The following is a 576,716-nucleotide window of genomic DNA, read 5'->3' on the forward strand; positions in this document are numbered from 1 at the left end:
GAAAACCGAAGGCGCTTCAAGTTCGAAAACCTGAGAATGCGCTTTATTGCTCCAGTTTAGGACTGCGCGTACGCTCCGCGCTTGACTTACAAATCTTGTACTTATGAATAAAGAGTATTATTCAAAGCGCCTATTTTTGCTTTATAGCGCCTATTTCAATATTTTTTAGAGCCTAGATGCCTACCTATTTCAGGGTTCTTTAGTGCCTAAATTTCCGGGCCCTAGTCATCACCCTCCACCGCAACATGACCAGTCTTCCCTGGAGGAACCAGGCGAAGTACCGTGGTCTTGTAATTGACCACAGGCTGACTTGAATCCCAGTGGAGAAGGCCCTTCCGCGATTCCATTGAGTAGGCTCGGAAGTTCTCCAGATACTTGGATACGGGAAAGGCCGCAGCCCAGCATGAGCCCAAGCTCGACCAACCTGCTGCTGTGCCTTGCCTCTGGTCTCCGTCCTGAAGGAGCTGGAAGCCCATTGCTGTTTCATCTTCCGAAGATGCCTGGGAGTTCTGAAGGCATCCCGGATCCCTGCTAACTTGGTCAAGGCGGGAGCATTTCCCCTCTTCTCCTACTACAAACGGGCCTACTTGACATTAACAGGCAGCGCCACGTCCTTGACGGTGCTAAGCTCCTGGCTCAGCTGCGACATCTTCCCCCCAGAGTCGGGCGTATCTGTGCCATATACTATAACTTCGGCGCCACTCTAGCCTACACGGTCGTCCCTCCCTCTCCAACTCTACCTTCATCCCGGTCCACTTGGGTCTGCAGGGCCAATACGAGCACCACTCTCGCATTCCTGCAATGCAGCAAGCAGCCGCAGCCCTCTTGGAGGAAGCCCTATCCGGCAGCCTTCAGGTTTTCACTGATGGCTCGGTTGTCCCAAGTACTGGGCAGGCGACCGCAGCCTGTACCATCCCCAAGCTGAACCTCTCCTAGACCTGCCAGCTGGACTTCCCTGGGAGCTGGACGGCTGCAAAACTCGCCTACGCATCATCCATTTTTGGACAGCAGTCAGTCGTCAGCATGCCTTGCCTGCGGCCAGAACGAGACCGTGGACCACCTCTGCCACTGTTCAGCGCATGACTCCCATCGGAGCCACCTCGTCCAAGGCTACCGGAACCTGACTTACTGAAAGGACAACACCTCCTGTTCCCCAGCCGCAACCGTGTCCCAGCCCTTCAACTTCTCGTGTACTACTTGGACACGGCTGCACTGTCTGATTTTGTAAGACTACACACGGTCAGCAAATCACCATGCCCCGAACTTGAAGACATTCCTCTCCCCCGTTCCCTGATACTGACCAGTGCTCCCCTAGATCTAGAGTAAGGAAAAAGGGATATAGCATCCGTAATAAGCAAATGTCGCGACAAACACTACTTTCCCTGTTTTCCAGAACAAAGTAATCATTCCTGTCGGAATACGGGGCCACAGGGAAGTGGGTTTTTCGTGGCAGTAGTGGTAGTTGCAGCTTCTTTATGGAATCAATAGGGGTGAAATACTTTGCACTTTGAAAGCAGGCACAATTGGAACGCAAGCGAATCCATTCAGTTCGCCAAAAGTACACGTTCAACTTCTGCTTTTCGTCTCCTCGCCACGTTGCCCATGTTATCAATGCTTCTCCTACAGTCTGTCATCTTCTACATCTAGTGCGTGGAGGACGGGAATATTAGAAAACTGGCCCATGTTATCAATGCTTCTCCTACAGTCTGTCATCTTCTACATCTAGTGCGTGGAGGACGGGAATATTAGAAAACTGGCCCATGTTATCAATGCTTCTCCTACAGTCTGTCATCTTCTACATCTAGTGCGTGGAGGACAGGAATATTAGAAAACTGGACAGCGGACGTCGGGTGAGGGCGACGTCCTCGGAGACCAGTCGAAAGCAGAGGAGAAGGCGACTGGAGCTGGCATACGGACATAACAGAAGTTAGCAGAGGCGTGCGGCGCGACTGCGCACAAGATGCAAGACGAGTCTTAATGGATGAATAGCAGCAAATTCGTGGGGACTGTAGAGGTGCACTTTTCGCAGCCCTTCCATATTTGCTTTTGACAGAAATAGCTGTAACGAAACGGATGGAAACACGATTTCGTGAGCAATGTAAGCATTGCTTGCAGGTTCGACTATGCCTAAGCAAAGTTGCGTTCCATTAAGTGCGGATGTCGCATACTTAGCTCCCATGTTTATGTTCCACGGAACTGTAGCCATGTTTTAGGCACCTTAGAATTGCTTTACTGACCACAGCGAAAGCAACAACAGCACTATTGCGCCTAACTTGACTGTAGTGGTAGTGGACCACGTATAGACGGGGTTCAATTAACGTGAGATAGACTTCCTCACACCGTATGTTCCTCCCACATTTTTGAGATCGGGGTGCTTAGAAGTGCAATAATACCATCTTTAAGAATTCAAACGCTTGCTATTTTGTTTGCTTCAAGTTCCAAACAAATGTTGCATATATCTTACTGATCTATATAGGTAGGTATAAAAACGAAATTGCAAGGTTGCTGTCGACAATTTTTCACAAAGGATGAGCCAAAGTTTTAAATTCGTCGACATTGCGGTGTGAGAATATATTTGTGCTGATACTACCCCCGACGACGCGACCAGATCTTGTTCGCTGCTCCTTGCGCTTCCCTCGAATGCGGACAGATCGCGCCATCGATGGGGGTTTGTCTAAACGCCGAGCTGCGGCGGCCGTAATGCAGGTGCTGCGCGATCGTTCGGTGCCGCGGCGTGTGTACCTGCGCTTTGTTAAGGGTGGTAAGGCACAGAAGGATTGAAACTGCTGTCGACACCGAATAATTTTGGGCGACCTTGTGTTTTAAGACTGCATGAACGGGTGGAACAGCAGCGAGGACGCTGCCCTGCGATCCTTCCGAGCTCGATATCTAAACGCGTTCACTGCATAGTTTTTTTTTTTTTCATTTATCCGCACGAATGCTGAGAGCATAGTTAACTATACCGACTCTTAAACATAAGAGGTCGGCTGTAACGCGCATGCTCCCACATTTGGGCCAAAGAGCCTACGCGTACACTCAGACCACGGCCGCTAGATACAAAGCGCATTGCTAGAGCAGTGTAATGCGCCGGAGGTGTGAGATGATGCCCGCCGTGTAGAAAACATGGTTAACTCAGGCCAATTGGGATTCTTTAATGGGCAGAGAAACCTCAAGGGCGTTTCCGCATTTCGCCTGCATCAGAAATGTCGCCTCCGCAGCCAGGAATAGAATCCGCGCTCTTGTGCTGCTTTGCGGAACGGTACCGTATACGAACGAGCACAGGGACCGAAAGGAAACCAAGTGTGCATTTTCGACGTTTTAATGGCTGGTGCTTGGTTTGGCTTGGTTTATGGGGTTCAACGTCCCAAAGCGACTTAGGCTATGAGAGACGCCGTAGTGAAGGGCTCCGGAAATTTCGACCACCTGGGGTTCTTTAACGTGCACTGACATCGCACAGTACACGGGCCTCTAGAATTTCTCCTCCAAAGAAATTCTAGCCAGCTGCACTCTTAGCTACGCGACGCGAAAATGGTTAGTGGAATTTCCCCTGGCATTCCTCCTGTCAAGCTCATCTTTGACGCCGACGATGCTGAGCTGTTGTCTCCCTCAAAGTCAGACTGCCGTGCACGCGCAGGGGTAAAATACTTACGTGACTCTAAACTGGGATTGGCGGATGTCTGTAGAGAATAATTGCAGCGGCATGGTAAAGCGACTTGTTGATCTCAGTAATGTTGGGCCACGAAATTCTCCATTGAGCGTTCTAGAGTGTGTGGGATATACATATATCCCTCGCCGCCCCGCGCCGAGTCACGAGACGAGAGCGCACGCCGCAGGGAATGGGGAGAGGAGGGCACCCGGCAACTCTCCTCACCCTCAGCTCGGACGTGACGTCACGCCTACGCTCTGGCGTCTTAGGAACGGGGTGAACGACCCCTCTTGGTTGCAACCGTTTGCTCAACGGGGTGCAATGTCGTAGGGGTTTAAGGAGAGCTCACGCGGGAACAAAGGCTGTCTAGTCTCTCCTCTCGCCGTGGTGACTGCCGGCTTGCCCCGCCGACCCCGTCTCCTGCCCGCGCCTCCCTGGATTATTCAACGCCGGTCGACGACGACCTGGTAAGCTGCTGAACCATCTATTATCGGATAGAACATTCTTCCGCAGTGTGCTTTGCCTTGCGCTAGGTAAATAAACGGTTTCCTAGCGTACTCTGTTCGTTGCCTACTTCGTCCGAACCCGCCGTGGCTGTGACTCTGCGCCACGGGTGGGGACACGAGAACGCCCGCGCATAGCTGGCACGGAAGCTCGCCCTCCCGGCCGGCTGCTCGCGGGTGACCCCATAAGTGCGGCAAAGTATGCAGCGGCATATTCGTTATAAATGTTACCGGCATGTCTTGTTTTGTGGCACCAAAATGTACAGCGGGTGGAAGCTGCATTTAAAAGTGTCTTGCCATTGAACTCGGCGTAGTACGATTTTATATCGTATGCGCGGGGAAGTGTTCCGCGCAGATGTGGTCGTTCGATTGCAATATCCTATCTGCTCTGGGGAGTGCTTGGCGCCAAAGTTCTAGGCAAGCAGGCTCCGACGGAGCTTTAAAAAGTGACATTTGGTCCGGAAAACTCTGGTAGCCCGATCTGCAGTTGGGTATACGCGAACCACTTCTTAACCATAATCGCGTTTAGTCCGCTTCTGGACCCGGCTGGACCCGTCGGGTGTGCCACAGCTACAACCAACACATCACATCCACTATATTACATAAGCCGCGACGACCGTCCACGGCATCGGCCCATGCCACCACGTGCGTTTTCTCAGCGATCACTACGGCTGGTCCCAAACCGCAACACAAAAAGCTAGTTCTAGCAAACTTTGCTTGTGCACGATGCCTACCACAACATGGAAGCCGAGAACCTAACGTCCACACCTTGTGATGCACTCTGGCAGCGCAAAAAACTGACAAACACAGCCTAAAACGGCACCGAAAGCCGTGCACACCGTTCAACCGCGTCCGCCGCTACGCAAGCGAGTGGCCCCTACTCCGCAGCGCCTCCGCGCCGCTGCGGTCGGCGCATGTACCAGAGGGCGAACATGACCTGTGCGCACTCTCCGCCGCTGCGGGCGGTCAGTGTCAACACCTGAAATATTCTTACACTGTGGTCGGCATGTTTGGCGCGTAGGTGGCAGGGATATAATAGAGTACCGTTTTTTGACGGCCACGTTCGGGGGCCACGCCAGCTAGCCAGCCATCCAGACCTACCGACCAGCCCGACTAATGTATATCCTGTTCTCGGGTAAATTGGCGCGGACATGGTTTCATAGAAATTCATATCGATAGCACGACAGACTTGGTGGCGCACAAATCCGAGCCAAGAGCAAATTGACGGGAAATTTGCTCGGAATTATCTTTCTCATGGATTATTTCTTTTAGTGCGAAAGCACTCCAGAAAAGGGCTGTAGCGCCGAAACAGACAACACACAGAAAGCTTGACGGGATAGGCGCAGCTTTCTATGTGTTGTTTGTTTCGGCGTTACAACCCTTTTCTAGAAACATGCACCAACTAGCCCCCACCCCCTTCATATCGAGTATTATTTATATGCTCATCAACACGCACCAAGAATCTTGTCGATGTCTGATCTTCCTTGTGCCGTTGCCTAGCAACAGTGACGACGATTGCCCAGGTAGTAACTCGGGTAAGTTGCCGCCACAATATGCCGCCGTTTTTGAGGAATGATATCGCACTGCTAACGCAAACAGAAGCGTCGTGCTCAGCGTTAGCCAAGTGGCAACGCGTCTGCCTCTCGGCCATTGATTGCAAAACGTTTATTTCGTCAAAATGCAGATGGCCGCGCGAGATGGCCTCTAGCCCATGGCTAGCGGCGACCTTAGTGGCCCACTCGGTGGCCAAGGCTTGAATGTCCGGGTCCGAGCTGACCAGAACAGCCTCCCATTGCTCAAGAGGAGGAATTTGTACTAGGTCCTCCGGTGGAGGTACTTCTTTGCATTGCCATAATATGTGACCATACGTGGCTGCTTCACCACAGAACCTGCACTCGAGGTTAATGTCATCCGGGTACATTTCTGCCAATAGATAGGGGCTAAAAAAGGACCTCGATTGGAGACTCTTCCAGGCGGTCTCTTGTGCCTTATATAGTGGAAATTTGTGCCTTTCCAATTTGTAGTGGCTTGTGATATCGTGGAAAGTTGCGAGCCTCTCCTTGGAGTAATCCATGGATACGGACAACCCATCGACTCGGTAGACGAAACCTCGAGGCACGTTGTGGGCCACCTAGTTTCCCGGATTCCCCGAGTGAGCCGGCACACTCATATCACCTTAGTTTCTTTGTAAGGTAGCCTGGTCAGTCTCGGTATATGTTGTGCCGCAGTCGAGATTCTGCCCTCCGCAAAGCTACGGACGGACAATTTGGACCAAATTCTGTGGTTCTTTTGTTCGCTTGTACGCGTTTGCCCTTTTAATGCGGTAGCATATAAAGAACATAAAGGCGAAAACTGTCCGGCGAAAGCGGCGTCTGTTTAAAGCTTTCATCTGCCAGCCATGTGGTAGGTGGAGAAAGGGAATCCCTCTCTCCACTTGCAAGGGAGAGGTGGGGTAGGCCGGATAAGAAGCAGTAAGCAAAAATGAATATAAGAAGCGATTATAAATAGCAATGTAACAGAATCGGAATTAGACTCAGAATTGGACGAGATTGGCGTAAAGACAATGGAATAAGAATCGGTACAGATTGGAGAGTTGGCGTAAAGACAATGGAATAAGAATTGGTACAGATTGGAGAGTAAAAAAAAAATGCTGTCGCTTTTCTTCCGCATCAGTATGATTGATCGCCCCTCGATTTTATTTTACAACGCCAGATTTGTTAGTGGGATATTCGGTCTGCCCTCGTCTTCCTGTAACCGTGGTCTTTAAACACCACGTGGCGCGTGGATCGTGAGCGCAACACTCATTCGCTCGCTACCATGACAGCATGACAGAGAAGATGGCTGGTCCGAAGAAGTACTAGGAAGAACTTTGAAGACGCCGCCGCGAGCGCTTGCAGCTGCTATACGTGATGATCCGGACTTCCATGCTCGTGAAGTGGAGCGAAAGCTTCCAAAAAATTCAAGATGCTATTGACATGCGATCTCACCATGCCAAGAAGATGCCAGCGCCCGACGCGAGATACAGACGACCTGTGTAGGTGCCATTCTGATGTTTTACCGTCAGTTCAATGCCATCCCTTTTGGCTTTGCGTGTTTGGTCAGCGTCAGGTTGTCCTCTACGAAACCTCTTCAATGCCGGGCGGATCCTCTCCCGCGGCGCCTGGACCACCTCACCACCTGGGAGGACTGAGAAACCCTGCTACGTTCTGAGGACCCGGTCCGAGAGAAGGCCGTCATGGACCACAGCAACATGAACGTTTGAGTGCAGTGGGGCCGTGTGGGAGCCCAGGAGCCTGCTTGCCCCAAACTCCTCTGTTTGAATAAAAAGTTTTCAATACTACTATTACTTTCTCTCATTTTTCTTTCACTTCTACGTTCCTCCGTTCCCACACGTCGTGGTTGAGGTGTCCACCGAGAAGTGAGACAGTTACTGCGCCACTTCCTTTCCTCACAACCAGTTTTCAGGCTCGCAACCAGCTGGCGCCGAAATTGACGCTGAAATGTGGGAGAAGCGTGCAGTCCCTCAAAAGGAAACGCTGGACTTTCTGAATTCACTGGAATTTAAGCTTTTGAGCTTCCATGTTATCAGTACTCCAGACATCACCGTCAGGTTTTTCCTTAATGTTCTCAGCATGAGGATGCCACGTACTGCTCAACCATCGGTGATTAAGCAAGCGTTAGTTGCTGCATGGCAGAACTTAGCACGGACACGTGAGGGTCTACGATCGAGCATCGCTCAAGGTTCGAGCATTGCGCCATACCGGCGACCTGTACCAGGCGCAGTACGGATGACGACTAACCTAAAGTGCGCATGCATTTTTAGTGCTAGCTAACGACACATACTAAACGGCTGTGGGGCCGTCCTGACGTGTGTCCTCTCGCATTACAAAACGTGCCATAGACGTCGCCACTCGGCAGGACCGATATCAACAAGGGACCGGCGTTACGGAGGCCGTTTTCAACTGCTTGCATTGACGGGAGACAACGTAGAGCGCGCTAGCTTCTAGCCGCTGCACGTGTCGATGATTTGTACAAGTACATCTGCTGGATACGATCCAAACCAGGACAGGAAAGAGAGAGGGAGAAGACACCGAAAGAGCACCGCTTCGCGGGCCACACGTACAGCGCGTATGAAGACAGGAACACTGCGGCATACCAGGCGAAAACCCGGCCACCGTGGGACGACGCGGAATCTCATTGTACTCTTCGTCGCCAGTGACGGACAGCAACAACAACACCCTGCATGTCGATTCGCCGACCGGACGCAGTAGTGGGAACAGCAACGGTCGTCCCCCTCTCCGCTCCCCTTGCCTAAGCGGCCACTGTTTCTCCGCCGTGGCAGTTTCAGCTGTTGGCTTTTCAGCGGCGTCTCATAAATCTGAGCGCCGTGTGACCGCGCCGCGCGCTGTGTCGTCCCGCGCGGTAGTGTAGAGGTGTGTTTGTTGTTTCTTGCTCTGTCTACACACACAGAGGGCTTCTCAATAACAGCGGAACGCTCGTCCTCCTCCGCCTCGTCCCACCCGCGCAGCCTGTTTCCTGGTGCAGTGACTCACACAACAGCGTCGTCCACGTCCGTCTATACTTTCCTTACTAATAGAGTGCAGCACCGTAGAAGCTACGAGGCGTGTTCAGGCAGTCCTCAAGTGCGGAAATTAGCGCAGAGTTTCGCCGATAGTCCTGAATACTGGCGTCACACACCGGTCTAACACCGCGCCAGTTCCGCGCCATCTGGCGACATGTGCTGCAGCGCGGACTAAGTAACGCTTTGTATTGACATACAGAAGCTTTGCTGGCCGGCTGACGACAGCTCTGGCGCTTGCAGCGCTGCACGGTTTTAAAGAAGCGTAGCTGCGTTCGCAACGGCACAAGCGACAGGTCCGCCGATCCGTCGGTCGGGGTGTGCCGCGCGGACGTGACCTCAAGTCGTGCGTGACTTATCGGCGCCGCTCGATCAGTGAGTGTACGCACAACAGCACGCGCCGCCAGCGGCAGGAAGACGAAGGTGATAAAAATGAAGTAGCCCTAATGGCGGCCGCAACGGGAAAAGCCCCGGTGCCGTTATTTACGGCCGTCTCGCAACGCTACTAGTGTCTAGCGCGCAGATTGCCGTGGCTGGCAGAGGACGTCGCCGCGGTCGGGCTGTCACTGCAGTCGACGTGCGAACTCGCCTCACAGAATTGGCGCTGTCCTTCTGAACGATTCACTCGACCACGGTTTGCGTGGGTGGCGTCATGTTGGAGCGAAGCTTGCTTTGTCTCCGGTGCTATACGGATGTACGGTGACGTCTCTTGTTGCCGGGTGGTCAGAATTAGGTTCTTGGTGGTGCAGTAGGAGCGGACGTCAAACTACACAAATGAAGAGCTCGGAAGTGAGCGGAATAACACGCATGCGAAGTCTGAGTGCACTGTTGACCTGTGACCTTGCAGCATTTGGCGTACTGTTTCCACCAATATGCATACCGAGCGTTCTAGTGTCACGTTACGTAGTACGACATCGTATTGCACCTTTTAATGTAAAGTACACGCGGGCACCAGACCGTAGGTCTTTAATTATTCTTTTGGTACAAAAGCACTACTTCACGAGGTCAGACAGGCTTACCGAGTTCGTGTGAAGCTTGACCTTGGGCAAACCATAAATAAGTAAATACATAAATGAAATAAATACTGCCGCGACTAGGCTTCGAACCCGCGTGGGCGCGAACAGATCAGCTTCGCTGGCCACTGCACGAGAGCACTGCAGCCGATCACGCCTCGTGTTAAACTGCAATACACTTTCGCGCTGTGCATTGCACATCGTCGTCTTCATTTACTGATACTACTGGAATGGAGATGATAATCATTAGCCGACGCTAACGACGACGACGAAGCTCTTGAGGTGGCCCGCTGACACTCGCGCTGGAGAACTGCTCCTTGTAACCTTTGCACTCGCCCCCTCGATTACTTGTGCAAGAATCTTCGTCGCCGGCGCTTCCCACGCTCCAATAAACCACCCTTCTCTACTATCGAACTACTATCGTCGCCATACGTACCAACGACCCAGCAAAGCAAAGCAATGAGTCAGCCAGGCTTGACACGCGCTTTCGCACGTCTACTCAGTTTAACTGCGTTAAAATCCTACCACATTTTTGCGTTTGACGCAAGTTGTACTTGAAGAGAGATTAAAGCGGCGTTTGCCAAGCATATGGGTGCTTGACTTTGGCTCAATGAGAATGAAAGATGTAATTTAGCCAAGAACAACAATACTATTTTAAGTAGCAGGAGGTTCGGACCAGGAATGTTCCGGAACGGTTTTAAGACAGGGCTGTTCATAAGGTAAAAATAACTTGAGAGCAAGAGGGAAGGTTGGACGCTGCAGTTTATGGGTAAACTTATGGGTGGAAAGGTCAACAAAGAATGCGCAGCTTGCACGCTGGTGTCTCTCTTTTTTTTTAGGTTTTTTTTCAGGCTTTTGCTTTCTGATGCAGTACAATGCGCAAAGGGGAAGTGCCCTAACTGTACCGAAATTGGCTAAATCCCTTCTTTTATAAGCTATCTGAAACTTGACCCAATCAGCATATATTAATGCAAAGTAAAAAAAAAATGCAGACTTCGCTCGCTTCTTAGATGGTGGAGTGGCTATATGCTAGTTCGCTTCTGAGCGTTAAGCGAACGTCACCTCCAGTCAGATACTGACATTCAAGAAAAGCATCATTGTGGAATAATACGGTACTGCGGTACTGCGCAGCGTGCGACTTTTTGTACCGAATAGCTGTTCATTCGTCTAGGTAAGCTGAGGTCACGATCACTTGGGCAGTTACACGTTGCTTTTGAAGCCTAACCGCCAGTTGTGTATGGCTTTACCGCACATCCTCACGGCTGCACTTGCAAGTTGTAACTATTACGCAACGCTTCATTGACGTTAGAAGCTTCGTGCACCGTCCTTGTGCTGACAAAATCGCCTTTTCATTCTAGCGTGCAATACCCCTGATTTCAGGGGCTCCATTTTTTTCCCTTTTGCAGCGAGAGCTGCATAAGGGGTGCATGGTGTTACAGCGTAGTATGTCATAACCGAGAACTCCAGCGTTTATGTACAGCGCAAATACTGCGCTGCTAAGTTATTAAGCGGGCTTGAGCATTAGGAAACCTGTGGTCCGGAGTCGTGGTGTTAGTTTGGACGTGTGGACATGCGATGTTGTGGTCCTCCTGGCTCCTCGGCACAGTGCTCTTGGGATTGGATGTACCAGATAGATATCCCCCCACTTCCAGGTTCTCTTGGCAGTGCTATTGTTGGGCATCTATTGGCTACGTGTCTGGAGTGTACTCGTGGCAGATCCTTTTGATTATGTCAGTTGCCAACTCACTTTAGGGCCCATACATATATTGAAATCACGTGGTCTGCTCAGTGGGCCAAAACTCGGAGGTTAGCTGAGCGTTGCAGCCTCTATGGGCAGCAAAATGAACTGTGTACAAGCTACTAACTCCGAGGGGGTGAACAGATTTTTGCAAGCGTTTTGATTTGCAGAGGTTCGCCACCGAGATTACAAAGAGCGAGAGCAGTGCGTTGCATGTTTTCGTTAGCGTCAAGACGCATAAACCGAATGCGCCATATCGTAACATTATGAACGAACGCGTCACGTGGCAGATTTGTATCAGTAGGTTCCGGCTAAAAGTTTTAAATGACCTGGAGATAAGTGACCCCTTTCACACAGAAGTTTACCCTGACGTCGTCCGTTTCCCTGAAGCTAATGATGGTGTAGATTTCGCCTTCTCTGTTGATGTGGAAGATCTCTTTTGCGCAGTGCCTCATCTTGAAATATTTTCATCCGTGAGAGAATGCACTGATGAGCACGGTGCTGTTACTTTCCAAAACGCAACTGGAATGACGCTAGAGAACTTTTTAGCCATTTCAGAATTTTACCATCGCTGCACATTTATCAAATATTACGACCAGTTCTGTCTGCAAAAGCAAGGCATCTGTACTGGGTCATGTATTGGCCCAGTGCTCTGTAATATCTTTTTATCTTACATAGATCGCCCTTTACACAATCGCTTTTATCATTTTAACAGTGACAAAGTCTTTAAAGTGTTTCACTGTATGGACGAGTTCCTAATTGTTTTAGATAAGCACTGCTCCTTTTCGAAAGAGGATACACTAAAGAGTGTACTAGAAACTTTTAAACAACTGGGAAAAAAAGCTAATTTTTACTAATGAGCTTGCTGGGGAAGGAAAGCTCCAGTTTTCAGATTTACGTGTACAATTCAACGAAAGGCACGGGTACTGGGCGTATTTTTCCCTTGTGCAAAAGAAAAAAAAGAGCTCTTGCCTTACGGCTCGGCTCATTTATAAGTAGTGATGATGATGATGAAAACGTTTATCAAAGCCACAATGCCTTAGTTGAAGGGAAGGCTGATCGTGTCCCTAGTCCGGGAAGCCGTTGGTGAAAGCCGCTGCCCGTGAAGAGAGGCACAGCAACACTCTGCTTGGAATCCGCGCTTCGGAGATTTTGTGTCCATGAAATTCAAGCCAGTTTTGATCATCAATTGGAGAGGCTGTTTTCATCTGGCTTCCCTGGGTCGGTCATGATGCCTGTGGCTGAAACGCTTTTGAGGAAAATGAAGGGCGGCGTTCGCGTGAATGGTGCGAATACCACGAAAAAAATAAAAGAAGTCGGAAGTGATTCCATACATACGCAAGGCCTCCGACAACTTGAAGAAGGTGGCTATAATCTCTTTAATGTTCCGGTTGTCTTTTCAGCCGCCAAGAAGCTTGCTCAGTTGAGCAGTCGCATCACTAGAATGAAAAGCAATGCCGTAAGAAGAAGCATGCAAAGCGTTTTGTTGACTGTGCCATCAGCGTTGTGTACGAGATTCCCCTGACCTGCGGTAAATCGTACATCGGCCAGACGGCACGTTGTGTGAATGACCGACTCAGGGAGCACGCAAAAAATCTTGCCAATAATGAACGCACGCACCTTATGGGCCACTGCCTTGCTTGCACCGGCAGCACACCGCGTTTCCGTTGCGTAGGAATCCTAGGCAGAAGTGGGCAAAAAACCACTTGCGAAACATTGGAGGCTTATATCATCAGAAAAGCGGGACAGGATTGCGTCAGCGATACATCTTGGGAGGGAACAGCACGAACAAAACGACAGACGAAGCAAGAGGACACAAAGACGAGCGCTGTTGAAGTTGAAACACTGAAAAGGGCCCTGTGCAATAGAAATACATTGAAGAAGGATGGATAGCTGGGCGAGTTTGTAATAATACATCTTCGTCTGTCGTTTTGTTCGCGCTGTTCCCTCCCACGATGTATTATTACAAACTCGCCCAGCTATCTATCCTTCGTCAGCGATACCTCTCCTTGCTCTCTGCGATATAGATATAAATTTTCTTGTACACCTTATCTGTTAACTTCCTGTATGCTCATTTCCGAGATCCCGTGTAAGGTGGCGTCTGCGCAGGTCAGCGAGCCCGTAACAGGTATATACTTTGATTTTTCTTGGATAAATGAGTTGTGAGTAGCGCCCATGTTTCGTCCAATGTGTTCCTTTCTTTTGTCTGGTGTGCGTTTAGCGCTGAATGAGATTAATATAACCGCCAACAGACACAGTGCCGTCTGTCCCGTTTAGCCTTTTCCCGTCTTCGCCTGAGAGCTGAATGTTTCGTCAACTGGCCCACACATGCCCCTGATTGCAACCATGTAGCATGCAACCTGCCGGAGACCTCTTACGGCGAATTCCAAACGGCGATCCGGAGCACCTCTCCGAATCCACAAAGGAGCACGATGTGAGTCTAGGGACCATACTGTCGCGGTCAAATCATAACTCAGAATCTGAACCCAAATCGCCCACTGAAACACACTCTTCAGTTTCGCGCAGCAAGAAAATCGCTCTAGATTGCCTATTTGAATACGTCACTGTGGCTGGCGGTATTTCAAAGCATTGTGCTCCCTGGGCCGTGGTTCGTGCAGCGAATACGTGACACGTCTGCCCCGCAATGTCACGTCTGGCGTCAGTGCGCATGCATGCCGAACATGCACGGTGACACGTGTAATGTCTCCGTACGGACATTATGTCGCTGTAAGCACGCTTCTTTACTTTCTGTTCAGCGTGCCTTTCCTATTCCTTAAATTGCGTGCGTTGTGGCGGGCAGGCAGATAGCCACGTAGGCAAACGCGTATAGGGAGCTCCTATGGGTGTGGTAAGTTTTTGTGGATAGCGCTCGACTCCACCCGGTTATAAAGAAAAGGTGTACAGCCCAGTTTTTTTTTATCTTATCACTGTACTGTTGCAGTTAGGCAGATTGCTATCACTTCTTCACAGTATAGTCTACAAGGCGCGTGAAGAAGTTAAGGTCATTCATTCAGTATGTCCGGTTTACCAGAACCCTTCTTTTTTTCGCCTAAGCAAGGAAAAGCACACCGTGACTGATAAGCTGACTAGCGTTGGTGCTTGTAGGAACGCATGGACATCCGAAGGTCAAGCATCGGAGAGACGTTCAACATGATCTCACTTCGTACTTAACCGTTGTATGTTCTTGCATTTGCTTCTAAATGTCGACGCGTGTCAGTAGGATGTTATGCTAACTAGCACACGACCAAGCTTTGTAAATCTTGGGCACGTCCGCTGTAGGAAAGTATCAACCCATCATACAAATTTCAGAATTCATATCACTTGGGGAGAAAAAAACCTACCCCATTTGGCACGCTCTGGACTGGTTTTGAAGGTTTTTGCAACGTGAACTTGGGTACAAATAGTTCTTCGACTGACGGAGACAAAATGAATTTCTGTTTTGTTTGTTTTTGCAATTAAAGTCCGCACGTGACAAAAGTATGCTGTTTTCGCCTGCATGCCTTTAATTAAACCACTAGAGGCCCATCTACTCTGCGATATCTGTGCACGTGAAAGATGGGATAGGATAGGATAAACTTTATTTGCTCTATTTTACGGTCAACAGAGGTCGGCGCCCTTCTTGCAGGGCACCGCTGAGCTTGGCTATTCGCTGGGCATAGATGACCAGTTCTCTCTGGAGAACCGGGTTGCTGCTGAAGAGCAAACTCTCCCACTGTTCCGCACTTGGTCTTTGTATTCTATGGAAAGCCTCGTTTTTTTGTTTTTTTTTTGCAATCCCACGTGATATGATATAGGGTGGGTTTGGCCCCGCACCATATTGCTTAGGATATGTAAGTTCGGAAAGGTTCCCGTTTGCAGTTGCCGCCAGTATACTGCTTCTTGTTGATTTAAAAGGTTTTGGGGTGAGGTTACTTTGCCCTCATTCCTCTGTAATAGTTCAATTACTCCGAATACTCCGTGACTACCCGCGAGAACTCCTCAGGGGCCGTGTGTTGAAGTGCTCGGTTCGTGTGCTCGCGAGCTACTTCGTCGGCCCTCTGGTTGCCCTCGATTCCAGTTTGTCCCGGTATCCAGAAAATAGTGTGTCTGACTGGTTCCTTGGGGAATTCTGCGCTAAGGAGAATGCGAAATGCTTTCCGACTGATTCCGACGTTCATATAGTTACGGCATGCCTCTTTGGAGTCTGTGCGGATTACTAGGGGTCTGTTTGCGCGATATCCCTTCACGGCCGCTAGAGCAACAGCCATTTCTTCTCCTTCGGTTATTGTGCGATCCCATGCAGATGCGCAAGTGATTTCCTTAGAGTTCGAATTTATCACAGCAGCTAATGCTTTCTGCTCTTTCTTCCCCCTTTTGTAGGGATATCGCGCGGCGTCGGTGTATAACGTATTCGCCTTGTCTGCCAGATACTTTTCTACATATTTTGCTCGGGCGTTTCGCCGAACCTACACGTTCGGATACATATTTTTTGGCAGAGAGCTTACCTGAAGCGTGTAGCGGATATCGTCTGGTGTGCTCGCCGTTTTTCGTTCTAATCTTTTCATTTCGTGATACCCTAATTTTAATAGGAGCGCTCTGCCAGAGGGAGTCTGCTGGAGTCTCTCTCTCTTTGTTGCCAGCTGTGCTTCCCTGAACTCTTCGAAGGTGTTGTGAACTCCGAGGCTGAGCAGCTTCTCCGTTGCTGTATTGGATGGGAGATGGAGAGCTGTCTTGCACGCTTTTCTTATGGTGGTGTAGGCTTGATTACTCTCACCCTTGTTGGTGTTGCGGTACGGAAGGGAGTACGTGACTCGGCTGATCACGTGGCTCCTGACCAGCTTGATCGTGTCTCCCTCCTTCATGCCGCTTATTTTTTGCAAGACTAAGGGTTATCATTCTTGCGACTTGTGCTGTTGCTTGTTTGAGGAGGCTGAGTGTGTGAGAACACCTCTGGTTGCTCTGCACCCACATTCCCAAGATCCTGATCTTTTCTTTCTCCGGTATCCTCTGTCCCTCAATGATATACACTGAGGCTTTCTTCCGTCTTCTTTCTTCTCCTTACTCTCAGAAGTTCGGACTTCACCGTTGAGCAGGTGAGGCCTCTTTCTCTGACGTATTCCTCCACGCATGTGGCTGCCATCTGCAAGCATTCTTCCTTTTGGCTGAGCGAGCCCTAGTTGGTCCAGACTGTGATGTCATCAGCGTAGATGGCGTGTTGGATGCCTTCGATTTTTTCAAGCTTGCAGGCCAACCCGATCATAGCAATATTAAAAACTATGGGTGAGATAACCGATCCCAGCGGCGTTCCTTTGTTGGGGCAGCGCCTCCTCTATACTTTCTGTGCCTGGGAGAACGCTCTCCTCAGGCCGTCGAGAGTCGGCTCCGCCGCCGCTCGCGGCTGCCGCTAGGAGGCGCTGTGTGAGTAGAATACGTCGCGCGCGGCGGGTGCCTCGATGCTCGATGCCTCTATGCTCGATGCCCGCTCTTCTCGAGGATACGAGAAGCTCGGCTACTGCTGATCGGCCGCGCGCAGTACGATTCTTGTTTCTTTTTCAAGGATCAGGCTGGGCGCACTTCTGCCGTGTCACTTTCAGCTGCAGGGCCAACCATTACGGTCACGAAGAACGTTTATTGGTGGTTCGTGCTTCACGATATCAGCAGCACGACGCAGCACATACACCAACATTTTCCGGATGCTCGCCAATTCGACGACAGTGCTGATCCGCGGCTTGAATGGCTTGAAGTCACTTTCCCTATGTACTTAGAAGGGTTAAAGAAAAGATCTGGGCATACCCGTGAATTTCTCCGAGACGAAACCAATCAGGCAATTCTGATCACTACCTATTCCACAGTGGCGTGTGTCAAATATCTGCTGACTGAAGAGAAGTTCTTTTTCGTCGTCACCCGAAAATTCAACAGTGATCCAATTGAATCCCTGTTTGGTAGTTTGCGAATGTCATCCGGGTGTAACGACATTTTGGATGTTCGGGCTGCATTGCCAGGTCTCGAAAAGCTACTGAAGACCGGGATCGCTACGTCTAATTCAGCATCCAATATTGCCCACAAAGAATGTGCTTCGATGTCAAGACTCGTACCCGCTGACGTCCTTTCTTCTGCGCAACCAGCTCCTACTCTAGCTCCAAAGCCTCCCCAGACGTTGACTGTGCAAGCAGCGCCGAAGCTGTTGAGAGCAAGATTGGTGCTTCAGAGGCTTACTACCACAATTTTGCCACAGCACTTGCCGTCGCTTCAGATCTCGGCTACCGCTTATGTGGGCGGTTACATTGCATGAGTTGTTGGCGAGCATATGGATTGCGAGAACTGCCTTACTTTGTGTACGAAGCCGGTTAGCAACCAGCCACTCCTTCAGTTCACCCGCAGCCAAGACCGAGGTGGGCTGCTCTACCCTTCAGATCAACTTCTCTTCGTTCTCGATTCATTAAGAGCTTTTGCCGACCGTGCCCTGCAGGACGATCAGACCTTGAAAAAGCCTCTCACCACATTAGTAGAGCGCGCTGTCCCAGCTCTTCGCGCTTCAAAGTTGCTGAAGTGCAAGAGCGATGGCATCAAAGAGCACATGCTTAAGCTCATGAACCTTATATCGGTTCGTTTCCTGAGGCCGCTTCTCTGCAACTACGCATTCAATGTCAGTGACAAGCATGACGCAGTTAAACATTTTGCAAAAAAGCCCCTTTCGCGAAAGTACGCGATGCTCTGAGGATGGCGTACGTTTTACTGCCGTGTGGGAGTTAGCCTCCACAATAAATACTTCTTTTTTCGATTTTGAGTAAGTGTTGACCACTGATATTGAATATATGAACCTCTATATCTGCGCAGCGCTATGTTCGGGCAGATGATGCAGCGTCTCACGTTACATAGCTGGTGGCACTGACAGCAGGGCGCATTTTTCGCGCGTGCCATACACGATCAAGTTGAGCATCAACGATGCGACTCGAGACACCATGCAGTCTTGCAGGAAGTGCGCGGCAGATCAAAGCTCCACATTTTTTGGCGCCAACTCTGGCTTCGGTGGCGACAATGGTAACTCTCAAAAACTTTACGAAGGAAACGCGCGATCAGGTACCGCTTTGGAAGCAGTCTAACGGCTTTACGTGCTACTTACATGAGTAAACAACAGCACGCAACGGACCCTCAGACAAGCGAACTTAAAGGTGACAGAACAATTTTCCACGCAGTGGATTTAAGCAGGCGCGCGCTGTCATATAAGCGCAGCAGACGACGCGCGAGCGCATTGCACAGCAGTAGCCGCGAAAGACACGACTAAAATGGTCCGGTTACCCTTAGCGACAAGTGCTTCCGAGCTCCTTTTTAAAAGAAGTTTTGATTGTACTTGAAACAACATGAATGCAGCCGAAAATTCAACGACAGAACAGCTGCGAACGGTCTGCGTTTCTACCAGCGACGCGCGGCAGTGATCCTACTCCGGTGGCGGCGCGTGGCGGCGAAAGGCTGTACTAGCCCCGACGGCGGGCTCCCATTGTTCGCCTCTCGTTCTCCCTGGCACAGAAAGTATAGATATAGTGCCTAGAATATACTGGAGGCGCTGGTTGGGGGTATGTAACTTGTCGCTGCGCAGGTCGCCCAGTCCCACCGTGGCCGTGCGGTTGGATAGAAAGGCCTTAACGTAGCTGTGTATTCTGTCACCGCTGTTGAGGTGGTTTAGCTCCTTTATTATAGCTTCGTGGCTTACGTCGTCAAGACCCCTTTGACGTCCAGCGCCAGGAGTATGTTTTCTTCGTTGTACGGGATGTTACTGAGGACCTCTTCCTTGATCTGTAGAAGAACGTCTTGGGTGGGTAGCTTCGGTCGAAAGCCGAAAATGCTATGTGGTTACAGGTCTTCGTCTTCCATGTATTGCTGTAATCTCTTCGTAACCATTCCACCCCAGGTGGTCGAAATTTCTGGAGCCCTTCACTCTTTGGGACATAAAACCTAACCTAACCTAACCCAACCCAACCCAACCCAACCTAACCTAACCTAACCTAACCTAGCCTAACCTAACCTAACCTAACCTAACCCAACCCAACCCAACCCAACCCAACCCAACCCAACCTAACCTAACCTAGGATTTTTGGGTGTGTCATGCCTACAAGCGACGCTACAGACGGCTACGGACTGTCGTACTTGTGTGCCCTGAACCACGCAGATTTATTAAACCACGCGTGGCTGTTTTTCGCCGTCGAAATTACTTATTCGTTAATTTATCCAAAATGATGACGTGTCCTGCCGTTATCCAGATTTTAGAACTATTGTAGCCGAAGAACGTTTTTATGCCCGTCAAATTGGTGGTTGCAGGCGTGCCGAAACAGATCTCTGATTACAAGGAACTTGACGAAGAAAAGAGAAAGGAACAACAACAACTTTATTTTTGTATACGAAACACCACTTTTACTCCGGTAGTATGTTACAGTGTAGTCACACAACAGCAGTATAATAGTTATAATACACAAGTTCAAAAGACACACAGGCACCGGGCATTTGAAAAGGCGGAGTAGAAAATACTGAGTTATTTTTATCGGGCAAGGGAAAATAAAGGGCGCGTTACTTTTTCCTCAATTTCAAAGCCTATGCATGACATAGGCTTAAATCTTCTTGATACATGGTTGCCATGAAGGCCAAACCGAAAGCACTTCGCAAAATAGACGCAATAGGCGTGCAAAGTTTACAGGAGAATCTGTGTTAAAAGAACAGAAACATGAATATTTACTTTTGTTTTTTTGTCTCAAACATGGTGTCGAAACAGCAGCGCATTTCTTGTTCACTTCGCAAGGAAATTCTAGAACAAGTGTCGCCGTCACTGCATGCACATGGACATTGGCGTTCAAAACGCCCGTCGAGCCGCTTATAAAGACCGGATTAGAAGTGGATGGATTAGAGCTGATTAGGACTGGTCATTTGTATGACGTGCTGATGACTCAGCTATTTTCTGCTTGCCGATCAGAATTCATTTCAGAAATTGCAGGAACATCGCAGCAGCGCCTTCAACACGGTGTCCCTTTTTATTTTTTTGCTCCGTTCGGCACAAGGGACATCTGAATTTTTTTTTTGTCTGCACAGGCTGTAATTAATGTGTCGCGGGGGAACTCACACAAATGTGTGGGCACGAGTGACGTGCGGCGGCAGTTAAAGCGAAGGAAGGCGTACATTATTCAGGAAAATACGGCACGGAAGGGACGACAGAGTAGACGCTGTACAGGTGAAGCGCGGAAGTAACAAAACACAAGGAAAACATCGCTTCGAGCGCAGCTCGAACTAGAAAACACCCTGGTTTGTCCGAAGTAAAACTAGACCACCTACTTTTGTTGTTTTTTTTTTCTTCAAAAGTAGTGAACTAGCTGCATGTGATTCGACCATCGAACACGAACAACGTCACAACACCGACGCAGCTTTGATGTGTATACGGGGCAGTGGTTTGTGGTTTAGACTACAAAGCGGCTTATAGTCTTCCTTCGTGTCACGTATGTTTTTGAAGCAGCACGGGAAAACAACTTACAGGGACATATTATGTTTAAATACGCATCATCACTTAGATGAGAGCAACGACCATGGGACGAACAAGAGATGTACGCTATAATGGGCACTCTCGTCCGCTAGTTCTCGTTACTGCAGCCCTCGAAGACCTGAGGTCACCCACTACTCATGATGCAGTACTTTGTTTATGCTTTTCAAAGCTATGGAACGGACAGCGCGGAACAGAGCGAAAATCGAGTTGATTATTAATATATCCTGCCCTAATTTTCAGTAGTCGTTACGCAGCGTGTTTGTTACCTGCACTAAAATAAACAAAAAATGCACTTTCTTTTCTTTTTTTTTAATATGTAGCACCTAATGTCGCAGTCTCTGGCTTTCGAAGTTTTATAAACTTCGCTTTGTCGCTGGTGCAAGAAATTATTGTGAATTTAGTTGCTTTCATGGTAACGGTATTGTATCTGGCAAAGGTACCGTGGTAACGGGAATGTTCCTACAACCACGTTATTTAGCTATAAATAAATGCGCTAATTCTTCTTCAAATGTTTATCTGAAACAAAGGAATATTGAAGGCCGCATCTGGGAATTAAGCACTTCAAGGAACCAGATGTGTCTGTGCAAAACAAGCGCCGAAACCAACTGTCTGCGATGATTTATATAATTTTCTGTTTTCACACAAAACTCTCGTGCAGTAAAAGCATCTGTATCTTGTAGTTTGTAACTGCCATTAAAGCAGAATCGTACGTTGATAAGCGTAAGTTTAGTAAGAACAGTGTCGGGTTGCAGTACCTGCAGTAACGACGTATTTGATGGACTCTCCTGACATAAGTAGTGGTCAAGAGTTGCTCCCAAGGATGAATTGTCTCATGTATAGTGTTACTGTGCGTTTTCGCGCAAAGAAGCGTTCGGCGGGCAGTTTTGAGATGTTGCCAACATGACACCACAAGGTAGAGAGCAAAACAAGCATGAGGGAACAGCCTTGCACACACACATCGCTTCGCAGTTTAGGAACGTTCCATTTTCATTGGTTCTGCTGCACACATTGTATAACGGACAAGCGGGTGACACGGAAACTTCACGTACACACAAGCACAGCACGCTTCTTCATACACTGATGATGCACGGCACATGAAACACATTTCAGGGATCGACTTGAAGACGCACTTTACAACGCTGTAGTGATATGCACGGTGCCTTAATTGTTGGCAATAATCGCGATTCGGATCTTGTTCAAGAGATAGCTGCTGAGCTTTATTTTGCTATTAAGTTTGACATAGAGGGAATAGTTTCTGGACTAGCCATTCACACTCTGTATCCGATAGACAAGCTGTATTTTTAACACGTAGATGTAACTCTCATAATGACACACGACATGACAATTGCACAATAATAAGCGCAGGTTTTTAAAGCTCTATCGAAAGAAAAGTGAACAGTAGAAAAGAGCTCCAGTGTTTTATTTTGTTCAAAACCGACAACGTTTTACGGCCGCTTAGAGAACGAGTCACTGCCAATTGCGAGGAAATTCACCGGTTCAGTAAAAAAAAACAAAAAAACATGAGGGCATTACTCGAGAATTCCCTCGACAAGTTTTCAAAAACTATGGACATACTATACTTTCGCCTGGCAGCGTATTTTTTGAACTGAAGGCAGAATGATAATTATTTAATGGTAAGAAGAAATTTGGTCAGTTTATTGGAAGACAGTAGCAAGTCTTCAGAAGAAGGCTTACGCCACTGATCAGTGCACTTCTGAACTACGTCAATATTCTAAACTTTGTGGGTTAAGCAATACAAAACAAACACAAGCCGCTGCTGACACTGAAAGGTATGCTGAATTTTACTCTGAGCATGAAGTGTAGTCCCAGAGTCAAGTATTTATGCAGATGCAGTGGCTTGTAATGAAGATGTGCGCCACCAGCGATCACCTAATTCTCCTTCTTGCTTCGTGACGCCGTTTACAGACACATAATTTGAACCTCCACGTGCCGGTGATGACGCTCACATTAATAAAGTAGACCCTAAGCGCCCGTTAACAGCAAGTGAATCAAGAAGCAGAACCGAAAACAAAGAATAATCGCACCACACGCGGCTCTTTACGCATGCACACTCAGCAAAAACAACGCTTTTTCAAAGACTCGTAACATTTCATTAAGCGAAAGCTCGAAAATGTACAATTCACACCTGTACAAACTCTCAACGACTCCACCTCCTCGTCTGAAAATATTCGCGCACTAGCCACGAACCCTATTTGGCGCGTCCTTGCTCGCGCAGATGACAGGCTCCGTGGTCAATGGCTCAAAAAATGCGGGCCAAATAGGCATCGCGATAGCTCATTTCAGCGCGGCATATTTCGCTCGGAAAGCGCAAATGTGCCTAAACCTCGCCCCTTTAACACAACACGCAAAAATATCTGCACAGCTTTGCCGAGAGCACGTGCTTAATTTCGCGTAGGAGTCGCTCGATGTGCTATCGCGCGCATCGCGTATCTGTGGCATTCTCGGGCAACTCATCGTCATGAAGAAGCTCCTGTACAAAAGTTCTCGCTTATATCACACGCGCGGCGGTCAAAACCAGCTCGAGGGGAAAAGAATGCATAGCTCCTGCTTGTATAAAGTTCACTCTCCAAAACTCTATATGCGCTCGCGCCTGTTCCACTGCTGGACTATACTTGGTAAGATCCTCGTATCACAGTCACCCGGGCTCGGTTGCAGCAAAGCAAAGCATAAACCAGGCTTGCCTTTAAGGTAGCATTGAGACAAATTGTTTAGTTTTGGCAAACATCGGCAAAGCTATCGCACGTTCAGACCTGAGCGGCAAGGCAGCTTTCCAAGACCCCGAGGGAAAAAAACGAAGAGTAATAAAAAAACAGCATATGTAGTTTTTTTGCACTGTCTTGAATGTAAGCCTGTCTTATGCAGTGTTCCTGTGACCGAGCCCTTATCATCGTTTAAACTAACCTCTCCTCTCGTATACTTCTGCATAGGCAATGACTGAAGACTCTTGCACGTTAAGCCATCGTCACCCGGTCTTCTGAATGCACTTAACTTCGCTCCTCGCGGGTAAACCTTGAATACTTTATGCACCGGGAAGAGCTAGGACAGCTGTCATCTGATGACGCAAGCCTCCTGCTGATTCCTAGATGTCTATCACAGCTCGTAGCCACACGCATCCTCCGTGTGCACATGCCCATAGCGAAACAACCACGAATAAAACGCAGAACTATTGCGCAACGGTGCCGTGAGCTGCCGAGCCTAGATTATTGTTCCGGGATATAGAAGAAAACGAAAGGATATGGCGACAGACGTGGGATGTAGACCTTGCGTCGTGTTTCACTTTTTTGTTCTCTTCACTTATTGCGCAACTGAGGCAACGCACGAAACACAGATGCTAAGAGTGTTGTGATTGAGTCGATAACAATAATAAAAAAAGATCGTCGTTCTGAACGTCTAGCGTTTAGTCTGCGGAATATCAAAACTTGAGAGAAGCTTTTCATAGGTACGTACTTGCTTCTAATGTGAACTGCAGTAACAGAACGGCATTAGCGAGAGTAGCAACCATTTCTAAAAACAGTGTATATTTCAACGCTGGCATGTGCACACAGAGCGATAGTGCATTTGCAACCTTCATCGTCAAAATTGCACTTCGGGTTTCATATTTTTCAATACACGGTACGCACTCTTCCTTTGTTAGACACGTTAACGCAGTTTTTCAATAGTTCTCATACCGAAATATTTGCTTTCTTAAGAATGACACGGGTCAATCTGTAAGTACGAAAAGTGAATGGTTGTTTCTAGCTTGTAATTTGTTGCATGCAGTGACGCCTGTCTGCCTCAAAGTGGGTATTTTGTCCTGAAGGCCGTATGTGAATAGCAAAATGAGGCCTCACGGCTTTTGTGATTGACCCAGACAAATTAAAATTGCTATTGGCGACAAAACCGTTATAATTAATTTCATTTAACACATGCATGTACAAGGCGTTATCCGAAAAGCCGTGCATGACTATGCACTCGTGCAAGAGGCGAAGATTTTATTCTCCTCACACACGTAAGAATATTTTACGAATACTAAAGTAAGACTATTTAAAAGTTTGTCGCCAGGCTATGCCTAGTTGAAAAGAACCAACTTTACGCTTATAACTTCACCCCTGCCATGCAACATAAAAAGCAAGCACCAAAATTATGCTCTCGACGGAGTGCCGATTCAGGCCGGAATCGCTTTTTGTTGAAGGAGCTACTGCCCGTTGCGTACCTACAACGACCTACCTCCACAATGATTGGACGTACTCACGGTAGAACTGGCTTCTAAACACCGCCCAATGTGATTTGGGCGAACACACTATTCCTAGCTGTTTCAAGCCACTAACTTTATAATGATTCTCAATGTGCTGAGATAAGCACTGGGACCCGCACGAAAGATTTTTCGGCCGTGTACGGCGAGCCAGCTCGGCAAAGCTCGAAACAACTCACTTGTCCATATTTTTCAACTGTTTACAGTTAGCAAGGCATGACTGTAGAAAAACCTACCGTAGCAAAATACCATGATCACACACTGTATCCTTCGTCTCCTTTTACGAACGATCTAAAAATAAAACACTTCGCAGTCATGCAAGTAACCAGTGTACAAAACTAGTTCAATCTTCGAACAAGCCAGCGCCTTCCGTTCTGGTGTTTCAGTACGCTTAAGCTCGGCAAATCTTCTCAAGATACGCGCGACTTAAACTAAGCTTCCTATGCCCCCTACTCTGGTGGCAACTGCGAATGGGCTTGTCTTGGACTTTCCCCCAAGGACTGCAATGTGTTACGCGCTATGTAAATGCTTTCTAGACTTTTCTTAACAAATGAGATGTTCACAGCATTTTAGTAACAGTGGTGAACAGACATCAAAGGCTTGTAGTTCCCTTCTAAATGAACAATTTAAAAAATGAGCATGTATTCATTACAAAACTCTGAATCTAAAACGCAACGTTGGGAAAGTATTATCACCCATTTTTCATAAGAGTTTATTAATAATTCTTGATGCTTGAATTCATGGGTTCCAGACGTGAAACTTTCGGAAGGCATTCTGCTAGAGGTATACTATACTTCCGATTTTTGTGAGTTGTCCGGCAAGAGCAGAAAATTAGCAGTGAACTGTCTGCAAAGCGCAGTTATAATTTCATTCAAATGTCAGTACCTTGCCTTTTTGTGGAAGCATCATCACTGGCGCATATCTACAATTTTTTTTCGTTCCTAATGCTTTACTACTTTAAAAGGAAATACGTTAAGTGGAAATCGTATATTTGTGTAAACCTCTGATTACGCTTATGCATTCACGCATGATATGAACAGTGGTATAGTCGGTCAACGTTTTCATGGTACCGCACGAGTGTCGGCTGGCCGGTGTCAGGCTGTGTCAGGCATAGATGATGGCATAAGCATGACGGCATAAGCGTAATCCACATGACAACATTAGCTCTCTACGCATGCGCCTATCCTTGTTGCTTTCGTGACAACCAACCGTGACAAGGCGCTAAAACGCCGACCGGTCGATGCTCGCGCGATGTTTTTCAAAAACTGACCTATCGAACATGCTGCCCATCTTCGCACTGGAACCATGAATGCACTAAACTAAGCTTGCTGTTTTACCCCGCATGCTAAGCTATCTCACGATAGAACAAAGTAATAGACGGTTGTCTCAATATCTCCAGCGAAGAGGCAAAGAAAGGAGGTTATGACAGAATTAACCATTGATGACTCCCTTTGCGAACTGCTACAGCCATAAGTGTTCCCATGGTGAACAGGCGTAATAGAATTTGCATAGCCACCACTACGTAACTTGCGCCTGGTTGCCCGAAGTGCAACCATATTTCCTGTCACGCATAGACGCACACGAGCGCACTAGTGATCCCATTTTCCAACATCATTCTATTTGAAGAGAGAGGTACAAAATCACACAGAACACGTACCCTTTGTCGTAGAAACGCGGCTCGATGAATTTGTTATCCTAATTTATAAAGTAGAAATGAAAAAGTGGGACCATACTACGCATCCAGCCGCTGTCAGATTAAGCGTGAACACGCTTTGCGGATTTTGTTACCGGCCATAACTGCGGTTCCATGTTAAGCTGTGGAAACTACGTTTTCGAGAAAAGTGAGCCTACGTGTTCATGTTAAGCTTGGCACCGACTGGAGAGCGCGTACGGAGACTGACCAACATTGTCTATTTAAATGTCGCTCAGTTACGCGTGCCCTTGGCTCATGTATATAGCTCTTCTATAGACGCGTGCAACGTACACATGCACATACACACATACACACACATAGCTCTCCGCGTAGATCTTGCTGCCTCAGCCACTCACGCAATTGGAATAGAACAGAACGCGACGCGCGCACACAAAGCTGCTATGAAGTACACAAACAAAAAATATTTAAATGAACAAACTTAAGCTCTTCGCGCACCTGGGCGCTGATCAGCGCCCTAGTCACCGAAACAACAGGAACAATATAAACCACTTGTGTATTTGTACACATACAGTCACTACTTGTGCCACCGAAAAACAGGGTAAAACAAAAAGTAGCTTTAAAAGAGGTCCTAGCTCTTTGACCAGACCGTCTCCACAGACGCTCTGCCATGCGAATCCCGCGCTGAACCGCTGCTGGGTTTGACGCACGATGGAAGCTCGGAGACGAGATGTTCCAAGTTGTCGGCGGGCGCTGGACTTGGCCATAGTTCGAAGGAAGGTAGAGCCGTCAGCTTGCCCTGATCCTGATTCTGTGTCGTTTTCGTAGGTGAGGGAGCTTCGGTGGGGGTTGCGTTTTAATTATAATTGTATATTATTAATTAGTAGCGAGCATTTAATTCATCAGTGAGCACCTCCGACGTATCTGGACGACCTAACGGTGAAACTGGTCACCTTCTCTGCATGAAATTCATTCTTCCAGTCTGCCCGGAGCCACGCGTCGTCCAAGCAGCGCCTGAAATGATACAGAAATAGAAACCTTATTTAAGTCAAGTGAGCACAGCACACAGTATTTCACATAACTCCGCTCATACGATTTGAGTGACACCGGAGTACCTCGCAGCACTACAGCCAACCGGGTTCAGAGCTTGATCCCTTTGTGACACAGTCAGCTCAGCCGCGTTACGCATAACAGCGTTACGCTTAACCGCGGTTAGCGCGAGTCGCGGTTCGCAGTTGTTATACGCTTGTCACGTAGGCGCGCTTAACCTCGGTTAAGGTAACCATGGTTTTCGCTCAGTGTGGTTGCTGTTATTCACACGGCAGAATTAGGCTTATTCTTAACTTTGGGTAAGGTAAGGACGGTTTTCGCTAAGCGTGGTTTCTGCTGTTCACCAGGTAGCATTAGGCTAATTATTAACCTTAATACCTCGGTTAACGTAACCATGGATTTCGCTAAGCCTGGTTTCTTATCTGCACACGGCACGATTTAGTTAAATCTGCCGTGTGAGCAGCAGCAACCATGCAGCAACCACTGTCCTCCTATCTATGGAAGTGCGATATTTTCGATTGTCTTTGGGCTTGACTATTATTATACGTTTTAATATCACGCAACAATTAAGTGCTATATACGTACGTACTTCCATATTGCACTCTGGAATGGGCCAGTATTTGAGTTTTCCGCAATTGTTTTGCTTGGTTTTCAACACTGCGTAACCAATTACTAATAAGCATGACGCGAATCTTAATATATATCTGCTTCAATCGATATGATTTTCAGCTAGCTACGCTCCGAGCTGCACTACGCATGAACGCACAATGCCTTTCACCCGGTTACCAGTGACCCCTGATATTCGCCCGTGTCTTCACCAGACTTTCCGCATTGTTGATATCAAAGCCTGCAGCCTGTCTTTCAGCGATATAGGTGGACAAATTGCGCAGGGTTTTGCCAAAACGAACATTTATGCTTCTAGCACATGTGCTGTAACTCGTTGAACAGATGTTGTGTGCTCAGAGCTTTGTTCACCTCCCCCCCTCCACCCCTCACACAAACACACACACGCACACACAAAAGCTTTCACAACTCTTGGACACGGCAAACACCGTAGGTCTGTTCGCCTGCGAACAGACCTGCGAGCTGCGAAGCTGCGAGCTGCGAGCTGTATCCAAGAGCTGCGAACGATTTTGTGTGTGCTTGTGTGTGTTTGTATGAGGGGGTGGGGAGGGAGCAGAAATGTGTATATCTCTACACCTCTCATCATGCAGCAACTTACATATCCCGTACGTAGAAAGCGGCACAGACCACTCCCGAAAGTCTTACGAGGCTGTGCAGTGTTTCACACGAAAACAAAAGGACGGCGGAAGTACTCTCGGCTAGCAGATGGCTTTGTTTCCAGCCGTATGTGTGTCGTAAGTATAAATACATCGCAACGCCTGGAATGTGTCAGATCCTTTTTTTCTTTTCGCGGCAATAAGCTCGTATATTTCGCGAGACGAATTCCGAAACCATGCGTCTGAGCTGCAGGAGTAGCGGCAGAAAGAGAAGTTAGACATTTACTGCGCACGTGTCTTCCTCTTTTTTTCGCTCGCTCGCTACTTCACACATATCGTGGAACAAGAGAGACTCTTAGGAGAATCACAGGCTCTCTGCAAGGTGATGGTTGTTCCGTTTGTGTTTTTTTTTTCTACGGTTTCTGACTGCGCGTCCTGCTGCGGTACGTGACCAGCGCGCCGCGGCGAGAGATTCTCCCGAGAAACGATTTTTTTTTTTTTTACTGCGCTAAGTGCAGCGCCATTTCCACGTTGTTGCTCCTTTGTCGGACCGCGCTGCTGTTCAATAGGAGGCAGCACTATAGCGCCTCGAACGCGGCTCGTCCACATTCAAGCAAGAGAGGCTCGTTCACATCGCGCGGGAACACCACCAGCCTAAGCCACTCGACCCTCCGTCCCATTAGCCCTTAGGAACATTACACCCCTCGTACCCATAAAAGAAGAACAATGCCAAGCACGGGCTGCGTTGCCAGTCGGACGAGAAGCAGAGACGAGCGACTAGCAAAAAAAAAAAAAAATCCTGCGCGTGGGGGTCATAATAAAAGCCGGCCCGCACGTATTAGCTGAAACCACTACGTGTGCCTACAAGTTCGGCGACGGCTGAGGCATGCCGGGAATTCCGAGGCACCGAAGTTCTTCTGTCTATTTCTCTTCATTTTTTCTTGGGAAGGGTGGTGGGAGTGGGGGCCTTTCCCCAAGCGTTACGAGTCGCACGTAAGTAGACGATTTTTCCAAAATCTTTGCATGCGACGAGGCAACGCGGAATGGTTGCCCCAGGGAGATATCACCCTATTGTATCGGAAATAAGTCTGCTTTACAGCGATAATTTTGTGCGGGCTTCCGGCAGAATAAACGGCGTCATATGCCGTGACCTAAAACAACTTCCCCATTGCACTACAGGCTAACGAGACTCTTATCGGGTTGATCCATAGAGTGTGGCGCGCACGAAAATGTACAGTCGGGGACAAAAGTCTCTGGACCGCATGCGGCGTAAACAAAGCCGATAGGTCTATTGCTATCCGCCGGCTGAGACCACACTTTTGGAGGTGGAAGAACAGGATCTTGTCTTTCACCTCCACAAGTGTGGTTAATAATAGAGCTATTGGCTTCGTTTACGGAGCACGTAGTTCAGACACTTTTCTCCCCGACTGTACTTAGTGTGGTCATGCGATCCAAGTGGGGATCGCGCGATCTCCACTGCGCGGCTATCGCTATTAATTCTTCGTCACGAACGAGGGAAACAGTTTTGGCAGTTTCCTTTATTTTTTTTGCCTTTTTCATTAACCGGATGGCTAGCAGGGTAGGCAGCTGTACTCCAGTATAGAAAGCGCAGTAAGCACCGTTTTCGAAAGTGGCACAGGCAACGCCATCTCTGAAGTCGCACCGACAAGCCCAAGCATCCGCACCGGCCTTACTCTCGTGTCCTGTTGACTCAAACTTTTTGTCAGGCCAGCCGGATATTTCGAGCCTCTTTCAATTCACACCTTGAAGTGAATAGTCGTTGCAACACATGACATTACTGCGGACTCCTTGTTATCTTCCGCGGGGAGTATGCATGGGTTAGGCAGGCTGCACGTGCCAAGCTGTCGCCAGTCGGATCGGGCTGTGATCACGGAAGAATATCGAAAACTGAGGCCGTGGTGGACGAGTGGGATCGGTCGATGGGTGGGGAGGGGGGGCTCCTCCTCTCGCTATTCTCAGTGTGGTGCCGGCGACATCAAAGAAGGCCGTCGAGACGCCACCGCGGCGGGCCGCCGCAGTTCGCCGGCGCCGAGTAACCACGCCGGGAGGGGGGAGAGGCGCGCCTGTGTTGCGCGCATGATTTACCGGGCTCTCACTGCGCCCCCTCCTCGACCGGACGCCGAGGGCGGCCGGGGTATTTTCATTCTTTTTTCTCTTTTTTTAGTTCTTGTGCACTGTGATAAGAAGGACGAGAATGACTACTTTGTTTTGCTTTCGATTTTCGGCGCTATTTGCCACACTTCCGTGCTTCTCGACCACGTAGCTAACCTCTTCCGTTTTCTTTGTTGCTTTCTCGACTTTTCGGGCTTGTCGTGAACTAGTCAGCTGCGTAATGCCTCCCTCGTGAATATGAGCAACTTCTTCTGTCAAGTTATAAGAGAAATAGAAATGAGAAAAAGCAATGAAAAACTGCAAAGAAAGGAATTATGAAGGTGTCTACCTAGAGCTCATCGATGATATGCGATGCAGAAGTCATCGCACGGCATACGGGACCTGTATCTATGCAGATGTTTACATGAACTTGACAAGGTGCGGATAGAGTTGAATATTAAAGACAAAGAGCAACTTTTGAGAGGAAAAGCCGTGACTAGTCCTGTACTTTCTTCCTCGGTGCTTTTCACTTTCCCTCAAACTGGACTTCTGTCGAGTTCGTGTAAACGTAGCGCATGACCACACATCGATGAATGGAACGCTGTCGTCCTGTTCCAGGAACCGGTAATAGGGCTGGAGCTTGCTGTGCAGACGTTTTGGTCATAGTGAGCTTTGGAAAAGAAGAGAGATTTTTGACGACCATTGAATTTGGCAATGCGGAGAGACGACGGCCGTGAAGCGCAGTATATCAGGATTCATGCGGAAGATACACAAACTGAATACATGCATGGGAACACAAAGAGGACATTGGGTTCCAGCAGCAAAAGATATTTTCAGTGCCTCAGCCAAGATAGTCATATAGCTTTGGTTGATTCTCGGGCAAAAGTGTTGTGAAGGTAAGAGTATGTGTAGCACCAAAGACCGACGAAAGAAGCAGCTATATAGAGCTTGACAAATATCCAAGGAGCAGAGTCTCGACTGCATGGTACGAGACATGTTTCAATACTCCGTCCCATTCTGTTTGTCCACTTGCCGCAGCGTTGTTCAGGCGTTCTGCAAGCGCTGAATAAAAAACATATTTCATCTTTCGTTAAGTATGAACAGTTGGCGTCAGACTTGCGCGGTCGAGTTGAGTACTGCTCCGTAAACAAAGCGACATCGAGCCGCATTTTGTGCATTCTAGGGGCAAGGCTTGAGGGAAGGTAGGGGCTCATAGAAATACAAGCCAGACTGGCACAAACACGTTACCTGAAAGCCGTCAACAGCTCTTTAATCTCGCGAACACCCTACCGCCCTACAAGAATCTGTCACCGGCAGCGTGAACTGTACTCTTGCTACCTGCGTCTGAGCTGTCCTTGCACATATAAACTTACTAACAAGCGCCACGATAGGCTTTGTAGTTGCTTCCTTGTGAAGAAATTCTCGCGACAAATCGTCAAGCGCTACAAGTACGACAACACTTTGTGCAGGTGATGGCGCAATAGGTTAACGCAAGCAAATGAAAAGGTGCGTGGGTTCGAAAGGTCAGGCACGGCGGACCCACATAGAATGCCGTCTCGCGGAGGACTGAAGTAGATCATCCCACTTGGGGCCAGTGCAGGGCACGAGCAGCGGAAGGTTATAAATATAAAACAGTCCATGCGCTACAGACATTCTTCAGCAAAAAAAAAAAAAAAAAAAACCACGAGAAATACAAGGACAAAGAAAAGATGCACTACACACAGAGCCATCCGAATCAAAAGACATAGTACGCATTCGTGGGCGGTTCGCGGAGCTTTTCTCCGGATGCTCCGACGATCCCTGCGTGTTAAACTGTCCATTTTGTTTCTCACTTTGTAGTGATTTTTTGTCAGCTCCACTTTTCACAAGACGTGTTCTATGGGGCGCATTAGCCGCCACTGCTTCCCTCTATCGGTAGCTCTTTCTTTTGCACACTTTTGGCAGCTTCCTCGCTCTCCTTTCGTTTCTCTTGCAGATACAAAAAAAAAACAGAAAAGGGGGGGGGGGGAGGGGGGAGAGGAGGGACGCTGTTTCTCATCGGCCGCTCTGCCGAGGAAAGACGACCGACGCCCCAGCCGCCGCGGTACTAGCGCGCAAAATTCGTCGGCACGATCCCGCGGCGCGGGGCGCAGCAGAGTAGGGCTAACTGTTTCGCCGAATCCACGGCGTAAAGTGTAATATAGTTCCTCGGCGTCGGCGGATGAAACTAAACACTGTTTCTAAAGGCGCCTCTCGCGGCGCGAACTGGTGTTGTACAGAGAAACGAGATAGAGAGAGAGGGGGGTTGCGGGAGGATGAAGAGGGGAGCGATGGAGCTCGGTGTCGTGTGTGTTGCGGGCACGTGATTGCGGAAGGTGAAAGCCAGCGCGTATTTCACCCGCTGTTCGCAGCTGCGGAGGCCGTTTATTGTACCACACCTCGCGCGCTTCCAAAGACGGTAATGCTACAGGGCCGGTGGCTTCAGATGTTGGCAAGGGATTTAAGCACGAAACGTTCCCGGCTTGTCTGTGGTCTCTGCGAGCACGGTGCGCTGCTGAGCACAGAACGCAACATCCGGCCGTAGCTACTCTGTTTTCGGCGGAGATACTTGCTGGCAAGGACAGCGAAGTGGCTATCGAAGCCACATGCATTTATTATTCCTGCGCCGCACACTGAACATGGCAGCTGCGGATAGATCTTGATTCTTCTTGCTTCGCGGGTTAAGGCTTGGGCTAGTACACTTTGCGTGACGCAATTAAACTGTTAAACTGTTTATTAAAAAAAAAAAAGCCGAGAAAAGCGAGAGACGAAACGCACAGAGCGCTCTGTGTGCCTCGTCTCCCATGGCATCTCTGTTCTTTGTATGAGAGCGCTTGCACTTTACCGGGCTTGATCTCACCAACGACGAGGACAGGGGTGCTCGTGCTGCTGTTAGTATCACACGGAGGTTTTGTAGTTAGTGCAGTGTTGGTCAGTTAAACTCGCGCTCCTCGGGCAGCAATGAAAAACAGTGGAGAAGCCAAGGCGGAGCCTCATTCGGTCATCCACAAAGGTAAGCTGACAGATATGCATGGCTGCGAGCTACATGATGAAGAGCTAAATGATGAAGAGCAATGAAGACAGCTTCACATCTGATTCGAAATGTTTAAAAATTTCTTTTCGATTTTGCTACCCTTAATATTGTGTTATGACCTACCGTACAGGGTCAGTTAATTACGCGGCTGTACATTTTTCCATCACACACAATTTGAAGCAGCCGCTTCAACTGTAGTCAGCGTACGCAGCCCCGGATCGATGGTACGCTGACGCGTACACGCTTTCGGTAGCCTGAACTGACTGAAAGCCAACTTGCGGATGCTTGTTTTGCTCATAAAGTTATAACGAAGTCGTAGGCGCCCGGAATTTATTCGTATTAGCCGTTACTACGTTATAACCGTACCCGAGCTTGATTGCAACTGTCGCATGCCGATGGGCTTACCTGTCACTCAGTATATCGAGCAACATAGCCGGTGTTTAGAGTGCCGCTGGTATATTATCGGGAAAAGAAGTTTGCAGGACGCGAGTTCGTGGGAAAACGATTATTGTGACTCCACCTTGCTACCCAGTCGCCTGATATTGTTACCAGAGGAAAGAGCACTTAGGCCTTTAATAGCTCTACACAATATCAGGCGATTGGGTGGCCAGGTGGAGCTATACTAAACGTTTTTCCAAGAACTTGCGCCCCGCAAAATCGTATACCCCCGATAGTAATACGTACGCTGCGTTCGTAGTAGTACGTTGCGGAGCCTTCAACACGCGTACCGAGCGGCCACCACGTTACAATTGTAGAGCACTGTATAACCACGCCGCCGAATATACATGCACCAATCGATTACACCAGACTTCGCAACGCGCGCCCCTCTCTTCCGCAGCCCACATGGGCTGCAGAGCCTATAGACAACGGGTTTTAGATGAATAATGCTATGGATGACAAGGACAGACATATTCAGAATATTAGGGTCCATTTTCTAGGTTCTAATCCGATACGAGCCGCTGTAAAAGAGGGCCCGCGGCGGCAATTTCGTCGCGAGTACCCATTTTGGTTGGCTTCGCAGCATGGCTCACGAGCTCGTGGGTGGCAACAACTTCCCGCATGACTTGAGTGTCTTGCGGAGAATGCGCACGCCATGCTGAAGGCTTAGGTGATGGCCGCCTACTGGTCAATGGAAATTGTTTTGCGCTCTCGTTTTCCGACGCCTGGCCCTGTGAAACTAGCGGGGTTTCTCTACCATCCAGCACACCGAGCTTACCGGAAAAGGATTTAAACCATGCGACCATGCTGCAAATGGAACTGCAAATGGAACAAGAGAAGCAGAGCGCATGCAGCGAAGCAGTTGTAGAACGCTTGAACTGCAGTTAGCCACATCGGAATGGTACGAAAGGGTAGGGAACCGTTATAAATTGGTACACTAAGCGCGAACTGGCCAGTGGGTGTACTAGAGGTTCGTTATTATATACCACTGTAAGGAAATTTTACTTCGTAAAAACTAGATATAAAATACTCGAGCTCCTATGGGAGCTCCCAAGGGAATGGATATTATTTCGTTACATCCAATGTTTCGTTATAAGCCGATTAATTATATCGGGGTTCCACTGTATGGATATTACAGCAAATGCTCTCCATCAGGGTCATATTCGTGTCTTCTTCCAATGTCTCTAAAGAATGTTCGCATTGTTTGTCGGTGAAGGAGGAGTATGAAGAGTGGGTCGCGACTGCGAGAAAGGAAAGGCGCGGCAACTGCCTTGCTGAGTGCACAGCCCAGAACTGTACATTCTGGTGCAGACGATTCACGCCATGAAACAAGGACTGAAGGAAGTGAAAAGGGGGGAGATAGAAAGGAGTGCACATACATACGACGCACCCAACACCTTGGATGAGCCCACCATGCTTTAGACGTCGCAACTTGTCATACGCCTGAGCATCGCAGACAACCCCTGCATGTCGGTTCGACCCGTATGTCGGTTTATTTCCGGAGCCACGCCAGGGACAAGTGCATACACATTCCAGTCGGTGCTCATCTCTCAACGCTCCAAATCGTCAGACTGATGAACTCTTTAAGCAAATCTGACGTTTCTCTATTCAGTGGGGAGCGCGTCCTCGCAATCAAAGTTCGTTCCTGTGCCTAATGGTCGTTTCAGTCAATGATCTCCCCTCCACGCTACCGCCTCGCGCAGTGGACGAACGGGACAGGACGAGGACGAGATGACGGCGGAACGGACATGCACGGAGACGGGCCAGTGCCATCCAACTAACTGAGCGCGTCGGAGGAAAGAAGGGCACGAGTGAGGATGCTGCGGTGTTTCTTCGCGCTCCTCAGTGAGGGTCGTGATCAAGACAGTCTGCACGGAGATTATGTCTCCGCGTAGATATATACCGCGGCCACGCACGCAAAGCGCGGCGCATGCGCGGTCGAGGCTCAAAAGACACACACCGACGGAACGACGGCGGTGGCGTACCGCCTTCAACAAACAAAAGGGAAAGAAGGCACTGCATTTGTGGAAGCACTGCGGTAATCCCCGCTCGCTCCCCCGCACACAGCGTTCCCGGCTCCCCCACGTACACGCACAGTTCTAGCCGCGTCGGCGGCGTTGGAGAAGGGGCTTTTATGCACGCATTACGCGTCTTGCGGGCGTCACGAGGGATTATCCTCCCGAGACGGTCATTTAGCGGACGAAAAAAACGCCGCCGAGCAGCCCGTCGTGCGCCGGTGGCGTCGTCGGCGCGAGGAAGGCGAGGCTTGCCTTCTTCTGACGCGCAGACGAGAGACAGGAAGGAGGCGCGACGCTTGATTTATCGTCCATTTCCAGAGTGTAAAGGTATAGGAAGGTTTTGCGCGTCGTCGGCGATGCCGGCAGTGCTAATCTTTGTATGGTTTCGCTTGAGTTGCACTCCGTGCATATGTACGTGTGGCATGTGCGAGCCATGCGACGCGTCTGAAACACTTCGTTTTCATTCATGTGCGGGCCATGCCGGTCAGAGTGTGCCGCAGCGAAATTTTTGTCAAAAAATGCGCAGTCCTCAACTGTCGGGAGCAATTTTCTTCGGCTTTGTGAAGGTGTGGTGGTGTAGTCTTATCGCTGTTTAGCGTGTAATAAACTTAATCATTGGTGGGGGGAGGAATGCAAACTATAGTGTAGAGATAATTTGAACATTTGTTTTGTAGAGATCGGCTGCTCAAAGGTGGAGATCAAAGAGAAATCTCCGCACATGCCTTTAGGGCTGATGCAGCGTCAAATGCGCAGCTCCTCTCACACCTGCTCTCGTGGCTACCCTGTTTATGATATTTAGCTCAGGTTTCAGACTGCTGAAAAGCACCTCTCCATAATCTTCGAGTGTAGAGCACGTATGACCGCCGAATTTTTAAACAGCTCGATGCAGGCGTGATGTTAACCTTTAAAAATAAATTGCTGCTCTTTATTCTCACCCCATCTATTAAACAATGACAGATGACTCATCTGATCATTTTTATAAGCTGCGCTGTCTTTGTGCCTGTTCTATGCAAGCGATCACGTCTTCGTCTCTCGGGCTTTGGAGCTTTCCAGCACCTGGGCTAAGAGGATTTTATCGTATTGCAGCGCCCTCATAGCGATATGTGGCTCCTGCTGGTTGCAAATAAATGCGACCAGTGCAAGTTCTGTCCTCAGAATTTTTTTTTACAAATATATATCAAGAGCTTATCACTGAATTTAACCCATGAATGCTGCAGACAGAAACTATTCCCATCAGCTGAAATACTTGACACGCGTCCGTGCATGTCCCATTCTGCGTCCAGCGAATTGTAACTTCTTGACCAGCGCGAAAAAGCAAATAACGTCTACGTGCATGTCCACACTGAGGGCATTGTACTAAAACGCAGTGTATTCGAAAACATTGATGCCGCTTTTAATGATGAGGCTTTATGTAGTCAGGTTGAAAGCAGATACATATGTTTCACCCGTGCTTGCAGCCTTTGGTGAGTGATTTATAATGAAAGTGGCGATCAAAAAACGCAGGCCTTGTTTGAGCTATGTAGACTTTTATGGGCTCTGCAACCGAGACTTAGCGAGTTGCCTGGGAGATAGGACATGCAGCAGTTAAACTTTACCCGCACGGCGCGATGGAACGAAAAACGGAAAGAAGCCAGACAGAGGCCCCTCTCTCTCTGTTGCCGAACACTAAGTGATAGGAGACGGGGATGAAGCGGATAGAAGCAGCCAAGGATTGAAGTTGACGACGAGCATAAAACTGCCTCCGCTGTGATACAAACAGGAAACGAGCCATATCGTACCGAAACGGGCCTGCGGAAGAAATGTTTATGCGGGGCACAAAGTACGGACGCCGGCGATGTGCGTATGCAGAAACAAGCGGCCTCTCTTGTTTCGGCGAGTCGTGACAAGCGCAAAGGCGCCGAGCACTCCACTCCACTCCCTCACGCACTCCCTGGAGGGCGCCACGCATGCATCCCGCCGGCAATATGCATACGGCTCCAGCTGGTGGCGTCGTCTAGTGACCGGATGCGTCGCGAGGATGCGCTTGGGTCAGAACCTCGGCTGGGTCTCGAGTGTCGGCGGGTGCTTTAGCACAACGGGTTGGGTTTCATGCGCGTTATCTCGAGCACTTTGTATGTGCCCGGTGTAAGCACGTTGCGTCGTCTCTTCGTCGATGCGAGGTTTGGCGGGTGTTGAAGTGAGGGAAGCAGATCCAACCCTTTCGATATATAATCGCTGGCCTCCAGTATGTGTGCCGCACGGCGATGATTAACGTCTTGTTTCTCTTTACACGAAACGCCTGATAGGAAGCCCCTATTCGCCAAAGAGCCGCTTATCCTTGAAAAAAGTTCTATCAGCCATGCGACAACTTTATTTTTTCGTTTTCTTTAGTCACGCAGCATGCGAAGGGAATGAAAGGGCAGAATAATATCTCAAGCTCGAAAGTGTATTTAGAAACTGTGGCGGCTGCTGTGTTTAGACTTCCACATTGTGCTTACTGGATCTAAACTAATAAGCACACTGAAATGTTAGTGAGTAAGTATAGATTCGTGTGCTTTTATGAAAAAGCAGGAATAAAAGACGCAAAACTGCCGAAAATATACCTGGTGAAGAACAGATTGCGAGGTTCGAACTCTCGCCCTTTGCAGCCGTAGTCATTTAGGTCTCGAAGAACCCCGCGAACAGCCAGGGCGAACGGAAGGCACACTTACGACAAGGCGAGTGCTTCTAACAAACACAACGTACAAAAATGTTCTGCTTCAACTAAAGCTCAACACCGATTTAGCGCAAGTCCAGCCATTGCCAACGCTCGCCACCTTCAACAGTTGTTAGCTAAGCGGCAAAAGAAAGAAACAGTGGGAAGTAGCAACCCCAACGCTATTGCGTACAGGCTTGTCTCTAGTTCTTGCTCTATACTACTCTGTTTGTTTTTTTTTTGTTTTTTCGGGGGAGTGCCACCCACACAGTGGCCAGCGACTCTTCACACCTGCCGCGCACGTAGCGAGGTCCGGGGCCCTGACGTCGCGGGCGCGCGCCCAAGCGCACATCCGCCTCATCGGCTGTCACGAATTCTCCAGGAGCGCGAAGCGACGCCAGGCCACGGTCTAACGGACGGCCGTAAATAAGACGATGTTTCCTACCCGAACGCGCCACGCTAGAGATGCAACCTTCTTTTGTTTTTTCCGCCGCTCCACACGCTTCCTCCGATGCCAAAACCGCTCCCACCCCTCGTGCCGCATGCTTGGGAGTTGTTTCTCGTCGCCCTTAACCCTTCCCAGTCCAGTCGCGCAAAATTGCACCGCCAGGGCGGCGCGCTTACGGGCTGGCTTTCCGAGAAGCACTACACACCGTGTGCGTCTACGCAAGCCTGAGTCCTTGTAGTTCCGTGCGCTGCTGCAGAGGCTGTACGGGGCAGTGGACTGTCAAGTCAGGAATACGAGGACACATCGAATCGTTGTAACCCTCCAATGCAATTTGTACGTATTATCTCCGTTTCCGCCAAGTACGCCTCTCGGAGCCGATTGGCGCAGCTGATTAGCGCAAATTTTGCTCATCAGATTTAGGTGGATGCGGGCCAGAGAGGAACGAATCCATTCCTGCAAGTTCTCAGCGTCTCGAACACTGCACGCAATCAACAGAACGGAGCGTGTCCCGAGCGTTGGAGGCCGCGCGCTGGCTCGCAGCGCGGCGCCTGAGGCGATGCTGGCTGGCGGGGTTCATAAGAGCAGCTTCTCGCCACAGGGAACAACACAAGCGTGGCGGCCATGGCGGCGAACGGCTCCGCGTGGTATATTTATGTTTCGGGGCCCCAAAGCGCCTCGAAACCTGCACGCGATCACATAAGTCGCTCAGCGCGATTTCGGTTAAACCGTCCCCTTCCCCTCCCTGGCTTTCCGGCTTCTTTCTGTTGCCCAGTGCCGCTCCGCGGTGGCGGAAATAAGTTATGCGGGGATAAATTTCTTGAGCCTCGCTTTTATCCTGCCCCCCCCCCCCCCCCGCCTCTCGCCTTTCTGGCCATCTTACAGTTTGCTTCTTGTGCACGTGCTGCATATCTGCTTGCTCGCGCGCGTGGTCGAGACCTGCTTGCAAGAAACGCAATTCTCGCTTCGAGCAACAGGAGGCTTCGCAGGAACGCACAGGAGAATGGCGGCACAGCTTCACGCGGCAGGGAAACTACGGAGAAAATCTCGGCGGATGATCGTCGAAAATTTCGGCTTTCTTTTCTTTTACTTCTTGCTCATTTATTTATTATTGTTCTCTGCCAGACTCTAAGCTGGTGGTGGTGAAAAGTTTTATTACAGGTACCCGTAATCTTTAAGCTGAAAGCGCTTTAGTAGCATGCGGTAGGCGTAGAATTTAACGAAGAGGACAACCTAGTGGTATAACCTTACTAAAATTGCCTATATACTGTCTATAGAGTTCTTATAGACTCTACTGCCATTTTATAGATATTTCTTTTTGTCTATTCATAGTCTATAGAAAAAAGTCCACTAAAAGTGTATAGCCATAAATCTATAGATTGTCTATAGACCGTCTATGGCATTTGTATTGCCTATAGGCTGTTCTTTATAATTTATCTATAGACAGTCTATAGACTTTATAGACGAAAGTCTATGAACAGTCTAATGACCGTCTAAATTTTTTTTGTAAGGGAAGGGAGCAAAACCGCTGTGAAGTATTAGAGCTGCTGAGTACCCGGCGCCAAATTCCGTTGAGCCACACATGTGGGAGACGAATGGTAGGTTTTTATGAAGAGATATTTATGAAGCGATAATTCCGATACATATACAGCGATACTTTTCGGGTACACGAAGCGCGATGGCCTCGCGCGATGAGCTGCGGGCCGCTGAGCCTCTGTCGCTCATCGCGTTGCTCAGGATCGGGGGGTTTTAGAAAATTTCGCCCAACGCCCGTAGTCGGCTGGCAAGACTAGCCAGTAGCAGAAGACACTGCAGGTGCGTTACTTCCGATCCATTCTGCGAGCGAAGTTCGTTTTTCTAGCGCTGCTTCAACGAAGAACCTCCCGACGCTCCTTCGTTGTCACCAATGCGTCGGAATCAGTGAAACTCAATCGCATCGCGCTATCTGATGAGTAAAACTGCGCTAGTACCGTGTTTTTAAGACATTAAGCAGCATGAAGAACAATAAGAGCTATGATGAAAAACCTTTTTTTTTAATACATCGCACCTTTTAACAAAATATTTGGTCCCGAGAAGCACCGCACAGTGTTGCCTGACTACATTTCTGAGTCGCCGAGACTTGTGATGAGTGACAGGCATTCATACACTTCTGTTCCACTACTCTTAACCGACTTTCGGTTTGGTTTGGTTTGGTTTAGTTTGGTTTATGGGGTTTAACGTCCCAAAGTGACTCAGACTATGAGGGACGCCGTAGTGAAGGGCTCCGGAAATTTCGACCACTCGTTAAAGAACCCCAAGTGGTCGAAATTTCCGGAGCACTTCACTACGGGTCCCCTTTTGGGACGTTAAACCCCGTAAACCAAACTAAACCAAACCGAAAGGCTGTTAAGAGTTGTGGAACAGAAGTGGGCGTATGCCTCTCACTCATCAGTGTCTCGGCAACTCACAAAATATAGTTAGGCAACGCTCTGCAGTACTCATCGGGTCCAAATATTTTGTTAAAAGGTGCGATGTATTAAACAGGATTTTGATCATAGCTCTTATTGTTCTTCATGCTGCTTAATGTCTTAAAAACAGTGTACTAGCGCAGTTTTAATCATCCGATAACGCGATGCGATTGAGCACTGAACGCCGCTCTGCCGCAAAGTGTCGCTGCTATGTGCGGGCGCACGACCGGCTTTATTGCGGGCGTAAAGGCGGATTCACAATGGCGAATCGAACGGCAGGCGAGGGTCGTCGCCATCATGCAATCTAAACAAAAAGGAGTAAAAAGGGAGTAAAGCTGTCCTCTAACGCTCACCCTCGCTAAAGCACCGCTTACTCCTTTTTTAATCCCACATAGGCGTATTTGCGCTTAGAGCGCCTGTCGCCTCGCGAGGAAGATAGCTTCCATGCGGTCGCCGATTAAACGTTTATGTCGGCTGCAGCTTCTCATTCATCAGTCGAATATTGTCGAAACGTTGCCCGTGCTCCAATAACTCCGCGAATAATTGGCGAACCATCCCTAACTGTTATTAGTTGAAAGTTATGAGGTGCCAATTTATATGCGGTACGGCATAGACTGTCTGTCTAGAAGGGATCTATACAAGGCAAGTGGGTGGCTATGTTGGACAAGAAAATTAAAAGTACTCTCCCCTAGTGAACCCCAACGCCCATTGCGTTTCGAAGAGTCGAAAATTTTATCGTGTTTCTGCCAGTTCTGGTCGTCCGTGAAGACAGCCATCACACCGCAACAAAACAGGTGTATACTACGTGGACGCCTCCGGCCCTCACCACGGGGGATGGTACACGGCCGCGGTAGTTCACAACAGCAACACAGTTAACGGCCTCACTTTCAGAGCCCGCAGTGCAACACAAGCAGAAGAGGTCGCGATTGCTCTCGCGGCCTCACATTCCAATTCAAAATACATAATTACCGACTCGCGAGGAGCCTGTCGGAACGTCGAACAAGGCAGCACTCCCTTCCTAGCCTATCGAATATACCAAAATTGCATACGGGATACGGACCCCGCACACCGTCACCTCATATGGGCCCCTGCTCATCAGGGGTTGGCAGGAAACGAGGCAGCAGACGCAGCCGCCCGCGCGCTCTCTCACCGGGCTGTTTTCTCCTCCCCATCCGATCAGGAACCCGATTTTAATCCGGTTTATACGTTCAAAAATATCGCAACCTACTTTCAAGATAGCCATCGCCTTTACCCTAGCCCATGTAAAGGCCTCAAGAAGGCGGATGAGCGGCTTCTTCTCCGCCTCTTCACCAATACATTGCTGTGCCCGGCAGCACTAAAGCATTTTGACCCCTCCTTTAGCGGCAACTGCCCGCACTGTGGTGCGGTGTCTTCGGACACCTATCACATGGTGTGGGCCTGCCCCTCCAACCCGGCCATTCCCCCTATCCCCAACCTAACCCGGGAGGACTGGGAGGCGACCCTGCTCGGCTGCCACGACTTACAGGCCCAACAAGCCTTAGTCGGGCGCGCCCGGGCGGCGGCTACCGCCACTGGGGTCCCAAACTAGGGACCTCCACCTAGTGTTTGTAAGGATCGGTCCCTTACGGGCCGATCCAAACACCTCCTGTTCTGAATAATTGTTTTCACCACCACCACCACCATCACACCCTAACATCCTACGGTTCACAATCAGTCTTGAAGATTTTAGAGGACACTGGCCTTGTGGATCAGTCGTAGAGACACAATCATTTTAAGCAGTGACTCAGGTGGAGCAATTGATAGGCCAGTGTAAGGCTAATCCCGCCTGTACAAACACAGCACCACCACCACCCACGAATTGTGAAATGAAAAGCCTTAAAGGGCAACTCCAGGTTTTTTTTTTTTTTTTTTTTTGACGCATGCCAATTTTACAGAAGCTTTCAAGGCAGCTTTTCCCCACTCTTCCGGTCCTTTGTACAAATTTTCGCCCCAGGCGGCGTTCCGTTTCACCACAAATTACTTTTAAATCCTCCCTTTTCGTGGCCTCAATGGAGGCGAGGCAACCTTGGGTCGCCGACATCACGAGCTGCCTGCCCCTCAATATTCGCTGTGCGTCTGGTGTGCTGAAGAAAAAAAAAAATCATGCTTGTTTTTGGTCATTTCAGACAAATCATGATCAAAGCTATCACTCACAGCCGCTAGTCAGGGCACTGAACGCGCACACTAGAAGTTTTGTGACAGTGTCCGTGACGTTACTTCTTGGTCTTGTGACGTCATAATTTAGTCCAAACCGAGTGCCGGTATCGGTTCACCGGTTTTTGCTGTTTTATATTCGATTTCATCATAATCTTTAAAAAGTATTAGTTCGAACGAAAAGAGCAAGTTCGCAGTCAACCCAAAATTGCTCAAAAATCCTCCGGAGTTGGCCTTAGGCAACATCGAAGGGCGGTGCTAAAGAAAACAAAGGCAAGAAATAAAGGAGTCGTGGCAGAATTTCAACGGAGAGAGAGAGAGAAGCCCACCGAGATTAAAGTCGTATGAGAAATGGCAGTGAGCACCATACGCGCAGCGTTGTCACTGTCTACCTCATTTAAATACGAAGCATCTGCTCGCCAACCTTGGTAATTTCGGATGCTCAGTGTAACCTCGATAAAAGAAGGAGGGAAGGAAGAATGAGAAGAAAAAACAATAAAGAAAGGAAAGAGAAAGAGCCGACTTTTGGTAATCCGAAATCGAAGGGGACCAGAAATCTCTTCGAATTATGCCGAGATCGAAATAAGAGAGTCTTTTTTAGAATACATCTGACGTTGACGGGACCCAAGCATCAATTCGAATAAACCGACAGTTCGAATTGAGCGAGTTCGAATTAACGAGAGTTCCCTGTATTGTTAGCGCTGCCATCGCGCTGCTCTATTGACCGGGACGTTAACGGTAAGACAGCGACGGAGTGCTCACCCCTGGCGGCGGCGTCGGCGGCAGGCCCGTTCAGCGCACGTCCTTGACCCTGGCGAAGCTGAGCGGCGTGGTGAGGGCGGCCTCGGGGGTGAACGCCAGCGTCTCCTTGGCGCTGCGGGGCCGCTCGCTCTCCGACAGGTCGCTCGACTCGTCGTTGGGGGGCGTCGCCGACTGCGAGGAAAAAAAAAAAAAAGGGTAGGGGGTGCATTCTCATTTTTTTATTATGCTGCCGTTTATCTTTCTCTGCACTGTATGGAACATTGAACATGCTTTTCTTGAATATGATGGCACGCATTTTTCGAAAAGCCCTCCGCCTATTCCGAGGCATGTTTACACCCTATTTGTGCTGCCTGAAGAACATAACAGCGGCCGTCTCAGTGTTCTATTTGATGATGATAGTGATTAGTTGTCAAACGGAGCAACGCCATCTTGTGGCGCGCGGAACTCCTATCCCTTATCGCCTCCCTCGCCCGGCCCAGGTTCTCGCTCGTACAGCGTACAGACCGGACATTCTGAGTCGATGGCGTCAAACCAGGATCGGCTGCTCCGATTGCCGTGCTGACTGCAACGTCGATTTCATCTGGACCTGCCCCGGCACGGCAAGCCTCCGCACCCGCTATACCTATGGCCGCCACATTTCGACATACGAAGACTGGACGTCCCCAGTGGCGAATCCAAAATCAAGCTCAGTGCCCTGAATGAAAAAACTTTATTTAAGAGTCCCCCTCCCCCCAAGCAGTGCTGTAGGTGTACGCTTAAGTTTCATAATGCGCCGGAAATGTAAAAAGCAGCAGAAGGCACATTGCTAAGCGTCAGACGGATACTGAACGCAAATGTGAAAACACAGTTTCTGTGAAGACTTTAGTAATTAATCACCGGCGTTTGTAGCTCCTATACCAGCTGTGATCGGCTACTCGCGTGACAGGAAGCATCACACAGCCATTGCAGCTTTCCTCCCGCGCTTACATCCCTTACCAACACGCACGCAATTTTAAGCGTAATTGCATAATGAAGGAATGTGTTTGCGTTTGGCTATTAATTTGCAACGCAGACACGGAGTATAATTTTCGAGCAAGTAACGGGGGAATTGCATCGAACCTTTATTCACAATGATTCATCCACATCGAGCGCCGATAACAGAGATAGAGTGCTGAAACTTCAAGGGCATCAAGGTCGGTCGCTTTTCGCACCTGTTTTTAATATTTGCACTCGCGATATCCATGGCAAGCCACTAAAATTTCTTCGCGCCCCTTACTTCCTTTACTGATAGGTTAAGTGAAAAGAGTATTTGGCGTAAATTTGCGGCCTCTGCCGAAGAAATCCGCGGTAAGGCTCTTCCACGCAAAAACTCGGCCTAAGGCACTGCAACGGGTATGCAGCAGAGCTTTCCTCTGAGGCACGCTCCTTTTTCCTGGAGGCCTGTTACGCTCTGGGCCTGCGCTCCGCATGCAGCGTTTCTTAAACAGACGCGGAGACGAAGTCGGCGCGATAATGTGACGTATTCCGAGGCATCGCCATGAGCAAACAAGCCAGAATCGTGGCCACTGTTGTCTCGCCAGCGCACCTCTGCACCTGTGAGCGACCAAGCTGGGTTCCCCTTTGAGCTTTACTTGCTTCGAGACGTGTGAGGAGATTCATTGTGTATGTACAGCCCAACGGCCTTCTTCGGGGCCTCAAAGGCTCCGCCAAGCTTGCGCATGGCGTTGGCACATACGCGCAGTTTGAATCCGCCTTTGCGTTTCCCTTATAAAAATGGTCTATATACAGTCTATAGACTTCTTATTGAATCTATTGACTTCATAGATATTAATTTTTGTCAATTCATAGTCTATATACTGTCTATAGGCAAAAGTCTGCTAAAAGTGTGTGACCATAAATCTATAGATTTTCTATAGACTGTCTATGGAATTTGTATTGTCTATAGACTGTTCTCTAAAATGGATCTATAGACAGTCTGTAGACTTTATAGACAGAAGTCTATAGACACTCTATAGACTGTCTAAAACTTTTCTTGTAAGGGACGCAATTGAGGTGGCATTGCAGTTTTATATTTCATGTTTTAAGCGAGCAGCAGGGGAAAAACACGGAGCACGGCGCCTTTTCGAGTCGCCTGCCTCCTCTGAGTGGTCAGTACTTTATCTCTTTTAATGCCTCTGTCCGCCAGGAGGCGGCCGTGCGGGGTTAGTGCACAGGTACGCGAGCAGTGTGGCGGCACGCTACTTAGTGTACCTGAGGGTTCCCAGTATAAAATAGGTCTGATCATCCACAATCTTTAGAAGTCCATAAGAAAGAGCCGTAATGCAAACATGGCTAAATATAACATGACAATGGGAGTCAAGCGGGTTTGGTAAAAATGAACTCTGGATAATGAACAGGTAGATAGGTAACCATTAACACGGATATCTGCTAGTAATGAATTCCTCTTTGCTAGTGGCTTACGCGCCTGTTAGAAAGATAGCAATGGGAACTTTCCAGAAAGCACCATAGTCACCTCCCCCGATGAAACGAGCCACCTAAGTTGGACGATAATTTGTCATGAGTTCAACTAAGTGCTCGCAGTAAACTTTCCTGCGCCTTGCGCAAGCCTCTTTCCAGCTTGCCGTTGTAAACGCCCCCCCCCCCCCCCCACACACACACACACACAAGCACATATCAACGCGCAGACTCTGTCATCATCATCGTTATCACCTAGGAAACAAAGAGACAAAAGCCAGCAACATGTCCAACATTTCTGGATAAAAAATTTGAATTTTGGAATGTTGCAAGGTACTGCTGTGGAAATATTGAAGGTAACAGTCCATTATACCGATGTGTAGCAAGATCTTTCTTTTATAGTGTTTCCATCGATCGCACCAACCAGATAACGCTGCCATAGAAAGCCAATAGGGAACGCAGTTTTTCTTTTTTTTTAAAACAAGATTTATTACCTCAGGGCATCAATGGGCGAAAGTGTGATGAAGGATGCAGTAATGATTAAATTAATGGGAATAAGCTAATCTTATAAAGTCCAGTAGTGAACGATGGGTAACGCAGTTGACGGTAGCAAAAACGGTAATAGCAAAAAAAAATGCAAGCCTGCCAATGGGAGATCTGCGGATATATTGATTGTTATAGTGAAATCCTACAATATATGAAAAAACTGCGTTCATAAACTCTTTCCCGTTGAAAAATGCTTTTGTCCAGAATTGTTCGGTATCTCACTATGTAGGGGCAAACGTCCCCTTTCCAAATATTACATGATGTCCAAGTAGATGAAAGGTGTAGCAGGTGAATCAAACCTTAACTACAAATTTTTTTTTATCTACAGAGGGTCAACAAGGGCAGTGATGTGCAGACCTAACATTAAAATCGGAAGGGAAAAACGTCGGCGGCAGTTGTCCTTACCAGGGGCGGCGGTGGCGGTGCTGTCCTGGTGGTCATGAGGGCGACGGGTCTGAAGACACCGCCGAATACGGGTCCCGCCGCAGCCAGATCAGCCGCCAGTTCAGGACTCCGCGAAGATGGGCAACTCGAGTTGATGGTTGCCGCTGCCTGCATGGGCGAATATGGCGTGCAAGGCGCTCAACAACGGTTGTCATACGTGCATGTCCGGGGCCAAGTGGCAGGCACGATTGAGACACTCGCACTGCCGAGTGAATCTGCAAAATTCAATAGCCTCTACCAATACTCAATCAAGCATGAATACAACGTGCTGATTGTGGGTTGATGGGCCTAAATAAAGCTTTGTATCGTGCTCTTTTGAACAATAGTTCGTGTTTCTTTTTATGCCGCTTCACTGCTCAACGCACGGACGTACGAAGTAAGTTCGGCGGGTCGCCTGGTGTTCATCGGACGACAAAAATGATAACGTCGACTGTTGATGACGCTTAGTAAAGGAAGTGAGCACTGGCTTCAGAACCATCGAAGATTAGTTAACTATCAAAAACAATTGGATGAGCTTCCTCCTTTCTTCAACAGTCTCTTCAGTTAACAAAGTGCTTTGATGTAACCTTTTCTGTCCCTTGTTTTGGCCATCAATATTTTGTTCACTTTCGAGCTTCTACCCTGATTTGGCCTAAAAGAATGCCCTTCCGGGAGCTAGGGCGCTTGCCAGACACATATGACATAGCATATTACATATAACATAGCAGCAGAAACACAGAAGGAGAAAGAAAGGCAGACGCTTCAAGCAAACGAGGTATGCCAAATGGCGTCTTATTGCTTTTGTTCGACTTCCGTGTAGAAGCGACATATATGCAGCTCAGAGAGAGAAAATTGCAAGATGCCGGGTAGTATTGAGACCATATTGTCTTTTGAAGGGGTGATGCACTGAAAAAGGCGGAAGCAGCTGAAATAAGGACAACAGGCAATTGTTTGTGTGACGGAGGTAAAACATGGCACAGGTGCCAATGGACGATTCAAGCGTCTTCCGTTTCTGGCTGGCTTCTCTTAGACGATGGACCCAGCTCGGATAAAGCACGCTTGCACCGCTCGCAATCCTAAGTCGAACTTCAGCGTTCGTCAGATCCGCACACAGCATTCTTCGTAAGGAACTGAACATTGCCCCACGTACTGAGAGGCGGTCCCGCCTTGGGCACCAGAATAAGAAATTGATTTTTTTTTCTTTTGTTTTAGGAGAGGAAAGCCATAGTAACTATCTCAGTCTCAGTGAACACCTCAACCTTGCCGTTGGGGAAGGCATAGAGGCAGCAATGAAAGAAAAGAGAGAGAGAGAGGTGCCATTGTGGAGGGCTCCGGATTAACATCGACCACCTAGGGACGTCGCACAGCACACGGGCGCCTCTTGGCACCACAATGCGGAAATCGGCACTTTCAGAAAGCACTGGAGAGAGAGGAAGGCAGGGAGAGAGAGAGAGTTGCAGGCGCCGGGCCCCTTCATGCGCTCGTACTACTGCCGCTGTAGGAGAAACTCGTATACGAACATCGAGAGGGTGCATGCAGACCTGGGCGGCCAGGAGGTGTGGAGCGTAGACTGCCGCGGCTGCCGCGGCCACCGCAGCCGCCCCTCCTGCGGCGGCGGCTCCCCCTGCCGCCGTTGCCGACGTGGCCGCCACGGGCGGCGATCCGCTGGCCACCGGGTACGTGTAGCAGCCCGAGCGGTACGGGTAGGCAGGCTGCGGGTGGTAGTAGGGGTAGGGCGGGTAGGGCAGACCGCCCAGCGTCTGGTACATGAGCGCCGGCGACGACAGGTTCTGCAGCAGCCACGAGGAAGGCAGGCCTCCGTAGAGAAGCGCGGCGTCGCTCAGGCTGAGCTTCTGCAGGTCCAGGGGGCTCCCTGCACAGCAGTTGAGGGAGCATTGGACTATTGCATTGCGAAGAACGGGCGCCTTTTGTTTCTTCCGCTGTCCCGTAGGACCGAACAACACTCTGATCCAAAAATTTGCAAAATGGGACTAGTTGCACCTGTAGCGTAGCTGCCATGCTCGATCACTGTGGTGAACTGTGTGTATGGAAGGCGACGACGATCCAGAGGTGTTAAAGCCTTTGTTGGACGTTGCAAAGCGACCTAGGTTCTGATGAGCCACAGCCCCCCCCCCCCCCCCCCCCCCCCCCCCCCCCCCCCCCTCTTGCGTTTGGTGGAGGCTAGATGGATGGATGGGTGAACGTATCGATCGATCGATCAATCGATACGTTCACCCATCCATCGATTGCGAAGTGCTGAATTCTTGTCTTAAAGCTCTAGCCCCAGAAGCACAGCTAAAGGGCTCAATATTGGAAATGAACTGGCAAAGGCCGGTCGTATACAACGGACCAGAGCGAAACCAGCCATGAAATATCAATATTGGGCCGGTTACCTTTCCTGCTTGGGAGAGCACTATTCTTCACACTCAGAGCGCCGAAACTGGCTGCGCATCTCGACTATCAAAAGGCGAGTGCATCGAAAGGCTTTCTTCAGATTTTGAGGCTTTATCAATCAATCAATCAATCAATCAATCAATCAATCAATCAATCAATCAATCAATCAATCAATCAATCAATCAATCAATCAATCAATCAATCAATCAATCAATCAATCAATGAGCTATCGACCAACCTGCCAATAGAAAAACTCTTAAGCGGACTTCGGTGGATCGTTTAAATGCGTCAGCAGCTAAACATTCGTTAAATTCTTGGTTGACTCACTAAAATTTGTTATATTCGAGTTGGCACACTAAGGTACGTTATATCCAAGGTTAACACACGAAACTTCGTTATAGCCAAGGTGGCATATTGTCACCTCAGCATGCCACCTGCCACGGTGGCTACCTGCTCACCGGGTTGTGGGCAGCCTGCTTTCCACTGCCAACTGACACACGACGGTTGTCATCTTCGCTTGCACAGACCCTTCTGGTGCTAACGCATTAATAGTAAGTTCCAAGTCGCTTGACAGGCCATTGTGCTCATGCGCAACCACTCGGAAGAGCTGCACACATGTAAAGAAAAAAAAGCGCACGCTGCAAATAAAACGCAAAGCGCGAAGCACGTGCAGCTGCATACAGACGAAGCACAGGCAACCGTTGCCTGAAGAGGTCGCCACCGCTAGTTGAAAAAGAAAAATGCACTGATCAACGCTGCATCCGCTGCGGACACTTCTTCAGTGCGTGCGGACAGACGCGCCCGCGCAAGAACAGCTTTGCATTACCGTACGTCCGTCCGAGTCTGGAACAACAAGTGTTCCCGCCAGTTCCTCAATGCAAAAAGTAAAGCAGCCGTGCACAGAGCCGCTGGCTTCAAAGCGGGACAGAATCGAACCGAGCTCTTCCACCAAAACGATATGAGAGAGAAAAGGCGCAAGGGAGGAAGTATGGCGCACAATGCACCGCCCGCGCGGCTGTACAAAGGGAAACCCCTCGTCGGACGTTTCCTCGCGCCAGACGGAAAGACAAACACGGCATTAACGGCCGCATTGTTCCCCTCCACAGTCGTTGTTTCTCGATTGCGTACGTCCGTCCGTCGGCCCATGCTAAGCCTGGGCCGACGCCACGCGCGCCCCAATTTGTGCGCAGCTACGCACGAGCAAGCCCAGAGACGCCGAGCCAGTGTTCCTGTTAAACACGACTACACCCTCCGCCTCCTTTCCCTACTCTGCCTCGTATCTCTGCAGCCACTGCGCTCTCCCAGGAGATCTGCGCGACCTCACCCCCTTTCTTCCTCACCGTCTGCTGTCGTTTCTTATTGAGCTTAATCTTGCATAGTGCGTCCGCATCGATAAGTGATGAGCGTCGCGGCGCTGTGTATAATACGCCCCCTTCCACCCCCTCCCAAACTCTGGCGCAATCTGGCGCCGAGTCTGTCTGACAGTACTTGGAGGAGTTTTTCTATGCGTTTCTTTTTTTTTTTTGCGTTCGCGCTAAATTTGCGAACGCATTCTGTCGCGTCCTAGTATAGGCGCTCTAAATTGCGCTCGGTCGGCCTTCTCTGAACGCAACGACTGCAGGCTGACGTAAGGTTTACGTTTATTCTACTCCACGTTTTGGCGCGCACTTGAATATCTGCGTATAGTTTATACGGCTATGTGCCAGCCGAGGCGGCCTACAGCCCGTGGGAAATGCAAGGCAAGGCCTCGTTTAAGTATACAGCACGAGCTTCTGTAACTACGGAATGATGGTTGTGGAGGAGGGGAGAAAGCGACTCGTGTAACTGTGCTCCGGGTACGTGCGCCTTGCGCTTATTACCAATCTAGGTAATGACAACTGCAAACCCAGTTACAGGAGTACACGCAATGAAATGTCTAAGCAACAAGATAAACGGTGACTTCAAGTCGGATTTAAATAAACTGTAGTACAAGTGCTCTTTTTACATATATAATACGTTTTGCAGCCACACAGAGATTTTGAAGCTGTATGCACGCGCGCAACCCTTCAGGTGCGCACGTGTGGTACACGTGTCGACGTCTTCGGAGATGTAACACAAAGGCTGCATGGTGGTTTCAATTGCTATCATTAGACGGTATACAGTAGTTTAGGCCTGACTAGCACAGGCTAAGGTCAGACCAACGCAGTCTGAAGTCGCACTAGCATAAACTAAGCCGGACAGCACAGCCTAGGTTAAACTGAGCACATATGGGGCCCGAACAAAATGAAACCGGATGAAAGCCACTTCATTTGCAGTACTTGCTATTTATTGAGTTGTACGTGGAATGCGAATACGTGTCTTTCTATGCCCGGAACCGCCGTGTCGGTATTAAAGGGCTGGCTCGAAAAACATCCGGCGACAGGCAATAGGTATACTGTCCCATTCATACATCGGCAGACGTAACTACCAAACCATGGAGGTCTCGTCGGGCTGTTGTTGAAAGACGTCGCTTAATGGCACCATGCCAGACATACTGTACACGCCCACAGCGCAGAAAGCCCTAAGCGTGAACGCCCGGGCATGAATCACTGCGACGGCATTCCAGAAGCACTGACGAGACGGCAGTAAAGCACTGCAGCTTATTTGTTTCAGTTTTTGCCTTTTTTCTTCTTTCGCTCGCTTCATTCTTTGGCATACTCTCATTCAAAGGCAGAATAACGCTTCATCAGCCGTTGCAACAGAAGGTGCTGTTAGAAGGTGCTCATTTATTGTTTGTGTGTTTCACGAAACAAGTCTCTGAGGACAGAAGGTTCCCATATGAAGGTACAGCTACTCGGCCGAGTTAGCTTCAATACGCGCTCACGCGCTGCAAGGGAATTAATAAACGCAGAAACATGACCTCTTCGCGGGCATGCGGCTTTCTTGTGTAACCACATTGCGTTTGACAGTATATAACCTAGTAATTCCCGGGAATTACTTGAGCAGTTTGAACAAGGTATAGCGGATGTTGTGTACTTAAACACGAAACGTACGTGCGACTCATCGCGAATAACCAAAGCGAACAAAAATGACAGAGAAAGCGCCTAATCACACAACAACAGGGAGTTTCAGAGGTCGAAGGCCCGAACTTACGCGAAAATGCAGAGGTCGTCAGTTTAACAGCAGCAATTTCCCAGTCATGAACTAAGCTTGCCTTTCTCGGTATACCACCAACCAAATTAAGCTCCCGCACACTTTACGATGAAACCGCCCAGGTATACAGCTGTAGGGGTCTTGCGGTGCTCATTGTCTTCTTATTCTCTTTCTGATCATACAGTGCCCGTTCAACATTGCGGAAAAGAGACAACCGATGATAACAGACCGGATGTCAAAGCAAGGTGAATGCAGTCAGGCGCGGCATAAAAGGAAGGTGACAGGAGGAGATAAGGTGGCCTTGGCTGTAATAGGACAGGGCTAATGAGGGGGAGGAGCCTTTGCACTGCAAGGAAATGAACTTGGTTGTTGTTGTTGATGATGATGATCATACGGTTTTCAGCTTTCCAGGCGCCATTATATTGGTGACACTTCGCATAGCTTGTGAGAGATGGGGTTCGCTGATTTGTCCGCATCGTGATGAAAGTACTTATTGTAGTACAGTGTGCAGACGAGGAGGGTGGTGTCTAGTCCGGGATCCCACTGGCCCAAGCTTCTGCCCTTGCTCATTCGATAAGATAACGCTGACGCCCTTGTTCCGAGCTAGACAGTGTCGCCTCCCACCCCTCCTGTGTTGGCTGAGTTATAATATCAATTACGTGATTTTTTGTGGCAGGTACAGGTCTGCCTTCTCCCCGCAAAATCTACGATTTGATTCGATGTCCACAGCTGACATTGATAGTGGCGCCTGCGAGCACGCTTATAACGAGACTGCGAGAGATCGTACGAGTCGCTTACGTGCGCTCCTGGGAGAGCGAGAGGTGGAGGAGGGATCACCCTCCTCTCCCCAAGAGCCCTCTGGCCCCTGGGCTGCATAAACATGCCAGGAACGTGCTCGGCAACCGTCTGGCAGCCAGCGCTGGCCTCAGCGGCTGCTGCTGCACTGCTGGCCGTCTCCTTCTGACCCCGACTACGCTTTTGCTCCTTCCAAGCCATCCGCATCGGCCGCGAGAACCAGCGCACACATACACGCGCCTTCATTGCTGCACGCACGAAGCGCGCACGGATAGTAAGGGGGTTCCCCCCTCCTCCTGCTTCCTTAACTAACCAGGGAAGGGCCACCGCGAGTTTGACTTTCTTTCTATCTCTCTTTCTTTCTTTTCTCTTTCCCTGCATTCTTATTTGCCGTCCCTTCTGGAAGGCGTGAGCGTGCGGCGTGATTTATGCGCGGCTTGGCTTGACTTGGCTTCGCGCCTTGCGATCGCTTTCTTGTTTCTCGCCCCCAGCCGCGCGTGTTCGTGATCGGCGGCGGATGAGAACGGCCGCATTGTCTTCTTCGTGGTCCTGGCCCCCTCTCCGCGGTCCCCCGTGTGGCTCGGTGGTCTTTGTTTCCTAGTTCGTATACGCTTCTGTGTTTTTCCCGAGCCTCGTGATGTATAAGTGTAGTGACAGGCTGGGGGTTATCGAAACATGTGCGCCGCTTCGTGGCCTGTACAGCGGGCCTCGGTGAGGCAGCGGAGAAAACGAATGACTGAAAAAAAAAGGGGGGGGGGGGGGGGGGAGGGAGGGGGGGGTTGCAATCTGTTTCGTTGGCTACCTTTTTCACGCGAGAGAGAGGGGGTGAACCAGTATAGAACTTAAGAATTTAGCCAAAGAAGCAAACGGGTTAATCAAAATAAAAAGAGGGGGCAGGGGGGGGGGGGGGGGATGGTTACGTTCCACGGGAGAAGATTCTTGTAACGAGAACTGCTATATATAGGTAAAATACGAAAAAAAGAAGCCGATTACAGCGCCTTGTTAGGTGAACCACTACAACTTTTACAAGAGGCCTGATCCATTCGCATCTCTTCACTCCATCTGCAGAGTATAGCCAGCTCCGACGTAAAAGGGAACGCGCCATCCGGATTCGACTAATATCGAAAAGCACACTTTTACCTTTGTTCTATACAGCTTTCCTCTGAACGGATAATGACTGTTAGATTTTCAACTTCAGCGTTGAAGTAGAAGCACAATTAGTTATTGTGTGGAAACTGACTGTTCCCGTTCATGTTGGAGCTACGTGTGCCTCGCGCTCCCACCTTCCGGATCGCTTCCTCGTCCAAGCAAGCGCCTGTTCCCTCCGCCAGGGGAGCACGAATCGCCAGTGGATACAAGGGACTGTCGCGACTTGCCTTCGCAGTGTTCACAAGAGTTCGCCAAGCGTTGTGAGACCCCCTTTGCTTGTTTATTTCTGCCAATGACGGTATGTTTCGTAGTATTGTGGCGCATACGTGTTGTGATGACCTGCAAGTCTCTGTCCTAAAGGAGTCCACTTAACTCAGAGGAGAAAGCGCTATTGCGTACTGCAAGAAATTATATGTCGAAAACGCGGCCTCTACTGACGACGTCGCTTGGTGGCTATCATGTCTCACGGTCTCTGTGTGCTTTGTAAGAGGTTATTCAGTGGTTGAATGTTAATATGTAACGCAATAAATGTTTATTGTGTACTGGTTAACAAACCGGTACACCCGTAGGTGAGTACAGTCTAGGTTCTTGGTACCTCAGTGTCTAAAGCATGCATATATACACGCAATTGATAAGGAGAAAAGGAATACTACACGCATGGAGAAATAATAATAAGATGAAAATAGCCGAGAAAAAAACGGCCTCAGCAAACTCTCGTTGCACACATATTGCGAGCCCAGCATTCAATACCGTTTCCTCTCTGCCAGGATACAGATACATAGTTTACGAATACCAAGGACAGAGGGAACGAAAACCACTCCGAAGCTCTGAAAGGAGTCCTTTCTTCTCGTGAGCTCAATGTAGTATATGCGGCCCCTGTCGCCAGCACGAACTGCCGACATCGGCTTCGTGGGCGCCGCTTATAAGCGCCGGATGAAATGCCTTCCGAAAAGACACGCGCGGCGCCGCGAGTGAGTGTGTAAAGGCTGGCCACACCAAAGAGAGGCGCCGACAGACACGCCGATCACTCATCCCTTCCTGCAGCCCCTTTGGGGCGACTCGCCGATAGCCCCGCGAATTCGTATCCGCTCCCCCCTTATTCTCGTCCATATATGTAAGCCTTATACCTACAAGGTGGCGTTATCGCGCCATACTCTGAGCACCGAGAGGCAAAGGTGGGCATTCATCGCGTGTCAGAAAAAGCCACTGGTCTTGACGGATGTGTGAGGGGTCACCGGCAACACGAGCGCGATTGTTGCTGTTGTTGCAGTGTTCTCGACGAACTTTTGATACACGGTACTCATGACACTGTGAGGATCAAAATTTCGAGCGCGAGGGTCAAAAGCGTACCGGGTTATACAGCGGTCAGGCGCCGTTTTTCGTGAAAATGAGGAGGACGATCTAATAATGCCCCCAGCTTAATCTTGAACATATTATTATACTTCCTCGAATAACTTTTGTCAATTTCTTTTTTTCCTTTTCCACAAAGCGCTAATAGATGCTCTAAAGACTATTTGTATAGGTGGCATGCACTGGCGCACAGCCGCGCCGCGGCGCTGCGGTGCTACGCCGCCCGCCGCCATGCTTGGGGTGCACTCAGCATGCAGAGAACTCGTGCGGATGTTTCCTTCGTGTGTCGCATTGCATTCCGCTTAGAATCATGTATATCAAAGATTCGGCCGGTAGTCGTCGGGCGCGATAGACTACGTGTTAAACGAATGCACTCCGAAAGTGTCGCTGCGCCGGTTTGCGCTGCTCGAGCCGGTCGAGAAACGGGTGCAACGACGAAAGTTAGTGGCGGGCTGGTACGTACAGCCGGCCAAATCTTTAGCTGGCGTGCGCGATGGCCGCATTTTTCGTGCTTCTGCCCCTTGTGACGGAGCAAACTTGCGAAAATATCAACTCTAAGCACAGGCTCACTAAGCCCGTGCTTAATAAGGACCTTTCCGAAAGTTTGCTTCGTCGTAAAGAGCAGGAGCGCAGAAAAAGCGGCCGTCGCGCACGCCAGCTAAAGATTTGGCCGGCTGTACCTCTCGACTCCTGAATCGAAGCTCGTATGGTGGACGGCGTATCTGCACATAGCGATTGATTCCCTAGCTCTACTACACATGTGACCGAAATATGATGCAATCTCGTCCTGTGTCTGTTCTACCTTAAAATGAGTTCTTAGGGCATGCGCTTCGTTTATCGCTGGAGTTGTGGCCGCCCAGGTGGCGATTTTTATCGTGGACGATGTGAAATCTGCCCTTGCGTCAGAGCGATGCCGCAAGCTCGTGATCTCGCGCGGCAACCTACGTATACCTAACCGCTGACTAATTTCTGCACCGTTCGCTGCGTTGGCACAAGCCGTCACGAAAGATCGACACGACACAACACGGACGAAGCCCAGACTATCAAGTGTCAGGTGCCATCTATTCTCGTGTCGATTTCTGTCAACACGGCGCAAAGTGCAGAAATTAACAACCGGCTACCTAGCCCAGTTTGTTGTCTTATTACGAGAGACCCTTGCGACAATTCTGGGATCGCCTTTGTGTAAAAAAAGAAAAGGACTTCTCAAATGTGGTAAAAAGGCTTCCCAAGTCCGCTCATGCGTGTGTGATGTGTGCTAAGGACTTCCACACAAGACACGATCGGCTCCTTTTCTCGGAGGTTTACCCGGTGCGCTCATGCACCGCAGACGCTTCGCAACAATCAAGTAGCCAGGTCACTACTCTCTTCCCGGGCCATCAGTGTGCTTGAACGATATGTGGCTGTCCATTTTCACGGAAGCGCTGCTGTAACTGTCCACTATTCGAGCTTCGATTACGGAATCGAGAGGAACCCAACACGCGACACCAACTTTCGTCTTTGTGCCCCATTTCTCGACCGGCTATAGAGCAGGGCTATGGAGGTAGCTGCCCAATAAGGGCGGCGTTCTTTAACGATGCAATTCCTTGCGGCTATCGCGCCAGGCGACCGCCGGCTAAATCTTCGATGCACGCGGATTCCGAGCGGCATGCAATGCGACACGCGAAGAAAGCATGCCTGCGTAGCCGGAGTTCGTTTGCTGCACCACAAACATGGCGGCCGACGGTGCTGCACCTCAGCGCCGCGGCGCGGCTGCACGTCAGTGCATACCACATTTATATTTTGCGCTCTTCACGGCGCACTAAACAAGAAAAGTCAGGACTTGTAATGGAACGGGAATATATACCGTTGTGGCATAGATACTCCGCAGCTGCGCTGACGTTGATTTATGGCCTTGTGCGAACCACTAAAACGCTTGCTCTGGTGCGGCCATAAAAAAAACGCCAAGAGCGCTCGCATACACGCGCGCGCACGCACGAAACAGCGTGCACGAGCGCGTAAGCAAAGCACACAGTAGCTCCCGGAAAGATGATCGTTCGAAGAGTCGAACGAAAGCAAGGAGTACGTAGCGCTTGTGGGGGCGGAAAAAAAGAAAGAGTAAACAAAACCTGCACCCAATTAGCCTACACGGGCGCTCTCGTGCTACACAAGCACGTGCTCTTTGTGCCGCAGCTGCGTGCAGGAAGGATCGTACAGTGCGCGCTCTCAGTTTTCGGCTAGAAAACAAAAAAAGAAGCAAAGAAACGACGCATGGTTTGGTCTGAGCGTACACGCATAAGTTGACTCTTCCACGATCTTCAACGAAGCACTACGCGTTCCGGTCAGAAGCGACCCGTTGCGGGAAAGGTTGGAAGCGTACAAGCAGCGGGAAAGGGGCGATGGGTGCGTTGATGTAGAAGACAAAGTTATAGAGAAAAAGAGAGAGAGAGAGGAAAGGGACAAGAGGAAGACTTTTGCAGGGGTTGTTGGCCCGGCCCTGCACGAGTCTTTTATGGTCCTCGACCGCCGTTTCCTTCTGGGGTTGGGCTGAGCACGCTATATGCACAAGACCCCCGTGCTCTGCACGCGCTGGCGTCAGTAACTCTTCGCTACCCCCCTCTCTTGTCCCGAAACCGCTGTGTAATAACAGGCGCCTCTTCACGAAAAGCGGCGCCACCAGCGAACACGGCGCATAAAACAATGCGGCGCACGATGAAACGAAGGAGGCAGAGACATACAGAAGAAAACAAGAAAGACGAAGTGAAATTAACGAACAGAACAAAGAAAAAAAAAAGAATAGTCTAAGAAGGCACTTTCGTTCCGCGTCCCATTACCGCGTTTGCACGCGATTCGGGGCAATGGGAGAGACAGATATGATTGCCTCAAGCATTCATTCAATGGAGCCAGCACGCGACGCCTTCCGTGACAACGTGGTAAAATATACAGATGGGAAGGTAGAACATGAAGATAGGTATAGGCAGAACTGGCTGGGCAGGTAGGCAGTACTGGGTGGGCTGGTTTCGGGATTGGCCGCTTCACGTTATTGGCGCGCGTTTTCAAGAGTGAACACTGAACGGACCTTGTGAGTCGTGACGCGTGTCGGGAAGGTCCTCCCCGGTGGAGCATGCAACTGCAGATTTCATATCTGGACGGTTAACACAGGCCGCGGTTCTGACGTGAGCTCACGGGCGAATAGTGTTCGCAATAGGAGCTACTGATAAGCGAGAAACAACGCCCGCGGCAAATTCTGCGCTTTCGATACGCTGGTGACGTGGGTGCGTCAGCTCTTGCGCACTTGTTTGTGTGAGCGAAAGCACCTGTATGCCCCTTTGCACTTGTGCACTGACACAAGTATACGCAGTACAAAGTGCGCGTACTGACTTTGCTCTTTCGACGGTTATCAGGAGCGATTCATTTGACTTTTGTTTCTTTCTGCTGTGTAGCCCTTCTGCGGGAAAATTTCGATTGTCTACGATATCTTGTTCTCAGAACGAGGTATAATGATGTTGCTGGCCCGATTACGTTTTCCTAGCTTTCTGTTTTTTTTTTCTCCGTGCTCAGAGGAACACGCGACAAGAATAACGAAAATATTCGGCGTTAGAAAAGTTTTTGAATGTGGTTGCAACATATATAAAGCTGGACCCGCTATCAAATATACAGTATATTAAAGAAACGCAGCGACTAGAGGGCCAAAAGCATGGCGTATATAAGTTTCGGGCGAAGAAGAACCTTTTGTCTATATACCACACAAAATTCAAGCAAGCCGAAGAAACTGCAAGGCAGACGCAGTCACGAGATAGAAACGCTGGTGTTTAAAAATATCCCATCTTGAACTTCGTTCCTGGATTCGTATTATGTTATTATCTGTATTTCTTTATCATTTTTCTGTTTGCTTTCTTTTATATGGGGCATGCATAAAATACTGCTCATTGGCATCCATACAAGCGTAGCCATGCGACTACATATGAAAGCTACACAGTTTTCTAACTTTGGAAGTTGAAGAAAAAATTATAGGGGCTTGTCGCGGAGACTGAAGAAACTACAGCGCTCGGCCTGTGTTGTCGTTTCTTCAGTGTGCGCATTTTCGCGCTGTTTGTTCCAATGAACGCCGGGGGTGGCAGTTGGAAGGGAATACTCCCCTCTCTGCATTGTCACGCCGCTCCGTGTATTGCCACGCTAGCAAGTCGATGAGAATCGGCCGACATCACTGGCTGGAAGGGGGTCCTTCTAAGGGGAGAAGCCGATTGTGTCTTGAGTTGTATCCGACTATATAGCATTAGTTCGCTCCCTCCATTCGCGACAAACCACACCCCGAAGAGAACAGGGCCCGCTGCTTCCCGTAGCATCGTGGTGCGTGGCCTACGTTTCTTATCCTATACGCCGTACGGCAGCGCCAGCGGTGCTCCCCACACGTCCGCAGCCACCCGCCGCCACGAGGGGGCCTCCTTCGGGCGGCGTCCTTCTTGCGCCATTAGTGGGCCGGGTACAATCTATAAATGCATAATGTACACGCATAGGTAATGCGGAAACCGCGAACAGCGAAGGGTGATGGGGGCGCCCACAGGGAAGGAGAGAGAGAGGGTGAGGTCGATGGGTGAGGGCGAACTGTACGGCAAACAGGGCACAGATAGAGAGAGGGAGAGAGAATGAGGAGGAGGACATTGCATGCGCGGGGTACGTCAGGCCACCCGTCCCCAGAGAATGGCGCCGTAACTTGCCTCGCGGCTGGACGTCACCGCGCCTGTTGTGCACTGCGTGTACATGTACAGGCTCGTCTTGTTGTGGCGGCCGCCCCGCTGCATATGATCGGCGGCCGCACGGAAGAGCGCCCCGGTGGCCTACGCGGCCCAGGCCTGATCGTAACTCAGAGGCGGCTCCGTGGGTACCATGGGCGCGCGTAGCGCTGCAGGAGTCGGGTTCGCGGCATAAGAAAGAGGCGAAGCGGTTTTCGGATACCGCGTTTCGCCGCTAAGTGCCGTTGTGAAACGAATTTTCGCATTGTGACACGTGGGATGGCTGTGGTTTTGCGGAATTGTTTGTGTCAGGGCTGAGAAGACAAGAAGGTCTAAATAGCCTGACTCAAACAATGCCTGTCGGTGTCACAGGTGTCCTTGTATCTTATCGGTCATAAAGAAACTTGAGCATGGCTGCTGAGACATCTACAGGCAAAGGCTTGAATGGGCGCCCCTATTATATAGGTAAGCTGCACTGCCTTCAGTATGCATTGCTCTGCGTCTCTTTTCCCATGACTGAAGAAAGTGGCCCCGTTCACGTGGCGCTATAACTTAAGTCACATGGTCGTATACAGAACGCACCGTAGCCGAGAAAGTTAACCGTAACGGCGTTCCACTTGAAGTAGCCGGAACACAGTTCCAGCAGTAATACGTGGGTCATCGTTCCAGCTCCAATCTCGAAAATGCTGTCCTACTTAATTTAGGAATGTGTTGATCACAGATCCAGCTATACAGGTGGAATTTTTTACCAAAAAGTTTCAGCTACTAAGTGAATCTGAAGGTGGAACAGACTAAGAGTGCTATATTGGCTCACCTATCCCTGCATAACTTGCACCCTGTTATGAGCTGCTAACTTCGAGGTATCCTTTTGGCTACCCTAGGTGGGTCACCGACGGGACGCATGCCTCGGTAATTTGCAGAAATTCTCGTCCCCTCTCCCTTCATTACCGGTAACATCAGCTAGAATGTTTTTCTACTTTCTGAGCGATCTCAGAGGCACAAGCGCTGAGACAGCGTGGTGAGCAGACCGCAACGCTTTTACGTCGTTAAAACGACTTCGAAGGGCTCGTTGGTTGTGATACGCGCAGTTATTACTCTGGCAACGCCATGTCCAACGTTTCAAGCTCTCGAGGAAACCTAGTAAGCATTAAGCTTGTCTTCACGTTCAGTATGCTCAAGGTTATATCACCATAAAATGTAGCAGACGTGATGGGCTAGTCAGAACTGATTATTTCTGGCGTAAATATCTATAAGATTTATTAAACTAACAGTGAAGCACATACATGCTTTCCTAAACAATTCTCAGTAAACCATGGTAGAAAGATCACCAAATATTTATTAGCAAATTATATTTTACTTGCACGCATTTTCCAATGAACGCGGATTGTAGGGACAAAAAAGGAAGGGAAAAGATTATCCTTCAGTCTTTCAACCCGTTATTTAACGGATATTGCCCTGACAATTACAAATTATTTATTGCCTCCAAAGCCAAACTATTCTCGCCTTTTCACAGTCAGTTCGTCGTCAGCTGCTTAAACTAGGAAGTTTCTCGATTTGGTTTGTTCTGGCTTTTACGCACTAATATTGCGAAGAAATGGGCTTGGGCAGGGCATGCAATGCGAAGGCAAGGTGACCACTCATGGTCCCTAAGGGTAACGGAGTGGATTCTAAGAGAAGGCAAGCGTAGCAGGGGGCGGCAGAGCGTTAGCTGCGCGGATGAGATTAAGAAGTTTGCGCGAATACAGTGGCCGCAGCTGGCGAAGGACAGGGTTAAATGGTGGTGGTGGTGAAAACTTTTATTTGATGAAATAGACTTTGGGAGCCATAGAGTGGCTCCGCTACATGGTCGGCGTCCCTAGTCCGGGACACCGCATGACAATGCCCCGTCTCTCGCCCGTTTCACCAGAGCCCTTTGGGACTCAAGCGAGGAGCAGTTGAGGAGGGCAGTCTCCCATGCCTCTCTGGACGGGGTAGGGGAAGTGGGGAGGTGGAGATTTTGAGCACATGCCCACACCATGTGGAAGATATCACAGGTCTCCCCACAGTGCGGGCATGGGAGAGGCCTTTGCCCTGCAGTGGGCATAGTCAGGCTGATGAGGATGATGATGATGAGTGACGCGCTGGCTACAAGTCAGAAACCTGCGGTATATAAGCTACTCGAAGGACCAGGCAATACATTTCTTATTGTGGTGGCCGCGTGCTCCCGCCTCGCTTCCTTGTCCGCAAAATTCGCGGTTTCATTTTTGCGGCCGACAGAGGCGGACGCGGAAGGCCCGTAAACCATAAGGCCTCACGCTGCATGGACCAACAGGCCAGACACGCGCGCAGGACGGCTCTCGCTGAGACAAGAAGCCGAGAAGCCGTAGCCAAAAGGGGACTGACAGTGGCCAATCCATTAGCTCGCTCCACACCGTGAGCCTATACACGTATACTGCTCTCGCGCTCGCCTACACGGGGGAGGGGCGGGGCGCAGGCTTCCTCCCATAATCGCAGTGCGCACGCTCGCGGTGCTAGAGGTCCCGTCATATATTTTTCGCACCTTCCACCAATGGCGGCTGCCTTTTCCTTTGAATGCGGTCGCGCCGGTCGTCTCGACCACTGTTTCCGTTGTCTCTTTCTGCTTTTTTCTTTCTTTCGGCCTGTATCTCTCATATATATGCGCCTATGTGACGCGCTGTGGCGCGCTGTGTCGGCCCCTTTATTTCCTGTACATGAGTTGTGTCCCCACGCGGTCGACGGAGTTTACGCGAAGGCGCGCCCCTGTCATCTTTTACTGTAGTTTTTTTTTTTATTATTCAGTGAAGCACGATTGCGTGTGCTAGCTTTCTGAGGCGCGATGGACGTTTACCACGGAATAAACTTTTGTTCCTTGTGGCTCTATACTGTTGAACGACGAGTGGCCACGCGGTATGGAAAGGAAGGGAAAGAAACGCGCTATACGGCTGACACGATGTCTGCGTGCGAACGGGACGGAGCCGTATAACAACCCAATGTGGAAGGAGGAAAGAGAATTTGTGGCTGTGAGTTGTAAGCCGCGCCCTAAATGATGGAAGCAGAGACAGAAAAGCGAAAAAACAAAGGCCCTGTGGCCAGTTTCATGCGCCCGATGCACACGAATACACCACTATATATGCTTGTGTGCCATGCATAGATGGAGTATCGGAAGCAAATTAGAAACTATAGTTACGAAACAAGAAATTAGTAATAACAATGGCAACAATAACAGCCTTGGACATTTGCGCAATGAAAATATCCGGGTAATTAAGGGCTGAAGCAGCATCCATACTGCATCGCAGAGCATATAATATAGAAAGTGGCGTGTGAAGTTGGAGCTTTACTGTTAATTTTTTTTTTTTTTTGCTCTTTACCACTGCTGGTTGTGACAGTCTATTCAATATACGCCGATGACGTTAGAACGTTCAAAGATGCGCTATCACATCCCTCCTCCCTTAGCGCAAAGTGCGCATCAACAGCGATAATTAAAGTTACCGATAGGTAAAGTTATCGCTCAGTGCGCGCGCAGTAACGGTGTACCGTACAGCACTGGCATCAAACACCATGCTGACGTCATCCTTGGACGTTAAAAGCGAGAAAGTTACACGAAAATCGAACGACCGTTTCTAATAAATACGACTCACAAATGTGTCTGAAATAGAAAATGTGAAAAAGCGGCGTGACAACGGCAACTGCGAGAAGCAAAAAAACAACAACAAAAACAAAAAAAAAGTCCCGACTCCAATATATCGTCAAGAAATTGCGAGTACTGAGCTGCTCTGCTTCCTGCGTCGCGCCTGACTGCAGCTAATAGAGCGACTTGTGCATGGGTACACGTTCACGAATTCGTATGCACTGGAGGAGGAAAGAATTTCTTCTTTTATAACAAGAATGAAACGCCCGAATCGCCCTACACACACGCACGGTAGCACGCTGTCGGGGATTACTTTTATTATAAAATTATACTTGCTTATTCATTCAGACTGAAATGAAGAAAACATGGCGTAAAAAATCCGCGCAGTCTTGCCAGTGCAATCTATGGAAGGCGGGCGCTCTGACAATAAGTGCCTCGCGAATTTAAACGCAAGCAACAGAAGCAGGCACTCGCGTCTAGACAGACATGCCAGACAGTCGCCATGGAGAATATTCGGCGAGGAAGAGAAGAGAAGGAAGACAGATTCGAAACTGGTGCCAGAAACGAGCGATAAAAGTTAAGGCAAGCAGGAAAATAGAAGTACGAAAAAGGAACAGACGATAAGAAGGCGAGATTAAAAGAGAAAAGAGAACTCAGACAGAAGCTTGTAGAGACGGCAGTTAGCGAGAGAACGTTTGTGCTGAATTAAGCTGCAGCACTGGGAGCAGAGAGCGAACGAAGAGCGAATGAAACAGGAGAATTAAATTACAACCGGCATAAAGGAAGCTGTGTGGAATGTATTGCAAAGAGTTCCGAGTGAACGCGTGAAAAAAGAAAAAAAAAAAACTTTCTCGGTAAGCGCGGAAAGGAAGAGAGCATTGCTAGACGCGTAACACTAACAGCAAAATGGCTGAAGAAGAAGAACGGGGGCAGAATAACGAGCCAAGTGAGGAACGACGGCAGCGAGAGTGAAAACTGGCGGAGTGCAATAAAATGCGAACTCGCGCGCGCACTTTTTCACAGCTTCAGTACAGCAACTGACAAAACGCAGCGCAGGCGGCAGGATCCTTCGCGAATGAAAAAAACAAGGTGACAGTAGAACAGGAAATTCTCGCGAGCGTTGTCGGACCTTCGATTAATTCTCGAAAGTGCGCCGCGCACTTCTTCTTCCGTTCCTTTTGCAGCTTCTTCGCGGAAGTGTTTTGTCTCGCTTTCCACTTCGCACACGGTTGGCCGAAGCGTTGCGAAGCCGATGGAGTGTACGTCATCAGGCAGTAGCGAGGGCGGAGACCTCGGTGCTAATGTGGGATACAACTCAGGAACGAAGCGGCTTTTTGCTGTCAAAGGACCCGCTTCCAGCCAATGGCGTCGGCGGCAGATGAGAGGGGAAGGCCCCTCCCTCTCTGGTTGTGGACAGTTCCCTTGTTGCATTGTCGCGCCGCTCCCTGCATTGTCACGCTAGAAGGTTCATGAGAATCGGCCGACGCCATTGTCTGGAAGGGGGGGGGGGGGGTCCTTTGACGGGGAAAATCCGCTTCGTTCTTGAGTTGTATCCGACTGTAGCAGTGCTTGTGGAGACAGAGAGAGTGGGAGACAGACACTGTGACGCAGTAGTCACAAGAGCCAGAGTCCTCTCGTGACAATCTCATATTTAGGACGCAGCTCCGTCGATCGCCGCGTCACTGTTGGTGACGTAGACGATCGTGTGACACGCTGCTGCAACAGGCAAATGCTGATTTATGCTTCGCAAAAGGTGAAGTCTGGCTTGATGCGAACCTCCTTCTTTGTTCACTGTTTAGTATATAAAGCTAAAATGAGGCATCATAGGAAAATATTACGCCCCTGGTGGCGCGGACGATCAAAGCTAGCTGGTGAACATTGTCCATCTGCAATTGTTGCATTCGCTTGGAAGAGTTTATTATAGTTTAAGAATTGTGTTGGCACGGATTTGGACACCTTTTCGTGCAGCCGGGTTGCGGCCCGGAAGCGTTCGTCCTCTCTTCAACCCTCAGCGTGTTTGTGGCTCTACAGCCTCCCGCTTAGGTGCAAAGTTGAGAGCACGACGTTTCTACACCTCTGCTGCGTCTGTGGCCCCCGATCCCGCAGTGCGACTGATGTAGGGGTAGGCAACTCCAGTTAGTTTCGATTTCCATTATTTCAGGCCACCTGGCGAATGGAGAACTCATACTTGAAAAAACAAATAATTCTTGCAATTTCACGCAACATGAGAGGCTGCGGAGATGGCTGAATAGGTTGCGGGACTGGGAGTAGGGTATGTACTTAAAGGTGCACTGAAGAGGATTCTGAACTTGTCTTTTTGCCGCGGGAACTCGGTCTACACTTTCCTAGCATTCTTAGAAACTGCGACTTATTGCCCTGTGTGGCCAATTTCCCTAATTAAATCGAATTAACGTTCGGCTCCCGCCCTTTTTTTTTTAATTCTGCCTCATACGGTGGGCGGAGTCGACCAACGCGTGGAGTGCCTTTCACCCAGTCCCGTGGCGGCTTGCCGCTCTGCCATCGGCGGAGTAATACGTAGTAGTCCGTAGTAGCAAATAGTCCGCGCGTATTTTTATTTCTGCGGGCTTATTTTGCGGCTATATTATCTGCGAATGAAACTATTTATTCATGGAAACCTAAAAAACAAAATAAAGCGAAAGCAAAGCCTCCACGGAGCTGGCTGAAAGGAACTTCACGCGTTGGTCGACTCCGCCCATCGTACGAGGCAGAATTAAAAAAAAAAAAAGGGCGGGAGCCGGACGTTAATTCGATATAATTAGGGAAATCGGCCATACAGGGCAATAAGTTGCAGTTTCTAAGAATGCTAGGAACGTGTAGATCGAGTTCCCGCGGCATAAAGACAAGTTCAGAATCCTCTTCAGTGCACCTTTAAGGCATCAGGAAAAGAAGTTGCTCTGTGTTGGCGGTGGTTCCGATCCCGCTACGGAATGAACCTTTTTTCTTCTGGACACCGTTGCCGTGACAACGATACGACGCTCCAGTTGACTCTCATCCGGCCGTGACAAGGAATTGACAAGCGACACGAGAGGAATTGAATTGGCTGGATTGGCTGGGCAATGGTATGCATGCGGAGTTACCTACCCCTGACTGCCATGCCATGCCGCCGCTGGAGGATTTATGATAACTGCTGCGGATACCATTGCGCATGCGTGCAGGGTGCCGCGCCGTGCAGTAATTTCAGGGTGTTATCTTGAGCTGTGTTTCAAGGCGCCTTGCTGCGACTGTGCCCTGCACCTGATGACGACGAAATTAGCGCGCGGAGCCAGCTGTGTGCACGGGGTAGTCACGTGATAGCGAACCACTGCACGAAAATAAAAACGAAGAGGACAACCACTACTACTGCTATAAATGCGGAGACCGGGAATCCTCGCTTTAACTGCTAGTACAGTGAAATATCTAGATAAGACGCAGGATATTCTAAACGTTTAAATGTCCGCGCAGCCTCCGCACTATACGGCCGTCGATCAACTTTTGCAGAGAAGGAAGTTAAAAGAAGACTCTTAATTCTGGTCTACATAAATCTAGCAGTCGAGTGGAGGGTTCGACAATATAGGGGGATGTTGTTGCTATGCTTGTGAGAAAGCTTGTAGAGAAAAGGAAATCTTGACGTAAAAGCTATAGCAAAGAACTTTGTCACATATATTTCAACAGAGCTTCCCGAAATTCGTGGCGCCGAGGGCAAAAAGTGTGAATGGATGCAGCATACGATGCGATAAAATGAAAACAAAGGATGACGTTCCATAAAACTAAGCGTGTCCGTCAGCTTGGTTGAATGGAAGGACGGATACTTAGAGGCTTTTAGCATACCGGAGACGTACTATATAGTGGAGATATATACCGGTGCAGCTTCACGGTCTCACAGAGGCCATCGATAGGTTGACAAATACACAAGAAGCTCATGGTGCCCGCTTCATGCAGGTCGAAACGCGCATACAGCTGATAGAGCAACGTTTCAACCAACATGGCTCGCAATAACACTTCCACCCGTCTCATCCTCTGACAGTGGAACTATCGGGGCTTCACCGTAAACGAGCTCTCTTCCAACAGCTTCTGCAACACAGAGGTCGGCCAGAAATAATTGCCCTCCAAGAGGCGGGGACTTGTCAACGAGAACACGTGCCAACACCCACACAACATACCTGGGAGGCTCGTCTACGCAGCTCTACCCTGGACGACCAACGAGCGCTCATCGGTCTCGCTCTAGAGGCTGCCAGATTCCAAGGAGTCTTGGCCGACCCCTAGATCTGGGTCTTGGGCCCCTTGACTGTTTTAATAAATGTTTACCAACCAACCAACCGGTTTACCGGACGTCCTGCGTACCGGCAGTGGCAAGGATGGGGCCAGGCGGAGTTACTGCGCTTGAGTAGCCGGCGTGCGGCAAAACCGGCGCAAGACTACAGTAATACGTCTCCGGTATCCTAAAAGCCTTTATTAAAACGCTGTACGTCCAGGTGCTACATAATGTGCGAGGATAATAAAGCTGTGAGGTCTTAACGTTTATTTAAAATGCATGACATCAAACCATGCCAACTGGGAGAATGCAATTTGTTCAGTGTGAGCAGCCATTGACAAAATAGGTCGCTCTTTAAGAAACTGTCGCCATAGCCGAAACTAAACTGTAAACTGTAAAGTGCAAGCAGCCTTGTAATAGCGTTCATGCTCTGCCAAGCCTGCATACTTCGGCACTGGAGCTTGAGGTATAGCATTTAATAAAAAAGTCAGTGTGTAAAGGTCTTCCAGTTTAAACTTCGCTTACTTTTAGCCTGCAGATTTTCTGTTTCTTTGAATGACACGGCCGTTATCACCAGACTGCAGAGCCACTTTTGTTCTTGAAACCATCAAGGCCTTTCAGCCTGGCGAAGAACATGAGAACAAAGTGGATGCGATTAAGAGGTTATAAAAACTCGAGGGTACTCTGTTCGAGTGACCGGCGTACGAGGTACACTGAGTCACCGTTGAACCGAGGCGTGGGGAAGTGAATGGGGATAAAGGCGCGGCAGCAAAGATAGTTGCGCTTAGCTCTATCTCTACTGCAAAGAGGATTAAAATATACTGCTTCCCAAATACCGAAAATCAAAACACTGAAAAACAAATCCTCTTTTAAGAAAGAACGCTGCCAGCACAGCCACCTAAACACAGAAGGGGAAGAATGGGCGCCTATAGCGAGCGGCAAGCGCGCAGCTCCGGGCCTTCTCCATTCTGTCCCGACTTCCCGCGTTTCTAAACAGACTGAATCGAAACCGAAGCTTTACTGTTTCCGACCCAGACGATACTTCCGCGCTCTTCCCTTCTCTGCGCAGACGCCGTCCTTGTGTCGGCCTCTGCCGCGCAGCGAGCTGCTCCTCTCCCTTCGTCGTCGTCTGCCCGGGCGGCAAGGGCAGGCGCGCCATTGGTCTTCCCTCGGTATCTGTCTGCGTCCCTAGCATCCCCATCCCCTTCTCCTCCGCTTCCTGAGAGAAGAGAGAGAAAAAAAAAACCCCGGCGAGACGGAGTTGAGTAATGCTCGCGACAGAGAGGCTCAGGCAGCGAGAGAGCTGGCGGATTGCCGCAGACTTGAGGGTGGAGAGAGGGTATCACAGATGGCGCTGATTCGCGGGAAAGGGCACCCTGGGGACGAAAGTGGTCGGTTTAAAAATGTGAGGGTGGGAGAAGACGGTGCAGAGGAGGGTGCAGACGGCGAGAGCGGAAGGTGAGGGGTTGGAGAAAGGGAGGACCAGACAGCGAGTGCAACGCGAGACGAGGAAAGGAGAGCTGCCGTCCGGGCATTGTTGTAAGACTTCGCTGTCTGCAGAGTCCCCCTTTCGGCTAGGCTGCCGTGTATATAGCCTTCCAGTTCTTCAACCGAGCCAGAGGTGCCGCCGTCGTCTTCGTGCGAGGGCGTCGTTTAGGCGATGGCGTCTCTCTATCAGCGCAAATTCGCCCTCGGCGGAAAGTCACCGCTCAAGGAAGTGAAGGGATGAAAGGAAGAGGAGGGCAAAGGGGGTCTCCTCGGAGAACTGGCGGGCGGCGTCTACATTTGCAGGCAAATGGCCTATACGCGTTTTGCATAGAGAGTGTTAATTAGGAGCAAGCGCGCCAGCCAACCCACCCGCCAGGCTCAGGCTTCTCTTCCGGCTGAGCGGCTTTCAAGATGAGGAAGAGGAAAGTGGGGAAAGGGATGAGACGGCGGTGCAGTAACTCCTTCCGGTGCGCAGTTAACGCGACGAGGCTCCACACAGCGTCGTTACGCCTTGGTCCGAGCCTTTTTCTTTTGTAATTTTTTGCTTCATCCCCAGTGCTGTCGGCTAAGCGCTCGTTGAAAGTTCTCCACTACTAGAGTGGATGAGCAACGTCTAGGGCTATAGAGTCGCATGAGGCCCCGCGGGGCCTCTGGAAAGCTTTATGGGACGACGTTGGCGCTCTAGTTTCTGCTTAAGATGCATTGTCCGAGAAAGCCGCCGGCAGCCTCTCTTACGGCTTGGGTATATTCGAGGGCGCTTGCGGGAGAAGCCAGTTAAAGTTAGCGCTGCGATGAGTGAGGCCGGAACGCCGTGCGCAGTGTTAGCTCGTCAGCGTGATGAGACTTCTTTCGTCAATGCGCGAAAGAGAAAGTTTGCGATGCATTAGGCGCAGAGATGGTGTCTCGTAGTAGTCGAGTGAGAAACATGCTCGGCTGAAAGGGAAGACAAACGAAGAGCCACATTACACTTCTCGGTCTGTATTTTATACGAATCGTTTTCATTTTCGTTTTGCATTTCATTTGGCGTGACGTCAGCTTGACGGCAACATCAGACGAAAGCAGCAAGCGGCCACTCACGGAAATCACAAAATAACAGGACCCCGCATCGACGATAGCCTTCGCCCCTCGCCATATGCTGCGATATACAGCCAACGATGAGTTCCGGTCGCTTCCCACGGACACTTGGAAGCCGCGGCTACGCCATCGAACAGCAGTGGCTAATGCCAGAGGATCAAATGGATCCGAAATGGAAAATGGACAATGGATCCTTATAGAATACGGCTCCTGGTCAAGCGAGATCTGTGGACAATTAGCGAGACAGTGCCAGTTCTTTGTGAATGGCGGCACACATTCTCTTTTCCTGTGCGCTCATAGATTGTTGGGACAAATAAGGGCGCGATGAAATGATGCTTAAAGTGATGCAGAAAAATAAGCATTTCAACATATTCCTAAGCACAAAAGACGCTAGAATCTGAGAATACTGAAGATACCTTCTGTGTATCCGCAAGCTTGCTTCACTGCAAGAACGACTGTTATGTGGCGAAGTCTTCCTCAAGTATGAGGAGCCAAACCTAACTGGAATCAGCAGAGAATCAGGCGGGCAGATGAAATTAGGAAGTTGGTGGGGGTTTGCGGTGGCCACAGCTGGTGCAGCAGAGTATTAATGGAGGTCAGAGTTTAGGGCTGTCGTCCTGTAGTGGGCCAAATGGCCTGATGATGAGGATGACGACGAACCTAGGAGATAGCAGGAATGCCAGAAAAGAGATAACAAAACGTCGGAGGCCAATAAGCCAGAAGTCAGCAGCTGAGCTTTGACTGGATGACGGTAATTTGCAGTTTAATTTTTTGTCACGTCGAACCACTGCTGTTGTGTTCTATATTCAAGGGACATCGAGAGCAAATAAAAGTTGGGCTGGATTGATAGGGTACCGCATTCTAATCGCAAAGAGACCACTCGCACCAAAAACGGAGCTTTTATAAGCTATAGAAACGTCCAAAAATCGAAGTACAGGTGTCGCCATCGCCGGAAGATTTCGCAAGTAAAATGCGCGCGTAGACACCGATCTATTGAGCGAATCCCTGAGCCTACGCTGCACCGCCATTCACTTCAAAACGATGGCAATCCGCTATTTTCAGTACGAAAGTCACGAGTTTCAATCCAGTGGGGGAAAAAAACTTAAATCCAATTTTTCTCGGAAATAAATGCACCTTCTGCTGAAGGAGAGACGTCAATATAATCAGTATGAGTCAGATAATCAATTTTTACTGAGAACAATAACTTAATGGAGCAGTCCTGAATGTTACTTTCGGCGGCAAGTGCTGGAAGAGCGAGTTGAGGACCGAGGAGCCTTGACGTGGGAGGAAAGGCCAGAAAATTTAGAGATATAAAGGCAGAATAAGCAGGTAAAAGCTTGGAAGATGTAGTTCAGGTTCAGAGAGTTATACTGCGCCGAAAGAAACCAAAGGAAAAAACAGCATTTCAAACGTAGGGTTCGAACATCTGCGCCTAGCGTGTGGTCACAAGCAGCGCCGCTTAACCATGGAAGCGGATATGCAGGTATTGTACCACACCGAAAATACCGCGTTTAAACCGGTACAAGCCGCGGCCCAGCTTATGTGAGCAAATGGATAGGCGTCCAGAGTACAGGAACTTTGAAAATGACTGCGCGAATATTTGACTATAAATCATGACACGAGAGCATAGTCAAGTAAATAAGCTGAGAGGTTTAAAACTTAACACCTGCGGCGCACTGCAATGTCATGGCAATGTTATTCAAAATGCGAACTAATCTAGTTTTATCTTATTCCTGTGCTGAAAATTTATTGTCTGAATTTACTGCACATGAAGCAAAATGATCTGAAGAAGGCTGCAGTGTGCAGTATTATCGATGACGTAAAAAGGAAAAATACTCCCAGCGGGGAACGACGCAGACTGTCGAGATGGCTTTCTTGTACCATACGATAGCACCAAATGAACAGGAAGAACTTGGAGCGTTCGAAATCTTCGACCACCCATTCATACCAATGCCGCGCTGTGCTCATCGCGACTCACATGCACATTGCGCTTTTCTCAATTGTGACATTCGAACCCAAGATAAAAACTACTCCATCTCAACGGTGCCAGCTAAGGTATGCCTCGGCAAATACGGAAACATGGAATGTTCCGCGGTTCATATTTGCCAAGCAACGATAAAACTCCATGCTTGCTTCACTAATCCTCAACCATTTTCAGTTTCTCGTCGATAAATAACTGATATCCCCACAGAAAATAAACGCCAAAGGTGTTGCAGAAGTGCTCACAAAAAAGATAAAACTTAAAATCTTGCGCTTTTGTATGTGAATACAGGCGTGAATTCGTCAACGACTTGAGAGCATAAAACGATGATGGCGATGGTGCACAGTGATGGCACTATACAGAAGTTCCATCAAAGCCCACATTGACAAAGCCCTGACGACATCACCAGCCGACTTCTTCGTTCACGAGTCTGCCTTCCCGAAGGGCTCCCCGTATCAAAGTGAAAAGTATTTGCAGCGTCAGTGTACTTTCGAAAGAAGAAACAAGAGAGCAACGCTCAACATGTTCACCTTCATAAAGGCGCTGGGAAATATTGACCCACTGCAGGCTTTAAAATTTCCAGCCGATTAGTCCTAAGTCTGGAGCTCTCTCTAAGTGTGACCCCTGCTCTATAGTAGACGTCTGGTTTCACGATAGTTTTATTCCTTCTTGTCTCGTCTCCACCTCCCTGGCTCGTTTTTTTTAAATTTTTTTTCTTTACAGACGTGGCGTCGGCCATTCAGCTTCTTCTTTTACGAAAACCTTCGGCCACGCTACCGCACGGTTTAACGAAGAGCAGAGAGGCAGAGGGCGAGTGAGACGGTGGCGAGGGCCGTCGATGTTCCAGACAGTGTCTGCGATAGAGTTCCGCCGCCACGCCAAGAATAGCAAGGGTGCACTGCAGCTTTAATAAGCGCAAGCAGCGCGCCGTCTACATATTAATTTTAAGCAGTGCACTAGCGTGCATTGCACTGCGCAGACGCTCACTCCTTCCCGCGGCCTTCCCCCAAAGCCCCAGTAGACTGTGCTCGACGACGCGCATTGCAGACAAAGAAAAAATAATGGAAACGACTTCGAAACTTTATTTAAAAACGAAGGCAACTCACAAAAATCGACCGTCTCGCCGTTACCGAGACGCGATTGGCAAAGACAGCTCGAGAAGATCGGCTGCGCTCCAACGCTTCGAAACGTAGAGGGTGAGGGCGGGATGAGGAAACGCGGATCTTTTTTGTTGTTGTTTTATGAGCAAGAAAAAGTTCGCAACGGCGCGCGACGGGTTACACTGGCGACGAAGTCTAAACGAAACCGGAACTAAAACTGGCAGGCACTCACGCACGCACAGACGCATTTCCAGACAGACATTCCAGAAAGAAAACAAGTGGCGGGAAGAGGATGGCGAAGGAAGAGGCAGCGACGGTCGGCGAGTGCGAAGAAGGGAGAGGTTCGTGCGGCGATGTTTTTTTCGTTATTTCGGCGACGCTTTTCATTTATTTTTTACATATTATATTAACAAAAAATAGACACAGGAAAGGGGGGAGGAGGGGGTAGCACAGGTTGGGGTCACGTGGTGCTGAGCGAGCGCTAGCGCGCGAAAGAGCGATTGCGCGCGCACTTTTGCGCTCGCTCGCTCGGGCGCGCTCGCCGCAGCTCGCGCGTGCGCTATCATTATGCCGCTTTGACTCCGCTGGCTCCGCCCTCAGACCGCTCCGATTGGCTGAGAGCGGGTGCGCATCTTTCCTTTCCCTCCGCTTCTACCTTCAGTGCCTCTCCGCGCGCAAAGGCTATGCTTGCCCAACAACGGGCTTCTCTCTCTCTCTCTCCCCTCATCGCGCGCGCGCGCTTCTTCCTCTTGTGAATCCCGCACCCCCCCCCCCTTCCCGCGCGAGTCGAGTTGCCTCCCCGGCGCGCCAACGCTGCTACGGATCCGAAACGATGTAGGACTGGATAGTTCGCGGCGGCTGGACAGGAAAGGAAGGAGGACGAGACGGTGGGGGAGGAGAAGCGCTAGACGGTGTCATGACGCGGTGCGCCACTTACAGCTTCTCTCCCGGCTTCACTCAACTCTTTCCCTCCTTCTATAACACTTTGGTTAGCGAGGCGCTCCATTTTCTCCGTGACCTCCGCGGGGTTTTTTACAACTGTTCCATTCTCTCCCTTGGCGTCGTCTTTTCGATGCCCGTTGGAGCTGTGTTTGCGCGCCACAAAAGAAAATATCAGATTCGTTCACCAGCGCAAGCCATAACCGGAGGCGCGCGAGGAAGAGCGGTCGCCGGCACACTGGCGTTTATTCCCGGAGGAGTGCGCGCCGGGATAGCGCCGGATTTACATTCTGTGGCACAACTGGGGACCTTTTGGAAAGCTGTGTACCCGGTTTCCCGCGACGAGCCGTTCGGTCGCCTTTATATACGTTATAGCGCCGGTCGCGTGTAGAGAGAGACGCGCTCTCGCCGCGTTGGAGACGGAAATAAAAATCGACTACGGCTGCTCCGGCGGAATTCGCGGAGAGACACGGGTAATCACAGATGCTTCCTGGGAGAGCGGCTCGAACGCCGTCGCGAGGATTGTTGTCGACATGAGCATCATATTTTCTACTTGCTTTTTTTTTTGTACCTTCTTTCCTTTTCTTCACCTCAGCGGAAGAGGCGACGTTACACTCGTTTGAGCCGAACGAAAGTTTCGGCCGACTTGAAAGTTTGAAATATGGCATTCGGTATCGCTTAAACGGGGCCGGGCCGCAGAGGCGAAGCGAGTAGTTTAAGCCTCGAAAAGTCCGTACCGCGTATGAGTTTGCGTGTTCTTGTGCTATACCAGTAGGCTAACGCCGTTCATTGCACTGGTACCGTGAAGATGGTATCGCGACGTTATAGCGAACAGGCCGTAAAAAATGCAGCTTGTACTTATGCAAGGCCCTATGCACTTCTTTATGTTACTTCTCCGAGGCACGCTTTTCAAGAGGAATAGCAGTGCCATACGCGGCTATTGCATACTGAGGACGTTATATACGTAAGGGCATAAAGGAGTGAGTAGGAGATTCAGCGTTCCCTGAAGAAAGATTAGAGTATGAACAGGATCGAATAATTATGATATACTTAGCCGATGCTGCATTACATTGCGACCGACCTCTGTTACGTATGGCAAATAAATGGACGCGGCAGGTTAATGCGTCCCGCGGTATACAGCCACTCCATATAGCAGCCCACACAGGGTCGTATTTGCGACGATGGGTAAATACAGCTTGCGCCACTCAGCAGGGTTTAATATAGTTCCCATATGGAAGCGTTTTTTTATCTATTTATGTGAAACTTCTGAAAAAAATTCTGTAAGTCAGTTATTTTCTAGCTTACCTGATATATGCTCCTTGTACTTAATCTTAACCACTTCGTCACTGTGATTGTTTATTTATTTTTACATACCGCAGCCTCGCATGAGGATACGGCAGAAATGTGAATAAATTATTCGGTTATGCTTAATACGCGGCGATTTGAAATTTTAAATAAAAATACATGTTTATACGAGCGAAATAACTCATAAAGGGTAAGCACAATAGCAAGACATGCATTTACTTGAAGGCTTCGTAAATGCACGGTGAATATATTTGACATTCCGCCACGTGACCGACCCAGACAAAAAAAACCACAGTATGAAATCAAAATCAAACAGAAATGAAAATGAATGCTGTTCTGGCTGTATGCTAAAAATTCTCTGTGTACGCAGCACTTTCGTCCAAAGTTCTCCGGTGACACCGTGCGGAGCACATCATTACGTGATCACATCTAAGTACCTGGTTTGTAAGATTACATGACCTGAAATGCGTGGACTTTTTTATTAGGGGACACCTTACTCACAGAGCTTCCAAGAGGAGTATTAAGCGGCGTTTCAGCCTGAAGAGAAGCGTCACACACGGAACGGTATGAAACGAGACATGGACCCTTGCTCAGCCGCTTTACTTGGATTTGTGCAAGTGGGGGAGGAAGTTTTTCTGCGCTTTCAAAGTGCCCTGGACCGAGATGAGCGGCATTTCAATTCATTTCTTCGCCCCTTAAAGGGGCGGGAGGCCTTACTTCGATAATATTTTGTAGCGTGAAAGATATCAGTGAAACAAAAACATGCCTAAATCCGTGCAATGTGTTGCAATACTTCAACCCAGTGGCGCGAAATCGCGGCATACCATTTAAAGGTCATGTACTCGAACCTGCATGGAGCTACCACAAATACGTTCATGCCGAGGTGTTCTCAGAAATCAGCACTTTCTGTTCTAACTCTTCGACATAAAGGAAGTTGTGCGACGGAAAAGAGGGAATGAATACACAACTTCAAAGAAGCGTTCAACAACGACTCGTCGTGATCCTGTGAGAACTGTAGCGGGAAGAATAGGAACAGATTTGCTCGATAAAAAAATTGTTTACTCCGGAGATTGCCTGCACAGGAACCACGCCTTGAAACGTTTCTCTTTGACGAGTAGTTTGTTGATTTCCTGTTCGCTGATATTTCGCGACATATGTAATTTGCGGCACTTTTAGTTTGGTTTTGGCTTTATAAGGTTTAACGTCCCAAAGCGACTCACGCTATGAGGGGCGCCCTGGTGTAGGGATCCGGATAATTTCGACCACCCTCCTCCCGCTCAGGCGTTTTGTCCTCGCATCGATTGGTTATACTGCAATTGCTGCCACGCACGACTGCACTTTCGCGAACAAAGGCAAGTCCTTTAGGCTTTGTCCGCTGACCGAGGCTTCCTCTCTCGCCTTTTAGCGCTGAAGTTGGCGCTCCAAGGAGCAACTTCCTCCTTCTGTTCTGCCGTCATCTGCTGCACCAGTTACCGCTGTATAAATGATCCAGACCACCTGCACCTTTTAGAACGGGAGCAGTCGTAGAGTATGAGTAGCCGGGAGGACAGTGGCAAAAGCCAACAACGGCCTGAGTATGTCCGGCGCAATAGTGGAAAGCCACATATGGATGAGAACAGACTTTCTGGAAAGCCTCAGCCAAGCAACTGCACAGCCAGATACAGATTTCCGTTCCTACAAATGCAACCTGCACGTCAAAGCAAGAACAATTGTTTGCACCTAGTTCATTGCGAAAAAAGTCCTTCGAGTTGGCCTTACGCAAAATTGGTACTAGTTACGCGAAAGTGACCACATGCGCGCACTGTCGCGTATTCATGACGTACCGATTTCTCAAATTTCAGCGCCACTAACAGTTTAACCTCCTCGTAGTTTATCAATGTGGACGCGTTAAGTTGCATATCGTGGCAGCTATGATTGTTCTTTGATTTCTTCACAGGTTGGTCGTAGAAAAAAAAAAAAAAAAGTTTAGGAGTGCTTTGTCGCTGCAGTTTATGAATTTTCTTTTGTACCGTTACCAATGTTCGCTCAATGCTTCAAGTTAATCTCGCGCTACTTTTCCTTCAAGAATTGGCTAAATTGCGAAAACTGATCTATCGTCGCACAGCGCACTTAACCGGCGAGGAAGATTAATGTATAGCGCTATAGGCTACCTGCGGCAAGCACGCATTTCTTCAGCATGCTATGGAATTTTTCTACAACCAAATAGTAAACTGGTTAGGCTTAAGTCTTATTCTAAATGCATGACCTTACAGATATAAATCGATAAGCGTTGCTCTGAGAAACTTTGTTAATGTGTGGCTGTAAACGCCACAGCAGCATGAAGCAACACTGAAAGAAACTGGACGGCAGGTAGAGTTAAGAGACTTAACTGACATGACTGGACAAAAGCCAGGCAAGTCCGTTTCAGGGAAATCCAAAGAACAGTGTGCTTAAACGCCGGCGCTTTTGGGACATCAGCGACCTTGTAATGCCAGCTTGCATTGCAAAGCCTGACTTGCATTGTCACTCTCCGCGAAGTTGAATAGCTTCAATTTCGTACGCAATGGTCGCGGTTTCTGAAAATCTTACACCGAGCAGCAGAAAGGACAGAAAATTCGGCATTTTCGTCCAATACGTGCGGTAGCTGGCGTGCTTGTCACTTCATATGACATCCCAACTTCGATGTACCCGGCTGTTTTCTTCAATAAGTTCTGAACACTTCGTACATTTTTTTTTTGTTTCACCAGACTGAACAATTGATTTCAAGGATTTAGACAGATCTCCAAAATTCATTTGTAAATAATTTTTCCTCCTCATGAAAGTAATAGTAGGATTGCGCAATAAACTGAAACTAAGGCTGAAAGAGAAGCGCAGTGCATTTCACCGCAGTGCAGTTGCATACGAAGACGTCTCAGACGTACAGGCATTTATGCCCTTCATTTCGGGCATTGAAAACAGTGAGAACACCACTAAAAAGTTTTTCTGAAAAGGGGATTTTTTTTTGTGTGTGTGCAGTGGTGGCGCTGGCTCCAATGGTGCTGGTTAGCACTCTCCACGTTAGTTAACACGCAGCATAAATACCTGCGAAAGTGTAATTGGACAGCCACCGCGATAGCTCAGTTGGTAGAGAGCACTGTAGGAGGTGGTGGGTTCGGATCACGCTGGAGGCATGTGGTTCTTTTTTCATCTATAGTAGGGTAAGAGTGCGGGCTAGTTGGTGATCCATTACATATAAACACCAGTGCAAATTAGCAAGACACACGACGAAGAACGAGGACACACAAGCGCTTGTGTGACCTCGTTCTTCGTCGTGTGTCTTGCTTGTTTGCGCTGGTATTTATTTTTTCCCCTGCTTTCTAATCAGTCACCTTTCAACGGTATATAAAGTGATTACACTATTACTCTCCCAGTGAACAACACCAGCAATAAAATATATTAAAAATTAACGTTCCGCATTGCTTTTCCTTGCATTCATTGACTGTTAGCTTTCTTAATATGCATATCACAACGAGCCTCTGATTTTCCGACACTTCTCTGTTCAACAGACACCCTAATGTTACGCACGAGCGACCCGCAGATGGCGCAACCTGTATGATGGGCCGAATAATAGTGATGCCTTCGGATGGAGCATGCTCATCTCCCTCATACTCGCAGGCAAGGCATTTCAAACCATTGGCTTCCCTGACTGTGCCGAAATGATTTTTCTTCCGCACATCCACATCCCGTAGACTTTTGATGCCGACTGCACATGTTAACGAAGGCTAAATTCGCATTCGTCCACCCCTAAAAACACGAGGCAGCGTCGCAGGGCACGGAGGAACTCCTCCAGCCAGCGGTAGTCTTGCTCAACCGACCCTCCTAGAATTCTAGAAGCACGCGCGCAAAGAAAAAGAGCGAGCGGCTAGTGAGGCCCCGTGTCTTCTTTCCTGGAACGGGAAGACGCCCTCTCACCTCCTCCCCGTCTCTCCGACGACGCGTGCAGGTTTCCAGCGAAAAAGGCGCCGAGCGAAGAGAGAGAGCGCTCTGCCTGAGTCACTTTGAAGCGGCGGGCGAAGAAACGCGGGGCCCTGTGCTCGGATCGCTGGCGACGGCGGTGGTGTTTCTGGCGGAGGTCCGGTACTGCGCGCACGGCCGCGGCCAACTCGACCGAGGAGCACCCGGGGGCCGCTGAGGAAGAGACCGAGGGACCACGACGTTCCTGCTCTAAAAACGTGCACTGCTAGGAGAGCTCGAGTTTGGCGTCAGCCAATTCGATGGCCCCGAATCGGATGGTGCTTCGGGGTAACGGAGCGAATTTTGAATAGAAAGCAAATGAAGCAGGGGGCTCCAGAGTTAACTGGTCACACTAGAGAGAGAAAGAGAGAATAAATTTTTTTCCCACTCAATTCCTATTCCAATAATCAACTTTTCGAGGATAAGTGGCCGCAGCTAGCGCATTTTCCCTGCGATGAGCGTAGACGTGCGCTGCTGCTGATGATGATGAATCAACAGCCGGCTTCCCGAAACCATTCGCATCCAAAAAGAAAACGGTAGGTACTTATGCCTGTTGCGCCGAAAATTAAGAGCACACTAATCAGAGGCTTCCATTGGCCGATGAACAAATAACCAGCCAATGAGGTACTGCCATTCAGCTACGCGAGAAATCCTCGCAATTCGCTTAGCTTCCAGGGCACTGCACCGTTTAGCGAGGCTTAGTATATGCATAGGGAGGGTGAGGAGAGACGGGCAACTATCCGCTGCTATTGCGGCAGCACGCACCCGTGCTGTTCGCTGTGCTCTGCTCGATTCTGGCTTCCTCGCTGCGAATCACTCCCCTCCAACCTCTTCAAGCGCGCGCGCGCGCACTGTTATTCTGTTGTGCTCGCGCTCTCCGCGGCGGCAGGCAAAATAAACGGAACGTGCCGAGACGCAACACACGGAGGGAAGTGTTGCCGGGCGTACGCTCGCACCTTCTTATTTTTGAGAGCTGACGGAAAAGAGAGGAGGAAATAGAAAGTAAGAACAAGAACGCGGCCATACGACGAGCAAGTAAGGCCTGCAAAGAAGGAGAGAGAGAGAAGAAAAACACGGTGGCGGTGGTGCTGGGTGCGGTACGACTAAGAAGGATGAGAGACGACCATCGGGGTTTCGCCGCTGCTGCTGTTTCGGCTGCGCTGCTTCGAAGCACGTGCTGGTTTGCGTTGCCAGCAGCTGACTACCGATGCTCCCGATGCGTTCGTTGTGTATCGAGCGATGCCTGCGCTCAATTTTTGCTTTTGTTGCGACCGTCCGTGTAAACGTCAGGAAGCTGACGCGTGACGGGAATTCCGGTAGCCACGCGGTTCCGAGCAGTCGATGTACGCGTGCACGCTTATAACGAGAGCGAGAGAGAAGGGGAAAGAGGGAAAGGGAGAGAAAGAGAGGAGAATGATACAAGAACGGCATCAAGCAAGCCCGTTATGGGCGGCATCGGAAACAAGCTTCTTCAAGAAAACGTAAGCGCACGCCCGTTTTCTCTGCGTTGCTGCGGTGCCTGCGGCCGAGCGCTGGCGTTTCACAGGTGCTACAGGGAAGAGAGAAAAACGAAGAAAATTGAAGGAAGGGGTGTTGCTGGAAAGAGGCGCGTAGTTCGGGCTAAACAGCTCACAATGCGCTTTTCTTCCTAGCGCTCGCTTCACTCTTATAAGATTTTGGCTTAAGTCGCCACGGTTGCTAAGGAGCTATGTCGTTTTGTGTCTGAGCACCAGGTAGTGGGTTCGATCCCCGCTGCGTTAGCTGTGTATCCCAGGAGGCTAAACAGAAAACGCACGTGCACTAACATTTTGTGCAGATTAGAGAACCAAGGGCTTGTAACGCAATCAATCAATCAGTCAATCAATCAATCAATCAATGGCAACGCTGCGCCGGATGCCAGTCGGTTACACGTGCAACACTCCTCCCCCCCTATCAATCATGAAAAAAAAAACATTTTTCTTAAAGCATTGTCGCTCATTTTTTCTAGCACTCTGCATGCTTTATGGGGTTTTTTTTTTCTGCACTTTAATTGGACCCCAGAAACAACAGGAAGGGTACAGACCTGTGGAATAAGCCGCGCAACATACATACAGCCAGCGACGGGTTCCATTTCTTTTTTTTATGCCACAGCCTGTCTTAGAATAAAAGGAAGTGACACGCTAAGACTGAATCTATGCATTTATCAGTTTTACTTCCTTTTCGGACATACTAGAATTACCACCTGCCGTAGCGAAATCATCTTCGTAACAGAGCATGCGTGCGAGGAGATGTTTCGTGTGCAGCAGTCGATGAAAACTGACTCCCAAGTTTTTTTGGGACGTATACAAGTATCTGGATGAACACCATAGACATCTACGAAGCCCCAGTTCGTTTGTACGTAGGCATGACAAGGTGTTTTAACTACTCGAACCAGCACGTGTTCTATACGAGATGCCGTTATTTTGGGCCAGACTGGAGGATTCAACCTCGCGACCCTTAGCTGCAGAAAGCCACAGACATATGCACAAGAGCCACCGCGGCTGGGTAGCGAATTTGTTTCTGCTTACAATTTTCGCGCTCAGCCTATTTTGATCATCATCATCATCATCAGCCTGACTACGCCCACTGCAGGGCAAGGCCTGTCCAATGTCTCTCCAATTAACCCTGTCCTGCGCCAGTTGCGGCCACCATATTCCCGCAAACTTCTCAATCTCATCCGCCCACCTAACTTTCTGCCGCCCCCTGCTACGTTTGCCTTCTCTTGGAATCCACTCCGTTACCCTTAAGGATCAGCGGTTATCTTGCCTTCGCATTACATGTCCTGCCCAAGCCCACTTCTTCCTGTTGATTTCAACTAGGATATCATTAACGCGCGTTTGTTCTCTCACCCACTCCGCCCGCTTCCGATCTCTTAACGTTACACCTATCATTTTTCTTTCCATAGCTCGCTGCGTTGTCCTTAACTTAAGCTGAACCCCCTTTGTTAGCCACCACGTTTCTGCCCCATAGGTGAGTATCGGTGACATACACCTGTTGTATACTTTTCTCCTGAGGAATATTGGTAAACTGCCATTCATGATCTGCCATACTTCTCTACTAATTTGCGCAGTGAGCACGCGTTCGGGCGCTAAAGCTAACATTAATCCACCATTGAAGACTTCCTTCGTGTGCTACAAGGCATTCAGTACGCGGATGCTTTCGACACTTTCCTGTGCTTCGGCATTTTTCCACGCTGCATTGGGTTCACAACACTTTCACTCTCTCGAAAGCGCAGCTGCGTCTAAAAACGCGATCTCCACGTTTCTCTCAATTGCAGGTGCAGCCTCCGCTGGCATCGAAGCGATACTTTGCCCCTAAACAAAACCGAGGAGGGAGGGGCTGTTTGTGGTGGAACGAGGCTGAGGCAGCGGCTTCGGGGGGCGTCGTCAGCCAGAGCAAGGGGGTGTTGCGCATGACGACTGCCTGCAAACACGAGCCACTTCACGTGTCGACCAACGTACCACGCTGGCTCGCAGGTCAGGGGTATATATATACGTGAGAAGGTGATGCGCCTGACAGCCTTGCTCAGCGGGCTTCTAAAGGACTTTGTACTACCACGTGCGCGGGAACATCCTGCACCTCCTTTTAATTTTTTTCTTCCATTTGTTTTGCTTTAACACGTCATACCGTCCCCCACGTGAGATAAGCAACGGAACTCGGCGTATCTTCTGTATTTTTTTTTACTTCTTCGCTGCGTACCCTTTTACACTCAACGTACAGCGATTCCGAAGATCCTGCACCTCTGGAATCATGTATTGCGTGCCACAAACAGCCGTAGATCCTCGCGCGCTGCGCACCATCAGTAGAGGCGTGGGAAGCGACCAGGAAGCAGCGGCGCAGAGCGAGCTGTAATGTGAGGCGAGCACCTCTGTACAAACGAGAATACAAAGTGCAACTTGCACTTCGCTCCTTTTCTGCAAAGCGCGGGCTGATTTCGACGGCGTTTCCAGCCTGGAAGGCAGCGCTATAGAAAGAGATGGTGGCGCACATGACAAGCTCATCGTATAGCGCATCCGCCCAGTATAGGGCTTCGTTGCAGTCACACGTCCCGCAGAAGCTGACGAGGCGAAATCCTTTTCTGGTTTATATTTCATGGCTATTAATAGCCGCTTATGTAACCGGTGAGTCAGTGAGTATCTTAAGATCACTCCTCAATGTGCCGAAAGTTTGAGGACAAGTCGAAACGTTTTAGAGCCGAAACCGCACTGGGCCGAACATCTTCGCGCGTAGTGAAGGCAGAGGCAGGCTTCCGTTAGCTTCAAAAAACTTGGTAGACACCTAATTCCATTGCGTGTTAAAAATGAGATGGTATTAAAGCCTTTTATGAATCATACAATATGGTTCAAACCAGATTTTTGCGCCCTACAGGGCGGGAAATAGATAATGAATTTCTGATGTCATCATGGTGACATCATGGTGAGTCATCAGATTGGACTGACATAATAAACTTGATGTGTTTTTGCATGAACTTTCCTAACGAAAAAAATAGTTTTCCGACGCATGACGACGTCAGAGCAGTAACTTTTTAAGCAAAGCTTCCAACATTTTTTTAATTTTCTTGTGCAGCAACGATGCATGTTAATTAACAGAACTTGTCAATTGAATCTCTTCATTTGCGGGAATGCCAAAAATTCGTCCATAGTGAGGAAACACATTGCAGGTGTTGTCATTTGGTGCGAAAACAAAACAAAATAGAAGAAACGTATCCAGCATTTTTGGAGAAAGATTTTGAATATCGGAATATTGTAAGGTACTGTCAGAGAAATATTAAAGGTAATGGTGCATTCTTCTGGTGCGTAGGCGTTTTCTTTCAAAATTTTTACATCGCTCGCATCGAGCAGTTAAGACAATCATAGACAATCATAGACTGCCATAGAAAACAAACGGGGAACGTTTTCGACGACATCAAAAACGTTGACAGCAAGAATACTCAAGCCTGCCGATGGAAGATCTGCGGATACATTGATCAAATCAAATCAAATCAAATCAAATCAAATTTATTTTCCAACAAGTGGATGGTCGCCGGGGCTAAAAGCTGTACAAACAGCTTGACAAAGGCCCAGGAAACCAGTACACAACATAGCAGGAGCAAACAGCAAATTTCAAAAGTTCATTAAAAGTGTTATACAATGCATACATTACTGTAGCACGAGATGAAAACAAAACAAAAAAGTTGATCAATAATAAAATCAATAGAAAAAGCTCAACAAGGCAGAAAGTTTGTAAATGCGAATATAATATTTAAAGTAAGAACACATGTATGGACAGATTATATTTGCACGAAGTAGGTTCTCAATTGCTTAGGACTAAAACCAACCGTATCTTTATATTTGTTGAGAAAAACGGGAAGATTATGAGCCAAGGATTGTAATTTGTAGTCTGTTCTAAAATGTGGTAGGGGCCATGTGTCAGTGCATCTAGTGTTTACTATTGCAGTGCGGTGTTCAAGAGATGCAAGTTTTACCAAGAAATTACCCATACCTGCCGAACCGAAATAAGTTAATTGTAACAAGCGATATTCATAAATATATAAATATTCATAAATATAAATATCGTAATAGGAAACCTTACAATGTAAGAAAAAAAAATGCGTTCATAAATGGTTTCCGTCTCAAAAACGCTCTCGTCCCGAATTGCTCGTTATAGCTGTCGCTACATGTTAATAAAACAGCTTGTCCACATCAACATCCATCGGCAGCTTTTCACTGCGGATCTCAGTGTAGCCACACCACGCGAGAACAGCGTAGCCCAACGAGCGACGAAAACAAGGAGGGTGATCGCGCACTCTCGGTGATCGCGTCAGTGGCGGCGGCGCCTCTGTGCCCTTTGTTTCAAGCGACGCGGAGTCTGGTGACACGGAGGCGTCTGCGCATGCGCCAGGATGTCGGCTCGAAGCGTGTGACGGCCGCGCTTTCCCACGCAGGGCGCATGGACAGATTGTATTCGCCTGCGCAGTATTGTGTTCGACCGTCTTGTGTACGTACGCACACTGCGAACACTAGGCGCATGACCCGTTTGTAGTCCCGTGCACTGACAGAACAACAACACTCTCACGATCGGTGCACGCGCTTTAGTTTACTGAATGTGGGAACAACAGCAAGCCTCTGGCTTCTCTGCAGAAGATTTTTCGCTGCCGGCGAGTCGTCTGAAGCTTGAGACGGTGGTAGTGCGTCTATTTTTTTTTTTTCTTCGAGCGACGACACAGCTGAAATGCGAGGCTCTGCTGCCGAAAGGTGACCTTCAGCGGTTCGTTTGTGCTTTCTACACGCCACGGGGCATCCTTCCAGCGAACGCGTGGCGTTGATATATTTTGCCGATGCTAGAAGCGTGTCCCACCAGGCATCGGGTCCAGGATCACCGCCGCATTGCCGAAGGAGGAAGGAAACGTGGGCCGGAGACGGGGAGTAGGGGAAGTGAAGGAAAAACTGTATTCACATATTTACATTATTTACATAGAGCGGGGCTGAGAATGGCTCTCAGTGGAAGGGGAACGTCTTCGTCAACCGTAGTCGACTGGAGCTAGCAGGCTTCTCTCGGCCACACTCACGGCCGAGTTAAATATCGTCCGGTTTCCCCAGATCCCTGGCTGGGGAAAAATGGTCGACGAGCACTGTCCAATCGGATGGACCGAAGGGGACCTCCTTGTTACCGCCCACGGCTGGGCAGGTGCGGGTTTTTCCACTCTAACGCAGCTGGGTCGATGAGAGGGGGAGAATGCTGACTCAACCAGCCCAGCGGGAAAGGAACCTCCCGAAGTCTTCCAGCAGGGGAATGAACTTGCCTCCCCGCCGATTTCCCAGAACGCGAGTCGGGGACACAGAATTCTTCAATTATCCGCCAGCGTGACCGGCGCCGCCAAGTCGCCTCCGCATTCACGGTGGTTGCTCGGACAAAAGCTCCTGGGCCTCGCCTGCCTTCGTCGCCGCTATAGTGGTCATCTCCGCTGTGGTCGCTGGGGTTTCTGCTGACAATGTCCCTCGACATTCTTGCTACACTAATCCGCTGAGGCTCGGAGGGGCATTCCAAACATCCCACTTCCCACCGCCGTCGCGGGGTTGTCGGCCTCGATGAATGTTCACGGTAGCTGCATGATCGGGCCCACGTGGTCCGAAGTGGTGGTACCAGGAATCCAGGAGTTGAATACCTCCCTCTTGTTCGTTTTCCACCTGTCATGAGGTTGCATGGGAGCACGTGCTTCATGAAGACCACTGCCTCTGGGCATGGCCTAAGTGGACACAGGTGTGACGGGAACACACAAAGAGAGTTAGGGGGGGGGGGGGGGTGCAGAAACACAACAGCACGTCCGCCGCCCGAAGAGGTCTCGTAGTGGTTGCAGCCAACGCTGCTGCGCGCAGAGACCTGGAGTTGTGTCCGTTCGGCATTTGGTCACAGCTGGGCCCAAAGGTTCTTCTTGCTTCGTTGACAACTGTAACGGTCTCAACCAGCAAGGTACACAGCCCAACAAGCAGAAAGCGCCAAGCCGACTTCAAGAACTGCCAAGCTGTTTTCGGTCGACAAAGTCTGTTTAGAGAAAATGAGCTGTCGCGTGAAATTTACGTCCTCCTCCGAAAGTTGACATGTTTGACCAAACCAGAATACACAGAGCTTGTTTAGCCAAAAGGGAGGAATTTTCTAAAATTTTGGGGGGGTGCCGTAGCACGGTGTATGTCACAGAAAGCCACCGCCCGTGAGAGCACAAAGGGAAGGTGGAGCTGCTGAACACACATACAAACAGACAAAAATGATTCTCGCTAAAGCAAAAGAACAATACAAATTTGCATAGCGGAATAACGTCTGGGGAGTCATGAAAGGGCATTACACGGGAAAGCTTCGGCTGAGGCCATCAGCGTTTCCATTACCTCGCACTTTACTGCAACGCATGTAAACTGAGTCCCGCAATGCCAAGCTCCAAAATTTCACTCTCATTTCGCATAGGAGAGTGTAATGAACAAAAGACAAAAACAAGCATTAAACTCAATATGAGATTATGCGTCATATCCGCCCCTTGCGCGGCCGTGGTCCGACAGCTGCTTTAGCAGATAAGACATTACATAATGCTAGGAATTCCAGCTTGCATTTCTGTACAGGAGAGTTAAATGAACAAAAGAAATAAGCATTCAACTCAAGACGGGATTATTCCTCGAATCCGTCTACAAACAGCGTTGCGACTCAAGGAATTTACTGGTTCCTATTTTTCAGCCGCCCCCTGCGCGGCCGCGGTCCGATAGCTACTCTAGCAGGTGCAACAGGACACAAGGCTAGGAATTTCCGCTTGGGACCCTGCACTGTTCTTCGTCCAAGTCTCGCGGTTCTGAAGTTTAGCTGACGCTCAGAAAGCAGAATGCGAGAAGGGAGCGAACGAGTGCGAATGCCGTGCCAGCGTATCCGTCTCTCTCGGATCGGGTTCGCGCGTTGCGTTCTCATGGCTTGTGTTCCCACGGGGCGGGTGCGAACTCTTGAGCACCGAGGTGCCAAATTGGGGCGGCTACGCGGTTCGGATTTCAGTCGAGCAGTTAACAAGGGCCGCACTTTCCCCTTCATTAACATTCCCCGTTTGGCCACCTCTATACGCTGCCGCTCTGTGGAAACCCTCGCTGTTGGTTTGCGGGGCGCGTCACTAGCCATCGCGGAACCGTCACACGTTAAGTCGTCGGCGTTCGCCTCATTTCCAATTTGTGATCCAGCCTGCTCTGGCTCACTACCGTGAGAGTTTATAAGGGTTACAGGGTCACGTTTGCACTCTTCACCCGCGTGCTCTGCTGGCGCTGCGAATTCCGGAGCCTTCGAACTGGTGAGGACCTGCGCAGCGTTATCTCCAAGACTAAGGCCCTTTTCTTTGGGCAGCCTATCCAAGCGATTTGGGAAAATCGAGGGATGCTGCATAGGCAGGTCTTGGGAGACGGCTGCCTCGGTCAGACGCAGCTCGAGCGGGCTCTCGATCGCGACGCGGGCAGTAAGTTGGTCGTGTTGGATACCTTTCCTATCCTTATACTGGCGGTACAGCAGGCCAGAACGGAGCTGGAAAGGTATGTTCTTCCGTGACACACCTATGTCACTTTGGGGACTCAAGTTGCGTAGAGATTGGTCTTTCTCTTGCTCAGCGGTGAACGTTTCCCTGTCCACACGAAGGAGTTCGAGAAAGCCATCTGAGTGGGGCAACACAAGATTGGTATTCAATTCCTCACCTAGCCCCAGCTCATCACTTGCGCCTGCTTCGGAAGACTCACTACAGCTTGCACTACTATCGGTGCTCTTTATCCCTGTGCTAGAAGTGAGTAAGTCCTGTGCTGACTCGTCATTAGGTAACGCGGAGCCGTCACGGGTTAAGTCGCCGGCGTTCGTCTCATCGTCAGTCTTTACTAGAGATTGCTCTGGCTCATCACCGTGAGAATTTACAGGCTTCGGGCTTACAGGTTGAGGTTTGCCCTGTTCAACCACGTGCTCTGCTGGCGCCGCGAATCCTGGAGCCTTCGAACTGGTAAGGACCTGCTCAGCGTTATCTCCAAAACTAAGGCCGTTTTCTTTAGGCAGCATATCCAAGCGATTGGAGAAAATCGAGGGATGCTGCATAGGCAGGTTTTGGGAGACAGCTGCCTCGGTCAGACGCAGCTCGAGCGGGCTCTCGATCGCGACGCGGGCAGTAAGTTGGTCGTGTTGGATACCTTTCCTATCCTTATACTGGCGGTACAGCAGGCCAGGACGGAGCTGGAAAGGTATGTTCTTCCGTGACATACCTATGTCACTTTGGTGACTCAAGTAATGTAGAGTCTGGTCTTTCTCTTGCTCAGCGGTGAACGTTTCTCTGTCCACACGAAGGAGTTCGAGAAAGCCATCTGAGTGGGGCAACATTTGATTCGTTTTCAGTTTCTCACCTAGCCCCAGCTCATCACTTGCGCCTGCTTCGGAAGACTCACTATAGCCTGCACTACTGTCGGTACTCTTTACCCCTGTGCTACAAGTGAGTAAGTCCTGGGCTGGCTCGTCATTAGGTAACGCGGAGCCGTCACGGCCTAAGTCGCCGGCGTTCGTCTCATCGTCAGTCTTTACTAGAGCTTGCTCTGGCTCATCAGCGTGAGAATTTACAGGCTTCGGGCCTACAGGTTGAGGTTTGCCCTGTTCAACCACGTGCTCTGCTGGCGCCGCGACCTCACGAGCCTTCGAAATGGTAAGGACCTGCGCAGCATTATCTCCAAAACAAAGGCCCTTTTCTTTGGGCAGCATATCCAAGCGATTTGAGAAAATCGAGGGTTGCTGCTTAGGCAGGTTTTGGGAGACGGCTGCCTCGGTCAGACGCACCTCGAGCGGGCTCTCGATCGCGACGCGGCCAGTTGGCAAAGAGACGCTGGTTTCCTTGGAGCATAACTCAATTTCGGGTGTTCGGTCGCGAGCGGCTGTCGTTCCGTTATCGCTGAACTGATCTTTGTTTCCAGGCAGCGATGAGGCGCATTCCTCGCTTACAGTAGAACTTTCATCTGCCGCTTTCAGCGCGCAACTGCTTTCTGGAGGACTACATCCCACCGCTGCCACCAGTTGATATATTTTGCCGATGCTAGAAGCGTGTCCCACCAGGCATCGGGTCCAGGATCACCGCCGCATTGCCGAAGGAGGAAGGAAACGTGGGCCGGAGACGGGGAGTAGGGGAAGTGAAGGAAAAACTGTATTCACATATTTACATTATTTACATAGAGCGGGGCTGAGAATGGCTCTCAGTGGAAGGGGAACGTCTTCGTCAACCGTAGTCGACTGGAGCTAGCAGGCTTCTCTCGGCCACACTCACGGCCGAGTTAAATATCGTCCGGTTTCCCCAGATCCCTGGCTGGGGAAAAATGGTCGACGAGCACTGTCCAATCGGATGGACCGAAGGGGACCTCCTTGTTACCGCCCACGGCTGGGCAGGTGCGGGTTTTTCCACTCTAACGCAGCTGGGTCGATGAGAGGGGGAGAATGCTGACTCAACCAGCCCAGCGGGAAAGGAACCTCCCGAAGTCTTCCAGCAGGGGAATGAACTTGCCTCCCCGCCGATTTCCCAGAACGCGAGTCGGGGACACAGAATTCTTCAATTATCCGCCAGCGTGACCGGCGCCGCCAAGTCGCCTCCGCATTCACGGTGGTTGCTCGGACAAAAGCTCCTGGGCCTCGCCTGCCTTCGTCGCCGCTATAGTGGTCATCTCCGCTGTGGTCGCTGGGGTTTCTGCTGACAATGTCCCTCGACATTCTTGCTACACTAATCCGCTGAGGCTCGGAGGGGCATTCCAAACATCCCACTTCCCACCGCCGTCGCGGGGTTGTCGGCCTCGATGAATGTTCACGGTAGCTGCATGATCGGGCCCACGTGGTCCGAAGTGGTGGTACCAGGAATCCAGGAGTTGAATACCTCCCTCTTGTTCGTTTTCCACCTGTCATGAGGTTGCATGGGAGCACGTGCTTCATGAAGACCACTGCCTCTGGGCATGGCCTAAGTGGACACAGGTGTGACGGGAACACACAAAGAGAGTTAGGGGGGGGGGGGGGGGGGGGTGCAGAAACACAACAGCGTCAGCTTCAGCACCTGCTACGGCTGCACTGTGTATCTGAGCTTCGCGGTACTTACCAGAAGCCCAGCTCGCTGTTTCTTCCAGCAAAGTTGCTATGTGAAACAAACTAAGGCGCTGAGGAGTTAGCATTAGGTTCTACAAGCATTTGTAACAGCTGATTTCCTAGTGCGTTACAGGCAATTCATCCAAGTTGTGGTTTTATGTAGGAACTGCATTGCACTACGGTATTCGTGTAAAAGAGAACAAAGTGTAACTGATTTTTCGGGAAGTATCCGAACCACTCAACTTACTTGTGGAACCTGGCGAAAGAACGATTAACAAACGTTTAAACCAGAATTCCTGCGAAAGTTCTGCGACTTTCGCCTGCCCTGAGAAATTATGAGTGAGGCTGCCGCTTCCGTAACGTTGCTGTGAAAAAGACGGAAACCTCGCGCAAGTAGACAGAACGTGGCGTCACTTCCCAATGCGCATTCGCCGGCAAATCTCCGGTTGCCGTGAAGCGCTCACCCCAAAACGCAGTCATTTCTTATCCAGCTTTATTGGACAAAAATTTGAATATTCGAATATTTTAATGTCCTGCTATGGAAATATTGAAGGTAATGGTCCATTCTGGTACCGTCACTGCGCTTCCCTGTTTTGTTCGAGGTCTTCTAGTTGGTCTTTCACGTAACTTGGGCTGGGTGCACAAAATGGACCAACTGCTAATTGTTGCCAATTAGCTACAAACATTTCTCCAAATTTAGCGGAGTCAACAAAATTTTGATAATGGCTTTTGAATGTGGGTACATTAACTAGTATGCGGAGGTATCAATTTTTTCTTTCATTGCTTCATAATTACAGCATTAAAATTTTAATTCGTCTTTTATAACACTGGCAACGACAATCATGCGAATTTGGCTTTAGCTTTATGAGTCCTTAACTCAAGCAAATAATTTTTTAGATAAAATAAAGAGCCTTACGTGCTTTAATTGCAATGTTCATTTTTTTGTTGCGCAATTTCAATTTGTTGAATCCACGGAATCCTCACTGCTTGAACGATTTATTTTTCGCAACAAAAGTAAAAGAAAACCTCGCTTCAAATTAAAAAAAAAATAAAAAGACCCGGATGTCAATGCCCGCTGTGATGAAAAAATTTGTCGTGTATGAGAATTTCTATCTCATAGTTTGAACGGAGTCAAAAGTTACCATCAGTGACGCACTTTTTGGTAATACTTATGTGGCGGTAAAATTTCACGTAGAGAAAGAAAATATTCTTCTGCTCGATTGTTAAGTTTTCTCGATGCAAAGTAAAGTTCGCTTTCCCACGTTACTCTGCAGTCCGAGCTGACACTGGTGCATTTCGAATGAGGACAATGCACTAGACACACACGATAAGATGGGATATGTCTCATGAATTTACTGCGGAAGCCGCACCGATAACTACCACGTCGTAAATCACGCAAGCTATACTACAGGGTGAATTTGTCGCCTTCCCGTTGGCTCACTCGTGCGGGAAGCTGGCTTGACAGTCTTCAACAAGTTCATATCGAGGCCGATCCAAGACGCATCCTCGTCCTCGGCAGTTGTGGTGAACAGCTGACGTGACGCCGTATTCTGCAACGATTCTTTCATCAATACGTTCCATTTTCCTTCTAGTATTGGTAGGTGCTACCTTTTAAGCGAGGGCTGGTAGCTAGCAAGCAGTTTCAAGCACTCATTCATGGGAAAAGGCGGTGCTCGCGAATGACAAATAAAAGAGGGATGGAGGTTATGAAGAAAGGAAAGGCGCGTTCTATGTAGACTAAAAGAAAGGGAAGAGCGGCTGGATGAGGGGAGAGAAAGGAGTGGACTAACGCCGCGGCTCGTATACGGGCAAAAGAATAAGCGTGAAAAAGAAAAAAAAAGCCTGCGGGAAATACTTCCCCAGGAAAGTTGCATTCGTTTAGTTAAATGTGAGATAAAAGAAAGCTAAATGCTGAATCGAGGTGTGTGACAAAAATTGGTATACATGTATACAAGATGTTTCAGCGAACACTTTAAAAAATTTTCGAAAATAGGACTTTTGGGCTGAAAATATGGCTTTTGCGCATAATATTACCAGTATTGGCGGACACCAGAAAACCGGTGGCTCATCTTAAGTAGTAAGGTGGTTAACTAATTCTTAATTAGCTTTTAGTTTCTGCAATTTCGAAAACACGATTACCCCCGCCGCTGTGGATCGACAAAATCTGGCGAAAATACATGCGCTTTCGAAAGCATGCAGTCAAAGCAACCTCTCCAGTGCACGTAACTAGTCGGAAAAGCTAAACTTTGTCGCGCCATAGCGCGAAGGGTAATCTCATTTTCGATATTCTAAAAAATCTCTGCCTCTCCCGTAAACGAGAGTAGAGTAAGCATGAAATGTTTACGGGCCTAATGTCATCTCGGTGGACACCCGAACCGCACCGTACAGGAAGGGAGGAACGCCACCACCCGTTCAGCGCGATGCCTTGCCATTCGAACGCAAGGTTTTTTGAGGAAAGGAAATGGCGCAGTAATCCTCTGCCATCTCAGTGGACACCCGAACCGCACCGTAAAGGAAGGGAGGAACGCCACCACCCGTTCGGCGCGATGCCTTGCCCTTTGAACGCAGCGCTTTTCCCCCGGGCCCCTGTGCGCCTGCGCGGCTTTGCTTCGATGCGCGAAGCCCCTAAGAGATCACGTATGAGAACGAAGTGTAACGTGGCACTTATGTGCTTTCTGCATGCGTTATTAGAAATCGGAAATTATAATTCCGTGCATTATCAAAACCACAGCTCCACTGATATCTTGATAAACATTGAGAAGGCACTGGCAGCATTATTTTTTGTCTCGTTCGGAGACCAACCGGCGCTTGCATGCCGGTCGCGTAGGAGGGCTTAGAGAGTCTCGTTAAATCTCGTAAAGTCTCGTACGGTGCCCGGATGTTCTCGTTTCAGAGCCCGGATGACTGGAATTCAGTGCCCGGATGACTGGAATTCAGTGCCCGGATGAGAGGAATTCAGTGCCCGGATGAGTGGATTTCAGTGCCCGGATGATGGCTCTCGGTCTCGGCGTGACGTCACCACACTGCCGACAACGGGAGCTAAAAGCATTTCATGCTTAAAACTGGTATGTCTATTACTAACGGCTGGCTACAAATCTCTAATTACATGTAGGGGCCTGAATCTACTACTTAAAAAGTTTGTTATTAAAATTAGATTCACCGGTTTTCTGTTGTCCGCCAACACTGGTAATAAATATGCGGCAATAGGCATATTTATATCCCAAAAAGCCTATTTTTGAAAATTTTTAGAAGTCTTTTCTGAAACACCTGGCATATAGGGTAGCTTTGATGAACAACGCATAAAATTAAGAAAAAAATCCTGTGGGTGACACGACTGCACAAATAAAATTATTCCGGAACGCGATATCCTGAACGGACACCGAGACAAATCTATCGAATTACTGTTCAAAGTAACAGTTGATTCCCTGTCTCCTTTCGGTGAGGTTAATATTTGTCCCGCAGTAAAAAACCCATTTCTTGGTCGGAAAATTTCGTGCGATTCGATCTTAACTAGTGACGTGCACACTGAGGAGGACTGCATGGTTGCAGTAGTTCCGAAGTGAATCGTGGTGCAGCATAGGCTCCGGGATCCGCGCAAACCTCTGTGTCAGCGCACGGAGTTTACTTCCGAAATAGGCCGGTGATGGCGACACCTGCACATCGTTTTTCTTTTGTCTTTTCTAGCTTGTAGAGGTTTCCTTTATGATGGGAGTGGTAAAAGAGAAATGTCGCAATAACTGCTGCCGTTTTGTGCTGTAATAACGAGAAACATCGTTTAATGTGAGCGTTGACAGATATAGCAATGTAATACAACATTTTATTTTTTTGAAGGAGAGTACGGTCGCCGATGGCGTTCGGGTGCTACTGCATTGGCTGATGTTCTCAGGCACAGGAAGTGAAGCTGCTAATGACAATCGTAGGAGCAATACACTATCTTTTTTTTTTACTTTTATACGCGATCAATGACGCGTCAGGTACAGTCGGGGACAAAAGTCTCCGGACCACGTGTTCCTCTAACGAAGCTGATAGCTCTGCTATTAGTCGGTGGCCGGAGACCACACTTGTGGAAGTAAAAGTTGAATTTCTGTTCTGTCATCTCCCCGAGTGCGGTCTCCAGCCGTTGTGTGATAGTAGAGCTATAAGCTTCGTTTGAAGAACACGTGGTCCGGAGACTTTTGTCCCCGACTGTACCTACAGGTAGCTTCCCCCTGCATACTACGTGCCCTTCACGCTTCGTCTTATTCGCTTGATGCAGCTTGCGTTTGCATCCGAGCGACATCTCAGGCGGGGGCTCCAAAAGTAAATCGTGAGAAGTGCTCACTGTTGATAAACAGACGGCAGGCGGCATGATCAACAACGTCCTTTCAGGCTGTCGCAAAATAGAGCCCCTAAAATGTCGTTATGCGATTATGTACTTAACGTCTCCTGAGGCGACATCTAAAGCACAGCGCTTGACCGCTACCAGACGTAGAAGGACATCCGGAGCTCGATAATATCAGCAAGAAAAAAAAAACGCAACGGCTGGATTTGCATAGATAAAACCAAGCGGCTTTGTAATTTACAGCGCTCGCATGTCGACGGTCCAGGCAGGCAAGATAAGGCGAAGGCCAGGGCTGAAATACGAGTGTATGTCGAGACATGTCGCAGCTCCGGCGACAGCTGTCGACAGGCTGGCCAGTATCAGCCGCAGCGCCCTCTGGGGTGCGCGCATGAGGTGACCGCGTCGGCGACGGGGTGAGGACGCGCGGAGGAAAGAAGACACTGTCTTTCGTAGTGCTTCGCGGCGCGCGATAGCGGCCAGAGTGGAAACTCTTACGGGTCTCGTTTGCATAGATAAAAGTTTACGAGGATAAAGAAAGTACCGACTGCGGGAACGGCCGCGCCAACCGATATAAAAAGAGGCAGAAAAAGATATGGACGTAAAAAGATACCCCATGCGTGGCTGGCTCCGGGGATTGGGAAAGTGGAGGGTAAAGGGGGAAGAACGGTAGTGGGAAAGGAGTATCAAGCGATTTTCTTTTCTCTTTCTGACGCTAGTAACGCGTCCTCGCGACCTTGGCTGGTAGGGGGCTCTGCTGCGGCGCTACGCGCCTCGAGGAAGATCGAGTCACGCTTTGGGTGCTTGCAGTGCAGACGTAGTCCAGCCGCTCTGAGATAGTCGTCCGCGCACGTGACGGCGTGATAAAGGCTACTCAGTGCTCAAATAAAGGTGGCGTCAGAAGTTCTCGCTCATCGGACTTGAACGCCAGCTCTGCCGCTCTCTCGTTACGCGGAGGGTAAGAGGCAGATTGTGTCCAACATTTTTGGCCGCGTAACAGAGCGAGGAGAAAGCTCGCGCCAGTTTCAGAGGCGCTGATAAGCTCGCGGTCTGCGGCGGATATGCATATCAGCGGACCCCGTTCCTGCTGCACAGGACGAGCGAAGGTCGCAGCCAGTGTTGCAAGAGCGCTGTACGGTCTCCCAAGGCCGCGGGGCGAAGCGGACTGAGCTCGGTGCTAAAGAGTAAAACTTCTCTGGCTAGCTGGTTCATTGTCGAAAAATGAAGCAGAGAAAATATGATTCAGCCTAGGCCGTCGCGGTGGCTCAGTGGTTATGGTGCTCGGCTGCTGACCCGAAAGACGCGGGTTCGATCCCGGCCGCGGCGGTTGAATTTCTTTGGAGGAGAAATTCCAGAGGCCCGTGTACTGTGCGATGTCAGTGCACGTCAAATAACCTCAGGTGGTCGAAATTTCCGGAGCCCTCCACTACGGCGTCTCTCATAGCCTTAGTCGCTTTGGGACGTTAAGCCTCATAAACCAAACCAAACCGATTCAGCCTTTAGTAAAATCCCCGGGCTATTTCGCCTCTTATAGCAAGCTGCTTCTGCAGAACACAGATTAGTTTGTTCATGCTCCACTGAGCCCAAATTACGGTACGGAAGAACACGTACAAAGGAAAATACGCGTAGGATGCAGACAGACGAAAACAGCGGATCTAACCGCAGTCAAGCTCGGCGCTTCTCTGGTCTCTGTCGGGTCGGGAAAAAATTAAAAAAGTAATATTAATTGAAGGAAATGAAGGGAACAACGTCTGAAGACAATATATTTCCATGTGCTTGCTTTGCAAGCTGTTGTGGTGATATTCCTGTTTGTTATTATTATTATCTCGGTCACCGTTTGATCAGCTTACACTAAATAGCCAGCACCTGGGTTTATTCTAGTTTTGCCGCACCTTTCGCTGAAACGTTACCTGTTTCTGTACTGCACCCCTTACATTTCTGATGTACAGTCGTGAAAAATATGAGAGGGAACAAACTTCACGCAGAAAATTGCAAATTTCTTGGTTATTTCTCTACTAAATTGCACAACGACATTGGGATATTGTTGGCGCAGACGAAAACTAGTTAAAGAGAGAGAAAAACTGCGCTTGTCACAAATAATAACGGAGTAATCAATAAATGAATGCTCCAACTGTGTTCCCCACTCATATTTTCACGACTTACCTTTCGTCAGCTGCTCAAGAATAGCGTGGTCACTCACCATTACACGTTGCCTATGGAGAACAGTTAGTAGGGGGAAGGTGCATCTTCGCTCCGAGCGTCTAGAGGCAGATAAGGTAGGTATTTTACGTACCGTAGGGATCTCGTAAGCAGAGATAACATTGCTTATCGCACGATCTAGGGCTGCAACAAAACCAGGAGTCTCGTTCAGGGACGGCACCGTGTACGGGCGTGAAGCAACTACGCACGCATGTCCTTGAAACGATGCCGAATTTAGAATCAAGTGGTTCAGGGGGAAGTGAGCACATCGCCACAAGTCTGTATGTAAGAGCGAAATCGTTAGCTCAAAAACGAAAAAGGTATCTCTCCAGATTTTACGATTGCAGAGAAGCCCGCGAGGTCGTTTTCGAGCGTCCTTTCATAAACCGCGAGCTACAGGCTCGGCAGACGCAGTCCGGCTCTTCGGCTCGTTGCGTATTCTGCGGCTTCGTTTCCATTCACGTCGCGCCCTCACCTCTCGCCCTTTCACCTGCCCCCCGCACTTGCTGGCTCATTTCTTCAGCTTACGCCGCTTATATACAACCGTCCTCCTTCGAATCTCCACAAAAGCGCGCAGAGCGGAAGTGTTCCAAACTCTCGGACTATATTCGTATATAGCTGAGTGCGTACTACGCAGTCCGGCGCGGCGCTTTTCTGTTATCGGCGCGGCCGCTACAGACAGGAGTGACGTACGGTGACAGGAAACAACTTGCCAAGCAGCTACTTTGAAGAACAGGACACGGAGTGGCGTTGGGGTGTGGGGGGGAGAAGTCCAGTCGCCCACGATACAAACCCCGCTGGTTTGTTAGCGCATAGGACGTTTCTTCACGTCTCTTATTTCGGATAAAGAACTATAACAAAGAAGGAAAATAAGCATGGATGGAGCAACGCACGAGTAGTACATATATGCATGCAAAGCACGGCCCTACCCGAAGCCGGCTCCGCGGTCGAGCGCATTTTCACATGCATGCGATCGGTCGCACAGCAGGCAGCGCGGGTGTGTGTTGTATATACGCCGCTTCAGAAGCCGGCGCCGGCGTGGTCGTCGTGACCAGCGGTCAGTTGCTAGCAGGACGACGACATCGTTAGTTGTGCCGCTCAAGGTGGCTGCTATGTATACGGGGCGGCACTTTCAGACAAGGCAACTTGATTAGCGGCAACGCCGACGAGTGCGCGACTTAGTGGCCGCATGCCGAATGCCCGATCAGTTCCTGGGAAGCGCTCGCGGCTGTGTCCGGCTGCGTGGTTTTCGCGAGAGATCTTGCTGCTGTGCGCACACTTGCGTGTGGTGTACCGTGTACTCGCGTGTCTTAGCCACTGGCTCGTGGCCCGCACGAACTCTGTTTAGACCTTAGGCGAAATGGACCTTTCGCGAAATTCCGCAAGCAGGCTTTGCCACGAATCTCAGTTACCCAAGCTAGATAGTCGGTAATCCTCCGCAAGCAAGCAGAAAGAGAAAGTGCGCGATATTTTTTTTTAATTCTTTCTGTATGTGTTTCATGCTACGGTGCACACCCACGGCGGTCGTTCTGTCACTTTCACAGCTGTTTAGCGAGAGCTTTCGCCATCTTGTTTGGTTTAACTGCGATGTATGACGAAAGCCCGCTTGCAAAAATTCGCATCACGTCTGCTCCGCAAGCTGTCTTGCCCACCTATCATCATCATCAACATCATCAGCAGCAACATTATCATCATGTCTGTTCCAGCTGCGTCTACTGCCACCACAATACTCTTCACCGGGCACCTGTGATCCCCTGGTCAAGTTCATCCTCCAGTGAAGAAGCTCTCCTCTACGAGGAGCAAATCACACAACACTACTCACATTTGCGTGAATCCCTGCTGACTCTTTCCTTTGCCCGCATCTCTCCATTGTTCAGACCCACCTACACCGAAAAATTTAGCTGAACCCGCTCCTCTCTGCAGCCCAATTATTCCTCCTTCGGAAGGGTTCCGGCCCCTCCTGTCCAAACTGCCCCCACCCATACGCCAAACTAGAGCCCACTGCCTCTTCGAGTGCCCCAATCACAATGCAATCCGCCTATATCCCCCACCCTCCACATGGCGTGCTTGGCTAGGGTTGGCACAACTCGCCAGCCAACTAGCCCTGGTACAACAGGCCAAAGACTTGGTAGGCGCTTAATCGCCAAATAAAGTGAATCTCTCTCTCTCTCTTGTGGCATCTTCTGACCACGACCTACTGTATATTGTCTCTGCTACTTTCACATAATCACGTGTATCACAGTTGACCGTACAACGATGGTAGTGCCCACTCTACTGGAACGGTGGTGAAGGCCACATGACGAGTGCCAGTTGGTGGTGTGGACTGGTATTACGCAACGCATTTTGGCAGCGTCAAACAAAAAAAAAGGCGGGCGCATTCGTGCGTTATAGTTGACTGTTCGGAGCTCCAGGCCGCCAAATTGTTTGAGTCAACTGAGATTTGTGGAAAAGCCTGCTTGAGGAATTTCACGTACGGTCGTTACTACCTCAAATACGGCGCTGTCTAGTCGTGGCAAGGTCAGTGCTGTTAGAGAAGGGGCGAAATGCGCAGCTCAGAATCCCTTGGATTGATTGATTGACTGATTGATTGATTGATTGATTGATTGATTGGGTGGGTGGGTGGGTGGGTGGGTGGGTGGGTGGGTGGGTGGGTGGGTGGGTGGGTGATTGACTGTCGATCGACTGACCGAGTAAGAGTAGTTTTTATCGGCGGTCTTTTAACATCCTTTTGGCGTTGACAGACTCGACCCTCTACTCTATATGTTCAACCCTATTGTCTACGTCTATTGTCTATTCTCTCTTATATGGTGACAGACATTTTTTTATATTCTTTATGTAGTTAATCTAAATATTCAGTACCATTTTTTTAACGCCTAATGCATTTTGTCAGGACGAAAGGTTCAACATATGCATTTGCGATGGTGCGTCGAAATAAGAGCTCGTGAGATGGCAATTTTTTTTTTCGATTCCATGCTGCGAGGAACTTCATGCACCTCAGAATAACTGATTCGCAGAAGCTTAAGCTTGCAACAACAGGTTGCTTAGATTCGAGCTTCTACGCTCCCGTATATGGCGGCGCATGCGAGGAAGCAAGCGACCGAGCGAGCGGGGCTGTCTGTCAATCGTTGCGGCTGTCGCGATCGTGTTTCGCTTATGCGGCGCTTTGGGAGGAGCTGCTGCTGCCGTCGCCTGGACTCAGCACTTGTTACCGCGTGTGGCTTTCCCTTGTTTACGCTCGCAATCACTCGTACAAGACACGAGCAGAGTTGTACACACAGCTGTTGACGCTTGTTCTCGGTGTGACATACACGCTTCGACGAGGGCAGGCCACACACACCCAGGCGTGACTGCGCAAACTACGCTCGCTGACTGACAGACAGTGCCCGCTCGTGTGTCGCATTCGCTCTCTCGATCGTTTGCTGTCGGTTACAGTTGGGGTTGAGTGAGTAATAAACGACACGTTGCTGATGAACGGTTGACGAAAACTCGCACGGCGCCTCACCAAGTGGTAGTAACAAAAAATAAAGTTGAAATGACAAATTCGTAGCCAGTGGTAACGCATCGTTATAGAATGGCACGTGAATTACAACAAAAATCACAGACATGAATGGGCAGATGCAAAAAACCACGTGTAAAGGAAACGGCTTGAAAGCAAGGAAAGAGAGAGGTCGAGAACACCCGGAGAAGCTACCGCTTTACCTTCCACTGAGGGAAAGGGATGAGGAATATATAGGTGAAAGAGAGAGAGGTAGTCTTCTGTGGAGACGAGCGAAAAAATGTGATGGGCGAAATATAGGGAAGGCGAAAGTGACAATGATGTGAATTTAGAATAACGTGTTTCTGAATTAACATCATTGACACGCAGTTTAGAAAGGTTAATTGTATCGCTCATGGTGGATTTCTGGTGAGCTATATAGTGATGAACACATTGTTTATTTTGCTCACCGGGAATGCTAAAAGGTTGAAAGTTGAAAGTTTATTCAGGAATACAATCAAAGTTACAATTTTATACAGCGAGAGGTCCCATGGTACAAGACCGCGGGCGGGACCTCCCATGAAAATAAATTTCAATATGCAACATAATATAAAATACACAACACATTAATTAGTGACGCACAGAATAAATATAGGTACATTGTGTAATATTAGTTACTGGAATATTTAAATACAAACAGTGTAATGCAGGATAATGTACAGTAAAACACTCACAGATGCTGCGATACATAGGATCAATAACAAAAAAAAATTACAAATTAAGAAGGAAAAGCTTTAGTTTGACCTTGAATAAAGAAAGCGTATTAGTTTGTTTGATGTCTATGTTCAAAGAGTTCCAAAATGATACGGATGAAAAATGAAGGCATTGTTTCCGTAGTTGGTTCTGACCTTAGGTAGTAAAAAGTTATTACGCAGCGCAAAACGTGTGACGATGTTGCTCATGATCGTGCCGGGAGAAAATATGCTTAGCGGGAGATGATGATGAAGAATCTTAAAGAATAGGATACCAATGTTGTAAAAATAAAGGGCCGAGATAGGTAGAACCTTTAAATCTATGAACAAAATGCGGGAGGGTGACATTTGAGGGGTATAGGTTATGATGCGCATGGCTTGCTTTTGCAGTTTTATTAAAGGCCAGAGATGAATATGATAGGCGTTACCCCAAGATGAGATACCGTAGCTTAAGTGGCTGTGGATGAATGCGTAGTAAAGTAAAGTTTGGACTGGAAAATAACTCCGGGCTTTAATTAGTGCGCGTAACCCATAAGAAATTTTCTTGCACGTTTCACCTACATGATGATGGAATTTTAAGTGAGGGTCAATGATAACACCCAGAAAAGAAACTCGATCTTGCGACGAAATAGCAGCAGAATTGAGGTATAGAAGTGGTGTGATGGGCAATGGCTTCTGAGGGGGATGGAAAATCTGAAAACAAGTATTAGTGACGTTCACGGACAGGCGGTTAATGTGGCACCAGCGCTCAAGAGAATTAAGATCATTCTGTAGGTTAAGTATGAGCTGATTAATGTCCTGGTGCGATGATAGCAAGGTAGAGTCATATGTGATATTTATTTATTTATTTAGTAAGGAACCCACAGCGCCGTGGCATTACAGTGGGGGGGGGGGGGGGCAATGTACAACAAAGAAGCACACATGACACCTCCGCTCGCAGGCAGAGTTACAAGCATAAAACTTTCACCATGTACATCTCACTTCAAAAGAACACATCACAATCGCATCACATCATTAAAGAACGAAAGAACGCATCATTTGATGTCACACTCACAACATCGCTCGGTAGTCTGTTCCATTCTCTAATGGTTTTCGGAAAAAAAGACATTTTAAACAATTCAGTTTTTGCCGCGAATTCGCGGACTTTAAAAACATGGTCAACACGGTTGGATCTATAAAAAGGCTCCTGCACATACCTTTCGCGTTCAACCCGAACAGTTGAATAATAAACAGCATGAAACAGCTTCAGACGCAACTTCTTTCGGCGCGTGTCAAGCAATTCCCAGTTGAGTGCATCCTTCGTACGCGATGCACTGTAACGAGCCCCGCGTGTGCCAGACACGAAACGTCACCCCTATAAAACGTTCCTTGCTGCTGCCAGCCGGTCGAAGTCAAACAATGCTACATATTTTGTTCACTTTATTTTGTTTCGCTCGTTTTATCATAAGGATCTGGTTCGTTTTTATGTCAGTGTGCAGCTTAGAATTTTACATGTCCCTGCTGCTATCGCTGGTGTCAATATTTACTATTCAGGACAAAAACAAAATATCGCGACTCTGCGGTTAATTTAGCGCTAAAAGCTAGAAAAGTGATGATATCGAATTGTCTGACATTGGGAAGCCCGCAACCATTGCTGAACAGGCGGCAGTTGCTCCTGAGCTCAGCTGCATACCTTGCTTCGATAGCACCCCTCAGTGTAACGTCCGCTCGCGGAGCGGCAGTTGCTATAGTCAGCGAAGAAACCATTTTTCAACTCGCACTCCCGACACGCGCTGGCTTCACGCCTGCCCCTCGGCTTTCCGCGGCCTTGCTTTGAAGATTCCAAGGCGCATGCGCGTCGTGCTGTAGCGTATATCTTGACGTTCCCTCCAGTAGTACACTGTGGTGCTGTTCGCCGTCCCTGAACGTTGGCGATGAAAGCACGGCCTTTCGACACCGCCGTGTCCAGCTGGCGGTAGCCGCTGTTCGCGAGATCAGAAGGACCGCTGCCGAGACTGCCTTCGCCACTTTACGACCGGCCGCGTTATATGCACGGTCAACAAACAGCGCGATGTATACCGGCCGATGCAGACTAACACGTTTTTAAGAAGCGCGGAGTGGGCAACAGCGAACGCAGCCGCCGCGGAACGAGATGCGGTAACTTATAAATCAGCCCCCGCGCCGTTCTTCCGCATGCCACGTCGTGTGCGCGCGTTGGCCTCGAAGAGAGGGCGCTCAGGGGAAAACTTGCTCCATTCAATATCCGAGTTTCGCTATCTTAGCTTCATGTCCCTGTCAGCTTCTAACCTCGTATAACGAAACGGTTTATAAGGAAATAATGGATATAACGAAGTAGTGACGATTCCCCTTGGGAGCTCGGTCAACACGGGATATAACGAAGTAATTGCCGGGCCCCTTCAACTTCGTTATAACAAGGTTAAACTCTAAAGCGCAAATCTCCTGTATCGCAGAAAAGCAGGCGTCGGCGTTGCCGACGGTGTGGCGGAAAAATCCGGACATGTGGAAACGCTCTATGTTACAAGAGGTTCCCATAGATGGCACCAGCTACACCAGCGTCGCATCGGAAACCCCTGACCCTCGAGTTGCGAGTCAGACACACTACAGCTACGTCGTGCAAGTACTATCGCGCTCGGCATGAGCTACACCGCGCGAGCGCCCGGGCAGGCGCTAGCGTGATGTAGCTCATGCCGAGCACGATAGTACGTTCGCATGGCTTTGCAAATCTGGGCTTTGTATGTACTTACATCATGTGGTCTTTCGCATATTGGTTATGATTGTCAAATCATAACCCCCCCCCCCAACAGCACAATTTTTAAAGGAGGCTTTAATTTCTCTCACTATCATTGTTGTCTTTATCACCATCACCATAATCATCTGAGTCCAAGGAAAGGTAAAGGCCCTTTCGGTGTTCATGCTTTGCAGCCATGGAGGAAGAAAAAAATCAGCAAAGAACGTGACATCACGCGGCCAGCATTAGCAAGCCAAGTGCTCATGAAGCCGTTCCCTCCCCTTGTTTTTCACTTTTCGAGTTAGTCCCTAATGTGTTGGTGTTGGTAAGTTTTAGTGCGCGCGTCTGCGTGGCACATGGCGCGGGGGCGTCTATAGCAAGGAGGTTGGTCTGCGGTCATTTTGTCGCGCGGGTCAGCGCATGCGTGCTTGCAGTGGTGATAGACGTGGTATGTTCACGTAGGGGACCGACACAATCCTTTTTACTTTTTATGAGTAGGCTTCAAGGTTATGGCCGGACGCGACGTCCTGAGTAATTTTCCTTCAGGCCTGTAGCAGCCGCGCCCACACATCCAAGCGAAGTTTCTACGCTCGTCGTCCCATAAGGCTCCCTGCTGTGCAGACTACTACTAAGTTTTGTTTACATAAATGCGTAATTCGTGAGCATGGTAGCCCAGCGTATGGAACTTGAGGAGAACTAGTGATGACGCTTCATACTGTCCACTCTGACATTCCTATCACGCATGCTATCAAGCAATCACAGGGCGAGTGCTCTCTCAGCTTTCAAAGCCACAGCATAGATGGCGCCACTGTCTCGACGTTTCGGTTATGCGCCCACTATCGTGATCCACTGGACAAGGTGGCCTCGTTCGTTATAACGGAAGGCGACGGTAAATACCAGTTCACTTTAGCAATGCCACTGGGCAACAACGGTGGGGGCGCAGGGGGTTCTGCTTGTTTTCTGGCAAAAAAATTCGGGGAGCCTTTTTCTTCTTTCATCAGTGGTTTTTGTGCGATAAAAGCTGAAACATTAATTAATTAATTAAAGCTGCGTTAAGACTATTTATTAGTTGAGATCCCTGCAGTCGAAGCACCGCAAATACTATATATCAGATATACAGCGATGCGTATTCATTAATTTTCTTACCTCGTGACAAAGAAAACAAAATTGTGGCGGCGTTTATTTATCATTATGAGATGGCAATGCGGTAACATTAGGGGCTCTCCTTACTTTTAATTGTTTCTCTTGTACGTCCTATCTTCTCTTCATATTTCTACGGACGCTGGGAGGACGACGTAGTGCTTGCAACGAAGACGACGCTGTGGGCTGTGGTGCGCGCTTGTGTGCTGTGCGACTGTCCCAAGCCGTCGATCCTCTGCCTAGCAGATTACCTGCTGCTTATAGCCATTACATAACAATATTTTCTTATATACTTTGCAACGCACTTCTTTGTTCATTAAAGATTTCTTGCTCCGCTTTCCTAAGCTCTCTGCTGAGTCATTCGTAGTCACTGTAATTTCTGCTGAGTTGTTCTTAAGTCATTATAATTTTTGCTGAGTCGTTCGTGGTAATTATGAGTCGTTATCAATTTTACAATGTTTTATTTTTTTTTGAGGGGGAAGGGGGTTTAACGCAGCTGCCACTTTCCGGCCTCTCCCACTTCTTTAAAATTAGAGAGCGGGATTTCTCACTCGCCACTTTATCCCCCGTCGTGGGTATGTGCCATGCCACTAAGGCGACAACAACAACTCACCTCTTCTACACCGTGGCAGGTCGCTCTCGCGACTTGTGGCAGGGGGCAAGGTGACGCTTCACCGCCAAACACTGGACGCCGGACTCTGTTAATGCGAAAGCGTTAAAGGCCCTGTTGACCAGAAAATCCAGTGTCGGCGTTGTGAGCATGGATTTGTCGACCTTATTTTAATAGCATTTAAGTGTCGCTACGGTGGAGCAATTACCGGCATAATCTGCCAGGCTAATCCCACATGTAGCCTGCAACAACCTCAAGTCAACTCATCTCACGGGCATTGCACTGGCAGGTGGTCCCTAGAGAGCAACCTAGGAGGCCGGTGGGCCAACTGGGTCACGTGACCTTGTGACGTCATCGCCACCTGCCCACCGGATAGTGAGCAATCTGCGCACCGTGGCAGGTGGCAGTTAAATTAATAATTGGTTGCTCGTGAAGAGCAGCATGGGTCGCGCAAGGCAAACCGCTCGGAGCACCCGCCATCGCAGGGCAGCGCTACATCGCGAAATCTCTGCACCACTGCATCAGGAGGGGTAGGAGGGTTGCCAGAGATCTATGAATGTAAAGTAGAGAATGACGAATTCTGCGAAAAAGTGAATTAACTCATTCACGCTATCGCGACATACCCTTAGGGCGGAGCTTAAGTGTCCCTTCCAATTTTTGTTATTCACCGCGGAGCTTCTAATGCAACGCATTGAAAATGCTTAGAGATGTGCTGAACAACGACGCTGCATGCCGCCCTTCGAGAGGGACGCCTATGTACGCTTTCATGTCTTGTTGACGCGCGCTGAATGCTTATCCCACACTCGGGCTGCCGCTGGCGACAGCGGCTCCTTGGAGAGCTCTTCGGAAGCTCTCTTTTCCTCTCTTTCTTGTGCATGTATCGCGTTCTCGTAGCGGGCTGCACGAGCCGCGCGTTGCTTACTATCTTGTTTGCCCTTCCTAACGGCCTGGTTATCTACAACTCCGCGAAACAGCGACTTGTAACGTTGTTTAAGAAGTCGTGCCCGCTTCGTGTCTCCTTCCAAAGCTTGCTGCAGTTTAGATTGACTATATACGCGCAATATTATAGGGCATTCAAGTTGGTTGATTAAGAGGGCGAGAGGGAGACTCAGTGGAGTGAGAGCATGCTGAACAAGAACACTGCCAGCGAGAATGAGGAAGGGGGGGGGGGGGGGGGGGGGGGGCTTGATTTTGGGGAGAAGAGGGCAGGCATTTACAACCAGACCCCTGCCCCGATTGCGCGCCCGAAGAATAAGCCAGTTGCCACACGATCCCCACCTAGTGTTCTCTTGCGTCATTCTTAGCTTCACTTTTCTGCTATGAGCTGACCGCCGGTTTTATTGTGTGGCACAAATCACTAAGCTGCCATTTATAGAGAGAAGAAGCTGCATTCTGAAACTTAACTTAGTGAAGCCTGGGCTGAACACTTTTACGACTTTAATTTCCTCAATGTCTGTCAGCATGGACAAATCAAGCAACGCTCTTCAACGACCCTCACAGGCGTCTCGACCAGCAAAAGTGGTCTTCTGGAGGGACTCTGTTGATAGGGGTGTTGCCAACCACGTGAATTCGTCTCGCTTACGCCCCTTGTCCCTCTTTTTTTTTTTTTTTTTTAATGCAGCGTTAGCGCAAAGCATGCTCAAGAACGAGAATAAGGCGAGGAGGACCACAGGGCAATGCCGGAAAGCCAGTGCGCGTGATCGGAGGGCTAGCTACAGAGCAAGGTCGGCGCCGACATCTACAGGCAGCCTTCGCAACAGCCAGATAAGGAAGGGGGAGAAACGGACGTCCTCGTTTCGGAGTCGCACTCCTCGTTTGCATAAGAGCGCCGGGCGACTGATTAGCAGCGTCTCTCTCACTCTCTGCCCCGCACCCTCTCTCTGGCCCGAGCTCAACTTCTCACCTTCTCTCCACTTCAGAAAAAATATATATACATCAAGCGTCCGTATCACCCAGCCCAATCCGAAGCGCGAAGCTCGACTGCGAGCTGTGCACTAGGGATATCTGGCTTTCCTCCGGTGCCCGGACCCTCAGCAACGAGAGCCCTTTATCACGGCGATGTCAGCCAACACGTGCTGATAGCCCGAAGACACGCAAATGTGGAGTGCGCCGTAAAAAAAGGAGCTGCTCTTATTTGCACTCTACTTTACTTTTCCAGCCGTGCCTTGTGTCGCGGTGGTGCGACCCGAAAGCAACCGTGTGTCAACACCTGTCGGGTGCCTTGACGACGGGCTCACCTCGAACACTGTTGCAAAGGGAACAAAACAAGCGGACTCGCCGAGGGCCGAGCTACAGCCCCAGCGAACGATAGCGAGCGCCGTGTATACCTAGTTTTGTTGGCGACACGGGAGTGTGTTTAAGATAATACAAGCGAAGCGTTACTCGTGTAGCGAGCAGCGACGTTCGAGCTAACATCAAAGTACAGACCTGCAATGATAATAACGAAATGCAAATGTTGAGCCAAGCCATGCTATTCGGATTCGCTTTGGGTCTCTGTGAGTGAAGGCTGTGTGAATTCCCAATAACAGTGCCAAGACTGGAGGGGACACGTAAGCTCCTTCTTAACTTCTTAACGGTACGAAGAGACAGCGTCAATGGATTAATACCCCTATATGCGGAAATGGTCATCCTCGATTTTACATTCATAGATCCCTGGGAGTCCGCATACACCAATACATTGATGTGCCCGGCAGCCCTAAAACATTTCGACCCCTCCTTTAGCGGCAACTGCCCGCACTGTAGTGCGGTGTCTTCGGACACCTATCACATGGTGTGGGCCTGCCCCTCCAACCCGGCCATTCCCCCTCATCCCCAACCCAACCCGGGAAGACTGGGAGGCGACCCTGCTCGGTTGCCACGACTTACAGGCCCAACAAGCCTTAGTCGGGCGCGCTCGGGCGGCGGCTACCGCCACTGGGGTCCCAAACTAGGGACCTCCACCTAGTGTTTGTAAGGATCGGACCCTTACGGGCTGATCCAAACACCTCCTGTCCGTTCTGAATAAATGTTTTCACCACCACCAGTCCGCATATCCCTTCTGGCGCAGTGGTGCAGCGGTTGAGCGATGCGCCACTGCCCTGCGATGGCAGGTGCTGCCACCGGAGGGACTAGTGCGACCAAGGTTGCTCTACCCGAGCAACCTTTTGCTGCCAATCATTCATTTGACTGCCACCTACCACGGTGATCAGATTGCTCAAAATCGGGTGGGCGGGTTGTGATGACGCCGCATGGTCACGTGACTTGGGTGGCCCACCTAGGTTGCTTTTCCGGGGATATTTCAATCACAACTCCGCCGAAGACGACGACGACGCATTTTATGCAGAACAGGATCCGTAACGCTTTCGCGTTAAAACACTTACGCCTCAGAGAAATGACTAGCTTAACTAACTTACGCTTCAAGGGCCCTGAAGTGACTATAGAGCGCAACTGAGTCGAGCGGTTGTGCTATACCTGCTGAACTCGTCTAAACTGTCATCATCATCACCACCATCATCCTCGCCTGCCAGGCTAGCTTCATTGCGGGTCAAAGGTATTTTCCAAATCACTGATTTCTAGACAGCCCTGCCCTGTGCCTGCGGCTGCCTCCTCATCCAAGCAAATTCCGTTCGGAATTCTGGTTGGCGCAAAGCTAAACTGTGAGGGTTCCTGCGTTGCTAAGTAGGAACCCATAGGAAGCGCAGTAGTGTCGATTACAATGGATACGGCCAATCGCTATGAGTGCAGGCAACCTTGAATACCGCGAAGGTTCGTTTGACAACTGCGCATCAATACGTCTTCCGCTCAACCAAACGGACAGCGTCTGCACTCACTGGCTGTCCACAAATGTTAACGTCATGTCGTTTGCAAGCGTGCGTGCGTGGTGGTGCGTGGGTATGTGCGTACGTGTTTGTGTGAGAGAGAGAGGGGGGTGGGGCGGTGGTTGGTCCTGCAATAGAGTCTAGAGATCGGCCGCTAACAGACTATGAACAGATAAGAGCTGGGGAAAAGAAAGGAAAGGACAAGGAGAGGTACAGAAGGAGGGCGAGGCGACCACGACTGAGTTGGAATCGAGAAAGCGTTTAAAGAGAGCAAAAGTTCATCCTTTAAAACTGAAACTTTGCAGATATTAGCCCTCTTCCAACCCGGCAATTGTGCTTGACCGATACCTGTCAATAAGATTAGCCGGCGTATTTTCTTGCAATGTGCGTTACAGCTCCAAAGTTTTCACGGCTGTATAGCGACGATTTCATAAATCCTCTGCGAATGTTTTTATCCTCTTTTCCAGAACCAGCATTTGTTGACTCAGCTCTTTATGCCACGAAATTACTAGGTCAGTTGGATCGTCTTTGGTGTAACATACAGGGTTGTCTAAGGAAAGGCGATCTCTCCTACAAAGGCTAGAAGCCAGCGTTCAGTGAAGTAAACATCGCGAGGGAGAGGGAAGAGCATGGCTTCTTTACGTCGTCGCCTAGACTTTTCGCGCGCTATCGCGTATCGCTTGAGGGCCAAAATGTTTCTCAGCTTTGGAACTCTGTGTCCCTCCGCGCCGTGTAAACGAGCCGTCAGCAGATTAGGCAGCAACGACACTCGATACAAGCAGCACAGTGTTTAGAGATATGCAGGGAACCAAGGGAGAAAAAAAAATAAAGAAAACACGGTGCCCTGACAGCCGCAGTGCACTGGAATATCTAAAGAGCGGCTGTCAGCATGTTTGACAAGTGCAAGCTTCTCGCTGCTGCTACTGCTGTGTGTGTGTAGGCTAATGACCTCGCGGCGTGGGCACTTCAGCGAATGTTTTCCTAATCGCCGCGCGTAGACAGCGGCAGAGGGCGCAGTGAGTGGTCGTCGGTGGCGAAGAGCTCTAGGAAAGCTTTTGCGGGTATTAAGAGTCTACAGGTCTATTTAGTCGTACTGGACTCTTCGTTGCTGAAGTTGTTTCTGGTTGTTCACAGCAACAACAAAAATAAAGGCAAAAATTGGAGCAGATAAGAGCGCAAAAGCTTTTCAATAGGAGGAGTTGAAGTATGTGCTTGTGTGAGTCCTTTTTTATGTCCTGTCTTGCGTGTGCGCAACTATTCCCAAAAGCTGCATATAGTTCAACCAAGAGCCTTTGTGAGCTTTCTTCCTTCTGGCGGGAAAAGTTTTCAAGTTTGAGTTGCGGCGAACAGACTCGGAGGTAGCGCCTTTGGTAACAGTATACTCTCGCGTATTGAGTGCGGCTGCAAGCAAGTCATCATCATCATCATCATCATCATCATCATCATCATCATCATCATCATCATCAGCCTGACTACACCCACTGCAGGGCAAATGCCTCTCCCATGTCCCTCCAATTAACCCTGTCCTTTGCCAATTGTGCCCACTGTATCCCCGCAAACCTCTTAATCTCATCCGCCCACCTAACTTTATGCCGTCCCCTGCTACGTTTGCCTTCTCTTGGAGTCCACTCCGTTACCCTTAAGGACTAGCGGTTGTCTTGCCTTCGCATTACATGCCCTGCCCAAGCCCATTTCTTCCTCTTGATTTCATCTAGGATGTGATTAATCGCGTTTGATCCCTCGCCCACTCCGCCCTCCTCCGATCTCTTAACGTTACACCTATCATTTTCCTTTCGATAGCTCGCTGCGTTGTTCTTAACTTAAGCTAAATCCTCTTTGTTAGCCACCAAGTTTCTGCCCCATAGGTGAGTACCGGTAAGATACAGCTGTTGTATACTTTTTTCTTGATGCAAGCAAGTACCTTTATTTAATTAATTTTTATTTCCGAACACTGTAGATCACATTTACTCCCAGCAGGAGGGAGCTCAGTCCAAACAGGTTTACGCATGATCTCTCGGCTGGGAATTTTGCCCTGCATTGGTGACAGCTACGCTTATGGACATCCAGGGTTTGAGTATGTTCCCAACTGATAATCAGTAGGCTAGCACCGGGCCCCGGAACTCTAATACGTACAGTCTTTGTCAAAAGTATACAGTCCAAGGAACGTGCTACAGAGCCGTGTAGTCGGGCTCCTTAGAACACATGGAAGTTCCAAGCTTCGGAGGAGTTGGGGCTAATGGTCATTTCACAGCCGAAGGGTTCGGAACGCTGATGACGTAAAACGAGGCACAATGTGTGGCCAAGAAGTAAACTGTTTGGACCCTATATTTTTGACAAAGACTGTACGAAACATTTTAATGTCGTCTAATATATAACACTTTGGACCGAAGTTCAAGGCAGCCCCAGCCTACCTGTTTCTTTTTTTTTTTTTTGTTAAGTATCGGCGCAAGACCGTTCTGAGCAGGGACGGCGGTCGAGTGGTAAGGCGAAGGAAAAGGTGGTTTGGACAAGGAAGCCCTTAAGGCCCAGTCGCGATAAGTAGCAATGACGTAGCTCACCTTACAAGCCTGTCAGATTAGCACTTGCGAACAGCCTTTGTCGGAAACGCGCACAAAGACCGAGCAAACCGGCATCAAAAAGTACAAAAAAAAGTGGCGCTCTCGGTCGGTGGGCATCAAAGAAGGATAATTGATTCCTGAAAGCCGCGAGCGGCAGCAGTTCTCTGAAAGCAATCTTTCTAAAGCTCCAAAAGAACAAGAGAAAAACTAAAACATCCGACACGCGGCCTACTTGATTCGCTTGGCACAGCGCGAGTCAGCACGAGCTGAGCACGTGCGCTGAGCTAACGGAAAGCGAGATTTGCAACATTTGCATCTTGCGAGTCGGGCTCGCGCACATGGTGATAAAATAGAGTTGCCCGGATGGAGGGAGAGAGCAAAGAGAGATAAATCTTATCTGAGCCTCTCGACTCCTGCCCTGCTTCACTTGTATCATTGCGTTGCTGGGCCGTTCATGATGTCGCTATCGCTGGCTCAGAAGAGACGCCTGGGAAGCTCTCTTTTGCATATTTGCTCTGCCTCCCCTTCCATCTCTTCCCCGCTCTTTACCTGGCCTTTTTTGTCTTTTTTTACCTTTTCGCTCCCTTTGTTTGCCCATGCTGTGCCTTCCTTTTTATTACCTGCCATGTATTCAAAGAGTTAGCAACGCCATACACACAATTGGGCGCATTAAGATACAAGATATGCACTCGTATCTGGATGGAGAGACGTGGGGAGAGCTGGGCAGGTCCACTGTCGAGTGGTCCCGCTGGTAATCCGGCCTACATTTCTTCCCGTAGACAACGAGTGTTGACATAGGCGCATGTGACATCCACTAGCTCTCTAGAAGTAATGCATTCCGTCTGCTCAGCTCAACAGAAATGCCAGGGTCATGAGTGCACCAGCGTCTGAATAACGGAAATATTTAAAAAAAACTATCCACGATGTTCCACGAACTGAATTCGTGCTTGGAATGCAAAATTCTGGTCCCAAAATATCCTTGTGGACTGATAGAAAAATAAAATAAATTGCCTGCTTTTTTCTTTCCTTCTCTAACATGACCTGTCACTCTTTTCACTTTTCACTCTTTGTGCCAGTATCCATGGCGCCCACCTAAAGCTTTGCGGTGATCATTTTTCGGAAGCAGTATTGCCGCACGCCATCCTAGGGGGCAGTGTGTGCGTGTGTGTATGTGTTTTGTGTTGACTGCATGTATGATTGTGTTACATGGCGGATTTACGCATTTAATGTGCGGAGGTCTGTACACCAGATTGGCTGACACTGGAAGCAGCAGTTTGCAATGTCTAGTGCGGAAGCTGCAGGAAAAGAATAGATAACAAAACAGATAGTAGGAAAGCCTGAAAAAAAAAAAACGGGTGTCAGCTTCCATTCTAGCCTGCTTCTGAAACAGGTTACACAGGTTTTAAAAGAGTACTAGGTGGCCCAGCATGCTGAGCGGTGCATTTGCCCATCATCACGCATCGTGGAAGCTCCGGAAAGTTCCTCCGGCCGGAAAGCATAGAGGAGTTTCGCGAACCGAGATAAATACAGCCAGAAAAAAGTATCGCGATACTTCTGCCCATCCACGTGACTCAACAACGCGCTTTAGAAAAATCGCCTAGAGCGCGATATACTCTGACGCGCAAAAATACTAAAAAAAAGTGAAATTGCAGCTTTAAGGTTCCCAGCAAAAAATTCATCTGGTATCGCGCTACAGCTAGCCCTAATCTGCCTTCTTGTCGAGGTCTTTAAAATCATTGATACTTTTCCTTCGTCGCAGCGTCTATGAGAGTTCAGAATCCCCCCTCCCCCCCCCCCCCCCCCCCCCCTCCCTCACCCCATTCCTTAAAGACAACATAAGGGCACATAACATAGCTGTTATATAAAGCGGGCTATAAGGAAGCGTGGTAAGGGCCGTTCACTCTCCAAGCAGCAGCAAATAGAACGACAAATACGTACAGTTGCCCCATCCGTTTGCAGTGCTTGCGACAAACGAAGCAACACATTACGACCAGAGAAACGATGGTCATGGATCGTACAGAAAATGACCAGGAGGCGAACAAGCGAAGAAAGAAAGAAAAATTAGCGCGTTACGGAGCTTCGATCGGCCACAATCAAAGCCAGTGCGAAGCACGTCTCCATAGACTTTCCTTCCTGTTCTCTGTATCTGCTTTTTTTCTGCTGTTGCAGCCACGGACAACGGGTAAGAACAACAAAAACCATTGAGCATCAAGCAGCAATGATGTGGAGATGCTAAGATCGTCTAGTGGAGCATACCTTTTGCTTTTCGACGTTGAGAAGCAGGCTGAAACGGCGTCGCACAAGCGACTTTTCGGTGCGTTGCTGTCGCCTAGTTAAATTAAGTTACGTTGAGATCTCGTGTAAGCCAGAATGGCCGGTTCATCACGAAGTATGCAAGGCTCTTAAGTGTATTTCCGATTACAATATACTCTTTTTTTTCCCTTCCTAACAAGGTTTCGCCTGTTTACGTGATAGTATAGCGGCGTTCTAGCATAAGCGCAGCATCAACAACTTGGCAGAGCGTTAGATAGCACTCGCTACGCACGACACCTGCTGGTGTCGTTGGCATGCTTAATGGCGGTCTTCGATAGCTGTGGACCCTCCGAACAGTCGTCTCGTCTCTGTAGTTGGAATGAGTGGTAATTAAATGCAGACGCTGGTACCTCCTTATTGTTTTTTGTGAGAAAATACAGAACAAATCTTTTATAACGTATAACATGCTAAAGCGAAAGCATGCAGGTGCTTAAACAGACATGGTTGCTCTTGTGAAGTCGTGGAGCATGTTAAAAAGACGCCGAGAACATCAACAACTGCTCTGAGTTTTCTTTGAAAATTGGATGCATACCGCTATCAGGAAGACCAGAGAGAGAGGAGGAACACTCTATGGTCCTCTCTCTGTGGTCTTCCTGATAGCGGTATGCATACAGTTCTTAAAGGAGTGACCAACTAGCCCAGCACCAAGCTCTACTGAAGCTCTCAGTTTGATCCCAGAATTATACATGGTTTATGTTTTGTTTTTACTTTCCCGAGAAATGGTAAAGTTTGGAATGAGGTAAGATAGTGATCAGAATTGACTACTTGGCCAAGCTGAATACGTTCTTGACCAGCTGCTGAACAGTAAAATAATGCATTTTGCCCTATGTTGCTGTGTTCATCGTAAGCAGATTTGTGCAAATAAAAAATCAGTCAAGTGAAGCAGTTGCCCTATTAGCTGCATAAGGCATAAATAGGTAGCGGCATATGAAAGAAGCCAGAGAAGCAGATGGCCTATTATCCATCTATTGTCTATCTTATTATTTGCATAAGACATGAATAGATACCGGCATATGAAAGAAGCCCGTGAAGCAGATGGCCTATTATCAATCTATTGTCTATTTTATTATTTACATAATACATGAATACATAGTGGCATATGAAATGCTTTACGTGGCAGCTCAGGCGACTTGCACTGACAGCACTCGTAGCGAATTGCAGGCTACGCAAGATGTGGTTAGTGCTACACAAGGCAAACGCAAGAGGAACACAGCACAAGGCGTTTGGTAGGCGAAGAAATTCTCAACGAATGGCCTACTGTACAAGAGACGTGGTCAATTAAAGCTTGCTTCTGTGTTAGTTGAAGCATTTCCTGTGTATTTCCGGTGCGTTTCTTCTGATGAGTTTGCCTTGTGTAGCGCTATGACATCATCCCAAGGAGTAAACCAGCTAGACCAGAAGGGAGTGTTACCCGCCTGCAAAGAGTCGTATTTTCACACGTGAAAGAATCCGCACTCAGTGACCGGAGCGGTGGCCTAGGGATTTGAGCACCCGCCTCACATGCGGGAGGTGCGGAGTTCGATCCCCAGTGCCGCCGGGTACCCACCAGTTATACAATGGGTAAGCCTGACCTGGTTACAGGCTTATCTGGGGTTAAATGCTTGGGAACTGGCTCTTTGACCCCATGCGAGGTAAAGATAAATACATTGTATTATGGCATTCTTTGGGCAGAGCTGTCCTTTCGCTACTAACAGAAAAAAAACAACATCGTCATCATCATCGTCATCATCCATATCTAATGGAGAGAATTTTCACGCGGAAAGAAATGGGTGGCTCTCAAAGGCGCACCATCTGTCTCGGCATATTAAACCTGCGTAGCAGAACCACATTTTTCTGTTCTGTATGTCACTAAGTTGTGCACTGTATTCGTCGTTGTGCGACACTGCATTATGCGTTGCAACTTGCAACAGCGGGATCTAGCTGCGTAAGCCGGACGGAGTGGTTGGCACGTCAACCGTTTTTTTTTTGTTTATTATATTTTGCGCAGCTGTCCTCTCCAAAGAATGTCCCAGTGCACCCCTTCAATTGCTTCTTCTCTTTACAGCATGTATTAGGAAGCCCCTTAACAAAATTAACCACAACCAATCAGGAAGTTTTCTCCCCATCCTCATTGAGATATGCGCTCCAGCAGGTACGGCAAAACGCTGTAAGCCCAAAACCGAACATCAGCACTTCAGGCGTACCGCTTCAACGGCTACATCCACGCCACGTCAGTCGTTTACAAGCGTTTCCCGAAAACTGTGTTAGGCCTCAAATCTTCGCACCGCCCATTCCCTAAACAGTTCGAAGTACAACCGTCGCACCATGTGGGTACACATCCGTTCCACGTATACGGGGTGTCGCGTTTCTCTCGCAGGAAAAATGTCTACAGCTGTGCGCTTAGCAGCCGAAAGCCGAGCTCGTGCAAGAGTATACCTTAATAGACGCACGAAAAACGCCGACGTCGATAACAAGTTCTCGGTACGCAGACTGAGGTAAAGACTTAAAGTAAACTTCTACGCTGGAAGCGGCCAGACGGATCAGTAAGATGGCTTACTTCTATCAAGAGGCAAGTCAGAATAAGTAGGTACGCCGCCTCATCTGTCGAAGCCATCTGTTGTACAGAAAACATGAGATCGAGGTTTCGGGCTTCAAGTTCCCGCTCGCGCCGACCGGAAACAGACTGGACGTAAACAGCCTGCCAGACTATAAAGAAAAAGGCTCGAGAGAGCGTACCGAATTTACGGTGTCTCCTTTCTTCACTGTTTCTCTCTTCAGAACACTCCCAATAAGCAGACTCGCAGCGCGCCCTCGATGCTACAGAATAATAGCGCGCACGCATAATTTGTGGAAATTACCGTAGATTTAATCTCCTGAAATCGCGGTCCGCGAAAAAAATAACTTCGTGCGAGTAAAGTTGAAGTGAAGAGAGGAAAAAAACGAAGGAACAAACTTCAGGTGAGCTCGAATTTTCATATAAAAGCGCGCACTTAAATCAACACCCCGACCTTTTCGAAGACGTTTTCTGTGCGTGTACTTATACTGATGGGAAGGATATCATGGGGGTGGGGGGGATTTCTGGTTCAAAACAATGTTGCAACCGATCGATGTGTTATAAATAAAATGTTAGCACTTCCATAGTGTACCTAGTTGGAATGGAATGCCCGTATGAATGATAGTACATTCGCGTTCGTCAATGATTGCTGTTACATCCATGGACCTAAGCAATAGGCAAATTACGCTCGCTGAATAGTCAGAGAACTCCGACGAACAAAACAGAATGCTGGTAACCATGGGCCGAAAGCACGCAGGTACACGAACTAGGCAATATCGCCGCCATAAATCAATCAATCAATAAATCAATCAATCAATCAATCAACCAATCGATCGATCGATCGATCTACTTCTTTGCGAGTTATAAATGCGAACTCAAAAAAAGTACCGAAATCACTTCCTGCAACGAACAGCGTAATGAAGTAATTGTAGGGAAAATTGTCCAACAGGGAACTCGGAACGAAGCGTATTCTGTCTATCAAGTGTGGGCGAAGTTTCTCGGAAAGTAAATGGTGAAAAAAACAATAGAGGCGATCAAACAGCGAAAGAACGCGAGCCAAGAGCCCGAAAAGCAATAATACGTATGAGGCCGAAACGGCGTCGGAACAGGAAGAGCATTGTGGCCGTTCATCTGGTTCTCTACGAGACACGAACGTAATTGCGCCCCCACAAGGGCGGTGGCACCCTGTTTAGGGCAACGCAAGAGGCTCTCCTCTGACAGCACCGTATAGCGTGCACCGTTCGCGCGGCCTGGCCCTGCAGGGCGAGTACCCGATAGATAGAGAGATACGCGATGGCACCCTCGATTTCGGTAGACGTTTCGTTCGTGCATGGCTTCTTTCTCCCTTGAATTGCACTCGTCTTTTTTTTTTTTCTTGATCGCTCCTCCTGCTCTTCCAGCATGTTTCCGAGTAGACTGCCGTCCTCGATAGGAAACGTGGAGCGCAGTGCACGTATAGTGCAATTATTGCAAACGGTAATGATAATACGGGTTTTATGTGTTTTTTTTAGGTGCCACAAAGAGGCAGGCGCCCAGGTACTGGGAGACGAGTAAGAGAGTGACAGGTGGTTGATATAAACCGAATTCGTCCGCGAATTTGGCCCTGCAGCAGTCGTGGGAGCTTTCGTCCAGCTACACGTTCATGTCGCAGGGGAAATTAACCTAAACATCAGAATCCGAGGTTCTATGCGTTAGCCACCGAACCAACAAAGCAGGTTGCCACGATGACAGAAGGGCAAATCGTATGCTGTGGTTAGCTTGCGTAAATTAATGTTTTAACTTCAGTACCGGGACTCTGTGTCCGACAAACAAATAATTTTGGCTGAAGCATACTTTGGATTTCGTAAGAGCGCTAAAACGATGTCACAGATTCCCTAAATGACTTCCAGCAGAGTCATTATATGAACTTCACCTTATTGTCACCAGTGGCATCATACAGCATGCCGTAAAGAGACTCCTTTTAGGAACGTACCGCCCGGTTCCGCACGCAGCTCATGAAGCATACCCGCGTTTTTTGTCGCAAATGCACTATACGTAGTAACAACGTATGAACCCGATCTGGTGTACCACACGTAAGGTAACACTGCTACGTATCCTCCCTTCGGCATCAATCACAGACGCGTATTTATTGGAGACCACAGCGCGGCGTGCGACATTTGCTGATGACCACAGAGCAGAGAAGGCTCAAACTACAATAACGAACTTAAATTTGTGACAGCGCAGCATGATAAAGAGGATAGACTGTAGCAAGGGCGTCCGCAGAATTTTTTGCAGGGGGGGGGCCCATTGGTTGTTGGCGCCGGAGGGGGGGGGGGGGGGGGGGGGTATATTCGTAGCGAAAAGGCACTATTTGCGGAGTAAATTTATTTATTTATATATAAATAAAAAATAAGTAAAATACACACATGAAAGAAAATTACAAGCAGCAAATTAAAGCGCGGATTGTAGAGATACATTGGAGTTTATCAACAAAGAAACAATTAAAATTAATAAAAATGAAAAAGATACTATCAATACTCGAAGTGCTCAGTCTTACTGCATACGGGTTCTCGACTCACCCGAATTGATGACCAGCACACAGCGCAATATGTTCACAAACACGCAACTACAGTCACTCAGTCAGTCTTCCTTGAACAGCAACTGTAGGCGCCTCGGATTTTTCTGGGCGAATTGCGTAGTTACACGGGTGATAAATTCATTTCTGTGCTTCATTACACGCTCTCAGTGCACAGTCATCATATATATTGATTGGAAAAATGGTTGAACGAGTACGTTGAAAACAAAAGATGACTATATATACAACGAAAACTTATTTACAAGATAAATGCACGCTCGCAGCTTCATACACCTCGCTCCATCTTGCTCGCGCATCCGCACAGTCGAGCAACCGCACACACACTGCTCGCAGCTCGTCGTTTTCTCGTCCGCTGTCTTGGTTGTTCTCACCTTCGTTGACAACCCGCCACTAAAAACACCGAAGCACAAACACAGAGGCGCGCACACGTGCAAGGGCTTACTTGCCACAATATCCACGAATGCGCACTTTTGGGGTGTAAGGAACGCCGCGCGACTTCCGAGGGGAAGGGACACCCGCAACTAATTCGGCCGGAAAATTTGTTTTTGTGCTTTTATGGGGTTCAGAGCCCCAAAACGACTCAGGCTATGAGGGACGGAGTAGTACAGAGTTTCGGATAATGTCGACCACCTGGGTCTCTTTACCATGCACTGACACGCACAGTACATGGGCGCTGTTGTGATTTGAGGCCCAGCCAGAGGTGACAGGCGAGCCAGGCAGGCGCCATCGGGCTGCGTTGACCAAAGGCGCTGGTTTTCGGAGAAGACGCAAGGAACGCTGGTGTGGGGGCGCCTCTGGAGACTGCGTCGCCGTGAACAAAAGCAGCTAATCCCCTTTGCCGAAGGTTCTGAAAGCGGCGCTTCTACCGCACAGAGCTCTCCCGTGGATCGGAGGAGACAGCGCGCGGCGGCGGCGCCAACTCGTCGCCCGCTTGCCCCTGAGCAGCCCGACAAAGCGGGGGTGGACACGGCTGATTTGTCCTTCCCCCCTCAAGAATTCATCGGTGGCCGGCGACCTGTGCCCTGTGCACTGTCTGCCTCCGTGTCGCTATCTCTCTAGAGATCAAAGAAACAGACACCCATCTCGAAACACATGCTCGCCGGTGCCGCTGCATGTCTGCAACAGGTCGTCCTTCAGCAGAGCTGGCGGTGGCGTGGTTTGAAAACGGCGGAACGACGCGCGCCCGGACGCGGCATTTCGCAGATGTGACCAAGCGTCGAAGCGGGGCTGCTTTTACCATTTTGGCTGAGCGCACCACCGCCCCTGGCGTGCGGCCATCACTCACGGTTCGAGTGAGTGATTTTCCAGGGGGGTGCAGCCGCCCCCCCTTGCCCCCCCCCCTCCGGACGCCCATGGACTGTAGTTAAGCAGATGACCACTTGACAGTTTTGTTAAAGCAAAACGAGCAACAATTGTTTACCGTTTAAGAAAAGCCTTTTTCATAGCAAGCTTTTATAAGACTTTCGGCTACTCTAGTAAAGAAAGCGTCCTGTAGCGTTTGCGTTGAATCCAGTAGCAGCTCCTTTTCAAGAGATAGTGAGTCACTGTGAATCACATCGCCACTCGCCAAGGAAACCATGCGCCTGACCAAGCACATCCCGGTTGAATGAGCTAACTGAAGATGAACACTATTCGCATTAGCACACTAAAATGAGCGCCCACATGAGCGCAAATGCGCCAACAGTTAACGCCACCACACTTCGCCCAGTCACTCCGCCCAGAATCTGGTCTACAGGAATTTCAAACAGCCCAGTAATTATCGACCCAGCATTCATAGTGCCATGGGGGTGCCATGGGGATAAATGCACTTGGAAGAACATGCAATGTGGTGAACTGTTAGCAGGTGGTCTCTTATGGTGACAAACGCCTAGGGAAAGGAAAAGTGGTGGACGGCAGAGCTTCAGTTGCGAAGATGAGAATTGCAGCTACTCTTGAATGGGTAGTTGTGGCATGAACAGAACAGGTCTAAGTGGAGACCGGTAGGAGAGACACCCGTTTGTCAGGCAGTGGACGCGACCTGCCTCATGATAATGATAACTAACTTCGATTATATGTAAGAGAGGAGAGTGATAAGGCAAGAGAAATGCCGCAGTTAAAAAAGGGTAACCGCAAGCTGCTATGCACCGTCTACGCCTGTCCTATAAGATGAACTGTGTAGTATGCATTGGCTATGTGCAACCGTTGCATTTCTTCCGTTGCTCTGAAAGGTTAAGGTATGTTTTCTCAGCCGAGCTCCAATGAAACAAATGAGGTGACATTCGCCGTAGTTTTCAGCCAGCAGCTGCAGCGATTTGTTGCTTGAAGAGACACAGACGCGCATAAAGCCTTGTAGGACTACAGACAGTAATCCACCAAAAAGTTCGTTGAATTTTTAGGATAGCTTATGGTAGGTATGTTGATTAAGTGAGTGTAGATAAAGTGACGTAGATGGAGTGGGACAGGCGTAGCAACAATGATCAATAGTAAATAAAGAGGCTTTGCGTAAGGCAGAGGAAACTGAGTGTTAACAAGTGATAGCCGATAAAAAAGTAATCGTACAGACTGACTGCAAAGCCAGGTTAAGCGTACATCTTTTGAAAACTGATCGAGCTTGTTGCTTATGAAATCTCTTAAACTCGCGGTAATGTGGAATAAGAATTAAAAAAAAGGAAAGGCAATTTTTTTAAAGGATCAGGTCTTTTAGTAATAGAACATACGTGCACGACCGGAAACGGTTTCTTTTGTTGTTCTATTGTCATTGCCAAACGCTGAATATGACGTCAGGCATTCCTTGTTCGAGTGTGAATCAGAGCTAGTATTTCAGTTATGTCACGCACGTAGGTATAAAGGAAGTACAAGCGACTCCAGGTACAGGTGCTGCGGCAGTGGTGTAAGGCAGGCATGTGTCATGAAAAGTGACGCATGGACGCTCATCCATCCATCTAAAGCGGACGTCTGGAGTGACGTACGCATCTTGGGAGGCTGTGAGGATGAAGTTTGCGGGTGCGGCGTTGACAGTGTTGGAGTAGCCAGATGCAGTAAGCAGTTATGGGGTGTAGGGGCGTTGGTTTGGGGTGTAGCGGTACGACCTGCGTGACATCGCCATGATTTGGCCGAACGGGGAGAATAGAGCTGTCGCTGTAAAACACGAGCACACATGACGCCAGATCTAAAGAAGAAGCAAAGGTGAAATATATATATTGACTCTTCGAAATCAATGCGTCTACTTGGCAGAGAAAGCTTGAGCGCTTTAAACGTTGAAGTCACTGCATTCTTCAATACAAATAGAGGCTTAGAGTCCTGGTCCGAACTACCACATAAGTCTTGAAAGCATACGAAGACTTGCCTACAAGACAGGCCCAAGAGGCCCACGTAACTCATTCAGAACGATACAGACTGGAAAAGACGTCGCCTACTTCGCGAGAGAGACACCTCGTATCAGAGACAGACAAACAAGGATAGTGTGTCTATGCAAAACGGAGCTGTCAGTGCGGCGCTTCCCTCCGTGTCAAACAAGGCTCGCCATTTAGCGCTTCCAGGCAACGTCCTCAAACTTGGCGCCGACAGTCGAGCCGGACGCCGCCCCCACTTCGAAAGCTTCTTCCGGGAGATTCACAGTCGGAACAAGCACGCGGGTCCCTAAACCGAGAATTCGCATACAGACAACTGGGAGGGGGGGATGAACCTCCTACACTTCGGACGCACCTTTCCCTACGTCGCACTGCTCTCCCCATTCCCCATCCTAAACACACGGCGGGGCGGTCCGCCGCCGACAACGCAATCTGAGCTGGCTCCCGGAAACAAGGTCCCGGCGGGTGTCTAAAGCGACGCGCACTTGTCAGCCGCGTCTCGACCGCGGGACACGGCGGCCACGCGGTCTCGTCCGCCTGGACGGGAGGGAGGGAGACAGACAGGCTTGTTCAACACGTACTCTAGTCCGGGCGACGGCGGAAGCTCGACGCTCTTCCCACACTCCAAAGCCTATTTACCCATTAAGAGTTGAACAGCCACGCGCGCCCCGAGCTTCGTCGTATAGAATCGTCTCCAGGCGGTCCAGACGAAACGCACGCACGAGCTTTGGAAAAGCCGCTCCTCGGTTGCGCAAAGCGCGACGCCGCACCGACACCGCTGACGTAGTACGCCGTATAGACGTTGCGAGGGAAACTGCGTCCCGGGCCCGAAATTTCGCTCGGAGCTACTTGTTGGAAGTGAGGGAAGGGGAAAGCGGGCCGAGGTGCTTGGGCACGGGGAGCCTGTTCCTGAAATTGGGCCTCGGGTCGTTGGGGAGGGCGAAGGAACGCGGTCTTCCCCCTCGCCCTCTACGTCTGGCGCTGAGACGTTTCGGTTCCGCTTATCGATCCCGGCAGCGCCTAGCGACCGAGCCCGTCGAATGAGCTCGGAGTCGCAGCATCGTGCTCTCCATCTCTTCCTCTCTCTCCCCCTCGTCTCTTCTCCCAGACAGCGTCGTTTCTTCTCTCCGCTTATAGCGCGCAGTGCTGGCAATACCCGCTCGTTTTTTGGCGGGAAACCCGACGTCGTGTCTCTGGGAAAAGGCGGCGGAGAGGCCGCATGGAAACAGTTTGCGTGTTCTGCGTACTTGGTCGCGGCTTCTCCAAACAAGAGAGCGCGGTTCTTGCCGGTGAAGAGGAGGGAGGTTACGACTCCGGCTCGATACACTCGGTGGATCGCGGCGGAGGACGCGCGTCCGTGCCTTCGAATGGGACCGAAGGGCTTAGCACAGGGGCACGGCTGCGAGACAATGGAGTGTGCACGTTTGCGACTAGGCGGCTCGCTGAGCCTACTCCTCTAGCACCTGGATACAGGTGAAGCTTCGGATTGGTGGCGCCTTTGCTCGGCTCTGGAGTATCACAAGACAGGTGGCCCATCATCGCTATTGTGTAGCGGATGCATTTTTTTCTGTTCTATACGTGTTACCGACTCTTAAATAAATTATGAAGACGCAAATAAAGAGTTGAGAGAGTCTAAATTACATCTTAATTCCAGGTACCCATGCAAGGAACGAAAATTCGTTTTTAAGCGAGGCGTTCTCGCGCTTTCTAGCTGTATTAATAACTCACGAGCCTGCAAATATACCCAAGCTTTCCTTCGTTCTTATTAAAGATAAACTTCACCGTTCATAACTGCAGGTGATATTATTTTTTAGAGTGGACCAGCTTTGCACAGGATCACCTTTCGTATCGTCAAGAAGCTGAGACGATCAATAATATTTAAATGACAGAGGACCATAAACAGGCGAAGAATTACTAGCGTGCTTAGAGAGCAGTGACCGGTGAGGGCGCTACGAGAGGGTAGACAGGACGGTATCACCGTGCCACCGCCACTACAAGCTAATGCAGTGGAAGTTCACTAATTCGAAGTTCCGGTTTATTCAAACCGATTCTGTGGTCTCGTCACCATCAGTTGTATTAAAGAAGACTGCCGTTCACTGGAAGAACATTCGAAATTCGGCAGAATTTTGAAAGGATTTTGACAGAATTTTGAAAGGATTTCCGGTCGTCTTCGGGTACGAGTTACCAAGAGTCGACTGCATAACTTCAGCTAGAAAGATTACGGCATCATGCTGTCTTCTGAACTCCTGAACAGAACACAAATATATAGGGATTCTGCTAGCGTAGGAATGCGATTTCTTGAGTTTGTTATATTAATTGGTATGGTGCTGAGATTCCTTCATACCTAAAGCCCTATCGTTAATTTAAGGTTGCCTTTTTTTTCGATTTTTTTAATTTCAATTTATTTTCGAATTTCTTTTACAGGAAATACAAACACTTTTTGGACCCATAGCCAGCGGCTAGTTCGGGCTACTTTTTGGACCCATAGCCAGCGGCTAGTGCGCTCGCTACGGCGGCAATATTGACAGACACTTCTAAATCTTTGTAACCAACTACCTACAATGTCTGCATCATTTTACACTGAAACACGCATGATCGACGACCATTGGATAAAATCTTCTTGATTCTTTCCCCTCCACACCGTCTAACAAGCCGCCATTACTGCTGGAACTTGAAACGACCGAATGTTCGGAAACAACTGGTGTATAAAGTTTATAATAAGGGAGCAATTACTCATTGACATCCACCCGAGCGCAGCCATACGGCTACAAAGGAAAGCTATACAGCTTTCTCAGAGACTTCGTAGTTTAAAAAAAAAAGTATAAAGTATAAAGTGTATAAAGTTTACTTCTCGGCGGCGCTCCCTCCCTACGCCGAAGTCGTTGATCCCTGAAGCGGCAGCCGCTTGCACGAGGCACGAAATAAAATACGAAGTTTTCACATTGAATATCCGCTACAAAAACGGGTTACGGAAGACATGCCAGGCCAGTGCAGAAGTCCTATCGACATTTCTGCCAGATCGCTCGCACGCGATGTGGGCTTTGTGCGCAACAGGGCAGTACGAAAACCACTACAGAGGTTAGGAAGCTTTGTGTCCACCTGGTACAGAAGGGGAGGTCACAGATATAATCCAAAATCCAATCCAATGATCGTGTAGTACCGAGCTCACATCGCTTATCACGAAACAAATGAAATCGTTGCTGAAGCCCACAGCGGCTTAGGCGCTTGGGCACACGCGCACACACAGAAAAGCTGCGCCAGTAGCGCTAGTGACTCTAAGAAAGGTAGTTTTTGATTTGAAATAAAGCTGAATCCCGTTAATTCGAACTTCCGGGGTAATCGAAACGACGCTTTAGTCCTGTCAATATCGCGTGTATGAATTCCAACTCCGCAGAGTTTAGACAGATTATCCCTCCCTTTCGAGGTAGAATTAGCAAGAATGAACAGCATCATTTTTATTCGGAAATTCGAATACCTTGAGTTGTACAATAATAAGACTGTCAAGCGCACAATAGCACCTTGTGGAACTAAACTTGTTTTGCTTCCCTGTGTAGCTTCTGCCACGCAGACAGGCACTTGCTGCACATCACAATGAAGTGCTTTACCAACGCGGGCTGATGGATTTAGTTTATCGTCTTAATAGAAAACTTTACGGGAATATGGATAGCAAGCATTTCCCCTCCCGCCATACTAACAAGCGTATCTGCTCGACCTTTGTGCAGTTAAACAATGTCTGCAGCCGCATGCATGCATCTAATCGCATGCATTAATCGACAGTTAAACAATGTCTGCAGCCGCATGCATGCATCTAATCGCATGCATTAATCGACAAACGAAGACACCCATGCGCATGCGTCACGTGTGGAGAGATACGTGCAAAAATTGAGAGTGCTACCTTATCAAGCTTCCAGGGTTCTTCAGATTCAGTGGTAAAAAGGACGGAGCGCTGATTGTGCCCATGAGATGAAAACTTCGGAAGATTATAGTGAAATAGCCAGTTTCCAGATGCAGGTGCACTCGTGGAAAGGAACAAATTAATAGAAGAAAGCAATGCAGACGCCCATACATTACGGCTGCATACGAAGCAACGCAGGCTTCAGTGGAAGTTACGGAGAATATCACACCAAGAAGTGCAGTTATAAATGCTGTGAGGAGCGTTTTAACCGAATACCACGGTGAAGTCTTGAGCGTAGGTACGTCAGCCACCATTGACAGCACAGAAAAGGGAGCCATACGCAGCCATTGTCAGACTGCAGGTTGCCTCACAGAACGTTTCTCCTTGAAGTTGAAGACGACATGACATCCCACCCGTACGCAGATGCCGGTAAGGATCACAGGAAAGATTCTTTTTTTTTTACTTTTCACAATCCTGCACCTGGCGAACAAGGCTGCTCCTCGTCAAAACAAGTTGTCACATTCCACGTGGTGATATAAACAAGGAACACAAACTGAGAATGCCTACAACAACCTTGGGAGAACTTCTCCGATGCTTCCTGTTTCCGAAAGCTCAAAGAGGAGTAAATACGTGTTCTTAGTGCGCTCCATGAGTATATGACAGAGCTCGTTCAGACCAAAGTAAAATGAACCTGCGGAAAACGTCGTCGCCGAATGTCTCCCCCACATAATAGACTAGCAAGTACTTTCAATCTTAAGAAAGGTTACCTGGTAGCCTCGCGCCGAGAAGACACTTCCTATGGACAAATACACCAACCTACGTAACCGAAAAGCGCAGTGCGAATTTCTAGAAGTTTCATCCTGGCTACATTTGAATGCAAGGTTCCCTGTTCGAAGCATTTAGCTACTTCTAACGATAAAGGGTAGATCAATGCATAAAATGTGCTTCTCCAAACATTGGGCGTTCCTTGTTACCACTCGTAGGAGGCGCGCTTGAAGCACTGCACACAAAGTATCACACAGCGGAAGCCATGTCCCAGAGAAGGTCGAGCGAAACTGTACACTACTTGCGCGGTAAGACCTAGCAGCCGTACGGCCCGACGCGGCGACACCGGCGATGAAACTGCCGGGAGCTCCTCGAGCTAGGCGCGCGGCAGCTCTTGCGAGAGCGAGAGCGCTGCGACAGGGATTTCGCGGCCGAACCGCGCAAGCGCCATAGGGAAGCGCGGTCGCCATGGCGTTTTCCAAGATGTCCGCACCAGGACAAGGCTTAGGGAGCTCGGCGCCCGCTCCCTGATCTGGGGAAGCCGTGGAGCCCAGTACAAAAGGCGCGAGGCTGCTACTGGTTCCCCGCAGTTCTCTAGCAGCCGTGGTCGAGGGAGCGCACGACTGCGGCGTCCGTATTCATAGCGATGCCGTGCAAGTTGTCCAGTCGTGGTAGCGGTGTGGTCGCAAGTGAACTGAGCGGATTATATCAAAGGATCAGCCTAGCTTACAAACCTCGTGACGACTTCTCATGGAGTGGCTACGGTTTATTTCTACGTTTGCTACCGTCTTTAGAACGGTGAGCACCGATTTGTGCTACATTGGCACGTGAATGTGCTCCGTGCAACGATCTGTTCTTTTTTTGGTGAACATAATATACTTACTCCCTATCACTCCGCATAGCACGAAGAGGATGGTGCAGCGGTGTATTGATTAAGTCCCCGTGTGTGGTCAGTGTGTGTTTACTTATAAGATAACCCGGTTTATCTCCGATCAAAGCAACGGATTACCTCGATGGCTGCGCCCAGCGTTGAGTGCGTACTACTGCACCTTGTGCTGTGATTATTCCCGTCTGTTGGATACCTTCATACATGGATTTCGTTTGGATACTTGAGCGATATTTGGATACACGACAGAAAGGTAAGTCCTCCCTCCGCTAAGCCTACTAAGGATACGCCAGGCATGAACTTCGCTTACACGAAGTTCATGCCTGGCAGCTGTTTCGTAAGACTAAAACAACAGCTGTTTTCTTTCAGATTATTACGGAGGTGTTGCTACAGCATACTATAGGCCATCTGAATCGTTCGTTTCGTGATTACATTGCCTCATCGAAGGCGATCGTCCCTCACCACTAGACTACTTTGCAGAACGCGTGGAACTGCATGAGCGGAACGAGTTAAATTTAGTCAATCGTTTTTTGACGCTCATCGAGTGAAACAGCTACGCACATGCATCGCTGAATTTGAATTGGTTAGTTTGGTTTATTGGAGTTTAACGTCTTAATGCGAATCGGGCCATGAGGGACGCCGTAGTGAAGGGCTCCGGAAATTTGGAACACCTGGGGTTCTTTAACGTGCACTGCCATCGTACAGTACACGAGGCATCGCTGACTTTGAAACGCTGACTTTGAATTAAACTGACTGAGGAGTGCTTTGCACCTCACTGCGAGATTCAAACCAGCCCTAAGGTTAAAAAGAGAAAGAAATTGAGTGTTGGTGCTCAGAATCGCGATATGCTCTGTTATGGCAGTGGAAGAGAAGGTTATGGAAAAGAAAGCAAAAAGAGACAGCCTCTGAATCACTTTCACTGTATCCTGACAGAGCACAACGATAAAAAAAGTCACTGGCGATAAAGAATGTGATGAAGCGGCAACGCCCCAATGGCGTTCACTTTTGACAGGTTTATCTTATAACAATCATCAGGCGGAAGCAGGAGTCTTGGACTAACGTTCACGGACGAAACCCTCTGCTTGCGACGTGCCGTGAATGGGCCAGTGGTAACACATGAAGGGTTCTCCTCTAACGTTATATTGCTTTTTAGTAGGGGTGTGCGAATATCAAATTTTTCGAATACGAATCGAATACGAATACTTAGTTCCGAATATCGAATCGAATATCGAATAATCAAGGAAAGACGCATTTAACCACTGCAAAGCATTTATTTGAGCATCCAAGAACATCACAGCTCAACTATCAATATGTAAATGAACACAAAAGGTGTGTGTGGCTGCTCAGAAAGTATCGAAGTCTAGAACATTATTCTTAGAAGAGTGGAATTTTCCCAGAAAATGGGTAGTACACAGCAGTCATTGAATCTAGCATGCCATCAGCGCAAAAGCGCGTTGCTGGGATGAACATTAAAGGTTGTTGCGAAGGAAAACCAGCTGCTCCACATGGTCAGGCAGGAGTCGTTCCCTTCTAGCTGAAACGACTTCTCCAGAGACAGGTAATCCCCTCTCACTTGGCACTGAAGGGGCAGGTATTGCGAGGTACTTCGTGCACAGCTTTGACTATACCAGCTTTGCAGGTATAGCCACAAGGAAGCTCACAAGCACAGCCAGCTACGGCATGGCCCAACATTACGCATGGCTCTGGACGCCGCCATGTTGTTATGTCTATCTTGATTGGACCTGCGCACCGAAATATACGCCGGTGCTCGCAATAAAATATTCGGCTAAATACGAATATTCGCATGGGATCGAATAATCGAAACAATACGAATACTTAGGTTTCGAATCGAATACGAATAGCAAAAATCTAATATTCGAGTTATATTCGAAAATTTCGAATATTCGCACACCCCTACTTTTTAGGTTAATTCGCGGTGGCCAACGTAAAACGCGCCTGCGCAACGGGGGGACAAATGTTCCATGGGCAATAAAGTCACATATAATCAGAGAGTTTGTTGTCAAGGAAGGAATGATTTAAATGTCCTTTTATGATCGCAATAGATTTATGACGTCACACGTAATCAAGCAGTGGCTTCTAGAACAAGTTAGGTATTTGTGCTGCAGTGCGAATAGCTAAGCTCCATCGAATGATAGTGATGATAGCTTGAGGCGTGCCTTTAGCAGTGGGCGTTTGATCTAGAGGAAAAACTTTATCCAGCCAGGAAAAAAAAAAAGAACGGTACATAAAAAAAAAAAAATATATTTCTACTCCACTGGCGCTTGCGCGTCGACAGGCACGCACCAGTGCCCAGCCAAAAAAGGCCAGCCGGAATTTACAAAGGTACAACTTTAGTCAGTCGAAATCCAACTGACTCCAGGCGGCCTTGAATTGGTTCGCAGTGTGTTTTTCGAAGTTCCGGTTAGTCATTTCCGACTAGGTGCTTAAACTTTCTCTCTGTGATGTCGACATCATTGTCGTGCTCGTTCGCTGATCCGAAACGTAGCGCCGTGGCAAGCATAGCAAGACCAATAGATGAGAAGGATACTGACAACGTGATGCAGCCAATGCGGCTGTCCCGAAGCCAGCCGCAAGTTCCGCGCAGACCGCTATCTCTTGTCGCATACGTTTTGTTTGCTTTATTTTTCTTTATGCGAGTTAAGCCCGACCGTCCCGACGCATGCGCCCGGCAGAGAGACACGGGCGGACGGAGAGCGCCAGACACGCCATTCGATACAGGCAGTGCAAAAGCAAACTTTGCACTTTGTGACGGCGCGAAGCCTCTTTTCAGGCAGCGTTTCTCTCTCTCTCTCTCGAGATCTTTGCCCACGAACCACTTCCGACACAAAGAGGAGTTAAAAAAATAACCACACGGTGGAATAGACTAAAAAGAAGTGGAGAGGAGGTGGAGCGCCGAAAGTCTGCTCTCTCGATTGCGGCGGCGTCGTTATCTCTGGAAACTCAGCAAAAACGAGCGCCCCAACGCCTCCTGTGTTGCCCTCTACCGAGCCGCGCTGTGCTGCGAGCAGGGAACCCGGCCGACGTCTCTAGGGAAACTCTTAATCCTAATTTACGTTGGCCAACCGTTTGATGGAGGCGCCGGGCCCGGTCTGAGTGAGGGAGATGGAAGAAAGAAACTCTTAACATCGAGCCCGTGTTTTGTGGCAAAAGAACAAATGCACGCTATATCTGAACGGGAGAGAGAGAACTGAGGAGTTGGCGTTTATCGAGAAACCTAGCGGCATCTTCAAGAAACACAGAAAAAGAAACTACACGAGATAGGTTTGCTGCGGAGGTAAGGAGAGGGTTGCGGTGGGAGGGGTCGTCTGCGTTTACATACAAGGAGTCCGATCTGGGCGCGTATAACCGCATCTGCGGCTGGTACGGGGAAAAGTTTGGCAAAGACAGCAACATAGCCGAGCCGATCGATCAAAGTTTGCGGCGGGGGAGAGCGCCCAGCCGTGATGGCCGATCGTGCGCACTCTCTCGCACGCGCGCTGTTTGCGCCACAAAGCGGTAGGCCGGATAGTGTAACCCCGCCATATAGTGTGACAGACTTCGAAACTATCGCATGCAGGATGAGGCCGATCGGCTGGTTCCTACGCAAAGCGGAGCTGAAGACGCACGCAGCCGCGTGTTTGGCGTACACTCTGGGCACGTAAAAACTTTTCGCGAAGCTCCTCCAGCGCGCATGGCAACGTCTTCTCCAATCTGCTGTTGGATAGCGTGACTGACAGCTTAGCTGGCTTGTTGCCTGCCTCGCCGAGGATGGTTCGGGCGCTACGCGGTCGATTTTAAAACCTGATTAGAACAACACCGGCGGCAGCAAACGAGGTGGCTGGCTTGCCTGCCGCCCCGTGGGAGGCGTGCTTGTAGGGAGCACAAATCGGAGTCTGCGTCGTTGTGTGCTATAGTGCGCGGTTCTCTTTTGTTCGCTTACCACGGTTTTCGAGAAATGCCTTTCGTGTAGAGCGGTCTAGGATGTCCAGTTTCAACGACTGTATTGGTGAGCAAATGTAGTGCATACGGCAGCATGTCGTAGTCCACAAGGAGCTTGTGCGGTTCGGGAAAACGCCCAGCTGACAGAGCGCCTCGTGGAGGTATACGTGTCCGGCTTCACAGCACACATATGTCGAGACGTTTTAAAAGTATAGTTTCGAAATGACGTTGCATATTTTGTCATACTCTTCTTCAAAGTCGCTAGCGATCAAAGAACGGCGCCGCCTCCGTGGGTAAGTTGTGAAACGAGAAAAATGTTTAGGAGAGTCTTGTTTTCAAGTCTTTCTATGTGCCGCGCCGGAGGTGAGTCCCACGCGCACATATCACGGTGTTTGTGAAATCACGCCTTTCAAAGGACGTTTAATACCTTGACATTATGCTCTGAGGTTTACTCGGATTTTCTTGAAGGAACGCATCATAGGCGCACTGTGAGATCAGAAAACTGCTTCGAAAACTTTTGTTAACATATACAGGCGCGGACAAAAGTAAACGGAGCACGCAACTGTCTTCGAATATTTTTCACGCGTCACCTAATTGAAATTTCTAGCAGTGGTACGCGCATGCTGGTAGAGGAGGTTGGTGTTTTTTTTTTTGTAGACAAACAACGCTTCTTCATTGCCAATGGAGAAAGCGTAATTGCACTGCGTGCTCCGTTTACTTATGGCCGCGCCTGTACTCATATGGGGCCTAACCCTAACGGTTACCTTCAGCCGTACCCAGCCGGCGACAGCAAGGCGCCGCATCTTGCCGACGTCAGATATCGGTGTTTGTGTGTGCGCAACGAGCTGCCGCGTTTAGCCCGCTCGGTCACAAATGATGCTGCTATTTGCTTCAGTCCTCGTTCCATAGGTAGATAAAAAAATAACAATCAACACCCCCTTTGTATCGGAATGGTGACAACTCTCGCCTAGCTGCCAATTCCTGAACTGTTAGTTCCAGTAGAATTCACTGTGCCAATTTCCCTCTCAATCTGTCTAAACTACTCTGTCGCTCTTGTTCACCAGCACTCTACCCTTATACATACGTTACGGGCTGTTCCTAGCGAGTGGTCCTTTAAATAAAGTCGTTTTTTCTCTTTTTTCACCATTGATCAAACGAGTGAATCACTGAGGCTGTGAAACGAAGTTCACTTTGAGCGACGTGGATTCGAAACAAGTTTTGCGGATTTGCATATCTTGCAGCAACAGGAAGACGACGTCTACGTTCCAGAAATTCTCGAACTCAACTAAATGGGGCCTTCGATAATGAAGAAACGCTGGGTTTATTATCTTCAGAGACGTGCACATTTTTCAGGCGCGAAAGTTGTCGAACCCTTTACGTACGGTACACTGTATGTCCATATCTCGCACATCCGCTTTCAGCATTCATTCGTCGGGACACGCTTTTAAATGCATGACAAGACTCGGACACTGTCTTCTAATGAGCAGTGGAAAGTAGAGTCGATTCATAACAGCTGCGGTAGTAGGGACAATGACCCAGGCTGTGAAGTTTCTGTGTGGTGTGAAAACACCACACAGGCGGGCAGTAGGGCTCTGCCCTACTGCCCGCCTGGCCCACGAAGTTTCTTCTGGGCGTGAAGTGCGGACTGTTCAGTTTTTGTACGACGAAGCTGGTATCGCAAGCAATCCTGCTGCGAAAAGTCGGCTTGTTTTAGCCCCTGTACTGCGCTCATATTTTGTATCTCGCACCTGTACTTTGCTGGGTTTGCGATTTGGTGTTTAAGCGTAGTGGGCGTGTCCCATTGCATTGCAGTATTACAGCCTGTAGAGTCCGCAGCCTTACTGACACCTTTTTGCTCTATCATTTCTTCGACAATGGGAAGAGATAAAAGTGTTGCCTTGGTTACGCTACGCAACACCAGGTGACTTAGATGGCGTAGTAGGCATCCTCTTCTAAAAGCCGCCGTTGAAACTTCAGCATATATATAGTTGCCCAACCTATTGAGGGGAAACCGTCAAGGCGGGGTGCACTTGTATTAGGGAATGTGGAGGGGTGGGTTTTGGCACACGAGTGACTTAGGCCATCATGTGCCACATATTGCTCGTTAGCATCAAAATGATCGCCACCATACGGTTAGAAAGGAAAGCTGTGCCGCTTTCTCATGAGCTTCGCTTTTGAGAAAAATTCGGCAGGAACCACGGCCTATCCGGGGCAGTCAACCAGGTCGGCTATTAGATGGCACCGCGAGGCCGAATTGACCAGCGACTTTTCAATACACTTGGCGAAACCCTCAAGGTTTATCGTTTCGTTAGCGAGTGATTAGTAATTAGGAGTAATTACTGACTCGGTACTCATGCATAGTGCAATACAGCTAAGCTTCGAGACATCGTCTCCTAGCCTGTCTTGCTAAGTGTGTTGCACTGGGCCGAAAATAGGTTGATTTTGGCAAAGGCAAGCGCTTCTCTGCTGCTGACCACGCCAAAAGAAAACCCACGCTTCAGCGTTTACTCCCACGGATGTGTGGCTGTGTGTAGACGTAGGTTATATACGTCGACGTGCCGTTAAAAGGCTTCTTCGCACGGCGCCCGTTTCCGCCTGGCGACTGACGGGCTCTCGTTCTTAACTTCTTTTTCTGGTGCGCCACTTTCGCTCATACAAGCAACTTAACCTTGCACCCCCCCTCCTTTTCCCGCCCGTCTTCAATTACGCCATACCTGATTGCGCCTATATTGCGCATGTATATAAAGCCTACCTGTGTATACGCTGGTGAAACCAGAGCATACACAGGTATGTTTGGCGTGGTGGCGACGCTACCTGTGCATTTCTGCGTGGAGCCTGTCTACGAGGCCAAGCTATAAACACCGGTCAGCAGAAGGCGTTAACCAGATCCCTGCATCAACAGAACGTCGTTATCGCGACGTCTCACTCGGGTTTATCCTCAAACCCTCCTATAAACTTGCTGAGAGCTCCTGGTTCTTCGCGTGCCTAGCATCGTATACAGCGAATCAGTCGCCTCTCTTCTTTTTTCTCTTTTTCGCCTCATTCTCGCTTAAATCTGGCCAAGCTTTTATATATCGTGATCGAGCTGCACCCGTTCTCATTACATAATCATGCTACTCTAAAGGCAAGAGAAAGATTGCGCGGAAAATTGTCGTTCTGGGTGCCTTCTTCCGGTATGTAACGGACGCTAGGGTGTCTTAAATGCAGGGGGGGGGGGGGGGGGGGGGGGGGGGGGCGTTTTAATCGCGATACCACCACACAGCCACCAGATTTTAGCAGGCGCGGATTTAAAAAGGGCCAAGGGGGGTGAGGGCCACACTTTCTCCGAAGCGAGAAATTTTGCGTAGGGGAATCGTGCTGAACCACATTTATCTTTTTTTTTTTTTGCTTTGACGAAAAATTTCAAGAAGAACGTGATTGGAAAGAGACCCCGCCTGCTTCAAGAGTGGCCCATAAATTCCCCCTTGATTTTTCGTGGTGGGTGCAGACCTGATGTCCTTTCATTTTTGAACCTTTCGGACAAAGGGCTTAAAAAGTTGCCACCTTTTCCGTGACCAAACAGTCTGTGACCACAGTCTGCAGTATCTACACGGAACAAATTGCTTTCCATAACTTCCAGCACTGCTCAACAAATTTAAGGTAATAATTATAGCGTTGCAGTGAAGACTAGCAGTTTTGGAAATTTGCTACAAGACACAATTTTCACGAAACTTATTCCATTCGAGCATGGTTTACAGCGATTGTTTCCGTTGGCACCACGCAAGAGTCTTCAGCTCCGAATTCGAAACGCCTACAGGTAACAACAACAACGAAGGAAACAAGGCTGTAGTGCGTCGAGATTGGAGTCACTGGTGCAACCAGATTAATAGTTAGTGAAAGAAACCGTACACTCTAAACAGATAGGGAGTAAACTGTCCTCTAGCGCACACCCTTGTCCTTTAGCGGACACCTTTTTACTCCCATATAGGTATTCCTGTTTATAGTGCATAGTTTGAGACGCGTTACTAAACCCGTGCCAAATGAAACACGAAGTGCAACAGCGAAGTAAGCGTGAAACAAACCACTCTGCGAGCCTTTACTGCCCTCGAGGCAGCATCTATGAGAAGAGGTAGGTCGTTTACAAAACGGAGTCGTCGCTGTTGAAATAGGGAAGGTGGCTCCGGGTTCTAATACTTTATAACCGGCGTCCCGCCCGCCTGGCAACCAAGCGAGCAGCGACGTTTCGGCCTCCCGGGTGGAGAGCGTTCAATTACGCTAAACTGGGGGCTATGGCAATCACGCGCGTTCATCCCCACTCTTTTCTCAACCACCGCATTATTCTGTCCGGGTAGTTGGACTGAGCGCGGCAGGGAAGCGGCGGAAGCGGCTGGGAGAGCTACGCAAACGGAGCGGCGTCGTTTCTCGACAGGTGTGCGAAGCAGGGAGAGAGAGGTTGTTGAGGAACTTCCAGATAGGTTAGGGAACAGCGCTTTGAAGCGAGCACGGGTCGCGAAAGCAGGCCATGGGCGATATACAAGATGAATGGTGTCTGACGCAATTTCTTGCTTCTTTTCCGCTCTGGTGAGTGAAAGAAAAAGTGCGCCTTAATGCAAGTAAAATACATTGTAGTAGTAGCTGTTGTAGTGGTTCGGAGAACAATAATACCAACAAAAAGAAAGCTAAAAACATTTGCCAGCGCAGAAATTGCCGCATGTCTTTCGAGCACAATATCCTAAAAGGGATAACGAGAGAATTAAGTAGAATGAAATATTGATAGGAGGAATAATAAGAAAGGATTGTGGAGAGAAATATTTGACACAACTAGTAAACTTATTCAGAAAAACATACGCAGACAAGCAAGATTAAATGTCAGCAACCGCACTAACCTTTCTCTAATTTCGTCAACCCATTTCGACAGCCCTACTGCATTTTTAACGCAATAGAATTAAGGGCACCGTTCAGCGAAAAACCCGGCGTGTTAGAGGCGGCGACGTGCGCGAAAAAGCCCCAGAGAAGCAAAGTGGCAGGTGATCCACCTCCCGCCTAGGTCATGTGAACTTGTGACGCCATCAAAACCTGTCCAGCGTGGCAGGCTGCAACCTGTCTACTGGATTGGGAGCGAACTTCCCACCGTGGCAGGTAGCTTTTAAATGAATGATTGGTCGCTAGAGGCTGCTCGAGGAGAGCAACCTTGGTCTCTCAAGCCCCAGCGGTGACTTGTGGCCACCGCCACCTGCCAGTGGTCACCTGCCGGGGCAATGGCGCTTCGTTTAAGTGCTGCTCTACTGCATCATGAGTGGTATGAAGGCTCCCCACGACCTATGAATGTAGAGAATGACCAATTATGCATACATGGGTATTGCCCATTAACGCTGTACCCATGTATGCTATACCGTCTCCTTTTTGAGCGCCTATATTACTGCATTCTTTGTGAAATTTACTGCACGCACTCGAGAAGAAAACAGAAGCCAAACCGCTCAGGGTGTCTAGAGGCCTTGCTTGCAGGGAAAGTCGGCTGTTGCCATACGGAGCCAAAGAGAAGTATTAAAGCCTTTCTGGGCAAGGTCGTATGCCGGCGAGATTACACCGATAAAGTCCTGACAGCTCACTCGAGCCAGCTTAATAGCTCACACTCTCCGCTTTTAGGCAACGGTCGCTCCCGAGGGCCGCTTGCGATATAGCTCCTGCCCCTGCCGACCATCGCTGGCCACGACACGCTGCAAGCAGAGCAGAGACACACACGCTCATGCAAGCCAATAAACAAACATAAAATGTGGAAAATAAAGTAGCGATATTTTCCCACCGGCATTACCGTCCCTCTAGGTGTCGCCTCTTCTTCCCCAACTCCCCAAACGGCGACCCCATAGGAACAGCGTCGCTGTCTGGCACCCCGTCTGCTCCTGCCGCGCTCTTCCCCACGACAACAGAGCTGCGCGGAATGCCGGGAGGTGTGTGTGCCTAGCGGCTCGTGGAACCCCCTTATTTGCATGCGGAGGGTTAACGGGCGGCTTTTCCTGATGAAGAGCGCGACGGCAAATAAGGAAATTTAGAGTCGGGAGAAAGGGGCAAGAGCGGTCCGTTGCTTGGCTCGAAGACTTGCGTGGGGGGCATCCCTACTGTAGGAGGGAAAGAGAGGGAAAAAAAGAGTAAGTGAGGAGGCATCTCTTTGCTCGCTTCACGTTGCTCGAGATTTATACGTTGGGCTCTCCTCTGCGACTCCACTGAGGGAGAAGGGACGCATTTAAAATCGACGACGCGTATAAGCAAGAACTAAGCGAGGAAAAATAAATTTAAGGAAAATGGGAAGGCAGGGATAGGCGGCGAAAGAGGATTAAGTCTGAAACTCCGCGGATAGGCAGTTCAAGGGAGCGCAGAAAAAAGAAAAGAAAACGCAGAACTGCGGAGAGAGGTCAATTCCCACCTAGCTCTTTACACTGCCCGTGTCGGTTGCTGTCAACTGCGCCAATGATATTTTGCTCCCTTCGGCGCGGGAAAAAATTTTTGTGGTTAGAGTAAGCAACAATAAAAGAACCTGGAGGCGTTGCAGCATGCTATGAATCTGCACTCACCACTCCGTGTGTGTGTGTATATATATATATATATATATATATATATATATATATATATATATATATATATATATATATATATATATATATATATATATTCGCGCACCGATTCGCGCCTTGCGTTTCGCCTCCACCGAAACACGGCCGCCGCGGCTGGGATCGCACTCGTATCCTCGGGATCAGCAGTCGAGCGCCCTAGTCACTGAGCCACTGCGGCAGGGGAAAGCTATGAGTAGACACGGGGGAAAATAATGAACCACAGATAAGACTGAATTAAATTATAACCGCGCCTCGTGAAAGCAGGTGACCCAGTAAATTCTGGAACGCAGGCAGACCGCATGCTTTGAGCTTCAAAACATTGCTTCAGTTTCCGGGCAGTTTTAACAGGTGTGTAATTAAATGCGCACGCGAGATTGCCTCAGAACCAAAGCGGGGTTCTGTGCTCTGCGTGTTTCAACTAAAACCTAAGAAAAGACCAAGAATAAAAATAAATGAAGGGTAATGCTCTTTTAAGGCCAGCGCCCAGTGGCTTTCGCTAAGTAAGTAACCGTGCCACTTAAAACTCTGCCGCACTGTGGTGGCGTGACTCGACCGGGCGGTTCGCTCGAGGCTTTCGTGGTGCCTTAATTTCACCGATGCATCACTGTTCGCGACCGCCTTGGTCGCTCTTATGAATAAGTTAAGTGCGGAGCTTAAGACCGGAGCTGAAGCGGCGCGGGCTGAACACAAGGCGACGCGATGCGCGCGCTCTCTGCTTAATTCATTTAATCGTTTTTGTCTCTATCATTTTTCAATTTGTGTCGGCGGGGCAACGAAAGTTTGCATCAGTTGCAAGTAAAAACTCTATAGTTACGTTTCCAAATTCGCATCCGCTATAGGGTTTTTACTTCTGTGTCAGTCCACATGCTTGGCGCTTCCCCTGTCGTTCTGTCACTCATAAACGACTTCTTGCCGCTGCTTTCATTGTGTATAACTTGATTGATGCAGACTGTGAGATACTCCATGCCAACCTATCGTACTGGCCAAACCCTGTATTGAGCGACACTCCGCGGGTGTCTTAGAGGCTATGGCGTTCGGCTGCTAATCTTACGGTCTCGGGAGCGAGTCCCGGCCGCGGCTGTTACAAATCGACGGAGGCGAAATGCAAAAACGGTCGTGCGCTGTGCTATTCAGCAGGGTACATTGTAGGGCGAGTTGGTTCATGGCGAAGGGAAGGTATGACTTACCTTCCCTTCGCTGTACTATGTTAGCACAAATTTTAGGGTTCCAGGTGATCTAAATTAATTCGGAGATTTCCATTAGAACGTCTCTCATGCCACTTTGTGCAGTTCTGGGTCGTTAAAAATGCCACACACCATACTACATACCATACATGTTTTGGGCAAAAAGGAAAAAAAAGTTTTCATTTTTTATTATGCTAGGTTTTGCTTCTGGGTAAGTAACAAATTTCATGACCGCCTGATCTACGTTCTAACACCGTATTACACATGCCTCACAAATCCAAACAGAAAGATGGATAGAATTTGAACAGTAAATGCATATCTGTGTACCACGAAGACCGGCTTTCTTAGCGATCGATTGATTTCGTTTATTTTTTAGCAGAGATGCGAACAGCCGCGTCTGGGCTGTAGCAGAGACCAGCCTCACTTTAGCATCGGGACACTGCTGCTTGCAGGAAGATGCAATCTGCTGGTGAATCCAATGCAGGAAGATGCAGGTCTGCGCAGAGCTTAGCAGGCCAAGACGATGGCAGAGATTTCGACATTTGTTTTCTGAGCTCGTTTTAGAATTCTCCACAACTGAGTCTTTGCATACAGCTAGATGAAGGCTGTCAGCAAAGAGTGATATACTGCTCTCACTGACGGCTTTCGAACGAGTTGATCCAACGGACAGTAAGCCAGGTGCCACCTGCAGGATAATAGCGCCAATAGAGTCAACGCTGCAGTTCCCACTGCAGGGGGTATGTTCAAGACGTAGTTATTTATCGCGCACGCACGATCCAGCGTGCTTGGCATGCAAAGTAGGCGCCTATCTGGAGACGCGGGGCATTGCGACAAGCGAAGAATTCGAACATGCGAAATGAGCGCTTTGGAAACTGATAAGCACCGAGGCTTACACCGATATCACCTTGTCATCTTTCATATACAGTGAGGTTGTTATCGTACTAGACGGCGACATAAAATCAATACTCAGTCATCAGCCACCGTTCGGATACACAGCGGCTATCCAGCGCGCTGCTTTGCATAGGCGCGCAGAAATGGCGCTGCGTGTGATTCGCGCGAGGCATCATCGCAGCTTGCAAACAGACAGTCAGATATCTCTGCGCTGGAAGGAGTAACGCGAGGAATGGATATCAACACCTGGCGTTCTCGGGGGAAGAGGGCATGCAGTGGGCCCCTCTCCGGCGAACATCACCGAGTTGCATGCGATATGAAAAGGACGCTGTTGGCAAACGACACGGCGACCGCGTTGCTACCTTTGCTGGCCACCGCGTTCGCTGATGTCCCCTCTTTAACATGCGGAGCGCGCGATTACAGCCGGAGCATATGCGTTTGCGGTGAACAGGTGAGACGATGTCTCAACGGCTTCATTGGTATACGGAACGGGCGCGCAGGTGACAGCTGCACATTTACCTACCTTTTCTATCTCTTTTTTTTTTAAAGCGCGAAATGCACATTAACGCGCTTTCTTCAAGACTGGCCGCCGCGGTGGCTCAGTGGCTATGGTGCTCGGCTGCTGGCCCGAAAGACGCGGGTTCGATCCCGGCCGCGGCGGCGGAATTTCTTTGGAGGAGAAATTCGAGGCCCGTGTACTGTGCGATGTCAGTGCACGTTAAAGAACCCCAGGTGGTCGAAATTTCTGGAGCCCTCCACTACGGCGTCTCTCATAGCCTTAGTCGCTTTGGGACGTTAAACCCCATAAACCAAACCAAACCAATCTTCAAGACTGGTTACATTCGTCCGAGGTTAACAACTTCGGCCTCACTGGCTGTGAAATGAGCACGAAGTGGTCATGGCTGCCTACCGCTGCGTGCGAGAAGGTGAACTAGAGAGACACCCTTATAAAAATGGTCTATAGACAGTCTATAGACTTCTTATAGGCTCTGTTGCCTTCCTATGGATACTTATTTTTGTGTATTCATAGTCTATATGCTGTCTCTAGGGAAGAGTCTACTAAAAGTGTGTGGCCATTAAATCTATAGATTGTCTATAGACTGTCCATAGCATTTATATTGCCTATAAACTGTTCTCTAGGATTTGTCTATGGAGAGTCTATAGACGTTATAGACAGAATTCTATGGACAGTCTATAGATTTTATACAAAGTTTTTGTAAGAGCAGGCGTCTTGTAAAGTGAATCCAAAGAAAAGAATGAAAACTGCCAGCGAATTAGTTCAAGAAGTGACAGCATAGGCGTTGTTCTAATCGAACTGCGTCGGTACCTGCATTAAAACTGGTCCCGCCGAACGTGGAACGCTGTGATTCTCCAATCTGTTCCGATGAATCGCCTAAGGGGTAGTGATATTTGCGAACCTCTTCGCCTAACGCGATGTCAATGGATTTCGACCTCTTTCGTGCGCAGCTGCGTGCCGCTGCTTAGGTGGAATTTTAAAACAAAATTGTAAGTTGTCGGGTTTAACTTCCCGAAGCGACCCATGGGCTATGAGGCACGCTATTAGTGGAGGACTCGAGATTAATTTAGATCGCCTGGAGTTCTTTAACGTGCGTTCCCAGCACACGGGCGTGCGGGTGTGCTTTTGTATTTCGCCTCCATCGAAATACGGCTGCAGCTTTCGGGATTAAATCCGCGACCTTGTGATCAGAGGCCTAAACTACTGAGCCACCGCGGCTGTCTTTAGCGGAGTTATGAAGGGTGAAGAAAGACGATTGTAGCAGACGAACTGTTCATTCTTTTTGTATAACGCAGTCCTGTGCTTGGTACTCGCTTTGCTGTTGTTCCGCCGGAAACGCAGCACTAACACAATCACTGAGTTCTTAAGCAGAAGAGACCATCTAAAAAGCTACTTCAGCTGTGTCGCAGCCACGTCTACGAAACGTCTATATCACTGATTTTATTCAAAGAGCCCCATAACGTGGCGCTTCTAGAATAGTAAGACAGTGGCGGGACTAAGATAAAGATAGAAGCATTGAATAAGAGCTGATGTGAAGAGGAGGCGCATAACACAGGGAGAGACCAGCGGTACCAGATCTGCTGGTGCAGAACCATGCACATCAAGCACAGACTGACCCTTCATAACACGTGACAGCTTGAAGTAGTCAGTCATCGTGGTGGTTGGATTGGCGTCCAACACTGTCGTGTCTCAACCGTGTCAGCGCCCGCCCTCGTTTACCACTTGATCGAATTTCCTGCGTTTAAATGAAGCGGCTCTCTAACGAAACTGAGGGCTCCTTGTTCGATGCATATCAAAGTTGGAGTAGCCTCACAGTAGTTACCGTGAATGAGACAGCCCAAATCTTCTGAATAGGTCTGGGTGCAGTCACACAAAAAAAAAAAAGGTGGGAAATATGTTCGATTTTCGTGAAAGACACGAGAGCGCAAAACGGCAACACGGACGAGTAAGGGAACACGACGAGCGCTGCACTTTCAACAGGATTTATTCAAAGAAGGACGTTTATATAGACTTTGCCCTTATCCATGCTTTTGATCGCAGACAATCACCTCTCACAGATATGCATCAAGAAACAGCATTTCACTGTGGCGAAGAACAACTGGCCTGTCACTATGCGACTATCACCTCGCTTCTTGATATAGAAGGCTTCCACAAGCTCACGTTCTGTCCCATCTCGGCTTTTCAATAGCACTTTGCAATCAGATAGTCGAGGCTTGCAGGCTACACGCTTCTCTTTCTAGCAGGCTTGGCAGTGTCTGGAAGATGGCCTGTCTTGTTTAATGAATTCTTGTGTTCAAGCAGGCGCTCATTAAGACAACGTCCGGTTTGTCCAACGTACACCTTGCCGCATGTAAGCGGGAACTCGTAGACTGCTGCTTTCTTGCAGCCAACATGTGGCATTCGGTGTCTGATGGTGCACTCTTGTACTTTTTTTCTTCCAATGCGTGAACACATTTCGGCGAGTTTTCGCGGCGCTGAAAATACCACATCGACGCCATACTTATTGGCCACCTTCTTGAGGTTATGAGAAGTGTGGTGTACGTAAGGTACAACTTCCGGCCTTGCCTGCTTTTTATCTTGACGCCGGTATGTTTTCCTTGCTGCCCTTCAGCTTTTTCAGCAAGGACTGCGCCACGGAGAGAACCAGGGAAGCCGGGTTTCGATTTTGTATGCATTTTAGCGCGTGCGTTAGTATGCTGCAGATGCATCCAACTCTGTATGCCCGTGAGGCAGGTCCATGCCCGAGTGAGATGCTTTTAGGTACTGCTGTACAGCACAGACAAACTCGGCCGGCCTTGTGTGGCTGAAGCGTGAAAATTGAATCGTGCCCACAGCGTGTCTTTGAGTGGGTTATGAATGAGGACGCTGCTTTTTCTTCTTCTCTCACCAACTAGTTTGCTAAAGCCACCAGATGTGAGCAATGTAGATGGAAGAGGAGACGTCCGTTGCTTCCCTGAAACTGCATACAAGCGCTCGCAAGAACCTCCACTTGAAGCAAAGTACCAAGCGTAAGGGGACGAACTCATGATAGTGTTGAACAAAATGAGGAGCTTTCAAGAAGATGATGGAGAAGAAAAAAAAACGCGCAACCCTGTTAATAAATGAAATAAGAAAGGAAGACGGAAAGCACCAAAAGCGTAGAAGAAGATTCGCCTTTTTCATCGCTGAAAGCGCATAGTGACAGTGTTTCACGCGAAAGTGATAAAAAGCACTTGTGGAGCGCTATGGTGTCGTCGAGTGAGGCTGTTGTATGTCGCCACTGCCAGAATGAACGCGGGGAGGGACAGAAAGGCACAGAAAGGAAGGGTTAAATGAAAAAAAAAAATGCGAAAGTTCCAGGTCGTGACAACTCAAACGCCAGTGCACGAAGAGCGCGAGCATTTGTTAGAAAGCTAGGCGATTTTCAGAGCAAGGCCACTAACAGGAAAAATCGTGGCGCTTTCATAAACACAACACGGCGCTTTTACTGTCGGCTACTAAACATGCTCGCAGAATATCCGTTGGCGTTTTCGTGCATTCATGTAATCTCTGCTTTGGCCCTCCGGTGAAAAGGTACTAAATAGGAAAAGAAAACACAAATCTTGTCAGCGCAGTGGTTCCGTTCGCAACACGCATTCAGCCTCTTTCAGAGAAGAACGTCACTCCGGCTACTCTTTTTGGCTTACGCAGGACGCACCCGCAAGTTGTAGTGAAAGCACGGACATAAAGCGGCCGCGCCAGTTTCACGTCTTTTCGCTTGAAGGGCAACAAAGGAGGGGAAATAAAGAAAAAAAAAGGCACCTGATTGCCCCTTGCGGTTCCGACGCTATTCAAGGCTTTTCTTTCTGTCTTCGTAAGGGCACCTCACAACGGACTCGCGCTTCGGTCAACAAAGACAAGCGGCCCTTTGGAAACACGTTCGTAGATTAGGCGCCGTAACGAGAAAACCGGCTAAAGCGAGCAGGAAAAAGGACTTCTAACTACTTTAAAAAAATGTCTCCCTCGCGAACACGTGTTGACATGAAAGGGAGACGACGCAAAAAGGGCCAGTCAAGGCAGCCGAGAGAGCAGCCGAGAGAGCCACGGAAGCAAGAAAAGGACGACGGGCTCCCCATATATCTATACAGGCACACCGCATTACAACTCGTTTCCTGCGCGGGTCGCCACGGAGCACTCCACGCAAACGATTGCAACATCTGCAGGGCTTATACGTATGGATTCCACGCGGAGATTACTCCCCTCTCACTCTTGAGCCTCATTCTCTCTTATGCAGCGCTGGCAGCTCTAGGATTCTTGTACGGCAGCTGCGAAGGCTGTTCGCTAGGGAGCACGCTATAGTGCATATATAGTGCATATACGCAAGTGTATATACGCACTGTATATGGGGCCGACACACGCGCGATTTCCCCGCGCAGGGGAGTGCATTGTTCGGTCCGTTTGAAAGTTGCATGCAAACTATGAGACGTGCGCAACGAACCTCGAGTGGCTTGCGCGCAGATGAAATGCTCACAAAAAAAAAAAGGCACACACAAATGAGACACGATTCTCCTTCCGAGGATCAAATGCATCGTCTCGACCGCTGATGTAATCCCCGCACGCGATTTCTCGCTACTCGTGCGGCGGGTATAAATATTAAGATTCGGAAAGGTTAAGCTCCAAGTTGCGTTACGTGCGTTTTTTTCCGCGCATGTCATGTACGCACAACTTCGAAGCGCCGCCTTACTAATGGGACGGGAATCGGCTGGGATCAGGCCAATGGCAAAGCGTCGAAATAGGATGTTCGTGTCCGGAGACCGTTGCGTTAAGAAAAGCCAAGTGGATCGAGGCTTACACGCTCAGCAGGATGGTGAGGGAGATGTAGAGAATGAGGAGGAGAAAGAGGATAGGAAGGGAGGAATAGTGGGTACAGGGGCGTCGCTACTTGTGACAAGGTGAAACCTGTGTACAGGTCAGAAAATAACCACTGTCCGCAAACGCAAACCGGCTTTTATCTCGGAGTTTCCGCGCATTTTTTTTTTCATTAGTTATCGTTGTTTGAAGATTGGTGCTTGCCTTTCTGCTTGGCAAGATCTATCCTCAAATTTCGTGCCTGAAGGCTTTGCATCTTTGATCGCATAGACTACGTTCGTGCGGTAGATTATGTTAGTGCGCTGTGGGGTGAAAAAGTAAGCAAGCCTTTAGGGTTTCCGCGTGATCACATGCAATAAATTAAAGCAGAAGGAAAACCAGATTGAAGAACGTATGGCCGCCGAAGAGGACGGCTCCGATTCGAACACGTTTCAGCGAGCGTCAAAGCGGCCCCCTGTATAGGCTCCTCCTGAGAGACATTGGAGCTGAACGAAAGGAAGCCGATTCTGAGAATCGGGATAGTTTTCTCCGTGAACTTCCATTGAACGGACACCCGGCCAAGTCATTGATCAAAAGAACGACGTTACGTCTGACCGCCTATACCTTGGTGTCTCGTGCGTCCTGTGTAGACTTTGTGCTTAATGCTTCTTTTTATTTTCTCTTCTTTTCTCAAACCGGTGGAGCGTGAACTGCGAAGTGCTTCAGCTTTGTATAAAGCCATCACAAAAACACACTGTCGGGCTGTTAGTTGTCTCAAGGCAGGCGCACTTTCGCTACCCTCTTTTGGCATCGCTAGGTCGAAAAGTTAAGATCCAAAGTGAGCCGAAAAGTGTTGTTGGCATCATTTCGCGATGAGATTAACTGTACGCCTCTCAATGGCAACGTTTCCCGCGGCCTGATTGCGGCCCATAACATAATTATCGAATACGGGGGCATACACTCGTCGGCAACGTACTTTAACCGCGAAGAGGGCGCTGTACTCTAAATTTAATGAACAGGTGTGAGGATACGAGGGGGTACCCAAAAGAAACCGGACTTATTTTTGTTTGAACTTATTTGTTCACATTTTCAGCACAGACCTTCAATATCCTTCAAAGTACTCTCCACTTACAATGATACGTTTGTCGAATCTTTCATTCCATTTTTCAAAACATTTTTTAAATTCATCTTTTGTGACGCTTGACAGTCCCTCCGTCGTTTTTTTCTTCACCTCAGCAACATCAGCGAAACGCTTTCCATTCACCTGTCTTTTCATTCTACGAAACAAAGAAAGTAGCACGTGGCAAGGTCGGGTGAGTATGAAGGTTGAGGAACAGAGGTCATGCCATTTTTGGTCCGAATTTCTCGTAGAGACAGGGCTGCGTGAGCAGGGGCATTGCCATGGTGGAAAAACCAGTCACCCGTCTGCCACAAATCAGGCCGCTTCCACCAAACACTGTTGCCCAATCTTTTCAACACATCCAAACAGAAAACCTGGTTAACTGTCTGACCCTGTGGAACAAATTCTGAATGGATGACTCCTCTCAAGTCGAAAAAACAAATCAGCATTGTTTTGAGGTTTGGTTTCACCTAACGAGCTTTCTTGAGGCGAGGTGAATTTGAAGTTTTCCATTGGCATGACTGTTGCTTGATTCAGGATTTAATTCAGGAACACTTGAGTTGTCCCCATAGCATCGTCCTTGAACATCTTTCTGAATATTTCAAGAGTTTCCGTTCCACTTTTTCCGAGAAAAAATCAGAATTTCACCGGCGCACGCTGTTCACGAAAATCAGCTATTGCAAAAACGACACTCACACAAAACAGTCGTCACTCTAAAACTCTGCCTAAACTAGTCTGACCTCCTTCGACGACGGCACTCGGCTTACTGACTCTGCAATGTTCGTTCTATGCGCTCCTAGCGGCAAAACGCGGTACGGCAGAAGCTGTGCCGATTCAAAAAATTAGTCCGGTTTTTTTTTTTTGTACCCCCTCGTATGTATGCATTCAGGAGTGTGCCATGAAATGAGTGAGCTCCCCTCTCTCCCACGCAAGAACTGGATGGACCTGATGCGAGACGGAAGCAGTGGAAAGAATCGGGAGTCCACTATGCACTTCATGCAATTAGCATGATGTGCCGCCAATGAATGTTATCCGTGATGTAGCCATCTGTAGAAGGCAATGAAAATTCGACGGTGAAGGAGTGGTCATGATATTGTGTCGGCAGTTTCAGTTTAATGAGTTCTTGTGCTATGACAACCGCAGTTTACTGCTTGGCATGTGGCTGCATAGGAATGATCATGCGATGTCCAACACCCACGTATTCTGGAACGAGGGAAACGAATGCACTGCAATGTAATCATCCATTAGGTCATGCGTCACTGCTGCGACCTAATAGCTCATTATTTCGTTGGTTGGCGGCTGTTGTCGTTAGCTGTAATAATAATAGCCGTAAAAAAGCCGCTGAGTTTACAGTCTGGGCGGACATTAACAAACCGAAGAAGAGAACACGCTATTGCTTTCGAGAGTCGCAATGGAGCGGTTGCCAAGTCACGCGAAAAGAACAAGGTATAGCAGTGGCGCAGGGGAAGGAGTCAACATGTACTACGCCTACACTCACTTACACACGCGCACGTATACCCGAAGGACCGCAACGCCATCGGCCGCGGCACCGCTGCCCCGGTGCATAGGAGGGCCATTGTGCGACTGTCTTCCTAAATCGTGCTAGAGAGCGTCGCCGCCGCCTGTCCGGGACAATCGGGCATCTATCACGCAGACGCCTGCCGCCCGGGCTTGCCGGAAGCGTGGTCCCTGAGAAACGCGCCCTGCTACCCTGATGCCGCTCGATCCCTCCCTCCCCCCTCGGCCTTTTCATACGCGCTAGGGAGGAAAGCGACGGCCGATTGCCCTCCCCGGATTCCGATACGTCGCACATCAGCGCATCGGCTTCCTGGGAGTGCCGCTGTTTGCACGGGTGCCTTTGGGTTGTTTTGGGTCTAGGCATTGCTGGCGCTTTTTTTTTTCGCATGCCTGAATGCCTATTAACTACTGAATTTTATTTCACTGGTATCTGACTTCGAAACAATCATCCGGCACAGTGGTGGCTTAGTGGGTTTAGCGTCCGTCTCGTGTGCGGGAGGTGCGCAGTTCGGTTCTCCATTCCGCCATGTACACTTGTTTTTGAAGAGGCAAAACTTTTCTCTTCTCGCCTGGTGCTCGGTTTCCTTGGAGTGAATTGCTTTAGGAAATGGGTCTTTGACACCAACTGAAGTGGACCTAGCACTTTAGCCACAGCGCTCTATGGTCAAGCAGCCCTTGAGCAAATAAATTCAAACCATAACCATTCAAACCATTAGCGGTTATGTACGTTTGCATCCACTGGTAGGATCAGAGTGGGCGGCTGTGTCAAAAGAGGATTCAGTTGTCAACCCCTAACAAATAAAAAAAATCGCAGCATGAGAAAGACTGGCCCCTCCCAATGGCGCAAAGACATCTGGGGCAAGGACATCTCGAAATGAAACTTGACCCCGGTGCTCTTGCATGAATTTTCATTGCTAGGAATGATGGTAGGTGCTATGCGTCACTGATTGTCCTGGAGGGCTGCGCACTAATTTCTGCCACCTCGGATTCTCCAACAAGCATTAACAGTGTCCTCAAAACATGGTTTCCGCCAGCTGCGGAATCCGCAGGACTGTCATGGAAAGGCTTGGCAGATCATAAGGATTGAAATGCACGGAAGTCTGTTTACGCCTTTCTCGCGGGCGGTTGTTGGGCTGGCTTCAGGAAGCAGCACGACGTGATGAATTCTATAAGGTGATGAGCGCTACGTGGTGTCGAGTGCGTGCAGCCTTGTCTTTGGCATGAAGATAACTTATTTCGGCCGCCACTAACATCTGTCGTAGATCTAATGCTCCATGTGCTATCGGCATCAGTCATACTAATGCGAGTGCGTATTGAATTAGGGCGCCTTGCGCCCTACCCTTCCAGAAAGGAGCCCCCGCTGTTTTTTCAGGAGCAGTAGTTCGGGCCAATGACTCTTCTCTACAATAAAATTCCTGCACCACCTCAAGGTATAGCACGGCAGGTGGCAGTGTTCTTCAAGAACGAGTAATTCACTCCTCGCATTCATTGATCCTGAAAGCTTAAGCCAAATTACTGCGCTATAATGATTACCGAACACGTGACTCCCGGTACTCTATACGAACGAAAATGCGAGCCGTCAAAGAAGCAACGAAACAAAGTTTTCTTACTCAACCCGAGCACGCTTTTATCAGGGTCTCAGAGATGAGACCGCCCTGTTTGTTCCTGCCGACCAGCTGCGCAAGACCGGTCCGGATGCGAATCCGCGTGATATGAAACCCAAATGAAACTCGAGGAGGAAACAGGTTTTTTTTTTACGACACTTTGGACGCTTCTCTTGACGTCCACTCTGTTACTGCTCGTATGTATCCACTTTCGCTCGTTTGCTTCCGCGGTGATCTTCAAAACCTGCTTTCACCCCCTTTTTCGCCGAAACTCACGGCCCACACTGCATTTTTGCATATTTTGTTCATTTATTTTGTTTGTGCTCTTGTTTCGGCGGCTCCCGTTGTCACGTTCCCCTCAAGGAACTCCATCGCCTTTCATTTAATGCTATCTTTCGAATTTCTGTAGCACAAACTGCTTTGCACCCGGCCGCCCAAGTCACGGGAGAGCGTTCAACTCTTGCCAGGATCTCCCGACCGTATAGAACGACTTCCTACGGACGCGAGCCTTATTCTTCTTCTGTGCGTTATTTTCCCACAGAAGCCGCGCTTTCTTTCTAATCCCCGCAATCTGCGTCTTCGGGCCTACTTGAGACCTCTGTCTGTTTCTCGTACACTACGGGCATGCTCGATACTCTCTAATGTCTTTGCATAATAACAAATAAAATAAAATCAAGAATGCAATAGAAAAGGAATTTCTAATGGCTTAAACTGGATTTTTATCACCAAACCGCGTGATAAACTGCAGCATGACGCCTTATCTTGTCTGCACAAGGATCTAGCGGCGGTGTGTGTTCAAAATGAGCGGTTGCAGTGAGAGAGAGAGTATCTTTCCTTTATCGGTGAAGTTGCAAGCGGCGCCCTCTGTTCAGCGAACCCTTTGATGACGACAAAAAAGTAAGTGCACGTCTCTGTGGTTTCATTTGTTTCCTCCGCACGCGTTACGTGACCGCTGTATGACCGCTTGGCCCGTAGGCGCAGAGTGATACGACGAAGAGCGCGTAATAGCAGCTTCCTCACGCGCGACTGACACGCGCGGACGAACACAGGTCTTGGGCGTTTCTGTGGGAAGTGGTTTGGGCTCCGCAGGGAAGTCCCGGATAAAGTGTTGCTTGATGTTTACCAAACCACGCACACGAGCTCGTGCTCACTCATTTACGAATTCAGTGACTCGATCACTCATCCTTTAGCTTGTTCACTAACCACGTCACTCGCCCACTTGCTTAATCATTTACTCATTCGCTCACCCTCTCTCTCGCTTAATCATTTCCAACTCCTTCACTAACGCTCTCAGTCACCCACTCGCTCGCTTGTTCACTAACTGCCTCACTTTCTATATTTCCCCCTCTTTCACTATTCACTCCATGACCCACTCGCTCACCTACATACCTGTCCTCCACTCCTTCGTTCACTGAATCGTTAAATCACTCGTGAACTTCCTCACTCAGTTGGTCTCCATCTCGCTTCCTCATTCACTTAATCACTCACTTGCACTCTAACTCCCTACTCACTCCCGCCCTTACTATCTTACTCACGCTCTTAATCAGTTGCTCACTCTTTCACTCACCCGTTAACCGCACTCAGCCCTCACAAACTAACAATTTCACTCAATTACTCACTGACTGACTTGACTCACTCACTCACTCACTCACTCACTCACTCACTCACTCACTCCCTCGCTCCCTCACTCACTCACTCACTCACTCCCTCCCTCCCTCCCTCCCTCCCTCCCTCCCTCCCTCCCTCCCTCCCTCCCTCCCTCCCTCCCTCCCTCCCTCCCTCCCTCCCTCCCTCCCTACCTCCCATGCCGAGCTGTCGAGTGGTTATGGCGCTCGGCTGCTGACCGAAATACGCGGGTTCGGTCCCGGCAGCGATGGTCTAATTTCGATGGAGGCAAAATTGTAGAGGCCCGTTCACTGTGCGATGTAAGTGCACGCTAAAGAACCTCAGGTAGTCGAAATTTCCGAAGCCCTTCACTACGACGTCCCTCACAGCCTGATTCGCTTTGGGACGTTAATCCCCCATAAACTTCCTCACATGCTTAATCATACACTGGGACGTTAATCCCCCATAAACTTCCTCACATGCTTAATCATACACTCACATCACCCACACACACTCCTACTAGCCCCCCCCCCCCCCCCCCCCTCCCCACACACACACACACCCACACACACTTCTACTATCATACACCCACATACACTCCTACTAGTAGCAGCTTCACGTTTACCGTCTTTTTTCGGAATGCTTCCACTTTCCGTTCTACAAAAGCCGTGCATGTGGAAAAGACGCGACAGAGCTGTCGGACGCAGTACATGGGCGTAACCGCCATCTCTTCAAGTTAAACCCGGGTGTAATGTAGCCAGCTGATGATACGATAACGCTGAGGTAGTGAATGCCGGAAGGAGCATCTTTTCATGCGGCCACTATTGGCGAATTTCCCGACCTAGAGATAGATGGTGCCTCAGTTGATCCAATAAGGCGGCGCTAAGGAGGACTCCCGCATGCCGGGTTCAGCTTAGGTGGAGTCGCACTTTTTCCGAAGTTTCACGATGAACTAGCGTTTGTTTGTCGATGGTGGCACCCTCGTGAGACCGAATCAGTCTTTTCTCTATGATGTCAGAAACAAACAAGATAATGGAAGAAATCGGTGTCCGGCATCAGAGAACTGATGGTTTGAAACCGGAGCGATAGATGATCAATGCACGCTTTGGAGAAAATTTAAAATCAATGACATCGACGATAAGGCTCCTGAGTGGTAAGTGGAAAAATTAGATGACCAGATAAGCGAGACAAAGCGATTGCCAATTAGTCATGTAGCTTCAGAGAAAACAAGCCAGAAATGTTTGTCAGTCACTATCGCTCGAGTTTGAGCTGACAAAGCTGAGCCTTCTGCGTTTTGTCGTGCTCTTAAGTTATATTAATTATGTGCTACTCAAAATAGGAATATAGATTAACCGCGTGTGCAGGTGGAAAACGAGAACAAAGAGGTCACATGTTTTTGTGAACGATCATTTCTGAGCAATTAACCACATCTTGTGCTCTCTGTTTGTTTTTAAGCAATGGATGGAAGGCATGTAATGAGTGCAAGTCCGCTATGATACAATTGTTTTCGTCCGATTCTATTCGATTCTTTCGCACCTGCCCTTCTGTGCGACTTATTATAGCGACAGAGGTCAGAGGGCAATCGAGGTGCAAAAATAGTCACAATGAAATGGAGCTTGAATGAAATCATTAAGCACTCCTCCCCTGGCCACTTCTCCGTGGGGAACAAAGCACCACACCGCCACACGTGTAAGCCGTAAAAATGCCTGCAATTACAAAGAGAGCCGCGCACGAAACTCTTCGGCTTAAGTGCGCCGGTTATTCATGTCTGCCTTGCGATATTACTTAACAGCGCGTCGTATTTGTATACACACCTCTATAGTCCAGGCAAGTCATTATTTCAGAAATAAAGACTCGGCGCCTCACTGGAACTACTCTGTCATAGTCCCGCAAACTACAGCGGGAAAACCCCATGCTGCCATCGGAAACTCACGCAGTGACGCTTGATAGCTCTTCTATCTCGATAGCGTACAGACATTAGCGCTCGTAAGGTATGTTTTACAGCAAAATTCTGTCAACAATTTCTGAATATCCCGGTGAGTCACTCAGTGCGCGGAGCAAGCGGCTCGGTCTCGCAGGTGCCCATCCTTCTTAGACTAGTTCGCGCCGCCGCCCTAGCGCGGCTCCGATTTTGCGACAAATCCCCAAAAGTTCGCCACCGAAATAACATCTGCTTGTTTTCTACAGAACTTTCTCGCCAAGCTTTGATCTTGCCCCTAAGTTCCCACATAACTGACTTGCACGGAACCTCAGTCGAATACCGTTATAAACAGTCTCAGCTGCGACATGCACGCTCTGATGACTCCACGTAGAACCCTACGCGGTCACTGGCGCCCCTAGCGGCAGCTTCTGTCCCCGTATTAAACTTGAGCCGAAGTTTCGTGACCAGTAAAAGTATTGAATTACTCTCATGGTGCTACAACCGGTAATACTACTGTGCCATTACTGGGCACCTGCATCAGAAAAGGCCAACTGATTAGTACTAGTACTAGTGCCAGTATCAGTGAAAATTAAACATTTCGACAGAGTTGCCTGTCTGGTTGGGATTGGTAACTTATAATAAGATAAACTAAGTTTTAGTTGGAGACGTGTCATAGTTTATTGTAGTGCTAGTATCAGTACTACTATTACTACTGCTGCGACAAACGGTGCTTCAAGCCGCGGAAACCACTCTGACGCTGCCGCGGTCGTGCAAAGGCGCTGCCTCCGAGTCGGCGATCGCTCGATCCTCGCTCGAAAGATCAGCAGCAGGTGCAGCAGCAGCAGCAGCAGCGGCGGTGGCGGCGATTCCCCAGTTCACCCCCGAGCGCTTAAGGGGACAGGGTAAGCCCCATCTTTGCCATGTATTTTGGGGCATATTTTGGTACACTTTCCTCAGCAACTAATAAAGATAGCAGAAAGTTATTTATGTCATTTTGTTCAGAATTTCATCTTCTAGCCGCTGTACCAAAATTATTTTAGTATACGAGAAATAAAATTATTAGTGATTTTTTTACTTTATACACCCTAATTTTGACCAAATTTTGTATATATTTTCATTTTAAAACAAACAATATTATTTGTACGCTGATAACTTTGGTACAGTAAATTGCCACATATATGTACTATATACAGAGAAAAAATCAGCTTGATATCTATTGTCATTTAGAAAATAATGGTACCGACGTAACAAAAAATCTTGTTTTGAGAAAACTTAGTTTAAAGTAAACAAAACCTTCAATCCCAAGATTTCGACTTAGCCAACTCATTTTGACCAATTTATTCAGTAGGCACCAGCTGCATAGTTATCATATAGGTCAGCTTGGTGCTTCTTTTCCTGCCGTTTAGCTCCTCATGCCTGTTTTGTCACTTTCTGCGTAGCTCGATCAGCAAAGTAAATTCGACGCCAATCGACTTGCTTCAGCCAGCGGACACTGTTGCTGTCCGGACTTAGTCCACATGCATCAAGAACTTTAGTTCTTGCGAGGGCGCCATCATTGAAGGTCAAAACAGCATCTAATGTAGCAATCTTCATTGTCTGTAGAACCGCAAAGACATTTTTATTAGCACACTCCCATACGACGTTGTTGAAGGACTCGTTTGAGTTCTGGATGGTTACTAGAGAGCTTGAATAGTAGCCAAAGAGCTTGGATGGTTGCCAGAGAGCTTTCTGTTGCAGCTAAATTCCGTAACATTTCGAGTTTTTTTAGTTTTTAGTAAAAACGGAAAAAACACATCGCTGGTAAAGGGGTGTGTCGCTGACCGCTTTGCTTTCAGATAGCCTTTTCAGATTGATATAAATTGCCCAGGATGAAGAGTGATACATCAAACGATGCAGAAAAGAATTTAATTTCATATTTAGCAAAAAACTAAAAATTGATATCTTTCAGATTTTTTGCTTACCCTGTCCCCTTAAGTCACGCGATAAGCGGGGAAAATGTAGCGACGGTCGTCCCCGGGCACTCGTACGCACTACGCTCGGCCGCGCCGGCTGCCCGGCGAGAGGCCTGTTCCACCTCTGGGGAAGAGAAATCCGATAAGCGCGACGAAAGTGCGGCGACGTGCGCGCCAAGCCAAGGAAGCTCGGCGCGGAGCGGAATATGGCGAGCATCCCTCCACTCCCGACCTCTCTGACACACGCACGCATTCGGACGCGAGCAGTGTTGCGGGCGCGGGCGAAGGCAAACAGGAACACCGTAAATCACACTTTCTGAGAGAGAGAGAGAGAGAGAGAGAGAGAAGACGGGCGACTCGCATTCGTGAGCGCATTTTGAAAGTTCCTGGTAAACTCGACCCTTTCGTCGAATACGAAGCCTGCTGGTGATGTTGGTGAAGGCACAGCACGGTCTCTTGGCTCGCTGATAGCAGCTGAGATGTTCTGTGTGCACTGTGTGCCCGTGCATGCTAAGGCAGCGTTCAGTAAATATCAACGAAGTCTATATGTAACAGGAGATGCTTCTTGAAGCCGAGGTCTTGGGAAACGGTGGGCTACATATTTCAAAACGCTAAGCCATAAATGAATTTCGGTGAAGAGCTAAGCAAAGGCGTTCAAAAGAGACGACAGTAAGGAAAGACATCGAATACTACGTCAAGTTCCTCCGCACTTCTGCCTTCCATCGTTGTTGACAGATGGAGAACAGGTTGATGGGACGTCGCCAAGCAAAAACATGTCCAACATTCTCGGATGAAAATTTTGAAAATTGGAATGCTGCAAGACACTGTTATGGAAATATTAAAGGTAAGGGTTCATTTTTCTGATACGTAGCAAAATCTTTCTTGTAAAATGTTTCCGTAGATCGCATCGAACCGTTCAGAATGCCATAGAAAACCAATGGGGAACGCTTTTGACAATAGCAAAAACGTTAATAAAAAAAATAAGACCTGGCATCGGTTGATCTGCGGGTATACTGATTGTTATAGTGAAATGTTACATTACATGAAAAAATTGCCTTCATAAAAGATTTCCCGCTCAAAAATGCTTTTGTCCGCGATTGTTGCGTATGGTCATGCTCCCTTTTGGATCCTTCTTTGTCATTATCTGTCTTTCGTTAAGGCTTCTTGAACAGCTGAGATAGAAGGTTTCTTGAACAGCTGAGATAAATTGGTCCAGCTCATGAGATTAACACTACACTTAGCGAATTTCAGAGCGTCCAAAGGCCCGGTGTGCGTGAAATATTTAGGAATGGTTCATCCGACTCAACATGATTTTTCAGCTCAGAAAGGAGGAGCACAAGAAAAGACGGGGAAAACAGAGCCGGTGTCTTTCAATTGGAGGTTCACTTAAACTTCCCCAGGCCTCGATTCCTCTGAAGATTTATCAAGATAGGAAAAGACATTAAGAAGCTATTCAGCGCGATCACAAACCTGCTACGATGAACAGCCGTATGGAGGCATACACAATCTTACAAAAACAGCGCGTGTTTCCTGCACTTGTCGTGAATATGGCGGCCGATAAAGCAGTTTTCGAAGAAAAGAAATCATGTAAAGGAATCGGTAGCGATAATCTACCAACCGGGATTGACGGTTCTGTATGCGAAATTCTTTTTATTATTTGTTACTTTTCTTCCTACTGGATTAAGCCCGTTATACTTAGTGGCACAGGCCAGGACACTTTTATTTTTATGCGAAGCATACTACTTTAGCTACCACTTCAGCCCTTCACCGTGGTTATGCGCCTCCAAATCACGTGATGCATGACGTCACACACGTGACACGATGACGTCACGACAGTAGAGAAACGGGGGCCCACCTCGCGCCGTCGCTGTGGTTGTGCGCCTCCAAATCACGTGATACATGACGTCACACCACGTGACACGATGACGTCACGGCAGTGGAGAAACGGGGGCCCACCTCGCGCCGTCGCTGTGGTTGTGCGCCTCCAAATCACGTGATACATGACGTCACACCACGTGACTTGATGACGTCACGACAGTGCAGAAACGGGGGCCCACCTCGCGCCGTCGCTGTGGTTGTGCGCCTCCAAATTACGCGACACGATGATGCTTCGCATTCTCCAGGCTTAACCAAGTTAAGCCTCAGCCCTTTTTGTTCTTTTTCTTAGTACTGTCGTAGTATTAGATGCACTTTGGTCTCTGCACACCTCCCTGCTTACTTTCTTGCTGAGCCATGGAAGTCCGTTGCGGTCTGGAAAGCCGTCTTTACCCCGGCTCTTTCTACAGCCGTCTTAATGCAGTGCGATAAGGTATCCCTCTGCATTGAAGGATGCATTTATTTATCGGTCGTTTTTTGTTACGATAATCATGGGACATGCACGGATCATGTCTTGCACCAGGGTCCTTTGCACATTCTTGTGCGAATCTGAACGTATTACGCCGCCGCGTTCGGTATGGCGTTTGGGGCGAGATTCTGCGAGAATCCCGCTGATGACTGACTCCTCACGGTATTCGGGCGCTTGAAACAAGCAACTCTCCTTGTGCAGGAGGAGAAGTAGGAGGAGAGGAATAAGAAGAGAAAAAAGACAAGAAAATGTACGGGAAAGTATAAGGGAAAGAAGAAAAAGAACATGAAAGGTGGGAAAAGAAGAAGGTGATTTTATTCGCTAATATAGACGTCAAGCGGGATCTCATATAGACTGCATTTCTGCGGAATCCGCGGTGCATGCCCCTCTTTATCACAAGCCCCCTTTAAAGAGCCCTATTTAAATCCAAAATGCTGGCTTTATCAACGTGGCTGCCAGTTTTCTAAGCCTTGGCAGATCACAGCGTAGAAGTGTGCCCTGTATTGCTTGCATTTCTTTTTGTTTGTCCCCTGAACAGTACTGGATAGAGAGCGTAAAATGAGCAATGGAGCGAGCGAGCATGCAAGAAAGCACGCACCAGCACCGCCACCAGGCGCCGCGCGTCTTTGCGTAAAAATCTCGTCGGTAGTTGAAGCACGTTTCGGCAATCTCGAAAGTTGAACCCCCTCCCCCCCGTCTCTCCCTCCTTCATCGCAGTCGGCCAGCTCTCCTGCCGTTCATGCGGCCGGCGTACGCCTCGACATGGGGTTGAAACAAGTTTGCCAAATCGTGGCAGCACGTCAGTGACGACTTCTATTTCTTTTCGTCCATGCTGATTCCGGCGACAGAGTGACGCGATCCGGTACCCGCCTCGGCTCTTTGATGCTTCAAGCCCAATTATGCGCGTCTTGCGACTCGCACAGCGCGTGGTGACGCCACCATCTTTCCTTCCTTTTCCTTGCTTTTGTATTCATTTCAGATATGCATTAGCGGCGACAGCGTGAATGCATAGCCTTTGCTCCCCCCCTTTCACATCTGGTCGTAAAATCTCAGGATGTATAACACGCGGCATATAAAGTAGCACAAAAAGAGCATGAGGGCAATTAAAAAGGCATAAAAAGAGGGAGCTCGAATCGGGAAGAATGCGAGATGAATGCATGTGGCATCAAGGGAGCGAGATGACAATGCGCCCTTATAAAAGGAAACTTGTCCAGGTGAGGAAGCTGAAGCTGCTGCTAGCCACTGGCGTAAATAGGCTTAGGATGCTCCTTCGCGGCCAACTGCCAGGTGAGACTGAGTACCACCTGCGAGCCGTACGGCCGCATTTATAAGTTATGCAAATGAAAATAAAAGAAGGTGGTGACGGAGTTTGGAGCTGATTTAGAAAGAGCGTGCTGTCCCATGAATACGAGCCGTTTGATTTCGAACGACCCACGTCCGAACGTAGGAACCACCATGCTTGGTGTGCTGGAAAAGTTTTCTTCTTTCCAGGCAGGGGAAAATAAACGTCTTTGCTAAAAGTGTCCTAGCAAAATAATTTTTGTCATTGAGTCTTTTAAGTTTACGGCTCGGCGGGTGAAAAAAAATGGCACGAGAAATGAAATTAAGGAGACCAACATGTTGGCACTTGCCCTTAATTACTTTTTTTCACTCATATTTGCACAGACTAAGCCTTCATATGTTGACATATGGATAAAAAAATGTGCAAAGGAAGTTTTCCAGCAATAAACTTCATTTTCTGCTCGTTGCGACAATTTTGAGGCGCTACCAAGACGTCATGATATTTAAGAAATACTACATATTTTTCCCCAGGCGCTGCAAGTATTTGCGAAAAAAAAAAGTGAATGTGCCCTACACGATATTATTGCTTATTTTAGCCTCGCTATTGCGCCCTCTAGTCGTGCAAATAAAAATAAGATGTATGCCTCTCTTCACATACGTTATGGTGAAGCCACATTGAAATAATATGCACAAAAAAGTCTTCGGTCTGCGCCACCAGCTACAGAAGCTTGGACCATATCACCACTACTATCGTGGGGTAAATATAAATCAGCAAGGAAGAAGCCATCCCGTCATGGGGCTAATTTGATAGTTGGGCTTATCGGCATCAATCGCGGGAAGTTTGCTCGGGGCAAACATTGAAAAAAAAATAAATAAATCAGGCGACACTTAAGCTCCGTGTTAAGGGTATGACACGATAGCGCAATGGGTTAAATTCCAAATGTGCAGAAGGTCATTCTTTTCGTTTAACGCTATCAGAAGATATGACAGCATGGTTACGGCAGTGTCAGGCAAAATTTGTCGTCAGGTCGGCAGTCAGAAGTTTCTTACACCGTACAGTGACAAATCAACATTAATGCCATGATATCGCTGCGAAACCATAGGCGATCACACACAGAGCAACCGCAATCGAATGGGTAGTCATGGAATCGCTTGTGAATCTCAGAGATTGCTCCTTGTAAATCTTGTATTAAAAGAAAAAAACAAAGAAGAATCCAAGGGGTCGCCACGTAGCCCAGGATTCCGTACATCCACTTCGCCGCATAGCAAGTCGACGCTATGTTGCTACACCCCGTGTAAGCGTAAGGCCCTGCAAACCCAGCGGATGTCTCGCGCGTCATGGGAATGGAATGTTGTCTCCCTCGCCAGCTTCGCTAGTGCCTCGTCCTCATATACACTGGCGCACCGAGAACTGCTCCCCTCCGAGGCCCAACTCGTGTTGCAGATTCTCACGCTCGGAGTCCGCCCTTCGAGCTTACTTGCGACGCGAGAAAGCGGACGCCTGTGCCTAGCCCGTTTAACGATGTGGGTATCAAGTTTGCCGCGAATAAACACATTTCACCTCCTGGGTGGTCAAAACGAACCCCGTGCTGTGCAAGACAGCGGCATAGTTAGCTTCTAATGTCACTTCGAAGTGCTCACGGAAGAAGCGCCTGATTTTACTCTCACCGCCCATTCCATAGCTATAGAAAGCCGCCGCGGTAGCTCATTGGTTATGGTGCTAGGCTGCTTACCCTGTCCTTTGCCAGTTGCGGCCACCGTATCCCCGCGAACTTCTTAATCTCATCCACCCACCTAACTTTCTGCCGCCCCCTGCTACGTTTGCCTTCTCTTGGAATCCACTCCGTTATTCTTAAGGACCACCGGTTATCTTGTATTCGCATTACATGCCCTGCCCAAGCCCATTTCTTGCTCTTGATTTCCACTAGGATGTCATTCCCACTCCAGGTGGTCGAAATTATCCGGAGCCCTCCACTACGGCGTCCCCCATAGCCTGAATCGCCTTGGGACGTTAAACATAGTAAATCAAATCAAAACTATTCCATAGGGTTCAGGTTTTATGCGGTGAAGGGATGGAGTAAGTCATTTTGTATACACTTACTATGGATGAGCTGCCTATCTACCTTTATTGTGTGATTCGTTTCAGGGGTAATGACGGTGCGGGTATATGGCGGAAGAGCGGACATTGCGCCAGAATTGGCTTGCCTCCTTGCATGACGAAAAAATTAAGAGCGAGGCACTTTTCAGTCGAAAGGGAAGAGCATATGATTGCAGCCGGTTAGATTTTGCGGGCACGCGTATTTTTTTATATATCTAGAAATTCAACTTCAAGCATGTTCCCTCGGGATACATGACTATCGCAAAATTATCAGCACTACGCGGAAGTAAGTCACAGGCGTCTTCGTTCCGTGGTGTCCAAGACACTTTTCATGGTGTGAAAGAGTTTTGTCTACAGACACTCTATAGAGTATGAATAGACAAAGGAAATACCTATAGGAAGTCAGGAGAGCCCATAAGAAGTCTATATAGACAGTCTGTAGACCATTTTTATAAGGCCTATCTATTATTGCGCCCGATCTGTCCATTCTCTCTGCCTCTTTGCAGACACAGTTCTATGTTTTTGATCTTCCGACCAACTAGACTGCCACTGCATACTTCTCGTCATTCTGCGTCGAAACCTCCCTAGCATCCGGACTTTACATCGCCACATTACGGCGAAGAAAAGTAAAGGAGCATTTATCATGAAGGGACGCTATTCACGCAAGGGACGCTTTGTCTTTTTCACAAACTGTACTTTAACTTTCCAGCACTTCGAGAAAACCTTCTACGAGCTCCGCTACGATCATCTCGTCGTTTATTTAACTCCTTAAGCATACAGCGTTTGCACGGCTCCACCAATTATTTCAATAAATCTTTCCTTCCCAGTGCGATAGAAAGCTGGAATAACCTCCCCGAACACATTGTCATTGAGACTAACCCTTCCAGATTTAGACAGCTCCTAATCGACCATCTCAACGACAAATAATTTTTTCCTGCACCCTATGCCAGCTTCCAAGCCCTGCAAACTGACCAGCCTGTTCTACTTCCAAAGTTGTAATTTGTTTCTGTTTATATTTCTGCTACACTCTGTCATGACGTGATTATTTGAATTTGTTACTTCTGTCTTTTTTTCGTCTTGTTCTACTTTTTTTTCCTATTCTATATTTTATATTTTCTATATCTTTCTGTATTTCCATATTCCTTCTATATTTATATATTCATGTATGACTGTTGAACACCCCTGTACCACCCCCCCCCCCCTTATGTAATGTCCCTAACGGGACCCTTAAGGGTTAATAAATGATGATGATGATGATGACACGATTTAAAACAAAAATTGCAGCAGGGGACGAAAAACAGGAGGTACGCAGACTAGACGAAGAAAGACTTTAAGCTGAGGTTTGCTGAAAAGACGCCTCCTTACTTAAGCAGTGATAATGTGCATGCGCGACCAACACACCCAAAACAAATAACTGTACCACTCAAAGCATGACACGCACTTGTTTAGTTACTCATGGAGGGAGTATTTATTGTCTGGTGATCTAGACGACCTTACTATTGGGCCGTGAACATTTCGGCAACGTATTCGGCATTTGTAGACAACATTTCGGCATTTGTAGACAAAGCGACTGAGGACCCCACAGTGTATAACGGAACGTCAAGCGCAGATGAAGGTAGAGTGATCATGACGTCAGAGCTTCCGTATCTGCACGTAGCATCCGTGAAACGACAAGAAACAAATCACGGTTTCAGTTTTGGTTAAATGCGTTTGTAACGGATTCATCTATCGTCTAGCGCTGAATGGCTTTAGATTCAAGCCAAGGCGATGTGATCTGTTCCAGAGGAGGCGCATCAATACGAGAATTTCGCCTCCTTTCCGCCGTCATGCGGTTCCGATCGAGGCCTGTCCATTAAAAATCGCGCGCTTTGGCATTCGTGTTTAGAGAGCGACTGTTAATTCGCTATGAAACTGACATAAATGAAACTTTCATGTTTACAAGATTGCGCTTAGCGGCCACGCATGCTTCAGTTTCGACGAGGCATCGCCAACGGAACGCCACCGTGGAGCACATGAGAGGGCGAGTGAATTCGGCTTCGGAATAGCGACGTTTCGAAAAATACCGGGGAAAGGAAAGGGTTCGCGTTCGCCAGTGTATGCTTGGCATGTAAAACGAGTTCTTCTTAGTAGCCCCAGGTAACGCTCTCGCATGTGTTCAGCTCTTTCGGTCCCCATATAAGATGTGTCGGGCGGGCTTGCTCGACCGTGAGAGGAATCGCGGGCAGGCCTCTTTTTATTTCTCGATCGGACGCAGGACCGTAGGCGGTGCTCTCGACCTTGCTGCGTACGTGCCCCATGAGAGGGCATCAGTAATGCAACCAGTCGCGTTTTCTTCGTTTCTTTTTTTTTTTATTTGTATCCGCTTTGTATGTGCGTGTGCATGGACGCGCGCTCGTTTTTCTGTCGAAAAGTCGGTGCAGTCAGTGCACTCGGTTGAGACTCCTGTTTTGCCCCTCCATGCCTGTCGTCGTGGCGGTAGCGCGACGCCCTTCCTGTTACATGCTATCTGGGCTCGACACTCCAGGCGCGAAACATAGTTCTATTTTGGAGGCGCCTATCGTGTTTCTTTTCTTCTTTTTTCCTTCTGGGTTTCTGCCGCCGTGCTTCTATCCCCTCATCATTCTGTCCTGGCGTTTTCTCTTCTTTTTTTGCTCGACAGATGTAACCCATGGAGGCTTCTGCTCGCAGATTTGGAATCGCGGTTTCGTTTAGAGGTTGCTACAGCACTCCACGCGAATGTCGTGTATTTTTCTTGTCTGCGTGTTCAGTTTTTTTTTTTTTCTGTCACATACGTATGAAAGAGGAGTTTGAGAGCATAAAGGCGTAAAAAAGTGTCTGCTAGAGATGGACGCTCCTGTGTAGTGGCCGTCTTGTTTTCGGTGTTGACACCTGAACTGATGAGTGCAAGCAAGGGCACGAGTGCGGTTTCCTCTACACCGATGCATTTTGAAATTTTACAAATATTGTTACAAAAAAAAATACAGCTCATTTCTGCACGGTTCATGGCCTTTCGTGTCTGGTCGCCATCTCTGTGCATGTTTGCGTGCGTGCTTCAGAGAGAGGAGAGAGAATCGGGTATGAAACTGAAACAACGCTACTCTCGGTAAGTGGAGTACGTTTCTCTGCACTGATTAAATTATTTAGTTAATAATGGTTACCCAACCTTGAAAGCACTGAAAATGCGCCAGAACCTTCGCGAAAACTGCAAAGCTACCAATGATGTCTAAAATGATGCATACACATTATGATAGTTTTATACAACGCTGTGACAGGGGAGCGCGAATTCTTAGAGGGAAATACGATTGAGGCCGCTTGCACGCTGTGATGTCAACTGCAGCTAAGCTAACTTTCAATCAATCAATCAATCAATCAATCAATCAATCAATCAATCAATCAATCAATCAATCAATCAATCAATCCAATCAATCAATCAATCAATTGAATTTACGAAGCCAGCAGAAATCAATACGGGGGCAATTTCTAGCACGGGACTTTCGGATCTGCCAAGATTTGCGCTGCGTATTTGGGGCTGAGACTGGAATAGCTGTTTGCAGAGTGGAGCTGGGAGCTGGCCTTGCTGTCAGCTGAAGACATGAGGGTGTAGGGGCGGGCAAGACCAGATTTGATTTGCGACGTCGGAGCGTAAGCTCTGTCCATCGCAGAAACGGTTAGTTAAACTAAATGAGGCAAAATCCGTCAGTTTTTTAGTTTACGAGGTTGTCACAAAATGGGGACAGACTAAACGCTCCACTGTGGCGTTAGAAGAAAATGCAAGTCTGGGAAACACCGCCACCCTTTCGCGCCTGCTTTCTTTCCATCACATCATGCACAGAACTGGACAACAGGTCTTGCCTCGCGCATGTAGCAACGTTTCACCTGTCACGGCAAAAAACACGTTTCACCCATGAACGCACTGACATGGGTTCACTAAAGAGCAGACCCAGTAGAAAACAAACAGCATGAAAAGAAAGAAGAAAGGAAAGAAAGAAAGCCTCGTTTCTCAGAACCGAAGGGCGCTTGCAGTGCTGTCGAGAGACGTACCTGCTCCAGCGGGCGTGTTGATGAGTGACCCGAACTCAGATGCCAGCGCGGACATCTCCTTTCTCACGCATCAGTTGATGAGAGATTCATCAACGGCTCGTCTTGGCAAAATAACACTGGAGACAGGTCGGAATAACGAGCAACGGGTCTGCTCGTAGGGGGCCTTCTGGTTTCCAGAAGGTCCTCTGGACTTCTTCGTAAAGGTGTACCGGTGGAGGAGCTTGTTTGCTCTCACCGGTATCCTGATGGTTATTTTTGCATTCAAGAAGGCTTAACATACAGTCGTAATAGGGACGAGGATCAGGCAACGCTAATACAGGCTGACAGAGACGCTCTCATGAAAACTAAGCGCGACAAATGATAATCATTATATCGCGCCAATAAATTCGCCACGCAAGTTATGAACTAATGAGCAAGAAAGAAGTTTGTGTGGACAGCGATGGAGCTGGCCATTAAGAAATTGCACTGCAGACCCACTGTGCATGGGTGCATAATAAAGGAGTAATTACTCATTAGCATGCATCGAGGCGCAGCTGCGCACTGTAAACAGAAAGGAGTAAAACGGAAGTAATATTTCCTTTAGCGAACTCCTTTTATGGAAGGGAGTGCGCGAGAAGACAGCTTGCTACTTTTTTACTCCAACATAGGTGTATCAATGTTTAGAGTGTATGGCTACGTAGAAAAAACGAAGACAGGACGGCTTTCCTTAAGCTACGAAATTTCTGGGAAAGCTGTGCAGATTTCGTTTGCAGCAATGTGGCTGCGCTTGGGTGGATCTTAATGAGTAATTACTCTTTTATTACAAATATACTCCACCTTGAGGGATTTCATTAAACATTGGACTAATGTATGTGTACATCGCTTAACTTGTCTTTTTGAGTGCGCATCTACGGAGAAGTAGCGTTGTGGTCGGTTGCCGTGATTGACGAAGAGGCAAGGAATCACTGCATTGATTTTCAGCGAAGTTATGGTTAACATCCCGTCAAATCTCATTCACTAGTAGTTTTCAATGTGCTTATACTGCGTTAATCTTCTCGCTGTCTACATTTCGCTCGCGAACTAGCAATGGTTTAGTGGAAGATAATATAGGGCTCGTCATGTCCTTCCTCGTCACTTTATTGTTGCTGTTCTTGAGTCACTCCTCACCGTACGTACTGACGAGAGAAGTGACTCAATAAGAATGGCACCCCTGAATATTGAAAATGAGAGCGCTGAATTTTGAGCGACTGTCATTTGAAGCGCAGAGTGACACAACTACTGCTATCAGTTTTGACGCCTGCACGCGGCTGCTCACAATGTAACGGTGCAACTACACTGTAAAGAGTAAAAAGGGGTAAGTTGTACTCTCTTTTTACGCCTTTCTGTACAGAGTGTACAGCTCGGCATGATTTCCTGCTTGTTGTCTTCTCACTGCGTATCCCTACGACTATGCGAAGTTTCTCAAAAAGGACGGCAACATTTGAGATTGCTTTTTTTTTTTGCTGTGTGAGAAGCTCATTGTTATGTTCACTTGACGGTGCACTAAAAGGGCGTCTTCGTCATCCGTAAAAAGCAGGTGTTCAAAGATATCTTTTCTATATATATTTTTTTGCTCTTGCTCCAGCTACGCGACACTAGGAAATGAATGTTTGATGACCTCAGAGAGCCTGACATCACGCGTCCGTTTGCAGTAGGGCTAGTTGCTTGAAGACAGCGCAATCGCTGGATGCCGTTTTAGTCTGGGTTGCTATCTTTGCATGCTATCATATGTGTCGTAATTTATAATCGTGAGACGTTACGCTTAACACGCTTGTGAAGTTATAGCGTTTATGTGGGTCCGTAATCTGAAAGAACAAATCGATTTTTGCCTTTATCTCATTTTCGTTGTTCTTAAAAATCAATTCTTTGACTCTTTCTGGTTATGATGGTGTTCGTCTGGTAGAAAAATACGAATTTATTGCAGAAAAATTTCATTTAAAAATGTTTCTGCGACCCGATTAAAAATTGTGATTTCTACACCGGGAAGGAATCCGTGACCTCCGTCTTGAAGTGAATGGTACTGTACCTAGCCTCCGAGATCCGGGCACGGTCAACTGCATCGACGCACGTGTTTTACTTGCGAAATCAGCCGGCGGTGGCGCCACCTGGACTTCACTTCGTTCCTGTTTAGTAGACTGTGGAAGCTCCCATTTCAGTGCAAATAGCGTCTTTGTCGTTGGAATGCGGTAATCTGTCTAAACAGCTTAACTTCAGTATGTCCCCAGTGTCTTTTTAATGCTTCTCTTCAGTTTATAAGAACTGTTCTCAATAGTAAACGTACCGTCTGGAGCCGACTGCTCTAGTCTGTTCTACAGCGAACAGCATATGCTCGGCTCTAGCATCTTTTCCTCATGGCCACATAGAAAGAGCCAGCCTGTTCAAGTGCTCAGCGTTTGGAAAACGTCAAGGTAAAGCAACTGTTACACATTGGAAAGCAGGATACCATAGAAAAAAAATAATCAAAGAAGATCCTTCCACTGCACAACGCTGAAGCCGCGTGCGACAGCCGGCCAACCCCCGTCCCTTCCCTCACTTACCCCTGCCCTCCGCTCTCCCACTTAGGAATGTTACTATACCACGACGCAGGCAGCGCGGTTTCCACCTGCGCCTTGTTTTCGATTAAGCACGGGGCCCATCGTTCTCACGGCGGGACAGACGTTTAGCATGTACTCGGTATCTCGGGACCTAAGCGAGAGGAACGCACGGCGTCAAGAAACATATCGGCGGCAGAGGGAAAGGGGGTCTCTTGTAACTGGATAGCTGGGCGGCTTCACGGCCAAATGAGCCGGCCGCAGAGGGCATCCATCATCCTTGCGTAAAGACATCCGCGGGCTCCTTGCCTCTTCTCTTCCTTCACAAGGGCCACGGTGGACACGTGCAAATAGAAATAGCAACTAAAATATATGACCGGCTAGTCAAGCTCAAGGCCGGCATGACTCTCTTCGGCCAATATGTGCGGCCTGCGGCTTGCGGTTTTTGTAGAATTTCCTTTTTTGAGTGTGTGTGTGTTGGCGCTGTGGGCGGCAGGGACTTTAGTGGGATGATGTACCACCACCTTTGAATGCGCGGTCGCAGTGAGAGTAAGAAGAGGCTGGCAAAACAATTGGGCAAAGAAAGCATAAGCTTGATGAAGGTCCCAGGAACTTAATCCCACCTCTTCGTTTCCATATTCGCGTTTCGAGGCGGTTACTTGTTGGCTTTCAGCTGTTCTGCCTCCATGAATCATTCACGCCTGGCAGGATGTCTTAGGTAGAGTTTTCGTACAAAACGACGGCACCAGCCCGATTTCACCGGAGCGAAATATTTGTTCTTTTGATTCTTCGTTCCTAGTGAATGGCTGACGTTTCATGAACTGATTGAGAGTGGCAATCGGGTCAAGTTGGTTCTTTTGAAGCAATGGGGAAAAAAAAGCAGAGCACGTGACCCGTGTTGTCCGTTCCTTCGTACTATCCTGTTGCGCTGCTCTCTTTCTTCCGCTGCAGCATTTCACGTTTCCTCCTCGCACCTGATCGAGATTGGTTTATGGGGCTTCACGTAACAAAGCGACTAAGGCTATGGGAAACGCCACAGTGGAGGGCTCCGGATAATTTACACCGCCTGGAGCTATTTAACGTGCGCCGACATCGCACAGTACAAGAGCCTCTACCTTTTCCGCCTTGATCGAAATGCGGCCATACCCACGGCTTTCGGGTCAGCAGCCGGGCACCATAATCACTGCCTTGTCAAAGTTGGTTGCACACGTTGAAGGCCGCTTTGTTTGTGCCGCATACAAAAACGAGAATAATTCTTAGTGGAAATGCTCTCGTGATTAAACATTCGATAGGGCGTTGTTTAGTCGTGTTGGAGCGAGTGTGCTGGAGGAGTAGGACGGGGTTATTTGCAGCGGAAGGTGCTAGCCTAGCAAATGTATGCTGGAAAGCGTCGGCACTCATTTGCTATAGGCTAATAACAAGGCAAGCAAAAAAAAAAAAATCTAGTGCTAGCCTAACACAAGAAGCGGGCTTTTTATGAGACCCGCCTTTTACGGGAAAGGAAAGAGCCTGAAAACCCACAAACCGCAGTTAATGTCCTGGATAGAGACTCGTTTCATATAGCAAATAGAGAATGTATGAAATTGCCTTTTCGGTACATTTAAACACGCTATCTTGGGCGTGAAAATGACCTTGGAGGAAAAGCAAACGCTCGTTATTTCTGGCATGTAATAGCATCACGAGCGTTTGAGAAAACGGATTTGAATTTCAAGGGGCTTTCCAGTGACCCCGCGCGACTAAGTCCATTTGAGCTGCGGCAGAAAGTGCAGGTAAATTATACAGGATGCCCTTTCGAGTAACATTCCTACGGGGTCAAAGGACCAAGATAATGAAAACTGATTGTGTGCAAAGCTCACTTCAGTGGGTTCCTGAAAAGCCGCTCAACCAATTTTTTCTTTATGCTATGTAGAACTTTTAAGAAATCAGAGTAGCGTACCTAGTTCAGACTATCACTAGTCGGTCTTGGCATTTCGAAGGAGAGCTCAATAAAACGGCATGATGTTTTAAAGGTCATGACATCCAAGGATTCCGGGATCACCTGTCTGCCTAAAAGGGATACTGAGAACGCAGTCATTTTCCATTCAAAAAGTTTTGCTTTTTCAGAGAAATTACGGAGTAAAACTTGGCAGAAACGTAATTTGGAGAATTTCAGGAACAAAAATTTCCTCTTGTTTCCCACAAGTTGCTGTGTTTTCTAAACTGCAGGCAGGAAAAATGGACAGAGATATGAATTTTTGGGTCTACTTGAGGGAATATCGGGTTATGGCTTATAACATCACTGTGAGGACAACCCTAATCAATTTTCTATCCCAGGAAAAATCGATCCTGTGGCTCTTCATGGTTACGTCGTTGTTTATTCGGCAGCGAAATACAAATTTATTGTTGATAGTGATTGGAGTTAAAAATGAAACGCTTTTTTTTTGTTCGCCCCTCGACTCCAACTCGTGACGCCAATAAAGAAAAAAAAACTCCTTGATCATTGTTTGGATGGAGGTGTAAAGACCACCCAGCAGAATCTGTTTTTACGTCATCGTAGTTTGCTTGCAAAAACGCCCGATGGTGACGGCATCTGTATTTCATTATTTTACCTTTCCTATAGCTCATAAGAGGTCAACTTTCATTGAAAGTAACCTGTTTTTATCAGAACGTGGTAATCCACTGGTGCAGTCCAACCTTAATTTGCCTTGAGCGTCCCTTTATTGGGGCGAACGCTGAAACGGCACACAACAGAACCTCTAGTTCCCAAGATGGCCCACGTTCTCAAACTGATTCGCCTTGAAGACCCCTCATGAGCACTCTTCACGTCTACTTTCCTTTTTTTTTTCCATTTGCTTAAAATCTTAACCACTGCGATTAATGGGACAGACTCTGAGACAGTTTCCTCCGTTATCTGTCAGAACTAACTGAGCGGTCGATTCAGCACGCAGGCAGGATTCACGAAGGTTTTCGACACCGCAGCCACGGTCTGGTGATAAAACATATCCCTGTTAAGTCGATGGTAATCTGCGTTCGAATCTCGCGGTACCACCTGGAATCTCTTCACGAAGTTTGCGATTACTTGAATTAAGAATTGCTATTCTTGCTAGAAATTTGTAGTACGGACAGCAAATAACCTCACCAGAACTTGTATCTTCCGCCTATTCGATAAGTACGGGTTCGTAACGGCCCTTTTCAAGAGGAACAGATGCAAGAAGGGCCGGTAGGTTTCAGTTCTCCTTTAATGGTAGCGTACGGGTTGTTTCACAATTAGATGGGACACGGGAGCGCGTGGCTGCGTTCCGCGGAGCGCCAGTGCATCCAACGCGGCCGCGAGTCTAACCAAAGTGGAAATCGGCGCGTAGCACAACGTCCAGATGGATCCCTGTTTGCCTGCGTTTCGATGCGTGGCCGCGTCGGATGCATCGGCGCCTCGAAGAGCGCGGCCACGAGTTTCCGCTTTTGATCTAGGTGTGAAAAAAAACTCGTACAGAGCAAAAAAGAAAAAAAGAAAGAAAAGCGAACTGCGGACGCGAAACAAAGGAAGTGATCGCTATGGGCGATGGAGCGCAGTGCGTGGTGTGTTCCCAGAGTAAACTGAGCTGCGAAACACGACCGCAATTAACAGGAGGAAAAAAAAAAACACAGAGAAGCTGTGCGTGCCATGTTCCTTCCTTTGTTGCAGTGCTTTGTTAGGAGAAAGAAACAGCACACAAAGAAACCCGGAAAAGAAAAGAAAGCGTCTAGTGTCTGCGTCGGCGGAACTCTTGTGGACTGGCTGATTCGGCGCCAGCGTTATTACGGATAAAGCGTTAGTAACGCTACCGAAACGCGAACTACACAGATTAAATCACGCATGATAGGTCCCTTTCACTCTTCGATGACGTTTCGGCCAGCAACATTACTTGCTAAAGCCTCCTTTAATCATGTTAAGGACCGTCTTTCCACACTATCCTGCAGCCCGTGGTGAATGCACTGGCTTGCGCGTCAAGTACGGTGGGGCTGTCCCTAGGTTCACACCAGAACTAAAGCTGACAAGAAATATTTCGGTAACGGAACTAAATAACGTGAAAGTTCGTTACACGCACACTTTTTTTAACACATTACAAGAAGCATGATCCGTCTACAAAGCGATGGCGTATCATTCCGTCGCGACATCAAATGCCCATATTCGCATAGAAAGAAAAAAGGAAAAATGGGGGTAAGCTTTAATGGAACATAGTATCCCTCCTGCTTGCACGTGAAGACAGAAACCTTATCTTATCACATATCGTAATCCCGTAGCCAATGCGCGACGTTATTGAAAAAACGAAGCTCTTGGTTACGTTTGCAGCATCAATCATGGATAAGCTGCATGCCCTGCAAGTCACGTATTTTATATTAGGTGCTTTTCGCGCGACTTCAACGTCGTCTTGTCAAAGAAAAGAGAGAAGCTCTCAATCGATTCGTTTTAAGCTGCTTCAATCTTGCCGAAAAAATACTTTCTTTTTTCCATTTTTTGTAACAGCGCTGTGGCGGACGAGGAGGCTTTGGTGGTGTCAGTCGCCACCACCGACCAAACAAAACTATCTCGCATGCTCGTTGCAGGATGAACAAAGCTTGTGAAAGATATCGCCTCTCATTTGTTGCCTGCTGTTCCTGTTGGTCGTTTGCTTATCATAACGAGTGGCGATATTTTCCTGGTAATAATCTGGGTCGCGTCATGCTCCTTGCGCCGATATGGATGTTTGCTCGCGCTATTGTTGCTCTATTGACGCGCGAATCAACATAAATGACGAATTGGAAATATCCAAGGCCACTAAATATTGCATTTCGGGTCTTCTCTCGTATCTAAAGAAATCAGGAATGTCGAGAATGAACAAACATGGAGTAGGCGGTGCATCTGGTAACGGCTCCTTTGCCTGTTCTGATAAAGCGTTCATGCATAACTTCCCTTCGAGATACGGTGTATGACGGGCTGAAAGCGGCAGAAATGTGCATGATGTGATACAGTCTCGATCTTATCTCCGTCAATGGCCCATGCGACTGATGAGAATTAAAGTGGTGATTAACACGCATGTCATCCTTTATTATGCGGATTTGCATGAAATGCGTGCATAAAGTATTTGATACATCTTAGTGTGCCCTGTTTGTCTTTGAGCGCATACATCTGGTTTTTACTGGGCATAGGTAAAAACCAGATGTATGCCCTAAAAGACAAACAGGGCAATGTCATCAGCAATACGGATAAGATAGTTTAATTAGCCGAACAGTTCTACAAAAATCTATACAGTAGCGAATCTAATCATCAAGTTACTGAGGGAGGCAGTCGAGCACAGCAATGGGACATCCTGCCAGTAACGAAGGAGGAAGTAAAGAAAGCCTTAGGGGCAATGCAAATAGGGAAAGCAGCTGGTGAGGATCAGGTAACAGCAGATTTGTTGAAGGACGGAGGAGAGATTGTGCTACAAAAACTAGCCACCCTGTATACGCAATGCCTTGTGACCTCGAGAGTACCAGAAGCTTGGAAGAACGCTAACATTATCTTAATTCATAAGAAAGGAGACGTCAAGGACTTGAAGAATTACAGATCAATCAGCTTATTGTCCGTTGCCTACAAGGTATCTACTAAGGTAGTCGCTAATAGAGTCAGGACAACCTTGGACTTTAGTCAACCAAATGATCAGGCAGGCTTTCGTAAAGGATACTCGACAATAGATCACATTCACACTATCAATCAGGTGATAGAGAAATGCGCAGAATATAACCAACCCCTATATATAGCCTTCATTGATTACGAGAAAGCATTTGACTCAGTGGAAACCTCAGCTGTCATGCAGGCATTGCGGAATCCGGGTGTAGAAGAGTGCTATGTGAAAATATTGGAAGATATTTATAACGATTGCACAGCTACTATAGTTCTCCATAAAGTCAGCAATAAAATTCCAATACGGAAAGGTGTCAGGCAGGGAGACACGATCTCGCCAATGCTCTTCACTGCCTGCTTACAGGAGGTATTCCGGGGTCTGGAATGGGAACAGTTGGGGATAAGAGTTAATGGAGAATACCTGAGTAATTTGCGATTCGCTGATGACATTGCCTTGCTAAGCCACTCAGGACAAGAACTGCAAAGCATGATCAATCAGTTAGACAGGCAGAGCAGAACGGTGGGGCTAAGAATTAACATGCAAAAACCAAAGTAATGTTCAACAGCCTAGCAAGGGAACAGCAGTTCGCCATTGGTAGCGAGGTGCTGGAAGTAGTAAGAGAATATGTCTACTTAGGGCAGGTAGTGACCGCAGATCCGGATCATGAGAGGGAAATAACTAGAAGAATAAGAATGGGGTGGAGCGCATATGGCAGGTTCTCTCAGATCATGAATGGTAGCTTACCAATATCCCTGAAGAGAAAAGTACACAACAGCTGTATCCTACCGGTACTCACCTATGGGGCAGAAACGTGGAGGCTAACAAAGAGGGTTCAGCTTAAGTTAAGAACAACGCAGCGAGCTATGGAAAGGAAAATGATAGGTGTAACGTTAAGAGATCGAAAGCGGGCGGAGTGGCTGAGGGAACAAACGCGGGTTAATGACATCTTAGTTGAAATCAAGAGGAAGAAATGGGCTTGGGCAGGGCATGTAATGCGAAGGCAAGATAACCGCTGGTCCTAAGGGTAACGGAGTGGATTCCAAGAGAAAGCAAACGTAGCAGGGGACGGCAGAAAGTTAGGTGGGCGGATGAGATTAAGAAGTTTGCGGGGATACAGTGGCGGCAACTGACAAAGGACAGGGTTAATTGGAGAGACATGGGAGAGGCCTTTGCCCTGCAGTGGGTGTAGTCAGGCTGATGATGATGATGATGAGTGTGCAATCTAAGCGTCGTTTCTAAGGTATTTTGTTAGCAGCGTCGGTGCTTCGTGGAACCTGTAGTCTCGGTGTGCTTCTTCTAAGACATTATCTGTGCCGTGTTAATGCTATGCGGAATTCTCTGTCGCACCCGACAGAATTCAGCATTTGCGGGTAAGTTGTACAGTTTGGTCTCGAGGAGTGCATTCCGCACGGGACAATCTTCCGAGAAAGGCGGTCAGGGAGGTTGCGAACAACTTCCGTGTTTCAGTGTCAACGTGCTGGTTTTTGTGCCCCAGACGTGGCGGTAAAAATGGGTGTTTGGACGGTAAGTTCATGACTTTGAGCTATCAGTAAAGCAGCTTGCCGCTAGGCAGCTGCTAGCTGCTTTCATTGTGAGAAACAATATTGAAAGCCGACATGGAAAACAGAATGACGTAAAAAAAAGATATGGTATTTGAATGTGATATTTGCACTGTAGTGTGTGCCAAGCTGTGATAACTTGGTGCTTTAAAATCGGCTTCAGCATATTTGTTTGCCACTAAATGAATATTGACAGTTTCGGTAATAAATATCGTATGCGTATCGATCCACTCCGAAAGGTGAACGGGTGAAAAGTTGTGCTCCTGTTGCTATGCACTAACATTATGACCGAATTTCAGTACTGGCTTCAGTGCCAAACACGGCTATGCGATTACGCTGGCCATGACTGTAAACGTTGGACAATCCCACGCGGTCGAAATGAGTCCTTTGAATTCTCCAGTATGGAGCACGTCGTAGCCTGTCAGGCCGCCTTAAGGCACAAATAATTACTGCACGTATACAGAGATAGAAAAGGAATCGTCAGAAATAATGGTCAGCAGAAGAACGGTTTCAAGACATGAACTGTAGAGGAAATTAGAATAGATTAAAATTTTTAACAAGATAGCCGGCTTTACTCTTCATAAAAGTTTTGTACGACGGAGCACACATTTCTGTAACACACCCAATAATTCTGAACAAAAGCATTTTTTAACGAAAAAGAGTTTATGTACGCCATTTTTTTTCGTATATTGAATGGTTTCACTATAAACATCAATATATTTATGTATTTAAATATTTATTTATGTAAATAAACAAAGGCTTGGATTTTTTTTTTTTTTTTTTGCTATCAACGTTTTTGCTATCGTCAAAAGCGTTCCCCATTGGATTTCTATGACAGTCTTAACTGCCCGGTGCGAGCGATGGAAAAACTATAAAAGAAAGGATTTGTTATGCAGCGGAAGAATGAACTATCACCTTCAATATTTCCATAAACGTGCCTTGCAATTTTCCAACATTCAAAACTTTTGACCAAGAATGTTGAACATGTCAAATGCGGAGGCTCCAAAGGGAAGGACATACTTCACGGAGGAGCTTCTGGCTGAGTTGTTTGAGCAGGATTTCTTCATAAGGAAAAACAGAACGACATGAGGGCCGCGTAAAATGATAATTTCGAGTTCACCACTCAAAGGACCCAGAGAAATGGGACCGTCAGAGAAGATTTTTAGAGATCGGAGTTTATTTTCGCAATGCGACAACACAGCTGCTGGAAATAAACGTCAAGCAGCCTAGATGTCTGCTGCTCATTTATAGCATTTCTACCTGCGCTGTTGCTAAGAGCGGAAGTGTTTCAGCGTTTCGATCGTATACTGTAGGGCTGTAAACACGGGATTAAGATTTAGGCCAGTATAACACACTAATACTATAGCAGATGGCGTTTGCAACACGCTCACTGCGCTGTCGGTACCCTGATGAAGATGTTTTTTCACATCTTCTCCGTGATCTTAACGCTGTTCTCATCCATCATTCAAAGCACGAAATCATTCATTGGGGAAAACGTCTGTCCATGAAATTTCAGCATGTGGGCTTTGAGATTCTTAAAAACGCTTGAGTAAATGGGTAAAATAAAGACACCAACAAACTTCATAGATGCGAGTTGCCAGTTCTTGTGAATGATACAGTCACGGGAAACAAATAGATCCGTTTTGGAGACAGCGGAAGTGACAGTTACGCGTTATCGCCTAAAGCACATACTTCGTGACCCTTATGGGTGGGCCCAAATGGATCAGCAAGTGCGACATGCCACTACTTCGAACTGTGCTACACTGAGCAAGATCACTAGGACATGAAAAGGCGCCAAAACAAGATGGCGCGGTTCCAACTAAGACAGTGTGCGAGCTTCACCAGCAGAAGAGAAGTAACGAGACGGATCATGGTGATGTGGAAGGTGTATGACGTCAGTGATAATGACATGCCGTCACGTGCGCGCTCTGTGTTGGCGGAGATAGCGTGACTGTAACCAAGTACGTCACTGAAAGACGGAAGACGCAGAGAGCGGAGGCAAGAGAGCGAAGAATAATCATGTACAACATACTTGTACAAAAATTTTGAAAATTGGAAAACTGTAAGGTTCCGGTATAGAAATATTGAAGGTGATGGTCTGTTCTTCCGATACGTAGCAAAAGCTTTCTTTTATAATATTTCCATCGCTTGCATCGAACAGTTAAGACTGCCATGGAAAACGAATGGGGAACGCACGATAGCAAAAACGTTGACAGCAAGAAATTCAAGCCTGCCGACGGGAGACCTGCACATATATTGATTGTTAAAGTGAAATCTCACAATGTACGAAAAATTTGGACTTCTGAACTCTTTCCCGTTCAAAAATACTGTTGTCCACAATTGTTGGGTATATGTAAGAGAATATTCATAGCACAAAGCGGGAGCGGTAACGCCCACACATACTTGGCACAGCAAAGAGCCTGACCATTTTCGTTCCTGTGCCGCATTACTGTTACTGCGGCAATATGAAGCAAGCAGCTGTTTCATACTTCTCGAATCACTCGCCCTTGTGGTATTTCCGCGCTTTGTCAGTTCATGGCATCATGCCACACCTGCTGTTCCGAAACGTCCATCTGCTTTACTCAGTATCTCCATGTCAATAAAAAATAACGAAGTGGTGCATACGGACTGTCTCTATCAGATACGACAATAATCCAGCAAGAAGTACAGTAATTTCACCTGTAATGCCTGGGGCAAGAGATCCGAACCAGCGTGATAAATCGCGCCGTGTTTCGAAGTGTGAATAAGAAAACTTCTAAACGGCTGAGTAGCGTTGACCATCTTTACTTCGATCTCTTTCAAACAGTTAGCTTTGCTATACGATAAGATATTTATGCATAAGTGATTAATCGCAGAAAAGTTAACCGCTAACGACAATAATTGCAGTTGCAGAAGCCATTCTATTCACTGTAATTCTGCGTAACGCGTTCCAGTTAATCTCTGGCACTTTTGAATGAATGCCAACGATTTAGTCATGCTCGACGGTGCGACCTTCGCCCTACCTCTCTACTTTTCAAGTCATGTACAGAAGATAGCCACGGCAGGTTTGCTAAGAAAATAAAATGTCAAGTTAGCTATTCGTACGAAGAATTATCGTTCTAGCCCGAAAAAGCTAGCGTTGTTCAAAAACGAGAGAGTGTGTGAGAGAGAAAGGTTCTCTCTCCCGTATCCATAAAGTACCCAGAAATGTGCTGCCTGCCTCTCTTTGAATTGTCGCTATGAAAGATGACAGCGTGATGCACATCACAAACTCTAGAATAAACTAGATCTTGCATCCGGAGCCATATGGGAACATTTTATGACTGCTCTTGTTGCTATCACACAAAAATGACGGTGGACATACTTCGCGACAGACCACTGTAAAGAAATTCCCTCCTTTACCTCATCCCCTTTTCTAAGTCAGCCACTGGTGAGTCAAAGTGATGCGACGCTTGGCGCGCTGCCTGCGGAAGATCTATTTTATGGAACCCAGTTGCTGTCCAAGGTGTCACTATGATGACTTCCGCTTGCTTTTTATTTGAAGAGCACTCCAAATGGAAATTGTTCACTGCGACATCGATACTTCGTCAATTCAAGCGATTAGCACGCTCGTACTGCGCTAAGTAGTCAAATATAAAATAATAAAAATAAAACATTGTCTACAATTTCGTCTAATACATAATTTATTTTTTGCAGATGATGCCCTTCAAACATTTTTAAAGTGCTTCGCAAGTTTAAGCAAAAAAGAAAGCGACGGTCGTACTCGCAGCCGTGACAAGCCCACCGGCGTACTGATTATCTTTGTCAGCCCCTATAATACCTGCTTCCATTTCATATAATTTATGAAAAGAGTGAAAAATATTTTTGAGACCTTCAATAAAAAGCATTTGCGGCAGTATTTTGTAACCTACCTACCTGTGTGCAATGACCATGTTCAAGATTAGAGTCAGATTGACACATATGAATTTCGCAATGTTTTGCAGTCTTCATTGTGGATTAAAGCAAACGCTTGCTTAGAATTTTTATGTAAACTATTGTTTTGTTAATTAATGTATTCTTGATTTATTTCAAAGTTTATTTGAAGAAGTGAACTTGCACTGTAATTTATTCTGTGACCACTGCTGCCTTGTATAGACCCCAAGGTACTTTTCAAGCTGTCATAAAACAGCTTTTTCGCCTGGGGGCCTTCAGCCTCGAGTTGAAAATAACGAATTCAATTTAAATACGTGACCAGCACGCTTATACCTATTGCTGCTTGTGGCAGCCTGGAAAAGAGTGAGCTAATAACACCAATGGCCGCGCCGCAACAAATGACATGCTGCGACACATCAATGTGCTTCCGTTTCATTTGCCGCGGTACGTTAAAGTGTGGCATGTAGGAAAAGTAAACATACAGGAAAAATTCTGCGGATAACACCTCGACCGCTATTGTGCGTTGGCTGCGGGCCCATTGCCATGTTGATTTTTGTGTTGTCAGCAAGAGCATATGCGTAGCTAAGATAGCAAACAGCTTCGTATGCGAACTGCGTCACTGTCAGCATGATAGAGTTCCGTACAGCGATTTACTCCTTTCACCAGGAGTTGAGTGAAAGAAACACTATCAGGTGGTTGAAATCTGTGCAGGAATAAGGAATCTTTGGGACGTACCTGATTTCCAAGTTGTGCAACTTGGGACCTAATTCATCAGCTGTCATGGTCGCATGTGCAAGACAGCATACGCATCCGTAGTACAGCTTGGCCTTTCGTACGGCGCACGCTTACCTTCGAATGATTGACAGCGCCTCTAAAGATGAGAGCAACGTTTCCGACACCGACGGATCACAGCTAAACACTCGCTGTGGAATAAGGAACACTCTCGCTGTGGAACAAAGCCTCACCAGAGGATGCCGGCGCGGCCGTGGCGAGCGCCCTGAAGGCGGCGGCAGCGGCGGCGGTCTGCGCCGCGGAGGCGTTCCCCAGCGGCGAAGCGGCCAGGCGATGCTGGGCCCGCGACGAGGAGGGCCCCTGGGCGGCCGTGGCCGAGTCCCCGCCGGCGTCGTGCAGCGCGACTCTAGGCGGCATCGCCACCGGCACCAGGCCCAGGGCCTCGTCCTGGGCCTGCGACCGGCGCAGCGCCACTTGGGCCGCCATCACGCGCTGGCGCTCGGCGATCAGCATGCACTTGGGGCACACGCAGTCCTTGTAGCGGCAGCGGCGCTTGTGGCCTCGCACCAGGATCCGGAAGCCGTGGTTGCGGCAGCGGGCGCACTTGGGACGCCGCTGGACGTCGTCGGTCGCCACGGGGCCGCCCTGCTGCGCCGACGGCGGTTGCGGCTGTTGCAGGCGCTGTGACGCGAGCGAAGCAGCCCTAGGCTGGAACGCACCGTTCATGGCACCGTCCTCTCCCAGCTTGGTGGGCCGACTGGAGCTCACCGTTGTTCCTCGGTGAAGAGCAAGAGAGCGCGCGCTTGATGTCGAATTGGAGCGGGCGCCTTGGTCCGTCGGAGCGCAGGGAGTCGGACGGCGCGCCACGAGGCCTGTCGGGTTGATGACGCGCAGTGCCGCGTGCTCGCGAGGCGCGCGGTGTTCCGTGTTCCAACGGCGCGCGCAAAGCGCCGTAGGCGGAGTCACGTGGTGCGGCGGCGCGGTCGCGGCGGCGCTGCCGCCTCGCGGGAAGCCGCCGAAGGATTTTCTCCGTTAATCGGACGAGGCGGCGGGGGGTTGGAGAGCCGTCCGTCCGAGCGTGGGTTCTCTCTCGGCCCTCTCTGTCTCCTGCTGCTTTCTCAGGCTGACTTCGGGCCAGGCGTTACTGACCATCTGGCGTCTTCGGGGTGCACTCTTGATACTTGATTTACAGCAAAAATGCGCGTAGTCCACTAGCGGCGTAATTCTAGCGTTGAATGCCTGTTCAAACTCACAACTGCGCAGTCTGAAGTCGCAGGCACGAGCCATACGTACAGACAGCGCACTGGTCTCGTCACTTGAACTTTTCCTGACCGCCGCATTGAACACTAGCAACGACAGTGAAGTACGCTCTCATGAAAAGACTAGACATTCGAACCGATTTACGACGAATGAGAGTTTGCAGACATTTTATGCACAGAAAGGGTAAAAGAGTGTGGTCAGCCCTGCTTGTTTAGTGCTGTGCTCCCAAATCCCGCTGTTCAACAGCTGTACTCTGAAACGGAAGCTTTTCTGCCAGCATCAGCGCCCCGACGCGTTACACTATAAGAACATAATTAACCTGGGCAGAATTCTGCGCTAGTCTAGCTACAAGGTGCTGTCCTCATTTGGTACTGACAAAAAAAATGCTTCTTTAATATATATGGCGTCTTGTGTTTCGTTCCGAAAAGGAAAAAGGTAAGACAAAACAAAAGCTGCAGCAAGGGCGTTCAAGCCCCAGGCTTAGGCCACTGCCGCTCGCCACTCCGCGATTTATCGACAATAAGGAATATTTGCTTCGTAGTATAGCTTCCGATATATACTAATACGTGCACCCTTAGAGGCTACATTCGAAAGATCCAGGCGCAACATGAGACCGGTTACAAGTCCAAAGAGATAGAGATTTTAATATACGAATGCGAGTTATAACGGTCCACTGTGGCTGTACAAGTATAGTGAAGGTTGCGATTTAACAAATCAGGAGATAAGATGCTGAAGCTCTTATTAGCAATAGTCAGTTAGGTTGGCGACGTAAGAAAAAAAATTAGCCATTCCAGTCTCGGCAACGCTTAACAACGCGCTTGCTAAAATACGCAATCACCGCTGTATATCAAATGGATAAGCATGGTTTTAATGCGAAAGTACCATATACTGGCTCATCGACACGAAAAACCGGCGTCGCCCAAAAGGTGGCGGCGTTACAAAACTCGCCATTGGTCGAAACGGTGTGACGTCATTAAAGGCGGGGAAATAGGAAACGTTGACCAGTAATGGTTGCTACTAGTGCATACAACAGCACCAACGACAAACGAATACAATACAATCAGAATGCAGATAAAGCGCAGCTCATTCTCTCATCCCTAATGTTCTCATGAATGCATGGAATAAATCAAATGAAATAAAGTTGACCTCAAAGCGACAAATGTTCGCACATATTTAAATACGTGTGAGCCTTAATTCTCAGCCGGAGGGCCATATGAGTCAGGAGGAAAATGACGTATAAACGTGCCGCTATTTAAAAACAATAGCACCTGCCAACCGTTGCGACCACTTTTGTAACAATAGAGTATTCTTTAATGTCGTGCGGATACTCGTCACTTCTAGTGTGGGGGTGTGAGCAATTCGAGTTTGCCAAAAATATTCGTGATGTGACATCCATGCATGCAAGCAATAACTGCGTGAAGCTTGCATGAATGCGCGTTATTTAAACAACAGACAGTTGCAGGAACAAAATAGGTACTTGTTCATGGCACAGTAATCTCGGGCAATTCCTGATCCCGTGCCCCGTATTGCAAAATGCTGGAGAAGCAAAATTACAACCGATAACTGATTGATGTGGATGCAAGCCGCGTTGTTTCTCCCCGAATGCTCCACTGCGAACCGGTAGGAGCCCAGACAGATAACATGAGTATCGGCATTTATGTCGATACTCATGCGAACGAGTAGATATGTCCTTCCGCATTAAAACCTAGTTATGTGGAATGTGGGCTTTCGCATTAGCGTGCGGAGCATGTCGAAACTCCTGTAGCGCTTCGCGTGTGACCGGAAGAGTCGCGGAGCAGTGCCGGAGGTGTTCCTATTGGGTTTCTCGAAGCTAACTGCAGGATCGATTTGCAGGTTGAGTCACATTGCCCAGGTATGTTGTCACTGACAGCTCCCGCCTTCTCTTGGAGGAGAAAATGTCTCTTTTTAGGCCGAGCCCTACGGGACTCCACGGGACGCTTAGGGACCTATAGGGACCTACGGGAAGTGGTCTGGGAGCACTTGCAAATGTGAGTGGGCACATCCATTATGGGGAAGGGCAGGGGTAATGTACAACCAAAGCTATCATTTCTACGCCTTAAAAAAAGCGCAAAGTGTGAGAGTTTCTTTCTAGATTTCGGTATAGTTTAAAGAGGGAAATGAGATGGAGTGTGCCTGTATGGGTGCCGAGGGGCCATACAGCGCTTTGAGCGGAAGAACAAACTTGTTATGGATGAGTGATTGTTCCGGCAGTCACGAGTAAAGTGAGCCAGGAATTTTTAAAACAAAATCGGTGCGTTGTGGATTGAGACTCTCGATTCATCTGGGTCTTCGCAAAGTTGGCAAGTGCGCAATGATTACGCGCCCGGCAAGTCACTGCCGCCGTGTCTGGTCCTCCAAACGGGAGGGATCCGTAAAGATAACAACGTCTATGGCGATGTTTGTTGCAAAGAAAAAGTGGTAGGGGTTTAACATTGTTAAATCGTGTACACGTGCTAAAGCAGGGGACACTTAATCACCGCCTTAAAAGCTTTAGTGGGTTAATGACCATACAGTATATGCAGACTTGATCCTTCTCTGCTTAACATTCATAGATCGCGGCAAGTCCTCATACCACTACCAGCGCAGTGGCGCAGCGGTTAAGCGATGCGCCACTGCACTAGGATATGGCTGTTTCTATCACAGCCACCGGTAGGGATTCTGCGACCCATGTTGCTCTTCCGGAGCAACCTCTCGCTGCCAATCATTAATTTAACTGACACCTGCCACCTGCCGCCCATTGGATGCAGCCTGCGCGACGCCCCTCTGAACAAAATAGAGCTTGCCTGACTCAGGCAAGCTCGGGTAAGATCAGGGGAGCGTCGCGCACTCGGGTAAGCTCGGGTTGATTCGAACCGCAAGACAAGACAAGATTCTCGCTCGGGGTTGGACAAGACAGTGCGCTGTGCACAAGAGAAGATTCTGCTTCGGGGTTGATACGTCTGGAATAGTGCTTTGGCACTAAAGTTGTAGAGGACACTTTAAAAGTATGACGTGGTATATGCGGAATCTGTCATTATCTACTTTACACTCACCGATCCATGGGAGTACTCATACCACTACTGGCGTAGTTGTGCAGATATCAAACGATGCGCCACTGCCCTGCGATGGCAGGTGCTGCAACCGGTGGCTAGTGGGGCTGGTGCGACCCAGGTCGCTCTTTGCGAGTAAGCTCTCGCGAACAACTACAAACTTCACTTCCATCTGCCACGCTGGTCAGTTTGCTCACAATCCGGTGGGCAGGTTGTGATGACGTCAAATGATCATGTGACCTTGGTGGCCCAACCTAGGTTGCTTCTCCGGGGATTTCTCGCTCATAACGACGACGCCAACGACGTCGGATTTTCTGCACAACGAGAGCGATAACGCTATCGCGTTAAAAATAAGATGTCACACAAAGGAGTTTCAGCTGCATACAACACATGTATGCAATGCATGCACAGAGAGACAGTCGAGGAACATCAACTGTCTCTTAGAGTACATTTAGTTCATGTAGTGACCGGTGTTCGGACAAAGTAAATTTGGAGCCCCGGACGGCACACCAACGTAGATTTTATTTCCATCAGAGGGGTGCCGTTGTCGAGAGAGTTAGTGCCAGTGTTAAAAGGTGCAAAGAGCTAAAAGAAACGGAGCTGAAAAAAAAATTAATGTTTAATAGACCACCCCCCACCCCCCGCACACACACGCACGCACGCGCACACACATACACACACTGTCGTCTTGTATTCTTGTAACTTAATTTCATCCCTTAATCCTATGACTTTCCCTGTTGTATTATAGCTGCAGCGGGCATAGTTTGGTACGTGCGCTGAAGAATTTGCAATAAGAAGCCTTGCAGAAGTCAATTCGTTACACCCGAGGTCGAAACAGCTGCGTCAGCCCAGGCGGGGCATGAATTGATTCCTTACAGTCATCAAAAATACATAATCGATTGTACAACGAAAACAGTAATGCAGCTGATGGTAACTACGTTTCTAATCAAGTCACACTAAGCGCTTTTCTCGAATAAGCGCGATTTCAGTTCACTTCGACAGTTGGTTGGTTGGTTGGTTTATGGGGTTTAACGTCCCAAAGCGACTCAGGCTATGAGAGACGCCGTAGTGGAGGGCTCCGGAAATTTCGACCACCTGGGGTTCTTTAAAGTGCACTGACATCGCACAGTACACGGGCCTCGAATTTCTCCTCCAAAGAAATTCAGCCGCCGCGGCCGGGATCGAACCCGCGTCTTTCGGGCCAGCAGCCGAGCACCATAGCCACTGAGCCACCGCGGCGGCAATGGATGGCTAGTTGTCACCAAAACAAAATAAGTGTAGTGCTCGCTTTCCGAACAATCTGAGATTATTAATCGCGGAAAAGGTCACATATAATAAAATAAAATAAATAAATAAATAAAATAAAATATAAGACAGGCGGCATTATCGAAATACATCACCAGACCGAGTTGAAAATAAACCATTTTTTTAAATATTTTAGAAGGAAATGGAGCAAATAATATGAAGCGCACATGTAAGTTATCCACTTTTTTCCCCTTTATTCGTAGTTTCCTACATTTGCGCAAAACTAATGCGGAAATTTGCGGAAAGGCTAATTCGCAAAGGCTAATTCAACTTATTTGATTAAATTTTACAGTGTAAATTGTGGTGTTTAACGTCCGGAAGCGACACATGGGCTCCAAGAGACCCCAGAGTCAAGGACTCCGGATTAATTTAGAGTACTCGGGGTACTTTAACGTGCCCTGATATCGCACATCGCATTCTAATTAAGTGGCATAGTCAATAACTTCGATGCTGCAGTGCTTCGCAACCCTACCTTTTCATGTGGATATTAAAATCAATGTGTAAACCGAAGCGCATCACCGACACAAAGACCTCGTTGGTGTGCGTGTTATCGCCACGCTATAGCAGTATACTGCAGTTGCCCAAACTTGGCACTGACGACACGAAAACATTTACACGTGGACGCGTTACTGCGCAAACAATTTAGGAGTTACAGACGCTTGCGCTAACCCCACTCGCGCTGACCAATAGCAGAAGATTTGCATTGAATAAAGCGGAAGTCTCAGCACAACCACAAGGCAATCAGAAGGCTAAAAAACAGCTAATTTCAACCACTGAGGTGCCAAAGTTACAAAATATCTTTCCCGTTAGGAATACTCGCACGTGGTTCGCGTTTGTGCACTGAAAAAGCGTTGCAGCTGGGGAGTACGTCCCCACACGTATCACCGCTGCAACACATACAGAATCAAGCGATACGCATTATTACCGTAAACAACTATTTATGCAGGGCTGCACCCTTACTGCAGGCTCATAAAAAACCTAGGGGTCTCATCCATGGTTCATTATTCTCTTGGCATTCTCATCTTTAAGTTCACGAAAGGATCACTTCCCATTCCGTTAATTAATAGTGTCCGGTTTCCTAGACGAAGTTTCACTCGCTTTTCATGGTGGTCGCTGGACACTTAGAAAAATCGTTTCATTGCCGCTCTTTTTCCATTTTTTCCCCTTTGTTTCCCTCCCCAAGTGTAGGGTAGCCAACTGGGCATCGCCTGGTTAACCTCCCTGCCTCTCCGTCCTTTTCTCTCTCTCTCTCTCTCTCTTCACTCGCTTTTCATGCCAAAACAATTTCTTACTACCGAAGCCGATAACTACGGCAAATTCTCAGTAAGTTTCTCTAAGTTCTCATTTTTGTGGAATTCATTACCATTTAGTATAAAGCAATCATCTAACATACATACTTTCAAGTGTAGTTTCGGTATTTTTCTTCTATCGAAATAATTGTTTTCTTTCTTTATTTTCCGTAGAGAATACGGAGCACTCACTTGAATTGTTCTCCTCTATTTATGCATTTATGTACATTTAGCCTACTTATGTCTCGTTTGCAGTTGACTCTTATTGCTTTTACACGTGTTTTGCTAATTATTTTTATAATCTGTTTCAATTTTATCCGCTGTTGTTTGCAGATAGTGATTTTTTTGTAAGCGTGTAACAGGAGGTCCCCTGTGCAGCCTTTGGCTTTGGGACCTCCTCCTGTATTTAACAAATATGTGTATGTACTGTTTGTTCGTTTAAACAAACTGATTCTGATTCAAAGCGGCGCCCCAACTTTCAAGCTGCCCTTACTTGACTTGAAGTTATACTTACTTTGAACTCACTTTTCGTCTTACTTGGCCTTGTGAGTTTCACCTCTGGTTACCTAAAGTGGCTTTGGCTCGACTTGCAGGCTAACGCGAAGCGCAAACTGCACCCGCCGCGGTGACTGAGCGGTTAGAGCGCCGCTCAGCTACTGATGAGTATCCGGGTTCGCACCTTTCCGCAGCGGCCGCGTTTCGATGGAGGCGAAACGTAAAAGACGCCTTTCTTCTGTACGATACGAGTGCACGTTATAAGTCCCCAGGTGGTCGAAACTATTCCGGAGCCCTCCACTTCGGCTCCTCCCTCTTCTTTTTCTCCCAACTTCCTCCCTTCCCTCAAGGCGTGGTTGCGGTGCCCACGGAGAAGTGAGGTAGTACGTAATAACGTCACGTTACGCTTTTCTGATGAAAAGTGCGAAAAGATGTTGAAACAGAAGTGCGAGTATATTTTTACCCAGCGGCTGGTTGACACGAATTACACGGAAGGTGTATACGAGGCGGCCGCATTCGAGCGGCGCTTAACGTCAACCGTCTCGCGTCGTAGCGGGGGGCCTGCGGCGACACCGCACTTGTTTTACGGCCTGGGAACCTCGCGATAAATTACCCGAGGGTGTCGGCGAAGGTGCGAGAGGGTTGACGGCTGGTGCGGACGCCGGTGGCTTCGCGCGTGGTTGTGGGGCGGCGGCTGTCGCGTGTCGCGCAGGGCGCACCACCGTGCATGTTTATCGGTCGCACGCGACAGAATTCGGAGCGCGTCAACACTTCATTTGCGCTTATTCCGTCCGCTGCTACGGTGACGTTGTGGTGCTGACTTAAACCTTTTCTTAGAGCCGTTGTAAAAGCTATAATACCTCAAGTTTTTAAACTTTTAGGGGGACACCTAATTTTTCACCTTGGAAGTGTGACGCGATAGCGCTGAGGTTTCCTTACACTCTGAACAGAAAGGAGCAAAAAGGGACTAAGCGCACTCCCTTATATAAAAGGGAGTGCGCTAGAGGAGAGCTTACTCCCCTTTTTACTCCCATATAGGTGTATTAATGTTTAAAGTGCACGGTCGCTTGGAGGTCTCTTGGAGTACCCTCTAGCAGACATCGACACGCTTGTTGCCATCACATATTGCTTTCTTATACATTATCGGCCATATTAATTGTGTCGCTAATTAGTGACACTAATTAACTAAGTGTTCCTTTACTGTAGTTCGCCTGCTGTGTGTGCTGTGGTGCTCATGTAAGCGCCGCCATTTACGCGGGTTCGATCCCGGCCACAGTGGTTGAATTTCTTTGGAGGAAAATTCTTGAGGCCCGTGTACTGTGCGATGTCAGTGCATGTTAAAGAACCCCGGGTGGTCGAAATTTTCGGAGCCCTCCACCACGGCGTCTCTCATAGCCTGAGTCGCTTTGGGACGTTAAACCAAACCATTTATCCCACTGAACGAACTTCCCTCAGTGGCGTGCCCGACTTCCGACTCGAAGGAAAGCGGTTCGATTCCGCTTGGCCACCTTTTTCTACTTTCAGTAGAACTAGTTTGCTACATCACTACCCTCTCGACCAATCAGGATTCTCCAGTCACAACTATACCGACGCTGGGCTTGCCGCTGAATTGGAGCTTGAACGTCATCGTCTTGAACACTTGTGTGGAATGCGCATAAACGGACAAAGCTGCCAGAGCCAAAACTAGAAACCTCAGTAAGTACCATGCATATGTCTAACTACCAAGAGAAGGCAAGCTTAGCAGGGGCCAGCAGAAAGTTCGATAGACAGATGAGATAAAGAAGTTTGCGGGGATACGGTGGCCGCAGTGGGCACAAGACAGGGTTTGGCTGATGATGTTGAGATTCCCAACTGCAGGCTATTTGTTATATTAATTTCGAAGGTGTTAAAGTTCTCCTTCACGATCCCGCTTTGTCTACCTGCTCTATCTGCTCAAGGGAGGCGACGACCCTTTCCGACTGCATTTAGAATGCTTTACTTGAGGAACTTCTAGCAGTTTTCGAAACATTACGCTTTCCTGCCGTGCCTAGCAGTTTCAGAATGAGTAATCCGTTAGCTTCTGAAAATTTGGTTTCAAGAGTTTAGTATTCGCATAGCTTTTTTAAAAAAAAAGAAAGAACGAAAGTTGAATGCACAGTGTGAGGACCTAGCAGAGTACGTACCAATGTTATCATGCGCACTTCGATAACTGACCCGTCTTTGAAACTGTGTCAGCCGCAGCCTAGCGCTTGCTTCGCTATGCCACGGACGCTTCAGCCTAGCGTTACATTGGGTCAGCATCGATAGCATTGGAACTGGCTAGAAATAAATATGGCCTTGAGGAAAGTGAAGGCGCAGCAACTATCGATTCTCTGTGGTCACATGCACCACGCCTTGATCTCGGAGATAAAGGAGTAAAAGAATGAATATAGAAAGAGGAGCCGTAGTGGAGGGCTCTGGAATATTTTTTACCACATGCGGATCTAAACGTGGGCTGTCATCGCACATCACATGTGCGCCTTTTCAGTTTCGCCTCCATAGAAATGCGACCTCCGCCGCCGGGATTCCACCCACATCCTCGGGCTGTTTGGGGAAAAGCGTAACAGGCTACTGAGCCGGAGTTCCCTGGGTCGAAACCGGCCGCGGCGGCCGCGTTTCGATGGAGGGGAAGCGCAAAGGCGCCCGTGTGCTGTGCGATGTCAGTTCACGTTAAAGATCCCCCGGGGGTCGAAACTATCCCGGAGACCTCCACTACGGCACCTCTTTCTGTCTTCTTTCACTCCCACCTTCCTCCCTTCTCACACGTGAGGGTCGGGTGTCCACCGAGATATGTAAGACAGACACAGCGCCATTTCCGTTCCTCAAAAAAAAAAAAAAAAAAAAACGAATTTTACATGGCGCTCTGCATTGCAACGAAAGCGACCCCGTGAAGCTAACTTTCGCAGTTATGTGTTTCGTATTCTCACTGCGGTGAAGTCAACACCACGAAACAAGGAAGTCGTCGCTATCCATACAGGCAGAAGATCCTGCTAACAAGCACCACGTCGTCATCGATCATCGATAGAGCGCGAAGTTTGAACGAGGCGTTGGTTCACGCTGCACGCTCTAGCGTTATGCTGCGGTATGGTAGGCCACTAAAAACCACGTCAGATAACGCCCGCTGTCATTTTGTGTCTTGAGCGGCGGCTACATCGATATTCAGTCCTGAAGGTTTGCCAAGCACTGTTCGAGTTCTAGTTGGGCGTCGCGCTTGCGCAACGAGCTGTGACTTAGCAGTACACATGTCCCAGCCTGACGTCCTGGGTCCTTACTTCATCGGCCTTAACTCGCTCCCTTTTACTTTCGACCTTCACTGTCCCTCTTCACAAGGTTGCGACCCGGAACACCGTTCCCGTGAACCTCTCTCTATTGTACACCTCTCCGCCCTATCCTCTCTGCCTGTCCCCTCCCCATCATTTCATTCCTCCAGTCTGCCTGCTATCCCTTTATTTTCGCTGTCCCAGCTCAGGTGCTTCCCGTAGCGATGGCAGATGGCGGGCCTAGCGAAAATCTTTTCGTTCCTTTTTATTATTATTATTTTTAAATAAAAAACCACCGCTACTACTACTACTACTACTACTACTACTACTACTACTACTACTACTACTACTACTACTACTACCACCTGCCTTTCCTCTCCGTCTTTTTCTTCTTTCACTCCCTCTTCACTCTCTTCTCTCACGACCCGGTTGAAGTGCCCGCAGAGAAGTAAGACAACCGCTCCATCTCCCCCTTCCGTCCGAACCAATTTTCTCGCGTTTTGACATCGCGGCCGCGGTGACTCAGTGGACAGCACGTTCGGCAGCTGAGCACGAGGTTGAGGGTTCAAATCCCAACCATGGACGCGTTTCCATGGAGGCGAACTGCAAATGGCGCCCGAGTGCTGTACCATGCCAGTTTAGATTAAAGATCCGTGAGTGATCGAAATCAATCCGAAGAGTTCCGCTACTGTGCCTCTTTCTCTCTTATTTTTTTCATTCCCTCCTCCATTCCTACTCTCGCAACCCAGTTGCGGTGTCCACCGAGAAGTGAGACAGTGACTGCGCCTTCCGTTTCTTCATTGTCAACATTACCAAGCCCGGCTAGTTTCCTAACTATACTGGTAACTAAATTTTTCAACACTCGCTGAGCACTAAATAAAAGAAAATGCGCGTGAGGGGAGAGCTAGAGAGAAAGGGAAATCTCACAGACGTTCTATAAGAAGCAGCGTCTTTTGCTCTCCAAGGCGGCTGCCAGTCGACGCTTCTTAAACGACGAACAGCTGGCGCGGTTAACGCCCTGGTTGAGGTTCTTGCATCCCAGCGCTGCGGACCACACCGAAACAGTCGCACAAGATCCGTAAAAGCTCGAAAATAGCATGCAAAAAGAGAGGCGCGTTACTTATTATTTTTCGTACTCTGTCTAGCTTTGTTGCTGCTGCATGGCTGGCTTGAGCTATCCGCACGTCGCAAAGCAGGGAGAGTTTTTATGGATGCGTGAATCGTTAACGCTTTGCTTCAATCTGACCTTCGAACTGCGTGCAGTACACAGTGAATAGTTGATGCCAATGCCGATAAATTGCATCTGCTTTTGGTGATTAGCCTAAAGACATGGGGTGAACGATGAATGTTTTCTTCATTTTATTCCCTCCCATGGACTTTAGCAAAATAGGAGTATCTAGTATAGTCTTAAATATTCGATATGGCACTGTGAAGAAATCTTTATGCCATAGGTGATAGGAGTTTTCAATAGCCAACATCGACTCTAAGGTGACATATCTTTCTACTTCATCTTGCATTCTGCATAATTATGTGTTGAAAATATGTTGTTAAGCAGGAGTACGTGTAAATACGCTGGCTAAGAAGGCAGATTTTGCGTATGTGATCGTATTAAACTTTGTACATCTTCGCTGATGCACAGTTTCTGAGATGCGCGGTGATATCCATCACGTTAGTTGAACGTGCCTTGAAAACATATGCCCGCACAAGCCAGGGTGATTTAACGCCGTGTTTGGACTGTTCACATCGTCAGTAATGAAGGGTATTGATCGTGGAAGATACGAAAGAGCGGGCGTAAACTGCAGTATTATTATTCAGAACGCTCGCATGGCCGAAAGCGCGCCAGTCCACAGGTGTCAGCTGTCTGTGCCGCCGTACGAGTGTGGTCAGTGAGGTCGTGGTCTGAAGGCAAATTTATTAACGTGATCGGCACGGTCGTTAGGAAAAATCCGCAGAGGATGCGACCACACCACCTGCTTTTTATTTCCAGCTCCTTCACTGTGAGCGTTGTATTTTTCATTTGCTGACTACCCTAATTTAAAGCCGCATTGAAAAGAATTCGAAACGATTATGATTACCTGTTCCCAGTTTTCTAATTATCACAAAATAACCCTGATGACGAGGAATCTGGCCGGTTGAAGTGAACGTGTGAGGTGCGAACCATGAAGTAAGCATTCGACTACGTCTGCCCACCATGTGAAGAGTGTCGTAGTCTAAGCACGCTACGAAGTGTGCATAACGCAGCTTTTAGGGAGGACCGCGTACCTCGGCGGAGCAGTTAACACATCTTAACACAATGCTGGAGCTAGCCGCTCGTGGACTGCCCCGAACTGGAACTGCCTCATGAAGTCAAGCCATGCAGTCGACGCGTTGAGGGCGTTGCTTTCACGTTCTGCAACTGAAATAACTTTTAGTATTTTCATTCCCTCTTTACATTTCCCTTCTTGTGGCTGTCTGCGCCTTGTTTTCCTGTGTATGCGCGCAGCTTGTGCCGGCAGGTCGCACAGTCTGACTTCTCTCTTTCTTTTATCCTTCTGCATACCAGTTAAGCGTATTGCCCTTTCTTCCGGTGGTTACTAGCCTGCTCCGTATCCTTCTTCCATTTTTCAGTGTCTGCCTTCACTTATTCAAACAAAACGATAATAGCAATTAATATTTGGGACCAAATAAACATTCAATAACGTCTTGTCAAGAGCAGTTACACGGTTGGAGAGGAAAGCTGGACAGCTGTCTGAGAAACTTCTCAGTTTAAGCACCTTTAAATAACTGACATCCAAAAGCAGACTGGAGTAGCAAATCAGGTGGTTCTATGGGCGTGGTTGTCCGGTCGCCGTTAACTATTAGGTGTGTATAGTTTTAATGACGACGGAGACGCACGTAGGGACAGCGGTAAGGCATGAAGTAGGACATGTACCACCGACAACCAAAAGCTAATGAAACGAAGTGTTAGAGCCACACAATGCTCCCTGGGTGCAAATGAATAAATTCCTTCGCCAGAGGCACATTCCATAAACGTCTGACGGCGGATGTGTATGAATGGTGGCATCCAAAGACGCACGTCATGCTTGCGAATAAATGTTCATTTCTCGCTATGCAGTTACTCTCGGCGTGTGAGACGTCTAGCGATTGATGGTTGGCAACGGGCTGGTGTTATAAGGCGCCTCGACAAGTCTGCCACGCGGTTCGAAGAGCTGCGTTCCTTTGCTGTGCAAATGTCGAGGGAACGAATAGAAACTTTAGCAGGCTATATAGTAGACACTTCTATGCGCGAAGCTAGCGGGGTTCCTGGTAACTGAACATGTGCTCTAGAATGACGTCTCGACATAGGATTTATTTATTTATTTATTTATTTATTTATTTATTTATTTATTTATTTGTTTATTTATTTATTTATTTATTTATTTATTTATTTATTTATTTGCTTAGAGAATACCTGCGTCGCCCGGGGACATTATCGCAAGGGAGACATGCTTAGAAAGATGTAACTCCTACAGTAACTCGCACGAAAACAGAGTAAGCATCAAGGTAATAGAAAAAAAAATAATGAAGACATGTTACACTCATGAATACAGCCGAGAATAAAAATCATGGTTATCGCATACTGAATCACATTCTGCTGGAAGCAAGTTCCACTCTTTCACTGTTTTAGGGAGAAAAAAAAATGATTTTGGAAACGCATTCGTTTTGCAGTCCTGTTCGCGCACCTTTTTGGATTGGTCTTGCCCAGTCGAGGTGTAGATTGGTTACGAGAGATAGTTGCGCTTATCATTGCCTGTTTGATTATGGAAGATACTGTGGGAGAATTTCAGCCTTAAATTTTTTCTTCCAGCGCTTAACGTTTCCCAGACCACCACGGCCTTTATTTCAGTCATACTTTGAAAAGGGATTATGGTTATTGGAGGCGGAATTATGTATTCAGCAAAAAGATTGCTGACATGCCGCACTGCTAACTGATATCTTTGCAGCGTAATCGGACTAAGTTCGCAACAGTTGCTGCAAAAAGGTTCGCACGTGCAGTCTTGAGGTCATAACAAAAATACAATGTTGTTGTTGACTTCATAAATTAACGCCGCCGCCGCGGTGGCTCAGTGGCTATGGTGCTCGGCTGCTGTCCCGAAAGACGCGGGTTCGATCCCGGCCGCGGCGGTTGAATTTCTTTGGAGGAGAAATTCGAGGCCCGTGTACTGTGCGATGTCAGTGCACGTTAAAGAACCCCAGGTGGTCGAAATTTCCGGAGCCCTCCACTACGGCGTCTCTCATAGCCTTAGTCGCTTTGGGACGTTAAACCCCATAAACCAAACCAAACCAAACCAAATTAACGCCCATTAAACGCCATTTTATATACCCTAGGGACCTGCCCATTGTTTTGGCCATGCAGGCCTTCATCCGGTAAGTAGAGTTATCGAACAGACCGCGACAATATCCCCGAAAAACACCACAGAATCGTTGCTCAAGCAGTTTTCGAGCGCAGATGCTTCTGGGTAGTGCGCAAAAAAATGCGTCAGTGCTTTGAACATCTTGTAAGGTCTCCTTCCAAATCCTTTCACTTTTTAAAAAAGTATCGATCCCTAACCACGCCAAGAAGAAAACAATCCCTAACCAGGCCATTCACCACTGTTATAGTTCACTTCGGATCGCCTACCAATTATTAATGTCTACCCCGTAAGCTGGGAACTAACCAGAGTACTTTCCAATGTCGCCATCACACTCAGTAAAACCTTCGCAACTACACTGAACACTCTCGCTCCGTGAAAGCCATTTTTAATCCTCTTTGCGTATACACTGGGCACTTTTGTCCAAATCCGCTGTCAGGCAGAACTGGCGAAGACGTCGGCAAGCGACTAAGGCATTCATGGGTGTAAACAAAAAAAAAGTAAATGTAAAGCGCGCGGAAAGAGTTGAATGGCCATGGATGAATGGTTTTTCTAACGTGTCTGATTACGATGTAGCAGTACGGACATTTAATTCGACCTCAGAAGCAAGGAGACGGACGTGTTTTGTTCGTGTAGCATTCTCAAGAGGACGCTGCACTTTGTGATGCTTGCATTGTCTTCCGCGGCGCGGCAGGCGCGTAACTGAATAGTAGATACGTGCAGAGGAGCCGAGATCACGGGTGTGTCCTTACTATCAAGAAATGAAAACATGCGGGCAAAAAAAAAATTGTTACTCCGGTGTGCAAAGTTTTATAGCTATTTTTGTCGTTGCACGAAGAAGCCTGGTGGTTTCAGGTTCGGTCTGTCCGATAGTATGTGCACTGTTAGAAAGAGCAACCGCTTAAGGCCCCGGCATGCAAGATAACAGTGTTCCGTGCTGCAGCCTGCGTGTGACCTGTGAAGGCACGCATGTTTGGTTTCCCTGCAGGCAACTTACTTTCTTTTGCCGCTTTGTTCCCCCCCTCCCACAGCGGCTGCCGCGGGTGACATCTATATAAAAGACGCAGCCGGACACACCGCTATTTGTCTTGCTTTCGGTTCTTCGTTGTGCACGAGAATAACACGAGCGACTGCAGCTGGCTTTGTGTTAATTTAAATACTGCTCTGGGGCTAAACCACGCGCTCCTCACGCATCAGCCTGTCGGGAAGCCTGAGGTAGAATATAGCCGGGCGAACGTGTTGCACGTGCGATGCTATAAGTGACTAAATCGTGCAGCGCGGTCCATTAGCGAGAGCGTGTACAGGCCGAGAATGGATACAAGCAGCAGAACGAATGCAATGGAGAGTAGGAGTCAGCTGATAAATAGTGGCCTGGGTAGCAGCTTGCGCCCGCCGACGAAGAGCGACGATCGGATTTAGAACAACGGGTGAGACGAGTGGCAAGCTACCAGGCACGCGGCGGTGTGCACAGTGGCGACCTCTTGCGCCCAAGGACGGCTGGGAATGTTAAGAGTGCGACGGCCGCGTCAGGGTAGCGAAGGAAACAGGGGAAAGATGCGACAGCGGAGGCAGTGTTCCTGGAAGCCGACCGGGCATGTAGAAGCTGGCAGTGGCTTCTAACTTTGTGCATCCACGTATTCCGCACTGCAGGTATGCGAGGGCCGTAAGAACCACAAACCTCGGCTGAAATGGCTGGCAAGCATGCAGCCGGGGTTTACAAGCCGCTTCGAGAGAGGTCTGTGAACGCGTGGGAAATTCAGAAGAGAAAAAAATAAAGTGACACGGGAAATGGATATTAATGACGTTTCGGATAATTTTAGCTGCTCGAATGGCAAAACAAAAAGAAGGCGATGGGAGTTACGCAACGTATGAAAAGTTTGGAACTGAAGGAACGTGAGAGATTCGAGCGTGCAGCAAACGCACATGCAGACTAGACCTCGTGTGATGAAGGAATTTGGTCGAATTTATTACCTAAATACTCCGGGTCATTTTGAAACGATTACCCCTTTCCCAATCTATTAGAATTCTTTTCACTTCAAAATGTTTTTTTGCCGCCGCGGTGGCTCAGTGGTTATGGTGCTCGGCTGCTGACCCAAAAGATTTCCGGAGCCCTCCACTACGGCGTCTCTCATAGCCTTAGTCGCTTTGGGACGTTAAACCCCATAAACCAACCTAAACCAATATGTTTTTTTTTTTAATTTCGACCGCAGCGGTGGCCTAGTGGTCTGAGCATTCGCCTCGCATGCGGGAGGTGCTGGGTTCGATCCCCAGTGCCGCCGGGTACCCACCGGTTATACAATGGGTGCAAGTTTTGCCCTGATCTGGCGCCCGGCCTTATTCAGTGTGAAATGCGTAGGAAATGGGTCTTTGACCTTACCCGCAGAAGCAAGTACTTTGTGCCACGGCGCTCTTTCGCCACAGATGCCCTTCCGCCATAAAAAAAAAATATATATATATATATATCACAATCATCATCGTTTTTCAACTTTATCATTGCACAGAGCAGAGCAGTGCCAAAGGTACTCGTAGTGGTTTGAACTTATCATGTCTTGCAGCTCTTGCAGCATTGAAAACGACGCAGGTGATGGTGAAAATATTTTAATGAAATTGTTTAGAAGGTTGTAGCACAGGGTGAATTGATAAGAATCTTAAAATACGGGTCCAGCATTGTACAGGCATACAATCTTGTTTTTTACCCTCTGTCCGATGCCTCTCCTCTATCTTAGAAAAAGAGCGGCACCAGTAGTTTAAACATATGCAACTTTTCACGAGGAGTACCGTCCTCTTTTTCGATTTCTTATAAAATTCGATATTTTTGTACCTTTTTCTTTATTAGCAAAAAGCATAACAAAGTTCGAAGTTTTGTTGTACAGAAACCGAGCCTGATACTTTGAACGCAATACATACATAATGAATGACAGATGAACGAAGCGCCTCATTTCAACAGTTTTTTTTTTTTAAATCGGGGTATGGCACTTTCTATATAGGAACACAGAATAATAGCACAGTGTGTTTACATGACAAATTAAAAAAAAAAAAAATTTTGCTATCATTCCGTGTTTAGGTATTGTCACGTTGTAGTGACGGCAGTCCAGCAGTCAGGGAGACACCAACCAGTCTTGGAAACGAAGCTCTTTATTTGGGCTGACTTGCGCCCACAAAAGAACTGAATCACTCGGCGGCGGGGTAAGCAACAAGCGTGCTCGTCGGTCGTCGAACTACGAATGTCCTCTGCTAGCGGCATCGTTCAATTTAAAGCCGGCAAGGAAACTTCGAGATAACAGGTCGAGATCATCTAGAGTAATCTGGAAACACGTAGATGCAGCTGTTCATGGCTGTGAACAATCGAGATTAGACCGGTCGCTTCTCGCGTCACGAACAAAAATGATAACACCCTTTTTCTGCGGCTTTGCGCGAACTAACGGACGCTACAATGATACGCGGCAGTATAAAAAGCGCCTCGCCCCGAGTAATAAAACCGTTTGAAAGTATGCGCTTCGTTTCTATGCCGTTACTTGTGCACCTCTTGCGTTCTACAATGAACGACCAACTAGACCCCGTTATTGCACTTTTCACCTTTGTTAGTTGCTACGGGTTCATCGCCTTGTCCTGTGGTGAACCCGAAATACACGCTATTTAGGAACGCGCAAAATGTTGCTGCTGTACTGTAACAACTATTGATGTTTAGAAATTACTACACAAATTGTCCGACTGCTGCGGGGGTGTACACGTGGCTGGAGCTTTCTCTTATTTTTGATCAACGTAATGGCTCCCGCTTTATTGTGCAACACTGTTCGAACAAGAGCTTTTACTTTTCACTTCGTATTCATTTCCCTGTTTTGCTTGCAGCACTAACTCTTCTTTTGTAATTTTCAGATCACGCAGGAAAGTCGCACGGATGCAAGGGAGCCGTTGCACTCTGCACCGTACCTTCGCATCGACGTGAGGGTCGATTGCATCCAAGCGAAATGGCCAAAGGTAAAGCGCCTAAAAACCCCATTCTGTAAACTAATATCAGCGAATAGTTCGATAATTTGAGAACGTGCAGGAGATGCCTGAAAATTCAAGCGTACGTTACCTTCAGAAAAAAAAAAAGTGACTTCACGAGCTTCCCTACAGAGAGAGCGAATTTCCATTTTGGAGCTGTTTCTTTAATGCTCGTGTTTGTATTAGGGCGAAGTCAAACAGCATAGCTGCCTCTGTGGGAAACAATACGTTTGGGCCACAAGAACGTACCGGTGGACTTCCAGTGTCATGGTTAGTGGAACAATTAAGAGCCCTTTTTAAGTTTATTTCGCAGCGCCATCTATTTAGCAAACAAGTTTAGAAAAACAGGCACTAAAAACAGATTTATCTTGTTCTTGCTTGAAAAAAACAGGCGTAAAAACAACGTGGAGGACTTGAAAACTCGTCTAGGAAGTATTAGGTGCGATGAGAAAACTCTCAGGTGAATCTTGATCGTGTGCTTTTCTCTAGAGTGCTGTGTCCTGAACGGAAACAGGTCATTCCAGGTTTGCGTTGTTCATGCTTTCAGGACCAGGATGGGCACAACAGAAATCGCTTAAACGGTGTTTCTTTCTTTGTGTAACACCCACTGGTGGTTGTCAGGCCATCCCTGCCCGCGATCCAATGGCTATAGGCCACAGAAGCAGCCATCATGAGTAAGACACCGAGAAGCATCGAGTAGATACCAATTTTCGCAACGACCCTGTAGTTGCTGCGATCATCAAAACAAACATAGTTCATTATTACATTTTTTTAAAACCATTCGCATTTTAGCTGTAGCGGCGTTTCGGAGCTGTCCTAATTTGAGCGACTTGCGGCACTATCGGTATGACACTAGATATAACATGCGTGTAAACGACGGGCGTGTGTTCGATTGTTGAGTTTTACGTTTTGATCGGACGTTGCTAACAGCCGTCGTTTTGCAACGCACCTAGTAAGGTGCAGATTTTTTTTTTGTAACTAACGCAACAATAACGTTAAACTATTATGTTCTGATCAACCATAATTTTACAAGACTGCACGAACCATGCACCCAGCTGTGATTGTAGCGGTGAATTAAATAAGTATATCTGAAGTAGTTAGGGCTTAAATTCTGCTTGGTGTTATATCATAAAATTATCGCGCCTTGGATATTTCAGCTCATAAAGACTTTGAACAGCCTTAGCCAACGCTCTGTCAATGCTACTTTCATAAACTGTAGAATCTGCACGTACAGGTGCGCCCGGATACCTCCCGCTAGGTAAGCCTAGAGACTCCTGCTGTATGTTTGAGACAAATGCAGTGGCCAGGAAAGCTTAACGGCCACGCCGCTTATGAAGCTCGCTGCGCTATTTTTAAAGCAAACTTCTCCTTAAGTCCATGCCCTGGGGATCTCTCGGTCACCGGCTGCTCAAACTTATTGCCGCTTCTAATTAGAATTCACCGGTGCGTCGTTCATTGCACACTGGCTCGAAGCTGCACGTTGGATCAAGGTGGCGGTTCGTCTTCACTCGGTGACCACTCCCCAGAACAAGGCAATCCAAAGGGAGCCCACCCGAAGGCACGCGCAACGACTCCCGGCTGCTAAGTTTCCCCGGCGCCGAAGATGTCGAATGTCTACAGGACAAAACGATTCACTCTCATCTCAGCGCCGACTGAATCTGCGTGGGAGGAGGCACGACGGACGTGAAAGCCTTGATGTTTGCGCTGGGTCGACATATCCAATTTACCCGGCGAGATTATATGCGGGTGGCTTTCTGGCCGCGACTGATGCGAGGCCATGGGGCCGCTTCGATTTCTGTCGACGGGGTGCATGACGACGCAGGTGAAGACAGAGGCCTCCATCAGAGATGCGCACTGAGAAAGAAGAGCTATATTATCATCAAAACTTTGGAAATAGCGGCGAAGCAGGAATAATCGGGAATATTCATTTGTCTCCTCCGCGAAAGTTCAGCGGCATACGTTCCTTACCTGTGGAATGGAAAAGAATTGCTGGCGGTTTAGCATTGCTAAGCACGAAATATTTTGCGAAAGCGCATTTCTTTTGCACGTGGACACCACCGCCACGTACCTGAAAGTGCGATTGAGGTGTCCAATTACCCTGAGAGTCAGTCATGCGCATTTTCAACTTTTTCATTGTCATTGCAAATTTACCAAACACACGCCGGCGGCCTCTGCTCCAGTGCCGCCTTACTTGCACAACGCTGTCCCCGTCAACGCATGCAACCCGCATCTCTCTATCGCTGCCGCCACGTAGCTCAATGCTCGAGTATAGTTCTGGTATTAGTGGATGAAGAAAACGACGTGCAATTAATTCACAGCGCGAGAGTGTGTTGCAATCTAACACGAGGCGCATTCTGTTGCGGCGACAGCCTAGTGCTTTCGCGCAGCGGCCTGCGAAACTGATCTGTCCGCGCCACCGCGGGTTCGAATACCAGTCGTGGATGTTTACTCGGCAAACCTGGAGACACCGCAAGCGTACAAGCATCCCAAGATCTTGTTCGGGGTTGACCCATCGGAATAGTGCTTTTGCACCAAAAGTTAAGAAACGGAAGGAGTTATGATAAGTAGGCAGCAGCGCGAACAAGGTCTCTTGTGTCATTCTGTGTCGAGGAATTCTGCTGCAAGAGCTCTGCAGTGGAAGGGCAAGACGAGGAAACCAGCTGACAAAATAAACGGGTGCCCTGTGCCAGTTGCGGGAGTTGAGACGGAACGTTTTAGACACGAACCGACGATTTCTATGGTGCTTACAACCTTCGCTTAAACGGTAATTACCTGAGGGTACATGCATCACCATATGCGCAGGTGTTAAGAAATGTGCTGCTGACCAGAAATGAAGTAAGATCATTGCAACTGGCGGCCCGTATCGGTTGCAGACGATGGTGAGCCATGCCTCTTTTCGCGCCGTACACAAACGCGATGTGTCGTACTTAACCCGCAGCAACATTTAATAGTTGCAGTTGTCGTTGTATTTCAGACCCAGCAGGTGTTTTCAGAGTGACGGTTCCTTACGAGCAGCTGCTCACTGATGAACAAGGGATTCTAACGCTTTAGTCTTAAGAAATTGGCTTATAGCCAACACAGCTCTCGTCGCGGCGATTGCTGGTGTTGATTCACTGCCTCATAAAGACGAAAGTAATAAAAAATAAGCGCACTGGCGAGGCTCTAATTAAGGACTAATAACAAGACAGCACACAGGACATCAGAGAGAGAACACAACTATGTTGTGTCGTGCCGTTGCGGTTATTCGGTTTTACCTTCGTACCGACAGGCCTACACCTCGGAGGAACGCGATCAGTCGCTACTATTAGACGAGGTTCTGATTTTCCTGTCCTCAGATCTCGCAGTGATGTGTGTACAGTCCCAAACAAAGTTTTATGGGACGTGACAGCACGGAAAAAAGAAAGCCGCGTTCAGCTGAGATTCCTTCAAACGGAGGAAGCATGTATGTCTCCTCATTCGCTTTGCCTGACTGCTAAAAACCTTTTTTCTAACACCCGCTTCGCTTAAAATTTTTTTGTGGGACACTACTGTGGTCTTTGTGTGCGTGTGTATGTTTGTGTGTGAGGAAGAGAGAGAGAGAGAAAGGGAGGTCCACAAGGCCTTTCCTGCTATCCAGCTGGCTGGTTGTGTTATTTCGTCCTACAATTCAATGTTTATTCCTTCGGAAATACGCCCGATTTCCTCAGCACTGCCCTTGTTATAAGAAGTTCGGGAAGCGAAACTCTTGGCCGCAGGCTTGGGTTCTGTATCAACCATGTCTTATTGTGGTCACGAGATGGAGAAGAAAAAAAAAGCGGTTTTCCATAGCTGTATGGACAATTAATTTACCGAGGTGCTCGGTTATTTCTGCTTCGAAGCGTTACGTAAGTGTTTCGAATTACACAGATAAGACATCACTTATGTGCCTTGCCCTACAAGGACTCGAGCAGACCAGTGGCCATCCATTCGATTCCCGAAACTGCCGTATATGTATGTGTGATAACAGGTCGGTCACATGGACAAGGCGCAGTTTGCCGCCAGTCAAGCTGTGACTTCCTCTCTGTAGTCGTCTTGGGACTGATTTTCCTAACCAACTCTTTCCGTCCGTCGTACATAAGATCGAGCGTAGCTCGATATGTATGAGACACCTGTTAAGTAATTCAATAGGTGCGACGACCTGTCCTCAACGCATGTACATCGGCGTAAAAACAAAAATCCCGACTACTGATCGACGCAGTCGGCGTGAGAAATGCAAATCGGGTACACCAAACGCGGAGCGAAACTGACGCGGTATGGGAAAGTTAGCTCGCCGCGACAACTCGGCCCCGGAGTGTGCGTGCGGTATAACATCTGCCACCCGCTCTGATCCCTGGGGTCGTCGACCTGCGCGGCCAGCACCGCCACGGGCCGGTAGGGTCGTGTCGATGAGTTACGGGCGTCCTTGGACATGGCGGCCCCAGCCAATGGCCAGCGCGAGCGGCTGTGCCACATTGAGGCATCATAACCACGACAGAGAAGAAACAGCTGCGCAACGCGGCATCTCTTTCGGACGGCTTCGATACAAGGCGGCTACGTGTAAGCATATGGCGGCAGCGGCCTCGGCACGCGTCCCGGGCGCTGGAAGATTGACTCGTTTGAGGGTAGGCGGAGCAAAATTCGAATCAGGCAGTGCGTTATAGCAGCCCTCGTTCTTTGCTTTGGCGCCGCGTAGGCCTTATTCTAGGAATTCCAAACCAGTCAATGGTCACCGCACGAGGTCGATTGGCTATTCCTATCTTGCACGATACCAATAAAGATGAACAGAGCGCGAAAGGATGGCTATGGTGTGGAAGTTAGCGAGCTGATTGCAATTGAGGTAGAACGCACTTTGCTCGAACAAAGACAACAAGGGCAGGGCTGCGAATTTTAGAAAGAAAGTCTAGCTAGCTCAGGCTATGTGCAGAATCCTGAAAATTGGTTTTGAGGCAAGAAAGACGTAGAAACTCTGTCTCACGACTCTGTGGACACCTCATCCGCATCTTTTATTTCTTCAACACCATTTTTGTTTTTGCATGTAGCCTCCACTGAAAAGAGATACGGCCGGTATTGAACCCTCGTCCTCAGGGCTTAGCACCCGAATTTAAATAAATAAATAATCACGAGGTTATGAGGATAGCAAAGGTGCGGTACTATCTCACTTGTGTTGGACACCTGAACCGCGCCCTGGATTTTTTGATGAAATGAAAGGAGCAGCAGCTGTCTCACTTTTCGGTGAACACCTCAACCGCGCCGTAAGGGAAGACAGGAAGGTGGGAGAGAAAGAAGAAAGAGGAAAAGAGGTGCCGAAGTGGAGGGCCCCGGAGTAATTTCAACCAACCGGCTATCTTTAACGTGCACTAACATCGCACAGCTCATGGGCGCCTTTTCCGTTTCGCCTCCGTCGAAACGCGGCCGGAGCGGGCGGCTCCGAACTTGAGTACCACGCGCGCCGTGAGGGAAATGATGAAAGGGACAGGAAAACGAAAGAGAACGAAGAGCAAGTGAGGGCCATTCTCAGTTTAGCTCTTGTCTAGGTGAGTGAGTGAAGAAAAGAGAGACGCAAAAATTTGAATGAAATAAGGAACGGAAGGAAGAGGATGCTACAGCTGTACTACAAGTAAACATGCGCCTCTCGCTGCTTGCTATAAGCGCTAGCCATAAACATAGCTGCAGCGATCTGTTCGCTAATTCTATCACTTTATCAATGCTGCTGTCGTTTTATGATGCAGAATACCACACTCTAAACAGAAATGAGTAAAAAGGGAGTAAAGCTGTCCTCTAGCGCACACCCATAAAAAATAGAGTGCAGAGGACAGCTTACTTCCTTTTCCTCCCAAATAGGTGCATTCGTGTTTACGAGAGTGCATAATCAAAGTCATACGACGTGCGTACACCACGCTCTTATAAAATAGCGTCCCAAATCTGGCGCGTCTCTGTGTGGCAATTTAGGAAACCATATCTTAAAGGCATTTTCTGCGGTCTTCGCCCCCTGACCCCTCCAGCGCTGTCTGCATCGTTGCTTGCTCTTCAATGTAACAAATTATGGTTAATTGCGTTCAGTTAATAGCTTTTCTGTACGAGCGTGTAATCGTGGGCAAAAGAAAGAGAGAAAACTCCGTCCAGCCGATGAAAATGATGCTTAAAAGTTGATCCATTGTGTGCGTGCTTTTGGCGGGTACGGAAATGTGCTAGAGTACAGGCAGAGAAAAGCGTATATAGAAGCTTCAAAATCTCTACACTGACGTTGGTAATTCTTTCCTTCAGATCACGGGAGACATTGCGGAGGGTCTTGGGCATAGTATGCGCGAATTCTGTGTGCGTGAAGTCGGTGGAAACTAAGCCAAATTCTTGCAAGATGTGTCCTGTAATCTTCGTGCTCCTGAAAGCCCTGCGACGTGGTCGAAAAATTGCAGGGGACACCTAAGCTCCGCCTTAAGGTTATGACGCGTAGCTAATGGGTTGATGCCTATATATGCAGAATTGGGCATTCTCTACTTAAGGTTCACAGATTCCCGGGAGCCCTTATACCGCTAAAAGAATACTTCAAAGCGTTCCTTCTTTTCAGTGAATTCATCAAAGGCCAGGAGTTTGACGCTACGGAAACGAGTTCCACAAATAAATTCTGTTACAAAGAAGTTCCGCAGTGCAGTGAAGTAGTGCACATTTCAATATAGGTCCCTTTCCGCCGCGAATGGTGGAAAATTATGCTACCCGCAAACACACTCGGTATCTGATGCTGCCAGCCTGTGGCCTCTCCAACAAAATTAGCCCTAGTACGAAGCATCCCGAGAAAATTGCGAGCTCTCTGCAAAGACAGCCATCTTCTCGCATGTCCCTTTCCGCTAAGATAGCCGCGAACGTGGGCCCGATTTCCGAGAGCTGCGAATAAGCCGGATATGCCTTTGGCGTTAATAGAACCAAGACGTACCCAAACTTTGCCAAGCAACAGGTTAGGCGGTTGACAAGCTTCGCTTCCTCTCGTTAGACGCGCTGAGGTTGTCGGATTTACTGCAGTAGGCAAACAAACTGGTGAGGCACAGACTGTCGGTACATTGGCCGGGGGAAACTGGGAGCAGAGAAGTGGCTATTTTTGGGCTACTGGTCAGAACTTTTTTAGTGTGCAGCTAAGACTGCGCGGAAAATGCATCAACGTAAGCGTTTCCCGCATTTAAAAGTATATTAGAAGGAGCTCCGGTTTTTCAGTACTTCTAAAATATTTAGAGGTCACCTTCATTGCACTACAGCAAGCCAGAGTCATACGCCATAGTTATCAGACATTTTTTGCTATGCGCTGTTTAGCATTATTTTCAGTTCTATCGTCGTGGAAAGAGGATGGAGTCGTTCAGTTACAGTGGAACTAGCTTTCGGTGATACTGCCGACAGCTGCACTACCGTAGCAACGCTTAGATGCTCTTGCGTACTAGCGTGAGTCGTCGCATTTATGCTATTTGAGGCCCAGTAAGGCCGCAAAAATTAATACAACTTTGGCGCCATAGGTGCCCACAATCAATCGATCGATCGATCGATCGATCAATCAACCAATCAATCAATCAATCAATCAATCAATCAATCAATCAATCAATACTAAAGTGAGCATTCCAGCGGATGATCGCCCAACACACCATTGGAAACAAGGAACGAACGGGGCCAGACTTGCCCGTTGCGCCAAGAGCCTTACTAACCTCGTGAATGGATGCTGGATTGTTGATAGGGAGGTCACCTGTCCTCATGGCGTTGAAAGGATACAATTCACTGAATCTTTCTTCATCTACATTCTTCTTGCGCCATATAAATATCGAACGAAACTGGTCGCTGTAAACCTAATTCATGTGGCATTCGGCTGTCACTGAGGGTTTCTCGATTTGGGCCTGTTATCTGGTATTCAGTCATGGTGGGTATATACGAATGATAAGTTCTGTTTCTGACCCGACGATCCTCCTCCGCCCCGTTCTGTCTTCAATTTCGTCGTTCTGCTCAACTTTCCCGTTATGAATATGCCTCTCAATGTGAGAAATATAATTTCCCGTAGAGAACATTACTTCCAGAAATAGCTTCTCCTTTAGCGGCGATGGCATCTCTTCACCACAGCAATCGTGCTACGGCTCAGCTGTACACGGCTTTGTCGATATTTCGTATAGTTTCTGAGACGGCATCTTCGTTGTTATTTGCGTCACAATGCTCGGGCACTTGGCACGCCCAGAAATCTGCCCGTCGCGTATGTATGACTGCTACGGTTCGTTCGACACAGGCCCGAAAGCAAGCGGATTTTCGCGCTTACACACGCGACGGCTATCACGTGGCTTGCGTGAAGCTTAATTCCCCAGCCAAGAAACCAGGCGACGCTGACCTTCTGTCGCCATCAACACAAACAGGTGTTAAGCTCCAAATGGTCACGCCTGAACCCGTGGGGTATTTTTCGATGTGATCTTCTGTGGCTTCTTTAGCGGAAATAAGGCCGGAAATTTAACCCGCGACCGATTCGCAGCAGCACAACACCATAGCCGCTGAACTTCCGCGGCGAGTCCTGTAGCTTGTATCGGCTTTCCGCAGAGAACAGGTAGAGAACTAGACAACGAACGCAAGCCGCCAGGCTGGCCTGTCGGGTGCGGTTTGTTTTCATTGCAGTCTAACTGTGCAGCCTTGTGTGCCCTGCAAAATAACGGGTCCCATTGCACTCCACAGCAGAGTATGCAGCTGACTCAGTTCATGTTGCGCTGTAGCCGTGATCGAGCTACACAAGGCATGGAAGGCTTGTTGGATCAGATTACCGCGTCAGCTTGAGAAGGTGGTGTTGCGTTTCGACGGTAGTGGAATGCGGAAACATAATGCGAGTGAGATGCGCTGCGTGAATGGTAAATACAAAGAAAAAAACGATCCACCTATTCATAGGGTGAACCCCCTACGGTAGGCCTGCGCCCATTGCCGGCGCTGATGTATGTAGTCAAACCCTAAACACTGCATAGTGCTTGGAGAAACGATGTTGGTCATTCTGCATGAATGAATGAATGACAGAGGACCACACTAAGTGCGCGAAGAGAGATGATTTCGGAGTATGAACAGAGAGTGTTAGCATAGTGAAAACGGACTGTTCTACACAAGTGCACCGTACCAGCCGCGAACCTGCTGCGCACGCACAATGAGAGAGGCGGGCGCACATCTGCCACTGCGCAGGCGCAACAGACACCCTGCTGGCTTGGTATAGTTATACGCTATTCTGTCTCCGTGGATTGCGGAAAACAATATAACGAAAGCAAAGGCAGCAAGCAGGAAAAACAATGATGATGATTTGACATTAATGGAGCAAAGACAACTTAGTTCAGGTACGCACCGTATACACAGCACCGTGTGCACCGTATGAAATCAAGCACTGCTATTTTGCAGTGCGCGTGAGAAATTGCACGAGCGCCTGTACCACTACTTAAAGGGACTGTCCACCACCTGAGACGAGTACAAAAATACTGGCATATTCTTGTAAATCTTTCGCTATGATGACAATCGCGCTGGTAGAACTCGACGTTTTGGCAGGAATTAATTTTGTTATAGTTGAGAAAATGCCAGGCCGTAGGCAACGATTGCACCGCGCTGTGTTAAAGCTTCGCGGCTCTCGAAGTAATCCGGCTACGGCGCCGGAAGTTGATATACTAGACTCATGATGTAAAAAATAGCGCACAGGGAACACAAGGGACGGAAAGTAAACGACGCAGACTTTCCGTCCCTTGTGTTCCCTGTGCGCTATTTTTTACATCATGAACGTTATCCAACTTGTCCAACTTTCCGCTTTGCCGATATACTAGACTTTCTGCTGGAAGACACTTAAGATGCCTTAATTTTTTTTATCTTGCAACTCGTCACCGTTTTTGCATGGTTTAGTCATGCTTCCTCATAATCTTTCCGACTAGTTTCAGAAAGGCAGACTGCCGCTACGATGTCAGTTGCGCTGCCGTCGGCAGCGGTCCTTCCGGGAAAAACTGGTCCTGGTGTATGTAATAGATACCACCAGTTTTATTTTTTTATATTAATTTCAAAGCCATCTTAGTGCTCTCTACTGTTTTTTTAATATAATCTATGCGTATTTGTTGATGGCATTCTTATTATTGTCACTGGACGTCGCCAGGGCGGAGTTACTGTACTGACTTTATATCGCGTCCCCGATGTGAGGGTTTCCACACGCCGTCTGCCAATGAAAAAAAACGAGAACGCAATGTGGTAAAATTAGCCTTTAAATTTTTTCTAGCTTTATTCTTGAGCGCCACAGCTGGGTATTTGTTTATTTGGGCAAGGACCTTTCTACTGACACAAAAAAATCGTAGTCGATGAAAGTCTGTAGACTGCCCCCCTAACGGGAACATCTGGCCATCGTGCTATTTTATTTGCTTCTGCTGCACCTCGCGTGAGGGTGTAGCTTCATTTTCTATCTTCGCGCATTTATACTTTTTTTACACTTTTTTTTTTGGCCCATTTCATGCTAACTGCCGCCCTGTAAGCGTTTCACATAATAAGCGATGCGGGTTAAATCTGGAAGCAAGGTGAGAGCATTTAAAAGTTAACGAAATGAACCATATTTGCCAGAAGTAATTAATTAGCCAGCGGGGCTGGCTTCTCAGCCGTATCGTGGATCCCTTACTGCACCCCTAGAAACCAAAGGTAGGTCTCGAAAGGTGAGGGCTAGAGTTGTCCTTACCTTACACAGATTTGGTTCCATACAATCTGCACGACACGCCCATACCGCATGTCAGCTTACAGGAAATAAGAATGTCGTACGCATCCAAAACTTTATGGCCGCCAACAAAAGAAATTCTTATGGAAGCACTCAGATGGCCACCACCTTGAGAAACAAGCACCGAGGTAATCGAATAAAGCAGAACCTTGAATAACGTTTGGATACGGCGAATGCTGGCTCTCACGTTCATTGAGAGCAGGCATTCGCTTTGTGTACACAAATCACTCGTTAACTACTTCACACTCATTCATTAGCTAGCTCGCTCTCTCACTCAGTTAGTCAGCCCAGTGCCTCCTTTATTAGGCGCTGGTCAGTCATTCATTTGTTCATTAATTTTTCCAGAGACTCTTTTTTTCCCTTACGCTTACTCGTCGAAAGTAAGAATTAAACAATGGTTACCACTTTCTCCATAAACGGTCTATTAATTCTTCCAGACAATGGTTTCTTCGCTTACGCTTACTCGTCACAAGTAATTAAGAATTAAACAATGGTTAACATTAACATTTTCTCAATAAACTGTCTATTTTAGCTTGTTGCGTGCAATGAAATTTTGCTCCATTTAACGCAAAGATTTTTCTATATCTGCTGCGCGCAACGCAATGAAATTGCGTTGCGCGCAACAGACACAGAAAACCCTTTGCGTTAAACTGAGCTGGGTCCGTGCTTCCCTTCTTGATGTTTATTAAGCTCTCGTGGACCGAGGTGCACGAACTGGTTCGAAATTGCTGGGCACACAGCATATCGAAGAAGTCAAGCTGTTTCCTCAAGAGCGCGATCTTCTCAGAAGGCTAAGCCCCAAGCATGTCACACTGCTGACACTTCAGTATTGTCATATGAAGTGATTAGGAACAGCAAAAGAAAAAGGAAATTACGCCATCTGCCAGTGTCGAAGAAAGCAATGAAGTAAAGCTTGATGCGTACCCTGGAACAGCCTTGGAACGTAGTCAGCAGTTCCGCCACGGTGAAGTGAAGGGCGCTCGCTGCCATAGCGTCGACGAGGTGTGTGGTCCGCAACAGATATCGTGTGGTAACACACATTGGTGACATATATGAACTCGCAATCAGCATCAACGCAAACAGCACTTTACAGAGCGAAAGCTTTTGCACACTCCTTGTTGCTGCAAGAGCTTCCGCAGAGAACTGCACTCAAGCGTTCGTAGTGAACACATACTACAGCAAAACCACGAATGAAGAACTGCGCGTTAGTGGTTTTCCGTGTACGTTCCACAAAACGACTCAGTTTGGGTCATTGTAAATAGTCTGTCACTCATTAAGGCACGCATGAATCTTTCGAGTGTACAGTGCAGAACCTTTCGCACATCTATCGTTGCAAAAGCTTCCGACTGTCAGTAACTGCCACAGTTTACAGCTCGCAGTCTTTTCATATTCGGCTCAACAGCAGTGCAAACGAAACGTTCAGTCTCGCGAGCAGTAACAGATCGGCGTGCATGGAAATCAGCAAAAAACTTGTTGTGAAAGACAGTGAACATTCCATTTCTCTTTAAAGCCCGTACGTACAAAATTGTAATGTCAAATTAAAGTAGTAATGTTTAGGGCGTACACAGCTTTCGCAATGGGAGCCACCTTACTGAAATGCTCTAGCACCACAGGCTGTACTGAAGTTCGAAACGTACACTGTATGGCAGGCTTTGTAAAAAGCTTTAAATGGTTTCGTTTTTTACCTGAATTGCTAACAGCGGGGTAGAAAATGTGCTTTAGGACTGTGAGCATACTACGAGACTGAGAAACACACATATCCATATAGTAAGCGGAAGCTTTTACATTTTTGCACCGTTGTAAGAACTTCCGCCATTTACAACTTCTCACACTCGCAGCCAGTGCATGTTTTCTTTGCTGCACAATATGTAAATACAATGATCATATTGCAGAAACACAAGAGACGGTGCGACAGAGCAAGACCTTTCGCTTGCGCTCTTGCGCGGTAAAGCAAAAGCTCTTGCCGCGCTACCTGAAAGGCGCCACAAATCACGTCGTGCGACGCCATTCATGCGGGGTGTCTCCAGAAAGGGAGACAGGTCACATGGCGCCACTCCGGGCCTGGAGAAGCGGTCTGGTCAGAGAGAGTGAGCGCAGGTTCTCCCACTCTCTCTTTTCAGTTTAAAAGTATCTTTTTCGGCACGGCAGTAAATGGACGGTAGCACTTAGCCATCGCACTCACCGGCCGTGGCCCTGAAGGCAGAATTGGTGGAGACGGCCAGCGCCCCCGAGGGTCCTCGAAGCAAGGACGCCGTGGTCTGCGGCAGAGACGGGGCGCCCGGATCGGTGGGAAGCACGGGCTTCTCGTCCTCGTCGGCCGGGATGCGACCGAGCGCCTCGTCTTGGGCCTGGGCACGGCGGAGGGCCACTTGTGCAGCCATCACTTTCTGGCGCTCAACGGTCAGACGGCACTTGGGACTGTCGCACTGGCGGAACTGGCAGAAGCGCTTGTGTCCCCGGATGGCAATTTTGAGCCCGTGGTTTCGACACCGGGCGCACGTCGGTTGTCGGGTCGTGGTCCCTTTGGAGCCCTGTCCGCCTCCCTGGCGACGTCTCACGCCCCCCGAGCCCAGGTCACTCGAAGACACGACGGGCGGTTGCGGCATAGCCACTGGGTCGGCGGTCAGAGCCATGACGCCAGCGTGGTGCCGGGACGGGTGCCGCAGGAGATCGTGGGACGTGTGCTGCTGCTGTAGGTGGTGCGGGTGGTGGCTGTGGTGTCGGCCGTTCATCGCCGCCGCAGTTGACAACGCCAGCGGGGCGGCCGCTGGCTGAAGGTGGTGGAAAGCGTGCAAAGCCGTTTTCGCGGGATCACCGCCGGTGGAAACGATTTCCGCGTTCTCACTGGCGGGTGACGAGCTCCAATTCGGACGGATCAGCGACCGCGTGCCCGTGTTGCCCCAACTTCGCGGGTGTGTCTTATTCGAAGCGCGTGCAGAAAGTCAGGCAGGGACTCAAACACTTCTTGAAGGGGCCGCCTCTCTTTCTAAGGAGATGAGTGCAGCGCCGGTCGGGGCTTGTCTTGGATTCTCTTCTCACCGAGCGTGAGGCGCGTGGTCGTCGCCGAACTCGGGCGGATGCAGGGCGGGAAGGGGCGACGGGCAGTTGCGGGATCGCGGCGCCTTCGCCGACGGCGGCGTCGCTCCAGCGGACTCCTCGCTCGCTCGGCCTGGGGAGCTGCGCGAGCGCTTTTCCAACGCCGCGCGCAGTGAGCGCCCGGTCGTCACGTGGCCGCGCGCCCTCCGCGACGGTGGCGGACTCTGGGGACGGTCTTTCGAGGTAGCAACGCGGCGGGCGCCCAGGAAGACCGTCGCTTCGGAAGCGAGGCAGGCGTCCCGGTGGAAGCTGAGGGACGTGATCGGAATCAGTGCAAGGGCGCCACTTTTCAGACGCGCCTTTCAATTGGGCTGTTTGCTCTAGAGGTGTATATGCGGACGTGATTCGTGGTCACTTGAGCGCGCAGCCAGCTGTGGCATTTGGCAGCGTCGTGTTTGCTATGAGAGTTACGAAAACCGCGAGGGAGATCATGCCAGAAATAGAGGGCAGGATGCAGCCTCACTGTTGAAAGGCCCTTTGCTTAAACGGGCGTCAACCGATGAGATTGAATACTGTATAGAGTGCATACTGCGGCTGTTCATTGTGTAATTAAACTAAGCGGCAAAGTGAAATCGTGGCGTGGGACCACATGTGAGAATGATCAAAGCAAATTTTTCCGCATGTGAGGTTTTGTCTAATAGTTGCAGTGAAAAAAGGGAGATGGGGTTTATCTCAAAGCGTTCTGACGGCAAGCAGCAAAGAACGCGCTTGTTGGTTCGGTCGGGTTAACGAACAGCTTATATTGTTTTGAGTGTTCCCGTCTACACGTCATAATACGTAGAAATTATTCTCCTCTTTAGGTTGCGGATCAGTATAATGGGGATGAAAAAAGAGCAGTATTTTCAGCGAGAGAAAAAAAAAAACTCTATTCGCATAGGCAATGTCATTGGCTTTGTGCGCTTCTTCTAGCAAGCTTACTGGTCACATTTTCTGCTGAAAGCGATAAAGATTGTAATGTAGAAGTCGGGGCCACGAAAGTACCCCTACTGGGTTATGGTATGTTGTTTCTGTGTAGCCGGAGTGCAGGATACGAAATAAAATGCTAAGGGAGTGGAAAAAACGGGTATCTGTTCACTAGCTACGGGGAAAAGTGTGTTGCGTATTGTGTAGTCTCTTTCTCTTGCTTCTTTATATGGAGTCAGCACACGCAGAATGGGTAAGGTGGAAAAATTGTCGGTTGCAAATTAATAAAATCCCCCAGACGCAAATCTGAGATTCGTACCGCAGCTCACCCGCATCGCAGAAGAGCTCACAGGAGAAGCACGTTCAGAACCTTGCTGTGGAGGAGGCGTCACACTTTGAGTGAGGCGTGTATTACTGGACAGATGTTGAATGCGTTCAGAGAGACACGTGCATGTATTTCCAGTCATACCTTCAGTTGCACGACGTGATGTTCGCTAAAGTTGTTCGGAATGCTAGGGTGCGCAGTGGATGCTGCGATATGTGAAGGGAACATGCTCATGTAGCGGCGACACCCAACGCCACGATACAGGCCGCGTCGTCCCTTGATAACCGTTACGAAATTTATCCCCCCTTTTGGATTGGTTTGCCATGTTTGCTGTAATCGCGACGCCAGAGGCTGCCGTTCGCCCTCCTTGCCCTCGGAATGGTCGGAGTGCACGTGACTGATATGCCCAGAACCCACCTCCCCCCAGCAGTGCTTGCGTATAACATTTCGGATAGCGGCACTGCGTATCACGAGGCATTGTTGTAAGTACCTATCTGGGGCTCAGGTGTCTGAGGCGTCGCTTGCTATCTAATTAAATCTGCGCACACTATAGAGGGAATTCCCACCACGCAGGAGATCGGGGACGAATCCGTGACGTCAGGTCAAATAACTAGACCACCCGCATTCACATCAAGTACGAAAATAGCCGACGGAATGATGGACGAACTGCAGATATCAGCGCTGGAGAAAACAACTTTGTCAGTCGTGCAACAAGCAGCCCGCTAGAAGCACCTCCCACCATCCATGTCCCTTCCTCAACCCACCCACCTCACAGCCACCCACGGCCGGCCTCTCCACCCACGACCACCCACCGCACCTACGCTCACTTTCACCCTCATGAAAAATTGTATAGAAGAATTTGTTTCTAAGCTAGTTGGTGCATGATCCAAAAGAACTGCAGCGAACAAATAGACGCCACACAAGGAGGAACATAGGAACACGAGGCTCAAAGTCTTCTACCAGCCTCGCGTACCTGTGTTACTCACAGCGTGGCGTCTATTTTTTGGCTGACGTTCTCTTAGAATAATTATATCGTGTATGTGAAGCCTTGGCCTAGAGTAAAAGGTTTCATTAGAGCCAAAGCATCAAATTAATCATCGAGAGCAAATCTAACTGCTTTCATAGAATTATCGCACCAGATATCTGATCGTTCAATAAGTTTTTCCTGTTTGTAGTTTCTTTATGCCCATTTCCAAGTGCCTGCTCGGGATATACCTTCGCTACCTAAAGCCATTCCTTTGTTCATTTCATATTTGTCTTGCCCGCCAACAAAACGAAGGTGCCCTCCAGTTCCAGCCGCATATACTGTCGAAGCTAGGCGGTTGACAGGAATCCTTAACATTGCCTCAAGTCATATAACATCCTAAAACAAAGCCGACGATCTGGTCCATGATGCGAATTCCGCTTGAGAGGGTCGATTGGGGAGGCGCTGAAGGGAGGAATCAAAACGCTTAGAGTGCTACACAGCTGATTGCGCACTTTTGGAGATTGATCAGTAAGCCTCAAAAGCTAGATGTTCTAATTCCCACCAATGGTTGCGTACGGGTTAGTTGATGGGACATTGCATACGAGTGGCCAAGACAGCAATGAATGATTTCACCGATGAACAATGACGAAGAGCTCATATGTTTTTGTTCCAAAATATTACGTGGTTACAGTTACTGGTTGCACTAAACTATCTGAGTCTTCTAGTTCCCGGGTTCACAACTTCTGTGTGAGGCATTAGGCAAAATCTTCAAGCGGATTCCTGAAGCTGCTTGTACAGGTAAATATAATTCGTGAATACGCAATTCACGTGGGCGCCGCTATAGTGGAAATAACTTATGAGAGGCAGCTGGAACGCATTTCAACTACAAGACGTAGTGCTACAGTCTAGAAGCATTTTCAGAGCGGCACAAGGTTTTCATTTCTTCCTGGGCTGCTGACGAAATCTGCCAGTGAAAGGAAACTTACTGTCAGTTACTTTCTTGCAGACGGTCGCAAGCGCAAATGCGCTTTCACACTTCGTTTTAACAACAACCGTCTCAAGTTGCCGCCGAAATGTGTGCCGCCCTGCCAAAGCCCTGTCTCGTCAAGAGGTGCAGGAAGCACTCAGCGCAAAAGCGTTTTCTCTGAAATTTGGCGCAGAGGCAGCACCCAATATAGTGCACGCATACAGTAAAATAGGAATCCCGCAGTTTCACAGGACAATGCAGAGCCGTGAAGTTTTAGGCCCTCTGGAACAGAGTGCACATGAGTGCGAACGGAGCGCGGAGTGAAATAAAACAAAATTCATGACAGCGCTTAACTCACACTACGCTGCATTCATGAACACGCAGGTAGGATAGGTTATCCTCGTTTTCCAGGTGAGCTTCAAACAATAGGAAGATGGAGAAGAGCAACTACCTAGGGAGCATCTAAACGTTACAGCAGTGTTACCTTTTCCTTTCGTCAGAATTTCATACAATGGTCTTAAGGTCCTTATTTCCTAACGTTTATGAAATGTTTCAAAGAAACGTTGCCGGAAACTCAATTAAACGTTTAAACAACTTATATAAAATGAAAAATTCTCTACAATAGTAAAGTAACCCTGCAAGAGTATGCAAGCCCACCTATTGAGAAGGTCAGTAAAACACGTTTTTGAGTGATTTGGTTGCATTCTTGAGACACAACTCCAGCGCGAGAGCCACTCTCACATTGACGAGAAACACACAGAGGAAAGCTGCAGCGTTCGTCTCTGTGTGTGTTTCTAACTTGAATACGGTTCTCGCGCTGCACTTATTTCTGAGGAATTGCGAAGGCGCACATCTCAGTCGGCGCTGTGCAAGGACCAACAACGAGGGCAGCACTTGAGTTCTACAGTACAGTGCAATTTTTACTCCAACTCGTACATTCACATCCGAACGGATGCCATAGAGTGAATGCTGTATAACCATTATTGGAGCGTGTCCCATGAGTGATACTGCTGGATGGGCGATAAGCGAAGGTTTCTAACAAAATAATGAGGCTATGCATCCCATCTATGGAAGGCACAATAAAAGAAATTTAGTTGCGAAGTATTGCTAGTTGAAGAACATTGTTGTTGTAAGAACAGCTGGAAAAGTTCTGGAACAAAATGTTTGAAGTATACTGCAATGTTTTGTTATAGTTATGACTTAAACACTATATCAATAGTTAGAACGCAGCATTATAACGATGTTTAGTTGAACATTATGACGTTTCATTAAGGTTTATGATAGAGCATATAAATATTTGTTTGTTTTTAACATAATGACACTTAAAACACAGAATCAGCACATTTTTTACTTTGGGCGTTAAAAAGCGTTTAGAATAGAACAATTGCCGCAATTTGCTAATTTTTAGCACAATCTAACATTTGCCCCTTCTGTTCGGCCGCTATGAAACTCGCTATGTCTAAATAACATATGAGAATATTTCTCTTCCGTAGCAGTGAGTGCTCCTGTGTGGCGTCAAATTAAGAAGGCGATATCTCCTATAAGTCGATCACCAAGAGGAAGAAAAGCTTTCTTCCGGGCGCGCAGAGGTCGTTTGCTCGCCGAGTGCGGCGCCTCAAGAGTGACCGAAAATAACTGCCTCGAGGCGTTAAGTCGAGAATAGTCACGTTAGCCAAATGTCGAACCGGAAGGCTTTGACTTTGTAGCTATTCTTAGTTTGGCGTGGCGGAGCTTGTCTGGCGCGCGAAGAGCGTTGTGCGCCTAAATGCGAACGACGCGTGATTTCTTGCTCTTTTTGTGTTTGCCCGCCTCCTGGAACCACGGAGGAGCCTGTTCTCTTACTCTCCGCGTTAATCTTCGTTGCCAGCGTGGACAGCTTTTTTCGAGTCGTCCGTCTCTCTAGTGCTGACACTGTAGCTTTTCTCGCCGACTCCTGCTTGCGAGGAAAGCGGGCTCTGCCCGCTGCTTTCATGGTTCGCCCAAGGCAGCATCAAAGCGTCTGAGTGAGGTGTAGGAACTCGGTAACTGAAAGAGTACCGCCGGTTTCGAGGTTGTGTCGTTGTAGTGTGTTTCAACGTTCCTAACATGCCTGACGCTCGATCGATCGATCAATCGATTGATTGATTGATTATCGATCGTTCAGTCGATCACGGTATGAAGGCAGGTGGGCCAGCAGCAGGAGAACGCACTTGCACCGCCATTTCAACAAGTGCCCGGTCGTTGTCCCTGTAGTCACTTAAGCTTAGGAAAAAAATACCGTAGGCATAATAGCCAGCTTAGGTTTAACTTAAGAACCATTATTTTTTTAAAATGAATGCGGTAACTGCGGAGTTGATAATTTCGTCGAACTGCGCAGAAACTGTGGTATTGCAACGACATGGACACACAAGATTAGTTTCATAGATAGTCGCATAATTTTTTTACAACTACTCTCCAGCGCATTATTCTTTCGATCTTCATTACTGTCGGAGTTTACATCCCTTCTGCGTTCAATGTTGTCGCTTACTAGTCGGAGTCTGAGTAGTCGTGCAAAGGTGCGGTACCAGGTGCAGCCTTCGCTGGCTACCGCATTGTGTCCCCTGTACTGACCGCTTTTTGCTTCTATTGCGAAAGCAATACTAGTTGCACTTTCAGCCCGTCGCGTAGCGAGGCCGGTAGCTACCATATTAGCATATTGGATTGGATTGGATTGTATAACCGATGCATCACCACGAGTCTAACCACAAGCACCACCACCAGCTACACTGCCAGCTGAACCATGGCGTAGCTACGGATATTGCTTTCGCAATTACCGGGCTTAACCAAGCTATGCCACAGCCATTTTTTTATTACAAAATCATCTGCGCTTTGCGGGTGTGAATGAACGAAATAAAAAAAATTACCGACGATTACGTTACTTCTTAATGCGAAATTTGAGCGCAGCAAATAAGCTGTTTCACCTTTTCGATAGTGAGTCAACCCCAGCTGCGGAGTTGGTTTCAGGGACAACGCCGCCGATGCCGACACAAACAATATGATACCCTCGCTTCCGCAGCGCTAAGAACCAGGTCTAGCCGTGGGAAAGTGGTCACGTATTCGTCGACGTGCCGGGGCCTACGTGAAATAACCGGCGCGTCGGCAACTGAAGAGCACCCTATCCGCCACACAAGAACAGGTGGGGGGGGGGGGGGGGGGGGGGACCCTTTCCTCCTCTTTCTGCATGGCGGCGACGGTGTTCTATGCAGTCACGTTATCTTGACTCTCTAGCGGCGTCAGCGGCATCCAGCGGTATCAGTCGGTCGCTGCTAGCGCTGGGGGGATGAAAGGGGGGCGGAGCTGGTTACGAGGCCGACGACAACGCCGACGACGACGCGAAACCCAGGAACGGACGCATAAGAGCTGCGCTCTAAAAAAATCAGGGGGCACTTTAACTGTCTGAAGTGCATAAAGGCGCAAGCGTTTTCCGCACCCCTTTCACTGCCTCTGTGGCACTGGATGACGTCACACATAATTAATGGTTAATCTACTAATTAACTGCTAATTAATGACGCTTGAGATTCGCCTTTAGGAGTGGAACACGACAGCGTGTTAAAGCGCTGCCAGGGTCCACGGAACGCCACCACCCGTTCGGCGCGATGCCTTGCCCTTGAACGCAACGCTTTTTGAGGACAGGAAATGGCTGAGGCTTAGCTAAGGTTAAGCCTAGTCAGATGCGAAGCATATTGGTGGCTAGGCTTGGTAATACATGGCTTTCCTTCGTTGAATACTTGGTCATTTTAATACAACCACTAGAAGCCTTCGTCGTGGGGGAAGACAACGGCATGGCTACAGCGGAACGCCGACTAACCCCGAGACGCGCGCTGGGTGGGCGCCTGGATTGCCACGGAAGCCGCGTCTGCCTGCCCGGTGGAGCGAGCGTTTCACCTACACCGAGTGTGAACGCGCGTTCTGAATGCGCGGGAATGCCGCTCGAGGACATACCGGCGTCTGCGTTCTCCCTCTCCCAGCGCGTGTCGGCGATCTGTCGTGACGTCATGTGTCACGTGGTATGTCACGTGGTGTGACGTCACTGTACCACGTGGTCTGCACGGCGTGCAACCACAGCGATGGCGCCAGGTGGACCCCCCCTTCCTCCTCTGTCGTGACGTCATGCGTCACGTGGTATGTCACGTGGTGTGACGTCACTGCACCACGTGGTGTGCACGGCGTGTAACCACGGCGAAGGGCTGTAGTGTACCTCTACTAATATGCTTCGCATAAAATGGAGCAGTAATTCTCTGTCATCTCGGTGCAGACCTGAACCGCACCGTACAGGAAGGGATGAAGTGGGAGTAAAAAAATAAAGAGAAAGAGGGGCCGTAATGAAAAAAATGAAAATTGTATTTGAGGAAAGGAAATCGCGCAGTAACTGTCTCACATATCTTGGTGGACACCCGTCACCCGTTTGTATTTATTATTACTATTATTATTATTATTTAGTATTTGCCGCAGAATATTCCGGATTGTGTCGTACGTGCAGCATCGTTTCGTGCAGCATAAACGTACTGTTAAGAGAGCCTAGCTTGCGACAGGAATTCGAACCGGTGACCTATAATCGGGAGTTGCGGGTGTCCACCGAGATATGTGAGACAGTTACTGCGATTTCCTTTCTTTAAATCTAATTTAAATTTCCTTCATTACGGTACATATTTCTATCATTCTTCGTTCACTCCCACCTTCCTCCCTTCCGTTACGGTGCGGTTCGGGAGTCCACCGAGATGTGAGACAATTACTGCGTCATTGTCATTTCCTTGCCTCAAATATGCGGTGCGTTCAAAGGTGTTTCCAACGGGCAATGCGTCGCGCCGAACGGGCGTTGGCGTTCTGTGGACTCCCTGGCAGCGTCTAGCGCGTTCCACTCCAAAAGGCGAAGCTTAAGCGTCATTAAGTAGTAATCAGTCATTAGTAATTAGTCATTACTTGGTAATTAGCCAGTAATAAGGTATGACGTCATCCAGTAGTGACGTCACCGGTGCCACATAGGCAGTCAAAGTGGTGCGGAAAACGCCTTCGCCTCTACGCACAATCAAAGTGCCCCCTGAATTTCTTTCTGTTGTTTTCCTTTTCCCCGTCTCTACCCGTGAACCCTTATGACCCAGGTCTACTTGAATGGACATGAACCCTCGCGGTGAATTCAGTACTCCCCGAGGGAGACAGTTACCGCGCCTTTCCTTCATGACCTGACTCAACATGTCGGTTCTCCATTGCCCAGCAGCAAGGCCATCATCTGCTCAGCTGTCGTAGTAGGCAAGCGCACGCGGGTCAACCAATCACGGATGGGGCTGACGTACAAAATGCTCGTAACATTGGTAGACCGCAGGGGTTTAGATACTGGGCCGCACCGCGGACGCCAGCACGGGCTGGTTGGCTCCACCTCTACATTGGCCTTGTAGACGGCTGCTACCATATAGGATGATCCACCAGCCGAAAGAGGTCAGTCTCTACGTTTCATCCTTTTTCTCCAACAGATGTCATTCCGCTTTTGTCCCACTTTCAACCCCCCCCCCCCTTATTTTCAACCCACTAACTCGGCCAGCATTTCAAATCTCAGCAGTCGTACCTCGCGGGGACAGGATTTACACGTGCGAACACACGCACACACGTGCACATGCGGACGCGCGCGCGCACGCACGCACAAAGCACGTGTCTGCGCGCGTGCACAGATACGTGCTAAAAGCTGTGCCATTCCGGCATATTAGCCGGCATCATTAGTGCGACATCTGCTAGAACAGCAATAAAAGTTTGTTGCGTCAATTCCGTGACCTTGGAGCTAATGCTCTTTTGTTTTTTTTTTCATATTCCGCGCGAGTGTGATGTCACGCTTCCGAGTAGGCTCAGTGCATTTAGAGGGCAAGGACGCTGGCGGAAACGCAGAAGTCCGGAGAAGGGAACGAGAGGGACGGTTCAGGGCAGGAAGGGCTCTTTCTCTGCTTTCGCAGGCAGCGTCCTAACAGCGGTAGTCGATAGACATCTGCCAGTGCGGTTTTGTTTCTAAGCGCGACACTTCCTGATCCGGAATTGCTGCAGCGCCCGTTTCCCCTCTGCGCGCGCGGGGCGACTTCCGTGCATGCTCATTTGTTATCTATTCTAAGCAGGCGCGGCCGTTTCGCAACGCTCCGGCTCTCTCGTGCACGCAGAGCAAAGTCAACGTCGTCTGCGTTCCGCCTCCGCCTCCGCAACCGGGAAGAGATTCGCTGTTCTGCGGTTACATTTTGTTTTCCCTCTATCTCGAAGGTGGCGCAATCTGCGCCGATACCAGAAGGACGAAAGGCCGCTGGAAACAGCTGGAAAGGTTTCGTCAAGGGCGACGGGTGCATTTGAATGCGGCAACAACAAGAAAGCTCGATATCCCATGAGTCCTTGAACAGGCACATCACTTGAGCAGATATTACGAGCATAGGACATTTTGCAGCCTCGGGACACTACCCGTCGCAATGCCTCAGTCGTTATGGTGGTCGGCTTCTAAGCAAGACGTCACGGGATAGAACGGAAAGGAAGGGAAAGGAAAGGGTGTTGTAACTCCATTACTTCTCGTTGGAAGCTTCAAACGCGTCGTGATCGAAAGGAGGGATGAGGGAGGTAGTGAAAGAATAAAGCGAATTGAAATGAGAGGGGTCCGGAATAACTTCGACTATATAACAGGGCTTTTTTAGCGTCCATTGACATTGGCTACTGAGCCGGAGTACCGGGGATCGAACCCGACCGCAGCGGCGCGAAACGCAGAAGGCGCCCGTGTTCGGTGCGATGTCAGTGCGCGTTAAAAATCCCGGGTGGTCGAAATTATTTCGGAGCCCTCCACAACGGCACCTCTTCCTGCCTTCCGTCTCCCCCCTCTCTCCTTTATCCCTTACCTTACGGCACAGTTCAGGTGTCCACCGAGATATGTGAGACAGATACGCTCCATTTCCTTTCCCCAAAAACCAATTTAGCAATTTACCATAGTAGAGCACACAGGTATCTTTTGCTTTCTCTCATCGAAATCAGGCCGCCGCGTCCGAAACTGAACCGGCGTCCTCAGGCTCAGCAGCCGAGCGCGCTGACCCCCTGAGCCATTGCGGTGGGTGCAAGAGGTAACGAGACAGAATTTCAGCAGCGGAAGCCGCATTTCAACGGACGTGAAATGGAGAGGCACATTAATTGTCAGACTCTTGGTGGACACTGTTGGTGGACACACTGCAGGTGGACGCTGTCGGCGGGCATCGCTCCTGAGAGAACGAGGGGGTGAAAGGAAGCGTAGAGAAATAGGCGTCAAGGTGGAGAGCTCTGCTATGCTATGTCAATGCCTCTTGTTGGGGTGGTTGTTGCGACTGAAAGAAGGATGAAAGAAAATTACACAGGCGTGCTGACTGGCTCTAGCTGAGCCACCACCGCTGCCACGTGCAGAGAGAGAGTTGAAAGATATGAGAGGAAAGAGTGAGAGAACAGACGCGCGTCGCAACAACCGCGTCCGCCGAAGCGACGACGCTGGCTCTGACAGACACCCCACGCAGGTCCCCCACCCCTTCGCCTGTTAAAGAACGCTAAAGAACGTCAGGAGGCTTAAAAGTCAGTGCCCGCTGAAGAAAAAGTGATGAAATTAAGCAGAGCCCTCCGCTACGGCGCCTCTTTATCTTCTCCATCGTTTCCTCCCTCCGCCATCTCTCACTTTTTTATTATCGCGGGCAGTGCGTTTCAGGTGTCCACCGAGAGAGAGACTTACTGCGCCTTCCCTTTGCGCCTGCTCCTCTTCACAAACACACGTACCTAAGCACGCGCACACGCACTCTCGTGCTTTTTCACGCTCAGGCGACAGCGAAAACGGCCGCAGAATGTGGTGCTTCCTCCCTCTCTCTCTGGTGTTCCAAAGTGCGGGCCGGGAGGGCACATGAGCACTGGAAAGAGCCGAAGTGCAGCCGTTGCCCCCCCAAGGTGGCATTGTCTATTCCTGCGTCTTGGGTCCTAGTACACCGCAAGCACGGTGGGAAACACGAAACGCCATCCAGTGAAGCTCGCTACTCTCGCGGGGCACCGTCAGGACGCATCTGCGTTCTGCGCGGATACATGAGGTGTTTATCCTCCTAGAGCACAGCTCGTATGTTACGCGAGAATCTGGAGTCCCGGAAGTGAGGCAGGCGAGGGGGAATGCCTTCAGAGGGGCATGTAGAAACGCTTTTATGTTCAGTGCGCGGGATCAGCTTGCACCGCGTCTGATTCTTCGTATTCCGTCGCCTTCCTATTCCTTCTTGCGTTCTCATCTTGCGCAACTTGGCTTGATGCGATTGTTTCTCGCTGAAGAGACCTCAACAGGGCCTTCGCCGCAGAAGGGAACGTAAACAGCTGCCGAAAAAAAAAAAAAAGGTAGTGAACAAACTCCTGCAGAATGCGACGCCAAATGTTTGGCACTTGCTGTCTTCGTTGGTTACTGCGGTCAACTACTTCCTTCTCTTTTAGTAGGAATATTAGGCTCTTTTGCGGCTTGTTCTAGAGAGCCCGTTTCTTTGCTGAGAACGATACCAAGCGGTGAAGAAAAAGAAAATGCGTGACGCTCACGTGATTCGAAGCTGGCCCGCGTGTGCAGGCGTCGCTTCACGCGTTCGCACGCGTGACTTCGGATCAGAACCCGTGTGCGAGCGCTTTTCGACTCGGAGGGTTCCAGCGGCGGGTCTTCAAAGCTGTGTCCCTTGTACGCCACTTCTGTATCATCTGACAGCGACAGGTTGTCTTGGGCAAGGGCTTCGTGAGGGACTGCATCGAAATCGGAGGAAGGTAAGCACAATATTTTGCCAGCTTTGTCACTTACGGAAGGAGGTTGCCTGGGACATGTCGATAGATTGGTTAGGCTTTTGTTCGTGACTGCTTCGCTTGCTTTGCTACTTGGATCGCCAGAGACGCTGTGGCGACCGCCCGAAGAGCAAAACTAAGCATGTTGTCAGGCACCGGGAGAAATTTGCCTGTGATCAAATTGAACTAACAAGGGGGTAAAGCTCGATCGGGGTAAAGCTTGAACGCGAGCTTGAAGGCTGGCTCGTCTGCCCACTGACGTCATCAGGGTAAGGAACGCACGTTGAGGTGCGTCGCCGATTCGCAACGAGCTCGAAACCGATTAGGACGACACACCTTACCGCGCGTCCCTTACCCCGATGACGTTTCGGCGACGCACCTCACCGCGCGTGGATGGATGGATGGAAAAAACCTTATTGTCGATAAATTTTAAGTGTTCTTGACCCTTACGGGTCACTGAGCGCCGTGGTCGATCCTTGGTCCAGGATTCCGCACTTGACTGCTGCCACCGTGGCTCGTTCCTTACCTCGATGACGTCAGTGGGCAGACGAGGTGAGCTTGAAGGCTGGCTCATCTGCCACAAGACCTACTGGGCTACAGACCTGCACAAATGGCCCTTCTCCAACGCGCATGTTCTAGTTCATGCCTTTTACCGCAACGATAGAAACATATGCGGCGTGGCGCTAATATATACCTGTTGAGAAAGTGGCCTCCTCCGTCATTTTGTGTCAAAGAGGGCAGTTTTGTCGTTCGTCCACGAAATCATTATCATCCGTTTATCTATGCTAGGCATGTGGTGCCGACGAAAAGAAAGCGGACAAAAAGGAAGACGTTTTTTATGCTCCTTGAGAGCGAAAAAAGTCGTTATTATGGCTATTTTCATCGCTGCTGTGAAGATAGCAGAGAAAGACAAAACAAATGTATTAAATAGCATGCACAAAATGGCAAACGATGATGATGGTCATAGCAGGCGAACAGGTCAACCGAGCGCCCTCAACGGCCGAAAAGCTAACGAATGTTTGCGCACGCTGCTCCATAGGACCCCGCCATATGTGCAGGTCTGTAGTTCAGTAGGTCTTCGTCTGCCAACTGATGTCATCGGGGTAATGGACGCGCAGTGAGGTGGGTCCCCCTAATCGGTTGCGAGCTGTTTCCAGCAGCGATTTTTAAAAATTATTTCTAAATTGTAGGACCCACGAAGATTTTTCAAGTTTGGCTGGAATACCCACAAAGACCACCTCTACAGACGTGTTCCACTAGAATATCTCCATCGAAATCATTTCAGGGTCCCTTTACAGCTTCGATTCGCCAAGCGCGTGGTGATGAACAACACAAGGAGTCATAGCTAAATCGGGGTTGACTAAACTTTCGTACCATACTCATCACCATAATCGTATTCATGTGGAACAGTTAGTAGAAATGCTGTATATAACCCGTGAACTTAGGCCAGCGTTAGGTTTATGGACACGCCGATTGTAAAACCGGTGCTACTCCACGCTGACTGTCGCAAAATTAATTGGGCAATAATTCCTCCAGGCTGCAACTCAGAGATATACACTTTTCCTGTACGATTTAAAACCGGATTTTGAAGCGCAACACTTCCGCGCGCAAACACAAAAGGAGACAGGAGACGGTTTGTGTGTTGTTGCGCTGCAAAGTCCAGTTTATAAATCGTGAAACAAGTAGGCCCTAAACAAACGCTCCCGAAACTCGGCTCTACGGTTTTCCTATAAAAGCTTCATGCGCAGCGCTTGTGCTCAGTTGCTCAGATTGCATAGCTCAGTGATGTTGCCTCATTTTTCTTTACATTACGCTGAGGGAGTTTAGTGTTCCTTTTGCGACTTGTCAGAGACACTTCTGTTGAAAGTACACCGCTTTTTCACACAGCTCGACATGAATCCACCCATGAATCCACCCATGAATCCACCCAAGTCTACACCATCGGGACAGAGAGCTCTCGCACCGCGGGTAGTACTTGGTCCTGCAGCAGGACAACAACTTCGGATGGCCCAGACCATCCTGCCAAGAGGGGCACCCCAGCGTGCCAGCATTCCCCAGCAGAACGCAGTCGCGTTACAGACAGGCGTCATGCGGGGCGCAGTCTTATTAAAAACCGACACCGGGCATCTGCAAGTCGTCAACATGCACCCTGTTGGCATGCAACCGGTTCCGTCTGCTCGCGCTGGAGGCCAGCAGACGTTCCGGATGCCCGCCTTGCCAAGACCTGTAGCGCCACAACAGCAACGGCTGTTACAACCGATGCCGTCCAGGTACACGGCATCGCCGGCACAGATTAGACACAGACATCCCAACGTGGCACTCGCCTCTCCAGGCATCGCGTGTGTTTCGCAAGCGCAGGGAATGCCGGCACCGCAGTCTCTGGGCGTCCAGATAGTTTCCGCCCCCAGTGTTCCTGTGGGCCAACAGTTGTCGATCCAGGCCGGCCCGGTGGCGGCTGCTCAGGCGCCGGCCAGCAGCCCGTCCCAGATGTCCCCAAACACAGCCAAAAAGAAGTGCAAAAACTTTCTCTCGACACTGATTCGCCTTGCCAGCGATCAGCCTGAGCGCACGGCCACAAATGTCAGGTGCCTGATCCAGGCTCTCATCGACAGTACTATTCAGCCCGAAGATTTCACCAACCAGCTAGAGATAGAACTCAACTCTTCTCCGCAGCCCTGCCTCATTCCCTTTTTGCGAAAGAGCCTTCCGTTCTTGAGACATGCCCTTCTGACCAAGGAACTCACTATCGACGGCGTGCGACCGCCACCGCGTGGCGCCATTTGTATGCCGCCTCCCACTACGTCCATGGCACGCAACCTGCAGAAGACGCCCGCAGCCAGGGCAGTGTTACCGCGCTCTGCAGGCGCGCAGCTGCAGATGATGCCTCCAGGCGCCCTCACTGCGCAACTGGCTGGACCTGTCAACCTCCAGGGCCTACTTGCTGCCCAGCAACAGAGGTTCGCCGGAGCTGTGCGCCCCGCGCCCCGGGTCGTTCCTTCTGGTGGCAGCAAGAGCGTTCTTCTCTCCAAGCCTGCCTCGTTCGCACCTTGCCTGCCGCCCAATGCTACCGCGATGCAGACCTTCAAGGTGCCGGCTCCCGTGGCGCCAGCAGCGTCAAAGAGCTCTGCGCCACCTACAACAGGCAGCAGCTGCAACGACGCTGCCGTTAAAGAGAAGCGAGCCTTAGGAGCGGCCATTCTCGATGACGACATCAACGACGTAGCCGCCATGGGTGGCATCGACCTGGACGCCGAGAGCGAGAGCATAATTTCATCCAACAACGACAACGCTGCGGTCCAGGACCGCTCGTGCAAGGACAAGAACTTCCTCTTCGCCGGACCGCTTCGTGCGAGGATCGCCGCCCTTGCCGCGCGCCGCGGCATCCAAGAAGTGTCGGACGATGTGGTGGCCCTCGTGTCTCACGCCACCCAAGAGCGGCTCAAGACGCTCATCGAGAAGCTCAGCGTGATCGCCGAGCATCGCCAGGAAAACCCGGGCTGGAACCCGCGCTGCACACCCACGCAGGACGTGCGCCAGCAGCTGCGCTTTCTCGAAGAGCTCGACAAGGCGGAGAAGCGGCGCCACGACGAAGAAGAGCGAGAGATGCTACTGAGGGCCGCACGGAGCCGTTCGCGAGCCGAAGATCCTGAGCAGCTGAAGCTGAGGCAGCGAGCGCGCGAGTTGCAGAAGGCCGAGCAGGATGAGGCGAGGCAGCGTGAGGCTAACGTGACGGCGCTGCTCGCCATCGGGCCCCGTAAACGGCCTGGGTCGTCGATAGAAGCGCTGGCAGCAGCGGCCGGCGCCCCTGGAGCGTCCGCTCCTGTTCAGCCGGCTGTGTTCAGACCGAGGATGAAGCGGGTGAATGCGCGCGACGTACTTTTTCTCTTGGAGCAGGAAAAGGACAGTAGCCGTCGCAACTTCATCTACCAAGCGTACATGAAGCACTGAACCGGGTATCTACCAAGCGTACATGAAGCACTGAACCGGGTTTCTTTCTGAAATACTGAATCCGAAGAACTGGGGCGTCAACTTTGCATGCATCTAACAGAGAGAGAAGTTTTTGACAAGTTTGACGGATAAGTTTTTGGTCATGTTGTTGCCTTTGTTTTAACACTCAGTCCTTTTGTATGTGTATCACTGCATAAATATTGCTACAAAGAGGTCTTGTTTCATTACGGCGATCTTGAAACGAGCACCGGTACGCGTCAGCCCTGGGAGGCTGGTACTGTGTTATAAAAACCCGTACCTGCCGTAATTCAGGACGTAAAGAAGCAGGTATTTAGGATATGCATTTCTGCAATCGACATAAGAAAGCGTCTTCGACTGCAATTGCAAAATTGAACGATAGGAAATATTTCAATTCTGAGCTGTGCGTGTGTCTGTCCGCGCGCGTTGCAACATTGCTAATGCACAATGTTCAGCTACGAAGAGCTGTTGAGCGCGAAGAAGTATTTCACGCAGGAGAAGTTATCACGAATCTGGCCAACTTGATTCTAGGTTGATACGACGCACTACCATCCCAAGAAGCATGTCCCCTACCCTACACGCCGCCCGCGACAGGTCCACGCCTCACGCCATGGTGTGCACGGCGCGTAACCACGGCGAAGGGCTGTAGTATACCTCTAGTAGTATGCTTCGCATAATAATCTATAGTGCGGAAGCTCTACTTCAGAAGCTCTACTGCAGGGCCAAAGCTGCAAAAGCTGTTTCGGCGCTGAAGCCCGACCTTGAACTGACCTTGTGAGCCTAAATAATTAAATAGGTATTGCTGCGACCGGGTTTGGAACTTGCGGCGGCGCGAACAGGTCGACTTCGCTTGCTGTGCACGAGAGCACTATGCTATCGCCCCATTTTTTTTTTTCAGCATGGTATCTACTACTCGAGGTCATGTATGTACACTCGCCGTCAAATATAAATGGAAGGCGACTTTGTCAAAAAAAATTAATTCCTTCAAATCTGAAGCATAATGGTCCATGTTTGTTGGTGCACAGTGCAATTCGCACAATCCCAATTAGGCTGCAGATATGTATTCAAGGACGCATAAATTTGTGGGGCAGATTAAATTTTTTCGTTAATATTGCCTTCCATTTGCTTCTGACGGCACCTATACATAAAGGGGCTATATGCAATTTATTTACAAAGCACTCGGCTAGGGGCTGCACTCCACTAGCTGGTGAACTGCGCCTCGGTGAAAACATCTAACCCTACTCACGCAGAGAAGGCAGCTATTGCATTAGCTGTAGCATCCACCCCAACGCCATTGTGCTCACTGATTCCCAGAACGCCATTCGCAACTTCAATTACGGATTAATTCATAAGTCAGGGTTGTCATTGCTGACTAAGCATCCGCCCAACCAAGCCTCAGTCATCTGGTTTTCCGGTCACCTGGAACTACCAGGAGGAAACGAAGCCGCTCACAGGCATGCCCGAGCTCTTCTATACCGGGCGTCTCCCCCTGATGACCATGAAGGGTGCCGCGACCTTATAGGTTTAGCAGTGTATGCTGACAATCTCGCGCCATAGAGAACAGCCAGAAAGGAGTACCCAACACCACACAAATCCCTCAATAAGTTAGAACACCCTTAGGAGACTACAAACCAACACATACCCAACGCCAGCTAAATTACACCAGTGGTACCCTACACTACGCTCTCCGCAGTGGCCACACTGTGGAGAGGTAGCTAACCTCTACCATATGGTGTGGGCATGCCAATTTAATCCCTTAGTTGACCCCATTCCCAACCCCTCGGAGGAGCAGTGGGAGGCTATTCTGCTCAGCGATGATCCTGATCGTCAGCACTGGCTGGTGGGGAGGGCCAGCGCAGCAGCAGCAGCCAGTGGACTACCGGACTAGGGGGCCCACCCACATGTTCTGAGAATACTGAACAAATAAAGATGTTTTTAATCAATCAATCAACCACTAGCTTCACAGAAGACAATACAACTAAAACGGCGCGGCAAAGATAGACACCGCATCAACAGCGGAAACCGGTCCGGTAGAAAGTGTCATGATGACAGAGACTTTATGCTATCGCCGCAGGTGCACGCCTCGTGTTAAACTACAACACACTCTCGCACTCTGCATTTGGCGTCACTTCATTAACTAATACTACTATCGAACTAATATCGTCGCCAGACGCGCCGACGGGCTAGGGAAGCAAAGCCATGAGCCAACCAGAATAAAGAATGCTTTCTCACGTCTTCTCGGTTTAACTGCGTTAAAACCCTACCACTTTTTAGCGCCCGAACAGCAAACAGTGACATGCCGGACGCTAAAAGCAAGGAAAGTTGCGCTTCAATTGGTTCTGGCATTAAAAAAAAAGAAAGACAGTGCATCACATGTGGTGGTGGCGGTGCTTATGCACAGGCGAGATTAGTCATGCAGTGGTCTGTCGTCATATGGCCCACCTGATTCACTTGTTTGAATGAATGTGTGTCTGCCACTGTCCCATGAGGTCAGCGTCCAGAATGTTTTTGCCACTGTGCGCCGCTCATTTAGTGAGCCCTCGCGGCACACGATTCGAGGGGCGTCCTCTAAGAGAACGTTCACGAGAGGAGTTTATTGCCTTTCCAGCATGTCAGTGTCTCGCACAGCACGAAACACGCGTGGAACAGACAGCAGCTGCCGTCGTTTATTTGAGAAGAAGTGATGCATGTATAAACGCGCTTGCTCACGCTTCTGGCGGAGAAATTAATTTGCGTCGGTTGCGTTACGTGTCGTCTCAAAAGTTTTAGCGGCGCCTGCTTCTGTGCTGCCAGCACGCGTTGATTCACACAGAAGCGGGATATTTGTTTGAAATTCCTTCTGTTCTTTCTTAACCTACAACTTCAACTTGGAAAGCGCTCGGTTGTTAACAAATTCTTCGCCTCGCTAAGCGAACAACCGGCGATTCATATTTCACACTACGCTCGTGCACCCGGTGCTTTTTATTGCTATTTTTAACAGCACGCATCATCTGCTGCCGTTTTTTTCTCCTTCTTTATCCTCCTGCTTACCGGAACGTCGGCGGTGACGACTGCTCGCTAACGTTCCTTTTCAACCGAAATCCTTGCGTCTGCCTTCGTGTATTTCAACTCAGTGGCTTTTTAATACCGTGCATCAGTGACAAAATAATGGTTGAAATTTACCATCTCGCCACTCTTGCGCACTGAACGGTCTAAAAAGTGTTTCGGAAGGTTTGAGACACATATATTGCGGAGACGGCCTAACGCGAAACATAAATCAAATTCTTTACTATTTTAAACACAGGCGAGTGATAATATTTTCTCTTCTGTTTAGTAACATAGGCTTGATGCACTCTGAGATGACCGTGTTGGAAGCCTGTAGGCGTGCGCGCGCGCAGAGGTCGCCAATACGTGAGGCGGAAACCAACCACTAGACACAGAGCGATCGTAAGAGTACGCCTTCACGTTTTAAGTGACTGGCTGCATTGCAGAACCGGAGACGTATTCTGTGCTCGTACATGAACTACTGGTACACACGGTTACCTCATGGTGCTTTCCACCTCTTAGTCTTTGATAACCGGCACGCCAGATAAGATAGACATAACGTTATACTCTGCTTGCTTTTTGTTCCTTTCGAATCTTCGCTCGTCTCTACTTTGCTGCTTCCACTCCGATCCTCCATCGTGAGCCGCTCACTGCTGCGTATGCGAAAGTGTGTGCAATAAGCACCTGTGTCTGCGGGTGCGTGCCTTCTCTTTCCGTTCGCCGTACCTGCCTGGTAACGTTCAACACTGCGAGTTACATGTCAGCACTGAAGAGCCGGACCCAATCCGTCCGCAGGGCCTGTTGTCAACAAGCGTCTTTGTTTGAGCTGCCGTATCCGAAGCTTTCTGGGTACTGCACGGAATTGCCAACGTAGAGAGATATAGTTTAGTTTTCAGTGTCTCTTTCTCCGCTTCTGCGTATATGACACCGCTGCTAGCGATTGTTGCTTCTATTAACTCTGAAGGCTTGGGCTTTTGGAACGAGAAGGAGGAGGGTTATTACTTTCATACTGCTTTCGTAAGACAAGAAGACTTCGAGCGTGCTGCCCGGTTTCTTCAAGTCTGAATAATGATGCGATGCAAGCAATGCTCGCTGTCATTTATTGTTTCTGTTTACGGTTGTGCAGTAAAATAAAACAAAAAAGTACGTAACCAGCAAAGCTGGCCATGGTTTTCTGTTTTTACGGTTGTCGTCTCTCACAGCGCATTAAATTATCTTGTGATGTTGTCCATGCGATTGAGGTACACGTTCTCTTATGTGCGAGCAAGAATCCAGTGTGAAGGTTTCGAAATCTGAGAGATGGCTCCGTATGTTTTGAAAGGAGCGCTGAAAAATGAAGCTGTCTGGCAAGTTCTCTCAGCGGGCTCCGTATATCATGTATTAAAGCCATTTCCAGGCTTCATTCCCTCGTACGCAATTCTAAAGCTTGTCGTCATGCTGTTCGTTCTCTCCGTGTAATTACTTTTTTTTTTAGTGATGCGTGCTAAGTGAGTGTTAGCACGCATTTAGTAGTTGGCGCCTGCATAGAAAATTTCCTCAGAAAGTTTCTGGACGCAATATGAAATGAATCGACCATCTGTACAGCAATTTTGTTTGCCAGTATACATGCGCTATTTGCTCAAGAACGTAATGTCTCTTTCTACACCACAAATACTGATCCCTAGAAAGCGTTTTATGCCTGGAAACTAATAAAAGCTCAATCAACTGTTAACACCGCATGGTTATCAAGATAGGTAGAACGTATTGTCGGGCTAGTTGGTTCAATACTTCAGACATGGCAGTTGCGCGAAACACACACACACAAGACAGGTTACGGGACGAGCGCAAATTGCGTCCCGTAACCTGTCTTGTGTGTGTGTGTCTTTCGCGCAACTGCCATGTCTGAATCATCAAGATGGTGTTTCGGATTAATATTTTATGTCTTCCAACAAGACCGCGAACTTGTTATTCAGGATTTATTTAGAAATAGGACTTGGAAAAGTATAGAATTAAAAATATCACCGAAAAATAAAAAATATAGTCAATTTAGAAATCTATAATAGTTTTATTAGCCCGAGTGGGCTAGACGACTCGACAGTGTAATTTGCAACTCAGAGCGTCGCTGTTACGAAGCCTTCCTCTGCGTTGATGAAATGTTTGTTCGTGTTATCTAGCTTTGGCGCACTATTTTCGTCGATATATCCGCCGACGAGACATGTAGCTTCAGCCATTCCGCGAAGATCAAGCACGAGTTCTCTGATGACCTTTTCGTGTTCGGTTCTGTAGAGAACCCCAGTCCTCTCTGTGTATCTTGAGCGCTTTTCGCAGTTCGATACCTGTATTCCGGTGCAAGACGAAGGCGCTTTCCCGACTTAAACAAAAAAGAGCAAAACAAAAAGAAAGCGCAGTATGTATTCTAGCATTACACCGAATCTTTGCCGCTGTGTCTTGCGGCAAACATATTTTGACACTCTTGTCCCGCGCTGTGTGGGATACGTATACGAACTGTAGTTTAGTTTTTCTTGAAGATATCTATAGTTCTGTTATAACAAGTTTCGATCGAGTCGCGGGTGCTGCGATCACATTTCCGATCTTCCGATGGCGGCTTTATTTTCCTTTTACCACAACAGAACGACCTACTTTGTTGTTTAGAGCAAAGAGGGCCAATACATATGCTTTCGTAGAGCGTAAAATATGAGCAGCGCGAGCAAGCAGCAAATGCCTCCTTACGAAAGTAGAAAAGCAGAGGAATAAACCTCTGAAAGGCTGGTGTGAGGACGTTGCGTAAGCTTTACTCTGAACATCATTCGGGCGCACAGGAGAAGTATTTTTACTTTTGCACTACGTGAGGCCATGATGACACGTGCAAGAAATCCTTTGCTTGTGGTTCATCGTGTGTGTTTAGGGGGAAGGGGGGGGGGGGGGGGGGGCAGCTTATTGACGCTGCGGCAACAGATATGTAAGGCAGCAGAAGTGCAGAGTGTATTGAGGTACCGCTATTTTCGGCTGCGCTCTGAGTGACATGTTCTAAAGCCTATTTCAGAGCGGGGAAGCATTGGTGAGAAGTATGCTCATATTTGCCCGTACAAAAATGCCTTTAGATACTCTCTCTCTTAATTAAGTTATAGGCTTTGCATAGACAAATCCTGTAGACTCGTCTATAAGCAATGTAATCCCTATAGACAGTCTATAGACAATCTATAGCTTTATGGCCATGCACTTTTAGTAGACATTTGTCTATAGACAATTTATAGATTATGAATAGAGAAAAGTAAATGTCTATAGAAAGGCAATATAATCTATAAGAAATATATAGACAATTTATAGGCTATGAATAGGCAAAAGGAAATGTCTATAGGAAGGCAATAGAGTCTATACGAAGTCTATAGACCACTTTTGTAAGTGTGGAATCAGGCATTCCCTGTCTCCGCATCTCTATCCTTGCCAGCAAGACAGAGCTCGATGTTCGAGCTTCGAAAAATAACCTCCACATTGAAGTTGCCGCTTCCTATGCGTATGCAGTACGCTGTCTCCTAGCTACGGTGTCGACGGCATGCAGAACTGGTTGCACCAAATAAGGTGAGCGTGGCACTGACCATGGCTTTTTCACAGTACTGGGCTGAGCCCTATCATAATCAGGAAGCCACCGTGGCTCCCTAAGCCCGCGAAAGTTGTAGCATTCCGGTCAAAATGAGCGTTAATATATGGTTATCCGACGTTATCCGATTTGGTTATCCGAGTTATCCGACGTTATCTTGGATGCTCAGATCATATTGAAAACGTGAGCCCTGTTCTCTGCGCATCATAATCGAAGCGCATAGAATTGCAGGCCGATTCATTTGTTTCCCGAGAGGCCTCGCGCTTTACTTTAGATGCTGTACAGCCGCCTGAATATATGTGAGGCCGCATCCTATGCTCGGGATTTCTGTGCAGCTATATTCTAAATGAATTGCATCGTTTTTATTTCTTTTTTCGGCAGGCACAGTGCCAGACAGCCTAGCGGCTACTAGCGTGGCAAGACTTGCGTTAGTTTAAAGGGATTGCCTGCATGGCGACGAGTATCGTATGGACGCGCCTTGGATAAACTATTAATTCTAATTTACGGGGATTTGGCGGCCTTTTCTCTCATGCTGCACAGCTAATGGATTACATATTCACATCAGCGCTGAAACAGCTGACTTCATAGTGCATTAGTCTGTCGGATTTTCGCGCGCGTTTACAAACTTAAATGCGAATTTCGAGCACTGATTGCGTGTTTCTGGGCGGTAAGCAGAAAAAAAAACCGATATGGTCTTTGCTATGTCGCTTAATGGAAAAACGTGAAACTTGGCGCGCACGAAGGCGCTACTCGCCAGTGAGAGCGCCGCTGCTTAGAGAAGTTCATTCATCAATGTTAATCGCGCTGGTCGTAAAACTCGTTCGCTGCCGGCAGACGCGTCTGCCGCTGCAATTCCAAGTTCAACCAACTACACTGCGCTTCACAAAGCTAGGGTGCCTAACGAGAGCCTGTTATTGATCAACGGAACTCGTCAATATCGCGTGTCAGCTAAAACGAAGAAGCGACGAGGGAGTCCGTTAGAATTCTTATTTCTAATTTGGTTAAACTGAGCTGATGTGCTTTATGACGAATATTCTGAAAATCGCGGCGTTCTTAAATGGAGAGAAATAAAAAAAAGACAAGAAGCAAAATCTTCCAAAGCCATTCGTTACCTATGGAAGTCGTTGAACAGACTAATGCTCTATTCAAACTCAGGTGAGGCGAATCAATGGTACACGTTCAGAAGCTGTTAGTTCTGGCACCCTGCCGTCTCATTAGAACGGCATCCGTCAAAGGGAATTGACACGTGAAGTTCGGTATACTGGAAAAGTTGCTCAACTTTACTGTGTACTGCAGCCAATTGACCTTGCTTTTTTTTTCCCTTGGATTAGTGAGGACGTAACCTTGCAGTATAGACTTAGGCGTGGTCTCTTACAAGAGACCACGCACATAAACTGTCGCATATGCAAAATAAGCGAGTAGCCTTTCCTGAGATTGTATTAGTTTGTGTTTTACACCAGTTGCTTTAAAGCGCTTCGAGGATTAAATTTTCATATCCAACATTCTCGGACAAAATTTTTGGAAATTGGAAAATCGTAAGGCACTGTTATGGAAATATGGAAGGTAATGGTCCATGCTAGCAAAAACGTTAGTAGAAACAAAAAAATACAAGTGTGCCGTCGGGTGATCTTCGGGCATATTGATTGTTATAGTGAAATCTTGCATTATATGAAAAAATTGTCTTCATAAACGGTTTCCCGCTTAAAAATGCTTTTGTCCAGAATTTTTGGGTATGCGCAAAAAATCTGTGACTAATACACCTGCGGTGCTCTACACAACGCTAAAGCTACAACTGAGAAGAGAGCAGGTACTACAACTCAATGCAAACCTACTTTGCGTCCCTGAAACGCAGTGGCATTTAAAGTTCCAGGGCTCAGGCAGCGGCTTCGATAATAGGACCGGTGACTAAACCGCTTGTGCACTGTCAGGGCTGGCGTTAGTCGTGGCCATGGCCCGCCTCTCTACTGCACTTTTGGCCGGTCGTCTGCATTTGATTGGAGCAAAAAATGATTGTTGCACATCCAACAGTCCAACACTACACAGATGGTAACGCCGAGTGGACACTAGCCAATCCAAATGTTAAATCTGATACACAGGCTACACTTAGCTTCATTTTCATTGCGCAAAATTTGCACTGAAAATTTTTCTCCACAAAGACAGGGAGGAAAAGGGATATCACTGATTCTGAGCGTTTTGTGGCCACGCACACTCCTCTTCCTTTTGCGTGCGAAGACGGCCTTGTTTCAAGCGTAAGGGAAATCGAGCGACCATACAGGCGTCATCACGGCGGCTTATTATAGTCTCCTCGCAGACCATGATATCTAAGGAATAAATCTGCATTAATTAATCCCTTTTTGTAGTGGCTAGTGACTAACTTTTCATGTCAGTACAATGATAGCATAACCATTGCACTTGGGGAATAAATTTATAGAAACATACCGGCGGTGAACATGCTTACAATATGTTGCCTGTTTTATTAGATGTCTAAGTTTGCGCCGGGTGTAGGGTCAGGCAACAGGACACTCTGTCGACGTATGGAGTAGAAGTGGGACAGAGAGAGAAATGGCGTGTAAGGAGGGGGGAAGGTTGGAGACTAGACCTAAAAAGGAATCAGTCTTCGGTGGTACGGTGGCTCCGAATGTCACGCACGTTTTTTTATTAGTGAGATGAGAAGCTTCGCCGCCAAAATTTATATTTCTCTTTTCGTCTATGCTTTCTGCGAAGTGTCCTTCAGTCCAGACGGGCACATCGGTCTGCGTCACATGCATAACCCGTGAGCAAGGGAGTTCAGAGTCTCCTTGGCCTAGACGCGTAATCAGCGGAAAGGACCAAGTTGCTGTCTAAGGATTTCAGTTCCTGTGAAAACACTGGCTTAAGTCGATCGCGTGGGAAGCTGAGTAGACGCCGTTTGCTGGCTAGTGTTACAGCGTGCAGTTGCGAGAGGGGGGACTCCGTAGATAAGTGCGTTGCCTCAGGCTTTAGGGATAAATGCCGCAAGTCTGACATTCGGTGATTCGCGATATTGGGTGCCTTTCCTTTCTGCAACTCACTGCCCGCCTTTGTTGAAACGCGCGATCTGCGGATGTTCTTTTCTTTTTCTGACAGAACAGCGACGGAGAAAGCGTGAGTGCTTCTGGCTGGGTAATGCACTATTCTAGCGTGATTTGTTCGCTGACATCAGATCCCTCAGTTGACAGTAAACCCAGGAAAAAACTTCGAATGCATGATAGCGCGGCTACATACTTTATCCTCTCACTCTTCGAAGCAGAAAGGCATGTGGACGGACAGACAGGCCGCTTCTTGTTCGGCGTCGCAGTTGCCGTAAACAGCCTCGAAAATTCGGAATCAGGTTTAACACTACATTTCAGTAGGTGGCTCCACTACGCAATATGTTACACCGGGATTACTGTCCACACTTCCTTACTCATAGTGTTGTTGTTCTGAAAGCATAGATACTTATGACGCAGGAATGAAAAACAAGATTTAGGAACTGAAACTTGTTATCTCTTTATTTTATCTTTTTGTCGTTTTGGAACATTATCGCTCCGATACCCTTTTAAATTCTGATCACTGCAAGCTTTCCTTTTTTTTGTTGTCCGTACTGTATAGTGACCCTCTCAAGGTACGATGTTGAGAGTTTAAAGATTTTTAAAAACCCGAACACCAAGCAATCACGCCAGCCTCTCCTCGATGCTTGGCACCCCTAAAACGTCATCTCTCGTGCGTCAGCGAAAGCAGGGAAAGAACATAGTTGGCTACCGCAAGAGAACTGACTAGTCGTGTTTGAACGTAGAAGCTGGAAGCGTGTATGTGTGCGAATACCCTAATAGGATAGCTTTTGGAACATTACAGATTGCGCACATTTCTGCGCTCTGCACGTGCGTAGTTCTCCCCTTCTCTCTCTCTCTCTCTCTCTCTCTCTATATATATATATATATATATATATATTGTTAGCGTTCCTCTGCCGTCTGGACTCGGCGCTACCTGTACCAACTGCTACGTGACACTGGTGGAGGTTGCGGGCTCGACGTCCCATGTCCAACACCTCTTCAGACAGCCGCTCATCGAGTCCTGACCAGCTACCCCTTGTCTGCACGCCCGTTCACCGCAGCAGCCGCCGCCTGGACTCGGCGCTACCTGTACCAACTGCTACGTGACAATATATATATATATATATATATATATATATATATATGTGTGTGTGTGTGTGTGTGTGTGTGTGTGTGTGTGTGTGTGTGTGTGTGTGTGTGTGTGTGTGTGTGTGTGTGTGTGTGTGTGTGTGTGTCAGAAAAGAGCGGAGGGGTTTTGCTTTTTAGACAACAGACTTGCTACGGTGGCTCTATTGTTGAGGAAGTGGCCGCGAAATTCGTCCACGATATTCCATCAGCAAGTCAGGAGACAATGGAGCACGAAGGCTTGCATTGAAGTGGGTGTATTAAACTCAGCCACCGCTAATTGCACGAACACGTCGAAAAAGGGCTTTGATTTCTTAAAATTCAATATAGCCGATCCTTAATGCATTATGCATCGATAAGAGATTGCGAGTGATGCGTTTTGAGCCGTTCACTTAGTAGAATTATTCAAATAGGCTGCTCTACTCGTGTAGCGCTTTTCCCGTAAGAGTGTATTTCAATAGGAACAAGTGCGATGAATTATAAGGCATCAAATTTTCGCTCTGTTTGATCAAAACAATGTAAATTCCAACAAATGTTAGTTCGTGCCAAGGCTCACATTACATGGACACGTGTGTTTGAAACGTTGAAAGATGCGATTACGACACGAAGTAAATGACTGCACTTAAGTGTCCGTACTGACAGAAAGCTTGAGGTCGCTGCAGCATTTCACTCAAGAGTTAATGGCGTAGTTATAAAGCAGCGCTGCAGCTATGGAGTGGCACGACTTAACAATGGAGTATTGTACACCTCAGCCCGTAGCAAATAGATTTGCCGTCGCACTTCGTCTTTGTTACCGTACTTTCAAACTCTGCCTAAATCCTTCTTGCCCGAATGCCCTGGTTTCAAGCCTAGGCCGCCAAACAAAAAGGCCTTCGGGCATAATTTTTTTTTTCTGCATCTTTGTAAAAGACTGCTTTTCATCTCTGATACATGGAGATGCGTTATCAGAAAAGCTTCATCGAATGTACTATGACGTTTCTCAGGTTATCTTACTTTGAAGCTAAGATAATGCTCTTCCCTTTTAAAACTAAGAGCAAGCGACGAGTGAGCAGTCTTCTTTTCTATTCAACCGACTTCCATCTCCATCACCTATTGTCCTTTTGTTTATTACTCCACAAAAATTTAGTATTCGCGGTGCTTCAAAGGGTACCTGAACCACCCTTCAATCTTCCTTCTTTTTGTCGTTTTCCTCTTGAGGCTTTCTATTTTATCTCAGCCTCGAAGCATGCTGGAAGCCACTAAGGTACGAGCAAGGCAGCACGTGTGACGCGTCCCGGACGCTGGGCCACGCACAAGCAGGAACGTTGTGTCCATCACCATGTCTTTTTTAAGACTCGGCCACAATGAACTTGTAACTGCATTCCCCCTCCCCTCCTACAGGACGCCGGCGAATGATGCCATGTTATACGGTAGCTCTTACGCAAACAGGCTGACATGATATTAGACAGATTTAGCATACCGTGTTACCGTTACCGAGGTACTGGGAGCCCGCCCACCGCCGGTGAGCACGCGCTGATTGGTCCAGATGTTGCAGGCGCGCGCGCGCAGCTGTCGGGTACCTGGCGCCATCTGGCGCCGTCAAGGCGATTTGCTCATGCGCATTGGTTGCGCGCGGGCTCGCGGTACCTTGGTACCGGTAACGGTAACACGGTATGCTAAAGGTGTCTAATGATACGAAAAAGTGGGGGGAGTGTAAAAACTCACACAGAAAGATCTCGATAAGGTCTTTTTGGGGCCCTTCGGTGCTTAATGCCATCATGATCATCACCGTGAGAAACTTGCGTCTGCTGCAGGTCACAACTGCCGCTCTCAATGACCTGCAGTCATCCCTGTACTGGGCCTTATGCGGACATATTACACTAGGAAACATACCATTTTGTATCTACACCTGATGCTCGGTTACCCTTGGATACATTTTTTTTTTACCTTTTAATCTACTGTCACCAAAACAAACCAGGATCTGTCCTTCGTATCACATGTCTACTTCAGGTCCACTTCTTTTCGATTGCACCGTTAGCTCGAGTCCTTTTGTAATATGCGCTACTGCTGGACCCCGATGCGGTGTTCTCAATTTATGTGAGGCCTTTACATTAGCCTCCTGTATTCGACAGCATAGGTGTGTACTGGCCGGAGGACAAAACTGCTAACGCTTTATTTGGATGAATATCGGTACATGTGCAATAGACTCGGACAAAAATATTGAAAATGAGAAAATTGTGAGATACTGTTACGGAAATATTGACGGCAATATTTCATTGTTCTGATATGTAGCAAAATCATTTTTTAAATGTGTTTCCATCGATCGCATCGAATAGTTAAGAATGCCATAGAAAACCAGTGGTGAATGCTTTTGACGGTAGCAAAAACGTGAATAGAAAAAAAAAATATTCAAGACTGCCGTCGGGTGATCTGCGGGTATACTGATTGTTATAGTGAAATCTTACCATGAAAAAATTGCGTTCATAAAATGTTTCCCGCTCAAAAACGCTTTTACAATTACAGAATTGTTGGGTACGCTGCTGTTCATAACCTCACATCGTACCATTTGCACTTTAACCCCTTCTTATCGTCCTGGTTATTTATTTTTCACGATGGGAGTACACGGTCACTACTTAGCGCAGAAAGACGCGCTCAGTTACAGCTTCCAATATTTTACTATATATCGTAAAATTTTGGCCGATTCTCAGACCGTTGGTCGCAACTTTTTTCCTTCATATCAATTATTATGCCTATCTTTATACTTCGGCTCTTAGATACGCAAGACTGCGCTGTCCTTCCACCGCTGTCTTACATAGCCGGGCAATGTCATCAGCAAACCGCAGGTTACTTGGGCGTTCTCCATTAACTCTAACATAAAACTCGTACAAGCAAATTGTTATGAATCCGCTTTGTAAGCTTGCACTAACGATTAGAGGAAATAGCATACCACCTTGCATGACAGTTTTTGTGACTGGTATTTCCTCACTTATTGTGCAAAACTATGACGCCTACAATATACGAGATACCTTCAAGCACAGTTATATGCGCCTTCTATCAAAAGGTTCTGCGTATTTGAGAAAGCAATGTATAGGGGCGTGTAATATTGTCCGATTTTCTCCGTAACTTAATTCATGAAACTAATTTGGTCTGCTGTCGAATACCCCCCTGAAAATTCACCTAGTTTATTTTTTTGCTTTTCTCTCCACACGCTACCTAAGCTTCCCTCCTTTCATCACTCCTACCATTCTCAGCATGTTAATTCAGTGTTTTCGTAATTATGCACCAGAACATTATCTACCCGGCCTCTACACCACTTTTGATATGCGTAAAGTAAGGAGTCATCTTACCACGCGGGCCATATTGCCAAAGCTTTTGACCTCCCACCGGCTAGCAGCCGGAAACGGAAGAGGACAGGAAATGAGAGAGGACAGTGCATGACAGTGCACATTTCAAGCCTCCTGTGACCACTTCTTTTTTAACCACCTCTGATTTAGCGGAAGTCGAACACTTGCAAACATCCGGGGAGTCTGGGAAGGTAGACTACTACCCCTCTATTTGCACATAATGCGTCGTGTTGCTGAGAAAGAGTCTAGCAGCCTCACACAATCTACAGGTTGCTAACTCCTCAACTCCCAGCCTCATTAGCGGAAATCGGTAAAGTTTAATACAGACAGCAATGCGAGAACAGGGGCTTGTTGGTACTACATTTCTTCGTTACTTGAACGCGCTGACTAGGAGGCCAAACAAAAAGGGAACAACTGGACGCAGAGACTCAGCAAGAGCACACATTTTATCCGAGTTTGTTTTAAAATTCTGTAACCAATCGCTACGCGAGAATTAGCGCATGTTTTAATTAAATGTGGAGGAGCTCCGTAAACGACTTATACCTTTTCGCAAAATTAACACATACACACTTTAGTTTACGCTATAGGCGTTGTGGCGAAGCAGTGTCAAATGGCGCGCCGTTCGATTAATGGCGCTGCGTTGCCCATAAAAGTCGTAACGAGCACGATCGGGATGCGAGGAAAGTCGCCTTTTATTAAATTTAAAACTACCATCACATGCTTGCTTTCACCGATACTATTTGCCCGTCGAGTGCGAGGAATTCCGAAACAGAGGCGCCGCAGTGTGCAGAATTTCTGGGTGAAAGGACGCGCCGACGAAAAATTGAAGCATCTGGATGAGTTAAAGAGGATTGCATCCCAGAACGGCGCTCCTGGCGCCACCTGCCGATAACAATACCAAACACGACATTTGCCGGAACTGCAGTAACCCAAATGTTATCCTTTGAACGTTTGTAAAGGTGGCGTACTCGACGCAGGAAAACATATCGTCGAAGAAAAAAAAGACACAATACTTCCATGCAAATTGCTCTACGTCGGACGAAGGAAAGTTGGGGTAACAAAAAAAAAAAGAGAGAAAAAATGTCGCTAAGCGAACTGCATGCTGAGCGTGGTGGCATTCCGCTGTCGCATAAAACATGCAGTTTTAAAAAGTGCTTAATTCATTCTGGTAGTTTTTTGTCCGTCTCTTGGATATTTTTTATAAATAGAAAACGTGCTCTATATGTTCGTTAACAATGAGTTACCTCTTTCCTATTTTCGCAGTCTTTCTAGTCACATTATTCTTGGCTTGACCGCGGCATGCACGCTCGTGCTATTTTTATTGTGAGCCAAAACATGAACATGCAACGCGGAAGATATGTGTGACCACTTCGTTCCACATTACAGGGAAACAGCTGCTGCAGCCGCCTACTTGGAGTCTTTGAGGGAACGCCTCGAGCGAGAGCCTTTCAGTGGTGAGTCTTGTAGTTTCATACGTTATGACGTCATGCCTCTTTCTTAGGACTGTTCTTGTATGTAATCAGCGTTTTTCACGATTGACGTCCAGACCCCCTGCCTTAAGTTAGAAGTAGTAGTAGACATTTTTTAGAAATATAAAATAAAATTTTTTTATGGAGATATCTCCACGCTTAACCACCAGAATACCGCGAAATTGGTACCAGTGGCCTGTCTGAGTCTATACCATGTCTGTACTGTGCTAGACGGTTTTTCGATAGTCAGCATAATCGATAGCTTGACGCAAAAGGCTGATGTGGCGTTAGTTTTCAGCTAATGAAGAGCTCGAAATGAATTTGAAAGAAAGAAAGCTTCTTTCAAATCTGTGGGTGCATAAGTCGCTTTTCGAGAATCCAGCCACAAATAAATGTAGCAGTTAAAATTGTTGGTGTCATTAAAAACATATTTAAGCGTGGATTGGAATTATGTAAGCCCACAACTATTAGCCCTTTTTTAATTTTCTTGGTTGTAAACGTATACCTGTAGAGATGAAAGATTTCTCTAGTACTGACCGGTCATGCATTAAATATAACACTGTGTAGCCCAGATTATTAGCGAAGATCTTATTATCGTGCATTTTACAATCCTAAAGCGGCTTCCTCGTTCCACTGAACTGCCCTGCGGTGAACCTAGGAATTCACTAAAACTTCGTGAAGCTAACGTTGCTGCGTGCAGTGACAATTATTTTATTTACTCCCAGCCAGTTCGTCTTAGCGCTTTGAAATTAGTGCAAGTGAAAGTTCGCAGCTATCTTTGGATCATTTAAGTGTATCTTTTGCTGGTTTTACGTTTCTTGGCGCTCAGATATTAACATAATAAAAACACGGTAGAAAAAGAATGATGGCCTGCATGTCTCCGCTCTTCGTCATTATTTTTAAATATATTTACACGAAAAAAGAAAAGAAGAAAAAGTTTTCCTGTTTCTTTTCTACTTTTTCCACTGAAGCCCTGCTTCGGACAGTTGCTTCAAACTTTTGCACTGCAGTGGAGTTTCGGAAAAAGCCAACTTGTTGCCTTAAATTAAAATTTCCAGCAAGCACTATTGTGTGCGATCTGCACAGTGCACCTCCCATTCCTACGCTGCGTAGCAGGACGCAAATGCTTATTTTTTGTTCACCTTATTGAGCTAATTAAGTTCTTGTGTCGGATTGCGTATGGCGACCGGCATAAAATTATAGGGCGTAATGTCCCGTTCAGTTCAGGGCATGCCTTCAATGAAGACCACAGAAGAAAGACAATATGATCGAAATTTGAAATATGTGTTAAGTATTCTTTAAAAAAAAAGCTTATCCGTTTTACTGTAAAGTGTACGCTGTACTTCATGTATGGAGCGTAATAAGTTTACGTAAGCATTCGCTTTCTAAGTAGATGCCCTGTTGGGTCTCCATGCATCCTCAAGCTCTTGTCGTTGTCGAGCGTAGTACTTAATCGTTGTCCATCACCGATCACGCGTGTGTGTCTTATCACCGGCGGCTACGTGAAAGCATCTTCCGAGAACACCTGCACTTGCAATGCAAGGCCGCATAGAAACAGCTGCTCCCTGCAGCGTATCCGCGGGGATCGATAGCGTGGGGTCGGCCGATCAATACGCGTCACCATGCATTGTTGCGCGGTGCAAGGCTTCTCGTTCTTGTCCGAAGCCTTGTGTTGCCTGGAAGCAAGAAACTGTCTTGAAATTTCTATGGACAGCCGTCCTAGCAAAGTTTTGCCCGCGGAGGTTGTTGGACTGCACCAATCTCAGCATAGGGAATTGGGCACATAGATCAACAGAGAATCGACCTTTTTTTAACTTTGAAATTTAGTGGAAGCAACTGTGGAAGATGCAGAATAGCTGGAAAACAAAGTGTAGTCGCTTTCTTGAATTGTCTAACAGGCTCGAAAAAATTCCGTTGCCGTTTTTGTGAGCTTAGACGTTACCTATAGAAATGCCGATGAAATACGTGCCACTAATGCATAAGGTGGCGTGCAGTCACCAACTATGAAGTGTGCTTACCTGATGAGAGTCCTTGTCTCGAGAAGACCGATGTTGGGTTTCCGCGCCCCAGTGCTGCCGTCGAAGGCAAAGCTCACCTTCAATGCGTACAGCTGCCACGGCAGCTCGAAAACGTACGTAATTGAGCCCGTCATATATATCCTCGGCAGCACTCACGAATTTTACCTCTTGGTTCTTTCGGCGTCGGAGTGCTTGTGGGGCAAGTTCCGCTTATCGGCCCAGACTCGAACAGTATAATCTCAAAATGTGTACAGAACGGACATATATTGAGAAAAATTTGCCTGTTTTCTTGCCAGTTGCCATGTCCTCTGCCATATATATATATATATATATATATATATATATATATATATATATATATATATATATATATATATATATATATATATATATTTATATAAACTATCGGTAAGCCTTTCTAAAGACGCTTCCAGTAGCAGATTTCTGTAACGAAGATCTGAACGTACAACCTCGAAAAATGCGGAAGGGAACGCACCAGCGTGTCTCGACATTCGTAATCTTCGCAGCCTGCTGAACATAGGCGTAACTTGCCGCGTTGTCTAATTTGTGACACGCTTCTGGCAACCACAGCGCAAGCTGTCAGGGCTCTTCACGCTGCGAAGACTTCAAGGTACAGTGTGCGCTTGCCTGTTCGCGCTGCTATATGCTGCGGCTATGCGTGATTACTACGGTGCAGCATGAATTGCACAGCCGATGAAAGCAATAAAGAGGAAGCTGTTCGCACGAAAGGATGAACCTGTATTCAATAAAACCTCACGCGAAGCTCTGTAGAACTTTGAAGAGAGCTTATAAAAAACACCGAAGGTTGTTGTACGGGAGCTTCACAGTATCGCCGTAATGACGGTTGTCTAAGTGCCAGTTTTACGCGAAGAACAAGCGGTACGTGACGTCGGAGAGGATACATTATAATGCGTGGTAGAACCTGTGAGCGTGCAGCGTATTTTCCCTTCCTGCATATGGGTAAAACCGAAAATCGAGCAAGTGAAGTTGCAGTGAGCTAGCAGTATAGCTTATTGCGCCTATGTGGCTGCTCTACGTTTTGCCTAAATCTGTGTCAGTTTTTGCAGGATTACCTATGGTCTAAATAAACTGAGGCTTCCAGTCAAAATTCACTCAAAACAATGTGCGTTTTATATTCATTTCTGTGTTATCGTTTCCAAATATATGTTAGCAGCGCCGTTCCATAATCCAGATATATAGCCATTTGAAGTACGACAAAGGCGACCCATGGGTGAAAAGAAAAGTGGAATTTTTTTCTTCCTTCCGTATTCTTTTACTCATTCTCTTTCTCTTTTTACTTCGTCCAAACTTTATCGTTTCTCAGTTTTACAAATACATGCACAAGAACACAGTTCACACAGTTTCCGTAGGTAGGTGACACTGGGAAGCAGACTCATAATGGAGCGAAGAAGACACACACGCATGACGTCAGAGGGGCGTGCTATACAACATTAACACACAGCACCAGAACGGCGTTAAGGCCGAGACATCACATAAGCACCAATGAAAGGCTGCCGTTCATATTATTTCCTTTTTTTTTTTTAATTCTCAGTTCGGGCAGAGTAACCTGTGCTCAGCCCTTTCGCAGCAGCATTCTGGCGAGGACGGTATCGAGAACTCTACGGTTAAGGAAAGACAGGAGATTAACACGCAATACAGCAAGCTTTAATACAGACCCATGTGGATGCGAGCCGCAGGCTTTGTTGGCCCACGGCCTCGAATAAAAGGACAGGATCAATGCCTGCACACTGCGTGCTGCGAACACGTGCTTCAAGATTGATTTTTTTTTTTTGCACGCGTGTATTTCTTAGGCGATGCTGTGTACAGCCGTGTTGTGATTCGTGGTGCGTTTGCATTTGCTATCGGTTCTTAGCACATGCAGTGGTTTGAACATAAAGGTATGGTACGTGAACATTTTGCTGCAAGAGATCGGCTTGTTGGCATCCGCGGGGGCGCACCATTTATGCAATAGTCGAGGAGCGAAATGTCAACCAAAAATCACAAGTCTTCCCTTGAATGGCGTCACCAAACTTCGATCAAGTTAGAATGATCTCTGTCTGCACATGTTGTCTTTGAATGTTTTAAATGAGTTATCTGGTATCGGTGGCAACCACTTACGGAAGCAGCGTCGTTATTTTCTCGCGATACAGCTTGCATCAAAGGCGTTCACACTTTAAAGCACGCGGATCGCGGAAGGGTTGGTAAGACAAATATAAATTGAAGCACGAGCGGCAGGTCTGAGAAAACGGTGGCAGGAAGTACCACACAAAAAGTACAAAAACACCATGATAGCCATGAACCCGATATTGTTAAAGTACATGACAACATGCAATTCCCTGATCCCACGACAGGTACTAAGTGCCGCCTGTTGTCTCGCTTTCATCAAGGTTCCTTTCATGGGGAATTGCCAGATGGGAAACGATTCCTCTCGGCGAGCAAGCTACTTAATGCAAGGACATTTGTGACGTGAAAGCAAGATGTAGCGTTCAGCTTAGCTCCAGGCATTCACGTGTTAGTGCGCTAGAAGTGTTGAGAGAGAAAATCAGATACAAATGATGCAGAAACACATTTTTGTTTTCATTTCGTGGTAAGGTGTCCCTCAGTTAAGCTTATCACGCATTCGGCTATGTGATAGAAAGGCTGCCCCTGTTGAGGCCTACGAAAGTGCATGTCTAACACACAGGGTAATATCTGTAACAGCCATAACGTGGAGTCCACAAACATCTTTACAACATGCATTTCCTCCTTAAGTTGAAACGGCACCAGCCTCTAGTGGGAAGAAAATCGTAACGTTACAAAGCTTGTCAGCACGAATACTTGCATTTCCTCGCTTAATATGCTTAAGCTGCCACATCAGTGACCAGCTTGTCGTAGAGCCTAGACAGCGGAACTTTCAGACTAGGGCTAAGAGTGTGTTCGCTTTTCAGGAAGCTTGTCATGGAAAACCAGCGTTTCAGCAGCTTATATATTCCTTAGGCACAGCGCGGTTCAACGCTCCTTAGCTCTCATTTTCTCGGATCCAAAATGTATCCGGAACTGAGGAGCCCGTATCTCCGTCTTTAAACTTTCTAGTCTGCCGTAACAAGCGATCTAAAGTTCGGTTAAGTTTGCCGCTTCGTCCGACGCTAATGGATGGCACTGGAGGACGACGTCGTTACTGACTCGACTGACGGCCCAGCGACAGAACTGTTGTGCGTTGAGATCGCGGAAAAATTTGACACGATGTACCCTGTAGATTAACACTAACGGGTGGTTAAACCGAGTAAACCGAGGGGTGGATTGTAACAGCTGCTTACACATCGCTTTGATTTTTGAGTGGCAGCGAGTTTCGCGGTAGCCAAACACATCAGTCAAAGCCACATCAGCCAAAATAGCTGCGTAAGTCCGGTTCCACATCCGGCTACCTTTTGTGTAGAGATGTGTGCTTCACGAATGACGAAAGTGCTGTAACATGAGGTTCGAACTTAAAATGTTGATGACGGTGTTTGCCTTCATACTGCATGCATATGAGAAGCTTCCTGTTGTAGCTACTGAAGCCGGACGAATGTTTTAGTAAACGTTTAATTCAGCTAACTGCTGAAGTCAGGGGTAACAGACGCCCGACAGCAGTGGTACACCGTTATCCTTTCCCCAACGTATCCCATAATTTAACTGAAATGGAATAGTTTCGTTTGCAGGCTAATTGGTGTCGGCACAAACAATGTGAAAAGAAACAGTTAGTTTGATTTCAATGTTTAAATTTACTTTTACTTCTGCCCCGAACGTGAAAAAGTAGCATTGCGATTATTCATGACCTGGAAAGCCAGAGAGAAAAGGCAAGCATGCATCTCTGTCACACTCGCTTAGTAATAATTAGTTTCATGCTAACTTGGTGCTCTCTGTTATCGTCTTTTATATGTGCGTATAAGAAAAATAACAATGACCACAAGTTTTAGAGAGATTTAGAGAGTTTTTTTCTAGTGCACGCGTTCAGATTTGCAATACCGCTTCAGGTGAAGCTTCAATACGAAGCATATTATCAGTACAAGAAAAAAACTTCCTACCTATCTGTTAGGAGATCGTATGTTGACACTTTCTGCAAAGTGTCGAAAACAGAGAATAACATAGCAAAAACAAATGCACGTCAGAATGTTTTCTCTACCTTCCAGTGTTGAAAGTCCTTAGACAGAAAATTGCACTAGAATGTTATCGCCTAGAGCCAAAACTTTTAAGGTGCGCATGTAGAATTTCAAAGATGGTTCGTTCCTTGCACACTACAGAACCCGGCTGTTGTCGCGGCAACCATTACGTTTGTACTAAAATATGATGCGAACTAGGATAAAAATAGGTTCGCCTATGGGAAAATAGATTAGGCATTTGGCTTCGCGCAAATTGAATTCGTTTCCATTGACGTTAGCATGAAGTGCTGGGACAGAAATGGTCAAAAGGAGCACCAAGAAACCAGCACATTCAATAACAATGCAGGAGCAATTCACTGGCGCACGAAATGGCGAACTCCTGCAGTGTTTAGTTTAGCACCGTGTCAGACTTTGCGCCTGCTCGGGATTTTAGTGCCCGGTGCAAAGACCAAGGCTACTTTGCGCTTTTTAGATAACCTCGAAGATAGTAGAAGTGTAGCTTGAAAATAGATGCCCTCGGGGGCAAAAGTAACGGACCCCCCCCCCCCCCCCCCCCCAACCCCTCCAAGTTCCGACCCGTGCCACTTTGCGTGGGGGCGCCACGTGACAAAACACTTCTGGTGTCGAAATCGGCGGGGGGGGGAGTGGTCTGTTACTTTTGCCCCGTTGGTACATAATTTAAAAATAAGGAAACGATCTTCGACCAGTCTGTACGCCGCGAAAAGTTCAATGGGTCGAAGTTGTGCACAAGATATAGCGATGACTTCGGGGCTGCTCTTGTGAGGTATGAACAGACAGTAAGTGAATGCCAATATACGCAGCTGGCATTTTCCCATTAATGCCTATCCCAGGCATCTCTTCTGCGACTTCAGGGAAGCTGCTAGCAAAGCCAAAACGCTGTAATGGGCTGTAATGGATGGGGACAGCACACGAGTTATTGGGCTGCTTTGTACTCTAAGGGCAAATAAAAAAAAAGAAACAACGCTAACGCGTGACGCGATGGAGCCTATAAGATCACATTTTCCTTCCTTAAGTTAAAATTGAATAATGTTGCCACCGGGATTAGACTCTCCAGAGCGCTTCAGTAAGACGTTCTTCGCTATGTGCGGGCACGCTGCTGGGGATACGACCCCGGAAAATTCATCAGGTCAATACGTCAGCTATGCGAGACGTTGTTGACAGTCGTACATATTCATCCCTGCTTTGTGTGCCTATGCCTACATTTTGCTTTTCTTTTTCGCTCGGGTTTAAACTACCGGATCAACAGCGCTGCCAGACCATTAATAAACGGTGCCATAGCCCAGAGCATATGATGCAGAATGCCGCTTGCAGGTGGGGAGCTTTTTGACATATCACCTTTTCGACCCGACTACACGCCCACGAAAGTGCCGAGACAAGACCACAAGCTAGGTAGCGACTACCTTAATGGCGAGATGCCTGTGTTTTGCAGGGTTATTCGTTGGAGAAGTAGTAACACCGGCAGTCAAATGCCATGACAAACATTTATGTCTGAGAGGCACGCACGGCTAACCGACAGGTTGATTCTACATTTCGTGGGAAGGGTTCATGACAAATGTGCGGCGATCCAACACCTCTTAGGTCTCATGTAGACGTAGACGAAATCGATGGTAGTCTTGAATAGTGATTGTATACTATTCTATTTCAACTAAGCAGCAACAGCAGCTTCTAAATACAGCAGGGGATTTTCTTCCCTTTCGCTGTAAACCAATTCAATTAAAGAAAGGGGACGAGACATATTTAAGGGGTGATGGGAAGTATGGAGTGCAGAGACATGTCCTATAGATTCGAACAATAATACATAAGCGAACAGAATGAGAACCAGGATACGGGAGGTACAAATATAATTCAGAAAAATAACATTGCTTTCTTTACCACGTGAAGAATACTAACCGCGGCTGGTGGAATTTGTGCGGAGAATAACAGGACCGATGTGGAAGCACCTTTTCCCTCATGATGGTTCCCGTGGACAAGAATGATGAATTTTTGAGCCATGGTTTCAGAGTGGAGACGACAAGACTACCAGCCATAATGGTTGCATTCTGACACCTCAAATCAAGCAGCCTAACCGCTCTGTCATGTGAAAAGGTGTTGCACGTCTCGAATGCTGAGTGACTTGATCGTGACTGAAAATGAGAAACTCACACCCGGTATTCAGTGCTAATAATTTTAACTAGTCACATTGAGCTGAACAGTTTGGATCGTTTCATAGATCCGCCGGAATTTCTAACCGCTCTTAGCAAAACCATAGCCTGCTATTCTGGTGATTTCAGCCTAATTTCATGTTACTTTTAGTGCACCCAAGGGCAGAGAAACATAGCTTCACTGCGCAGTTCATTCAAGACCTGAATAGCGGGGTATTTTTGTGAATGGTGCAGACAAATTGAAATGGACCCACAATCTTTTGCAGATTTTCTGTGTGCATGTGTGTGTGTGCGCGTGCGTGTTCGTGATACGCACAGCCGAGGTTACCTCAGTTGCAGTTTGGCTGAAAAGGATAATCAGATTGTAAGAAAACGGAGAAGTAAACAGGGCATTAACTCCACAATGTTATCCTTTCGCATCAAACCCCGCATGAAAGTACAGAGAAAGGAAGGTCGCACTTTCTGAAAGCGATGGGCAACACTTAACTCTTAACTGTTTAGCAAAGTACGCGCCACAAGAACTTGAGCAACGGCACATGAAGCGGAAAAACTATAGTTTCGACATACCATTCATATATGTGTACACATACCATCAATGACTTGGGTTCAACATGGTTTCGCTGGGCTTGAGACAGAGACGCAAAATGAGGCTACTGCGCCGTATGCGCGGCGCTATAAGGAACCCCTGCCGTCAGAAAAAATAAAATAAAGAATAAGGAAATATTTCGGTGTCCCACGTCACAAAGTGTGTCGAGTCAAATGGAAGTGACACCACAAGTTGCAAAATTGTGCGTTTCAGAAGCGATCTAAGTTTTTACCCTAAGTGGTCATTTCTCGAACCCACCACTCAGGACAACCAGAACGCTTTCTTGATTTTCCGGCGGAAAAATCAGGCAGAGAGCTCCAGAGAACTCCGGTCTCAAGATGACAGAAAGTAAAAAAAAAAAAAAAAAAACAACGAAAGGACTGCTATGACACAAATTGAAGAAAGTATTAATAATAGTAAAGGCGCCTAGCGAAATGATGTATCGCATTTTATAAGCGTCGTAACCAACTTAAACAGCGTCAAGCGCGGAACACAAGCAAAAAGACCAAGAGTGAAAATATCGAGAGATTGCAAAGTGGACTATAAAAAATGAACAAAAATAAAACCTCACTTGCAAGGCTATTGCGCGTTGTAATGAGTGGATACTCTCGTTGTGTTATTGTGATATATGAGCGAGAGCTAAGTTGTAGCGTCTTCGAAGGCAAATTCGCATGAAGAAAGGAAAATGCGAGAAGCTTTCTCGCAAAAGCACAAGCGTCGACCCTGAAAGGTATCGCCTATTCCCTACCAGTCTTCAAGCGAACCGTAGTTTACTGTCGGCATTGCACTGATGTTAGTGGCCATATGCCCTTTGTCTTCATACTGCTGTCTTCTGACACGTGACTGCGTTTAAAAGCCGGAGCTTCCCGTTTGTATTCACTCCTGACTCATTCTCTGTGTACTTTCAGGTCGCAACTACTGCTTCCCTTCACGTGAGATGAGCACGTTGTTAAGTATGCGAAAATATTAAACTTTCAGGTGCAAACATCGTCTCACTGCTGTTCCTACTCGTAGTAAAGTCGTGATGCCTACGAACGAACGCACTGTCGCAGTCATAGGTTCAGTCAAGGCTTTTCAAGACTTTCGACAGCCAATAGCCGATCACGCAAGTCAGAGAGAAAGAGAATACGATGCGGGCTTCCATCGCAACGACAGGCTAGCAGTGAGACACAGATGAGTTGAGGTATATTGGCGTGTACAGTTTGTGCGTTTTAAATCCAGTAAGACACGAACCTTCCTACGACTGAACAGACGTGCAGTAGAATGGAACGACCGCGTTTCGTGAGAGCGCTGAGGCCTATCACGCATGGCATGCTTTCTTCATTCCAGGCTTCTTTCTTGTGGTGTGCTCGTGAGCATGCAACGATCGGGCGTGTGTTTCTCACAGCTACGAAAAAACAAACAAACTTTACAATGAGTTGCGCCTGTAAGCGGACCGCAGCATCGCGGATGCAAGATAGCCAGTGTACCACACACATGAGCAAAATAAATCCAAACACAATGTTAACTGGTAATGTTTCAAATGATGGTAATGGTGCACAAGGGACACACGCAGATAACTAACACAATAACACATCTTTCCCTCCACCTTTCCGCTTTTCTACTAGAAAACGTCCCTATATTCCGTCGTGGCAATGTGACGCGGCCAGTGTGGTCTTTACTTAACACGAATGCTGCCTAGCCACCCAAAGATAATAGCTGAATATTACGGAGCTCTCTCGTCAATGCGCTCCTCGAGACAAAAGTAATGTTACTTTAGGTATGTCAGCACTTGTAGTCTACTGACGCCGTAATCATCTCTATCAGCTGCCGAGACAAAATGCTAGCTAGCATTAATGCAACTTTGACCAGCGATGAACTCGCGGCTATAAGTGGTGCTTATGTCAAGCGGAGAGACAAAATTCGACAGACCTCTCATCTTTTAGAACGTTGTAAACATGGTCCGATTGTTGAGGTCTCAATGGTACGACCTATCGCCCGCCTTTACCGCGGTAAATAGTGATCCCGTTGCAGGTCACTGAAGTGAACCTACTGGACTCCCTCTCTATCTGTATGACTTTGTCCCATTCCATCATATTACGCTCTTGGGGATGATGACTGTGAAAAGCGTGTTACGAGGGAAACTAGAGAAAACAGTACATGTTGCAACGCGAGCAACATCTGGCGGTCTGTGCGACACAGCATCTGTTCCACACAACGACACCGCTGAGAGACAGTCGAGAGATAAGCAGTAGAAAACGACAACTGATCCGCGTTTTCCGAGTACCAAAAAGAGAGGCAGCCGCCTCCTCACGTGCTCGTTACCCGCGCCTTATCACAGCCAACGAAACGACGAGGGGGATGAATCGTGACATAATGAAAAGCCCTGGGACCGGTCACGTGGGTTGCGTTTCTCTCCTGGCACGTCATCTGCAAGAGAAAAAGAGGCACGTTAGACCCCGCCAGGGCAGCATGGGATACAAGTATGACTTATCTGCCTTAGATTTCAAAGGCTTGCGAAATGGGAACCTACTTTCTTTTGCAGCGAAAGCTACACTAGGACAGCTAACACACATTTCTGCGCGAGCCTCCGAATGACCTTGAAACGACCTCGAGATAAGTAATGGTTGCACATCTACCTTACCACGTGGGGTCCACCTTGGTGCTGCACCACTTGACCTTTGACCTTTCGAGTTATCGGTAGAGGGCGGTAAGAAGACACGTGGTATTCGCGTGGTGTCAAGTGATTCAATTTACAGTTGTGACGTCATGGTATGGGGCACCGGAGCTGTGCGCTGTGCTTTCGCTACGTGAAAACTCGGTTCAGCAGAGTTGAACCACTAATTTTTTTTCAGTGCTACTGGCTGCAAGGCTGCGCCGAGCAGCTCTACAGCTCTACAGGAGAAAATAATTCACAGGGACACCTGATCTAATTATGTGTTGGCAATGCTATGACATTACTAGCTGCTCATGACTTCACCGGAAGTGATGCGACTTTCGGTCTGGTGACGTCAATTACATCCAGCCAGTAGGAATACTCCCGTCTGGTGACGTCACTTCCCTCCAGGCAATCAGCGAATTCAGCTCCCGACGACACATTTTCTTCCCGATGAGGGTTATAATGCTGTAGCATTAGAAAACTGTTGGAGCAGTCTCGTGATTTACATGGGCACAGTGTCAACAGTAGCCCATAGTGTGAAAAGAACAAGGGTGAATTATTCGCAGTATCGCAACGGCTGAGAAGCAGTCCCTGAGCTAAAACAGCAAACTTTGTAAAGATCACAGCCGATCTTCACTCCACTCCCTCTCGTGAAACCCTTGAGATCTTGTGCTTCCCGGTATCGCAGGGCTTCGCCAACACTGACGAAAATCAAATGCATGGAGACTCACAGCAGTGCGAGCTTCCTTCGTCTAGAGGCATCATGCGGCAACATCGCGGATAGTGGTGTGCCAGCATGCGACTCAAGTGACAAAAATCCTGCGGTGTTTCGCGGCTTTGATGCAAGTGGTTTCATCGTATGCAGGTATGCCAGCTGCCTTTTCGCAGACAAGTGACACAGCCGTGTTAAAACGTCTCGGTTTTTGCGAATGGCCTTTGCTTAAATGAGCGGGAGCAGGGAGAATAATTCATTTCAGTCAGGCGGCTGCAAGGAAAGGACATGCTGGTTTCTGTCCCGAGAGGTAACGCTCCCAGCTTCGTGCACCTCATTAGAATGGCTGTACAGAGCCTGTCAGTCACGACCATCAGTATATCGTTCAGAGGGTGCCAGTATTGGACCATACTGGCACCCTCTCCTCTAATTCCTCTAATTCAAGTATGCACCAACTAGCCCAAAAAGAGGTGTTAATGCAGTATTGGACCAACCAGTCGGAGAGAAAACAGGCTGCTTCTGCGGAATAAATACAAAGCATCCTCAACGTTACTGCGTAAACTTCACGACGGATACAGAAAGGAAAGACGAGACACAGGCAGTTTTCTCTTCCGCGTCTTCGCACGCTCGTTCCTAGCGCCTGTGTCTCCTCGACGTTACTGTGAAGTCATGGCTCCCAGCTGCAGCACAGGTGTCATGCCATTGGGGCCGCCTTGCTCGACAGCCATCACGAAGCAAGTTCGCCGATTTCTGCTACCACTAGGTTACTTTTCATTACTGTGACTCCCCTCTTATTCATAGTGCATCCACTGTAACGTTGGGACGTGGGAACTTTGGCAAGGGCCTGAAGACCAATAATTTGCGAGTACCTCCTGTCGGTGCCCTTAAAACAACATTGCCGCCACCTGTCTACACTTACTCTGGAGTCGTATTCATAAGGTGCTTCAGCTGTGCAGCCTACTAAGAGAGTTTAAATCCAATCATCCAAATAAGAATCTCAGCGCGAGTGAACGAAGGCAGTTTGCAAAGCAAATGATGGCAGGAGTAAAAACCTCCTGATGGGCTGTCTAGGTTCCTGAGTAAAATCCGCTGCTAGTTGCACAAGCACTTGAGAACAGCCAGCGCTTCATAACCGGTTACTAATATCTTCGTGTTGGCCGCGACGAGCGTCTACGTTGCTATTGGTACATAGAGTAGAGACTGAGGCAGTTTCTTGAGTCTCATTAATGCTCATAAGGGTCATTGCGCAAGTTGCCCGGCTGAGCTAGCTGATGTATCATGCGTACTCAGAGTGGCGGATAGATAACGCCTCAGTTAAGGTGGCTTCATATAGTTCGCACAGAATGATTTTTAAGCATAGTGCTTATAGATACTCTGCGCTGGCGTCTAGGCCTCAGATCGTTGGAGCATGATTAGTGCTGAAAAGACCGAAAATGCGTCGGGCAACTTCGAGGGGAGGGAGGGAAGGTTCCATGCTCACTACTACTAGGAGCTCCTTTTCATAGAATTACGGGGGGTACTTAAGAATACTTCCGGGCTCTGAATGCGAAAGTACTCCCTCGTTGTGAGCTCTGTTGCGAGGTTCATTAAAGATCTTTACTTTCTAATGACACACCTACTCATTAGCATACAGTGGTAAGGCAACGCTCTCTATAGGTTTACCTTTATTAGCCAAGAAGCAACGCGGTTTTGTGGCCTATGGGTTGCGTGCTCGCCTCGCAATCCGAAGGTCCCAGGTTCAATTCCCCGCACCCACGGAAGAAATTTCATTCTTCTTTGCTGTAGACGTCGCTATATTATGGTATAGTGCTGACGTCGTACGAGATGATGGTGACGTCACTGGGGGTTTCCTGACCACTCCTATTGGTCAGCGTTGCAGGGTTTCGTTGCCGACGAGCCATATAATGCTTTCGCATTAGTACGCCATCATCATCATGATTTACTTCATTAGCGGCGGAATTTAGTCTCCTGCAGGACAAATGCCACTACGGCTGACCTCCGACTGCATCTGTCTTAGCCACCGCGTCCAACGTATTCCAGGAAGTTTGCTAAGGTCATCCCTCCGTCCCTCCGTGCCACCTTCTGCCACGGCCCCCTCTTCTCCCTCATCCATGATATCCAGTGTGCCACCACGATGCATCATCGCTTATGTGTGCTGTGCATCGAGCATCTCGATGCAGTCTATTGCTTCTCCTTACTCATGCACACAACGCGACAAAACGAGGGACTACAAAAACACACATACACAGCGCTATGGTGTGTATGTGTCCCTCGATGTGTTACCATGTATGTCTCAGTATGAACAATTACCACTTAACCAAGATTGCTTTCTTATTCCCCTCCTTAATTTTAGCTAGAATACAATCGAGCCACTTCGGTTCTCTAATCCACGCTTCTCTCTTTTTGCCTCTTTACGTCGCACCTATCGTATTCCTTCCCATCGCTCACTGTGCTGCTGTGTTTAGCCTCAAAGTGACACAGATTGCGTTCGCAAAACATGGGCACAGAATGCACAAAAAAGGCAGGAAAACACTTCGCACCCGTCCGTATGCGCCGGCAGCGGCAGCCACCTTCAGGAGTGGCCGGCGGTGGCGGTTCCTTGTACGTCGATGTACTCGTCGCCGAGGGCCGCCTGGGACGAGTAGTCCAGCGCCACTGGACTGCCCGCAACCAGCTCGGGCGTGAGCCGGGCGCCGCCGCCGCTGCTCGCACTGCCCACGGCGGCAGCCAGGGCACCGCTGCTCGTGCTCGCCGCGACCACGGCGGACGCGTCGTACAGGGGCGCCGGGGTGACCAGGCTTGCCAGGGGCGGCGGCGGGGGCGGCGGGTGCTTGGCCACAACGCTGGGCGGCTCGTACAGGGGCGTGGCCAAGCTTAGGGCCGGGTGGGGTGCAGCCGGGGCCGCCGGCAGCACGTAAGTCGCCGGAGGAGCCGGAGGCAGGGCGAACGACGGCTGCACCGGGTCGAGCGAACTTGTGTGAGCACTTCTCGAAGTTTACCAGAGCGAACAACCAGCAACAGCAAACTTCCAACCGTTCCAGCAGTCTTGAGAAGTCATTAGTAAAGGGAGACACAGCCTTATTTCATAACGCAATAAAGGAACCTACTTGGAACAGGAGAGGACAGAATCGGATGACCTGTGCGGGCTTTGCTTTGAAAAGCCGGAAAACCGAACATATCAGTGTCGTGCACCGGCAGAGGCTTCAGAAGCGCGTAGCGTAGAACGAGGGCTTTTCTTAAGCGATTCCGGAAAACGAACCTGTAAACGTTGTCCATGGTAGAGAGAGGGTGTGGTAGATGGTCCTTGGCGATCACAAAATGAACAAGGGAGGGGAAAACCTCAGGTTGCTTGAGCCAACGTTTCGACAAGAGGACTTGTCTAGTTGATTGAGCCAACGTTTCGACAAGAGCACTTGTCTAGACAAGTCCTCTTGTCGAAACGTTGGCTCAAGCAACCTGAGGTTTTCCCCTCCCTTGTTCATTTTGTGATCCCCGTAAACGTTGTGGCAGTCAAGAAGGAGGTGCAGAGGGGGGGGGGGGGGATATGTAAACCACAGTATTGTTACGTGACTGCCAGCCGAAGAATGAGACGAGGTGACTGATGGCTATGAGATGATTTAATGACGGTTGGCCTAGCGCGAGTGATCCGCGCCGCGCCACTGCCAGCTTCGTCTTCTTCGTCACAATATGTACTATCAGGAAAAAAAGTAACTGAACCCCTCCCCAAGTTCTGAACCGTGCGTAATTGCATGCGGGCACCGTCTGATGATGCACTTCTAGTGCCGAAACCAGCTGCGCACTGTATGCATCGTCAGGTGACGCCCGCATGCAATTACGCACGGTTCAGAACTTGGAGAGGGGTTCAGTTACTTTTGTCTCCGGTAGTACTTGTAGGTGGCTCGTACAGACTTGGTCTGCGTGGTCGTAGATGTACGTCGTCGGGGGGCCACAAAAGGTCTCGCCCATGGGGCACAAGGCTGTACCCATCGTCTACCAGTGGTTTGTTGATTCCTGGTTTTCAGTGAACGAGCATGCGCAAGTACTATTTTCTGGTGCTTAAATCTGCACAAGCATCTGAGAATGGGACTGCCGGCGTTTCTTGGGTTTTTCCTTTTCTCTATAAGTGCTCCTTTACGGATTAAAATTATAAGGGGTCGTAAAGGATATCAAAACTTACAGACAGATCACCTTACTGCCCGTTGTTTACAAGCTGTTTGCTAAGGTTATTGCTAATCGAATTGGAACAGTCTTTGACTTCACTCTGCAAAAGAACCAGGCTGGCTTTCTTAAAGGCTACTCAACAATATGCCACATTGAGACCATAAATCAAGTGATAGAGAGTTGTGCACAATGTAGCCAAACTCTATATATATCGCTTTAATTGATTACACGAAAGCATTTGACTCAGTCCAAAGTTCAGCAGTCGTGAAGGCAGAGTGAGCAGAGTGTAGACGTGAGCAGAGTGTAGACGGGGCATATGTAATGGTTTTGGAAGATATCTGTAGCGGATGCGCAGCGACCGCAGTTATTCACAATAAAATTGATAAATACCAATCAGGAAGGGTATCAGGCAAGGAGATAGGTATTCAGAGAACTAGATTGGGAAGAGGTGAAGATAAAAGCTAATGGAGATCACCTTAGTAATCTCCAAGTTCTTGATGACATTGCCTTGCCAAGTAACTAAGGGGCCACATCGCAAAACATGACCGAGGATCTAGACAGGCGAGGCTGGACGGTAGGTCTAAAAATTAGTACGAAAAAATCTAAATTATTATGTATTAGCCTCGGACGCGCAGAACTGTTTAATATAGACAGCGAAGCATTGGAAGTTTTAAGGGAATGCATCTACTTGAGGCAAGTAGTGGCTCTGCTTTTAAGGATTCCTTTAGGCGTCTGAATTAGAAACCGAATGGGATCACTTGAAGTTGAGTGATATAAAAAGACGGTCGAGGTGACAGCGAATTGCGGCAAGGCAGCGCAGAAGACGAGACACCGCAAATGCTGGACGCCTGTTGACTCACAACTGGTTTGCATTCCATAGAGAGCACTTTATATAGGATCATTCACCATTCGCGCTTCCTTACCCCAATGATAGCTTTAAGGTCTTTGGAGCTGTAATACTCGGCTGTCTAAGGCAGTTTTAATATGAAACCACACACCTAACTGCGACTGAAACCTAAGCCTGAATACGCACGCACCAGACATCGACAGTGCATCGCTCCGCGCAAATGGTGCCCCCCGAAACAGGCAGCGAAGAGCGGGACTTGCCCGTAGCCACCAGCCGTACAACCCTCGGCGCTAATGGCGACAGTGGTCGACCAAGCATCGTTCGTCCCTCTCGTTGTACAAATATCTGGATCAGCTCATAAGGACCGAGAGGCAGCGATCGTCCGTGCGACGTCCCGCTTGGGCACACTAAAGTGGCATGTTGGAGAATGTAACTTGAAAACACAGCCTTATGAGCCACAGCTAAGTGTGTGCTGAGAGCCGATGAGCACGGCACACCCCGATGGCTCAGGGGTTGTAGTTATGTGCATCTTCGAAAAACGTAGCGCGAAACACAAGACACAGGTAAGGTGAAGAGAGGACACGAGCGCTTCTCACGACTAAATTTTTATTAGGAAGGATAACAGAATATATACCATAGATATGGAGGCGAAGAGAAAGAAGGAAACAACAAAATAACAACTCAAAAACAAGAACAAGACGAGGAGATAAGAGGTCGGCGATGGAAGCAGGTACATAGCATTGCAATGCTATGTACCTGCTTCCATCGCCGACCTCTTATCTCCTCGTCTTGTTCTTGTTTTTTGAGTTGTTATTTTGTTGTTTCCTTCTTTCTCTTCGCCTCCATATCTATGGTATATATTCTGTTATCCTTCCTAATAAAAATTTAGTCGTGAGAAGCGCTCGTGTCCTGTCTTCACCTTACCTGTGTCTTGTGTTTCGCGCTACGTTTTTCGAAGATGCAATTGCTCCGACTAGCCCAGTTCAGCTTACTTGTGTTGTAGTTATGTGACTGTGCAGTGGTTCGGAAGTCATTTTGACGGAGGCGAGCGTTGTTGCTTAGTCGCACAAAACTCCATCTGTCCAGACACTATCCTTAAAGGAACCCTGAAATGATTTCGACGGGTACATTCTAGTGTAATATATCTGTAGACGTGGTCTTTGCGGGTATTCGAGTCAAATTTGAAAGCTCTGCGGGGGCCCTGTGATTTAGAAGTAATTTTTATAAATCGCTGCTCGCGACAGCTCGCAATCGATTAGGGCGACACCTCACTGCCGCGACCCCACCCGATGGCTTCAATGGGTAGTTTGGGCGAGCCTTCGGCCTGATCGGTTGCGAGCTATTGCGAGCATGGACTTTTAAAAATTATTTCTAAATTATAGGGTCCACGCAGAGCTTTTAAATTTGACTCGAATGCCCGCAAATACCACCTCTATAAATCTGTCGCACTAGAATAAGCGAATCGATATCATTTCAGGGTCCCTTTAAGGTCGCTCGAGGGAACCAGGTGGGGCTTACGTGCGCTGGTGGTGGCCTGTGTGGGTCCGCATACGGCGCCTGCGTGTATGGCAGCGGGAAGGAAGGGAACACCGGAGGCGGCGGTGCGGCCGGGTGGTGCGCTGAGGCCAGCGGGGGCGGCACGCTGACCAGCCGCAGGTTGCTCGGGTGCAGTCGAGGCAACGTCGTGTTCCAGAAGGACTCGCCTGGAAGGCCGGTCACTGCGCAGAGCGAGCGGAAGGTCAGTTAAGGCCGGATGCGTGCATTAAACGAAATGAAATAAACTGGTACAGAATAGCACCTTCCCAGCCTGCAACTCTTCTGGTGAAGGCAAGCGAAGAGCGCACCTTGCGGTTTTCTAGCGCAACTTTTGGTCGCAACCAGCGCTTCTTCTGTACTATGTGAACGCCATACCCAACAATTCTAGACAAAAGCATCCTTGAGGGGGAAACCATTTATGAACGAAATTTTTTCATATAATGTGAGATTTCACTGTAACGATCAGATATAACCGCAGATCATCCGACCGCACTCTTGTATTTTCTTTTTTTCTATTAACGTTTTTGCTATCGTCAAAAGCGTTCCCTGTTGGTTTTCTATGGCAGTCTTAACAGTTTGATGCGCTCGATGGAAACACTTTAAAAGAAAGATTTTGCTACATATCAGGAGAATGGACGATGATATTGAAAATTTCCCTAACAGTATATTACAATTTTCCAATTTTCTTAGTTTTTCTCCGGGAATGTTGGACATGTGTGCACCATTTGGTCACTGTTGTGGTATCGTACTTTCGGAAGAGCCGGCAGAAAAAGTGATACCTTCGTGTGCCTAATTCTTAAGTTTAGGACGTTTGCATTTCAGAGGATTTGGGTCTCCATCTTACATTCATTAGGGGGTCACGCGATTTATTTGTGGTGATTTTCCGTGTCTCACTCTTCCGTGGGACACGGTATAGTGGACACGGGAGTTCTGTGGGACACGGAAGTTAAGCCACAGGGAAGCCGATGTGCTAGAAAGGTATTTCCGCGTCTCGGCTGTGTGGCTTTTGACACCTTCTCTATTAACAACTCACGCCAGCTGATTCGCATGCAGCAAATTCACTTTTAAGCGCTGCGTGCTATGCGACAACTTTACACGATATTATGCTCATGTGCAAGGCTTTGCTAAAGTTTTCCCGCCGTGGACATACTTTCTTATTGAAAACTATGCGGATGTACTGTAAAAACGTACTGTCAAAACGGCGTTATTTTGTATTTGGAACAAAAATGATTCACTACAACTCTTTTCGGGGAATTTTTTTGCCGTTGTAACGAGATACTGAATGTATGTGCTGCTGTGGATGGCTTCGTGTGGAATTGCGTTGAATTGATAGCACTTGGCGTTTTTTTTATAGACGGCTTTCCTATGAAACTCTTTTACTCTGCAATGAAATATAAGGTTCATAAACATAACAATGAAGTGCGAAATCGCTCACGTAAATATTATTACTCGAGGTTCCCTTCGATTGCTCCCGTGAGCGGAGTGAGTGGAAGAGTCAGTACTCTCCTGTGCTCTTCTGAGCCCCGCGATCTATACACTCCCTTTGCAAGTCGAAGCAGTGTGCGGTATCCAGCTACATAATGCGAAAGATTATAGGGTAAAGTCTCAGTATTCCGCGGCTCTGCTTCATGCCATCGCTGGAGCACTTTTTGTTCTTCGCAGCTGTAATAACCAACGATTAGACAGGAAAGTACCGTAAGTGCAATGTGGCTATCCCAAAATAATCGCTGCAAAAATCAAATTTGATCTGAAACTCTAGGTTGTATTCCTGCCCGTTCTGCCGATTAGCCTCGCGTTCAGTTTCCGTACCCCACCGCTCCACCTCACATCATTCACGGATCACCGACGTCTGAACGGGTCGTGCTTGAGTAGGCGAGCTAACTAAACCCTAGGATGGCTTCTTGCTACGCACCTATAATCTTAACTTCTTCGTTGACTGCCTGGGTACCGTGAGCGGTCGTGTTCGCTGAAATCAACCAGGCCTTTCTGCTCACTGCCTACGCTCGAATGAGCTAGTGGCCGGAAGAAGCGGCATGCAGTTTTGGCTGCAACCCAAGCAGCACAATATTGGAAACGTACTGGCAAAGGCAGGCCCGACAAAGGACCAGTGTGAAACCATCCGTTTGAAATATTGAGCCGATTGCCTATGCTGCTTGGGAACTAGTAGTAACGCATTGCTAACGTATTGGGAACTAGTAGTAACGCATTGCTAACGTATTGGGAACTAGTAGTAAAGCATTGCCAATGCATTGGGAACTAGTAGTAACGCATTGCTAAGTAACGCGTTACTAGTAGTAACGCAGGAAGACAAGCAGAACGATAGTCAGGCCAAGTTCACAAGTCAGGGTTAAGAGCGAGAACATTGAAAAACATTTCAGTAAGAACAACTAATGGCAGCTGGCTTGTTCATGTACTAAGAGGTTAGGAAGATACGTTAAAGCAAGTATGGAAAGGATAAAGGAGTAAGCGTTCCAGTCGAACTTGCCATGCATCGCATTTGCTTGTCCTCTTTATTATTATTTCTTTCTGACAACTCCGGTGCCTAAATACAACGCTGGGTAAGGCAATTTTAGATCCCTTCCTATCATTAGGTGGCCGCTACGTTCCCCCGCCTTCCTCTACGCGCTCGCAGCAAGCCGCATTCTGGAATTTAGGCACTTGACCGGCGCTCCTGCACGCAGCCTAAGGAATATTTGTCGTCGCTTTCATCCTCCTATGACGGCTTAGCATCAGCTCCTTTCCTCGTCGCTAATTTATTTTCTCTCATTCCCCTCCAATTCTAGCATTTGAACATAGCGTAAACATAGTGAGTTACACAAATTATGGGTCACTTGTTCGTACATAGGGGCATGAAATACAACAAAATCAGCAGGGAACAGCGTTAGATACATTGGGACAATAAATTCAAATTTGAGTAAGGTGAAAAGCCTACAAAAACATCTATTGTACTCCACCTAGGTAACAGAGCTTCGAATTTTTAGACTGTATAGAAACACAATGTATAACGTACAAAAACTAGAATGAAATATTTTATTGCAGTCTTTTGTAGCATATAAAACCGTTGCGATGACATGAAAGCAATGAGTTTGTTTGGCCAAGATCGCAAAAAATAAAAAGAAAAGAAACAGGCCTTGATATTGGCACAGTTTGAACAAGCGAAATTCATAACTAGTCCGCTACATTAGATTGGAGACCTCGCTCTACTTTGGATTTCTGAACTTCAATGATGTGGAAACGCGGGGCTGCGATGATAGCGTTCCCTCTACAAAAGATGGCGCTGTCTACAGCTGTAACGTTCAGTTACTGAATATAATGACGTCTCCAGAAGGAACATTTTTTTCTTTGGTGCTAGTCAGAAGTACTCGAGCGACTGGTCGCCGAGCTGACTGGTTAAGTGCAGCAAGTGTGACTGGACCAATAGAATAAACAGGAGGCGTTGGAGAAGCGGCCAAGGCAACTGGTTCGTTCTGCTGTTTCTGGAAGCTACAGTTCCGGAGGCACGTTCTGTATGTACAGGGCAACCGTGAAGACGATTATTGACATTGTCTCTCAACATCATCTCCGACAAAGATACATCCTGAAATTCGGGCCTCGAGGGTGGAAAGCCTTTAAACACATCCACATAAAAGGATTTACCTCTTTCGCTCTCGCTTTATTTAGGAATAGCAATAGAAGTTAATGTCCTCGACGGAAGTGACGTCACTTGCGCTGTGGTGATATCACGTCCCTCTAGCCACTAGGAATTGTCTGGTCTGGTCTGGACTTCCCGTCAACCAATAGGCTCCGTGCGCTGCAGTTTGGGGAGAGCGCGTGGCGCCACGTGGTTAACAGAGGGGGCGAAAGGTGGGGGCAAAAGGTGGGTGCAACTCTCGTTCAGTTTGCAGACAGTGATAGTCAGTGGTAGCGATAGCATGAAAGGACAGGGGAGCTTTGTACATTATTTACAAAATGCCGTTGGGCATTCATTTAATCAGTGCTTTCACGAAATAGCTGAATTAAAAGTCCTCTAACTTTGGTATATACTCGGCAAGAAATGCTTCGTCCTTTTTGATTGTTATAACTATGCTTCTCTGAGGACACATAAAGTAAAGCAGTGTTAATCCTCAGGACATGCAGCATTATCATTATCTGCGTGTAGTACGGATGGGTTTTACGCAACTGTAAGTGCCCATTCACATAATGGATGTATGTCACATAGCTGATTTCTTTGTCTGGGCCAATGAGACACTTGTTCCTTAAACTGTAAGGGCACTTAATTTCAATAACTTGAAATGTGCCGCCAGATGTCACACTGGCGTCGGGACTGCAACACAGCCATGGTTGCTCAGAATCAATGATCAGCCCAACCTGAAAGCAATAGAAACTAGATGTAGCATGTCATCATTAGGTTTGTACTGAGGTTACTTCGTGAATTGTCGTCCCACGTGCCAGCTCCAACTCCTGTCTAGCTATTTTTTCCATCTTCTTTCCTGCATCGTCATGTGGAAGTTTGAACAGAACTGCATCGCATCTTTCAAAGACACTACTACTGCAAATGTTATGAACCACTTGGGGAAATTTGTAAGCCACCTTCTTTGCAAGGTTTGTTTTCCCGTGAAAGCTCTCCTTCCCGGATGACACTCTGGCAGTCTTGGTGGAAACGAAAAGCGGCAGGCGTCTCTTTACAGCGCACTCACATTTGCGAGTCGCTCTTCAAGGCTGAAGCCTGAAGAATGGCCCGAAACCAGTCATGCTGGAAAAGCAAGGCCCTGGACTATCCCCTTCACCCTCTATTTTACTGATAAATGGGTGGCAGTCAATCAATGTACCCTTTGGACACCCCTACCTGGGTCATCTTGCAGTCTGCTGGAAACATTCCTGAGTTTACACAGAAGGAGGAACTTGCTTTTTTTCGTTTGTTCGAATAATACGAGAGTGTCTTCGGGAACGAGACCTTTTGGTTGGGAAACAAGACTTGTAAAGAAGCTGACAGGGATAACAACAAGTGGTCAGTTTAAACCGCTGTACAGCACATTTTCAGTGGCCAAATACATTAAGCAGGCCACGAAGCTTACCGTAAGAAGTTGCAGCACTACAGAACATCCTTGGTGACGTAAGGACAAGGCTAAATACTTGAAGTCGGCAGTTATTGTTTTTATGCGGTGTGTTGTCGAACTGCTCACGCGCACTTTTCGTTCTTGGTGCCACCTTCATCAACGATTCATAACTTCTGCTCAGGAACATAAATGAAAGCAATCCAAACAAAAACAAACTGTTTAACTGCTACCAGGCCTTTTGTAATGAGGGCAATTTCGATTATCTCATCAAGATCTTTTTGGAAGACCTTTTTGTAGAAGAACATCTCTCTTTTGTCCAATGTATGCTCCATTTCCCACCTTCTCATTTTCAGCGGGGAAAGGTCTGTAATTTCGAAAATTGCACAAATCCGCATAAAAGCCGGTCTCCCGCCGAGGTGCCATTCTCGCAACGATGTCACTGCGCGTCTGCTATGCGGACGGGTTGACGGAAACACACTGGGCATCCAGTTAACGCGGGGAGTGCCGTGCGGGGGCGCTGGCGATGCGGTCGCTGGTGGCTCCACCATACCAACGCACGGAGCCTATAGGCGAATTTTATTACCGATGACAATTTTAGCCCCATGAGGCTTCTAGCTTCTAATACTGTGGCATTGAAATAGACGCCTCTTTCATCTCTTGGTAGGAATCGGCAGTAGGTCCATAAGGCTGGAAAGGTAGCGACATCGTGTTTGTAGTTGGGCTGGCACGAAAAGTACACACGGATGTGCCAGCTCGAAATCACATATGAAGGAGACTCAATCAATCCAAATGAAGGAGAAAAATATTAAGTAAAACGAACGCTTATAGACACGGCATTTCGAAAAAAAAAAAAAAAATGCTCGCTAAGTTCTAAGGTGCGTGTCATCAATGCTTTATCTGTTTTTGCCAGTGCTCGAAGCATTGTTGTAGAAGGACTACTACGATGCCTATAGCGTGTTAAGTATTACATATTAAGAAATAACAGTGCAGCTGGTTTAGTACCGTCGAAATTGCGCAAGCGAACGCGTGCACAAATACAACGCTCGGGTGCTAATGTGCCTAGTCGGCTGAAGCGGAAGGCTGACAGGAAGAAAAGCAGCGTTGTAGCCGTCCTCTCATGTTATAAAATTTTGCAGCAATGTCAATTTGCAAATGATACTTTTGCAACAAACTGCTTAACGTGTATTTATCTACTAAGCTTCAAATGTATTCACAAGCATGAAACCCCCCTGAGTCTGTCTGCAAGAAGACAAAAGTGCCTTCGGCGAAACCTAAAACTGCCCTTATTTCTCAAGTTCGCATATATATAGCGCAGTCTGAATTGCAAGATATCTGGTGCGGTACGGCTCGAGCCTGTGTTAAAAAAAGCATTATTAGGAGACAAAAGACCACATCTCCCGAGTCCCAAGCAAAAATGGGAAACGAATGTTACCGTGCATATTTAGCAGCAGCTTTGCAAAGCTGCAGTAAAAAAGCGTTTTCTTTCCAACGCAAAAGCGAAAAGGGGTTACAATAAAAGAATATGAAAACCCTGTAGAAATTTGATCAAAGAAGCATTGTTCGAACATTCTACAGCTGAACCATAAGATTACTCCTTCTAACGACTTTGCTTGATTTGTTCTTTCAGTCTAAGAAGACAATGGTAATTCGAGCCCATAGAACTTTTATTTTATTCACTGCAGTCTTGACGTCTATGCTTCGAAACTGGCAAAAATGTCATCCTTTTTATTGAAGAACTTTCGCTTCCTCTTTGTATTATTGGCCCATTTTCCACCTGTTCTGATGCCGCAGTGCGGCTACGGATCGATATGTCTGAGCGAGCATCGCTGGCTCATCTGCCCTGCATAACTTTGCAACGGAGCAATCGGTAGGTGCAGGGGGACGACTAGGCAGCGGCTGTATTGGAAGAGGAGGCGAAGCGAAGAATACTCGGCTAGACGTCAAAACAACGCGCACAATCCTCTTTCCCTCGCGTGCAAACAACCGACCAGCACCGACCGCGAAGCTCTGAGCGCCGGCAGCCAGCATCGTATCCAGGGCCGCCCGGTCATTACCACCGGAGCGATTCCCTCCCTCACCCGACATCAAGAACGGTTGTCAGACCTTTCGGTTACGTCTGGCAAGGTTTGCCGCCGGGCCGAAGGGGGCGAAAGCGAATAGGTGGTGGTGGCGGCGGCGGAAACGCGCAGATGTTTTCGCTGGCGCATGGGCTGGCGCTCTAGACGAGGGTCGATAACCTCGCGGACACTTTCTTTTTCTGCGTGCCTGTCTGGTCCATCTCTGCTGTGTTTACAAATCCCCGTCCCCCTTCCCTTACTTGTTTCTCTCCCTTCCCAGCTGAAACCGTTGGCCTAAAAATCTGCCGCGTATTATTCGGACTAGAGCTGGCAAACAACGGAGATGTCAACATCAGGCCGAGAGGAAGCTGAAACTCAAACGCACGTTAGATGGCGCCAGCTTCCGCACGAGTGGCGGCTGCTGCGGAAGTTCTCTTCTAGCGCGCTTAACTTCAAGCGTGGAGCGCCAGGAGGGAGAGAGGAGGATGAGGCATAAAATGGCGCGCATGCGCCCTCCGGCCAAGGAGTCACGTGACGTCTTGCGTACGGAAATGAACGCACTACGTTCAAGGACGCAGACGCGGCGAGGGCAGCCAGACGGGCGCGGAGGAGGGTCTGCCGCGGACAGACAGGCTTTCCCCGAACGGCCGCGCCAGACGCTCTCGCAAAATGTACAAAGGAGAGTGTTTTCGATCGCGCAGACTTCACACGCGCAGGGCCGCCTGGCGGCGGCAGGATGCGGTCACGAGGGGAATGGCCGGGCGACGGCGCGGCCCGCGTTGTTTGGCATACTGGGCATACAGTGCGGGGGGGCTCCTTGGGATTGTGTGTCGTCTGTGGCGCACCAAGCTAGCGTGTTCCACTGAACCGACCAAAGGTGCGCGTTTTTGAGCCATCAGTCCGCCTGGGAGTGAAGTGCGTTCTTACATGCAACCCGCAGCGAAGCTTTGTGATCGCGCCAGCAAAAGGAAACGGAGGCCGTTAGGGTTGCATTTTGCGGGTAGCGGTCAGGTTTGTTGGCGACGCTAGCACTTGTCTACTTAGTTATGATGCGTGCGTGCTCGTGTGCGTTTATCTTTTTTTTTTAAAAAAAATAGGGGGGGGGGGGAGAGTAATATGTCCTCGCGTCCCTAAGCAGACTTCACGTTATTGATAACTCACGGGGTGTCTCATATTGTATTTTGTTCTCAGCCAGTAAGAAATTCATGCTAGAAACCAAGATTTGCCAAATTTTGAAATCGTTACTGTACTTTGTGGCCACGTATGTTCCCAATTTTCAATATTTCTGGTGTTCTGGTAATCGCGATTCGAGTTAGGGAATTAATGAAAGAAATGATACCTCGCAAACCGAGCTAACTGACCTGAAAGGACGGTCTAGCATAAATTATTAACTTTATTTTGGCTTTCAGAAGACGCAGAAATATAGCGTATTGCAGGTTTATAGACGGCACCAGTCAAAAACTCTGTCATACCCGTGTTTCCCATTTCGAGCAGATAGTGCAAGTGCTGTATATATCCGGATTAAAATACGCAACACACCAAAATACTACAATCAGGTTCGTACGTAATAAAGTTCATTGCTGGTTCTTTTCTGCGTTGGAGTGCTTAAACTCAAAAATTTAATCTGGTTTTGTATCGAAGAGCACTCAGCAGCGATTCCAAAATCCGGGTGATTCTTTTGCTATTACGATCAAATAAAAATAGACAAACGAGTGAAGGGGGACAGAAGAACTCTGTGGCAAGTCGCATGCGGCTACGATTGTGTGCTCCTGCACGCGGTGCTCGAGGCACGTTGCGCTGGCTGTTCGCACGCATTCCTTGCTCAGAAAACGTGGGCGGGACGTGGCGGGAATGCGGTGCCAATCGCCGCTACGTCCGGTCGGCACATTATAACAGGTTGGGCCGCCAACCGAGCGGAGAGGCTTCGGCGGAGTTCGAGACGAGTGACGGGCTGGTCCGGCCCAGTCCGGTTTGGTCTGGTCTGTCTGATGTCACTGAAGGCTGCACATCCCAAGTGGCCTCTCCGCAGAGCTCTCCAGACAGAGAGCTTTCTTTCATAATTCTTTATTATTATTTTTACGCTAGAGGGGATCCAAGGGTTTCCTTCGTTTTCAACGCTTCCTTTCTCGAAACCGAGCCATGGTGGCCTTTCCTAACAGCACTATCCAAGAGGACAACGAACCAACGATGTAGAGCTAAGACAAGGAAATGGAAGGTCTTGTTCTTTGTATGTAGGTTAACAGACGACTCGAACTTAGATTTGCAAATAAATATGCTTTCTCTATATTTAATCACGCACTGAGGGCACCAAACCCTTCTCTTGAAGTGCCAACTTCAAATGAACCAGTAAAGTTCTGTACAGAGAATACGGCTTCATTGGCGGCATGGCAGTAAATGCTGAACAACCATCTTAAGCAAGTCCTGTTGCCTTGTGTTCGCCCTTGTCTCTTCCCGCTGATTCTTGTCATTAAACAATGCTCCGAGTGCTCTTCTCGCGATTTGTCCGCCGAGTGCCGAAACTGATCAATGAAGCTAACCGCTTGTCCGGAAGTTTACGCCGAAAGCTTCGATTAACCCCTCCTTCTGCAAAATTACTAACGTACTGCACCTTGGTTCGACCTAAATTCGAATACGTATGCGCGATCTGGGATCCCTACCAAGCTAACCACATTAACTTAACAGAATCCGTCCAGAACAGTGCTGCGTGTTTTATTTTTTCTGATTAGTCACATACGTCTAGTAGTACTAAACTGCAAGTACAAGCTAACCTCTCCAGCGTACCATATCGCCGCAGAGCCGCTCGCCTCTCCATCTTCCTTAAATTCTATCGTGAATCCCATCGTAACCCCGCTATTTCACCAATACCCCGCCACTATTGCCGCGTCAGCCATGACAAGACCGCGTACACACCTTCAGCCCCTTCATCAGCCCATCTTTCCTTATTATTCGGACAAACTCCGAACTATTAGTATGACCTTCCTGCTGATGCTATCATTCATTGCAACCACCACCGCAACAAGCGTTTCATTGGAGAAATCTGCAAGTACTAATGTCCACCCCTCATGTAAAACGCTCTCAGAGGGCCACTTGGAGTATCGAAAAGAAAAAAGAAACTTAAAAATGTGTGACGCCTTCGACTGTTTACTGGGGTTCCTCCCATTCGCCTGCGCGCATTAAGCCATGTTTGTGGCTTTGTCAGAGCGCAGATTTCGACGCATACACAGTGAGAAGGGCACATCACATTACTACAAACTCGCCGACATATCCCTATTACCACATTGTGTCCCTCTCTCCGTTCTTTCCCCTTCTGTCCCCCTTGTCTCATCTGCCAAGTGCAGGCTAGCAGACCAGTCTGCAACCTTCTAATGCTGATTACCTTTTTTTTTATTTCCTCTTTTTCACCGGTAGCTGCGAGCGCTGCAAAACGCCTCATTTACACGGATCCTCATTGTTCATTTCCTGTGGCTACAAGGCTAGCGCTGTGGATAGCATTTCCCATAGCGACAAGCTGAAGGGTGGGTAATACGTGCAAATTAATTCAAAAGCAACTTTGGGCCTCTTCGAAAAAAATAAACATAAACGTGAAACGATACAATGATGCCCTTACAAGGACTAAATAAAGAAAGGACATCGCAAAAAAATGTTTTGAAGTCTTAAGCCATAGCAATAAAGTAAGGCTGGGAGAAAATATGGCACGCTGAGGATTTATATCGCAAACCCGTGAGAAGCGTAAAAAATAGAAACAATACGCGAGAACAGAAGGTGTTGTGATGCAAGAAGGAGAGAGGCATGCTGGAACATTTAATAAGAACCAAGATTTTGGTCTGGGCTGGTTTGTTCATTGCTATCAACAGATTAGACCTGCAGGAAGGAACGCGGACACGAAAAGAGCTCGCACACCCTCCTCTCTTTCTGCCGCCCCCTGCCACGCTTGCCTCGGAACACAGTCCGTTACCCTCAACAGACATCGGTTATCTCGTTTTCGCATTGCTTTCCCTGTCCAGGTCCATTTCTTCCTCTTGATTTCGACTAGGATGTCATTAACTTGCGTTTGTTCCCTCACCCACTCCACCCTCTTCCGGTCTGTTGACGTTACACCTATCATTTTCCTTTCCATAACTCTCCGTGCTGTACTGAATTTCATTTCGACCCTTTTGGTTAGCCTCCGCGTTTCTGCAACATATAGATCAGTTCCGGTAAGATACAACTTCAATATACTTTTCTCTTGAAGGATATTAGTTAACTGCCATTCATGATCTGAGAGTGCCTGCCTGATGCGCTCCACCCTATTCTTATTCGTCTAGATGTTTCACTATCGCGGTTTGGATCTGCGGTCACTACCTGCCCTAAGCAGACGTGTTCCCTTACCATTTCCATGGCCTTTCTAACAATCGTAAACTGCTGTTCCTTTCTGAAGGTATTGAACATTAGTTTTCTGCATGCTAATTTTTGGACTCACAATTCTTTTTTACTGTCTAATCAGTCGATTATGGTTAGCAATTCGTTGTCTGAAAATGTGCGTGCCCGAATATGTGTATTGATATTACTCTAGTTGTGATATGTAGTTTTCATTCGTTATTCGGATGTTATGCAACCTTTCTGAACGTGCTATGGCATTTATCGAACACTTGCAAACGCTACGGGCTACCAACAAAGGGGGTAGGGACCTTCGTCAGGCTGCTTGCATAGCAGCTTTTTGTTCTTGCCCTGCCATTTTTTTTTTTGTGTAGAAAAAATGTGATAAATGATATGGAAGTGGACACACATACACACACACATACACGCGCGCGCGCACTCTCCCTCTCTCGTCTATGCTTTTACCATCTTGAATGGGCGTCATTTTTAATGCGCAGCACTAGCTTCGTCACTAGCGAAAAAAAAAAAGCCGTAATGTCCTGGTGAAGCTCGAAGCAACTCGGGTAAACTCGGTGGAGTGTCGCGCCAGCTGCAGCCAATGGGAGGAAGGCGTCGAGTCAGCTGCAGCCGACGAGTGGAGAGAAGGTGTGAAGATGAAGATGGAGAAACGTGCACATGCAGACGCCAGAAAGAAGAGGCGAAGGGTGAAGTCGCCAGATGAACGTGCAGTGCAGCAAGCGGTAAATCATGGATGAAGCGAGCTCTTCGACAGATTCCAACCCGAACGAGGTTCACGGCGAGCTGAACAGCAACGCAGAGGAAGAGGGCGCCAACATGAGTCAACCGATACAGTGAATATAGCAATGCGTCAGGCCGACGCAGAGTGCAGTAAAACGTTTATAAACAGAAGCGAGAAAGAAGAGGCAAATGATGAAGTCGCCGGAGGACCGTGCAGTAGAGAGGCGAGTACAAGTGGCTTCAGAGACCGTCGAAGAGAGGGAACGACTGCTCGATTCGCAACTAATTTCTCTCGAGAGGAAAGCTGAGGAATGACTGCAAGAAAAGCTGGATGCAACTCAAATTTTCAGGATTACGAAAAGCTAAACGAAGTTAAAAAAAAGCTAAACAAGCTTCAAACGTGGTACCGCCCTGAATCGCATTTAGCTTAACCTGATAAATGGGGTTCCAACCTTTTTTATGCGTTGATTTTCACTATACGCTGGTACGGACTATCCTGTTCTGTTATTTTATTTCGATGACAGTGCCGCTAAAATTGAATAGCACATTGCAAGCTGGATGCATGCATTAGGCTGTACCTCTAATAGGGTATTCGTTTAGCAAGGATAATATCATTAGGCTATGTACTGCCAAAGCTACTACCCAAGGGTTAGCCCTAGAAGACATTGTTGATGAGGAATGTGAGAAAAATATTTCATGTCAGTCGGAGAAAAATTACAGTGGGCTACTACTACACACAAAAGTGTGGGGATGAGCAACTAAGACAGAGACTAAAGATAGAAGGTTATGACCCAACAGCCACACCCACAGTTCAAACCATGCATGGTGCAGTGAATATATAACCCGGCGTCACTTGCACGCGCTCACCTGTACAGGGCAAGACACTCACATGCTCCACAAGTGCATTTAAGGCCGTTCGTCTAAGCCGATCTAACATAGAAAGCACAGCAGCGCCTTCGCTGTAGAGAATTGAACAAAGGCCTGAGCACTCACAGGTGAGCAGCTGCTATTCGCGAAGAGCCTTTTATTTTCTGCAGGAAATTGTAGAAAGAAGGCAGAGTCGCGCCATGGAAGGTAGGAACGTAGTAGTGCGGGAGTCAGGCGACTAGCCTTAATAACTTTTCATTGTTTGTGAACGTAGACAGTTTGTTCGAACTTGCTAGATGATTTGTCATTCTGGGGTAATGGTCAGAATAGGGGCTTCCAGCCGTCTGATATCAGCCATCTGTTATTTTCTGCAGATGAAGAAATACTGTTCTCCTTTGGCGGTCTTTGCAGAACGTTCTTCAACTAGTATTAACGAGTGCTCACGAAAACGATATGGTAAAGAAGAAAACAAGCTACACAACATAAAAGAATCGATGCTTTGTATTCCTACGTTTTTTTTACGAACCTAAATGGCGTACTGATGCATCGCAGGTGCACCGTTTTTGCTCTTGTGGCGGTTCCCTTATAAAAACGGTCTATAGACAGTCTATAAACTTATAGATTCTAATGCCTTCCTATAGATATTCCTTTTTGTCTATTCGTGGTTTAAAGACTATCTATAGAAAAATTCTACGCAAAGTGTATGGCCAGAAATCTATAGATTGTGTATAGCATTTGTATTGCCTATAGACGGTTTTCTAGGATTTGTCTATAGATAGTCTATAAACTTTATAGACAGAAGTCTATGGACAGTCTATAGACTGTCTAAAAAATTTTTTGTAAAGGATTACCCCTGCAGCTGGTGCGGCCAACCACTTTATATCTAAGAGCATTAATGCAGAATTATCACTGACTGGTCGTCCTCTTCGGGGCTAAAAGCCTGCTCTCGCAAATGGTCTGCTCAGATATGTTTCCGCGTTTCCCTTTTGATCTGCTACGTCATTTCCGGGCAAATCAATCTCGGTTATGTGTCGCGCCAGTTAATCGGAAACTTTTTAATGTTGCGATCCGGAAATTCATTGTTACTTTGGCAACCAATGAAGAAGGGACCCGTTAATACGGCCTCGGACGACTCGAATTATAGACACTGTTTCTGCAGGACCAGTATTACTGAATATATTTATGCCTAGTTGATATGAAAAGTCGCTGTCCGGACAATAGAGATGGTCAGAATGCACAGTGATAATTCAAACCCGTGTGCATTTGTCGTGTTAATAAGGACAGTGATGACAATAAAAATATCGACTGATCCCACCAGACTTTTCCTTTCTAGTTTTTATATTTAGTGCAGAAGAGTAGCCCTAAAAGGTTGTGCTTTACGGCCCACCACTGTGCGCAGAAGCAGGCCTTAGCCATAAAATGTTTTTGTTTTTTTCCAGTTATTAGAGACGACTCGCTTTATGAACAGTTTTCATCGGGAACAAAAGTGTTCGTGTTAGCAAGGCACGACTGCACATACTTTGTAGTCCTGATAATGAACATAATAGAAAAAATAAACTAACCCTTGATAATTCACGGTAGTTAGTAATGCATGATTAGGATAAACCAGAGCAATTAATAAAGGTAATTCCTTATTCTGTTGAATTAAATCAATGGTCACAAGCCGCTATTGTTTGGGTGAAGATTCAGGAACTGTAATTGAGTAAGGCGTATAGTAGGGGCACTTAATCGGTGCGACTGAATGCGAGTATTGGCGACTATTTAATGATGAAGGTATTATTTAGTTGTTTCGTAATATTGCACCAAAGACTCAAAATGGCATTACGTTCGGGGTGGTGGAGGGGTCATCAAAAATATGTAGTAACTGCAAATTTAAGGAAACATTTCCTGCCAGTACACAAGAAAACCAGTAAGCAGTTAAGAAGAGTAAGGATACTGGTAACTGATATAGTTACCGGATATACCAGATGTTTCAGGGAAGACTTTTAAGTAATTTTCAAAGATAGGCTTTTTGAGGTAAAAATATGGCTTTGCGGCATAGTACTACCAGTGTTGGCCGACACCAGAAAACCTGTGTATCGTATGAAGTAGTAAGCTAGTTAATTTATTTATGAAAACTAACTTTTTGACTATCACAGTTAAGCGACTGGCTGCTACAAATATCTAAATATTTGTAGCTGGTCGTTGTAATAGGCATATCAGTTTTTAGACTTTCGAAATTGCGATTACCCTCGGACCCAAGAGATTTTGGCCACATCGTGCCAAAATACATGCGCTTTCGAAAAGCATGCAGGCAAAGCAACCTCTGCAGTGCACTTGACTAGTCTAAATAGCCAAATTTTGTCGAGCCACAGCGCTTTTATCAAAGTGCAGGCTGGCGCTTTGGGGTAGCCGCGATTCAATCCCTCGGCCTGAGCAGTCGAACGTATAGCTACTCAGCCACCACGTCGGTTCTGGGTAACATGGAAGCAGAAAGTGAGGATGCGACGTGAGGCAGACTCAGAAGAAAGAGGAGAAAATAGGAGGGGGTCTTAAGCTCCGCCTTAAGGATATAACGCTATAGCGTAATGGATTAATTCCCACATATGCAGAAGATCATTCTCTACTTTACATTCATGAATCCCACTCCCCAGAGATGGGGACACGAAAGAACAGCACACATCAAAACAACATGCTTCAGGAAAGCGAACATCAAAACAGCACAGCAACAAAACAGCACTGGGAAAAACGGTACAGCGTCAAAACAGGATAGGGAGAAAACAGCATGGCGACGAAACAGCACAAGGGAAAAGAGCACGCGTCGAAACAGCACGTCGGACAAAACAGCAGAGCGACAAAACAGCACAGCAGAGTACGGTGCAGCGCTGCTGGAGGGGTGAACTATCATCGCCATAACCGCATACGGTAAATCACAACACATGCAGGGGCTGCCTTTGTAGTCAGCTAGGGCTTGTTTCACTGGTTCATTAAGAAACAAGGCAGGCTCATTCCTTGCGGAACAGCGTTGCTTGAACGGTGCATATGGCAGAACGAGTGGTTATGTAGACCCTGCTTGCTTGGCTTCAGTGATGCATTTTCTTTCTGTATTATGTAAGAAGATGGCAGCTGAGATGGCAGTTGCTCCCAGCGGTGGGCCATGTGCGGTCAAGGTTGCTCTTCTAGATCGATCAATCTATAATTTAACTGCCACCTGCCACTGTGGGAAGTTTGCTGACTGTTCGATGGCAGGTTATGACCAGTGTTGTAACGCGCACATGGCGCGGTAACGCGTGACTTTTTTCGGTAACTTAATAACGTACTCGTTACCATTTCGGAACTGTAACGGGTAACGTACTTGCGTTAACATTTTTCGGTAACGTGAGGTGCCACGTTACTAGTTACTTTTTATTTCAATTTTCCCCCTCCGCCTCTCTTTAAAAAAAAAAAACACCGAAAATGATGTCACAAATAAATAAAATCTACCGGTGTTCTCGACGACCCTTGTTGCGGCTCGCATGCATGCCAAAAAACACCTGCCCTTGACGACTTGTCTTCACCCCCAAACCACTCATACACACAACTCTCTAAAGAGTGGACGCATGCCGAGCCACCAATGGACCATTTGCAGAAATCTGTAAGTCAGTTTCTGCGTAAGCTTGTTTTCCAACCAAAAGGTCTCGTTCCGAGGCGACACTCTTGCATTCTTGGTGGAAGCAGTTCCCTTTTCTGAGTAAACTCAGAAATGTCGCCAGTTTACTTCAAGATAGCCCCAAGAGAACCACCGAAAGAGTACAATGGTACAGCACAGAAAAGGGGATTGCAGTCAACCGGCTGTTGACAACTGCGGCTACGTTTCTGGTTATTGAGTTCCTAAGCGAGCGAAGCTGACCTTGAACACCTTGACGTAAACACTCGCATTTTTGCGATAATTATGCAGGTTCAAGTAAAAAAAAATTGTTCATGTTGGCAAATATATTTTTTCCCGAACTATGACATCTAAGCATTTCTTGATTTCTACACAATTTCCGCGTAATTTCGTAAGCAGAAGCACACCAGAATTACTGTAAGTTTGTTGAGTTTAGCTGTGTTTACTTTGTGAAGTTGGAATTATATGAAGTATGAGCTTTATAAAGTTGTTATGTTGAGTTCTTACAGCGAAGACGCACTGATTAAAATTTATGGCCATGGAGTAACGGCAAAGTAACGTGCGATACTTTCTTTCGGTAACGGTAACAGTAATGCGTTACCTTTTTTTCTAGGTAACGTAGGGCGGTAACGCGTTATTTTATTTTTAGTGTAACGAGTAACCTATTTAGTTACTTTCTTTCGGTAACGCCTACAACACTGGTTATGACGACTCCGCACGGCCACGTGACCGATGTAGGTAGCCTACCTGCCTCCTGGGGACCACCTCTGGGGATCACCTGCCAGAGCCACGCCCGTGATTTTTCGCTCGCAACGCCGACACCGACAAAGCTGACACCGGATTTTCGCGTGAACGGGGCCTCTAACGCTGTTTCCTTAAAACGATTTCTGTAAAACTGCTCCAGAAGCCTCACGTCTTGCCGAACTGCAGGAAAATACAACGAAATCGACCAGCGGCATCTTCATTCTCCTTGTACTTCTATGGTTCGGGCAATAACGTCTCCGCTTCAAGCCTCGGAAGGTCTCAAGGCCTAGCCGTGTCTGGGAAGGGCGCGCCCATGCGCTGTCTCAGCCATACGGCGCGCAAGTGAAAGCGCGTGACGCCGTCGCCACTGTTGAGTTTGTCAACTGTGTGTCTGATTCATGGGACAGCTCGGCTCTCCCACGGTCCACCCCTGCATCGTAACGGTTTATGCAGTGAACAATTTAGTGCTTCCCTTTCGAACGCACTCTGCCAGTTGATGCGCGCCAGCTCCGTTCACGGTTGTCTGTGCATTTGAATAGACTTGCGTGTACGCATGCGTAGAATGTCGTCGATTCGGCAAGCTCGCGGCATCGTAACCTTGAGGAACCTGCCAAAGCAAGCTTAGGAATGCATCAAATGACACGCAGGCAGGCGCGCACGCCGCCAATGTCACTAGGCCTCTGGCCTTCCGTAATGAAGTGTTAAAAGGCTGAGTGAAGTATAAGTACGAATACGTGCGTGACAAAAGTTAGTAAACAGAACTAGCTTTGGAGTAAACATGTGAAATACATGCTTCTTTATCTGAAATACGCAGCAACAGTAACACCTGCCATCCGTTGTTTTCTGATCGTTGCAAAACAGTTAGTAACGCACACACCTTCGGAGAGGAGGGGACATGGTGCTATTTTCAGAAGCCGCGTAACTAGTTCTTTCATAAAAAAAAAAAAGTGCGGACACAGTAATACAGAAACTGTCGAGGCGGACAGGAAACAACTCCTTGCATGCTCTAAAGAAGAAAGACGAGCTAGTCGGTGCTGCTGATTCTCTGGCTGAAACATGGTAACGTCCCGTCGGTATCCTTTCTTTTCGGTGTCCCTTGTGCTTTAGCTCTAGTTACAATGTTTTAGCCAGTGAATCTTTCATGTTCTTTTCCTACACTCGTTCCCAACAGCGCCCCGGTGAGAAACTCATATCACTCTACAACCAACGTGAACCCAGCTGTCACATCCTGAATGTCACTACGTACCACCGTTTTATGGGCCGCAATTTCCACCGGCAAACAACAACGCTGGTCGACGACGCGGTCAGGCACCTTGCAAAGCACCCCGCCGAGAGAACAACGATCGCCATCAAAACAAGCGGTCATCGGTGCGCTGCTGTTCGAGCTATTTCTAGCTTCTTGTTACCCCTTTCCAGGGTGCATGCGTAACACGCGGGCTCCATGCTAATTCCGTCCCCCGAACCGACGGCAGCGGGGCACGAGAGTTCGGGTGGCTTCGTCGCATGCTAGGGGAAGCCGGTCGCGCGGGCACCGGCGGACGACGGCTGCTGGCCTCGCCTCGGCGGGCGGGTTTCTCTTCTCGTTCAAGGACGCCGGCGCGAGCTCAGGTTGTTGCCTCCGGCGTGAGTCGTCGTCTCTCGCGCAGAGGCAGCGAGGGAAATTCGCCGCTTTGGCTGCGCGGCTCGTTCCGCTGCGTGTGGTGCGCAATTTGTGTCTAGTGCCGCAGAATGTGCGTAGAGCGGCGAGGCTGTTTTGGAGCGACGGCTCGAGTTAGACGAGGCTGGATCGAGCCTCGCGGGAGTCCAAAGGATGCGCTGGAGGGACGCGATTTTCAATGTTGTTAACTATCCCTGCTAGGCTGAAAGTATGATACTTTCTCCGTTTCACGAAAAGAAAACAGAAAAACTGAAGACAGGCTAGAGCGATGTTGAAGAGTACTAGAGAAAGAACGCAGAAAAAAAAGCAAAAATAAAAACAACAGAAAAATTAATCTCACGTGATAACCTGTAAAAGTATAAATTCTTCGTGCTTAGACGCAAGTACTCCGGCAAAATAACTGGTGAAAGTACGTGTCGAAAAATCGAAGGGGACCTGTGGCAACCGTCAAAAAAAAAAAAAAATCTCTGCCTCTCCCGTAACCGAGAGTAGAGTAAGCATGAAATGTTTACGGGCATAACACGAAGCGTACGCGGACACGACGAGACGCAGGCCTGACAAGAATGTATGTGCAGCGCGTTCGAAACTGTCTAAAGTGCGTAGAGGCGAAAGCGTTTTCCGCACCACGTTGCCTATGTGACACTGGTGACGTCACCACTGGATTACGTCACACAATTGTTGACGAAGTAATGACAAATTACTAATTAGTGATCAATTACTGATGAATGACTAAATACTAATTAACTGCTAATTAATTACGCTTAAGCTTCGCCTTTAGGAGTGGAACGGACAGCGTGTTGTAGCGCTGCCAGGCAGACCACGGAACGCCACCACCTGTTCGGCGCGAAGCCTTGCCCTTTGAACGCAACGCTTTTTGAGGAAAGGAAATGGCGCAGTGATTCTCTGTCATCTCGGTGGACACCCGCGGACCGCACCGTACAGGAAGGGAGGAACGCCACCACCCGTTCGGCGCGAAGCTACCGGCGCTTGCATTAGGAGGGTTTAGAGAGTCTCGTTAAATCTCGTACGGTGCCCGGATGCTCTCGTTTCAGGTCCCGGATGTGTGGAATTCAGTGCCCGGATAAGTAGAATTCAGTGCCCGGATGTTGCTCTCGGTCTCGGCGTTACGTCACCACAATGCCGACAACGGGAGCTAAAAGCATTTCATGCTTAAAAAAAAATGGCTGAGCATTAGCTAAGGTTAAGCCTAGTCAGATGCGAAGCATATTGATGGCTAGGCTTGGTAATACATGGCTTTCCTTGGTTGACGTTCATCCCGCTCTTCATCGGTCTCTGTGGCACGCTGAAGCTTTCGCTTCTCGTTCAAATCAGCCCTGCTTCTAGGCGGCATCCCAACACCTGGCCGCCTCGTAAGTGCCCGGAGAGCGAGGCAAGCTCAGCTTTATATCGCTGCTGTAGCGTCACGTGGTCAGCTGCAGCGCCTCTGATGTGGAGCCTCCACCGCCGCGGCCGACCGCGCAAGCCGGCAGCCCATCTCTCCTCTGCTGTGACGTCATGTTGTCACGTGGTCAGCCGCCGCGCCTCTGATGTGGAGCCTCCACCGCCGCGGCCGACCGCGCGAGCCGGCAGCCCATCTCTCCTCTGCTGTGACGTCATGTTGTCACGTGGTGTCACGTGGTCACGTTAAAGGTCAATGGTAGCTCCACCGCCGCGCTCGACGGGCTGTAGTGTAGCTCTAGTAATATACTTCGCATAAAAAATTGAGCTATGAATATCTATGGGAAAACACAACAAAAAATGCCTAAATAGAACTTGCTATGCAGTGGTTTGGAATCTAAGTCGGTAGACTCTCACTTATACTTGCTTCACAAGAGTGAGCGCGAACGGAAGTCAGCGACCGCGAGTCCCAGAGTGCAAGCGGAAAGGAGCGTCAGTATGAATGGGGGCCTCGCTGGAAAAATAAGATATGACCGAAAGGCAGAGTGAATGTCTTCTACTAAACCTGGGTCTGTGTACGACCCGTGAAGAATCGCGACTTGAATTTATTTATTTATGTATATGCCTTTCCGGCTCTAGTTTCATCGCGGGAAGAAGTTATCTGATTTATGTCAATGCCTGCGAGTGTTTACCATTTCGACCTGTTTGGTAATGCGTTACTTCCAAACGCCCCGGAGCATAAGAGGGAAAAGAAAAACAAAAATAAAATGCTCAACCAGTCTTACAGTGACACGCCTGTTTGCGAGCTGCGCGCTCACCTCCTTTTTAATTTTATATTTCTCTTTCCTTCTCGAATTTGACGCCATGCGTGTTTCGTGAAATTTGCACATATAACTCCATCCAAAACAAGTCAACGCCCCACTGGGTGCTCTTTGAACCATGCAAATGTCACAACACGTTTGTGGCTTTCTCACGCTTTGAGGCAGCCTGGTTTTTCGTTTCTCCTGTGCGTGCCTCTCGTGCGTGACCCCTGTGGTACGAATGGGAACAAATAAGAGATCAGTGGCCCTCATTTTCGGCAATGAAAATGCGAGCTATTTCACCTTGTCATGCTACACACCCATGTCATTTTTCCTGGGGGTGGCTTCCTCCAACTTACTTTTTTTTGTAAAGTGCCCCCACCTTAACACAACCGGGTTCTACAGCAGCTAGCCTCATGCAGGTAATGATCAGGTCCGAATTTTCAGCGCGTGGCCGTACTGCTGAACAACGTTAGGGCCCTCGGGTCTATGGAAATCTCGTGAAGAAAGGAGTAAGCACAACAACGAAGAAGCATCGCCCGGGAAGGCCGAGCGTCGGTACCGCGCCCTTCCTGTGTCATGCAATCCTGCAGACTTGCCACAGACACAGATTCCCCTTCGCCCATAACGCAAACTGAATGCTAGACGAAGGCTTGCTGAACCATTCAGTCTGTTCGCTGCTGCAAGGCGTTTAATTTGAGCGAAAATGACGTGGACAAGGAGGAAGGAAGGGGAGATGATGCGGTTCGAAGAGTACCCTGATCCTTAACCTAGGTCCTGTCCTGTGCGGCGATGCCTGCGTGCATGTCTCCGTCATTTCGTGTACGTCACATGCGAGTGTGGCGCCACTGCAGATTCCAGAACTCTAGTGCGAGGGGACCATTTCTCCCGGCCATTTACGGATGTGTGAAAGGGTCTCTTAACAAATTTGGTATGCGAGTTTTTGTAAATTCCCAGATTCTGTGCCGGTTAGAAGGATAGCTGCAACGCTTTTTGCAGATGGGCTGCTCCAGAGAGTTATTAGTTCAGTTACTATGGTGTTCGATGGAAAGAATATACGTTAGCCGCTTTAGGAGAAAGGGCTGCTTCCTTCCTCGAATGGGCGTGTGACGGCGAAGTTTGAAGGGAGCAGTCTCTACTGTTGTCAGCAAGGATTATCGTTCACTATTCACGGGCTCAGCTACTCCCTCTCGATCCTAGCGCGGTACCGTAGAATTCATTGCAATCTGACTGCCATGGGTGCATGATTGTCCATGCCTTGTTGTAGCATGTTGAGGACTTGAGATGGTAGACGGTCAATTAGGCTGGCTATGCATCCTGTCTTCTCTTGATCAGTTCTTGTTCTGTGACAACAGCAGTGAACAGGCCTCAGGCGTGCGCAGCGCACCCTAGACCGATCGCAGCAAGCGTGGAAGCGGAAGAGCGGCCCAGAGACACTCCGCCGTCTAGGGATTCCCCGGGTGGGCGCGGAAGGTTGAACTGCACCGCGGCAGCATCTCGAACCGTGGCGGACGGTTCAGGATGGACGTACGATCCGGCTCCTCCAGATGAAGAAAAAAACACGCACGGCACAGTCAGGCGATCAACGCGGAAATTGTGGAAATTGCGGCGCATACGGCTATTTCATTGGAAATGTTCGAAGTTTGCGCGCTGAAAGGTGGCTGACAAATGGCCGATCGCTTGTTCCCCCAAGCGTGCAGGTGCGACACGAGACGGATAACGACAAATTATATAATGCAGACGGGTGCGAACAGTTTCAAATATGAGAGCCCGAATGCAGCACATGAGTAGATAACGTAATTCTTATCGTAGATGGAGCTACAGTGCACCCCTTCAGAGGAAATTAAGAAGATAAATAAAGCCATGAATTTGTGAGACCACCTCTAAGAATGCGAAGAAGTAAACACACCCAAACATAAATACGTGGATTCTGTTAGGTTTAATCGTGGTGGTTTCGACGCGGATAAAAGTGCGTCTTACAAATGTTGATAGGGAAGTATCCTGACTGAGAGGAGGAGGAGGATAAACGTTATTCACACCGACAAATGTAGCTGACGGTGTGGGGTTATAGCCTCACCAAGTGGCCATGAGCCCGTGGCGTTCGGCTACTTCTAGGGCTCTTGTCACAACCCAGATCTGTGTGTCCTAGTCGGAACTGAGCAATGCGGCCTCCCACTGGTCTGGATTCGAGAGCTGCAAACCTCGAGGAGGGCAGTCCCGAGGGCAAGCCCAGAGTACGTGGGATAGAGTGGCATGTCCACGCCACTCTATCCCTCTATCTCTAGAAAAAGCATCGCCGTTGAGAAGTGCTTCTTGCAAATGTTGGTGCTGAACAGCCTACTTCCAGTCCCCCCCCCCCCCCCCCCAAAAAAAAAAAAGAAGAAAACTTCCGACTATCCCCTAGCAGGAAGAAGTACTCAGCAGCTGTAACGCATACCTCTCCTCATTAACACCATCGTTTTCCAAGTGTAATCAGTACCATTTTCTTGAATTTCTGTCTTTTCGTCGCGGTCCCAAGGAATATGGCTGAAAATCTTATTATTTGTGTGTGTGTGTGTGTGTGTGTGTGTGTGTGTGTGTGTGTGTGTGTGTGTGTGTGTGTGTGTGTGTGTGTGTGTGTGTGTGTGTGTGTGTGTGTGTGTGTGTGTGTGTGTGTGCGTGCGTGTGTGTGTGTGCGTGTGTGCGCGCGTGCGCGCTGGTGTGTGTGTGTGTGTGCCCTTTCGGTGGTACCCACTTGTAAATTAGATGGCGTGCTTCAGCAGCACCAACCACAGCTGTGTGAAGTCTACCGTGTAGACTCAGGTGAAAGCGGGGAAATCGAGCCTCCTGAAGATCTCTGGATTTTTTTTTGTGACGTCCATTCGAACGATATCGCGTTGCTACCTAAAATTAAGGCACTACAGAAAGCACCTCCTAGAAGAAGGGATAAGGCATCACGGAGTTACAATGGTAGGACAGAATGAAAGAGATTTCCGCCATTTCTAATTAAAATCGCGTCATTTGAGAAAGTGTGCCGTTACTGAGGATAGTTATTTTAAAAATTCAAGGGTCGCTGAGCATTAAGGTTGAAAAGAAAGCAAGTTACTACGCTTTTATTTATCGCGAAATTAAAAGTAACTCTGGGGCATCTCCCTCCGCCAAATGATTTTGCCTACCTCCAGGAGAAGAGTTAGTACCCCTTTGGACCTTAAAGTTTCATGTTCAAAAAAGTGCTGCTAAAGCACGGATGCACAAAGATTGTAGCTAGAAGACCCGACTCAGAAAACCAAAAAGAGGAGACAAAACGAAAGGAAATTGCGGCAAGTTTCCATTTGGTGATAGCCTTGTATTACAATGAGCAGCAGGGTAGAGGCGGTGGCGGTATGCATCTGTATCCCCCCGTTCTGCCAGCTTTCTTTCGCAACGCGTACACAGCAGAAATAAAGAAGCGACTGCAGTCGCGTGCACGGGCCTTGCTGGATGAAGGCGAGGAGAACCCAGCAGCTGAGCTGAAATAACCCGAGTCCTTGACCTTGACGTCTTGGCACGAAGCGAGCGCTGCCGCGTCCTGGTTAGACTGCAGGCTACTAACCAGTGGTGATTGAGAGGCCGCACTCTCCAGGAAGAAGCCGAGGATTTCGGGAGCAAGTGGGCAGGGCCCCTGCCTGGCAACGAGACGACGCCCCGCCTTTCTTTTCCGGACGGAAGCTTGTTTGCTTATTTTACCGATAGGAACTGAGCAGGCGGAATTCTCCCTACGAAGTCACAGAACGCTGCAGAGCGCGCGCAACTATGACGCAAGGACGAGGAAGCCATAAAGAACTCTGCACTCAAGGACAGGGCCATAGAAACCAACCATGTTTCCTCCAATCCTGTCCTCAACTTGAGCTGATTCTCTCGTAAGCATGAAGAAACAGGCCCAGCTAAAACAAGCCTGGCACACAAGACTAACGCAAATATCTCATGCATACTGAATTACGTCTACATGCACACAGAAACTCGTGCGGAAACCCTACGAACACTCGAATTTAATTTCAAAGTGCGAAAGGCTAAACTCGCGGCGGTTTTTGAGTTTTTCATCTGCACATTGTAAACCTATGCTCAGTGACAGCCGTTTTGTCTTACGCATCAGGGCGCTGTGTTCGTCACTTCCCTGTCTGTCCTTGTCTGTGTGCACTACTAGTACCTGCTTCAATGGACTGCAAACTAGCTCAACAAAGGACTATTCAAAGCATAGTGCCCGCCGCGACAGAGAAACTGGTACTTGATGTACTATCTGCAGACTCCTTGTATGTCCTCCTAAGAACCACCTACCATTGTGGGTTTGTAGCTGTGACGCTTTTATGGAGAGCACGTGTCTTCTGCATTTCCTGACCGCGGAGGCTGCATTTCGATAAAGCGAATTCAAAGCCCGATCACGTGTACTGAGATTTCGCGACACATTAAGGAAACGCAGGGAGCGGAAATTAATGCGGGGCCTTCCATCGTTGTGGCGTGCCTTGAAGACAGGCGCGTAAATGTAACAATAGTGGGACCAGTGTTTTCATTGTGCATTCCTGTTCATCAACAGCAGTCTACATCAAAAAATCTCTCTTGGCAGCTATTTTTTGATTGAGAGGTAGAGTCTTGCAAATCCGGGAAGATGCACTCCTTCGCACTCATAACTGCTCCCAGCATGCTTCGCGATTTGGCACATTGCTATCTTTTGACGTGCTGCTGCTCGTTTATGCGCAGTGTAATATCTGACTGAGCAGTGCTAGGTCGCTGCTCGACACCACAGCGTCTTGGCTGGCCACAGAATTTCCCACAGTAAAGAACACCACACTTTCGATCTCCATGTCGACAGAAGAAACGCCGACCAAAGCTTGTTGTTAAAATGTTAGACAACAGCCTTTGGTCGGCGTTCCTTTTTCTTTCGACATGAACCTACTGCCCGACTAGACGAGATGTCTTCAAGCCTTAGATTTCACTCTCGATACCACTAACAAGCTGCTAAGCTTCTCTTGACTGGCATTTCTGCCAGATCCGGCAGTCAATGGCGCGTCTGACGCCTCGAGAAAAGTTGTTCAGAAGTCTTCCTGTATCTCACACCAAAGAACAGGCGGAGGTTGACAGCTTCCAGTGTTTCCCCAACCTCATACTCGAGAACATAATTGGTGTGCACTCTCGAAGACATTTATTTAGCAGCTCCTAAGGTTCCGTTGTCGGGGAATTTCTGCCAGAATCGACTGCTCACTCGGGGCCCCTAGCGCGGCGGTCGCCTCGAGAATAGTTGTATTTCACACCGGGGAACAGGATGAGGCTAAAAGTTCCCAGTGTTTCTCCAACCACACGCTCGAGACACCTATGCGCACTTTCGGGGACATTTATTTAGCACTGCTAAGGTTCTCTTCTGAGGGAATTTCTGCCAGAACCGGCTGCTCACTCGAGATCCCTAGCACGCCGGCCGCCTGGAGAGTAGTTGTTCGGAAGTCTCCCTGTATTTCACACCGGGGAACAGGCTTAGACTGACAGTTCCCTATGTTTCTGCAACCTCATACTCTAGAGCAACGTCGGTGAGCACTCGGGATGATATTTGTTTAGCAGCTGCTAAGGTTCCCTTGTCAAGAAATTTCTGCCAGAATCGGCTGCTTACCCGGAGTCCCTAGCGCGGCCTGGAGAAAATTTGTTCGCAACTCTCCCTATGATTCCACACCGGAGAACAGGCTGAGGCTGAGAGTTACCAGTGCTTCCCCAACCTCACGCTTGAAAACAACGTCTGCAGTCCCGAAGACATTTACTTCGCAGCTCCTAAGGTTCTCTTGTCAAGGAATTTCTGTTAGAACCGACTACTTACTCGGAGTCCCTAGTGTAGCAGACGCCTGGACAATAGTTGTTCGAAAAGGACTCTGCCATCCTTGTCGCTAGGGAGCGGGCTCCGGTTGTGTTCACTGCGCTCCCCATTCAACGTTTCAACGCTCACCTCGGTATGGAGAAGTGCCACGTTTCCCTAGCTGAACATTTCTCTTCGTTGAGCAGTGCTGCCCTTTTGTCCCTATGGCTAACGAAGCCTTTGATTCTGTCCCCATGGCTGGTTTTGGAGTCAGTCGAGGCCCATGTGCGCGATTTCATTCCATTTTAGGTTGTTTAAGCTGTACAGATATGTTATTGATTCTATGAAAGGAAAAAAAAAAGATGTTTTCAAGATTACAAGATCAAAATGTACAACTCGGCATGCATAACCAAAATCTTTGACTGGGGCTGGAACGATCGCTATACACAGGCTTGCCTTGGACTCGGCGTGATCTGGTGAAAGCTAAAGCTTTGTGATTTAATTTAAAGCATTTGACTCATTTAAAACACACATCTCTGGTGCGATAATGAAAAGCTGGGCTTTTTCCTTCCAGTACTCCTCATAATTTTTGTTCCCCGGGCAGCTCCTGGTTGCAAAGTAACCCAGGGACCTAGGGAAGCGCCATGTTTAGTGGTGGGACAGCTTCCTATCCCTGCTACTATAGCTCGCCCTTGTTGTTGCTTGTTATGCCGATTACGCGCTAGTTAACTACCCTGGCCAATCACTAAAACTCAGTTCTGGAAAAATTGTTGTTTTGACCTTGCGTGAGGCAGGGCACACTTTCCAGCTCTGTTGGTACCAAATTATTTTAGTGGATGCGCAAAAGAAACTGTTTCTTTTTGCTACTCAAGCTCACGGTAGTCATTTGAATTGTTTTGCGGGACTATTAGACAATTGATGCTAGTGACTACAAGTATTGGCGGACTGCGAGTTGGACTTTAATTCACTTATTGGTGCTTGCACAAGAGCAAGTGACGGCGGCTCGTAATGTCATGCCTAAGTCCGGCCAGCATGCACACGAAGTAAACTGGCCAACTTTATTAAAGGACGGTTAGCTGAGAATTTCGCTGTCGAGTCTTTGGTGTCGCACATCGATCAAGTGGGTGTGAGATTTCCTTACGCTCACAACAGAGCTAACTGTCGCGGCATCTTCTGTATGTCGCGTGTAAGTACCTACATAAATGGAGTATCGTCTGTCAGTTTTTGCAAATGATCATATTTTTCGGACCAGCTGTCAAAAATAACCCAGCACTGGTATCAAACAACTTCACTCATCAAACAGACCTAGTTTGGATTCCTGTTCGCCGTGGCGGCGTTACCTAATAGGAACGCTGAAGTCGATCGAACATTGAGGTAACAAATCCCTCCCCTCCTAATGTCCCTTTCTGTCTCTGAATTTAGCCCCCCCCCCCCCCCCCCCCCGCACAGACACACACCTGTCTGAAATAGAGCCAGACCTATTTCTTACCCGCCAATTTATGGGTGTTTGAGGGATCACTTCAACACCTTAAAGATATCATGTTTAAAACACTCCAGAGGGCGTATGCGTCATGTGCCTATCGAACTGAGTGAGATTGGATGCGCATTCGAGATGATCACAAGGGATACAAAACGAGACTGGAGCAACAATGCATCCTGCTGAACTGCTTCATGTGCTAGCTGTTGTATTCTGCTTCGGCTGTGGTTCTCCTGAGACAGCTTATAATTACGGCAGCGAAATACTGCCGTGATTATAAGCTGTCTGCGGAAAAAACGAGGCGAGAGAGTATAGCCGCTCGCAGAGGTGCGTTCTGAGGCTGACCTGTCTAATAAACTAACCAGCCCTCGAGCGGCAGCACAAGGCTTCCTCGGCGTTTAATTTTCCGCCAGATGAGATGATTATCTCTCTCCACTAGCGACAGACAATGGCGGCTCCACGCGTGTTACTGCAGTCACCCACTGACACGAACGCGTGTACACTTGGGCAATTAAATGTAAAGAGCGAAGGGGCGGTGAAAAAGCCTGCATGTGTCGTTTCTCCGTATCGGTGAAATTGCGTGCTCGTGTAATTTCCGCCTATGCAAGGGTTGAGAAATCATCCTGCTTAGTCGCACTGCGAGGTGAAGATCGCACTACGCAGCCCAAGAAAAGTCAGGTTCTTTTTCTTTCTTCGTAGCTGCCGTGTTCCGTAATCCTTTACCAGCTGGAATATATTTTTACACATTTTGTGATTCAAAGCGACTGACGAACAGTTGACAGGGAAATGACGAAGCTTCTGGTGAAAGACCGCGCGCGTGAAAGATCAGCATCACAGGCAGAAAAAACGGCGGGCACGACCCCAGACGGCCGCTATCGATTGCCTCCAGTCTTCTCCGTCTTCTAGCTTGTTTTCTTATCGCGTTCTCGAGGTGCGGGCCTGCGCCCTTTTGAATCGCGGGCGCACTTCCGCGCACTAGAGGAAACACCCGGAAGCTGGTGACGTAACGATGCAAAAGGAAGCGGAAGAGGCACCGTAGCGTGCTATAGCGACGTCTGCGTGGCGAAGTGAAGGGTTGCCCACAGTAAGCTTAATAATCACGAGAAATATGTATGATAACTATACTGATACCTATATAGAGTAGTTGAGTGAGAAACCAAGCGCGACTGCGAGCCAGAGGTGGTGCATTAAAAACAACGGGAAAGTAAAAACAAAGCTTTTTATCACGACTGGGCTTTTGGTGCGCGGGAAATAAGCCAAGGTGGTCGTTCGAGGAGTTATCAGCCGTTAACGAACAGCCTATATATATAGGCTTGATTCAGGCCGACCATGTCGGTTTTCAAAGTCATTGGGCCTCTGAGACAACAGTTATAGGAGAGCGCTGGTGATCAACTACAGTAGTTATACGTCATTACCAGTCGCTTTGGGCGTGAAGGGCTCACGCGGGAAGTTGCTGGCAAATTCTGGACTTACTTAAAACGCTGGTACGGATAAAAAGTGAAGCGAGAAAAGAATTGGGAAGGCACTCGAAGCACAACCTGCCGCTATAGTGGTTACGAACTTGGAAGCTCGCAAATAACGGCGAAGGATGATATAGAAATAAAAAAATTCGCGAACCAAACGAACCACACCTTAGACACATACTATGCCAGAAAATTTTCTTTCTTCTTTGTTTGTTTGTTTGTTTCTTTCTTTCTTTCTTTCTTTCTTTCTTTCTTTCTTTCTTTCTTTCTTTCTTTCTTTCTTTCTTTCTTTCTTTCTTTCTTTCTTTCTTTCTTTCTTTCTTTCTTTCTTTCTTTCTTTCTTTCTTTCTTTCTTTCTTTCCTTCTTTCTTTCTTTCTTCCTTTCTTTCTTCCTTTCTTTCTTCTTTCTTTCTTTCTTTCTTTCTTCCTTCCTTTCTTTCTTTCTTTCTTTCTTTCTTTCTTTCTTTCTTTCTTTCTTTCTTTCTTTCTTTCTTTCTTTCTTTCTTTCTTTTATAAATGCAAAACCTTCAGTGTAAGGCCGTCATGATTTACGGAAATCTCAAAAGCCACATAGATCTATACAATACGGCAAAGGCCTTGCAAGAGGTTTGGTACATTCGAAACGGGGGAAGATAAAGGACGAAACGCTGCTTCTGAAGCCACGGCTCCACAAAATGCTGCGCGTTTCCCGTCTGCAGCACTACGCAGCGCATAGCTATGCAGACGAGTCCGAAATATGTACAGGGTTGGTCAAAAGTTCCCAGGCCGCAGGCTCTACCTATGAGCGTCATATCCTGCCACATATGATGGCAGTAAAGCTTTCAAGTTTTTCAGAGGTGAAAACGACACTTCTTCTATCCTCTGTAGAGATTTTGAGCATGGGGACATTCGTAACTGCCCGATTGTAGTGCTCGAAAGCAGATCCTGTGGCCTGGAACCTTTTGACCGACCCTGTACATACGTGTGTGCGCGCGCGCTGTTCAGAAGGGGCAGGCGGATCTTGCCTTGCTCATTGTCCCAGTCTGAACTACCTGATCGCATTCTACTGGTAGTTAATAAGCTCGCATTACCATGACCAGCGTCCGGCTGACAGAAGGTACCGCATTTCTCGCTTATAGTCAACCTGCTCGCGGAGAGAGAGAGAGAGAGCCAAGAGTGGCAGCGTGCGTTGCAAGCGTGGAAGAAGCACGCCCGGTCGGCCTCTATCCCGGACGCAAAGGAACACCGCCGCGCTCCTCTCTAGCGAGACAAGATGAACGAGTCACGTTCATGTCGAGTCGCGCTCTCAGCACCTGCTTGCCGCCGCTTTTCGCGAGTGTGCCACCGCCGCTTGTGTGCGCACGAAGGGCGACAGTTTGTCACCGGTACAAACACTCGACGACGGAGCAACGTGAAACACCGGGCCTTGAACTTCATTTGCACGAAGCCCGTACCAGCTGTCTTCGCCCGTGCGACGTCACCAGTGGCGCCAAATTAGATTCTCCCCTTTTTTTGCCAGGCTTCAACTGTGTACGCATAGACACCTTGAGCTGAATGACTCAGTGTAGGGTTTTTTATCCCATCAGGAAGCTGAATAAGGCTCGGCGAATCAGGTAAATGTACAGGAAATGGTCAACCACACAAGTGGCGTTTGTTTTTTATTTTAAGTATAGCTGGTCACATGAACAGAGACTGCAGCGTTTCTTCTGTTTTCATGCTTGTGGCGTGCAGGTGTGAGTCTTTTCGCATGGTGGTTGTTTGTTTCGATGCAGGCGTAACTTTGCACCGGTCTTTCTTACGGGATTCAAATATATTCTGTTATATACAGCAGAGTGCTGTGTTTGTTCAACCGGGTTGCAATATTCTGATCAGTAAACATTTCGTATATTTATTTATTTTTACCATGATATCTGCACGAGGGAGTATTTTCTCTACAATCGGCGTTGGTGCCGTAGTATGTATTGACCGAAAAGACCAGTGATCTGCTGCCAAAAAGACAATGTTACGTAGGTTTTAGCCTTAAAGGCTCATGGTTATAGACCGGGTCTAAGAACATGCAAGTCTTAGTCTTAGGTTGTCCAAGGCTTAATCAGGCCGGCCTGGCTAAAGGGTCAGACTGTGTGTAACGCTGTCTGGGTAACGTTGGGTGCAGTATGGCTATTCCTACAGCATCTGTGTACCGTTTAATCGTGAAGTACAGGTTTGCTTTACGATATTTAAAGCTCCTCCACCAAAGGGGTATCTAATGATGATGCACGTTAGGTCTCGTTTGCCATGTATAATTTCTGCGTGGGGCCCCTGGCGGACTCGTCAGATAAACCGGCTGACTCCGCTGTCTTCAGAGTAACGTGGTGGACTTTGCTTTGCCTACATAGTGTCCAGCGAGGATTCCTCCTCCCTCCACCCCCTATTTTTTTGCCGACGCAAGCCAAGAACGCCAGATAATCACCGCATATTTGGCGCGTGTTGACAGAGTTTTATGATTTTTGAATGGGTTGTACATTGCTCTCACTGGTGCAGGCAGTTTTTTCGATACTGTAATGTCGCTTGCGAAAGTTGTAAGAGCCCTTGATGAGAGTTATTTTTCACGCGACAAGCTTTCTCAAAGACATTAGGCGAATTAGATTTTTTAATATCTCACAATTAATATAATCTTTGCTGCTGCCTCGTCTTTTTCCAAATTTCGTAGTTCCTAACATCATCCTCAATTAAAACAAGGTAATTGCAAATACGTCTAAACGACGAAATTGCAAGTGAGTTTGCAGATTTACCGATTACAGCGTTTGTTCGGACGTTTGGAGCAGTAATCTCTTTCTGTCGTCGAGTTTCCATTCGAATAAAGATCGTAAAGATAATCGAACGTACAATGGGCAAGATTTATTGTTTGCTTCGGATTCACAATTGGCCGTTTTACTGAAAATTTCGAAACAAAACCAGGTGCTTTTTTGTATTGTTGACCTGTGTTCTGCTAGATGACAACACTTTGACGGTCCAACAAGTGGCTTTTACGCTCTTAACAAACTCAAATTAAGCATCGGACTCGGAGCGGGAAGATCAAGGAACAATGCCATGCGCTTTTTTATATAACAAGTCACAATAACCGATCTGTCGCCTGACGACGCATTCTTATGCTATTTAGTGCGTTACGAAAAGAAAAAGGGATCTTGCTGTTTTAAGATACCAAGTAAATTAGAGAGAAAAAAATTATATATGGCTTAATCCAGGCACTAGAAACACTCGGGTGTGAATGCAGAATAAAGTCGCTGCCCCATGGAAGGCAATTTCATATAAACTGGGATTTTGCTGTAAATGTTGGAGCAGCTGTCATTCCACTCGAGTCCTGTTTTGTTTTCGACAAAAATTGAACGAAACAAAAGTGCCAAGAACACCTGAAGCGCCTAGTAGTCGAAGGAACAAGCGCTGTCGAGCAACGACGGTACTTCTGTTTTCCTTTTGGTTTACAAAGATTTTGGACCTTCCATTCACCAGCTGCCATTTCGTATTGAATAAAAGCGTCATCCTACCACGATAACAATAAACCTGCTTAATGATGGAATAGGTATATCCAAAATAACTTCGGTGAAAGAAAATGCTATATTGCGGCCTCTGTGTTTTTACTTTCGCCTATAGCAGTATACTCTGGTTTATTCTATGAATATTGCCACCTAGTATTGCCAGGTGGCGCATACGAAGTAGGGCGACGACGACGAAGTAGGGCTCGCGCCGTGTGGAGTCTGTCGCTGTTGTTGCCCCAGCTTGCCTGGCCTTCCCTTTCGTGCCTGCTAATAAATCCCCCCTTCGTCAGCAAGTACGTTACAGTCTTGTCATGAAAATTCTGTTTGCGACCTGGTTTAGTTTTCACAGCAAGCTCGTGGACACTTAAGTTACTGCTTTGAGCGGGAACTTTCAGTATCAACTGCTGGGAACCAGTTTTACCTTGCAAACCTAGTGAATGACCACTTTTACTCTGCTGGCCGACGCCAATTAACGCAGGACCAAGACCCCCAAATAGTTGTAAACGGCATAAGATTTTTCATTAACCCCTGCAGCCTCTTATGTTTTTAGTCCAAGAACTCTGAATAACTGGAATAACAACGAAAGCCTGGCTGTCCGTCAAGTTCATAACCACGGCAGAATATTTGAAGAGAAAAAAACTCCTAAACAGCAGTCTTTAGTAAAGCACTCAACTCAAAAGCTATCCAAAGTACTTCTGCATACTTAAGCAAAGCAACGTGAGAGGCCGATAACATAGCATGAACTACGACAGAATGTTGGGCGTCGACGAAACATGTGCAGAAATCTTGTTAAGCCCATTAGTTAATGTCGCTTCGGCAGCTGTCAGAAATCCCTTCGACAATTCAGATTTTTCAAAAGCGTTCAACTGTTAATACAGTGCGGTCATTCACACGAGAACTGTTGGCACTTAAACAACAAGTTTGCACTGAAAACAAAACACGAGTGAAGCATGTTTCGCCGCAATGCAGCCGCATAAGAACCTTCCCAGAACCTGTTTGAATCAACAAATGCATTCGAAACGCTGCAAACATCTAGATGGGTCAAAATCATTAGACGAGAGATTTGTTTACCTTCGTAATAAACAAAGAATTTCTTTGTTTTGCTGATGCGCAAAACATTTCTTGGTTTATCCTTCTTGACCTAGAAATGTTGACATATTTCTTTAACAAAGGTGCTCGGAAAAGTGGTCGTCAGAAAATGGATGTTGTGCCCAGCTTGCCGCAAAACCCACTTTTCTTTCAAGCTTCTGGAAACTACTTTGTGGTGCTCTCGTGTTTTCCCTATTACTCGTAGTTATATTTTTTAATTTTCATTAAGGCGACATATTGTTCTGACTACAAGTTTTATCATTAATAAGGGAGTAATTACTCATTGACATCCACCCGAGCGAAGCCTTACGGCTACAAAGGAAAGCTACTGAGTAATTACTCAATGCTCAATGAGTAATTACTCCCTTATTACAAATCTACTCCACCTTGGGGGATTCCCCTAAACCTTTGAACAACACTGTTCCCACTTCGAGTTATTGATCAATTCGCTCTCGCCCTACCATAAGCATGCCGTCCCGGTTAGCTCAATTGGTAGAGCGACTGCTCCGGTAAAGCGGTGGTCCCGGGTTCGAACCCCGGACCAGGACAAATTTTTCTTTAACTACGAAGTTTCTGAGAAAGCTGTATAGCTTTCCTTTGTAGCCGTAAGGCTGCGCTCGGGTGGATGTCAATGAGTAATTACTCCCTTATTACAAATCTACTCCACCTTGCGGGATTCCCCTAAACATTTGACCAAGTTTTATCATTGCCTTGTCGTAACAAAAGAAATATCAGTAAAAAAATAAATAGAGCAAACAAGAAATGTAACCCATTACAGTAAATGGAAACGCTGGAAACTGGAGCGTCCCAGCGCTCGGATGTTGGAGTGGATCAAAGCGAAAGTGTTGCGAAAGAGACACTAAAGCTTTTTCGGGTGATAATAACAACACTAAAAAAAAAACCTGTCTTTTCCAGGTTACACAACATTTCGACAGTCATAAACAGCAACAACTACAGTTCTGCTGCATGCTGTTTCATGCCAGGAAGGACAGTGAAGATGTCACCACGGTAAGAGCGTGCAATGTGGCGACACTGCTCACCTGCTGTAGTAAGCACTTCGGAGCCGCGGTGATGGCGGCCAGCGTAGTCTGAAACAGGCGATGTCTTTTTGTATTCCGTCGAAAGAACTCGGGCTTCTGCGTGCGTACAGGTTTGAACCAAATGTTCATGCCACGAGGGGATAACGCGCATTCTGTGAGTATTTTATATAAATGCGAGTATTTCTTAAGTACGGCTATTGCCCTAAAGTCGGAAGTGTTTAAGAAAGGATGGAAACACCACATTGACCATAACACTCGCAAAAGGAGCAACGTTGCTTGAGGAAATAGCAATAATCGCAGAGCTCTTTGCAGCATGACAAAGGAATAGTGTGTTTAAATACTTGGTCCAAGTTCAGCTTTCACGAGTTCTTATATTCCTCTCGATTGCTTTGCTTTACTAATATCAGTTAACTCAAGCCACAAAAGTTTAAAGAGCTTAATGTGGGCTGTCAGGCTGCTATCTCGAACCGAATGCTAAAAAAAAATAAAACTTTTGAAAGGTCCAGTAATTACGAGCACTCCGTCTACCATGAAGAAATCAGTGCAGTTTTCTTCGCTGAAGCTTCGCATAAAAACTGAATTTGATTGATCAGCATTTGTCCAGTACTCGCATTCATAAACCGGAGTTCACGAACTGGAGTCAGCTGTCCACGTGACCCTTTTCGATGGCACCACTCCCTACCGGCGGAGTCACTCGGGCTGGTCAATAACGGTAGTCACGTAGACAACATGCAGCGGGGAACGAGCCGGTCCCCTGCGAAGCTCTTTTGCTTAACCTATATTTTGCGATTGCCGCCCCTATTAGGGAACCGATGCTGTGTAGGAGAAGGGAGTGATGACCACTTTTTCTTGGTGTGCTGGTTCTTCAATTCTCCACACCCCAGTGCTATACCATTCCGAAGAACCGGGGCATTCCTGAATGCTGGCTTTCACCGTGGTGTCTACTCAAATCCAGTTGTTTCAAAGGTGCACAGGCAGCGAACCTCAATCTAAGAACATTGGCAGCTAAAACTGAGATAAAGCTGCTGTAATCTCTGGAGTTTTGTAGCATTCAGTGCTCAATGGTAGGCTTCATGCATAGATTTTGTGCAATTAGCTTATCCAGTACTTTTTACGCAATGAGCTCAAATATAACCTCTTATCTAGACAGCATGTAACCAGGAACTTTTGTTTTTAGAAGGACCCAACGTAATTTCTTGCATTGAGCGACTGAGGAGGGGGGGGGGGGGGGTGCTGGGTGTTACATGTCCATTAAGGGCACTGCCAAGATAACTGGCCAGGGAAAGGGAGAGGGGGGTATTTGCGATACGTGACTTGCTCGAGAATTCTGTCAGGAGATCGAGCTTTGAAAGCGTGTCTGCTCCCATGCAACTAACACATACTCTTTATAGGTTGCTGCAGGCGGATAGCTTTTTCCTTGGTAGGCAACCTAACCAACACTGTCGGTCAAGTTTATGCACTGAAGTACTCAATGCTGCATACGCTTGAGGTTTGGCGAGTTTTCTATTATGCTTGTTTATGTGTGTAAATGTGCTCATGTGCATGGGTGTGCGAGCTAAAGTCCACTGCCACTTTAACTTTGTGGCATCACGGCCCTCGGGCAGGAAAGAATACAGAGAAAATTATTTCAGTACAGGCCGATCGCTTCGACGTGGGTCAGCTGTTAGAAGCGCCTAAGAGATAAGGAACAGCTGCTCACTACAAAGAGCATCTTTAGATCCATCCGACTTGTCTGTGCAGTCGCAAACAACTTAACACCTGCAGACATCACAAGCCCCTGTAAGGATGGGCAGTATGTTGCAGATACATATTATAAGTGTCGTTTCTGCCTGTGTGGTGGCTACCGTGTCTAGCAATTGCCTAGCCATATTCGCCTTGTTATGCGTGCTTCGATATCGTCATAACGCCCTAACGCGTTACGACTTACATTCGACATTCGCCGCTCATTAACATTCCGACAACGTGCAGCATCAACGGGTTAATGAGAAATGCGTGTTTACTGAGCGTTGTGTAAGCCTCAAGTAATGCTCACTATTTCCTCTGCGTGTAATTACACGCAAAAATCATGCGCTGCTGAAGCATTTGCTAAACAAGTTTATGTCTTCTGTTGAGTCTCACGGATAGAAGGCTCAGTAGTTTTAGCTACGAAACTTCTCACTTATGTAAGTGTTTTCTTACTGAACAAATTTGTAGATATTACGTTTCTTCCATTGTTTGAGTAGATGTGACTGCATTATTTAGCACAGGCGCCTATGCAGCTCGCAAAAGCAGTCAGTAGAGGCACTGTGAGCCAAACTGGCTTACTTGCAGTGCCTTCAGCAACTCAAATACTGGAGGTTGCCTTCAAGCTAGCCTGTACGACTGCTTCATTTTAGGTAGGTAATTCAAATATAAATTATGCACAAGTCTGCATTCATTGCACTATATTCCTAGCTAGGAAAACATAAGCATTGTCAGTCACTCGAAATACAAAATTTAATGTACTGCAAGACAGAAATAAAAACATAGTTTAGAGAAAAGGCGCAACACTCTGAGCGCCATCAATTCACATGGCTAAAGATTTTTTCTAGTTGGGCCGCCAGATCGACTCAGGATAAAAGGCCTCCACATACTGATGACGTTATCAGGACTTGGGACAGCTGCTAGCTAGCGCTGCTAAGCCTTGTAGCCTGTGCAGCTTCAGTGGGAGAAGCCGCGTTTTTTGGCAACGAATCGTGCAAATAACGGACTGGGATTTTGCGCAGGATTTAGATTTTAGGTGACCTCCCACAGACGTCAAAGTCAGCGGCGTCTCGATTCCTCGCCTAACGTTTGTTCCAAAATCACCCGAAGTTTACAAAATGGTCGTCCATAGAAACGACAAAAGTTTACAGCTCTTTTGAAAAACGAAAACGAACAGGAAATTGTCCAAAATTTACATATCTACAACACGGTTACCCCATCTCACGCTGCAGGGCTAAAAGCCAATGTGTCCACTCGCACGTTACGTGGGGCCGGGCCTGAGTAGTCTAACGCTGGGCCGCACAGACGAAAGGGTTCTCAGATGTAACCTTCGCTACGTCCATGTAATTTCTTTACTACAGAAAAGCCGCAGCCATTAGTTTCTCGCCATGTGCCACGTGGTAGTAAAACAAGTGAACTTGACCGCTCTCTCGAATTCCTGGCAACGGTCCTCCTTGTAAAACAACTATGCAACTTAATGCATGCCTTGTCTTCAAACGCTGGCATCCAACCACGGACGTCTTTATCGGAACGTAAGTAGATCTCTCCTTCCTTTGGAAGTCAACACCTTTCGAAAGCGAATGATTGTGATTTACCATACATCTCTTCATTGCAGTCTGTACAAACAGTCATCCCAAAAGCGAGCATGTAGATCGTTGTCTTTCTCATATATGCTCTGCTGACAACCTGGCATGCTTTGTCGTTACACACAGAGAATGTAACGAGGAAAGCTGTAATTATGCGCGATACAAAACTACAGAACGTACTCGTAGCCCGCTATCGTAGCTGTGATGAGGGAGCAAGCAGAAAAGAATCGAGCCATAGATCGTAGTGCAATTGGACTTCCAGGCGACTGCATCAATGGGACTGACACAAATTTATTCCCCATAAAGTGAACGCTTATAGAAAAATTGTTCGCGTTTTCAGGCTGCAAGAATGCAATGGGGCGATACAAGCGCTGCTACAGCCAAACACTGCTTGTGTTACAGCACGCCGTTAACGCTAGTAAAAATACAAAGTACAAATTCATAACAGATATATCTACCTCCTGTCACCTTCCTGGCTTAAGTGGTTTCACATGCCCAACCTAGATGAAAAAGCATGCACATGTCATGTTCATGCACAAATGACTGTGACGAAAACTACTTCGCTCCGCAGAATCCACTCAATATAAATTAAACAGTGATGCAATGCGAACTCAGTCACATGTCACATAGAACATGTGCCAGTTTTGCCCAAGGGTTATGTCTGCACGCACTGAACTCATCTCTTCGATAAAACTGGCGCCATCAATGGGAACAGCAGTCACGCACAGTGCTGGCGTTCTTGGCAAGCCATATCCAATGGAGTTCACTTTGACACTTATAGTCTGCAGACAAAGTAATGCTCACAGGAAATAAGTTAAATCAACAAGCAAACCGCGAAAAAGGAAGAAAAAACACCACATTGTACACAATGCACTCTGCCAAGGAGACTACTACGAAGTCTGGTCGACCCGACCAGAATTCGGTGTCATCCGGCATCACTTTCACGCAGGACCATGGACGACCAGCAGGACGAGCTGTATCTTTACGTAGCGAAATCATGAGGAAGCTACAAAACTGGGCTGTTGTAACAACAAATTCACTACGATGCAAAAAAAAACAACAAAAGGCAACTTGCGCGCACTTCAAGGTCAAGCCTAGCTCCCCACTGGCGACCACAACGAGAGCGAGTAACGTGAGAGAGAGGGAGAAAGAGAGGGGGCGAGGAGGAGCGGATGGCGAGCCATAACGGAAGAGAACAAAGAAAAACTGAGCCACCTCCGGGCAATCCCAGTGGCCACACTGCTCACAGCGCCCGTGAGCGGAGAAACCCCCTTTTTCTCTCGCCCTCCACACGTCTCCTTGACCTGGCATAGATTTATTACACGTAATGGGGAACGACCAGCGGACGCACGCGGATCGTCTGCCGGCAGGCACTCCCCTTGGGCGACACGTTCGACTCGTTACCAGCGCATGGAGACCCGTGCTCGCGCGCCGCTTCCGCCAACCAGAACGGATTTGCCTGCTCCGGCAGCAGATACGTCAGTTCAAGACGTCACGGCCGGAGACATGGCGGCAGCGGGATGGCAACGGCGCCGATTGGTCGCCCCAGATACTGCCACGTGTGTCTTCCCCTTCGAGCCACGGCTGGGCTGCTTTTATGTTTGTTTTTTGAGCTCCTCTGATTCATTCTCCGAGTCGCCTCGAGAACGAACCAGAGGACCGGAAATTCATAGCGGGACGGTGCAAGAGCAGCTCACCTCCAATTATCCGCGGCTGGGTCGGCCGACGCTTCGCACGGAGCCCTAAAACCGGAAAAGGACCCATTACGTGCGCGGTGTTGCACTGCGCGAACAATGTAGGTGTGCTGCTGCTGCTGCACGGCACGCGTCTTGCGCAACAGGCCCGGCGCCATTGCTGAGGCACAAGAAACACTGTCTCAAGACCTTCTGGAGCCCGCCTAACGCCCGAAGAGCGCTCATATACGTCGACCTCTCGCCTCGCTGGGGAGCGGCCGCTGGACGGAGGCCCCGGAATGCGGCTTAGGCCCCCCCTTTCTCCCGCCGTCACAAACGGTAGTGGTTGCGCCTGGTTAACCCTTTTGGCGGCGCCGCGCACGCGAGGCATAGGACACCCACCGTTGGCGGCAAACGAGGAGTTGGCTGCCGAGCTGACCAGGGCCGGCGGTTTGACCACGTCCTTGGGCGGCGGCTGGTCGAGCAGGCTCTTGGGGTCGACCTCCTCGAACACTGCTCGGCCACTCGCCTCGTCTTGGACCTGGGCCCGGCGGAGCGCGACTTGCTGCGCCATGACCACCTGGCGCTCTGCGATCAGCCTGCACTTTGAGCAGACACAGATGCGGTACGGGCAGTAGCGCTTGTGGCCACGCACGGCCACTTTGCGGTTGTGGTTCCTGCACCGGGCGCACTGGGGACTCCGGGTGGTCCCCGTGGTTGTGGTCGTGCTCGTTGAAGTCGACGCCGAAGCGGCGCCGGTGGAGGCGCCCGGCAGCTTGCTGGGGACCTTCCCGGGGCCGTCGGCGGGCGTCCGAGACTCCATGAGGATCATTTCCCTAGCAGGCCGCCCGGGGAATTCCCTGGTGCCCGGTGGACGGGGAACGCCGGCTCCGATACTGCTCCGGCCGTGGCAGCGGCGCCGAACATCGGCCTGTCTCGCTCAAGCTGGGGGCCGACTCCCGGCGCGCCAGACGACCGCGGCGACGCTCGGCGGGTAAAGTACAAATCGCGAGAAGAGCACCCTCTCCGCCGTCCCCTCCTCTCCTTACTTGACTCAACTTCACAAACGTAAACGACGCGCTAACGCCACGTGACGCGCTCTCCGCTTGCGCCACCTGACGGACAAAAGGGGAACCGTGGAGACGTGTCTATGTTTTCTCTCGCGAGCCGCGGGCGCGCGCTTTGCCTTGGCTGTGCGAACTCGTCGGCGCGCTGAAAGGGCGGCTCTCGTCTCAGTAAGAACATTGCTCCCGGCGGCGTCTGCGGAAAAGCTGCGTGCGGATGACCTTCGATGAGCGGCTCCCGCCAAAACACACCGATGCCCCCCTAATCACGTCCTCGCGTCGGCGCCTCTGTGCAGTAGTGGGTTAATCGGGAGACGCTGTTAAAAAAACCTGCATATAAAGCTTGCATCATTAGCGAAATCTGTTTTGCACTGTACGGCAAACTTCTGCCCGTTCATTACATAAACCCAGGCTAATTAATGACCTGCATGAAAACAAGCCACCAGGTTATCTGAACAGTGTATACGCGACATACCTGGTTTCAACGCCGCTTGGGTGGAATTAAGTATTATATCTTTATACTCCTGTACCATGCGTGTTTAATAAGTGTGTTTTCGCTTAGTTCACAATGCGTATGTATAACTGTGAAAGCATGATGGCTCAGTAGTTCTAAAAACTGTGTGGGGAAATTGTTCTAACACTTGTCACAACTGCCACAAGTAGATGCAGTGAAATCTTTAAAAATGACTGCAGATTTCTTTTGTCTTCTTTTTCTTCTTGAACCTGAAATGCATTGCTTAACAAAAATGGTTAACAGTCCCGGTAGGACACCTAAGCGGCATCGAGCACTATAGATTTGAAAGCTTAGTTAAAACAGTGGCATTTGGTTGCTTATATTTGACTTTTGTTTCCGGTAATTGTAAAACATCCCCACAGGACCCTTTTGAAAAGCACACCTACGGGTTTTATGCAGGAAGTTAGGAATTAAATTCTGATATTTAAATAAACAAACAAACAAATGGTGAGCAGTACACGAAAGCAGCCTTTGCATGCCGGCTATGCGACTAATCGGACAAAAAGTGGAAGAATAATTGCCATGGTCCACCTCTTATTTAACGAAAATCAACGAATAAACTTTTAGCCGCTGCAAATAGCGTGCATATATTTATGTTGCAAACTCTGATACGGCCGCATTTCTGTGCCTTTTGGTCTGTGATAACGTTGTACTATGGAGAAAAGTTGAAATTTAGTGTGCGCATATTTACAACCCACTTCTCAAAATATAATACGAATGGCTCGAAAACTTTAGCAATTCACGCATGCCACGCACTTCGATGCTCACAGAATTGGACCCTTATTTTTTCTAAAAGAACAAATTTCCGCCCAATTTATTTTTTTTTTTGTCATCCGAAGTCGTGTCCGCAGCGAAAAATCATCCGCAATGTTGTATAGTAAAACATTGCACTGCGTTAGAGAAGAACGAAGTGACATCACAAGACAGCATATCCTAGGCGCGCTGTGCAACTTTGCGATGGCCGTCTTTGTTTCTTGAATTCCGAAAGAGATTCTTATTTCTAAGCAAGAAATGGTCCCGCCATTTTGTCCAGCAGGGATTTCAAAAGTAGCCGGCATCTCTGAATTCCTGTAAGCAACGCTACACGCTTCGAGAAAAGCTCTGAAAAGTGGTGTCCACAAACGTGGTCGCCGTGCGGCAAGGGGCTATGCTACTCCATTTTGTAGAATTCTTCTAACGCACATCGGTCCCAATATATTCTGCTCTAAAATTTCAAATTAATCCCCGTAATTATGCACGCTGGACGGTGGCCATCGACGCAAAAACTCCTCCTTAGTCTGACACAGCTGTTGCTTAGGGCGTTTCTTCCGTTTTGATTGCCGAACGTGAAAGGGAAAGAGTTATCAGCTTCACCTGTCTCTCTGCCGTTGCAAGAAAAACTCTCGTTGCAATGATTCCGCGTTCTTGTCAACATCCTCACGTCTCTTTAACTGCGTTCTTCCCTCCCCCTCCCTGTTCACTCTTAGCAAAGAAGGGCTGAGGAGGTGAGGAAGCTAGTTGACGTATAACGTTCGCACCTTCTCACAATTTTTTTTAACAGTCTTCGCTGCACTGGGGGATTTTCTCTGGTGCCGTTGGGTCAGAGTCGGTGCTTGGGCAGTGTGGACGAGTCGACTGGAACTCAGGTTTTTATTCCAAATTTCTCAGGCGAATGAGGTCACTGTCCCCATCGGTGCGGTATGCCGTAGACAAAAACTGGCAGCCTCACTTGGTGACCATCGGTTGCTATACTAAGGGGTACTATGGAGTTAGCGTTCTCGAGAATGCTCTCTGTGTTTTCACGTGATCAAGGTTGGCCTGGATTTGAAGGGGAAGCTTATCGGAGGGGGTGTCTGGGTCAACTCCCGTTGTCACTCTACTTCGAAAGAGAGCCTTCAGAGAGCTTCTATTTTCATCTTTTTTTTTTTTTGAAGATATGGGCTCCCACCGAATGAGTTTAACCTGGGCTCAGTGGAAATTCTACAAGTATGTAGTGTCAGTTTCTATGCGTTTTCAATGTCTGTCGTGGTTTATATAACATATTTATTGTTAATTGGTTTGACACTTGGCAGGCTGCTGCTGCTGATTATGATGATCTTTATTGTGCTCCCGTTCTCCTGGATTTCTGCGGCTTTTTTTTTTTTTTAGGGAAGTTTTACTGTGTTTTTCTTTACTGCCTTCCTCCGCACGCAGCTGCTCCTGAGAGACGGCACCACGGCACGTCGTTTATGCAGTGAAGAGAAGTTAACAAACCTACACTTGGTTTTGGCTTCGCCGCAGAAAGCCTCTGTAAGTGGTGAAGCCAACTCATAATATATTTTTTTCTAACGAGAGTGCCAGCGAGAAATTGTTGTTTCGCCTTCTTGTTGTTTCGCCTCGAGGTGTTCTTAGATTAATAAGTTTGGTCTCTAGAGTTTTGGCTGCCATCTCGGGGCCAGAAACTTACGTATTTGCCTTCTCAGTAGCTCTTGCTGAAGTTGATACATTTTCTGCTTTTATTAGGCTGAATATAGGCATTTTTAGATGCTATTCTATTATTCGAGCATTTAAGATAGCGATTTTTCAGGTCCAGGATTAGTGGGTACGCAAGCTTTATAAAACATTGGGGAGTTGTTTTAACAGTTGAAAGGTTGTCACTGAATTGCACAAAAATATAGCAACGTGTTGAACATGATGCTGGCAGGCGGCCACACGATGTGCCCATTAAGAATCTTGAAGCGGGCGATCTTCAAGAGCTCTTAGCTGTTCGAAGCTGTCGATTTCAATGAAACTGGACACGAGTGCGCCCGGCGATCGTCGATGAACGGTGATTCGTTCGCGCAGTCACGGTTTCTCGAGCACCGAGCATGCTGAAGCTTGTAGTGTGCTGACCTTAACTGTCGCGCCAAGCAGAAACAATTGCGCAATAAATTTATCCCGAAGGAACAGTGACCACATTCGTTCCGCGGATGGCCTCATCCCACGAGGAGGTCTCCAAAGCGCACCACTACGCTGCACGGCATTCTGGATTTCGCCCGGAGGTGCCACTCCAGCCCTTCATTTAGCTCCATTCTGAAGTTCGTCGAGTTATTAAACATGAGGACCGAGCTCCATTACATCACTTTGGTTAATAAAGCCAGTCTGGGAACAACGCTAAAAACAGCAACCTTTCTTTTTTAGGCTTTTAATGCTGGAATATTAGCGGCTGCATTTTCACCTCTGTTTGTCCGCAGATATTTGTCCGTCGGTCCGTACAAACCACGAAAAAATGGCTGGCTACTGCTGGGCCGCTATAACTGTCGCGTGCATAGAGAAGGAAGTGCAAAGAAATAGATGCGAGAGAAACAAAAAAATGGAAAGAATAGGCGCATCTCAGCAACCACTTCCATTATACCTTCTTCCTTTCAACTGGTGCGCATGTTGTGGAAGCTTTTAGAAAGGGCACTTGCTCATTTGACTGTTATCTTGCAATTAGCGCGGCATAAATAACAAAATCGTTGCTAAAAACTTGCTCTCATTTTGTACTCAGCTAAGCACAAGAAGGAAAACAAGGGTTTATATAAAAGACACCGTTCGAGAAACACAATTTATGCTTTAGCGTATAAAGCTCGCTCGGTTGAAAATACGTCGGCGTAGTAGTAGTCGGCACTGCGTGTCTGAAATAATCAGGGGCTGTGTAAAAAAAACTTGTTCCATAGTAATTTGTGGTTGTAGTGATTGATGATTGGCAGATGTGTGATAGGCGATGACGAGTTTATTGAAATCATTGTAAGTAATTGATTACTTAAAGAAATGAAAAATTAGAAATTGTAAAAGTGCGTTCAAAGGTGTCACAATGCTCAGAGTCAATAGGGAATGCATGATCAAGCTAATTAAGAACATTTAAAATATGCAGTTGATCAATCAATTAATTAAAACAACTGAAAGAATAGAAAATATGTTGAAAGGTGTCAAACTGCTCTGAATGGAAAGCCTAACCCACTAAGCTATCGCGGCATACCGTTAAAGCGGAGCTTAATTTACCCCTCCAGTTTTAGCTGCTTATGAATGCAAAATATCCTTACGAGGTGACCAAAGAGAGGCACTTTGAAAACGTCGCAGCTTTGTATGCTTTCGGAACGCGCAGTGTGTCTCTCTTTGTGTCTCCGCGTTTTTCTCTCCGAGTCATAGTTTTTGTGTGTTTCGTTGGCTCGTCGCGGGCATCAAATATCTACAAATATGCGTGTGCCAACGTTAGCGCTTTCGTTCTCTGCGTCCGCCAGACTGACCTCACCTGGAACGTCTGACGGGATTGGAAAGTAAATGAAATTAAAAACAAATGCTTGCGGTGAGGCGGCGACGACAGGTGATGATTCTAAGCAGGCATGTCGTACACGCTACGTCATCGCTGGTGTAACAAGTGTCGTAACGAAACGAGTGCGTAAAGATTACTTTGGTGACAACATTTTGTGTTTTTGCTTGTGTATGCATCAGACGAAAACATCAAACAGAACGCATGGGTTCCTGCAACGGGGTAATCTAGGTGTAGCACGGATTAGACTGCGAAATGATTATTTATGGCTTTATGGGCTTATTTAGTTAGTCTGCAGATTCTTATCAGGACCATGCAGGAGTGGGTACTCGCAAAAAAAAAATGAAAAAAAAAAGTTAAACCTATGAATTACTTGGAAAACACGGGACACAAGGATTCATTGGCCGCCAGAACAACATGTTACCATGCCACGTGTGCAAAACATGAACCCACGAATATCCCCATAGGTACAAGACAGCTGCGAAAATTCAGTCTTTTTTTTAACAAACATTCTCGCAAAAGTGCTACTATCCTACAGTTTGTTCCAATGAGAAATCGCAAATTAAGTATTTATTTATTCTAATGTGGCTAACTGGCTGCTGTAACGTTTTCCTGTGATTTGTCGGTGATGAGTGATCGAAAGGTTCATTAAAATAACGCATTGGGTTTAGTCGGAAGTAAAAGTGAGAAATGAATTTTATTCAGAGGGTTTATTTGCGCTGCTAGAGTGTTTGCAAGCATACCTTAATCCTTAAATCGGACGCGCTGGAATGACGAGTGTAGACTGAATATACCAAGCGTAGGGCCAAATTATCTATTCGTCCAATTTTACTGATTAAGTTGTTTCGGTATCGCATCCAAATAAGATCCGCACATTATAATTTAGTCTTTACAAGTGCTTTTACTTCTTAAAGGGCATACGGGTCCTTCTTCTCAAGGAGCACAATTTTCTCTTAACGTTAGCCCAGATACGTAGGTCAATATGGGGCTCCCAGCTGTTGCTAGTTTTTAGTTTAACAATTTTTTTATTTAATTTATGTTAGTTTTACAATATTTTATAATCGTTAAGTAAATTCTAGCGGCCTTTTCGTGTTCGTAAAACTGGTGCTGTCAGTTTCTGATGCTTTCAACTAACTTGAAATTTAACCCCATCGTGAGCATCATGCTTGGATTGACTGCTAAGAATAGTTGGAAGTTTTCTTGGGCCTGCGTGCTATTTATGGCTGAGTAAATAACACAGACATCCGCAAAAAGTTTAGTTTCGACTGGGTATTGTTACGTTTCGCCTCCTTCGTGAGAAAAAAATCGGCGTGGTAGCAGCGGAATGCCGATGAGTCGCGAAGGCATGCGGGGTAAACGCCTGAATTAGCCACGGAAGCGGCGTCGGTCATCCGCCCCGCATCTGGCCAGCCAGCTCTGCAGTACAGAAAGAAGTTAGCTGCCAGGTTCGGCAGTACTAGACATTCCAAGGGGCACATCAAGTTGACAGCAGCAACCGTCTTCCAGGGAGAAGTGGTCAACGACCGTTTCCCCTACCCCGAGCACGTGCGACCACATGAAAGGCGCAGGAATGCTGTTCGAGAGCATTCCAGAATCTGCGCGACGCAGAGTGCATCCTTCTCTCCCAACACGTGACGGGGACGTGTTCCCTATTGAGTGTGTGTGTGTGGGTGCCACAGTGAACTTTCAGGACCCTCCTTTCCCGACAAGCCCGCCCCCATCTAGGGAGCCCAGGGACAAGGAAGGATATAAAACTCGGCGCCTTGGACGGCCGAGTAGCTCCTGACCATCTGAGCTCATCGACATGTAGCTTTGCTCCTTGTTTGCGAGACTTTCTGAGAGTTCTCCCAGTTGCTGTTTGTATATATGTAAATTCCCTTGTATAAAGTTCTTCTTCTTGTCTTTCCCTCAAACCTCGTCTCCGTCCTTCCTCATCCCCTCTCCGGCACGACCATGCTACCTGATCTTTAATAACTGGTTGCCAGCGGTGGAATCGAGTCAATGGACGCCAGCGGAGAGACGTGGTCAACGGTTTGCTGAGCAGCAGTTCGGCGAGTCGGGAGCAGTGCAACAGCCCTGTGTGATGACTGGTTGCCTGCAGCGGAACGACTGCGCTGGGTTCTTGGCTGCGAGGTTTGGTGAGTGCGGGACTTTCCTCTACTAAGTTTTGCCAGGCTTTTGTTAAGTGTCAGAAACAGAGCTGGTAATTGGGATTGTCGTTGCTGCCGGGTTAGTGCGGCAAGACAATAGGGGCAGTAGAGAAAGCAGCACTCGGAGCGGCCATGGATCTGAAATCGTTACGCAAACCGAAGTTACTGGAACTTGCAAGAGAGTTGGGTCTGGATGTCTCAGACAAACTCAGAAAACCAGAGCTGCTGAAGGCTATTCTTGCGTTGGAGGCTGAAGATGACGAGCTCGCGGAATGCCTTGAGACCATTGAGGAAAGGGAAATGGCAAAGAGTGAATTGGCAAAACAAGAGAAAGAGGAATTTGAACGTAGGGAAAAACTAGAGAAAGAGGAGCAGGAGCGACAGCGGGAAATCAAGCATAAACTTAACGCGATCAGAAGTATAAGAACGCGATCTCGGTTAAGTATGTTCAGAAAAGGGGAAAATTTCAGTACTTTTCTGGAAAATTTTGAGAAAATTTGCAAGGAGGAACAGCTGGATCAGGGTGATTGGCCAATTGTGTTGATGGGAGTCCTCCCGTGTGAAGCCAGCAACGTATTAGCGCGGTTGTCTGACGAGGATGCCCACAACTATGCGATAGCTAAGAGTGAGCTTTTCCAGCACTTTAGACTATCCGCAGAGGTCGAATTCACGAGCCAAATTGGCAATGGTCAGCTACCTCGCGAGAGTGTCAGGGACCGAGTTGCGAGCTCAGCTCAGTCGCCGGAGGACACGGCTGCTGCTCATAAGTGGCGGTATAGGACAGGTTTGGTCCAGGAAAGGCAGGCCACTTCAGCAGCGTGGACCGAGGATCTCGGTCGAAAAACTAGCGAAAGGTGCAAATCCGCAAGCCACAAGGGCTCAAGGGAGAGTTTGGGCACCAGTGCTAGGAACAAGGAAAGGTGCAATGCGGTAGTTGCGAGCTCAGAAGCGCATGCACTTTCCGGGATGGAGGCGGATTTCTGCGGTAAAGGGGTTAGTACCCTGGAGAAAAACGCCGAAGGTCTCAGTGATCAGGGAAATGTAGTCCTTGGGTCACGTGAGGAAGGTCCTCACGGGAATTTAGTGAAGGCCGTGTCTAATAGGATTCAAGAGCAAGCTGTGAGTCGCAGTGATGGAAGTGCTGCGCCAATTGCGCCAAACTGCGCCAAAAGAAAAATGCTGCTACATGTTGCGCCAAACAGGCATTTTTATTAGTAATTGCGCCGCATCTGCGCCGAAACGGCGCTGCGAAAACGAAGGCAAAAAAACGTCAAGCGTCAAGCCACACAGAAACCGAAAACATGTCTAATATCATCATTATTGAAAATCCAGGGAAGCCTGTTGTAGCCTTGGCCGTAGCCGGGTCAAGCCGCGCCCGCCTCCATGTTTACACGGCGCACGTTGGCAAGCTGTTCGTCGTGTTTCCAGTGTTAGAACACTGTAGTCGTGTTCTTTGTGGGCTGCCTTCAGGTTCGCTACCGGGTACATGGCGCTTTCAACGATCAGAGGTAAGTTTCGAATATTTTTCAGGGTGATTTATGTACCCTTTTGTAAGATCGACACCGCGTTTAAACGTTCTTGAGTTCCTGGCGCAAGTCAGATGGCGATATGACTGAAATTGCGTCACCTTTTCCCGGGCGCGCGTCTCGCCAGTTCTTTCAGTCACGGTAGCGGTGTTTATCGTTATGCGGCTGGAGTCGGCACTGTGCACGCGGAAACGTCCTCAGTCACGACGTTGTTGCGCGACGTCGAAGGCTCGGTACTTCGCTGTTGTTGTCCATCGCGTACTGTGGCAACGCGGTGTTGGCAGCATGAACAGCATAACGAGCACGCTTTGCACCCTGACTCATTTTCCGTTTCTGACCGAAATAACGCAGAGACCTAGACTTTTTCGCACCAGTGGGCACGGAGAACTACTCGACGACATTAGGGTTAGCACGCTTCAGGTGGCAGGCGCGGGCCTTTATTTTAGCCGATCGAAAACAACCGCATTGGTCACTTGGTTTAAATCGCAATAGAATCGCACGTTGCGTATAATTTTTGTACAATTTTTCATGTTGCGTGTTGCTCGCGGTAGCTTAACAGAAAGTAAAAATAAAAGCGCGGGCTTTCAAACGAGGCCAAATAGGCGCTGACGGAGCGCGTAGTTCGCTAGTAGCAGGCGGCCGAAACAGTGTGACTTCAGATTCAGACATCAGTTTAAAGGTTTTTGGCGCGTATTGGATTGACATGAAGTAAGCTTATATGTGTATATCTATTTGTATTTTACAATCCGAGCCAGCAGTTGTCAATTGTCAGTAGTCTGAAAAAAAATTTTTTTTTTTCATTATTTCAGGGCGGAAAAGCAAGTTTAAGGCCCAGGTGCTAAATGAAGAGGATGGCAATGGTGACTGTATTGCTGTGTGGTGCAGAGCAGGACCAAAAGAGGAGGAGGCCACTTGCATTATCTGCAACAAAGTTATAAACTGCTCACAACATGGCGTAAATGCTGTGAAACGGCATGCTTCTAATAAGCAACACGTTGAAGCTTGCAAGCAACACAGAAATGAGCTGGGAGTTTTGAAGAAGCCTGCTGCTGCTCAAGCTCTGTTGACATCATGCCTTCTCGCAAGACCGGATGTATCTGAAGCAGATCTTGTCACATTGGCAGAGACTTACTTTGTTCTTGGTGTGGCTGTTTCTGGGATACCATATTCATGGGGGGACACCGCAACCTCGCTCTTCCCTCTGATGTTTCCAGATTCAAAGGTTGCAAAAGAATTTCAGTGTGGCAGAAAAAAAGTCTCGTATATAGTGTCGGATGGCCTTGGGCCATATTTTAAGAGAGCAGTTGTTGATGAACTTAACAAGGCGGGTGTGTACTACACCATCCAAATCGACGAAACTCCTCTTCCGGAACAACGGTGCCAACAGCTGGACATTGTAGTTAGGTACTTTTCTGAAGTTTGCAAGCAGGTTGAGGTGGAGCACTTGTGTTCATTTCACTTAGGGAGTGCAACCTCAGATGTTTTACTTGCACACGTGAAGGAAGGCATCCAAGACCTTCCTCAAAGGAATATGTTGAGCTTCTACAGTGATGGCCCAAATGTTATGAAGAGTTTGAAAAGAAAGCTTAAGGAAGATGTAAATCCTGCACTGCTAGACACAGGAGAGTGTAGTTTGCACAAAGTTCACAACAGTTTTGCAAAAGGAATTGAAGCGTTTGGCAGTGAAGTGGAATCAACTTTGTTAGATGTGTACTACTACCTGAAAAACTCTGCTGTTCAAAGTGCTGTGCTCAAAACACACCAAAAGTGTCTTGGCCTGCCAGAAAGTGTCTTCCTTCGGCATGTAAATTCACGTTGGCTCACCCTAGGTCCTGCCCTTGAGCGCTTTATTGAGCAGTATCCGGCACTTAAGTCCATGCTATTAGACGTGAAGCAAACGGCTCACTCTTCTGGCACAATGTACAAGCGCCTCCGACAAAGTCTCAGCAGGAAATACCTCTTCCCAAAGGCACTTTTTCTGAGGAATGTCGCAGATCTTTTTGTTGGATTCTTGAAACTTTTCCAGCGCTCTGAACCTCTACTCCACATTCTGTACGAAGAAATGGTACAGCTGACCAAGAAAGTTCTCAGCCGTTTCGTGCGAAGTGATGTGTACCGTGACCTGACAGGGGAACAGCTGAAATCTCTTGACGTTGAATGTCCAGGAAACTGGAAGGAAGTTGTTGAGATAGGTGTGGACACAGAGGGCTCCATCACGAACTGGTCAGCAGAAGAAAAAAAATTGTTTAGGCTGGGGGCACGTACTTTCTTTATGAAGTCTGCGGGTTACCTACTTTCAAGGTTGCCCTTTGACAATGGTGTGTTAAAAGATCTTAGGTGTCTTGACCTAAGCAGTGCACAAGAAGAAAGCTCAGCTGTGGCATTTCGAAACTTGGCCCAGCAAGTTCCAGAGGTGATTGCTCCCAAGGAAGTCTCAGCCCTGATGGATGAATTTTCACTGATTTCATCTGAAGCGCTGTGCGTTGATTCATGTGAACGACTTGACAGCACATGGCAACATGTCTTCAGCCTACAGAACAAAAATGGTGGCATTAAATATCCTCTGGTAGGAAAGCTTGTAAAAGCCCTGCTTTCTCTTTCACATGGCAACGCTGATGTGGAGAGGGGTTTTAGTGAAAATCGCCGGATCCTACAGGAGCGCAGCAAACTGTCTATTGAAAGCGTGAATGGATTGCGAGCCATACAGTCATTTGCGAAAAGGTATGACAAGAACGTCTCTACCATTCCAGTCAAACGTGACATGCTCACTGCTGTGAAACAGTCATATAAACGCTACCAAGAAAGACTGACTGCTGAGTGTGAGCCAGCTGCCAAAAGAAGCAAACTTGACCATGGCCAAAATTCAACAAAAGGATGTCAAAAGCAGGACCTGCAAATGGAGATTCAGTCAGCAAAAAAGATGCTTTGCAATGCAGAAACATTGATTGCAAAAGGAATGAAGGCAAAAACTTTTGATGACATTGAAAGTGGCCAGGAACTACTTAAGAAAGGACAGGAAAGGCTTGCGGGTGCTCTCTGCAAGCTTGAAGCTTCAAAAGAAAAAGTGCGGGCTCGTAGAGTGTAACGTGCAGACTATTGTGAAATGTGTTGGGTGACTGACTACTTCAGGCTCGGATTGATTCTGAACTTCTACTTCTTTTGTGGCAAGTGTCATTAGTGACTGTGGTTTCTTCTAGTTCACATCATGTTGCTCCCCTTTTTTGGCTTTGATCTATTTCTGCCACAAGAACTGGTGCTTTAAATATTTAACTTGTTTTATCACACCATCTGTAACTATTCACATTCTTAATTGTTCATTTCTTGTCATTCGTGTTGACTGTTGTGTGAAATGTACAGTGTGTTTCATAATAAATAGCTGTAATTGTCAGTCGCTTCAGTGATGCTTTCAACACGGGAGGTACACTGGCGTAATTTATTCGCCATCTGCTCCAAAAACAACAATGGTTGCTCCAAACTGGTATTTTTTCTGCTCCGAAAACACCAATGGCTGCTCCAAACTGGTATTTTTTCTGCTCCGAAAACACCAATGGCTGCTCCAAACTGGCATTTTTACTGCTCCGAAATCTGCTCCAAAAAGTAAAATGCTGCTTCCATCACTGGTCCAGCAATCCCGTCAACGACAAAGCCGAGCAATCTGCTTCGTTAGCGAGCACAGACAACGCTAATACGGGAGAAGCGACCGTCTCTAGCCTTGGGGCAAAAGCTGCTTTGACAAGTGAGGTTGATGCTTCTGCTCAGGAAGAGACTAGTGAGCTTGCGGGCCAGAGCAGTCAGGGAATCAAGGGAGACCCTCCTTCGATGCGGCTTGCGAACAGTAGTAGCCAAGTATTGGACACAGCGCTTTGCTGTAAGGAGAGCGACTGCGAATCACCCGAGTGCACCGCTGAAACCCAAGGGCAGATCACAACGTTAGCCATCGAGTGTGGTTTAGATCAAGTTGCAGGCCAGGGAGTTATGGTCGCAGGGTCGATTAGTAAGCCTCAGGAGAGCAAGTTATGCTCAGACGAAAGTAAGGTGCCGTCAGAACAGTTGGATGCTGCGATGCGCAGTGCCTCACCGAAAGCACGAGCCGATAGTTGGAATTCAAGAGAGAAATGCGGCTCGGTGCTGCGTCGAAAAGCAGAGGCGAAGGGTGAGGTCACCGCAGGAAAGGGAGGCGCGCAGGAGAAATCAGTCAGGGCAGTTTCTGGAAAGCGGCCGCGCTCAAGGAGAGCGAAGCCAAGGGGTAGACCGCAGAAAAAGGACGAAGGACGGGCCCAAAACATTGTAAGGGTTAAGGCCGGTCAAAAACGTAATCGTCGGAGACTGCCACCGCGACACTCTAGATGCGATAGGCACCGCACGAAGGCCCGGTTGCCTAGACGAGTTAATACAAAACGAAAGCCACCTGCCCGATTGTGGAGACACTGTAGAAGTTGTTGCGGAACGAGTAAAACTTGCAGCGGGCCAGAGAGAAGCACGCATTGCTACTTCACGAGGGAACGCAGCAGAACGCGCTCCAGTGAAAAAAAGAAACGAGGGAATTTCCGGAATCGAGACAGAACACGCAAGCATTTCTTTTATACACGACCGTCACCCCCTCGCTGCTCGGACGTTGGAGACGCGCGGGCGGGGTGCGGAACTAATCGTTGTTGCAGGGCGTGTGGAGCTCTCAGGTGTCAACGCGCAGTTAGGCCCCTCGATTTTTGTCGGTTGTCGGCAGCTAAAGCCACTGTCAGTCTGCGACCGCGCAGGGCACGGCTGAAGAATGGGCAACCCCTTCGAGTCGCGAAGTGGGTAGTTAGCAGCATAGTCTAAGAATGAGTCGATGCTGTTTGCTTTTTCGAGCACATATAGTTTTGAAATGCTCTTTGTTAGTTTTCGCAGCAGCGGTATAGTGTTTCTTTGATGCAATGGATTTTGCACCATGCACTTGTGGTAGCCTCCGCCGACACGCGGAAGTGTTAGTAAGATGGGCCATTGTGGGTCAATAGCATAAGCGCCTGGAGTCGCTTTGTTTTTATGGCATTAGGGGAATTAATGTGACTTTGGATGCGGTGTTGAGTGAATCTTTGCAGGGTTATGCAAGGTTAGGGTACTATGCTGCAATGTAGAATGAAAGGGAAACAAGCGTGTTCGTAATTGTCGTGATCATTACGAACTGACCTACGTTACAAAAAGGGGAGCCTCCAAGGTAATGCCGATGGCTTAATTCGAGGCCCCTAACGCAGGAATAAGCATCAAAGTTGTTGCTTACTGGTGTTTTTTTTCCTGACGTAGGATTCTGAACATATTGGTTTTGTTTTTTGTTTCAAAGTGAGACGGGTTTTGCAGTGTAATGTTCGGATTTGTGGACACTGAGTGCTGCTGGACTACTCCCAGGGATTAAAGGATTAAATGACTGAATAAGAGGGAAAGAGGCTGGCATTGCTTAGTGTGGATTGTGTCGTGCTTGCTGACTGACCGGTTGGGTTTTCGGCGTAGTTCTAACGCTAGCAGGGAACCGGTCATTTTGAAGTCACGTTGCAGTGCCCTTTGTGAACCTGATCGTGCGAAGGAAGCCTTCGAGGTGCGCTGGGCTCAAGAAGCAACGAGAGATGACCGACTCCAGTTAAAAGCAGCCTCGAGCGACATCCCTCCAGACAGCGGATGCAGTCCCCTGTCCATCGGGATCTCCTTCTCCCGGCGGGGCAGTCTGTTACGTTTCGCCTCCTTCGTGAGAAAAAAATCGGCGTGGTAGCAGCGGAATGCCGATGAGTCGCGAAGGCATGCGGGGTAAACGCCTGAATTAGCCACGGAAGCGGCGTCGGTCATCCGCCCCGCATCTGGCCAGCCAGCTCTGCAGTACAGAAAGAAGTTAGCTGCCAGGTTCGGCAGTACTAGACATTCCAAGGGGCACATCAAGTTGACAGCAGCAACCGTCTTCCAGGGAGAAGTGGTCAACGACCGTTTCCCCTACCCCGAGCACGTGCGACCACATGAAAGGCGCAGGAATGCTGTTCGAGAGCATTCCAGAATCTGCGCGACGCAGAGTGCATCCTTCTCTCCCAACACGTGACGGGGACGTGTTCCCTATTGAGTGTGTGTGTGTGGGTGCCACAGTGAACTTTCAGGACCCTCCTTTCCCGACAAGCCCGCCCCCATCTAGGGAGCCCAGGGACAAGGAAGGATATAAAACTCGGCGCCTTGGACGGCCGAGTAGCTCCTGACCATCTGAGCTCATCGACATGTAGCTTTGCTCCTTGTTTGCGAGACTTTCTGAGAGTTCTCCCAGTTGCTGTTTGTATATATGTAAATTCCCTTGTATAAAGTTCTTCTTCTTGTCTTTCCCTCAAACCTCGTCTCCGTCCTTCCTCATCCCCTCTCCGGCACGACCATGCTACCTGATCTTTAATAGTATTTAGCATGGAAATGATTACTCAGTAGTTTGTTGTTACACTGTAATTTTTTTTTCCTTTTTTTTTCACAGACAAAAAACGGCAGTTGCAAGGCACCGCGTATACTATCGCACCCTGCTTTGCGTCCACTTCGTTTACAATTCGAAACTATTTCTATAACTTCTACAGGGCTGGCGGCCAGTTCATCAAGAAACGAATTCGTCTCATGCATGGGCGAAGATGTGACAAAACTTCCTTAACGAATGAATATCTTACTTTATTCCAGTTACTTACTCATAGACTGCATAAATTAGTTTTGAAAACTACTTAAGTTTTCTTAGTTTTTGACATACTTCGCGCTGCAATTTATGTATAGGTGGCTGCGATATTTCACGCAACACTAGTTTCGTAAAACGCAATTCCACAATAAGTCGGCATGGGCAGGCAGACAAGAATCAGGAAATGCAATTTAGAGTGACGCATTAGATAATAAATGGCGCGTTTCATTTTCATTTCATGGACGCATGACGCTGTGGCACATAAACTATTGCTTTTCCCTATATCGGAAGAGCTAATTTACATGTGACAACTGCATTTTTGCGAGCACAAACCGGAACGGCCGTGATCTGTTGAGAACAAAAGTAGTCCACTCGTTCTATTCACTGATGAAAGGCCTTTCCTCTTTTTTCTTTTATATGTTACAGGCACGTTGTCGCCGTCTCATGGAAAGTGGAAATGCAGCTCGTCTCCGTTGCTTACAGTCTTCCTTGGATCAAGCCGTTGTAGCAAGCCGCCGGACCGCGGTGGCACTCGAAGAAAGGAAACAGACACTGCTCCTTCAATGGGTGTTTTCACTTCCGCTGGTCGTGGAATAAACGATCACGCTGGTCTACGTACAGAAAACGATTGGTCATGCTCTCTCTCCCATCATTTTGTTACCCTAGAAATCATCAAACATTCTTGCTTCTATATAAGATGCAGTTACTGTTTTGTTTGCAGTGCTGTTAGTCGTTGCGGGCTTTTACAGAGCTGGAAAATGGGTGCTTCAAAGACATTACATGAAAACCGTTTCCGACCTGTGCTGAAAAGTTTCAGCTGATTGGCGCCCTGTGGACACCTGGGCATCGGGACTGCTCTATTCAAGAATAGTTCGAACGAGACGTGAAAATTTGAATGTGTCAGCCATTGGTGACAGTAAAGTTGAATTGCATGAGGATGGTTTTTGCTGATTGATAATCAGCCAGGAGGCCGTGAGTACAATTTTGGATCCTACTTCTTGTTATAGTTTTATAAACAGTTTTTACGCGTGATATATGTATTCGCATGGACAGAGGTGGCAGGCCGACACTGTCGAGCAGATCAGTCACCAATAAAGTTATTTCAAAAGATGGAAAAATAAACCTGTCTGCTAGCCTCCGGGCGCTTTCTATTTGAATAATCTGAGTTTGACGGAGAAGGTCGCAAACGATATGCTCGCACATTATCTCATAACGGGCATACCTGCGAGTCGGCCACCAGTCTCTCGCCGATTACATGCTTTATTATTCTATGTCAATACACTCAAAAACAACAAATACTGACAGTAGTTCGCACTGCACAGCAATTGCGCCAAAGTGTCCTTTGAAAGCAACAGCTGGTAAAACGAGGGGTGCCATCTCTAATACGCATTATTGGCTGCTCTCATATGACAATGTTTTTCTTCAGCATCGTCGGAAAAAAACCTGTGGATTAGGCTACTAATAGCTGCCTGATAAAAAAAAAAGAACAGTTCATTGTCGTAGTAACCGCCGGCAAGGAACACTGTCGTGATCATTAGCATGAATTATTGGGCATATTGGTGCTTGGTGAAAAAACTAGCGCATGAGAGGACGAAAGACAAAGTGACAGACACAAACAGCACCAGCTTGTGTTATAGTCATCTCAGATAGTACTGTGTCTCAAAGGTGGTAGGAAGCACTGGGTAGTAACGCTTGCCAAAGAGCTTCTATGGGACATATCCTGCTCGCCCTTTTATTCGACCGCAACACATCCCAGTAAGTTATCCACAGGTTGCATGCAGGCGAACGAAGTCTACTATTCTGTGGTTCTTCGCTTCTTCAGCTGCAAAAATGACAGCGGGGAGCCTAATGGGACACCTTTTTTTTTTTTTTGATGTCATAAAATCCAAAAGCTTAATTCTTCACGTCAACCAATTCTGCTATAGCACTGATTTCACCACGCCCCTTCCTCTACCACTCTCTTATAGGCGATGAATCAAGCTTCACCGGCAGGTTCCACCACGCTGGAACGCTGCACCACGCTGGCAGGCTATACCGCCCTGGCGCCCCGTAGTGATTCGCCTCGAACTGCACGGCGTCCAGGAGCACCGGTCTGGTGCTACTGCTCGTGATGCCGAGGATCAGAAAACAACGGCACAAAAATCCTGAACAAACCGAGGCGTAAGCATTAAAGGTTCGGCGCTTTGTATGACCGAACTGTAAGAAAGCGTGTGAAGCGCCGCCGCCGCAGACGCATCTAGTCCGCCTGTGGCTTCTGCTCCCGGAGTGCGACCTCTCACCTTAAGGACATTCCTGCGTCACTGGAGCCTCGTCATAGCAGAACTGTAGGCAAAAGCGCGCTGCCGCGTCCACTCCGGCCGGGCGCGGGTGTCTCGAACTCGGAAGGTCCCCGCCAGATGGCACTAGCGTTCTGCCCCCACCACTGATTAGCAGCCCGGATTTGTCTTCGCTGGCACTTTTATTTTTCTTTCTTTTTAAAGCCCTTTCTAACACATGTCACCTGCAGAGAGGCCATGGAGGAAGGTAACTATGACGGGGGCCACGGGGAAGCTGTGCTGGATCTCCATACGTCATCGGTGTGACTTATTTATTATGTATTCATGCTTTTTAAAGTTGCTCTCTGTCAGCTGTATTACTCGAAGTCTCCAGCGAGGGAGGAAGAAGATACCTTGTGCGAGCGATGATGAGCCCAAGTTTCTGTGTTCAGCCACACGTTTGAGGGAACAAAGTCGTCAGGAATTACGCCTAACAACACGAACAGCTGTTGTAACTTAGTGTGCACAACCCGGAAGTAGCGAACACACTCCCGTACAGCGCCGCTTTGCATCAATGTCTTCGATGAAAGCGAAACGCAAGCACGCTCATGTATTGATACTAAGACACGCACTAAACAGACCCAGGTTCCTGAATTAATCCGGAGCCCTAAACAGGGAGTTCCTTTGGCGCGTGAAGATTTCATAGTTAATTAGAGATGCATAAGCGAGTGTGTGAACTGTAGTGGCGTCTTGTTCATATGCTGATGATTTCATTTCCATTAAACTTCGGCCTCACCGCGCGAGTATTCGGTGTCTTTCTCATCAGCTTGCTCAATAGCCGTCGTCTCCGCCGCCGCTCGCACCATCTGTAGGGGCCTATAGACATGGCCTATTTGCTGTGATTAGATAAGAATCATTCTCGTTGAAGGACGTCCTGGCTGCCTGCCGTGTTTCCGTCACCAAAAGCTGACTCGAGCAGTTCTCTGGGACGTTGTATGCGTTCTAGTGCCTAAGAGTGTTTTGCCATCATTGTCACGTCCAAATTTTCACCTGGCACGCTTTGGCCAAAAACAACATTCATGGTGAGTAACCTGGGTGAGAGAGCGCGCGTGAATTTTGGTGGAATTTTTTCACTTGTAGGCGCTGATTGTGAATTAGGCTTTTTGCGCAAGAAGTCATTTACAGGTTTCCTTTTGTTGAGTTACGGCATGCAGTGTGCTTTGTATGTATCCTTTCATCGTGATGTTCACGGAGATAGCGCAAAAGCGCGCCGCCTCGGCTGACGAAGAGGTTGTGCGCAGTGAAACATGGCAATAAACTGTTCCTACCGCTTTCATTTAAACGTGCCACATCCAGCTGTCATATCCCAATGTAAAGGTTGTGTATCTTCCGGGACCTTCGCTTTCGAGTAAAACCGACGGTGCCCAATTTTTGCACTTCGAACACCCGGAAAGGCGCCTTTCGGAAGACGTATTCATTTTATAGTTCACAAAGCTGTATGAAGATGTTAACATAGAGTTCTCTAACCTGATTACCACCCTTGTGGATCTAATAAAAAACAGTAGCCGAAGTACAACAGCCACGAGGCGTTACAAGCCAATTTGTCCGTGGATGACAGAAGAAATTTTGAACGTGTTAAAGAAGAAGGACTATTGGTATCACAAATGGCTACATCATAGAACTAACCAGTATTACTTGTACCAGTTCAAATGCGAACGTAATAAATCAGTGTCGTTAATGAGAGCCCGCAAAAAGGAATATTTTGCACGCCGAATTAAAGCCGCCACTGGGAATTCAAAGGAAATGTGGCAAATTGTAAATGAGGTGACACATAACTTTAAAAAACGTTCCATACTTCCCTCCGATGTGACTGAGCAGACAGTTGAAGAATTTAATACATTTTTCACCAAGGTTGGCCCTGATCTAGCATCGAAACTTCCTGATATAAGTACTAGCAGTGATCTTCCGCGGCCAGTTTTAAATTCTTTCGTTCTGCACGAAGTTGAATTAGATGAAGTGATGTGTGTCGTTATGGATTTAGCAACAAACAAGGCGGCAGGCTACGATGGCATTCCTGTGAAGCTAATTAAAGAAAATATTGATGTTCTAGGACCCATATTATGCCATTTATTCAACCATTCAATACTCAACAGCACATACCCATCATCCCTAAAGATAGCACGTGTTACTCCTGTATTCAAGGACGGCGACTCCTCTGACCCTTCTAGTTACAGACCTATCTCTGTACTTAGTGTTATTAATACCATATTTGAAAAAATTCTTTACAAACGTATTCATCAGTTTCTTGAGAAATATAACATTATATGCCCAGAGCAGCACGGATTTCGCCCACAGTACTCCACCAGCTCAGCAGTCATCACTCTTACCCAGGCAATTAATGATGCTTTACACAATAACAGACTCGCAGCAATTATCTTTCTGGACATTAAGAAAGCCTTCGACACAGTTAACCATGACATTATGCTAAATAAACTAAAAACATATGGATTTCGCGATAAGGTGCTTGACTTTTTCTCTAGCTACCTCACAAACCGCCAACAAATTGTTTCAATGAAATCTTTCTCGTCATCCCTTCAGCGCCTACACACAGGGGTTCCTCAGGGGTCTACTCTTGGTCCGCTGCTCTTTTTACTGTACGTAAATGATCTGCCCAAGGTATTAGCTTCATCCAAAGCCATCATGTATGCTGATGACACTGCCATTGTAGTTACTGCTCATCATACGGTCGAACTTGAAAGCATAGCAAATATAGAACTGGAAAAAATCTCTGACTGGTTTCTCACAAACAAATTAACAATCAATGCTAAGAAAACTAAATACATACTGTTCCACTCAAAGAAAAAGTCAATTCTTTCAACTGATATTACATTAACTATTAACCAGTCCCAGCTTGAGTCAACAAATAATTTTACATATCTTGGAGTCACACTGGATAAACATTTACACTGGCAACATCATATTGAGGCGACTTGCACTAAGATGGCTTCCGGTTGTTATGCTCTTCTCCAGACGCGCGAATACTTTGATATCAATATCCTCCGTGTCCTATACTTCACATTAATACATACTCACCTTTCATATTGCATCGAGTCGTGGGGCTGGACGTATAGCACATACCTAGAGCCTATTAAAAAGTTACAGAAGCGAGCACTTAGAATAATTTCATTTTCTAGTTACACTGTACGCAGTAAGGCACTATTTACTAAACTACGCGTATTACCCCTCAATTTACTTCGTGAGAAAAGAACTGCTGAATGTGTCCATAAAATAATAACAAACAACCTCCCGTTTGACATATCAATATTTAACATCCCGCCACTTCCAACACGGAGCCGCACGTACGGCAATTTTAACTTGCCAGTGAAAAGAAATGTATATGGAGAGCGTCTCCTAGAGTTTACGGGCGTAAAAGTTTGGAATAATCTACCACATGACCTAAAGACTGCCTACAACTTCTCCATTAGAATAAAAAATTATTACCTTAAAAAGAATGACACACTTTGAGTTCATACTTTCATTTTTTAATAGTCGTCTTAGATATTTGCCAGATATTATTTGCATGTAGCCGAATCCTGATACCTTGATTTATTTACAGATTTGTACATTTGCGTCTATTCTAAGGATGTTTGTGATTAAAAAGTGTGCACTGAAATCATTTTATCCTGTTCTTGTGTGTTGTACCCTTGTGATGCTTTGTAAATACTTAACAGCTATTTTCCCTTCGCTTTTTGTGATGCCTTAATTTTTGTATAAGTTCTACGCGTTTTGTTTGATCTAAGTTTTTAGTTTATATAATCTGTAATATATGTATTTCTTTTGTTGATGCTCTTACAAGTGTTGAGAGTGATGTATAGCATTTTTTATACTAACTTACTGTCTTTATTTTGGTACATTGTTGCCTGCATGTTTGTATACCTTTTTTTCCATTGGACCCGTTACTAGCCGTTGGCTATGGGTCCGGGCAGTGTTTGCGTACATTTTTTATGCAACAAAGACCAATAAATAAATGAAATGAAAAAATGAAAATGACCCAGCATGAAAATTGGCGGATATATTGTGCTTCTTCCAAAATATTGTTTTCGACCAGCCAGTGATCTTAAACCTCAATCAACTACGTCTAGGTATTCACGACGCGGTTTAAAGTAAGGACCAACCAGCAGAATTATGTATTGGAGCCAAAAGGCATGGGTGCAGGTATTATTAGGGGTATTATTAGCATGGCTGTAGAGCAAACCGCCAACCACTCTGACGACGTTCTGCACGAATGTGGAAGTGCTGCGCGGGATATCAGTTATGTACGCGACGGAATAATTGTAATAAATGTGGAAATAAAATTTGATTTGGTAATTAGTTCCTTGCTTCAGCCCGCCATTCTTATGTTGTTTATGAAATAGCAGAGAATATTGTCGTACTGAAAAACTAGCGGTAGTACTGAATCGTATACCGGTCCTTGCCCTGGTCCATTCATGTCTATGATTTGAATTTGGTTTAAAGTAACGCATTTAAAGGAAAGTTTTTCATTTTTTCCTATTCTACCGCTCATGTCAACGCATCGTCTCAGCAGAGAGCTCTTCGCGTGTCAGAAAGCTGCTCGCTGCCCGACTTCCAGTACTGATTATCGCGTTTCAAGCATGCTGCTAAGCACCATCAGGCGCTGTCTCGAGGCGACAAGCTCACACCAGCAGCGCACGCAAACTCAGCTCCCAAAAAGAGAGTTTTAGCATCGTTGTACGGTAACTACGATGACTACGACCGTATCGCAAATGCGGCTTGGCAGGCACGCCAGCGACAGCAACGGCAGCGCTCTACCGTACTGGACGTATGGAAGTATGGTCGTTCTGAAACACTAATACTATTACGACAAGATGCAAAAAAGTTAAATACTGGGCGATGTGGCTATGATGAAGACAACTGATGTATAGCGAGTTTCGCTTTAAAAGCGGAGCACAAAGGGAAATTTCGCAAATGAAGGCTAGTCGTCCGGACGGGTGAGAGACATCGACTACAGAGATGTGGCGGAATTGCTTAATTGCGATGGCTCTAACTCTGCTGTTAATGAGTCTCTTCCGAAAGAATATCCATGCGTTCCAGAGGGCAATCTATGACAACAGACAATGTATCCCAAATTGTTGACGAGGAGAAGGTAGCGGACATTCAAATAAACTTTGCAAAGAGTTGTGCAGCCATTTCATTCTGGAATTCATCGTCATTCTCCTTCAAAAAACAATCTTATATTTCATCCATGCATAGTTTGAAAAATGCAGCAAAGGATTTTCTCCCAAAGATCTCATGTAGACTGACATAGTTGTTTGACAATATTCTTTCACTTCTTGGCAATACAGGCGTGTATTCTGTTACATACTTCTTTAAATTCCCTTTGTAAATATTCGTTGCAATTTGTAAGCTGTGCGCTTGGATTCCTCTATGTGTGTTATTTAGCCGACGATCCCCGTTCAGTCGGTGAGTTTAGGGCGACCTGTATAAATATTCTTGCAACTGATCAAATTTTGTTTGATTTGGATTGAATTGCCCCCATATCACAAGAGTAAAATTAATTGAATCATTGCAGATTCCCTCCTGCCATAGTGAAATTCCAAATAAACTGATGTCCAATGCCGCCGCCCCTCACGCAAGTACAGAACGGCAGACTGTGTACTGCAGTGTAGTGCAATGCAGAACTACATTGCAATGTACAGAACTCTCTTCATTGCCCCTTAAGCTGCATGCTATGAACGTAGTATAAAAATGAACGATCAGAATTTGTTATAAAGTAATCCTGCCACGCCTTGCGCGCTAAGCATACACGCTTCGGACTGCGGCGATACATCTTGAGTAAAATGTGCTGATGAACATAAACATGGTAATGCTTAGTTAGACAGTTGTTGGTGCAGGAGCTTCAAAGAGATATAGCCAGCCAAATACAAATGCGAATCTATCCACTAAAGCCCGATACGGATCAGAAAGTTGAAAGCGTACATTCACTCGCTTTTGTTATACGGAATTATCTCCCGTAACACTATGTACGTAGAAAGAGGACCACAGTGCAATAGTCAGACTGCATGTGTCAGTGGTGAAATAGGCTCGGCATTTGCCCACTCATTACAACTCTGTGGCTCTCATATTGCAGAAAGTGATACTGGGCGAAGACCAATCATGCTGCTAATAACAGATCAAATTTCGAGAAATTTCCGGGAATTGCAGCTGTGCGATTAGCCGTGAAACCACAGCGGAAATGAGGGCATTAGAGCAATCTCTGGGGTGGCGATAGCTCAGGGGATGGCTGGAGTTCAGTGCGAGAAGGCTCAATTGTTCACCCCACGTGTTCTGCACCTGATCGGCAGCCAGACGTCGTAAAATCGAGCAGCATTCCAAGTAGACCTAGAGCATTACACACACGCGCGCGCGCGCGCGCACACACACACACACACACACACACACACACACACACACACACACACTCACACACACACACACACACACACACACACACACACACACACACACACACACACACACACGCACACACACACACACACACGCGCGCGCGCGCACACACACACACACACACACATATATAAACTGTTTAAGCCAGATATGTCTTCCCTCCTCTTTTTTTCGCTCTCTTCCAAGCACGTTTCTCTGAAGCTATATCGCTGAATACTCACCATATGTCTGAGCTCACTTGAACCACTCACCACAGGCATTAATCTTTTAATTCAATGTACGATTGAAAGCGGGCGCTCTAGAATTACATTCCACCTAGACAAAGTACTTGGCGCACGTAAATTGCTGCCTAATTACGACACAATGATGTTTTTTTTGTACCTCACAGCCAGAAGGAGTGTGCCAAGTTCACCGCTTTGGTAAATAACTAGCACACAAAAGAGCCCGTCTTTCTTACAGTCACTGCTCTCCTTTTTGCAATCGAAAGAAATAGTCAAAGCCACTAAAAGCATCGCTTTGCTCCGAAAACAACGATGGAATTACCGCTACACGTTGAATAACAATAAAAAAATTCCTGCACTTCTACGCATCTAATAGAGTTTAGTTTGCATCTTTTGTTACTCTTTGTCCTCAAAAGAGAGGGAGTGTGGTGATGCACAAGTTTTAAATATTAATGAATGAAGATCTCCCCGACTTCCCGGTGATCAGCTGCATGCTCTAAAGAGCCTTCGTTTCGCTTGTGAAAGTTAACAGGGACGATTGCAGCATGCCACACATGGAGCACGAAAAGATGAAATTAATAGGAAGGCTGCATAGCAGACCAGACGTGGCAGCTGTTCCGATTCATTTCGCATCTTCAGCGAGGTAACTAAGCTATTTAATGATGCTGTACCGGCAGTAGTGCATTGCTCAGTTCGCCCCTCCTATGCTTGACTTTCACCTTCGGAAGTTAGACCGCATCGGGCGTTCTTTGGTGTGGTGTATTTCTATTGCACAGCTGTTTTGTACATCACTCCCATCTGTTTCGAGGAACAGCGCAGAGGTTGAGCGACGTCAGTGACATTAGAGGGACCTTGTACTGTTCAAGAGTAAAGGGAGCCGACTCTGTGAGCGCACGCACGCAAGCAGGAGGGCGGAGTAGCGTCACAGGAGTAAGCAAAACCAAGCTTCCTCTGCCAACGTAAGTAGATGGAATTTTTATATGCAAGCAGGCCAATTATGCATGCACCGCCATGACTTTTTTTTTTTTCAGTGCTTTAAACGTAGTGGCAGTACAGGCTAATAAGGCGGAGTGTTTAGAAGCGCGCGTTTTGAAATGCTATACAGCTAGTTCTTGGAACTGTGGAGGATGAAAGCTTAGAGGAGAGGATGAACACGATCTACTACTCTGCCGTGGACGACGCAAAACGATATTGTTGCGCTTTACTCGGGTAAACAGCTAACCTTAGTAATCTGAGCGTGGGCACCTTGACGCTTGACCCGGGAGCTGATGTTAACGAGAAACTTTGCACCCTAAATTAAAAAAAAAAAAATTCCGGCCAGGATTATATTTGCAACATGGCCGTTTATTACTTACGCTAATGTTGAGGCAACTGGAATTATGCTAGTGCAAACGAATGCGGGAATTCGCAAAGCCGATAGATACCAATGGCCATCGAATTTTTTACAGGTGTCTGCGGGAGCCGTTGGTGCTTGGCTTACTTCAGTGGTCATAGAAAAGCATGTATTAAATCCAATAACTGGAGCAAAGTGCAGAGTGTCCGATTACTTACAGTCACACAAAACGCATGGGGGGAAGGGACAAGCAAAATAGTGGCAGTTTTAATTAAACACCTAATAGAAGCAGCTGTAAGTGCCCCATCAGAAAGAAACCTGGTAGACTTTTTACGCCAAAGCGCTCGCCACCAAACAAAAAGCTTTATAGCAGCGGCACTCTCTCTCACTCGCACAGTTATGTGACCTATGGAATGCCTCACGCTTCTCCGTTACTCACTCGTTGATAACGGGATCTTCAGAACACCCGCTCGGCAGGTCATGCCAACTCGGCCCGGGAAGCCACCTCGCCGCTTCTCCTCGAGCTACTAGTAACGTCAATGCGCACCAGATAGCGAAACCACTCCACCGGAGCTACTGAGGAGTCTTTTTGAAAGAGGTGCGGCAGCGGCACTGGGTACTACGTGACTCATGAAAGGCGCCCCTGTGCTGTGCGACGTCAGTTCACTTCAAAGGTCCCCAGGTGGGCGATATTATTCCGCCGCCCTCCCTAATGCACCTCTGCCCCTCTTTATTCTTTCACTCGCACCTTTATCCGCTCCATCACGGTGCGGTTAAGCTGTCCACCAAGAAGAAGTGACAGTTATCGCACTTTTCATTCCCTGATAACCAATCATTATCCCCCAAGAAGTGCAAAAGTTTTTCAGAATTTGTCAACGATCTCGAAAGATTACGCTGGCTACTGAAAAATACAAAACAGCAAAAAGATTATACCGGCAACGGGAGTCGCGTGGCGCGCACTGCCGAGCCTCCGAAAAATGTCTCCCGCTCAGAACACTGCGCGGGCCACATTTTGAGGCCCAAGCCAGGCCCTAGCCCGAGACTAAAAGCTCGAGCCGGCCCGGCCTGCGGCTTCACGGCGGGGCCTCATTCTAAGGGCCGAGCCCGGTTCGAGCCCGAGACTCAAAGTTCGATCCCGGCGCTGCTACGTTATCGCTCTACTGAGCTCGGGCCCGGGCCGCCAAGCCCGGCATGAGGAGGGGAAGGAAAAACTTTATTTGACCTCATTGAAGTTTTGCTTGAGGTCAGGTGCGTGAGGCGCGTATTCCAAGGCTCCAGTAGCCAGGGCTGCCACATGAACTTGCTGGATGAGAGCTAGCTGGCTCTCCAGGGTGTCGCTGGTCAGTTGTTCCTCCAACTACTCATGACCTATCTGGCGTCTTTAAAGGGGGACGGGGGTCGGAGGTGAATTTTTTTTATTTTTTGAAGTGAAGTCGTTGGGTGAAGGACGAAAAGAAGCGACTCGATTTACATTTTTTACAAGGTAACGATCAAGGGGGAGTAGGGGAGTATTCTTGGCCACGCTCATTCGCAGTTTTCTAAGGATCTCATTCCCTAAAGTCCCTGGGTGGAGGACGGCCGTGCCGAGGAAGGAGTCTCTTGTAAAGTTCATCTTCGTGCACGATCGCACGTCGGCCGCCCGCGAAACACTCTAGGCGGAGAAATGTAACCTTAAAAACAATAGTTTACTTTTCTGCCTGCTTTCATTCCTGATTTTGCTATTAGTAAAAAAACAACAATTTTTTTTTTTTGCTCTCAGGACCTGCAGTGACCACAGCTGAAGCCTTGGTGCCATGATACAGTCCGTGGTGGTGGTCGCGCTTTTGTTTTCCTACGCCGAAAGCAGCATCATCGTCACTACGACTGAGGGTTGCCTGCGCGGCAAGTCTCAGAGGACAGTTGAGAAAGACGTGCAGGTATTTTTGGGAATCCCGTACGCGAAGCCGCCAATAGGAGAACTGCGGTTCAAAAAACCTCAGCCCCCATCAAGGTGGGATGGAGTGTACGACGCAACCAGCGCTAAATACTCGTGCATGCAGCCCCGGTTTCCAAGACTCTTCGACATACCGACGGGTCTGTCAGAAGACTGCCTCTACCTGAACGTCTGGACACCATTTGCTTCGGAACGGTCGGAACTTCCCGTCGTGGTGTGGTTGCATGGCGGAGCTTTCAAAGCCGGGTCGGCGTACGAGGCTAGATACGACGGCTCAGCACTGGCAGCGCTTAACGACGTCGTAGTGGTCTCCTGCAACTACCGCCTCTCCACCATGGGTTTTTTGTTCGCCAACCATACTGCGACACCGGATAACTTGGCCCTGTGGGACCAGCTGCTCGCCTTACAATGGGTCCAAAGAAACATACGAGCCTTCGGTGGCGACCCTGCTATGGTAACCATATTCGGCGAGAGCGCCGGTGCCATGATGGCTCACGGTCATATTCTGTCACCGCATAGTCGGGGACTTTTTCGTCGCGTTTTCCTAATGAGCGGCACAATGAGCAGCGACTCATGTGTGGATTCAGTATCCGAGACCATAGCTAAATCCAAGGCCGTCTCGACAGCCGTCGGCTGTGCTTCTACGGACCTGGTATCCGATCTCGTACAGGTGCTCGACTGCCTTCGGAATCGACCAGCACAAATGCTTTGCACCACGAAAGCGTTAACGTTTCGGCCAACGTTTGAGACAGAGTTCATACCCTGCCTTCCGTCGTTTGCCAGCGAGGAAGGTTATTTTAACGAAGTTGAAGCAATGATAAGCGTTACAGCCAAAGAGGGGCCCTTAATTTTCCTGTTTCACCCCAGCGACAAAGTTCTTCAAGACGACTTGAGCTCTTGTGAAATAGAGGAGCTCAGAGCTTTTATAGAAGGCCTTTTTCGTGCCGTACTGAAGGACAGTGCCATTCCCCTAGCAATAGACTATATGGAGGGCGCTCCGCAAAATGACGTCATTGCACTTAAAGAAAGGGCGGCGGAGTTCTTGGGAAAGTACTTATTCCACTGCCCGACCAGAAAGTTTGCTGAGAAATACTCGACGAAGGGCATAAAAGTGTACGCCATGGTATTCGGTCACCGATCTAAAAAATCGCGACACCCAGAATGGTTTGGAACTACGCACATGGAGGAGTTGCCGTTCGTGTTTGGCGTTCCTTTCACGGATCCGTCTAATTACACCGACGAAGACAGAGAGTTCAGCGAGTACATCATGAAGAGCCTGGCAGAGTTCGCACGAAATGGGTATGTGCGCACATATTCATAAGGAATACCTTATATATCTATATTTTTTGCTCTTAGTTAAAATTTATGCAATTTCTCTGTTAACGTTTATTCCGCATAATGATACACATCATTGCTTAGAAACGTGAACTTGGACCGTAACGTACTTTTCCTGCTATTCGATTTGCACTCGTGACGCCAGGACCGAAAAGAACTCAGCGAACTCCGTTAGCAAGCGAATGACGCTGCAGCTTGTCGTCCATGATCTGCATTCATTCAGCCTTGATTTCAAAGCAGTTTGCTCCTGAAAACAGCTAGTGAGGGCCACGAATCATTTAATTTATTTTTGCTTTTTCTAGCTATTAAAAACTGAAGGATGATCAATTGGATTGATGCAGAGGGATTGCGAGAGTATACTTCTCTACCTATTCTTTCTTTGTGCCAGCGTTTTGCCGAATGGAGCACCAATTGTGCCACTGCGACCAAATTCGCTACCTGTAACTCAACTAAGTGGCTATATCATCGCAAGAACCTAATAACTATCATCTGTCCCAGGTGTCCTTACCACATTGCTGGTGCCGGTGTTTCCTTTTAGCCAGTGTTTCATTGTAGCCGTAGTGGCATTATAGCCGATGTTTCGTTCTGGCAGGTATTATAGTGGGTGGCAGGTGAAAAGTCAAAACTCCCTTTAAACGCCACCTGCCAGTGTTGGCAGGTCGAGGCTCCACGCAGACGCCGACGCTAGATAGCTTTAGCCGTCATGGCCCTCCTGATGTTCTGGAATTTCAAACATTTGTTCTTATTTTCAGTGCAAGCTGCGTCTTTTTCACTAGAACGCTGTAATTTATCGATACAACACAGCTTCAATTTTTCGTAAGTGTCCCTGTAAGCGCTCCTTGCAAGACGCTACAATTTATTTTTTTCTGTTCAAAAAAACCGAAAAGCATGTTTTTTTTTTTCTAATGCGATAGCTTTAAAGTTGTCGTCCCACCAAAACCTCCGTCGATGGCCGGCATCACAATATTCGCCCATTGGTCGGCAGAGGTCGCGTGACCTTGTAACGTCACCACAACCTCCCCTGATGGGCCGCTGTGATTGGTCTAGAAAGACTACATGATATTGTGACGTCATCAGCAACGGCACAAGGTTGTGGGCAACCAAGTTTCTGAACAGCAACCTACATAAAGAATCAAAATAAAATAGGAAAAAGAGATTGGTTCGCGGTTCAGATTTGCTAAGCGCAGAATATTGTGCGAAAGCGCAGTTTTTTACAGGTGGACACCGCCGTCACGTACCTGAAAGCTCAATTTATGTGTCCATTTACCCAGGGAGCCAGTTATGCGCGTCTTCAACTTTTTCATCGTCAATGCCAATTTGCGTAATGTGCTTATGCTCCACTGCCGTGTTTCTCCAGCAGTGTTGTCAACGCGAACGCGTATTGCTCTAGTACCTTGTTTCTGCGACAACGTTGTCCGCGGCAACGAGTGCAGCGCACATCTGTTTCACACTATCGCCGTACAGGTCAAAGCGTGAATATTAGATTGGTAGTAGTATTAGCTGATTAAGAAGACGATGTGCAATGTACAGCTCGAGAGTGTGTTGCAGTTTGACACGAGGCGTGATGGGCTACGGCGATAGCCAAACTGTAGGAATTTAAGAGGAAATCTTTCTGTAGCGTCCTCTGCAACACATCCCAAAACAAAATCGCGTCTTTGCAGTCTATAAAACAATGTTAAATTGTTTCAGGCACATTGCACAAGCGGCAGTTCACAGAAGACACAAAAATGTTTTTCCTATCGAGCCACGTGTTGACAGGTAGAGTTTCGGTGCGTAATTTATAGACAAATGTTTTGGTGCAAGGACAAATTTTAGCCGAATGTTGCTGCAGGTAACGGACATTTACAAAGAATTGGACTTTTTACCGGATTGGTTTCCTCTCCTGGTGCGCTGTACATCCTTACCGGTCTTTTTAGTTCTAATATGTTTACTATCATGTTTGTGCCATGTAGCGCCTACCTAGGTTCTATGTAAAAAGTTTTTTTTTTTTTTGTGTGTGTATACACACACATATGTACATGCATCCTTTCTGTACAAAACCATGTTAATAAATACCATGAAAGAAAAAAACAAAGGCTACGGCGATAGCCTAGTGCTCTTGTGCTTTGGACAGCGAAGCTGATCTGTTCGCGTCGCCGCGGGTTCGAATTCCAGTTGCGGCAATATTCATTTATTCATTTTTTCAATTATTCATTTATTTAAATATTTATTAAGGTTACCCTGAAGGTCAAGCATCACACAAACCGGCGAGCCGGTTTGTTCTCGTGTACTAATGCTTTGGCACTGAATTCTGATATACGCAAATGTGGACACCGTCACAGCAAAGCTACTGCAGCTATCAGTCGAATATGCCCGTTGATAAAGAGATAATTGTAAAGAAAGTGCCGCAAGTACACACACAAGTTGTAGCAGAACCTGGGACAAATTTAAAACCTAATTCGTTTGAGTAATAGACTCCAGGTTTCTTCTCAAACGCGCTCTGAGACAAAGCAACATTCCCCTGCCCCGGCACTCCTTAGAGTTTCTCAATACTCCCTACAGTTATAGCTGGAGCTGCCATCTATGCACGTTTCTCAAAAAACACTTCATCTACAGCGGGAATGCCGGGAAAACGACTTCGCTTGGCTAATGTTGAGCCAGAAACACAGATTTTGCATCTGAATTGGCAGCTGCACCGCAACGCTCTCCTCTGAGCGCAAAAGAAATTTTAATAGTGCGCTTTTACTTCAATAAATTTAGCACAATTGTTATTCTGGTGCAGAAACTTTTAAAGCATTTCTTAAAGGTTTCCCGGGAGAAAAGTCGCATTGTTATGAAAATTAAGCCAAGCCAGATACGAAACCTCATCTTCCCGGCATTCCTGCGTGTCTCCTTGATGCTTGAAGTGCTGCGCCGCCTCGTTTCCCTCCAGCTAATATTGAGCGGCTCTGTGGCAGCAGTCCCGGTGACCTATCCCTATAGAGTCTTTCGATAAACTTATGCAGTAACTCTAGCTACCCCGAGCAGTGGCGCATTCACTAAAAACAGAGGTAGCAAATGTAAACTACTCCAAGTCGCACTCGCCCATTGGCGGCGGCACGACGCGGCTCTCCGCACCTTGTACGTTGCATCAACCAGCTGTGGTATTCTATTACACTTATCCAACAAAACGCAACCAAGACTATACGTCACCAAACTACTAGAAGCAACAGAGAAAAATTGGTTTGTTGCTGAAGCGGTGTGTTACTGTAGCATCTGTTGCAGGTGCAGTGCCCATATCAAGAAGTAATCGAAATAAAAGCTCTTAAAAGACAATATACAGCATTAGCATACCGTGTACCGTCTTGCCGTTACCGTTACCGGAGTACGAGGAGCCCGCCCACCACCGGTGCGCACGCGCTGATTGGTCCCGATGCTTCAGACGCTCGCGTTGGCGCCATCTTGAGCCGTCAAGGCGATCTGCGCATGTGCACTGACTACGCCCAGGATCTCGGTACTGCGGTACCGGTAACCACAACGAGGTACACGATATGCTAAAGGTGTATACTGTCGGAACAACGCAGGCGAACACAGCCGTTGCTGTACGCAAGTCGTAAAACCAAGTCTCATGCGTTTTCTATTTCGCAGGAAACCTGTCCTCCCTGACGGCAAGCAATGGCCCGAGTTCTCATCCGAGCACCCTGACTTCCTGTGGCTTCAGCCGGGGAACTATAGCTGGGCCAAAAATTTTTCTGCGACGGCATGCGACGTGTTGGGGAAGCCTTCGTGAAGTTGTCGTCTCCAACCCCCTTTCTAGAAGGCCCTCATTAAAACGAACAAAATAATATCATTTCACACCATCGAAGCCATAGCTAACGTGCGCAGCTATTAATGGCTAACTGTGCAGCTAGTAATGGCTCATCGACACGAAAACCCGAAGTCATCCAAAAAGATTGACGTTACGAAACTCGCGATTGGTCGAAATGATGTGATGCCATCATGGCGGGAAAATACGAAATGGTAACCAATAATTGCCCTCACTAGGACTTACAGCAGCCCAAAATACAGAGGAATATAATTAGAATAGAATTAGAATGCAATCGGAATACAATCTGAATAAAAATTGGAGGTCAGTTAAGCTTCGCTTTGAAAAGTGGAACGCGACAGCGTGTCGCAGCGCTGCCAGGGAGTCCTCGGAACGGAAATGACGCAGCAACTGTTGTGCGAGGTCAAGCGGTTTGCGCGAGGCCAAGCAGAATCTTGTGTCCTAGTTTGACCACTTGTAGGCCACCCACCCCGGCCGATTTATCACTCACACCGCCAGCGATGCAGACGACGACAACGCCGCATTTTCTGCAGATCGGAAGACCTGACGCTATCGCGTCAAAACCGCTTCGTTCAGCCAAGGTCACGAAACTCCGGCCAAAGTTTCATATAGGGACAGCGCGCGCCGCTAGAGGCGCGGCTGTCGGCGAGGGGGCACGAGTCGCTGCGCGAGCTCTGCTCGCAGCGGCTGTTTTCCGGCCAACCGGCTCATATTCGCTTGGTAGTTATGCTTTCTGGGGATCGCTATTTGGGCTTACGATGGCCACTACTTTACCGGTTATCACCTGATAGCTTGGCTGCAACGTCGAAACACTAAAAACCCTCTACGATCGACGACGGCCACTAGTAAACCTTGTTAGCGGCTGTTTACTGGCAAACAATTAACGCACTTACTTTCTCTCGTTGATTTTCACAAAAAAAAAAACGCGATTTTCGTACAATGTTCCAGCCTTGGCATTCATTTTTACCGCAACTTGCCCACAACGTTATTCTGGAGATCTAGCGCAGCGATCAGTAACATGTCTGTATGTGTCTGGGTTGCGCCTGTCTCGGCCGAGTCCTCGCTTTCATCTAAGTGCACAAGAATGCTTAAGGCTGGCGTTTACCTTGTGATAAATACTGCAATCTCAATAATGCTGAAAACATGACGTTATGGCGGTATTTTAAGAACTGGAGTGCGCGCTAGAAGAGCGATCACATGACGAATGCACCGCGGTAGTTTGATAGTGCTCTTTTTTTTTTTGCTGACACTTTCGGAGGTGGCAAAGCCAGCTGCTGAATACTCTTGCTTCATAAGCCATTTATTTACACTTTTTCACGCTGCGACTACGGAGGCGCTGACGAGTGCAAGGAAATATTGCTCATGTGCTCGCTTCGCGCTACCAAGATAAGAGACAAGCTGTGAGCGGCGACGCAATAAGCCAGAAATGCGCAATGATAGAAATCACGGAGAAACATGTACAAAAAAATAAAAAGCGTTAGGTGTTCAACGTGGTTAAACCCAGCAGACGTGCGAACGCATGTGTTTAGGCTGTTTGGCTCATGGTTTTGCTTTGCTGGGTCGTTGCACGTCTGGCGACGATATTAGACTGAAGTTAAGCTAGTCTGATGTGTTCGTTTCGAATGTGGACGTTGATGAAGACGACGGTGTACAATGCGCGCAGCGCGAGAGTGTGTTACAGTTTAGTTTTTCCCTGTTTGGATCTGCACGAAACCCTGGCCAATCTCCCACCGTGGGTATGTGTCATCGTTTTTGAGGCAACAACAACAACAACACGAGGCGTGATCGGCTGCTGCGATAGCACAGTGCTCTCGTGCAGCGGCCAGCGAGGCTGATCCGTTCGCGCCGCCGGGGGTACGAAATTTCTAGTCGCAGCAATATTTATTTTATTTCTGCACCCTTAAATTCAGGGACGCCACAAGATTCTTGGTGGGTTTCATCCCACGAAGTAGTGCTTTCGCACCAAAAGCCATCAGCACATTGAAGAGCACAGTTGTCTAAAATGCAACATCGTCACAGATTCGTGCCCAAGTACGCTGGTAGGAATATCCGTGGGAAGACGCCGGGCCTGAGTTTCGGTTTCTCGCGCATTGCAGCGACACTGCTTCTTTGTTGATCATAAACTCGTGATACCGAATCAGTGGGGCAAAATTCCTCTCGCAGACACGTACATGCTTGGAGTCGAAGCTAAATCCACCGCTTTCCTGTCGGGGTATCGCCCGCTTCCATATTTCATGCTGCTCGGCGTCGCTCGGCAGACAGAACAGCGAAGCCTTTTCCTGCGTACCTCCGAAGCCGGAGCGGCAACCCGTCACGCAGCAAGTATTCGGCATCACAGGCTTGCACGTCACGTGCACTGTACTTATTTTGCAAACGAAGGCAGAGTGAAAAGAGAAAATAGTTGCTGCCGCATTGCCGGAGTCCCATTCCACCCGTAGACTCGCGGCCGTAGAGGCGCTCGCTCCCTCGCGTCGTTGCCCCCACAGGACTCGTAGCGCCGCCTCGTGGATGGCGCGGTCAACATATGAAGCTCTCCCATAGCGTTACGGAGAAGTTTCATGACCATAAAGGCCCATCTCCATGGACACATCGGAGGCGCACCAGCGCAGCGCTTACGCGCCCAGCGCCGCACCGCGACAAGCGTCGAAAAACACATGCAACTCGATGGCCTGTCGCGGCTACCGCGTTCAGCTCGGCTCGGCGAAGCAAACGGCGCGAAGGGCCGTGCCGGATGCCGAGAGAACTACGTTCTCTGATTGGTTACACCGACCGCAAACTTGCGAGTCACTTCCGGCGCCGGCGCGAGTGAGGCGCGAGCGAGGCGCGAATATCTGACATGGACAGATATTTGCCAAGCGCCAGCGCCGGCTCGCGTCGGCGCGTCGCGCATGCGCAGTCCGGCTCCGGCGTACGCTGGTACGCGTAGGCGCTGCGCTGGTGCGCCTCGGATGTGTCCATGGAGATGGGCCTTAAAAGCATTGAAGGACTATGGTTCAGCCAAGGTCACTGCGCGCGTTCGGCACGAACACGGACGGCGCCTAGAAAGCGCCTCTGTCTCGAGTACCAGTGCACTGCCGACGCTCAATGGGGCTGCTACATCGCAAAAGTGAGCTCAATGCCACCTTCGGCCCTAGGAGAGCTAAAATGCCCACAATGTAGGGCGAATGTTGAAGCATTAACAATTACGTGGCCATTAATAACGGGACAAACCGTAATGTTTTACGTGTGTAGCAAAAGTGAGCTCAATGTCACCTTCGGCCCTAGGAGAGCTAAAATGCCCACAATGTAGGGCGAATGTTGAAGCATTAACAATTACGTGGCCATTAATAACGGGACAAACCGTAATGTTTTACGTGTGTAGTGACGTTCAAGGACTCCATGTTGAACCGAAATAGGCGGTTTTGCTCTGCAGTTCATAATTAGTTCGTGCGCATTGCATGCCTATGTGCAGAGCAGTCAGAGCAAAAGATGGCGCTTCAGGAATTCTTTCCCAAAATAAAAGGTTGTTTTATTGTACCCCAACTGTAGTCATGGCTGAATATGGTTATCGATCGGACATCGCGAGGCGAGCTGGAGGTTGCTAGGCTGGGAGGCGGCAAGAGGTAGCGCAGACTCTTCGATGAGGCCTCGTCCCCTACAAAAGTGGGAGGCGCAGTAGAATTTCTCCTACGACATATCTGCGACTGACGGGACCGGAGTTGGAGAGGGCGGCGAGCAACTACAGGGGTGCCGACGCTCGAGTTTTCCACACTTTCTCTGGCGCTCTTTATTTACCTCCTCTCCCGCACTTTGACCATGACGTCCATCGTCGACGTGCGGTGAGTCAAGTATACGCTGGGGCGTTATCCCTCCCGAGCTTCACCTGAACGCCCATTCAACTTAAGGCGACTCAGTCACGTAGGGGCTCTCCGATTCAATGCCGCACCTTTAGCGTCTTTTGTTGATTTGCGATGAGTCACGTACATAGAAGCGCTCTGATCCCGTGTCGCGCTTTGTCGTGCTGTAGTTAACGAGTGCTTCGTCGTCGAAGCAGGAGCGGTGACTCTTGCTGCTTCGTTTCTATATGTCGAACGTTGTCGAAGCATGTTCCGGGCCGCTCTGACATGTTCCGTCCATGACACTCGCACCTCCTCGGTGGAGACTTTGGTCACTGCAAAAGTCATTTGAACATGAAAAAACATGGTTGTTGCCGCACACGCAAAGAAAACAAGAATAAAAGCCTTCTACAGCCTGCAACAATAGGACAGGGATAAGCATATACTGAACGACTGTTCGGAACCCGATTTCAACGATGAAGACCCCACATTTTATTCGACAGTGCTTGTACCCGACTCACTATCGAAGTTAACGCACCCTTACTAATTATGATCCTCGGTGGAACGTTTGACGTTCGCTATATCTGAGGTTGACACACTAAACTTCGTTACATCCGCGATGGTAGACTTTGATTCACTACATCCGAGGTCTAGACAACAAATTCATTATATCCGAGATAACACGTGAAAGTTCATTATACCCGAGGTTTACACACAAAAGTTTGTTATATTCAAGAAGGCATACTTACGCTCCGGTTTACCCAACATTAACACGCCGAAGTACGTTATGTACGAGGTGGCATACTAAGTTCGCAGCCAAGTTGGCAGGTGGCAGTGTGGCAGGTGGGCCACCTGTCACTGGCTACAGACAGACGGCGCTCGCCATTCCCGCTTGCGCTGACCTTGCAAAGGCCAACGAACTGGTAATATTTTACGACAATCAAACATGCTGTGAATAACAGCATAAATTTCGAGTTACTTTAAGGAGTTGCAATCGAAACACGGCAGGGCGGCGGGATATTACATCAGTCTCTGTCGTGGCTTTCACGAGATCTCTTGAGCCCACTGGAAGAAGTCTCAATTATTCGTCCCCCACGTGCTCTGCACTTGAGAGGACGCCAGAGGTGGTAAAGTCGATCAGCGTTTCTAGTGCACCCAGAAATGTTGAAGAAAAGAAATAGCTCTAGCCAGATTCGCCCTTTTTTTCAATGGTTATTTGTTCTTGTCTAAGCCCGTTTTTCACAAGACTAAGTAGTAAGCACGCTCATTAATCCTCCGTTGAACAGCTGCTACTCGCAGTCTTTCTGAGAGCACTGTCGAAGCACCAACAACACGCATTATTCGCTTAATTAAACACATGACTGGAACTATGTGTTTATATTTACATACCTTGTAGGCGAAGTGTTCTCCACACGTAAATTGCTGACTAAAGACGACGCGCTGTTGTTTCGACCCATCTTGCAGCCAGAAGAACTCTACTAAGTTCGCCACATTGGTCATTATCTGGCGTCTAAAAAAGTGCAGCCATTCTAACAGCGATTGCTCCTTCTTCATCAAGGGAAAAAAACAACCTCAAAGGCATCAAAAACACACCGCTTTGCTTCCAACGATACGGTGGAATCAGCGTTGCACCCGGGAATAAAATTCATGTACACCTACCTTCCTAACGATATTTTGCATGCAGCTGTTGGCGTGACTCTTTTTCCTCAACTACTAGAAGGTATGTTGATGCTGAAGAACTAAAAATAATGAAAAGAAATCTCACCGGCTTCCCGGAGACCAGCTGCAGGCTATGGAGAACTTTCGTTTCCTTTGTAAAAATTCACAAGGACGGCATATAATAAATTTTGGCAGATGCTCGGATTGATCTGATGAACTATTTAATGATGCTAAACCAAACGCAGTGCCTTATTGTTCGCCTCTCCTATGACTGACTTTTTTCCTTGAAACTCGTCCTCTCCCCGCGTCATGTACGGGATGTACTACTAGCATTCCTCTTTAACAGTTGTTTTGTACTCCACCCTACCATCTGTTCCGTGGAACAGCTGTCAGTTTGCGCTACACCACAGAAATTAGATGGATCCTGCACCATGCAAATGAGCGAGAGCCGACTCTGTGAGCGCACGCATGCAGGCAGCACGGCGCAGTAACGTCGAAAGTGCCAGCAAGAGGAAGCTTCTTCTGCAAACGTAAGTTGAAATAACATTAAATGTTTATGTGGTAGAGGGCGAGCTATGTAGATTACTGTGTTTGCCATGGGCCAGCATGACTGTTTTTTTGCCGCGCTTTGAACGCAGTGACCGTACAGTTACGTTCAGCAGCATTGCTTACATCCCCAGAAGCACAGCTAATCAGCCCAATACTGAAAATGTATTCTCACGGGCCGGTCTTATAAAGAACCAGGGTAGAACCATATATAAAATATACCATATATAAAACCATATATATATATATATATATATATATATATATATATATATATATATATATATATATATATATATATATATATATATATATATATATATATATATAATATTGTAAAATAGAGCAAATAAACGTTTTCCACCGCCACCACCATGCATTTACATTATTGGGACAATTTTCTGTGCTGTTTGGGATGTACCTTACAAAGACGAAGTGCATGGAAACATGAGCTTTGAAATTTCTTCGAGGTATGAATGTAGCATAGCTACAGTACCTTAGCGAATTGGACGAGCACGATCGACGACTCTGCCGTGGACGATGAAAGACGTTCTCTTTGCCCTTAGCTGAAGTAATCGGCTTATATTAGTAAATCAGAGCTTAGACATCGTAAAGTTTGATCTAGGATACAGTGTAAAATTTTAAAAGTTAAAAAAGTTATGAAAGAAACTTCCGGGCGCGATTAAGCTTTCAACGTGGCGATTTATTGCTTACGCTATTGCTGAGACAACCAGGATTGACGCTAACACAAACCAGTAGTGTATTAACGCGGGCAGTCTGAATGTCGTTAAATGCCAACGGCCATCAAATTATTGAAAGCCGTCTGCGTGAGCCGCTGCGGCGTGGCGTACTTAAGCGGTCACAGAGAAGCCTGCAATATATGGAGGGAACTTCAGACAGTGCAATTATTGACAGTCACCCAAATGTACGAGGAAAGAACAAGCCTAATAGGGGTAGTTTTAATTATATAATTCACAGCAGCAGCAGCCAACATTTATTTATAAACGTTGGAAGCATCTGTGAGTGCCCCATTTATAGCCGAATCCCGGCAACTCTTGCTTCCCAAAGTTATGAGCGCTCTTTGCCATACCTACTGCTTTGTCGCAGTGGCGCTCGCTCTCACTCGCACAGCCACGTGACCTATGACAAGGGTCTCATCACTCACTAAACCTTGATAATGGGGGTCTTCAGAAGCCCCTGGCGCCGCTCCTTGAGCTGCTAATTCCGTTATTTTGCACCAGATGGCGACACCACCCACGCTTGACCCCACCTCGAACATACGCAAGGGTATCTTGAGTGTATGTTTTGCACACAAGGATTTTGTATGGGTTGTAAACGACGGCGGCCTTCTGTTTTTTCTGTACGAATCAGGCTACCGATACCAAATGCACTACTCTACGAAACAGACTACATTGTGCGACATGTGGCCGAAACTTGAACGCAAGGCGAACAGCTGCACTCGTTCGCACTCCAGAGAGTTGCTCAAGCATATCGCGCTGATCGCGCTTTTCGCTTTCGTTCTGCCCCGCTGGATGAGTTCGGCGCAGCTGCAGACACACGTAGAAGAGCACGTTTAGGCATAAACGGGTGTAAAACACGACATTGTAATGTGACGAATAGTGACGAACGGTGCTGCAGCCTACTTTTACGTTTTACTTCTTAGTTCTGTAGTGCACTCAACCATTCATCGTCCACCTTAGCTCTTCCCCTCATAGCAGAGAGAGGGCAGGCAGATGGTATCCTGTTACACAAGAAGTGAACAAGGGAAGGGAAAGCCCCAGGTTGCTTGCCAACGTTTTGACACGAAGACGTATCGGTAGTTTAAATAGGTCTTTCACTCCGAGGAGGAAAGCCCGATGGGCCCTCACAAGGCCCGGTGAGGGCCTTGAATGGCGCAATGGTTTTTTTAGCTTAGTTTTGCTTAGTGACGTGTCAACAACATTCGCGCAAGTTCTTCGTCGCTCTGGTGGCTGTCCCACTGGATCCAGGCGCAACGGTGGCGAAGCGACGAGGGCTTTTCCGCTCCTGCATGGCACGTTGCAGCTTTAATTTCAGCAACAGCTGCTGTTAAGTTCGATTTTTAATGAACAACGAATAGTTTTAAACTCTGCGCCGGTGACACGAACCGACTATAGCGAACGAAAATCGACTACACAAAACTGAGACGCAGGGATTTCCCCGTTCTACTTCAAAGCGTCATCATACGCCCGTTAGCCTGCGACAGTACTACCCGCTTACTTTTATTTTGTTTGAAGCCACCTTGCCGGCTCAAGTACAAGATTAGGAGCTTACGTGCAGTGCATATGAATAGTATTTAGGTTAAGCCATAAGAATTTTAGTCACTTTATTTTATTTTAGTTAAGAATAATTACAACCTTACTAGGGCCCATTGTAATGCGGTTATGATGGCGGTTATGGCTGAATCCTAGCGTTCTTATGAATATTTGCAAGCAGAAAGGAATACGAAGTGCGTGCTCAAGCACCGTTTCATCTGCTATTGGAACAGCCACAACTGCTTCAAAATAACACAAGAGAGCAAAACTTAGAACAACAGGACATTTTAACGACTCGATCATCTCAAGTCAAAGCATGTCAAGCTTAAGTCCTGTTTTGCAGATGCCTAATCTTCGTGCAGGCTTTTCTGGTGGGCATTACGAAGAATTCCACCTTGGTGTAATAAAAGGAGGATTACGCACGGTTCACTGTTAGGGCACAGTGAGCGAACTGTTCAAGTGTGGCGCTCAGTGCTCGGTCATGTTCTTGCCTTGTTGCACCGTACGCGGACAAGGACGTCGTCGCTGGTATTGAGGGGTTGAGGGTGCCAAGTGTATCTGATACAACATGGGAGATAGCCAGTTGAAATACTTCGGCTGCTGACCATATGTCAAAGAAAACGCGTTTGTATCGGCCCAGACGGTAGTGAAGGTAGTGATCACACGAGATTCCATCTAGTTCCAGCAGGGGCTGCCTTGTCTCAATAAGTATTGGAGAAGCGGCAGATATGCAATAAGAAAACATTGGTATACCTTTTGAAAAACACACCATTAAAAAACGCTTCTGAAAAGGTTCCAGTGCTAACTGTATTAGTCTCGACTGCAGCAACTGTCAGTACAACCTCAAAGCACGAGCACAATCATTCCATTGCGAAAGGGCGATAAACTATAGGCAAACAAATGTAAACTAAAATGATTGCTCAATATTATGCTAAATGTTAACCTTTAATAGTCTGCAGGTAAAAATATATAATTTTCTTTGCCCGCAGGAGGCACTGTGACCACTGCCGAAGTCTTGGTGCCATGATACAGTCCGTGGTGGTGGTCGCGCTTTTGTTTTCTTGCGCCGCAAGCAGCATCGTCGTCACTACGATTGAGGGTTGCCTCCACGGCAAATCTCATAGGACACTTAAGAAAGACGTGCAAGTTTTTTTGGGAATCCCGTACGCGAAGCCACCCATAGGAGAACTACGGTTCCAAAAACCTCAGCCCCCATCATCGTGGGACGAAGTGTACGATGCAACCACTGCTAAGGACTCATGCATGCAGTCCTTGTTTCCACGACTCTTCGACGTACCGACGGGTCTCTCAGAGGACTGCCTCTACTTAAACGTCTGGACGCCATTGGCTTCGGAATGGTCGAAACTCCTCGTCCTGGTGTGGTTGCATGGCGGAGCCTTCAGAGCCGGGTCGGCGTACGAGGCGAGATACGAAGGTTCAGTATTGGCAGCACTTAGCAAAGTCGTAGTTGTTTCTTGCAACTACCGTCTTTCCACCATGGGTTTTTTGTACGCGAATCGTACAGCGACAGCGGATAACTTGGCCCTGTGGGACCAACTGCTCGCTTTACGATGGGTACAAAGAAACATACGGTTCTTTGGCGGAGATCCCAATAAGGTCACCATATTCGGCGAGAGCTCCGGTGCCATGATGGCTCACGGTCATATTCTGTCACCACATAGTCGGGGTCTTTTTCGTCGCGTTTTCCTAATGAGCGGCACAATGAGCAGCGACTCATGTGTGGATTCAGTGTCTGAGACCATCGCCAAAACTAACATCATCTCGACAGCCGTCGGCTGTGCTTCTAAGGGCCTGGTATCCGATCCCGTACAGATGCTCGACTGCCTTCGGAATCAACCAGCACAAAAACTTTGCACCGCGAAAGCGCCGAAGTTCCGGCCAACGTTCGAGACAGAGTTCATACCCTGCCTTCCGTCTTTTGCCAGCGAGGAAGGTTATTTTAACGAAGTTGAAGCAATGATCAGCGTTACAGCCAAAGAGGGGCCCTTCGTTTTCCAGTTTCACCCCAGCGACAAAGTTCTTCCAGACGACTTGAGCTCTTGTGAAATGGAGGAACTACGAGCTTTAATAGAAGGCGTTTTCCGAGTCTTGCTAAGGGACAGTGTCATACCCCTCGCAATGAAGTATATGGAGGGCGCTCCTCAAAAGGTCATGATCGCACTAAGAGAAAGGGCGGCGGAGTTCTTGGGAAACTATTTGTTCTACTGCCCTACCAGAAAATTTGCTGAGAAATACTCGACGAAGGGCACAAAAGTTTACGCCATGGTGTTCGCTCACAGGTCTAAAAAATCGCGACATCCAGAATGGTTCGGCACTACGCACATGGAGGAGTTGCCGTTCGTCTTTGGCATTCCTTTTTCGGATCCTACTAATTACACTGACGAAGACAGAGAGTTCAGCTCGTACGTCATGGAGAGCCTGGCTGAGTTTGCCCGAACTGGGTACGTAGCCACCTTCTTTACTTTCGTGCTGGTCTTAAAACGACACTGAGCGCAACTTCGCAGAATTTTTGTTCCTCGTGAAAATTTCCTCAGCTTCCGCTACACAGACTGCTGCCTATGCATGCCTAAAAGCTGAAACTGTGTTTTGCGGACTAGCTAAAGGTGCGAACTGTACACTTTTTTTTTTCAGTATCACCGAATAGCGCATGAAATTCTGAGCACTTCTTCAATTACGAGGTTGTGTGATATTTGCGCTATGCGTGTATATATATTTTTATGCACTGGTAGCACACCTTGCTCAAGCGGGAAAAGTATCGGCTGCGAAGGACCTGGCGAAAAAAAAAGTTTCTTTTAGCTAAAATTGAGCCTGCGTGCTATACACCAGGTGCAGATTGAATACGAGTATTTATGGCAACACTATCTTTCTTTTCGGCTATGTTGACGTTCGCTCTCCACCTAAAGACGTACTTATTGCATAGAAAACTGGATTTAAAAGCGGAACTTTTTTTCCCTGTTACTGGATTCAAGGTCAAGACGTTAAGACAGAACAGAACTCCGTGAGCTCCTTTACAGAATGAATGGTGTTGTAGGTTGGCCTCTGAGATCCGCATTCAATCGATCTTAACATCCCAGTTTGCTTCTGAAAACAGGCAGTGACGGCCACCTCTACGTTTCATTTTTTTTGCTTTCTCTAGATAATAAAGACCAATTTTCGCTGAAAGCAGCGTCTTTGTAATAAGAATATATTAGACTGTCGATACAGGCCAACTTCAGTTCGTGGTCAGCGTCCTTTTAAAGACCGCCTGCACGACGCTGCAGTGCCAGTTTTTACGTTCAAAAGGTATGGGGTGCATGCCGTGGCACATCCGCGCAGGGGAAGCATTTAAAGTTCATGCCACCTACAAAGGGTGCCTTTTTTGTCTCACACTTGCTCAGGACCTGATGACTGTCTTCTTATGCAGACGTAAAAAACGGGAGTGGTCATAAGAATGCCTGAAAGTATAGTCCAAAAGTGAAATAGCCTACACAATTTGCTCCCATGCGGGCACAGTGCTGAAAGAAGAGGCGGATCAGGCAAGCTGAAGAGTAGCTGCCGTTGTGTTGTGAGGGCTATAAGAAACTGGAATTTGAAAAGTCCACGGGGAGAATTAGTCAGAAAGAATTAAGTCAGTGAGTTATCACTGAAGAAGAAAATGCAACAGCTCAGCATCTAGCTGAATAACAGGTGTTCGGCTTTAACTGCAGGAAGATAACCCTAGGTGAAAGGTGTAGGGCACCCTGACCAATTTAATCTTGTGTAGGCAAGTGAAGTAAGGGGCCCGATAGCTATAGGAAGGCTTCTGCCAGTCAGTTTAAGAATAAAAAAGGAATATATCAATAAAAGCCAGGGCATGAAGCGGGCAGCTGAGATAGAACTGCCAGAAGTACTAAAGTTAATAAACGTAAGGTAAGAAAGAGACAAAAGGATGCAGACGACTAAACAAGGAATAAAGCATGGCCGCAGCTGGCACAGACGAGAACTAGAGACTTATGAGAAAGGCCTGTGACGTAATAGGGGATATTCAAAATGCCACAAGTGTGCTTTCCCGCATAACAATGTTCCCCAAGGCAAGATGGCTTACCATGCGTTTCAAGCTGAAAGAAAGCAACAAGGACTAGTTTTTTTTTTGTTTTATTCATCCAAAATAAGTTTCTTACATTCTATACACACTGTTAGCGCCTGTCCTGTAGCCCTCGCAGTTTTTTTTTTTTTTTTTATAGAGAAGTCGGCTGCCCTGTCTTTGGCAACATAGTTATGTGGGAAAGCGCACTTGCGAAAATTTGTTGACTGATGATGAGAACGTCCAAAACGACAGTAGGCTCGCCCAAGTTTCTCTCTGAGATGCTTTTACCTGATTAGCTTCCTTGAGGCTCTCGCAGGTTGACATCAGAGGTAAACCCAAAAGACGGAAAATTTGTCGCGAGCGAGCTGAGAGCGAGGCCTAGAGAGAAAGCTTCATCTCGCACAAGGAGACAGAAAGCGACAGATCCAGACCAAATGATCGTTAACGTACTCTTCTGGAGAAGGGTGTCCGTACACTCAAAAATGGAGCATTGACAGAGCGTCGCTCTCCTTCGCACGCATGCAGGTGGGGAACAAGAACAGCGGAGCATTTACGCGGCGTGTAGAATGAAACAAGACCGTGTCCCTTTTATTGTACGGACGCGTTAGTGTTGACAACACGCCTGGCATATCTAAGCGAATATTTCTTACTTTGCGGGTGATCGTCAAGCTTTCAAGCCTCTTTTTTTACAAACAACTTTTCATCACAGAAATGCCACAGACAAGCCGCAGTACAGACGCAGAGGTCTGTGTACATGTGGTACCAATCCTATCGCATATTCATGAAACACCAATGAAAGCGAGCACTGGTTTTTAAGTTCATTTGATTTTATATTTTTCAGAGCTAAGAAAATTCATTTAACGGAGTGTGAACAGTACGTTAGCATTTTGAGGATGCTGATGACATCATGAAGGCAAGTAGGCGAAAGGATGGCTATTGAAATTATGTAACTAGATTACAGGCTTTGATTTTTCACATACGCGGGCGCTGCTGGGCATGTGGTTTGAAAAAAAAAAAAAAACAGAGCTCTTCGAGAATAGAACACAGCACCGGTTAATAGACTGGAATCTGTGTCATGGACTGCTAAAACGTCCCTTGTCAAGCTAGCATACAATTCATGGCGGACCAGAAAAGCAGCACTAAATAAGTGCAATCACAAGAAGGAAGGCGAGGGTATTGTGTAACATTTTCCCGACAATCGGGCATTAAAGATCATTCGTCATGAAATCACAAGAAGCAGCAAAGAAAAATTCAGAAGAGTGCGGTGAGGGGTTAGTTGGTACGACATTATGAGAACAAATAATAACTGCGCAAAAAGGACGGGACAAGAGAAATAGAACTACACGGGACAAACGCAGACTAACAACTGATTTATTCCGCCGACTCCTCTTTTCTTTGTGGTTGGTGCGCATGCGCTTTGCTGTTGAAGGAAAGAGGAATAAGTTATTTGTTAGTCTGCGTTTGTCCCGTGTTGTTCTCTTTCTCTTGTCCCGTCCTTTTTGCGCAGTTACTATTTGTTCTCATAAAGAAAAATTGATTTGATGTAGAAGTCTTCTGCCGTAACATTTGTGTAGTGCCAAATTCATGAAGTCATGGAAATAAAAGCACAGAAAAGGCACAATCGGAAAAACGTTTGACCGCAGCCATTGCAGGACACAAGTCGTGGAAGTAAGGCTTATTGCGTTTTTTTTTTTTTTTTCAGAAAACCTGTCCTTCCTGACGGCAAAGAATGGCCAGAGTTTTCATCCGAGCGCCCTGACTTCTTGTGGCTTCAGCCAGGGAACTATAGCTGGGCCAAAAATTATTCTGCGACGGCATGCGACGTGTTCAGGAATCCTTCGTGAGGTTTATACGTCTGCGAACTGTCTACCAGAAGCCCTTCTTCAAAGCGGACATCATTATAACATTTCACGCAACCGAAGCTACAGCTGGCATCTGCAACTATTTATCGTTTTATTTTTCAGGATTGATGAGCCCGTTCGGCCTTCGGTCAAATGAATACATATAACTCTAGGCGAGTTTTAATGCATATTAATTACATGGCCATTAAAGAGACGATAAATTGCAATGTTTAGCGAGTAGAGTGAAGGCCACGGACTCCATGCTGAACAAAACGGTTGGTTATGCATTGCACTTGTTCATGTGCTCTCGAGCAATGCACGCCCTTGACGCAGCGCAATGAACGCAAAAAAATAACGTATCCGGGTTTAACATCATGTTCGTTTCGACCATATAGGGTCCTATTATTCTGCCTGAAAGGTTTTTATGGTCGAATGTAGTTAGCTGATAAGCTGCCAAACATGTGCTGTTGTTGAGAGTGCTTAATAAGCAGTGCAGGGGACGCTTGTGCAGTATGCTACACCATTCTCCGGAAAACAGGTGCGCCTAAATGGTCGGACAATTAAAAAACTATAAAATTATATTTATCTCTCCGCACAGGACCGTTAAATATCGTCAAATCAAAAACTAAAAAACAATAAGACTGCCGGAAATGGAGAGCAGGTGTTTCTCCTTAGCTTTGGATGTTCAGTGCCAACTTTGTCGGCCGGCAATCTGGCATCCGGGAGGCTTCATGCCACTGCGTGATTGTGAACACAGTACTGGCAGTTACCCTGTGCCAACTTGCGGAATTACTTGCACGTGGCTCGAGTGCGGACAAGAGAACTCCGAACGTGTGGCATGTTCGTCGCAGTGTGCAGTGCACACAGTCCACGCGATATGAATTTTACCACTGACGTTTCACTCGAAGGACAAGAATAAACATATCTGCGCGTGATGACCAATTATTTTCTAATAATAGTGGCAGTGCAAGACAGAGGAACAAAGAGGCTAGCTAAGCTCAAGTATTTCGTTGCACCTCTTTTATAAAAATAAAAATTTACAGCATTTTTATCTGAGTACGTATAATTCTGAAGTGACAACCTTCAAATTGCTGTACATTCGTGTTATCGCGGCTGCAACGCTTGATAAGAGCTGAATGATTAGCCGGCGGTGAAATTCCTGTGCCGCGATTTCTGGGGTGCGGATGCGCGGTTCTAGCGGAATTCGTACATTTCTGGAGCACGGCCTTTCCTCGTTCTGCTGTGGTTATGCCACAGAAGCGAGCCTCAAGTTGGACGCACCAAGTTTCTCGGCGGGAACTGCAGTGACGCCGGGGGCCACTAACTTATTCCACGTTGTGTTAACGCTAGCATAGCATTTGCACACTTGTTAGTGCTGCCAGCACCACTCAGCTACACCTTGGCTTTGGCCTTGATTCTTAAGGTTGAATGAATAAATCGGTGTTCTGAATGTTTTGGTCTCATTACTCGCCCGACGAGTGCAGGCTTTTTTAATGCCAGAGCATTGTATGGCGTTGTCGCGTCAGCAAAAAGGGTCCGCAGATTTGTGAGCATGACTATGTCGTTCTCTTAAGATAAATGCTTGAAAGAGTGATTGTGACAGACAGTGTGTGATAAAATGTTACGGTGAAAAAAAAATGGTTGACGAGGTTTAGTTGGTTAACTAAATGCGAAAAAATACACTTAGACATCAAAATAGCACATACAGTCGATATAGTCGATAGTACATAATAGTCGATATAGTACATGGACGTCAGAACAGCCACGGACGTCGATATAGTATGTGAACGTTTTGCTTTCACATTGCTCCAATGAGGGTCGCCGCAGGGGTCTCAGTTTTTTGTATGTAGTTTGTAGGCCTGACGTCACACATCATTATCTAACTAAGTTGCAAATGCATATGTAAAAAAAAAAAGTTAGAGGGACACTTAAGCTCCACGTCAAGGATATGACGCGATATTATATTTTAAAGCCTTCGCGTGAAACATAAAGTAGTCGTGAACAACTGTGCATAATTCTTTGGCATGCATATCATATACGGTGAATGACAGTTCGTATTACAGAATATTAAGCTATCAATCACGTAAAATCACTCGTCAGCAAGAGGCGCTTGTCCGGCTGGAATGAACAGTGTCTAATATGGCAGCTGAAATAGAATTTCCAGTGTGTGCGGCGGTTTTGCGTTGTGCACACCCTATTGGAACTGCAGCTGCGGTTTCTGGCGAAGTAAAGAAGAAGGGTTTCTGATAATAGGAGAATATGAAAGGTAGATATACCACACTACTATATGGCATGCTATACAAAAGTATGTCATGTGTGTCACCAACGTGCACCAAACGTTTTTGCCAAACCTGGCAAGGTTTGTATGATGCAAAACTATAAAGATCATTTCAGCATTTGCTTTTCACTACCGAGCTTGCTTCACGAAACATGTCCTGCGTGGTTTGTCCGTAGTATTGTAGAAGGTCAAAACACCCTGAAAGAGAAAATAGCTGAGGCAGAAAAAAAACACAACCTTTAAGAGAGAAAAAGACCGCTGGGCAAAAAGCTTCTTCCAGAGTAGCTTGACTAGGCCCGGAGCCATTTACATAGTAACGGACAGCATACAGTACCCATAAAAATAATAAAGCATAGGATGAAATTGCATAATCCACGTAACTTAAATGAGTAATAGATATGAAACGGCCGCCGGAACGGGGGCCGGTTTTCTTTGACGAATGTTTTTATTTTAATGTAAGTTAAAACTGCCTTCGCATTTCGACTATCGGGAGGTGAGTACATAAATAAACCAAAAGTCCCGCGTGAGTTTTCTTGGGGCGTAACTCTTTATACATGCACTAGATGGCGGGACCTGTCTATCTGTGCTAGGGTGCCTCGATACTAGATGGCGGGACCTGTCTATCTGTGCTAGGGTGCCTCGATGCCAGCTGGCATGGCATCGAGGCACCCTAATCTGTACCAAATTGCACTGAATCCTTATGACGCCGGTAGGTGGTCTGTAACGTTAAAGACTAGGTTTTTCATGGAAACGAATGCGATGGGCGAATAATTGAGGTGGCAGGCCAAAATACGTCAAGCCGCCTCCAATCATCCGCCATCTCTAGCGAATATCAAAACTATCGAAACAACAAGAGTTTAACAAAAATCTAGTGGGATCAGACTGAGCAAAGTGGTCAGCATCAGTCCAGCAGCCGGAAGTTCTATTAAAGGAAATGGAGGCTAAGATATGCCCGGGCATGAAAGATGGGTGGAGGCAATTGAGAAGGGGAAATGTACTATCGGAATGCGGTGTCAGCATTTCCAGTCCCTAGTTATGCCTCCGCTGCATTGCCGCCTCCATTGCCATTGCGTGCATGTGTGTTACAACACGTAGGATTCAACACAGAATGGTTTCCGCGTACGACGGCGTCATATGGGGTTTAACGACCTGAAGCTACACGTGGGCTATGAGGGCCACCGTGGTGGAGGGCTCCGGATTAACCCAACTTGGATGAATTCGTTAACGTGTGTTGAAACTCACAGTCTAAGGGTGCCTTGTGCTTTTCGCACCCGTCGAAACGTGACCTCCACGACCGGGATTGAACCCTGGCCCTCTGGCTCGATTGATTGATTGTAAAACATTTTATTGGCCGGAAAGAGCTTGGTAAGAGGTCGCATTAAGTGGTCGAGAGTATAGGCAGCCCTCGACGACTTTGTGAGCCCACTCCACCGCCTAAACTTGCGTTCTGGGGTCGAGAGCCGAGTGCGCTAACCACTTTGTAGGACGCTTGTATTTGAGGCAACTATATCTTCCCTTCGTCTACCAGCGCGTAAGCTTAAAATACACAAACAAAAAACGCTGCTTCAATTTGTTCTCCGGCATCATAGAGTTGCAGAGGAATTGATGATGTGAACAGCGCGAACTACAAGGGAATATCTACCAACTACATGAATATCTACCAACTCGCCCAACTGAACGTTTTGCTAAACAGAGGAATTGAGTTCAAATACAAAAATTTAAGGTAAATCTCCTAATCCAGGTTTAAAGCTTTTGAATAAGTAATTATTTATGTGTGGTAAATGCTGAAATGGATGGGGAATAAAATAGGCGAAGGAGGTAATGTAGAACACTAGTGGTCGCTCTTCGGGATGAAAAGCACCACAAAGCGTGCAAAAGCCTAAGCAGAGACGAAAAGGAAAATGCGTTAATTTGTAACGAAACGGCGCACCAAAACTACATCTAAGTCCACTAAAAATAAAAAGACCAAACGCAACTACTGACGAATATACAGCTATGGCAGAACTTTAACAGTAAATACCATATTAAATCACTAAAAAAAAAATAGGCGGAGAGGAGATGAACATGCAGACGCAGGTCAGCAAAGTCCGACTTATACCCCTGTCACACGGGCAAGTTTAGTGACACTTTCACGAAGTGCACTTCTCCAGAACGAGTGACACTTTCGGGGCGTGCTGCTACACGGAAAAATAGTGTCATTCGGAATTGATGGTGGTGAGTGGTGACGATGGCTTTTCAAGTAAGGCACCAAAAATATTACTTTTCGCGCTTCAAAGCTTTAATGTACAGTTAATGTACAGTAGATTCCAAACTGCAAGCAATTTTTTATGATTATCAAGGAGCTTTGTGCAATATTGGCGATTACAAAATAGGCTTCGCAAGACGAGACAAGCCAGGAGCAGTACTTTACTTTTTGAAGCATCATGGCGACCCACGGCGATAACGTTTCTGCGCAGCTGACACAATCTGATTGGCAAAAAGTGGTGGCGACATACATGTGCATTCGAGCGCAGCGTCTTTCCGAAGACCGAATACTGCAGTTAGCCATCGACGAGCAAGCGAGCAGAATAAGCGAAACGGCTGCAGATGGTTGCTACCACGATTGCTACGGTCGCCATGCTAGCCTCCATAGCCATACCGCTGCGGCTGCCTAAAAAATTATTGCAGCTGAAAACAAGAATGTCAGAATATGTGCAGAATATATATTTAATGGCAACGCAAATAAGTTTACATGAACAATAGGGCAAAAAAATTAGCTGCGTTCAATAAAACGCCATTTTTATTGCCGACGTTGTATTCTAATTTCGAAACGCTGCTACCGAGGCTATACACTTCGCCCGTCGGGAAAAGTGAAGTGAGTTCCCCAAACTCACTTCTTGCCGAGTGCGTTCAGCAGTGAGTATCATTAAAGTTCATCGTGTGACACGATGCGACTGACACTACAGGCGAGTGTAGTTGAAAATGACACTAAACTTGCTCGTATGACAGGGGTATTACTCTCTTTGTTGTCTCTATTTAGCGGCCTTCGCTTGGCTCATGACATGGCTTGCGCCTCAGGCGCCAAAATAGCTCAGCACGTATTTCCACTGCCCCCCCCCCCCCCCCCCCGTCCTCCACACCCCTTTAAATGTTTCTTACCGCAGCTGGGGAGAAAAACACGTGCGGTTTTACTCTCTTGGTAACAATCACAATTCCTCCAGCGAAAGCACACGGGGCGCGCACACTTAGGAGTAAAGGCCCATCTCCATGGACACATCGGAGGCGCACCAGCGCAGCGCTTACGCGCCCAGCGCCGCACCGCGACAAGCGTCGAAAAACACATGCAACTCGATGGCCTGTCGCGGCTACCGCGTTCAGCTCGGCTCGGCGAAGCAGACGGCGCGAAGGGCCGTACCGGATGCCGAGAGAACTACGTTCCCTGATTGGTTACAGCGACCGCAAACCAGCGAGTCACTTCCGGCGCCGGCGCGAGCGAGGCGCGAATATCTGACATGGACAGATATTTGCCAAGCGCCAGCGCCGGCTCGCGTGTTTATTTTTCAGCGCAAGCCCAGCCAGGCCACTGCTCATTGGCTCGCTGTACTGTTCACGTCATTTCCGCTCCAATTAGTACGCAAGCATTAAAAGTAAATGGCTGTTCTAAAGAACTATCTACACAAACGTTTCATATGCATACAAAATATAATGAATCTTTGAGAAACGTGACTAGATTGCAATCACGTGACATGACGTGACTTTTGTCAACAGTCAAAATGGCCGCTTTAAAGGTCGTCGCGGCAAGTCACGGTAGAGTGCCATGGTTACAGGTTCTAGAGCACTGTATCACGGTGTTTTCGGGCAGTTGTACGCAAGTGGTTTCAAGACCAGTGCAAGCCGCCTAGCTGGATCCAGGATACTTGCCTCTGAATGGTTAAAGTGCGCCGATTCCAAGGTGTTTTGCAAGCCGCGCGGTTGGATGCTAGATATGCGTATTGCATTCGTAGGACGTACGCGGTGGCGATGTAACGAAGCGTTTGTGGCCGTGTTGCAAGCGTTTATAATTCCTGTGAGGATCACCACGGACAGCGCCGAGTAACAGCTGCTCACCTTGGAGAAAGGAGGCTGCTCATGGTGAATTTCCTGTGCGTGCAGCATAAGCTACACAGCACAGTGACAGTGTCCGAGAAGTGAAAGTGGTTGCGGTCGGAGCAAGTGCTTCTCCGCCGAGGCAGAGAAGTGCGCACGTGCGAAGGCTCACTACGCATGCAGTGTGTTCCGAATGCTGAAATGAATTTGGCGTTGTGCAGCTAGTCGTACTGGTTGCAGTGATCGCGACCGAAGCGACCGTTGTTATACGCATATCTCTTTTGCAATAACTGTCTGCAGGGAGGAAGCCTGTTTACATATTACAGTGACAACTACTGTGCACTGCTAGGGAAACGCTCGTCCCATCCTGTCTCTTCTCTCGTGATCGTCCTTTTTTGCGCCTTCCCCTGGCCATTTTTTTTTCTATCACAAATGTAAAACCACTGCTGTGTGCTATTTTGAATAACTCACTAATAATTTAAAATATATAACCTTAGCTATTTGAAAAATGTGATTTAGTAATTATGACGGTTGTTAGCAGCTTGTACTGCAGCCTGGCTTGTTCCACTCAGTGTGTTCGACTCGATAGAGGATTCGTGTGCAGTGTGCAAGTTAGCCTGAATGCAACTACTGTGCGCATATATTTATTTATTTGGAACACTGCCAGCCTCTGGTTAAAACTTTAGCAGAGGGGCATTACATGTATCATAGTAAAGGATAACATTTCTAAAAGCAGCTGTGCAAAGGACATATTTATATGCCGTGATATTACCTGAAATAGAGGAAAGTTCTCGATGACCACATTATGCATAATAGAGCATTTTATTCGTTTGCCCGAGTGAACGAGTCAGTAGGCACTTTATTAGATCAATTTATTTTAATATTTATTATACCTCAACGGTCCTAAGTGGCAATACCTGAATGGTGAACTTTGACATGGTGGGGCAAGTAGGAGCTTGATGAGTTTGCAATGTACTAATAAGGGAATAATTACTCATTAGCATCCAAGCGCAGCCATACAGCTGCAAAGAAAAGCTTTGTAGCTCTTTTTGTAGCCGTATGGCCGTGCTTGGGTGGATGCCAATGAGTAATGACTGCCTTATTAGAAATCATTTCAACCTTGAGGGATTCGTCTAAAATATTGGACCAACACCGCTCCCATTTCGAGCTCGCCCCATCATATGCTAGCCATCCCGGTTCGCGCACTTGGTAGGGCAACTGCCCCGGTGAGGCAGTAGTCCCGGGTTCGAACCCCAGACTAGGGTAACTTTTCCTCTAACTACAAAGTTTCTGTGGAACATGAGTAGCTTTCTTTTGTAGCCGTATGGCTACGCTTGGGTGGGTGATAATGAATTACTCCCTTATTACAAACGTTCTCCACACTGGGGGATTCCTCAAAAATATTGGACTTGCATTGTCATTAACTGCATGGATTTCTACAGTGACCAGTTCGAAGGACAAGAGGTTAGCAAGCATAGCCTTGCGAGATGGAAGACCATTCTAGCCTTTCGTGGCAAAAACAAAATTGAATCTTGAAATGCAATGGCATAAGCTAAGGAAGGGACAGTGCTTGTGCAGCTAGTGCAGAAGGAACCATGAGCAGGAAAAGATTAGTTGGTTATGTGACAGTAAAGAGCAAAAAAAACCTGCAGTTTCTACATGAGATGAAGAAATCAGAAGATTCATCTTTAGTGCTGTGACGCTGGAGCTTCTACAATAGTCTGAGAGAATAAAACAAGCAGCTCAGTTCTGAATTCATCCCAGGATCTGAGAAGAATTAGATTTATGCCATGTGGCATAACAATATTCTGCTGATGCCGCACAGGAGTTTTGAATGCAAGCAACATGGAAGACGGTGATAAGGACATGCTATGGTGTAAATATCCTGGGCTGTGGGTAGTTGTATAAGGTAGTTGTATAAGGAATTGCTCCAAAGCGATCTAAACAGGATTGAAAGCCGGTGTTCCACATGGCTAATGACGCTCAATGTAACAAAATGCAAATACATGCAGGTATCACGCAAGTGCACTAATATCGACTACGCGTATTCACTCAGTTCAACCATCCTCACTAAAGCCGAATCATACCGGTATCTTGGAATCCATATCATGAGCAACCTCACTTGGTCCGAGCACATCACGAAGATTGCTGCTGATGCATCGAAAACACTCGGCTTTATCAGACGTCACCTCAGTTTCTCCCCTTCTTCCATTCGCAGCCAAGCCTACAAAACTTTCATCCGTAGCAAACTTGAATTTGCATCCCCAATATGGAACCTACATCAAGCCTACTTAATAGCCAGCCTAGAAGCCGTCCAAAACCGTGCAGCCCGCTTTATTTCCTCCAACTATGACACCCGCTCTAGCATTACCAAAATAAAATTATCTGCCAACATCGAGCCTCTCGCGCATAGGCGTAAAATTGCCCGTTTATCATTATTGCATAAATTGTACTATTGTTTTCCCTCACTTCGAGACTCCCTTCTGCTCCCTCCCCTCCAAACATCACGCCGTCTTTTCAACTCCATGAGCATCCTAAGACTCCATGGCTCCTCAAACGCATTTAACAAGTCATTTCTGCCTCTTGCCATTGAAGAATGGAATTCACTACTCGAATGTATTGTCACTGAACGCGATGCTCTTAAATTCCACCAATTTCTGTCATTTCACTTGAAATCCCAATGTGGGTAACTGTTGCCTTTGCGTTTTATTTTGATGTTATGATTGTTTGATCTACTACTGCACCTGTCTGCCTGATTTATAAACGTGTATTTCTTTTTTTCTCTTCCCCAAACAACGAATGTTTCACTGTATTCTTTTTTATCACTGTTTTTTTGACTGTTTCACTGTATATTTTTTTTGACCTAATAATGTCATTACTTGTTTCGATGTTGCCCCCCCCCCCTATGTTATACCCCTCCAGGGGTCTTTAAGGGTCAATAAATGATGATGATGATGGAAGTGACGTGCACAGTACAGCGAGCCAATGAGCAGTGGCCTGGCTGGGCTTGCGCTGAAAAATTTTTCAGCGCAAGCCCAGCCAGGCCACTGCTCATTGGCTCGCTGAACTGTGCACGTCACTTCCGCTCCGATTAGTACGCAAGCATTAAAAGTAAATGGCTGTTCTAAAGAACTATCTACGGAAACGTTTCATATGCATGTAAAATATAATGAATCTTTGAGAAACTAGATTTGAACGTTTAGTTTGGTCACGTGACTAGACTGCAATCACGTGACATGACGTCACTTTTGTCAACAGTCAAAATGGCCGCTCTAAAGGTCGTCGCGGCTGGTCGCGGTGTCTTCGGGCAGTTGTAAGCAAGTGATTCCAAGACCAGTGCAAGCCGCCTAGTTGGATCCAGGATACTTGCCCCTGAATGGTTAAAGTGCGCCGATTCCAAGGTGCTATGTAAGCCGCGCGGTTGGATGCTAGATATGCGTATTGCATTGGTTTTCAAACCGACGTCGGACCTATGCGGTGGCGATGTCACGAAGCGTTTGCGGCCGTGTTGCAAGCGTTTCTAATTCCTGTGAGGATCACCACGGACAGCGACGATCAACAGCTGCTCACCTTAGAGAAAGGAGACTGCTCATGGTGAATTTCCTGTGCGTGCAGCATAAGCTACACAGCACAGTGACAGTGGACGAGAAGTGAAAGTGGTTGCGGTCGGAGCTAGTGCTTCTCCGCCGAGGCAGAGAAATACGCACGTGCGAAGGCTCACTACGCACGCAGTGTTTTGTACTGCAGCCTGGCTTGTTCCACTCAGTGTGTTCGGCCCGATAGAGGATTCGTGTGCACAGTGTGCAAGTTAGCCTGAATGCAACTACTGTGCGCATATATTTATTTATTTGGAACACTGCCAGCCTCTGGCTAAAACTTTAGCAGAGGGGCATTACATGTATCATAGTAAAGGATAGCATTTCTAAAAGCGGCTGTGCAAACGACATATTTATACGCCGTGATATTGCTTGAAATAGAGGAAAGTTCTCGATGACCACATTATGCATAATAGAGCATTTTATTGGTTTGCCCAAGTGAACGAGTCAGTAGGCACTTTATTAGATCATTTTATTTTGATATTTATTATACCTCAACGGTCCTAAGTAGCAATACCTCAGCGGTGAACTTTGACATGATGAGGCAAGTAGGAGCTTGATGAGTTCGCAATGTACTAATAAGGGAATAATTACTCATTAGTATCCAAGCGCAGCCATGCAGCTGCAAAGAAAAGCTTTGTAGCTCTTTTTGTAGCCGTATGGCCGTGCTTGGGTGGATGCCAATGAGTAATGACTACCTTATTAGAAATCATTTCAACTTTGAGGGAGTCGCCTAAAATATTTGAATAACACCGCTCCCATTTCGAGCTCACCCCATCATATGCTAGCCATACAGTTCGCGCACTTGGTAGGGCAACTGCCCCGGTGAGGCAGTATTCCCGGGTTCGAACCCTAGACTAGGGTAACTTTTCCTCTAACTACAAAGTTTCTGTGGAACCTGAGTAGCTTTCTTTTGTAGCCGTATGGCTACGGTTGGGTGGGTGATAATGAACAATTACTTCCTTATTGCAAACGTTCTCCACACTGGGGGATCCCTCAAAATTATTGAACTTACATTGTCATTAACTGCATGGATTTCTACAGTGACCAGTTCGAAGGACAATAGGTTAGTAAGCGTAGCCTTGCGAGATGGAAGACCATTCTAGCCTTTCGTGGCAAAAAACAAAATTGAATCTTGAAATGCAATGGCATAAGCTAAGGGAGGGACAGTGCTTGTGCAGCTAGTGCAGAAGGAACCATGAGCAGGAAAAGATTAGTTGGTTATGTGACAGTAAAGAGCAAAAAAAAAAACCCCGCAGTTTCTGCATGAGACAAAGAAATTAGAAGATTCATCTTTAGTGCTGTGACGCTGGAGCTTCTACAATAGTCTGAGAGAATAAAACAAGCAGCTCAGTTCTGAATTCATCCCAGGATCTGAGAAAAATTAGATTTGTGCCATGTGGCATAACAATATTCTGCTGATGCTGCACAGGAGATTTGAATGCAAGCAACATGGAAGACGGTGACACTAAGGACATGCTATGGTGTAAATATCCTGGGCTGTGGGTAGTTGTATAAGGAAGGATTGTTAGGTGAGACCATGTTACATTGTCAGCGAGTTCGAGTATCCACCGAGATATGTGACAGTTACTACGTCATTTCCTTTCCTCAAAAACCAATTTTTTTATTCAGTATGCAGTGAATATGCCTTTCTCAGTAAGGCCTTAAGTAGGCAAGATGTAGTTATCCTGAAAGTAAAAAAACGTTAGTGCATTCTTAATAACATTAGCAAACAGGCTAGTCGAGAGCATCCGAAATATTGTTCTGAGAACTGAAATACTGTTATTGATTGCAGAGGGCAGACTCCATAGTCGTCAATGAAGGCACGTTAGGAAACACTGAAAGGAAGCTCATATTGTATTTAATAAAACCTCGGGCCTTGGGGACACCCGAGATTACAGGAAAAAAGCAGGACGCGTAAGAATTCGTATGGGAATTCTGTTGACGGCTGGCTGTTAAAGCTTGGAACCAGTTTATAGCAACTGGATTCAAGTTATAGCATGAGAAATTACGCCTAATTTATATAAATGAGGGATTTTATCACACGCTCTTTCAAAGCCCAGAAAAAAAAGCATTAAGGGGGATGTTGCCGTTGAGGGAGAATGAGAGCAAGTTGGCTATCGCAGGAACGCTTTCTAAAGCCTTGCCAATTTGGATGAAACAACTTAATCGGCCAAAACATTATAGCACCACAAGAGTATAAAATATGTTTACAATTGGGTGCACATGCCAACGGCACAAATAGGGTCATAGGTGCTGAATGATGACTGGCAAGACACATACAGGGGCCAAGCTATGATGAGACATGCAGAAGATATATGTACACACTGTGTCCTGTCCTGCTGTTGCATTCTCCAGGTTTCACAGGGCTTCAGGGTGCTGTCGGGTGAACTGCTGGAAAGACAGCATGTCGACGAGCTACTAAGGGCGAGAATGACAGAACAAGAATTTCTACTGGGTGCGGCGGTGGTGGTGTTCTTTCCTGTTGTCTTTGTTCCTTGCAGTTTCACTAGCTCCACAGGCCTTGTTCTCCTATCCGCTGTTTCAAAGTGGTGTCAGGTAAAGCCAACTGTTATTCTACAACCACCAAACTGCTGTGCCATACAACATTCTTTTAATCAGCTTTCATAATTTGCAATGGCAAATTTACTTCATAAGTCGTCTAGGCAAATAACACAGCTGAATAACTTGTGTCATCATCAGGACTAAAAATAACTATAATTTCATTTATAAGGTCATACCTCGTTAATACAGACCCCATTATTATGGATTCAAATTATGGACAGTATTTCTGGGGGTAAAACTTTTTCAATGCACTCGCACCTCGATAACATGGAAACTCGCTCATAACACAGTGGACAGAGTGAAAATGAATACAGCCCTTTGTCGCATAATTGTGCAGAGTACAAAGACTGTTAAGACTTCTTGAATTTGAGTAGATAAGTCAAGCACAGCCTGAATCATATGCTTTTGTTACACACTGTAATTGCCATCATACTGCTTGTCGCACTGTGTGCAGAGAGTTTTGTGTTAACCCATGAACTGCCAGGCCCAGCAACTCCTCCTGCTCACACACTTTCTGGATGCCAAAGCACTTCTTTTTCTGGTGTCAAAAGCATTGTCAGTTCTCGGCGACTCACATCATGGCTCAGATTACTCAATGCACAAAATAAATTAAGCTGCTTAACAATAAAGAACAGAGTCGCAAGCTTACATTATAACCTTTCCGCAGCCCACAATGCTATAGCACTTTTTAAACGGAGTGCACCATGTTGTCACAACCTAAACCGAGAACTACTACTCTGGCTCAGCCCACCATCATGCAGAGAAGTTTGTGATGTCGCCAATTCTAAACGCAAATATTTTTGCAGACATAGGTCCACATAGCAGGCAGGAAATAAAAAAAAAAACGACGCTCCACAAGAGACCACTGCACTACACACCGATGTTTTCGCACGTCGTAACCCGAGCATCCGTAATCACACAATGTACTGTATGAAGCAGCAACACGCCGAAGAATGGCGACGCTGTGGTTGTCGCGGAAGAAAACAGTTCGACGGCTGCGCAGCCAAGATCGCGTCACGTCGCACACAGCAGTTTCGAAGCACAGTATCCACAGGAAGCGCGATCAAAATCGGTTATAGATACGTAACAGAAACAACGTCGTATAACAACGCTCGCTTCGGTCGCAATCACTGCAACCAGTACGATTAGCTGCTCAACGCCAAGTTCATTTGAGCATTCGGAAAACACTGCGTGCGTATTTCTCTGCCTCGGCGGAGAAGCACTAGCTCCGACCGCAACCACTTTCACTTCTCGTCCACTGTCACTCTGCTGTGTAGCTTATGCACGCACAGGAAATTCACCATGAGCAGCCTCCTTTCTCTAAGGTGAGCAGCTGTTGATCGTCGCTGTCCGTGGTGATCCTCACAGGAATTAGAAACGCTTGCAACACGGCCGCAAACGCTTCGTGACATCGCCACCGCATAGGTCCTACGTCGGTTCGAAAACCAATGCAATACGCATATCTAGCATCCAACCGCGCGGCTTACATAGCACCTTGGAATCGGCGCACTTTAACCATTCAGAGGCAAGTATCCTGGATCCAACTAGGCGGCTTGCATTGGTCTTGGAATCACTTGCTTACAACTGCCCGATGACACCGTGACTGCCGCGACCAGCCGCAATTAAAGCGGAAGTGACGTGAACAGTAGAGCGAGCCAATGAGCAGTGGCCTGGCTGGGCTTGCGCTGAAAAAAAAACACGCCGCCGGCTCGCGTCGGCGCGTCGCGCATGCGCAGTCCGGCTCCGGCGTACGCTGGTACGCGTAGGCGCTGCGCTGGTGCACCTCGGATGTGTCCATGGAGATGGGCCTTAGTTTACTGTAGCGCCGCCGCGTGACCCATGAAGGAGCGCGCGCGGCACCGCCGCCGCCGTTGGCATGTAACTTTAGTAGGAGCCAAGAGGTGGCGACACAGACGCTCCCCACGTGACAAAGCCGGGCGCCCCTCATTGGTCTCCCCGCTCCGCGGCACGCGGCAAGCCGCCGAAAATGGCTCCTCGACCCATTCGCTGCGCGGCAGATCAACTCGCCGCCGCGGCAGGTTTCGCTACAGTGAACTAGTTTCGCGGCAAGCGGCTTGCCGCCGGCTGCGTGTCGCGCGCGTTCTGCCGCCAGTGTGTCCGTCCCTTAAAGGAGGATGGAGCACGTACAGTCTTTGTCAAAAGTAACCTGGCTCCATGGTTTGCTTCTCATTCGTATTGTAGAGGTCGCACGGCTTCCCTAGAGATCAAAAAGTTCTTTGAAGGTGAGAACAGGGGTTCTTCTTGCCATACAGAGATTTAGAGCATGAGGGCTGGCATAATATTTTTAGTATACGACTGAGCAGAAAAACGTGCAGCCTGGTTACTTTTGACAAAGACTGTACGTCCTGTCGGTACTTTCCATTGCGGTCTTTCCTTCATCTGCAAACTATGTGCGCTCTGTCATTACCGATCACTGCGTGCTGTAGCCATGGGCGTCCGGAGGGGGGGGGGGGGGGGGGGCAAGGGAAAGCGGTTGCCCCCCCCCTCCCCCTGGAATTAGGGATATTATTTATGCACTAGTAGAAAACAACTACACAGCTTGATTAGCAGGCTTACGTAATATTAAGTTATGGGATTTTGCTTATAAGTTCAATTCTTTGTTCATTAATACTGATGTTTGTTCTCCAAGCCTAGCACTAATTTGCTGCTTCTAATTTTTGTTTCATGTGCGCAGTTTAGACTACAAATAGCTCCCTTTTGGTGCTAACCTACCGCCTCCCCCATACCCGGCTATCGGGCGCCACCCCCTGGAAAAAGTTCTGCGGACGCCCTTGGCTGTAGCATTGTTTTTGATGATTAAATCTTTGAGCCCTCGCTGCCTGAACCTAAAGAGAGGTGTGCAGTATTGTGTAAAAAAAATAACTTTCTTGTTCTTGTGTGTAATTTTTTTGTGGGCTGCGTGCTTTTGGCGAGCACGTGTAGAGAGACAAACAAATGAATAAATAAATGCAAACACTGAGAACATATAATTCTTTTATGTGCTGGCAAAGCGATAGCATTCGAAGCTGTTGATGCCTTTGCCGGAAGTGATTGATGGGGCTGATGAGACTCAGTTTTCCCTTCCGGACCTCTTCCCTTACGCCATCAGCCACCTGTCACGGTTGGCAGGTCGAGATTTCACCCAGACGAACACGGTCTGGTGAAGCGCGTTGCAAGTTCGATGGTTTGGTGAAATCAGTTCCCTCGAGCCAACGGGCATTTTCTGATCGGATGACGTCACGTCTCTCCAGCCAATGGGATTTTTCTGCTGTACTGAAGTCAGCGCCCTCTGGAAAATCAGGATTTTTCCGGACAGCGCAGTATGGTCGCCGCAGGCTTAATTTTCTAGACAATGCCGGACGGTCGCTGCCGGCACTTTGCACCGATGAAGCTTCTGCACTACCGCATAAAAAAAAAGAACAAGTAACTGCTGGTATTTCAGTCGATTGGTTCGTGTGACTGCACTTATTGCGCTCTCTGTACTACCTTTATGGCTTCAGAGGAAGTGTAGAGTGCGCACTGCGCGTTAAATTGACGGTCAAAGGTTCTTGTTATTCGTTAATGCGATAAACCACCGATCTAGATCGGACTGAAGAATCCTCGGGCATCGCACATGTTGTTTGAGGCTCGAAGCCACCGAACGCAACCTTTTTACAGCTACCAACTTGCGTCTGCCCGGGTGAGCTTGTGGTATGTGCGGGACGAAAACAAATGTTCGAGACAAATAAAAGTTTGTCGTTTTCCCTCTTTCTCACAGTGTGATGAACCAACTGTATCTTAATGTTGCCGCTTGTACCACACCCACTCTGTAAGTTAGCAAGCCAGAAAGAAAGAAAAATGGGCTTTCTCTAGTTTTTCATGTCATTCCTCCGTTTTTTATTCTTCATTCATTGGCCTTCAGATCGATATCTAATTTTTGTACCCTTCTTTTACTATCTTCGCCTGCCCGCATATCTTTCGAGGTGTCTTATTTTTCAACTTTGTCATTTTTATTTGTCATACTGACGTCTACCTGTTCGCAAATCTTAATTCTGCATTTCGTACTAGTAAGAAGAGTGCGCATGTAGTGTCCCCTTTCTTGTTTGTGTCCTTGTTGCGTCGCCGTTCATTTCATCGTACAAATAACTGTCAGGCTGCCTTTAGGCTAATCTTTGCTGCCTGGTCTTAAACCACCTGCCACCTGGTGTTATCAGGGGGACAATGAAATTCCGCTTGTCACCCTTCCAGAATTTTCCTGGTGCTTAGTGAGTCAGCATAGGGCCGAATGGCGAATGTGTTGATTCACCCCCCCCCCCCCCCCCCCCCTTTTGATCAATCCCCTTGTTCTTGGAGCTGCCTGGCAGTCTGTCGGGTACTTGCCCCGCGCAAGACGCGATGGGTAAGTGACGTCTCTTTTCTTCGAACACGCATAAAGTAGAGCTGAATATCACGTTCTTATTGCATTGAACCTCAATCCTAGTCCGATGTGAATATTTTCATGCTTTCCGGAAGAGCATATTTCAGCAACACAATTCATAGATGATTTTTAGACGCCGTTACCGAGTTCGTATTCACCTGACGATCATATCTGACACAATCCAACATAATTTTGTTTCATTCCAAATAATGGATGTTACAGATGACGTGCATTGGTGTTTTTCCGAAATGCCTACTTGTGGAATGTCGAGTGGTCTATCTCTTGATTTATTTTCTCGTGCGTTATTTTTTTAAGATGAACCTTTATCATACGATGGCGGAGTATGTATACTAGAGATGCCAATTCACAGCAACTCTTAGCTGTCAAAGGCTGTCCGACACGACGTATACAAGGGTTCATAAAACTGCGGCATTTATTTCTTGGTTTAAACTTTCAGCATAGCCAAGAAGTAATTACGACAAAAAAACGAAGTACAGCATCTCTTCTTAATAGCAATTTTTTTAATTAGGCGAATTCAACAAGTGCATTGTTCACGCTCCTCGAAACGCGTGAGGAAAAAGGGGTTTCAAACGAGATTCATTTTTGAAGCCATTTATTACGCCACAACATGTGCATGGTAGGAAAGTTTTTTTTTTTTTAAGTTGTTTCGGTGTTTCATTGCCCGCTGTTTTGACCTTGCAGCTTGGATCATGCTGATCTTGCTTGCTGGTGTCCTGTTGGCCCCGGCTTGTCACGTTTACGGGGCCAATTCGATGGAGGCCCGCGTCGACACCCCCTTCTCGTGCGTGGGCCGACCATACGGCTTCTACGCCGACACGACGCACGGCTGCCGCATCTTTCACATCTGCAACCCGCAGGTGATCGACGGCGGGACTGTCCCGAACAAGTTCAGCTACTACTGCCCCGAGGAGAAGGTGTTCGACCAGCTCCACTTCGCCTGCGTGCCGCCGAACGCGACTAGCCGGGAAGCTTGTCAGGAGGCCGAGTTCCATTACGGCATCAACGAGGCTTTCACCCTTCGCGAAGCCGTGTTGGCGTCGCGGACCTCGGAAGAGGGCTTCAGCTGCGACCCGCTTCGGGAAGGGCCTTACGCCGACGTGCGTTCGGGGTGCAGGTCGTACTACGTGTGCGCACGCGTTGCCGGCGCGGCGACCGCCTTCAAGTTGTCCTGCCCGATACCGACCGTGTTCGACCAGCGCACTTCGGAGTGCCTCTACCCTGACCTGGCGACACCCTGCGAAGACTCCCAGAAGTTCTACAGGGCTTCCACGGCGACCGGTGCCAAGACAACGGGCAAGCCGACACCTGTGGTTAACCTGTCGCCGAGAGGCGACCTCTACCTTCCCGACATGCCGGAAAGCTCGGTGTACCACTGCCCGGTCGGGAACAAGGTTCGTAGGCAGTTTTTCTTTTTTTTTTCCCCATTTGCTGCGCTGAATTTGCCCTATGTTCGGCAGGAAGAGAAACGAGCAAAACCAAACAACCTTTTGCCTGTTCCTGAAGTAATTTCCGTTTAAAAGGGAATTTCGACATTTTTCCTTGCTGCGGAGTAACTGCGATTTGAAAAGGAACCTGATTCGTTGACTACGCCATTTGCAAACACACATGATTCAAATAGGCACGTGCAAGCGATTTATTTTGTTTGCGGTAAAAAATATAGGTAGAATGAAAAAGCAGGACCCGCATCGCTTACCCAGTGGTAAAACGGGGGGCTAGTGACTAGTACCGTGTTCTGCGCATGCGCAGCGCAAGCTTGCATGAATTGGTTTTATTGCGAGAGCAATCAGCAGGACCCACAGGCTTTTTTCCCCTGCAGTGTACAGCCGCCGCGTGTGGAGAAGGTACAAACACACTTGGCCTCCTGGATCCTCACTCATGCACCCCCCCCCCCCTCTTTTTTTTTCGCCTTGATGCTGGTCGACTGGTTCTTTTTCGGTATCTACAGCGCGTGCAACAGTGCTCACCTCCAAGATCGCAGAAAAGTGGGAAATGGTGCCCGTATAGAGTTATCTCTATTGTCTAGTTCTAGTGATTTTTTTTTTATCCAGTACGTTTCCTATGTGAAAAAGCTGCGCAGATCAGATCTGGTTTCTTGCATTCATATGCTCGGTTTAAAGCAAAGCAATTCGAGCTGGGCAGATAAAAATAGCCAGAGGCAGCGGTCGGTTACCTTCGCCGCCTCATATCCACTACGCAGATTTGCCGCTCATTTCGATGCCATCAACTTGAAATTGGGGGGGGGGGGGGGGGGGGGGTATTCATCTGACATCACGGTCGCCATTTTCGCGTACAGCACGCAACATCACCGGTGCACGTCAGAGCAGGTGGTGATAAGGCTACTAAAAATGCGCGCGCCTAAATCCGTGCTCCATGCACGCCAAAGTGGCGGCACCACGACCTGAGGGCATACCCTACGTTTACAGTCGTCAGCTTTATGAAAGGGAACGCCCGAACGCGTGGCGCGTCGCCCGCTTCTGGAAGCTGAGGATCGCACCTCCCTTTCCTCATTGTTTCTGGAAGCAGAAGAACCGGAAACTGAGCGAGTTGGTGCATATTGAAGAAGTAAAAAACAGCGCATCGACGACGGACAAGACAGAAGAAAGAACAAGGACAAGCGCTGGTCCTTCTTCTTTCTTCTGTCTTGTCCGTCGTCGCTACGCTGTTTTTTACTTCTTTGTTTCTGGAAGGTGCCACCGCGTGTCACCAAAAGTATACGGCTCGAAGTTTTGTGCAACGCGCCCGCAGGTTTCCTTTCACAAAGCTGACGCCTGTACTATGCAAACAAGGAATGTAACCTTAGGGGATCTGTAAGTGGAACACTAAGTGCTGTGACCTTAGCACTTACGGAAAGTATTGCAATTGTATACCACGCAAGCGTTATACAGATGTCATAGTGACACTTACTGCTCACTAAACACCGGCCACTTGCACTGGAATGTGTCGCTCAATGTTCATTTACCCCTGTGACATTTTCCTTCCTCGCCTATTTGCTGCCTCCCTGGTGGACCAGCTGCTCTCATCGGAAGTCGTGATGGCGGGCCTTGGACTTAAAAACATCATGGCGCTGCATGCGCCAACGGCTTCCAACGGGCGGCCCGTACAGGAGCCACCGGCTTCCAACTTCAGCTGCGCCGGGCGCCAGTACGGCTACTACGCCGACGTCGAACTAGGCTGCGTCTACTTCCACGTGTGCTCGGTGAAGGCCGGAAGCCAGGGTCAGCGGGAATTCGAGAGGCACACGTTCCGCTGTGAGGACGACACTGTGTTCGACCAGGAACAGTTCGAGTGCCGCTACCGGGACGAGGCGCTGCCGTGCGAGCGAGCGGAGGACTACTACGGTGACAATTCTTTTTGGAACAAGTGATCATTGAAGAGGATGAAATTGATTCAGTGCTGTGGGACCAAGAAATAAGAGAGTGCAATACTGTGTGCTCGGGGAATTGAAAACAAGTTGTCCTCTCAGTTTATGAATTGAAAACAAGTTGTTTTCAATTCGTCAACTTTCAATTCATCCTGAGAGGTTCATCCAGTGTTTCGATATATGGGCTGATGTTATCAAGTAGTGTGTCTCGATGGAGCGTAGCTCTACTCGGTTGTTGACTTCACCGCCATTTTGGATCATGAGCCATTTTAGACACGCCACAATATTTTGGCCAAAATCAGTTTTTCGCTGTTTTCCAAACATCAAAGCCTTCAGTTCTGCTTTCAGACATCTAAGTCTTATTTCAGATCAAATTTTCGAGTTCTATCCATCATAGAGGCTGCCGGAATTCTTATGACACAAAGTGGCGTTCCCCATCACACAATTCTTGTCGTTACGCTACTACAGGAACTCTGTATCGAGGCCTCTTACCTCCTAGCAGTCGGAGACGCTATAACACAACCTAGTGACCGGAGGGGGAAGCTTTGTGCAGACTGAGGGAAGTTAAGAAGTCATGGTGCATAGCACACATGAATCAGGCGTGTGTATTTCAACGTCGATATGCTATCTCTTTTTGTCCTGGCCCAAGCAGCTACACCCGGAAGCCTTCAGAATAGGTGATCAGCAGCAGTGCCAGCTAATCACTGAAGGTTGCTATTGCTACGCTATCCCTGCCCTCTCTACCTTCCTAAAACGCTTGACTTCCACCGGATTGGCTTCATCGTTAGCAGGCCGAGGAAATATTGAGCGATGTGATCTGAATAAACTCCGTTCTTTCTTTGCTAGTTCCGAATGATAATGCTCATGAAAAAAACACTGCATACATTAGGTCTGACTGTGGTTTCCACTCCATCAAGGCATTCACGTTTGTTAAACGGATGTTCATTTTGTATATTCAATTACAGTAGCCCTATAAGGGGCCTTGTCCGAGGGTTTTACATAGGGGGACACATACACATAAAGGCGAAGAAGTTTATTAGGCGCAATTAAAACCATGCCCAAAATATACGAGACACACTTAAAGCACAAATAATGCACCTAATGCCAGAGAAACTCTAGTTATTAACAGAGATTGTGCATAAAACGAATAACTACTGCACAAAGGGCATATGCAATAACGCATTTGATACGCAAAATAGCATACTGAAGTCAAGGGTTACATGAAATCACGACTGGCGAGGGAAATTCATACAGACTTGTCAGAAAACATATACTCGCCAAAGATGTAGAAAAAAAAACAAAATATTGACGTTTCGGCACATGTATGGGTGCGTTGATCATAATGAAGCAAAGGACGGAGAGATGGCTATATATGGAAGATTTTTCGATAAGAGAGGAGGTATATATTTGGGAGATTGCCACGGGTCCCGTTAATCGTATGTGGCGTTGACTGAATGCACAGTGATTCCATGAGCAAGCGTTTTGGCAATGATTTTTCCTTTGCAATCACACGAGGTAGCAGCTTCAGAAGTTCGGCCTCTATATTTCTTATCCTTTTGGAATCAGCACCTCAGGACCTTGCCTTTTTTGACTCATCGAAGTTCTGGCTAGCGCCATTTTCTTTGAATAGTGAAACGCGTTTTTGTTGAAATGTAAGCACTCATTTCATTCGCTTGCAAACGGTTTGAGCTTGCCGCACGAATAGACTTAACTGCGAGCGCAAGCCTTCAAGTGGCATTCAACAAGTTGTGCTCAAGGCCCGACAGATGGCAACACTATCATTGCATCAGGTTCATTGCTGGGCCAGCCGCCTGTTTCAAGGCTCAGATGGCCCAGACTCAGGGTTGCCAGGTTTGGCTACTTTGCGCCAAATTGGCTACTTTTAGGACAGCTTGGCGACAAAAATTTTAACTTGGCTACTTGGCTACTTTTTGGCTGCTTTTGAAATCGAAGTTAGGACTGTATAATGGACCTCTTTTTCCGCCAGTGGTCCATGCATCTTTGCATGAGTGCGTAAGAATGTCGCAGGTGAACACCATTATTCTGCGGTGCGAGCCCTTTTGTAGAAATTTTACCTGTAATCATGTCCTAGACTTCCTGCGCGAGTGCGCGCCCTCTGTCCCCGTGACATGGTGGTCGCTGGACACTAAGAAAATTCATTTCATTGCCGCTCTTTTTCCTTTTTTCCCCTTTGCCTTTCCGTCCATTTCTCTCTCTCTCTCGCTCCTGTGTCCACTGGCTCCTTTGTTCTCCCAGGCGAGATTCCGTCTCCGCTATGCAATGCTGATATGTAGGCTTCCTTAGAACCAGCAATAAGCAATGTCTCATCTCCATTCACTCAACGCGCTTCAGCTAAATAAGGATGCGAATTGCTGCTTAGCTGATATACCTTGTTTTCTCAGTTGGATACTGGTTCAAATCGCGTTGATCGGCTGCACATGCTAGCCCGACATCCATTTGGATGATGCTGAGAATTGCAGTCGTAGTTAAAACTTTTCAGGACAAATACGGTTTCCTTTTAGTCGATTAGTGGGGAACGGGGAAGAGCAAGAGGTTTTGAAATGCGATGACGAGGGCTCTTAGTATCGTACAGCGATATCCCGAGAGCCATAAGTTTCCCAGTATACGGCTGAAAAGCAACCCATGTGACCTGAAAAAAACTTGACCAAGGCTGTGCTTTCTATGCGGTTAGAAAATGTGAACTGCATGTGGCTATCAGTCTGTTTTTGCAATATAAAGCTGAAAAAAGGTCCCATGAGAGAAACGGAAAAAGAAACAGGCGCATCAAATCAAACCCTTGTTTATAGAGCAGCGAAGAAATTTCATGCAAAATACAATGCCACACATGCCATATATACATATACATATACATACATATGGGAATTAAAATTGTCATGGCTGTGGCTTAGAAACACCAATTATTTCTCCTCTGAAACGAAGAAAATCTGTTCTGATTACTTTTCCCACACCCTCTTGCATTTCCGTGGTTCTGTCCCATGGTGTTCATGTATTTTCTTTCATTTGATTCGCGATACTTTTGTACTTCAATTATCCGCATTCACAGTTACCCTGCGTCCTAGAAAAATTAATATATTTCTTGCACCCTTTATGCTTCTGGTGACGCTTTCCTGCAACCTTGGCGCTATTTTTGGCTACTTTTGACACTTCGGCAGCTGGTTGGCTACTTTTTTGGTTACTTTTCTGCTTTTTGTGGCTACTTTCAAATTTAGGACCTGGCAACCCTGCGGGCCAGACTTGCCAGTTAACTGCGATGCCACAGCTAACACCGAAGTAACCGGGAAGTGGGACACGACGAAGTTGAATATTCTAAGGAGGTTAATTTGTAGCTACGCAATCAATGAGGTAGTCTTTAGCACCGTCTCATATCGATCGTAATCCTGCGAGCTGACAGCTTCTGTAGCCGCCGTTGGTACATTTCTGTTCCTAGGCTTATCTACTTGTGCCCCTAACAAAAACGGGCTCACAAAACGACCTTGGCATTCTTTCCGCCTCATTAGCTCGAAAACGTTAATCAAGCAGTGCTTCTGAGATTTTTTTTTCATTCTTTTTTTTTTAATGAGACATTTACTCTGCGCTGTCTAAGTGAGACAATTTTCATGAAAATTACGAGTACCGTGCTAACAGCGGTGCCTTTTCGGCTGAAGAAAACAAGTGGCTTGTCGAGACATTGACAATGGACTCAGACATTACTAGTTTGTGTTTGCCTCAGGTTCTACCACAATATCGCTGGTGCCAAAGCACAGCAGGGCTGTTCCTTAAAGGTGCACTGAAGAGGAATCTGAACTCGTCTTTTTGCCGCGGAAACTCAATATACACGTTCCGAGCATTCTTAGAAACTGCGATTTATTGCCCTGTGTGGCCGATTTCCCTAATTAAATCGAATTAACGTCCGGCTCCCGCCTTTCTTTCTTTTTAAATTCTTCCTCGTACGGTGAGCGGAGTCGACCGACGCGGGGACTGCCTTTCACCCAGTCCCGTGGCGGCTTGCCGCTCTGCCATCGGCGGAATAGTACGTAGTAGTCCGTAGAAGCAAATAGTCCGCGCGTATTTTTATTTCTGCGGGCTTATTTTGCGGTTGTATTATCTGCAAATGAAATATTTATTCACGGAAACCTAAAAAACAAAATGAAGCGAAAGCAAAGCCTCCACGGAGCTGGATGAAAGGCACGTACTCCACGCGTTGGTCGACTCCGCCCACAGTACGAGGGAGAATTAAAAAAAAAAAGGCGGGAGCCGGACGTTAATTCGATTTAATTAGGGAAATCGGCCGCACAGGGCAATAAGTCGCTGTTTCTAAAAATGCTAGGAACGTGTAGATCGAGTTCCCGCGGCAAAAAGACGAGTTCAGATTCCTCTTAATTGCACCTTTAAAGGGCAGCTCTATTTTCGAACATCCTGAGTTGATCATGCAGCCGCAGGTAATTGAGGTGTTCTTAGACTGACGTCTCTCCGTCACCGAAAAGCATATTTCAACATACCATGTGGAACACTTTTAAAATAAAGAAAATAGCAAACCGAAACTCGGGTTGTTTTGGCGATGGCGTCACAACATTACTAGAAAAACACTCGTGCGCGCGCTGAATGACCGAAGTACCTACTGAAAACGATGAGTCATTTCGTAAAATGCCTGAGACGACCCAATGTAAGCTTCAAAAATTTGTTACCAAAGCCGCAAGTGGCGTATTATCATGCGGGGACTGTTTGTGACGTCGAAAATATAGTACTGCCCGCAAAACTAAACGGAACTGAAGCCACGGAAATGCAAAAATTAGAAATAAGATGGCACCAGAATGAAATGTAGTATGGCTGCCAAACTTGCTGAACGTAATCAGGAACGTCATAGGTATAAGTTTCATTAGACAACGGTGACCTCGAAAAACCTCGGAGCTGCCTTTTACATAAAAGCACATACACGAAACCGAACTATTGCGACCACATAGTAGGGCTTCGCGTTGGATGCTATTTATGTGGCGATAATCTAAAGAAAATGGCCAGTCTGAGCACTGGAACCTGAATCAGCTAACTTCGTGAACGAATACGCGACTCCGAACCGACGGCCGTAACACGAGCATAGAAATACTAGATGGCAGCTTTACCCTCTGCCAGCTGTCGGCTCAAGGTCGCTTCAGCGTCTGTGCGGGGACAAACAAGAGCCCCGACGTCTTGGCCCATTTCCTTGTTTGCTTTATTTTTAGTGTGCTTATAAGCGAAGCGGATGTGCTGCATCCTCTCGTTCACGTCGGGGCGTCTGGTGTGATATGGCGGTCCGCACCATTGCTCTGGGACGAAGGTCTGCATGATACCTTAGAGATGCCAGCCTACTCAATAGCTGGAGAGATCACATATGGTTATTGAACTACTTTAATACCCTGCTTTCGCTCTAGAAGTTGATCTGCTGAACTAATGTTTTCTTAGCGGATAACTTTGATTAATGTAACGCTCCCGAAGGCAAACCAGCGCAGTCATGACACCATAGTAAGAAAGGTTCAACGTGGGTCTTAATTGTTTGCATAGAGCACATAGAGAAAAAAAGAAACGCCTGATCATGTGCCTCCACAGCAGCTAGAAGAAGAAGCGGCTGCTGCAGCTTTGGCTTCGCGGCACGTCTTAGCTCTAGCGGCCGCCGCATGCTGGCGCCATTACACCAATTATTTGCGCCGCACTGCTATGCCAGCCAACCAATCCAGGATTTTTTCCTGCAGCCAACGCCGACGACGCCGCTTTTACTGCAACACGTGGCAGCTAAGCTGTCGCAGTTTTAACGCGAGAGCTTTAGTACCTCCAAGTCGAAGAAAATTGTCCTGCATCGGCGTTGGCGACCGTTTGAAGCCTCGCAGCTGGGAGCGGTTGGAGCACGCAAAATGAATGTGGCGCCTTGTAAATAGGTCACGTGACATTGCGACGTCATCGAAACTTGCCCACCGGGCTGTGAGCAAACTGCCCACCGTGACAGGTGGCATTATTGATTGGTCGCGAGAGGTTGCTCGGGAAGGGGACCGTAAGTCTGACTAGCCCCACCGGTCTCTATGCCTGAAACAGTCACCTGCCATGGCAGTGGCGCATCGCTTAACCGCTGAACCTCTGCCCCAAGAATGGTGTCAGGACTGCAAGAGAGCAATGAATGTAGAGAATACCAATTTCGCATATATGGGCATTTACCCATTAATGCTATCTCGTCATACTCTTACGGTGGAACCGAAGTGTCCCGTCCAGTTTTTGAGGAAAGGAAACGGTGCACGAACTGTCTCACATTTCAGTACGCCCAAAAAGCCCACCATGCAGGAAGGGATGAAAACATAATTCGAATCATTTTCGCTGCTCCGAGGATCTTAACATGCACTGACATTGCACGGCACACGGACGCCTTTTGCGCTTTGCCTCCATCGAAACGCGGCCGCCGCGGCCAGTATCGAATTAGGATTCTCTGGCTTTTAGTTGTCATGTATGTACAACTGGACAATTCTTAAAAGATATCACGTGAGCATCGAACTAACGGCTGTGCAGCTGCTTACGACGAAGCGTGCCGGAAAAACTGGGGAGTGTACTCACATGTACACAAAATGCTAGCCGTGTGCAGTCTTTTTCTCCACTTCACTAGGTCTCGATCGGAGCGTTGTACGGCCGTTCAATCATTGCTTGCGTGATAGTGTGAAGAATTGACCGCGCCTTGGAGTAGTACGAGCATCACAGAAGCGATGGGAAGCATAAGGATAAGGATCAATATGTGAGTTGATGCATCGAGAAGATACGGCGATAACCCAAAGGAAAATGATGACAGTGGAAATATTTTCTCCTAAGTACTCTCCTTGAAAGCATCGGTTTTCCTTCCTTTTGTCGTGTAGCTGAACATCGAAGTCACTGACCATGCATGCAGCAAAGCCACTTATGAGAGCAAAAACATTTCGACGTGACTATTAAGAGGTACGAACGTACGAAAAAGGCAGCAGCAAACACGGATAAAACCTGCTCACTGCCCTTTCTTCTTTTCATTTTCGCTCGGTTGTCCATCGCCTTTTATCGTGAGGACATTTTATAGTGCGCTTGCTAACATGTTTCCAAGCTAGAGGGATCGTATAAATTTTCCCATCTAGCTCTACGAATTCCTCTCACGTCATTTATGTCGTTTAAATTATATATGTTATGTAACTGCACAAATGGCTAATTTGTTCCCCTAACTATATGATTAGTCTCTCCTATCGACGTCATAACGAACCCAACTTTCCTTTTCCAGCGAGCACAGTTTATGATCGAGTGCTCCTGAGGCGTGCAACCACTTACGAAACGCATCGAAAACGAGATGAGTGAGGGCTTTTCTGAGCTTGAACGAGGGAGCTGGTCCGATCGCTTACCGAACAGTTAAGCTAAACTTTCATTAAAGCCAGAGAAGGTACTCAAAATGTTATCTTTCCCTTCCTACTTACGCTAAGAACACACACGGACGCAACCATGTACTAAACAACATTTCAAAGAGGCCACTAAAAAAGTGGATTGTAAGCAACGCGAAGCAAAAATTTTTTACACCGTCCTTTCCTCAAGCACAGTTACATGACCTTCATAAAGGTTTCAAGGATTTCTTTCGAGAGACGGTAAGCATAGATGAAAACATATTTGCGCTGAGGCGCTGGCGAAAGCGGCGTCCAGGCCTCAGGACATGTGAGACACAATAGAATACACACGCTAAATGCGCAAAATAAGACACAGGAATGAACCAACAGCTTGCACCCGGAAAAAATAAAAAACTCAGCCAAAGAAGATAATCTAGCAGCTTGAACGGAACTTTAAACAAATTCATGAAATTTGAGCCATCCTTATGTCTATTAAAAGTATACTTTAGCGCGTTGATGGTCGCTCTGTAGCATGCCTTTAAGAAGCGTAAGAAAAACCGACCTGCCTGGAGTGACGCCGAGTGTTTAAAATGGGTATAGCAGCTTAATGTTGGCAGATAATATAACGGCTGCGTGGTAGAGCGTTATAAGGGCGTGCACCCGAGGCCGTGTTTTACTTTCTCTCGCTTTCATAATAATAGCCATCAAGCGAAACATAGGCGGTGTTCGCCGCAATCAAGGAATGCCACGGAACACATTAAGGCTCTTTTCCGCATTTAAGAATAATACTCTGCAGTACAAAGTTGCTATATATCGTTGGAGTTGTGAAAAACTTGCTTTTTCCCAGGTTCTTCCTACGATGCACGAAGTTTGATTGCGTGTATCTCACTTCGGTACATATAGCCGCCTGCTGGCAGCCGAAATGAGTGCGAATCGTCCTTATTCAATTCGAAATACTGAAAAACTCGTACTTCTAATTTGTATTTAGCTCTGTTTTTGTTTTAGCTTTCAAGTTCAGGAAGCATGGCTTTAAAGCAACAAGTGCACATTTTATGCATGTTACCTCCTGTGCAGCTTTTTTCTTTCCTTAATTGCATCGTCGGGCCACTCACAGCAATCATTGCCTTTGTTCGGCATGGAACTCTGCTTCTGTTACATTTTTTTCATCAAGGAGCTGATTTAATTATTCGGATTTTTAAAACACTTACTCCACACTCCTGCCTTGACATAGACGATGTTAGCGGCGTCAATTTATTTGAGCATTTGCTGCGTCGAATGCTATTGTTGTGAGAAGGAAACAGAAAAGGGATGCTGTGTATTATGGGAAGTTGGCGCGGCGGCGTGTCGCAACATAGGAATTGAAGTTGCGACAAAAAAAGAACAAAGAAGACGAGTATAGATCGGGGATAAGTTTTGTTTTATTGAACTAATCCCACTGCTCTATTTGTTTTAATGTGAACTCCTATCGCGCATACTTCAAGATGATGATTATATGTACATGTGTGAATGGATGTCTATTTACAAAGCGTCATCTTTCCTCATCTTCTCGTAGAGAGACTTCAGTTCATCGAGATCCATGTAACAGCCTTTCAGGTGCCTGCAACAAAAAGAAAAACGACGGTAACTTAGCAAACAGATTTCAGCGGCAGAATGTTTTCGTCATCATAGCAACCAAAAGTGAAGCCACAGTGTTAAACTCTTGGAATATTATGAGTTGTTTAAATGCAGTGTATCAACTCTGTGCTGACTGTTAGCGTAGATTTTACTATTTCCCACCCTTCTTGATGTGACGAGCATATACAAGGCTGCGAGACGTCGATGTTTTAGATTAGAAGTGCACTTGAAGAGTCCTAGTTGTTTATGTGCCCTCCCGGCATGCGGGATTATAACCTAAGAGTGCAATGTATATCTACAGTGATGTAATATGGGCCAATGCTGCTCTGTGACTTGAACATGACGTGCCTGGTTTTAATTCGCACCCAGAGCTAGGCAGCATTCAAAGGAATACAAAAGGTAAAGAGAGAAAGGAACATTACAGCCTGAGAATTCAGGGAATGTTAGTAAAACTTCTCGCGCGTTAACTGGTACATTTGTAACGCTCATCAGCATGCACGTGAAGAAAGCTGGGCTGCTCACCTGTCGACCTTGGTTGGATCGTAGGCGGTTCTTCCGTGCAGGATTCTGCGGTTGTTCATCACGACCAGGTCACCGGGGCTGAGGTAGAAGGAGTACTGTAGCGTGCTCCGTTCGACGCGCTGGGCGAACAGCCTCAGCGCCTCGTAGTAGGTGGCCACCTTGTCCTGGGGCAGCAGCGGAGGCCTCATGGAGAACATGCTGTAGTGGATGTCCTTCAGCTTGCCCATGTAGTCGACGCTGATCACGGGCCATGTCTCGCGGAACCACCTCTGCGGGCCGTAATAGAATCACACGTGGGTTACTCGACTGTCGGCTTTCCTCTAAAATGGAAATGGAAGAAGCTACAATTTCACTGCGTGCGCGTTAAAAGCGGTGCCCCAGTATATATTGCCTCGGTTACGTGGACAACGTGTTGTTGCCATTCAGCGCGATGTTGCTAGATACCTACAGCAAAGCTCCCTGCGGTCCCTTAAAGATGCATATCTATGGCCATCATCATTTTCATCAGCCTGTCTATGCCCATTGCAGGACAAATGTCTCTCACATATCTCTGCAATTAGATCTGTCCAGGCTGCGGCAACCTTATCGCCACAAACTTCATAATCTCATCCGTCCATCTAACTTTCTGCCGCCTCCTGCTACGCTTGCCTTCTCTTGGTATCCAGTCCTTTATTATCAACGACCAGGCAGCATTGTCTACAGGAAATCATAAATTAAGCTCTTAGTGAATGTTGAGCGAATGACAGAAAGGGTCCAAGAAAATAGATTCCACATTGTAGGAAATAGTTGCTATTGCCTGCAAGTGCACAAGAACAAGAGGCACTATGCCAACAGGACACTTTGCAATGTTTTAGGAATGTGTGGTGTGCTCTGTTGAGGATCTCCCAGCGGCTACCATAGCACAGTCTGTACGAACTACAACCGCGAAAAAAAAAAAAAAAGAAACACTCACGTCTCTCTCGGCGTCCAGGAATGAGAACATTACGGGGGTCGTGGACAGGATCTTGAAGTGCTCGGGGTAGTTGTAGCGCAGCCACTGGGCCGCGTAGAAGCCGTCCACGAAGAAGGACTTTCCGCCTGCCTCCTGTCCGTACTTGGCCGGGTCGGCGGCCTTGAGACAGTGCAGCAGCTGCACACCGGGGGCTCGCTCCCTGTACGCCAGGTCGGTGTGGTGGCTGAACTCCACTCCGGTGTACGACAGGTGCGTCTTGGGGTCGGCGTTGTACCGCACGTCGAAGGTCTGGCCGTAGCCGGTCTCCCGGATGTAGCCCATGCGCCGCGCGACGCTGATGATCTCGTGCTCGTGCAGCGGGACTCCTGCAAAGCGAGCAAGACACATATTAAGCATAAAAGCCTTTTTTCTAACAAGCTTACTGCCACGTGTCTAGTTTTTTAAACCCATGGGGGCTTCGATAACAAGGGCGACTTCTAATTTGCACCTTAAAAAAACTGCTTTTTAGGTTGGTGCCAAAGTGAACCACGTAAATTCGCAATTAGCTTGCCAGTGGCTCAGAAGCCGAGTTTTCCTATTTAGTGTTATGAATGTACTTTTCAATTATTTTGGACGTTGCCGCCCTCTGTTTTGGCTACTATAATGCCTCGTCTTGCCCTTTGGCACCGACCAATGAAAAGCACCTATAGCCTGGAGTGAGAGCTGTCAGGAAGTGGTTACGCAAATCTTCGCAGAATTTGGCATCCAGAAAAAGGCTTTCGCAGTAGCACTACCAGTTCCAAAAGCTTATAAACACACTATGTTTCGATTCTTTGGTTTACTTCTTTACCAGCTTTCTATGGCCAAAGAGGCCACGGAGAAACCTTACTACTTTTGTTGTCAACTTAGGTAACCTATACATGCAGGTCAACAATTGTTACCAAGACCAGTTTATTTAGAGCTACAGGCGAAATGCCTTATCATATGTCTATTCCTTTGCCTCAGCGCACTATTCCAGGGACAGCCTCTGTGCATAGTACTCTCTGTTATGTGGTCGCTCGCAGAAATATACGATCAGTTTTGTGCACGATTTATGACGTGAGTGTGCAATATAACGGTATCTTATTATTAGTGCGTGTATTCACGCGTGTTTTCACATCTCCATCATTAAGGTACGGGGTAGTGTAGACAAAGAGGATGGGATGAATTTACCTTTGAGGATGGAGATGCCGTACTTGCAGACGTTCTTCAGCATTTTCTTAAGACCCGCTCGGGTGCCCATGAAGTCCTCGTACTCCAACTCAGGAGGGTTTTCCTCGATTTCATCCCGGTTCCACAGGATCACGGACGACTTCTTGTTAATGTATGCCTCATCGGTGATCTCGTCGTGTGGCTGTGGTACAGCCATCGGTGCGGCGTCAGCAGCGGAAGCAGTGGCCGCCACAGCAGGTTCGGCGCGCTCTCTGCGGATAACGCGGACAATCATTACTCCACACGTCAAATCCGCAAAGAAGATGGCTAATGAAGGGAGTTTTACTTCTCGGATATTCAGTAGACGGTCACTGGTATCATTTTTTTTTGCGCAGATTTTCAGCTTTAATGATTAGTTATAAGGGTGTCAAATGTATCGCTAAAAAAGCAGCGCTGTAGTTGAGCAGCACGCTTCTTTCAGCAGTAATGTTTCGAAATGGGACGCTTGGATTTATCCTGACCGTCAAACGGTTGCATAAATTTACTACCACTGCTTGTGAACAGAGTTTGTCAAAAGTATACAGCCCACCAGTTCCCCTTCTGCGACATGTAGTGTAACTCACTTTGAATCGACAGCGTCTCAGATCTCTTGAAGAAGAGAGCAACACTCGTCCTCACCCCTCTGAAGCTTAGGACTCCCGGAGGAGCCAGAGAACCCCACTACGCGGCTTAGGAGCAAACCCCTTGGGCTGAACACTTTCGACAAGGGCTGTACACTTGCATTAAAGGCTTAGCACTTAGTAAGTGCACTGTGAAAAGGTCTTCAAGTTTTAAAGAAATGGAAACGCAGCAGGAGGTAGTGCCAAACATAAGTCGAAGTTCTATTAACCGTTGATACGGTGCATCGCACTGTTATGAGTCTTCACTTCATTGACGCCTTTCAAAATTATCATTTGGTAATGCCTCTATCACCTGATGTCATTGGTTTAATGGTCAAGGCATTTAAAGGTCAACGCGACCGGCGTGCGCCTTGTGTTACTCAACTTGGTACAATAAGATGGCAACTTACGCTTCTCGCTCCTTGGGCTGAAAGACCTGGGTGAACTGGTGCAGCCACTCGGCCGAGTAGGTGCTGGCGTGGGGCGGCCGGCGCGCTGCCTGTGGCCAGAAGACCTCCAGGAGCTGCGCATTGTTCTCGACGTCCCACGAGAGCGGCTGGATTTTGGGGTCGATCTGGGCGCTGTTCAGCTGCTTCTCCTGCGTGGGCGGGTGCACGCACGCCTGGCACCGACAGCTGTCCCGCAGCTGCAAGGATCGAAGGGCACTTGCGGTCAGTCGTCATGCGTCTACTGCTTTGTGCAGTGGGCCCTTTAAACCACACTAAGTTACAGGTGCGGACGGCACAAAGAAGGCACAAATGTCAGGACCGCCGGTTTCGTTTATATGTTTTCTTTGTCCCTGTTCCTTTTTGCGCAGTCTTCAGATTGCGTTACAAATACAAACTTACTAGCCGGAACCCAAGTATCTCGTAAGAAAAATATTTAGAGCAGCGATAAGTCAAGAAAAGGTGGCAGCATATTACTAATGAATACAAGGGTAGGAAATGAGGAGTTGGTGTTTCGTGAGAGAGGTGCACGTATCAATCAGGGAACTAAGGCATGTTAATGATTTCCTAGCTGAAATTCAGAGAAAATGTACTTTGATAGGGCCTGTAAAGTTCATTATAAATAACCAGGGGTCTGATGGGGCTACACAGTGGACAATAAAGAAAAAAAACGCAAGTGGGGGAGGGCTCAGTCTAATTGTATTGCGCCTAGTCAGAAGTTTGCTGGAACTTTCTTTTTTTATTGCACTTGAAATGGAGAGGTACCTTCGAGTAAGCTCTAGCCAGCAAAAATTTTACTGGGAGCTTCAGCTCCGTGGCAGTGGAGAATATGGTTGCTTTGCATTTTACGGTATGTGCATTGTTTTTCCCAGACATGTCGGCGTGAGTGGACTGTCAGGGAACGTATACTACATACCCACGTGCTGCTGAACTGGCACTTGCTGTTGTCGGAGAAGGTGACGCAGAGGGTGTTCTCGCTTGATTTGTACACATCTTTGATCTTTGGTGGGGGCAGTGAGATTTCTTCAAGTTCTTCGGCGAGGACCGTGCTCATAGGACGAACCGATCTGGCCGCTGGTGAAGGGTAACGCGCAATAAAGAATAATCAGAATAGCAAATACGCAAATATCGCACATGTAGTAATTATTGCAAGTAGGCCTTGCCAGATCATATTATTAAACGTTATTACAGAGATGTACGGATATCTCTTTAATTAAAACTTGAATGGTAGCTGTGTAAACAGCAAGATAAAAGTTCAGGAAACCTTTTTGCACAACTGTTACTAAGCTTCTACATATTGTCACAAAACTGCGCTCCTACCTGTAGCCTGGGTAAACGGGATTCTGGAGGGGCAGCTTTGAAGGATGTGCCTCCCGGTTCCACAAAGAAAGATTTTTCTGCAAACTGTAAAGAAAAAGCGAAAGAGAGCATATTTTAAGGTGACGTTTTTTTCTATTGCTTGCCAAAGTAAAACGCACGGCGTCTCACGGCAATTAAGCTGAAATTCATGCAACTGCATTCGGTTAATGCTCGCTCGTTTGCCCACTTCACCGTTGATATGTCAACTGCCATGGAGCACTGGGTTTTTCAGGCAGAACTGCCGGCAGTATTGTGCATCCTAACATGCTTGTTATCGCCAGTTGAGAAACGCTATTCCTCATTAGAAAAGTTTCCGTACGGAATTGCAAAAGAATGCTGAACTGGCTAGCTTAGAGTGGCTTTATATTTGGACTCTAGCGCAAACTGACGAGAACAGAAGAAGATCAAAGCATATACGAACGCTGGTGAGTGGATTTGCCTTCTTATTTCTTCGTCTATTTGCGCTGTAGTCTAACTATGGCGCCAGCGTATGGCCACTTCGTTATGTGTTTGCGATGACAGCGACACATTGCCATGGATATGCGTCTATCTTGCGGTCACCTTCGCTATTTCCTAGGCGGTGATGCGAACCGCAAAGGACACACAGATAAAAACGACGAATGTCCTCGTACCTGCACGTAGACAGCTTCGATGTAAGCCCCACCCACTCCCTCTCCTGCCACAATGCTTTCAAGCTCATTTCCTGGAACTCACTCCACCAGTAACAGCCATGATCGCTGCCCCGCCTTCGCCAACCCCCTCTTGACCCCTCTTTGCGGGGTCTGATAAGTCGGAACAAAATTTCTAGCTACGTGCCAGCACCTGTATCTCTGGATTATCCGTAAACCGGTTATCGATGACCCACTATGCTCGGCAGTCCTTGTCTACCCTCTCAAACTCTACAGCTGCCGCTCAGCTCATTGTTACGCTTCATGTCGCGTGCCCTTTGAACGGCTTTCGACGTGCGCTTCTTCAAAAACTGATAAACACCAAGGACATGTGAGATAATCCGATATGGCGTCGTATGCCACGAAAGCCGTGTTACAACGCGAAACTGAGCAGCGAAGTGGCGCCCTGGCTGCAAACAGATAACACTGCTGCTGGCCTAAAAGCCATTTGAGAGTACATCAGGTAAAAGTGCTGCGAAGAAAGATTGACAAGCACTCGATAGACTGCAGTGCAAAGACGGGGACTAGCGCGGGTTATCTGCGATGTGGACGCGAGCACACTTCATTTCAAATAAGCACGTTATCGAAAGGCGAGGAAAAATGCGCTTTCTGAGCGCGTGACAGCAATAACACTCTAGTGCAGTGTAAACAGTAAAATAAGCTCTAATCTCTCCGGTAATCGTAGGCACCGGATCCATCTGGATCCAGTCGTCCATAGTGGTCAAACTCGGGGCGCGAAAATGTAGAAAACACGAGACCTCGCAAGCCTGCCACTTTCAGTTAAGGCTTTTAATCATTGTAATGACGCGCAAGGCACTTAATCAGGATTCGAAATATACTGTATTTATGTCTGCTCAGATATTCTGAAATTTGACCCCCGCGATAATGGTGCAGAGACAGTTGTTACATCCTAACTGCCTGCCTGTTTTGAAAGCTCTGACAGCACATTCGCAGGCAAAATGTTTACCTCTTGTCCCTGGCGTAGAATGTCATGATTGCTTTCTCATGAGTGAGGGACGAAGAAAGCGCACAGTGTTTGTGCCATTACGCTTCGAGTACAAACTAGGCTCAGCACTTGGCATCATTGCACGTCCTAGGTCGAGACTGTGATCAGGCTAGCCATTTAAGCGAAGAAGCAGCGTCTGTCCGTAGAAGCTTTGACATGTCGAAGAAACTCCCCTGGGACCTTTCTTATCGCTCGCGAGCTGTCTGTGCCCTTTGTGATATAACACTGATTGAGTCGCCATAAAGCCAGCAAGCAGAGGTTGGTGGGCGAAAGCGCGTTTCGTTTCGGCCGCACACACAGGCAACGCGATAACGCAACGTCTCGAGTCTTTCTAGCTGTCTACACCCCTGCGTTTAAGGAGGAGAACGAAAGGACATCGCTGGCAGTTCTCCAGACGCCGTCGTTGAGCTTGCTGTGCGTGCACTTTTTACCTAAGCGAGAGAAAGAAAACGTTCTTTCGAAAGCCCTGATTTTTTTCGAGCATCTTTAATCGCTATCAAGAAGCTTTCGAAAAAGTAAGCGCTTGCAAGATAATTGTGCGGAGTCATGCCGTAGAACCGCTTCTTATCAAACTCGATAGCTTGGAATCAGTCCAGTAGAGAGGCTTGCGCGGAAGCACTTGGCAGGGTGCCTCATTCGATCGCAAAAACAAAATGAAAGGACGTGAAGTGTTTGCGAAGAGTGAGCGAGCGCATGTTTTTCGAAAACGCCTTTACTAATGTTTCATTTCGTAACGAGGACGGAATCGCGGCAATTACACTCGGACCGAGCTCGATGGCATCTCTGTCTAAAGCTGAGAGCACGTGCGGAATACTCAAGGAAGCCGCCAGATATGGAACCCAATCCCGCCAGGAATCCTGCCATCAAAGTTTCAACGAAGTGTACAAGGTTTCGTAACCATACATTAACTGATTAATAATTTATTTCAAACGCATAGGGTCACGGAAGTTCAACTCGTGATCCGTTAGTATCGGGTTCCATTAATTGTCATGCAATACTGAATAGTCCTATTGTACATTAATGAAGGCTACAATGATGTCTCATGGAACATGCGATAATAATGCAGCTGCCTATCCAAACAGCTGAAGAAGATATGAAGTAGAAAAAAAGCGAAGAAGTCACAACAAGAGGTGTAACTGTTAACCACAAATTTGCCAAGAATTCTGTTCTCATGTCGCTATATTATTCATTTAGATGCCTATTACTTAAATGCTGATCTCATTTTCCACTGATTAATGGCTACGAATATTTCGGTAACATTAAAATGAAGCACACATAAATGTCTCGTGCCCGTTCTGTTAACTTTAGCAGGTTCACCTAATAGCACCGACAAATATCTATGTCAATGGTAAATAATTAGCCCAGAAAATTAAATAAATTGGCAACCAGCGTCCGACCTGACATCAAAAGTGTTGCGTTGGGCGAATAATTATGCATGCGGACTCCCGCCGACCCAACGGGCGTTGACCCTGCTCGAGATACGTTCGTGTCACGTTATCAGCTCGCGTTTGCAAAGCAGCACGCCTCAGTTTTGAAATTTGAAAGCCTTAGCAGTAGAAACATCAGCCTGCGTTCGAACCCGGCCGAGTCAAAGGTGAAAGTGCATCAACGCCTCTACTCACCTTCCATGGTTGCAAGAGTTCGCTCTGCCAACTTTTCATGTATGGGGTGGTCAGCTCAGCACTGTAGTTCAACTTGGTTTGAAGGAACCTCCAGGGTCCTCCATTCTTTATTCAGCCCATCAGCCAATGAGACGTCAGATCGTGAACCACGTGGTCTAACACGCCCCTCAGCTCCCCCCGCAAGAGGAAGGGGGCGTCTCTTCTCGTCTCCCCCTCCCCCCCTCTCTCTTCCCTCCTGGATTTCGTTTCCCGGGCATCTCGCGAAGCCTCTCGAACTCTCTCGACGCTCGAGATAGAGAGAAAGGGAGAGATAGCCCTCGTATGTCCAGGCATGCTGGTCGATTGCCCGGCACGTCGTCTGCCGTTCCGCATACGTCACGCTCCTCTGTCATGTGGGCTGTTTGGGCTTGATCCAAACACATTTATTAGTTAAAGAGAAAGTTCCAGAAAAGTTTTCGCAGCAGGACTATGATCTTGTTTATTCCGCGTCTTCGAGCCTATTGGAGTCCAACTGAAAACAACGCTTTGCAAATAGAGTTATCAACATTCTCGTTATCTTCGTGTGCGTGTATAGGTTTTTCTCGTCACACGTTCAATGACGGTAAGGCGTTCGTGTTTATGGATGTTATTTTCTTTCAGGTCTAATTTCCAAGCTGATGCTCTGGGTTGCCGCTTTGCATTTCTTTGGTTGCACATGACAGTGGGCACTTAGTGTTTTTTCGGCCGATGAAACCCAGGAGAAGTTTTATTGAGACAAGAAACCCGCATCCACTACGTTTTCAAGGGGTCCAAGTCGGTTGACTTTTCCTCTTGAATTGTGCGTGTACCTTTTCACGTATCTTGTCTTCAATGTTTGTTTTACCAGTTTGGTATCATTTCATATTTATTTGTTTTCAGGGTGGTAATAAGTCCTAGTTTCCACAGCCGCTACTTTGTGTACCTCTGAATGGTTGATCCATCATAAACATTTGTCAAATGCAATAAAAGCTTTCTTCCTTTGTAGACCGTAAAAACATTCTTTTACTCTATTTCTTGACATAGAAGTTGCACTGCTCCAAGGTGCATGAGTGTCGGTGACCGAATATGAGACCCCTTGGCTGATGCCGTCGTTTACCTGCCTCCCGACACCTATCGACGTTCGCTACGGAGACAAGTGCCGTTCGGTAACGTTGCCGCGACACGCAACATGTTTTCCCATGTTTGCTTACGCCAGGGCCATCGCTTGGCCAACGTCGGGCTGACATAAACAACTTGCAGGCCGGGAGACTACCACGACGGTGTTCCCCGACCTTGGACTCGGGTGAGAGGCGCCGAGAGAGCAACCGCGATAAGCGGCAGAGAGCTGAGCTCGTGCGACAACCGCCGTCATTTCCTTCTCTGACCCAGTTGGCCGTGTTGCTGGGCGGTTGTCGTCAGCGTCGGCACGCGCCGGCGAGCGCGCTAAAGAAAACACGCCGTGTCATTGTGAGGGACCCGATAGCCCACAGCTACAAGGGCCGACCACAGTCCGCTGGCGACAAGCACTGCCAGAGGAGCTCACAATCGCATCGCTGTGCCGGGCAATTCGAGAGGGAATTGTCGGTGCCCCGTTTGCTCTGCTGTATTGCCATTGTGCTACGTGCAAATGTCGATGAAAGCGGAAAGGTGTAGAAGTGCACTGCAAGAGTACGCCACTGTCGTGCGATGCGCGGGTTCAGATACAATGGCGTTGTTATTCGAGAGGGTAGCTCGCTGGCAATGCCATTGTCGCCAGCGGAAAGAATATTTCAGGCATGCAAAGCAACCGTTGATATTCTCCTCTGGAGTCGATGTACTTGAGGTGATAAGTGAAGGTTTCAGACTTAAATTAGGGCCACTGAATAGTCTGCTTCCTGCGAACATTGCATCGCTACTCTTGACTGATTAGCAAGCATTTAAAGTGATTTGCTTTGCGATGTTCACGATCTCTGGAAGAATTAAATTGATAGTTCACATAATATACTTAAGTTCCTGCGATAAACAATAAGATACGAGTCACTAACGATTAAAGCGCATTGTTAGTGAACAACTAAATGTCATTACTTGCCCGCTTAGGAAAATTCGTGACTTCACAGCCACTAGGATTCACTTCGAGTCGCTTTTATGCAATAGTTTTCATGAGCTTGAGAAATTACCTGTTTTGATTTGTTAATGCCAGCTTGCATTCAATCTTAGCGATGTCTGGTTAGCTTCGAACCGTTAAGAGGCCGCTGTTTGTGATAAAGGTCGAAGCACAACATGATTCAGTCGAGGAATATTTTCGCACCTTAGTTATGATAAAGGCAGCCTATGTGTACAGTTGATCTCACGTTTCCTTTGTTTGGAAGAATGATTCCAGCTAACTCAGAAAAAAATAATAAACACACTTTTTGTTGCCCATCATTTTTGGGTTTCGAAATGGAAGCCAGCAGCTACCGAGGTGCGAACTGAATATAATGGAAACCTATCTTAGGTAACATTCGTGCATTGTTTCAGCAGTAAATGTTTGCATAAATTATGGATCGCCTTTAGGAGCATTATTGCAAACACCGACTGGGAAGCACTCGCTTACTAAGCTTATTGGTGAGCTTCTAATAATTGCTGAAGACAGCGCACTGAGGAAGCAAATATGTTTTGTTCTCAAACGCGCACTAAAAGAGTCTTAGGCAACATGACGGTGGTGGACGTGTACCTCGTCGCTGAAGAAAAAAAGGAAAGGAAGGCTTTAATATCCCATTCATTCTGTCAGTATGTGATGTTTTTTTTTGTTTTTTTTTAGGGGGCGGGGTGCAAGTCGTCCAAGTAACTATGTTCTTATTAGCGGAGTGTAATGATTTGATTAGCAGCGCTATCTGCGCTCCGGCCGACCGAACTGCAATAAAAACCATAGTTTGTCGACATAAGCATGAGGCTGCACACCGGAGAACGTACCTTGAGCTTGAGATAGGTAGTTAGCAAACAAGTATTGTAGCTTCTTCCCTGTGCCCCGCCCTTGGTGTATTTGTCGGTGCAAATGAGGATGCATTGTCGAACATCTGTCCGGGCATAATTTATGCACCGATAACGGATGGTAACGCACGAGAGAAGTCCGCAAGAAAGCACACGCATATATATTCGGTCAGCGTTCTGCGAAGCGCTTCCAATGGTTGCGCATTTCTTGGCCAACAACTCTGCACGCTGGTAAAAGACCAGAGATAAACTTTGTACTGGCTTTCCTTGATACAAATTATGGTACCAAGGTCCGATGGAGCTGGCGCGGCTTCTCGGTCTCGAGTCGAGAGCGTATGAATACACAGAAGGCTATTATGGGAGAGAGATACTTTTATTATTTGTAAAAAAAAAAGCAAAGAAAGATTGCGGTGCTATAAGCGAAGTACCAAGCGGACAGAAAACGAAATGTCCATTTTCTCTAACTTCGAGCTTTAATCAAGATTAAAAACACGCTGCAGGAAACCAAGAATTAGACAGTGGGTCATCGGCACAGGAAGAACACAAGAAAAAAAGGCAGCCTGAAGCCTCTATTGCAATGAAACTGCACCAACGGGCAGGCTCTGCTTATGATTACAGTCGTGAGTACCGAAAAAGTTGCCAATCGCGCCAACAGTATATTCACTGTAGCAATAAATACAAAACACTGCACTGGACTACGATTACAGCATTCCACTGTAAACCCACTGCCATGTTTAAAATGTACTCGCACAGTCCACTGTAAACAATTGTGGCATATGTCTCTTGTTGTTGCCGGCACCGCCAAAGAATGGCGAGGTGTCACTGCTGTTCATTGATGGTGATGATTGCAGCGCAGGCTGTAGTTGTGAGGAAAACAAGCTTTATCTCAGCCGAAGAAGTTCGCGTAGCTGCTTTCGAACGCCTACGCGAGCTCAACACCGAACATAAGTCCAATCTGTCCGGTCGAGACGTGTTAATATTTTCGCCTCAATCCTTGCCCATGAAGTTTTCTCTCCCCCTATGCCTCTCCTATTTGCTTTTCTCCTGGTGTAGGTGCGGGGGTAATGATTCTAAATGTTAGAAGGGATCAGCCGTAAGCTGGACGTGTGGGCAATTTCTGCGCCTGCTTCGCATAGTATAAACAAAATATAACTCCTGCCACTGGCCTGGAAAGCCAGGGTCCTCTGGGAGTGTCAAAAGTAGCCTTGCTATAACGTGCCTCAGAGCTCTTGGGCTATCAGGCAGCACAATGCTGGCGAGGGCCTCCGTGATATATTCGATCCCCTCAGGTTTCGCAGGGGTGTTTCACTCTCGTTAGGCAACATGGCTGCATCAGCAAAAAATGTCGCAAGTCCACCACAGCGGCACGGCTCAAGCATAGAGCGGCGCAGTGCAGTGGATTAAGTCAGACCATGACAGCCTCTAGGAGGATTCTTCTTTCGTGATAGCTAGAGACCCCGCGTACCACGTGGGCTCTGTCACTACCTAGGCTGTCATTGGGACCCTCCTTCTGAATCGTATCTAAAACCGTGAATGAATAACGCTTGGCTTGGCTTTTGAGGCTTAAAGTCGTAAAGCGGCTGAGGTTGAGAGATGCCGCAATAGATGGCTCCGTATAATTTCGACCACCGGAGATTCTTTACCGTGCACTAACACCGCAGAGCATACGGGCCTCTAACATTTCGCCTCCATCGAAATGCAACTACAGAGGACTGGATCGAATCTGCATCTTTCGGGTAAGCAGCCATAACCATTGAGCCACCGCGCTGGGCCGTGAACACCTCGTCCACAATTTTGTATTAATCTCGTTCATTTCTATCAACATCATTTTTCAGTAAAAGATGACTAGGACGAAGAGAGTGCCCAGACCACCTTAGCTGCTTCTAATCTTCGTTCCTAAAATGCCGTCAGGCCGCGCTCACCTTCGCTAGACGCATAAGATACACATTCGCAGCTTCTGATAGAGGTTTCAAAATGCGCTACCCAACTTCGATGATCCTCTACTGTGGCTAATGCAGAAAATCTATCTTTTTTTTTTTTAATATCAGAGGATAGGAAGAATAATGTAAGCATCGTTCTGCACTGGAGACGGCGAAGTGAATACCGCTATAAAAGCCAATCGAGAGATACACATAAGGCTTGAGACGTTAAACGCTCATCGAAAAAAAAAAGGATGTCCACACTGTAGTAGCTAAACGCTTGAAAATGTCTTCAGGGTGCTATTTTATCACGTCGCCTAGTGTTCACAAGGCACCCTCTGCGATAAACTGCTCTTCTTCTACTCAACCGGTGTATGCTTTCTTCTTACTGCCATGACTCTTGAAGTGTTTTACGTTATCATGACTAAACCTCTACAAACACACTATATTCCTTTGAAGTCTTTTATCTTGCGAGCGAAAATCGCGTTCCAAGGTGTCTACTCGGCGGGAAAACTCCCCTCGGTCAGCCGACCACTGGCGCCTGACTGTGTTCGCTTTATCTCTCTCATTCTCTTCATTCGCATTCGGCGATAAACCGTCTAGCCCGCGCTTGTGCTAGACAGTCGGCGCCTCCGCGAGCTCACGCGCGAATTCATGTGATGTGACGTCGGCTGTGACGTCACGGGCGTCCAAGGACAGCCGGCTGTTTTTCTTTTGCGTTGCGCGTTGCGGCCAAGGGGTTTCCTGGCCTTGGCCGATCCCTTCCGTCAAGGGCACCCGCCGGACGCGCTGCGCCACTTTCGAAAACTTCCGCACTCCTTCAGCCGCTGTTTGCCCCGACCCAATGTCGTGCGCTACCGCGTGTGCCTTCCTCTGTCTTGCTGCGCAGCGTATGCGCGGAAATAAGCAATCGGCGGCACATCTGCTCCACTCGCTAACATACGGGCGGTGATTGAACAAACAAAGGCATCCGCGATGCAATTAAAGCAAAAAACACCTCCCAACGGTTGTTTTCAATGCTACCCTGTTGTATGCAGTGAAAACAGAAGGCCGACAAGATCAAGGAAAATATTTTTAAATACGAGTTGAGGCTAATTAAATATAATAGAGGTTCCTACAATACAGGTGAATTGTGTTGAATTCTCCCGAATTGTCACCGGTGCTCTATATAGCAGAAGCGTAAATAGAAAACAACTATATTGAAACATGCCTGATAGTTCTTTTCAGGTTACTTTTCTAAGGTTACTGAGATTGCACGAGCTGTGAGCGAGGAAGAACAGGAATTAAAAAGGAACGTATTTAATCATGTCCAACATTCTTGGGTAAAAATTTTCATTATCGGAAATTTCTAAAGTACTGATAAGGAAATATTGAAGGTAATGGTCCATTCTTCCGATGTATAGCAAAAACTTTCTTCTAAATTTTTTCTATCGCTCGCATCGAGCAGTTAAGACTGCCATAGAAAGCTAACGGGGAACGCTTTTGACTAAAACAAAAACGTTGATAGCAAAAAAAAAAAAAGGGAGCTTGTTAACGGGAGATCTGCGATGTTATTGACTCTTATGGTGAAATATTACAATATATGAAAGAAATGCGTTTTTACACTCTTTCCCGTTCAAAAATGCTTTTCTTCAGAATTGTTGGGTATGTTTTGAGAAAGACGCGGCCCGTCTAAGCAATAACACGTATAGATCGCACGCGAACATCATTCCTGATATGTAGTACACAAAACATCGACCACCTTGTCGGCGGGCTGGTTGTGGACGCGAACTCGTTTGTTTTTTTAATACGGCAGCGACCAACAGAGTAACCTTGTTTCCCAACTCTCGTCGTCTCGGGACTCCGCTGGGGCCGCGACGTCATTTTGACGTCACCAGTTGAGTCAGTTTCAAAACAGCCTCGCACGGGACAGGTTCGTGATCGGGTGTTTCGAAACGAGCGCGTATGCCAAGAACTCGCTCCTTTATCTGTTCACCGGGAAACCACGTGAATTAAGATATGTCTTCCCAAACGCACGCTTTGATCGACGCTTTCCAAATAGCCACATTATTCGGAGGAGGGTCCACCTTCCCATAGAACAGCACTGGGGAGAAACGAAGCAAAATTGGTGCTTTTGTAAGCATGCAATTATCCACAAGAAGACCGATGTTTCTTTCTAGCCTGTATTTTCGACAGAGAGCTAAATGGCATCGTCGGTTGCAACAAAGCTCGCTCGTGAAAGACGCTTTTATTGGAAGTAAATGAAATACAACCTAAGCAGCAGCCCGTGGTACAATTAAGGACGAAGTGCCTCGAAGCACATAAGTCATTATTCGCTCTTAGTATGCCCTGTGCCGTGCTTATCATAATCGCTTTCCTCTTTCTCTGTGCCAAGTGCAAGAATTTCTTTCGTCTTTCGACATGCGATGTGCAGCAACGTACGTGCAAAGACATTCCATGTTCATTGCCTCCTCATTGAGCAAGCCGATGATGGCGAGGCCGCATCAAGTTGGTGGTGCACGTTGTGATGGCGAGACGGTTTTGGAGTCCGGATACTGAGTTCAAGTTCGTGGGCTGGAAACCTGTCCGTGGCCGCCGCATTTAGATGGAGGCGAGACACAAAAAGCAGGTGTCACTGAACACAAACATCTGGTGGTCAGAGTTGATCCGGAGCCCCTCACTAAAGCGTCATTCATGCGTCATAGCCCGCTAACAACATCGGGACGTTACAGAGTCATTGAGGACAACTCCATCCAAATATAATTTTCAGTAAAAATTGATTCAATGGCTCTTTCTGGACATGTTAACGTTTGCCCCGCAACAGAACACACATTTATCGCCGCGGAAATTGAATTTAAAATCTTCTCACTGGTCGATTCAAACTAGTGACCAAGGGCACCTTAAAAAACGGGCTGACACCGTTTTGAAGGAGATAAAGGTGCATGTAGCCCAGACTCTGAGAATCGCCGCACAATTGGTGCCGACGCTCGCCTTTTAGTTGAGAAATCGGCCAGCGATTTGCGGTTTGTAGCGGTTTGTAGATTGCCCTGTTTTCGTTTAGAGTGGTCTCAATGTGATATATAGGCCAACTTCAATTTCTCTTCAGTGCGCCTTTAATGCCCACACACCTAAAATCGTTGTCTCGATGCTTTTTCGGAACTAGAGATAGGGAATCTTGCTTCGTACGACGACTAGTAGTGCTTTAGCTACCTGAAAGCCGGTAGCGAACATATCTGGGCATTACAAAAAGTTGGCATCGACCTGACGACCTACTTCAGTATAATTAATTTGTTGGCTCATTCTCGTCCTTTTCTAAATTTCTCTACCGCCTTTGAAGTGGGAATTGATGACTGTCAAATGAGAGGAATATAAACTTAATTTAATCGATGTTGGCGATTCTGGGACAGACTATGCTGGTTAGTGAGAAGGGGAAAAAATAAGTAGCCGGGAAAAGAACCGTTGGAAAACATGCGCAGTAAGGCGTCTGGTGGATGATGCCTAAGCAAGCGTTGAATGCTTATCTAGAAGCACCCGCCCTCCTGCTCTAGCACCTGCTTACTGCACAAGGCGTATGACTGCTTATCTGTCGTCGTCGCCGAAGCTTGAGCATGTTATTATCACTGCCTAATTTCACTAAAAGAAGCAAGTGGAGACACTAGCGACGCACTGCAATTTGTGACCTCTTTGTCAAGCGCGAAACGCCCGACATTAAGATGTTTCTTTATCGTAAGAATGAGCAAGCAAGTGGGCGATGCAAAAAAAAAAAAAAAAAACACTTAATTCTGCTACGATACCATGCAGGCCAGTGTTCTAAGCTTCCAAACTTTTGTTTGGGCAAAATATCTTACAATTCAAAGTCCCAATAAAATATTCGTGGCGATCACAGCTCTGGCAATGCGGATGATAAGGCTAGCTGGTCAACCTTGTGCTTCTCACAGTTGTCACATTTATTTCGAATGCTACTGAGACGCATTAATGCGTGACGATTGTTTTTTTTTTTTGCATTGGGAATGTTAAAACGACTGCTTTTTGGTTTGAGAAGTGTGCGGGAACGGACTTATGCATCTTGACATGCAGTGCGTTTCCGAGTGGCGTCCCGAGAGCGTTCAGCCTCTTGAAGACCTTACTTCCTCAGCACCTGTCAGTTTGTGTTCTTTTCAGGCGAACATTCAGCTGTCACTGGCTGCGACAGGAAAATATAACATTTATGTGTTATTTTTTTCTTGCATTAAGCTCATGCCGAGACTCCGACTCTTTTGTGTTTGGCGCCGACACGCGACCGTCCCCCGTGTTTCTAAATAATAGGCTGGGCTGAGTGTTACCGAGAGGTGAGGTGTAAACAAAGTGATAGTTGCGGAGTGGGTACTTCGAGGCGACCTTGGCAAAAATCCATGCTTCTTCCCTCGAGAAACAAGTTGAGCTTACCAGCTCTCAACGTCCGTGTCGTTATCGCGCAGTCGCAACGAACAACAGATCTCAGAGAGGAAAAAAACGAGGTCACGTGTTGCCGTACTTGGCACGTCATACTCTGAGCTGCTAGCTCTTCTCCGGATATCTCCGGTAACGTTCGAAACACGATAAACGTGATGCAGCAATCTTTCTTGCACTGCTAATGCTATTATTAACGGGTCTTGTTTCAGAGGTAAGTGAGTTGAATCGGTTTTGTTTTCACGCAAGCTCCGGCGGTGGGAGCATGACTTGTAAAGCCCTTATACACGAAAATCAACAAATTGCTGTCCCCCACACAAGCAGTCTGAGATAGGAAATAAAAAATAAGAAAATATTTGTTTCTTTGCTCTTTGTCGCCGCTGTCACAAAAATTGAAGTTGGGAAAATTGAAGGTTTGTGTAATGCGATCCCTTTCCCCTGTCGGCGGGAGAGAGTGAAAGCCGGGAACGAGCGCGGCCGAGCGGTGCGCGCCGTCGAGGCCAATGAAAACCGGTTTAGCTGAAGTCCGGTTTAGCCGTAGCTGGTGTAGCGAGGAGGATAGGGAGCAAAGCAAAAACGGAGAACTGCACCATGGGTGTGAATTTGGCATGGAGGAAGAAAAACTAGGAGGGAGCATGACGTCACAATCTTGAAGCCTAGTCATAAAAAATATAATGGAAAGAATCATGGGAAATAGGCCCTCACGTGACAAGGCAGTGGTAGCTCTTAGGCGGATTTCGGTTTCGGTTTCGCTCTTTCGTTCTACGAGCAACTGCGCGACCATCTGCTTGTGTTAACTGACGGCTCCGTGGTGAGCGCAAACTGCTCGCTCGCCGCAGCGGCCACCGTCCCCGAGCGACGCGTGCGCTGACTGCGGCGCAGTGGAGATATTGGAGCACATGCTCCTTCGCTGTGCCGCTTCTGCAGTGCCGCGTCGCGAGATTCTCGCGGCCTGCAGGGCGCTGGGAATCATCCCGGACAGTATCGAAGCGCTCCTGTGGCCGCTCGGCAGTGCGCGCACCCGTGACAGAACAATGGTGAGCCTCTGTGCGTTCATCGAGCAGGCGGGCTTGACTTCCCGCTTGCTCTTCGCCAGGTAGTGCACCCGTGACACGAACGCTCCGTGGGTGCTACCTCGGACGGTTATACGCGGCCGGGCGCCCCACCCCGTCCGCTAGTGCAGTGTGCCGCGCGCGCGATTAGTCCGAGACAGGACGCTACGAGCGCGCGGCTATGTATACATACAGTTTACTTCTTTTTGTAAGGGATTGTGCGCACTGGCCGGGAGACCCCGCGCAGGGGCAGACGTAAAGCCGCCGGCACTCTCTCGACAGCGAGAGAGAGAGAAATACTTCACTGCTGCATTTCACGTCGGAACCGCGTATGTGCGCGAGCGTATTCGGCACGACTTGTGCCGGGCCCATGGGCGGGCCGAAGTCCGCCTGAGAAATAGAATCTTGCGCAGCGCGCCGAAGCGCTCGTCAAAACACGTCCGTCCGCCGTGAGTGCTCTGGAAGCCGCTGCGCCCTTTTTTAGAGGCTCGTTTCTTCGTCTACTCTCGAGTTCTCCGCTTATAGCATGCGCTGAAATAAACGCTCCGTATGTGAGTATAACGACGAAAGGAATTCCTCTCCATTCTCTTTATGAACCACAGTTGAACAGTGACGAGGTCGCGGCCGCACCCTTTGATGAAAAGTTTACCTGCAGTTTTCTACAGTGCACCCAAAAACTCAAGAGTGTAATCAACAGAAGTGTTGAGACGCGGAGCCTTCAGACAACCTCGAGCTCGGTACGCATTCCGCCAAAGCTGCAACACAGGCGCTGCGCTTCTGCGCTACATCGGAGCACGGACGTTCACTAAAAAGCACCGCTGGTTGGCAGTCTGGTAACTGTGGAGGAGGGCCTATTTCCCATGAGTCAGTGCGCAAAAGGACCCTCGGCAGCGGCGTCAGAGGAGGATGGCTTGCAGAGGCTGAGCGCACTCTCTCCTAGTTTTTTTTACCTCCATGGAATTTGGGCCTGTTGGTTATCCATCAAAACAGCTAGCGCCGGGAACGGGAGGACAGAAACAGGGCACAACAAGAGCGCTCTTGTTGTGCCCTGTTTCCGTCCTCCCGTTCCCGGCGCTAGCGGTTTTCATGCACCATGGGTGTAGGCGGGAAGGTCGGAGTGAAAGAAGAGAGCAAGCGGTGGGAGGCTTGCTGAGGCTCCGGCGACTCGCTCGTCACGGAGGCAGGGGAGATGGAGAGGTTAGTGCGGTGGTTAAACGAAGTGAAGTGGAAGATCTCTAGACTCAACGGTCGGGCGTATTGCTTAATTGATAGCAGCCGTAGAAGCCTCGTGAGGCTTGCGAACGTCGCAAGGAGTCAGCGTCGAAGTTCAATTGCGGATGGCGAGGTGCGAAGAGGAGACCACGACATATGTTCGCCGTGGGATGCTCGTAGATTCGCCATGCCGGCGGAAGCCGATATTCTCCGTTCAGGCGGGAAAGTCGAAAGCGTGTTGATATTCGAGCTAAACGTGCAAGACCGCACCGCCAGCAGTGGTACTGGCTCATAAAGCGGTCGAAACTCAGTGCCTAAACGAGTTTGAAACGTAGAGGATAGGCCAGTAAGTAGCTAAACATTCTCGAAAGGAGAGGTGAATTCACGTAGCTAAACGTGCGAAAAACAGAAAAGCAAAGCCAAGTAGCTATTTGTGCATCAGGTTGGCTCGTCGCTTGCACAAAACGCCTGTAAATGTGCTTTTACCAGTGCTACCGTCTTCATTGCATGCATGCGCCAAATCGACCTCACCTACCGGAAACACCGCTAATTCCAACCAGCTTGCGCTAACTAATGCGTTAAGCCGGTAAGCTTAGCTCTGATAAATTTTTATTTTCAACGCAATTGTTTTTGCTTCTCAGAGGCACTACGTAATGATTTTGGTGGGACATCATGACTCTGAAGACCAATGAGAAATTGTGTGTTGGAGTCTTCGCTGTTCTTGTACAGCGGAGGCAATTACCAGGCTGAGCTCTCCCCCCTTCCTCCCCCCACACCCCAGCGCTACTCTGTCACAAATAATCACTATTATTTTTATTACCCACGCGATGCCATGTAGTTATGAGGCCACGACCCACTCGACCTATCCCGACTTTCTCGACATGCCAACAAAAGCAGTGGTTTTTCCACTGAACGCTATTCTTAATAATGCTATCGCGTTAAAATAAAGACGACACTTACGAACGCAGCATAAACAGCATCATGAAGAGTGCAGTACGGAAAGGATACAAATAACTAATGCATGGATAACTGCCGACAAACGGACCTGAAAAATAATTTGTCAGTAGTTAGTAGGTAAAACTTTAACAATTATTTCAGGGGTAATTCGAGGGAAGGAATAGTGTATGTAATATAAGCCCTCGCTTTAAGATAAGCTAATTTGAAGTACGTAATAATGCAGAATAAATGCAGCCTATTTTGATGCGCTTTGAATTGTTTTAGACCGTAGTTTTATTTTTGAAGGCGCTTCAGCGTACAAAATATGTCAAGTGCGCGAGCGCGCAGCTGTCGAGAAACGGGGAAGTGTGTGTCTCCGAGGGGGACTTCGGGTGAAAATGATGCATGAGGACAATGACACGGTGCTTCAGCGCTGCTGTTTTGGAGAGATAGTGAAAGAGAAAAGATCTTTTTTTGCGTCCCACGTCCGGGTCGCTAGCTCAAGTGGGTGAGTAGCGACTGCTGCCGTTGCAGAGGAGACGTCCCTAGGCACCTCTGAGCTCCATTCGTAGCAATGACCTGTGCACTCCCACTCTGCGAAGGCGGGTATGTTCTCCGTAAACATCATTTATATGTGTTTTGATAACGTACCGGTAGGTGCAGATAAATGTAGAACTGCACGCGGTAGAAGCCGCTCTTGGCCGCACACATGTGCATCGGATCCCCAGAGAACTTCGTCAGACTTTTGAGCACATCCTGAGAATTAGCTTAGGTTGTTTTTCTCTCTCGTGCGGTCAATGACAGCAGGCGACAAGTCGTACGAACGACCTGTATATCAGCGGTAAGGCATAAGTTCGATAAACAACTCTGCTCGAGCAGAGATCCCTGTTATGAAACAGCAAGCAGTCTTAAAGCGATATGCTGCAGTGATCTTTCAGTCCGTTCGTACACAATGTATTTCGCTCTTCAAGGTTAGCGGGCTGTTTTGTGACTTATTCATCACTTTAATAGCTACGAACTTTACAGCGCGGTTTTTAAAACGCTAAACGCTGGTATGGAATCATGCGTAATCAAGGACAGAAAAAAAAAATACGTTTAGCATGACCGCTTTGCTGGCTAAACTGCAACTTTAACCGTAGACAAACGTGGTTCTGGGGAGAACTACACATGCCCGCATTGGGCGTTCGGCCATTCAGGCCATTTCGGCAAGCGGTCGCCGTACGAGTACGTGCGTGCATCATGGGCTGCTAAGAAGTTAGGATGGTCTGCAGACACACATGCGGATTCAAGATGGCCTGCTATAAACACGGCATCGCCTGTGAACATCATGTCTGATTTCACACCGCTGGCATCTGTACCGTGCAATAAAAAATCCAGAAAAAACGTCTGCTACATTCGAATCAGTGCGAAAGCGCAGATCTGTGCTACGTAGAAGACGGCGATGAGAGCTGGCAGCGCCGCCGGACGGAGCATGATGGAAGTTGATGAAGACGACGCTCTGCAGTGCAGAGCGCGAGTGTGTGGTGTGTTGGCTGCGACGACAGCCTAGTGGTCTCGCACAGCTGCCTTTGGAGCTGATCTGTTCGTGACGCTGTGGGTTCGACTTCCAGTCTTGGATACTGATGTGATATGATTTTGCTAGGCTCTGAACCTTCTGATACACGTAGGCAAGAGGCGAATTTGCCAGCCACTGAACATCCGCACTTACATCAGCAAGAGGCGAGATCACAAGGCTCTGAACCTCTAGACTAGTGCTTCCGCACTACCACAGCGCGATGCGAAAACTAGCAGATGGAGCGATTGGCAGTCAACGTAAGGCGAGCATTGCCGTTGACCTCCTCTGGCTTAACATGCTAAGCCACAATCCAGGCGAGAACATGTTAGGGGATGCAAGATGCGAGCGACAAGCTCATATAACCCCCCGCGAATTGCATTATGCGTAGAACCTAATCACGTGAACACTCGTGAGAATTTCTGCTCTTTATGTCGCTGTCACCATCACCGTCATCGCTTGTAGGTATGGATACGGTCACATGTAATGATAAAACACTTTCTGACTTCTCGGTAGGGCAACACGTTGCCGCATTAGCTGTACGGCCGTTCAGCAGCTAAAATGCCCTAAGAGGGAAACCATTGTTTTTACACCGTTACTTTGAACGAGAACATCGGGTATGTAAAACGGGAGTCACGGTGTACAAACCTGATCACTTGTCTACAGCGCGCGAGCGGTCCTCTGCGGAGGAAGAAAGCGCAATTTTTAAGCTGGTATTGGTTTACATTGTTAAACTTGCGCTCGAGCACAGTCGAGTAGACGTGAGAACGGCACAAACACAAGCGTGTATACCCCTATAGAAAAGTATAGAAAAGTAGCTGCGATAAGATTTCAGTTCATTTGCTCCGCAGATCACCGCTCGCGCACTCCAGACAAGTGTGATCCGCTCTGTACTCCCTTTCAGGGGGTGTTTGTTGTATACTGCATAGTATCACTGCGTGATGCACGCTGTCGAACTACAACTTGTTCAGAAATTTTTGTTTGTATGGGACTTGCTTCTGCTGTCTCTGCTGTTGTACACTAAAGTCGCTATGAAGCGAATGTTTTATGCGAGCGAAATGAGCAAATTGTGACTGTCTTCGCTGCGCGTCCGTGCAGAGGCTAGGGAACGTTAGAGTGTCTGATTTGGATGGCACCCATATGCATGGTGAACCTAAGAAAAGCAGCAGCGCCAAAGCATGCAACCACAGACGAAGAAAGGAGAAGACACAAGTGCTGATGAAGCTTTCCTTCGCCTGTGGTTGCATGCTTTGGCGCTGCTTTTTTTCTTAGGTTCAAAATGCACCAACTAGCCCAAAAAGAAGGTTCCTCGTAACTTCTGAGAAGCCATGCATATGGCTTCTCATGAAGCCATATGCATGGCTTCATGAGTTTCATGAGACCATTGCTCCATGAGCCCCATGCTCTATGCATTAATGGCCAGCCGGAGCATGAGTCCCAGTGAACCCATTGTCCATTGACCTCATTATCCACCGAATAATTTTTCCCAGGCTCGAAAGCTTCCAAAGTCCCAACGAAGGAGGGCATACGCCAAGATTACGCACATTTTCTATGCATCCATATGCAATAACATTTTTTTAAAATAAATAAAGATCCCTTTCTGGCAAACTTATTCGCATTTATTCGCCGTGAATGTTAAATCCTCCAGAAAGAGCACAGGAAGAGCTGATGTGCAAGTTCAGGTACTTTCTTGCAGCAGGGGTCGCCACTCAACACCCCGGCTCTTGACGCAATTGCGGCCCCGATAGCGGTGCCTGACAGCGCAACTGCAAAACAAATCCGGGGAGCGCCGCGATAAGGCCGCCGTCTAACAGCCGCCCCATTTCCCAGCCTTGCTCTGATAACAAGGGCCACAGCGGCGTTCTCAGCAGAAGGCTAGATTGAACCCGGTGACGCTAGGATAGTAGCATCTCTTCTTTCTTTTTTCGCTTTCATTGTCGTCATTCCTCTTGCGCTTATCATTCGTTGGATTCTGGCAGGCCGCTTCAGCGCGAACGATAAGCATGAAGAGCAGGAATATGCTTCGTCATTTCCATCCTGTTTTCTTCATTCCATCGGAACACACAAAACAGGCGATTAAGAATGTCGGATTCGCCGAAAAAAAAAAGTACAGCTTTGGGCTTTCTAACGCTAGGTATGCAACGTCGATTGCTGTCGCTTTCTTTTCAGTACGATTACACTGGACGGATGATATGATGTGCTGGAGTTGAGTCCGACTGCCAGGCCACCTAGAAGACAATACATCGCGGCCAAGATATTCCCCAAGCTGATCCACAAGAATATACAGAGCCCACAAGGTTTGTGCGTCTAGTGTGTAAGGTGGCTGCCTGAACACCATGGCATGATCTGACTGACTTCTAGAGAAAACCGAGAGTGTAGAACAAAAAGCGATTCGTGCCCCACTGCCTGGAGCAGACTTGCTCCTCTTTGCACGCTTATCTAACAAAGAGAACGAACGAAGCGTTTGAAAGTTAATACGCGCGTTTTTTTCGGACTCAAAGCCAACGAAGAGGAAAGAACGCGAGGGGCCGTGCCTTTCGCAATCGCACGCGTAAGAAGAGCGATAACCTTAGGCTGACATTGGGGTGCCGGAGAGGGCGTTGCTGGCCAAAAGGAAGGAAAAAAAAAGGCCGCGTCATGGTAGCGTGCGTGAGGAGCTGCTATCTTATCACGCAGTCTGCTTCGCTGGATTTCCCGAGAAATGCCACTGACACTGTTGTGTAAAAAGTGTGTGCAGTGCATCGCATAGCCTCTCACGATCGTAGTTGTCCACGCAGGCCTTGATTAGATGTGCCTCTCCGTCGCTGTATCTTTGCGTCACAGGGGGCTCCCGACTGACTTCCAAAAAGAAAGAAACAGGCCTCGTTGAAGAATAGTGGTGAGAAATCATGGGGCTGTTAGTGGAACTGAGGGGCTCGCAGACGCAAATTTCATTCGCTTTTGTTTGGGGGGCATGAATATGAGTTGTGCGCGATAACCCTTTGCGTTTGGAATGTGAAAAACGAGAAGAATCTCTTCACAACTCTCGACAGTGTGGCACTAATGTGCTCGTTTCCGCAAGTTTACAGTGTTGTCTGAACCTGCATCTTTCTTCGGGCGAGACCTCTACGAGTGAAGAAAGGCGTTTCCTCGCAGACTCTCAGTTTCATAGCTGTCTGCAAGCAAACATGTTCTGAATTAGGTGTTCGACCTCAACCGGCAAGCACTTATCAGAAGTGCGCTGGAGGCCACTGCAAAAGAGGCCGCGCTAAGTATTTGCTGCGACTGCGTTCACCCGAATGCTTAACGTTGGTTTTGTCAACTAACAGCGCGCCGTATTTGGGTGATAACAGTGGCCGTGTGAGAAGCGCTTATCTAGAATGTTTTTTGCTAATCATGCTGTGTTTCATCGCGGCCTGGTAAACAGGTAATACAAACAATCGTGCAGCACATTCCTCGAGCGAATGAGTAAAAAACACGTTTATTGGTTCTCTTTGTTGGGCTCTGAGTGCAATCTTAGCGGTCCCGTTAGGCAAGGTTCGCAGTGCACAGCTCTAGAAAAGATCAAGAATATCAGAAACGACACTTGCTCAGTGCGTACTTGCGCACGCTTGTCAGTGTGTTTGCGAGTGACTTTGATGGTGGCACACACTTGTGCGCAGCGAGCCAACAGAGCACCGTACTGTGCGTTGGCATCATCTAGCAGGTGTTTCAGTGACGACTGAGTAATTTTCAAAAATAGGCTTTTGGTGGTAAAAATGTGGCTTTTGAGGCATGGTATTACCAGTGTTGACGGACACCGGAAAACCGGTGAATTGTCATATGTAGTAAGCTGGCCCACTGTTTTCTAACTTTTTAACTATCACAGCTGGGCAACTGGTTGCAATTAGAGATATTATAGCCGTTCCTTAGTAATAGCCATATCCGTTTTTAGATCTTCAAAAACACGATTATTCTCGGCGCTATGGCTCGAAAAAATTTGGCTAAATCGTGCCAAAATGCATGCGCTTTAGAAAAGCATGCAAGCAAAGCTACCTTTCCAATGCACGTAACTAGTCAAAAATGCAAAATTTTGTCGAGCCACAGCGCCAAGGGTAGTCGCGCTTTATAAAGTCTAAAAAAACTGATACGGCTGCTACTAACGACCGGCTAGAAATCTCAAATTTCAACAAAGCGCCCAACTATAACAGTCTCAAACTGTTGTGACTGCAGTCCGGCGAACAAGAAAACGGCAACACTGGCTTCCAAACGAAACACTTTATTTGGGCTGGTTTGCGCCCGCAAAGAACTGAATGTCTCGGCGGCGGTGTAGCAACAGGCGTGCTTGGCGGTCGTCGAACAGAGTGCCTGCCGCTCTCGGCCGTCCTCTTTTTAAAGCTGATAGCAAACTTTCGAGATATAGCGCGCAACGTTATTAGAACATTCTGTAGCAACGTAGTACAATAGGCTCCGCCTGGATGCGACCAATCGAGAAAAATCTGGTAGCGTCTTGTGTCACTAACAAGGCGATAAAGCGGTGTGACGGCAGCTTTGAAGAATGAACAAACAAACACTACATAGGTTTGCGGCAATAGTTAAAAAGTTCATTATGAAAAATTAGTTAAGCAGCTTAATAAAAACAATTTACCGGTTTTCTGGTGTCTGCCAAAACTGGTAATACTATTCTGAAAAAGTCATATTTTTGCTTTAAAAAAAAAGCTATTTTTGAGAATTACTTTATAGTCATTGGCGTTAGTCTATGGCTTACAACAATAACTATCATGCATGCGCTTTTATGTGATTTGTGGTTTACTTCTCCCGCCGCAAGAACCTATGCCGAACTCCGTGGGCAGCGAAAAATGTCGCAAATGCAAACCAGGGCACGCTGCTTTCTTGCTCTAGACAAGCGTGTGCAGCACTACGTGTAGTACAAGCGTTATGGCGTGGAAGCGTTGTTCAAACCGGGGGCACGGGTCCCAGCAAAACCAGTTTTATACTTTGCCCGTGTCAGTACCACGCACGGGGTGCACAAATGTCGTCTTGTTCATTTAGTAGTGACTTTTAACTTGCCAATCGCTCTTTGTGTTTTTATCGCAGCATGCCAAAGAATTGTCTGAAGGCTGGCCTCATTGGAAGGAGATCAGAAAGGCTGCATGTAGCTACAAAGGGCGGGCAAAGACACCGGTCTAATCGCTGTTAACCAGTATTTTACTTCACAGCCACCAAGTCGAGGCTGTCTAAGCGCGAAAAAAAGCAAAAAAAGGAAACCTTGTGAGGTGCAGTAAGCAGTAAGCTCACCGACGTTTGTAGAAATGGAGCTAAGTCGATCTTTACTTGTTAGCAAAGAATATCAAAGCGGGAACCTGTGCTCTTCTCTTGTCCTCTTCTGTGAAATTCGTGCAAGCTCAACGGTCGAATGAGAATTTCTGCGAATCATGAGGAGTACATAAGCTCTTCATGACTTCGAAACGCGTGCACATGCGCAGTCTTCAAAAGATGGAGTTGCCTTGCAATACATTCTTCCGTGCCCACCTTGCGACGATTAGCTCAATCCTCCGCTTGCCCTGAAAATGCGCATTCGGTTCCTTGTGTCGCACGGCGCCCCGTAGCAGACAGCATGCTAGTGTACGATTTCCCCTCTTCTATAAGAGGGCCTCGCGGTTTCAAGTACGGCTGGAAATGCTCCTGCAAGGCGGCTGCACTTGGCTGTCCAGCTGGACACCGCTCGCATTACTCTCAAGAGTGCAAAGCGGGCTGTAATCTCTGCTTCCGCACAAGCGTTTCGGGGAAAAAGAAGAAAATATGAAAAGCCCGAGACTCTCGTCGCAAAAAAAAAACAAAAAAAAACGGTCATAATCGTCTTATGTGTGAGCAAAAAGAGCAGCATCGGCATTTTTGCGCTGTCCTCGGCGTATGGTTTTTTCTTTGCTATTTTTCATCATTTGCCAAGAGGGGAGGCGGACGCTGTAGATAACTGTAACACCGAAACCTGCATGCGGGCAGACGAAAATTAAAACTTGAGGGACACTTAAGCTCCGCTTTAAGGGCACGTCGAGCGTTAATGAGTCCCTTCAGCGGCCTGGGGTCCCCTTTGCGTATCACTTCGCATACATGGCCATTCTCTACTTTACATTCATAGATTGCTCAGAGTCCTCATACCCCTCCTGGCTCAGTGGTGCAGCGGTTAAGCGGTGCGCCACTTCCCCCGGCAGGTGGCTATCTGAAACAGAGCCCCCGATGGGGCTTGTACGACCTAGATTGTTCAACCCTAGTAACCACTCGCGACCAGTCGATAACTTAACTGCCACCTGTCACGGTGGGCAGGTTGTGCTTACGTCAGAAGGTCACGTAACCTAGGTGGAATGCGGGCCACCTGCTTCTCCGCTTATAACTCCGACGCCGGATTTTCTGAAGAACGGGAACCCTAACGTTGTCGCGTTGAAAGGATTGGAATGAAGATAATTAGAATTACGATGAAAGAAAACGCCGTAGGAGACCAACGTGACTCGACTGGCATAAAATCGTTCAGCAATTCCGCCTGAGCTGACTGCACTGCCGCTCTTCATAAAACATAAATCACTGCCTATAGAGGGTAGCACTTCTGTACAACCCCCGCCGAAGGCGTAACACACAGATACTACTTCTGCACATAAGGTGCAGCACGCTAAGGGTAAGAATTCAGGTTGAGCACCGAGCTTACTTCTAATACGATATCATTAGGAAGGCCACGAAGGCGAAAACTGTGCGGCGTCGGCGTCTGTGTAAAGCCTCGGCCAGTCAACCCTTTTCCTCTCCCGCGCCCTCTTTCACCTTGAAGGGGCGAGGAAGGAGATGCCGCACCATGAGTTTCCCGGAAAAAATGAAAATGACTAAGATTGACCCAGTAAAAATTATTACCAGAAGCGATTACGAATATAAAAAAAAGGAATAGAATCAGAATCCGAATAGATTTATAATGCGAATAGATTGGCCAGTGCAAGCAAAATACGTTTGGATTTCCTGAGCATGAATTCAAATGATCCTCTGTAAATTTTTTATGAGCAAGTATCAAACTGTCCGTTGCCCGCTGGGGCGCCCGTTAGTGTTTGCAGATTTAAAAAGCAGATACTTATTATTTCTGTGTGCTAAATTATCTAGCACCATAACAAATTCATGTCGAACTTGCTCGTTGCGATAGAAGTGAGCTGCGCTTCACTAGCCGGAAGTATTATTTTGCAATATAATTTTTTCTCAAGGAAGAAATGCTTTAAATGTCTACCTCGCGCAATTATCCATGAGAGGATTTCACAGAAGATTTAGCATAACTATTCCGTGCAGAATCTGCTAGTAGTTCGAAAAGGTTCGCAAACATTGAGAAATAAAATGCTTCCAAGTGTAGAGATACTGCCGCCGTAGGTACTTCGACGGTTATAACTCAGTAATGGTAGAATCGGTGACTCCAGTAAACCGGAATCTTCAAGATTAATCTTATTCTTGGGCTGCCTTCAATGCAACTGACAAAGAATGTGCTCTGTAAGCGGTATAACGAGCAGACTATGCCAGTTCGACTACTGAGTATAAATTCGAAAAACTAGAGAGGCATCGACGCTGCTGAGAGTAATGAGGCGTGGCTTAAGTTGTGCCAACTACGAATCTGCCTTTCATGTTACAAGCCTCGGTTATTATCACCTTTTACGGAACCAGTTCAGTAATTTCATAGGCGTCTTGCGTCGCTCAGGGACCTACAGACGACAATTAAGCCGAACTCATAGCGACAGAGATTACACCTAACTCACCATGCCTGGTCACCCTCCTGAACAACAAACAACTGAATGCTGCTGACCTTCCTTGGACACCGAGAAAGGACTGTAGGTGTTTCTTTCGTTAATGTTAAAGTAGCGATAGCGTTCTAGGAGCCGTACTTGCCTCGCATGCGCATGGCTGTCTGAATGCAAATGCCACTGAGACGAACCGTTAACCATAGCGTTTTTAACACAAGAATTTAAACATGTGTTGTGCCAGACTCGGGGTTTATTTTTACTCAGCCTGCTCGAAAAACGACCTGTTTAGCGCTGAGCTCTTCGATGGAAGCCCTTGTTTGACAAAGAAGCGGGCAGTACGGGTATAGGTAAAGAAAGCGCGTTGCACGGGGCACGTTTTTTGAGTGGCACGTGTCTCTGAGCCACTCTTACTGACACTCCAGCTGTGTACATGTCCCACTGTCGTCCTCTTTGGAGCACCGTCTCTGCGTAGTTTGCTTGGCGAGGTTACAAGTGCACAACGGCATTCCGGAAGTTATCAGTATCCACGAGGAGCTCAGAAGGGAACACGAGGAGTGGCATAACGTCCTCGTTTGCAAAAAAGGAAGGCCGGGGAGTACCTGTGCAGAAGATAAGGGTTATCCAAGCGGCAGATAAGATGTAGGCCCAAGCGTTCGCTAATGCGGCCGGTCGACGAGGACCTTAGTGCTCGATGATCTCGAACAATGCAGGAGGCATACTGTTTGCTCACACCCTGTGCGCAGCTTGCCGGGTGAAACCGGAACTTGTGCAGAAGCAGTTCACCTTTTGCGTGTCCATCGAGTGCTGTGCACAGAAGCATGGCACCAGTGTATTATAGGCTATCATTTATTAGCAGTGCGTCTCGCTGTTCTATTGTCACGCTAAGAGCTTGAAGCAGAAATGGCGTACGGCAGTCTTAGAGAGTAGCTAGCTTTCGTGTTTCAGAGAAAACGGAGCTAGCATTGTAGGATTGCCATTACTTCTTAATGATCATAGCGCGGATTATGAGTGCCTGATTCTCGGAATAGTGCTTCATAGAGCTTCATTTCATGTTCTTCATGTTTATTTATTTACTGCAAAATAAGCAGTATCCCTTAAAGTGTCATGTTTTTCACTGATGATGTTACAGTGATCTTATTCCACCAGCGCGTTCCTCTGTGCGCTCCGCGTCCGAGAACGGATACAGCTTCCGCTCGAAGGCCCTCGAGAGCTTGGTAGAGCTCCGTGTGGCTCTGTTGACTCGATGTACATCGGTGACTCGGTTATCCATCGATGTCCATCGGTTGACTCGATTTCCATATACAACGCGATACATGACCGCGGGGCTGGAGCAGTATGTTGTCTGGACTTGCGTGTACTAGTGCTGCTTATTTCTCATAGAGTGTCGTAACTATTAGACATGTAGTACTACATCTGAGTTCCCAACTTCACCGAGTTTATTTCGAGGTAGTGATGAACTAGTTGGACAGTGGTAATCAGTGGTGTCGCCGTAGTGTCCCTTTTTCCTTGATGTGGCAGAAGTGGATCTTGCGGACTGACTTCGAGCTTCGTGGGATGGAGTGAGAAATAGACTAATGAAGACTTTAACCTGGTTCCATGCAGCTCTTTTTGTGTCAGGGCAGTCCTTGCATGTAGGCAACCGTTTTTTTTTCTTGTTCTACAACCAACTGTTCCTGACGCTGCAGTTCCTCTCAAGATACAACGATAACGATGCTACAGTACTACGGTGGTCGGCAAGTGTGCCAAAGTGAAACACCATTCTTCAATGAATCATGCATTGTAAAATGTCTGCAGCTCCATGCTACCTAAATATATGTTTCCATCTCTCCTGTAATGGTGGGTTTAAATACTTGTTTGGCGCTCACAGCCCGATGGTAGATCACCGAAGGGACTCACGCGTCAACGAAGACACTACTGGCCTTACCATCAAGGTCCGCAGAACTTTGTGATACCTCTGATCACGCTGGTTTGTATTGTGTGAATGGCTCGTTAGCTTCAATTAATTTGAAATGGCAATTACCTCAGTTGAGAGGCTGATTTTTCCATGAATATATATTAACTTGTAGGGGCTTCCCAGGCCAGTGGTGTCCGGTAACTTGAGATTGCAGCTTCCTCGGTGAAATGATGAGATTCTTAAAAGGATGGTGCCTACTCACAGAAATGTAGATGGCAGCCACGTATGCGTCGCTTCCGCTCTAGAGATTAACATCCTGGTGTTGCCACACATGGACAAACGAACTTCACTCTTAATCAGTGTTTCTGATGTGTAATCACTACTGCACAGTTGTTTCTTTTGTTAAAATGTTCCAAGACCAAAGAAGTGCTGAGAGCTGAGCGATGTGGAAGTAGAAATTTTATCCCAGACGCAATAAAACGACGCAAAGTGCCAACAGACACAAGCAGAAACAGTCCGAGAACTTGCTTTATACTGTGCACAATATTCTCTTCTTATTATTCCCGCCAGAAGTGTGTTCATAGGCCCACATTATTTTCTTCTAAAATCTCGTGTGAATTTTTTTCTTACCTATTTTTTGCGAAGAAAACAATACTTTGTTGTGGGTGTAAAACGGATAACGGTACCGGGATGAAACGCCGGGACAGAACAACGCCGAAGTTCAAACAATATGTTAAATGACAAGATGAAAGAAAGAACTAAATGCCATGTGATAAATTTATAAGCCTATGAACTGTTAAACAAAGGAACAGTGTTCAATATAACACTACGCAGTAGTAAATGGGATTTCAGTGAATATCTCGTACAGAAACAGGCTTGCTAAAGAGATCCCACTGAGAATGAACGCAAGTTAACAGTGCTCTTAAGTTTTTTTAAATCTTTATTGTGAGCTGCACAAAGCGCAAAACTTTGCAGAACAGCGCGGAACATAATTTCGGTTTCAGCAAAGTCAGCCTCTGCTGACGTGCGCCCTCACACGGCTGTGCGCGTAGCGTAGGGCAAAGATGAATCAGCGGTCACACGTGCCCTCGTTCGACCGCCCACGGCTTTGCCGAACCACTGACCGGTGCGGCAAGGGCGGGACTGAACGAAGCAGACGTCGCTTCTTGACCTCTATTTGAAACATAAGTGGGTCTCCGCCGCGTTTAGAGATGACCTGAATGCGGATTCGCTTGCGACACGATGTGCCCGCGAGTGGTTTCTAAAAAAAAAAACGCCTCTAACTCAATCCAACCACTCCCATTGAACAGCATCCTGTGTCTTTTAGGCAGTTCACGGTTTAATGTAATTACAAACAAGCTGGGACAGAAACGTGGAGGCTAACGAGAAGGGTTCAGCTTAAGGACAACGCAGCGAGCTATTGAAAGAAAAATGATAGGTGTAACGTTAAGAGACCGGAAGCCGGCAGAGTGGGTGAGGGAACAAATGCGGGTTAATGACGCCCTAGTTAAAATCAAGAGGAAGAAATGGGGTTGGGCAGGGCAGGTAATGCAAAGGCAAGATAACCGCTGGTCCTTAAGGGTAACTGAGCGGATTCCAAGAGAAGGCAAGAGTAGCAGGGGTAGGCAGAAAGTTAGGTGGGCAGTTGAGATTAAGAAGTTTGCTGCAATACGGTGGCTGCAACTGGCAAAGGACAGGGTTAATTGGAGAGGCATGGGAGAGGCCTCTGTCTTGCAGTGGGCGTAGTCAGGCTGATTGTGATGTTGATTATTATTAGCAAAGTAAACAAAGGCATGAGCACAATCACGTGTACAGTTTGACACATGAAAAGCATGCAGGCATACAATCAGGTAAATTATGACGTTCCAAAAGTAAAGCAGCATAGAAAGATAAAAAAAAACAACGAAAGGCAAACTACATGCAGATTTGGCAATAAATTTTCGAAACTTTATTTGAATATTTTGACTTGTAGGGTCCCTCTTGACAGTGCTGAAGTTGTGTACGTACGCTGCATAAGAAAGTGGCATCGCGTTCAGTTTTTTTATTTATTTATTTATTTTACCCTCAGGGCAAAGCATTACAGAGGGGAGTGGGTAATACATAACACTGCAAAAAATACAAACAACAGCAGAGAACAATAAATTGTCAAAACAGAGAAGTTAGAATAAGTGATAAACACAATATATCATTCAACAGAAGCGGTAACAGCAGTCCGAAACAATACAGGGTCAGGAATTGTGGCGACTGAAGAAGGAAGGTGGTTCCAGTCATATGACGTGTGAGGAATAAAAGAATCCGAGAATGTTTTAGTTTTGCATGCAGAAATGCCTACTTTATGTATGTGATCTATGCGGCGTGAAATATATGAAGGGGGAAGAAGTAACTCGCAGCGAATGGACTCATGATGAAATATTTTGTGAAAAAGACACAAGCGTGCAATTTTGCGTCGTGATGCAAGCGAAGTTAGGCCCAATGTAGCCTTCATAGCCGTTACGCTTGACGTACGCCGGAAGTCACAGAGAATAAAGCGCGCTGATTTGTGTTGTACCATTTCCAGTTGGTCGATCAAACTCTTAACACCAGGGTCCCAGACTGATGACGCATATTCTAGTTGTGAACGTACGAGTGTGGTATAGAGTAGAAGTTTGATGTTAGTCGGCGCTGCGTGAAAGTTACGTCTCAGATATCCCAGCATGCGATTAGCTTTGTTAGTGATGTGCTCAATGTGCGCATGCCAGCTAAGGTTAGACGTAATATGAATTCCGAGGTACTTATATTTTGTAACTGAATCGAGTAGCACACCATTAAGAGTATACAGGGTGTTTCACCTAAGATTTTCTGCAATTTTTAAAAATAAGCTATTTGAATTAGATGCCCGATTTTTCGGGCATAGCATTTTCAGTGGTGTAGTACATCATAATTCAGCTAAGACGTGCTAACTAGCAAGCTTGTTAACCAATATTTAATAGTTAACTTTTAAACTATTACCGTTGGGCTCCTTAATGATTGAGAGGCATGCAGCCCACCGTAAGTAATGTCGATATCCGTTTTTAGAATTTCGAGAACGCAATTATCCTCGGCGCTGTGGCCCAACAAATTTCGCCTACATCGCGCCAATATACATGCGGTTTGAGAAGATTGCAGGCAAAGCAACCTCTCCAGTGAACCTAACTCGTCAAAATAGCCAAAATTTGTTGGGCCACAGCGCCGAGGATAATCGCGTTCTCGAAATTTTAAAAACGGATATGGACATTACTTCCGGTGGGCTACATGCCTCTCAATAATTAAGGAGCCCAAAGGTAATAGTTTAAAAGTTAACTATTAAATATTGGTTAACAAGCCTGCTAGTTAACACGTCTTAGCTGCATTATGATGTACTACACCACTGATATATTTGTCGATGCTAGAAGCGTGTCCCACCAGGCATCGGGTCCAGGATCACCGCCGCAGTGCCGAAGGAGGGAGGAAACGTGGGCCGGAGACGGGGAGTAGGGGAAGTGAAGGAAAAACTGTATTTACATAATTACATTATTTACATAGAGCGGGGCTGAGAATGGCTCTCAGTGGAAGAGGAACGTCTTCGTCAACCGTAGTCGACTGGAGCTAGCAGGCTTCCCGGCCACACTCACGGCCGAGTTAAATATCGTCCGGTTTCCCCAGATCCCTGGCTGGGGAATAATGGTCGACGAGCACTGTCCAATCCGATGGACCGAAGGGGACGTTCTTGTCACCACCCACGGCTGGGCAGGTGCGAGCTTTTCCACTCTAACGCAGCTGGGTCGATGAGAGGGGGAGAATGCTGACTCAACCAGCCCAGCGGGAAAGGAACCTCCCGAAGTCTTCCAGCAGGGGAATGAACTTGCCTCCCCGCCGATTTCCCAGAACGCGAGTCGGGGACACAGAATTCTTCAATTATCCGCCAGCGTGACGGCGCCGCCAGGTCGCCTCCGCATTCACGGTGGTTGCTCGGACAATAGCTCCTGGGCCTCGCCTGCCTTCGTCGCCGCTGCACTCCGTTCAAGGAATTTCGCTGGGGTTTTGCTGACAATGGCCTTTTGACATTCCTGCTACACTAATCCGCTGAGGCTCGGAGGGGCATTCCAAGCATCCAACTTCCCATGGTCGTCGCGAGGTTGTCGACCTCGATGAATGTTCACGGTAGCTGCATGATCGGGCCCACGTGGTCCGAAGTGGTGGTACCAGGAATCCAGGAGCTGAATACCTCCCTCTTGTTCGTTTTCCACCTGTCATGAGGTTGCATGGGAGCACGTGCTTCATGAAGACCACTGCCTCTGGGCATGGCCTAAGTGGACACAGGTGTGACGGGAACACACAAAGAGAGTTAGGGGGGGGGGGGGGGTGCAGAAACACAACAGCACGTCCGCCGCCCGAAGAGGTCTCGTAGTGGTTGCAGCCAACGCTGCTGCGCGCAGAGACCTAGAGTTGTGTCCGTTCGGCTTTTGGTCACAGCTGGGCCCAAAGGTACTTCTTGCTTCGTTGACAACTGTAACGAGCTCAACCAGCAAGGTACACAGCCCAACAAGCAGAAAGCGCCAAACCGACTTTAAGAACTGCCAAGCTGTTTTCGGTCGACAAAGTCTGTTTAGAGAAAATGAGCGGTAGCGTGAAATTTACGTCCTCCTCCGAAAGTTGACATGTTTGACCAAACCAGAATACACAGAGCTTGTTTAGCCAAAAGGGAGGAAAATTTCCTAAAATTTTGGGGGGTGCCGTAGCACGGTGTATGTCACAGAAAGCCACCGCCCGTGAGAGCACAAAGGGAAGGTGGAGCTGCTGAACACACATACAAAACAGACAAAAATGATTCCCGCTAAAGCAAAACCAAAATACAAATTTGCATAGCGGAATAACGTCTGGGGAGTCAGGAAAGGGCATTACACGGGAAAGCTTCGGCTGAGGCCATCAGCGTTTCCATTACCTCGCACTTTACTGCAACGCATGTAAACTGAGTCCGGCAATGCCAATCTCCAAATTTTCGCTCTCATTTCGCATAGGAGAGTGATATGAACAAAAGACAAAAAACAAGCATTAAACTCAATATGAGATTATGCGCCATATCTGCCCCTTGCGCGGCCGCGGTCCGACAGCTGCTTTAGCAGATGAGACATTGCATAATGCTAGGAATTTCAGCTTGCATTTCTGTACAGGAGAGTTAAATGAACAAAAAGAAACAAGCAATAAACTGAACAGGATTATTCCTCGAAACCGTCCAGAAACAGCGTTACGATTAGAGGAATTTACTGGTTCCTATTCTTCAGCCGCCCTCTGCGCGGCCGCGATCCGATAGCTACTCTAGCAGGTGCAAAATTACACAAGGCTAGAAACTTCCGCTTGGGACCCTGCGCTGTTCTTCGTCCAAGTCTCGCGTTTCTGAAGTTTAGCTGACGCTCAGAAAGCGGAATGCGAGAAGGGAGCGAACGAGTGCGAATGCCGTGCCAGCGAATCTGCCTTTCTCGGATTGGGTTCGCGCGTTGCGTCCCCTTAGCTTGTGTTCCCTTCAAGCGGCGCGTGCGAACTCTTGAGCGCTGAGGGGCCAAATTGGGGCGGGTAACCGGTTGTCCGGTTGTCTGTGCAGCAGTCAACATGAGGCGCACTTTCCCCTTCATTAACATTCCCCGTTTGGCCACCTCTATACGCTGCCGCTCTGTGGAAACCCTCGCTGTTGGTTTGCGGGGCGCGTCACTAGCCATTGCGGAACCGTCACAGGTTAAGTCGTCGGCGTTCGCCTCTTTGTCCGTTTGTGATCCAGCCTGCTCTGGCTCACTACCGTGAGAGTTTATAAGGCCTTCAGGGCCACGTTTGCCCTCTTCACCCGCGTGCTCTGCTGGCGCTGCGAATCCTGGAGCCTTCGAAATGGTAAGGACCTGCGCAGCATCATCTCCAAAACAAAGGCCTTTTTCTTTGGGCAGCATATCCAAGCGATTTGAGAAAATCGAGGGATACTGCAAAGGCAGGTTTTGGGAGACGGCTGCCTTGGTCAGACGCAGCTCGAGGGGGCTCTCGATCGCGACGCGGACTGTAAGTTGGTCGTGTTCGATACCTTTCCTATCCTTATACTGGCGGTACAGCAGGCCAGAACGGAGTTGGAAAGGTATGTTCTTTCGTGACACACCTATGTCACTTTGGTGACTCAAGTTGCGTAGAGTCTGGTCTTTCTCTTGCTCAGCGGTGAACGTTTCTCTGTCCACACGAAGGAGTTCGAGAAAGCCATCTGAGTGGGGCAATGCTAGATTGGTATTCAATTCCTCACCTAGCCCCAGCTCATCACTTGCGCCTGATTCGGAAGACTCACTGTAGCTTGCACTACTATCGGTGCTCTTAACCCCTGTGCTAAAAGTGAGTAAGTCCTGGGCTGGCTCGTCATTAGGTAACGCGGAGCCGTCACGGCCTAGGTCGCCGGCGTTCGTCTCATCGTCAGTCTTTACTAGAGCTTGCTCTGGCTCATCAGCGTGAGAATTTACAGGCTTCGGGCCTACAGGTTGAGGTTTGCCCTGTTCAACCACGTGCTCTGCTGGCGCCGCGACCTCACGAGCCTTCGAAATGGTAAGGACCTGCGCAGCATTATCTCCAAAACAAAGGCCCTTTTCTTTGGGCAGCATATCCAAGCGATTTGAGAAAATCGAGGGTTGCTGCTTAGGCAGGTTTTGGGAGACGGCTGCCTCGGTCAGACGCACCTCGAGCGGGCTCTCGATCGCGACGCGGCCAGTTGGCAAAGAGACGCTGGTTTCCTTGGAGCATAACTCAGTTTGGGGTGTTCGGTCGCGAGCGGCTGTCGTTCCCTTATCGCTGAACTGATCTTTGTTTCCAAGCAGCGATGAGGCGCATTCCTCGCTTACAGTAGAACTTGCAGTTGCCACCTTCAGCGCGCGACTGCTTTCTGGAGGACTACCTTTTTGCGCTGCGCCTACGCCTATCTGGGTTGCAAGGACAATCTGTGCGGCATCGCGCTTTTCAGCTAACGCCGCGCTCTGGCTTGGAGCTCCACAGTCGCTGTCAGGTTTGGCCTCTTCAACTACGTGCTCTGCGGGCGCTGCGAATTCACGAGCCTTCGAAGTGGTAAGGACCTGCGCAGCGTTATCTCTAAAACAAAGGCCCTTTTCTTTGGGCAGCATATCCGAGCGATTTGAGGAAATCGAGTGATGCTGCTTAGGCAGGTTTTGGGAGATGGCTGCCTCGGTCAGACGCACCCCGAGCGGGCTCTCGTTTGCGACGCGGGCAATGGGCAAAGACACGCAGTTTTCATTCACGATTTTAATTTCACTTCGCGCCGAAACCTCCTGATTTAATGTCGAATTCCTCTCGGCGCGCTTCGCCAGTAAATTTTGCAACTCCAAACGCATTAAAGCAAGTTGCCTTTCATCGGCTTCCTTGAGACGAAGATGTTCTTTTTCTATCCTGTCAGCCTCTTCCTTAGCGGCTTCCTTGCGGTAAAGGCGTTCTTTTTCTATCCTGTCAGCCTCCTTTTTAGCGGCTTCCCTGCGGTAAAGGCGTTCTTTTTCAATCCTGTCAGCCTCCTTCTTAGCGGCTTCCTTGCGGCAAAGGCGTTCTTTTTCTATCCTGTCAGCCTCCTCCTTAGCGGCTTCCTTGCGGTAAAGGCGTTCTCTTTCAGCCCTGACGGCCTTCTCCTTGCGTTCCTTTTCAACCCTGTCGGCCTTCTCCTTGCGTTCCCTTTCAACCCTGTCGGCCTCCTCCTTAGCGTTCCTGATTCCCTCCTGAATGACTTCCCAGGTCTCCCAAATTTTGTCACCCTCCTCCTTAGCACCACATTCCTTAATAGCCTCAATCAGCTGCGGCTTTCTGTGACTCTTCCTGGCCTCAATACCCAGCTTTTCACACAGCAACATCAACTCTGGCTTCTTTAGCTTGCTCAAATCCATGGCAATTCTCGAACGAGGACTTTCAAAAATAAGCTGCTACGTGAAATGCTTAAGCGAGCACGTGCAGAAAAACAATCTACAGGAAGTGATAAATTTCCAGAGTTATCAAGCCTGGCAGATTCTTAAAGAAAGTCAAGCGCTCACCACTGCTGAAGCCAGGACCAAGCGTGGAAGATCCCGCCGCTGCCAACCAGTTGATATATTTGTCGATGCTAGAAGCGTGTCCCACCAGGCATCGGGTCCAGGAGCACCGCCGCAATGCCGAAGGAGGAAGGAACGTGGGCCGGAGACGGGGAGTAGGGGAAGAGAAGGAAAAAACTGTATTTACATAATTACATTATTTACATAGAGCGGGGCTGAGAATGGCTCTCAGTGGAAGAGGAACGTCTTCGTCAACCGTAGTCGACTGGAGCTAGCAGGCTTCCCGGCCACACTCACGGCCGAGTTAAATATCGTCCGGTTTCCCCAGATCCCTGGCTGGGGAATAATGGTCGACGAGCACTGTCCAATCCGATGGACCGAAGGGGACGTTCTTGTCACCACCCACGGCTGGGCAGGTGCGAGCTTTTCCACTCTAACGCAGCTGGGTCGATGAGAGGGGGAGAATGCTGACTCAACCAGCCCAGCGGGAAAGGAACCTCCCGAAGTCTTCCAGCAGGGGAATGAACTTGCCTCCCCGCCGATTTCCCAGAACGCGAGTCGGGGACACAGAATTCTTCAATTATCCGCCAGCGTGACGGCGCCGCCAGGTCGCCTCCGCATTCACGGTGGTTGCTCGGACAATAGCTCCTGGGCCTCGCCTGCCTTCGTCGCCGCTGCACTCCGTTCAAGGAATTTCGCTGGGGTTTTGCTGACAATGGCCTTTTGACATTCCTGCTACACTAATCCGCTGAGGCTCGGAGGGGCATTCCAAGCATCCAACTTCCCATGGTCGTCGCGAGGTTGTCGACCTCGATGAATGTTCACGGTAGCTGCATGATCGGGCCCACGTGGTCCGAAGTGGTGGTACCAGGAATCCAGGAGCTGAATACCTCCCTCTTGTTCGTTTTCCACCTGTCATGAGGTTGCATGGGAGCACGTGCTTCATGAAGACCACTGCCTCTGGGCATGGCCTAAGTGGACACAGGTGTGACGGGAACACACAAAGAGAGTTAGGGGGGGGGGGGGTGCAGAAACACAACACCACTGACAATGCTATGCCAGAAAAAGCGTGCATCTAATTCAAATAGCTTATTTTTAAAAATTGCAGAAAGTCTTAGGTGAAACACCCTGTATACGGGAAGATCGCTATTAACACGAGAAATGCGCGTAAGTTTGCACTTTTCAGCATTCAAAGTCATATTCCAAGTTTTGCACCATGTTGAGATAGTGTTAAGGTCAGATTGAATCATGTGCTTGTCGTTATCATTTGTTATTTCCCGAAAAAGGACGCAGTCATCGGCAAAAAGATGTACAGAAGAAGAAAGATTGCTGGGTAAGTCGTTGATGAATATAAGAAAAAGCAGGGGACCCAAGACGGTGCCTTGGGGAACCCCGGAAAGAACAGGGTGAACGGCGGAATTAACATTATTGACGGCAACAAACTGCTTTCGATGAGTACGGAAAACTTCGAGCCATTTTAAAATGTTAGTGTCTAAACCTACCATGCGCAGTTTTAGTAACAAAAGATGATGGGAAACCTTATCAAATGCCTTCGCGAAATCTAGGAAGATGCAGTCGGCGATCGAGTGACGGTCTAAAATTGCGTGAAGTTTGTGTGTGAATAAGAGTAGCTGTGTTTCGCATGAATAGGACTTCCTAAAACCGTGCTGAGAAGGATGAAAAAACGAGTTTGATTCAAGGAAAGTGACAATATGTGAAAAGAGTATGTGCTCTAAGATTTTACATGGAATGCTGGTAATTGATATTGGCCGGTAGTTAAGAGGCGAGTGTTTATTACCAGATTTATACACTGGGACCACCTTACCTATCTTCCAATCAGCGGGTAGTTCACCTTTCTCCAATGATTGCTGAAATATTTTAGTTAAGGCGAGCGATGAATACATTTTCGTACTTTTCAGGAACTTTGTAGTAATGCAATCAACACCAGCACTGGAGGATATCTTAAGGTTGTCAATTATTTTAACTATACCATCCGGATGAATGACCACAGGGTACATTGGGAGGAAGTTGTTATGATCCAGTTGGGGGAAATTCGCAGTATCACCACTTGAAAAAAAGCTCGAAAACACATCATTCAGTACATTTGCACAGTCAGTATCTGATATAGGTTCGTCACTTGAATTCGTTAGTATTATTCTAGATGTTTCAGAAGGGTTAATGACGCTCCAAAATTTTCTTGGGTTATTGAGCAACATACTCGGAAGAGTGCTACTCAAGTAATTTGCTTTAGCGTTCTTGACCGCAGAATTGTAAGTGTAAGCTGCAGAGCGATAGCGGGACCAATGATGTTCAGTGCGTGATTTTTTTGCTGATCGGAAAAAGCGTTTCTTACGGTTAGACAAGCGCTTAAGATGCGTGTTATACCATGGCGCATGCAGGTGATAAGATATTACGCGAGTAGGTATGAAGCGGCTGGTGAGATCTAAAACTTTGTTCTTGAATAAAAGCCAGTTTGCGTTCACTGATCGCGAGTCGAATTCGTCGAAAAAGGTGGCCAGGAAAGAACCTAGTTCATTATTAATTTTGTTGAAGTCAGCGCGGTGATACATGCGTATTATTTTAGTGTGACTCGGAGTTTTTTGTATGGGAATGTTCACAGAGAAATTGAGCAACGAATGGTCGCTTAACTGGGGCATGTAGGTTATTTCAGAACACAGTTCCGGGCATGTTGTTAGTACAAGGTCTAATGTACTTGCTGTAACTTCAGTAATTCTTGTAGGCTGAGTAACAATTTGGGTAAGATTAAACAGTGAGCATAAATTAGTGAATTCCTTGCATAGTGTCGAGGATGAGGATGGTTGCACCGAGGACCAGTCAATGCCCGGAAAGTTAAAATCACCCAACAGAAAGATAGATGACGAAGGGTAACGCGTTACGATGACATTAATGGTATCATGAAGCTCTGCAAGAAATGTAGGAGATGCATTAGGCGGTCGATAGCATGCGCCTAAAATTATTCTGCGGTAGCCTAGTTGAAGAGATACCCATATAGTTTCGATGCTTGATGTTATGTGAAGGGAATAGGACTCTATTTTTTTACTGACTGCTATTAGTACGCCACCACCTTGCCGATCTTTCCTGTCACAACGATAGAAGTGGAATTGATTAGATGAATCGAATATCTCACAGTCCCGTATGTATTCATGCAGCCAAGTTTCAGTTAGGACGACGATGTCAGCAGAACACGCACTTATGGCAGAGGAGAGTTCCGTACGTCTTTTTATGGCACTTCGGATATTAGTAAATAACACTGATGTTTGAGCTGCGTTTACACAACGGTCACTGCCCCTCGGTAACCGTTATGCAGATTTACAAGGACTAGATGCAGCGGGGAGAGACGAAGGCGTGTGCTGTGTAATCGGCTTGGTGCGTTCTGCGGTAATCTCAAATGTTTTATCGTTTACAGGGTCATACATGTAGGATCTGTTGTTCATGACCAATTTATTGTATTTTAGCTTAAAAGATGGAGAGCCGGGCAGTTATTTGGCGAAGCCAATCAGTTTTTTGCGTGCTTGGCGTGTGGCAAACGAGTTACTTGTTACTTGTTACTTGAATTTCGTCTTCTTTCATGTCTTTTTTGCATTTCAGAATTTTTTCTCTGGTTTTGAAGCTGTTGAACTTCACAATCACCGGAAGGCATCCAGAATCAGAATACCGCCCTAAGCGATGAGCCCTATCAATATCATTTGGCGAGAGTGTTGGGTCAACGTATTTTGACAGGACGTTTAGAAGTTTTTTTTCCGTTTCGTCCCATGTTTCACGGTCATTGTCATCGGCAATACCATGAAACACCAAATTGTTTCTACGGCTCTGGTCTTCTAGTTCATGAATTCGTGCCTGCAGCAGTTGATTTTGTTTGCGAATGTCAAGAGCAGTACATTCGAAATCCTGCTTTACTTCGTCAATTGCTTCCAGTGAGTGTTCAACTGTTGTAAGTCTATAATTTATATTCGCGAGGGCTGAATCAATATTCTGCTGTCCGCGCCATAGTTCTTCCATCGTTTTCTTTATATCTTCGTTACTGGCTGAAAGCGCGACTGACCGTGTCTGCAGTTCCTTCAAGATACGAAGTATTTCCATGTTTTGTTCCGATTGTGTTAATATGACATTAGCTGTGGGATTACTCTCCTTGCTCGACGCGTCTGTGCTCGAATCACCGGTTATTATTTTGGTACGCGTGTGAAAAGGACATGGGTTTACTTCCACATCTCCCAACAATAGCAAAAGACAGCTGTTGAAGCATTCAGTCAACACGCTCAAAAACACCCGTGGGCACGGGAGCAGCAGTAAGCATCGTTGTCACTTTTCTTAGCATACAAAGGAATGCAGTTACGCACCTGGATGGCAAACAAAGGCGGTCTGTTAGCCATTGTGGCCGCAACGCTGCTCCCGTGCCCACTGAAGCGGTCCCTAAGAAGAAGAGCTAATTTTTTAGTGCAAAACTAGAAGTAAAACATAATTTCAGAAAGGGCAAACAAAGGGCAAGAGAGAACAGACGCATATATTATTAGATAGCGCGCGCTATGTAAAGCGAAAATTAAACTTCTTTTCACACGAGCTGCATGCCGTGCACTGAAAACGATTAGAAATGGGAATTGTTTTACGCCGGCATTCGAAAACTATGGAAGACATGGTGTGATTCGGGTTCCTGGAATGTGTTTGGGAATCAGAACCAGCGTCTTTCTGCACACCAGCCGAATTTCGCACTATTCTGTGCCTGGAATGTGGCCGTACGCAGTTAGCACTCTAGCAACTCAGCTCCGTGATCGAGGGAGTGTCATTTTTCTGCTGTAAAACAACGGCTGGCGGCGCACTCAGTATTTGCCGAGATATTTATTTATCCAAACGGTGGTTGTCATATATATCTCAGTATTTGTTTTTCTGCACTAAATTCCCTCCAGACAGAGCAAGGGGGAAGTTACAGATCAGAGCTTTGTGCCGCATAGAGTGGAAGTATGATGGCTTTGAAATGCTGATTTTTTAAAATTAATAAGTTATGTTAGCTTGTTGTTTGTCATGCATGCTGTCATGTAGTAGCTGTTAAGGACCTCGGCTCAACACAGCTGCCAGGTACTTTTGCTATCTGTGAAAGCTTATTTTCCGCAACGCTGTGAAGAGATCAGTATAGTAGGCCTACGGCCCCGTCAAGCCGTCGCTACAGCCTTCAGCCTTTTGTATTTCTACTTCAGTAAATTGATAATAAATAAATGTATAAATAAGTAAGAAAATCAATAAAATGATTAAAAATTAAACAAGGTATCAGCGAAATATGGCTCACGATCGAAGGGAGTGAACTTGAATTTAGTTTTGCAACAATTGTTACAAATAAATATGAGGGGCACTAACGATTAATGATTATGGAACGTGAGCTAACACTGATGTCTTTCTTCCAGTTAAATTTAATCAGCCAGGCACCAGCGATATATATTTAATTAGACCGAAATCTAGCCTTTATTGGCTGCTTGCCGAGGTATGATTGAAGCGAGTGACCTCTGACGAATGCGCAAAACAGCTAAAACCAAATTTTACAAAATTGCTAATTTTACAAACAAGTTTTGGTTTCCTGATCTGAAGCTATTGAGATATTCTTTATGTTCACATGTGTACAGGGTTGGTCGTGGGAACCCAGGCCAGAGTCTATACTTTTAAGTCCCTCAATGGGAGCATTTACGTCGATCGAGAAGCTCAATATCTTCAGAGGAAGAGAAGTCTCACCCTCAGTCATGATGACCTAGTGTATAGTTTCACAGGCGCCGTAATTGTCAGAATATACTACTCAGAAGTAGACCCCGTGACCAGCCTTGTGCATATATACATACCAGAAGATAATTGCTTGGCATTGAAGCCCTTCATTCTCTTCTTAAAACATAATACACAGCATGTCGCTGCTAAACCAAGCAACGCACAATGCAATCTATAAAACAACGTGTAGGTAGTATTAGTAGGTAATCTCAGAAGATTAACCTTTGGATACCACGATGAAACCTGCCAGCAAAAAAAAAGAAAACTGAAACTTATTCAATTCAATTCAATTCATTTATTTTCAACTCGAGGTTGAAGGCCCCAGGCGTAAAAGCTGTTCTACGACAGCTTGAAAGGTGCCTGGGGGCCCATACAAGGCAGCAGTGGTTACAAACTAAATTGCAGTGTAAGTACATGTCTTCAAACAATCATTCGAACAACTATACAGTACAATTATTAACAAAACAATCGTTGTTAATGAGAATTTCAGGTGATCGGCGTTCGGCCTCAAGTCTTCCTGAACATCAGAAAACAGCGGAATTGACATACAATACAAAGTTAGCATGATAATTGTAGACAGGTTGTTTAGTGGGTTACAAAATACTGTCGCAGTTGTTTTTTACTGTCTTGGGAAGAAAAAAAGAAACTGATTCTAAGTTTCTGTATTTATTGACTCGAGCTTTCGAAAACAAATTTCAGCTTTGAAGGACACTTTCAAAAAATTCCCAGAAACATAATCAAGTAAAGGTAGGAGAAATAACGCTGAGAGATAGTTTCGAGACCAAGTCATCGCTGATAAACAGCAAAGAGCAAAACGCAAAATTCTAGATTAATTTTAAAGGCGAATTTTAGGAAGCCTTGGATGTTAGAACAGAGAGTTCAAATTCATTTCGTGGGAAAGCTTGAAGGGTTGGATGGAGTGCCGCCAGTTTTCGGCAATTTCAGTACACATGGAAAACTTTAAGAATTCTCGACAACGGCGACAATCTGATAACCGCTCCCATTGAAGAAGTGCTACGAGATCACACGAACCGTTCTGCAGATCCCATGCTGAGGCATAGCAAGGCGTATACTTTAATCGAAAGAAGTGACGAGGCACTCCACCCGTATTCTGAGCACGTACGTAGTGGAGAAGCTCTCTCGTCACAGAGGCGATTTCTGTTTTATAGTGATGAAATGGCGCTGTATTTTTCGATTTTATGAAATTCTTAGTAATGTGAATAAATTGGCGGAAATTGCGCACTTGGCCAAATTTCGGTTCGAATTGAGTCATTACAACCTATTTGATATCGTCTGCTCATTCACTAGCTTTTCTTATAAGCAGGAAAAAATAAACAAGTTTGACAGCGGATGGCACCCCATACCATGCTTACAGAGAAAATATCGTGCAAACATTACGTTTCTTCGAAATCCAGGAGTTGGGAGCAGGCTTATTATCGTTGTTTTTTTTTTTTCACAGTGAAATAGTGTTAATCTATTGAACGTTGATAGTTAATGCAACATACATTGGGTAACGCTACATTTGGCAACGGATGTTCACCGAAACCGCGTATCTGCAAAATTCACATCACAAGTCAACTGAAAGTACTTACTTGACCAACTGGAGTACTGATAATTTTCTTGATCTCTTGTTCAGTCTGCTCTTGTTCAGTTGGCCGTGAAATATTAAAACTGTCAGCGGCATCCGCTACATCTCATACTTACATATAACTACATACAGCTTAAGGTCGCATTTCTTGCATTTTATTATTATCATGTTACTGATAGGTCGGCTTCAATATATTCGCTTGCTTGGGACAGCGCAGCTGAGCTTGTATGCCTGTTCTTCCCCTCAGTACAAAATAGCGCTTCTTGCTCTCTGCACCACGGTGTTAACTGCGCTCAAGTTACGCGGGAAATTATACAAAATGAGCGATAGCAGTGAAGCCATGGCTAAGATTTCGATGCGGGTTGTAAGAAGGGAGTACGTGCCTTGCAATAACTGCCGGTTTCGTAGTACCCACCGTGCCAGCACTCCGTATTTGAACTTGCTTTAAAGAACTTTCGAGAACTCTCCTTTATAGAAACATATCATTGTTTCGACGAAGCGCTGAATCTGGATATTAGCGTTTAGTTTAAAGTACAGCAAAATTTTAGGCGATGAGCTGCAGAAGCGTATCCGGACCGCCTGCCAAATTTCTCAAAACACGCGCGCGGCCTTCCGCTCTCGTAACTGGCACAACAAAAATACGGTGCGCAGTTGCTGGGGGCCCGACGTGATCGGAGTCGCGTAGCCCCCTGGCGCGGCCACTCGTTTAGCCCCCTTTACGCCCTCTCTAGATTGGAGAGAGCGAGCCGTGGCGGCCGCATGCTCCCCCTCACTTAGCTTCCGGAGTCCCTGTATTGCTGCAGAGCACGGTTCCAAAGTGGTTCGTCTGTTTGTTTGGTTTTTCCCCGGGAGCTGAGTGGTTAGTTGTAGGCGCGCTCTTTGGAACGGATGTACAGCGTTTTTTACATTTACTTCTGGCCAAGAAGATATCATATTTGGAGCATGCGGGTACCAATATCGAAAACTAACATTTAGTGCACGCTGCTTCTTACGCGCACAAACAAGTGTTAAAAATTGATCTCTCTAATTATGGCAGTTATTGTAAAGAGAGAGCGACATGCGAATATTCAGGTACCATTCAGATCCATAAGCTGGGTACTTAATGGTTTGTTCAGTCAGGATGTTACAAGTTATTGAGCACTGGTGGAAGGCAAATGCGTCACTAAAAGACAAACTCAATAATATTTGCAATTAAGGGGCTGAGCTCCTGTATGGCCTGTTAATCATCGCAGTTTCTTCACTTTTTCTCAAAATCAATGCAGCCGCTGCGGTGGCTCAGTGGTTACGGGGCTTGGCTACTGACTCGAAAGACGTGGGTTCGATCCCGGCTGCGGCGGTCGATTTTCGATGTAGGCGAAGTGCTAGAGGCTCGTGCACTGTGTGATGTATGCGCTCGTTAAAGAACCCGAGAGCCCTTCCGGGACCCTTCACTACGGTGTCCCTCATAGACTGAGTCTCTTTGGGACGTTAAACCGCCATAAGCCAAAACAAATTATGAACAAATATTACCCTAATTTCTTAAATCTTCACGGCTGCTGGGAAACACAAATTTTGAGACACGTCCAATCTAGTTAACATTGAACTTATCCCTCACAACGGTGAAGCGGCTTATACGACTTCTCATCGGGATTATACCCGATTTGGTTTCGCTTATTTACTGACTGCGAATTTTCTTTTAAAGACGTGCAATACTTAGCAGTTACCATGCATGTTTTCTTTGTAACTGGCAGCGTATTGGCCGTTCACAATGAATCAATATCTTTTTTTAGTTTTTGCAGTATATTTATGCTGTTATTTCATTAGTCTGCAGCGTTACTGCGGTTGAAATTCTTTGTTCACAATAAGGAGAATGTTTGCAGCACAGGGCGCATAATTTAGCACTTGCAGTTGTGTTTTATTGCTGGAGATATTCTGCTTTCTTTTTCGGCGATAAAAAGGCAGATTGGTAAACTTTAAAAGTGTTTAATTTTCTATAATGAAAATTTAGGCAAGAATTTATGTTCTGGTGTTCCTTTACTTTATATAGACATTGATTTTTTGTGCAGAGAGGACAATATTAGGTTAACTGATGCGGATGCGAAACTCCTTTAAACGCCTTAAGACGCTTTGTCCCATATGCATTTACGCCACTCCGGTGTGACGGAGGCTCCGTAGCGTAGCACTGACACGTGACCCCAGCTTCGAATGGCGTCCGTCCCCGCGCGGCGTCCGTACGCATCACGGCACCGTACTCTTTCACACGTTAGGAGGTTCCAGCCTTCTGCAGTCGTGGCAGTTAGCGCCTGGCGGCGAAGGCTGGAACTGATTTTGACGTCACGGGAGCCCAAGGACATCGGAGTTTCAAAGCAGGCGGCGGCACGGCTGGCCACAGATGATAAACCCGCCGAGCGCATGAGACGCCTTCACCGGTAGCAAGGGAGCATTCAACATGCAAGGTACGTACGGATTTTCACTTCAAAAAAGGCAGAAACTCTTTCGTTTTCTAAAGAAGGTGCTCTTTTAGAAATATATTGTACTGCAGGAGTTTTAACTCAGACTGTTCGCCATGATAATTACGTTTCTGATGAGAGCACTCTATTTTCACTTGATTACGTCGGGCGTGGAGGCATTGATCATAAAAAAAAGTGACCGATGACACCTTAAAGTTTTGGCTCCTTGGAAAAATGGTCCCTAAGAACAGAAAACTGCTTTTCTCTCTGTGTTGTGGCTGAAATTGGTTGTAACTTGTGATTTCAACGTCATTTTTCGAAAACTTCTTCTGACCGCCACATGCGTTGTGCATTTCAGTAGAGAAATTAACGATCACCGTTTCGTATTAACTTTTCCGAAAACTTTCTTGCATAGACTGAAGCCATGTTTCTAATTCTTACTTCTGCATGCGAGCAATTAGCGATTGTCGACACTAAAAACGCAATCTAAAATTAGAGACGTGAGCCGGAATATGTCTGAGAAAAGAAAAAGAATTACTACATCGTTTTTTTTTTCTTTTTTACTGCCGTAGGCGCAAGGGTTACGCTCTAGCGGTCCTCATAAATGAACATGGCTTTACAGAACTCTCGCTAACAACGATTTCCTTGCAAGCTTAGAAAGAAAAAAAAAGTCTGCACCAACATAATCCAGAAGGGAGGAGCGGAAAGTTTGAGCCATTCCTTATTTGATGTCACTGGCGCACATGGGGAAGCGACCAGCGGCATGCGTCTTCTTTTAATCACTTTGTTTACACAAGCCGTCGCGTCGCCGGCGGAGAGGAGGGTTTTGAGCGAGAGATAGACGCTCATTGAGGACACCCCCCCAGGCCTTATCGGCTTGGCTCGTTGTCGTGATAGTGGCGGGTGTAGGCAGCAAGCAGTACAGCAAACCTGGAGTGAGGAGAGAAACAGCTTTTCGCACGTGTTCTTCGCAGCATTATTGAGTAAATATCCATGAAAGCGGATATCGGGCACTGTTAGCTAAAAGCGGGCCTCGGAGTTGCCTATTGCAAGAAGTAACTCGTTACGGACGATGTTCGTTCGAGCAACGTTGCGGGTATTAAGTCAACTTTCTGTGAACTTAGACATTGTCTAAAGGAACGACACGTGAATACGGCAGAAACAATTGCACCATGAAAAAAAAAAAAAACAGTAATTTTGCCCCTGATACCTGCGAATATCTGCCGCAATTCAACCGAAAAATTGGATTCATTTCTTTCGAAAAGGAATTCGCGTTCTACTGCCTTTCAACTTTTTCGAAAGGTCCAAGCTGCTAGCTCCCGCCCCCATAAAGCGAAGATTCGTGCCGATGGAACGCAGCAGCAGTTGTAGTTTCCAGTTAAGAGAATGTTGGCTACTTATATGCGTTCATAGAGAGACTATCACCAGTTGCGAGTTACTAAATGTCTTAAGCAGTGTCACTGTTTCCCTTGTCCTCACGAGCAGGTGTCAAGCTACTGGCACAAGCACGTCTTGGCACTGCTGTCTGGTTAAACTGGCAAGGTCACGTTTCGGCTGCGAGCTGATTAAAGATTTAAAGTTGTCGATTACAAAACAAAACCTATCTGCCCAACTTGCTCCATTTATCTGTTCTTCCAAACTTCGTTAAAACTTTTCAAGTTGGAAACTTAATTTATAAAGCCTACCATCTGACAGCGTAGCTCCATATTTCTTTGAGGGTACAAAGAAAATGAGATTAATCTGTTCTTCCACATGCATACGAATATGTATGATGTGGAGAATGTGGCTGCGTGCCTTGGACTGCTTTAATTTGGAGGCAGGGTTAAACTCTTAATCAGTCCGATACAAATTGTATTAGACAGAAGTGCTCTTGTGGTCATGCATGGAAAGAAGTCAATTTACGTTTCTTTTAATCCTACATGTATTTATTATCGGGGAAGCAGTGCACATGGGAAGAAAACTAGTCAACTTATTGAGTAATTGTCTTCAGGTTCAGCTGGTACTGGTGATGCCAGAGGCAAATGACGAAGACAATCGGCGGTGCGAATGCAGAAGACGTTAAATAGGGGTTGCTTTTTCAGAAGCACACAAAAGCCATTAAGCCGAAGGCGTGCGCTCCAACTAAACACTCATTAAGGTGGATGCAAGAGCGCTGGATTCATAAAATAGTACTTGTTCCATAGAAAACGATTTATACATGCTGTACTGCGAATGTTGGATATTGCACGCGTTCTGGGCCCTAACGTGCAAGCAGCCCGGCATCCTTCCCATCCCTGCTTAATCGACTAAAGATACCACTGCCTGGGGTGGGCGCTGTACGACAGACATACACGGCATTTTTTGTCTTGTTCGTGTTTTTTGCCTGAGCTCACGTCTTCTTGCCTTCTGACAACAAATTTTAGCGCCGGTATTTAATACTCCGCGCAGAAGGAAGAGATAGCGCTATTGTACCAATCAGTTTTAGCAATGCTGAAGAGTGCCGATAACGGAAACCGTGGGGAACATCCTTCGCAAGGTGACCTCTCTTGACTGTAGAAACAGGCGCACCATGTGGGGTATGTCACCAAGAATAGGGTGGGTCACCGACTTGAACATTTAGGGCGTGTAAGCTCCGTCTGCCAACAACAACAACACGCTAAACTGGTCTCGCGAGTTATCGTTTGCTTTATCTCTTTCCGCACTGAAGAGAGCACGACGGAGAGAATAGCTAGGCTGCGCCGTTATCCAAATGGTCGAGCGCTCACCGCATACGAGTTCAACGCTCTCAAGGCACGCTTGGCGCCGAAGTCGCCGACTGTTGCTGCGACCTACATAAAGAATATATACTGCGCCGATGTGGCGGTGCTAAACAGTTTTGGAGAGCGGTAGTTGCGCGGACTGTCTTGCCGGACGAGCGTGAAAGCGTCTTCGGAGGTGATTTAAGGAATAGGAAATAATTTCACTAATTGAATCAAAGTCATGCGAACAGGTCAGTTCGACGTCTTACAAAAAATATGAGATGAAATAGGCGTGTATTAAGTGCCTTACTGGTCAAATCGTGCTAGGAAGGTGATCCCAAAGGCTATAAAGAAGGGAAATAAATGTTGTCCCAATAAAGGCATTGTCCTCTACACGCGTCGCAAAATAATACTCCTAAGAATCGCTATATCGAAATAGGCAAAAACGGAAACAGTTTTTAGAAAAGTTCCCCGGAAGCTTAAACAAAACTACCAATACACAATGCTTTTGCATGCGTGGATGCCTGTGTGTTTAACATCGACTTTGATCTTGAGGTCAGATGAAGAACCTCAACTGGTAGTCAGCTATGGCAGACTATCACATCCAAAAGTGTAGAAAACGTCTTTAATAATCGCGTGCTTACGCTGAAAACTGTGTTATAACACTAAATGATTTGCAGCTGGTTGACAGCACATGACTTGCTCTGGCATCGACGAAAAATTGCGTATTGCAGCCGATTGTCAGCACATGACCAGTATCGGCATCCCAAAAAAATGCAATATACACACAAAAATGTCAATATCCTCCTAAGTATCTTTTGTTTAGAGCAAATGAACACTTATGCCTGTGTAGAATGTGCCAGAGATATTATTTTAATTTGAGAAAAAGAGGTTGCCGTACTACATGAGATACTACGCAAATTGTTCTATGATGCCACTTTTTGCCTTTATTGCACAAGCCGCAAGATCAGCTTTAGTGATCGCTAATATTCGCTGAAGTTTCATGCGACATCAGAAAGCAAGGAATGGGCAAGTTGTACAAGTTAAAATTTTGCTGATATCTTCTGGTCTGAATTCATCTCTCACCGAGCAGCTCGGTATGCTCGTTTATTGTCGAAGTAACCCACAGTGTGCAGCCTGCGTGGAACTCGACAAAATATTGACATTATTTATGTTTATCCTCATCTGTAAGTTCTTACGCGCATTGTAAATATTTTCTATTTCTCCACGCAGTGTGTCGAAGACTCCTGTTTTCCGGCCTGGCGCACAGCCGTGGTGTCCTTAGGGATGGTGTCGCACGCAACGGAGGTGAGAGCTGGGCTCGTGGGCATCCTCCGTTGATAGGAGGAAACCCAAGCGAAATAAATCCGAGCCAGCAGCCAGCGCTATGAATTATTCAACAAAAAGTGCGAGTGGATAGACAGCTGGCAGGAAAACAAGGTGCATCCTACTTTTACGCGTTTCATAGAGATAAAAAGGGAGATGAAGGGTGGCTAGCCGCGCATACATCCGGTCGGATCTAATTCACATGTTTCGGTGGAGGTGTTTCTTTAGTGAGCGGTCCGAAACTGAATTGCGGGTGGTTTGGCAGGTCTCTTTCGATGTGCGGTGTTTTAAGACCTTATTTTTTGGTAGCAACCAGAAAAAAAATGACATTGTAATGGATCTGTCTTGAGTTTCGCCATAAGGTCAGCAGGACCAGTGGGACTGTTCCCACCGGCCTTAAGGTTCAATTGCTGTGATATCAGGCACATTAACACATGCCCCGCTCACCCTATGACGCAGGCGCCAGCGTGCGCGCTATTACGTCGGACCTGGCCGAGATGGACGATGAAGAGAATGTCCCCAAACCAGTCATCCGTGACGTGCGCAAGGTGAACGAGAGCACCCTGTGCGTCACCTTCTCGGACGACACCAAGTGCCACTTCAACAGCGTCTGGGTGAGTGGCCTCGCTCCTTCAAGGCAGGGTGCTGGTAAGGGAAGTAAGGGGGGGGGGGGGGGGGGGAGTGTTAAAAGGCAAGGACGGAATGGTGCTAATGAACGGATCATACATGCTTTACTACATTTTGTGAGATTTTGTGAGGGTGTGAGGTGAAGCAAAGGGCAACAGTGTTAGGCCATAACGCAGAGACATAATCAAACATCACCCCATTTCTTAGGCGGAAAAAGTGTTACATGTATTTCTACTGCTTTGAACCATAATTGATTAGAACCTCCCATAAAGTGATCAAGGTTCAAAATAATGGGTTCGACTGCTTGTTTCAAGGCTTATATTTAATTTTTGTGTCGTTTTCATGTGTTCAAGGCTATCCGTACGTAATGAATCCAACGCTGTTAAATTCATTCGTCTTGTTCACTTGTTTTATTACAGCTGCGTGACAGCTGCACATGCTCGGCCTGCGTTCACCCTGCGACACGTCAGAAGCTGCTCAGCAGCGTCAAGATAGACCCGAACATCCAGCCCCTGTCGTGGGCCGTCGAGGGCGGTGAAACGCTGGAGGTCTGCTGGCCCCAGTCCACGTCGGCACCGCCCCACTCCAGCAGCTACTCGTGCGACTGGTGAGGCGCGATACCGCCATTTGATGTCGAGGTTGCTAAACAGGAAAGGTGAAGTTATATGAGACAAGCATTAGCGATGTATAAATAGAATCTGACCGCTCCCGCGTGGAGGAATTGTCGTCTGAGGAAAGGGCGGATATTACCGTCCATTAAACGCTGCTATGATGTTTCATGAACTGACTGAAACAAACAGTGTTGAACCAAATTAGGAAAAGTACACTCTCTGGAAAGTCGACATATGCCCTAAGCTGCGCCGAGTAGCTCTTTTAAGGACTTCTTTAGTGCTTGGAGTGCTCCAAAGGTCCAGATATTAATGCAGTTAACAAATACGGAACAACTATAATGACTTATGCGCTTCGGGTTCTACGTTAGTGACAGTGAGTGTCCCCGTAGTGGATCTTTTAATTTTGATAGACACTGTAAGTTTCCCGCCCTCTTATAAAGCTGAGCCATTTGCTATCATAGTGGATGTGTGGGCGATTCTGACATAACGAGAATAAAGAGTCAATAGACTGCGAATGCATGACTAATTCTTCCGAATCGTTCACTATATTGACGCCCCATCTTTCATTTTCTCTTTGCTGCGAACCAGGCTGTACCAGTTCGGTAAGCTGTTCGAAACCAAGGAGGGCGACCCACCCGAGGTGTCCGACATGTTTTATACCAACACGAAATCGTCTACTATACTATGGAACCGCGACGAGTTTGAAGAGAACCCTCCTGAGCTGGACTACAAGACCTTCATGGAGGAACGCTCGGGGCTCAAGCAGATGGTGAAGAACCTCGTCAAATATGGCATCTCCGTGCTACATGGTACGAGTAGCGCTTAACTTACCCCTCTTTTCTTGCCTAGCTGCCATGTTGTAAATCAGATTATCAGAGTGAATATTTAGTACAAAACATGGCTTGGGTCTCGGCTTGTTGGTTGAAGGGCTTTCGATTGTACCTGTTCAAACTTTTAGATGATGAGATAGAAACAAGTGCGGGGCACCTGGTTCACTAACAACTGAGTTGCTTTTTTATTTGTCGTGAACGTGCTGTGCTCACGTCTTCATCTTTTCTTTTTCCTTTTTCGGTTTTTCAGTGCAGATTGTGCAGCTGCTGCTGCGACAGAAATATTTTCTGTCGTTGCTTCAACCTCGTCCTTGCCCAAATGTTTAAGTGGTCCCGCTCGACATTATGCACTCATTCAACTTCTAAGAAGTAGCTGTTTGGTTTTTTTTTAAAAAAAGCAACGGAAACTGATAGCCAGAAACCTCTTGATGGTGCGTTTTGTTTGAGCACTCAGTTTTATATTTCCCTGTCCTCCTGAAAAAGTTTACACTGCGCAAAACTTTTTCTAGCGCTCGTGATCACCATGTGGTTTTAAAACACACTGCATCTTTTGCTTTTCTGGCTTGTTCCCGGACACAGGAGTTCCTCCGCACGAAGATGAGCTAGAGAAAGTCGCCGCGCGCATGGGCTACATCCGGGAGACCGGCATGGGTCGAGTGTTCGACGCCACTTGCCAGCCGGATACGCACAGGGGCTCCCGTTTCCACCAGCACACCGAACTGCCTGACAGGGAGAGTGCGCCAGGTAGGCATCTCCTACGCCCAGTGGTGCATGGGCCGTAGAGAAATCCTAACTGTAGAGACATCTTAACGGCGATACACTGCGGTAACGTTCGCACAGCACAGGAAAACGACGGCTAGAAAGACAAGAGCACAAACACAACCCTGTGTGTATCGTACGTTCTGTATGGCAGCGGTGCATTTTCATAAAAGAAAGCGTGCCTTGAATGAACCATCAATTCTGGCGCCTGTTCTGTTTTTCGCGTGTTCTGGTCCTCGTTTTCTTGCACCCTTGAATTCCATTTACGATGTCTTTTCACCAGATAGCTCAAACTAAAGTCTTGCTGCATCAATTCTACTTTTGCATGTAGGTTCTTATGTATAAAACTGTACCCACTTTAATTGTTTTTGCTTTATAGAATTAACCATGACGTCGAAACTCTAGCCCAATCACGCGTGTATTACAGTTACAATACTTTTCTTTCGAATAAAGTAGGTAGTTTTTTTTGTGACAACAAGCACCACATAAAATCAATCGGACATCTCAGCTCTCTTTTGGGTCCTTACTAGACGCATCAGACTGCAACGATAAGTGAAACTGGTGCGTTTTGCAATAAACTTTTAAAATGCAAACTCCACCTTTTTATGACTTGAGCACATCTTAACAGCATTGCATGTACTACTTGTTGACCAAGGGTGTGTGACGTGCACAAAAGAATCACGAGAGAGACTAAATAGCATGCCGCTGTCTCTCCCAGGCGTCAAGCTGTTGCTATGCCTTTCTTCGGATGTGCCGAAGCAGACTTTGAGCGGGACTCCCAGCAAAGGAAAGACTTTCTTCGTGGATGGTTTTTACATCGCACAGTGGATGAAGTATAACCATCCGGAGTACTTCAGACTGCTCGTGTCTACGCCGGTCACCTTCTCGTATTACGATTCACGACGTGGTGTAAGTGCCCATCTTGTATCAATGATTTGACTCCTTTGATCGTAACGGCTGTGACCACGATAAACAAAATTCAATTGTGAATCCGTCATTGCTTTTCTTTTCTTTTTCTTGCAGGTGTGGCTTCGGGACACATTTCCCATCATCAGGACAAATAACTATGGGAAAATAAAGAAGATTCACTACAGCACGTTTTCCATGCGGCCGCCGCTGCTTTCGTCAAGCGAGGCTACCAAGTTTTACGAGGCATACAGGTAAGCGGGTGCTCATCTGCCACTTTTGTAGGGTGCCATTTTTCTCCTGTGCAACCACGAACATGAGAAGTGCTATGGAATGCTCTTGGTGTCAGATACTTCATAAATTGTTAAACGCTTTATTTATGACCTTTGTGTTAGATAAACTTCCACTTTTCACATGTTACCATCTAGTATTTTCTCACTGTGATTTACCTAAATTTGTTGAAGGCTATAATGGTGCCTTTATTAATGCGCTATACAAGCGAAATAGGAGGAGACAAGCCCTTTTGTGCTCTTGTTATTAAAGACGCCTTAACTTACTCTTGCACATATTTCCCCGCCGCGGTGGCTCAGTGGTGACGGCGCTCGGCTGCTGACCCGAAAGATGCGGGTTCAATCCCGGCCGCGGCGGCCGAATGTAGATGAAGGTGAAATTCTAGAGGCCCGTGTACTGTGCGATGTCAGTGCACGTTAAAGAACACTACGTGGTCAAATTTTCGGAGCCTTTCACTACGGCATCCCTCATAGCCTGAGTTGCTTTGGGACGTTAAACGCGAATAAACCAATAAACCAATCTTGCACATATTTAAATTGGAGCCAGCCATGGAGAGAAACATAGGTTACTTGTTCCTTGATCTTTGTTTCAACAAATTCCAACTTTCACACCAAGGCATTGAAAAATTCTTCATGACAGGTCAATAGTCACTGGGTCTTACAAGTATTCGACAAAAATTATGTGTAGACTGTTTGCCCATCACTGTATTTACATTGCAGCAGTGACGATTCAGATCTCTGCAAAGTTACAAATTGAAGTATTCTAAGCTGACAAGCGTGCTCTTCGTGTTGTTAATAATCAGTGCACTCTGTCGTCCACAGCACATTCACCAAGCGCATGGAGGAAGAATCGTCCCAGTACGCGTTTCATCTGGCGCCTGGTGACCTGGTGGCTTTCAACAACCGGCGTATTCTGCACGGCATGAAGGAGCTCGGTCCGGACCACAAGGACGTGTACGTTGCGCCTTTTCTTATTGTACCAGACTCGTTTTACGCAGTTTAGAACAAGCTCCGAACGCGGTGCTATTCTGCCAGGTTCGTGCCGGTCTGAATGGCGAAGTCACTCAAGGTGTTTAGCACACGCACAGCTTTTTTCTGACAAAAAAACCGAATGAATCTAAACTCTCGTAAGGTTCCCCCAGGCTTTGTCACGTTCGTGCTGTTTATGCCTACATTGCTAGAAACAATTAATAGAATAATGGTGCATTGCAAGATGCACTAGTTTCTTCGGAGAAAATGAATGAGTTTTCAGTTTTTACTTATAACGTGGACAAAGTGACCAAGCTACTTAAGCAGAAGCTGCTGCAAACGTATATGCAACAAAACTCTTTTCGCTCGCCTTTTTTGACATTGGTTTCATAATTTCTATCTATAGTTTCACCAGGTTCCCGTATCCATTTCAACGCAATTTTAGCGGGCAACTAGTCGATCGTTCAAAGTAATCAACGAAATGGTAACCCAGGTGCTGGTAGATCAGGAACGAATTTTATGCACAAATATATTTTGAATCCTCATCAAGGTTTGTTATGCGACGCTTTGCTGTGCTTTAAAAGAACTAATTTCTTGCAGAGGTGAGTGCGTATTGCAGAGCTTAGAACATTATTTTCAAGTCATCTCCGCTGTCTATTTCATAATGTTTTCTCACAATGTATGAATATTTATTACAGGATCTTGAGAGGCTGCTACATGGACATGGATGAAATAGCCTCTCTCTACGAGAAGATGCGGAGAGATGACGACCCCCCTGTAAACTCATGAAGCTGCAATTATCGGATATGTGCAGTTATGCACTCACTTGCTTTCAGGCGCCTGAAGAAAAGGTTATTCCGCTTCTGTACATAGCACTCTGACCACATGTTAACTTCGATACATATCTGTGCTTTCGTATGTTTGCAAATAAAACAGCCAAGTCCTGGACGAAGAAATTCTTTGTATACCGAGCCTGCAGTAACTTTCGCAAAGAATCCAACAAAGCCAAATCCCATAAGCTGTCGGCACTTACGACTTCGTTCTGGAACATGGACTTGAGTTTTCGTTCTTTTTATTGGCCAGTCTAATCACTTACTGGTTTCGTCTTTGGCTCAACTCAATGGTGCTCTGTAGTAATACTCAGAGCAAGTGAAAATATAATTGTCTGATTATTTACATGAACCCTTAACGTATATTTCTCAAATTAATAGTATTACCGATCTTGTCAACAGATGACTTTTCCAGGTCTAAGCACAGTCGATTTTCAGCAACACCGTGATATGAACGCGTGTGCAACGCGCAACGGCACTGCAGTCATAGTCTTGGCGTCTGCATTTATCCAGCAGAGTGTTTGGAACTGTGGATTCATCTGTTGCTGCTGCTTCAGAATGTAGTCTGTTGCACGAAGTATTTCTGAAACCCGATGTAGCACGTGTAAGACTACAAAGGGCCTGACTCGGTTTTCTATGCGGATTCAGAAGCAGAACGCTAACAGCAACAATCGCCGTTCTAGCAGCAGGACGCAGATGAAAGCTCACCACTGCCCCACCTTCTTTCATTGTTTCCACATGATTTGCGGTCTGAAATGTCAACAATGCTTGTCCCGGCTATTACAATAGCATTGCTGCATGCTACAAAGGAGCAACTGGTACCATAAATATACGCGCACTTTATTCTGCAAACGGAGTAAATTCCACGATCTATTTATTCCAGCGACAAGGCCTGTATTAATGCGAAGGTAGAGTACCATGGCTCAAGAGTTCAAAACGCAAATCTATTCTTGCGCCACTTCCATGGGGGCCGAGAAGCTGGTACGCATTATAAAATCCGTCTCTAAGAAATTGCAGAAACTGGCAAGAAAGATGGGAATTTCGGAGAATGAGCGAGCAATGCAAATGAAAAAGATAGGCGAAACGTCAAGGGACATGGAGGACAACAGCGAGGGTCATGGAACAAACTTGAGTACAAGAAATCCCAGCTGAAGCCAAGAGAAAATTGGCGTGGGCAAACTATTCATTGCTGAGAACAGATAACCGATGGTCCCTTTGGCCCCGTCACCGAGTTGTTACAAGATGAAATAGATGCAGCGGGAGACAGAAAAATGATGTGGGCTGAGGAGATCAGGAAATATGCGGACATAAGATCGTCGCAACTGCGGAAGTTCAGTGTTAACTGGAGATGAACGCAAGATTCTTTCGTCTCGTAGTGGACGCAGTTGAGATGATGAAATTCATGGTTGAATGATGATTAATATTTCCTATCCGGTACATTTGGATAGCGCACTACCTCTACGTTGGTAAACCATAAGTCTTTAATAAAATCTGTACAGTGGCAATGGGCAGCTAAAAGAGTTTTGAATCTGTTGTGTCCCCTTATTGCTTTTGTGTGTGTGCGCCCCCGCACCCTCCTCCTAACGACCACTCGCATCCTCCTCCTAACGACCACTCGCATCCTCCTCCTAACGACCACTTGCCCTTCGTCGCACGCTGTCGCCAGATGCCCCCCCCCCCCCCCCATGGTGCGCCCCCGCATCCTCCTCCTGTTTTGGGAAGCCACTCCCTCCCGTGGACGCTTCTCCGCTCCCTCCTTTCTTCGGGCGGCCAGTTCGGCTCCTGCCTCGGTCGACGCTGGTCGCACCCTCATCGGCTTTAAATAAACGAAGTCTTAAAGTACCGTGTGCGTCTTTCGCTGCATTCAACACAGCGACCGGACACGACAGTGGCGACGAGAAAGTGGATTCGACCCGCGCTACGCAACGCTATTGACAAGCCATGGCTACGCGAGGGTTTCCCAATCAGATACCAGAGTTCAACGGCTCATCGTGGTCATCGTGGGTTGGACGCCTTCAGTTCTACTTTGAAGCTAACAACATCACAGACCCAGCCTTGAAGAGGGCCAACCTGCTGACGCTGTGCGGGGAGCAGACCTACGATACTGTCTGCGCCCTTATTCAGCCAAGCACACCAGCGGCAGTGTCTTACGACGACATCGTAAAAGCGCTGCAAAAGCACTACGACCCAAGGCCATCCGAGGTCTACAGCCGGGCTCGCTTCCAACGACGAGATCAACTGGGAGGAGAAACTGTGAGCGCCTACGTAGCCGCGCTCAAGAAGCTCGCTGCCGACTGCAATTTTGGAACGCTGTCGACAACAGCTACCGGGCAGGAGGGAGACGCAGCTTCTTCTGCTAACACCACCATGCTTCCCTTGGACGTGATGTTACGCGACAGATTTGTGTGCGGACTGAGTGACGAGTCACTGCAGCAGCGCCTGTTCGCTGAGAAGGACCTCACATTCAGCAAAGCTTACGACATCGCCGTTCGAGCGGAGAGCGCCGGTCACCAGCAGAGAGGGATTCGCCGGAACACCGAGCCGGTACACCAGACAAGCAACCAGGTGCGCAAGCCTTCTGTTGTTGTAAAATCGGTCAAAAAGGCACAACGCTGCTGGCGGTGTGACGACCAACACAACCCCCAGGGATGTCGATTCCAGTCAGCCACGTGTAATTTTTGCCACAAGCGAGGGCATATCGAAAGAGCATGCATTACGAAACGGAGACTTGCCAAGATAAAGTCACCTTCCCAGCCTAATCACAGCGTCAACGCCTCAGAGAATACGCCGCTATCTGATCTCCATGGAGCAACATCAGCAACACCATCTGTGTTGTACGACCTGAACACCATGAATCTCGGCACGCGACCGAAGATTTTTACAGAAGTAAGAGTACATCACCAGCTGATTAAGTTCGAGGTGGACTCCGGCGCAGCCTGTACTCTGATCAGTGAGGACACGTTCCGAACTTCATGGCCATCTGACGCACCCGCCCTGCAACAAGACGACACGCACCTGCGAACGTGGTCAGGACAGAATCTGCCACTATTGGGCTCTGCCAACGTGCAGGTTAACTACAACGACCAGACCCATACGCTACCTCTGCTTGTTGTGAAGGGCACAGGATCAAGCCTTCTAGGGAGAAACTGGTTTTCTCCACTAGGCGTGATGATATGCGGCATACACCAGACGCCGAGCCAGAACATGGTTGAGCAACTGCAAGAGAAATACGAAAGAGTATTCTCGGAAGAGATTCCAGGAAACGAAGGGCCCCCGGTCACACTGGAGTTGTTGGACAACGCGCAACCCAAATTTCTGAAGGCCAGGCCGGTGCCGTTTGCTCTCCGAGATTCAGTTGAAAAAGAGTTGGACAAACTGGAGCAGCAAGGTGTCATCGAGCCGACGCAGCATTCAGAATGGGCCACACCACTTGTCGTAGTTCGCAAGAAGAACGGAACCATACGCCTCTGCGGAGACTACCGGAGCACCGTCAATCTTGCGACTAAAGCGTCCTCTTACCCGCTACCGACACCTGAAGAAGTATTCAGTGTACTACGTGGCGCAAGAGTCTTCAGCACATTGGACCTCACCCAGGCGTATCAGCAGCTGAAGGTGAGCGAGTCAACTGCTGAATTATTGGCAATTAACACACTGAAAGGCTTGTACAAAGTCAAGCGACTGCCTTTTGGCGTAGCTGCAGCCCCGGCCATATTTCAAAAATTCATGGAGACAGTGCTTCAGGGCATCCCAGGAGTTTGTGTCTACCTTGACGATGTCATCATCAGTGGCACTTCCACTGAAGAGCATGCAGTGCGCCTAGAGCTCGTTCTCGAAAGGCTAGCAAACGCTAATTTGTGCATAAGCAAATCGAAGTGCTGTTTTGCGGTGCCAGAGGTGCAATTTCTGGGACACCGAATTGATGCGGAAGGCATTCACCCTACCGAGGACAAAGTGCGAGCGATCACAGAAGCACGAGCTCCAACAAACAAGCAGGAGCTACAGGCTTTTCTCGGACTCTTGACGTTCTACGACCGGTTCTTGGAACAAAGAGCTACCGTGGCCAACGACTTATACCAACTCCTTCGGAAAGATGTGACATGGACATGGTCGCCACGCCATCAGCAGTCATTCGATGCCCTGAAAGACCTGATTCGAAGATGTACAGTCCTCCGCCACTACGACGAAAGGAAGCCTCTGCTTTTGGCTTGCGACGCATCACCGTACGGAGTCGGCGCGGTTCTATCGCAAACTGACGAGCAAGGAAGGGAAGCTCCCATCGCCTTCGCCTCACGTACGTTGTCGCAAGCAGAACGCAACTACGCGCAACTTGACAAAGAAGGGCTAGCCATCGTCTACGCGGCGACATATTTTCACCAGTACATTGCCGGCCGGAAGGTGACCTTTATAACCGATCACCGACCGCTATTGGGCATTCTGGGACCACAAAGGCCTATGCCACCAACTTTGTCTCCGCGAATGACACGTTGGTGCATCAAACTCTCAGCGTACGACTACGCTCTGGTCTACCGCAATGGGAGTAAACATCAAAACGCCGATGCGCTAAGCCGTCTGCCACTAGACGCAACTGTTGACGAACCATTTCCACCAGGAGACGTTCTGATGTTCGAAGCACTGCCAGAACCTCCGCTTACAGCAGGCACAGTTGCAGCATCTACGCAGAAGTGCGCAGCTCTCCGGCTAGTTTACACAGCTGTTCAACAAGGCAACGTGCATAAACTCAAAGGGGACAACTTCGACGCTTACCGCAGGCGAGCTACAGAGTTGAGCACCCATCGCGGCTGCATCATATTTGGGTCCAGAGTTGTGATGCCGAGAGAACTACGCGCACAAGCTATGTCTCTCATCCACGCCGGACATCGGGGCATCGTTGCAATGAAAAAGTGTGCCAGAAGCTACATGTGGTGGCCTGGCATTGACAACGACATCGAAACAGTGGTGCGAGAATGCAAGCCTTGCCAGAGCAGCCGGAGCGCCCCGCCGAAAGCTCCTGTCCCAGAATGGGAAAAGCCAGACACACCATGGCACACACTGCACATTGATTTTGCAGGACCAATTGAGGGCTGCACTTTCCTTGTGGTCGTAGATGCCTACACAAAGTGGCTTGAGATAAGGCAAATGGGACAGACGACTTCGGCAGCAGTCATTGACAACCTCCGATCACTATTTGCAACGTTCGGCCTGCCGCGCAAGGTAGTGTCGGACAACGGAACACCGTTTGTGTCTGCGGAGATCCTCAAGTTTTATCGCGAAAACGGGATCTCATCAGTTACATCGGCCCCCTACCACCCAGCGACAAACGGACAAGCCGAGCGCTACATAGCCGAGCTAAAACGCGCCCTTGAAAGAGATCAGACAGGCTCGCTGCAGCGCCGCCTTGCGCGCTTTCTCTTCAAGCAGCACACGACGGTTCAGAGCACAACAGGCGAGACCCCCTCGAAAATGATGTTCGAGCGTGAAATGCGAACCCAGCTCACAGCCATCCTCCCCGAGCCAAAGGCAGAGACGTTCCGGGAAGAAAAAGCAATTCCGCGCTGCGGCACGCTTAATGAGGGGCAGCGCGTCCTCGCCCGACAGTTTCTGAAAAAGCCACGCTGGGAGGAAGCTACAATTGTCAGACGCATAGGCCTGCGCTCTTGGCTCGTCAACATACATGGCACAGTAGCACGCCGACATCTCAACCAGCTGCGTAGATTTACGACGCCGTCTGAGAGCTGTCCGCCAGCGGAGAGAACACGTGCACCATCTTCCCACATAGCCTGGCACCTCTTCCCGGAAGAAGAGACTTCGCCCAGGACAGACCTAGGAGACACAGCGAACAACAGCCAGCCTACAAGTGTTTCTCCCCCGAGCGCACAAAGCCAGCGCGCCTCCACGCGTGAGCGCCGACCCCCTGCACGATACCAGGCAACTTTCTAAGGGGGAAGGAAGTGTTGTGTCCCCTTATTGCTTTTGTGTGTGTGCGCCCCCGCACCCTCCTCCTAACGACCACTCGCATCCTCCTCCTAACGACCACTCGCATCCTCCTCCTAACGACCACTTGCCCTTCGTCGCACGCTGTCGCCAGATGCCCCACCCCCCATGGTGCGCCCCCGCATCCTCCTCCTGTTTTGGGAAGCCACTCCCTCCCGTGGACGCTTCTCCGCTCCCTCCTTTCTTCGGGCGGCCAGTTCGGCTCCTGCCTCGGTCGACGCTGGTCGCACCCTCATCGGCTTTAAATAAACGAAGTCTTAAAGTACCGTGTGCGTCTTTCGCTGCATTCAACACAGCGACCGGACACGACAGAATCCGACAAGCTTAACGGGGTAGCATGAACGAGTGAAAGGCGAAGACGAAGCAAGCGAAATCTTTTTGTGCTCGCGTTTAAAATGATGACGTAATCGCCGATTAAAGCTGTGATGGCGTTCAGGCTTCTTCAGAGCCCACAGCGGCGGGTAGCGAGCCCGATTGCGACGTCACCTACCGCGGCGGTATATTTCAAAATATGAAACGTTTGCTCTCACGCAGAAAATCAACACCACTTATAGTAAAGGCTGCGAAGCGTTGTTTGGTTGCATCGGGCGACACCTGGCGGGATGTGGGCGAATGCAGCGTAAATCTGAAGCATCCCAAACAATTACGTCTTCGTCCGGTTTCCCTGCTCTGCGCCGGTGCTTTAAGAATTAGTCTGAAGGTTTTCACAACTTCAGTCGGCGATTACGTCATGACTGTAAATGCTAACGGAAAGCAAGTTGGTAAACCTACAAGAATCATGCATTATCCTTGTATCACGTCGAATTCAGGAAACAGTTTTTTCAGTGATCACTTGGCAGCGTGATTGCGAAAAAAAAAGAAGGAGGAGGGACGGGAAGTGATTTTGAGATGTTAAAATCGCGCGCTAATGATATTCGCGCCATTTTGTAAGACATAACCCTATTTAGAGCATGAAAAAAGCGGTGCCATCCGCAATAACGCTTGCACCGCCTCCCACAAATTTGGTTCAGAAAAGAGGCGCTGACTAGAAAGGTGGTTGTCACGCTCTGCTGCTGGCGATGCGGTAATTTTATTTTCTATTCCCTCTCATATGATCAGCAAGGGCTTCAGGATTCAGAGCGAAATTATAAACGGTAGCTTGCTGCAGAGCCCAATATTAGCGACGTCCTGATCCTGAGGTGCACAGCTGCTGGCGGCATGAGGAACTTTCAAATATCGCGTCTTTTAATGCAGTTTTGTTCAGTATTCAGCAGAATCAGTGCGTAAAAAATGATCTCACTATTTCAAATTGTGCGCGTTATTGAGCGACAAAGAAAAAAGCAACTTGCTTCAAAAGTATGCCGGTAGATGGCGACACCATCCGCATTTTTTTTGGGTTTTCGGTTTAGCATGGATAAACGAGGAACAGGCAGCACTGCAGCGCATCACATATTAGCATCACAGTTAAAAGAAAATTAGTTCATGGACGGAGGCGACTTCTACAACACCTGTGGTGCGATTTACGGATCGAAAATATTTGAGCATTGAAACTGGCGAGTGCGAACAAAAGAAATTGAGAAAATTAGTGCGGTACCTTCTGCGCCTGTTATTTCCTCAAGCTATGCTACAAATCAAGGGCGAAGCATCACCAACTCGGAAAGGCAAGACCGCTATCGCTTAGCTCCCTGCATTGCACATGATGGCTTGAACGCTTTCACACTGCACTGCTTGCAAAGTCCAGATCGATGCACGTGTTTAGTGATGCTCAAGGGCGTCCGCAGAATTTTTTTCAGGGGGGGGCCCATTGGTTGTTGGCGCCGGAGGGGGGGGGGGGGGGGGTATATTCGTAGCGAAAAGGCACTATTTGCGGAGTAAATTTATTTATTTATATATAAATAAAAAATAAGTAAAATACACACATGAAAGAAAATTACAAGCAGCAAATTAAAGCGCGGATTGTAGAGATACATTGGAGTTTATCAACAAAGAAACAATTAAAATTAATAAAAATGCAAAAAGATACTATCAATACTCGAAGTGCTCAGTCTTACTGCATACGGGTTCTCGACTCACCCGAATTGATGACCAGCACACAGCGCAATATGTTCACAAACACGCAACTACAGTCACTCAGTCAGTCTTCCTTGAACAGCAACTGTAGGCGCCTCGGATTTTTCTGGGCGAATTGCGTAGTTACACGGGTGATAAATTCATTTATGTGCTTCATTACACGCTCTCAGTGCACAGTCATCATATATATTGATTGGAAAAATGGTTGAACGAGTACGTTGAAAACAAAAGATGACTATATACAACGAAAACTTATTTACAAGATAAATGCACGCTCGCAGCTTCATACACCTCGCTCCATCTTGCTCGCGCATCCCTGCAGTCGAGCAACCGCACACACACTGCTCGCCGCTCGTCGTTTTCTCGTCCGCTGTCTTGGTTGTTGTCACCTTCGTTGACAACCCGCCACTAAAAACACCGAAGCACAAACACAGAGGCGCCCACATGTGCAAGGGCTTACTTGCCACAATATCCACGAATGCGCACTTTTGGGGTGTAAGGAACGCCGCGCGACTTCCGAGGGGAAGGGACACCCGCAACTAATTCGGTCGGAAAATTTGTTTTTGTGCTTTTATGGGGTTCAGAGCCCCAAAACGACTCAGGCTATAAGGGACGGAGTAGTACAGAGTTTCGGATAATGTCGACCACCTGGGTCTCTTTACCATGCACTGACACGCACAGTACATGGGCGCTGTTGTGATTTGAGGCCCAGCCAGAGGTGACAGGCGAGCCAGGCAGGCGCCATCGGGCTGCGTTGACCAAAGGCGCTGGTTTTCGGAGAAGACGCAAGGAACGCTGGTGTGGGGGCGCCTCTGGAGACTGCGTCGCCGTGAACAAAAGCAGCTAATCCCCTTTGCCGAAGGTTCTGAAAGCGGCGCTTCTACCGCACTGAGCTCTCCCGTGGATCGGAGGAGACAGCGAGCGGCGGCGGCGCCAACTCGTCGCCCGCTTGCCCCTGAGCAGCCCGACAAAGCGGGGGTGGACACGGCTGATTTGTCCTTCCCCCCTCAAGAATTCATCGGTGGCCGGCGTACGAACGTATCCTGATTCTAGCGAGCGACCTGTGCCCTCTTAGCGCGCGAGCGGCGCGAACTTGATTACTTTTGTATTTTGTAAATAGTGTACAAAGCTCTCCCCTGTCCTTTCTCGCTGTCTCTCCCCTCTATACTTCTCCTCACTATCCTCTCCCTTTCCCTTTCGTTTCCGCCGGCTGCAGCTCGGGTGCTTAAGATATTAGATAGCAATTGCCGCGGCCGGCAACACTCTTTTGCTTCACTTTTTATTTTTATTTTTTTTTAAATAAACCACTACCACCACCACCACCTGTGCCCTGTGCACTGTCTGCCTCCGTGTCGCTATCTCTCTAGAGATCAAAGAAACAGACACCCATCTCAAGACGGCTCGAAACACATGCTTGCCGGTGGTGGTGGTGGTGGTGAAAACTTTTAATTTCTGAAATAGAGTTTGGGAGCCACAGAGTGGCCACGCTACATGGTCGGCGTCCCTAGTCCGGGACACCGCATGACAATGCCCCGTCTCTAGCCCGTTTCACCAGAGCCCTTTGGGACTCAAGCGAGGAGCAGTTGAGAAGGGCAGTCTCCCATGCCTCTCTGGAAGGGGTAGGGGAAGGGGGGAGGTGGGGATTTTGAGTACATGCCCACACCATGCCGCTGCATGTCTGCAACAGGTCGTCCTTCAGCAGAGCTGGCGGTGGCGTGGTTTGAAAACGGCGGAACGACGCGCGCCCGGACGCGGCATTTCGCAGATGTGACCAAGCGTCGAAGCGGGGCTGCTTTTACCCTTTTGGCTGAGCGCACCACCGCCCCTGGCGTGCGGCCATCACTCACGGTTCGAGTGAGTGATTTTCCAGGGGGGTGCAGCCGCCCCCCCTTGCCCCCCCCCCCCCCCCTCCGGACGCCCATGGTGATGCTGCCGATGGTGTCAATGTAATTTATGAGTAAAATCTTCTGGTCCTACGTTGAGTGTCAACTACTTGTGCTTCATATCTATTAGGTTGACGTCGAAGGCAGCAGCATGAACAATTGACGAAGTGCTATCAAAACCTGCGGTGAGCGACGACGAATTCCAGGACATTTTTTCGCGAGGAGTTCAGCCGCGTTTGGCGGAGTTATACGATCGAGCGCCCCGCCCGAGATGACGAAAGCAGGCGCCAGGCGCAACTCTTCTTCCTCGGAAGATGACGAAGGTAGCACGAGGCACGACTGAGGACATCAGCGTCATCATTACCACTCGAGTAGACCGCTGCGCGCAACTCGCCTCCTGGAAACGCGTACAGTGACTACCATTTCGCGAGGAACGTTGTACCAAGAGCGCACGTTGAAGCTCCCGAGTTGGTCGAAAAAATTCAGGGGGCACTTTGACTGTCTAAAGTGCGTAGAGGCGGAAGCGTTTTCCGCACCACTTTCGCTGCTTCTGTGGCACTGGTGGCGTCACATATGATTGAGTACTAATTACTAAGTGATGACAAATCACTAATTAATGGTTAATTCCTGATTAATTCCTGAATACTAATGAACTCCTAATTAATTACGCTCAAGCTTCGCCTTTAGGAGCAGAACGCGACAGCGTGTTGTAGCGCTGCCAGGGAGTCCACGGAACACCATCACCCGTTCGGCGCGATGCCTTGCCCTTTGAACGCAACGCTTTTTGAGGAAAGGAAATGGCGCAGTAATTCGGTCATCTCGGTGGACACCTGAAGCACACCGTAGAAGAAGGGAGGAAGTGGGAGTGAAAGAAGACAAAGAGGGCCCGTAATGAAGAAAATGAAAATTGTATTTGAGGAAAGGAAATTACGCAGTAACTGTCTCACATATCTCGGTGGACACCCGTCAAAATTCAGGGGGGGGGGGGGGGGCACTTTTTATGCGGAGCATACTGCTTTAGCTAACAATTCAGCCCTTCACCGAGGTTATGCGCCTCCAAATCACGTGATACATGACGTCACACCACGTGACACGTTGACGTCATGACAGTGGAGAAACGGGGGCCCACCTCGCGCCGTCGCTGTGGTTGTGCGCCTCCAAATCACGTGACACGACGTCACACCACGTGACACGATGACGTCACGGCAGTGGAGAAACGGGGCCCACCTCGCGCCGTCGCTGTGGTTATGCGCCTCCAAATCACGTGATACATGACGTCACACCACGTGACTTGATGACGTCACGACAGTGGAGAAACGGGGGCCCACCTCGCGCCGTCGCTGTGGTTGTGCGCCTCCAAATTACGCGACACCATGATGCTTCGCATTCTCCAGGCTTAACCAAGTTAAGCCTCAGCCATTTTTTTTTACCTAAAGTGTGGTCACTGATGTGTGGTTAAGATGTGGAAAGCGACAGCGTCTTGCAACGCTGCCAGGGAGTCCATAGAACGCCATCGCCCATTCGGTTCTACGCCTCGCTCGTCGGTAAATTGGTTTTTGAGGAAAGGAAATGTATCTGTCTTGCATACCTTGGTGCACACCTGAACCTCGCCGAAAGGGAAGGGAGGAGGATGGGAGTGAGCGAAGACACCGTGTTCATTGGACGCGCCTTTGTTCATTCCAAACCATCGAGCTGGCATGGCGAAGTGGATAGCATGCTCGTCTCGCACGCCGAAGACCGAATTCGATTCCCGAGCTCAACAGATTTCCTGCTCGGTTTTATTTCTTTATATGGCCTGACTAGAAAACTTAATTTGGCTAATTGCGTAATTAAGCAATTAACTAAGCTCAGTCCCACTAACTTGGAGCATCACTATACGATCCCTTCAATTGGTTCCATGGTTACTAGCCAAAGTACAATTGGCCCCGTTTGAAATTCGCGCACTGTGACGTCAAGACCGTTTTGACCAATTGAAAAGCGTGACATTTCTGTCGACAACTGCTGCTTACAACAATGAGAGATTAAAGGCTTCCGCCTTAATAATTCCGGAGTCTTCCATTGTGGCGCCGCTTTCCGCATTTCTTCTTTCACTCCTTCCTTCATACTTTCCCCCACGGCGCGGTTTAGATGTCAGCAAGAGGTGAGAGAGTTACTGCGCCTTTCTTTTCCACAAAGCGAAGTTTCGTTTTCATTTTGAGTTTCGTGCTAGGAGCTGTTGCTCTTAAAAAGTTTGATTATTGAAAAAACAAAGCAGCTGTAACTGTCGCACTTCAGGCTGATGCCGGAAGGCCGCCGTGTTTGAAGAAATGAAGGGAGCAAAAATGAGATGAGAGCGAGAAAGAACTGATAGCGCTTATCAAGCAAACGCGATTTGACACCATGCGATGGTATTATCTGCAGATTTATTTATTTATTTATTATCAATACCTCAAATGCCCCAGGAATGGGGTATTACATGAGGGATGGGCTGAATGTGTCACTAATGGAAGATTGGATGGCAGCCTTGAAGTGCAGTGGATCGGAGTGGTGCACGGAGTCGAATGGCAGGCCGTTCCAGTCTCGAGCAGTTTGCACAAAGAATGAGCGAAGATGAGCTGTAGTCTGTGCTGGGGGAGGGTAGACTGTTTTGGGATGGTTCGTACGGCTTGATAAGCGATGAGCTGGCAGGATAGCTGAAACATCAAGTTGGCTGTGATAAAATTTATGAAAGAGGCAGAGCCGAAAGATGCAACGTCTGGACTCGAGATTAGTAAGATTAGCCTCAGATTTAAGTGCAGTGACGCTGGTGTGATACGAGTAGTCCGAAAAAATAAATCTAGCTGCGCGATTCTGAACTGATTCGAGGGTGTTTGAAAGGTTAGATTGATGAGGGTCCCAGACTGAGCATGCGTACTCTAACTTCGGCCGGACAAATGTGAGGTATGTTAATGTTTTAATTGAAGCAGAAGCGAGTCGCAAGTTCCTACGGAGGAAGCCAAGAGTGCGATTGGCTTCGTTTGTTATGTTTGTTATGTGCGCTGACCAATTAAGTTTGTTAGAAAATGTGATGCCGAGATATTTATACGATTGAACAGATGCTATTTCAGATGCACTTATTTCATACTTGAACGGTTGATAGTTTTGGCGCCGATGGAAAGAAAGCAATGACGTTTTATTAGTGTTTAAGGACATTAACCAAGTGTTGCACCAGGCTTCAACACGTTTAAGGTCGTCTTGAAGTAAGCGAGAGTCAGAGGTGTTATGGATGGGGCGGTAGATTACACAGTCGTCTGCAAATAGGCGGATATGAGAAGTGATATTATTAGGCAGGTCGTTAATATAGATTAGAAAAAGCAAAGGCCCAAGCACAGTGCCTTGGGGGACACCGGAAAGGACCGGGGAGCAAGATGACGAAAGTTTATTAGCATACACAAATTGTTTCCGGTTAGTGAGAAAGTTGCGTATCCAATCTAATACAAGAGGGTTAATGTGTAAGCTTGAAAGTTTAAGTAGAAGTCTTTGATGGGGAACCTTATCGAATGCCTTTTCAAAATCCAAAAAGAGAGCGTCCACCGGAATGTTTAAATCGAGATTAGAGCTTATGTCGTTAATGAATAAAGCTAGTTGAGTATCACATGATAGCCCTTTGCGAAACCCATGCTGATTAGGATGAAAAAAAGTGACAGATATCAGGAATTTTACTATGTGAGAGTAAAGCACATGCTCCATTAGTTTCGAACAAACGCTAGTTAGTGAAATGGGACGATAACTAGAACATAAAGATGGAGGACCTTTTTTCGGGACTGGAACAACCTTGCCTACTTTCCAGTCTTCCGGCACCACTCCTGATGACAATGATTGCTGGAAAATATGGCATAAAATCACACTGACAGTGTTTTTCGTATGTTTTAGTACCTTGGTGTTAATGCCATCGACACCTGCAGAAGATGAAAGCCTTAATGAGTCAATGATTTTCACAATACCGGGAGGATTAAAAGTGATCTCAGGCATAACAGTGTGATCGTAATGGAGAAAATCTGGTAAATTGTTAGCAGGTTCTTGCGTGAAAACAGAAGTGAATGCACGGTTTAGTTCTTCGGCTGTTTGACTTGCAGGAATCGGGCGATTGCAGTGATCGTGTAATTGTAATGTTTGCCAGCGTTTAGGGTTTATAGTACTCCAAAATTTTTTAGGGTCATTTTTTAACATGGTTGGCAAAACTGATGAATAGAAAATACGCTTTGTTTTGTTAGCAAGTGACTCAAACTCCTTTTCCGCAGTGTAATACTTTTTCCATGAGCATTCGTTGTTAATTCGTTTAGCAGAGCGAAAGAGTCTTTTCTTTTTGTTGTTGAGACGTTTCAGCGTGCGGTTGAACCATGGCGATGATTGTTTATCGGTTACAGTGATAGTGGGTATGTACGTCTTTATCAGCTCATGCATTTTATCCTTGAAAAGTAACCAGTTAGTCTCAGCGGAACGTTTAGAAAAGTCCTCAAGAAGGCAGACGGAAAATTCCTCAAGTGCAGTATTGATTGCGGAATAGTTTCCTTTATCATATAATGTTATTGTTTTCATTATTGTTGGTGTACCCGGTAGATGGCAATGAAACGAACCGTGCACGATGGAATGGTCACTAAGACCTGGTAAATATGTGAGCGAAGAGAGCTTATCGGAGTCAGAGGTAAGGATCAGATCGAGTGTATTCGACGAATTGCTGCTATGACGTGTTGGTTGGGCGACTACTTGCGTTAGTCCAAAGGTTAGACACGTGTTTACGAAGTCACTTTCAATGTTATTCTTTGATAGTGTTTTGGCGAGATTAGACCAGGTAATAGCAGGAAAGTTAAAGTCTCCGAACAGCAGAATAGGTGACTGACGGTGCGTTGCAGTTACGCATTGAAGAACTGTGTGGAATTCGGCGACAAAAGAAGCGTTGGCGTCGGGGGGGCGATAACAGGCGCCGATTATTATAGGCGGGTAAGAGGCATTGGAAATAACAAATATAATTTCTAGGGGCGATGATATTTTTAATTCGATGCATTGGAGATTTCGGTGGGCTGCTATCAGTACGCCACCCCCACGCTTGTCGATTCGATCCCGCCGGAAAATATTTAAGTCGGAAGAAAGCGAGAGAATTTCAGAGTCGGTGATTGATGATGTGAGCCATGTCTCGGTAAGAACAACAAGGTTAGACTCTGTTGTGTGAATTATATTCCTGAGAGGATCAAGTTTAGGCAAAAGGCTTCTGATATTAGTATATATAAAGGATAAGTAAGAACGGCTAGGTTTCAGACAAGTGTTTCCTACGTGTGTAAAGGGTGGGGGACAACCATCTGATTACTGCGGTCAAAAGTGTAAGTTTTCTTTCCGATGGTTAGTTTGTCATGTCTGAGTTTGAATTTAGTTTCTTCCTGTGCCTTCGCGAATTCCACAAGGCGCTTTCTGGCGGCAAGAGTACTTGGGCAGTAGTCTTCAGAAATACTGTAACTTGTGCCTTTGAGTTTTTTGGCACATGAAATAACCTTTCATTTTTTCATACAAAGAAAAAAATGTAAATCGGTCCCGAGATGGAGTAGTCTGAATTGAGTTATGCTCATCAGCCCGCACGAGGCAGGCGTGGCACCTTGCAAATCGAGCTCAGAACGCCAGCCACGGTCCGTTTCCAACGGCCGACCGGGATCCTTCGGTCCGCCTGGCCACCACCGAGGCGCAGGCTTCCTCCCTCGACCGAACCCCGCGGCGTACGTTTCTTGTGGAGCCGACCGACCTCTCGGTTGGGACCCGGTTGGGGCCTTCTCCAACGGGCTCCTGTCTCAGACCTTCCCAGGGGAAAGCTAGTAGAGCAACTGCGTGCTCCGTGGGTGTCCCCTTATGCAAGCATCACCCCGGAACCCGCCAGTTCATGCCGAGCGGCGGCTATTTATGCTACCTCGGTCTCGAACATCAAAAAGTCTTGTTGTCTGCAGAACTGCACATAAATTTGAAGCAATGAGCCAACCAATGTTCGCGGTTGGGCACCGATGAAAGGGTTGAAGGCTTACACGCAAAACTTTTAACTCGTTTTGAAGATGCACCAAACTGCTTCATGAAATCATAAAAACATGACACAGCTCAGGAGGCCCTTCCGCGTGAAATAACAATAATTTCCAACAAGCGGCTTTTTAGATCACTGTGTTGATCCATCGTTGTGACTAAGTAGTCATAGCACAAGGAAGCACTCTTCATACCGCAGAACTTCAGAGAATCTATTAGTGCCCTAATTATTTCTGGATACGCGGAAAGGTTCTTGCGTCTACCTGACAGCTTCCGGCGCGCTTTATGAAACGATAACTTTCATCATTGATACCCTGAGCGTGTTCAGTTACTGTGCTACCGTTGCATTTCGCCTGAGTTATTTGCAGCTGTTTTGCCAGCTTCTGTCAATAAGTACCCATTCATCTAATCTACCAGGTAACTTTTTTAATTGTTGCATTATTTCACGAACAATGACAGATACGTCGGTCTGGTCTGTGCAAGTTGGTTTCACAGCCATGCGGACATTACGTACGTGACAGAGTTCACTTAAAAGACTTTCACTTAACTAAAATTAACTAAATATCTTTAAACTTTCAGGGCGAAAGGCGAAATTGAAGGCTGTCAACATCGACAGCGAGCATAACTTTTCAATTTTCTGAAACGTCGTTGTGGTTAAAAATATCGGAGCTGAAAAATGCGACTTTGAAATTCAAGCTCGTTAAGTCGCCTTTCCAGCTTTGAACATTGATAAAAGGGCGTCGGTCGCATTTTTAATGCAGTAAATACAGACGTGGTTTGTACAATTTTTTGCTGTAGAAGAACCTAATGTCATCTCGGGGACGACATCACGTGCCATTTTTTCGGTAGATAAACCTGGATCAGTAGGCTACACGGTTGTCATGATAAAGACGCTACTTCAACTGAAAATGAAGCTTTATAAGTTCTAAATGTGAAAAAAAAAAAAAAACTGGAGGGGACACTTAAGCTCCGCCTTAAAGGTATGACGCGATAGCGTAATGGGTTAATTTCCATATATGCGGAATTGTTAATTCTCCGCTTTACATTCACAGATCACTGGGGATACTCATGCCACTCCTGGCGCAGTGGTGCTGCGGTTAAAGGCGCACTGAAGAGGAATCTGAACTTGTCTTTTTGCCGCGGGAACTCGATCTACACGTTCCGAGCTTTCTTAGAAGCTTCGATTTATTGCCCTGTGTGGCCGATTTTCCTAATTAAATCGAATTAACGTCTAGCTCCCGCCTTTCTTTTTGAATTCTGCCTCGTGCGATGGGCGGAGTCCACCAACGCGTGAAGTGCCTTTCACCCAGTCCCGTGGCGGCTTGCCGCTCTGCTAGCTCTGCCATCGGCGGAGTAATACGTAGTAGTCCGTAGTAGGAAATAGTCCGCGCCGATTTTTATTTCTGCGGGCTTATTTTGCGGCTATACCGTATTGTGCGTTTTTATCGTAAAGACTTCCAAATTTTTTCTTACCTCAACCGCTGGCTCCTTTGCGGTGAAACTGCACACAGAGCTTGGGTATTATGGTAACTTTTGTATCGTAGCAAGTTTTACAACGTTACTTACTTAGTTGAGCCGTGCATGATGCAAAAGCGCAATCGTGTGCGTCGAGATCGGCGTACCGAAACCCAAAACATCGAGTTTTTGCTGAAGGGCGGCAGTAGCGCCATCTGTCTTACACAACGAAATTAAACAAGAACACAGCTCAGGACTTCGCGACGTCGTCCTCCGACGCTTTAGGAGAGCCACGAAAGCAGACGATATAAGCTGAATTGAATAAAATCATTGGACGAAAAAAAGACGTCAAACAATATTCTTTTAATGGCAAAGCCCCGTTAAAATAGTTGATTCTGGCATTTTTACCGCTCAGTTGGCCGAAAATGTTCGAAGCGCTTCAGTTGAAGCAGACGAAAAGGCCCCCCGCGCTCCTTGCAACGCTCGCCTTGGCGCCTTGTGACGCTTTTCACTGCAGACGACAGATGGCGCTACTGCCACCCTTCAGCAAAATAACGGTGTTTTGGGCTTCGGTACGCCGATCTCGACGCACACGATTGCGCTTTTGCATCATGCACGGCTCAACTAAGTAAGTACCGTTGTAAAACTTGCTACGATACAAAACTTACCATAATACGCAAGCTCTGTGAGCAGTTTCACCGCAAACGAGCCAGCGGTTGAGGTAAGAAAAATTTTGAAAGTCTTTACAATAAAAACGCACAATACGGTATTATCTGCGAATGAAACTATTTATTCATGGAAGCCTAAAAAAGAAAATAAAGCGAAAGCAAAGCCTCCACGGAGCTGGCTGAAAGGCACTTCACGCATTGGTCGACTCCGCCCACCGTACGAGGGAGAATTAAAAAAATAAAGGCGGGAGCCGGACGTTAATTCGATTTAATTAGGGAAATCGGCCACACAGGGCAATAAGTTGCAGTTTCTAAGAATGCTAGGAACGTGTAGATCGAGTTCCCGCGGCAAAAAGACAAGTTCAGAATCCTCTTCAGTGCACCTTTAAGCGGAGCGTCACTGGCCTGTGGTGGCAGGTAGTGCCATAGGTGGGGCTTGTGAGACCCAGGCTGCTCTTTCCGAGCAACCTCTCGTGAGCAATCATTAACTGAACTGCCACCTGCCACGGGGGTAAGTGAAGATGTATGTACATTGAAGTAACTTGTGCTCGCCTTGAAGCAGTCGATACATGACCATGCCGCTTGGTTTCAGAGCGAGGAGTACCCCTCTCAATGCTGTTTTTTTTTTCACTCTTTCTAAACTGGAAAGGTGTTACACTTACAGGTCAGTTGGTTCGGACAGATATTGATTTTCCTTTTTCCTTAACATTAGACAGAGCGGCGAAAGTCGGCTTTACAACTTTTTGATGCCGGTAGACAAGGCTGGTCGAAGAATATGCTCTTATATTGAAGCGCTATGGTTAAGCCTAGCTTTCCCACCTCGCTTCTCAATAGTGGATTTTGACATTAGACGACTATATTAGTGCTGAGGTCTAGCTTTAAGCATATCTTACTCGTTCTGGCTGCTGTTCACGATCGACATACTTAGTGTCTCTTCCATTTATTTATTAGTGCTGAGGTCTAGCTTTAAGCATATCTTACTCGTTCTGGCTGCTGTTCACGATCGACATACTTAGTGTCTCTTCCATTTATTTCTTCTTTTCGTGCGCTATCATGCTATTGTCTTATCACCAAGGGGCAGGGATGTGCTGTAGGTGAACACATCCGGGAACGCAAGCCTGCAATACCGGAGAGCAAGCTGGCATAGAGTGCGATAAAAGAGAATGACCCCGGACGCTGAAAGAGCTGGCCTCGCAGAGGCGTTAAGGGAAGGTACTGCGGGGAGAGCACTCTAGTATATCCTAATACTGAAGGCCGACATATTCCACGCACCTCCTCTATATTTTTTATTAGCAAAACTATGCACCAGGCCGAAGCAGGGCTGTCCAGCTTCCTGAGCGAAACACGAGGTTAACTGGCGCGCCCCACCATTAGAGATAAGGCGTCACTGCGGCTGAGCTCGGCAGGAGATAAGCGAGCCGAATAATGTGGCAGCCCGATTTCTATTAAGTCTACGGATGTATGTGGATTCGCCGTAGAGTTTACTGTTTTAGCAACGGCCATGCACTCAGAATAGCCTTTACATACTTGCTTTCCTAAAGAAAAAGCCTCTTTTGCATGCAACAAAATTGAACGTTTTTTTTTTTTTAAGTTTGACGCTGACGCTGCCACCATTGAGTATGGAAGCTCTCACCACGCTAGCAGTGATGAAGGTTTAAGGTCAATCATCTTTTTCAGCGTGAAATCAGTTCGGAGAAAGATGTTTTTACTGAAAAGCAAGGATTTTAGCCAGCCTGTTTAATCCTGCCGTCAACGTGCATCTTTGGGTATGGATGAGAGGTTGGCGATAGAAAGTATCAACAATTTTGAAATAAATACTAAACAAATAAAACAAACAAATCAATAACTTTTGACCCTATAATTTGCGCATAGATATTTAAAGTGGTGATCTAAAATCTGTATCAATTTTTTTCTCTAGCCTAATGTCTGCAAAATAGATAAACGAAGAGTTATATGTCTGCAGCTGTAGGCAAAGGCAATAAAAGGAACCTCTTATAAAATTTTATTCTCCTTGGTGTTAGGCTAAGCGCCTCCATTTTAAGCCGGTAACATGTTCACTCATCGGCATGGGTCAACAATGTCAAAATGATGTGCTTCACAATGATTTGCACGAATGAGGTAAAACATAAAGAGCGCCATTGAAATGAATGGATTCCTTGAGAAAACTTAAACGTTCGCATTTTGTTCATCAAGAAAACCCTGCTCAGGAAATAGGATTCAAGGTGACACATCACTGCTATTCTTCTTGTTTACTGGGAAGTAAGATTAACTGTCAGCGCAAACACAATCTTAGGGAAAACAGGCAACCGCCGTGCCCGCATTTTCATGATACGGTGAGACTTCCTTTTCACGTAAATGCTGTACCGTTGTAAGGCTGGCGTAGGTATTCTCGCAAGAGCAGAAATATAGCAAAAATGCATGTGGTCAAGAGGAGTTTCTCCTCGTACTGGACATTGTTAGGTTGCTTGAAATGAGCATGTCTTTCCTCGCCAACTATTTTCTCCAATTTTCTTGCCACTTTGACGTACAGCTGTGTCATTCATCATATAGAGGACGTTATCGCTTCTACATCTTCTATTTCTTTTGTTTTGTGTTGATTTATTGTACTAGCTCATTGCTGTCATCACGAATAGCAGTCTAAAGTTCTTCCAACGGCAAGTAGTGGTCTGCCACCTTCTGTTTCTTCCCTGCCATGTGACCAGGCTAGGCTGAGAAGCAACGAAGAGGTGCAGAACTTGTCAACGACTGAATCTTAGTCTCAAAGAAGAATTTTGATAACATCGTATTATGATGCTGGTAACCGTTGCATATTTCCTCTTACATGACACCCAATATGAAAACAGATTCACATAATACTAGGTTAGCAGGCTACGGGAACCTGAGTCGTGACGTCAACGCGAGCATGAAGCTGTCGGAGCAGGCTCCCCGCTGTCAGATCACGTGACTATTCGACGCATCTGATTGGATGAACAACGAGCGCCCATGTTGGATACGTTGACAAAAGAAGAAGAGGTCAGAAAAGGTGAAAGATATTCGTGGAGGACAACGGATGCCATTGTGACGCAACACATGCGACAGCTGCCCTGATAAAACGTATGAATGACAAAGTGCGAAAGTACAGAATTTTTTTTTGTTTCGCGTATATTTTTGCGATCTTAAGCTGACCGTTTCATTGAGGCAATGCGAGTATTTACTTATCTTCGTAGTTTGGAGAAAAAGTTAGTCCTCCGGATTTTCCACCAAAAAACCTGTCGAATGTTTTGCTTATAGTCTAATTAATGATCTCTGGCATGAATTGACTCGTGCCCAGCGCACGCATACGCGCTCAAGGAAACGCAGCAATGAAAGCGAAAGTGCGATTTAAATATTCTTCTTGGGGTTGAAATTTTGTTAGGTTTCCTACATGCAGCTATAGTGTGCGAGCAATAACGCAGTGCGTTTTACACAGCTAGCCATGTAAGGACACACTAAAGCCCGAAAGGTCGCCCGCAGACGGCTTTGCGCGCAGGCTCAAGAAGCTTGCGTGAAAGTCCTGTGCCCTCGCTGATGCTTTTATGGGTTTCCCAACGTTTCGGTCTTTCAGAGGCTAAACGAAGCTCGAACGGAGGGAAGCCACTCTTTCGGGAAAGTTTCCGGACGGACCTCTTGAGTAACAAAATAAATGGCTGAGACATAAGTTGCAACGAGCACCAGCGTGGTCTTTCCGTCAGTGAGAAAGAACGGAGGCCTGTGGCAGTTATTCTGTGCATTATGGCCTGAGATGAGTTTGCGACCTGCTCTTCAACAAAGTGGATATCTTAAAGTATAGTTTCATCCTTACGCTATCATTGGCTTTTTAAAACAGCAAGAAAGATGCTTCTCTTTTCAAACGTACGATCGCACCGATGCTCTTCAGTTGAAATTATTTGGAAATTTCCCGTACTGATGTATATTTAGAAAGTTCTACTTTGTACTTCACTGTACCGCAAAAACTTGGTAAGAGCGCAGCCGTGGTACTATTCTTCAAGAATAAAAAAAGATCAGGTCGTTGAACAACGTCAACGCGGCACAAATGAGAATGCAATATAACAAATGACCACTTTTCAGCCACGCGATGTCAGTTCAGGTAGTCGGAAACTGGTAACAAATGCCATTGTTAATTTTTTCTTAGTTTTAACACAGTGGACAAACACAACCATATTTTTGGATAATATTTAATATTGCGCACTAATCTCAGACGAGAAACTGTGCCTTTTTCTCAGCTGCAATCCAGACACTCGGTAGAGCACCAGCTAAATACTTAAAGCTGGAAATTCACGAGCAGTTTTGCGTGCTTTTCTTTGCTTAGCAGGTGTCAAGGTGGTTCCCAGGCTGGTACTGCAGCCTTTACTAGCAATATCAGGCGCCATTAGCATTACATCTTCGTCGCAGGGAAGTCCTACGGCACCTTTCCTGCACAAGTCCAGCATTCTTGAACATTAGCTTTAATTGTCAGGCAACTGCGGAATATTGCAAGGTACTGTTCTGGAAATATTGAAGGTAATGGTGCATTCTCCCGATGCGTGGCAAAATCTTTCTTTTGAAGTTCATCCATCGCCCACATCGAATAGTTAAGACTGCCATAGAAAAACAAAGGGGAACGTTTTTGACGGTAGCAAGAACGCTAATAGCAAAAGAATGCAAGCTATAACGATGGGAGATATGCGGATATATTTATTTATTTATTTCATATACCCTCAGGGCCATTGACATTAGAGAGGGGAGTGGTTGCAGGAAAAAAAAAACATAACAATAAAATAAACGAAATGGGGCTATTATCAAAAAGTTGCAGATGTGTCTAATCACACAATGTTAGCTAATGCGTTCTTGAAAAGCAGGTAATCTTTGATGCTTGCTGTTGGTGCGGGAAGGTGATTCCACTCTGCTGCTGTTCGAGGTAAAAACGACTGAAAGAAAGCGTTAGTTCTGCAAAATGGGACACCGACTTTGTAGGCATGATCTAATCTTGATTGTTAATATTGATTGTTATAACCGAATATTACGATATATGAAAAAATTGTGTTCATAAACTATATCCCGTTGAAAAATGTGTTTGTCCAGAATTTCTTGGTGCGGTACAGTGATGTGGGGAAAGCGACTTGAAATTTTGCGTCACGGTCATCCAGAACGGTCCACAGCGTGAACGTTTTCTATTGTACCTTGCACGCGGAATGCACCGTGCTGCACGCAACTTTAGGAGGACAGAGAGGAATTGAGATGAGTTGGCCTCTCCGGCTTGCGCTCATACCAGAGTTAGAATGGAAGCGCCCCATTCTGTCGTTTATATTCACATGGTGCCCTGAGTGGTGGCAGGAGCCGAACCCCTCTGTACCCTCTCTGGCAGCCGTGGGGTTGCTCACGGGCTTCTGCATTCGGCTACTCAGCGTACGGTCGCGGAATCAAATTGCAGCCGTGGCTATAGCGTTTCAATAAAGGCTGAATACAAAAACCTTTGCGTGTTATGTGACGTCAGTGCACGTTCAAGAACCTCAGCTGGTCGAAATTATTACAGAGCTCTCCGCTTCAGCGTCCCTCAGATATCGCGCGTAGCTTCATACCGCTTCTTATGTTAAACTTAGCACATTATATCAAACTATTATGGTTAGCCGAGACAAACGCCTAACACCGGTGGAGAGCACGTGCTCACTGCAGATTGCTATGGCCGGATACAACTCAACGACGAAGCGGCAAGTACCCCGCACCGAAGGCCCTCTGTTGAGTTGCCAGGTTGCTGCTCAGGAACCCATCACGCTCGCACCCTGAAGCCGGTAGTTTGGCCCCCTTGACGGGTTTTGTGTCTGTTAGCATTTGTAGGGGCTCCTCGAGCGGCCATCGCCACGGCGCCCTTCGAATGGGTTTGTTCTCAACCAATGTGTGCAAAGTGCATGCAAGAACGGCGGTTAGCAGGCAGCACCGTGGTCGGCTGCGGGAAGACGAGGCCTAGCGAGGTCGCGTTAGAGCTGCAAAAAGCCGGCGCCCGCACCCCTGGGGCCTCGAGAGGGGATCGCGTGTCAACTTCTTGCTTTAACGGCAGACCGCGTGACGGACGGGATGCCTCAGAGACGAGCAGCGAAGGGGGGAGTGCGACCAGGGCAGTGCGCGTGGTTCAGACTGGGTGTTCGCCTTCCCTGTGCTTCGCTGGCGTGTGTCTCTGTGCTGTAACCAAGCGGAAATGCGTAACGTCTTCATGGAATTTGCGCGGTGCTCACAAAGCACCGGCGTGCTATTGGCTCCTTCAGTTTGAACGAAATTATCCCGATTGGCTCTGACAAGCACACTTCCTATTGATTACAAAAAGGGTCCCCATAATGCTGAGCAAGGGGATTTAAATTTCTGGCGCGAAAAGGGAGATCGACAGAGGTGAAAAGACCGGCCGCCACCGAAGAAGAGACCGGGGGACGTCGGGGACATCGGAGGGCAGGTCGCTGGTGAGCGCCCGTGCAGTAAAGTACATAGCATCCCGAAAAAGTTGTCCAGTCTGTTCCGCAACGTGTCGCGGGGTCACCGAACCATCAGAAGCCATCAAGATCACCACCTTCGATCTGTCGATCACCAACATCGATTGATACAACATCAAAATTAACTCCCTTTACCCATTAGCATCCACCGGTTGGTATGACGCCGCAGTTAACATTCTGTGGTTAATATCCTTGCACCTCTCGGCCTTTTGCGATGACATGTTAGCAGATGGAAGGGAATTCATCATGGCATTATGACAATAGGTTACATCGATTGGCTGGTGCGCCCCTTGGAAGAGTGCTTGCCGCTTTGTTCTTGAGTTGTACCCAACTAAGTATATGATACGTATTCTTGATCAAAATATCTTAGCACCAAATCTCAGCTGCGAGGCCAAGAAAAGTAATAATTCTTTTTGAGAAGCGCTTCGAGAATCTCTGAAAAGAAACTGTTCAGGAATTGCATGCTAAAACGCTGTGCACACCAACAGACTTACCGCCCTCTGTCTGTCGATTCTCTCTGCATGAAGTTATCTGAAGGGCATTAAGGATGCTTGTGTGAAGGTTAATAAAGAGTTGTCGAAATTCAGCCCGCGTGGCCTTAGTTGTAAGCCGTGTACGCATGCCGTTCCGCGCAAGCGAAGAAGAGTTTCAAGCATACAGTAAGTCGCGCCGATGGACACACGATGCAAATAAAGCGTCACGCTGATGTGAAAGCATCAGTTAGCACGACTCACTTGATGCGAACGCGTGCAGTAACCTATGCGTCTAGAATAACCAGTAAACCCTCCAGAACGTATCTACCATCGAAATTCTTAGCAGAGTCGTACCTGTCTTCGAGCAGCAATAAGAGGGGACAGAATATAGAGTGAGGTTGTAAACGACAACCTCTCCTGCTCCAAATAAGAGGGGACAGTAAAAACAAAGATGTTTTGACAGAACCATCCGCCTATTCTCGGCGAAAGCGGAAACAAAATTAGCAAAAATAGTTTCAGTCACAGCCAACAAAGAAAGCGCTCTTCTCATTTTGTTTTTCGACGGAATGGGCTCAGTGAAACACAAAAAAAAAAAAAAATATTGGACAAATGTAACGCTCGCAAAGAATGTTTGTTGGGAACGAGCCGAAGTTTTTAATGAACGCTAATTCGAAGAATGGAGGGAAGGCTTCGAAAAACCTGACGATCCTTTTGTAAAGCAGTCCCCGAGGCTAACTCGTTCCCGTTGCTGCATTCTTTCGAAATACCTGCCTGCTTCCTCCCATATCGTCTCTTCCTCGTTGAGCTGTGTCCTTTTACGAAGCTCAAAAGCCGTGATCTTCGCAACCGCAACGATCCTTCGAAGTCTCAAGTGAACCAGCTGGCTTCGACGCTTAGCTAGGCCCCAGAAAACATTACAGTTACTCAGAAAGTCGTAAAAGAAAAAAAAATCCTTCGTACTGAGCAGAACCGTCGCCGGAAGGATTGCAATGAATGCCATTTCTAGGTATAGTTAATTCATATATATTTTGGCGGGCAACTGAGGGGATTGTTATGACATGCATATGAAAGAAACCAACAGTTTCCGAAACCAAGTCAAGCATAGGATATGTTTCTATTGATTTTTTAATTTGTGGGGCGATCAATGGAAAATTAGTAGTGCAATTATTTTAAGGCTGGAAGATAAGTGATTACAAACTAGAGGAAAAAACTGAAGGAGACACTTAAGTTCCGCCTTAAGGGCAGGGCAAGATAGCGTGAAGGGTTAATTTCCATACATTCAGAAGGTCATTCTCTACTTTTCTTTCATAGGTCCCTGTGAGTCCTCATACCGCCCCTGGCGCAGTGGCGGAGCACTTAATTGAGGCGTTACTTGTGCCTTGTTTGTGTGCGGTAAAAAGAACTATGAGAATTAACCGTGTATTGCTGGCATTCCATCATTCTCTCCGTGGTTCCGTGGACTGTTGGTTCCTTTCATGGATATATTTTAGTTCTTATTTCATCCAGCCCGCGCTCCGGCTGACTTAATAGGACCAAACATTTAAGGCGAAAGCCTTTAATGGCTCATACTGTCGTCAGTTAACAAAGCGTGTCACACGCGTTTAACACGGCAACTAAAAAAGATAGAAGAAAAGCAGTGGTTGCTTCAGATAGAGGAAGAAAAAATAAAAACCTAGAAGACAAATGTGATGACTGTAGATTAATTAGTTAATTAATTATAGGCAAAAGTGTCGAAATTGCGTCGAAATAGCGCGGACGTCAATATAGACACGGGAATCGCGTGACGTCGCGTGACGTCACATCCACCGGAAGTCGCCACTGCGTAGTGAAAATTGTCACAGAATAGTCGGAAAAACGTCGGATTTGTATCAAATTAGATGGGAAAATGTGTAATTAAGCGTAATTAACACTTAAGATCCCCGAAATATGTATAATTAGGGTATCGATATAGCCACGGGAACGATACGACGTCACATCCACCGGAAATCGTCACGGCATAGCGTCCTCGACTTTTGCCTCTCAACACTTTAGTTGCCAAAGTGTCCTCGCAATTTTTATATAGCACCACACTCCTGATTCCACCTACAACCAAGTCACTGCGCATTCCTTTTCGTTCTGGAATTATATTAATAAGATGTGAACAGAGACGAAAAGCACAGCAAACCTACGACATAACTAACGAGCGCAGACATAGCGACCAGCAAGAGACCGGGACATTCAAATATCTGTGTTCACTGCTTCGTCTCTGAGCAGAAACAACCTCTCTCCTATTCGTGCTTCCCTTTTATTTATTGCGCAAATGTTCTTTTCTGCATGCCACGACGCGGATCGTTAGAGACGTCTGGCCGGAGCCTCGTTAGCGTGAGACGCTAAGAGCACCGGAAAGTGGCTGGCAATAGTTAACGTACACTGCTTGTTTGCGAAAAGCAAACGCTTACGCTGTCATCGATATCTACCTGTTCTTTTTTCTTTCCTGACTCCTAAAAGAGCAACATTCGTTACGTCTCAGCCGTCGCTGCTGTTACTGAGGCGGCCATGCCGCTGAACGAAGACTGCCGATTGCTTTGTAACTGCACCGGGAGGTCCTTAGGGAGACAAATTATTGCGATAGCATTAAACGTGCCTTTCTCCAGAAAAGCTGTCTTCGGCGATGGCATCGATGTGTCGAAATTCCCATGGCCCAAGAGGATCGTGACGTAGTCGTAAGCACTTTCACCAAAAAGAAAAATTGGTCGAGCGAGACCCGAACCCCTGCCCATTGGGTCGCGTACCAGGCAACCACAGACTGGGCAACAAACAGTTAATCGGAGTCACCAATTAGCGTAACAATTAAGAGTCACCAACTGCACATAACGCGTGCGCACTGAACTACAGGAAGTGACATGTGTGATGTGTCATGCAAGGGTAGATTAGGCGTCATCCATGTTTTTAAAAATATCAGTCCGCCGCCGCGGTGGCTCAGCGGTTATGGTGCTCGGCTGCTGACCCGAAAGACGCGGGTTCGATCCCGGCCGCGGCGGCTAGAATTTCTTTGGAGGAGAAATTCTAGAGGCCCGTGTACTGTGCGATGCCAGTGCACGTTAAAGAACCCCAGGTGGTCGAAATTTCCGGAGCCCTTCACTACGGCGTCTCTCATAGCCTTAGTTGCTTTGGGACGTTAAACCCCATAAACCAAACCAAACCAAAAATATCAGTCCAACGTCTTTATGATCATATTTCAGCTCAAAAGTTGGTGCTGTGCGTCTATTTTGTATTTTTTATGAAGTTTGGGAGATCACTGTGCATAGAATATGCATTTCAAATTATCGCACAATTTCCGCGTATCTGGAATATGCTGCTGTTTTCTTTTTATTATGTGTGGATATTGTAAGCATAGCGCGTGGCTTCTTCCTTCGCACCTGTATACTAAATATTATCCCTTCACAGTGTTGTCGTCGCCATGCAGGTCGCCGTTTGCATTGGAATGAACCGGTCCTATTAAGTTTTCTTCGCAATATTGTCATTTTCGTGTGCTCTTAAGCGTTGTGACTGCTAGCTGAGCACCGTGAACGTGTCTTTTCGCAGGTCTCAGTGCAGGTAGCCGACCAGACCTTTTGGGGAAACAAAAGTGAATTGAATGGTCTTGAACTTTATTGAAAGACGATGTGAACAAATTCTGAAGAGGGAGGCGCCTATTCAAAGCGCTAACTACTTGCCGTTCAGAAGGGGTTTGTATTCACATTTTAAAAAGTCGATAGCGTGTACTAGAAAAGATCTGGACCTCAGGGTTTTTCCGTCCTTTTTTGGAGTTGCCTGATCAACTGACTCATTACGGTACCCTTTAACCAACACCACCGGGATCTCACAGTAAACGCCCTTTTCCAACCCTCGCCTTTCCATCCTTTGTATGAGGCTCCAGCCAAGATGTGTGCTATACAACTGCCATAATGCAAATGCGAAAACAGGAAATTAATTCGGGTTTGGCGATGTGTATAGCCTTTCTTTCTTTGCATTTATTTTGGGTCCTCAACAGTAACTACTATGACCCTACACCATACTAACAGCGTTCTGCTCCGCAAACTCCCGTGAATTTCGCCCACAACGCGGAGCAAGCTCTGAAAGCCCAGAATGGTATGGGTTGATGGCCACGCTAATGGACTTTTATGGCATCAAGGCAGCGTGGCTAAAGAGCGCCGTTATAAGTACATTGAACAGGTCGCTTCGATCGCATCTGAGGGGAACATTTATGTTTGTTTTTTCGCGGCACTGAGCCACGTCTTAATGGCCTGGACAACCAGAAAATGGCTGAGCGCAAAACATCTAACGGGTTTATAACCCTCGCAGGGAAGGAAGAGTTAATTGAAGCGTCAAGTTGAAGCGGCAAAAGTTATGAGCGATAAACGACGCTATCGAAAGAAAATATGAACGCACTGGGGCGATTTTTACCCCTAGAGGTGAAACAAAGTGCACAAATGTGATAGAATTACTGGAGTCCATCGCGATGTGCGGTCTCTTTCGCTTCCGCATTTGCACAGTTGCAAGCTGTGTTCAGCATGGAGAGAAAATGCACACAGCTTGTTAAATGCATAGACACAATCCGCACTGAACTCCAGTGACACAATATACTGGCAGCTGACTCCAACTTGAGGTTCCCGGCGTCTTTTAATTCTGCCTGAAGACTTCAAATATAAGTACAACGTGCTGGCGGAATCACCCAGCCTTCTTTGGGAAATTTGGGTTACTTCGGCTCCCTTTTGAACGCCTGGAAGTTTTTTCAGCACGATATCTTCATCAACCTCAGTGCACTCTACCTCAATGGCGATAACTATTTAGGCCAACAAATGTTTTCCTGTGAAAGCACGCTCCGCTCACCTACACTCGTTATCCACTGACTTCACCTCAAGTAAAAGAAAATGCACTGGCAGTCATACAATGCTATGCGGCAAGTCTGCGTTAGCAGTATCGCTTGTACTTACTGCGTTTTAATATAATTTCTCCGTAGCCTTTTCGTTCTGCTTTCTGTTCCTGCGTGGGCTTCCGGTGTGTGGAGGTGGGTACGGGTCTTTTGGAGGTTGTAGGTAGGTGAGCGACTGATGAGCGGATCTTTAGGGGGGTCGAGATGTGTGGATAAAAGTTCGTATCTGGAAGACACATTTTTACCGGTGAGTGCCCACTTATACACCCACCGGAAGTTCAGGAGAGCATGCTTCCGGGCTTGCTGGGGCTGTATGGCGTGAAAAAGTCAGCGCGAGGGTCGGACGAGGGACAGAAGAAGAGACTTACTGCCTTATTTACTTCACCTGCCTTACTGCCTTCACCTGCCTTACTGAAGAGACTTACTTCACCAGCCTTACTGCCAAGCAACTGTTTATTGAAGTTGTCATATAGAGCGCATGAGAACTTTAATAAACAGCCGGCAGTAGCGCTGGTGAATGTATAGTGTCTCTTCTGTGCCTCGTTCAGTTCTCGCGCTGAATTCATGTCATTCGAAGGTGTTTCAAGAGGGTAAAGGTTCACAAGTACACACACAAATAGGTGTAGGCTTCTGACACACACACACACACGCACACGCACATACGCACGCACACGCACACGCGCGCACGCGCACACACACACACACACACGCAGGCGCGCACACACACACACACACACACACACGCACGCACGCACGCACGCACGCACACACACACACACACACACACACACACACACACACACACACACACACACACACACACACTCACACACCACGGCTTTTCTAGGAGACCATACTGCTAAAGCAGTGAAAACATTACTATACCTCACAGCCAAACGTGTGGCCTAACACATGCAACTGCCGAAGAGCCAACACCCATCAATGTCACTCACTTCCTCGCGACGTACCGACATGAGGGCCTAGTTACCTGTTTGGGCAGAACGACCTCTTTTTCCGGTCATCCGCCTTCGCAAGCTGCTCACCGTCATCCTCACTTTGATAACACGCACGCGTTCACTGGTCATTTTATATTGCTTTTCTTTGTCGATAGCCCGATAATGTCGGGAAATTCGTTCTTTGCTACATCATCCATTCGTGGCTGCCTTTGTGACGCTTAGTGCAGTGTGATTTGCCGCTAGCGTTGTACACAGAAAACCGCACAAAATGTGAAAGTATCCGGCCTAAATGTGACATCAGAGTATCTAGTATCCTATGTAAATGCGTCATACATTCCGCACATCCCGTGTCCAGCATCTCGCATCCCAAACAAATTCGTCACAGCGTCCTGTACAGTTGCGAATTGAAGCTAATTTCGTGAACACAAGGTTTTTGCGCGAACACAAAGATGCCAGCGATGCTTACCGCAAACCTCGTCATTCTTTTCCAGGTTGCGCATGTTTTTTAGTGCAGAGCACAGTAACATAGCCCAGCAGCTCCAAAAGCAGAATTCTGTGTAAAAGTTGTAAATGCCTGTCACAGAATTTTTTTTATTTGTCGTGTAAGCTGGCGGTTCATGGACCTAGTCACAAGAGGGAGGCACGATACTGTCAAGGCCTGTGGCGATGCACTCTTCTCTACCATTAACTTTGCTGGTACTAAGTCGGAAGACTGTTGGTTAAGTTGTAAGGTAAAATGAGAGCTCTGTGCCTTTATTTGGCGACATGACTCCTACTTTTCAGTTGCTGGTTCGGAAAGATGATTAATGAATTTGGATCTAAGGACCACAAGACAAAAAATTATTGGAGCCTCCACGAGTAACATGACAAACTCTAATTATCTTAGGGGCCTGTGTTTCAGTTGCCTTCGGTGCTGGCATCTGCGTTTGAACTTAACTATCCTAGAGCCCTGGATTTGTTGCTCAACTGCTTACTCTGAGTTTGAGTAAGGCTGTCATCGTTGCAGTACTCAGCTTCGCAGATGCCTCATTGAACTTACTTAAAACAACCGAGAAAAGTTGTGCATAGTCATTGCTTAAAACATAACAGAATTTTAAATAAAACATGTACGCGCACGGGAGTAGCATAAAATGAAACACTGAAAATTAATGTAAGCGCATGAAAGTAAGACATCAAACGCCTTTGACTGCGCGAGTATCTTGACCCAGCAATCGCAAGTAGCAGCATTCGAAAATTTACTGGGCTAAAATTTCAATGCTGCTTGCCATCACGGCGCAATGTGTGGCGGAATTTGCATGAAAAATCAGGTTACAGCACGTTTGGGCTCACTGCGCATTACAAAAAATCGTGACACTGAGATATCGTACAATCCCTTGAGTGATTAAACTACCTCGTGGCCATTTTTTATTTCAACTCACATTATTTTCGGCGCATAAGATGTAATCTTTTCCAACAAGCGCATATTCACATTAATGCTACTGTCATGCACGAGCAACATCCCCGCTGTGCAGTGAATAGAAAGTAGATCTTCATTTACCTGAAACAGCTTCTCGCTCATCATGTTACGGAAGAATTTTGTTTGTCTCCAGGAACTGTTATATTGTTCCATTTCTTTCATCCGCAAAGGTGAGTTCCACAAGCTTCGTGAAGAGAACAAACCGCATGTTTCTATTTAGTGGCGATGTCTTTCACATCCAAACCAGCACAGATTCATGGCTAAGATCTCTACACTCTTATACAACTCAAGAATGCCATGGCGAACGATCCTCAAATGAGGCCTTCCGGCCAATGGCGCCGACCGGTTCTCATGAAGTCGTGTCTAAACCTGTAGCGTGTATCGCATGTGACTGGCAGGGGCCTCAGTGGAACGAGGTTAACCGTGACGTCATTACAATCAGCCAAAACCATTGGCCGGAAAGTCTCCTTTGAGGGGTATATGCGCTGCCTTCTTCAGTAAGACTGTACGAATACTATGTTGTAGCGTACAAAGTGACTAGCATGTTGTAACCAGACAGAAAAAATGAAGACCACCACAGATATTCAAACAGGGTAGAAACACCTCGCTTTACGTTGTAATGCGTGAACAGAAGTTCGAAAGTCTCATACTGAAACTTCCTGAAGCCCCTTCAAACTAAGCCCGACTTTTCACATCCGCGTGTGCCGCTTCAAGTGTATTCCCCCAAAGACGCCTACCGATGTTTCTATAACAATTTTTTTCTGCATATTATTTGTGACCCCTTTAGGCTCGCGAGGATATGTTCTCTTCTGTTGGTTTGCAAGGTTCTTCACCGTCTGGGCATTTCACTTCAGTATTCCATTCACAGTACGGACGGCATTAATGAAGAGAGTGATAAGACCAATGGTTAGAGGTTTATATATTCCTAACTTACCTCTCAGAGCTAAACCAGTTTAAATTGCTTGGCGTGGTCATTAGTAAAAATTTACAGTAAACGGCCAGACAGTGAAATATGATGTTCGTCTTTCATCGATGCAACGTTACCGCAAGTATCGAATGAGTTTTCAGGTTTGCACTTACTTCATAGATGGAAGTTTGCGTTTTCTCTTTTTCTCTCCTTCCTTTTCCCAGTGTGGAGTAGTTGACCAGACTCCTTATAACCTTCCTTCACCAGCCTTCCTTTCTTTAAGCCTTTAAGGTTGAAAATATTCTATTTTATTTGAGACCTTATTCGGGGCCCGCTTTCTGCAGACAGCCAAACTTACGGCACTAGTACCTCCTTAACTAATGTACTCCTTGCGTAAGCGTGGAATGACTGCCTAGAGTTTTTGTGAAGCATCGCTTTCTTCGCGCCGATACAGCCACTCTGTCCTCACAGTTCTTCTAATGACAAACTCAAACACGCGCTAGTCTTGCCTCGAAAGGTACGTGCATAAATTCATTTGCTTGTGCAGTAACGCGTGTTGCAAGCGATGCCTAATTAAATTAACGCCGCAGAACAACTGGTCTGCACAAAGGACGCTGACCCTCTGTTATACTGACGCAACAAAGGTCGACTCACAGCGTCTCTTAGTAGCGTTGTAGAGGCCTGTAAACATTGAAGGCGAAGCGAAGAGCCTGGGAGGCAACCTAAAAGGAAAGGGAGAAGCATGCAGACTAATCCTTCTTTTTACCTGTTGGATTAAACTTTGCTCCCCCTGGCAAGAGATATGCAGGTAACCTAACACACTGCCGTCGCGCAGCATATACCGCGTTCTGATTATGAGCACAGGTTCGTGGTATCGGTTTCTGACAGCGGCGAACACAGTCCGACAAGAAAACTCCTTTTGTGCTGGCGTTATGGCACCCTCCAAACAATCCCAGGAAGCCTTAAAGCATCCGTAGTCTTTCACAAAGCATGAATCATAGCCAAAAAAATTGACGGGGGCTTAGCTTTGGTTAAGCGTGGTAGGTTGCGAAAGCAGGTGTTTTATGTAGCCCGTCTCTCCCTCCTGGTATGACGTCACGCTATAACGTCACTAGCGCCTCTAGCGGGAGGAGCGCGGCGCGCCGTGTCAAGCGGCCGCCATTACCCGACGAGCCGAGTTGGTAGCCCGTCTCTCCCTCCTGGTATGACGTCACGCTATAACGTCACTAGGCATGGTATGACGTCAGGGGTCATTCTAAAGGTTAAACGTGGCAAGTAGCCGCCGCTATGCGTAAGACCGTTCTTGGGAGTAATATTGCTTTCGCAATAAAAGCACTTCATGCGTGAGAAACCACATTAATGATTTTCTTAACACCGACAGATTTTTGTTTTAAAACCTGTGAGAAATACGTCGGTGAGACCTGTTTAGCTGGATTGTACATCAAGGCCGACTATAATTACCACGTACAAATGAAAAGTTAAATTGCCCAAAAAACTTTTTTTAGTTTCGATTTTAAGGGCCAAGGTTAAATTGCGAAATTGATGGCTGTCAGCATCAAAGGCAAGCCCTGGTTTGAAATTTTGTTAATCTGCAATGTGCTTCGAAATACAGAAGGTAAAAAATGCACATTTGAAAGCTCGTTAAGTTTACTTTCACCTTTTCCTCAAATGGCGTCGCTGCGCTTGGTATCGTCGACGAAGTCAAGTTAACTTCTTTTGCATTGATCAGATACACCAACCGCACCTGTGCTTGATGCCTAATGAAAGCGAGAGAAGCTTTTTATAAATATGCTGTGCTGAAAAGCCAACTCAACGAGCCTTTAGTTGCGCATTTTTGACGTTCGATATTTTGAACCTCATTGATGATTAAAAAAATTTCAAAAACACACCTCAGCCTCGAAGTTGACGCCATAAATTTTGCAATGTAACCTTCCCCTTCAAGTTAAAAAATATTGAGTCATTCAAGTTACTGAATCATCTAATTATTTATCCACGAGGTACATAATGTCCACTTTGCTGCACAATCAAGCTCAACCGATCGCACCGAAGTATCTCACTCAGTTTTTAAAACAAAAATCTGAAAAGGTTTTTAAAAAACCACTCTATATATGGCGGTCTAAGAATCTGTACGCGTTATAGGCCGTGTTGATTTTGATGTGACGTTCGTTCATGAAGTTTTCCAAGTAGAATTTATCTCCCCAGAGGAATGAAGATCTATAGTAAAATATATGGGTTCCTGAAGTTGCAGGAGAGGAGGCACAAACGTGCAGCAGAACTGAAGATTCGCGCTAGCTTAAGATAGGTACATAACCGGTATTCTGGGGGCACGAAATTACTGACCGTTCATAGGCTGCCACCAAAGGGAAAAAGAGTGCTCTTTGCATGAGAGTTAAAAGAAAGATTGCATAAACACTAAAGGTAATGAGTTTTAAAGACTTTTTTCTTTTGTTTTAGAGGACGCCACGACACTTAGCCCTTGACTGCATCTAAATTTACACGCCCTCCTACAAAAATTAGAACACTAAACTTATTTTATGCTTGCCACACAGAGAATTAAGCGGAGAGATCCATTTCTCTTCATAGAGATTCGTGTGTTGGAGGGTAGAGAACACCGGTTGTTTGCCGCAAATTACAGCGTATTCCACATTTACTGTAAACTTCTCTTATCTGAATATCAGTAAAACACTTTTTTGAAGATCGAGCGACGATTAAGAGCACAACATGAACTGGTGGGCGAGTTGGTCTGACATATCTAGTGAAGCAGCGCTACGGCACAGGGCCAAAGCGGAGAAAGGGACGAACACAGCGCTGAACTGACAACAAATGTTTATTCCGGATGCTAACAGCATATATATACTCTTTTGCACCTTAGAAAAAAGGATAAGGTTACACGAGAGATTATTGAGACATCTGTGATCATGAAGCTGGGTGCGAATTGTATCAGCACTCCTTCCGTTGCCATCTCGTTGAAGGAGCACAACTTCCTGATTTCAAATGATCGATGTACACGCGATACAGCTGCATGCGCGTAGTGACTGGGATTGATACTTTCTGCTGTTCTTTGTTTCTTTTGTTTTTTCTGAGGTGCAAAAGAGTATATATATGCTGTTAGCATCCGGAATAAACATTTGTTGTCAGTTCAGCGCTGTGTTCGTCCCTTTCTTCCCTTTGGCCCTGTGCCGTAGCGCTGCTTCACTAGATTAAAAGCAGGCAGCCCGGAAAATGCAGGACCCAGACCGCCCATTAGTGCGAACCATTAGCGAGGTGTAAGCTGAAGCTAATCGGGCTTAATTTGTTGTCTTTGATGCAAGAACGTAGCCCCATGCCATTAGACTGATTTATTAGCGAGGTGGAACTAAATCTAACTTTGCCTAACCTATTATCTCGCGAGATTCACGCAGCGGTTGCGAAACGATGAACGGGAGATCCTTTCCCCAAACGGGATCTGCTGGATTTCGCATGGGGTCAAACAGCTGCCCGTGCGGTTGGTTGTAATTACGTTAGTAGCCTCATTAATGAGGAGCCTAATTGCTATCATTTCTCGCGGTTGCTCTATGTGTACGCCCTTCGATCGTTATCGATGGCGTGCAGGTAGTTCCTGGCGCTTGCATAGGGTGGCAACACCAGGATTGTTTGAAAGAGAGATGCGGATAATCTAGAAAGAAACCACGGCGGCTGTTCTCGTCATATTTAGACGGGTGCCAAGAGAATAGACAAAAGTTTTTAAATTGAAATAAGACCTTTAGTATTTAAACATAGCACGTATATTATAAATTAATTTTTACCCGCCGTGGTAGCTATGTGGCTTTGGCGGTCGGCTTCTGATCTAAGGGTCGCAGGATTGAATTCCGGCTTCGGTGGCCTCATTTCAGGGGAGGCGAAATGTAAAATCGGTAGTTTGAATTAATTCGAAGCTCCTCACTACGGCGTCTCTATAGCCGATGTGCGGCTTCCAGACGTTAAATTTGTCATACTGCTGCCACATTACTGCTCTTGTAAATGTGATGGTGGGGTTGATGCCATGAGTTCAATGAACGTGGTTCAAGGAAAACAAGCGCAACAAGAAAGGATGGCGGGGCGCGAGGTGCATTCTTTCTCCGAACCATCAAGGAAGCGTAATAAATTCAAATTCAGCCTTCTTAGGCGTTATTGGTCCAGTGGACACCTGAGCTGACGGTTTTTCAGTTACCACCATCGAAGCTTACTGCTTCCTTTCTTTACCCTTCTCTCTTTCTCTCCTTTCTCTACTTTTGTCTTCTTGTTTGCACGCCTCTCCTTTTAAATCTTAAAAGACAAAATAACCGGTACAGGAATTCATTATCAAGGCATACTTCCCTGCGTTCCTTGGGTGTTCCCTCTTTTTTAGATACAAACCACAGTGGCAGTGTTATCATAGTGGAAGCTTTTGTGCATCAAGATGTTTAAGATTCAGTGAGACCTGTTAAGCACCGACAATAAAATATGTTGCAGCAGTGCTATACTCAACGTTATTTAATGAAAGTAGGGAAAAAAATTCACAAAGGCAGTAGTTAAAAAAAGGTTATGATTTGTCAAAAATATTTACAATTTATTTATATATTTCGTTTTATGTTATACACGAACATTTTTCCTGAAAGGACTCTTTAGGGAGCGCTGAAATTAGCCGTGCGGGGAGGCACTTTTTGTTATATGCCTACAACTATAATTATAAGCCTGCAAGGAAAACTAAATTTTCTAGAATATTTTTAGTTTTCGCTTCCTGAGTAGACAGCATGAAAACAAAAAAAAGCATCTAGAAATTCTGCTTTTTCTTGTAGGCTAATAATTCTTCTTCGGCATCTCTAACCACGACACGCTTTTCGGCACCGCTAGTTTCAACGCTCTGCAAACAGCCATTTCAGAGAAAAGAGAGAAATGTGTAAAAAATAATATATACACTTATATAACCAAAGAATGAACGTGTCAAACCTTTTTTGGATATAGTTTAGGCTTTCTTGCAACTACTGCCCTTACTACAATATTCGGGGCAACTTTCATTAATGTAACATTCATTACACTTTTGCCGCAGCATTTAATAAAAATGAAATCTCTTCAGCACTAAATTCGTTCTAAATCAGCACCGGCCTGTCCTGACTCGCAGCATACGCTTTTTTAAACGCCTTTAGGGCCATTCCTCGCGTTTTGGTTTTGAATTTAAAAGTGAATTTGAAGCAGAGTATCCGCCAAACTCTTCTTGCTATAGCGTTTGAACAATAGTCAAAAAGTTTGGATACAACAAAGAACAAATTATCATTATTAAATATTCTATACCTTAATATGTCTCCTGCTACACTACCGAAATGCCAAATAAAATCCGCATGCACTGAGAACCGAGCGAAGTTTGCCTATGCATCCTTCATTGTGGGGTTGCTGCGATCGTTCCCCGAATTTAGTTTTTCGCGCATGAATCAAGAGAAGTTGTTCTTGTGCTGCCTAAGGAGAAAGACGCCCCAAGGCTTCCTTATCATCAGATTCAGCGACGCCCCTATCCCAGCCACTTGTCTGCACTCAGAAGGCAATCGACGTCAGAAGCATGGTTTTGTTGGATTTCAGTGGTAACAAGTAGCTCGAGGCTTCGTTGCGTTCTGTACACAAAGGGTTCATCAAGGGCCGTTCGAAAGAATTTTCTAGCGGATTATCGAGCTTTTCTTGCCACAGTTGTGCACATCCGCAATCAAAACTTGCCTTTCGACTTTTGAAACACTGTCTGTTTTCAATATTTTTCGGTCTTCAGCGGCTATGCCTTTTGCAACTTTGCGTCTTTAGTTCCTTCAGCGAGTGCACTTTACACTAGCGAGGTGTGCATACGCTTATATTTGTACTTACGCTTGAACCGATCTGTATATTTCTGAAACTTTAAATGTCAGTGTTTTTTTGTGACTTTATTTTGGCTTGCCAATTTTCCAGTTGTATTTCGTCTCTAATATTGTCATTTCATTCCTTGAAAGGCTCGGAGCTGTTTTCTTAACAACGGTTTAGGGTTTGAATGTCGCTATGCAAAATAAACTTGTTACCCTTGTCGCACACTTTGCAGTGACACAATTCAGCAGGCATGATTTATGCGAGACCTACGAACCAAGCACAGCTTGCATCAATTGTCTTGACAGAATTAAAGCCATTAGGATACAAAAAAGGAGTTGAGTGGCTGAAAATTTCAGGGATGCTTTGGGGACAGTAACACTCCATACCCCTATTTACACTCCTGCGATTGAGTTTGAATGTATGCTTGTGTTCAATAATAGATCTAGCATTCTACGTCAGTTAAACTAAGCGACTTTTCGGCCTGCAGATGCATGGCACTCCTCACGTTGCAGTTGTGGGCTGTTTGCCGGTTGACGCAACGATTTGTATGGCTCTGCATTTGAAGTGAACTATCCTGGAAGTCCGGAATCACTTAAAAACTGTTTACTCTGTGAGACTTAGCCTCGAAGATATCGAATTAGCACTGCCATCTTTTGTGTGTTTGTGCAACAACGAAAATAAAGGAAGCAGTTTCGAAAACTGAGTAATCGATGGTGTACGGCCGGCCATCCATTCCGCTACTACGAAGCCAGCTTGTTAACTAGCGCAAGTAATTTGCATCACATAGTAGTTCAAAAATTACCTGAGCTATATTTTACCGTCGCAAAAGGTCAAGTACGGCAATACGGAAAGTAGTACAAGCACTCGAAACCAGCGCTATGCACAGAAAATTGTAAACTTCTGCCACGGTTAAAGTACTCCACCCGAAGAAAGATGTTGTATATCTGTCTAAAGCCGTACGGGCATCCAACTTCTGTTGTTTCTTTTCAGGCACCGTGACCGCAGTGTAGGTGCACCTGCTCTGAAATTTCAGCGCACTAAAAGCGCAAAAAAAACCTTCTCACATCTTTCCTCTCACATCTGTCAACTCTGTTCTATCTGCACGTGGCAGCGAGTGTGGCTCAGCCCGAGCCAGTGGGAAAGCCCATGCACTTTCCTTTTCATCCTTCCTACAGTCGCAACAACAACAACAACAACGACAACAACAAAAACTAAGAGAAAAATGAACTTCGACGCACTTCACAAGATTCTTGAAAAATTTCAAAGCACGAAGGCGAGACGTCGGAGTAAAATTTTCTCTCCTTCAATTTGCTCAAATCTCTATTCTTGGACAAAGAACGTGCTTTTTTTTATTTGCTTGGCAGAAGCATTTTCAGTAATTCCATAATCGATAGGCATAGACTTTAGTACTCGTGCTTTTGACACGCCACCGACAAGCTACGATGGTTTCGCAAACCCGTAGTCGGCTTACTCTGGAGCATGTATAGAAGTATCTGCAATCTGTGAAACGTTTCTTTCCTGTTTTAACACGGTTGATTATGGACGCATGTAGTCTGTGCAATTATCAATAAGCTAAAAGCTTTCAAGCAATTACAACGGCAAACACAACGCATTGCATGCCTCACCAGAAATCATCAGCATCATAGGTCCTGTACTGCGACACCAGATAAAAAACTGAATTCGTGCAGCTGTTTGAACTTTAGAACGGCTTGGAGTTAGTCTTCGTCTTGGCTTGCCGTCTGGCCAACTCGCGGATACTGTCTAGTCACATAACTTCATTAAATTACATGAAGATAATTCTGGCGCTAATTTAGAACTCTGGTGAGTGACCACGGCTGTGAGATTTAGGTCTTAGCGCACTGCAATAGTTATTTTTGTACTCAGCTTTTCATCCGCACCTGTATTCGCGATTAGTCTGGTGCAGATGGCCGTCTTTTAACCTGCAGTGAAATTTTTATAAGCAGAGATAGGTTGAACCTCGTTATATTGAAGTTGAAGAGGCCCGGAGATTACTTCTTTAAAGCCCGTGTTGACCGAGCTTCCAAGGTGAATCGTAATTCCTTCGCCGTATCCATTAAATCGTTATACGTTGTTTCGTTATAACGAGGTTCGACTGTAGTATGGACCATAGGGGCCGGTATTAATGGAGGGGAGGAGAACGGAGGGGGGGGGGGGGGGGGAGCAGCATAAGACTTTGCAACGGCTTGCTCCATTTGAGGACTATACATGAAAGGAAAGGGGAAGAAAGTTGGTCCATCCCTTATGAAGAATCAGCGCACGATTGCTAGGATACAGAAGGCTGGTTTTCCATTATTTCGAGCTCTCCTGCAACGGTCAATGAGGTTAAATTTACTTCGTTTCTCTAAAATTGCATTTATATCAGAGTGATAAGTTATCGAGTTCGATTAAAGCGTGCAAACTACATCATGCCACAGGCTTCGCTTGCTTGTTCGTCATTCCCTTTGTTGTCACTAAAAAATTGCACAAAATAATAAGCATAAACCGGATGAAGATGGTGGTCATTACGTTTCTAAGAAAGCGACTTTTCTTTAAAAGCAGCGAAAAATGAAAAAAAAAAAAATTTGGAACGTTCAGACTTTCGATGTAATAAACAAAATCGATGCTGCAACCATTTCCCATAACTTTTCTCTCGAGGCACGGCGGACACAAAGCGAGAACGGTAACGAAATGGCTCTCCATTGAACACTTTACCGACGGCAGGATTCCAGGAGGAATGCGTTTGAAACTTCGCTTTTCAAGATCATCTCGAAAGAAAAGCTTCTGCCTACACCCCACCTTTTTTTTTTTTCTGTCCAGAGCAGAAAGCCTCCCAAGACCACTTTTCGACACAGAGTGAAGCCAGGTACGATTTGCTCTCCACAATTTCCACTTTTCCCCTGTATAAATAAATGCTGTCTTGTTCGTTTTTACCAACCAGTTGTACCATTATCCGGACTGAAATGAATTTTGTCGCAAAGTCGATCAAAAGTGCGCCCAAATCTGCATTCACGTTGCGCCCACCAAAGTGGCAGGGAGCATGCTCGCATGTGATTGGCATTTTTGTCAAGCCCGCGCAAAGCGATTGCGCGGGGCTTTGGACGCTGAAGTATTTTTCTTCAGGGCGCAAGACAGCCAAGACAAACTTTCTTTATGCGCTTTCAGGGAACTGTTCGCGTTGAGGTTGGTGTTGAAAAACAGCCTTTTCAACAAGGCTTCCTTCTGTCGCAAGTCACCTCTCTCTTTTTTCTTTTTTTGAACCACGCAAATTCGTCACTGCAGCGAAAATCTCAGACGAATTCTGGGAATTTTCACTGCAATGTCCACAGTCTTGAAAAACGCAGCTAGGCTTTATGATATGATATTAACGAATGTTCCCTGACACTAAGCTCGGATATTTCGAACTGGATCACATCGAGTTTCGTCAGATACTGATAGCGGTCATAGAATTTCACAACACTGTAATGGCTCAGCGAAAACACACAAGGTGAATAGGAAAACAGTTCTGAACTCTCGATATTTCAAATCGTGAGTACCGTTTAGGCACCGCGAACTTGGCCTTTGTGGAATACAATCACTGCGCTAGCGGACAATACTGCCCCGAATGGCGGAGAAGCCATTGGTAACGTGATGAACTTTCGCTTCTCATGAATAAAGTTGTCCATTTTCTGCTGCTCCTTTCAAATTCTACGAAAAGAAAGATTTCATGGCTGAGGAAACGCTCGCAGCATAGCTTTCAGAAAGGATTACAGGTTCCGTGACTATCGATCAGGGGCAGGAATGCACAAATCTTGTGTATATTGTTTATTTTTTGGCTTCACGTGTGCTTCCCGCTCAGAAACAGGAAAGGACTGCAGAGACCTTTCGAAAAAGCACTAGTCCTGGAGTAGGGTGCCTAGTTTGACGCTAATGGAAGCCAGTGCAAGGAAGAACATTGACTTAGAGTCTGTAGAGGCTTCCAGAAGCTTTGCCTGAGGCAATGCAGTGTGGATGAATATAATACGCTACTGCCTGCGATAACTTTTGCATATCATTTACGTCGACTTGCTTACATGCTCAGCAACTAAGGACAAAACTACTATGAACGTGCTTCGCCCCAATTTTTTTTTTCTCTTGCCAGGAGCAATAACCTCATCGCATTGCAATCGGACATGTCACCTTTTGGATTCCACTAGAGCAGGTTTCTGTCGGACTTTATAACAAGAATTACGAACATGTTAAGCCTCTAACTTTGAACTTTTGTGTGATGATGCCTGAAGTAGAGGCATCTCTGGGTCTGCTTCTACCTGATACCTGCTTCCTGCTTATTTCGTACATCTTGCTTCTGGGTAGGAAATAAGACAGAACCATGTTAAATATTATGTACGTAGACAACTAGAAAGTGCACTGTGGAAAGTTTACCGGTTGCTTCACGTGTCAGAGGCAGGAGGCGAGACCACGATAGCGGCGCTGCAGCATATCGCAAAACTGTAGAGCATCTGGCGCGAACTACAGACAGTCAGCACAGCGCCTGAAGTGATGCGTCAAACTGTGAGAATTGGCAGACAATGACGGCCCACCATAGCCAGTCGCCGCAAATTTGAAGCGGAGGCGTTCTGGGCCCAGTTCCAGTCGCATGTTATCGGAGATCAACGCGCAGTTATCTCAAAGACAGAAACCTATTGCCAGTAAATGAACATTCTGGACTGAACATTACACTGGTGCAATGGTATCATCTTCAGCCCGCAATATGTGAACTTGTTCATGCGCGACTAGACCCGGGTTCTGGTCTGGAAGCATGAAAACCTCCGTAAGCATGAAAAGAAAAAATCAGACATTGCGAGGCTCCAAAAACACTTTAAGGACTTACGAGAGAAATTCGAGAGGCCTCTCGTTCAGCCTTCATTCACAAAGAATGGCAGTCATATTTTTAGTAGAAGGTCGGGGTCCTCGCGAAAGACTTTCGGATTTAGGGGAAAAAGTGCTTTTGGTCGGAACTGATAAGGAAACGTTGCTTAGAGCCTTAACGCTCTCGCGCTGAAATTCACAGGGACACCGAATTCCATATATGTATTGGAAATGAGATAGCATTAACAGTCGTTGATGCCTTTACCGGAAGTGACGTCACAAGACAGTTAGCGAATTTTATGGCCGACAACACATTTTGTGTGGTGTGGACTAGAAGGGAAACTCAAGCCAACGATACACTAGAAGGAGTCAAATGGAAGAAGTGTGGTTGAGCAGGACGTGTTATTCAAAGAGCAGCTAGCCGATGGTCCGTTGTATAACGCGGAAAATTCAACTCAAATGCTACGAAAACTTTACCGTTGGTGGCAGAAAGTACTGTCTTATATAGCCCTGATCCCTCAGGCCTTCAATATGTTCGCCGGAGGCGTTTAATTCGAGCTGAAAATAAAGTCATTGCTGCTCGTTACTCCCCGTCGAAGCATCATTTCGATTGTCAGCCTATCAATAGGTCGTATTATCAATACAGTCGCCCGCAGACGACCTATTTGGAACCGAAGAGCCCATTGTTATGCAAATAAAGTCCTGATATTACAGCAGCCATGTCCGAACGTGAGGTGAAGCACCTGTATAGAATTTTTATGTGGAGACACAAGCCTTCAGAAAAAGGAGCTAATATTAAGGAACCTTTATAAGCGATGAGGATTGCTGGTCACTGGCCAAAGTCAATAAAGAATTATTGACTTCGGCCAGTGACCAGCAATCCTCATCACCATGATTCCTGACTAGACGGTATGCCGTCAAACCCTCGACTAAACCTTTACAGGCGTTAGTTGCTGTCTCCTGTGGCGTAGTGCGCCTTCTACACAGGTGCTATTTGAAAGCGGCGTTAACTTTATGGAAAGGTAGTCTTTCACGTTCCGGAGAGCTGTACATGTCACACCGATCGACCTCTGAAAGCACAATAGCGACAGGCAAAGTTGTAGCGCGGCAAAAACCCGTACCTTTTTGTGGCAATGATAAACGTTTGTCTTGAACTCAACCTAAGCTAAAGAATGTTTATTAAACCACAAGGACTACTGCTGCGAGTAAATAACGCCTAAGGAAAAGCTTTTCGTAAGCTTTTCTTGTGTGTGACGGATCGCTCGTTTTGCGGCAGCATGCGTCCTCTTGGAATGGAGCACAGATGCTCTATTTATGCACACGAGGGAGACATCAGCTATGTACTCCGCGGAAGCAATTGGAGGACTCATGGAAGTGACTCTCCAGGGTCTCTAGAAAAGAAAAAAAAACGTGCCAGTTGTGCCCTGTTTTTTTTTGTTTGTTAGAAACGTCACAGTTGTCTATCTGTCTTTTTTTATTCTCGCTGGAGAGAAGAAAACAAACTAAAGTGAGGTACGTTTGGACCTTGACCTTATATTGGCGATAATTTCTGAGCACAGCGAATGCAGCCTGACTGTTGACTGTTTCGTGATCAACAGCGAGATTCATCATTCTGGGTAATTTTTCATCACTTCGAAACATTTTCTTCCGGCCTCATTCAGATTCAGCGAAAACATAGTTTGTTACTCCTGCGTCCATTACAGAATAGAGCAGTTCGTGCGTGAGAGTAGACCGCAGTCATTTTCAAGATCCTCGGAGTTGCTCGTAGCCACGCCCGAGACTGACGTTGGCTCCGAGCCCGCCGGTTTGAGCCAGTGTCTCCGTAACGGTTTGGATTTGTTTGCTTCCAAAGCAACACCGCCCTCATGGGAGCGTAAGTCGCAGTACCACTTCCATTGAAAACACGTGAGTGGGTGCGCATTCGACCGACCTTCGTAACGCAATGACGTAAGCACGTTCTTCGTATGCCGTCATATGGGAACTCATACCGCATACAGTTGCGGGTGATGACGTCCACCCTCTACCTAGATGAATGAAACCATACTTTATTCGTGCCGCGTATGTCATGTATATTTACTCACTCCCTGGGAAAAAAAAAAAAAAAAACGTCGCAATGAGAACGATGGCGACGGTCCTGATAAACTTAGCGTTGTAATACGTGCGGTTTGTTTCTTCCCCTGCCGCCAATTGAGCCAAAGTGCGCCGGCCTCTTTCTGGGTCATTCATTACAGATTATGTAGATAGCAATGCCACCCTCCCTTCCTCCTGTGAAGGACACCCCCAAACACAAAATCTAAAAGACGGGTTGGTAAACTGCTCTGCGTTGCTTGGATTGAATCTCGTGGACCAAGAACAGTTGGTCTCCAGGATCAGCCGCACAACGGACTAGGGGGTCCCAAAGCGACCCCTGAGACAAACAGCGTCATCACATTCATTATCACTATCATCATCCTGGCTAAGTCCTGACAAAGAAAATGACCTTTTCCTTCTAAAACATCATTCATCCTTTTTTCTTCATACTTCCTTTTCTAAGGTCCGCTCGTCTCTATTTCAGCTAGGTTATAATCGCCACTACAGACGTACTGACGTTGAACAACGTAGATGTGTAACGGTTGCTTCGATATTTGTTATATATTCAAGCTACAGCTGTGATCCCGTGTAAGTAACGGAACAAATCATGGCAAAGAAGGCATAAACAAACCTCAAACATATGCTTCATACAAAAATCGACTTCTAATTGGATAGAAGGACTGCAATTTTTAAAAGAGCTCAGTGATTGAGGCCCCACAGTGACCAGCGAAATAAATGCGTCTTGAGTCCTACGTACTAAGGGCATTATCTGTAATGCTGAGATCGCGGGTGCAACCTCTGCGTTTATACGGTACATCTCGCCGGACTCAATCAATGCGAAGTTGCACACAGGCGCCGAACCTAATTTGTGTAGCGGCAACTTAGCGACAAGAGTGTGACACGTCGAAGTGGCCGGCATTTCTCGCACCCTAGTGGCCTGGGCTTTCTTTTTTTTACTCTCTGCAAGCCAGGAATGCAAATGCTTACAGAATGCAGACGCTGTACTGTCAGTGCCATACATTTCCAAAGCCGGCTCCTACTTCCGCATTCTTGGCGGTAGTATGTCTTGGCGAACGAAAGCTATCAGCATTGCCATTCCTTCTAGACATTGCTTAGCTCCTACACTCGCTCGGTTGTGGTGAAGGTGCGATGATTCTTAATGTTTTCTTCAGGCGCAAACAATTGATGCAAAATAACAAAAGAAAATGGATGTTTAGGCTATTTTTCAGGAGCTTAAACCGCAGTCGCCGTTTTTCGTTAGCAACGTAGTGTGCTTGTTGAAATCCAAAGTTTAAGGATGCCATACATGACCAAAGTTCTTCCCGTACGGATTTGCGCATGCCCAATTTTCCTAAACATCACCAACTGGCGCCATCTGTCGGCCACCAAAAGCGAACACCGCATAACAGAATAGGAATATCTCCATTTGTAATTGAGATAAAACTAAAGCCTCTCATGAAGGGGTGAGCGAAGGCGTTGATACTGATGGCTTAGTCTTCATACGTGCTGCAAAATATGACTTATGAAGTGCTGTCTCCGCTCATACCGAACAGTTTTGACGTCTATAAGAAATCAGTGGGGTGCAGCAATAATTTTTTATGCTTAACGGCATGCAACGTTTGACGGCAGCAGCAAAAAGTAGAAGCACTCGTCCAAAGTTACTATGTTTGGGTTGATCGAATTGAACCTGAACGACGTGGGCCATGCTAGTCGGGGAGTGGACTCATTCCGAAAAACAAAGAGGGGTCACTTTTTCGCACCAAAGAGAACAGAAATTCTTAGGCCTGAATCCTTACAATGCTTCTTGACATAACAGAGTAAATATTTACTGAGCTTTGGAAGTCTACCAACGGCTGACGAGCTAGGATGTCTCGTCAAGTGTATTCATCTAATAGAAAATTCTTCTTGCAACCTTTTCTTTTCGAACTTCTCTGACAGTGTCCCGGGGGCTTACCTAGGAAAATAAATAAATAAAAATAAAACTAAGTACATAATAATGACCTTCAGGTCACAGCAAATGCAAAAAATAAAGCGAAAGAAAATAAAGCAGGCCGCGAAATGCGCGATACGAAAAAAACAACAACATCGGATTGACAAGAGCTGAAAAAAAAAAACAAACAAGCAGAACACATTTTTATGCAATGGTGAGGTTTCATTCGAAACTAACCGAATCTGTATGAAAAGAATAAATACGTCGCATATTCTCACCTTTGTTCGCAGAGAATCATCACTTTCAAATAGCGTTGTTCTTCGTGTTTAATGAATGAGCAAAGAATGTATCCTCATAATGAGCACAACAATGAATATTTATTTATTTATTTATTTATTGTACCCTCAGGGCCATAGGCATTACAGAGGGGAGTGGGTTAATTAGGATAAAGAACAATGAATACAATACAGTGAAAACAGGTAGTACAGAATAAATTTTCTCCAAAATTAAAACAAACAACATTCACAATGCGTAAATAACATAAAATCAATGTACATAACACAGTGGAAACAGATATTACACATGAATCAACTTCTTTCAGAATAAACAATGTTAGCTATTGCGTCGTGAAAGGTTTTGTTATCTGCAATGGCTGCAATATCGGGGGGAAGGCGGTTCCATTCCACAGATGTGCGAGGAAGATATGAGTGAAAAGAAGATTTGGTGTGGCATGTTGGGATGCCAACCTTGTGGCGGTGATCGATGCGACGTGAAATGTATTCATTGAATGCATTGAATTTTATTATGTATTCATTGAATGTATGTACATACATTGAATGTATGTAATTTATGTATTCATTGAATGCATTGAATAATGCATTGAAGTTTCCCACGCCACGAGTGCTGAATATTTCGACTATCCCAAGAAATAGTCGGTTATATTTTTAAGCGTTTCCAATAGCAAATGGACAGTATTAGAAAAAAAAAATGTCTTAACGCGCGAATATTCACTCCCGCGAATGCGGAGCAAGAAGCAACGGGCAAAACCATTTAGTCGACTGCGCAGCTTCAAAAAAAAAAAAAGAAACAGTTTGGTGGCGAACATTTCCCATGCCCTATCTCAATGCCTCAGGCCGCAGTTCAAACGACGCACCAGAGGCCTTACTTCCAACGCACCCCGTGTTGTAAACGTGTTGTCGTCGCGAGAAAGAATTGATTCAGCCCCGCCCAGGGCCCTCTTCACAGTCGAAAATCGACGTCGCGCTAGCGTTCAGGCCGGTAAGAATCCGTCTGTTTAACCGCAGCTGGCGCAGTTCCCCCAGAAAACAATGCTCACACGCTGCGATGATGCCGCCCTTGCCTCCTAGATGCGTCCTGCTTGTCTTGCGAAACATTGCTTGAAGAAGCATATATTCCGCTGTCACTATCATGAGCGCGTGAATTGTTTTTTGGCACGCAACTGCCAAATATTTAGTATTTCCTTTTTCCTTATTCTTATTCTCTCCTCCCACCCTCCTCCTTACTTTCTGTGTTGCTGTGAAAAACAAGGAAAACATGGTAGTTGATGCACTTTCGTGTTGCAAGCTGTCTGTAAGAATCCCTAAGCTTTGAACATCTGCACGGCAAGCAATCAAAGAAATGCGTGCGCATTTGGGCGTGTCCTGAGAAAGTGGAAAAATGAACTGTCTACGACAAAACCAATAGTTGTAAGCAAATGTTAGAGCGGCTTATGGAATCAATGCTCCCTTTATTTGTTCTGCTTCTTTCAAAAAATGGGAGAGCAGCGTGTGAGCAGTTGTGCACTAAAGAACAGATCGACTTGAATGAGACCTGTGGTATCGTGTAGGAGGCTGCAGAAAAATAAATGTTGTGCTGCAACACTGGCGTGCTACATGATTGCTGCAGAAAATTCGTGCTCTGGCTCTAAGTTAATGGCTCTCAGGGCTAAATTGCAGACTTTCGTCAGTGCCATGGCTCTGCAAAGTTTGTTTGCTCCACACATGGTGGGAACAAAGGAAATGTTGCTATGATTTCGATAAATTGTTTGCTTCTCTCAATAAATGTTACGCTTGCGATTGTTTGCTTTTCTCGCTAATGGACGATCGAAGGTTTCGTAAAATAAAAGGCGGCGTATACGATTACTTCCAGCTTGTACTTTATATGACTCAGAGAGAACCTAATAGTTCGAATACTGGCCTTAGCAGACGTGCCTTAATGGTGATGAACCATGAGTACCAAAGTATGCCATATAATGTTCATGGGTGAGTGTTATATGAACCACGGGCTGTTGGCTTCCTTAGGTTGGTATTGCTCCCGTGTTGCCCACTCGCCTTCCTGGCGTTCATGTCGAAACTTCTGCCCCACAGTGACCCACCCGCCCATAATTAAGCGATTGTTAATCCTCATGGGACCTTTATAATATTTTCCAACAACCAACAATAGTCAGTCGGAACCGAAGAAAACAAAAATTAAAAACAAAGAAAGGTATTGAAGGTAAAAAATTCATATCAATAAAAGCTGCAAAAAACACTGCCTTGTACTGCTTGGTATTGGCCAGGACCAAAAAGCTTGCAACATTTTAACGCTTTGTGCGTGCAACTATATAAGACTGCCGACTCAGAGTTCAAAGCGTTTCTGAGAGGTCATTTTATGTTTTCTATAACAGTGGGAATTGCCTCTACTCTCCTGCTCCGTCGTCTCTTCAGACACTTCAAAGGCACTTTTCTTTCGCCTTTTCCTTTTCAGTGATAAAATATTAAGGAGGCACTGAAAGTGGTCATATTGCAATGCAGGCTCATACCTGGGCCGAAGCGTGGGTGGTGAAACGATAGCTCACAAGAACAAGAAAAACAAAAATTTTAATATACGCAGAACCTATGAAAAAGGAGGTCTTTGACGTCCGGATGTGCGCAAGACCACATGCCGGGCTTTTTGGTATTGAAGGCAGCTGATACTACCAATAAGTGTTCTTGAAATACTTTTCATGTCGAGAGATGCCTTTGACTTCCATAAAATATTTTTTCATTCATGCATTACCTTAATATACGCACATTTTGCAAAGAATGGTCGAATTTCGATGGAGGCGGAATTCTAGAGGCCCCTGTGCCGTGCGATGTCAGTGCGCCTTAAAGAACCTCGAAGGGTCGCACTTCACTACTTTGTCCCTGATAGCCTGAGTCGCCTTGGAACCAAGCCAAACCAAACCAAACGTTTCCGAGAGTAACTGAAAAAATGTTATATTAGGTTTCACTCATAATCGAAAAGAAAACGGTTTCTAGGGGCCGTTGTTCCGTTTTAGGCGAAAGATTCGATGAGATGCAATATAGTTCTTAGGCGCCACCAAAGAACCAAAGAATCATACAAACACCTGGGCCAGGCAACGATGTTGGGATGTCCCAACCAAACGGTAGAGTCGACTGAACAGCAAAAACATTCTTGCCGGAAGATCTCATACGCATTTGAAGCAGTCTTACATTTTACTGCAAAGACTGAACTGTTAACAAAGTTAACCACACATCCGGGTGACGCAAGCGGGTGAAGGCCCCTTCAGCAGTTAACACAGAAATGTTTTTTTTTTGTGAAGGCTGATCCGGCAGAGAAAGTTAAGCAGGTTTTGGGCCATCCATAAACACTAAAGTACAGACCGTTAACGTGCTTCTTAGTGCCGACATAATCACTGCATTTTTTTTAGTTCCAGCGAGCAAACAAGGGAAGGGATCTTTATGACATACATAACAGAAGCAAACAATCACCGAGACCAAGCAGCATAGGGGATGCTTTCTTAGTTTGTGGATCAATACGGTAGTTATTTAAACATAACTGATTAGTCAGCAGAAGAAAAAAACAGCCACATGCCGCCAGTGGGATGCGAACCCACTACCACCAACCGAGCTAAGGGGACGGCTGTCTAATCATCTGATTTCGAGGATATTTATGTGTAGTGTAGCCGAATCTTGAGAATGTTCACCAGCGCCACCCTCGTCCACAACGTCGGACGTAGTACGTCCTCTATTACTGCGAATGAAACGTGGAAGGTGAGTTTTTCTCATTATTATGCGCAATAATGCACATGAAACTCAGAAAAAAGATAAATCCATATACACTTGAAAAAGGTTTCTAAAAGAGAAAAAAGCTTTTGCACCGGTTAATAAGGTAGATTGTTGAGCTTATGCGTTAAGCTTATATAGGCTTATACGTTGTTTAAGTTCGTCAGACACCGCACTCACTATAAAGGACATCTGCTTTTTACGTTTTTTTTTTACGGCGTTACAAGTAGCGTCCTCTTCGTGGGCAAAATGGCGCTATGTTAGAGGGTGTTTGTGAACGGAGGGGGGAGGGTCGGTGCACTTCTGAACAACCACCCGTAAAGATACATTTTCCACATACGAGCCTCCACCCGTGACCCGCCTTCAAACTGCACCCAAGAAGTTTACGTAGCAGCGGAATGAATGATCGATGGTGAAACTGAATTGAAAGAACGTTGCGAAGGCCATCAATGTAAAAGCGAAATGTGCAACCCATACTGCTAACGGGGATTTGTCGCCTCACACCGTATGATCGCCTGAGCATTTTTTTTAATGCATCAGTTCTACACTCTAAGTGCCTTTGGAAGTCAGGGAAACAACAGAACAGTTACTCATTAAAATCCACCTAAGCTCAACCACACGGCTCAAAAGGAAAGCTACACAGCTTTTACAGAACCTTCGGGGTTGAAAATTTTACCCTGATTAGACAGGCTCTGCGATTTTTTTGAGATTTTTCTGATTGGCTGCCTTTCTCCAAAAAAAAAAAAAAAACAATCTGATACTGAGATTGCATAATGTGCACAGCGTCCACATGTCCTTGCTGAATTCACGAAATCTCACAATCCAGTACCAAAGGGTTGCAAAGCCCATCTGGACGGCGTGGTTGCTGGGAGGTTGCGTAAAAGTGCCCGGCATGGTTTTGTGATACCCCCCATAAAAGTGCACGCTTTCGTGATCGGCATGGCTTTGATCAAGATGTGCTCATGCGGCTTTAAAATGAATTTGGAGAATAGGGGGGGGGGGGGGAGGGGGGGTAGTTGCATGCTAAGTTGTTCTGCCACATTCAAGAATCTAAAAAGCACACGCCATTGCACTCCCTTCACTTGGAAGTCGATAATTTGGAAAAAAAAAAAGTCAGCAGAGAGCAACTGCGTTTCCTTGCATCCAACGCTCTTCGGGGAGCTGCGGGTGACGGCAGCTGCCTGCTCCCGCGAGTATTATCACATTGAAGCGTGCACCACTGTGCAGCTGCGTGTGACTTAAAGCCGAATTTACACGCCTGCCTGGATAAGAGCGGCCGACCACAAAGTGACACCGACTGGACAGCTACAAAAATATCACTGCAGCAGCTCCTCTGCTCGTTCATTTTGAACTGGTGGTGTTTAGGGTGCCTTAACATTGTTTACAGGTATTAAAGTTACAGGGATTTCGAATGAGTTCGGAAGGAACTGACGATAACTTCATTTACGAGGGTGATGAGGGAGCTATAGGCCATAGCAGCGGCGAAAGCGACAGCGACGAAGAAACTGGAAGATGTCTCCAACTAGGTGCCAGATATATTGCGCCAGACTATACGGCATAATAAAGTCATCTCACCGAAATATATCGAGAAAATTGAACTAAAAAAAACGCCCATTCGTTTAAAAGGCCGCAAAGTGCCAAAATCACGATAAAAAAGGTGCGGCCCTTAGTCCAGAGGGTACACTATATTGGACACTGTCGCATTTATGGTTTGCTACCGGAAATCAGACGAGCCCAGAAGACTTGCGTTTTTTGTTTCTGACAAACAGCGAAGTTGGCGACTAACTTGGGCACTCGTCAGACCAGAAATTACACCTCTTTGTCAGGTGATAATCAAAGAACGGGCCATGTCGATGTAGAAACTCGCAACTTCTACCGCCCACGAAAATCGAGGTCCAGATTGTAGATCTGAAGAAAAATATGAAAAGAAAGTGACTAAGGATGGGCGGTGCTAGAGGTAAAGTGGCATTAAAGTGCTGAAGGTACTTTACGTATCTCTTTTTCGTGTGAGCTGTTTTCTCGTTACTGCAGTGATGGCTTTAATGGGACCCTTCCTGACCGGCCTCTACCCCCAGCTGCGGACGTCCGAATGATGTCAAATTTGCAGTTTGCTTAGCTTGCCCACTCGGAAACAATTTTCCGCGCTTGAAGTGACGGTGAAAAACGAGCGCACTTGCACTTCACTTCCATAAACGCAGGGAGCTTAGACTGCAGGAAGCAATTGTCTGCCTCCTTACTTAGCAGCAAGAGGAAGAGGCAGAGGCGCAGAAGAGAGATGGATGGCGGATAATGATGATGGAAGAGTGTGCAAAGCACCGTTACTGCCCCGCATTTCCTACTAGGCGAGGCATATCTCGGGGGCAGTCTGCAAAGCCCCACGTCAAATCCCACAGCACACGTAAGTTGTGGCAGTGTTATTTCCCTTCGGTGTAGTGCCTTACTAACGCAGGCCCAAACTATATTTTCCAGAGGCGGCAATCGATTAGGACCCTTATTCGGCAACGCATGCGTCTTAGCTGCCTTCTCGGGACAAGCATGATTTTTTTTTCTCTCTAAGCACTGGAACGCATTGCAAATCATGTTTTCCTTTATGTTCCTGCTACAGACGTAGCCGCAATATTTATGAACGCCGGCCGTCACTGGGCATCGTGCTTTGTGACGTCATTTGTAACTCATGTTACAATGGCGGCGAGGTATTCTTCGGAAGAGGCCATCGTATTTTGCTACCAGTACACGGTAATGAATTTCACAAATAATCTTCCGAGGGGGTTCTATAAAATTTCAATCCTACAAGGCATAATTTCTCCTGTTAAAGAAAACAGTGTAAAGATGCACGCTCCCCAATGACTAGAAATCAAAAACCAAACTGAGCACGGACTTGCTCAGAATTTCAAAAGATTTTTCATTTAAATTTGAGCTCAAACAAAAAAGTTCTTGTTAAATTTTTATATTTAGATCAGTTTACATGCCAGGGGTTATTGAGCGTGGCAACCCGCCCCATATGTTAACAGCGTTGTATGCCGGTTTGACGACAGACGTTCACGGCATTCTCAATTGCAAAGCAAGACTTCGGATAATTTCAATGCAACGCTTAACACGATCAGAACTGGATAAGCGCTTGTTTATAGTGTACGTCTACGCCACTAATTCAAGCTGGCTTTTTCACTGTCCAGTGCTACAAGCCAATCCGAAGAACTGCCTACTTAGCTTGCACATAGCGGCAATGTATCGGGTTTCGTCAGGAGAAATGCCGTATTTGCTCTGCAAGGATCAGTGCTTGCACTGAAGGAAATGTGTAAATCTATCAGTGATTAAGCATATTCATGAACTACTTGTATAGACAGTTTATCAAACGCAGTTTCAAGGAATAGAACTTAAAAGCAGCCGACGCTATATTCGAGAAATACGCAGGATGAGGTGCGTTTAGAAACTTCTGAATAATCGCGTTTTCTTTTAACTTAATGACATAGAAGCTGACCAAAAGAGATTCAACGCTGCCGAGTTGCAGTTCATGCCTAGCCTACTATGCAGGATACGCAGAGAGAGAGAAAAAGAAAGAACACGACGAAAACAGGAAGCGCTGGAGGGACAGTCAAGAAAGAAACCCAAATGCAGTCGCCTTCTTTTTGTGCTCGAGTTTGGTGCATTGTACTTTGCTCTGACAGCTCGAACAACTAGCCCTAGCTTCCACACCAATACATGAGCTGAATTTTCCTAGTATGTAATACCTTGGTGCACGCTTGTTGGCTCATAAATGACGTAGTGTAAGGGCAGCGCAACAGGAAACGCGAACACAGAAGGCGCTGGTCATGTCGCTTTTATATGCCAACTTTCTCCTTGTTCTCTTATGCATAGAATAACGAAAAGTTGTGCTGGTTGGATTGAACTGCACATCATAGCGCTAAACAACGAAGACGACAGAGAAGAAGACAAGATAGGTGAAATAGTGTTGTTCTGGTTTTATTAGAGTAATAAGAAAAGGAAAGGAAAAGGTTATTTTAGTAAAACCACAACTACTAGCGCCTGTCTTCCCTTATGCACGAGTCTTAAAAAACGTCAATTTTCGGACATGACAACGCATTAACAACCAGTCCTACGTTGCGGAGAACACGTTGTTGATGTCCCTCTCAATAATTCAGTTCCTTTATCAGTGCTCGGGACCCACCGCAATATCGCAGAGGCTTTGGCGTTGGGCTCGTCATAAAAAGGTCGCAGGTTCGAGTCCTTGCCGCGGTGGCTGCATTTCGCAGGATGCTAAGCTGAAACTGCATAGCAGATGGGTATTTTTTGCATTTCGCTGGAGGCAAAATACAAAAATACCCCTCTGCTATGCAATTTCAGCCTACATTAAAGAACCTCAGGGGGTATAAATTAATCCTGAGCCCTCCACTGCGGTATCTCTTATAGCCGATGTGTCGCTTCGGGATGTTACGATCTGCATAACGCCACCACATCAGTACTCGATTATGTTCGAAAGACATCTGGCGCGTAGCCTTGGTTTTGGAATGTCTTTTGTGTCTTTACTGTGGCTGAAAAGAGGATGTGTAAATAGATCTGTGTTAATTTTGCGCCTTTTTTTCTCAGAACTGAGCGCCGCGTAAAACTTTGTAACATGTCTGACATTCCTGGACGCAAATTTCGAATACTGGAAAATTATTAGCTACTGTTATGGAAATATTGAGGGTAATGATCCATTCTTCGGTTGCGTAGCAGAGTCTTTCGCTTAAACTTTTATCATCACTCGGATTGAGTAGTTAAGTCTTACATAGAAAACCAATGGGGAACGCTTTTGACGAGAGTAAAAACGTTAATAGCAAAAAAAAAATGCAAGCCTGTCGAAAGAAGATCTGCGGATATATTAACTGTTACAGTGAAATGTTACAGAATATGAAAGAAATTGTGTCCATAAACTCTTTCCCGATGAAAAGTGCTTTTCTCCGAAGTTGTTGGGTAAGCTTGACTGAGATGCTGATGACGGCTTACTCTATCCGCCGAATGTATAGCTCTGGAAGCTCTGGGGATAGTTCGGAACGTTCTAGGGTGGTGAAATCTTCTCGATTCCACACCTGCAGCAAAGCTCTGTACAAATAAACTTTAGAACGTTTCCGGGAATTATTGTCTAACAGGCATTTTTTTTTTTATCTCCACGTACGCAATTGATCTTGTGTGCTTTTTTAGAATCTTGTTCACTGGATCTGCGTGGGGAACACAGCATCCACGGACAGTTGCATTGGCAAATATTTTTCAAGCTGTCGAATAGCGTCTGTTTCAAAATGTGAAAGGATGACAAACTCACAGCAGCGACACAGTCTTATTGCTTGACTCCACAGGCACCTTTAAAATTTTGTTGAGAACCTCGATGCATTTTATCTCGTCGTAGTGCTACGTCTCGTCCTGGCTCCGTTTAATCAACATCAGTTAAGACAAACTAGTTCGAAGCAAGTCCTTTTTGAAGATTAAGAAGTTATCAGGAAAGAGACCGTCAGGTAAATATTTATGAGAGTGGGCCTTACGATAAGAACTTCGACGAAAAAGTTTATACCCATTCTGAACAGTCCGTTAAATTGTTTGCGCTGAAGCAACCTGCCTGAATGCAGTACACTCTATTCGTCCGTACGCTAAAACTACGAACTGGCGTCCGGCTTCATTTGGCAGCGTAGCTGCTGACGAATACAGAAGTGGCAAAGCATTTGAGACAATTACTCGATATCCGGTCTATACCTTTGGACTGTTCCAATCGCTGTTGATTCCGAACTGGAATAACGAAAAGGCATGAACCACGCAGCTTATGCAGGGTCAAGAATCTCTTGGTGCGCTTTACCAGCCCTTCTGCAGCTGGTGGACGCTGCGGTTGGCACCAAAAACGGATTAATTCAACACTGTCAGCAGCAAGCCCCCATAAAAAACACAAGTAACCGCAGTAACAGACACAAAATTCCTCTGCATCTGACCCCAAGTCAACTTTATTCCAGACATGTAAAGAAAATCACATGGCTGAGGAGCCATGTGGCTCACACATATGAGGAGCCGTGTGTGTGAGCCACCTCGTCACAACATTAAAAAAACGATAAAGAAAAAACATCTACGAAACATTTATAGGCTGTTGAGTCTCTCCAATAGAGTTAGGCCATGATGCTAGTTCCATTTAATAAAGGTCGCTCGCTCACTAACTCGATCCCGTCGCCACGGAGGTCTCAACGCGTTCAAGTCGACGTTGATTCGAGCCGCTCTTGCACTTCCTGCTTGATTGCAACTGAACCCGACTTTTGATGCGCTGTCGGGGATTCGTAGTGATTTTTTCTCTTCCGTTTGGGCGTTCGGTGTTGATGAAATCGATTTTTTTTCTTGTCTGTTCTCTCTTTTTTTTCAACCTGCGCTTTAATGTTTATCTTCAAAAAAGTGTTCGAACGGTTTCTATCCACTGTAAAAATATATTCCAGGTTTTACTGCTGAAGGGGCGCAGCAAAGATAAAGACAAAGCTTTAATTTACCAAACAGTGAACACAGAGAGCTAAGATTGCTTTGCCACACTTACTGCGAAGTCCTCCCCTTTGTGTCAAGTGCTCGAGTACATCACCAGTGCAGCTTTAGTCGGCAGCTTCAGTGCGATGTAGAGGCAACCTTACGCACCGGCACTCAAAGCTATACTTGAAACTTGAAACTTGAAAAAACGTATCGTCGGCGACGTTTATTGAAGCCTGGCGACCGCTGGATTCCACAGCAGTAGAATGCTGCAGCTCCATCTGGCAAAAACAAAGCAGCACATTTAAATGCTGGAAAGAGAACATTTTTGCTGCTGTATTTTATGACAATTCTCAGTACATTGGGAATGAATTTGTTTTAAAATAGGTCAAAGAGAAAACTGGAAAGTAGTGTAAAATTAACAGTACATCAACACTTTTTCCAGAGTCATTATTACGTCCACAGTGGATGCCGTCAGTACTAAAGCATAATAGCTTGAATATCGACAGCCTACCTGTTCCTGTACGTACCTGTATCTCTTCTATCAGGTTGGTCCGCATCGCCAAAAATTTCTACCAAAAGAGGAAAAGCAAAGACAGCAAAAGACACGAAGTTCGTTTGTTAGGCAATCTTTGATAACCTCAGAGATGCCACACAAATTTTTCCGCTCGTTTATTTATCAGCATACACACTGGCCCGTAGATCAAGGCCGGAACAGCACAGACAGCGAGGGCGCCCCGATCCTACGGGAAGGCAAGAGGCAGGCCACAAAAGAACATTCACATATTGTTTCAGAATTAATAACTGATGCAAAACAAAATGCACTGATGCAGAGATGCACAGTCACAGCTGGTAATTTTAGCCGAACTAAGAGCAACTCAAGCGTGTTCAAAATTTGGTAGTTGCAAAAGAGATACATATGAGCTATTCGTTATTTATAGATGAGTAGCGAACGATTCCGCTCAAGTGATGACTGCTGTCGTGCATTACCACGCCATTCTAAATTAACTTATTTAAATTCCTTGAAGTGATGATGTTAATGAAATGCAAATTGAAAAAAATTTCAAACCCACGAAAATGATTCGAGAAACTAGATCATTGTATTTTCAAACTAAAAGGTACTCTCGATGCAGATTGTACAAAGAAGTGAGATGATTTTTCATATAGGACTGCTTATCTTAGAGCAGTGTTTAAACTGCAGGAGAGGAAATGCCTCTACTTCTTCACAGGTTTGGGTAAAAAGTTGTCACTATCTGCCTTAATGTATATTTTCAGTCAAAATTCATGTTTTTGAGAGCGTAGCCGAGATCTTGATAGTGAACTCGGTAAGCAGTGGTGGGAAGTTGGGTCACTACTCTTCAAGTGGGATGCTTAATGCGAGCTCTTTCTTTTTTATTTCCGCTTGCTTCTAGTTGAGAGTGGAGGTTGAAACATCTCGTAGAAATAAGACAAAGACGGTCTCAAACGCCTGGCAGCAACCTCACAAAAGGACACATTAACTGTAGGAAGCAGTTCCGGAGCTTTCTGACGTTCGAACCAGCATCCTCGTACACCCAACCGTAACGACAGGTCAGAGCGCGGCCCAGCTTTCGTAGGTCTTCTGGCTGCACGCCTGATGGCGCTTCCCTTCGCATCGCTCAAACGCTTGACAGCTTCGCGATGTACATGCGAACACCGCACGAGCTAATATAAAACTAATTGTAAGAAATACTGCACAGTAGCGAAAACGGTGGTCATGCGTCGATGGAGCTGGCGGTTCGTACAGTGAGGTGTAATATAAAAGGGAGTACGGAGCAAACACTCAAGAAATAAATCACATTTTGCTTCATCGCCGAACTTTAAGAAGTTCGATACGATGAGGTTTCGGCCACAGATCTTCACATTAAAAAAAAAAATTCTTAAAGTGTGGATTGTATGAGCGCTCATAACTGGAGAGCAATCAATGGCTACACGCGAAAGAGGTGTTCCCTTTTATTTTGGACTGAAGTGCACACAGAGGCTTCTTGTTCGTGTAAGTGGTTAGGTCAGTGTAAACACTGCCTAAAGCAGCTAATCCCTTTGAGATTGGTACTCCACAGAAAGAGCGGCATTTAATGCGCTGTACAGTACGTGCTCACAAGGGATAGTGCAAGCTTGTCAGTCTCTCCTGCTCAGCCTTCGGTGTTTTTCGGCAAAACTGCACTACACGCTGTGCTACAGGTCAAAAAAGGCGTGCTGAGCGCCTGCCTTTAGTCAGGTTAGCCTGAAAAAAGGAAACACCTGTCACACCGCGCCGTCAAGTCTGAGACTGTACAAAAACGTAGTTGCAAACTTTGTGCTGCTCACGACAGACGAGGAGAAAGAGGACAAGAGAGAGAGTGTCTGTGTACGCATGTATTTGCTGAAAATGTTATTGTACCATAGATGAAGTGCACTAAACGCACTTAGGGGAATATTCGCTTCGGGTATAGACGCCACACTGGACGCATGACAAGTGCTTACAGGCACAATTAGCTCGCGCATTTAAGGAAAAGGGACTATGACTCGTTCGAAATCGGATCAAGATCTGGTCCAACCGCATTTGTGTTGAGCCTACAGACTACTGCCCAATATAAAGATATATATATATATAGAGAGAGAGAGAGAGAGAAGAAAAAGATGTTTATCACTTCTCAAACCTTTGGACACATTGTACGCTCCAACGGCACAACATGTACCGCCCATACAAGGATGGCAAGAAGAGGTAATGACTTTCTAGAAAAATATTGTCACAGCGTAATGGGCACTTCGAATTCTACAAGCGGACGCGTGGCTATCTACAGCACTGGGGCAAGTGGTCTTTCGACAGGGTATGTTCGGTGTAGTAGCCCAGTGTATTGCGCAGGTCGCGAGCGGCGTCAGAAAAGTTGAGTGAGCAAGGCTTTAGAATGAAGAGCTACACTAACTACACTATACTACGAAAGTTCTACTCCTTATTCATACCCTCGAATGTACAGCCCCAGCACCATATTTTGAACCAGCTCAGTCTGACCTGTCTGCAAACCTTCACAGTGTCAGCACCTTCCATTCACCCTAGTACAGATAGGGCACCGTGTCGTATATTTAAACGTCAAGTGATGCACATCTCCAGCAAGACCACATCACGCTAAGCAATATACAGTTGCAAAAGAACAAGAAAAGCACTTACAAACACTGCAAACTATATCTCAGCGGGCCGAACGCGCTTACATTCACGGTAAGGCAAATGTTAGTATCGGCTAAAAGGTCTCTTCTACAGTTGTTCCTGAGTGTCTTATGGGTGGTCCCCGCATTTGTGAAAGTGAGGATGGCATTGCATATACATGGCTGTGATGGGATATTTACACGGCTAATTTGCCCCTATTCCACATAGGAAGGGTCAGCATGGTAACTGTCGGCACTGTTTGGCAAATGTTAGTGCCATTACAAAGATTACACTCCCTCTAACTAGGCCTGAAGTTTAATGCTCATCACTGCCGTGACGCAAACTGAAGTGCCCTTGAGGACTCGATGTTTGCTACCTCTAGTTGTCGCATAGTTGTCATACCAAGACAACCTGAGAATGTTTGAATAAAAACTTCCCCGTGAACTGTTTGCTAGAGAGGGTCAGACCAGTCGCGCAAAACGCGGAGTCATCGCCTTCGTTTACCGAGAATTTTTGCACCCTCACTGGCAATGATCAGCTGAAGGGCAACAAACCAAAGCAGGTGATCATACGGTGGCGCCTGTTAGTGAAAAAATACGGCAATTTCAATATCTAAACGTTTCGTATGCGTTCACGAACACAAGCTCAAGGTCGCCGTAGACTGTTTTTTTTTTTCAACTCTAGCTTATATCTCGCACTCCCTTATTCGTGCGTAAGTTTCCTGCACTTAAAGAAAAATCATAAATGCGTCTCAATTTCTTGCTACTGTCGCTCTGACTGCTTTCAGTATTGGCTGCGCTGAAAGCGAAGGAAAGTGCGCGTGGAGCAGCTTCTCGCCATCGCCACTTGCATTTGGAACACGAAAGAGCACAATAAATTAGTAGCTGGCAGATAAGCTTGCACCTTAACAAGCCTTCTAGCAGATGAAGACAAGCTAAAACATTTTACTGCTAGATCGCTCTTCGGCTGCATCTTCGCGCAGTGAGATTGAATCAGAGGAAGCTTATTCTGGCCCTTAGTACGTAGATAAGCTTCTCATTATGGACCGTTGGTTAGTCACACCTCGCACACCTTCCACAGCTGTTCATTGTTATTATTTGGTCGTCCATTTACAAAAACGCCTCGCACTGACACCTCGGCTAAAAACAGTAAAAGAGTGTTATACTTTGCCTCTGCTTGGTGCAGCCGTTTCTTACTTAATGCGTTTTGTGGCTGAATATAGGTAATAATGCACTCTATTATCATTTCGCGTGAACTAATTTGTTAACTGAACATGATTTAAATAAGATACTAACCCTTGTTAAGCCACCGAATTCAAGAAGATGGAGGCGTTTGAAAACACACGGAGTAAAATTCGTCCATCTCCAGCCTTAGTATAAAAATAATATGAATCGTTGAAATCAGAATCCAGCTGTATTTGAAAGCTCCCAATAGGTTAGATTTAAAGTTATTGATGTCTGGTTATATGTGTTTCTTTAATTGAGCTAAGTATTTCCGCTTTTGCCTCGTGGCGCAGAGTCAGGACAGAAATTACGATGATGAACTTTTGTTCTGTTCTCATTTTTCAATGACACGTACAAATTTGGCATTTCTTAGTAGTTATTATAAACTGCCCACTAAAAAGCGAAGCTGCTTCCAACTGCGCTTCCTAGTCCGTTTGCTTCAATAAATGATTATAGCGGCAGAAACGTTTTATGTTGACTCAATGGTACAGCAGCATCCCTCATATTCGTCATGTCAGGTCAAAATATTTACCAGGTAGACCATGGAGACCGTACAATAACAAGTAACCGTGCTGTATCAGTGACGACCTAATTCTACGCGCAAAACTCAGCGGTTCCAAAAACTGTTTCAGATCAGAGATGCCTAGATCTTCGTTGAGGAAATAGGTGCGGACATATTAGAGGCTAATCAAGGGCTTCATAGACGACAATGTGCTGAGGTGACGACAAGCCCTCCTCCCCCTGCCGTTCTGGTAAAAAAAAATCACTCGTGCCCCTTGGAACAAGGACCATGACGAGGAAGTCAGTGGACTCGTATGGGTCTGGCTGTGACAATGGGAACAAGTGTCGAAGCGTTCGTGAGTGCATCCTCTCGCAGTCAGGGCAGGGCGGCATTCTAGTTGCTGATGAAGAAGGGCTCCTCCATCATCCCAGTCTCTTCGGCCCGCTCCTCGGCGTACCGAGATCGATAACCCAGCTTGAGGATAATGTAGAAGGAGATGAACAGTGGTGGCAGCATGCCTATTACGAAGCCGGTGATCTTGAAGCGCTTCACGGGCACCCCGTCCAGAGGGTCCTGGTCACGAACCACGCTGGCGTTGGCAGCCGCTAAGCTGTCACCTGCGAACGCCACGGCCAAGCAAGGTGATGGTAAGTTCTAGTGTGCTGTAAGCTTTGTTCTTTCCTGGAAGGCACTCTTATAAGGCCCCAGGATGCTGTGTCGATGTGCTACGCAGCTAAGGAAGTGAAATGCGTGAGCGGCTGGTGGTTTCAGTAAAGATTGTTCGTGTCCGTGTGGCTCGCGTGTCTAACCGGTTAGGCTTAAGCTCGAGCAACACCTGTGAAGCCAATAAGCTTTATTTCTTCGTAATAGGAAAGTCATCTGCTCTAAACAAACCTAGTACCCTCTGTGTGAATTATACGAGTGGAGCCTTCGGTAACTTTTACGGCAGTCGTTGGATACACGGTTGTAGCCTGTGACGACCACAACTAACCAAGGGTGGTGCTGGAGACTCCTGGCCAGTATTCATGTAGATAGCACAGAAGGTTCCAAAGGTTAATAAATTTTATGGTTTAATAAATGAGTACGTCGAGGAAGGGCATGTGCAAAAATTGAAAGACATTATAGCTCTATCTAGATTACTAACACGCATGGCAAAATAGAAAGCACAGTTCAAACAAAACGCAAAAACTTTCCATAAGCAGTGTCAGTGAGGCACTTAAGAAAATACATTAATGACAGTGCTTTGCAGGCCTGCGTTATAACAAGCGCGTTCAAAGAAAAATGGATGCATCAAAGTTTAAAAAATGTTGGATCGAAAATTTCACTAAGTTCTCCATTCTAGTCGAACAACTAGCTAATGAAGGACAAGCTATTGAATGCCCTTGACTGTTTCATTCCCTTTTTTCTATGAGTGAATATATAAAGCAGTGGCGTTTATTTTCTCCAATTGGATCTTTTCCACGGGCAGATATAGTTAACTAAAGCCGAAACACATGTTGGTAAGTTTCGTGAAAGCGAAACGTCAAAGGTACTTTGAGCGGTCACCCAGTGCAAAAAGAAGTGTTCGTTATTTCTAATGATATAATTTATCAAATGATATTAACAAGCACCGCTCAAGGATAGAAACACGTGAAAAATTCAACTCAGTGTACAGCTTTCAGAGAGGAATTATACAGAAAAATTTCTAAAAGCATAGCTTTATACTAAATGTTCCTTCCGAGCTTAGAAAGAAAAACCTTGAGAACCCTCGAGGTGCCCACATCTTGGCAGCTTGCGAACGCTGACAGCAGAAGTGGTCAAAGCAACTTAAGCGAGCGATATTCCTTAGTATGTATCCCACTCTGCAAGGCATTTTGAAAGCGGGTGCTCACTGCGCGGAAGTTTTAAGGGATCTTTGTCTTAAACGGCAGCATCCATGATTTGTGAAATCTGTGCGCAGGACTTTAGTCGAGTAAACGTCACCAAACCTGCCCGCAAGTTGCATCACTGAAAAGCACACGCACCCAGAAACCCATTACAGGCGGTTTTATATCAATTAAATGTCGTGAAGGCACAAAACAAAACAGCAGTTCTTGTACACACCCCTGCGACAGCGCACTCCGCGGTGGAGGAGCAGGAGGTCATAATGACAAGCCGCGGTTTGTGCCCAGCGTTGGATGTCACGGCGGCAGCGTCTGGCAGATCTATGCCAACTGCAATAATGACGTAATCAAATGACGTCAGTGACTGGCTCCGCCTCCCGAACTGTGTGATGTGGCGTCAAATGTGCCTGTGGCTGCTATGTATCTCGTTTACAGAAGATGGCATGCACAGACGTACACGCCACAAGTTTCTTCCCACAGAGTTGACGATGTCAGCAACTTTAGATTTTGATGAACCAGCAAAAAGGACTCAGCAGGCAAGACAATAGGACACGACGCGTACGGAAGCGCTCAGCGCTTCCGTCCATATCGTCTCCTTTTGTCTAGTCCGTAGTCTTCTTTGCGCTGATTCGTCAGAACCATAGAAGACCAACTGGCCCAATAGCAATTGTTGCAGGTTTCGAGTTTTCGCTCACTGCCGCGATCTTTATTTCTCCCTCCTTGTCAAGCTAAGATTGCGAAAGTGGTGCTATGAGAGCTTTTTGTGCCATTCAGCAGTTCAGGATAGAAGCTTTTTGAGTGTTTTCAGTGCCTCGACGCTGTCATACCCGGTTTATTAGAACCGTGTTCCTCACCTACAGCTTTGTGTAAGTTCTCCATTTTAACCCGCAACGTAACGGACTGGAACTGTTGGCTCCGACCAAAACATCCTCCCGCATACAAATGCTGATTTGCTTTCTATGTACCGTATTTCACTCTCGTTTTTGTGCATATTTTCTTCACCAAGTAAAGTGTCCTTCTTACTTGGACCTAACTACAGTGTTAAGTATGTACAGTCATGGACGAAAGTTTGCGGAATGCGGTAAAAGAACTTATTTTGCGCGCTCTGCCAAAGGAGGTCAATGAAAACCACATATGCACGAGGAGACATGCAGGCTCCACACTCAGGAACAAATATCTCCATACTGGCTAGCGAGGCAACGCAGATATTTTTTTTTTCGCGAATTACCCTCCCGCAAACTTGAAGTTTTCCGTGAGTTGGTTTGGTTTGGTTGTACATAAATAAAAAGTAATAAAGTAATTACCAAATATCTTACTAAATTAACAAAAATATCGTAAGGTTAGACATTTCAGCTGGTTACTGCAACGCATCTAGGTAACAAAAAAAAACACTACAAAATTACAAATCTGCCGATTGTAAACAATATCGCTTCATTTTCATTACTGCTACCCGGTGCGCTGCCTTGTAAAGCGTTGGTTTGAGTTGCGTAAGCCACAAGTACAGCGGGTCGGGATATCATCCACGCATGGCGACACATATGCGCCCTTTTCAGCGAGAAACGATGCTGCTTTAATGAATAAATTCCACTTGAGCAAAACAATCCTACTGTAAGCTTGAAAAAGAGACGTCAAACTATGTCTTCGGCAATTCCATCCTAAATAGTGGTGGCCAAGCTGCCTATATTTTTTTTTTTTTGCCATATCATGTGACCCTCGGCACCCATCAGAACACTGCACTGACTTAAGAACAGTCTATTTTGAGCGCACTCGTCGCTGCTTTCATACTCAACCTCAGCGACGCACACCACTTTTTCATTTGCTTTTATGTACGCCTTGAGCAGCTCCCACTGAATTCGATATCTCCGTCCTTCACGCTACAACGCCAAAGAAATCTCCTCTTCAGAGGAGAGCAAATAACGCGGGATCCTATCAACCTCCTAAACATTTTCTCCAAAAAATTTGCGTCTACTTGAGAAGCGGGGTCCCACTTGAGATGTCTCAAAACACGGGCATACGAGCCGGTATTTTCTTTTTTTATTCCTTGATTCTGGCCTCTTGAGATCTCCATACCGCATCGCGCTTTGGAGATCGACTAGCTGAAGACGCGCGGCGGTATCTAGGGGTGCATCGGCTCTCCTATGAAAGAAGCGGGAGCAAATATGTAAAAAAAAAAGAAATATGTGGAAGTGACGTGCCAAGAACCAATTCAAACAGCGGCAGTGCATCGACAGAGACCAAAATACGCCTGCCTCTCCGTATGCCCCGTTTCGCAAAGGCAGCAGGATCTCCCACAAGCATGCAACACTCCAGTTACAGGACTATACCGAGAAGAAAGCGCATCTCTCCGATCTCTGCCGTGGGATTACGAAAATACTCAAACACAGCGACGTCTCGTAGGACGCTTTAGTGACGGCGATATTGAAAAGCGGTAATGCAGCGCAGGCTCTGAGCTGTTGCTGTGCGGATGCTCACACACTTATGTGCCTTGGGTCGCTTCCACGCAAAGTTAGAGGGCAAAGAGAGTTTACTGCGATTTTAGGCTGGCTGTTGTCGGCGACGAATAATCTCGGGTCCGTCACGCAGCTTCTTCGTGAGTGCTGTTACGGCTCGAGGTAGCGTGGCTGGGATGAGGAACGTCTGAATCTTCGCAGTTGGAGATTACAAAAACAAGCAGATTTAATGGCAAGAAACTGTGACACTTATTTACAAAAATTTACAAAGGAAGAACAAGGAATCAAAATTTAAGAGTTCAAAGCGTCGAGCGTCTGGATGAGCCTGATACTCAAGGCTCAGAGCCACTGGATGAACCTATTACCGAAGGTCCAGAGCGTTCGTGCCCACTTTGGTCGCAGTTTATATAGCCCAAGGCTCCGCCCTTTCACCAGGCGACATTCCATCGTGACACAAAAGTTCGGCACCAGCACCGCCATCGAAGACCTGTTGAGCCCCCTCACTAGGCGGTAACTCATCGTGGCACAAAAGATCGCCACCACACGTCACAGGCGCAGCTGGCCAAGACACCTGTTGAGAGCCCGCACGTGGAAACTGGCAAGGAAGAGGCTAAGTCCGCATTCCTAAGTCCGCATTCCGCATTCCTATAGCATTGTGTCGTGTTGACGTCACAGCCGCAGCTGCGCAGGCTTCCTCTGATTCGTTCCGGGTTTTTTTTCAAGACGAAGGACACCCTTTCTTCTCCTGTCGTCGGTTGCTTCTCGAAGGGGAGGTCGTTTTCGCCGAGCCGAGTGTGGGAAGAGCCTCAACGGCCACTTCCCAGAAAGTCGCCCTTTTCTGTGAGGTCATCGTGGGGTCAAGTTGAAGCCAAACGACCCGTCAAAATTGCTGCTACGTTGAATCTCCCTCCGTTTCATCTCGGGTCTCAAGATGGGTCGTAACATTGCTGAAGATAGCAGAGAAGCCTGCTTGCCTTCTATCGGCCTGAACTCCGCTTTTGCTTGTGCATAGCTGCAGAAGTGAAGATGTTGCTGCCTCCGATCAGATGCTAGCTGACACGCTATCGTATTTCAAATAGACTTTAAATATGATCTCTAATAAAGACTGTAATAGCGTTGGTTCAGTTATATAGCCCAGCATTCTACCGTACAATATATAGCGTAAGCCGTAAGAACATGATTAATTAGTGAATAAATTTAATTGAACTTATTTAATAAAATGTTTAATGTAAGGTCATTTAATAAAATTCACTTCCCACCTGCCAACCGTGCACCGGTAAGCAGGTGGCAAAGTGGGGAGAGGGAAATGTTCTCTCCCCATTTAGGGGAGAGTACGGCTGCCTACTGGCTTGGGAGGCTATAGCGAGAGCGGAGGTATGCGCAGCCCGAGGGTGGTTCCACGGCAGAATTCAGGGCTATATGGCTGACGCAAAGCTATAACACTTATCGCTGATTCTCGCGCTAAGCCTGTAGAACGAGCTCTACAATTTTTTTTATTTTTTATTTCTTAGTTGAACATTTTCAATATGTTTTTTAGCGCTCGTCGTTGTTACCTTTTTTCCTATGTGTTGTTACAATGATCTCGCAGCAACCATACCCTTTATTTTTGGATTTTCGTTTTCTAATGTAGCGATAACACACCGCGGTCGAAGTAAACAGCTGGCGGTCTCCTCGCTTTGTTTAGAGCTGTTAACAAATACGCAGAGTAGCATGTTGTGTGCTGTAGTGCCGGCGCCCACATTTCGCTGGCTGGCCTCTCCGGAAACAAGCGCTGCGCGCCCGCCGTCGCTCAAAGCAGGCCCAGACTCTTTCGGACATGTCGCGACGTGCAGCGTGACTCATCCAGCCACGCCGGCGCCGATACGGACCCTTCCTCCTTCCCTCCTCTCCGTCGGTGCGGGCTCCTCCGACGCGTCGCCGGCCGTCGCCTCTCGACCATTGGTCTAATTTGAACGGTGGCCAGTGCCGTGACCTGATTGGAGGATTTGAACTGCTGGCTGCCGCAACCGACAGCGGTGGCTTTAAAAACGGAGCCGCGCTGAGCCGGAGCAGCAGACGGGCAGCAGAAGAGCCATCACGCCGGAGCTACGCTCGCCGCCGGGGCCGCCCTTCTTTGTGCTAGCCCGTAGTGCTCTTGACCCTTGTATCATGTAAAAGCCCTTGTACGTACATAAAAGTCATTTGACTCACCGTCGCCTCGACCGTTTCCTGGCTCGGACACCCAGTCCCAACAGTGGTGGCAGCGGTGGGATGCCAAAGTCCCAACAGTGCCTTGAGTTGAAACGAGTTGGGTTCCTTATGAAACTTTAGCTTATGCCCTCGCAAAAAGCTTTAGGTTGTTTCCTTTTGCTAGTTTTTATTTGTGATAGTAGAGTAGCAGGATATAATGCATTTTTGATGCTCGCAGAAAGTAATTAGGCGCTCAATCAGCGCTAGTAATGGAGAACTTAACATTAATGGTGAAGGTCCGAACGCACTGACATGGACATTTCATGAGACACCGGATAACGATGCGATCTTAAGCGGGTAACTTTGACCGCCTGGTGTTATTAACGGCGCGGAAATGAAGTCTTGGACTTTGCGTTACAAATTTAGGGCAGCTATGTCTGGTGATGATACTCTAAGTGCATGTTTACTGCAAGCCTCCTGGCAGACTGAAAGTATGAGTAGGAGCATCACAAGAGAATCATGGTTCAGCGACCTGCATGCGGACCGCCTTCGATAACGCTTTCCGCAAATCTCAGACAAAAGTGAAGCAAACGGTGAAGGAAAGAAATTAATGATGTTAAGTTACAAAGCTGCTTAGGAAACCATTACCACACTGGCCTTTTTCGGTGTCTGACAAACGTTTTTCAGTCCACTGAATAAACAGGGTACTGAGGTCACTTTCAGTTTTTGCTAGAGTACGTATGGCAATGCATGACCGTTTCTGCATCGTCTGTGAAAAATAACACTGCAGCTGGAACAGTCACAATAGCTTCGTTGTACTGGTGTTGATGTTGGCCGCGATATCTCCATTCACATCCCGTCGCAACGCCTCAAAAGTTCCTCACCACAAGCGACGTAAGCGGCTCGTTTTTCCTAGCGCAGAGCGCACCCTGCAGTGAGCTCCTGTACCTGCCCGTAGCCGAGCGTCACAACAAAGTTGCTGTTGATTAATCCCCAGACCCGAGTATGAAAACAAGCACACTGCTTCTGTTTATGTACTGCTCGCACCACTCGCACTGTTTGCACTGCATGCAATGTTTATGTGCGCATGCAATTGCTTGCTTCCTAGCACTCTTGTGTCTGCATTTTCTCGAACCTGGACTCGTAATGTATACTTAGGCAGCTCGCGTCGCGTGTAGAAAAAAAAGACAATAAAGAGCTTGCTCCACATCTGAATCACTTACTGTCAAGTGTTGCCAAAAGAGCGTCTTTAGCTGATTCTGAGCGGGAAGTCGACGCTCCGAAAGTCTATGGAATTCCTCAGCTTGACATTTCAAAGGAAACTGTTAGAAACTCAAACCGCCCACATTATACCAATATAAAAAGTGGCTATTATTCGTGTCAGTGAAACTTAACTTCTCTGACAAGGCGCTCAAGGCAACGCCTTACTAGGCTGCCATTCCTGCTCTCTCGGTCTGTGTTACAACCTGGGGCATTTCTGATGCTCTTTATGTGAAATTTATATTAAGCATTTATTTATCTTTCAACGTACATCATCCTGCATTCATTTGTACCCGTGCTACAGTTTCTCTTTGGCCCGTACCCCTCGTACGTAGATGGTCAGTTCTGTCGGTTACCTATAACAGCACCAGGCATCCTTCTTGTACCGCTGCTTACTCAATCGCGTTAATACTCTTCGTTGGCTTTTATGCGACATTTTAGGCGATGTCCAGTTCAGTGAGTTAATGATTTATTTTACAATAATCAATCTACAACGAGTGCATTTCTTTCTGTTTGTAGAAATAGATGGACTACGCATAACAAAGCGTAGGCACGTAGCTTGAAGGTTGTTTATAACTCAATATGAACTCAAACGCAGATTGGGCAAGCCTGAGTTCCATTTGGTTGTACATACGTTGAAACTTCCAATAACACTTACCTAGCCTTCTAATCTGTGATATACATGCTGGCTTTGTGTTTAATGACTATATTAAAAAAAATCGCAGACAACCCCAGGTAGCTTCCTAAAAAAAAAAAATTCGCTGTGGCTTAGCTTGGTTAAGTCCGGTAATTGCGAAAGCAATATCCGTACCTATGCCATGGTACAGCTGGTAGTGTAGCTGGTGGTGGTGCTTGTGGTTAGACTTCTGGTGATGCATCGGTTATACAATCCAATCCAATCCAAAGCAATCCAATGCAATCCCATGCAATCCAATCCAATCCATTGCAATCCACTCCAATCCAATCTACTCCATTCAAATCCACTCCAATCCAATCCACTCCATTCAAATCCAATCCAATCCACTCCTATTCAATCCAATCCAATCCAATGTAATCTGCTCTAATCTAATGTAATCTAATCTAATCTAATCCAATCCAATCCAGTCCAGTCTAATCCAGTCCAATCCAGTAGAATCTAATCCAATCTAATCCAATCTAATGCAATCAAGGTCAAAGAAGGTCAATGGTGGTCACCGCCGCGGCACGATGGTGGTCACCGCCGCGGCACGACAAAGGCGTGAAAGTGCAAGTAGTATTGCTTTAACAATAAAACTGGTCAGCGCATTAGGAGGGATGCACTTGGCAAAAGTTACCGTTGCGCAGGAGCAGGGAACGGCTGGACGTCCCTAGGGGATTCCTTGCTATGCAGGTGTAGTTGTGAGAGGTCTCGGTGTCGTTTTGGGCTTGTTTAAGGTACAGCTTGGATATCCGCAGGCAGCCTTCCGATGCGTTTTCTGTCCTGGATATGGTTTATAATCCATATAACACAATCAAACATGTGGTGGTACAGTCAAGCGTCGTTATCACACACTTAGTCATCAAAACCAAATAAATACTTTTTTTTTTAAGGCAGAGCGATGCGCCACTGCCCTGCGATAGCAGGTGATGCCACCAGTGAGGCTTATGGGACCCATGATTTGAACAGCGCGAACTACAAGGAACAAGAAAAAAAGGGACACAGGACGAGCGCTGACAGCGCTCGTCCCGTGTCCCTTGTTTTCTTGTCCCTTGTAGTTCGCGCTGTTCAAATCATGAATATCTACCAACTCGCCCAACTGAACGTTTTGCTATGGGACCCAGTTTGGTCTTCCCGAGAAACCTGTCGCCACCATTCATTACTTGAACTGCCACTATGGGAACGGTGGGACCGGACAGACTCCCAGTGGCGAAATGCGCTAGCGTACAACAGAACTCGTGGAGCATTATTTTGTGATGATTACTTTTATCGTAAATTCTTTAATCTACCATTAATACTAGGGGTGTGCGAATATTCGAAATGTTCGAATATAGTTCGAATATTATATTTTTAGTATTCGTATTCGATTCGAAATCCAAGTATTCGTGTTGTCTCGAATATTCGACCCGACGCGAATATTCGTATCCAGCCGAATATTCATTGTGAGCACCGGCGTTCATTTCGTTCCGCAAGCCCTATCGACAAAGACATAACAACAAGGCGGCGCCTAGAGCAATGCGCATGGACCTCCAAGGGCCATGCCGTAGCCGACTGCGCTGGTGAGCTTCTTTGTGGCTATACCTGCGAAGCTGGTATAGTCACAGCTGTGCACGAAGCACCTCGCAATACGTGCCAGTTCAGTGCCAAGTGAGAGGGCATTTTCTGTGGCTGGAGAAGTCGCTTCAGCTAGACGGGAACTGCTTCTGCCTGACCATGTGGAGCAGCGGGTTTTCCTTCACGACAACCTTTTATGCTCATCCCAGCAACGCGCGTTCGTGCTGATGGCAAGCTAGCCTTAATCAATGCTGTGTACCAGCCATCTTCTCTGATATTTCGACTCTTCTCAGAATAATGTTCGAGACTGATACTTTTTGTGCAGCCACACACACCTTTTGTGTTCATTTAATCATCGATTATTGAACTGTGATGTTCTTGGGTGCTCGAATAAATGTTTTGTAGTGGTTAAATGCGTCTGTCCTTGATTATTCGATATTCGATTCGATATTCGGAGCCAAGTATTCGTATTCGATTCGTATTCGAACAATTTGATATTCGCACAGCCCCAATTAATACCTAACGGTTGTGAGCACTGGCAGGAAACATAAGGACGGATTGGGAAACCGCATGGTGTAAAATTCGTTTCCTGAAAACTCTGACATGCAAGAGGTCTGATGAGCAATTACAGTCTCAGTGAAAACTCGGGCACTGCGCTTTAAACAGGAGTTACCATCGTTTCTAAGCACAACGCTTCTCTTAAAGACCGTACACTCTAATGTCGTCCATTCAAGATCACTACAATGCAGTACACTTTGAAGAAATTTCTCTCGTTGTGCTGAATACGCAGCATGAGGCAAAAGTCAGTAGTGACGGAGGAAAATTGGCTCAAGATGCTTGTGGTTGATCCACGGCCTGAGCCTCACTTAGCGCTCGTTAGGGTGACAAAGGAAATAGGAGCCTTGATGGGACGACTGCTTCAAAGCTTGCTTATTGTCACCGCGCCCCAGATATATGGTGTTACTCATTTAAAAATACGAATTTTAGGAATTGCCTTTCCAAGAAGTTGTCTTTCTCGCTATGTTACTCGGGATTTGGTCCCAATGGTATCACAGTCATATCCTACCGGTGCCAAGTTTGAGCCGAGCTTCACCTGAATTAGGTATACGGCCGTCTAGACACATACAAAACATACGCCGCACGGTTAAATTACGTGTCATACAAAGCTGATGCTCGCTGCAGAACCACCGAGAAATTAAAGTATCTGGCCACCGCTTGCGAATGTACACAGATTAGTACGCGAAGCACTACAGTTAAAGAATCGCGTCAACGGTGACGTAAAATCTTGTCACGAATATCATTGGTTGACTTCAGTATACCAAGACATAGCAATAAGGCCCCACGAAACGTAGTGAGCAGTACTATTTCTACTTGCATGGCTCCTTTAATGCGTCTTGAGAATGACGAATAGGAAAAGAACGTGTCTCTGGTGTATAGATATCGTGATATAGGCAGAATGCAAAGCGTGAGCTGCCGCACCTGAGCGATGGAGTGATGTCCTCTGGGAGGGGCTGGTCGTCTCGAAGCCACGCAATCTCTGGAGACGGCTCCGCCCCCACGACACACACTAGCCTGGACTCCTTCTTTTCCTTCAGAACTTCCAGGGGCTCCACGGACGGGGCATCTACAATAGCGAGGAAGAATAAAAAACATTTTCAGCGGTCCGCAGAAACAAATATTTGCCACCGTAACACGGTTCGTCATTCATGGTTATAGATGTAACAACGCACACACCTGGAGGAATACAAAGTGAAGAAGGCTTAGTCAGCACAGGCGCTGATTCAAAAGGAAAGGAGCAAAAAACACAAACACGCGAGTGCGCGTGCACGCCCCCCCCCCCACACACACACACACGCACACACACACACGCACACACACACACACGCACGCACACACTCACATAGACACACACACACACACGCACGCACACACACACACACACACACACACACGCCCGCGCACACACGCACACACGCACACACACACGCGCGCGCGCGCGCGCACACACACGCACACGCACGCACACACAGTCAAAGAACATCCAGCTCGAGGGATACTATATCTTGCTAGCTTTGTAAGCGGCGTCAATAGTACGCTGGTTGTCACTGGCGTCGACAGCAAAGAACTAGGCCCGAATCTGTGCTTATTACCTGGATCGTCTGACCTGAAGAAGTCATTGACATCTTAAAACAGGAGGTCGGTGTTTTACGCTCGCTTTCTTTGCCTGACCAAAGACACTGCTTTCAGATTCTTTTTTTATGACGAAGATATCAGCTATGAGAACGCTAACGTTGCTCGCGAAAAGTGGCTCTCTTTGTGCGGGTCGCGTAAAGCAGGCACGCGTCCGCCGTAAAGCCAAAACAGCCGTACGACTGCTACGGGGAAACACAAGAAATTCAACTGTTTTCTCGTCTGAAAAACACTGCGCACGCTGCCTCTTTCTCATTTTCTTTCGGAGGCCGTGGGTTCGGTTCCCTCCGGCGGTATGTGGTTGTTTTCTCTTTTGCTTTTCTACAGAATTATCTTTAAGCGATAAATTATTGAAGAATAATCTCCACTGATCAACACCACAAATTAAAAAAAATTCCCCTGTCTTCCTTGGTTTTTGTCGTTGTTGGCCTCTCCCATATGTAAACGAGCCCCTCATTTTCCTTGTCTGCTTCATATATATATTTATATATATATGAGAGCTTGGAGGTATATTGCTTAAAAGCTGCACCTCATACCAGCTCCTCCTGATTTCACGCTGAACGTGCACACAAGAAACAGATGCCTAATGTTACAGGTCCGTTCATCAGGAAGCGCTCCACAGATAATAAGTGGTATCTTAAGGACGCAAACTTGCGTAGTGTTCGCACATTTTTTCCTGCCCCGGACTAAAATCGCTCAAGTTGGGATGCACACATATAGCCTACAGATCAGTCAATGATTACCTCAGTAAGATAAATAACTAATGATATGATCCCCATAATACTCTAGGCCACATCCCGAAGGAGGAAAGGGACTGTGTGTCCACCAGATCCGAGGCCGGGAGCGTGCGCTGACTTCGAGCACAGGAGCCCTGTCGAAATCGTCATTCCGTGAGCCTCGTCCGCAGCTACGGGGCCGACACGGCTGGGTGATCTCGTGCATGCCGAGCAGCCGTTTCCCGATGCCTTCTCAAGTTTGGGTTTCGCGCGACGGCTTGAGAAGAAAAAGGCCCTAGCCACTAAGGAGACTACGGTCAGCACTCGAGGCGTTAGCGCCGGCAATAAAGGGTAAGAGTAAAGCCAACAATCAAGAAAGGGAGCAAGAGAGGACAGAATGAGCCTATATAGAGGCCTGCCGAGCCTCAGGGACTATCACGGAATGAGACGGGTACCGGCCATCCAACCAGCTAGCAGCAGCAGCAGCAGCAACAAACCACCGGCGGAGCGAGTCATCGTTCCGGAACGTGGAGGCCGGCACGGGCGCACTGGGGAGACCACCGGTGTACCGACAGCTGCAAGGTCGCAGCACCGACACGGCATTGGTGTTTTTGGTGACGCGCCTATAGTACGGGAAAGTAGGGTGCCGCTCCAACCCTCACACATTCCTTTTCAAGCGAGATCTAATTCGTTTCTCCATTCGAGAAAAGAAATGCGGGTACGCGTAGAGCCGGAGAGGATATTCGTGGAGCGGAACTGCAACGAAATTTAAAGCACCGCTCGGCCGAGTACTTGCTGGCTCAAAAGAAAATGCTCGTGTTAAGATTGCGAACACGTCCCGTGAGGGCAGCTAGCCACTGGCTTGCGGGGAATGCGACCTCTGCGCAAATGTGCTCGCCTCGTAACTGCCGCGGTCTGCGCCCTCTACTGACCCTTACTGCTTGTCGAAAAAAGAGCACATTTACTTCTGTCCATGTGTTGCGATTTTTGTGTGGTTGAACTCTTAAAACGTGAATCAAAATTTGATAGTAACGACGCAAGGGCAGAGAAAGAACACCACTGTATTACTGTTGAAGCCTGTTACCTTTCAGCATGTACAGACAGTACTGCACTCTAGCTGATCTACACTACTCGAACCACTAGAATTTAAAAGTTATATTTTGAATTATCCCAATATTATACTACCACAAATATAGTCGGACATTACGCCCGAGGAAACCAGCATTCAGTAAAATGCAGCTCGTGCAGAGCACAATTCTGAAATATACCTTCAATCAAAATACAGCTCGGGAAGTGGAGAAGGGCTGCGAATTTTAGTCGGACGTGTTCGAGGCCAGAACTTGAGCTAGCCCCATAAGGCCTAGATACCCGTCGGTGTCACGTCGTGAGTACTGTACGTGATCTACACGGTCTGCACTGCGGACCACGCATGCAGTACATACGTGTGTGTGTGCCGGGACATGTGTATATGTTACAGTCCACCTCTGCAGCTGTGCGCGTGCTGCACCGTCCACGCAGCGAAAGCTGAATGATCGAGCATGAATGGGCTAAGTTGCAATGTTTAGATGAAGGCCCATCTCTAAATCAGGAGTAATTAATATGCGTCGCAAGTTGCGCAACACATAAAATGCGTGTGCTACGCGTCGAATCTACCCGATAGACAAGTTCCGGCCAGTATGCGCGTCGACATCTCTATCGTCCGTGTCACCTCATGCAATTCATTCTATTATGACGTCATCATAGCCAATTCACACTCTACGCCTGCCTCTTCCTTTCCCTCCCTTTCCTTTTCTTTCGTGTGGAGTAGTGGGTGAGAGTCACGTTACCGCCGGCCGATCTCTACTTTTACACTCATTAAAGTTGACTTTTTCTCCCCTTGCGCTATTACATTGGCTGTTTTCTTTTCCCTCAGCGTATATATGCGCTGAGGGAAACTATCTAGCCTTCCTAACAAAGTCGTCCTAGCCTCTTGAATGAGACTAGGGCTGATGGTGGTGGTTTTATTAAAAACAAAAAGAAAAACAGGAAATGACTGATGTCAACCGCACAAACTGACACATGTTCCACAGGCACCTGTCCACCGGTCGGAGGGGAAAAAAAGGACATTGAGGATGGATAGGGTGGTGAAAAGACAGGAATCAGAGCTAGAGAGGGTTGTAGGGTGGAATAAGGGCTGTAAACAACTATGTACGAATAAGAACTAATTGACGCATGTATACACGCGCGCGCGCGCACACACGCACACACACACATACACACACGCGCGCACGCGCGCGCACGCGCGCGCACGCACGCACGCACACTCGCGCACACACACACCCACGCGTGCACGCACGCACACATGCACGCACAGACAACAGCGACAACAAGGAGCAAAAGCAAATAACTACTCGGGTATAAATGTCCTATCAAAGTCCTGGCCTGTACGTGAGACGAAAATTCCGGTTTCAGCATGTTGGTTTCTATTCTCGGATTTTTTCAATTAAATAGCGCAAGAAAGCTAGGGCGAGCATGGAAGGAGGAGGAAACAGTTTATTTAACAGTCATACATTCCCGGCAGAGCACCTAAGCCCAGAGACCCTCTGGCTGTTCTCTCCAGCATGGCGCGCGCTCGATCACGCTAACAGGAGGTTGGGAGGGGGGGGGGGGGGGGGGGGGGTGAGGCGGGTGCTGAACTTCAACTTAATAGCTGAGTCCTTAACCTTAACAGCTGACCTTAACAGCTGACTCGCATTTCGATAGAGGCGAAATACAAAACCGCCCGCGTGATGTGCCACTGCACGTTAACTAGCCGTAGTTGGTGTAGGTTAATCCATATTCCTAAACAAGGAGTCCCTGATATACCGTGTGCCATTTCGGGACGTTAAACCCCACTATTTACAATTCTACATAAAACCCCGTGTTCTGAGCGATGTGAGCGCACGTTCAAGAACCGCAGTGCGTGGCCCAAATTAATCCGGAGCTCTCCACTACGGCATCATTCCTAGCACATGATCTCTTGAGGAAGTTAATCCCAACAGTTTACCATTCACCAAATTCGTCGTATCATGTCGCACTGTACACTCTGCGGTTCGCGGTTCTGATGCAGTCAGGGTAGATCGCCAGAATGCTTCGATATTTTTAGGTAGAACACCCACGTTTGCCCCATCCGAGTCCGGCATGGCTCTCAGCTTAGAGCGCTCGGGAAATCTCGCCCGACTGCCCCAACTAAAGCTGTCGAGTGAGACTCACACTGGACAACGAGGTGGACGTCGACGAGGACGTAATGGCCACGTGCAGACTTGAAGCGGCACGTGTACCGGCGCGAGTGCTGTCTACGCAGGCGGCCGAAGCGCAGCAGTCGGCCCCGCACCGCCGGCACCCAAGGAGGCGTCCCTCGAGGTGTTCCGGGCGCCGTTCGGCTGGGGTTCCCGCTGAAGAAGACCCAGCTGTCGGCTCCCGCCGAGCCGCACGACAGCTGGAGCTCGTCGCCCTCGCGAGCTACAACGGAGTAGCTCGGCACGGCGTGCTTGGTCTTGGGGGAGGCTTCTAAAAGGAGGGAGAAGAAAGTGCCAAGGAAGAAAAAAGGCGCGACAGCTCCAATAAGTTACCCTTCGGGAACCAGGAAAAGTTGTTTCGTATTGCCAAAGACAATAACCACTCGGGAAAGCAGAACGGAAGAGGCAATCTGCGATCTGCGGCTTCTTCGTTGCGTGGCTCGGCGCTTCATTAGTATTCTGCTTTCGGATTTTTTTTTTCAAGCATAAATATTTGTTGACTTAGACAGGGCAGAAAAAAATCCCTTCTTATATTCCCTTCATCTCTGAGAGCATTTCATTGAACACGCGCAATAAAGATAACGTCACTGCTTCCGAAACTGCCGAGTGCAAGTACGGTGAAGGCAACGTGCAGTTGTGCAACATTAAGATGAATTCGGTGCAAAAATAGAATGAAGGTATTTGCACAGACGGTGACCCGCACTGTATGCGATGTACGGTGTTATTCTAGTGATGTGGATTACGTGCGCACTTTCTTCCCCACATATATCGCATCATTTCGTTAACAATAACAAAAAAGAACCACCGAAATTTACAGGACACGAAAAGTGAATTCTACCGCGCAGTTACGTAGAAAAAAGACGAAAGAATAAAATGGTTGGAAGTTTAACCAGGACACTTGGCTTCGCTGCAGAGCAAAAGAGGACGACAAAGGAATGGGAAACCGAGGAGACTGTGGACAACACACACACCTACTGGGCTGAACATAAAGCGCGCGAAGGATCACTCAGGCATTTAGGCTGCAGTTGTAGTCACTTGTTTGCAGCACCACTCAGCTGCGAGGACGTGAGCCCATGCACGCAGAAAGGATCTGTGCAGTGTACTAGGCAGTACTCTAGCGGTTCTAAATTGTACTTCGATGTTTCCCCGTACTTCTTCCAAACTCAGCTGCACAATGGGTCTCACTAAATAAATAAATAAATAAGAACGGTATAGCGACACAGGCGAGGCTGACTACAATCTGAATTTTATTTCAGTGGGCAAGAAAATATATAGACAGAATGTGAATGTGCATGAAAGAAGACATTCTTGTCGATTCCTATAGTAAGGTATTACCATCGTCCTTATGCAGCGCTGCCGACATAATTTCTACCGCCCGGGCGCCCTGCAGCGTGCGCTATGCACTGCGGGGACCAGTCACTGGACATAAGCGTTGTTAGAAGAAACGCGGGTCTTGGGCATTTTGCAAAGTCAGGGAACCCATCCATAACTGCCTCTATCCTATTCCCTTTAAATATTATCTCCCGCTTGCCCACTGATATAGTCGCGTCTGATATGATGCCTATGTCGTGAAGATAATTCAATGTATATGGTCTAAATAACTGGATGGCCTACCGGGAACAAACAGCAGCACTTGCATTCATTTCCTTTTGTTTCATGCTTGCCACTTGTTGAACTGTATCATCTGGCGTACGACAGTGGAATATGCCTGTTAAAAATTACGATTTATGGTTTTATGGGGTACAAGGGCCTCCGGCATTCCGCCTCCATCTACATGCGGCGGGAAATTATACTTTCTATAAAAGATGCCTTTAAAGGGCTTAAAATACTGTAAAAACATTCTGCTATTTTAACGACTTTTATTACGCTCATCGTTTTATTTGAGCTGCCAGCTTCTAGAAAGGCTGCACATGTGAGTATTTTGGCGTAGACGGTGGTGTTTTGAAGGCGCCTGGAACACTAAACAACCATATTAGTGCTCTGAAGGACCAATAAAGAGTACAGAGTCGATCACACTTGCCTAGAGCGCTCTAGCGGTATGCTTGGGAGCAAATGAAGTTAAATCTTATCGCAGCTGCTTCACTGGGGGTAAGGCGCTGTTGCTGTGTGGTGCACATGTCTATTAGGCTTCTCCCCAGCGCAAGCATTATCAGTGAAAGTCAGGGCCTTTAGAATTTCGCATTATTTCCACCGGACGGCACCGCTCGAGCACTCTAGACAGGTGTGATCGACTCTGTAGTCGGCGAAATTCCGAGCTACTGACGGGCTATCTGCTCATGGGTTGATCGTTCCTACAATCATTATGCGTTCTCAGTCGTGAGTAGTTCAGCTGGGTCTACCTACAAGAGAGGATGTAACGACCTTTTCTCTGTCTGCCACTGCAAACGCTCAACAGAAGCCCTCTTTTTTTTTTCATGACTGCGTATCAGGCATTAAATATTTTGGTTGCTTAAATGATGGGACCATAATTGCGTCTAGGAGATACACACATACCCGCCGTCAAAGTAAAACGACTTTCCCCTCGACATCAGCGATCATAATTTCCTCCACAGAAGCGCAGCCCTGGAGTTTTTAATAATGGATGCTTAGTAATGCTCCATCCCTGACTACGTGAGACAGCGTAGACTCGCTCAGCGCTATGTACAAAAAGTCAGTGCTTACACAGACACAGGACTCAGGAAAGTTTTCCAACTAAACATGAAGGGGAAGTAACGCGTCTTCAGGCTAACGTCCATGTGTTCCAGTTAGTGCACGGAGATAACCCGTCATTGAAGTTATGTGTCACATGACTTAGGTAAAAAATGTAGCGCCCACTGATGAAGCTTACCACAATGCGACCACGTGCTCACGTGTTTCGTCCAATAGTGGCCTCCTATATTACAAGCCCTCAGCTCGCTCCTTGCCTGTATTAAGGGCTGAAAGAAGAAAAATGTCGCAGAGAAGTACTCTCCCCAACTGCCTTCACTGATCACGGTCCAGGGGGAGCCGGGAGCCTTCCACAATCCGTGTCTAAGAGCCCGGCAGGGCGCATATCGATCGACGTCCGTACAAATTAACTTTAAGCATACATCAGCTTTATCGGCATTGCGCACAGTTTTGAATGCACAGAGTGCAGAATTTTTCCTCCACAAATGGAGAAAAAATTGTGCCTAAGCCTACATCCACAGATTGGTGCCTGCGTCTATACCTGAGCAGCTAAGGCGCTCGGTCCGTTTCTGAGTGCCAGGTCACAGGTACTGGATACATCGTGTACAGCCCGGTGCGGTGCGCAGGGAGCCATAAATAAACCTTCGGTTCAAATAATCCTTTCTTTTCTATTCATAAAACAGAACAGAAGAAATTCTGCCGCCATAGTACATTTTCTAAAATTTTTTGACTAAGAACTTGAAATAACAACAGATATTTTGTATCAACAACAGAAATTCGTGTAGTTACTACAGAGAAGTACTAGAAACTTTAAAAGATATTACAGAAAAGAGTATATTACAACGGAAAAATACTAAAGAGCAACAGAAAAACTTGTAGCTGCGACGAAACTACAAAACGTTTTGTCGTATCTTTATACAGTTCTGTCGCTTCTTTTTTTCGACTGCGTTAGGTTCACGATAAGCACAAAACAGAAGGGATAGCGCAGCGAACACGTCAAAAAACTTGTCGACATTTAAATCGGCTTTTTTTTTTCATGTCTGCAACATCTCTAACATTGTAACAGCCCCAGGTCTAACGTTAACCTACTTTTTGACGGTCACGTAACTTTTGCTACGTGATCGCAAAAAATCGAAAAAGCCTTTCGCACGGCCCGAATCGATGAGCCGGGGCTGCCGTCGAGAAGTGTGTGCACGTCCGACTACCGGCAGATAATTAGTAATGCGATAGATCCGAGAGCATCGAAGTGTGTAGATGACGTTAAGCAGCGTCGACGCGGAACGGAATACGAAATAGAGCAATAGTGCACTCAGTTCTTGCATGCATGCAGCACACATGCGCCCAGTGCTTGCAAAATAGCCACGAATATAGGGGGGAAGAGCGGGTTAGTGGATGGGGTTGGTAATTGAACGCTGTAAGTGAACTCCACTGCGCCAAGTGGCTCTATGACGTCACTAAGAGCTGCGTGATCTTCAACTGTTTATGTTGAACGCTTTAAGCGTGATCTCCTAACAAACGATAAGAGGGCACGATTTCCTTGCCCAAGTTTTCCGCAGTTCACACATTCCTGCGCGCATCCGGAAGTCATCACCTCTTTGTGCTTTTATTAGTCCATTTAATGAATTTGGCCTAACTAAGGGCTACGGTGAAAGCGTGTCTGTTGTTGTAATGAAACAGTCGAATCTACTCACTATAGAAGACAGTGCGGCGCTGCCCGAAGCCCTGCCGCTCAGAAGTTAGATGTACTGAACTAACGCTGTTTCACTCGATCGTCACGTAAGAGCCAAGCTGCAGCTTGATTAAAATCATCCTTATGGAAAACAGCAGCTCTACGACTTAACGGTCTTACCAAAGCGCCCTTTTACAGTGAGAAGCCATTAAAGGAAAGCCCTGATCTTGTATAAACTCAACGAGGAAATCACAACAGGAAGTAGGTCGCAGTAAGGCTACGCCCGGGCGCTGTCTTTATAAGCTTCATCAATTATAGACGAATGGGACGCTCGCAGCGGGGTGGTCTGGTTGGTGAACGAGGTCCGCGGAAAAAGATACATTCTTCAAACGGCAAGTCGGATAGGAATAAAGGCGCACAAAACACATTGTTCAAACGATATTCACCGAAACTGCACGGGGACGACGGAGACATCGAATAGCTGTAGCTGCCCGCCGTTCAGTGCGCGCTGCCGCACAAAGATCAACCTTTCTTTCCTCTTACGATCTACCCGGTCCCCGACAAAAGCCATTTCAGAAAAAGAAAGACATCAGAGAGTGAAGAGCAGTCGCGATCAAAATAGTCGTGCGCTTTTCCTGGCAAAGGGACGGGAGCGTTCACTGTCACGTCGCTTGGGGAGATCTGCGCAGCCGATTAGAAAGCAAACAAATAGAAAGAGAGCGCTAGAGTGTTCGGCTGAACTGCATTCAGTGTAACACGATTATAGAACGAGCTCGATTCAGAGAGGAGAAAAAAAGAAGACCGGAAGTTGGGCTCGGGCTGAAAGCTCGGAGATGGGAGTGGAGCTTTGTATACGCGTAGGGAATAATCACTGTGCTCGGGAATACTCGTCCATAGAGCAATCTCTTAAAGGGCTGCAAAGTGGTCAACCGTGTTCAGCCTGACGCAAAAGCTAAGGGCTTATAAATATATTGAAAAGCTGACGTAATGGTACATTTTGTGGCTGGCGTAAGCGGTTATGTTAAGCAGGTTCCTTGGGTAGACAGGATTATACGCAAGTTCAGCGACAGAAACTGTTACGCAGATTAGATAGACAGATAAAGAAGAAGACGGAAGGCAGGAATGTTAACCAAAAGGGTGTTCTGGTTGGGTACCTTGCACTGGGGAAGAGGGAAGATGAAAATGAACACCTAGGGAGCGCAGACTGAGCTTTACGGAAAGGGGTTATATATAGAAGCTGACAGTGAGTGGTGCGTACTGCTCTCCTCTTGTCGAGCTTTCCGTAGGAAAGCTGGGTAGACTATCATACTTATCTATTCAAGAAGTGCATGAAAATGCGTTCATCATTAGCTACCACCACTTTCCGTTCTCAGCTTGGAGGGTCTTAAACATTTTAAAATATATGCCTCGGAGTACACATAGCTGCTATTCATTTACCTAATCCTTTATGACCTTGCTATATCTGGTCGCAGCGCTCCTGAAGCCCGTGATTGTAAACCCGACGTTCCTAAATTTAAAGTCGCCAAGCTTGAGAGATGAATTATTCAAGGTATGGTTTTAAGACACTAGCGATCTGAACCTTTTTTTGAGAATTCGACCAAATCCCAGGGTTCGAATTTATGACATTTGTAGGTAAAACAAGCCAATTTCTCTGGCGTTATCCTCTAAAACTGATACGTAATCGCCGATTAAAGTCGTAACAATGTTTAAGTTTTTACTCATAGCGTCGGCGCAATGCGAAAAAACTTAGCAGGTAATGAATCTTGATATTTCGGACTACCGCTGCTTTCGATCGCATTGCCCTGTAGTGCATCGTGGGATGCCGCTTAACTACCCAGCGCAGCTTTTACATTCGGTGGTGTGGTTTTTTTTTTTCATTCTAGCAAGTGTTCGCGCGTCGGAAACGTACTGCCGCCGTAGATTACGTCATTATGCCTGAACTCCATCGCGACCTTATTCAAAGATTACTTCGCCATATAAACACCCCCCCCCCCCCCCCCCCCCCCCCCCCCCCCGAAAAGACTTCGCATGCTTTACCTGCAAGTGTCACACATTCGATCCCTTTAAGCTCATCGCATTCTAAAACCGCTTCAGTCGTTCTTTAAAACACAGGCCCTTACAGCCAGTCATACAGGCTTGCCTGCCCCACTTTTGTCCTGTATCCAGGTTGCCACTCTTTTTTGCATATTAAATGTCCAGTGAATTCTATGAAAACAAGTGCCTTCGCGCTTACACGCGATAAACAGTTTTCCGTATATTGCGTGTGTTTTTTATGACTGAATGACTTGAGAATCGTAAACCAGCAACGCACGAAGACCAAGTGATTTGTTTTAAAAATATGTGTAATGCTGAACGTCTTACCCGCAGCCAACGTATGCGCAGGTGTCGGTGGCGAAGAGCTGGCACAAGATCGTAGGGATTGGCAAGGCTCCATGGCAGACTGACTGCAGCTTTCGCTGACGCGCAGGTCACACTCTCTCCAAACCGCTTCTTCGATGACGTTATTGCTTTTGGGCTGGCTCGCTTCTTCAGCCTCGTCTGGACTGCCCGCTTTGTCGTGGGACTTTACCCTCTGTTGACTGTCGTTTACCTGTGCCGAAAGAAAGCAGTTCCAAATAGGTTGGAAATGAATGCAACACATCACGACCATTATATGCATTCATACACGAAAAGCCACTGAGTAGCTCTTTCTGCGTTCATTCTATCAGGGGATATTTCTGTTTTCGCCCACCAAAACCTTTTACTAGCGCTTGTACGCACACTATACTGCATAACGTTATATATTTTTTTTTTCTGCATGGTTCCTCATTGTTCTTTCGGATTTGACACCTTTGGTGCTCTTTGCTGTTTAACCTCTCTTACTCACTGCTCTGTACAGGAGTCTGTAAGATATATTAAATTAATCAATCATTTAACAAATAACAATGCTAAGACGGAAACGTTGACATACTTTCAGACAAAAACAACAGAATACTCGTTGCCGACTCTCTAAATAGCGATTTTTTTCTGGTGTAATTACTCTGGCCGTCTCTCATTTTGATTTCATTTGCGCACACGCAGACACTGAATGGAAAACTAAGAAAAAGTTAAGCTGGGCACTTAAGGTCCTTACATAGTGTGAATGCGAAAGCATCCTTTGACCTAACGACCTTCGCACTAAAAGCCTTAACCATAAAGCCATTTCACCTAAAGGCATTTCACCAAACGCTTTATCACAAAGGCCTTTGGCCTAAATGTCTTTACCAGGAACGTATTTGCCCAGAAGGCCTGCACCCTAAAGGCCTTCAACCTAAAGGCCTTTATCATTTCCATTGTCATTAATGATCCCACCACAAACCAGCATAGCCATGGCCAAGTGTCCTTTATTTCCCGCCATTTCACGCATACCGGGACTAAATTCAGAGGCTTCGCCACACACCGGCATTTTTCAGGTTAGGAGAGGCCAATAGTGTTTTCGCACTAAAATTTCAACGTAAGTGCCGAACTGAAATCACGCGTGAACCGGTCTCCTCACTCGTGCTTTTTGTGCCTTACCTGCTCCTCTTGGAGGGCCGCTGAGGCCCTTCGAGAGAGGCACCTTATGGTGGCCAAAGCCTCGACGCTGTCCGCCTTCTTCTTGGCTTCGGCTTCTCCTTCGGTCAGGGACACGGCTTCCTCTGCGTGCATACAAAGCAGACAGCAACCCATGAGCATGCCTGTGGATTCACACATTTCGTGGACGACAATGAGAGGAAGAACGTCATGCGTTGTATACTTTCAGCGCCTGACATACTTTGCGCAAAACACCTTTTACTGCGCACTGCAGCGGCGGTTTAGTGGTTTGAGCGTACGCCTCGCATGCGGGATGTGCTGGGTTCGGTCCCCAGTGCCTTCGAACGCCCGTCGATGATGATACAAGCTTTCCCTTGACCTGGCGCTTGGATTACCGAGGGTGGAATGCTTGGCAAATAAGTCTTTGACCCCACCTTGTGCACACGCAAATACCTTGTGCCATGGCGCTCTGTGGAGCAAGCTGCCCTTGCGTCCTAGAATTAATCATCATCATCACCATCACATTTTACTGCCGCGTTGGAACGGGGCTGCACTCATCACAAAGCCGCTGCCATCTGTCTGAAATTGCATCAGCAAAGCTGCAATGTGTTAACAATGCTACTGCAACGTAGTGAAGAAACGAGTGCGCTCTCTTCTTCACGTTGTGGAAGAACCATCGTGTATGGCTCATCAGGTGCTAAATTAGATAGCTGCTCGACCGCTGCATAGCATACGGACTCGGATGGACCTCAAATTCAGTTGATATGATGAAAAAATTAGTGAATCCTACTCCTAACCAGCTGTCGACAAGTCTAACTCCCGCATAGCTGCACTTTCTTTTTGTCATACAGAGTACAGATAGAATCCCACTGAAGATAGATGCATTCCATGTATACTACGATAAAAACGTTGCTCTTGGAAACCGTGACGTCAAGAGAATAATTGCAGCATTTCAGCTAGTAGAGTTACAGATCCCTGACGGGTACCTGCCACTGAATTGCCAGCTTCTGGTCTCAAACCACGGCATGCGGATGTAATAAAATCCCCGTCACCCGAAAATCTCTGTCTGAAAGGAATGCAGCAAGAAAGAAAAAAAAGGCAAAAACATGAACGTAATAGCAGCGAGGCTACTCTACCGCAGCGGGCTTTTTTGTGAACCATTACGAGCAGAAACTGGGCGTGGGTCGGCGCGAACGACGGTTGCCTGGGTGTAGAAATATGTCAACAATGCGGAAAACTTTACAGAGCGATTATATCGGCGTTTATAACGACGTAGATTATGTTCTGCTTATTACATTGTTGTAAACGTTGTTTTTTTTTTCGTTTGGTTTTTCATTCTCGCTGTAAACTTTTTATTTCCTCCTTCCGCTGCACACGACAGCTGAGAGAGAAATTATCGTATAAAAAAGGGCAGTGAACTATGCGTTACTTTTTGCTGCTGCTCACAAAGACCAGAATTAAAAGCGGTGAGCTACTACACCAACGACAGGCGCGGAACCTTTGTCTTGCGAAACAATTTACACCACTCTGAGAACCAAGCGCGCGGCTTTTGGCAGCGTATACGTCCATAGGCACGTGGACACGGAACAATGCTGGCGCTGAAGCGTCCAGTGAAGAAAGCAGTGAGTTCATAAAATCAAAGAAAAAAAAGACAGGACGAGGAGTAAAAGTTAATGTGCGAGATAAAAATAAAAATGGCGCTACTCACTAAGCTGCCTGATTTTTTTTCTCTCTCTCTCCGTCCAAACAATAAACACATACGCTTACCACGCAAAGACGGGGAGGGGGGCATGTACTTAGCTGAATATTTTTGAGTAAGATACAAACAGTAAAAAGTGTCCCTATCAAGCATCTATCTTCCCGCTTTCCTCCGCACAGAAGTGGCTATGTGTTTTATATATACGAAAAAGGTTAGAAAAATGATACTGCATAATAATGAAATATACACCTGTGGGTTTTCTTTTTCTTCTTCTGCGAATCTGTGAGAGGAGAGAAGCAGTTGCTGTTAGGGTTTGGTTACGATTTTCTGATGCTTATATTTTCTGTTGTGGCAGGCGGGTGCTAATGGATAGAAAGGCAGCGTTCACGCCTTCACGTTTTACCACTTAAGCCCACAGTTCGCCCGATTTCTTCGAAGACTCCGGCTTGAATCTGAAAAACCAGCTGTCAGCTGCCTTTGCGGAAAAGAATACAGATCAGTTGTCGTCAAGGGGCTTTTCTGAGAATTCGGCCGCCCTCTAAGGCTGCTTCACATTTTATGCTACTTTCAACGTATCATATTATTTCTTTGCGGGCGACGGACTTGGAAAGATTGCGAAAATTCAAGAAAAAGTGAAGTTATTTGCTGTAGTCTCACCACCACGAGATTATACGGCGCCTATAAAGGCCTGGAACTTACAATCATGAGATATCGCCACGCCCTTAGCTGCCGTGTAATAGAGCTGCCGAAATGTGACCTATAACATGGACTTGTTGGAGAAGTGCATAATCTGTTTTTTTGAAGCGGGAGCTGATTTACGTTTTTCTTCCTGAAATCGAGGAAATATTACTAATTATTTAACGCTTTCTCACCAGGTGTTACTTCTGTGTATGCGAATGAAAAGAAAGAAAAGCCTTTATAGAAATTACTGTTGAGCTCGAGATATCCGCACGAGTGACCGTAATTGTTCGAATATGCTTGGAGCTACTAGAAGAGCCTCTTCAATTTGCAGGACAATTTTGTATTGTTGTTGTGATCAAATGTCGAAGACCTTCCTCAGAAGTCTGAAGGAACCGAGTGTTTTCAAATATCGCCTGCTGTCGACTGAACTGCGGAATGGCCGAGCTCACTTTACACCGCAATGTCTGCTATGATCACCATACATTATTGCATTTCCAGCCCACTCTATGGAACTGGGGTTGACTATCTCTTAGAGTCGAGAATGCAGACGAATGAATCGACAATCACGCTCATATTATTTGTGTTACCGGAATACAAGACAAAGCAAAACTTTGCCATCCCTCAGATGCACGTGGGTGCTTTTTTTTTTTCAGCGTCAAATTTTTAAAAGATGTGCGCACCACTCATCGACGGCAACCACGCCGAACGTGTACTGCACACTAGTGCACAGACAGAGAATTCGTGCAACCCATGTTTTCATCAAACAATCGTTCAAAGTTTGTTGTTCCCGAGTCCGAATAAGCGAAGGAAACAAGCCCCATAAGCTTGGTATTTTCGCTACATTGAAGTATAACCACGCTCAAGAATATCGCAAGAAGACCGTGCCATTGTTGTTACAAAATTAAGTCACTGCCTGTTTTATAGAGATTGCAAGATAAGAGCAATGCCATTTCAAAGGCGAAACGAAGGGTCCACACAGGCACGCAAACGCCTTTACCACGAAGAAAGCGGGTTTAATGGAAGAGAAAAATAGAAGTGTGGGATGGAAGCATGCCCAAACGAAGACAGGGTTATGCATCTTTGATTCAAGCCGGCCCGGCAGACAGCGCTCGGCGGCGAAGGCAACCTCCGTTGTGGAGGAATGCGACTGCGGTACAACGTCAGCCCGGGAGAGACAGGGAAGGCCGAGATTGGTTGGGGAAAAGACGGGACGTGAGAGGGAGCTATGCGTGCTTTGACGGCGGGCTGCATGCGCGAGGTCATAGCGCTCGGAACGCGGACGGTAAAACCAGTGCATGGCCATCCCGATCCCCTCTTGCATCTCGCGCAGCCCGAAAATGCTTCGCCTGTCTCCGCAACTTTTGCGGGCCGACCGCATTCTTCGCGATACCGCACCCGACAACCTGCCACTGCCTCTTTCCCTCCGACTCTGAAATGTTTCCATGTGCCCTTGCCGCACCACTCTTCGCAAACGAGAAGCAATGTTGGCCCTCCGTCGGCCCTTCATTGCCGAGGAGTGCTTCTCGGGAGAAATTGAGGAAAGGGAATTAATGTTTAACATTGTGAAGCTATGGTTCAACTACCTAGTTCTTCCGTTCCTCTCCTCCACCTTGCTGTGTTTTCCTTGAGATGGCTAATCTCTTTCACTTCTTGGCTCTCTATACATCTTCAACTTTATTTTAAAGCGCAAAACCTTTTTCAACATGCCGTTGTTTATACAGCTAATTTGTTTGCTTGTTCGTGGGCATTTCATAAGAAATCATGACCACGGGAAAAAAGTTTTTAAAGTCTAGCGTAGGAGAGAATTATTCAGAAGCCTTCGCTGTGTGTACAACAAAGCTCGCACATGCAAAGAAATTACAGTAATATAAGTAAATCTGCGAAACAAAGCAACAACAATAGTTTATCACTACCCTCTGCAGAGCCGCGTTGACGTGCTTCGTGACATACATAATATTAGATAAACGTCCGCAGCCAGGACACGCGTGAAAGAGTGGCGAATAAAGATGCAAGGAAAGATGAAGACAAAAGGGTGAAACGAAGTGTTGGATATACGCGAACACGACGATTCCGACTCACCTAAAAAATTGAAATACAAAGCACAGGCATGGCCACGTTGTGACCTGTATGCAAAAAAAAAAAAAATCCTAGGGAAGATTACGATTCTTCCTAATGCGAAATGTGATGGCAGCTCTGCCGCTGTCTCATGCTGTCTAGGCTCATTGTTTTGGTTTGCTGGGTAGTCGGCACGTCTGGCGACGATATTAGTTCGATAGCAATATTAGTTGATGAAGACGGCTTTGTTCAGTGCACAGAGCGCGAAAATGTTTATATTAGTCCGAAAGCAGTATTAGTTGAGGAAGACGACGGTGTGAATACACAGCGTGAGAGTGCATTTGCAGTTTAACTGGAGGCGTGATCGGTTGCGGCTATAGCCTGGTGCTCTGTTGCAGCGGCCAGCTAAGCTGATCTGTTCGCGGTTCTGCGGGATCGAATCCCAGTCGCGACAATATTTATTTTTATTTCTTCACTAGGCAGGCACAGCACAATAATTTTAATTTACCCATTGCTCACAACATATACGGGCAGCGCTCAATATCTTTTATCGCGGCTAAAATATGGAATACCGTTCCGTGTTACATGAAATACACGTCCAACTTTGTTTCTAAACTAAAACGGCACTATCTCAACAAACAATCTGATGCACCAAGCTAAACACGTGTTGTTGTTCATAGCAATGCTCCATATAGTGATTGTTTAACTCTGACAATGTTTGTAATGGATCCATCACTAGCCATAGCGGCTAAGGATCCAGATGACTACACAGCAATTTCTGTATCAATTTCTGCGTGAATAAACGTTCTGATTCTGATTTGGCTCGGGGCGACGCTGCTCCACCAATCAACGGGCGCTTAAGAGTTACGCTCTAAAATAGGCCCTTGCATAACGCAGAGACTGCTTCGTAAGAAAACGACGGCGCTAACAAGAATTTGAGGGGACACTTGAGCTCCACCTTAAGTGTATGACGCGATAGCATTATTGACATAATGCCCATATATGCGGAATCACTCATTCTCTACTTATCATTCATAGATCCCTAGGAATCCTCATACGACTGCTGGCGCAGTGATGCAGCGGTTCAGCGATGCGCCACAACCCTACGATGACAGGCGCTGCCACAAGTGGAGATTGTTAGACCCAGGCCGCTCTTCCCGAGCAGCCTCTCTGGACCAGTCATTCATTTAGCTGCCATCTGACACGGGGGCAGTTTGATCTCAATCCGGTGAGCAGGTTGTGATGACGTCACAAGGTTGCAGGACCATGGTGCACCATCTGCCACCTGTGTGACCAACCTAGTTTGCTTCTCTGAAATTATTGCGCACACGTCGCCGCCGACACCGACGAAGACGCCGAGTTTTCCGTTGAACTCGACCCTTGACGCTCTCACGTTAAAATTTCGCTTCATGTGAGCTTCCTCAGTACTGTTAGCTTCCCTAAAACGAAACAGCTCAATTCCTCTCCTGCAGCAGCTCTAAAACTTAGTGATATAAATCAGGTGCACATCAGAAGCGCATAACATAGAGCCGCACGCAAGACGCCATTCACCTGCTCCGTCGAAAGCAAATTTTTCATTCCTTGCCCTCTTATAAAAAATAAGTCGGGGCTCAAAACGTGCTCCAATCCAGACGGCTCGGAGAATCTTGCAACTTATATGCCTTCAATGATTCTGTGCTATGACGGCATGTTTCTCAGAAGCAGTATTGAAGTGCAGAAAACAAAATAATAAAAGAGGAGAAAGCAGAGAGACGATCGAGCACGTCCACAAAAGGTAGAAAGAAACAGTGTGGCCAGATCATAAATTCCGCCGCCGAGCCGCTGCGAAACCATCGAAACACGCGACTCTCGGCATGCACCGTCGGTTTGTAATGGATTGACCGCATGCCGCTGAAGCCGTTACTTGAAAAAAGGTATACTTTTTTGCTTTCGTCTTTCGCCGGCAGTTCTTTCAACTCTGCCAATTCTGAAAAACCCAGTGCGGGCTAGAAAAGATTAATAACCCGCAAAAATGGACGCGTAAAGTCAGCGGCGTGATTGCAGCGAGGTTTTCGTGTTTTTTGAGCCGCATGGTATTTAGCCCGTGCTTTTTTTTTTGTTGTGGCGGAAGTAAAAAGCTCGAATACATGCTGGTTTGCGCGAAGTTGGCATGAATGATGATGGGAATGTGGTACGCAATATATATTGTGCAACGTATAATGTGACAACATGCTCGCTTGCACCTGCTTGTGCTATTCAAACAAGTGTATGCGACTTCAGGTAACAGTTCAACAGCTCCTATTATTGCTTTTGCTCTATCACTTTTTGTTGTTGTTTATATTTTTTTGGAATACCTCTTGATACATGTGGACAAAATGAATACACAAGAAGAAGCACTCAAGACACTGTTACAAAGCAATTCTTCAAAAAAAAAAACTACTTCGTGTTGTTAATGTTCCAGGACAGCTAGCTGCGTTCTAGGTTGAACACTTTGCTGTTGCTGACTAGTAAGAATGTCGCGGTGCTGAAGGCTGAGGGCGAGGATTTATATTAAGTTCTTGGTACGAGTGGCTACTGCAGCATTTCAATGTAAAGGCGAAATGCAAAGACATCGTTCTGCAAAGGTATCACTGCGCATTAAGGAGCTTAGGTGGCATGAGTTTTTTTCGGAGTCCTGGAACTACCGCAAGAGTAAAAATAGCAAGAACGAGAAAAGGCATGAAAGGTAGAAAAACTAAGTATTAAATATAGTAAATAGGTAAAAAAAATGGCTAAGAAAATTAATATGAATAGATATATAGGATGGCTCAGGACTCAGCATGTCCTTCTACTAGACGCACTGATGGTCGCCGCGGTGGCTCAGTGGCTATGGTGCTCGGCTGCTGACCAAAAAGACGTGGGTTCGATCCCGGCCGCGGCGGCTGGAATTTCTTTGGAGGAGAAATTCTAGAGGCCCGTGTACTGTGCGATGTCAGTGCACGTTAAAGAACCCCAGGTGGTCGAAATTTCCGGAGCCCTCCACTACGGCGTCTCTCATAGCCTTAGTCGCTTTGGGACGTTAAACCTCATAAACCAACCAACCGACGCACTGATGGCTCAGGACATGACAAGTGTCAGAGTTTATCACGTCGTCGACAATGTCATATAAACACGGACAATAATGACTCGACGTTTAAAGATTCTATCGGGTATTCTAATCAGCAGGCAAGAACAGCTATATCTACAACACTTTCTGACGATGTAGTATGCTCCGCTGGGTCTGGTTTACAGTCACTTGCGTTCGCGACCTACGGATCAAACCAAATTACATGTCCACTCAACAAGGTTGTGCAGAATGGCCCCATCTGTGACATCAAAACAGAAAAAAGTTGTGAGGAAGGCAGGAAAGTGAAAAGGGGCACGTGGCCTTGCTAGAACTGATTTGAGCATAGTTGCGTATTGAGCGCAATAGTGCCGAGTTCACTCTCGGTACAGTATCTGTCATTCGAACAAGTTCGCAAAGGTTCTCAAGATGCTCACAGAAGCAACTTCGTGTGCACTGACAACGAGCATTAGTAATATCACGACTTTCGAAGGGTACCTCATTTTGTCCCATGCACTAATTTTGTAGCGCGCGGTGAGGCAAAATACGAAATTGTACGTTTTAAATTTTATTAAATGTTACCGTGTTCCTCTTAAGATGGCCTTTTCACGTTTGCTGATCGTGGTGGCAGGATGTTGGGAAATATGCCGGCAATATTGGTTTTCCATTGCCTGCGAACAGTGAAAAGTGGGCGACGATCTGCTAATTTCATGCCCAGAAATTCTGGGCAAATTCATTTTTTCAACTGAAATTATTTATGGACGCAGTTTTACAGATATCGTAAAATTGGACTATAACAACCAATATATCGGCAGATTCTCCGTTGGGTCACTTGTACCTTTCTGCAATTTAATGTCAAAAACGCTCTCCACTAGTTTTCTAAAAACGCTCTCCACTAGTTTTCTATGGCAGTCTTAACTACTCGTGGCGAGCGCGGGACAAAGGTTAAAAGCAAAATTTTGCTACACTTCGGAAGATTAGACAATGCCGATCAATGGTTTTATGAATGTATCTTAAAATATTCCAAAGTTGTCTCACAGTTAAAAGCGATGTCCAAGAAAGTGTGTCGCGTTTTGCCAGCACTACCCTGCTATGAGTGTGTACAAGTCTACCAGCATGACTATTACTCTTGACTGTGCTAACCCACGGGGTGTGCTCTCGTCAGCCCTCCTCCATGTGCGCAGAAACAGAGAAACAAGCTTTCTGAGAGAAACAAAAAAGTTCGGAATGAAAAGGCATGCCGACGTTTCCGTGAAGTCATGTTTTCTTTCCATTATATTTCTTTCGTTTGTTTTTTGACAAATGCGCATTTTTTATCACTGATGAGCCTTTCCTCTCCAGGCGAAGTTGTTTTGAGTTGTGGAGTACTGAACATGCTTTCCTAAGCCACCCGAGTTGTGTATCCTCGTTTCATTAAATATCATTTTTGTACCCTAACTGCGCGACGTCTCATGACAACATATGCATTGCATGTGATGAAGGAGTGCGGGAAAGTTTGGGGTCCTGAAGTCAAACAGTTGTAGCTCTCACGCAAGTTACCCCTTACCATGGAAGAAAACACCGCGTTGCATTCTCTGGTTTCACGCAAAGAGCAGCTATGACTCCAAAAAATTCGATCAATCTAGCTGCTGGGGCGCGATAAAAAATTCAAGTTGACCGCGAGTCATTCACTCTGCACGTATCTGCGAGCGAATCGAAATGTAGTGTACGGTCGTTTCATTCTGAGCCTTTGAAAAGAGTACGTTTCAGTTTGAATAATGGAAGCAGTTTCGACTAAAAGGGTCGCCATTGATGCTTGGCAAAAAACAAGCAAAGATATGGCTGCCGCAATATCATAGACGAATTTCCTGGCTGACACACCCTAGTCTCCGTTAAGCAAAGGGCTGCGAAATTACCATTATCGCACCCTACAATAGCCAGAACATTAGCCTTTCATTGAATTGTATTGTGGCTCTTTGAAAAGGAAATTATCGCTTATTCTCGAAATTATCTGCTCTTTGCCTAGATTCTTTAACACTGACATGGCTTTGCAACTTTCTTTCTTTTCGTTACCAGTTCAAAACAGTTAACAATTTCACCTCCTCACTCTGTGACGTAACATCTGGTGTGCCTCAAGGCAGTGTTCTTGGTCTTTTATTGTTTCTAATATACATTAACGATTTACCCGCTTTTGCTGATGGCTGCATTATTTACCGTCCTATCAATTCCATGGATGATCACCTCACTCTCCAATGTGACCTGAACCTCATCTCGGACTGGTGTACTAAATGGCAAATGACGCTTAACTCGACAAAAAGTAAGATTATCTCTTTCAGCCGCAAGCATACAAACTCTAGTTTTTCGTACATCATAGGTAGCACTACAGTGTCTCGGGCATTATCGTACAAGTTTTTAGGTATTCATCTGACGCATAATCTTTCATGGGCCACACACATTCAAGCCATCTTTGCCAAAGCCTGCAGGTCACTAGGGCACCTGCGTCGGAATTTGCTAACCTCCCCTAACAGCGTAAGAAGACCGGCATATCTCACAATCGTACGGCCGCAACTAGAATTTGCATCATCTACATGGTCTGCATATCAAAAATACTCAATCAGGATGTTATAATCCATTCAGAACAGAGCCGCTCGCTTCATTACACGCAAATACAGCCCTTACTGCAGCATAACAGCGATACAACTTGATACCGGCCTCGAGCCTTTAAACATTCGCCGTTCCATTGCGCTTTTGCGCTTATTTCATACATATCTTTACAGCACAAGAGCGTCTCCATTACCTCTTGAAACGCCTACACGCATTTCACGCCGGCTACATAACCAGAACAGCATAAAATGCATTCACGTAAGAACCCTCGCTTTTAATTCATCTGCACTTCCACGTGCCATCGCTCATTGGAATGATCTTCCCGACAGTATCGCATGCATCGGTAACCATCAGCCATTCCAGGATCAGCTACGTAAATATCTCACATGACATCGCTTTTTGTCCTATCTTTGATTTTCTTTGTCGCAGTGTACTTTTGTTCCTTCGTTGCCATTGCGTTTTGTTTTGGCCGTATGTCCGGAATTCATGCTACTAATAAGTAACTGGTATGCAAAGTACACATTCGCCTTTTAAGTTTTGTCTTGTACATTAGTTTCTTTTTACTTGATCTTTTGTATCTCATGTTGTATATAATAAGTTTATTTTGCAAATTTTCTCATTCTCTGCCTCTCTTACTCAATGCCCTTATGGGTTCTGTAAGGTATTATGAATAAATAAATAAATAAAATCTTTAAAAAATTACTAGCAAGAATTTTCAACCAAACAGCACCAGAAAAGAGGTCGCACTATTTTTCTTCGACAGATTTATTTCAGAGAGCCTTACTTTAACAGTCAGCTTGATCGCAACCGCCACAAGCAGATCGGCTTGATCATTCGTCACATCATAGTCGGCCACTAACTAAACATTTGTTGTGGCCTGACCGAAAGGACAGCCATCTTGAGATGCTGAACCGAGCTTGAGAAATGCTATACGCCTCAGATTAGGTGGAGAATTGCGCGCTGCTAAAAGTGCGACATCACTCGGTTTGAACGCTTGGAAGTTTTATAAGTGATAAAAAAGCTCCCGTTATTCACCCGGGAGGCATAGTTTGATCCAATACAAGTCTTAGGTCCGTCAATCGCAGAGTTGAATTGATGGCTAATTGTACAAGGTGTGTAATAAAAGTGTGATTACGCTGAAGACAGAAATATTTTGAAGACGGAAATATAAAGATTACGCTGAAGACAGAAATAGATGTGCCTGAAAGCACTCTCCTGATTGCAGAACAGCTACGTACGAAGACAAGGCACAAAAAAAGCACACTTTTCAAGGCAAGCGCGGTTTTCCTCTAAAAGGAAAATACATAGAGTGATGCGGTTCAACAAACTTTTTATAACCGCAGTAAATACTGCTTTTTGCTCGTTCGCTTTTTTTGTGCTAAACGTTTTTTTTTTTTTTTTCTGAAGTGCCGTTTACCTTCCTGCATGAAACCGTAATAAGATGAAACGGAAATGATTACAGAGTTTTCTTCGTTCTAGAGCTGTGAGCTGCGGTATATTGCTTAAGTCATAAAAGCGGCGGACACAGCTCCGAATGCGACGCACCCTTTGGGATCACAAAGCGCCCAGCAGGTAATTTTCCTCCCAGGACACAGCATGAAGACTGCTAGTAATAAGAGCGAACTGCCAAGAGTTTGGAAAGGCAGCGTTACCTGGATGGGCATACTCGCAAAAGTAATCGTTACCCACACACTGTAACTGTTGTCTTACGCGAACGTCAGTACATCTCCAACGCAGGCGCACAAAAAAGGAAAGCCAAGACGAAGGAACCCATTCTCCGAGTACACTGTTCTCCCGCGAAGTCCACCATGGATTGCAGCTATACTCAGTGAAGCAGCAGCGAAGCATTCGTGTAGGCCTTTACGGCACCAGCAATAGAGCATTCCCGTACTACATCACGCGCTCAATGTGTACATAAAACAAGTCGCGCTCAGTGTTGCCCATTTGGGCAACACCGGTGCGCGGCGGTTACTTATGTATGTCTTCCGCGACGCGGACCACCGACAAAAGGCCGTAAACAGTTCGCCGAGCGTTCTCACCCGGCTTCCCTTCGCGCGTAATTGCCCGTCCCGCGGCAAATACAAATGGAGCACTACAGGAGGTAATATTGCTTGATGTGTCCACAGCACGGAGTAAGTGAACACTGCGGTCTTTGCCGCAAGCGGCTTGTATGCGCCGCGAACCCGCCGCTGGCGCTTATACTGGAAGAGGAGCATTTCTTTCTATTTTTTTTTTGTGTGAAGCGTTCTAATGGCGCCCACGGAAACGTAAGCATCGCTTTCGACGGAACATAATATGACCTGGAATTTCTCGAGTCCATAAGGTAAATATTTCGCATCCCCCGTAAGCGGACCGTACGAAGTTTAAGTTTGCCAGTGATAGCGTACACTTGACACGTTTTCGGGGTCTTCTGTTAGTTGCGGTAGCTATTCACGTTTCGTGGACAACGATAATTGTTTCGGAGCTCGCATGGCACAGGGCTTGACTAGGAATTAGTCCAGTCACGTACTGACACGACAGGAACAGCTCTGTGAACGGGCGTGAAAAACGGCTCGTTCGTTCTCAACCAGTGCGGCACAGTAGGAGTGTGACACCGGGGATATTTTCTGAAGGTTAAGGTTCTGTTGTGGAGAGAGAAGCGCGGAGGGGGTACGGAACGTGCGTGATTCTCGGGGGGAACGTAGCGCTCGCGAGTTATGCATGCAAACGGCGTGCCGTTACGGAAATCCTGATTTAGCGTTCTATAGGTGGGCTCGGTGATCAGCGCCTCGGCGCTGCCGACGATAATCATTTTTCTGTGCCACAGATTCCTTGCGGCGACAAAAAAGCAGTGGCTATTTTATTACACTGAAATTCTTCCTTCAGCTGGCTGATGAGAAGATCCAAAGACCGTGTTACGATTCGCGGAGTAAGTAGCTTGCACTCTTTCAGGCTTGGATTAGCTTTCCTTGCGGCAATGCTACAAATACCCCACTACGTCACCTATGGGCGTACCCACTGCGGCCTATTATTTCCCAGCTGTTGTTGTATTAACGCCTTTCATCAAAGAAAGTGGTTTGATCTGGCCGATAAGAGACATACATGTAGGCCAATGGGTGTGCGCACTTGAGAACGTACAGTCTTCGTCGAAAGTTTAGAGCCCACCGTGACCGCGGGTGGAGTGGGAGCGCTAACAGCACCGCCGCCAGGCGGCGCTTCGCTTAGATCATGACGTAGTGGGTTCCAAACTTGTGCCTAAGACTGCGCCATATGTTGTTACGTGACACAGATGAGCCTGAGCAAAGCGGGCGCAGTTTAGGGAATCGAAAAAGTTGGGAAGGAGAGGGGCAGTACAATTATCGTTGTCAACTTTTTCCCTGCGGGGAGAACAAATGTCTGGGTGCTTTCACTATTTAGGCACTCCCACCTGTAAGCTCGGGGAAAAGCGTTCTTCATAGATCAGAAATTTAAGTGAAGACACTAAAGCTACATTAATCCTAATAAGAGGGTGAAATGTTGTTATCCGTTATTTTTGCATTTATTATGTCGATAGATCGAACATAACTGACGCCACTTACAGTTCAACACGGCCCATAAAACTGTTCGTAGAAGAACAGTGCAACACCTTGATCCCCAAAACAATCTGGAACACTGCTGCAGGCGCTGTTTTGAAACTACAGATACTCAGAGCAAGCAGCTTCAACCAAGGAAAATTTAGCTGGCGTTGCAAATCAACAGATTGCGTTTTTCGCACATTTCCGAACGCGCTTGCGCCGCAAGCCCTGTTAGAAATTTCAAGCAGCGTGACTTTTGTAAATTTTTCTTTATCTTAACGAAAAGGGGCGTGAACAGTATTTGGGACCAGTTTGTGAAGTTTGTGCAACCACCTCCCTAAATACCGGTGCGATCGTACTCTGTTGTGCGTGTTTTGCGGTGAAAAGATTATTTTGCCGCTTTGCTGGCAGATTTCGCCCGTGTCGTGTTGAAAGGTTTTTCTAAATTTGCGCCAGCAATATCTGGTTGTGTGCTCCCGACGGAAGCAAATGAACACTCCTAAAAACCCTCGCATATTGTTACTAAAGATTTATTTCTGCCAGAACCACTCGTCACAAAATATAATGCCTATCGATTATACAATCACTGAACGATCTGTTTCCACTTCCATAGGCAAAACCTGTCGTGAACATAGCAGAGAGACAGCTAAAGCCAGAAAAAAATATAAGCATTCTTGTTTTTTGAGCAGCTCTATGCCAGTAGGCGCTTTTGTGTGTCTATTAACACATTTGAGCGGTCCCGAATAAATAATCTACACAGCAGGGCCGACATTGAGTGAAGTGGGTAGTTCGGGCAAACCAAAAGTACAAGCGGGCTCAGCGTACTTTAAGAAGTTACATCAGCCTAAAGCAAAGTAATATATTTGCCTTTAACTGCACGGTGGGTCTGTTCACACGTTAAACTTCTAGCAAGATAAAAGTTCATCTACAATGTATACATCAGCAGGAAATTTTTCCTCCCTATCCATTCTAACATTTATGAATGTCGAGGCGACCCTTCAAGCAAGCACCTTGCGCAGCAAACCGTCAATCAGCGAAGATGTAACGTTCCTTTGAGTTTCTTGCTTTCATCAGTCTCTGCTGTCTGCCTTCTCGATTTTCGTCGCCTGCTTGCATTTGTATGCCTCTGTTTCCCATTTGCTGCACCATCGGGACCCGACGAACAGGCCCTTTTGCTATCCTTTTTTTTTAATACTATCCTCGTCCTGTCACACCCATTTCCACCTTTTGTATTCTTCCATTCATATTGCCTTCATTCTTTCTCTGTGCATGTTTGGTGCCTACCCCAATTCTTTTGCTAGCGCGCACGTCATAGTCTCTTTCTCTATTACTCGCAGACAGACCTCGCGTCACGCTTGGTTTTCGCTTTCATTAAACGCCCGCTGACCCGCCAAATCTCGGAGAGTACACTGCGAGTGTGGCAGAGCTGAAGAGGGTGAGGCTGTCACGAGACCTCATAATCGCAGGACAGTTCCATTAAAGTCATTGCTTGACACTTCCTCTTGCGAAAATGGGCTCGCGATTTTCTTTTTGGCGTGCAGAGAAGCAGCACCCTCTGCTTCCTCCGAGTCGTCTTCAACTCATCAAAGCTGCTGCCTCGTTCGCTTTAACCTTAATGTTTTTATGTACGTAGCGATCGTATAAATTGGCTCTTTTATTTTTATGACCAGAAAACGCGACTGGGAAACGGATATGGGATGCCTAGGAATATTTACTACGCTAACGAACAAAATGTCATCTGAAGGGCAATCTACTTAAAGGACATCCTTTTCTCATTTAACCTGTTAACGAAAGCCATTAGGTGTAAGCTTGCTACGGGTGACGTTCAGTTCATTTGCAAGTTAAAGCGTCTAGTGCCAGAGCGACGCGCGCCAAATCAGCTAAACTTCTCCCTCGCTGTTGTAAGGCTTGTCTGCTTGTTCTCAATTGTCATCTATTTTGCCAAATTCGGCGCACTGAAAGTGGGAAACGGGATTCGCACTCTAGGATTTCGTCCAAGATGAAGTTCCAAGACTGAAGAAAAGGTAGTTTTGGAGAAAAATTTTAGAGACTTCTACTAAGGGACTCGCTAGCGACAATATCATCTCACTGCGCTGAAGCTTTAAGCACCGAGAAGCTAGATATGTGCGAAGGAAGTAAAAGCACATTTTACAGCTTGATATCGCAGGCGCTAGGAAAGAACCTGTTCAAAATTACAGTCAAACCTTCATTTGCCAGGGCGAAACGAATGCGTAAAACAATTCAAAGCCATAAAAGCAAGGCACGAATCCGGATAACACTGCTGTACGTAGTCCTTCCTCATTGTCGAATAGAGGGCAGTGGAATAAAGAGCCATATTCTTACACTTGACGCTCTAGTGACACTGTAACGAGGTGCTGGGGAAACTGCAGCGTAAAGCCCGATCAAGCGGAGCTGCGGTACTTTTAATGTCGTGAGAATAAAACGACTTTCCGTTTTCGTACCCGGTCTCCGCTGCGGAAATGATCCCAAATGCGAGTCTTCACGCGTGCTCGAAAGGAGTAAAACGCCTGCCGGAATATGCAGACTCTGCTTCCCACTGACGTCCCACGTGGAGTGTGGCACCCACAATTATGACTCGAGTGAGTAGTAACACACCTTCTCGCCTAGCATGCTGTAAATGTAAGTGCGTTTGTGCTTCTGTCTGAGTACATGGGAGCGTGCACGCGCTTGTGTGTGTGTGTGTGTGTGTGTGTGTGTGTGTGTGTGTGTGTGTGTGTGTGTGTGTGTGTGTGTGTGTGTGTGTGTGTGTGTGTGTGTGTGTGTGTGTGTGTGTGCGCGCGTCGGGGGAGGGGGAGAGAGTGGTTCGCCTGGTGTGCGCATGCGTAAAAACAAAAGCTCGGTGCACTCCTTAAATCGTCCTATCGATTTTTTCATCACGGCAGTGCAAGGCGAGGATGATGCTGTTTGGGAATGGTAATGCACTCTGCCCCTAATTTCCATCTTGTTCTCAGGAAGCGAAGATTCCTTCCGGCCCCGCAGCACTTAAAGGCACCATTTGAGCTGGTCCAAAATGTAGAAGACGCCTGCGCGGCTGAAGAAAAGGGCTTCTAGTGGTACGCCTCTGCAGTGCAGGTAGCGATGTTTGTTCAGAAATAGTGGGCGCTAAAAAAAAGAACGCCGGAATAATTTCGAAGGAAAGCTACCTTCCAAGACACTTTTTGTCTGATTCTTTTTTTCTGCGACACTTTAGCCTCATCGAGTTGGGGTGAAACTGTGTACTTTCGCACAAGATACGCTCTAAGAACTAAAGGAGTGCTTGGAACGCCTTTCCATAGAGTATACGCTTGTCCCATACAGCACCCCTTTTTCCAGAATCGCCGCACTCCTTCAAATAGCACGCCCGCTGCAGAAGTGGATGCACTCCTGTATTATGAAACTACTGGAAAACAAAACTACTCCGGCGGGAAGGTTTGAACCATGGAACTGCGTGTCGCGAGCCGGAATAATTGCCTCTTGACTACCGCTGGGGCAAGATATAGTGTTTTTGAGCACACACATATGTATGCTTTCGTTCTGAGTATAGCGGCGGTTTCCTGCGCACATTTCGCGAACCTCTGCAGTTAAACTTCGCAGTTCGCTGCTCCATTAGAGTTGGCACAACTCAGTAAACGATGAAACAGTCCAGGCAACAGCTGCACGCCGCGGATAATCTCCGCTCGGAAGTAATTTCATGGTGCACGGTATGTTGAAGATTGGCTCTTCTTGAACGAGGTAACTGGTGTCCTGCTACATAGTTTTTTGCATTAAAAATGATGTGCAGCTTCACTTGAGCACCCGTCGAGCATTCACACCTTAGCAGCACTGCACTATGAACTATTTAGACTGATATTTCGCGGCAAATCGAGAAGGATTACGGGATCTGACAGAAGTGTTCTCCTTGAACCGAAGCATCGCTCGTTTCTGGGAAACGCATTTCATCGGAAGTCACTGTTTTGAAGCAGATGTAGCAAAATGTATATGGCGGTGCACGTTAAAGATCCCCAGGTGGTCTTTCCAGGTGGTCGAAATTATTCTGGAGGCCTCCACTACGGCACCTCTTTCTCTCTTTCTTCTTTCACTCCTACCTTCCTCCCTTCCCTTACGGCGTGGCTAAGGTATCCGCCGATATATGTGAGACAGATACTTTGCCATTTCCTTTCCTCAAAAAAAAAAAAAAAAACACAACCGAAAAACCTCCGGAGGGCGTAAATTATTTCCACTCAGTGATAGAGCTATGTTTCGAATAGACTACGACAGCTACAAGACACTCTCTTCTGATACGCATGTACGGAAGTGCATGCCTTCACTTAATATGATAGTTATTCAGAACGTTTTATCAGTCATATCGCTTCTTTCGTGCCGTTTAAAAGAAGAGCTCTTTATTTACGTTCAGCGGAATCAGCGACGGACCTAGAGGGAAGGAGCAAAGAAAATAAACCTCCTCCAACTCCTTCTGGCCGTAGAGAGAGTGCACTTGCAGCTGTACTCTTTGTCGAAGGAGTTGCTTCACTCCTTAGGCAATCTGGGCGGAGTAAATGCTGCTAAATGAGAGAGTAGAGTAGCCGGTATACTCTCGGATAGAGTACGAGTGGCCGTGGCCACAACGATAATCCACCAGTACACCCCCGAGTCGAAGCAGTAGTCAGAGCAGTCAGCAAGATGGGATGAAGTCGCTAAGAGAACGCAAGCACCACTTTGTTGGCGGTTAGTTGTGAAAGGGAGCTTCAGTTACAATTTTTTTTACTCATTGCAATTGGGCCGTATGAAAGAAAGCCGGCTTTCATCGAGACAACGAGTCCTCCCAAAAATCAATCGTCCCAATGATTAAGTTGCCCGAATGAGGCGTGTCGTACCTCATTTTTCCTCTACATTGACCCCCCCCCCCCCCCCCCCCCCATTCCTTCCCTTCCTGGTTTGGTTTAGAACCGTTATATTCTGGTTCCTTCGCGAGCTTGAACAACTGTCTCACTGGGAAGAACTCTCGATTCACCGTAACGCCATCGCCGTCTTTAATGCGCATTTCACTGCAATCAACACTTATTTTCTTAAGATGTGAACGAAATAGGAAACTTACTGTCACGAGTATGGCAGCCATCATTGAAGACTTTAAAAGAAAAAGATATCCAACCTGTCTTTTTTTTTACTGTATTTTTTTGTATGGGGCGTTCAGCGTTTGCTCGCTGAGCTACTGCATAGAGTATACAAACTACATATACTATACAACTATATAGCGCTAAAGCATTGAACCTCTACCTAGCAGGAGGCCTGGTAAAACCTCACGATGAAACTTGGAGTCTTTGGCATTCATTCTATAAAAGAAAATCGTCGCTATTCTGCTTTCAAGTAATTAACTTGTCTGTACGGCTCTGATAAAAAGTTTTGGGACTTCCCATCTCTCCCCAGAGCAGGGCATTGAAAACCATAACTGCGCTACGTACTGTGCAGAAAAAAAAATTATAAAGCTTGTGCTGCATTCCTTTTGGACAGCCACAGATAATGTCCGCCACCCCACTACCGTCGTGAAGATAAAACTGTTCGGCGCAACGCCGTCCTCCATAGAATTCGACTAAAGCGCTGAGGACGAAGCTAGGTTGCAAAAAAAAATTTGACGCCCACAGTATTCAGCTCACGTGCAGACAGAGCCGTTTAAGGCAGCTAGCTACCTTTCTGAAGAGAAGGACGACGAGTCACAATGTTTTCACAGAAACCACTGGCCGAAAGAGACAAAGTTAACAATCATTCGTGTTTGCAGGCCTTGCTCAAGAAGGAGGTCCTTATTTCTGCCGTAGCTACTTCTCGTTCGCGAATTTTACGCCGCCTAGCAGCAGCGGCGTTAGCCAACCTTGTGCGCAGTAAAAAGGACGGAGCCGTTTAAAACGACTTTAAGATGGCAGGGCCGTAAAGATCAGGCACGGCACACGTCCGGCATTAAGCGTGAGGATCATCGTCAAGCCGATGCAGTCGCCTCCTGAAAGAATAGACGGGGATCCTTTGTCTGAAAACGGTCGTTCCGTTTTCACAGTCGGTTAAATTCAGGGCAGGCGTCCGATACCCGTGAAACAAGCCATTCTCTGTGCTCATTTGCGGTCGGGGAGCGTCAGTATGGAGGCTTTCCTTCGGTGGGAAGAAATGTCATAAGCGTCCAGATGTCGATACCGAAAACGTTAACCGGCGAAATTCGCCTGTGAGGTGGTTACAAGTGACGTTTATAGCGTCGCGATTCATTGTTAGCTGTGTCTCGTTTGTGGTAGGAGCGCGTTATTAGTTAGAATAATAGAACAACAAACAAGATATATTCGCCAATTGTAGAAAATATTCACCACAAACACAGATGGTAGCTTTTGTTTCTTTCGTGCTCTTTACCGTCGGATTACTTATTTGTCCACTTATACATCTACATTTTCAGTCGTTCTTGTTCTGTAATAGCTTTTTCAAATATCTACATTAAATGTGCATACACACCTACACCTACACTGCTAGCTTCACAGCAATGCTGCTTGATAAAGTAAAGGAGGATAAGCCAATTATTGTGTGCAAGATATCTGTGCAGTACATGTGTTTTAAGACGTAGATGACGGTGACATGGCTCCCGTGATCACATCGTGCCCTGCTCCCAGCGTTGATGATGATGATGATGATGTCTTCAGGCTTGCAAGCGCCCTGAACACTTCATCTTCATCTGACTGTCGGCATACGCGCCATTTATTTATCAATTTGCGATGCGAGAAAGCCAGCTTGAAGACCTCTGAAAAGCTTTCCTTGCAGTTGAAACGAGAAATACATTCGCTCGGTAGTGGTGAGGTGTGACGTATCCCACTAGAACAAAAGTTTTACTCACGGGGCAGAACGCTAACAGCGATTAATTGCAGCATCAACTAAAGGCGTTATTCGCGAAAGCCTGACTGTTCCGTGCAACCAGCAAGCGTTTATTTCTTAGTAACATTTTTAATAGCATAGTAACTCGTTAAAATAGGCTAAAATCCCAAAAAGAAATGTGCAGACTAAGCCACACGCCAATGTTTTGTTTCTTTCGTTTTTTTGTAATAGCCATTCAACCTTATTTATTTACAGTAAGGCTCAACGTAGAAGTAAGTCTCAGAAGTCATAACAAAATCATGCGCATTTTCAAGCCACTGCTCCTCACCGAAATAATACTGAAAAAAAACATCCTGGCAGAAGATTAAGCCATCAGGTATGCATTTACCTCTACGCCGTGAAACAATGTCGCCAATTTACAACAATATTTCCATTTCGCGAATCCCTGCCGTGATTACTTCGCATACATCTGCTTCGTGTAGACACGCCCTACACACATCTCAAATTTGGCCTGGGCCACTGTCCCCCGGGACCTTAAATATCGAACAGCAACTTAAACTCACGAGAAAAATAAAAACACCGAATCTGGCAAAGAGCAAAGCCATCGCAGGCGCCATGTGCTCCCGAAGTTAAGTGACGGCGCCCAGAAGGGGGCGCAAGCAGGACATCAACCGGCGGGAGCTTCATCAAAACGCAGGTGCACCTCTCAAGTAGCGACACCGGTCCGACAAAACCCGCCAATCAATTACCCTAATCGACGGCCGGGCTTTGGATAGAGACGACGCCGCAGGCTGGCTCAAACGGAGGGTCAAGTCGATAGTTTCGATGCATAGTTAATGAAGCAGAGGAATTTGTTTTTTGTGCATTTTGGTTAAGGCACCCACCGAGGTGTCCTAGACAGGCGAAAACTGACAATGACTTTGACCGTCAGTGGCACTACGAGTACAAACTCGACTGCATGCCCATAACAGAGGATTTTCTTTTTGCTTTTTATTGAAGAGCATTCATCCTTCAATAGACGCTTTACCGACAAATGGGAGGTCGCGTTCTGGTTGCCGAGCAGCTGTTCTTGAATATTTGCTATTCAAGAGGTGCGGTTCGCATCCAACTTGTGTGTTCGAACTTGGTGCGCACCATCGCACCCTGACACAACTTTAAGATCGTCTTCCTAAGTTAAAGCCGAATATCTGTTCTGCAGCGATATACTGGAGCCGAATAAATGCTCGGCAGCGATATCATGAATTTTTCTACTTTCTCTCTTACCACTGGCTCGTTAATAGGCTTCCAATTCACTAGTTTCTTCCGTTCCCTCTTCAAGAATAAGCTAATTCGAGAACTTATCATTCTGTGGTCGCTACAACACACCTTTCCAATGACCTCCACATCCTGCACGATACAAGGGTGAGCGCACAGTATGAATCTATTTCATTTTTGGTCTCACCGTTGGGGCTCTTTCACGTCCACTTCCTGTTCTCTCGTTTCCGGAAGAAGGTGTTCATGATCCGTAAATTATTAATTTCTGGGAACTCTACTAATAACTCTCCCCTGCTATTCCTAGAACCTATGTCATAGTCACCTACCACCTGGTATCCAGCCTGCTTCTTGCCTACCACCGCACTGCGCTGAAACCATCGTCGAATGGTTCCCGGCAGTTTTTCTGGCTGCAGTAGTTCTTTCAGCTACAGTTCAGGTTTAGCTCGAAGAACAAGGAAGAACACATGGTGGCGTAAAAAGAGTGTGTGGTCATTGGTGGCTCAGTGGTTATGGTGCTCGGCTGCTGACCCGAAAGACGCGCGTTCGGTCCCGGCCGCGGCGGTTGAATTTATTTGGAGGAGAAATTCTAAAGGCCCGTGTACTGTGCGATGTCAGCGCACGTTAAAGAACCCCAGGTGGTCGAAATTTCCGGAGCCCTCCACTACGGCGTCTCTCATAGCCTGAATCGCTTTGGGACGTTAAACCCCATAAAACCAAACCAAACCAAACCAAAACATGGCATGTAAGGGCAGACGAAGTAAGCCACAAACTCGCTTGCAATTAACGAAGCTACTGAAGGCGCCATAAAATATTTACCGTCACTTCACATATAATATATGTCATTTACATTCTTCTATGAAGAGATGCAAATGTTAGAAGTGGAGACTGTGTCAAAATGTCACGTGGGGCTGGAAAAGAGATTATTTCAATCTTTCATTCGAATGTAACATCTTTCAGTTCTATCCGTTAATGAAATGTAATTCCGAAGGCAAAACTTATTTGAGAGATCACACTGAGTGAATTGAAGCGTTGTCAAGGTTTTTTGGCGAGCATACTAAACGTTCCAACTTTCCTGACACAGACCAGAGCCTTCAACAAGCTCGCTCACAAATCCTTAATAAACAGCCCAATGACTAACCCCTGCCGATAACGCCATTACTAGTGCGGCAGCGAGGACATATAATCACCCCGCCATGACACGGAGTGCGGGCACAGAGCTGCACGTCGTCAAGATGTTCAGCGTCGCCAAGCAGTGTGTGGCGTCACCTCCGTGCGTCAAAGGAGTGTGGAGGTTAACGTAGGCCAGCTTGGGTTACACATGCCGCTAATGAATCGCGCTAATGGGAACGCGAGATTCCGCTAACGGCAAGCGTCTTCTGATATAGCCGCGGCTCCGTCGTGCGAGGAGTGTCGTAAATAGAAGCAAAATAAGCGACAAGAAGACGGTCGCCTGCAACACTACGGGGAATAACCCGAGCCCGAGAACCTCCTCCGCGCAACTCTCCGGAGAGACGTTTCTCGCTAAAGTTCTCTAATAGGTCAAGCACGGGTTGCCTCCGCCCGACAGCGCGCCGAACAAGCAGGCTCGTTTTGAAGCCCTGCTTGCAACGAGCATGTAATTTAGTGCCCCTAAATATAGTCGGAAAAGATGAAGGTGCCGCTCCTGTAGCTCCCTCGTGGAGAAGAACGTTGGGGTGTTTGTGGTGTATACGCATCTTCTTTCTCTTTGAGGAGTTTTTCCGCGCAAACTAAGGCTGCGGTGGAGAGAGATATGCTAGTGGCGGAGGAGAAAGATACATAAATGATCAGCGCTAACCTCTCTGGTAGCCCACATACCGCCGCGGCGCTTCTTGGGATACCGCGCGCGCCCGCTCTGTAACCTGGGTGCTAGTTTCCGGTCGTTTCTGGCGGCCTAGTTCGGCAGGTTTAATGTTGCGAGTCGAAATATCCGGGTTGAGTTCGAGCAGCTAACGAGTGGCTGTCGTCGCCTCTCCACGAGGCACCGTAAGCACTTGCGTGATGGGCCGTTTCTAGTTAATGGGCAAGATCGATTGGGGCCAACGAGTTGTAATGTGCTCTTCGTACACACACATGTAGGTCCCTACACGTAAAAAATAAACAAACAAACGTGCGAGTTGTTTGTTTTCTACGTGCGAAACACTTCTCGCATCGATAGATGACGAAGGGCAAGGAGCTTCTTGGTGTTCTTCTGGTTGATGTTTGATGCTTATTAGCTGCGTTTCGATACGACCATGAAACTTTGCCCTGCTCAGATTAGCCCCTGCATACGATCGTAGCACAGTAAGCTCGTTGCACTTAGTGCAGTCGACACTGCCTCCGCCGTGTGAGTGGATTCTGCGAGAGCGACATTTTACCTCAGAGGACTTAAAGCGATCCCGTGCAAGCTTACGCATGGTATCCTGAGCACTTCACTCAATCATAATTATCAGTGAATCTAAACAAAAAGGAGTGCATACGTATTAACGGATACATTCTTGCTAGAGAGAGAGATTTATTACTGGCTTCTACTTATTATCTTGTTTTTAACATCCCTGCCTTCCTTTCTCGTCCTTAAAAAAAGGAATCGCAGGATAGAGGCCCGTGTACTGTGCGATGTCAGTGCACGTTAAAGAACCCCAGGTGGTCGAAATTTCCAGGGAGTCCTTCACTACGGCGTCCCTCATAGCCTGAGTCGCTTTGGGACGTTAAACCCCATAAACCAAACTAAACCAAATCACAAGTATTACCAAGACGTAAAAATAAAGAATATCTAGCGTGCCTCGGTGCCTTGATACTGTCTGATATATTCCCGATACCAAAATACTCTGTTCGCCTGTATCTTCGGCAAACTGCTTACGCTTGGCTGCGTCGGCTTCAAGAGTGCCTATCTTTGACACTTGCATCTTTGACGCTTGCATTCACGATCATGTCCATGACAACGTGTTTCTACTGTGAACTCACCTACTCTGGCCGGACAATCTATCCGGGTGTTCATATTGCTCTGATAGAGGCATTGGTACAAATTTGTTTTTGTACGACTCCTAGAGGAGAGAGAGAGAACGCCTTCGTGTGAAGTTCTAAAAGAAGAAAAAACGGAACGTTGGGAAATAACTGTGGGAGACCCGTTCTCATTTGTCATCGAAGTCCTTCCTGCATTCGTCGTCATCATGTTGTGAACGCATGACGTCATATTTACCGCGAAATACGCTATTACGGTCCTCCTCTACGTAAATGCATGCTACACTTAAAAAAATAAAAGCACCACTCCACGTATCACTATAAGCTGGACAAACAAGCAAGAGAACACACAGCAAGGGTTATGGTTTGTTTTCAAGGGAACATGTGTTATAAGTGGAGCCTCTGCTTCACGCGATTGTGTAGTGATTTCTACCTCGGTGAAACCCAAAGCATACTCTTCCTCCACGAAACAACCGCATTAGCGCTCACAGAATATCTTGTTCGCACCGAGGGATAAACAAGGCAGAGCGCCCTTGTGCGAAGCTCTCTGCGCGGTAATGTTTCGGCGAATATTATGTCGAGCTCACATCCCAGATAGCCGCTCTAATTGTAAATGGGTCGCAGACGACACACCATGTTTGTCGCTCAGGGCTTCCTTCCTTTCGCATCCAGTGGCAGGGGCTTTTAATTTGGTCGTAAGCTCGGCGCCAGCTTTCTCGCCTAAGCTGAGTGATGAGTGAAGCGGAGAAGTGAGAGTACGAGGTACCTTGCGCAGAAGCGAGAAAGAGGGAAGGAGGCTGCGGTTGGCTGTTTAGCTCTGAGCATAGCATAGTTGTCCAGTGTTAGAATAGACAGGGAAATCACAGCGGAAATGGGAGCATTACGTGTATGTAATTCTCGTCGCATTTGACTACAGCATAGAGGATGGTACTGGCGCAACACGCAGGCATCGGTTTTGACCAGACGAGCTGGCTGGTGTCCCTCGGTTGTTTTTTTTTTCCTGTCCCTGTCGCATTCTCTATTAGCCGCTTAAAATTTATTACTGTCTGTCGAGTGTATAGCAATCCGAACACAGCGCGCGCATACGCTGCAAGGTGTGCGCTCACTTACCGCAGCACCACAGCAACAACTTCTTTTACCTTGCGCAGGATCGCGGCCACGTTGTATAGGAACGGCGCCTCGAGCACACCCTCTACTCCTTCCTCCCCTCCTCTTTGCCGCGCGATTTCGGCGCCGTTTTTATGGCTTCCCGGCGTTTCGGTCTTTTGGAGACGCAACGCAGCCGGCTGGCTCCAGCAACGAGCTGATCTATCGGAAAAATTTCGAGATGCGGCACCCAGAAGGCAAAGTAAAAACATGGCCGTTGCAACAAGCGCTCCGGCGCTAGCAGCGCAGTTACTTTTATCTTTCCTTCTTTTTTCTTTTTCTTTTTTTTTTTTTTGCCGGTGAGCGACCTCGAGTGGCTAGGCTATGCCCGAGAACTTCCGTGCATTGCAAAGAAAGCTGCAGCCCACATGTCTTCTACGATATGAAGGAATAGGAGACACACGGTAACGGAGTTCTTCTTTTCCACTGGACCTTCTCTTCAGCCGCAAGAAAGTTGTCTTTGCCTCCCGTGTGCAGAATCTGCGGCATTGTTACCTATATATATTTTCACTGGAGCGCAAGTACGAGAATGTAGACACATTCTTAATATTTGTACTTACCAATTTTCTGTATGCTCACCCTGCGAAAATCCCTTCCTGGGATTGCAGTATTAATAAATAAATAATAAATAAATGGAAGCAGTATTATGTATAGCTGTAAAAAAAAAAGAAAATCAAGAAACACACTCGCCCGAGCATGCATGCATCTAGTTTATTTTAAAGTATGGTTCACGTTTAACAGCATTAGCCGCACAGCTACCCTGTCCCTCGCGGTACAAACTGCGAATGCGGATAAAAGTACAGCGCTGGAAGACCCGGTTTTTCGTTCCTGCCGTATCTTGTTGTTAGGTCGTTTACGCTTTGTAGCCACTGTAGAACCCATCCCCGAAGATTGAACAGTAAGTTAAAAGAAAAAGAACGCCTGTTGAAGCGCTACACGGCGTATTATTGTACATTAAATGTTCGTTTAGTTTGGAACGGGCGCCACAAAAAGGTGTTGTGTCGTAATCCAACAATCACATAGTAGCCATTAATTATTGTTTTTTCACTTCTATAAAACAAAGATAACAGGCTGAATTCAACAGTGGTGTCTACAATCTCTGGTAGCTTTATCTCCAAAAACTTGACCATAGCATCGCCGAAGGGCACTTTAATATATAGCAACTACTACCGCCTGCTCGAAAGGGGACCGGGAAAGCAACCAAGTGAAACAGTTTGCCCCTTGATACGAGCGCTGGAGGTTTTCAGATTGCGCAATCCTGTGCACAACTTTCTCAGATGCTAGCCAGGGTTGCGACTGGTCCGGCATGCGCTGGGAGGGAGAAAAGGGGGGAAGGCAGTGAGGGAGAGAGGGAAACGATAGGGGCGCGTAGGTCTCCATACGGCTGGCACCCCCAGAGCTCGGATGGAATAGGCCCACGGCGGCGTTTATTTTCACGTGCTGCTCTGCTGCCGACCCGCTGGATGCTTCCGACGTTTTCGGGCCGCGCCAGGGAAAGCTTTCGGCTCGGATGGAGAACACGTGCTCTCTGATGCATGCGACAGCACACGCTGGGGGGCCCCGTTTCTGAGAGAAAGGAGATCGTGCCGGACTGAAGCCGTCGACCCGACGCAAGGGGACGCCGAACTGTTATAAAGGCGCGCTTCGAGGCCACTGCTGTAGGGGAGACCGCTACAGAAACGAATTGAGCAATCACGCGATGTTGCGCCCTGTTCGTTACTGTCGTTCGTGTTTGCTCGCAATTCGCGCATTTCCAAAGCGTGCTTCGTGATTTGGGACTGTTGGCTGCAGCGGTAATGGAAGGTTTAGTTACTAAAATATCAGAATATTACTAACGTGTGCCTTTTGTTTCATTTGGGAAAATGTGAGGTAAAAAGGGAAAAAGAACTATTAAGTTATCCTCGGTGGACCATTTGAATGCGTTTGCAGGCAGACGTTTGTTATATGTGAGGTGGTTAGTTATATCCGAGGTTAACACACGAAAGGTCTTTGTGTCCGTGGTGGTATAGCAAGTTCTTAGGTATTATACTGAGTTCGTTCATAACCCGGTGGGCTGGTTACCAACACCACTGGCTACTGGGAGACGGCGGTCGCCATTTCCGCTTGCACTTACTCTTGTAATGCTTACGGAATAGTAATTAAAACAAATAGACTTGTTGTTTCGGTGACTAGGATTCTTCACGGCTATGCGGTTTCTATCGGCTGCTTTGTCTGGGCGGCAGCTGACTAAGGACCAGAGAATGCGTCCCGAGCTGTTCTCTTGCTGCACCTCTGAGAAATCTTCACACACGTTAAATCTAATATAGTTAATACAATTCAACTGCATAAATTAAAGTAAGGCGTTGATAATGGCGCTTATACTATCGAGGGAATCGAGCAGGCAATAATGAAATGAGGAAGCCTGAAAGCGGTAAAGAGAAAATTAGACATAGGCAAAAATCAGAGTTACGCCCTATTTGACAAAGAGGACAGTGTCATTACCAACGCGGATAAGAAAGTTAAAGTAGCCGAATAATTCTACACAGAGCTGTGCACTACCTGAAATGATCAAGACACCAATGACGAATGCAGTGGTGTGGATGGACTGGACACCTCACAAGAAACAAAAGAGGAAGTAAAGAAAGCCTTAAGAGTAACGCAAAGGTGGAAAGCAACTGGCGAGGGTCAGACAACTGCAGGTTTGTTTAAGGACGGTGGGGAGATTGTGCCAAAAAAGCTAGCCGCCCTGTATGCGCAATGCCGTATGATCTCAAACGTACCGGAAGCTTGGTAGAATGATAAAATCATCTGAATCTATAAAAAAAAGGGGGGGGGGGGGGGGCGTCAAGGACTTGAAAAATTGCAGATCGATCAGATTAGTATTTGTTATTTACAAGGTATTTATTAAGGTAATCGCTAGTCGAATTATATCAACCTCAGCTTCGATCAACTAAAGGACCAGGCTGGCTTTACGAAAGGCTACTCGACAACAGATCCTAATCAGACCATCAGTCAGGCGGTGGAGAAATGCGCAAAATTTAGCCAACCACTATACAGCCTTCATATATTACGAGAAAGTATTTAACTAAATCGAAACCTCAGCAGCCATACAGGCATTGCGTAACCAAGGTGCCGAAGGGGTGTGTGTACACGTGCTGGGAAATATCTATAGTGGTTGCACAGCGACCGAAGTCCTCCACGGGAAAGTGACAAAATACCAATCAGGAAGGGTGTCAGACCGGACGACATCATGTCTTCGCTAGTATTCATGTTGTTGAAAGTTCGGCGGAAGTCCGACTCGTCAGGCATGGTGATCCGATGAAATGAAAGCGGTCACACTGATCATTGCCCAAAAAAATGAAACACGTTTCGAAACCCGTGTGAATCTTCGGTTCCCTATGAGCAGGACAGGAGTGGCAGCCTATATACAAGCGCAAAAATATGACGTAATTATTGAAGGCAGATGCTTGTCATGTGGCCTTTATTCTTGTTTAAAGATTCTTGCATGGTAAACAGGTATAGGTAAACAGGAATTTGAGAAGAAGGGTTACCTCAGTCACTCTAGTGGCGAGTGTCATGAGCGAGGCCCACAAGCACATCTTGACATGTTTGTTACTTTTCACACCACGTTGATGAACCTCTATGCGTCTCGAGAATTTTCCCGTCTCACCGATGTAAGCGTGATTAGAGTTCAAGCATGGTATCTTGTGAATAATTCCTGCAAAGCGTTTATCTGGTAATCAGTCTTCAATATTTAGTAGCTGTAGACCCGAGGCGATGGTTCTACACTCGAAATCAAGAAATGGACGTGGGCGGGAATTTTAATGCGAAGACAAGATAGCCACTCAATTTTAAAGGTAGCGGAGTGGATTCCAAGAGAGGGCAAGCGCAGCAGGGTGCGGCAGAGTGTCAGGTGGGCGGATGAGATCGGGAAGTTTGGAGGGGTAAGGTGGCGACAGCTGGCAAAGGACACACTTAGATGGAGGGATATGGTACAGGCCTTTGTCCTGCAGTGGACTTAGCTATAGGCTGACGTTAAGGATGATGTGAACTACGCCTACAATTGAACTAAAGCTCACACATGACCCGTTATCTGCACCAAAATGAGCCCTAAACAAGCAAATAGCAAATAAATATCCTCCAATACCATATTTTCGTCATCTCGCAGTCATCTATAAATGTTGGGGCTTTGGTAGCGGGTCTCTTTCTCTCTTTTGTGTCTGGGGAGGAGACAGGGCAGGCAGGCATTTAGGAGATAATTTGTCTTGCACTTGCCAGGCCGCTTTACTTCGTCTCCTTACTTCGTCGTTTTAACAAACGGAGCTGACTTTACCCGGTCCCCCTGCCGTTGTTGCTTGACATCGCTTATAAAAAAATGTAATCACTCTTTTTTGTGCATAGATTCACAAAGATTTCTCGTAACATGGCAGTGCTCTTCTTGTGCGATGAAACTGTAGTAGCGTTTGACAAGCTTAAAATAATAATCTTAATAATCATCGGCATTTTAGTACCAACGCTTTTTCATCTGTTTACATGCCATGAACCAGGTCATGGTTCTCCTTGAGGAAGAATATGTATAGTTCCTAGTTTTATGTTAATTAAAAACTATTCTCCCTCCCTGTGGATTAAGCAGTACGGGTTGGAGTTTTCTTTCAGACAGAATTCATCTGAATTCATCCTAATTTATTTCATGCATTCACGCCGAACCTTCACAAGCACCGGTCATTTGTCTCGTACGGACCGTGCACCGATTGTTCGGCTTCATGCTAATTGTTCAACTTGAAGACAGCTTTACGGCTTAGGGCTTAATTTACCCAGTGGCAGGGCACAAAACCCTCAGGCTGATGCTTCCATCACTATGTAAAAGGCCGGACCACCAGAGGAGGAGGACGAGACGCGGGGAGGTTTATTGGGAGAAAAAAAGAATTTGCTACCCGGCACTGGGCGAAAGAGATGAGGGGATACAAAAGGTGGAAGAGAAAAGGAAGTCAGAAAACTCAGAGCATCAGAAAACTCAGAGAGTCAGAGCATGCGGCAAAATCAGAGCCTGTATTGCAGGCCCGACGTTCTCTTGGTTATTACTGTAACGCAAAACCTAACATGGTCATCTCATATCATGAACATCCCTAACGAGGCTAATCGTACCCTTGGTTTCATACGGCGTAATCTACGATTTTCCACCCCATCCATCAAATCATTAGCATGCATAACTTTTGTCCGTCCTAAACTAGAATAGGCTGCAGCAATATGGGATCCTCACCAGTCTAACCTCTCTTTACAAAATCGAGCTATCCGCTTCATTTATTCTGATTATTCGTACTACACTAGTGTGTCTGCATTAAAATCTAGAGCTAACTTACCCAGCCTTGAAACGCGACGAAAAATTTCTTGATTGTGCCTCTTTCATATGTTTTATCATTCATCTTTAGGAGCATCGGTCATCTCAAGCCGTATTAACCACCATAAGGCCGTCTACGCCCCCACCGCAAGAACTACCGCTCATTCTCGATCTTTTTTCGTCACGTCATCCCGGGACTGGAATGATCTACAACAGGACGCCGTGCATCACATCAACGCCATCCATTTTAAGAACGCCATCAAGACCATTATTGTTTAACTGTCATGCCCATCCCTCATGTAATGCCCCATACCAAAGGGGCCTTTAAGGTATCAAATAAAAAAAAACAGAGCAATGCTTGGAAGGCTTCCATCGCCGACGTTCGCCGCGTCCACTCTCGGATAATCTTCGTCTCTGCCAGCGGGCGTCGATCAAGACGCTCCAGCGCACGGCAGGGACGTGTCTTTCGGAACTCCATGCCGGACAAGCACAATGCATGTGTTTTATGTAGCGTTTGAACGTAGCAGTATTTCCGGCCATAGCTCGCGCCTTCACTCAACAGAAAGCCGATAAAAAGCACCGAGATGGCACCCGCATAACCCCCAAGAAGCGTTGGCTGGTTCATAGAAAGAGCTGGGTAAGATTTCACAAAACAAATCAAGCCGTCGAAACTTTGATTGAAAGAACGTCGCCTTTGAGTCTTAGATCAAACATAGAAGGCACCAGAGAAAGCAAAATAAAGCACCCAGCACCGAGTGAATGAGCGAGCAATGGATGGAAACACGACCACGTTCAAATCTGCAAGTTTTTTTTCTGTGTCAGGTTTGGTGCGTGGCGGCCGTCATTCTTCGGCCTAACCGAAACGAACACGAACGACCCACCGCACTCGTCATGCGTGTTCTACGCCGGGGCGTTTGCATATCTTTCGTCACGCTGGAATGAGGCCCGATCGATCGAAGACGACGAAGAAAATCGCGAGTATCACAAGACAAAGCAAAAAGTATCTGCGGGAAGCTTTAGTGACTGTGTCGCCAAGGCCTCCGTCTTTGTAGCAGTGTAAAAAATGAATTCTTTCGCCGTTCTGCTTCTTATTTTTTGTTGCTTATGTTCCTCGACGTTAGTGTCCGCTTTGGGTCGTTAGAGATGTCCGCCGGCGAAACTTCGTTAACGAGAACCGTCTGGGAACACAGGGTGGTGGCAGCCAACAGTTAACTTTCGCAATTTTTTTGATGAATTCCACCGTTTTTTTTTTCTGTCATTCGCTGTTCTTTTCGAGGCTCTCCGTAAAATCGGGAAGCTGCTATATCCGCCGGCTGTGATCCAGCGCTCAAGGCAGTTCCGCAACGAAGCGCTCAGTCTGTCTTAATGCCATGTGAACTAAACAATGCACTTCGATTGGTGCGTGTGCTCCCGTCGCTTGAATGACTGCCGAAATCGCATATTTCTGGGACTAATTTCGATTGTCGTTCTGCTGATTAGGCGCCTGATTAAATGGATTTGTTAGGCCGTTACAGAGATTCATGATATGGAAGCATTCTCAATGTAGCTTCCTTCGAAAGCCGCTGTAAGCCCCAAGTCATAAGTATAACGCGCTGCACACATTTAATATAAATGAGGTACGGTGATTCGCGATGCATTAATCTTTGCACTTTATTCAAATCTGACTCCGTTGTGAATGAATGAAGTTTGAGATCACGCATTCCACTACCAAAAGTGTCGAAGTGGTTCTCCGATATCCGAGCGTACCAGTAAAAATGGTTAAAAATCCCTTTAAGATTCAAAACAAAAAGCAAGGGAGCCACTTAGACGCCAGTTGCTCGAACTTTGCACTCATTTCATGCCAGTCCCTCTTCCTTTATATTTATTAAGAGGTCTGAAGTTTGACCTGTGTATGATTCCTAGACGCTTTCCTTCATTGAACTTGCCTCTGAGAATGAAATCGTACAGGAAAGGTAGCTGCTTTATAATGCTTATTCTGTGTAGGTATGTCTGCGACTGACTGCCAGTGACACTGAAAGGAAGACAACACTGGTGCCAGGAGACCTCCAAAACAAGAAGACACTGAACCCCATTATACTTTGCCTTTCGGCCATGCAGCCGAGAAATCTTTTTCTTTCTTTAGTGAGGTGATGCCTGAGGCCACGCAACACGATCGATACGAATCTGCCTTTGCAGTAATGTCGGCCTCGTCGGCTGATAATGGCATTACAAGGCCTGTTGTTCTGTGTATAGGTCGATGACTCTGGCCATCGGGCCGAATACGTGGAAACACTCTCTACAATACGAAGTGCGTAAGCGAGCTTTTTTCACGAAACAGATGAGAAAAAAAAATGAATTGTGTAAACGCAATAACATGTAGAACGGCTGCGAATCCAAACATACTGTGCCTATCACGCGAGAGTTTCTTTTTTTAATCGCACACGTAAAGTTGGAACCGAAATGCGTGAATGAAGACATTTCTGGCCCAACGGGATTTGCGCAGCTGCCAGTACCAATCTTGCATGCTTTAGAGCCTCTGTTGAATCAATAAATACTTACATTAACATAAAAAATGTTGAGTCACGTACAAACCGCTGTAATATGCACGCACATGGAAGTGGCCAGGAAGGGGGCTGTTTTTTAGGCGAAGTAATATTAATGTTAGACGTCAGAGCCGTCGGAGCTCTGAAATTCAATCATCTCACAACCCGACGTGACACAAGAAAGCTGGAGCTAAGATAAGAAGTGCGTATTGGATCGCTGTAGAAATTGACGTACGTACCAACAGTGGGCTTCATTTAAATTCCGGATGGTCACATCTGGGAGAGCTTGATATGTGAGTTTCGAACTTGAACTGAAAGAACAAAAGCTGATGACCTTACAACAATGTATCCTTGGGCATTGCCCTGGCGGCTGCGTTCACCTCCAAACACCGGTCGGTGACAGTCGCTAGCTGATTCAAGACATCTTCCCGGTACCTAATAAATCAGAACTCTTGGTGTGGGTTTTGTTTATGGGGCGTAACGTGACAAAGGACTCGGGCTATCAAGGAAGCCTTAGTGAAGGGCTCCAGATAATTTCGACCACCTGGGGTTTCTCAACGCAACTGACATCGCACACTACATGGGTCTCTAGAATTCCACCTACATCGATGTGCGACCGCCGCAGCCGGGATTGCAACCGCTTCTTTCTGGCCAGCTAGCGGCCACCAAAGCCACTGGGCCACCTTGGTGGCTTCTGAACTCTTCGGATTACATTTTGCTGCAAAACTTTCATGTGAGAAGAGTGTACTGGATTAGACTTTTGGCATCAGTTGGATTGAGCTTATGACTCACCATAGCGATGAGCGGTAGCAGGTGTGGCTAAGCATAGCGTGGTATTGGATGTCGAAAAATGCGCCGTATCATTTGCTTCCGCAGGTGTTCCTCAGAGCTACTAAATCCCAAGCAGTACTTTCACGAAAAAGCATTTGCCTAAGTATATGTGCATACGTGGTTCATGTACGCGACGGAATTTTCACACCTTGATAGGATGGCCTGCTAGTTTATAACGGAGCATTTTTGCGACAACCGCCGAAAATGTGTGCTTAAAAAAAGGGTTTTGAAATAGAATATCAACACGACGGGAAAATTATGCTTTGATATCCAGTCAATATTCTAATTTACACCAATGATGTCTCCTTATAAACCCCTGACCTTGTGTAAGGACAATGTAATTATCGCCGGGAGGCGCCGTTTTCGATCTGGATCTTTACATTTGAGCTTTGTTTATCGCCGGCGGCACATGAGCTTATGAGTGTGTGCTAGGCTAGAATCGACCAGAGCGCTGCCAGAGCGCTCTAGAAAAATCATTATTAAGCGCTTAAGTTTCCGCTTTGCTCGAGATGATTGTCGTCCTTACAGGCATCTTACCTTGAATGTTCGTGCTGGCTTCAAATTTATCACAGATGAAAGCGGTGGCGTTTCTCTCATTCGTCGACCCCCCCAACGCGCTTGTTGTTATCGTCATCGCTGAGTTGCTTGTTTCTTTGAAAAATTTTCAGTTGCCTGCCAGCTGCCGTCATCTAATGTATACCAAAATACATAATACCTGCACAGACAGTATCCTCCGGGGACAATGCGTACATTTTACTTTTCATAACGTGTCAGCTCGGTAAAAGGTGGTTGTTTAACCAAATAAGAAGTGGAGAAACTTTAAGAATAAAGCACATCAGAAAATAAGAGGATTCAATTAACTTATCGGATCATTATCGCTCCCGCAAGTGTACACCCCACTTCCAAGTCTGCATCGTGATAAACAACAGGAACCAAATGACAAGAGAGATTTTAGAGCCTCCTGAAATTAAAAAAGTTGGAATGGAAAAATTCGTCAGCATTCCATCCATTTCAGTGTCAATGAGGTGAGCCATAGTTATTTGCTATTTTTTTTCTTTTCAGTTGCTGTTTTGTTTTTTCAGTGGTTTGGATACAGTTTTGCGAATGCGCTGTTAGCACTTGTGAAGACTTCTTTCCGGCATGGTTTCCTTTAACATCCTGTGTGCGCCAATTGTAAAGCCTTAAGTGGAAGTGTATCGCTCGTGTACCGTTATTTTCTCTTCTACGTCCCCGTGTGTTTGTTGCGCTATGAATGCTAACATCTTTTAGGTGATGCAGACACGATTTACACATACTGTACAGGCAGCTATGCTGTAAATCGAGCGCCTGCATTGACCCGACGCCTTTCAGCAAATGCTAATAACTATTGACGAAAAGAGGAAAGGGCGCATACAAGCCAGTAAGAAAGCCTACTTCTTTACTAAATGTATGACAAGAGACGCTGGTTAAGATAGGGGGCGCTGGTTACCACATTCCTTTTGCGTGTATCGCAACTACACAGGCTGGTGTGCCAAACAATTCAAGAAAGAACAAAACGTGACGATAAGTGTTAGAGAAAAAGTGAAAGGTGGCAAGTTACAAATTAGCACCTCACAAAAGTTTACTTTTCTGAACGCAATACTTAATGCATCTCACGAGGTTGGGCTCTGTTCCTTCGGAGAAAAGCCGACGACTAAAAAGCCTACTGCTCCCTTTGCCGTAGCATTGTTAGGCTTTCCGCAGCAACGGGTGGTAAGTGTACATAACAATAAGCCACTGGACGCCACTGCTCTGCTATCAATTGGCAGTTCAATTAGTGATTGGCAGCCGGAGGTCGCTCGCGAAGAGCAGCCTGGGTCTTGAAGTTATTAAAAGGTCTTTTTTTCCTAAGATCTGCAGCCCCAGTTGCAAACACCGACAGAGCATAGACTACGTCGCGCAAAATGCCAAGCTTTGCCGCACAATCTCGTCACGGGCGCATAGTGTTTTCATGTCCCCTTCTCTACAGCTGCCATACGTGTCACTACATGCAATGTATCGCAGGTAGTATACAGCCCACCACGTTTTAATTTCCCCCGGGATTACAAAACGAGCCGGGGTAGTATTGTTGTCGTACCTCTGAACGAAGCGAGCCACGCATGCATTGGTGTTGCAATAGCTCAGACGTCCGTTTTGCCGGCTTGTCGCCAGCGTCTAACTAGACAGCACGGCGGCTTGGGAACAATCCTTGGCACTGCGAGATCACGCGTCGCGAAGCAAGGCGTGTACCTTCCTGTCGAAACTTCGTCCATATACCGCAAGCGCCTCTGGAAGCGGCGAGTCATTTATTGGGAAAACACACAGAGGCAAACGTGGCATCACATTGTGTACATGGCCGACATTGAAGGTGCACGTTATGGAAATACTAGTACGGAGCAGAGATAGGAAAGGAACGCTTTGCGAAGATCTGTTAGCGGCTTGTAGCTCAGTAAAGGAGCGGGTACACACCTCATGGAATAGGGTCGCACAAGGTTCTCTAATTGCTGCCTCCCTCAAGGAACGCTGTTTAGTCTCTTGAGCCGTTGTTAAAAGCAAAGGTTGCAAATAATTAAGGGAAGTCGTGCAATGTGATGGTTAAAGTGGAAACAACGTTCGCTGCGCACAATTTGTTTGCGTCAAGCGTCCAGTCACAATACCTGTTTCTTCAAAGTGCATATGTAATGGACCATAGGCGTTGCGCCCATATATATGCAACGACTTTTTTTAGCAGTTTGGGCATTCGCATTCAATCTTATTTTAAGTACAAGTTTAACACGGATTCGAAATCTAGCATTGCTAACAGAATACGAAGTTGAAGAAAGATGGGGAAACCTCAGTGACCTTGCCGGAGACAAGCTCCCTGAGGCTTCTCCCTTCCTTGTTCTCTTTGTGTTTGCAAGATACCCATCTACGTGTCCTCTCTCTACCATGTTAACAGAATGCTGTATTCATTCACGCCAGAAGTTTTTTTCGCATACCCTTCCTTAAATTCAGTCCTTTATAAAGCACTAAGTCGTCCTGCCCTTGTTAATGCCGCGGAGGTTTAACGTCCTAATTAAGATTACAAGATAACTTCGCTTTAGCTTATTCCAAATAACTATTGGCTTTGCTCTATCAGCAAGAAACAAGTACAGTCGCAATGAAAGCTCACTTGGCTGTTCTATATTTGGCTCATCATTGTAAATTTTATAGGATAGCTTTATTCCATAAGTTATGTTATCCCTTCATGATAAACAATTAGTTCATTCAAAAAGACACTGCATGTCGGATCGCATCGGTAATCTTCGCAGATCTGGAACTTCAGCATATAAAATGTTCGCTATCTGGCACTCATTTTAGCTCCATACATCGAAAGAAAGAAACCGCATATCCGTTGGAATTCTATACATTTCCAAAAACCACGGTACTTTAGCTAGCATTACACAAACTTCAACAATCCTGCATGCACCAAGAGCTTTTGCTTATAGACATTCTAATAAATTTCGGATAACACTGTATAAACACAATCTTCATTGAGTGAGTGGACACCTTGAAAGGTTTCTGCGCGCCGAATATTGTAAGCCTGGTAGGGACTAGCTAGCTGTGCGCCAGGTTCTGCTGCATCTGGCAGAATGAAAAGCGTCCTTTACTAGGGAATCGCCAGAATCTCCTTTCAACTCCGGGCTTTTTGAGCAGCGCGAAAAGAAGCCTCAACAGTTCTTGCAAAACAGACGCTATCCTTTTCTTTATGTGCTTTACGACGGCGGAGATAACGCTCACATGCCCGATATTTGTAAGCAGCGTTTGCCCACCGCATATTTTACTTCAATACAATTTGCGTTTCTTTCCTAGCTGAGACCAGTCAGACTCGAACTCCAGCAAACAACGCCGCGAAATTGAGTCGTCATTTCATAGCAACACTGCAAGCATCGCCCCCCTCTTTTCTTTCTTTTTTTTTAAACGGTTTATGCTTCCAACCTTGCTTCCCTATACGTGCGCGATGGAAGGCTGACAAAAACCCTCATACTCTTCACGTTCTCTCTATGATTGCAAGCACTCCAGAGTTCCGGGTATAAAGACTGCGTCATCCCATTTCAAAATCCTGCGAAAAACTACTCGCTGCTCTCGAAAGAAAAAGAATGGGCGCCGCGGACAGAAAGTCATAGATACTTTTTCCCACTCCGCTGTCTCTTCGGTCCTGCCAATAAACAGAGAGGCAAACTGAAATGGAAACCACTCGCCCGCACGCGTTCCAGCGGCTCCCGATGAAAGACGTTTCCCTGAGGTACACAAAAAGTGCAATGCCCTCCGCTTTTGGACAGGAAAGTTTCCGGCCGGACGAACCGCATGTCTTGGCTGCTTGCTGCGCCTTTGCGAACATTTCCCTCTCTCGCTCAAAAAAAGAGCAAAGTTAACCAGAACGTCCTCTTGACTACCATAACCACCACAAAGGGTTCAATATATCCAACTCATGACACACTATTGTATCCAGCTGAAGCTAAATAGAAACGATATTGCTTCCGAACTTGCTCTCGGTTATTCGTTGTGTGAAGCGAAGGTACGAGTATAGAATATCGTTCGGCTCAGTCAATGCCAAGCCGGTCTCTGAGCATTGCTTATAAACAGCTGAGGAACTAAATTTTGCCTTCAGATCTTGACGTTTTTTTTTTGTTTGTTTCATCGCTTCAGACCTGCCGTGGTGGTTCAGTGGTTACGGCGCTCGGCTGCTGACCCGAAAGACGCGGGTTCGATTCTGGCCACGGCGGCCGAATTGCGATGGAGGTGAAATTCTAGAGGCCCGTGTACCGTGCGATGTCAGTGCACGTTAAAGAACCCCAGGTGGTCGAAATTTCCGAAGCCCTTCACTACGGCGTCCCTCATAGCCTGAGTCGTTTCGGACGTTAAGCCCTAACAAACCAAACGAATCATCGCTTCACATTTTCCTTAGTAATACGGTTCTCCCATTTTCTCTTCTGAAAGCCCAGTTTTGTTATGGGTCATATATTAAGTAAATACGCTAGTTTAAACTCACTTGACCTTCTTTTATAATAATGATAACACTGAAAAAGAAATATCACGTTAGCTCCGGCTCTTCATTTTCCAGGAACTGTGTTGAGCATTATTGCAAAACCCCATTTCTCACACCGTCACTCAGCGGATAAACACCACCAATATTATATTTGATGGAAGGCGTTTTCTAATGGGTGCGGAATTTTTGCGCAAGCTCCCAAACAGTTCTGAGCCTGAACTCATTGGCAGGTCCTCAATACACGAAGGCTGAGCCCAGCACGTACACGGGCTAAAATAGCACGGAGCTGACTAGGAGATTTCGCGCCGCGATGTGTTTGTTGGCAGCGGTTGTGCAACAAAAACAAGGCGATGATGGCGTTCGATCTAAAAACGGGCGCAGCACAACAGATCCTTGAGACCCCCCACGGATCCCCTATTATTGGCCGTAACTGCGCACAATCCATCAGACTGCCCCCGCGAACGTCAGTCGGGTAATACATTTTGATCATCTCACGAGGCAAGCTGCTGACGGGCACGTGGCCAGGCTTTAGTCTTCTATATTTCAACCCCCGGTCTGAATAAGTTGAAAAAGCGGTAATCTCGGAGACTACTGTTCCTGTATATTCCACTGAGCCTTTGTTTGCCTTCTGCTTGTTTGCTTGTTATGACTCCACGCCTTACGAAATGGATTCTCGAACACAGAACAAAGGAGAAGATGCAGAATTGTAATATATGACATAAGAGCTGTTAAAACAAGTCGACTGCATCAATACTACGCCAGTTTTTGTCTGGTGGACTTTGTTGCATCAGATATTAAACAACACTTCTTGAGTCGCGAACATAAGAACGGTCATCATCATCATCAGCCTGACCACGCCCACTGCAGAAAGGCCTCTTCCATGTTTCTCCAATTAAAACATGTCTAAAATAAAAAACAAGTGTCTGTAAAGAGGCTTGCAATTATTTAAACTATTCCTTGCCACTGCCTTGTGAATAACTCTGTCGAATATATACTTCACGGAAAGCACACGGAAGATGGGTATCGAAAGTGGGTGGCTAATAGGACCACAATATGAAGAGGATCAGGCCATGACGGTGCGCGACCGCAGTGTTGTTTTGCAAGCAAACAAAAAGTTCAGCTGACTTGAATGTTTGGGGTTTGAGACGGCCGAAAACAAGGAGCTTAGGAAATCATCCCAGTTTTCCTCCTTGAATACTGAAAGTTTCAAACACGACTAGACGCTTACGTCCTGATGTTCTGTTTCCAGGGAGAAAGATTTTTCAGCAAATCCTCCCAGCCTTTCCACTCGCTATCAAATATTGTTGAAGGAAAGAGTTCAAACACTGCGCTTACATTTACCGCGCGACGCGGAAGTCGCAATCGTTGACGTTAGTAATGCCACGCTTCCGGCTCCTTCTTTTCCGGCTTCCGGGAAGCCGAAATCCATCTATAGCCGCAAAAACCTTTCCGGGAGAGAGTTTTGCCACTGGAGTCCACATAAAGGTTACAGGGCAACTTACAACGTGACAAAAATTCCTATCAAATTCTTACCCTGCCCATCACCTACTTCGTGAGAATACATGTCTTGTTCTTTAGAAAATTCAATAAAAACAGCTTATGCTTTAGAAAGCTAGGTTAAAATCAATGCCTTCTTGTACGTGGATATTTTTTTTCTCCGAAAGCTGTAAGCCTTCGGTCTTCCGAGGACTCTGTGAAAGGGAAAGCAGAATCGGCTATAATATAAGCCGAAAATAGGACGAATAAAGTTTTAAGAATCGAATTACAAGTATTCGATCACATGAAATTAAGCAGGAAAGAATTAGGTGCTATGCTCGAATAGTGGTATCGACACTGCAATGTCGCCTTGCTATACCTGTATGTTCTTACCTTTAATTTAAGAGGTTATTTTCTAGCTTTAAGATCATTTCGCGCGCCTTAAGAAGTTCTCTTAGCGTCAAGCGTAATTCCATGCATTCTTTCCACATTTCCAGACTAACCGAATACATTTCGACATACGCCGATGTCCAGAGCTGTAGAGGAGGCTAGTAAGGTAAAAAAAAAAAAGAACGCCTACGCGTGTCACGTCGAAGCCTGTTTTAGAGCAGAAGCCCTAGTCTCTGTAAGGTACTTTGGCCGGTCATGCAGCCAAAAAGAAAAAGTTTACGCTTCTACGTACGTCAGAGTTTCTAAGGCGTAATGTGTTTACGCCTGCACTTGGCCATAGACTGCGCGTTGTAGACGCGGCTTCCCCTTTAAGCACAAGATGGGGGCTTCGCAAGCATGAGGTTCTGGTTTATGTAAGGCCCAAACGCCAAACGCATTACGAGCACGAAATTATTCAGCTGTTGTTAGAGCCGTTTTTTGTTTTTGTCGGGCGGTATCTCCGATGGCAGGCCAGGCGCTTGCTGTCCAGACATACATATATATCAAATTATGTTCTCTCGCTAGCCACATACTATACTATACAAATAGAGGCAAAGTATTTCAAGGGAAGCATTAATATAACACCATGAACAAAATAAAAGATTCCTGTAGCTGCATTATCAGCGACTTGAATATCGATAACTGTTAGCCATTCCTGAACTGTCAATTATCTGGCTCGCAGTTTTTATTTTATTCCTGCGCCCAATCAAAGCGCTTCGGGCTAATTGCAAAAAATTTCTCCTCTGTGATATTTACTTCCCATTTATTTGCTGTTCGTTTCCCGGATCAGCGTTAAGAGTTTTTATTTTAACAGATGTCGTGATAAAATTTCCTGTTTCCATGAATTCTCGTATAGTAATCATTTTTTTTATACGAAGCATTTTTTCCCGCAGTTGTAGTACACTCTTCTTTCGTTTCAATAGCCTTGCGTTATAAGCCTGCAAAAATCCTTGCGTGGGCTAAACTTTTGGCAATGTTAATGTCATACGTTCCCCCAGGATAAGTCGTTCCAATAACTGTTTATCTAGTTAAACTGTAAGTGAAATCGAATCTTTTATCTAATATTTGTAACCGTCTTTAGACTTCGCAAATATACTTTCTTGATAAGATCTTTTGTGAGCATAAGACCATTGAGCGTATAAGTACGTACTCATATAGCGACCTAGTTAAGTTCCTGATTATTTTCGTTCACCATAATTAAGTATGGTAGCCTGGAGAATCCTTACAAACGCTATTGACGCTAAGCTATTAGTGTTTTGTCGCTCAAATTTGAGGTAAATTTCTAATATACCCCAGAGTAGCTTCAGTGCTTTTGTCTTCACCAGCCGGGTTCCTAATTAGAAGGCAGCGATGCAACAAGAAACTAATCAATATTTCTTTAAATATGGTGAATTACTCAGGTGCATCCTGTTCAAGTGTAAGTTAAGTTATAGTTAACTAGACGTCGATAGTGCCGGCATACCGTATTCTAGTTCACTGCACAGTTTGGTATAGCGCTGCATGCCATGAATGGAAGCAGAAGACACTTCCAAATTGACATATATAAACTCTAAGCGATGGGAATATAACGCTTGGGACGGGCAATTTTCGTTCGGAAGGTACTGGGTAACGCTTACTCTAACGGTCTGCCTGCTATGCTCTACTTTGTGCATACATCATGTTCTATGACGACGCTGCTGAGCCTAAATTACAGGCAGCTGAAATGGAACACTCCGCAATAATTGTCACAATGTAATTAATTGTGGCTGTCCCATTACTGTGGCTGTCCCAAATAAATGCGCCTGATCTGGGGAAAACAATGCTAAAGGATAAATAAACGCATGTTCCGAACAATGTAGCTCAGTTAGACTCCTGCTTTCACGTTGACGCTCCACTTCCGGCCTCCGACGCGACGAAAAAAAAAAAAAAAGAAGACCTAACTCCGTTAACCCCTCACAAGAGATCAGCTCGTCGCGTCTTTCGTGTCTCTTCGCTGCTGGAGCGGTCAGCCACCTTGAAGCCTTATCGATCACGTGGCTTTCTCCCAGTTCCGCGTAGGAAGTTCGGCCAGCGGTGTGCCGGGCGTATGCGTCACTGTCCCTGACAAACAAACAAACAAAAAAGAGAGACTAAGGGAAGTAGGCCCGGAATGTGTCTTCCGTCCGTGGCAGGAACCGCAAGGGCTTCTGCACGGCCTGCGTTTAACGATGTCGCTTCGTCGCCCGCTCCTGAGTCTCCGTCCTCGGCCTCCCGGTTTATCGCGGTTACCCTTCCTCCACTCCTTGAGCTCTTGTTTCTAGGCGACCTGGCTTACGGCCAGCGCGTATCTACACTGTACTACAACGGTGTAGACGACCACGAGAGGGCGAAGTCGGAAGAGTAAGTGAAGGTGAGAAGAACGGATGAAATGAAGGGAAAGATAAGACGAAGCAAGTGAAACAACACAAACCCCCCGGACGCTGCACTGAACTCTTGCCGGTTTCTGGCCGCCACGTTCATGGCGTAGGCGCCGCCATAGTGCTGGTCTTCCACACCGGGGCACCAACAGCGATGCAGCAGTCAGGCGATAACAAACAGAAACCAACTAGGCCTTACTTCCAAAGCTACGGTGTCGGCTTGCATAACTGTATGCGCATATACTTTGGCGGAGCCCGTCCCAGTGGCGCTGAAAGCTCCAGCGACTAACATTTCTCTTCTACACCTCATCGAGTTTAGTACGACGTTCTTCGCGTGGATGAAGAAAGCAAGGCACAGAAAATAGAACAAGGATGCCATAAGTTAACCTATACCTTTGATGAATGAAACGTTATAACGCCAACGTAACATTATTTCTGTCCCTGCCTCAGGAACTAAATGCGACCCTTAATGCGAGGACGAAGACTGGAAGTTGGGTACGCTTAGAGAATTCGTGCCTGACTGATTAGTCTGCGAGGAAATAAAGATGCAAGATGCAAGACGTAGCTTGTTCCAAGTTGGGGGAACAAGTTCGGATCACTCACTAAATTACGGTGAGACGGGCTCGAATGTTGCTGTTCTCGACGAAGCTGATTACCGAATGAGGCTGGAGGTTAGGTCACCAAGAAAGAAAGGCGTCTCATTCGATGCCTGCTCGAGTGAGCCAGAAGTAATCAAGAACGGTTTAGTGCTTAGCAAGGCGGAGAAGAAAATGTCACATTACCATGAATGCAATAAGAAAAAGTTTTGTAGTTAAGGAGGTGGTAACATACACGATGAAAAAATACCGCGAAAGGAACACGAGGTACGGAAAGGGAATCTTCGTGAGCACTGCCGTTAATGCGGCGAAAAACAGGAGCAAAAGAAGATAAAGAAAAAGTGTACACCGGCTTTTCAAGGACCACCGTACCTTTCAGACATCGGGATCAGCGCGTACGTGAGATTATGGAGGCATACCATATAACGAAATGTCAAAATCGTTGTTTCAGCGGGCCCTCTGTTACCATGGCAGACTGTGAAATTGATTTTTTAGTCTCCGCTATGCATTGATATCCTTTTCAATAACGGGTCTTTTTGCTGAATTGGTTCTTCCATAGCGATGAGTGGCGCGTGCTGCTTACAATTCCTTTTTCCCCCTTTGACTGGGGCTTGCGAGGAGGGGGGGGGGGGGGGGGGTGGATGGTTGTTTGCTTTATGATTTTTTTCAAAAGTGACGTATAAATTGCGTGTTTCAGCAATGAACCCAAGTTGCGAGATAGAGCTTGTCTGCGACGTTCCCTTTCCGTCCCTCGTGTTCCTTTTGCGCTATTTTTTCATCATGAACGTCATCCAACTTGTTCAATTTTCGGCTTTGCTTAGGTTATAACGTATTAAGTGCATGAAACAAACCCGCAAGTTTCAATCATAAAGGTTCTGCGCAACATGACTAAATGTCTTGAAGGGTGTGCGATTCAAAAGCAGAAGTCAAGTTTAGAAGGCCGGTGACATCTACTCAAGCAGATCAGCGAAGGCTTTAACGTGGGTTCAAGCGTTGGCACCGAATCATTAGTAGATGCAGTCTCTTATGGTCTGTATAGCGGTTAAGCATAGAATACACGGCGTAGGCAAAATTTTGTACATGTTCTAGATACTGCGTTTTCAACATCTGTGGAGCAATGGGGTGATCAATTACCCTTGGTCCAATATGCAACTAGCAGAGCTGTATAAGAAGTAGCTAGACGTATGTCGTAAGGAATAAAATCATTTCCTTGAAGCCACTCAAGTAAGAAAGAATCAAATCATTTCTTTCTGATCAAATTCTGCGTTTTATCTGCGAAAGCAGCACCAGTTACTTCCGTGAAAACGCTTCGCGGATGACCTCGTCATTCGCATATTGCTCTTTAATTGAGCTTGTCTCAGAATCGCTTCGATCATGTTTACAAAAACTATCCTTAAATTATTGCAAGGATCTTAAATGCCAATCCATAAACAATATCTTATTTGAGAAAGTCATCGTAGCATGTCGTTACAGATTATAATCACCGCTTTCTGCTTTACATCGGATAAGAGAGTTCTTCGCTGCGTTTCACTTAACAAAAAAGGTTCAAATGCACCAATTTATCTGGTCTGAAAAACAGCGATGTTGCTTTTCCCGGACGCGACGGGAGCAGACGACGCTTCACCTGCCTACTGCATTAAG

General features: G+C 47.2%; 11 protein-coding genes, 1 non-coding gene and 1 pseudogene across 39 annotated transcripts in view; 6 read left to right on the forward strand and 7 right to left on the reverse strand.

Annotated features, from left to right (window-relative positions):
- Positions 1–19,857: 19,857 nt before the first annotated feature.
- LOC149340858 (uncharacterized) lies at positions 19,858–184,068 on the reverse strand. Of its 3 annotated transcripts, XM_089549786.1 has the most exons (6): positions 183,856–184,066; positions 183,370–183,781; positions 50,200–50,552; positions 48,662–48,808; positions 45,278–45,448; positions 19,858–27,898 (listed from the first exon to the last, which is right to left on the reverse strand). In XM_089549786.1, exons 2-5 carry the CDS (start codon positions 183,647–183,649, stop codon positions 45,308–45,310), a joined length of 921 nt encoding a protein of 306 aa, XP_089405912.1. In that variant the 5' UTR covers positions 183,650–183,781; positions 183,856–184,066; the 3' UTR covers positions 19,858–27,898; positions 45,278–45,307. The 3 variants fall into 3 exon arrangements, with proteins under 3 accessions (XP_089405912.1, XP_089405911.1, XP_089405910.1); XM_089549785.1 differs by having other exon boundaries at positions 50,221–50,552; positions 183,370–184,068; XM_089549784.1 differs by having other exon boundaries at positions 183,370–184,068.
- LOC149340859 (cholinesterase-like) lies at positions 131,109–343,528 on the forward strand. 18 transcript variants are annotated; one of them, XM_089549763.1, is made up of 8 exons: positions 303,382–307,860; positions 310,617–310,712; positions 323,451–326,361; positions 332,742–332,924; positions 333,760–333,896; positions 335,058–336,530; positions 340,173–340,931; positions 343,353–343,528. In XM_089549763.1, exons 6-7 carry the CDS (start codon positions 335,092–335,094, stop codon positions 340,312–340,314), a joined length of 1,581 nt encoding a protein of 526 aa, XP_089405889.1. In that variant the 5' UTR covers positions 303,382–307,860; positions 310,617–310,712; positions 323,451–326,361; positions 332,742–332,924; positions 333,760–333,896; positions 335,058–335,091; the 3' UTR covers positions 340,315–340,931; positions 343,353–343,528. The 18 variants fall into 18 exon arrangements, with proteins under 18 accessions (XP_089405900.1, XP_089405902.1, XP_089405903.1 ...); XM_089549764.1 differs by having other exon boundaries at positions 332,780–332,924; positions 333,760–333,980; XM_089549762.1 differs by having other exon boundaries at positions 332,780–332,924.
- On the reverse strand, positions 214,239–216,083 carry LOC149340860 (uncharacterized; annotated as a pseudogene).
- On the forward strand, positions 226,922–232,078 carry LOC149340861 (transcription initiation factor TFIID subunit 4-like). Its single transcript, XM_089549758.1, has 2 exons — positions 226,922–227,905; positions 229,808–232,078. The coding sequence occupies exons 1-2, from the start codon at positions 227,675–227,677 to the stop codon at positions 231,866–231,868; spliced, it is 2,292 nt and encodes a 763-aa protein (XP_089405884.1). The 5' UTR covers positions 226,922–227,674; the 3' UTR covers positions 231,869–232,078.
- LOC149340862 (uncharacterized) lies at positions 258,628–307,891 on the reverse strand. 4 transcript variants are annotated; one of them, XM_089549780.1, is made up of 5 exons: positions 307,269–307,886; positions 301,886–301,981; positions 266,236–266,435; positions 262,250–262,662; positions 258,628–258,768 (listed from the first exon to the last, which is right to left on the reverse strand). In XM_089549780.1, the coding sequence occupies exons 1-4, from the start codon at positions 307,696–307,698 to the stop codon at positions 262,282–262,284; spliced, it is 1,107 nt and encodes a 368-aa protein (XP_089405906.1). In that variant the 5' UTR covers positions 307,699–307,886; the 3' UTR covers positions 258,628–258,768; positions 262,250–262,281. The 4 variants fall into 4 exon arrangements, with proteins under 4 accessions (XP_089405906.1, XP_089405908.1, XP_089405905.1 ...); XM_089549782.1 differs by having other exon boundaries at positions 301,886–301,933; positions 307,269–307,884; XM_089549779.1 differs by lacking the exon at positions 301,886–301,981 and having other exon boundaries at positions 306,891–307,891.
- On the forward strand, positions 315,972–319,757 carry LOC149340863 (uncharacterized). The gene is made up of 2 exons (XM_089549757.1): positions 315,972–316,351; positions 317,179–319,757. Exons 1-2 carry the CDS (start codon positions 316,330–316,332, stop codon positions 319,452–319,454), a joined length of 2,298 nt encoding a protein of 765 aa, XP_089405883.1. The 5' UTR covers positions 315,972–316,329; the 3' UTR covers positions 319,455–319,757.
- A 2,356-nt stretch (positions 343,529–345,884) lies between the features above and the next one.
- Positions 345,885–375,697, forward strand: LOC149340864 (uncharacterized). 2 transcript variants are annotated; one of them, XM_089551352.1, is made up of 3 exons: positions 345,885–346,354; positions 372,153–372,862; positions 374,482–375,697. In XM_089551352.1, the coding sequence occupies exons 2-3, from the start codon at positions 372,161–372,163 to the stop codon at positions 374,833–374,835; spliced, it is 1,056 nt and encodes a 351-aa protein (XP_089407478.1). In that variant the 5' UTR covers positions 345,885–346,354; positions 372,153–372,160; the 3' UTR covers positions 374,836–375,697. The 2 variants fall into 2 exon arrangements, with proteins under 2 accessions (XP_089407478.1, XP_089407477.1); XM_089551351.1 differs by lacking the exon at positions 345,885–346,354 and having other exon boundaries at positions 369,565–372,862.
- Positions 349,579–354,553, forward strand: LOC149340865 (acetylcholinesterase-like). Its single transcript, XM_089549787.1, has 2 exons — positions 349,579–351,105; positions 354,412–354,553. Exons 1-2 carry the CDS (start codon positions 349,667–349,669, stop codon positions 354,551–354,553), a joined length of 1,581 nt encoding a protein of 526 aa, XP_089405913.1. The 5' UTR covers positions 349,579–349,666.
- Positions 375,698–383,574: 7,877 nt separating the features above from the next.
- On the reverse strand, positions 383,575–392,351 carry LOC149340866 (uncharacterized). The gene is made up of 8 exons (XM_089549788.1): positions 392,197–392,351; positions 388,862–388,945; positions 388,458–388,615; positions 387,506–387,741; positions 386,458–386,708; positions 385,267–385,631; positions 384,315–384,583; positions 383,575–383,775 (listed from the first exon to the last, which is right to left on the reverse strand). The coding sequence occupies exons 1-8, from the start codon at positions 392,201–392,203 to the stop codon at positions 383,697–383,699; spliced, it is 1,449 nt and encodes a 482-aa protein (XP_089405914.1). The 5' UTR covers positions 392,204–392,351; the 3' UTR covers positions 383,575–383,696.
- A 26,970-nt stretch (positions 392,352–419,321) lies between these two features.
- Positions 419,322–431,969, reverse strand: LOC149340867 (uncharacterized). 4 transcript variants are annotated; one of them, XM_089549793.1, is made up of 3 exons: positions 431,227–431,969; positions 428,230–428,302; positions 419,322–424,783 (listed from the first exon to the last, which is right to left on the reverse strand). In XM_089549793.1, the coding sequence occupies exon 3, from the start codon at positions 423,728–423,730 to the stop codon at positions 421,091–421,093; it is 2,640 nt and encodes an 879-aa protein (XP_089405919.1). In that variant the 5' UTR covers positions 423,731–424,783; positions 428,230–428,302; positions 431,227–431,969; the 3' UTR covers positions 419,322–421,090. The 4 variants fall into 4 exon arrangements, with proteins under 4 accessions (XP_089405919.1, XP_089405917.1, XP_089405918.1 ...); XM_089549791.1 differs by having other exon boundaries at positions 419,322–424,842; XM_089549792.1 differs by lacking the exon at positions 428,230–428,302 and having other exon boundaries at positions 431,227–431,967.
- A 1,535-nt stretch (positions 431,970–433,504) lies between these two features.
- On the forward strand, positions 433,505–443,634 carry LOC149340868 (uncharacterized). The gene is made up of 10 exons (XM_089549794.1): positions 433,505–433,657; positions 437,602–437,676; positions 438,154–438,308; positions 438,741–438,928; positions 439,521–439,741; positions 440,342–440,506; positions 441,240–441,430; positions 441,545–441,681; positions 442,540–442,671; positions 443,385–443,634. Exons 1-10 carry the CDS (start codon positions 433,651–433,653, stop codon positions 443,473–443,475), a joined length of 1,362 nt encoding a protein of 453 aa, XP_089405920.1. The 5' UTR covers positions 433,505–433,650; the 3' UTR covers positions 443,476–443,634.
- Positions 443,635–458,987: 15,353 nt separating this feature from the next.
- On the reverse strand, positions 458,988–459,303 carry LOC149340869 (Nuclear RNase P). Its single transcript, XR_016283908.1, has one exon.
- Positions 459,304–501,476: 42,173 nt separating this feature from the next.
- LOC149340870 (uncharacterized) overlaps positions 501,477–576,716 on the reverse strand; it is a 95,302-nt gene continuing 20,062 nt past the window's right edge. Inside the window, exons 2-7 of one of the 2 annotated variants that reach the window (XM_089549796.1) lie at positions 530,742–530,863; positions 529,569–529,797; positions 522,867–523,163; positions 518,209–518,353; positions 515,813–515,958; positions 501,477–502,172 (exon numbers count right to left, since the gene is read on the reverse strand). In XM_089549796.1, the coding sequence (XP_089405922.1) occupies positions 502,072–502,172; positions 515,813–515,958; positions 518,209–518,353; positions 522,867–523,163; positions 529,569–529,797; positions 530,742–530,863 (1,040 nt within the window). In that variant the 3' untranslated portion in view covers positions 501,477–502,071. Of the gene's footprint in view, positions 502,173–502,199; positions 507,376–515,812; positions 515,959–518,208; positions 518,354–522,866; positions 523,164–529,568; positions 529,798–530,741; positions 530,864–576,716 lie in introns of those variants that run through there. The other variant, XM_089549795.1, reaches the window with a different exon arrangement.

This window comes from Amblyomma mixtum, chromosome 6 (genome assembly GCF_055824585.1).
Source record: "Amblyomma mixtum isolate Tamu chromosome 6, ASM5582458v1, whole genome shotgun sequence".
NCBI lineage: Eukaryota > Metazoa > Arthropoda > Arachnida > Ixodida > Ixodidae > Amblyomma > Amblyomma mixtum.

Coding starts and splice junctions, on each gene's coding strand:
- LOC149340858 (XM_089549784.1), bottom strand. CDS start 183,862: ATGAACGGTGCGTTCCAGCCTAGGGCTGCTTCGCTCGCGTCACAGCGC. Junction 50,553..183,369: donor GGCCGCGCCGGCATCCTCTG/GTGAGGCTTTGT, acceptor ACTGCTGTGCAG/GGAGCCCCCTGGACCTGCAG. Junction 45,449..48,661: donor CACCGCCACCGCCGCCCCTG/GTAAGGACAACT, acceptor TTTTCCTCGCAG/TCGGCGACGCCCCCCAACGA.
- LOC149340861 (XM_089549758.1), top strand. CDS start 227,675: ATGCGTGACGCTCACGTGATTCGAAGCTGGCCCGCGTGTGCAGGCGTC. Junction 227,906..229,807: donor TGCATCGAAATCGGAGGAAG/GTAAGCACAATA, acceptor TTTTTCACACAG/CTCGACATGAATCCACCCAT.
- LOC149340862 (XM_089549779.1), bottom strand. CDS start 307,698: ATGATCCTCATGGAGTCTCGGACGCCCGCCGACGGCCCCGGGAAGGTC. Junction 266,436..306,890: donor CCAGCCGCGGATAATTGGAG/GTGAGCTGCTCT, acceptor CGCTCTGCGCAG/TGACCGGCCTTCCAGGCGAG. Junction 262,663..266,235: donor ACAGGCCACCACCAGCGCAC/GTAAGCCCCACC, acceptor GACCCGGTGCAG/CCGTCGTTCGCCCTGCCTCC.
- LOC149340863 (XM_089549757.1), top strand. CDS start 316,330: ATGGCGCTTTCAACGATCAGAG. Junction 316,352..317,178: donor GGCGCTTTCAACGATCAGAG/GTAAGTTTCGAA, acceptor TCATTATTTCAG/GGCGGAAAAGCAAGTTTAAG.
- LOC149340859 (XM_089549766.1), top strand. CDS start 335,092: ATGATACAGTCCGTGGTGGTGGTCGCGCTTTTGTTTTCCTACGCCGAA. Junction 336,531..340,172: donor GCAGAGTTCGCACGAAATGG/GTATGTGCGCAC, acceptor TCTATTTCGCAG/GAAACCTGTCCTCCCTGACG.
- LOC149340865 (XM_089549787.1), top strand. CDS start 349,667: ATGATACAGTCCGTGGTGGTGGTCGCGCTTTTGTTTTCTTGCGCCGCA. Junction 351,106..354,411: donor GCTGAGTTTGCCCGAACTGG/GTACGTAGCCAC, acceptor TTTTTTTTTCAG/AAAACCTGTCCTTCCTGACG.
- LOC149340864 (XM_089551352.1), top strand. CDS start 372,161: ATGCTGATCTTGCTTGCTGGTGTCCTGTTGGCCCCGGCTTGTCACGTT. Junction 372,863..374,481: donor ACTGCCCGGTCGGGAACAAG/GTTCGTAGGCAG, acceptor CTGGTGGACCAG/CTGCTCTCATCGGAAGTCGT.
- LOC149340866 (XM_089549788.1), bottom strand. Junction 387,742..388,457: donor GCCAGTTCAGCAGCACGTGG/GTATGTAGTATA, acceptor CGATCCTTGCAG/CTGCGGGACAGCTGTCGGTG. Junction 384,584..385,266: donor TCCTGGACGCCGAGAGAGAC/GTGAGTGTTTCT, acceptor TACGGCCCGCAG/AGGTGGTTCCGCGAGACATG.
- LOC149340867 (XM_089549793.1), bottom strand. CDS start 423,730: ATGGATTTGAGCAAGCTAAAGAAGCCAGAGTTGATGTTGCTGTGTGAA.
- LOC149340868 (XM_089549794.1), top strand. Junction 438,929..439,520: donor AGCAGCTACTCGTGCGACTG/GTGAGGCGCGAT, acceptor GCTGCGAACCAG/GCTGTACCAGTTCGGTAAGC. Junction 442,672..443,384: donor GGTCCGGACCACAAGGACGT/GTACGTTGCGCC, acceptor TATTTATTACAG/GATCTTGAGAGGCTGCTACA.